Source organism: Camelus bactrianus, chromosome 7 (genome assembly GCF_048773025.1).
Source record: "Camelus bactrianus isolate YW-2024 breed Bactrian camel chromosome 7, ASM4877302v1, whole genome shotgun sequence".
Taxonomy (NCBI): domain Eukaryota; kingdom Metazoa; phylum Chordata; class Mammalia; order Artiodactyla; family Camelidae; genus Camelus; species Camelus bactrianus.
Genome location: NC_133545.1, coordinates 59,821,791 through 60,350,603, shown reverse-complemented (window position 1 = coordinate 60,350,603; position 528,813 = coordinate 59,821,791). Strand labels below are relative to the sequence as shown.

Sequence of the window (528,813 nt, the reverse complement as noted above, 5' to 3'; positions counted from 1 at the left end):
GAAGTTTTAATCATGACAGTTTATTCTCATAATCAAACTATTTCAACATTAAAAAAGAATATTCTCCTAGATAACTATAGTACATTTATCACACCTTAAAAAATTTACAGTAATTGTGTATTATCAAGTAATATGTAGTCCATATTTATATTTCCACAATTGCACCAATATAGTCTTTTCTAACAGATTTTTTTGGCAGGGGGTAGGCAATTAGATTTATTTAATTATGTTTTTAATAGAGGTACTGGGGATTGAACCTAAATGTGGTGCGTGCTAAGTTCTACTGCTTGATCTATAACCTCCCTACCGACTGATTTTTCAAAACGCAAGATTAAGTAAAGTTTCATTGCATTTAGCTGTTTTGTCTCTTTAGTCTCTTTTTACCCCAAATAGTCCCCTGCCACCATACCACACCCTGCTTTCTTTCATGACATTAAAATTTTTTAAGTCTAGGTCACTTGATAACCTGTTTGTTTTCAAGCGTGTACTACCATGCTTACTTTTGCAGGCTCCTATTACAAAATTATTACATGTTTTTAGAAGCACATGTATTAGCAACTGTAACAAATTATCATTTGTGGCTATTGGTTAATCAGTGCAAGACACTGGATTTCCAGTGGGGCACCAGATGTTTTTACCGAGGCAGTGGGGGAAGCATTAAGAGCTTTTAAATCTTACATTATTACTTTGATCATATAAAAAATAACAGTGACATTTCATTCTCTGAAATGTATTGCAAGGGTTTTCCTTCATATTGACACAATATTTTATTCAATGAATTAGTCAGTATAGAACCAGTTTAAAAGAAAGTGCAGTGACAGCCAAGAAGGATATTTTGAAGTTTGAAATGATCCCTATATAAATAGAACGGATCAGCATAACTTTGGGATAAAATTAGCTGACAGTTTGTGGGCTCTCCAGCATGTGCCTGTTTGCTTGGTGCTGCTCTTCTGATAAATCACAACAAAGCTTCCAGAGGGAGAGGAAGGATGGACAGCACGGCTGCCCCTGTCACTAAATCTGCAGCTGCCAAGTTAGTTAAGAGAAATTTCCTTGAGGCTCTAAAGTCAAATGACTTCGGAAAATTGAAGGCCATTTTAATCCAAAGGCAAATAGATGTGGACACAGTTTTTGAAGTTGAAGATGAGAATATGGTTTTGGCATCTTATAAACAAGGTAAAAATTGTAGGTGTAATTGTAAAATCGATAGAAAATGGATTTTTTGTTTAATGCACAGCATTAGTCACCCAATCTGAACTGGTAACTCTTATTATTTAAGTATGTATTTTAAAAATATTTCTAACTTAATCATTTTTTCTTTTTAAACTAGACTAAATCATGGACTGATATACATATATATAAATATATTCCTTTTCTTTTCTTTACTTTCAGTATCCCTGTGCCTGAAATTTGAAATCCTGGATAATTATATTTAGAAATTTAATTTTCTCCTATTTCTAACTTTTCTTCTGCCTGTAAGGACATAGAATAAGGGAAACATCCCTAGATTATGGCTAAATAGACTGCTGAGATCTAATCTAGACAGTATGACTGGCTTCGGAACAGGCTGCTCTGTGAACATGGCCACTTAAAGATATATCATCTCTGTGTCCATATGCATGAAAAAGAGGATTTTTGCTCCTATTTGGCAGTTAATAAATGGTAAGGCTGTACCTTGATGCACCTTGATGATCCTTGTCATTTTAATGAGTTTTCAGTTCAGGCAGAAAAGCTGAAACCAGAAACCTTTTTCCTTGACTACAATGTCAGATCAAAATTAACTTAACTCAGAGTATCTGCCTTATGAAGAATTAAGGATACCAAAAATTAGAACCAATTTTTTTTTTATCAAGGGATTTTCTGGAATCCATGCTTAATAAATCAGAAATAAATTTTAAGCGAGCAGATTCTGATTTCCCAAATCAGCTAGTTAATGGGGGAATTTGAGTAGCGAGGCCATCTGGTGAGCGGACTGCAAACAAACACCATGTTCAACATCACTTCTGTTTAAACAAAATAGATGATAAGGTCTTGTGTACAGCATTTAGAGAGAGATAGCGATTCTTCTGTCATGTTTAAAATACTTTCCATTTTAAATCATCAGTACCATTAGTTTTCAGAAATGAATGCTAATGATATATATTTCTACATTAATTTTATACTCTGTCAATTCTGAAGGAAGGATAGAATAGTTGAGGTCAGTTACTGTGTTTATGATTTTTACTTGAGTGTTTTATTACAGATTGGTGTTGCTTTTTTGACTGGAAGATAAAGAAGAGGTCTGTTTTTAAAAAGTAGTTGGTGGAGGCTCTGTTAAAAAGAAAGTGTGTATACCATATGATTAGATTACTTTCATCTTACAGGCTTGTTCAGTAAAAGACTGTCTGAATGCTAAATATATTTTTAAGGTATTTTTTTTAAACTTCTTTTAGTGCCCGGCATAAAATAACTTAGGTCCAAGTCAGCAGATAATTTATTTGACCCTGAAGTTGTGAAGACTGACTTTTGTCATCTCCTTAGCATGCCAAATTGTGTAGATCATGTGAAGTTTCTGAGGTTGTGAGAAAGGAAGTTTTAGGGGCAGTTTCCGGAAAAGAAGGGTACTGTTTCTCTTGCTTCTAATGGTGTCTTCATCCCTGAATGAGAAAAAAAAAATGCATTTTAAAATCTTTCTGTCAATATGAGCCCACTGCCTGTGGTCTTTTAGAGCTAAATTTTTATCCATACTAATGAGTGTTTTCATTGTGTTTGGTCTGTGGATTGTGGCTTTCAATTACGGAGACAACAAATTACACCCTCTGGGGGAAAAAAAGAACAGTTTCATTCTTATCCATGCCAGGTGGATGAATGCAAGAAATGATAGGATTTCTGGTCATATCTTCAGGTTTTATGCAGGAAATCTTGTGTATGTCCATGCACACATGTGCATATAGAAAGAAATTCACTTACAATCTGTTCGGTATGAATATGGGTATAAGAATCTGTCTCTTCAGACTTAATCCCAGGTTAAAGCCTCATCTTTCTTCAAAGTTTCTTCGGATATTTTCACATGTTTTCCAGCCTAACTATCAAACTTTTTATTTCAGATAGATATGGAAGTAATATATAGAATCCTACTTGCTAGCCAAGCAAAAGAGAAATAAGTGGTTTTTATCAATTTCTAAGTCACAGAGGAATTCCCAGGGAACAGTTTAGAGCTGAGCAGGCTACACTGGTTATTTAGTTAGTTAGTTAGTTAGTTAGTTAGTTAGGAATAGTTCCTTTCTGAATAATTCTAAGGAATGAGATTCCTTTCTGTGTGGCCTTGAAAGGTATGTGACTGGATTAAACTGTGTAGAATTTATTAATATCAACAGACTTCTTGGATGCTGAATGCTGTTGAATTGCTATGTGTTAGTTTTTGATTTGTTTTAAAGCGCTTTTGAAAAGCTCTACAACAGAAAAGTGCACAAATCGTAAGTGTGCAATTTGATTAATTTTTGCAAAATAAACAAACCTATGTAACCAATGTTCAGATGAAGAAGTAAAACATCACCTATTGACTTTTAAAGTGTGGAAATCTTCAGGTTTTAGTTTTTGGATTTAATAAGCAAGACAGTGTGTAAAATCTGTAACATGCTATGCTGTCTTTAAATTGCTTGTGTAATTAATAATATATTCTATATTCAACATTTGTTGGAAGATCAGCTGTGGTACAATTAATCCCAAATCATTTTTGTTTCTTTTAGGACATACCATAGCACTTTATATAGAAATTTTTAAAGTGACCACATTTTTTCCCTAATCATGGAATGTTTAAGTGAGCATGAAAGTTAGCTTATACTTTTTTTCTGTCAGTGAAGAAATCAATTTGGAATCTATGCATTGCAACCGCAGACCCACAATGTAAATGGTACACTAATAATCAAAAGTTGACCTGCTAAGCAAATATAAACTTGGATTTTGTGAGGAAGGTAGAACAAAGTGTCTGGAAATTCACTTCTACTCCCCTATCTCATTGAGTAGCTTCTCTCACCTGTGAGACAGAACAGATTTAGAAGCCGGATTCCAGGGCTCGGGTTCAGAGGGCAGGTCTTGCCCCCTCCCCAGCACCTAATAATGATTCTTAAAGTTAGAGAGATCTCATTCTATTTTTGCAGGTTGTTTTAAACTTCATAATCAGATCTTCAGATAAAATCATGTTTTATCAATTAAAAGCATTTCTCTCACATTCTGTCAAGCAAACATTAGAAACATTCTGGTTGGTATTTGCCGTTATCTCTTAGAGAATAGCAGAGATAATGGGTCTTAAAAGCAAAAACAGGCAAACATAATTATATCTACCAGCCAACCACTTTAAAATGGGAATGATATGACGAGAAGTTAAACATATGAACAAGTTTGTAACTGCCAAGTAGAGTAAGCAGTTGGATAGTAAGGGGATGTCAATGACAGGAAGTTCCCTGTGAGCCAAGCACACATTTACAGTGAAAGTGGGTCTCTGAGAAAACTCAGAGCTACTCATATTAGTTCTCACTATGCGATCTCCATACTGGAAACGTGACTATCCAAAGAACAGTTTCTAAAGGTTTTTCTATCCACACATTCTGATTCTCTTTCAGATATATGAACCTTGGCTCGTTAATGTTATGGGCAGAATATCACACTTATCTCTTTGGTAAGAAATTCCCTAGTCAGCAAGGTTAATCAGAGTCTTTTATTAATCAGTGTAATGCACATTAAGTACTTTGTTTATGGCCCACAGCCGCAGGTTCTTTGGTTGACAGTCATATTTTTAATTAAAATGAATGATTTCTCTGAAAAACTCTATCTACTTTACTAAGTAGCAACTGCTTTCCAAATATCTTGAAGCTCTTATTTTCACTCTTTTAATGAATAATCTTTTAATCACCTAATTCTCCTCTCTGCCAGAAATTCACTCTCCTGCTTCCCTATGGCCAGCCCGGGGTTCTTTTCCTTTCCTAGATGGTCAGACTTTTTTCTTTTAAATTTTACATTTCAAGCTTACTTTTTTCCCCTCCTCTCCTGGGAGGACTCTGAGATTTATCCTGAAAATATTTGCTGTTAAAAAAATACGCAAGAATTGTGCTTCACTCTGTAATCCTTCAGGACTGTGTAAATACGTGGACACAGCAGAGCAAATGTCTGCTAATCCAGCACGAGCAGCGTGTGTAACCTTTGGCTGTAATAACAGAGGCTTCTCGTGTGTGGGGTTCTTTGGACTCAGATAACATTATAGCTGATAACTGTGGCAGAGCCCAGGCTTAGCTGAAGGTTTACCAGTAATGTGTACATCCCCCCAAACACTGAAGCAGAATCAACCCCCTCTTCCAAAATGTGGCCCAAACACTTTGCTTCTTACTGTATTTCCTGAGCCAGGGGGCTTTCTAGCCAGCTACTCAGACATGTCTCTGGTTTCAGATTTAAATTAAACACACACACAGACACACACACACTTAGGATTGGTCTGCATATTTTTGTAGGGACATTACTTCTAAAATTCCTTGAGAACTTTTACCTACAAGAGATAATTGGCTTAGAGGTGGAGATCATGTAGCTTTCAGATCATTGATGGCTATTTAGAGATTTTGGGGGAGACTAGAGTTTGAGTTAACCTATATCAGTCCTAGTTATACAAACATGGGCACTTCCTGTACTTAATCTCTAAAAGATATTTATCCTCATTTGTAAGATGGAGGCTTTGTCAAGACCCTCTCTAAATCCCCTGCATTCTGATAACTATGATAACATGAAGGATAAATTATATAAACAGATTATATGTCATGGTCTGGGGAAGGTAGAAAGTAACTGTAGATGCTATAAATCCACGTGAGCATGGCCTGCATTTGAGAGTTCTCTGTGGGATTTTTGCCTAGGAGAAAGAGTCTGTATTTCCTCCTCTTTTCCTCTCAGTTAAGCTCATCGCTCAAGCAGAGCTCAAGCAGAAGCCATCACTGCACATAGACTGCAGACCTGGATGAGAGCCGAGGAGTTTACATTAGGGGAGCCAGTGCCTTCCTCACCTCTGGCCCCATCAAGGGCTTAGTTCCTGGGATTTACTTCCCCTATCCCATCCTTTGTGCAATCTGAGCACAGTCAAAGGGCAAACTGGCCTCTGCAGAGGTGAGCAGAGGGTGCCCCTTTGAAAGACAAAGGCTAAGAATAAGTCACATTCTGAGTTTGGAAGCCCTGGCACAATTCTGCTGTGGAAATAAGCGAGAGTGTGAAAAATGAATCTGCCTGAATAGTTAACTGTATTTCTGTTATGCTGTGGCCATTGGTGGTTACCTTTTGGAGGACAGATTCTGATCTGCTGACAGACCAGCATTGACACAAGTGTGTTAATAGGCACCATATCACTGTGGGTTTTGATGGTGGCTTTACCTCCAGTTTGGTCCTCAGTGATGATAGGTGTGTTGGAAAGGACACTCCTGCTTGTTTCCACACTTGGTACACAGTGACCTGTGGCTGCAGCCTCATTTTAAGGGCTTGAATTATTCAGAAACAGCTTTCTGCAACCCCCTACCAAAGTTCTTCAGTGCAGCTTCAAAATAAACTGCAACAGACCCTGATCTGTATCCAACAATCTGCCCTATTCCTATCTCTCCACTCAGCTCACAAGGGGCACCAGCTAAGGGGTCTTGTTGCCACCCACTATACACGTTCTCTGAGAAGTATGCCGTAGGCACAATTCCATTCAAGGGGGTCTGCTGAATTCCAGGACTTGGCTGTCTCTGAGCCCCATTTACCAGTTAATGATTATAAGAGATGCAGATAAAACTGACTGAAAGGCCAAGGATGACTGATTCATGTAATAAACAGGCAAGATGGATTCTCTAGGTGCTACTGGGAATTTAGGAAGAAGAAAAAAAAAAAAAACCCAAGCAAATGTATTTCCATATCAGAGATGTGACATATTATAGATGAATTCAGGGTCTTCTTTCCTTCCTCTTGATTTGTGAAGCAGGCTTGGCGCTAAACCTATTCTGCTTCCACAAAGACAAAGACAGATGGAAACCCGGCATTGCAGATATCCTGAGTCCATTAGCTTGGACTGAGGCAGAGGACTTCTGGCTCTAGCAGGCTGAACAAGTGGCAGTTTTCTCATCTGGAAAATGAAAGGCTTGCACTGGATAATCTTCCCTCCAGCACTAACATTCTGTGTTTCTTTGATTTTACATCAAAATGGTGTTTTCTTAATCAGTCCTCTGCTGCTTCCTTTCTGAGATCATTTTTCTTCCCACTGAAGAAGCAGACATGAGTTTCCAATCAGTTGCTGCATAGAGCTGCCTAATCTTTGCCGCTAATCAGCAGGCAAAACACACTCCGGTTTTTAGATCTGGAACCAGCTTCTTTGCAAGAGAGTAGAAGATGCTATCTATGCAAATAGCTTGTAGAGGAAATTTAATATTAAGATGACTAAGTGATTCATTCCTCATCAAAAGCAGGTTATATACCATATAGCTTAAACACTATGCTTAGCTAAATAGAAATGTATTTATGGACATATACACATATATTGTGTGTGCATATCTATTTATGCATACACACACAGAGGCACAGAGTTGATACTCCCCAGCCCAGACTGTGAAACTATTTTTGTCTTTCCGGGAAAACCCACATCACCAAATACCTTCCCTTTTTTGTGTCTAAAATCTGGAATTAGTATCTTAGAACTTAATTCTGTTATATTGATACAGATTTCTACATAAATTCAGATAATCCTAAGAGGGTCACACTTTAAACAATTCTCAGTCTATTGGACTTTAGTGTAAATTAACTTTGGATTTCTTTTTAAGGAGCAACTTTGGGTAAGGTGATAGTTGGGAGTAAGAGAAGGCAAAATGGCCCTAGAATTCTGAATGAGATGAAAAAGATTAAAATGTGTGTGTGTGTGTGTATGTGTGTGTGTGTCTGTCTGTCTAGGTTGGAGTTCGGGCTGCAAAAAACCAAACTTCAAGTTGGGAGCTTTCTTTTTCTCAAGATTAATCAATATTGTGCATGACTCTATAAATGGCTTCTTTAAACTAAATTGTTTCCCCCTCTGGGCAGGGGCATAACAGTTAATTTTAATTTTTATTTGTTTTTATAAATAGTAGTACATGCACAAGGTACTATAAAAGCTCAATGGGAACATTCAAGGACAAGTAAATTTATGTCCTTGTCCCCCAGCCTTCAGTTCTTAGAGGCAACCAGTGCAACCAGTTTCTTGTTTTAGATGTTTACAGATATTTTATCCTGTGCTAGCTAGTGTGCACACTCTTCATCTCCCTGCTTCTTTCACTCAATAATGTATCTTGAGATTTTTCCATGTTGCTATACACAGAATTGCCCCCTTCTTTATAGTGACTGTATTGTGCTTTGTTTAAACAGTCTCTACTGTTGAAAATTGAAGTTGTTTCCAGTCACTAGGCATTAAGAAGAATGCTGTAGTGCAGTGTATGCTGTTGTCCGTGGGCCAGGTTGCCAGGATTCATAACTCCCTGGAACTTCATACTCTTCACAAAGAGTTCAATGCAAGTGGCGTTCCTGGGAGTGGTGTATTACAGTGGCCCTTATATGACTCTTCACCCATGAGTGATTATACGTGTAGGAGGAACACCCAGAACTACATGGGTAGTGTTTTTCACTTAAACAAGAGAATTTTAATACCTGATCACCAGGCCCATCTTTAATGTGGCCATCATCTTCTGAGAGCCCTCCAGATGCTCGTTTTTGGTCCCCAGTAGTTGTCACAGTAGTTTAGACTTATTCTGACTTCATCTAATCAGTGAAGAACACAACTTGTACTTTCCTCTTGTTCTGAGCACTATACTTTTATTTATGTAGCTTAAAATTGTACCAGTTTTTGGGTAGCTTCATCCCACTGTTGGCTCATTTTGAGATTACTATCAACTCAAATCCCTAGGTTTTTTCCTCAAATAAATTACCATTTAACCATAATCTGCTTACCTACTTCTTGTACAGTGGAATTCTTACAACCTAAAAGCAAACTTCAGATTTATCTGTGTTTAAATTTATTTTGTTGTTTCAGTCCTAGAATCTCTTTTAAGCTGCTGAGCTATGTCTCCATCTTCATCTTGCCATTAAATATTTCATCTTTATGTACCTTTTTTCTAGTCCCCACTCTTAGTAGGCTTAATGCCTAGGCTCTGGATATTGACATTGAAAAAAAGTCTTATAAAGTTATTTTTTGTAGCTTGTCAAATGTAGAAATTGTTGAATACTTGGGAAAAAAGAGCTAGCTTAGTAGTTAGAAGTCAGAAATAAGAGGGGAAAAGAAAAGAGAGAGAGACAGACAGAGAATATTTCTATCAACAAATGGAAAAATGAATTTAAGATCTCAGTTCTAGGAACAACTATGTTCTCCTGACTAATTAATTTGTGTATAGCTTGTAGGCATAGTTAATTGTGCAACACATCACGTTTTCCTGTTTATTGGCTACTAGGACGTTCAAAGGCATATTTGCAATGTGTTTCTAGTGTACAGAACACGGTTTATATTTTGGGTGTCTGTCTAACCCTAGACCTCTTTTTATTTTCCTACCTTATTTTTTCTTTGCCCTTATTTTCTAGATCATTTGAAAAATCTTGTGTAAAATTTGTGACTTGCTATAAATTCTTCTTTGATTCTTCTTCAGAAAGAGATATTGTATAAACTGATAGGCAAATAAAATTTTGGTGTGACAATTTTCCAAAGACATCAAATACATTCACACCTTAGCTTGACAACAGCAACAACTATAGGGAAAAAGAATGGTGATGGCATTAAAATTATTAGCTTGTAACAGCTTTGGAATCATTCAATACCAGGATTGGTAATTTAAAAAATTCTTTAATAAGAACTTCAAGAATTTAACTCACTGTGTAAAATAAAATACAATCACTTAAATGTCTCAAACTTAAGTGCCTTGGATAGCCAGGAAGGTAAAGTAAATGAAGGAACAATGCAAGAGGGAATAGTAGAGACAGTGAGAATCTAGAGCCTCAGTCCCATTTAAGTACATCCAGATACACCATTGAACTAAAATTTGTAGATCCATCAGCCACTAGTTTACAACTTCCGAATCATCTCCCAATTTTATAAATGTGACCAGAAGTAAAATACTTTGTAAAAATCCTCACTAAACAGGAAGAAATCCTAGGCCAAGGAGTTAAACTTTCTTTCCCTTTGTTTTTCAGGTTATTGGTTGCCTAGTTACAAATTAAAGTCTTCCTGGGCCACAGGCCTGCATCTTTCTGTCTTGTTTGGTCATGTGGAATGTCTTCTGGTGCTGCTGGACCATGATGCTACGATCAACTGTAGACCCAATGGGAAAACCCCTCTTCATGTGGCTTGTGAAATGGCCAACTTGGATTGTGTTAAGATCCTCTGTGACCGTGGAGCAAAGCTCAACTGCTACTCCTTAAGTGGACACACAGCTTTACACTTCTGTACAACTCCAAGTTCCATTCTCTGTGCCAAGCAACTGGTTTGGAGAGGTAAGCCTTTTCTGGATAGCTGACATTGGCATCTACTTGCACCATCATGGTTTTGAAAATTGGTGATCATTACTTACCTCAGGCAATGTAGTACATATCTCTATGCATTAAGCCTAATTCAGGGGACCCTAAAAATACATAGATAGATACATAGTTATATTGGTCCAGATCATTCAGTGATGATTACATTGGAATCATATTATTTTTTTAATTGTAGGAAACTCATTAATTTGCAATTATTGATTAGCTCCTATGATGTCAGGTAATGTGCTAAGTAAGTAAAAAAGAAAAGATAGCTTCTGTCCTCTAGGAGCTTATATTCTAGTAGGGGAGATGAATACTGACAAAATAAATTCGTAAATATATAATTGTAAATTGAGAAAGCAAAACAAGGCACTATGAAAGAGAATGTCGGGGGGAGGGTACAGCTCAGTGGTTTTTAGCAAGTGTGTGTTTTTAGCAAGAGTCCTGGGTTCAACCCCCAGTATCTCCAGTTAAATAAATAAATAAACCTAATTTCCACCCCCCCCCAAAAGAGACTGTCAGGAGTAAACTATTAAAAAATGTGTAAAGACTTCTCTAAAGATATGATATGTAAGCTGAAACTTTATGAGAAGGAGCTGGCCATTAAAAACAGGAGCCAAGAAGAAAAGTGTAAGTACAGGGAACAGCATATGCAGAGTTGCTAGGAGAGCAAAAAACCTTGCAATATTCAACAGCAGGAAGAGGCCAGTATAGCTAGAGTATCATGGGTGGGTGGTGGGGTGAGAGGGACAAGAGGGTGGAGGGGAGTCCACAGGGTGACATTGGATGTGTTAAATCATATGTGGCCTGCTGGGGGCTAGGGTATGAGGTTTAGAAATGGAGCTACTGAAAAGTTTTAAGCAAGGCAGTGACACACTTTAATTGTCACTTAAAATCATCAGTCTGGAGCTCTGCAGAAGTTGAGTTGGATGAGACCAAGAGTGGAAGCAGGGAGACCAGCAGGGAAGCTAGCAATGGTGTGTAGGTGAGTGGGGACGGTGATGGGCACTAAGGGGCAGGCTTGGGTAGGAAGATTAGAAAGTGGGTTTGCGATATGTTTTAGAAGCAGAATTGGTGGGATTTGGAGATGGGTTAGATATAGGTTGGAGGGGGATGTGACAGAAAATGAAGTTTCAAGAATCATTGCCAGGTTTCCTGCTTTAGAAAATGGGTGGTTGGTGATGCCATTGTTTACAACGGGGAAACCTGGGCAAGAAGCACGATCTGGGGAAGACCGTTACAACGTTTTTAAAATCCACGTTGACAGAGGTATTATTTACACACTGTAGATTCACTGATTTTGGAAAAACAGATAGTCGTGAAACCATTCACCACAATCATCTCAAAAAATTCCCTGATGCCCTTGGTAGTTACTTCTCTCACTTCACCCTCATCCCTGGCAACTGGTGGTTTGTTTTCTGTCCGTATAGTTTCATCTTTTTCAGAATGTCGTATAAATTAAACTATACAACTTATAACCTTTAAAAAAATTTTCATAGTTGAAGTATAGTTGATTTACAATGTTATGTTAGTTTCACTTATACAGCAAAGTGATTCAGTTATACATATATATACACACATATATAGATATTATTTTTCAGATTCTTTTCCATTATAGGTATTACAGGATATTGAATATAGTTCCCTGTGCTCTACAATAGGTCCTTGCTGTTTATCTATTTTATGTATAATAGTATGTATATGTTAATCTCAAACTCCTAATCTATCCCTCCCTCCCCCCTTTCCCCTTTGGTAGCCATAGTTTGTTTTCTATGTCTGTGAGTCTACTTCTGGTTTGTAAATAAGTTCATTTTACCATTTTTTTTTTTAGATTCTACAAATAAGTGATATCATATGGTATTTGTCTTTCTCTGTCTGACTTACTTCACTTAGTATGATAATCTCTAGGTCCATCCTTGTTGCTGCAAATGGCATTATTTCATTCTTATTTTATGGCTGAGTGATATTCATTATATATATATATATACCATATCTTCTTTATCCAGTCATTGGTTTATGGACATTTAGGTTACAACCTGTAACCTTTTGAGTCTGGTTATCCAGCTTAGCATAATGAATTTGAGATTCATTAATGTGCTTGCACTCACTAGTAGACCTTTTCATTGCTGAATAGTGTTTCTTGTATAGATGTAACACAGTTTATTCACTCCCTAGTAGAGGGGCTTTTGGAAAGCTTCTGGTTTGGGGCAGTTTTGAAAAATAGCTGATATAAACATTTGCAAACAGGTTCTTTTGTAGACATGTTTCATTTCACTGGGATAAGCACCTAAGAGTGTGAAGATGAGTTGTATGGAAAGTTTATAAGAAACTGACAAACTGTTTTCCAAAGTGGTTGTTTTTGCATTCCCACCAGCAATATATACGAGATCCAGTTGCTCTCCATTCTTGTCAGAACTTTGTAATGTCAGATTTTAAAAATATTTTATCCATTCTAATAAGTATATAATAGCAACTCATTATGATTTTAATTTTAATTCCCCTTATGACAAAAGACATTGAGTATGTTTTCATGTATTTATCTTCCTGCTATGTATTCACTTTGGTGAAATATCTGTTCATATCTTTTTCTTCTTTTTTTAACAGGCTGTTTGTTTTCTTATTGATTTGTGGGAGTTCTTTATATATTTTGGATCCTAGCTCTCTATCAAATATATGTTTTAAAAATATTTTAATTCATTCTTTGGCTTTTCAATTTTCTAATGGTGCCTTTAAAAGAGCAGAAGTATTTAATTTTGATGAATTCAGTTTGTCAATTTTTATGGTTTGTGCTTTTTGTATTCTAGCTAAGAAATGTTTGACTAACCCAAGTAACAAAGATCCCAAGTAACAAAGATCTTCTCCTATGTTTTATTTTAGAAGTTTTATTATTTCAGGCTTTACTTTTAGGTCTTTGATTCATTTTGAGGGTTTTGGGGTTTTTTTTTTTGCATATGGTGTGAGGTATGGGTTGAGGTTAATCTTTTTTTTATGTGTATAGATGGCCAATTGTTTCAACATCATTTGTTGAAAAGACTATTCTTTCACCATTCAATTATTTTGATATTTTTTGTCAAAAATCAATTGGCCAAGGGGGAGGGTATAGCTCAGTAGTAGAGAGCATGCTTAGCATACATGAGGTCCTGGATTCAATCCCCAGTACCTCCATTAAAAATAAATAAATAAAACTAATTACCTCCCCCACCCCCCAAAAATCAATTGGCCAAATATGTATGAATTCATTGATCTATATATCTATTATTGTGCTTATCCTCCACTGACCTGATTGCTGTAGCTTTATATCAAGTCTCAAAAGCACATAGAGCGAGTCCTTCTAGGTTAGTTTTAAACATGAGAGGTTTCAGACCTTTTTGAGACGTCCAAGTGAATATGTCAAGGATGAACTTGACATAAAAGTATAGATTTCAGAAAACATTTCTGGACTAAAGCAGTAAGATTAGGGATCTTTGACTTAGAGGTTGTATTTGAAGCCAAGGAAATCAATGAAAACACCTGGATAAACAGTGTGGAGAGAGAAAAGAGAACTTACAACTAAGATCTGACAAATTCTTACATTTAGATGTTGGCAGGATGGAGAGGAGCCAATAAAAAAGAGTGAAATGGATTGATAAATAAAGTGGGAGAAAACCCAAGAGCATTTTTGGCATCAGAGAAACTAAGAAAAAGACAGGTTCAAGAATTGGGGAGTGGTCAGCTGTATTGATAGCTACTGAGAGGTTTATTTAGATGTTCATTAGATTAAGTGACAGAGTTAACAATGACAAAAATAGTTTTAGTTAAATGGTGAGTGCAGAGCCAGGTTAGGTGTGAATGGGAAGTTAGAAACTCAAAATGCCCTATGCTGACAAAATCGTTAAAAGAAGTTTGGCTGTAAATATGAGCGTAAGAATGGTATGATTGCTGAAGTGGGTGGAGGAGTGTCATAGAGAGTATTATCGATAGCTGAAGATAAAAGGAAATATTTGTACGCTGAAAGAAATGATTTATAGAAAGCAAACAGCTGAAGACGCATGAGTTAGGATCATTGAAGATCCAAATCTTAGAGAACTTGAGATGGGATGAAATTCAGAGACCATGAAACACATCCTCATTTTAAATAACTGGGCCAAAGCAAAAGATGGCCTTAAGGCCAGAGCATTTGTAGATTTCGTTGTGGTAAGATGGGGGAGTCCGTATCTGATGATTTTCCCCCTTCAGTAACATGAGGCAAAGTCATCAGCCAAAACAAAAGTGGGAAGGGTAGAAATTGGTTGAGAGAGAGGGGAAGATATGGAAAGGTCCTGGGGAAAGAATGGGAGAATCTGCTTGAAAATGCCATAGCCTTTTCAACCTGTGAGAATGAAGGGGGAGGGAAAGATCAGCCTGGCTTATTCTCTTCACCTGCCCTGAGAGGAAGGGTCTGGTGCAGAGACACAGGAAGAAGGATGGGCATCTTCGCTTGTCCACCTACCTTTCCATGTGTGGCCACCACCGCCTTTCACACTTACTTATACATTTATTTTCAGATTTAATTTTTATTTGTATATATATTTTAATTAGGTAATTTAAACTTTTAATCTATTTTTAAAATTTTTAAAAATTTAAGAAATGATATATTTGTTTCATTATTGACTTTTTATATCACTGCCTTTCCATGTGACTTTGTCAACCACAGACAGACAGTGAGCTGCCAGCCCTGTCTCTCCTGAGAGGTGTTACCAAATGGCTTTCCCAGAGGACACGGTTATTCCCCAGGTCCTTTATTCCCATCAGAGGATGGAGGGAGATCTGTCTGGAGATGGAAGGAGTAATGAGGTAGGGGAGATGGAGCAAGGCTCCCTGTGGGCTGACACAAAGAACTAGACTGATAACAATCAAGAAAAAAGAGTGGAAGGATGTCCATTAAAGATAACTTCCTTTTCAGTACTATGGCATCAAAGGCTGAAGCCATAACAAGAAAGATAAATCAGGGAAAACAAAAATGTTCAACGTCTGTGTGGCAAACAGATCATAAAATTAAAAGGCACTCATAAAACTGGGAAAAATATTTGTGACTATATGACAGGGGGCTCATACCCTTAAATATAGACAGAAATTTTAAAAATTTAAGTTAGGGAAACTAAGAAAAAAAAAATGAAAGGACCAAGAACAGGAATAGGTAGTTCAGAAAAAAACAAGCATATCGATGACAAATAAAGGTAACATAATGGTCATCTGTATTGGTATCAGTAAAATGTCAATTAAAATAAGAATTAGATGCTTTTGTTGTATTTATTACTTTAACAAAGGTACAAAAGATGATAACACCTATGTTGACAAACACATGGGGCAGTGGTCTCACACACGCATTACAGACTGTAAATGGGTACAGTAAAGGGCAATATCAAAAGCTTAAAACCTATTTTTCTTTAATTTTATTTAACTTTTTTGGGGGAGGAGGTAATTGAGTTTATTTATTTTATTATTATTATTTTTTAACGGAATTACTGGGGATTAAACCCAGGACCTTGTGCGTGCTAAGCATGCATTTTACCACTAAGCTATACCCTCCTCATAAAACCTTTTTAATTCAGAAATTCTGCATCTAGAATTAGGGACTAATTCAGCACCTTTTGGCTCAAGACTTTCATTAACGTAGGGTCTTAAATTCAGAGTTCGGTTATATCGCCAAACAAGGTTATACATTGAGTTGGAGATAACTGATGAGAAAAAAGGCATTTACCATGTAGCAGAATTGTGCTTGGTCACGTGATTTGCAGTTTACTAGAAAGTAAGAGACTTTCTCCTTATTCTATAAGAGTCTTCAAAATAGTGTAGTTATAATGTGTTTTATTTTATATTTTTGCAATAGATGTTTTGATTGGTTAAGGAATACATTTAAAGTAAACCATAATTTAAAAAATATATATTGGCATTTTTCATTTTTTAATGTGCTTAGAGTCTCAAAAAAAGTTCCCTGATTTCCTTCTGCCCTCAGAGAGTCATTTGTATTACTGAAAAAGTTAAAAATATTTTCATATATAATAGAAAAAATTTAAGCTGTGTTACCTCCATACCATACAGACATTAAAAATCATGTTGTAAAAGAATGTTATTGACATAGAAAGTTTTTTTTTAAACTAGTTTTTTTTTAAAAACTGTAGCTAAGCAACTTCAAAAAAGCAAACTTATTATTACAGATCCTTACTCCTAGAATGCTAAGTGCTTTTTTATAAGTGTCGTACCTGGAAGATACATCAAAACAAAATAAAACTGAGAATCAGATAACTGGGGAACATTTCACCCATTTTATGAATGAAGAAACAGAGAAGAGGAGAAAAGAAGTGTTTGAAGGGAAATCTTCTAGTCTGGAAATTGTAGAAGACTGCCAGCATTTTGCAGCCTTTTGGGGGGCATTTTTATGTCTATAGTCTCTTGGACAGAGCTTGGCACGTAGGAAGTACTCAATAAATGGTCCCTGACTGATCTGGGAATGGCTCCAGGAGCCTGAGTGCTCGGAAGGGAACTACTGCCATCTAGTAAATGGAAACTGTTATGTTCATGGTTAATGAAATGCTGCTGTTGGTCAGTTTTAGCCTCTCAGTCTCTGGGGAGACAGCTGAGGGATGAATTTTCTCTCTCTCGGATTATGTGGTAGGCACTTTGAGAAGTTACATGCATCACTTTGTAGCTGGACAGAGGGAATTGAGACAGCACACAGACAAGGAAAATAAGTCAGGCTAACATTAAACTCGGGACCGGAGAAGTCCATTAGAGGAAAACCAATGCCATGGTAACTGAAGACCGATGTAATTTCATTTGCTATTTAATGGACTCTTTGTGGAAAAGTGCTCTTTGTGGAAAAGGCTAATTGAGGCCAAAAAATTGCATGCAATTTTCTCTTAAAGGATTTTCCCCTATTTTTCCAATGTTGCAGAGCCTGCTTTGTCCCTAAGCTGGATTTTGTCTGCTATTTTTCTGTTTGCCTTTCTACTTAATGCCCCCCATCTTCTGGCCTTTGTTTCCTTTGGTATTAGTATAATAGTGTTCATCAGTTGAGAGGGCTTATTTACCTCAGTGAAAATGTCCTCTCCGTGAATCCTGCATTTCCCTACGAATAAAGAGAGTCGGGTCAGGTTTAGCTGGCTGAAAAGCAGCATATTATTTCTTCCTATTCCCTTTCGTAAGAAGAAAATAAAATCTTCTTGTTTTACTCTGCATGAAGCAAATCCTGACAGTTGAAGGAAAATTTGTTACTGTAGGAAAGCCATACAAATTCAAATATTTCCTAGCAAAATGTAGCATGAGGGCAATGTAAAGGAAACCATGCCTTTTAAAAGACTCTCCCCTGCTACTTGGTATGACAGTGACACAAGATACCTGTGCGTTAGGAAATTCCCTATTCAATGATGCATACACAGTTAAGACAAGACGTCATTGGACTTCACTTTAGTTGAGAAATAGACAATGCCTGCTTGATAGACACCTCTCTCACGTCCATCATCTTCCGTCTTTCCATCTCTTATGTTATACTTAGTAATAGCACAAATCTAATCCTTCTAGTCACTTGCAAACAACCTTGGGGATTTTTGCCCCATCTGCTATGTGGTTAGGACCACCTGTACAACATGAATTTAATATTTTCTTCAAATTGACATTACTTACTAAATTTAAGTTTGAAGGAAACTTTATATCACTATAAAAATTTGATTCATCACTATAAAAAATGTGGCAAAATCCCTTGCAAGACACAGAAGGTAATAGTAACAGTAAATAATGGGCAATCCAATTCTTGACCTCTGTCTATCCAAAGACCTTCTTCTCTCAGATAGCAGAGAATGACTTTTAAAAGCCTCATTTACTGGTTGCTGCTTTTTCTAGAAGCATTGTTTCCAATCCTTTGCTCTGAATAAGTGAACTTGAAATTTGTTTGCAGGCCATCTCTCACACCCAGTCAAGCCACAAGTACTCTGGCCCAGTGAAGAATGTTCCCTGTAAAATCATAGCACACTTAGGGAGGCACTGTCTTACGCAGGGCTTTATAAAGTTGATGGTCTATTTAGTGGTGAATTTTAGAAGCATCCCTTTAGAATCGGGAGTGAAACAAGTTTGCTAGTCTCACGTCTCACACCTCCATCCTGGAGGTCCTAGACAACATAAAGAGAAAAAAAATAACAAATAAGATGTAAGAAGATTGGAAAGCAGAAAGCAAAACTGGCATTATTTCACACAATGTGTTTGTCTAGATTAAAAAGCCCAAGAGAATTTAAAGTTAAATGGTTAGAATTCTTAGTTGGGTTCAGCAGAGGGACTGCATTTTGAGATCAATATACAAAAATCAATTGTATTTCTATATACCAGAAACAAGTGGTGAGAAATTATAATTTTAAAAAGGATGTATTTATAAAATCACAAGAAATTTAAGGGACCTAGAAAATACAGTCAACAAAAGGGTGGAAGAAATATAAAAATTGATTAAAAGACATTAAGAAGATACCACCACATTCAAGGTTTATTATGAAAAATGTAGTTCTTGATTACTCCCTCGTCAGAGGCAACCACTTTCACTTCTTTAAGCTGATTAGTTTGATATTTATCTCCATATTGCTAGATAAATACCATTTATCTGTGCCTTAAATTGCAAAGAATAAGTCACAATATAGTTTTCTGAAAATCTATTGACTTAGCATAATGGAAGATGAAGAGCTGGGCTCCTTTTCCTCCCTTCCCTCCCCATCCAGGTACCTTTCCCATCCCCCATCCTCACAATATAATTCATCATAACTATGAGGCTTGTAGTAAACTAGGATAACTTTCCCTTCTTTGTACAAGATTTTGTTTTCTCTGGAGTTATTGCCTTATTTTTTTCATTTGCTTGTTTGTTTGTTTTTTTTTCCCCAATGGATCATCATTAGTTTAACCACAAACCATTTGCCAGTCGTTTTAATCTTTTCTGAAAATCTTTCAATTCGACAGGTACTTTTTCAGTTTCATTTCTTGAAGAAAGTTCCTTCTGGAGACTTCAGACCTATTCCAACCACCATCGTCCTGGGATCTCCATTCCCCATCATCCTGGCGATTTCCTTTGCCTCTCCCTATGTTGTATTTCCTGTTTCCTGGATTCTTGCTTTGTTGCTTGTTTGAATTGAGTACCTCCTTTAGTAGATTGCTGAGAAAAGGTGCTGGAAACTATTCATGCATTTATTTCACCCTGACTTGACACATAATTCTAGACTGATAATCATTTTTCTTTAGATGGTGCAGGCATTCCTCCATTGCCCTCTAGTTTCCAGTACTACTGGTGGAAAGTCAGAAGCTGTTTTATTTCCTCATGGTTTATGTGTGACCTATTATCTTCTTCTCTGAGAGGCCTGGGATTTTCTTTCCGTTTTTGGTGCTCTGGGATTCCATGGCGATGTGCGTTGGGGGGTTGATTTTCACCCTCTGTACTGGGTTTTTTCAATCTCAAAATGTTCATGTCTATCAGTTCAGAGAAATGTTTCCTAATTATTTCCTGAATGAATTATTTTCTTCTGTTTCCTGTATGGTCTCTTCCTTGAATTGCTGTTATTTGAATATTGTACCTTCTTGACTGTCCTTTTAATTATCTCATATTGTCTCTCCTTTTTTTACATTTCTTCATCTTAATGCTCTGCTTTCTGGGAGATTTACATTGTTTTCCTCAGTTTCTTACTGTCTCTATCTTCCATATTAAAGGCTTTCCTTAGGTGTTTTATAATCCTTAGCTGTCTGCTGATATTTAAAATTGAGTGACTAAACACTGATACGGAGTCTGCGTCTATGAGTGGGTTTAGTTGACTGTCGGCTTCAATATAGGGGATCTAGACAGACCCTTAATTTGAGGAATTGCTGACATAATATCTCTAGAACTTTTTTCCTAGGCTGGTCAGATTCTCCAAAGAAATCTTTCTGACTTCTTCCTGGAGGGCTAAGTCCTGACTGCCAGTATTCTAGGTGCCCAGGTGGGGAAAAGGGCTTGGAATGCAAATGTAGTATACATGCCTTCTAGAATGCTCTGCCCTTTCCTCTTGACTGAGCTAACTTCTACTTCTACCTAATGTGTTAGTTCAGACATCAATTCCAAAGATCATTCCCGAAAACTAAGTTAGGTTCCTATGTAATTCTGTATTCCCATGGCACTTTTTAGTTTTCCTTTATGGTACCTATGTTTTATTTAATTCTTTGATTAGTGTTACACCCCTCACTAAACTCTAAAGTTTCATAAGAACAGAGTTTTGCTCAGCATAGACCATGCATAGTAAATATTGGTCGTTGATTGTTGATTGAATTGGTTATTGATTGAGTATTCAAGAAAGAACAAGTATTAGAACTAGGGAGGGCAATGCGTTTGAATCAGAGTGACTCCATGACTATTACTGTCGGAATGACTCTGGGTTTGTGGTCTAATGCACTCATTACTTCTTTTCCTATGTGAAGAGAGAACGAGTCAGGATGGAGGGAGAAATCAGAAGTGTCAGATACCACTGAGAAATCTAGTAAATTGAGGGATTAAAAGTTTCCATTTGGAGATGAAAAGTTTCCATTGGATTCAGTGACATGGATGGACTTGGAGATTGTAGCAGTCAATTGAGTGATGGATGCAGAAATCAGAATGAAGGGGACTAATAATGAAAATAGGTAGTCTATGAGTGTGAACAAGACTTTTTAAGAGAGTTTGTGAAGAAGAAGCACGAAGGCAGATAAAGAAGAAAATGCCGTTGAGAAATTTTTCCTTCTAGATGACAGAAACCCAAGCATTTAAAAAACTGGTGACAAAATCCACTAGTGAGGCAGACATTGAAGAATACAGAGGTAAGAGGAGGGATCAATTATGGTGTGAGGATTCTGATGACTTTGGGGAACGAGATCTAGAACCAGGTGGAAGGATTGACGCTGGAGAGTAGAACACCTATTCTATTGTAACCGGAGGCAAAAAAAAAAAGAGAGAGAGAGAGAGAGAGAGGATGGGAGTTGACTTGTGGGTAGTCAGAGACTTTTCCCCTTGAAAGGTATTTTCTATGTAAAGTAAGAGGTAAGGAGATCTGGGAGTGAAAGAGAGGGGAAAGGGTTAATGGATTGAAGAAGCGAAAAATTTTGAAACAATTATTATGGAGAAAAGGGGAAGAAGTTGAGCAGAGAAGCATTGGCTTGCTGAGCAGTCTTACGGATGCAGTGGAGTTTTTATGTTTGACTTTATGGTGTTACCAGTCTTGTACAGGTGGCACTACATCTGTAGTGTGATTTTTGTCTCACAGCACACAGCTGCTTGGGTGCAGGTGCTGAGACAGTAGATAATTGGATTTGCTCAGGATTAGGTTCATTCACAGCACCAGGCAAGTGCTATGAAGAGTTGGAGGTAGTTTAACGTCTTGGTAAAAGAGTGATTGAAGTGATGACGTATGGAACTAAGCTGGACAGGGAGGGGAGGGGAGGGGAGGAAAGTAAGGAACATCTAATGGACAAAGAGAACACAGAGAGGGGTTCTAATGAAACCAAAATGCGAAGGTAGGCAGTTATGATGCAGAAATTTGTGATTTCTGGAGACTGATCAATTTCAGGTAATGACTCAGTCCGGGATGACTGAGTCACCAGATCAGAAAGGAGTGGGTGGGTGTCACCAGATCAGAAAGGAGGAGAAAGTCACAGGTAAGAATGAGTTCCAGAAACAGACAGAATATTAAGTGGTCATCTGAGTGATTGTTAAAGTCACCCAGAATTTTTACAAAGAGGGATAATGTGAGTCAGGTGCCAAAATCTTCAGAAACTGATGGGGAGATAAATATATTCAGGAAGGAAGGTAGGTGGTATAAAAAAGCAGAGCTCCAAAGAAGCAGTGATGTTCTTTTTATTTTTATTTTTAATTTTCAAGAGAATTAGGGAGTAATTGGAAGCAGGAATAGGGAGTCAAATATATTAAAAAAAAACAAAAACAAAAACAAAAACCACCCAGCTATATACTGCAGGCCAGAGTTAAGCATCCCACATACATTCTTTGAGCTTGGAGCAGGGCAAAGCTAGGTTGGTTGCCATGGTGACCAGCGCTGTGTCTCCGGGCTCATTAATCCTGTGTTCCAAACTAAGCACTTAGCGATAGCTTCTGAATAAATGCAACAAAGCTCTGCATACTGAAAAGGGCACATTCATGTTAAGCAGGGGAAAAGGTTTTCAATTTCATTCATTAAACTAGAGTAAATAATTTAATATCTTTGTGCGTCAGTCCTCCTAGCTAATGAATAAGGATAAATGCTTAATGGAAAATCTAGCCTAATAAAGTTAACAGCATTGGCTCTACATATAAAGGAAATTGATGTTGCCAGTATATATGCATATGAAGAGGAAAATGGAAAGGGAAAAAAACATACATTAAGCGTCTAAGATGTGGAATGTCAGGTACTTTAAAATAAAATGTCTCATTTAATCCTCACAACCACCATGTGAGATTGTTCTTATTATTCATATTACTCTCTTCATTTTATAGATGAGGAATCCAAAACTCAGAGAGGTTAAATAAGGCCCCAGCTCACACAATTGGTAAGATTTAACCAGGCTTAATTCTGTCTGCTTTGGGTCCATGATGGTCCTACGATGCTTTGCTGAAAATTGCAAACTGCTTATCCTTCTGGGACATTTGGCTAATTAAAAAATTAAGAGAGAAGTTTGTGCTAAGGTGACACTAAGTGCTATGAAGAGTTGGAGGTTATAAAAGAGAAGTTTAAATGCTGTATTAGAATTCCATTAGCTTAAAAAATTTTCAGTATCATAAGATGTTTTTAAAGGCTTTTCTTGAAAAAAAATGAGAAGATAGCTGGGTATATTTAACTGCATTTAATTAAAAGATGTGAAGAACTGTCCAGGCTTCTTCCAAAATGAGTCCTCCCAAAGCAATCATTTATTCCCCACTTCACCACTTGCTAGTAAATAGAATGTGCATATACATATATGTGTTTATATATATACTAAAAAACAAATTTAAAAAAAATAAGGTTTAGGGGGAACGTATACCTCAAGTGGTAAAGCACATGCTTAGCATACACAAGGTCCTGAGTTCAATTCCCAGTACTTCCACTAAAAGAAATGAATTAATAAACCTAATTACCACCCTCCCAAATCAAAAATTTAAAAAAAAAAAGATTTGGAGCTGCAAAGCAGATTCTCAATACAGAGGCTGATTTTTTTTCTAAGTATAATGCCTTTATTTGGGTTTTCTGGATTTGCTTCAACAAAGATAGAGATAAGTGATTTAAAAAGATATATTAAAAATCCATTAATTCATTTTCTTTAAATTAAATTCTTTAATTAAAAGTAACGCTTTGATCAATGTCCAATTCCTGCCTCTAACAAGGTTAACATAGCAAGGTTTAAACTAATAGAAACAACTAGTGCAAGTTAAATATCCCTGTCACTAAATTTGGCTGTTAGCATTTTTTTTTAATTCAAATACTCATTGTCTTGGTCTCAGCTATATGACTGTCCCAGGTCTATTTTCTTAAATTTGGATTGCTTACTACGACCCCAGATCATTCCCAAGTGCTTCTTCAGAAGCAAAGTGTTAATTCCAGCGCTGTCTCTCCGTTAGTATTATAGTTTCCTTCTCCAGCTGGCTCTCGCTACTTTAAATTCTCCTATCAAAGGCCATATGTGACCTGTGTTGTAAGTTTTCAGCCTGGATGTTTTGTCTTTGTTTCATAACTAGATGCATTTGAAACCAGAAATTGAAGAATGAAATTTCCTTGGTCCTGCACTGCTTTATTTTTATTTATTTTTTCCTATCAGCACTTCTCTAATTTGTTTCTTACTTAGAGAAGGCTGGATTTTATTATCTTCTGAACATTTTAAACACCATTTAGCAAAAGATATCAGCTTTGTAAACAGAAATGCAAGTGTTTACTTTGTAATCTACATAAGCAATAATTTATGGAAGATAATCTAAACAATTTTAGAAGGAGAATCAAGGGGCCAGATTTGGAGGTAAAATGGTTAAGTGAGACAAGAGCCTGGCGCTCCCATCTCAGCTTTCCATTAAAGCCAACCAAGAAAACACCCAAAAAAGAGAAAGTAGCAAAAGCATTGGAATTAGAGCTAAGAATCAAGCATATGCCAGCTTCCTGAAGAAGTTCCTGCTAATTAGAAAGCTAATGGGAACAGAATAAGAGTGGACTCTCTCTTTTCTGAGATAAAACATCTCCCTGGCAGTTAGAAGAGGTATTAGCCAACTCCCACCGAGAGCCACTGAGGGCTGAATACTTCCGGGGAGGCCTCTAGAGCATCCTTTGCCTTTGTTTCCTTGTGCCTTAGAAGTCCCGGCAGCCCTCACACTCTTCAATTAAGAGAGCCAAGCAAAGAACCAAGTGGTAAAGGCAGGAAGTAAATCCACTTCTTGTAAGCAGAGTTGGATTAACTTGGGCTGTGGCAGGGGGAAAAGATTGAATAAGACCCCTGGTGAAAGGTCAGCTGGACTTAATAATAATAACAACTGGATATGGCATTTCTGTTGCATGCCTGGCACTTCATCCATATTCTCATTTAATCCTCACAACTATCCTATGAGAGTACTATTATTATCTCCATTTGCAGATTAAAATACTGAGCTTTAGAAGAGTTGCTTAGTACTAAGACTAATTCTTTAAATTAATTTATTTTTTATTGAAGTATAGTTGATTTACAGTGTTGTGTTAGTTTCTGGTGGTGATTCAGTCATATATGTATAATACATACACATACTATTTTTCATTATAAATGTTCATTTCAGCATTCAAGATGTTGAATATAGTTCCCTGTGATATACCATAGACCTTGTTTATTTACTTTATATATAGTAATTTGTGTCTGCTAATCCTGAACTCTTAATTTATCCCTCCCCTATTCCTTTCCCCTTTGGTAACCATAAATTTGTTTTCTATGTCTGTGAGTCTATTTCTGTTTTGTGAATAAGTTTATATGTCTCATTTTTTAGATTCCACATATAAGTAATATCATATGATACTTGTCTTTCTCTGTCTGGTTTACTTCACTTAGTATGATTATCTCCAAGTCCGTTTATGGCTGAGTGGTATATCTATATCTATATCTATATCTATATCTATATCTATATCTATATATCTACCTATCTCACAACTTCTTTATCCAGTCATCTGTTGATGGACATTTAGGGTGCTTCCATGTCTTGGCTATTGTAAATAGTGCTGCTGTGAACATTGAGTGCACGTATCTTTCTGAATTGGGATTTTCCCAGACATTCGCCCAGCAGTGAGATTGCTGGATCATATAGTAAGTCTGTTTTTAGTTTTTTAAGGAACCTCCATACTGTTCTCCATAGTGGTTGCACCAAACTATATTCCCATCAAAATTGTGGGAGGTTTCCCTTTTCTGCACACCCTCTCCAGCATTTATCCTTTGAATGCAGGTTGACCTCAATATGATTTTTCCACTAGGTGGCGCTGCCCCTCCTTTGCTGCTCAGAACCCTGACAATAATATAGCTTAGTCTTGGGACTGCCCAGTTGCCCTGTTCTGTGAATCTCCAGTAAGCCTGCTGCTTCCTCGGCTCCTTCTAGAACTGCCTTGCTCACAATCTCTGGTGAAGGGAGAGCTTAGATTGTTACAGGATTTCGGTTCCACAATAGATTGATTACCAGATCTAAACTCAGCCTCAACTCTTAGACTCCCTCAACTATCTCTCCAGTTCAACCATCCACTCACATTATCGCATCCTGGCTCTTAATATTGCTCCATTATTTTCACTTCTTATTTTTCAACCATCATTCCCTCAGTTACACTTTACCAGTTCTTCAGTGACATAGTGACTTCAGTTCTTTGCACCTCTTTTAATCCAGGTCTCCCAACCCATACCAGCTTTATCTCTTCCCCTGCTTAGCCTGGGCTTCCTGGTTGATGACTTGAACTATTCTTTCACTAACATTATGACTTCTTTGCACGGCAGGGTTCTTCTGGGCTAACACAGACCTGGGTTAATACACTTAATCCCTGCTTGCTGTTAACTGTTTAAATGTATGTAAAAATACATTTAAAGTTAAAAAAAAATTAGTTATGTAAACTAAATACACCAGCAAACTATAAACCAAAGAAAGAATGAAATTTCTACTAATTACATCATCAAAAGGAATGGATTGGGGTGTACATAATAGATGAGATTCCATGTGCTGTATCCGCTTAGACAAAATAGGATAGGTGGCCCTCCTTGAGAGAAAGAGGTTGACTCCAGTCTTCAATATCTGGCTTCAGATTCCTCCTCCTCTTAACTTCATCAGTCTGTGTCCATTGAGAATACAACTCACAGCATGCAATATGTCAGGAATTAGAGAAGATCTTGTATTCTCAGATGATTAGTCACCACCTGTTTGACAGAGCTCTGAAGTGTGAAGATGGTAAAAAGAAGTCCAACTGGGAGTCTATGAAAATTACACTGGCCCACAGGGAAGGAACGTTACCCTGACAACTCAGGAGAAGATCATTCTGAAACTGCTCTCCTGCAAGAAACAGACAAAAATTTTGAAGCCCTCTGCTCTGTTCCATCCAAAGTTTGAAGGGGACATGGCTTATGAAACCTAAACAGGTAACGGTCTGAGATAAAGGCAGAGATGCAGAGGGAGACGGGGGTGATGAGGTCCCTCATTCATCAACCTCAGGGGCTGTCCCAAACCTTTATGTAGTCGTACTTCTAGTATCACGCATACGTACTCCGGGGTAAAACAACTCTAACCCTCTACAGACTGCATTAGCAGGACATCTTTCCCCCGACTCACCTCTCCTGGTATGAATTCCTAGCAGTGACTTACCTCTGTTCAAACAATTGTTCTTCTCATAAGCCACTGGATATAAAAAGGTGTTCCCGCTGGACTAAAGGAATCCTCACTCTTGGTCCAGGGTGCTGGCTGGTCCAGAGAGGGCTTTGTCACCATTGCCTTGCTGCACTGCAGCCACTGAAAAGGGAAGCCCCATTGTTCCTGACTAATTCCTTCTCGTGCAGTTGGTTTCTGCCAGCTTAATACACCACTTGCTGCCTCCTCATTCTGCCCGGGCAGTGGGAGTGGTACCCAGAACAAGCAGAGTTTTGTCCCTGGACAGAGGAAGAAGTCACTATTCACTTTCTCCAAATTCGTGGCCTTACAAAAAACACAAAAACCCCAGAAGTCTTCCCCAGGTTGAACCTCTTAGTTGAATGACAGTGGCATTTCCTTCAGTGAAAACATCATCGCAGGCACAAGACAGGGTCTGGTTTCATGAGCCCAGCAAGACTAGAGCACAGTAGTGTGATACCAGCACATTCACCCAAGTCTGAGTTACCCAATCTTATCTGTGGCGACTTTGCTATATTTTAATCGCTTTTTGTGGGATTAAAAAGGTGAAGAATTAAATAGAAGGTGAGTTCAGTGCTTGCATCTGGATCTTACACATCTAGAAAGGTATCTTTTCCTTAAGGCTGATTAAATTAAAAATAAACAGAAGAATAAATAAACATGGGCTCTATGAGAAGAAGTCTGCCTCCCAAGGGATGAGAAGCAGTAATCCAAGGGGCTGGTAGATAAGCTTTGATATGAAAAAGTTTCACTTCAGGAGACAGAGGGAAATAGTTTGTGATATTTGCTTCTTGTCTTCTGTATGTTTTTAAAATATACAGGTAGCTGTTAAAGAAGAAGAAACTTGTTATGAGAACAGATCATGTGATAAACGGTGTGGTTTAATACCATTTATAAAGGCAGGCTCGTTCTCTACTCCTTCACTGGTACTTTTTCAGCCTTGTTTCCTGGATTTGTTTCTCTTTTCCATGTTTAAACGTTGGGGGGAGGGGGGCTCAGGGCTCAGTCAGACACACTTTTCCCATCTAAAATCACTTCGGTGGTCTTATCTAGTCTCAGGACTTCAAATACCATTAAATGGTGTTCACTTCCAAATTTGTATCTCCCAGCCTGACTCTGTCTCTGAACACCAGCTTATCTGTCCAACTACGCATAACCCATCTCCACAGGGTATTGAACAAGCATCTCAAGCTTACCATGTCCAGACTGCAACTGTGTTTCTGGTTCCTGCTTCCATGTCTCCATCTTAATAAATGACAGTTCTGTTCTGTCCATTGTTTCCTCACTTTCCCTCACACTTCACACCCCACAAGACCTCTCTCCGGTCTGACCACTTCAAACCACGCATACTGGGACCACCTTAACCCAAGCCACGTTATTTCTTCTTGGACCTCAAGAGCAAACTCCCAATAATTTCCCTGCTTTTATGCTTTCCTTTCTTACAGTCTACCCTCCAGACAGTCGGCCTGATTAATCTTTACAAAAGGTAAATCAGACCCTTTCACTCCCCAGTGCTTCCTCCCGCATTTAGAATATAATTCAGTGTCTTTCCCGTGACCTTCTGTGCCTGACATCGTCTGATCCCTGCTAGCCTCGCCAATGCTCTTTCCCTTTGTTACTCACCTCTTTTGATACTTGTCTTCTTTGCATTTTCTGAGCACAACAAGTTTGTTCCTACCTACCTACTTCACAGCTTTTACCCTTGCTGTTTTTCCTTTGCCAGGAAAACCTTTCCTTGTGACCTACAGGGGGTTTATTTCCTTGCTGCAAAAAAAGTCATGTCCTCCAAGAGCCTTTACGTGAAGAATTTCATCTTCATCATTCTCCATCACTTTACCCAGCTTTGTTTTTCTTTGTAACACATTACTATCTATATAGTTTTATCATATATATATTATATATACCCATATATATTAACTTTTTTGTCTATCTTCTTCACTAGCATAAAAATTCCATGAAGTTTGGGACTGTCTTATAGCTATGGTTTTCCCAGAGTCTAGAACAGTGACTGGTACATAGTAGGGTCTCAACAAATATTTATTGAGCAAATTAATGTACCAAGCACTAGAGACATAAAGACAAATGGAACTAGAATCTGCTCTCAAGGATCCTAAAGTGAGGAGCAGGACACCCAAACCTGTTACTCCTTAGAGTGAGAGAAAGTTTCTTACAGGAGGGGGACACGTATCACAGCCTGGGGGTAAGGAAAGGTTTTCTAGAAGACACGGCACTGGTTCTTGAAGGAGGAGTAAAGGTAATCAGTCCAAGAAGAAATTAAGGTCATTTCAGGTCAAGGAAACAGCATAAGCAAAGGTAGGTGTAGGTGTTTGCACAGAACTACAGGAGGCTCAGTAATGAAAACAAGGTGTGAGACAAGGGGTGGCAGAATAGAAGCCTGGAGAGGCAGGAGCTGGATTTTGGATGGCTTTGTCTCTTATGATTAAAAGCTTAGACCGTATCACATAAAAAGTGGGCTATTGCAGGATTTAAGAGAGAAAGTGATACGGTCATATACACATTTTAAATCCATTACTCTCAGAATTATGGAGGGTGTATCTGAGCACATGAGAGCCTGGAGAAAATGCAAATGTACAAACTAAGCGGTGGTGATAGGGTAGGAAGGAATAGTACCAATATTTGGTGATTGATGAGAAGGGGCAGGGGGATGAGAAGGAGGAATGGAGGGTGCATTTCTGACTTTCAGTTTGATTTGCTGAATCAGTTTGATTTGGCCTTAGCATTGTTATTTATTGAACTATAGCTTATATGAATGAGAGGATGGATTAAGAAGAAAAAGAGTTCAGTTTGGGATGTCTTACGTTTTAGTACTCGATGGACTTGTTCAGAATGCAGTTGTACATACAGGTCTGAAACTCAGGGGTCAGCTCAAGACTGGCCATATGTTCCTTAGCAGCTTTGTTGTGATATAATTCACTTACATACAATTCACCCATTTAAAAATGTGTGGTTCAATGGCTTTTAGTATTTTCACAGAATTATGCAAACACCACCACAATCAATTTTAGAACATTTTATCATCCAACAAGAAAACTGAACCCTTAGCAGTCACCCTTGATTTTCCTTCAACCCCTACTCCCTATGACCTCAGTCCTAGGCAAACATTAATTTACTTTCTGTTTCTATGTACTTGCCTATTCTAGACTTTCATATAAGTGGAATCATACAATATGTGGTCTTCTGTATCTGGCTTCTAAATGAAACAATTGTTAGTACTTCGTTGCTTTTTATTGCTGAATGATATTACATTGTATTGATATGCCATGTTTTGTTTATCCATTATCAGTTGATGGATGTTTGGATTGTTTCCACGCTTTGGCTATTATGAATAATGCTTCTGTGAACATTTATGTGCAAATGTTTGGACATATGTTTTCATTTCCATTGGGTAAATACTTAGAAGTAGAATTGCTGGGTCATGTGGTACCTCTGTGTTTAACTTTTTGAGAAACTGCCATACTGTATGAACCTTAAACAGGGAACAGGGAAGGCACTGCAAGACGGACCACTAAGATATTTGGTAATGGTAGTACAATCTACCCCAGAAGATTTAGGAATTGTGAGTGCCAATGTGTTGGATGGGTCATCTGCAAAGATATTGCAGGATGCTGTCAGGACAGAGATAAAAGAAAGACTGAGCCAGATACTTACAGGTTCAGTGAAAATGAGAGAGTGACTGGGAGTTTGTGAGATGGTAGATAAGGATAAGGAGGGATAAAGAGTAACCTCAATGGGTGACCTAAACCTTAAGGCATGAGGGGTTGTACACAGGGTGAGACAGTAGTGGATCAGGAGTACCACTGTTGATCTAGAAGAAGGTAGCTCTCAACTCCAGGCCTTGGAGAATGTGATATACAGAAACGACGCCTTAGAAGAAATGGTGTTTCATTTAAGATTTCATTTAAGACAAGACTATGAGAGATACAGGAAAAAATATTTGCCATAGATTGTAAATTGAAAGGGCAAAATTGAAACTAGAACAAAGCAGGCTGCTGAAAATATGCTTTGGTGACAGTTAATAACAAACTTGACACTGCACAAAATTGCATCCTTGACAAAGAAGCAGACTTGAGAAACAATCACAGGATTCACAGAAAATGAAAAGCCCTGAATATGAAAAAAGAAGTCTCATCTTTGAATAATAGATGTTTCAAAGGAATGCTTACTGTTAATCATGGGCGAGACAATATATGTAAAACTCCTAGTGAGTGCTTGAAAAATAGCAGACATTATTAATATTTTCATGAAAGAACACTGAACAAATGTGCTGTCTTTTGCTGCACAAAAGCCTGTACAAAACCTAGTATGATTTTGAACTGAGGCAGGCAAAGTTCAAGCTGATGAGGATGAAAGCTTCTCAGACAAAACAAGCAGCTGCAGAGGATTCTAAATTTCTACCTGAAATTAAGAAAGTGAAGCAAATTCCTTCTCAAATCCATACTATTATAACCCATGTTAATATTTTCTCCATGTTTTCTTCTGTTCTCACGCATATTACAGGCTACTGTCACCCATGAGACTAACTATTGTTCACCCTGTTTTAGCACTTTTTCTAAGAAAAATGTAATTTTTAATGGTGATGTTAGAAAGAAAGCCATGAGTAATTTACAATGATTTCACTCATGCTCTTGAGGACTGGGGTTTAAAAAATTGTGAGGGGGGCTTTCTTATCAATGTAACTTCATAGTTGGTAGGTGATGAACATTTTGAGCAAAAAAAGATTTTATAACTTTCAATACATAATGAAATGTCACCTTTTCAAATATGATCAATACTTAAAAACAGAGTAGAAGAAAAAAATTTTGTCTTAAAAAGAACACATTTATGTAGAGTTTAAGTGGGTAGGTTTGATTCCTGGTAAAATAAATGAAAAATAATCTGAACCTAGATATATCTTTAATACAATACCAATGTTGAACAATAAAAAATAGTAAAAGTATACTAACAAGGGAATAAATAAAGGGTAGATTGCTTATTTCACTTAGCATAATACCCTGCAGTTTCATCCACGTTATCACAAATGGCAAGATTTCATTCATTTTTGTGTCTGAGTAGTATTCCATTGTGTGTGTGATGCTTAGTGAAATAAGTCAGACAGAGACAGAAAGACAAATACTGTATGTTTTCACTTACATGTGGAATCTAAAAAACAAAAACAAGCAAACATAACAAAATAGAAACAGACTCACAGATACAGAGAACAAACTAGTGGTTACCACTGGGGAGAAGGGACAAAATAGGTGAAGGGGATTAAGAGGTACAAATGAACAGTTACAAAATAAATAAGTCACAGGTATGTAATGTATAGCAAACGGAATATAGTTAGGATTTTATAATACCTTTGTATGGTGTATAATCTATGGAAATACTGAATCACTGTGTTGTACAACTGATACAAATATAATATTGTAAGTCAACTCTACCTCAATGAATAAATAAATGAAGGAAAGAAGCTTACATTATCACTAACAAAACAGACAAACAAAAAGTAGATTGCTCCTAAAGGAACAAAAAACCTGATGGGCTCTCATTTCTCCATGGTGTTTGGTATTAGAAAAAGAGTTAAACCAACTTACAAAATATTGTGGAGAAGATTAACCAAGAATTCTGCACTCTTTAAATATTATTTTTAATGTATGATGACAATTTTAAAATAGTATACAATATTTGAGTTCTTAGAAGAGATGCTGAAAGTTTCCCTCCCTGAAAAATTTACTAGACATACAACTGTTAACTGGATCATGCAAAATACATGGGATGCATTCATAAAACAATTTTATTTTTGTTTTCCAGTGTCTCTTTAAATTATTCAGAGGGTCTGTTTTCTCCCTTACTGTGGGAGGAAAACTCAGGTGGATCCATGTCTTCTCTGGTAACTCTTAGGTAAGAAAATATTACACAGTCACTTTAAATCTCACAAGTCAGTTTCAGTTCAAAAGCTGAACATTCAGGGCGAATAATTCAAACTTGATTTAAACTTGAGGAGCCTCATCTCTCCCTTTGCTCAAGTCTGCTGCAGACTGGAAGCACACAGCTGGGGAAGGGGGCGTACTCTTCCCTCACCTAGCACTTCCACTCCTTCTTATCCATCTTAGTAATGATGGTTTCCAAACCCCGCGGAGCAGGTGCAAGGGAAAGGGAGGAGGGATAAGAAGATCAGAAAGAAAGAAGGTTTCTTCTAGGGATCTAGCTTGGCCACCTTCTGTATTCGGCAGATGTTTAAAACGCTGCAGTCTGATAAGTACATAGAAATAAATTTTAAAAACTATATGTTTAAAAAAACAGTATGGTACTGGCACAGAAATAGACACATAGATCCATGGAACAGGATAGAAAGCCCAGAAATAAACCCACACACTTATGGTCAATTAAAGGAGGTAAGAGTATACAGTGGAGAAAAACAGTCTCTTCAGGAAGTGGTGCTGGGAAAACTGGACAGCTACATGTGAAAGAATGAAATTAGAACATTCTCTAACACCATATACAAAAATAAGCTCGGAATGGATTAAAAACCTAAATGAAAGACCAAATACTCCAAAACTCCTGGAGGAAATCATAGGCAAAACACTCTTTAACATAAATCGCAGCAGCATTTTTTTTGATCCATTTCCTAGAGTAATGGAAACAAAAGCAAAAATAAGCAAATGGGACCTAATTAAACTTAAAAGCTTTTTCAGCAAAGGAAACCATAAACAAAACAAAAAGACAACCTACGGAATGGGAGAAAATATTTGCAAATGATGAGATTGATAAGGGATTAATTTCCGAAGTACACAAACAGCTCATACAGCTTAATATCAAAAAAACAAACAACCCAAGTAAAAAATGGGCAGAAGACCTAAATATACATTTCTGTAAAGAAGATATACAGATGGCCAACAGGCACATGAAAAGATGCTCAACATCACTAATTATTAGAGAAATGCAAATCAATACTACAATAAGACATCACCTCACACCAGTCAGAATGGCCATCATTAAAAAGTCTACAAGTAATAAATGCTGGAGAGGGTGTAGACAAAAAGGAAGCTTCCTTCACTGTTGGTCAGAATGTAAATTGGTGCAGCCACTATGGAGAACAATATGGAGATTCCTTTAAAAACTAAAAATAGACTTACCATATGAACCAGCATTCCTACTTCTGGGCATATATCTAGAGAAAACTCTGACTTGAAAAGTTACATGCACCCCAATATTCATAGCAGCGCTATTTACAATAGCCAAAACATGGAAGCAACCTAAATGCCCATTGACAGATGATTGGATAAAGATGTGGTGTGTATTTTTATACACACACACACACACACACACACATACATATATATATAATGCAGTATTACTCAGCCATAAAAAAGAATGAATGCCATTTGCAGCAACCTTGACTAGATCTAGAGATTATCATGTTAAGTGAAATAAGTCAGACAGAGAAAGACATTGTATGATATCTCTTATATGTGTAATCTAAAAAGATGATACAAATGAACTTATTTACAAACAGGAAATAGATTTATGGACATAGAAAACAAACTATTGTTACCAAAGGGGAAGGGGAGAGGGATAAATTAGGAGTTTGGGCGTAGCAGATACAAATTACTGTATGTAAAATAGATAAATAAGGACCTATTGTAGAGCACAGGGAACTATATTTAATAACCTATAATGGAAAAGAATGTGAAAAAAATGTATGTGTATGTATAACTGAGTTACTTTGCTGTACACCCAAAACTAACACAACAATGTAAATCAACTGTACTTCAGTTTAAAAAAACATGGTTTAATGATTACAAAATCAAAACAATAGTCAAAATTGTTTTAGAAGGATCCGTTTTATTATTTTTGGAAATAAACACAAGATTAACCCCAGATTAAATTAATAAATTTGGAGAAGTAGGATAAACAGTGGGATGAGTTCCTTATTTTCATTAAGTGCTGCCCTCCAGGCACGTGCACTGACCCCCTGTTCAGCCATGCTGCCCACCTCGAGCATATGGGTCAGCTCACCACTGTAGGACCCCAGCATGCTCCAACTGAGAGAGAATCTTTCAGGCAGCATTTAAATTTTGAATTTTTAGCTACTAACCTGCCTTTTCTCCTTTTCTGGTAGATAGCAAATTAAAACTTTTCTCTTTGTGCAGGGGATTCAGGATATATCATGCACTGGCTGCTAGCACCCAGTTTAGCTTTTCCCATGTGGGTTAAGGGAAGGACAGGCTGCAAAATTTGTTGGATCCAGTGAAAAATGAAAATGTGGGATCTCTTATTAAAAAATATTATTAATAATTTCACGGTGGTGACAGCAAAGCAGTGAACCAAGTGTGAGGCCCTTCTAGACGAGGAGCCGTGTGTGAAGCCAGCCAACCCTGGTTGGAAATTACTGGCCACATTGTAGTCTGGATCGTATTTCTGCATTTCTAGTAAGAGACCAAAGAGAACCCAGCTTCCACATCATAATAATTTAAATGCTGTTTATTCAGAAAATTTTGTAATTAACCATGGACGAAACATGGAAGACTAGATTGAGGTTGTAGGACAAAATATTACAATCTTAACAACTTTGACAATGTAAATCATAGCTGTCCGAAATGAGGTGTGTAAGTACAGGAGGAAAATAGCTTGGGGATATTCTCATTTCATAAGAGATAATGTAATAAATACATGGGTAGAGACTTAAGTGTAATAAAGTTTTAATATTTCAGCAGGAGAATTAAAACATGGTGAAAATATCAAATATTGAAAGGAGATTTAGTATAAATAAACAATAACTTAGCTTTTATATCAGAAAGTAAAAAATACTATCTAAATTTGGTAATAAATAGATAAATAAATACATTAGCTGGAGTTAGAGAGATAACTGCCAAAAGGTCTAAAAACAGACATAGTTAAAAGAGGGGGCTTTGTAAATTCATCCATTCTAGGAAATTGTCAACCAAGTTCTTCTATTCCTTTGATTTTTTTTTAAAACATGTGCCTTATTATTTAATAAAAGCAGCTTTGAAGAACTAAGATAAGTTAATCCAAGAGGAAGATATGGCATAAATGTGGTTTTTGATAAGCAGATGTGTCTATGAAAATAGAGAATGCATATTCCTGTATACTGGTTCCCAGTGCCTGGCACTCATGTGGACAGTGCTACTTAAAGATGTATAGCTGCTCGATGACAAAAGTTTATTTAAATTACTTATTAAAAGTCATCCTCTATTACTGGGTAAAAAGATAAAAACAAAAAAATTAGAAACAAATGTAGAAGTAAAAGATAGATCAGGATATGTAAGTGCAAAAGAAAATTAGGCAAATCTTCAAGGAAAGATGGTGGCAAAAGCCTCCCACCCCCCCCCAAAAAGACATAAGATTAAAACAGTAAAAAGAGTATTTTCTTTTTTGTTTATGTGTGGGAGTTTTTTTCTATTACAATTATACCGGATTAAAATGTTTTAAAAGAGTATCAAACAGGCTGTCAGTACTAAAATCAAGGTAATATTTTAACTGCTTACCACAAACTTTAAAAAGTATCAATATTAAAATGGAATGGTTCAGGGGAAGGAACAAAACGCCGACTTCTTAGATGACTGAAAAAGTCCAACATTATGCTTGCGGTTTCAACTTGAGATGTTGATTCATCTTGAGATCAATACTTGATCCCTATTATCAAAGAAAGCATTACAGAGAGTGGATGAAATGTTCAGTGTTAGGCTAGTTGGGACCAAAGGTGTAGGTGGCTTAAAGGAAAGTCAGAACCCCTAGAGAACCCAGAAAACAAGGTAAGATTCCTCATTTTGCTCTTCCAATGTAGAGTTTCGTGAAAGGGGCTGGACTGAAGATGAGGAAAAGAGACCACTTAAATGTAGGAATGAGACAAACCACTTCCCAGAGACATTTATGCTGGAGCATCATATCAAATCATAAGGCCCCAAGTCAAGGAATAATTCAAATGTTGAGAGTGTTCCCCTGACACAGGTGGTGGGCTCTGTAATGCAGAATGTTTAAGGAAGTTAGGCACAAAGAAAGCAGAAACAAAACACAACATCAGCCGTTGTTCAGCTGGTCCCTACCTCTCTTCTCGCCTGCTGAAAGACTGAACAGAGAAGTGAAAACAATCAACACTGCAAACTCAGGTTTACCGGAGGTAATACACACAAGGTAAATTGGTGGAGGGAAAGTCAGAAAGTGTAGGATTCAAGAAGATAGCACCCTACTGTTTCAGATCTAATAGGAGGCTTGGATCTAACAGACCTAATAGAAGTCTTAGATAAAACTGTCTCCATCGAAGTTAATAAGCTGAGAGGGTATTCTGTAAACATAGTGACTGAGTATGGAGAGCTGCTTATTCCCCTCTAATCTCAACTGCTACAATTTTATTTTAGAATTTTATTGTTGAGCTTTTCATTTGCCTTTATTTACCTGAAATTTAACACACACACGCAAGATCTAGTTTGTGCTTTTAAAACATTGTTAGTATTTGGTCCCATTGCTATTATTAAATAGTCCATTTATTTATTTCTCCACTGATTGGTACTGCCCCATCTGTCATTCCAGATGCTTTCTGTAAGTAGATTTGTTTCTAGGCTGTGCATTATATTTCATTCTCCATGCATCAATACCGCATTTTAAAAAATGTAAGTATAGTTGATTTACAATATTATGTAAGTTTACAATGTTATATAAGGTGCACAACATAGTGATTCTCAATTTTTAAAAGTGATACTCCATTTATAGCTATTAAAATAGCTATATTTTATATAGCTATATTAGGTATAGCACATATTCCCTGTGTTGTGCAATATTTCCTCGTAGCTTAATTTTTTTGTACATGTTAGTTTGTACTTCTTAATCCCCTACCCCTATTTTGCCCATCTCCTGTTCCCTCTCCACTGGTAGCCACCAGTTTTTTTCTCTATATTTGTAAGTCTGTTTCTGTTTTGTTATATTCACTACTTTCTTGTATTTTTTTGATTCCACATATAAATGATAATATAAAGTATTTGTCTTTCTCTGTCTGACTTATTTTACTAAGCATAATACCCTCCAGGTCCATCCATGTTGTTGCAATTGACAAAATTTCATTCTTTTTTATGGCCAAGTAATATTCCATATACATATATTATATATGTATACATGTATAATATATATACCACATCTTTTTATCTACTCATTTGGTGGTGTACCCTTGGGTTGTTTCCATATCTTGGCTATTGTATATAGTACTGCTCTGAAAATTGGGATTCATGTATCTTTTTGAATTAGTGTTTTCATTTTTCTTCTGATAAATACCCAGGAGTGGAATTACTGGATCATACGGTAGCTCTATTTTTAGTTTATTGAGGAACCTCCATAGTTTTCCATAGTAGCTGCATCAATTTACATTCCCACCAATGGTGTTAATTATAGTTTGCTTGGCTATCTGGAAGGGTAAATACCCCTTCTTCATCGTCTCTTCTTTCTTTCTCATTCTTATACTCCTTTTTCCCAAAATTGATTTGTTCTTACTCTATGAAAATTTTGTAAAAAATATGTGAATTGCATTGAATTGATAAGTTCAGGAAGAATTGCCATCCATACAATATTGAATCTTTCTATCGATGAACATAACAGAACTTTCCATTTAAGTCCTTTGCCTTCAATAAAGTTTTTTCATTTTCTCCATAATGATCTTATTTATAGCCTGAAAAATAAATAAGTAAAGCACAAACAACCCAATGGAAAATAGGCAGAGGCTATTAGACAATTCACGTAGGTGGAAATCTTGTTGCCTGTAAACATATGAGAAAACACTCTACTGGTAACCAGGTGAATGCAGATTAAATCGAAATACCATTTTATACCATCTAATTGGCAAACATTAAACAGTGTGACAGTAACAAGTGTTGGAAAAGACTTTGAACCTTTAAACTCTACTGATTGACATATAAACTGAGATAACCACTGATAGGTATAATTTAATATAGTAGAAAATGTTCATATACTACTACCCAGTAATTCAATTTCTCTCGCTAAAGAAGCTCCTGTACAATTTGAAAGGTGTTTGTTATTATGAAAAAGCTTAAAAACTTAACTGTATTTAGTAGAGGAATTGCTAAACTGTAGTTTAAGTATGCACTGTAATTCTATTCAGCAGTTGAAATGAAAAAATCAGCTCTCTGCTCAAAGACATAATGTGACTGATAAAAACAGGTTGTAAAAATCAGTACCACTTACATAGTTTTTAAGAACATAAAATGATAGTATATATGTTGTTTATGGATACATATATGAGTGATAAAAGAATGAAAATTTACAAGGGAATGACAAAAATCAACCTTAGAATCATTATCTCTGAAAAGAAAGAAAGGGAGGGAAGAAAGGAGAAATGAGCTGAGTTTTTTCTATAAAATTTTATCTTGGAAAAAAGAAAACCAAAGTGAATATGGCAAAGGTTAATATTTGTCAAATATGGTAAGTGGTATATAGATGTCTGTTATATTTTCTGTATTTTTGAATTCTTTCATAATTTGTAAAAAAAAAATCTTAGATTAGTGCTTATGTAATAATAGATATTTAGATGTAGTAACATAGTAGATTTCTAACTTAATTCCATTTTATATATAAACTCAAAATACTTTTGAACTGTAAATAAATATGGACATTTTCAGGAATGCAGCTATGCTAAGGCAAGACTGGACCAAGGTCTTTTTCCTCATTTTGAAATACCATTCATTATGGCAATGACATTTGTGGTGTCAGAATACAAGATAACCTGTCAGTTCCACAGTGTGGCTGCTAGGGTTCTATATATGGGTTTAAGCAAATCAGCGTTTCATCATGTCATCTAGGATAGTTACTAACATACTGAATTTCATACTACATCATTGCAATTTATTTATATCATTTGTAACAATAAAAACTATGTAGTTATATAATTCTTGCATTTTTTGCCTTTACATGTTAACTAGGCAGTAAATATAATAATATACTTATTATATTTAAATTTTTATATTATATAAAAATAAATATTTTTTAAAAGATTATGTATGAAGGGAGATGATAGCATCTGTGGATTTCACTGCAGAATAGGAAAGGCACATCTGAAAAGGCTGAAAAGCCCTGCTCTGGCCTGGCCCTCCATCTCACCGGTGACCTCCCAACTTACACACAGGCTGTGCAAGAAATCAAGCCCATTATAGGGAGGGAGGCTGGGGCGGGGGGTTGGGATGAAGTGGAGGTGTGGGTTCCATGACTCTGGGAAGAGGGAGAGGTGACAGTTTCTGCAGTGACAGCAACCTGCCCCCACTCTCAAGTAGCTTTTGAGATGATAGAACTTGGGGGAATGTGAATGCCTTGGAGGAGATTTCTGAGGGCCAACTTGTAGCCTGTAGGGAGTTGCAAAGCCCAGCAGAGGGAGCCACATGATGACTGATCACGAAAGATCAGCTAAGCCAGTAAATGGGCACTTGGCGGCAGGTTAATTTTATTTGGGGAGGGGGAGGGATAAGGCATTGTGAGGTGTCATAACTAGGATTCATTAAATTGATTCTACCTGTTAGGAGGTAATGAAATGAGACTATCATTATGGGAGTGTGGGAGAACAGAAAATATTTAATACCGATGGGCACTGAGTCCCTTGTAAACCTGGTTTCAGGAATATCCCTTCCCTTGGCCCATTTCTGTGGCCAGCTCCCACTCTTTTTGTGCAATTCTTATCCTGTGTCCTCCCTTCATCCTATTCTCAGTGCACACAAGTCTCTGTCTCTTTTGCCCACAGATGAAATCTGAAAAGTCCTTGTTCTTTATCCAGCAATGAAGATTAAAATTTTTCTTTGTCTCATTTGCTACCATTTCAGACTACTTCTGGAGTACATCTTGTATACATTAGAAGGTTCATGAAGAGCCTTTCTCATTAAAAGTTACTTTACACCAGAAATAATTTACCCTTCTCCCCTAGAATGAAAATTGCTGCAAATTTTGTGGAAGTATAGTTTACAGAAATGTAAAGAAAACCATTTAGAGAAACAGGCCATGTTTCTACATGGAAAGCCTCTATACTGTAAGAATATCAATTCTTCCTAAGTTGATGAGTACACCACAGTAAGTACCACATGAATTAAATGTTAAACATTTTAAAAAATTTTTGAATGTTAAATTACAGTTAATCTGGATAGTTATGCAAACTGAGGGGAGTGGAACATTCCAATACCAAAAAAACAAAATGAAAAAAAACAACAACAAAAGAACAAAGGAAGAATTAGACCATATATAGTCAAAATTATTGTATTAAAGAAAAATAAAAATAAACTGGTTAAAAATATATAGCAATTATGAGAGCATAGGCTTAAATATTAATTTAATGAAGGGCTCATATAAATGTAAACACTGAAAGGCTTCAAAGTATAAAAGGACAAAAATTTGGACAATTAACTGAAGAAGCTATACCACTAGTTAATAATTACAAAGTACTCAATCTCTAATAATCAAATACATTTATATTTAAAAGGACAGATTATTTTTTACTTCCAAAATAGCAAGACAAATTTAAAAAATGTATAACTACATACTGGTGAGTGCTATTTCAGTCAGATCTAATATGGAGTTAGATTTGTTCTTTTCTATCACACAAGGATTGCTGACAATCAGCAGAAGCTAGGAAGGAGGCATGAAATAGATTCTCCCTTAAAACTCTGAGAAGGAGCCACCCTTAATTTCAGACTTCCAGTCTCCAGAACCATGAATAAATTTCTGTTGTTTTAAGCCACCTAGTTGGTGGTACTTTTGTTACTGCAGTCCTAGGAAACTGAAACATATTTTCACATTAAAAAGTACTTTTCTAAGTTCCCAAGAATTTCTATGTATGATCTCTAATTTCTTGAATAAATCACAAAATCTAAAATAAAAAAGTAGTCACATCGTCCTACTTTATGTAGTCCCTGGGAAAGTTACACTCAAAGACACAATTCAAATATAAGAATAAATATCTCCTATTCAGGAAAGGAAACTATGCAGCATTTCTAGTTGTACATAGCAAGAGGTCAAGGATCAGTTGTAAATCTCAAAGTACATTAAAAAATAAAGGATGTGGTTTGTTCCAAGTTGGCCTGTAAAATTTTCATCCTGACCCTTTGATTCCCTTCCTTGCTGGAAATTCTCCAGCGTCTGAAGCGACCCTGCATTTGGCTTCTGGGAAGACATTCTTCATTCTGTTTCACTCCAGAGCAAAGAAGGGCTGACCTGAAAGGAGCTCTGACCCAGAACCTCTCTGTGGCGGAATACTGATGAACACAGATGACAGGTTGTTGTGAGGGATGATCTTTGGTTATAATTCTGCTTCCTGCAAGTTAGGGGGAGAGACAGCCTCAGAGTTTACAGAGCAATGTGCTCTCAAAAGCCTCACTGGTGGGTTGATTTTGTAGAGGACACTGGGCTTGCTTGTAGCAGTCTCGCCTTTCTCAAATATGTTCCATATGATCGGAGGATGTCATAAAAAAGGGTATAAAGGAGTAATACATAGAGAACAGATTTTTAAATTAACAAAATGCACCTTGGTTTCTCTACTACTTTCAATGTTTTCAAATACCCAAAGAGAGCAAAGTATAAAATTTTTTTTTACAAAAATAATGTGGTAGAATAGCACCATGGTAAGAGATTTTGAAGCCAGGCTCTCTGCTTTCAACCCTGTTCTATTGCTTCTTAGCTTGGTGTAGTTAATTTGCCTCTCTAAGTGCAAATTTCTTCATCTGTAAAATTAGGATAAAAATTGCACCTACTGCAAAGGGTTGTTGGGCAGATTCCATGAGGCAATATATGAAAGGCATTTAGCTCAGAATGTTATGCATGGTAAGTGCTTAATAAGTGTTAGTTGCTGGCATAATAACAATAATAATAATAATGTCTTTCCAGATTTCTACTTGAAGTAGCTATAAATTTTCCAGTAGAACTGATTATAGAGTAGGCCTCCTGAGGTCATTTGATTCATCCCAATTAAATTAGGCTGAAAAGGAAAATTTCAGCTTCTCAAGTTGACCGTTCTAATACTTAACTTCCTTATTAGAAAAATAAAATTTATTTCAGGTCCCTAGTCTGTTGGATAAGTGGGTTGGATTAAATAATTTCTAAGGAGATTTCCAAGCACTAAAAAATTATATTTTGAAATAGGTATTGTCAATCATAAATCAAACATGTTACAGTCTCTAATCATTGTCTTTCTTTCGGTGAATGAGTATTTCTGTTTTACCAGCTTCTTACCTCTTTTGTTTCAAAATATAAACTTTAGTTTGATGGTTAGAGTGTTTGTGGTTTTTGTTTTTGCCCCAGTTGTGTGCCAAGGGAGCTTCATAGACTTAAGGTGGCTTAGCACTGTCAGTTTTCAGTTAGAGGGCTGAACAGTTTCTATACCACTAAAGTTCCTTTGGATCAAACTTTTAGGTTTAGCTACTTTGAAAGAGAGAAAACCCCGCCATTTTGAAGACATCTCATCAAGAAATTGATGACTTTTAGCAGTCATCGTGTATGAGCTTCAAAGATTGTTAATATAACCTTTATTTTTAATGAATTTTTTATTCTATTGATAAAAGTATTTGGTTATTGGAATCCATTTGTATTTGCAAATCCACCTGAGGGTAAGAACTCTTAACTCAACCCTCAGTGCTTCTGCCTTCCAGCTGAAGTCCTTTGTTCTCTGTCCTCTGCCCCTGAACATTTTCTGATTGTCCAGGAGTTGGCATTGTTGTTTCAAAGGAGTGGCTTCCCTGGGGACCAGAAATGGAATTTAGGAAAAATGGATGGTGTACAGCGGGCGAGGCTGCAAGAGAAGCAGTGAGAAAAGGCCCGTTTAAGGAATGAAACATGGGAATAATGGCAAAATCTGTTTAAGTAATTGCCTTTCTCCATCTCCCTTTCCAGGGGCAAACGTGAACATGAAGACCAACAACCAGGATGAGGAGACACCCTTGCACACGGCTGCTCACTTCGGCCTCCCGGAGCTGGTGGCCTTCTACGTGGAGCACGGGGCCGTAGTGGACAGTGTGAACGCCCACATGGAGACTCCACTAGCCATCGCTACCTACTGGGCCCTCCGCTTTAAAGAGCAGGAGTACAGCAGGGACCACCACCTCATCTGCCGCATGCTGCTGGACTACAAGGCCGAGGTCAATGCCAGGGATGACGACTTTAAATCTCCACTGCACAAGGCGGCTTGGAACTGCGACCACGTGCTCATGCACATGATGCTGGAGGCTGGCGCCGAAGCCAACCTCATGGATATCAATGGCTGTGCTGCCATCCAGTATGTGCTGAAGGTCACCTCCGTGCGACCTGCCGCCCAGCCCGAGATCTGCTACCAGCTGCTGTTGAACCATGGGGCTGCTCGAATATACCCTCCACAATTCCATAAGGTGAGCCTGTGTCCTAGGGCGTCATGTGGAGAACCGGGTAGTCAGCAGCATAATGGGGACTCAAAGAGCAGCTGGGTCTGAAATCTCCAAGTAACTCAAGCTCGTTTGAGGCTTCAGGCTTTAGGCTAATGGCCTCTTATCCTCAATCTGAGCTTCCTTCTACAGCCCTAGCTATCTCATCCTAGTCCAAGTTTGTTTGAGATCTTGGAGTGACAGCAAAGAAAGCAAGCAAGAGGGGTGGATAATTTTCCATGCCTGGTGTGAACATCAGTGCACTGGGAGTGGCTTCCTGGGAGACTGAGTGAAAAAGATCAGAAGTCTGATCTTTAAGCCTGCAGGAGAGGTGAATGGTGTCACACAGACACAGTCTTGCCATCCCTTCAGCAGAATGTCTACTCTAGAGATGACTGAGCCTGCTTTGGAATTAGTTTGTAGACATGAAAGGGACTCTCAATTTTATAGTTTAATGAAAGCTAACATTTATTAAGAACTAATAATTATATTTATTATGCATAATGAATTATGTTTATTAAGCACACTGGTATCAGCATTTCACTCTTCTGAATTTAATTTACTTAATTCTACAACAATCCTATATGGTAATTAATATTATTATCCCTAATCTATAGAGGAGGGCTTGCCTGATCCCACACAGTGTTAGTGGCAGTATTCAATCTTAGATCGTCGTTTGATGCTAGTGTTTATTCTATAAAATTTTAACAATTTTTATTGGTAATTTCTAATGGGCTAGCAGGCACAAGATATTAACAATACTGATACGGCAGAGGAGAGGTGAGTAGATAGATGCAAAGACGGAGCGGGAGGGCTGCGGGTGAAGGTTCCGCCCGCACTCCCTGGGCTGCGCTGTCCGGGGGTGCGGGAGCCGCAGGGAGGGAACTTAGCCGGACCGGCCTTGCCCGAGCTCCCGAGCTGGGCGCGGGCGCCTTCGCGCTGCGCACTTACTGCTCACGGTCTGTCTGTATGTTGGCTAGCTGCGGCTCTGTCCATGGAGCAAAAGTGGAGAATCCAGGGAAAGTTTCTGGTGCTTTGCCTTGCAGTGTCCTCCTAGTCTTCCTTTCTCTTTACTCCTTTCCCTTTCATCTTCCCCAGGTCCTAACGTTTAAGGTCCTGGGTCAGGGTGTCTTCTTACTGCGGAGATGGTTGTTATGATGGTGGGATGGGGACGAGGGTAGAGGAAGGAGGAGGAGGGGAAAAGGAGGGCCCCTCCAAAGCGGCACCCGAGTGAGTGGGGTAAGAGGCGGCGTAAGAGGGGGGATAAAAGAGAAAAAAAATTACTGGTATGACTAAGACATGGTAACTACCCTCAAGTAGCTTAGAATCTCGTGGGAGAGACAAACACATAAAAAGGTCACTTTAATATGCCGTGGTGAATGGCAAGGTAGAGGAGTAAGGGCTCTGTAGGTGCATGGAAGAGAGAGAGCTTTGTACTTGGTTGATAACATAATTTGGAAATCAAAATGCCCTTCACCTTATATAAAAACTGCCTTCTTTTTAAGGGGGGAGGTAATTAGGCTTATTTATTTATTCTTAGAGGAAGTACTGGGGGTTGAACCCAGGACTTTATGCATGCCAGGGTTGTGCTCTACCACTTGAACTGTATCTTCCCCTCACCTTAAGTAAAGAAATCAAATGATACTGTGCCTAGGATCTCACTCACTCTAAACAACACGCAGCAGAGGAGTTTTAGGTGTAAACCAGCTAACTAACGTATGGCCACAGAAAGCTAGTTGACAGAAGTTTTTCTAAATTCACAGCCAAGTTCTACCTCCTACCTTGGTAAAATGTCAGGGACTTGTCTGAAGTCCTGCAGTGTGAGGGTTAGTTGGAAGAGAAGTTCCACTGAAGAATTTCAGGGGAGTACACTCAGCAAATTCCAGACGGACAACCCGAAGTATGTTCCAGTGTAGCTATGATGAGCTCAGTGATTTTGTTGAATATTTTTTCCCTTGAAATTGTTTGTAATACTCATAATGTCCTGGAGCATTATAAACATTTTATAGAGAATTCCAAAAGATTATATTGGTTAGGAACAGGATAATAAATAGTAATGTTACAATAGTGCTCTTTGTTGAGCTCTAAGTAGGCTTTGTATGGATTATTTCATTTTATTTTTTATAATAACCTCTGAGGTAGTTACTGGCATTATCCTCATTTAAAAAGTAATAGCATTAAGATATTTTCCTAAAGTCACACAGAGTAAGTGGTCAAATTCATTTATTCATTTATATAACAAATACTTACTGAGCACCAACTAAGAGTCAGGAACTGTTTTAGGAATGGGAGATAGAATAATAAATCAAACCAAAGGCCTTGATGGGAAGTACTTTCTAATGGGAGGTAGGGAAAAAAACAAAACAACAAACAAATAAATATACTCTGATATGTTAGGTGCCATGGACACAAGTAAAACAAGGTAAAGAAAATAAGAAAATGTGGGCGTTTTTTGTTATTTATGTGTGTGCTGCTTTTTACAAAGGTTGATTAGAGAAAATGAGGATGTGAAGGAGAAAGTCATGTGAATACCCGGGATGGTAGCAGGGACTGGGGCAGGGGGAGAGCATTCTAGGCATAAGGGAAAGCAGGTGCAAAGATCCTGGGGTAGGGGAGGACTAAGCATGTTTGAGGAAGCCAGAGTGCCTGAAGTGGGGTGAGTAAGGAGGAGGAGAAGTCAGAGAGGCATATATGAGACTGGTTTGCAGACCATATATATGGCCTTATAGGCTGTGTTGATAGCCTTGGTTTTTTATTCTGAATGAGAGAGTATGTCACTAAAGGATTTTGAATGGGAAAAAAAGTCTGATTTATATTCCAAAAGGATCCTTTTGACGCCTTTTGGAGAATAATAACTCTAGGAGAGCAAAGGTATTCAAATGATCTGGATAAGAGATGGGGGTGGCTTAGACCCACAGTGGAAACTGAGAAAGTAGTGAGATGTGGTGAGATTAAGGGCATGTTCTGAAAAAGGAGTCCATGAGTTTCCTAATGGATTACTTGTGGCCTGTGAGAAAAAAAGAGGAATCAAGAATAATTTCAAGGATTTCTGCTCAAGAAATGGAATCAAGGGACCATTTCTTGAGATAATAACATGCAGGTGAAACTGATTTTGAAGAGATCAGGAGTTCTGCTCTGCTTTAGATGGATGCCTGCTAGTCATCCAGGTAGAGAAGTCAAGTAGACAGTTTGATATATAACCCTGGTGTTCAGGGAGAGGTCTTGGCCAGAGATACAAATTTGGGAGACTTCACCATGAGCATGCTATATAAAGCCATGAGGACAGATGAGATCAACCAGAATATGAGGGCAGAGAGAGAGGAGAAGTGGCCAGAAGACTAAGCCATGGCACCCTCCAACTGGAATTTGGGAATATGGAAAGGAATCAGTGAAGGAAACTGTAGGAAGACCTTGAACTAGGAGGAGAATCAAAATAGAGCATTTTCCTGGAATCCAAGAGAGAACACGAGAAAGGAAGATGTGGAATCAACTGGGTTGAATATAAGTGGCATTTCAATTAAGACGAGGGTTAAGAAGGTGCCACTGGACATGGATTTTATTGGGGATCTCAACATGAGTTATTTTGGTGGAATGTTGGTGAGAAAAGAATGATTATAGTATTGATTATAGTGGGCTCAAAGGAAAAAGGGATAAGAGGAAGTGAAAACAATGAAAGGTTTTGAGGCATTTTCTTGTAATGGAAGAGTAGCTGGAAGAGAATGGCTGATGTGTTTGCTGGCTGATAGGAGTTTCCAGGAAAGGGAGACAATGTGATGCAGGGATTACTGGAGCGCCATCTTGATTTGGAGACAGAGGATGGGATCTCGTATACGAATGGAGGTGTTGGTCTTAGTAACAAAGACAGTTCATCCATCATAACAGGAGGGAAGGTACTGCCTGTGTGCCCAGATGCAGGGATGTTGGTAGATATGTTAATAAGAGTTTATAGAAGTTCTCTTATGATTCCTTCTATTTTCTCAGTGAAGAATGAGAAGTGGATAGAGAGGAGGTTTGAAGGTTTAAGGGCAAAGGTGAAGGTGTGAGATGTTGACCTTGGAAAGCGAATGGACTTGGGAAATGTAATAGGATTGCTGGGTGGCTCAAGCCTATTAAAAGTCAATGGTCATGTGCTTGGTTCAGAATGAGGTCTGTCTGACTCCTGAGCCTAGGCCCTTAGATTTAGTAGTTTCGTCTGTGTTTTATATTACCCAAGAAATGTAATTAAACCTAAAGGATCACAACACAAGAAAAGACCTAAAGAGGTCATTTTATTGAATTCTCAAGAGTCTAGGCAGAAATATTGCTCTTGTTCCATTTGCAAATCTCCATGAAGGCACATCCTACAGCATCTCCTTCCTTGGGTATCCATTTGATTTTGGAACAACCCCTCCCATGCCTTCCACTTTTTTTTTTTTCTTTTTGGTAAATTATCTAAACTAATCCTTTCCTTCTTAATCCTGACCTAGAATAACTCATCTGCATCCTAGTAAATCTTTATATCTTAGTATCTGTTTGTACCTAGGGCATTTTCCCCAAACCAAATTTTATATTTCTTCCAAGTTTTTAGTTATTAATTGTTTTTGCCTCTAGAACTTGGTCACAGTATGTCTGAAAAGGTCAAGAATTATGACAATTTTTAACCCTATATTTTCTCTATCGATTTTGAGGAAAGACTGCTACCTAAATGACTCAAAAAAATATGTGAACTCTGTTGCTGAAGGTACATGTTTGACCTCAGTTGTTAATTCTTGCCTTCTTGCAATTTCCCCATTGATCAATAGGCTTTGAAATTTTTAAATACTTTTTCATGCTAAGGTTGGATCCAAGGAATATTTTCATTCTTGAAATGTTGTACACACTGCAGCCTTAGAAATAAAGTCAAATGATTACATTCTATGAAAAATTCAGCAACTTTTGTTTAAAGTACAGTGATCCATGGCTTTTAGCTGTGAATATCTACTGCTTAGTTTGCATCCGTTTTCTGGATGATACACTGGTATCTGGGTTTGGCAAAAACAATAAATGTTAACGATTTCTAGAGTGAGCATACAACCCAGTATTTTAAATTACATATGAAATTGTTCCTATTTAAAATTTTAACCTCTGCTTTGCACTTGTAACTCATTCATACTAGACTTAGCCATGCTATGCATATCAGGAATAACAAAGCATGGAATTTAGGGGTCAAATAAATTTGGGTCCTGCCACTCACCTAAGATTGTGATTTTGAATAAATTACTTACTTCTTGGGCCTCAATTTCCTCCCCTATGAAGTGAATATAACCTTAAGCCTTGTCAATATGCAGACTGAGTGCTTCATTAGAAAGAAATTAATCTTACTTATAGCACATCAGAAATATATTCAGAGCCCAAAGGATGGCTCCAAACATTTCCTTATTCTTCCTGGAGTCACTTTCAGTCCTTGCAAAATCTCTCCCCCAATCGCCACCCCAGCCTTCATCCTGCATCTATAAATATCTTTCCCTTGGACTCCCTCCATCTTTCTTCTCCATCCATCTCACTAGAGTGGCCATTCTTCATAGTGAGACTTCTGAAAGACAATCTCTTTCTAATACAGCTCACTCCACAAAACATAATTTGCTTATAGTTACGCTCTGAGGCCACCTTCCTTCCAGGCAAGAAGACAGAGAGGGACAAATAGCATGGAGGTGCCAGCATAACATACCTTGCCATTTTATCCATGAATAATAACATCCTTCTCCTAAGGTTGTTTTGAGACTGAAACAAGCTAAGATTTAAGAAGTGTTTAGTATTGTTTCTGGTCATGGCAACCATTAAACAAATGATAACTAACTTTTGTTATTACTACATATCTGTTGAGCAGTAGAATCAGTGCTCTTGGGCCTGGTTTACCCACAGGGGCCTTTCCAAACAGGAGAGACAATGTGTGAGACTGCCCAGAGACTGAATGTTGAGTTTTATTCTGAAACCTACTGCTGATTGACTGTGGGTGAAATGGGTCTCTGTGAAAGGAAGTAAAAGACCCTCTCCCCGTTCCCCTGTAAGAGTCAGATTAGGGGTTGGGCTGCCACTCTCCTCCCCAGGAGTGTGGTGCTTGTGGGGTGGAGCCATGGGTAACTCCAGACCACAGAGGATGAGTGAATGTGGTCCCAGAGGATTGCTTCCTCCTGGCTGGCAGGTGGAGGGAAGTGGCTCCTACGGGGCTCCTCATGGGGCTGCTGATTTAGAGAGCCAGCACTGGTCAAGCTAGGAGCAGTCTGCCTCCCCTTCCAAAGATGTTCCCAAGGGTGTACAGGGGGTCATCTTTTCTTCCTCACAGACTTTAGAATCAAAGTGGTCTTCTCCAAGTTGGAGAGAGATTTAAAATTCTCAATCTCAAACAATTGGCGTCTTCAAAGGAATGCTCTCTGTCTGATTCCTAAAGGTTTCTTTCAGTTACTGCCAAACTTACTTGGCTAGACTTCCTTCTGGGACTGGAGATCACAAGCTTTTGAAAACTTTACTTTTGGAAAGAAATCCTATCAAAATGTTGCCTGTGGAGCTAAGGAATGTAACTACACTAAAAGCACTGAATTTGAGGCATTGCCTTCTGGAATCCTCCCCTCAGCTTATTGTGCAGAAAGGATTGGTAGCTATCCTGGCTTCCCTGTGGGTCTGGGCAGTAGAGCGTCCCTTCCCCTGGGGTGTAACTTCTCAAGGTTTGTGGGACAATTGTGATGGCAAACTGCCCTGAAACTGAAGTTAGTGCTTTACAAAAGTGCCAAATCAGGGGGGATGGGCCTTTAAAAGGAGTTTCTGTTCTCCTGCAAGAAGTCTTGCAAACATGAGGAAGGTCCCAGGTCCTTTTCACAAAGGGATTTCTTTGAGAGATAACAGCAAGGAGGGTCAGGAGCAGGGACTTAGTAACCGTGGGTATGAGTTCTGGCTTGGCTGTTTACTTGCTGTGTGGTTTTTGAATAAGTCCCTTCATCTCTCAGATCTCTTTTCCTCGTCTGAAAAATGAAGGCAAAAATATCAACTTTTCAGGATTGTCTGAGGACTGAGTGAGAAAGGCATGTAAATCATGGAGCCCAGTAGGTGCCCGACAAAAATGTTCCCTTCCCTCCTCCTCCCCGGATGTGTTCTTAGTCCACTGTAGGAGTCCATCCTATCAGCCTCACGTTGGTGGCTCCACTCGCCCCTAGAATAGTATACAATTATGTACTCCAAGGAACACTCTTTCCACAGTTACCATCTTCTTATTCAGTTGTGTTTTGCTCCTCTGAGTTCCTCTAGTTTGGCCCAATGCTATAGAGATTTAGGATAGAGTTGGCTATTGGTAGATGGCTGGCATTCTAAATATTTTTGTTCCTACCCAATATACTGTGCAAGAAAACTGGCCCCCTTCCAAAGGCAAACTAAAGAAAAACTATTCAATTTACTATGCAGATGCTTCAAAGTGATTTAGAACAACTACTCCACAGCCCAACTTTCCAAAGAGAAAGTCATCTTTACGAAAAGCAAATGACTGACTCATTTATCCAGAAGATAAAGTGGTTTGTTCTCTTGTGGGTGGGGAATTCAGTTTCCTTATTTACAAGGAACAAGGTCAGAGCAGAAAATGCTGTCTTCCAAATACAAAGCAAATTTGTAGAGGCTGTATTTCACTGAAAGCCAATGTATAAATTATATAAGGGTAGAAAAAAGAATTATAGGGGCTGCAATTGCTTTCCAGGGTACAAAAGGACATTTGATTTTTTTTTCTCTCGGCATAATTCAGAAGGAAGTGACACCCCAGGGAGCCAAGATTGGGTTTTCTTGTAGGACAAGAAAGGCATTTTTCTAGGGGAGGGAAAGGTATGTGAGAGTCTGGGGGAGGTAAAGATGATTTCTCCTGTTGAACAGTTCTGTATACGATGCCTGGGGTATAAGCAGTCTCTTTGATCATTAAGTACCTTTCTGCACACAAATATATCAGTATCAAAGGGCAGGCGTAGCTTAAGAATTCCTCTGCTGAAGCGACTTACAGGTGGCACCTGTATTGGAAGGGCAGCAGGGAGATTTATCTTAAATCTGCTTTCTAACCTGTGCTTTTAAGGGTCAGATGATGAAGGGAAGGGGTCTTTAGGTCTCTCCAGTTGCCACCTTTTGTTCAATTGTTCTTCCATGAAAGGAGAAATAGAGACAGCCCCACCCCAGAGGCTCACAGAAAGTGAAGGTCACTGGACATTTTCTGTTTCTCAGGTTGGCAGAGGAAGCAGAAACTTCTGCCTTCTGAGTCCACACTGGCCCTTCCTCATGTGATGGTCAAGATTCCTGGTTGTCAGTGTGGAGTGATGATTTAGAGTTTTCTATGTCGTAAGAATCTCTTTTCGTTGTTGCCTCGTGAAATAATTACTGAGGCCTGAAGAAAGCTGGTCCGGTTGTCTTAGTTTTGGAAGAAGCTAGATTTGCCAGTTAAGGGGGCTCGGAGGCTGTCAGGCTAAAAGGAGCCTCTCCTGCTGTGAGAACCATCTTCTGTCAGCAGAAAATTTATTAGTCAATGTCAGCAAAACCTAATGTGGCTTTGGACCGAGGAGCTTTGGACTCTGTGCAACTAAAGACTGCAAGTTAAGGACTATTTGATTTTTTAAAATCCTAATGAAAGGTAAGACATTATCTCCCTGTGATATATGGGAGTATGCCAGGTGCAAACTGAAGCACCAAATGTGTGAAGTTTGGCTCCTAAACTATGAATGAATTATATTCCTGTATACATAATGTGGTTTGAACTGTTTCTGAATAGGAGCAGGAAATAGGGTTGCCAAACAAAATATACAATGATCAATTAAATTTGAATTCCACCAGTGATAAGTAATTTTTAATATAAATATGTCCCAAGCAACATTTGGGACATACTTTATACTAAAAATTATTTGTTGTCTGTCTGAAATTCAGATTTATCCAGCAAGCCTACATTATTATTATTTGCTAAATGTGGGAACCCCCTTTGGGAAGTAAGTAATATGTTGCAAGAGGAGGGCAACTTTTAGCCACGTCTCCTCTGTGTTCAAGGTGCTGGCAGGAAAGGGGAGGTAAGGAATACCAGGGGACAAATATTGGGTATGTGGGCTTTGAGTCTTTAAATAGAACCAGTGTGGTTTCTATGAGGAGTGAATGTTGCCTGGAAATTAGTGCAGATCAGAGGTCAGTTTTCTGAATGGATACCTAAACCATGTGCAGAGCCTCATTACAAGCTTTCTGACTTCTCCATGCTCTTTGTTTTCATGATTCCAGTACAAGTATATTCTTGATTCAGGCCTTGGATTAATTTTAGCTGTCGTCTCTGTCCTGGTAAAATTAAGTCTTAAATTTAAGTCTTTATTTTGGATTACTCATCTGATTACCAACATACTTTTCATCATGGCTCATCCTTGCAGAAAGGATGTACCTGGAGGTCTTTAGAGAAAAATGTAATAGATGTCTGGATGGAGACTATTTTCGCATTATTAGCAACATCTTTGTGTTAGAAAGGGAATTATTTTGACATTTCAACAAAATCCAGCCTAAAATAATATACTAAAGAGTGTTTCTTGTTCTAAAGATATGGGAAATAGAATTTGTGTCCTTAAACCATTCATTTCACTGGTCATTACTTACAGATTAAAATAAGATCATCAGATTATATTTGAAAGAGTACTAAACTACAGTGAAGAAGACCTAAGACCATTCTTTCTCTTACTGTGTGCCTCTCTGGGCTTCAGTTTCCTTATCTCCAAATTAGGGGGATTCTATAATCCCTAGGGTCCCTTGCAACCCTAACATTCTATGGTACTGTGATGGTAGTTTGTAACTAGTGTTCAAAGCAATTAGTCAGCCTCAGGTTTTGTCTGTCTCTTTTGCACAGAGCTACATATATGCCACCCTCTTCCCAGCTACAGAGAAAAGAGCAGCCCGATTGCCTCAATTTCCCAAGACCAAGGTCCTAGAAAAATTACCTTCCACCTTGACAGCCATGTACCCAGATAGAAATCCTTCTAGTTACACTTTCCATAGACTCAGAAATGCTGACTTTTCAAAGGTCCTGTAGCCTTGGATGTCTGACTTATCCCTTTAGAGTTGATAATATAGGATTAATTTTTGCTTATTTAGACCTGGCTGAAAAAGCCATGGTCCACAGCTCAATTTTGTGTGCCATGCCCAGAATATGTTTGTGAATGGATCCTCTTATTAAACAAGTATTTCTGTTGGGCCAGTTTGGACCCAGCCAGCGGGCAGGATGATTCTGGTGCCTTCACTGGTTTGGAGCTTCAGTATATATATTAATTCTGCAGTGGCTTATGACCGCACTTCTTAAATATGGGAACAACTGAAAACAGCTGTGTGCTAGAATTGGCTCACAGTAGCTTGGGAGAGCTGAGTATTAAATTATCAGGAATTTTATGAACTGATTGTTAAATGCAACCATTATTAAAAGATGTCATATAAACCTACAACAAATAAAATATACTGAAAACAAAGATAATAAATATTTAAAACTCATTACCTCCTAATTATTTTACTCTGCTTATCTATGTTCTTGATGTTATTTGCATTTATTGGATCTATATGGTGGAAACACTATATAGTGATGTTACCATACATTCCCTACCCTACATTCAGGGACCTCGTCTTGGTCGCTTCAGATAGGCCATGATGGGAGTATTTACACCCAGAAATCAGCAAATGCTACTAGTCAGGCCTTGACATATTGCTTTGCTGATGTCTAGACTTAAGAAGAGAATGTTACTAATGCAGATCAAACTTCAGAGTTTGTAGTGTGTGGTGTCTGTAGCTCTCACATTGTGAATAGCACAAAAAAACTGAGAAACCGTGCTTCCAATATTCGAAAACTATTAAATGTTTCCACATAAATATCACTCATGTCACTGATAAATGAGTGAATTTCCAATCTGCATCTTCATTGTTTCACATTTGTGAAACAATTACTCCTAATGTAATAAAAATATCATCATCATTCACAGGAACTACGTGCACTCTTCAATCGCAGACACAGGTTGGCAATGAATACAACCCACATCTATACAAAACTGATATACAAATCAATGAAAACATTCTGAGTGGACCAATTGGCTATATGGAATAGGAAATAAGAGGTACTGGATATTTTATTATTTGTAAATTATAGGCTTCACATTCTTTATATTAGCAAAACTTACAGTAAACTTACATATAAATATATGTACATTTTATTTCCAGAATGCCTGTTATTGAACATTTTCTAGCACTTTATTAACTCAAACCTCTATTCACTACAACCCTCTCTGGTTAGCCTATTTGCTGGGGCTGACACAGTCCTTAACTAAGGCCACACCCTCTGATCTGAAACTATGCTCCAGAAAATTCTTATAAACCTTTTATTTCTGCGGTCCCTACTACGATAATTCTGATTAATTTCACCACCTTTTGTTGTTCCTGATGCCCACTGGGCGTAGGCCGTTGGACCTGAATTTTACGTCTTAGAGGAGAATTGCCATTTCATTTGCCTCATGTTTTTGTAAAGAAAATTCTGCTAAAATCAACCCCCCAAACCTTTTCTTACTCCACTTAACAGATTGATGAGTTGGGAGGAAAAACTGAGTTTGTTTACTTAACTTTGGACCTAGAGGATACCTGAATTCTCGGTTCCTCTGTGTGGTAAGCTTCTAGAAAAAAAGTTCTGTCTGCCAGAGAGAGGCCTGCAGTTTCAGGGTGTAAATTTAATTTGGGAGTAGGGTGCTAGGAAACTTTATGTGGCCCCGTAACTAAACGTATAAGTGGTAGTTAGTTTCGTTAGTAATAAAAAAGATACTCTGATCTCTGATTTTTTGTCATCTTCATTTCATTTGTTGATGGCTTGGTTCTAAACTCAGGAAGGAAAATCACGTATTGAGCCCATAAAACTCTGTATGCCATGACTCCGTGGGTCTTAGCGATGAGGATGGGTCAGCCCTGATTGCGGCTGTGCGTCCATTCTCCATCTGTGTCCCACTACCTGGTCCTCATGTGTGTTAGCCCACTCGACTCCTGGCACTTGGCCGCTACTCAGCTCTGGCGGTATTTCACCTGTCTTCATAGCTTTGCCACTCGTGGCCCTGCTGAGAATCCAGCCTTGAATGTTTTCCTCGTTTGGTGTCTTTCACTCTGATCCATCTGGTTTCCTCCAAAAAAATTCACACAGGCCTGAGTGTGAATGCTAACTCTGTCATTTACAAGCTAAATACCTTTAGTTTAAATTCTGTCAGACTTTGATTTTACATCTGTAAAGTGGGGATAGTTATAGGCCTAATTTCATAGGGTTGTCTGAAGACTGAGCAAGCTAAACACGCAAAGATTTAACATAGGCCCCTACACGTGATAAGTCCTCAAAAAATGGTAGCTGTAACTTTCTTTTCTTCTTCTTTTCTCCTGCCGACTAGGATTCCTCAAGCTTCAGACCATGGTCCTCTATCTTTTCCATTTATATCCACTTAGAGTGTGATTGAACCTAACCAGCACATTCGTTGATGGTGCACAAATCTCCCTCGCCATCTTGACCTCCTCATTTATCATGTACATTTTTGACGGACGTTAGGAAACATCCTCCTGTTCCTTACCTGACCATCCCCAAATTAGCATGCCCTTGTAATTTCCTCATTTCCATCAGTGGCACCCTTATTTGTACTTGATCTCAGGATTCAAAGTTGCATTCTTTACTCCCTGTATCTGATTAGTCATTAAACTCGACTTGTTCTTTCTTGCAGCTTCAGTTGCCCTTCCTTCTCATGACTCACAGCAAAGCTACCTGAGAAACCACTTGGGACACTCACGTTCAGCCTCCTCACGGCTCTCTGCCCTTCATATCCTTGCTTTCCTCCTTGTGCTTTTGCTCATGGTGCTCAAGGGACACTGATGATCTTTAAGTTAGTCTCTTATTATTTACTGACTTACATTGCTCTTGAACTCTTCGATATATCTATGTCTTTTCTCTTCAACTAGGTTGTAAACTTTCTTGAAGACAAAAAACAGGTCATAAACTCAGAATTACTGTCATAGTGCTAAATGCAATGCTCAGTAAAGGCTTCCTAATGGAATGAATTGGTTGAATATTACCCTTTCTTGTTAAGAATACATAATAGCTTCCTGTTGCCTGTTAAGCCAATCCCAAGCTCTTCAGACTGGCCTCACAGGTGTACAGTCATGTGGCTCCGTCTTACCCGCTCTTAACTTTAGCTCTTTCCTCATATAGGCTCTTCATTCAGATGACCTCAGTACACACGCACATGCACACACACACACGCATGCACATCTAGATATTAAAATGATTACCTTTCTGTCTTAGTTTTGCCCGAAGTCCCAAGACATCAGGTACTTACTACCTCACATTGAAACCTGCAGTGCTAGACCAGCTATGAAGGACTTGTAAAGGATGTGGAGAAAACCAGTTTTGTGACCTTTTGCCCAACAATAATAGGTTGAGGTTGTGAAGGACCAGGAAATTAGGAAGAAAACTTCTGTGGAAAAAGTTGTTTAATTATAGAGGCGTGCCTTCTTTCTATTGGTAGGCCTGGGGAGCTTCCTCCTCATTCCACATCTAATGAGAGGGGCTTTGAGAGGACTCTGCAGAGAGCTTGATATATGTTCTCTGAAGTTTCAAGGAAAAAGTGGAACTGACATGTAACTCATGTTGAGAAAATTTAAAGGAGCACATCTAAGGCTGGAGCTGCTTGTCTGGTGGCAAAGGACAGAACAGTGACTAAAGTGGGAGTTGAGAGTACTTTCGCTGACAACAGGATACAGTACAGGTTCCCCTGGACCAGTTGTGGGTCACATTGGAGAGTCAGTGAGGTCACTTTGAAATGAAAATGGGCCACACCAAAAGGACTTCCAGAGTTAGGGCCATCATGGCAGAAAGAAGCTAGAGATGTTCTGGTGGACAGAGGCTGTTAGAGAGGCGCGAGGATTCTAAGGGACCCATCTGAGGAGAGGCGTTGCCCTTGTCTAGAAAGTTGGTTCTTCCAAATTGGGGGAAGGGGGGCACATAATTTCCCCAAGAGAGGAAGAGACCAGCCCAGAAGCCATCAATGCTAGGTCATGTTGGTACCAGTCGGTTAAGACCATTTCTCCCCCTTTCCTCTCTCTTTCCTTTGTCCAAATGCAGAGCAGTCCAGGAACATGTCGGGCAGAGGGGAGGAAAAGACAACAGCTGGGAAAACTTCAATGCTTTTTCTTACACTAACCAGTTCTTCACTCTCTGACACCAACTGGGTGGCCAAAAATTCATTTAAATTCTGACACTAATTAGCTGGAATTACTGTCAAACTTCATAGGTTAAGAATTAAGTCCTACAAGCCCCACCCCCTTCAGATGCCAGCCACAAATCGGGTACCCACGCTACTCACATTCCTACTCAGCTGAGTACGTATTCATGGGTTCCCACGATTCCTTCCTTGGGATTTGTAACTTGCTAAACAACTCACAGAACTCAAGAAAGCACTTTACTTACTAGAACCAGTTTATTACAAAGGATAAAACTCAGGAGTAGACAATTAGAAGACACGCATAGGACAAGGTATGAAAGGGTGTGCAGAGCTTCCGTGCCCTCCGGAGCTTGTCACCCTCCCAGGACTCTGACGTGCTCACTCACCTAGAAGCTCCCCAACCCCATCTTTTAGGGAGTTTCATTACATAGGCATGACTATGAACTCATTGGTGATTGAACTCAATCTCCAGCCCCTCTCTCTTTCCCAGGAGGTGGGAGGCAAGGTGTGTACAAGTTCTAATCTAATCAAGGATTGGTCTTTCCAGCAAGCAGCCCACATCTTGAAGCTCTCGAGGAGTCCCATTGAGAGTCACTTCATTAGCATCACTGAAGTGGTAGAAAGGAGCTCAGTTTAAGGATCTCTGTGCCAGGAACCAGAGGCAAAGACCAAATGTGTATTTCCTATTATACCACACCCACATTAGCTCCTTTCCCACCGCAGCTGGAAGCAGGCCTGGGCTGTGGGAGAGGAGAAACTTTAATTTGAATAAAATTTGAAATTTCAATGATTCAATTAAAATGGACATTTTTATTTCTGAAATGACATTATTCTTATGTCTAGAATGGCTGGAGTACTTTTTATTATTAAAAATTAAGTAGAAATAGGTGTGAGTCCTGCCTGAGGTGTCATGCCAGGAGTGGAGAAGGGTTCCAGGGAGGGGGTTTGTATAAGCAGGAGAAAGGGAAGTACTGAAGCTGGGTTTGTTGTTGTTGTTGTACCCCTTGGAGTACCAGTCTTTCAACATGACTGTTATATTTGCTGATACTGCACATGAAGCTAGGCATTTAAGTGGATGCACGCAGGCACACAGCACATACATACACCTTTCTACCATCTAGAATCTAAAGTTGAACTCATCTCCTCTAAGAGAACATCCCTAGTTAGCCCAACTCACACAGGTCTCCCTCTTGGAATTTCTATAATCCTCTTTTCAAGCCGTGTAATCTAACACTTATGTGGTCCAACCATGTATCTCCATTGATTTTCACTTGTTTTCTTTATGTATTTTTTGCTTCTCATTCTTATAGTAAGTCTCTCACCAGAATCTGGTGTGTTTTACTTTTAGGGTATGTCTCATATATATCTCCATTGTCACTTAATAAAGCCTGCACGATTGACTGGTCAGACAGGTCCAGATTTTATGGGGACATCGAAGGTTGGTTAACTATCCAGTCTGGTCTAAAATCTAAAGCTAAGTGTTTCTGCCTCACGATGGAAATGCTGGCCACCTTGACTCAGCTTTCCAGTTTTTTTGGTTGGTCAGTGAAGTGTTGAACAGAGTGTACTAACAAAATAACTAGGCTTCATACTGCTTTCACTGCTCACGAAAGCTAAAATACCAATGAATGTGACTTGTGAATGTGAGTATGTAACGTCACTCTTCTTCAGGCATTATTCTGGGAAGACATCTTTGGTCAACTTTCACATTACTCTGTGGTTGGCTTTACCTCTTAGTCACCAGTTGGTCTCGGTTCTTAGATTACTAACATTCAGCTTTTTTGCTAATAAAATTTTCTGTAGAACTGGAAGAGTTTCTAGGCAGCTGAAAGTGTGTTCTGAGACCAGACCAGCGTCTCTCAAAATTACTTCAGTTATGGGCAGGGCATGAATTTCATCAGGCTCCCACCTTCTTTGTTAGCACCTCTTTTTCACTTGCTCCTGGATGATGGAGGAAATTAGTTTGATGTTATTAATCCTCCCATCTACCAGGGGGGACTGGCAGTGTGTTTGAATACTCAAAGGCCTGAGACTTCTTAAAAGCATTTCAGGGCTCCAAGGAGCCTTATGGGTCCATGAATTCTTGATGTCTCTGGGAGTTGAATGAATAAATCATGTATGTGCATTGAACAAATGAAACTCTGTGGTGTCTTTGCAGGTGATACAGGCTTGCCATTCTTATCCCAAAGCAATTGAAGTTGTCGTCAATGCCTATGAACACATCAGGTGGAACGTAAAGTGGAAAAGAGCTATCCCTGACGATGACTTGGAGGTAAAGCATCAATTCACTGCCAACGGTTCTCACGCTAAAACGCTTCCAGGCTGCAGTGGAGGTGCAGGAAATTCTAATTCAGAAAATGAGTTGTGAGAGTGCTTTTAGGAATTTGAGAATGCTGCTCAAATGCATGAGACAAAGGGTTATGAAATGCAGGTGTGAGAGCAAACAGATGCATCAGGTAGGTAGTGCTTGGGAGCGCCTTGGGGATTTCACCATCGACGGGCAAGTTGAACAATTATAGGAAGCTGACAGTTTTACTTTTTTTCCCATCAATTTAGAATTAAATAATAATAATAACAACAATAGCAATAACAACAACATTTGGGATTGCTCCTACAGCACTTTTACCAGAAGAGTATATTCTTTTGTGTAGATTATTTCACTCACTTGTAAGTATCTTGAATTCTTTAGTAGACAGATAACAGAGTGTTAAAAACAGCTTGTGATGAGTCATGTAGAAAGCCATTGGCAAAGCTGAGTCCTCGTGTTCCGTATGGACTTTGCTGCCTTTGTGAGCCAGCCCTTCCACTTAGCCTCCTGTTCTTGGTTCTAGCTGTCACAGGCTGTCTGCAGCGCGGGAGGGGTGTCGGGCACAGAGTGCAAAGCTCACTGGGCTTAGAGGCCAATGGCTTAGGTGCAATCTTATCCTGCTACTTATTAGCTGTCTTACTTTCTAAAAGTCACTTAGCCTGCCTTAGCTTCATTATTTGTGTTTAATTTTGCCTCACCATCAGAGACCCCTAGAAACCTACCATTATGTATAAAGTAGGAACTAAATATATCACTGTTGATTTCTGTTGATGTAAACTTTGAGGCTTTTCTGACTTTAACGCATCTTGCCTTCCTTTTCAGAGATACTGGGATTTTTACCACTCTCTCTTCACTGTATGCAGTAACTCTCCAAGGAGTCTCATGCATTTATCGAGATGTGCCATTCGAAGAACGTTGCACAGCAGATGTCACAGAGTAATTCCTTTGCTTTCCCTCCCATTGTCATTGAAAAAGTACTTGCTTTTAGAGCCAGAGGGAATCATTTATTAAGCCTTATGAGACAGAGGTTCCCAGTCCTAGACATTTAAGTGGACTCGCTGGGTAGACACAGTTCGCATAAATAAAATGGTACTTGGGTTGATTATAACACTTCAGGGATTTCAACACACTTTACAAACACTATGTCATTAATGCTAGGGTATCACAATGAGGGAAAATGAACAAGAGGTAAAATTCTCAAAGACAAGAGCATATCCAAAAGGTACTGACATAACAATAATAATTAATATGTATAGTGCTTTTACAAGGTGCCTGATACAGTTTTGTAAAAATTTTCATGTTATCCCATTTAAAAGGGGACCCAGGTTTTCTTACAACCAATTTCATTCTCTTCTTTATCAGTAATAAGTTTACATTACCATTCAGTTGGCAAAGTGCTAGGCTTTGTGGCGGGCCTCAATCTTGGGGTTCTCCCCCCATTCCCACTTAGCAGAAATTACTATTGCTAGTTTTGCAAACTACTATCCCCACACCAAGTTCCTCAACTTACTTTTAGTGGAGGAAGCACATGAGCATTTGAGTCAAATTAGAAATGAAAAACCAAGACCAGTCCACATAAAAGTCAAAATGGACATTTTTAACATACTCTCATTGAGCCAGAGACTGGAGATGCAAAGATGAGCCCGAAGTTAGGACTCCTGCCCTCCAGGATCTCACCATTTAGCAGAGGATCCGGACATACAAGCAGGGAAGTGCAGTGTCAAATGTCAGGGGCAAAAGTACAGGTGCAGATTCATTCTCAGTGCTTGCCTTTCAAAGTCCTGTTTCTAACATGAAGTGTGGTTTTCTTTGAAGCCTGACCATAAAGAGTGAAGGGATTGTGTGAAGTAGAGGGATCCCCGGCTGCTGTGACTGTAAACATACTCACTTTACATTTCTCCGCACATCTGGATATTTTTATTTTAGTATGATTTCCCGTGTAGCACTTTCCCAGACTCCTTGAGGAAAATATTGCACAGTGAATGGCTCCCACGGATGTGGCAAGGAATTTTAGGAAAATGTGTGCAAGAAAGTGTGTGAAGGGAAAGACTTAGGTTGATTACTTTGGTCTTTTAATGTAACAGACTGACATTTTAGAGCATCTTAGCTAGAAGATAAGGAGTACTTTGCTAGTGATGGACCAGCTGCAGAAAGCACAGAGGAAGACTTTTTGGAAATGGAAAAAGCTTGAGAAACTTGGAAAGAGAAGTGTGTTAATCAGGTTTGTTAGTGGTTTGCAGGAAGAGAAATGTAGCTGATTAACCTCCATACCTCATGGTTTATGAGGCCAACTTCGCTTCACTTTTTTGTCCTTGCTAATCACTTTCAGATAAGCTCATTGACTCAGCATTGCCTTTTAGAGGTTAGAGCAGTAGTCATTAAGCACAAACAAATCTATTTGTCAGTTGTGAGCAGGCTTTTTCTTATTCCTGTAGTTCTCCATCTTGTTTAACTTTAGATGCTTGAGTTTTGAGTAGGGATGATGTCAAATACTCCACTAGCCTGTCACCTAGACTGTGCTTCACACGCTGGGATTTGCGTACTCCTGGTGCCGTGTATGAAAAATCAGAAGTGGATACAATAATCTTCCTGAGGTATCAGTTTTACTCAAATATATTAGGAGAAATATTTTGTACTAAAACAAGTTCTGTATTTTGGAATAGAATACTGTATTTGTGTGAACTATTCGTGTAAAACAGGATCCTTCAAAACATTGTTTGTTGCACGTCGTGTTAGAACACATTCTGGAATGCTAGGTGGAGGTGTTGCCCTCCCTCCAGCTCCAGGAATATTCTGGCAGAAAGATTTGTGATGCACTGACTGAGGCAATAAAACAGATGCTCAGGACGAAGGGAGAGGATGCTCCTTGCGTGGGGAAATAACGTTTCTCAGTCTGCCTACTTGTGCTTAAACATTTTGGGTTAATCTAGCATATGATACGTGACTGCTTCTTTTGAATTGTTTATTTGTGGATTAGAAGTTATTTCTCCTCATCTTTGAACTTTCATTTAGAGGACTTAAATAAAGCTCTTCTGTTTCCTTTCATCTTTGTGAGTTGTTTATTTGCCGATAAGACTTTTTTCTAACTGACTTTTCAGCAGTTTGGCTGAAGAACTCTACATGATTCATTGCTTTCTTCAACACTGGGAAGGAAAAGGGAATGAGGAAATGTGTCTGTAAATAAATAACGTTTTCAAAAGAAAGTAAAGGCTATTGCTATAGGAACAAGAGTGTTTTAATAATAATAGAGAAATTGTACTGAATCATACCCTTCTATCTATCACCATCTCTGTCCTGGGTTTTTAAATTTTAAAAAATTTTTATTTTATATATTGAAGTATAGTTGATTTACAGTGTTGTGTTAGTTTCTGGTTGCAGCAAAGCGATTCAGTTATACATATATACATATTCGTTTTCATTATAGATTATTACAAGTTATTGAATATAGTTTCCTGTGCTGCACAGTAAGACCTTGTTGGTTATCTATCCTGTATATTGTAGTGTGTCTGCTAATCCCAATCTCCCAATTTACCCCCCTCCCCTTTCTTCTTTAGTAACCATAAGTTTGTTTTCTATGACTGTGAGTCTGTTTCTGTTTTGTAAATAAATTCATTTGTGTCATTTTTAGATTCCACATATAAGTGATATATGATATTCATCTTTCTCTGTCTGACTTGGTGTGATAATCTCTAGGTCCATCCATGTTGCTTCAAGTGGCATTATTTCATTATTTTTTATGGCTGAGTAGTATTCCGATACATATCACATCTTCTTTATCCAGTTATCTGTTGATGGACATTTAGGTTGCTTCAGTGTCTTGGCTGTTGTAAATAATGCTGCTATGAATATTGGAGTGTGTGTATTTTTTCGAATTGCAGTTTTCTCCTGATATATGCCCAGGATTCAGACTGCTGGATCATATTGTAAGTCTATTTTTAATCTTTTAAGGAATCTCTGTATTGTTTCCATATTGGCTGTACCAAATTACATTCCCCCAACAGTGTAGGAGGGTTTCCTTTTCTCCACACCCTCTCCAGCATTTATCATTTGTGGACTTTTTAGTGACGGCCATTTTGACTGATGTGTAGTTTTTATTTGCTTTTCTCTAATAATTAGTGATGTTGAGTGTCTTTTCTTGTGCCTCTTGGCCATCTTCATGTCTTCACTGGAGAAATGTCTGTTTAGGTCTTCCACCCATTTTTTTATTGGATTGTTTGTTTCTCTGTCCTGGATTTTTAATTTCTCTTCATTCTCACCATTCAAGCGACCATAGGCAATAGCAATAGAGGAAATTTTATCCTCGTGATAACTTTGTTACTTAATGACTGTAGGTTACATGTGAGGAAGAATCTTGGTATGAGGGAAGGTCCATCCGTCCAGTTTTCTCCCTTCTCAAGAGTAAGACACACTTGATTTCTGTTTTTTAATCATCTAGTGTTACATTGTCACTTTGTACTTCCATTCTGAACTTCCAATAAAAAATACAACAGCCTAAAGCTGATTGTAAGGTTGAGAAAAGTAACAAAATATTTGCAGTAGGTTATCAATTTTGGAAAAAAAAAAAAAAAGCTGAGCCTTATATTATGGTTACTCATCTGACTGTGAAGAACTCTTGAAGTTTTAAACTGCACACTTTCAAAAGTTTTTTTTTTTAATTCAGTTATTCACTTATTTTCTTTGAAATACAGACACTATAGCTAATATTTGGAAGGACTTCATTGTCATTTCCTTTGGAGTAAAAACAGATGCATTACAGTTAGATGTTAGGAGTTTTGGCTCTGGTATCTATCTGGCTTTGTGACCTGATTCCCAACCTTATTAGACCCATTATCTAGGGAAAATGACATGCTTGCTCCAGCCTCAGTTTCCTCATTTGTAAAATGGGAATAATAATGCTACCCACCTTATATAACTTTTATATTACTGTTTTGAGGTGCAGGAGAGGAAAAAGTTTTCCTCATCCCTCTTAGGGTCCCTGGCTGGGTCTGAGCATTAAACTGACAAACAGATCAACAGGAGAAAAGCATACAAACTTATTTGAAATGAGTTTTACATGACATGGGAGCCTTCAGGGAAGACCCTGAAGAGACAGACTTGAGTATTTTTATGCTAGGTTGGGTGAGGAGTGGGCAGTAGGGTAGAAATATGATAGGTTAAGGAGTATGAGGTCAGTGTAGTAAACTAGGGGGAAGTGGGGCCTAATGTTAGGATTCTTCTTGGTGTCCTTTTGTCTTAGGAGATAAGGATGCTCCTTTCCTCCAGGTATAGGGAGGGTACCTCCCACAGGAGGGTTTTATGACCTGTTTCAGGGGAGAAGGGGTCAGGATGGTCAGAGTGACCTTCCTGCTTCTGCTGTTTTCTCCAACCTCCTCAGCTTAAAACAGTCACTATGCCAAGGTGCCATAGATGGACAGAGTGTGTCTGGAATGCTATCAGAGGGTCAAATTGTTAATACAGTAAAGCACATAGAGCAGAGCATGACATTTAGTCAGCATTTTATTGTTATGATTGTCCTTGTTACGGTCATAATCATTATTATTTAGTGAGAGCTTCCTACTAGTGGGTAATATCTTCTTAGAGTGAAGCTGCAGCTGAAGGTGATACGTGGTAGATTTCTATTCACTTTGGGAAGTACTTGTTGAGCTCCCAGTATGTGCCATGCACTTTGTTGGCAACTGGGAATCAATGCGGGAACAAGACAAACCAGGTCCCTGACTTTCTTGGGCTTTTTTGAGGTGAGGGACGGGGATGGAAACAACATTGATGTGGAGGATTAGCAAACAGATAAACTGATGAATTTGTGAAACTTTGCCCTTTTTTAAGCAGGTTTGTCAAGGATGAAATGACTCCTTTTACTATTTCATGAAAACTGTGGAGTCACTTGAAAATGTATCAAGAGGATAGAGAGGGTTGATCAGCTGTTTCCACCTTCACTGAGGGAAGAGGAAGCAGAGGTTAACTGTATCAGGAGGAGTGTAGATTGGCAGTGAGATTCCTAGCGACGAGGGTTACTGCACACCAGAATGAATGAGCACAGAGGGCTGGAGGGTTTAATTTAATTATTCTTTCACTTTTAAGAATTTATTCAGCACTAATACATGTGTGGTTCTGTGCAAAATGTGGAAGGAACAAGGGGAGTGTTGGTACCAAGTCACTGCAAGACTCACTTTTTAGTAGCTCAAAGTTTTGGGTGGTTTGTTTTTACTAAGAAGTAAGAATAAAAAGTATACAGTGCATTTTTAAAATTAGATGCTATCTGACACAGCTGTTTTTCTGTCAGTCTGCCATAAAATGGTTGATTAGAAATGATTTTCAAAACCTGTATTTCAGTGATAAATTGCCTTCTTCCTGTGTTTGGTCACACTTGTCACCAGTGAGAAGCAATGTGTGAAATATTCAAAAACATCCTCCGAGAAGCAGTTGATAATTTTCTTTCATTTCTTATTTTTTCCTTTTTCTTTTTCTTTTTTTTTTTTTAACTTTAGCAACACTTAGTGGATTAAGTGTGCTGAAAATTTCTTCTTTAGTAATTGGTTTTCTCAGGTAGATGTATGCCTCAATGATATTGGATAACAACTATGCAAATATATGCTAATCAAGCCAAGGAAATAAAATAATAATACTACCTTGTACTTTCTAAATTAAAGATACTGGTGGATTCATTCTTAGTGTTCAATCAAGCACAGAAGAATTGATGAAACACAACTATCATCATGGAGCCCTTAAGGCAATCTTAAAGAAGAAGTTAGTTACCAGGGGTCTTCTCAAGGTCCAGAAGCCCAAACAATGCCCGGAGTTACAAGGAAAGACACTTACTCCCTGCCCCTTATCAGATTTCAGGGAACCTGAAAGTGTTTGATTGAGAAGAGGTGAGAACTAATGGAGATTATGAGCAGTTTAATTCAGGAAGCAAGACAAATTTAGCTGCCTTTCAAAACACAGGGTCCTGGCAAGATGACTTCCCTGGGCTACATCAGCTGAACTGCTTTCCCCTGGCTTCTTAGTGGGTTCAGTCAAGGGGAAAACCAGCAGGAGCCCGAAGAGAGGGAGCAGCCAGAGACTAGGACACTTCCTGGCTCCCTCCCTGCTGGGCCTCCTCTTGATTGTGGCTGAATTCCTCCCTCCTTCCTTAGCCCTTCTCCTAAGCTACTGGTCTCCCTGGGTTATAGTAACTGCTTCTTCCACTTGTTCCTTTAGACCTAGGACCTTCCTCCTGTGGCCTTTGTCTCAGGTACTTCATCCTTCCTTGCTCCCTACATTTCTATAAATAGTCCTTGATGAAATTCTCTTTAATCACACCTGTTGAGTGTGCAGTTCCTTTCCTCTAGGGATCTTGACAAATGCACAAACACATGTAAGATTGTGACACGTCAGTGAGAGCCCAGGTGCTGGTCCAGATGGTAAATCCTATCAGCATTAAGGGAGGATAGAAATCACCTGGACTGGTGGTCAGGCAGGTGGACTTGAGCTGTGATTTGAAGAAGGGTGAGGTTGGGTAATAATTTAAGAGTAAGGCAGTGGATGGGGTGGGGTTTAAGGTGAGTAGCCTCAGTGAAGGCTCAGAGCTGTAACATACAATGACTATTCACCGTCACCAATCAGACAGGCTTGATGCAAGTAGAAGATGAACATTTGCTGTAGAGAGTAGAGGATGGGGTTGGCAGGGCTGGGTGGGGTTGAATGATGAAATGTCTTGAACCATGGGAAGCATGATGGGAAACCAATGGAATATTATTATTATTATAATTACTCTTTTCCAATCTTATAGCTTTTATAGTCGTAATAATTATGATACAAGTATATAACATTTATATGGTATTTTTTTTAATTTTCAGAGCATCTTCATGATGCTTAATACAGATAGTTGCCTTTACCTTTACCCTCAACTCTTCTTCCATGCCAAATAAACAAAAACAAAAGCAAAACCAATTCTGAAGATTTAGCTGAGGAAAAAAGAGATCTAAATGTGAGATTAGTTAACCTTTTTTCTTCTCATGTAAAATACTGCAATCAATTGGAATAATTTACTTGAGCAAAAAGGAATGATAGCCTTGCAGTTTTTTTAAACATCAAAAGCTAAAGAAATTTTTTTAATTGCATGAGGAAAAAAAAAAAAGAAACATTTCTTTCAGGGCATAAGAGGATGAAGGAACAGAAGCAATAATTGTAGTTTGAAAACTGCTTATAATTCTTGCTGCAGCAGTGTTCAAGTGATAAATTGTTTACAGAAACAGAGACATAATTACAGTCCTTCAGGGGTCCCAGAACTCCCAATGCTGCTGAAGTCAGAGGGACAATGAAAGGCCTCTTCTTAGGATGATCCATCAGGAATAGCTTAGGCAGCAGTGAATTGCTTCTAAGTAACCTTTGTCTGGTTCTAAGATAAAGATACAAAGAAACTGCAAAGCCTTTGCTCCCACATATTAGCAATACAGTGTGGCATGGAGGTTGGGGGGGCGGGATTTGGGGGGAGTGGAGATATGAATTTTGTAATTCAGTAGTTTGGATTTTAATCTTGATTGTGCCACTTAATATGTGTGTGAACTTAGGTCACTTTCTTAACCCGAGTGTCAATTTATTTATTTGGGTAGTAGTGATTAACTACCTGATTTGGAAACTAAATGAAACAGCTTGATTGCATCTAACGTGTCTTGTGTAACGTGTCTTGTGTGAAGTTGAACCCAATTAATGCTCAGTTGGTATATGTGTTGGCTATGTGTGTGTGTGTTGAGAGTGGGGAGGGATTATGTAGACTATACCGAAAAGGTCATACAGAGTTTCTAAGACATGCATGGCATGGACCATGGGGTTTTTTTTTATTGCTTTTAACTACCACGATTTTTCACGTGGTATAAACTCTCTGAAGCCATCTGTTTTAAGCCAGGTTTGTTGGTGGTTCTCTGCTCTTGGCCGTTTGGCCTGAAGAGGGCAGTGTAGGACAGTTTCCCTCCTGCTGTGAGTCAGCGCTGTGGAACTAAAATGGAGCCCTGAAGAAAACTAAACCAGAAAGCTCAAGTTTAACCAGAAAGACAAAAAGGTATTCTGTTGCAATTTTCATTAATCTCCTGATTACAATTTCAAACAAACCTGCTCTGTCCTTCATTGGAGAGAGATTTGGGAATCAGGAAGAGGTCTTCAAACCACAGTTTTCTATCCTGTGTTTAAATAATCTGGAAGAAAAATAAAATTGCAGTTAGTTTCTCTCTGGATAGCACTGAAATCGACAGTTGCATTAGTGATTCCGTTCATCTGATTTCGCTTCTCTGTCCTACTCCTCTTTCTCGCTTCCTCCCTCTCTCCCTTCCTCTTTTCTCCTCCCTTCCTGTCTTGTCTCTTGTCCTCATTCTTGAGTGTATTTTTTTGCCTCTTCTTGGCCAGGCTGTCGGAGTGAGCCCTGCAGAGGCCATGCTGGTATATTCCTGGGGAGTCAACTGCTGACGGGACCATTGCCTTCTGCAACTTTGCTTTGGATGCATGAAGGTGACATGTTTATTCTAGAAACTGGGAAATTTTGTGCTGCTTTCTCCTCTCTCTTTGATTCTTTGTTCCCAGTCAGAAAGCCACAATTATGGAAGAAGTTGTTTTCTTTTTGGCAACAAATTGCAGGTGAGAGATCAGGGTCAAGCTAGAAGCCAAACTGACCAAAGAAGTAATGAGAACAACATCCAGAACAAGGCCTGCATGATTCAGGTCCATCCAGCTGGCAATGCTAGGAAAGGGACCTGGTCACCCAGCCAGGGTACCTAGTATCCTACCTCTTGTAACAGAGCAGGACCCTGTGGGGCCATCCACGGTCAGACCCCTCACTTATATCCTCTGGACCCCTTCCTTATATCTTCTACTGTAGCTCCTCTCTGAAGTACCCGGATAAGAGTATCTCCTATGTATTTCCTGAGTTTTCCAGATGATTAAAAACTACCACCGAAGGGAAGAAATTAACTACTTGATGGTGGTGAGCACCTGGCCCCCAGACCTCTGGCACCCAGGGGTTGATAGAGTTGACCACCCTATTATCTCACCATCAGCCAATCAGAGAATTGTGCATGAGCTGATCACGTACCCTGTGACCCCCTCCCTTACCTGGCCTTAAATATGCTTTGCTGAAACCCTCCAGGGAGTTCAAGGTTTCCTTGGGTGTGAGCCACCCTGTCCTCCTTTCTCGGCTCTGCAATAAACCTTTATCTGCTGCCAACTCTGACATTTCAGTTTGTTTGGCTTCATGGTGCATTGGGCACACTAACTTGCCTTCGGTAACTATATTGCTGCAGTCTGACACCTCTACCAGTTAGGTCTTGAGGTGCTCCCTTTTAGAAAACCATAAAAGAATTGCTTCCCGAGACAGTCTAGTGGAATAGCTGGCCACCCAAGACTAACAGACAGAATCAGCCACCCCAGATGAGAATTCCCCTCTTCCAGTTACTCCCTCTGAGACATTTTTCCCCTTTGCAACTAAGGGTAGTAATTGCTTCATTGTAGAGTTGATGGGAAAGTAAATAAAATCTCTTGAACATCTCTGGTAACGCCAGGCACATGGTTAACTTTTAAGAAATGGTGACTATTATTATAGCCCTACCCTACTTGTGTTTTACAGCTGAATTCTAGATTTCTATAAGTGACTTATAGACCCTACACATTCCAGAAAACTTAGGCACACACACACACACACTCACACACACACACACATTTAGCAAACAGAGGTGAGTAGAATGTAGAGATACATCTATTCAAAGACATGCCACCAGTATGTGTTGCAACCCACAGGAGGAAATACACTGGACACATCTAAATAAATAAAGATAGGCCCTCTTACAATGTGTTGATATTTGAGTTGGTTTTCCATTGTCTTTACATATTTTTTTCTGACAGACTAATTTAACATGTGCTCCCTCTATATGTATAGTTTGCCTTTCTTATTCAGATATGACATGTGCTTAAATTTCAGCTCTCTTGATTCAGCAAAAGTGTGGCATGTCACTTTTCCCACCTGTGGCAGGCAGTTCTAACCAATCAAGATACTCTCTCCTGCTGAACCCAGTCTCAGCCTCAGAATCCTCCTCAACATGGTGTCTAGACTGTCACTGCCAAGTGGTTGGAGTTGATAAGGCAAGGTGAAATTTTTTTGTCCTCTCTGGGTTCTATTCTCAAGGCTCTCACAGACTCATGGTCAAATTATGTAAATAAAAAGCTGAAAGAATTAGAAAGCAGGTGATAATTACTGGGACAAATTTTTGTTGTCGTTGTTTGTTATGTGTTTGTTTTTGTTTTGGTGGGAGGAAGCATAGAATTTATTCAGCAAATATTTGCTAAGCTGGAACCCGTACCATGTCCTGGGGATTCAATGGTGAATAATAGTAATCAAAGTCCCAGACCTCATGAGGCACTTTAAGAAATACCAGTGCCCACATCTTTTAAAAGCCTTAATAAACTAATTAGGTTAAGTGCCTCACTCATCACATCATGTTGTAAATGTCTGTCTGCCTATCTGTCTCCCCAGCTGGGCTGTAGCATTTGTAAAGGAAGGAACTGTAATCCCTTCAGTTTTTCAAAACATTAAGGTAAAAATTACATACATCAAAATGCTAAACCTTTAAATATGTAATTGGATGAATTTTTATAAAGTATATATCTCTGTAATCAACACTCTAATCAAGATAAAGAACACATTTAGTACCCTAGAATGCTCCTTTCTGTCTCTTGCCAGTATATCCTCACCTCCCAAAGGCCACATTGTGCTATTTCTATTACCAGAGGTTAAAAGTGATTAACATTTAAATCAATCAACTTTGAGTTTTACTCAAACTCGTAATAGTCCATGTTGTGGAGGCTGATTATCCTCCATTGTATGGGTGGGCCTCGTCCAAACAGTTGAAGGCCTTATGAGAAAAAACTGAGATCCCCAGAGGAAGAAGGAATTCTGCCCCCAGACTGCCTTCAGACTTGGGACTGAAACACTAACCCTTCTCTGGGTCTCCAGCCTGCCAGCTTGCCCTGTCCCTGGAATCACAAGAGCCAATTCCTTAAAATAAACCTTTCTTTCTCTGTATATATACACACATAACCTAGTGGTTCTGTGTCTCTGGAGAACCTTGACTAACACAATAGGCAAACTTGCTGTAAGCATTCTTGCTTAAGTCTTTTTATGGAGGTTTCCATTTTTCTGGGGTAAATATCTAGGCATGGAAATGAAAGCTCAGACTGTGGGCATATATTTAACTTTTTAAGAAGGTACCAAACAGTTTTCCAAAGTAATGGACATTTTTTCACTCCTATCAGCAATATATGAGAGTTCTGGTTGATGCACATTCTTGTCAACACTTGGTGATGTCAGCCTTTTAAATTTTAGCTGATTTTGATGGGTGTGCAGTGATATGTCTTTTTAGTTTTAATTCACATTTCTGAGAGCTAATCATGTTAAACAGCTTTTTTGTGTGCTTATTGGCTATTTGTTTCTCTTCTTTGGTGGGCTGGCTGTTTAATATTTTGCAATTTGTTCCCTTTGAATCTCAACTCTTAGAATTTAGGAGGAGTTACATGACTATTGAATGAGTGAATAGGAGAATGTTACATCATCTATCATCGGTGATTATTCTGAAATGATTATTAAATCTTTGTCTAGTTACTTACAATGCTTCTAAAGTGCTACAATAATCCCTAACACATAGCAGTCAACATTTGTTAGCTATTAACAGCACCCCTATTTTATACGAGAGAAAATGAGGATCAGAAAATTTATGTGACTTGACCAAGGTCACCTAATTACTATCAAAATCTCTGCTCAACTCTGGGCTTCACAAATTCTGTATTTCATATATTGTATTACTTGATTTATTCTTTTAACTATTATTTATGACAAGTCTAATATGGCAAATATGATGGAACTAATCATTTTACATGTTTTAACTCATTTAATTCTCACTACAACCCTGTGAGGAAAGCACTGCTATGTTTATTTTACAGACAATTAAACTGCAGTACAGAGAGGTTATGCAGTTTCCCAAGATCACACAGCTAATTAAGAGGTAAAGGCAGGATTCAAGCTCAATCAGTTCCATCCAGGTGTCTATGTGTTTTATTTTGTTTGCCTTTTAAACCACTATGCTATACTGTTTCTTAGGACAAGAATACTTTTGAACATGTTTAATTTGAAGGGCTAATAAAAGAGCAGGATGGAGAAGTCCAGCAGAGCTATGACACTTAGGAAAGAGTTACTGGGGGCGGAGGGGGAAAGGAGTGTGTAGTAAGACTGTGCATTCACTGGACTACAATGCAAGGCCCTACTAGGAAAGGTGTGTTAGGAGTGGTTAGAGAAAGTAATAGACATATTCCAAGATGAATAAATTGCAACAGTTCCATTTCAGAAAGTTCTATGGTAGCCCCCATTTTTTATGGACCTATCTTGTCTATAAGAATAGATCTGTATTGATGAAATTTCATTATCTGCAATAGTTTGTCCCTAAGTTACTCCACAATATTTGGCTGCAGTTTGCTATTAAGAGTCCAAGACAAGTGAACCTAGATTGCCTGCCCATGGGCCCGAGGAGCTGAAGGTCATTCTGATAACCCCTTTTCTGTTTGCTGGAACCTCCAGAAACTCCCTTAGGTCAGGCTGACTAATCCCTCCTCTGCTCAGATTTCACTCTTCTGAAAAGGCCGTGTGAGGAGCAGGGAGTGAGTCAGTCCCTTCAGACTGGCAGTACCAGGTCTGGAGCTGATCTGTGTTATCTTAGCTCCCACAGGATGAGTAATCATGCCGAGCCAGAAGCTCCAACCCTGGAAAACAGGTGCAAGCATCCAAAGGAGGACTTTGTGCCCATAATAGGAGGTGAGCTGAAACTCAGTCTATATTTACTCCTTTCAACAGAATGTTTTTTGGACCATGGTCTGCAGGAACAGTTCAGGTTCCCAAAAAATTGATCTCTGCACCTATCATATGGGCATCCCAGAAACACCAGCTACGGTGCCCAGCCTGGAGCCAGGGGCCAGCCTGGCTCGTGAGGACGCGCACAGCGGGTCCAGAGACATCCTCTTGACACTCCAGAGAGGCAGTAGTTGACAAGGAGTGACTAAGCCAGACCCTGCCTACTGGGCTGCACACACAAACATGTCTTTGAAGCCCTGTATACACTCAGCAGGGAATACACTGTTCTGTCTGGGAGGTTGCCAGAAACTTATGAGAGAGTCAGATCAATGCCAAGAATAGACACCAAGGCCTCACTGCCCCCTCAGAAGGGGACATTGTGTGGTGCTGGGTTGCCACCATCCCTCCTTGCTCCTAGCCTTCCAAACCATGCCTATAAACTGTTTCCCTGCACCTCTCAACCCCTTGGTTAGTCTTTAAATGATTACTAGGGACCATTGTTTATCTTTGGACAACTATAATCACACTATCCAAAGCCAAATGTAAATATGTTCCTTCTACTTTCATCTGTTTTGCATCTCAGAGCCTTAGGCCACGAACCCTGGAGGCAACACCCAAGGAGAATAACTGCCAGCCTTGCCTGTTTCATGCAGGTATAGGCAAAGCGTGGGCTGCTGCCCTCCCAAGTTAGCCCTCTGTTGTAGCTTAGGTAAGGAACACAGAGATTACTTGAAATTCAACCAGTGCAGGCAAAGTGGTGAGAAAATGTTTACCCCCTCTCAGAAGTACTCTTCCCCGGAGTGTTCCTAAATCCTGTGTCTCCATGCTCAGCTCTATAAACAAATATTTAAAAATATTTCGTTCTCTATAATAATACCTGTAAGAGTCAAATATCAAAATTTAAATAAATTTTAAGTGAGTTTTTCATATGTTCCCTATATTTGTATAGGATATAGCTTCTCATTTGAAAACTGCATAGTTCTCTAAGTTTCTAAGGTTCAACTGCTTTTTTTGGTTTATAGAATTAAGGTTAACCAAGCATGTTTATATGATGTCAACTACCTGAAATATAGGCATGCACCCAATTCATCCATCTATCTATCCATCTAACCATTCACTTATCCACCCATCCAATACTTTTTGAGTTTAAAGTCCCTGTAAGTAACTCACCAGCTTCTATAGCACTGAAGTTGAGAACCAACAGTAATTAAGAAATGATAAACATCACACAGATCCTTACTGGTTATTAAGCAACTGAAAATAGAAATGCTCAGGGGAGAGAGATCTGTGTGAAAGTTAAAGATTCTGCCATGGAGTGATTTCACCAACCATATGCAACTGCAAAATACAGAAAGCCAAGCCCAGGCAGGACAGGCTCATTCTGTGCTAGGACCTGCTAATTGGTTTCACATATATGTGGATGGAACCCTCATGGGGTTAGATTCCAATATGGGGAGAGAGATGAGATAATTCACTGAGATATGTCTGAGTCAGACTGAAGGAGCTGTCGTGACAGTGGGCTGTGGCTGTAATCAGTGTTGGTGTGAGGATGACTCTTTATTTAGGGAGATATTGATGGTCAAAAAGAACTGGGTTTGCATAACATTTCTCCACTTCCTAAGCATGACCTTGGGTTATTCGTTCACATTATTTATTTATTCAGTAAGTGTTTATTGAGTCCTGTTATGTGCCAAGTATGGTGTGGGGTGATGGAAATTCTCTTGCCCTCACAGCATAACGTTGATTATTTTTTTGAGCTTCACTTTCCTAAGGCATAACAATACCTGCCATTCAGAATTGTGTGGTATTTATACACATTGTATGAGTGATAACACACTGAGTGGGACTTTTCTTATTGTCTCAGAACTGGCAACTTGTCTCCAAAGTTGAGGACAAACAGATGATAATTAGAGGACAAATAGGTGATTGAGATTTTTTTAAAAAATTATTTATTTATTTTAATTGAAGTATAGTCAGTTTATGATGTATCAGTTTCTGGTGTACAGCATAATGTTTCAGTCATATATATACATATGTATATTCATTTTCATTATGGGTTACTGTAAGATATTGAATATAGTTCCTTGTGCTATACAGAAGAAACTAGTTGTTTATCTATTTTGTATATAGTAGTTAATATCTGGAAATCTCAAATTCCCAATTTATCCCCTCCCACCCCCTTTCCCCAGTAAGATTGTTTACTATGTCTGCAAATCTGTTTCTGTTTTGTAGGTGAGTTCATAGTGACCTTTTTTTTTAGATTCCACATATTAGTAGTACCATATGGTATTTTTCTTTCTCTTTCTTACTTACCTTAGAATGACGATCTCTAGTTCCATCCATGTTGCTGCAAATGGTGTTATTTTATTATGTTTTTATGGCTGAGTATTATTCCATTCTAATAAATATACCACAACTTCTTTATCTAGTCATCTGTTGATGGACATACTTAGGTTGCCTCCATGTCTTGGCTATTGTAAATAGTGCTGCTATTAACATTGGGGTGCATGTTATCTTTTCGAATTAGAGTTCCCTCTGGATATATGCCCAGGAGTGGGATTGCTGGATCATAAGGTAAGTCTATTTTTAGTTTTTTTAAGGAATCTCCATACTGTTTTCCATAATGGCTGCACCATAACTGGGATTTATTAAGAGGCAAATTCATTCTGCTGCCCCATTTATCACTCAGAAGATGTGGGAGGTTGGAGAAGGGGTGAAGCATCAAGGGACGCCTCCTCTCCTTGCACACATCCATGCCTCAGGGCTGTCCCCATGTCTTGGGAAGGAGATGGACATTTAAACTGGATGAAGAATGGAAGTGGAAGGTACTGGAGTGTATCTTTACAACCTGAAAAGGTCAGAAAACTGGCATCTGCTGGTGATGCCATAAAGTCATGGGAAGGGGAGATTCGATCAAGCATGTTTTAAAGCAGTGATTGAAGAAAAATAAAACTCTATGGAGTGAACCCTGCTGAGTTCACAGTGTTCAGTAAACTGCTGACAAATGCGAAGTGCTTAGCAAACAGTCAGTGCTTCACAAATGGAAGAAATCATTACTCCCAGTCACTGAAAGAGAATAAATATTCAGAAAATATCTGCATGTTTCAATACCAAAGAGCAAATAAGATGCTTAGTTTGTATTTTTGGTTTAGGAGAAAGCTTCCTGTGTTCATTATGTCTTCAAGTTTCTGTTTTCCTCGTGAAGGGCTTCCCAGAATATTTTCAGGGCTGTTTTACCACATTCCTTTAGCTGTTTTAAGCATTTGCCCTCTTTGTTATTCTGTAGACCCCCTTGGGGAATTAGAAGATTATAAAGGTCATCTATTCTTACCTCTAATTTAGTTGAAGATAAAATACTACTTAATTATCGGAAAAATACTTCAATATCTTAAAAAAAAGTACCTTGTGTAAGTGTGCAAACAAAGCAGTTTCTGCAGACTTGCTGCACAAAGAGAAGACAGAGCCCGAACGTAGTGAAGCAGAAGAGGACCCTGGGCTTGGCACAGAGGAGCCAGACAACTCCCAGCAATGTGGTAGCTCATGTGCTCTTCAGCCTCTCCTCTTACCATCCACTTCCTCGACTGTAACATGGGGGTTTTGACAAGGACCACACTAGTAATTGTGACAACTAAGATGAGACGATTATGTGAAGTATTGTAACACAGTGATAGGTACACAGATGATGCTCAAGAAATAGTTTTTTTCCCATTTCCCAGGTTGCAGGGAAGAAGAAAAATTCAGTTGATCAGAGAAGAGAAAGGCACTGAGGAGGGAAGTATAAGAAAAAATACACTGAACATTCATTTGCATTTTCAGCCAACTAAAGCTTCTGGTCATTTATATTGCATTATTAATAAGAGCTCCAGAAAGTCATGATGACACTATTGGAGCTGAATGACATATTGGTATTTTTGTATTTATTTAATAGTGTATTGATATCCTGGTATTAGTACCTGTCGTTTATTTTAAAAAAGTGTTCATAATTCAGAAAAATTTGAAACATCATTGAAACTCACTATTTGGTACATTTCACCTATGAAATGTATAAAACATATTCTATGACATTTAATGAAGGTTAAATTTCAAAAATATCAATGTTAAACACATTATCATTCTAATTTGAATTAATAGCGAGAGAAAGGCAATAAAAATAGTTATATAAAATAAGCACAACATAAAGTGAAGAAAATAAATCCTGAAATTTGAAAATGAATGAAATTCTTTGATTTTTTTGGAGGTCTGATCTTAAGAACCATATGTTATCAATGGTGTCATCTTTGATAGTGAACCTAGTTTGGGGGCAAATTTTTCCAGCTGTTAGAAAAGCATTTTCATATTTTATACTAGTTGTAGGAATAGTGAAGAGATAAATATAAACTAAATTCAAATATTTTCTCTGTATCTTTTGTCTACAAATAACCTTATCTCTGTGATAACATAATCTTTGAGAAATTTTTATTTTTATTAAAGATTTTAATATTTTTACGGACAGTGCGCGGTAGTTTTTGTTACTAAGGCCCAGCAGTCAGTTTGGAAGATGCCTGGTTCTTAGTTTATGCTATGAAACAGCCTTTGTTCAAACAAACAAAACAAATCAATCAGACAGATAAGGAGTTTCCACCACTGAACACTGATTGTTTTTGCTATCAACCTGACAGCATTCGAAGTGCAGATATCTTGAGGATAAGACTTAATCTTTGTTCTTTATAATTCTCTTTTAGGGAAGCTCCCCTCCTTTATATATTCAGGTTAATGCTAAAAAGAAAAAAAAAATACTTCTTTCAAGAAGTAGAGCTAGAGAGAATTTGATCTGGGAAAATCTGTGTTAAGTAAGAGTTCCAGTCTTTTTCACTCACTAGCCTTGAGAAATCATAAAGTCTTCCTTTCAATGCTGGGTTTAACTCTCTGGTTATTTCCCAGGACATTAATAATTTAGATTTCAGGCTTTTAAAATACTGAAATAATAGTATCACACCAACAAAAAGATTGGTTCTTTGGTGCTTAACAATCAGTAGCATGATATACTGGAGTTCTAGAATGCTGCAATTCAACACTGCAATCACTAATTTAAACCATCTTTCTCAGAACATTTTCCTCCATTAAGCTACTGTAGGGTCTAAATTCCATTTGTAGAGTAAAGTCCACATTGACTTAAGAAGCTGTTTACAGGATATCCTTAACTATATGAATACACCCAAGGTGTCCTCTCTTTAGTCATTAATCACTTGCTGTAAATTGTTTAACAGCCAAGTAGTCAAGAAAGGGACCTGGACCAGGTTGTTTTTCTGAGGCTGAGCAGTGGACAGAGAACTGCATGCAAGGAGGAAGATAATTAGGATTGTAGTGTAGGACCCAGAGAGGGAGGTGCAGCAGATTGGCCCTGGAAAGCCTGGGGCTGCCTCAGGAAGACAAAATGGGCTTGGAAGAAATGCTGATGGAGAAAGGAAAAGGCCAGAAAGTGGACAGACACCTCCTCTCCACCACCATGTTTACATGGGACACACTCAGTTGTTGCAGAATCCTTGCATTGAGTGTGACTAAGAAAAAATGTTCTCTTAAAAAAGCAATAGTCCATACTCTTAACAGCTTAATAGAGGGAGAAAATTATACCTAATATTCTTATTGACCCTCTGGAGTTGGTCTTCAACAGGTGCCCTCCTGCCTGGTGTCATTCAAGCCAACAGAACAAGACCCAGTTTGGCTCAGGAGCAAAGGAAAGCTTCACTCTTTGATCAAGGAGTGCAAACGTGTGCTGTAGAGTCCCCTGCTCTTGCAGCAGGCCGTGGGCGGGCCTGCCCTGCGTGGATCTCACCAACCGGGAGGGGGCCGAGTTCCCGCAGGCAGTGTCAGGAGCAGCGTCCCTGAACATGGCCCGCTGCTGCCGTCTTGAATTACCTGTGTGAGTGGCGCTTTTTCACATGGCCTGGAGCTGAGGTGTCGGCATTCCTCACGAGGAAATTTGATCTGAAGCACCAGGTGAGGGGCCTTTGCAGCAGCCCACTATGAGCAAGTTAAACTAGACGGAGCACAAAAGAGGAAGTTAGATCTTATCACCTAAATTCCATCTTATTATTATTTTCTGGGGATCCCAGTGAGTTTTGCTGGTGACAGTATACACAAAAGAAATAAAGAAAAGCACAAATTAATATAATTATAGAAAACGGGAAAAAATCAAGATTAAATGAAGTTGAATAACAAGTAATAAACTGATTAGTGAAGTATGGGTTTCTCTGGAGGGGATATTTTGAGCCAGATTTTGAGAAGTTGGATCTGATTGGTAAAAAGAAAATGTCTTTCTATATGAAGGGAATGCTGTATGCAAAGGTGTTATCTTAGCCTGGGTTCCTGAGAAAAGAGTCTGAGGTTAATCTTATGAGCACACGTTTTCTTGTGGAGTACATTCCTGGAGAAGCAACAGTAAGGAAAAAAGGAAGGAAGGCTAGAAACAAATAAAAAATCATGTTATGGAGATTCGGCTATAGGAAATTCAAATGGTTGCAGAACATCTCCAGAGAGACCTCCTGAATTCACAGCATCTCAGAACAGTCCTCTGGTGGAAAGAATGGTGAACAGTCTGTCTCCTGACTTCTTTCTGTCTCCTATTTCTCATCTCTGGTTTGCCTGAGCGTTAACTTTCCCATCTTTCCTCCAGGCAACTGGTGAGATCGGACTTCGTCACTGGAGCTGCTGCGGTTCCTGCCGTGGTGGAAGTGATGGAAGCCATGTCAAAGCCTAGCCTTTTCTGCCCAGGATTTCCAGTGGAAGCTGAGATAACCAGTGTCAAATGATGAGTCCTCAAGGTTTTATAATCGTTGGAACAGCATGAGCCAGTCAACCCCTGCTGGCCTGCTCTTAGTCAGGAATCAGGGCAAGCAGTGCTTGGGTCGGGACAGGTGAGGCCATGTGGGTCTGAGGAGGCTTGTGAGACAGGTGTGTTACATAGATGAAAACGGATGGTGAAAAACTAAGCCTGTCCAGAAGGAATAGGACCCAGACAAATGTGTGAATTAGTGTGTCATTTGGGTGACATTCCATGAAGGACCATAAGGTGATTTGAGCAAGTTTGAAACTTTTTCCTATTCTGTTGTCCTTATTGTGGCTGATACTATGGTTTTACTATTCAATCATCTTTCCAAACTCTTTCCTAAATTGTAGAGGCTGGAGAGCTAAAAGTAAGACTTTTCAGACTCCAATGCATCTAGAGTTCTAGATGTGTTTCAGGTTGTGCCAAAGAGATGTACTCGTGACGAACTTAAATCCAGAACAGAGGGAAGTGGGGAGAGAGGCACAAGATGAAACTGTAGCCCTGTCTGGGTGCGTAGTCAGCAGCCATGATAAGACTTCGTAAGGCTTCCAGGCAAGCCCAGTTGCCTGGTGTGGTTTTGGAAGTTTCTCCTGGATGCTCAACCTAAAGACTGTTTATTTCTTAATTAATTTGTAAGCCTTTTAATGCGCCATTAAAAAAAAAAAACCCTTTTGCTTAAACCAGCTAGAGGGGAATCTAGTGTGAAGAAATGACCATTGATATACTTACAATATTTCTTAAAGGTTTTCCAGAGAAATCTTAAGGGAGAAAGAGAGAAAAGATAGATATAGAGAGAGGCAGAGAGAGAGAGACATTAGGGCCAGGGTGGGTAGAGGGGAGATCTTCCTCTTCTTACAGAGCCATTAGTTCCCGTCATGAAGGCCCCACCCTCATGACCTAATCTAACCCTAATTTCCTCCCAAAAGTCCCATCTCCAAACATCATCACATTGGTGGTTAGAACATCACCATATGTATTTGGGGGGGACACAAATATTCAGTCATAGCACAGACAGAAAACCAGGGAGATTAATTAATTCTAGCTTTTAGATGTTATGCATTTCAGGGTCCATAGTTGTTAAATGTGATTATTGCTTTCAGCACATATTAATGTAGATACTACCCATGAAAAAACACAGAACCTAGAATGTACCTAAACACATGTGACTTCTCAGTCATCATCAAACATTAAGAGAACCTTAACAAAATGTGTGCCATGTTAGGGAATTTTGTTGCTCAAAGATAAGGAAAGATGCAGTGTTTGTACCATTGTTATGAAAGGAAGGCTTCCTGTCTCCCCTTCACACTCTTGGAGGGTAAATGTTAGGTCACTGCCTCAGCCTGCATGCTCTGCATGACCTTTGATGCCTTTCTAATAGACCTTGATCCATTTTTGTGTCTTACTGTGATCTCCTCTCCCCAACCTTGGTCCTGCCTAGCAGGTGACTATAAGGTCATTTTCAAGCAGCTGCACACAATTGACTTGTCCCTAATTTCATACTTTATCTGGAAGGTGTGCTAAAGGTAGTAGACCCAGAAGCATTAAGTAATTGGTTTACTTCTAGAGGGCTTCTGGCTAAAATCTTAAAGCCAGACCTATCAAAGTGCTCACAGAACAAAGGGGCTTTCTAAGTCCATTAGAAGGATTCTCTATTCTCAGAAGGCATTTGGGGTTATAATAAAAATGTCTTTTTCCCAATAATATTAAGAGGAAAAATCACTTGTGACTAGTACTTGATTGAGACTGAAGTATGTGAAAGAAGCAAATGTGATGTTTGTAATAATTAATGGTTCAAAATGGACTTTATTAACATTCTGGGGAATGTTTTCCTCACAAAAGCATTCTCACCAAAAGCAAGAATGATTATTTGCAAAAATCTCAACCAAAAGTAAACTTCATATTAATCATGCTGAAATAATTTAAAAGATACAAATTGTTTTCTAGATCCTTGCTATTCAAAATATGGCCCCTGGACCAGGAGCATTAGCATCATCTGGGAAATTGTCGTAAATCTGGTCTCAGGCCCTACCCAGACCTACTGAATTAGGCTCTACATTTTAACAATATTTCCATGTGGTTTGTAAGCACATTAGAATTTTCAAAGCCCCATTCTTGATATTGTAATATTGTTCATAAGCCCACTTGTTGAAATGAATCCATTCAGCATTTAAATATGTTATGGCAAATGTCTATTAAGGATCAGCAAATAATTATTTGTGTCCCTATCAATGCTATTGTTATGTGGATTATTAATTTAGTTGATTTTTGTTGTTATAAGGAATTTTGCTTTTATCCAATGGGATTTCTTGAGCTTCTGAAAGTGAGAAATAGTCCCTTTTTTTTTCTTATCTGTTCATGTAGCTAATTGTAATCATCATTTTTTTTTTGTTGTTGTTGTTCCTTCAACCTCCAACGATGTGTTATCATTTAAGGATTCTCAAAAGTCTTCTGACATACCCTTCAGGTTGTTTTGGCCAATCCAATGGCATTTTCTCCATTCTCCCTTGCTTACAGAACTATAGTTTAGTTCAGTGTCATGATGTTTTTAGCCCAAGTCTAAGCAAATCATGATGATCTTATGTCCCTTTATCACATACTGAATTTCCCATCCTCGTTTGTAACTAAGGGTGACTGAGATCTGACCAACAAGGGATAAGCTGGAGGCTTATGAGAAAGTCTTTATTCCCTAATAAAAACAACAGAGATGAAAAGGTAGCTTACCAGTCCCTGTGATTCCTTCTTTTAATCTAACAGACAGGATGTCTGGTGCTGTGAGAGTCATCTTAAACCATGGAGTGAGGAAAATAAGAACAGAAAGTCAACTTGCCGGGAATGGTAGAGAGAGTAGAACAATGACAAGATTGGATCAACACTCACGTCCTGGACTCTATTTCTAGGGTGTGGGTTATGGAAAAGCAAAACAAAGCAAAAACCACCTCTGCCTCCAAACCCTATCTATTTAAGATTTTGTTAGTCGGCTTTGTTATTTGCCATTGAAAGGATACCTAACTGGTACAAATAAGGACTTACTATTGTCAGGGAATTACTCTGGAAGTGCAAACGATTTTGGAATATATGGCTTGTGGCACTATGTAGTCAGGCAGCACAGAGGATTAGAAGACCTGGATTCTGTATTGGCCTCTACACCTCTTAGCTGTGAGAAATTGCAGCCTTGCTTTACAGAAACTTTGGCTCCTTTATTTATAAGGGAAATGTCAACTCCCAGTGCTTTCTTTTCTGGCAAAGAAGACAAAAAAAACCCCCACAAAAAACAAAAAACAAAAAAATGAAAAAGGGAAAATGGATTAAGTTCTGGAGATTTTTCTTTAAGTATATAAGGTTTTATAAAACTTTCCAGAGAGTCAGATGTTTTCCTTGTTATGGGTTGTTTCTGATAAATTAGGTTTAATTACAGCATCTTCCCAGTAGCATATTTGGAATGAATATAGTGATTTTCTTTCTCTTTGGGGGATGAAAGAGAAAACGAAAGCTTTGAAAAGATTTTCTTTTAAAGCAGCAGTCTTCTTTTCCAAGGTAAACAAAATCTTACGGTGAATCAAGACCAATTTCCTCACATCATATTTTAACTAAAGGATAAAAAAAAAATCACATCTAGGTCTGTGAGGAAAATAGGAACATTATAAGAGAAGTATCAAATAGGCATTCCAAGTATTTTATGTTTGCTAGATTTTAGGTAAAATTTGCTGCCAACTTTTCAAACTGTATATATATTCACATATATATGAGTATTTCCATATGTATCCATCTGTACCTGTGGTACACTAATTATAAGTTTGTATTTATGTCTCTAACTCTAATCCTAATTTTCTTCCCTTGCTTATCTGTATCTCCTCCCTCCAGCAGTGAGAAATCTGGCTCCCACTGTCTGTCATCCATTTACTCAGTTGCTTAATTCCATAATATGTGTATAGTGGTTTCAGAGTGGAAACCTTTATCAACTAGAGTGTAGTTCTTACGTACCGTTTCTTTCGCCATTAGTCTTACAGACGCTCTTTATTTCCAAAGTCACTTAGGTCAGGCCTTTTCCCCGACCCTCTTCAGTGAGATGGTTTCAATACATTAGTAATACAATTAATTCCGCTGTCATACTCTGCATTCCATCCTGGGATTCCCCTGACCTTCTAAATTTTTAAAATTTGCATACTTGAGATTCACACTTTGTGCTGTAAAGTTCTGTGGTCTTTGAGAAATGCATCGTGTCACAGGTCTGCCATTACAGTACCATACAAAGTAGTTTCACTGCCCTAAAATATCCTGTGCCTCACTTACTCATCTCTCCCTGCCCTCAACCCCCAAAATCTCTGGCCATCACTGATCTGTTTAATGTTTCTAAAGTTTCACCTTTTCCAGATGTCATATAAATAGAATAAAATAGTATGCTGACTTTACAAACTGACGTATTTCTCTTAGTGATACGCATTTGAGTCATCCATGTCTTTTCATTCATGTCTTAAGAGCTCATTTCTTTTTATTGCTGAGTAGTATTTCATCTTATGAATGCATCGCAGTTTGTTTATCTGTTCATCTACTGAAGAACATTTTGGCTGCTTCCAGTTTTTGGCAACCATCAGTAAAGCTGCTGTAAACATTCACAAGCAGGTTTGTGTGTAAACATAGATTCTAAATCAATTGATTTAATACCTAGAAGCATGATTGCTGCACCAGCTGGACCATATGGAAAGATTAAGTTTATCTTTGTAAGAAATTGCCATCTGTCTTCCCAAGTGGCTGTACCATGAGAGTTCCTGTTGCTCCACATCGTGGCCAGCATGTAGTATTGTCAGTGTTCTGGATTTTAGCCATTCAAATGGGTATATAGTGGTATCTTGTTGTTTTAAACTACATTTCCCTAATGACAAATCATGTCAAGCACTTTTTCATACACTTGTTTATCATTTGTGTATCTTCTTTGGTGAAGTGTCTCTTCAGATCTTTTGCCCATTTTGAATGTGTTTTTTTTTTTTTCTAATTTTTGAGTTTTAAGGGTATTTTGAATACAAGTCCTTTAACAAATGTGTGTTTGGCAAACATATTCGCCCAGTCTGTGACTTGTCTTTTCATTCTTTTATCAATGTCTTGCATAGAGCTGAAGTTTTAATTCTAACAAAGTCCCACTTTTCAATTTTTTTCCGTCATGGATTATACTTTTGGTATATTTAAAAACTCATCATCAAACTGAGGCCACATAGATTTTCTTCTGTTTTCCTTTAGATGGTTTATAGTTTTGTGTTTTACATTTAGTTCTATGATCTACTTTGAATTAATTTTTGTGTAAGATGTAAAATCTGTCTTAGTTATTTTTTTCTTTTTTTGCATATCAATGTCTAATTATTCCAGCATGACTTGTTGAAAGAACTATTCTTTCTCCATGAAATTGCTTTCGCACATTTGTCAAAAATCAGTTAACTGTATTTGTTTGGTACTGTTTTGGGGGGCTCTCTCTTCTGATCCTTTGATACATTTGCTTTTACCAATACTACACTATCTTATTTACTGTAGATTTAGAGTCTTTAGAGTTTTTAAATCAAGTAGTATAAGTCCCTCAACTTTGTTCTCTTTTAATCAATTAATATGATAGCACAATCTTTCTTTAGCTTATTGGTACGGGGGACTACATCGATTGATTTTCAATTGTTACATCAACTTCACATAGCTGGAGTGTATCTCACTTGGCTATGATATATAGTTCTTTTTATACAGGAATCCAATTTGGTAATATTTTATTGGTGATCTTTGCATTTATGTTCATGAGAGTTATTAACCTGTTTTCTTTTTTCAAATGACTTGATCTGGTTTTGGTTTTTGGGAAATGAATTAGAAAATATTCCCTTCTATCTGCTGGAAGAGGTTTTTTAACAACAGATATTATTTCCTCCTTAAACGTTTGGTGAAATGCACTAGTAAAGTCATCTACACTTGGTGCCTTCTTTTTTGGAAGGTTATTAATTAGCAATTCAATTTCTTTAATGGATATAGGGATGGTTATCTAGTCCTCCTTGTCTGAGTTTGGTAATTTGTGTCTTTCAAGGAATTACTCAATTTCATCTAAGTTAATCAAATTTGAGGGCATATGTTGACCCCTTCTTGTTTTTTATTTAAGAAACATTTGGACTTATGTGACACTATACCAGAGTAGGGGAAGATGGAAAAACTGAAGTTTTTGAGGTAGAAATAGCCAAATCCTTGACCAGATACAATAGAGGTGTCAATTCCTTGAGTGACCCAGGTGTTGGTACACAGGAAATTGACATGAGATCACTAGCAAATATCTCCGGTTCAAGTTTTGCACAGCAGGCACAGATCTCTTCTGTCCCCTCTCTCTCCTTTACAGTCATCAGTCAGGTGTGGGAAGGAGATAAAATAGCTATTATCTGTGTAATCTAAAGGCCGAAGGGCTGTAGTTGACTGTTTTGGACTGTGAAAGACTCCTAAATCATTGTGCAACCCTGAAGGGAGAGGAACTCATAATGTTTTGGGTTAGGGGTTTGACATGGTATAGAGACTCAGAGAAAGTTAAATTTGACCTGGAAAAATAGAAGAATGTTATATTTCTTGAATTCTTTATGCTGTTAAGTTTGTATATACTATACATTGATCAAGGTATAATTCTATTTTTATTTGTGTTATTTTAAACTTAATCTGTCTTCACCCAATAGACTCTAAGACCTATAGACACCACGCCTGTTTTGATACTATTCTACCCCTAGAACTTAGTTTTGTGTCTGGCACAAGACAGACATTTAACAAATGTTAATTAAATTTATTTGTAAATAATGAGTGGTGACTTCAATGTCCAGTGGACTTTGTTTCAATGGCTTGTTCACAAAGACTCCAAACTTTATTGTCTCTTTTTGTTTTCATCTTACCTACTGGACCAATCCACAGCCATAATGTAACCCTCCATGGTTTCTCTGCCTGCATGTAGACGGGGATCAGAAAACTGCAGACCGATCAGAAAGAAAGGTTTTTACATTTCTAAAGAGTTGTTAAAAAGCCAAGAAAAATATCTGAAAGAGACCATATGTGGTTCACAACGCCTAAAATGTTTGCTATCTGGACCTTGAAAGGGGAAAAAAAAGTTTGCTGACTCCTCATCCAGATACTGAGTACATTATGGGAAAAACCAAACAACTGAGCAGGTTAGACTCTCCCCACTGAACCTACGATACGTTCTTTTACAGCTTATCCTCCTACTCTCTGCCATTATTTCAAAGCTGTTTTTTGTCCTCTAACCTCTGATTACTTCACCTTTCCCCTTCTCTACAACCAAAACCATGATCTATCTACAACTCACATGGTTTCCTCTTGTAATAGAGGACGTGTTTCTCTCCCTGGCCAGTAAAAATCTGACTCATCCTTTCCTGCCACAGTGGACATATGCTTTTGGTTTGCTACAGTCCTCTCCTTCAGGGAAACATCACTACCCATTTCAGTTATCCTTCTCAGAGTATGTAGTTCAACTTGGTCCAGTTATCACCACAGCCCACACGTGGGGAGGCACGTGACGCAGCCTTGGATGTTACAGTATTTCACCCCCATGTTTACATTCGTTGATTCCAAAAAAAGGCAAAGCTGGGCCTGGAGACATTCCAAGAGTTGGCTTGGAATAAGACCCTTACGTGGAGTTCGTTTCAGAAAAACTGTTACCTACCTCCCACATCAGTCCTTAGGAAAAGTCCTCCCACCCAGTGTCATTTGAGCCAATAGACGGAGACCAAGTTCAGTTCAGAAACAAAATAAGCTTTATTCTTCGATGAAAGAATGGAGAGGTGCGAGCTGGACCGCTGGAGCACAGGCTTCACCCCTGAGCGCGCAGGCGGTCGGTGGGCTGCTTTGTAGGGAAATCCCCCCAGTGGGGGGCGGGGCAGGCCTGGCGGGGCGGGCGCAGCCCAGCTGCTCCGGCGCCCATGGCCGCACGAGCCCAGCGTCTCTGCACACGGTCCGCCGCCATCTTGACTGCAGCGTCGGACGCCGCTTCTGCTCCGGACCTGCTGAGCTGAGGTGAAAAGTGTAGCCATTTCGCACTAGGAACTGTGGTCTGAAGTGACCAGTGTGAGGCCTCTGTACCCGGCACCCTATGAGCAAGGAAGACTGGACTAAGCGCAAAGGGAAAAAAAAGGTCAGACTTCATTTTATTACGCAGGTTCTGTTTTTATTTGCCGCTGACAAAACTTGACTCTTATCTCCCCGAGAAACACTTATTTACCTTCCTAAGGATAAGAACCAAGGATGCTTCCTTTTCTTTCCCAAAGGAGAGTTTGTGCACATTAGGGAGCAAAGTTTTTTCCCGCTATCTCACAAAGGGAGGCGGGGGGTGGGGGTGGGGTCGGGGGAGTGGTGGGGGGAGCTGGGGAGGCGGCTGTCCATCTTCTGTATAAACTCTCAGATTCTTTGGGGGTTCATCACCTATAATACAGATCCCAGTAAGTATCAGGTGACATCTGGCTCTCAGTGAATCACCTTAGAAGGGGGAAAGATTGGGGCCCGGGTTGCTGATACGGTTTTTATTATAAGTAAGTATAAATGGTTTGTTCCTGCCCCAGAAATCTTGTATCTAACTCTCAGGATAATATGAATAATTTTAGATATTAATACATATCAATATTTACAAACCTAACTTCTATGTTCACATAGTGTCCTTGGGCATAGGAACAGTTGTGATTCATTATGGTATTCCTTGTGTGTGGCAGCTTGTGGTGCTTAAGAAATCTCTGTTGATTGCTTGTTGAATAAGTATGTGAATTGCTTCAATGCCTGAAGAATGGCTAAGTGTCATTCAGTAGAAAGTGCGAACTGGTCTAAGTCAAAGCTTCTGATGGCTCTGCAAGTAGGTGGGGACTTCTGTAGAAGTGCAGGGGCATGCAGCTGGTAGGTTAGGCTCCGCGGATGAGGTCAGTGGCAGTGTCCCTCTGCCTTGTTGATTAGTTGTGGGTTACACATTTGCATGACCCTCAGTCATTACTCTGACTTGTTGCTGTCTTCGGTGAATTCTCTAAAGAAGGTCTGTTTGTTCAGAGCAAGGTGTCTGAAGTGTACAGTGCCTTGAATCGAATCCCAGCTCTATCCCTTGATAGGGACAACTTAACTGCACTGCCTTGTGGCTCAGTTTCCTATCTGTAAAATGGGTAGGTTAATAACATCGCAGATGTTGTGAGAATAAAAAGAATCCATTTATGCAAAGGAGCTAGTAATACAGTGGGTTGTTGTGAGGGGAAAAAAATGAATGAATTAATGTAAAACCCTTAGAAAAATACCTGCTGCATAATAAGTTCTATAGAATTTTCTTTTTTGCCTACTTAATGTTCAATTTTAAAAGGGCCAGAGAGAGAAGAAAGAAGTATAGTGAAAGCAATTTGTATTCTAACGCATGAAATTTTTTTGGCCAATGGAAATAATGGTTAAAAAGTCAATATTATAACCCATTGATTATCTTTGGTTAAGAAATCATTTCTTCAAGATCAGTGGCAAGTTTTATCCTTAAAATAATTTCCCCCAAATTAGTGCATGGTAAGTAAAATCCTGCCTGGAACTATCTGGATTAGGTAAAAGTAAGAGTCACGTCTGACTCTGTGCAGAATGCAGGATATATTTTCAGATACAAAGAACTATCGTCAGACATTCTAAAAAAAAAAAAAAAAGTAAGAAACATTTTCTGCTTTCCGACAAGCCAGGGAGCTGTTTTCAAAGGCCTTTTAAAACTGTGCTAGTTTTTTGTGCTAGTTTTTGTTAAAATTTGAAGTTCTGCTTTCACAGGATGAAATATGATATTTAGAAGGGGAAAGAGGCTGCCTAGGGAACAACTGAAGCCTAATTGTTATTTTTATGGTTTAAGTCTATTTCATCCATTCAACAAACAGTTATTGAGAGTGTGCTTTGGGCAAAGTGCTGTGTGTTTACTTACAATGCGTAGTGAGCCAGCTTCTCCTCAGTATTCAGGGAAGTGTAGCCCTGTGCTCTCAAAGGGACCTAAAAGAGTTAATAGGTCTCATTAGCTAATGCATGGCACCACCATCCACCCAGTTTTTGGTTGGCCAACATTACCAAAGAGGTCAAAGTCTGAGTTTGATCCCTGCCTGAAAAGATTTCAGCTTTACTCAGCAATTTCAGGTCAACAGAAGTCTAATGCCAGGGTCATAATCGGACAATAGAGTATATTGGAGCAAAGTTGTTCTTCTATCACTGATATTGCTTGCACACACTGTATGACTTCATATCTGAAGAACAGTCTTTTATTTCTATTGCTATCAACTCATTTGTATAGAAACTTAATATAAGGATCCAGTATCTAATACTTAAATAACATTATTGATAAAACAGCTGTTATCTGTATAAATTTTATTATGTGCCAAGGATCATTATAAATGCTCTACATTTTACTTTAAGAGTTCTTTTTTTCTCTTCCAGTTTTATTGAGATGTAATTGACATGTAGCACTGTGTAAGTTTAAGGTGTGTAACACAATGATTTGACTTACACACATTATGGAAAAGGTACCACAAAAAGTTTAGTGAACATCCATCATCTCATACAGATACAGAATTAAAGAAATAGAAAAAAATGCTTTTGCTTGTTATGAGAATAGATTCAAAGACTTTAGAATTAGAAGTGTCTTCCTTAAATAATTAGAATTCATTTAGTTATTTCATATAGAAGAGAAAATTGGGACTCATATCAAATAGGTGAAGTGGATTGCTTAAGAATATGGTTTAAGGTTTTCATTTTTGTTTTCAAATTTTTATTTTGTTTTCAGGTTACAAATTTATAATTGCAAACATATTTTATTTTTCTTAAAATTTAAAAGAAAAAGAGTGAGTTAAGGTCAGTTTTACCAAATATCAAACTATATTTTGGGGGTTATAAACTCATTAAAGGGGATAGTTTTAATGGAATTGATTAAAAAAACTCAAGACTTTGCCATCCGATAGGCTATTTGTCTTATACATTAAAGCATCTTTTTACATTTATGGAAATAGTATGCTTATAAATAATTCCTGGCTATATTGCATTATTTGACAACCAATCCTGTGTTATTTTCATTACATTGGATGGTAGCAGTAAACGTGAAAATGATGTCTCGTAATTTGTTTATAAACTTTATTATTTTGTTGCTGGATTTATCACTAAGACAGCTCACATCATTTTCACATCATTTAATAGATTCAACATGTTTTCAAGGCTACTGACATTTCTGCTGGTTTTGAGTGGCTTTTAATGTTTATTTGCCCTTCGGTAGGAACTGAAAAATCTCATTAAAAGATAGTTACTCATTTCCATTAAAGAGCCATAAAATATGGGTGGTGATATATTTTCATCTGAGTCTAAGGTGGACAAGAAGGAAGAATACTAATAAAGTCTGAAACACTGACCCATATGCTTAAGAAATTTCCTTAGTAGTAAGAACTTTTAACCACTATTTACTTTCTTTTGAAATATGTGATCATTTTTAATGGCCAGAGGCCACCAAGGGAGAGTGACATTAAACAAGATCAGTTGCAATTTATCTCACTTGGAAAGGTATTCCAGAGTTTCTGCAATGTTGTAGAACTTTTTGAATACTATTTAAAGCATAAAATCTTATAAAATTTGATGTACACCTATTTAACACAGTTCAAATCTGCCGTTAAATGCAGGGATGCTGTTCTAAAGGCAGAGGTTTATTTATGTGTTTATTCATATGTATAAATATGTCCAGGAAGTGTTTATTGAGTGCCTAAGTAACTGTGAAGTAAGGTAAAAAATCAAAAATCCCCCCAAAAGATGTATGAATAGAATGCTAATGGAGATAGAAACCTACTGCTCTAAGTGTTCATGGCCAGGGGCTTAGGGACTTCTTACATAAACTCCTGTGAAATTATGAAAGTTCCTCTATATTTTCACTAAGACAGACCACAGTGACCTGGAGACCCCATACACATTTGCAGTGTTGGTACACATGTAAGTGTAAGTGGGGTACCTGAAAGTTTAGTAGGAGAATGAAGAAATTATAAGGTCAACATTCAGCCTACTAGCTCACAATGATTTCTCTTTGCATAGCATGTTGTTGTTAACAGCAAATGCTCTTACCATTTCCAGCCAAATTTGAAATTTGGGAGAAATGCTGTAGTTTTGATGAAAATTCAGCCCACTTTGTTGAACTTGAAAATTGTGTTCCTTTTGGGGTACACACATTGATTTGAATCAGAAAGATGTATGTGTGCATACATGGAGAATTGTGGGACTTGCAGTCTTGCAGTTTTTATGGAGATGTGAATGAATGAACTTTCTGACCCGGGGGGCGCATACTCCATACTTCCGAAGCAGCTTAATCCAAGGAAACTGTATGGATAAAGCCCATGTGTGTACATATTTGCATTTGTGTGTGTGCAGTTGCTCACGCGCTTCCTTTAGACACTGTGCAGTGCTTCGTTGACAGAAGAAATGAAGGCAGTCAGGTGAAGGAGAGCATCATTGATAAAGGGCTTTAGTGTAGGTTCTTAAGGGTCTAATGCCTTAGGTTGATGGCATTTTTTTTTATTAAATATGATTATTCTGACAAGCCTTTAAAATTTAGTTATAATAAACTCATTCTACTAATTTTGTTTTGGTCTAATTGCTTCTTTATTTTTTTTTTCCTTCCCTTCCTCCCTTTCTTTCTCTCCTCCCTCTTGCTCTTAGTTTGTTTTATTTGCACAGCTTTGCCATAAGGGCATTATGGAGATGGTCAGAGAATGTTGTCTAAAGATAAAGTAGGGTCACATTTGTAAAGAAAGGTAGTGGGAAGATAGCAAAGATAAAACATGTCACCACTTAATTTAGTACTTTCTATACTATTTCTACCTTATTATTATTTAGATATTTAATCCAGAAATTGTTTGGGAATCTATATTATCTAGGTAATTATCTTGGTACTCCACTGTATTTGTTATGTAAGTACAGTCACTAAGTGAAACTTTAAAGTAAATTTACCAAAAAAAAAAAAAAAAAAAGTAGAGAATACATGCATTGCAAAAATGATTATCCAGTATATTCATGTAGATAAACACACTTTGTACTATGTATCATTGGGGTATAACTAAGAAAGCAAAGGGCATTCAGAAGTTTGTGGAATGCTATAAACTATCTTTAGTTTAAAAATTAAGATTTTAAGTTTTAAAAGACCATACCCAATATGTAGATAAATTAGACTTGAATGTAAAGTGAGGAAAAATTTACCTCAAATTCTTCTTTGTACTTTCCATTAATTTGAGAAAAGAACTTTAATACTACGTCTACAATAATAATAAAAATATTTATTGTAAAAATTATCACATTTCTCTATACATAGCCTAGAGACAAAAACACAGTTTATACATTAATAATTTATGTGGGCCTGAACATTCAGTTTCCATCCACTAGAATCCTAAAGCAGTTCCATAAATTTCACAAATACCAGCGTGGGCTGTCTATTTTATAGAACTCCATTTACACAGCAGACGTTCATGAGTTACCAATATTTCTTTTTCTCTAGTGATTTAAAGATAGTTCACAGTGTTTGGGTTAATTATTAATAATATTTTTGGTAAATGTAAGTATTTACATGCTAATATGTTTAAATTTCAGTAAAAACTGAAAAGTCAAATAACACATTGCAAATAGTTTTGAGTAATCAGTAAGGGCACGAGCCAGAGTCCAAAGATCAAGAAACGTCACTACTGGGACATCTGATGACAAAATCTAAAATTCACAACAAATAGTTTGAGGCTTCTGTGGCCACTACCAGAAGCCCCACAACAATAGGCCATGAGAAAATTAAACACAAATGTTAAATTCAACATATAGACAGTACTGATTATTTTACAAAGTGGAAAATGCTAGTTTTTTTCTATAACCCTGCTTAAAACATCAACTTGACACAGAAGAGTTTATTATCTCATCAAAGCTCATTATCTTGCAAGAGTGAGAGAACCATTTAAAGAAGCATACTGTTTTGAAAGACACCAATTCATCCTCTTGCCAATAATTTATCCATGAAAATATGGATCATTTCTTGAAATAATTGAGGAATATAGCAAGATGCTTGCCTTCTGCTTCCCTCCCTCCTTCCTTCACTTCCTTTCCTTCCTTCCTTCTGTCCCTTTTTCATTCCTTCTCTAAGAGGAATGTGCTGGACTGCCCATCAACCTGCATATTATACCTGAACTCCCAGAAGTTCCATGTGCATTACAGCTTTCATGCATTAGCTCTCAATCTCAATGATTCACAAATGAACGCATTGGTGGCATGAAAACCTCTTACTCCCAGGCTATTTTATTAAAAATACTCCAAGAAGTGTTTAAATTCTGATGTTCTTGAGCCATTTGTTAATTATGAGTTTTTAACAGATATATTAATGGTGGAGTGTAGAGAACATAATTAAATACATCAAAAATACATCTCTTTAAGCCTAGAAAATAGATGCCTTTCTTTGGATTACCACCACTGCAAAGTAGAGAACAGCCTGTTCTACGGAGTTAGGTTCTGAATGCATGATTTCTTTCCCTAACACTGGTTTTCCCAATCTACTTCTGTTTCATTTATAGTCAAAGCAAGGTGAGCGATTTGCTATTACTTTGGCAATTCTTCTCTTCCTCCAACAACCAACATCCTGAATTCAGTGCATATTTAAAAATTCAACCAAGACTAGGCACCTGGCAATAAGTGTTCACTGATAATGCGAGGTATGAGCACGAAAAGCAGCATAATAAAGGCACTGTATCTATCAGAAGGGGCTTTCTTCTGAGTTTTTACATATGCCCAATGCCTTGGCTGTCACTTTGAGTAAAATGTGTTGACTCATTCCTTCTCATTCAAAGTGAATGTTATTTCAGTCACCAGCTTTTCATCTCTAGAGTGCATAGGTATATATGAAATATGTGTTTATTACATTTCTAGTCATATAGTATAAACTAAGCCCTAATCCTTCGCGTGGCAGGAAACTACTGGCATACTGACACTTGATAATCCATAAATACCAAAATCTTACGACATCACCAGAGGCCTAAAATGTCAGTCTGTTGAAACTTCTAGCCAACGTCTTCGCTTCTCACTCTTTCCCATCCTTGTTGATGAAGAGTTGGAGAACTGAGGCTTGTTTGTTTCTTCTTCAGGATTTGATATAAACTCATGTGTTATTCTAAGTTAACAGAATAAATGGCTGGCCAGCCACTAACTCCTGTAGTCCTGCACTACGCTTGCCTGGGTCACAGAAACGAGCTGTGTGCCTCTTTGCACCAGTGTTCTGATCAAGGAGTTTTCGTTGCTGTTTGTTTTTGAGGAAACAAGAGTTCACATGCAAACATTCAGGAAACAGAACTGGCACAGACCCACTTTGATCCCTTAGAGTCCTGAGGGTCCCTCTTCACACAGCCACTTTTTCCTTCGCCAGGTTCTTTGGTTCCTTGCTTGGGATACACCAGTCGTCAGCCTCACTGCTTGTCTGATAATGTTTGAAGGCTGATTTGTTAAAGACTGGGAGTTTTTCAACAGATTCAGAAGATAAAGCCTGAAAGAAGAGGGGAGAAATATCAAACCAAAGAAATTATTCATGGTATAACTTGTACTTGAAGTGATTATTCAAAATAAATTCAGAGATAAGTATTCAAACACTCAGTCTTTTAGTTGACTTAGTAGTAAAAGCACCCCAGAACCCACAGTATACTAAGCATCATAAAAGGAAGCTGAAAAATAAATATTATCTGCACCTCATAGGGGCTGAAGTAGTGTATATACATATAAAATTACAAATCTATTTGTATTCAATATTCACACTCTTCCCTTTTTGGACATTGCTGATGTCATGGAATTGAATAGCAACAGGCAAGTAGGTTTTCCAGGAAAACCTTTGTGTGTGTGTGAGTCCTAACCTGATACTATTGATCTGTCAAAGTCTGATATTATAAATCTGTAATATGTTAGTATTTTTCAATACTTTGAAGACATTTTTGCTTATTTAACAAAATGAATACATTTACTATTTCAGGTGTTCTAAGTTCAGGTGGCAAATAATTCCCTTGCACAAAATGGGAGCCTGGAAGCTTAATGTTTTAGTTGCTAATAACTGTGAATATATTTTCAGTTGAAATACTTGGCAAATGATTAACAGAATCAGGACAGTTACCTTAGCAAATAAATTGAGGTTTTATCAGAAATGGAAAAAACGTGTACCAAGTTTTAAAGTTTAAACAGGAAATGCCAGGCATCCCACTGACAGCGTCTGAGCAGTCAGCTTTCCTCCCCCTGGATTTTTAATAAGGTCAGCTTAAGGTCCTGAGTATCTTGATTTAAGTTGTTTTCTAGGCTGAAATATTATTAGCATATATGTATTTCTCACAAGTCTAAGTAAAACAGAAGTACAGCTATTCTCACAGACGCCTATAGGAGTTGCCTTAAAAAATTCACATGAGCACCTCTTCACTCAGAAACTAATGTGTTTATGGGAAACAGTTTTGCTTCATTGAGACAGGTAGCCTGGCCCCACTTCCTTTTTGATACATTACCATATTAAGTATTAAATAGTATACCTACACCTGCCAAACAGAAAAAAGAATGACTTGTGGTTATTATTTGCGTTAACTCAGTTTGGGGTATTCACTGTGGACCATAGAACTCAGGGCTGTAAAAGAAGCAATCTTTTAAAAAATGTGATTTTTTTTTTTTCTATTGGATTTAAAGGATACCTTTAAGTAGATGATAGCATCCGTTCCATATCCTGGCAAAGAGTAGAGATTTAGATCTCCTTGGAAATACTTGGCATAGAGACGAGAAATCGGCAAGCCGTAACCGAAACCAGCCTAGAAGGGGAAGATCAGTTATTGACAAAGAGGTGGACGTGATCGCTGGAATACAAAATGTGGGGAGGAGCTGTTATCCTCCCGGATACGGATGTCCTGGAATTTGGGCAAATGTCTTCTGCTTCCAATCAGAGAACCCTTGTAGAACTGTTTCACTGTTTTTAGCTTGCTTTATCATTCTCATATCCCTCATGCCCTATTTAACTAAATTGATTAACTTGCCTAAACACTTCCTTGCAGTCCTTGCCCTACATTTATAACTAGGTGGTCTGGGATGAGCTTGGCCATATATAACTGGTCTTACCAAAGGAGCGTTCCGGGAATTATCCACCACAGGCGTTGGTGCAGTGGAGTACGTATAACTAAAGAGACGGTCAATAATCCTCAGGGGAACACCACCTCCTCTGTCTGAAATCTTAAACAAACAAACAAGTCATCAGAGCTACACATTAAAAACAGTGTGCATTTGTCTATGTAAAAATGTCTTTCCTTCATTTAAAAGTCACCTGGCGTACATGACTTTGATCTATTGCTCAAAGCAGCTGGCTTTATTATTACTGACTCCTTTTTAATTCTTTCAAAAAAGACTCAAGAAAAACAGAGAATAGTTACCTTAATTGTAAGATCTTCTTTTCCCAAGACAACAATCACCTCCACTGGTGTCAGGGAAGGCCAGTTTTCCTGGTGTTCAACTGTGGCCCTCATTGCATTCTATGGAAAACAAAACCATAAGGAATTCAATGGCAGAAGGATGAGGGACAATAAATAACTGTTCTTTTATATTTAAAATAAAGGCAGCACAGAAGGTAACTCAAAGTTCTTATTTTTTTAAGTTAGTGGTAAAATAGCTCTGTAAATAGCCATTTATGAATGTGTCATGCAGGATGTATAATGAAAAATATTCATTTACCATGTAACATAGCTCCTGGGAGTAATGTCTAATGGAAAAACAATTCTGCTAGCTGTCAAGTCCTTATTTGTAAGCTTAATTTAAATGTAGAAATTGGTTTTTATAGTCCATTTCCTGGCTCTCTCTTTTCTGTCTTTCCATTACATTTTACATCCAAGCACCAAAGAGTATTACATAACAACTAAACAGTGAATCATTGAACCAATTTATTGGCTTTTATAAAATTTGCTGGGAAAAGGCTGTTACTATTAAAAGGATAGTAAATAATTCTAAATTAAATTTCAATTTGCATTTGATTATCATCTTAACTTTTACCAATGACGGTAAAATAACTGTATGAGTTGGACCATTCAATTTAAAAGTAAATCAAATCAACAGAAAAGTATCTTTTGTCCTTTAACAGAGAAGAAACTCAAGTTTTCAAACTAGCTGAACCTCATAGAGATAAAGATTTGGTTTATTTTACCCATTTTCCTCTCTACCCTTCTGGTAGGTTATCTGCTTTCTGGTTTCTATATAATAACAAGTTCTAATCATTAGCTAAAATGAAATAAATTAGGTCAAATATTTGTAGTACAATCAATGCCTCATCGCACTAATATTAGAATAAGTTAGGAAACATTAAGTTCTGAGAAGCGTTAGAATTAGAGGCAGATTTCACTTCTTTTTTTTAAGCTTCCTCTTTGCCAGTCCTAGGGACTCTTAGGAAGCATCGCAAAGCTTTGAGTATTTTTCTGTCTTTTGGTGTCAGTATACAGTTTTAGTTTGGGCTTAGAAGCTGGGATAGGATTTGATTCTTAGTCCCTGGCTATCCCAGACCAATAACATCCATATCGGCTAAAAGCTTGTTCGAAATGCAAAATCTCAGATCAAGAGTATCAGAATCTCTGGGATAGGCTTTAAAATCTGTATTTTAACAAGCCTTCCAGGTGATTCTAAAGCACCCTAAAGTTTGAGACTCACTTCTAAAACAGTCTTGCTATGGAAAATGGACCATAGACCAGAAGCATCACCTGTTAGCTTATTAGCAATTCAGAATCTCAGGCCCCATGCCAGACGCAGTGACTCAGAATTTGAATTTCAACAAAACCTCCAGGTGGTTCATAGGCACATTAAAATAGCTCACTGAAGGAACTGATTGACCTCTGAGTATATTCTAGACATAGGTCGGGGCCCTACCACCTACGGTAATTCTAGAGCTGAACTTCTGGATTTGGAGTTAGACCAGCCTGTGGGGGTGGAGGTAACAAGGCCTCAGTCACTGAAGCATTCATCCCGTGACCTTCCTTAATGAATGCCTGAATGACTACGGCTTTGTTGGACACCTGAAGAAATAAGGCGAATAGGGGGCACTGAGACATAGTGAGTCATATTGTGCATTCTCAAATAATGTGTTGATGCTACAGGGAACTGCATGTACCCTTTTCAAACATTAACTGGAGCTTCCTTCTGTTAGGAGCACAGAAACATGCTTGGGAGAAGATAGTGAGTCTCTTGTTGAGTGGGAATGATAAAGGAAATAAAAATGTAAACAGTGAACTTTAAAAATAAAACAAAATTGCAATTACTGTGAAGTGTGTTACCTTGAATAGTTCAAAGAGCATATGATGAAGGTGAGAAGGAACGTATACAATATGAATTGGTTGGCCTGGAAATTTTCCTAGAAAAAAATTAAGCTCATTTAGAATTGGTTAACAGATATTTCATGAAACAAACTTTCATATCTATTTGATTAATATTTTAGATTTAAACAGGATTGGAATACTCCTCATCCTCCTAACTCCAAAATCCTACCCTAGAGCCTTCCCTCTTAAAACCGTAAATACAACTGACTTACTTTCAAAATGCTTTTATAGTTGCTACCCAGTGCTCTGTGATTAATTTTTGCATTTCTTTACAAATGTATAAAGTCAGATAAGTGTAAAACAGGAGTGCTGTAAACTAGATTACATGGATTATTTATTTATATGTTCAAAACTTTTGTACCGGACAATTTCAGAGTTAAAATTATATGCACTTTAAGAAAGAAGAAAAAATAAATGTAAGTCTAAAGTATAACATTGAAATTGATGCGATCTAGCTATAGTTTTCATAGTTTTAGTGCATGAGAGTATGACACATCTGATTATTCTTGATTTTTATCAACTAAACATTAAATCCATTAGGCTGTATATGCTTACATTTCACCAAGAGGCTAACAAAAACCAGAGAAACAAAACCTCGTAATACTCTTTGAAAAGAAAAATAAAAGGATTCTTTGGTGTTCCAGGCCTTGGCAAAGTTTGAATCAGAAAACACAAGGTCTGGCATAATTCCCTCTTTATTTTATCAAACAGCTCAAGCAGTTTATCTACAAGTGTTATGCAACAATGCTGTTAATGCTTAGAAATATTTTTCAATCTTTAGTGTACTCCTATTTTTATTTTAGCAGTCAATTACATTTTCCTATCCCCAATCCATCAATTAAGCTACTCTTAATTTGAACAACTTTATTTTAATTCTCATCACCAACATATATTGTTCCTGTATAACTATTACTTGAAGAAGATGTTTACTATGAGTTGAAAGGAGAAAGTTATTCCAATTTGAGTATACTGTCTTTCTTTGAGAATGGGATAAGATAAAAATAGTGCCATGCATTTATCATATAATTACTTCAGTCTATGTGGGGAGACCTTATCTTTTTAGGTACCCTAGAGTTAAAGCTATTGAAGAATGCTCTGCATTCAAAACAGTGGTATATATTCATAGTGGAATTTTTTAAAATTTTGGTGAGAACATTTAACATGAGATCTACCTTCTTACATATTTAACTGTACTATATATTATTGTTAACTGCAGGAACGGTGTTGTATAGCAGATCTCTAGAACTTACTCATCTTGCTTAATTGAAATTTGATACCCACTGAATATCACCTCCCCATTTCTCCCTTCCTTCACCTCTAGCAACTATCATTCTACTCTCTGCTTCTATGAGCTTGATTATTTTTGATACCTTATATAATTGCAATCATACAGTATTTCTCCTTCTATGACTGGCTTTCTTCTTATAGTGCAATTTAAAGTATTTTTGTTTTCAGGTCTTATAAGTGACCTCTTTAGGAACATATGTCCACTACTAAGTGGTTCCTCCTATTCTGCCCTCTTATCCCATATAGAAAGTGAGCAATCTTTCTTTGATCTGAGATACTGGAACTTAGCTGCTACTCTAAATTTCAAATTATTTGTTCAAACCATTCTTCTTTATGAATTGTCATTAGCAACTGAATATACTCAAATTGGAACGTTCCAATTGAGATAAAGTGAACCTTGGCTTCAAAAAAAATGTGTACAAATTCTATGCAAGTTCAGAAGGGAAAAAAGGAGCACAGGATTTACTTTTTACAAGAAGTAATCATCTTGGAAGAACAGTGAATTTACCATAGACTAAGATACATTTAGTTTATAGCTTACCATTCACTTGTGTGAGCTTTAATTCTGGAGATGTCAAGTAATACTGATCACAAAGCATCTTTGAACAATCAAAGGCATCTAGAATAGAAGGGTTTTTTAATAAGGATTAAATGAACTTATATCAAGTAAAGTTTTCAAGTGATCTTCAGTGTGTGCATTACCCTCAATCTAAAATATTCTTTAGAGTACAGGTTTATATACCTTTTTGATATTTTATTGAAGAAAAAAATAAAGACAGTGTTTAAGTTACAGCTGTAGTTATAGGAATATGTGCACTTCAGAGATCAAATACAATATATGAAAATATGGCAAGTAAGCCATTGATGTTTGGATTTTTTTAGTAATATTATAAATGAATATTTAAACAGCTGACTCTTAAAAGCAAAGGACCTTCATGACAGTAAGTATAAAAACATAAATGGAACACTCCGAATATAAATTCATTCACAGAACCACCTCAACTGTAGATGTGTCCATCAGATAATATACATTTTCAATAAGGGAAATGCACAAATCTAGAAATTACCTTGGACCACTGCTGCCACATCACAGTTTGGATCGATGCTTCCAATGTGGGTTGGGTTTCCTGTCTGTAAGTCACTGAATATAAGGACTGTTGAAGAATAAAAACAAATAATAGTGTTATAGAAATTAGGATAATAATGATTAGAACTACCACTGAGAAAGAACGTGACCCACCGAGTAGTTGAAATATCTAGGTAGACTATGGCTTATATTCTACACCCATCTATCATGACCATGATGAACTAACTTACTGTGCTGGTTCATCAGCATCCGGATAGAAATACGGTTCATGTAAAATCGATCCAGAAAATACTGAAGATTTTGATTGGTGACTGGGTCAACTGTACAGGCATCTTTGTACTCTAGGATTCCTTGTGCCATTGTAGGAACTACATTATGGTGTCTATTTCGAACTTTGATGAGAGTATCTACAAAACTAAGCCAAACACATATTTATGGTTAGTAGAAGTTCAAATAAGTTGCATTCATTTATATTTCCTAGATTACTTCAAAGAAGGCTAAAGCTTTTCTTAAGTACCCATCTCAACAAGTCAAATGATAAAATACTTGAACGATAAAATAAATTTGAATGATAAAATATTAAGGCTCTCACTACAGATTCTTTGACTAAATGTTACAGAGATAGCTTCATAAACAGATTTATTTTGCTTTCAGCTTACATGTAAAAATACCAGCTCTGTGAGTAGTGTGATCATTCTAGTTGTTCATTAAGCCTTCTCTTTAAAAAATAACAATTAAAAGAGTAAGTAATATTTAAGATGGCTCTAGGATGCCATTGTGAAAAAAACTTCGAAATTTCTTGTCAGAATTAGAAAAGGTTCTTATTTCTTATTCTTAGAGCTAGAAACTGTCTGTTACTCTGAATGAAATTATTTACTCTCCAGTAATAAAGTGACATGTATTACTACCATGTAACAGTAAATCCTTCTGCAAATCTAACATTAGAATAAATTTATAATAAAAATAGATTTCCTTAAAAAAAATTCCTCTTACACTATTCATCCTCAGCATTATTTTCAATGTTATATCACTTTAAAAAGAGCAAAAGCCAAAACTTGTCATTTGAAAGGAGTAAGTAAAAGTATTTATCATTTAGGATAATGCTATAAATTATCCTTCAAGTTAGGTCTAAAAAAATCAGATGTCTAGAAATAGTCAAAGTTTTAGATTATTTTTCTAATGCAAAAAACTTACTCTGACAATGCTTTCTGGTCCTCTGGGCTTTTCTCATGGAATTCCACCAACTCCATCAGGCTCTGGATATACCTGTAGAATGGCAGGTGTGCTTTAAGTTTTAAAATTGAATAGTCAATTACAAGTGGCTAAAAATAGAATGCTTTTTTCAAATGGTATGCAGAGAGAAAATATTATGTTTAAAATTAAAACTTTCCTCCGAGACATCTGGAAAACAGTGTATCTTAGAAAAAAGAAAGCTACAATTTTAACTCTCAACTTTCTAACTTAAAATTTATGTTACTTTAACTATCCCATATCAGTATTCAGTTTTCTGTTTTGTTTGGCAAATGTCTTTATTTTTTTTAATAGCAGAAGCATTTAGAAACAACTTTTACAGAAAGGCTTCATTTTTTTTTCCTATAATCATTCATAGATGAGTAGAAGTCTTAGAAGCAGCAGCAAATACTATGCATTAAATATATGGTTCAAATTGCAGTTGTTTAATGAGTGTATAATACATGTATTTCTCAAGTCAGTGAACAAAAAGCTGTATAGTCAGTAGGTTAGGGTGAAGCTCTCTGGTGCTTATGTGCCTCAGTGCATAACCTGGCTCTGTTCTCTGAAAATCTGCCCCTTTGGGCTATCTCCCCTCTCTAGATCAGTATCCTTATTTTCAAAATAAGATAATAACTGATACTGAGTTCTGGCTATGTGCCAGGTACTGTTCTAAGTGATTTTAAAATGGATTACCTCATTTAATTACACTCAAATATCCCTTTGAGGCATATACTTTATTCTCTTCATAATAGATGGGGGAATTGATGCATAGAGATAGGACACTTGCCAAGGATTCCACAACTAGCAACAGGCAGAGGCAGGATTTGAACCCAGAGCCTGCTTTGTTATTTGGTTTGTAAGTGAGAAAGATTACGCCTTCCCAAAATAGTCATCATTCGTACCTATTTCTAGGATAGGATTCCTTTTGCGGTATCAAACTCTCTTGTATTGTTTAAAATACAAACTAAAATTATATCTGTGAATTATTTTCTATATTTTCTTCTAGAAATAAAAATTATATTGTGAAAGTGTCTACTTCGTCTGGGTAAAAATGTCTATTTATAGCTTTATAACTGCGTTTATGATAAATTACCCTAAATGATGGAAAAAAATCTTTACATCTTTCAAAAGTATTTAATGTTCAGACCACCCATTTTTGAATTGTGATGTCAACATATTGTAAGAATTCAAACTCAGGTAACTGTCTTAAAAATAGAGACTGTTTCAGAATGGTTCACCACTTACCAGCTTTTAACTAATTGTACTGAAGAGGTGTTTACTAATCGATCAGGGAGGATATAAATTTCCTTCAGTATATTGGCTAGCCTCACAGGCAGCTCTTGTCGCAAAAAAGCAAAAGAGGTTCTTTCACATGCATTATCTGAACCTGTAATAAACAACATTTATTTAGTTTTTGGAAAAAAAAGTATGTCTAAATTATATATTTGAAGAGCATTAACAATCCAATATTGAACAGACATATGTTATAAAATTATATTTCATCCTCAGTTGGGTTACTACTTGTAGCTAATTCAGGAGTAAGCATCTTCTGCATTGTCTTCTGTCTTCTCTCTTTTTTAAAAAAGTGACCAAATGTGAGAATTACTGTTTTCTCTTTTTGATGAGGATTCACTTCCCAGAAGTCGTAATATCCCACAGCTCTTAGTATTCATAAAAGAGTGCAGGATTCAGTGAAACCACAAGGTTAAAAAGACATCATTCACAGGGTTCTAGATATGAAATTGGAGTGCGGTAAGGAGTGGGGTGGGAGTCATGATGCTTCTAGTGATAGGTAACATCACGTTTAAATCCTTGAAATTTTCTTAATAAGATTTCTGTAGATAGTTTGTAATATTTTCAGCAGTAATTCAAATATATAGAGAACAATATGGTAAAGAGACAAGCAAATTTGTTAGGAACCCAGAGAGGTGAACCTTGTGGAGTGGTGGAGGGTGGCTAGAGGATAAAACAGCAATTAATTCGAGCCTGCTTTATAATATTAGGAATCTTCTCCAAGAAGTACTATGCTGTGAAGGATAGAGTAAAGTTTCTAGTCCATTGTTAAAGGGTAACTGAAAGCAAAAAGTATTTTGACTGGAAGCAATGGGCAGAAAGAAGAGGAAGGATGAGCTCAAACCATCCAGCATCAGCAGGGCTGCAAATGGCCTTGCTGGTGAGCATAAACATTCAGAAAGAAGGCAGATCTAAGAAAAGGCGTCGAGGTTCCAGGGTTCAGCAGGAAAGCGGACCCCAGTTGCTTTAAGTAATGAGCCCAGCCTTTCCTACATCGAGTCTGAAAGTTAAGGCATCTCCCCAGTCTCTGCGTCCCCGCCCGGGCCCTAGGGCCCTACGTCCTGGCTCACCGAAATCCAGCAGCTGCTTCATGGACAGTGGGGACGGGCTGTAACGCGAGAAATGCTCAACCTCTCGAGGGACCAGGGACCCCGCGCTGCGCATCACGAAGCGTGCCGCCTTCATCTTGATGCCCACCCTTCCTGGCACAAGCTAGGGCTGGCTTGAGGAGTGAAGGCTGCAGGGAGCGGGACCTGGAAACGTAGAGGGGGCTGGGCGCGTCCTGGCGGGGAGGGCAGGTGTGCTAGCGGGCTCTTGCTCCCAGGCGTGAGCTGAGGTTCCGGAGAGCTTCGCAGTGGAGGAGTCGGGCAGAGAGCAGGAGGAGCAGTAGGTGGCTTGAGACTGAAGTTCGCGTCTTGTTACCAGCGGCAGCCTCCCAAGTTTTTATTTGTTTCTGCGCCGCCCCCCTGGCCCCCCGCCCCCCCCCCCCCCCGCCACCCCGCCAGTTCCAAAGGGGAGGAGTCACTGGGACTTGGAGAAGCTTCCTGAACTTGGGGCCGCGCCATTCAGTTCAGATAAAGAACTCTGGGCCCCGCCTCCGACGCGGAGACCTGACACCAGTGCTCACGGCTGTGCGGGGTAAGGGGATAGGAGGAAGCCGAAGCGGACATCAGTAGATAAGTGGGCTCAAGACGAGTCACTTGGGGACAGGATGGATAGCGTGGGCTGGGGGCCCGCCCAGACTCGTCCTTGTTTACGAATGAGAGGCTGTCTCAATGTCACGCATTCCGGGCCAGAAACTGTTTCCAAGAATCTAGGCTCCGGGATGTCATTGGACCTCGCTCAGAGCGGGGCGTTTACAGTAGCCAGTCACCTGCGTCGAAAAGTATTGGCTTCTTTGTCATTGGGCTGCAAAAAGAATAAACAGTCTCAAGAGTGTTTTCTCCGTGAGTGAATAGCACACGTCGGGAACTGGAAGTTCCTTTTGCTGAGACTTGAGCTGCGCAAAATGCGTTTATTTTTTCTTGTGCCAATAAGAAGCCATCAGTTTATTTCCTTCCAGTAATAACATTCTCTCCATTAGGTTTAACTCTTTTCATTAAAAGCAGAATAAAAAAGGGATTAATTTGTCGGTTTGACTCACTTGCTTTTTCATCCATCAGAGAATTTGGTCACTCTGTCCTCCTGTGTGACATGTACTTAATCCAAATCTTTGCCTAAGACATTCTGTTCTACCCGTAAAGTTCAGCACAAACTGTGCTGCATGTATCTTTCCTGATTGCGTCTCCCTGCTCCTTCTTGCAGACATGGCTTTTGTCACGTATGACACTATATTGTAGCTATTTGTATTCTTATTTTGTTCCTCTCTGAAACCTCTCCCCTGAAAGAGATCAGGTTTGGGACCATGTCTAATGCACCTTTTTGATTGCTACTCTGCTTTGTTGCTCTCAAGATTAAACAGTTGTGGAAACATGGGGAAAGTTCCAAACTGCATTTCCACTTGGAGATAGGTTTTAGTAACAGTCTGTTTTATATCTTTGTATTCTGAATCCTTTATTATATATTTGTATCGTTCACTGAAACAAAAACAACAGTAAAAATGTGTTCAAGAAGCAAGAAGACTAAATAAACCACTACCTGATGAAGCAAGTAAATTTACGGTAAAAATCCCTTCTTTTCCCTTTATTACATCCTAAGGACAGCAGCAAAAGAAAAGCAAGCATTTGCTTTTCTTATCCTGTGTGTGGGATCTGGACTAGGCAAAAATGTATATCATAAAGAATTCTACTGTTTAATCTGCAGAGGAAAGGCAATGGAAATGATGCATTATAAGCAGGTCTAATTTAGGAAAGCCTCACTGAGCACTTAGCCTGGCTTACCCAGCACTACTCCCATGTGTGTGGTGGGTTGATTAAAGATTAGGTGAAGTCATATGATGTTCACACAGATGGCTAAGGGCTAAATGTGAGCTGAGGTTACCACACTATTTTGTGCTTGTTATCCCATCCAATAATATTTACCAGGTTACTCTCACAGTGCATTACATTCTCCTAGGTCATTTCTCTATGACAGGAACTCTTGTGACTGGCAACGTTTATGGTAACTGGGCTGGAATAGACAGGTCAAGCTGTGTACCTAGTTGGCTAAGATGCTATGTATTACTGTGATTAGAATGTGACCTGGAAAGAGAGTTGCACTTTTTTCCTTAGGCTGACCTCAGAACTTGGAGGTGATACAGTTACTACAAAAGTAAAGCAAAGGTGCAGCCACTATGGAAAACAGTGTGGAGATTCCTCAAAAGACTAGGAATAGACTTACCATATGACCCAGGAATCCCACTCCTGGGCTTGTATCCAGAAGGAACCCTACTTCAGGATGACACCTGCACCCCAGTGTTCATAGCAGCACTATTTACAATAGCCAAAACATGGCAACAGCCTAAATGTCCATCAATAGGTGACTGGATAAAGAAGATGTGGTGTATTTATACAATGGAATACTACTCAGCCATAAAAACCGACAACATAATGCCATTTGCAGCAACATGGATGCTCCTGGAGAATGTCATTCTAAGTGAAGTAAGCCAGAAAGAGAAAGAAAAATACCATATGAGATCGCTCATATGTTGAATCTAAAAAACAAAAACAAACAAACAAACAAACAAAAACAAAACGTAAATACAGGACAGAAATAGACTCATAGACAGAGAATACAGACTTGTGGTTGCCAGGGGGGTGGAGGGTGGGAAGGGATAGACTGGGATTTCAAAATTGTAGAACAGATAAACAAGATTACACTGTATAGCACAGGGAAATATACACAAAATGTTATGATAACTCACAGGGAAAAAAGTGTGACAATGAGTGTGTATATGTCCATGAATGACTGAAAAATTGTGCTGAATACTGGAATTTGACACAACATTGTAAAGTGATTATAAATCAATAAAAAATGTTAAAGAAAAAGTAAAGCAAAGGGAATTATTTGGGAGGAATGGGTATGGACAGATCTGCACATTCATTTAAGTAAAGGTAAACCATGAAAAGACTATTAACTGATTTTGTGCTAATGAGTAGGGAGGAGTACCATAGCTTCCCCCTTGTCCACAGTGCTGAAAACAGCCTCCCTACTTGAGGCACCTGATTCCTGCAATTTTCAGGAGCACATTTACCTAGCATCAAATGAATTCTGTCCAACCTAGAAAAATCTAATAACATAGGGCCACTGGTAGAGCTTCAAGAATGCAAGTCACACTTTTGCCAAAGGACTGGGCATGTTCAATTTAACAAAATGCAATAAAGTCCTGAAGAAATGCCAATTCAACTTTTCCACCACGAGGAGCATATTCCAAGGAAGCAATGAAGTATATACGTAACAGGAACTTCAAAAGCCCTGATGGAAAGATGAATAGATTTGACTACTGAATATTAAAAAAAAAATAAACAGCAGACTTGGAGAATATATTTTCAAATGATTATTTAAGAAATGGCTATTTCAACAAGGAACAAAATAGCCAGGATCTGTTTCCTCATGGAGATTATAGACTTGTGGGGGAAACAGGCATTACAAAAGCAATTGGACAACAAGGGCTATAAAGAAAATTCATATGAAGATACAGTGAGGCTGGAACTACCTTAGATTTTGTGGACAAGGAAGGTCTTTCCAAGAAAGCAACAATTACAGGAGATGGTGCAGCCTTCCATTGGGATGTGAGAAGGGAATATTGGTGAAAGCATATTGGTGAAGAGATTGGGGAAAGCAGGCCTGAATCACTATTTGGTCTCTGATATTTCTTATAATCAGTGATTTTAGATGATACTAGGTGCCAGTAGCTGAAGGAGAAGCCTTGGTGGGTGCAAAAACATTTTTCTCAAGTACCTCTGACTGATAGTGGGTAATGGAAAACAGTGGTCATTTAAAAAAAATAGGACTTTAATCCTCAGAGCAAAAGAAGTTGCAATTAATGCATTAACAGTTCATAAAAGATATTTGACCAGTGTGTCATGTTGGTGGTGATAGTAATGGTGCTGGACAGTGATGATGCTAACACTGCTCAGAGGTGTTTGGAGAAGAGCTATGTTGAAGATCAGGGACTACTTTCTTTGAGGACTGGCTTTTGGGATGATCTTAGAAGGATGAGGAATATTTTGATAAATTGTTGGTAGACAATGGGGAAGGATGTCTAAGCCTGAGCAAAAGCACAGCTGGGGATATGGCAGAGAAATAATAACTAATTTAGTCTGGTTGATGTTTAGAGTACCCAAAGGGAGGAGGAAATGGAAGATTGGGTTCTATACCATGAAAGCCTTAAATGCTGGTATGAGGACTTTGAGATTTCTGGAGTAGGCAATACAGAATTGCTGAAGCTTTTTAGGCAGGGAGCAATGTGCTTCCTGCTCAAATTTGTTGGCAGTTAAACAATTCAAAGCAACTAAACTTCAATGAACACCCATTGTGTACCAGGCACGATAGGTGCTGGGGTCATATAGATGAAAAAGGCATAATCTCTGTTGTCAAGGATGGGAGAAAAACATGTATGTAATTGAAAGAAAAATAGTGTGATGCATATAAGGTACGTGTTGGGGTCGAGGGAGGGCAAGCCATCAGCAAAGACTTCCTTGGCATGTCTGAGTTATAAAGGTAGAATGGAAGTTCCTAGGCAGGTGTTGGGGCAGTGGAGAGAGGAAATAAAAAGAGTCATTTTGTTGGTAAAATCTCTAGCTTTTGCCAAATCGAAGAAGGAAGAATTAAAAAAAAAAACAGTTCTCTGATGTTGTAAGCCTGTGCTACTGGGAGGGGATGACTTCATTAATAGAAGCAAGAAGACAAAAAGGGTCAGGAGGAGAGAATAAGTTGACTGAGGAGGGGGGGAACACAAATAATAAGTTTGTTTGGGAATACTCTGAGTTAATGAGAAACTGCTGGGGAAACAGTCAAGGCTGTAATTACTGGTGAAGGGAAGATGAGAATTCAAAGGCTATTAAGCCATTGCTGGGAAGTGAAGATAGATGAGTAAGAGTCTCTCTCCAGTTTCTTTACAAAAGGTTCCCCTCTTCTATTAGGCTGCAGCTATGTCTCACTTTTTCCCTATGCACAGTACTTCCTTCTGGAGCAGTCTCTGGTTTCATTCTTGGCCTCCCTACACTTATCAAGGTCAAAATCCTTCCCTTTGTGAAAGCAACACCAAAAGAGTTCATTCTTTTTTTGCATCTGTAGCTCCAAAGTTATCAGAAAAAAGCAAGTGAATCCTGAAGCTAACATATACTACTTTTTGTGGGAAAACAAGAAGAATTTTTGCCTCAGCTCTAAATACAGGCTTAGCTTTCATTTCCCCCTAGAAATTTCTCAGTTGTGTTTAATGTTTGCTTTTACAAAACAATAAGAGAAGGTGAGCAAAGGGAATAAAAAATTAACCAAAGGAAAAAACATAATAGACATATGGAGACATTCTGAAACTAATGAGTGTGTAGGAAAATGAAATTAATAAGATGATGAGACATCACTGTTCTACTGTTACCTTGGCAAATAATGAAAATGGGAAGTCCTGGGGAAATGAGCACTCTCCTATACGATTTGTGAAAGTGTAAAATTGGCAACATTTTTTGGAATCTATAAAACTTCTAAGGATACTTACCTCATGTTTCAGCCATTCCACTTCTAGAAACTTACCCTATGGTTTTTCCAACAGAGAGCATAAAGATGTGTGTACAAGATTGTTCATTGCAGCATTATCTGTAAGAACAAAAATTTGAAAACAAAACAACTTGTCTACTCATGTGGGAATGGATAAATAAATGATACATCCACACACTAAAATACTTGCTGTTAGTTGCAAGGAATGCAGTTAGCTGGCAGCATCTAGCTGCAGCACCTTTGGGATCCACAGAGTGTCTGGACCAGTGCCGCATTCTTCCCATGTAGCCCCCTGTGGTGGATAAGCACCCAGGATTGGCCATTTCTCTTCAATGTGAGACTCCACTAATGGGAATTCTTGGCTCTGAGGGCCTCTCTGGGTTGGCTGAGGTTTTGTCAGATTTACATCGTGGTCTGAGTCTGTCCCCTTTCCTTTCACAGGTGTCATACAGGCACAATAGTCTGAAAGCTCTCCCTGCCTAATACTGCTTCCTTCCCCTTAGCCTTTCACAGGCCTTCCCTCAGGCAGCCCATCTGGGCGCTCCTTAGCAAACATTTCGCATTGGAAGAATCCTACACTGGGCAGAGATAGAGATCATTTCCCTGGTCCTCGAATGTATAACTGGGATTTACATACTTGGCACTGGCATCTGGAATAATCCCACATTAAGTCCTTGGCTGATGGGGTCACAGCTGTCAAAGTGGGCAAAGTCAAGTATAAGCTTCTGAAACAAGTGTGAAACAATATGGTATCCTGGTGGGATTGATGGAGATTACCTCCATTCTCATGAGTATCTCAAGGGTGGTGGTTCCATCAGATTTCCGCTGAATTCATCTGTGGAAATGAGATATTTCCTTGAGAACAGCTATAGATTATTGTAAGCCAGTGGAGTAGTAGCCCTGATGGGAACTGCTGTGCTGGACATGGTGCTTTTCCTAGAGCAGATTAATATGGTCTCAGGTGTACACATTATACAGCCATGGATTTGGTGGATGTATGCTTTTGTTTCTATAAAAACAAATAAACAGAAAACCCCAAACCTGTTGCACTCCTGTCTTTGCATCTGCTTATCAAAGGACCTGCACTGACATTGTCTATATATTAGAATATTGTTCTTTATATTTTGTTATCTGTAAAAAGCATGTTGAAGACTAATATGTATATAGTATGGTCCAATTTTTATTTAAGAAAGAAAGAAAAATAATAAAAACTGAATATTTGAATATGGGTTGATATATGCATGTAAAGAGTCTGGGAAGGAACTACACCAAACATTCAGTCATGGTACTGTGGTGATGTGGAGGGAAAAGCTCTCACTTCTTACTTTATACTCCGTATTAGATTTTCCATGATGCATGACTCTGTGCTTTATACACGAAAGCCAGTAATAGTTCTTGACCAAAAAAACAGTATATGAAATAACACTGCTCTGGAAAAGGTTGTCCCTGTCACCTGTTTGCCCCTACATTTTTCTTCTCCTGTGGGTTACAGGATGAAGCAACAGTGGTTTGAAGCAGCTAGAAACTAGACCACTGCAGTTGCTACCTATGCTACCGTCAGTTCCAGCAGTCCTGTGTGAGACTGTATTTTCCCTGAGTGCAAAAGAGGGGGAGGGTAAGGTGGAGAGAACATTTATAGAAACAAATGCTGTGCAGTGAGTAATGATGTTCCAGCCCTGGGTGCCCTGGCCTACAGCCACTAAGTTGGAAGGTAGAACTGGGGCTCTGGGAAGTGCTATAACCCTACACAACCTAGCTGGTCATGTGGATGAGTTGTCTAACTCTCTGTCCTCATAGTTCCTTGAACTCTTTAATCCCCAGTGACCTTGACGCCTGCGGCATTTCTGTTACTCATTCTCATGGCCACTTCACATGCCTGATTATTGGTTGGGCTACTTCACCTCTGAGCACATGAAGGCCCTTGATTTTCTCCCTGATCCCAACCCACCATCTCCTCTTTTTCTATTTGGCTCATTTCTTCAGTCACTCTGATCCTGTTGTGGCATTCATGAAGCTCTTCTGGGTTTCACCATCCCTTTAGCTAACAATAGGCCATTCATCTTCTGTTTTCCATTTCTTCCCTACCCAGCCTAGATGCCCTGCTTCATTACTTGTTTCACTCTCATTTTTATCCTTTTCTTGTTCTTCTGCTGCTTCTGTTTTACTCTCTCTTAACCAAGGAACAGACATCTTTATTTTATCTGTGAATTTTTTTCCCCCTGTCTACCACACCATAACACTGCAGGAAATAGTAAGCTCCCAGGCCTTCCCTAAGTCTTGTGTTCCTGGTGGGATCCTACTCCCCAAGGCTGTCGTAACACATCTCAGTGCAGGAGTGAACCATGGCCGTTTGATTCCACATAGTCCAGCTAAATGTCTCCCCAGACTCCGTGTTGTATGCTGGACCTCAGAGTCTACCGGAATCAGTCCTGCCATGGCTCAGGTCATGATTTAACTCAGGTACCACCTGACGTTCCTTCCTCTCAGTTCATCCATCCATTCTTCTCCAGATTGTTTTTTGTACCTCCCAGTCTGACCTAGTCTCTTATGCTCTTTGCCCTTCTGCCAGATACTTCCATTTTGCCTTCTGAGACTCAGCATTTGTCTTCAGATTTCCTGCCTCCTCAATTTCCTCTCTAAATACTTCCTTTATAGTCATGCCACAACATGTCTCACACAACCTCTTAAGTGTAGGTGGCTTTTTTCCTCAGCTCAACTTGAAGGTGAGATGGGTGCCCTCCTCTTTCCTCATCCTGTTTTTCACCTCTCTGCATCCAAAACATTAATCCTCCATTTTCCTTTAAAATCACAGGGCCTTTGAAGACAAGGCATCAGACAGTGCCACCTACTACTTTTTTTTTAATCACTGCCTTTTATGGAGTACCTGTTAACTTCCTTGCCAGTATGATTACTATTAACATTCTTGTTGATTCCAGCACTGCTGTGAATGATCCATCTACCCTTTCACCTCTCAATTCATCAGTGTCTTCACTTTATCAGTATCTATCTACAGCCCAACTCAGCTATCCATCCCCATGATCAGACCCTAGAACTTATCTTCACAAATAACACCACCACATCTAAAATATAAAAAACAAGTTTCTCACTCCCTGTATACTACTTCCCATACTCCTAGCATGTTTGACTCAACTGTCATCTCAAGTACAGTATCTCAAACTCGCTGAGACTCCCATTTTGTCTTTCTTCTTATGTCTTCTCTCCTCGTCTTATCCAGCATGTACTCCATCGTCCAACACCATAATTTGTTTTACTTACTGGTTAAACCAACCCTAGTTTAGCCATTCTAAATACATAGATTGGGTACAAATTTCAGTCCACAAGTGCCAAATGTGCAAGTGTTAACATTTTCTTTTCTATAAGTTTAATGTCTATTATAAGGCCCTTTGGTAATGGGAGATTTTACCCTTCTTTCCCCCAGGGCTGCATCTATGTTCTCAGGAGCTCATATAGACCCAAGGTCTCAGGGCAGGTAGAGATCTATTGCTTGGTGTTGTCTAGCCATGCTAGCTTCTATTGAGATACTTCTCATTATATCTAATCCCAGATTGGTTCATCTAAACTGCTGCAGCTTCTTCCCTCAGTCCCATCCAGAAGTCCTGTTTGGATCTGTTTCTCTTTCTCTCTGTGGCCTCTGTCTGCTCTTGGGTATATGGGCAGCATTTCATCTTGCTGTTCCTAAAACCTACTAGACTCCAGTCTCATCCCAGGTACCTCAGTGCCCCTCTGCTGTGACTGCACCATTCTGGGTATCAGGAGCCTCTGGAAGGCTGATTCATGCCTGTCCACCTAATCTCCCATGCAGCCATTTCTACTCCGGAAATGTTCCTAGGGTCTTGGTGCAGAAAATGAGTTTCAAAGTCCTAGGCCTTGAAGGACTTTAGAGCATAGTGAATATGTTATAAATCACTTCAAGTTTCCCACTATTATCTCTCAAGCTAGAAGAGATTCTTTGGTTTGGGGAGTACAGAAGAAAATAAAAGTTTAAGGAAACTTGACAACAACTCAAATGAACCTTAAGAAGGAGTTAGTGGTTGGATCATAGAAACTGCACATAGGTTTTATTGATATAAGAAAAAGAAAGCATACATCTCAATTTCTCAATGAAGCAAATCTCCCAAAATTGTGTAAGTATTTTTGGTTTCCTCTGTGAGTCACGGTCCAGATGCCCAAATGAGGGAGCAGATCATGGGATAATAAGAAATGGTGGAAAACATAGATGGTTAACATTTTGAATATTATATGCACAAACATATATATAAACATATGTATAAAGAAAATAGCCCAAACGGTCCACAGTGGTTATTTTTGGGTGGTAAAATTATCAGTATTTATATTTGCTTTATTTGTGCTTTTCAAAATGTTAAACAATGAAACGTGTTACTTCTTAATTATGAAGAAAATAAAGGTTATTTCAAAAGTTGAAATAAAACTATTTGTGGCAAAAGAACAGGCAGAAGAACTTGGCAGAGATCTGTTCAAAATAGTCTTTTGACCAAATTGTAAGGCAAAATCCTGACAAGGAATTGGGTTAGTTGCTCTCTTGCCTTCTATTTGCTAACCCCTTGAGCTACCGAGAGGCTTGGCGACACCAGAACTTGCAGCCCTAAATAATCTCTTTCTCTCCCTTATCTCTCCTGTCCATTGTCTTCTGTGGACTGATGCTGGGCTACTGTCAGCTGAAACTTTGCTTCTGGTTCTGTGACTTGTTTCTTTTCTCTGATTGCTGATCATTGCCTAAATTTCCTGAGATTATCACCAAACAGGATATTTCTCCTCCCACCCCCAGCCCACACCCAACAGAGTCCAAATAGAAATCTCTTACTTGGAAAGCTCGAAGTTTTGCCAAGGTCCAGTGTGCAGCACTGACTGGCTGCTTAGAGAACCTTTTTCTGGTGTTCCAGGTAATAAAAGGAACATAATCAGGCATCAGGTCATCTAGAAGACAAATTTTAGAGGTCACTTCCTTATGTGGTTTCTTTACTTATCCCAATGCAGGGTATTATCAAAACTGTATCAACATCCCACCGAACATCCACTTAAAAATGGGAAAATATCTTCAGTTATACAAACATCCCTTACTACCTGGTGAATTCAGTCAATTCACGTATATTGGCCTATTAGTATATGCAGTGCAGTAGTATAGCATTGCATGCTCTGTGCTTAGTGGTGAAAAGACAGATACCCAGATGTTACACTAAATTTTCTGTCTGTTTGAAAATACCAATTTAAGCAAGTACATATTGTACAAGTTGTTAGTCCCTCACTTTCCAGCTATAGCAGATACCACCAATAACAGATCATAACATCCTTTCCTGTTTGGTCTGCTTTGGCCTCAGGATTCTTTTCAACATAGCACCCCAGATATCACAGAAGCAGGGAGTCAGGTTTGGGAGATGCACCCCCTTGTTATTCCTGGGCTGGGGATCAAGCAGCGTCCATGTTTCAGCCTGCAGCTCCACCCCTAACTCTACCCTCTCCTTTCCATTTGGAAGAACTGCCCTTTTGTGAGACTGTCAAAGCCAGACTCGGAAACCATCCATTTAATCCAACACTTTCACTTACAGATAGAAAACTGAGGCAGAGGGGATATTAAGTCACCTGACTTACATAGTTAGTAGGAAACACGTGTTTTCTAAATCTCAGTTTGAACAGGAATTTTTGCCATGTTCTTCTGGGGCTTGGGAATTCTAAGACTTTTTTTTTTTTTTTTTTTTTTTTTTACATTAGCCTTTCTGACCTTTTAGAAGTGAGAATGCCTGTTTGTCCTCTTGGCCAAAGCCAGACAACTGTGTGAAAGTGAGTTTGAAAAACAAAAACAAAAAGATGCTGGAAATTCAACAGCTTGTTTCTTCAAGGACATGGATTTTTTTTTTTTTCTGGTGTCCTCTCATATGTAGGGCATGGGTTAGACTTTGCTAGAGAGAAAATTAGACTGTGTTTAGCTTTAACAGTAGTCATACAGACACACACGCCCTTCCCCTTTCAATCCTTGCCTTGTGAAAATAAACTTCAGGTTTGGGCGACCTGCTTGTGATCTTGGTTGATGAAGGGGCCTAGCTGTGTTTCAGTAGTCAGTGCTGGGTCCAAAGAGGGAAGGTGTGGGGCTCCCCATCTTTGTTCTTTCACTCCTTCCACAGTAGGGTTCTCCTACTTCTGCTTTCCACAGATGGGCACCTCAAACTGTACTGTGTATTGGAGCAAAACGATCGTTTTCCTTCGCTAAGGCACTAATTCGTAAATTCATTTCTCGTTTAAAAATAAAAATAAAGTTACTCTCTGCCACGCACAGTTCTCATCAACATCATGTTGGAAGGAAAAAGCCTAGCCTGTCTTGTGGAAACTAAGCAGATGCTGGGCCTCTTGATGGCAAGCTAACTGGGTGAGAGGTCAGCCCCATAAGCACAGCCTGGGCTGCCCCGCCTGGCAGTGGAGTCAACAAGGAGAAGTTTAGTGGGTGAAGGGTCGCCGCTGTGGAGCTGCAGTCACTTCCTATGCGTCACTCTCGGGCACCTAGTTTCTGTTCAGGGAAATAAAGCTCAGTAGGGAAAAGGTCACACAGACCAGAGGCAGCTCTATAACAGCCCCCTCCTGCCTTGATGCTGTGTCCAAGGCAAGAGGCCAAGCTCTCAGGCCTCTTGGCCTTTAGGAATTGTGCCGCTCAAGTGGAAAAACAGGGACTGTGAAGTGCTTTAAAGATCATCCTGTACTGAATATGGCAAACTGATAAACAACCTATTGAGTGGCTAATTCATATTGTGTAAAATAACATTATAGGAAGAGATTCTTTTTAAAAAACTGTGATAAAGGAACTTGCAGGTTCTCTGATTAGTTGCTCTAGACTAGTGTGATGGTTCCTGATCCTGGCCACACATTGGAATTACCCGGAAAGCTTTTACAAATGACTGATGCTTCATACCCATTGAATCAGAATCTCTTGCTGGGGCACCTCACCATCTTAATTTTTATAGTGTCTGAGGTGAGGAGGGTCTAATGTGCAGCATTGCTTTAGAATCTTAAAACCATGGCCATTTGAAGTGACTCCAGATTAGGAGAGATGTTCTCCATGTTCTAGAGCAGTGCTGTTTAGACTGTGGGTGGTGACCAATTAGTGGGTCATAAGATCAGTTTAATGGATCAAAACCAGTTTTAAAATGAATTAGAATAGAGAAAAGCATGCTTGTGATAAGTGAAATTTTGAGGGGAGGGTGAAACTTTTGTTTCAGACCTCTCTGGATGATGATATAAGAAGACCAGTATTCTAGAATCTAGAAATAAAAGTTTTGCTGCCTTGAGCCTCCAATGAATTGTTCTAATTTGAAGTGGTTTTTGGCTTTTTAAACAGCTTTGTTGATTCCACAGGATGTTGTGGCTGTGAATTGGGAAGCCTGCCATGATATTATTTTGAAAAGTGCTGTGTAAACAGAGTTCCTTCCAGATGGCTCTCAGAGTTAGTTCAGTCTGAGCATTTCCTCTTGAAACATTACAAATGTAAAGAGAGGTCGTGACCAACATCCCAAGGTGAATTACTGAGAAGTTCAAATGAGAAAGAAGTTGGTTGCTTACAAGTCTGGATGGAACCTTGCCAGTGTGAGCTCTGCTCTAAGAAAACTAAGCTAGCTGAGAGGGAGCCATGATAGTCTTTCTGACCCATGGTATGAGGGGCGCTACACAGGCTGTCACTGACAGTGTCTAGAATCAGCCAAATGGTAGGATTCATACTCGGATAGGAAGGGGTGTCTCCACTGGAGATGATGAGTAACAGAAAGGGGACTGTCAAGTTGCTATTAGAGAGTGAACCCAGAAATTGTATGGTGAAAATAGGAATATGGATGGCTGCAAGTTGTGTGGGTACAATTTTTGGATGGCCTCTTTTTCCCTTTCCATTAATGTCCTTTCTTCTTTAATATTTTTCTTTTGATTTTCTTTCAAATGAGTGCTTCTGTGTTATGCTACTTCCTTGGCTGCTGTGGACACTATGTTTTAGGATGGTAGCAGTTAGAGAATCTATACCCTACATCTATTTGAAAGGAAGTGGGAGGCTGCAAAATTATTAGATGTGTATGTGAGTGAGGTTTCCATGTTTTATCTCGATATTTTGACACAAAGTTTAAAGTAACTCTTACTTTTTTTCTTCTTCCTTTGTATTGAGGGGGAAGAATTAATATAATATAATCTGTCCTTCAGAGAAAGCTGTCTAATAGTTTGATTCACTAGTTTCAATATTTTGATTTATGAAAGAATTGCTCAAAAGCAGTGACTAGTAGTGTTTGCCCTTCCTTCTCAAGAAGAGAGGGTTTGCTGTTTCTGCAACCAAAGGAATAATTATAGCTAATTTCTTCATGGACCTTGGAAAAAGTGGCAACAAATAATGGGTTTGTCCGTGGCAAAATGTTTCAAGCAAACACCTTATCAGTCACTGATCAGCTGCAAATCCATTTAAGGCAGAACCAGACCAGCCATGGGTGATTTTTCTCATTACAGTAGTGTTTAAACTGTTGTTTCCAGATGACATAGGAGACATATCAGACAAATAACACCTGCAAAAAGAATTTGTGAAATATTGATTTTTCATCAGTCAAAAAAGTTTACTAAGCAGATGAAAAATAATTTGCCTTCACAGTGACATTTTCCTAAAGTCTTGCTTGTAGTCAGAGGCATTGTTTTTCCTTCAACACTCAAAACTTTAATTACCAGAAAAGGTTAGGATCAAAACCGAGGACATGTTGGTAAATTAGAGGTCACATCAGAAAAATAGATTCAGTTAGGTTTGAATGAATTTTTCATCTTGTCTCCTCCTCCCCCTGTAACCTCTTCTCCCTTCCCCACATGACCATACTTTCCTGTGTTCACATTAATTCTGTTAACAACGAGTGATATTTTGACATAATATTTTGATCTCAGTAAATTTTACATTTCTATCTCTATGTGAGATGGTTCAATTTGAAAGGGAGTCAGTATTTTATAATAGAGAAAGATGGGTTAAAGTAATGGGGGTCCTGGGTTCATTTCTTTTGATACTCACTGAGAGGCCCTCAAAAAATCATTTGATCTCTCTGGGTCATAGTTCCCATGTTGATAAAGATCAAGAGCTGTTGAAGATGACCTCTAATGGTCATTGCACTCCTAAAATCTCCTTGTTTGCCCATTATTAATTTTAAAATTCTCACTGAATGAGTCTGAGTAATTGTTTCCTTTTAGACATTGAGAAAGAATCTTTCATAACAGTTCAATTAGTATAAATATTACCGGATGCAAGTTCATGTGTCTGATGCACCATGAGGCCAAAGAAACCGAAATCTCATAGTGTGGAGCAGAGAAAGGTTTATTGCAGGGCTGAGCAAGAAGGATGGGGTGGCATATGCTCAAGAAAACACCTGAACTTCCTGAAGGGTTTCAGCAAAGCATATTTAAAGGCCAGGTAAGGGAGGGAGGTGGCAGGATACAAGATCAACTTGTGCACAGTTCTCTGATTGGTTGATGTTGAGATAACTGGGTGGTCAACCCTATCAGCCCCTAGCTGCCAGAAGGTCTGGGGGCCAGGTGCTCACCACCATCAAGTAGTTAATTTTTTCCCATCGGTGGTGTTTTTAGCATCTGAAAAACTCAGGTAATACGCATGAGGTACTATTATCTGGGTACTTCAGAGAGGAGCTACAGTAGAGGATGGAGGGCGGGGTTCTGTCCTGGGAAGGCCCACAGGGTCCAGCTTGGTTACATAAATTCTCTTTCCAGGCAGGGATATTCTTATATTGTCCCAGAGCAACAACTGTCTCCCTGTGGCTAGTTCTGTTCTCTGGAAGAACTCAAAATAAATCCAGCCATGGCTAGGCACAAGATTTTGGTCCAACTTATTGAATGTTCTCTAATGGGGTTTTGAATCTTGAGAGAGGCTGCAGCTGCAAGAACATGGAGACAGGTGCTGATCATCCATCATTAATGATAGTTGATGAGGTGTGGGGATAAGATTTTTCCTGGGTCACCCTGCTTGGCTTCTGGCTGCACTGTCCCTGAGCTTCCTCCATCCTTTCTGAACCTGATCCTCCTGTGTCATGTGGATTTTGTGAACAGATTTCCATTCTGATTAAGATAGTCCTAGTTAGATACAACTGGAGCTTTTAAAAAAAGATCTAGAAGGTGGCAATCAAGATGCTTGAGTGATTTTCCATGAAATTTCCCCCCAAATTTGGAGGCAAATACTATTATGCCCATGTATGCTTTTCCTTAGAATTTGAACACTCTTCCTTTGACATTCCTGGATCTTTCGCCATCTTGTAGATGTACAGTGGTACTCACCTACAATGGTTCTCTTACTTATTATTCTTGACACCATTTGCTTAGTTGTGTAAACTAATGTTGAATTTGCTTTTGATGACACAACATTATATTTTTGGTTGAGTTTATTGTCAACTAAAACTCCAATGCCCACTCCCCTCTGTCCCCCATAAAACATATATACACTTAATTGATTTTTCAAACCTAGTAGTTTTTTTCAAAATTTCATCAATCTTGCCTATCCAGATCTCAGTGAATTAAAATTCTATACTATTGCCTATCTTAAGAAAAATTGTTTAATTGCTTCTGTCACCTCACAATTTGACAATCCTATATTTGCTATTTGGCCAAGTTGCTTATAAGGAAGATTGAGTCAAGGACCAAGCTCTTTGTAAGAACCCTAGAAAACTGTTTTTGGAAGAAAATAGAGTAGAACACCAATTTTGCAAGATGCAGCTGAAAAAGAATACCATCCTCAAATACATGTGAAAAATGCTACATACTAAATCATACCTTTTGAGATTTAAAATACACATTGATGATTTAAAAACTCTGAGAAACTTCCCTCTAGATCGACACTGATCAACTAAATTAGCATTTCCCAAACTGCTCCACTAGGTATTCCTTGATAAAATAAGTTAAGAAAGGCATAAATAAAATTTATTTACCCGAGGACTTACAAAACCGTATTTATGGTAATGCATAATGTGAACCTGTAGAATATTCAGTCTTTGTACAATCCACTGGACCACAGAGACTTCTTCACAGAGCGTCTTTCAAGACTGGTATGGTAAGTTTGGTAAAACCAAGTCAGTGAGTATTTTGGGGCCATGGTTATTTCATTGGTTCTACGTCTGCCTAGCTTTTTCAATCTTAAATTTTGTGAATTGATCTGAGTGACATGCCTCCACCAGTGCTAAGAGCAGACATTAAGGTCACTTTTTGAAAGAACTCACTTTAAAAAATCAAGTTTATTGAGTCAAAACTAACTTTATTATTATTTATGTACAATAAAATGTGATCCTTTTAAGGGTACATTTTTAGAGTTTTGACAAATGTATTTATCTGTGTAACCACCAACACAATTAAGATATAGAACATTTCTATCACCCCCAAAATTTCTCTCATGCCCTTTGCAGTCAATCTACTGTGACCCCTGTGCCCCGGCAACCACTGATCTGCCCTTCATCACTATAGGTTAGATTTTCTTTTTTCTAGAATCTCATATAAACAGTATCATACAGCATGTACTTTTGTTCCTGGCTTATTTTATTTAGGATATTTTAAAGATTCATCCATGTTATTATATGCATTAGTAGTTCATTCTTTCTTCTTTTGCATTTATTTTTTTTTTTTGCTGAGAAGTATTCTACTCTGTGGGTCCAATACAACTTGTTTGTCCATCTGTCTGTGATGAGCTGTAGGACTGTTCCTAGTTATGAACATTGTATACAAGTTTGTGTGTACCTCAGAAGTGTATGAGTTCCAGTTTCTCTGCATCCTCACCAACACTTGATATGGTTACTCTTTTTCACCTTGGCCATTCTAGTGGGTGTGAAGAGATAGCTCGTGATTTTAATTTGAGCTTCTCTGATGACTAATGGTGTTGAACATTTTTTCAAGTGCTGTTAGCCATTTGTGTATCCTCTTTTGTGAGGTTCATGTTCTAATCTTTTGTCCATGTAAAATATGGGTGTTTGTCTTTCTTATTGATATTTAAAAATTCTTTATATGGTCTACATGTCCTTTTTGAGATATGATGTATGAGGCACACATACGTGCTATGTTATATTTATGTATACATACACATATGTGTGTGTATACATATATACACACATATTATTAGATGTACACACATAATATTTTCAATTATATTAGATATATTCTCCCAGTCTGTGGTCTGCCTTTTACTTTCTTAAATGGTGTCTTTCTAAGTGATAAAGCTTTGAATTTGGAAAAAAAAATCCAGTTTTCCCAATATTTTTCTGTAATATTCTTGCTTTTTTGGCCGTTCTTAGGAATTTTTTGCCTACCACATGGTCATAAAAGAAGAAGTGAGTTTTCCCCTTGTATTGTTGTATTGGCTCATTTTAGCCATTGTGTTAAGACATTCCCCTATTCCCTTCCCTTCCTTTCCACAGACTCATCAGGAGTTGTCTGGAAAAGAGAGTAATCTTCCAGTTGTTGGGAGTCTACATCAGCCAGTGTGGCAGAAGCATGGTTAGAGCCTATTTTAAAAGGACACAGGACATTTGTAATATGTAAAACTCTTAGAAGACTACTCTGAAAGACCTTTCTTAACCACTTTATTAAATGTCTCCTCAATTTACTCTCTGTCACACCTATCACCTTGGGAGTTTTCTTCAAGGCACAATTATGTCTGACAGTTTGTTTGTTTGTTTGTGTAATATTTCTCATCTGACTCTGACATTAGACTGTCAACTTTTCTGTCTTGTTCACATGTAGTGAATGAGTGGATGAACCACCCAGTAGAGGCCAGTTTGCAGTGTGGCTGGCAGCAATGATGTCGGTTTGGGTTTTGTGGCTTCCATCTCTTCAGCCTCTAGAAGCATCCCCTCCCTGTCACTTTCACTCAATACATTTGTAATTACTACATGGGGGTAAAGCCTTTGCATAGAATTGCTGAGCCCATTTCTTTACAGAGGCAATCTCTCTAATCCTCACCTTAAATGAGAACAGATTCTCTGACACCTCTGTGTTCACCCTTTCATGAGTAAGAGATGATTCAGGATGGGGTAATGGGGGGATTATTAGGAAGATTGCTTCTTTCTGTAATTTCCTCTCTAGCCTTTTAGATGGGTAATTAGCAACAGAATATTGGTTTTCTTAGACTGTTGCCTAGTAGCATAAACTTGGTTAAAGCAGTCCTGCTGGCATTCTAGGAAAGGGTTTCTTTTACTTGTGTTTATCATTCAGCTGCTGAAATTCACACTGGGTTAAACTTGGCATGACAGCTCTCAGCTCAGTTGCAACTTAGAAGAAAACAGATTCTGCTTTGCTTAAATTGTTTTCGATTGACTGGGTAAGAATAAATTAAAGGTTCTCGTAGGTAATAGCTTCTGAATTCAATTAAAAATATCATCAGGCAGCTGCTTTCTTTTTTTTCTGAAAGTACAGAAATGATTTTGAGCTACTTAATTGATTTTCTTATGAAGTTTTTTGACTGACAGATTTAGTTTAATTCTTCCTCAATATTTTTCACTCATAGCAATATAGAAATAGAAAATGGGAATCAGGAAAAAAAATTCTAATTACCCTGCTATGGTAAAAATCTCACAGTTACAACATCTTAAAGGTCAGTCAGTTCATCTCTTCATTTGTTCATTCATTCGAACATGGATTCATTGATCAAACATTTATCTCTTAATTTGTGCCAGGTTCACTGCACAAGTGTTTAATACTTGGCACACTTGGGATTTTTTTTTTCCTTGATTACAAGTGATGCTAGTTGCTAGTCTACAAATTTCAAGCAAGCTAGGGCTATGTCTGTTTTATTTGCTGCTGGATTGTAAGTACCAAGAAGAATGGGTGGTGAATAGCAGACTAGTGATAAACATTTAGTGGAAGAAAGAAAGGACAAAAGGAAGGGAGGAAGGAAGAAAGGAAAGAGGTGGCTAGGAACATACTTAGCTTACTTAGAGGCTAAGGTTAGCCAAACTCTTCTTTCTCTTCAGTACAGATCAAGGAAGTTTCCACAAGATGTTTCCTTCTTAGCCATGTAAGCAAATCATGTCTTTTTTAAAATATATTTTTTTATTTGAAAGTAACTTGTTCTGATACTATACTATGAAAGAGAATTGGAGAAAATTCTGCATGTTTCAACCCCCAAAAGACTATGTAATTGCCAAAAAGAGGCATTGTGAAAGAAGCTAATCCCCAAGCTTTACATACTATATGATTCCATTTATCTCAGTGTTAAAACCAGTTAAACTTAACCTTTACTGCTGGAAGTCAAAGTGTAAGGGACAGGGGGGACATGAGGGGTTTTGGGGATGTTGGCAGGTTTTATTTCTTTACCTGATTAATGATTATGATGACAGTTATATGTGATAATTAATTGACCTATACATTTATGTTTTGTACCTTTTCTTTATGTGTGTCATACTTCAATATAGAAGTTTAAAATATGATACAGAAAATGATTTTTAAAAATCACCCAAAATTCAACCACTTTGATATAACCACCATTAACATTTTGGTCTCTGCTCTTCTAAACTTTTTTTTTTATATACAAGTATATCTACATAGACACCAACCTCTTCCTTCCCCCAGAAAACTCCTATAAAAACATTTATAAACACAGAAGCACAGTTACACACATCTTACTTTTTTTTTATGGAACAAGATTCTCCTACATATATAGTATTGTTTTATAACCCATTTTTAAAAATTAGTATGAAAAAGGCTTTGATGTTTTTCCTGATAACTAAAAAATGCTCAATAAAATATAAGGAATACAGAATACATGCAAAGAAGGTACTATTCACTTTTAACCTCATCACTCAGAAAAAAATGAGTCTTACAAATTTTCTGACAAATATGACATCACAAGTGTTTCCCAGAGTACCTTAACAAAGTAGAGTATCTGATTCTGTCCTTCAGATTGAATTCTGCAACTTACTGTAGTAAAGATATTTTGAAATAATAAGAAGTTCTTTCTGCTAGACATAATGGGATGTCTGCATCTGAGTCAAGTCAATAATGCATTCCTGAACTTGGCTCTTGGCTTTATAAGTTCACAAAGTTAATATTGTAAGTTAACTGGTATCTGAGAGCCAAATTCAAAAGACTCAGACTTCAAAGATGCAAACTATCTGGAATGCTAAACGTGCTCTCTCACTTGTGTACCTGATCGAGCTCTTTGCCTGCAGCTCTCTCCAGTTACCTATGTGCCTCTCTCCCTCCATTCAGATCTCTGCTTAAATGTCCCATATCTGAAGGCTTTCTTGACCAACCTTTGCAAAGTAGCACACCTCACTCCCCAACACTGTGAATCCCCTCTTTTATGTTTCCTCTAGGCACTTACCGTTACCTGACATTATATTAAGCATTTAGATTTTAGAGTATTCATTAGGACCTCTCTGTTTTGTCCACCCATGTCTGGCACACAGTATATGCTTAATCAATTTTTGTAGAATGAAGGAATTGTCCCCCTAAATGTTGCACAGCAAGTTAAGTGCCCTTTTTTGCTCCTTCTTTACTTCTTGAAAAATACCTTTGGGAAAAATGATCATGAGCAGGAGTTATGTGTCACCATAATGGTATCACCATGAAGCATGCACTCTACAGACAGTTTTGTTTTATTGATGTGATTTTAAAGACACTTTCATTTGCCAGTTACCAACTTGAGGCTCATGAGGCCAGAAAGGTTCTTGGAGCTCTTTTTAAAATTTCAAAACTTCTAATGAAACCCATGCAGTTATCTTTAATTAGGCTGTGGGGGAAATAGATAAATCCAGATAATCCAGAGGTTGCAAAATCTTCATAGGTCATGGTGATTTGGTATTTTTTTCATAGTATCATAAGCGAAAAAATTTCCTAACAGCCCTGTTTATTAAATATTTATATCCATACCACTTGTAGTAATTGTTTGTCTGAGATATGCTGCCATGGTTCTCTAGAAAATTTTAAGTATCTTGCAGAAGTCTTGTGAATTTGTTGCAGCACTCTGAGGTGACTTGGCACACAATTTGGGAACCATGGAGCTGACCAAAGCTTCTAAACTGTATGTTTACCATATTACTAAGACCAAGTTACTATAATTCCAGTTTAATTTGGTGATTGACGATATCATCAGAATTCCCAGCACAAGACTGCTGAGATAAATGCAACTCTCAGAGCACAAGTTGAGTGGTTATCATGTTTGACTTGAATGGGTTAAATCCTGCCATGGGGACAGCCAAGAGTTCTGTGTTCTAAGGAACTAGATTCTTCTTACTTAATATTGTTTATTAGTAGCCTTATGGTCCTGATACCAATTTATGTGATTTTATAATACTGTTATAAACTTTGCTGCTGATAAATCATTTGTAATTTGGATTAACATTGACCAAAAAAATAGTGATAATATGGGTAGAACAAACTGTTTATTGTTTAATGTATATGAAGTTAATTTGGTAGACAAAATCTTTTAAAGACTCCACTGACATTGGGTGGGGGCAGATGAAATAAATTTTTAAAAGTCCCATTGGTGTTGAAAAGTTGGTAAACAGTTGCTCTAGTCCTTTGGTTAAATGGGATGCACCTTAGCCTGATTAATGAAGCATTTATAAACTTACCTTAGAGGGAAGGTTGGAGGCCCTACCTCTGCAGAAGACTACTTGATTTCATTATGTGATGATTTTGATGAGGAGCACTGTCAAAAAGTAACATTTTTTGATTGTCCTCCCAGCCTTTGGATTCCAGACTCCTATACACATAAAAGATAAATAATAACAAGCATTGGAAAAGATGGGGAGAAGTTAGAACCTGCATACACTGCTGTTACGAATGGAAAATACTACACTTTGGAAAGCAACCTGAAAACTGCTCAGAAAGTTAAACATACCATCACCCTATGGCCCAGCAAGTCCATCCTACATCCAAGAAAACATATGGCCACAAAAAAAATGTTGTACATAAAAGATCATAATAGCATTATTCATAATAGCCAAAGAGTAGAAATAACCCAAATGCCCAACAGCTGATGAATGGATGAATAATAAGTGGTATAGCCACACAGTGGAATATTATTTGGTAATAAAAAAGAATGAAGTACTGACACATGCTACAACATAGATGAATGTTGAAAATGTATTAAATGAAGGAAGCCATTCACAAAACCACATACTGTATGATTCATATGAAGCATCCAGAATGGGCAAATCTATAGAGACACAGGTAGATTAGTGGTTACTGACGGCTGGGAGTGTTGGGGAAGTGATAACTAAAGAGAACATGGCTCCTTTTGGAGTGATGAAAGTGTTCTAAAATCAATTGTGCTGGTGTTCACACAACTCTGAGAAAATACTAAAAACCATTGAATTGTACACTTTAAATGAGTGAATTGTATGGTATGTGAATTATATTTTAATACAACTTCTGCCAAAAAAGTAAATAATGTATTAACAGTAGGCTACACTCATTAAAGAGGAAATTAGTGAACTGAAAGACAGACCTGAGATAATCACTCTGAATGTAGCACAGAAACATCAAGAAATAGAGAATATGAAAGAGATACATTGTTTGACAATCTCTGTCATATGTCCAGTGGAGTCCCAGAAAGAGAATATAAGGAATAAAGGAAAAGAAGATACTAAAAAGATATCATAGCTAATGATTTTCCATAATCTAAGATAGATCAAAAGCTCAAATGTAAAGGTGCTCATGGAGGAGGAGCTTTTGAAAAACACAAGCTGAAGGCGCTTTTGCAGAATAGGCAAAAAGAAAACCTTAAATGCTAATCGAGAGAAAAATCATATTGCTTATACATGAATGATATTTAAATTGACAAAACAATAATAATGGATGGCATAAAACAATGAAACAGCTTTAAGGCACTGAGGGAAAATCAACTTTTACCTATATGTACTTTAATACTCTATATGTCTACTTTAACCTACCATTGAAGAATTAAAACAGAGACATCTCAGACATCTAAGAAGTAAATTTTACTACTCATAGATTTTTGCTTTTGAAATACTGGTTGATGTAATTCAGCAAGAAAGGAAGTTAAATCTGAAAGAAAGCTATGAAGTCGAGAAACAATGGTAAGCAACAAAATTGTATAAGGTAAGCCAGACCCAACCATATATTTTATATCAAGGTATCAGGCAATATGATCAAACTTGATATTGAATGGATTTGGGGTCTTAGGCAATATGAAAAATCTTTTTTTCTGGCTTAAAAGGACTGAATTTTTACAAATAGAACTGAGACACATTTAAAATATTCCTTAGGGGTGTGTGTGTGTGGGTATCTGTGTTTCAGGGCAGGCATGTCCAGTTTGCCAACAAGTCTTTCCTGTCTCCACTCAGGGAGTTTGTGGTCAGCAGAAGACCGTATTATTGAAATGCAAGCACCAGTGTCGCCCCCATGGGTCTTTACCCCTACCTCCATTCTCTGGGTCCTCCACTTCACTCTTGTCACTCCCGTTCCCTGTTCTCTATCCCCACTGGTAGTGATCCCTACAGTGATTGCTAGGCACTAGCTGAGAAGGAAAAAAAGCCATTCATTATATCTACGTTGTGGGACCATTTTGGCAATTAGTCACATCTAATATAGAGTCACTGATAACTATTAAACGTGAATTTTTGCCTCTTTTTTAAAAATCAAAGCACATTCAATATACAACTTGAATAGGAGATGAAATGGCCACTGTTGGCCAGACTTTTGAGAAGCAAGTCTCCTGCAAACTACACAATATACCTTGCTCAAAGGCTCAGAGAATACACGGATCATTGCTCTTCTGATATGAATATGATACTGCTAAGTGCCTCTTCAGACCATCCACCAATCCCCTTTCAGGAAAACCCACTTTCCCAGGGTCCAAGCAGGGCCTCACTCGATGGTAACTGTTGGTACAGTGAAGTGTTATTCCTGCCTCAATGACCTAATGTATTGCCTCAAGCTTGGTTTTATTCAGGTCATATTGTGTACTTTTCCCTTTTATCTTGTGAGGGACTACTGCTTTCACAGCACATCCCATTCTGAGCACTGACGTCAATGATCTGATGGCTTCCATGCAGTTGCTGAAGATCAGCTTACAGTTCTATTCCTCATCCACTTGAACAATCACAAACAGAAAGTCAAGCAGACCCCACTTCCGTACTTGTACTATATTTATTCTTAGCACTCTACTGAGACTTGGCAACAGCCAGTGGAATCAGGAGTTACTTTGTTTGGATTAGGTCAACAGTCATCCTCCAAGTTTTTCATCTGTCTTGTTTGTTGTGGTGCAGTGGCCCCTGTTCCAACATTCCATCCAAAACACAAATGGCATGGATAAATCCATCTTGATAAATGACATAGAGAGCTGAATCACTGGTATTTATTTACTTTAAAATTCACATTTAAATCAGTCATTATTAATAAAATGACACTGATGTGTGCCTACCAACTTAATTTTCTTAGTTAAGAAAACTCTCAAAGAATTCTATTTTCTCCTAAACTGTCCAGAGATGCGTAAATATGTAGCTGCTTAGAAAGGCCATTCGCACTGCTCTTATAATTTCAATTATTCTAAAGAAGGTGTTAGTATTTTTTTCAAATATAAAGTTTGCAACTTTAAAGAAAGAGTATAGTTACAGAAATGAGGTAAACTCTTGTAGAATGAAGCTAGGCTCCTCTTATTAAAGTTCCTGCATAGATCTCTAACCATGCTTTGTATTTTGACTTTCATAAGTTCCTTCTCTTTAAAAATATAAGTTTTCCATATCAGATATTCAGATTCTTTCTTAAGTTCTAGTACCTTTGCAATATACCTCTCATTCCATCATCACACCACATACTTCCCTTATTGTACAGCACTTCACAGTTTTCAACCTCTGGTATCTACTTTGGTCTTCGCAACCATCTTGTGAGGTAGGGTCATCAGATATTATGTGCCTTTCCATTTTACCTCTAGTGTGAAATGTTTTTCATCTTATAATTAGTGTACTTACAGTAAAATTAATTATATTTCAATAATTTTGCAATGCCCTGTGAAATGGTGAGAAAAAATGGTAAGGTGTTGTAAAAAATAGACTGAGGAGTTTCTGACTTGAGTCAGAGCCATTTTACTTGTACAGTGAAATAAACCTGGAATCAAGCTAATGGGAAAGAGGGTGGCATCCAGTAAATGCAAAAAAGCCTGGAGCTACACATAAAACAGTGCTATATTTGGCTTCTTGGCTTCTTTATGTTTTTCATGCATGCCTTTCAGGCCACATGTTGATCTTTAATTACATTTTTTCCCTCTCCCCTGACCCCATCCCCAGGAATAGTGTGCTTTATTTTAAAAATTTTTTACCTCTATGAGAATTTGGAGACATAGGGTGTGGAGGAGTTTGAGTACTATATAAGTCAGGGTAAGTAACTGCTAGCTGCTTTAACAGTCAGACTTTAAAATCTCATTTACCTAATACAACAAAATAATTATTTCTTATTCTTGTCACAGTCGAATGCAGGCCAGGCACATTTTCTCCACTGGTATCCCAGAGATCCAGGCTGCTTCCATATTACATCAGTACTATCTGAAAAAATCTTTGCTTCTAGTTTCATCACTGAGAGATGGAGAGGGAGAGAGAGAGAGATTGTGGAGAATTCACACATGCTTATAACTGTTTTGGACCCAAAGAAGCACATCATTTAAACCACAGAACTGATTATAAGGTCCCAAATTAATTACAATGCTGAGAAATGTAGAGGAACACATAGAGTATTTGGTGAGTACTAACTCTATTGCCTATGAATGTATAGAATGATTTCAATTCATAGAAAATTAGAGCTGAAAAAGATTTTAGAGATCATCTAGTTTATAGAATCAGAGGTTAGAGACGTTGAAGGACTTGGCCAAATTTGCACATCCAGGATGTGGCAGAGGGAAGAGTATATCATATTAAGTAGTATTTTCTAGGTTGTTCTTATGTACCAGGCACTGCGTTTACACATCTGTATACCTTATCTCCTGAACCAACGCACTAGCCCTGTGAGACAGACACTGTTCTTATCTTCATTTTAAAGATGAAAATTACAGTTTATAGAAGACAGTTGAAGCATCTCAGGTCACGCAGTTAAACTGCAGAATGGAGATCCAGACCCAGACTGCCTATCGTTAAAATGCTGATGTGCAGCTATCACTTGGTGTCCACCGTTTTTGCTCTGGTACCCAAATCCTTCTTCTGGTTATACCAACAGACTACGTAGCCTGGGGATCAAATATAGACGGCCTCATCAAAGAACTGTGCTACAGGGGCTTTACGACTGAAACTGCTCCAGTATCTCTACTTGTCTGCAAGAGAGGTTGAAGTTGCTTGTGGGAGCGTAGAGACAGTAATGCCATCAACATAGCCAGATCACAGTAGATTATCATGGTGAAGCTTGCTCCTGGCTTTGAACAAGGGTTTTCCCATAAAGCATATGAGTACTTTCTGTCATGTGAGAAGTAGCCAATACCTCTCAGAGAACCAGGTAAAAAACATTAACTTACACCTGCAGGGTAGATGAATGGAAAAAAACAGATGTTGCAATGTCTATTTAAGAAGCAAATATGAAATCAGATAGCATGATCATTTCTTATAGTTCTTGTTCTTCTACATGACAGCAATACTGTGAACTTTAACCATAATTGTTCACATCTACCCATTAGATCAGGTTTTAGGCATCAAAGCCTAGAGTTTCCTTTTTTTTTTTTTTAAGTTAGCTATTTTATCATCAATGCGAAATTTTTCATTTCTAGTGAAAAAGACAAAAATAGATTTAAAAAATTGTTTCTAATTAAGGTTAAATAATGATGTGTTCAGCATAATGCCTGGAGTATAGTAAGCGCTCAGTAAATGGGATCTCTTGCTATTCTTCTCACTATGGTTACTCTTATGCATCTTAGCCAGTGAGTTGCTACGGGGCCAGTTTTTCATCACTTTCAATCTCACTGTTAATGCCAACTTCTTTATATCAGGAGGGAGTAAAAATTTCACCAGGGAGAGGGGGCGGTTGTGACAGAAAATTACCCATCCTATTTATTTAACTGAAATGATCGCTTGCTTGATTGACTTCGCAAAACTGCCAGGTTGTTTTAGACCCAGCTTGCCACCAATAGGAAGGCATGGACCCACAGTTTCTAAAACATGTGGGCGCAGGCCAGGTGAAACATGAGATAATTAACTGAATATAAATCCAAATAAGTGTTTTGGAGGCAAAATGAGTTACTGTTATCTAGTCTTGTTGAAGTCTTCTGGGGAAGGAAGCATGCTGTCCAGGAAGAATCAGTCTAGTTGCCATCAGAAGAACTAGTAGGAGTCCCAACTCTTGTTACTGTATTAAGTCCCTTACTTTCTTCACAAGTGTGAGATTTCTTTTCCACTGTTAAATGGGGTGATTATTTTGAGAGTCTAATACATGTTACAGGACTTAAAAAATAATTTCATATTCATATAAACTGCCCCCGTAACATGATATGTGAGGTCTGAAAATTAAGTTGCGTAAAGTATGAAGTCACTTTATTGCATAATTAATGAAATGCAGCATGTTCCAGGGTCCAAGTGTGCCATCCACACTACCCAGAACCTGCTGAAGTTTGGAGTTTTGTAGTTACCCATTTAATTGGCCAGTTTGAGATTGTTTATTGTTTCTCCTTCTGGTTTTGCCCTTTTTTCCTCCCACTCAAACTTTAGCTTTCTCTGACTCAGAAGGAGCTAATCAGAGGATGGAAGTCAGTGCCAATCATGTTATATACAAATTCATGTTTGGGTGGGAATTTCACTCTATTCCCTTAGATTTAGAAAGGTTAAGTAAGTTACCCATGGCCAGTGTGTAATGGAATAGAGAAAAGTTTATTCTTCTTTTTCTTAGGAAAAGCACTGCATTTACATGAAGAAATAATTTGAAGCACTATAATACATGCTATGATGCTATGCATGAACTGAGAGGAAGGGCTGGCTAGCATTGTTGCTGAAGGGATGGTTGGGCTTGAGGAGGAGTGCAGAGAGGAGAAAACATAAAAGGAAAGCAAGAAAAGAGAGTAGGAGGAAAGGGACTGGCAGAAGGCTATGCTGTGATCCCTGGATCTTCAGTGTGTGTACAAAACCCAAATATATACTTGAAGTCATTGGCATTCTTGTGGAAATCTGGGAAGGGGTTAAATTTTGAATCTGGGTTTTTACCGGGTTGATATAGGAAGAACATAGATGAACATAGGCATTTAGGTCCAGTTCTGACATTCAAATTATTTGTGATAGGTCCCAATACTACTTAATAAGATAATTGCTCATGTTCAAGTTATTAAAAATGTGCACTAGATGTCTCTGTGAAATGGCCTCAATTTAACATCAACTTTTGAGTCTGGGTCCATATAATCTGCAGAAAGATTAGTTTATGTCTTCTGTTTGATCTAATTCTAGAATATGGTTAAGTTGTAAGACTTAGAGCTGAAAACACCTCTTTTCCTTAAATCCCTTTAAGATTGGAAACTAAGCTGGAATTCATGACTGGTTCCTTCACTGCACATCAAATACGCAGGACTCTGTTGAGTAGCATTTTTAAACTCTTAGAATTCTTTGCATGAAATTGAAACTGCAGAGAATTTCATTTAATGGAAATAAATCCATCCTGTGGCCATTGCATGTAAGTTTTCCACGTTGTTCTTAAGCCATAAAAGGAACATTATTTTCAGCTTTTCATCTACATGTAGTTGATACATGGAGAAAAAAATTCTCACTTTGATAGCATATAAAATATTTATTATCTAGGTTATTAAAACATTACCCAAGAGCAGTGGTTCCTCCTTTGCTCAAATAAACTCTGAAAATTATCACACATTCTCATCAGTAAGAGTGGCTTCCAAAACCATGATACTCCATTAGGGATTGGGGCAGGCAGGGGAATAAATGTGTCCATTTTTAAGAAATATGCGAAGAGCAGGACAGATTTTTTAGGGCTTTGCGTGCAGTTGGAAAGAGCTCCTTCTACTTATGTTTAGAATCTGACTGTTCAGGGTTGAATTGCGCCCTTCCAAATTCATATGTGGAAGTCTCAACCTCCCCATTACTTCAGAATGTGCCCTTATTTGGAGATGGGGTCTTTATAGAGGTAATAATAAAGCTAAAATGGGATCTTCAGGGTGAACTCTAATCCAATATGACTGGTATCCTTATAAAAAGGGAAAAATCAGAAGACAGAAAACAATGTGAAGTTATAGGGAAAAAAACATACGAACATGAAGAGGGCCACCTATAAGCCAAGGAGAGATGTCTGGAATTGACTTCACTCACAGCCCTCAGAAGGAGCCAACTCTGCCAACATGTTGGTTTTGAACTTCTAGTCTCCCAAACTATGAGACAATAAATTTGTTTAATCCGCCTACTCTGTGGCACTTGTTAAGGTAGCTCTGGCAAACTAATACACTGACTTCCCATCACTGAGGAAAACAAGAGATATGAAGCTAACCCTGTTTCAGTTATCATAACTCTGAGAGTGGGAAACTGTTAGAAGGTAAATCATGAAGTTTGTCCCAGATGACTGTAGTCCAATGGGTAGACTATACTGGACTGGAGGTAAAAAAACAACTGACTCACATATACTTTACTCAAACCATTCATTGTTATGGCAAAAATAATACAATTGTAATATTCTGTTACTCCAATTCTGACATTTTTTCCTTACAAATTTTTATTTATTGAGAATTTATTTTAAAAAATAATTCAGAATCCCCCACCTTAGTAAATCAATTCTCCAATTTTTGTGTTTAATCTTTGTTCTGATCTAGACGTGTACTTAATTTCACTAAGATTTAATCATAGCATAGAAGCAGTTTTGTAGTTTGATTTTCCCCTTTAACAGTAGTTCTCAACCACAGACACTTTTTCCACACATCACTTACAGCCTGTGACTTTCGGCAATGTCTAGAGACATTTTTAATTGTCAGCTCGGGTGGTGGTGCTACTTGGCATCTAGTGAGTGTAAACAGGGATGCTGCTGAGAATCTTATGACACGTGAAGTGGCCCCTCACCCAAAACAGCGATGATCCAACCCAAAATGGCAATAGCACTGAGTTGAGAAGCCTTGCCTTTTGACACGATGTCATAAATGTCTTCCATGTTGTTGCTACGTGGTCTTCATAATCTTTACTTTTATGGCTGCAAAATGTTTCACTGAATTGGTAGATTATAATATATTTAACCAATAAACATGTAATGTGTTGTTCAGATAGGTTCTAACTTTTCACCATTATAAATACTGGTGCAAGTATTTTTTTAATATAACTTTTTAGATGATAGGGAAGAAGAATCCAATAATGGAATTTAGATTAAAGGCTATAAATAAGCTAAATGTCAATTATTTTACTTAACATCTACTTTACTTACAGATATACTTCACTTACATATATATATGTGTGTGTGTATATATATATATATATATATATATATATATATATATATATATATATAAAATACATATACACATACACACACCCATATGCTTTCCTTTCTAGGGAAACACTTCTGTTTTCCTCATTTCTGAGCTGCCTGAAGACTTTCACAACTATGGTCCAGTTTTGGCCGTAACTCTTTTTCATACCTAAATAAAGAGTAGTCTTATAAAAATTTCCTAAGACCGTTAATTGCTCCTTACTTCATTTTAGAGGGCACCTTGGCCTGCTTCTCACTGATTCAACCTTGTAATCATCACTGCTTGTTGGCTCAGAATAGCCTTTCTTAAAGTGGAACCAGGTAACATCTATTGGATTCCTGTGCTCTTCCCATCTCACTCATCCAAAGTCAGGAGTTAAATTATCACAAGTTATCACAGACTACTTTCTTGAAGGGGTTTCTCCCTTTGCTTTTGGAACAGTGTAGAAGTTATTTTATATTATAAGAGGTAAGACAATTTATAGAGTGTTAAAACTCTTAAGTGAAATCATACGGTATCTCTCTTTCTCTGTCTGACTTATTTCACTTAGCATAATTTCCTCTAGGTCCATCCATGTTGTCACAAGTGGCAGTATTTCACTCTTTTATGGCTTTTATACAATATACATATATATCTCACATCTTCTTACCCATTCATCTATCATTAGACACTTAGGTTGCTTTCAAATCTTGGCTATTATAAATAATGTTGCGATGAACATAGACGTGCATGTATCTTTAGAATTTGTGTTTTCATTTTCTCTGAATTTCTAGAAGTGGAATTACTGGATCATATGGTAGTTCTATTTTTAATATTTATTTATTCATTTATTTTTGGCATGGGAGTAATTAGGCTTATCTGTTTTTTCATTTTTAGAGGAGGTACTGGGGATTGAACCCAGGACCTTGTGCATGCTAAGCATGCTCTCTAGCACTTGAGCTATACCCTCCCCCCCTTATTTTTAATTTTTTGGGGAGACATCATGCTGCTTTTCATAGTGGCTACAATACTGAAGTGAGGACCCTTTAATAGCATGAAAAAAGGACGAAGGTGCTCATTTGTGGTTACTAGAGGCAGGGGGTGGGGGGAGGTGGAATTGGATGAAGGTAGTCAGAAGGTACAAAATTCTAGTTATAAGATAAATAAATACTAGGGATGTAATGTACAACATGATAAAGATAATTAACACTGCTGTGGGTTACATATGAAAGTTGTTAAGAGTAAATCCTAAGGGTTCTCATCATAAGGAAAAAATACTGTTTTCTTTTTCTTTTGTTTTGTGTCTATATGAGATGATGGACGTTCACGAAACTTATTGTGTGTTATTCATGATGTATATTAAGTCAAATCGTTATGCTGTACACCTTAAACTTACACAATGCTGTATGTCAATTAGATCTCAGCAAAAGTAAAAAGAAAAAAAGAAAACAAAAGTACAAAGATAAAACAAATGCTTAAAGATGATAAAAGGTGAATTTTTTGTGTGGCCCTGAGAAACAAACTGCCACTTCATACCCTATCCCCACTGCAGCACTCTAAGTAGGTGAAAGATTGTGATGGCCAGCTCTCCAGGCAGGCGGTATCAGCACCACACTGAAAATATTTCCTTCTAAGTACAGCAGTAGAACAGGAGTGGTGACAGCTGCTGAATGATAAATATGAGAGCAAACAAATGTGGAGTGATGAAACAGGTACAAAGACTTGCCTTCACTGGCCAGGTGGAAAGGAGCAATATTCTCACATCCAGACTCGGAATGTTAGAGATACTTGTTACCTATTTACCCCATCCTCATCACAACTGACAGCTGAGATATGTCATAATTACTTAGTTTTGACTCTCCAGATCCCATTTCCACGGAATCCCAGAAACCAGGCAGCAGGCGCAAAGAATAAATCCCAAGTCTTGATTGTCCTCAAGCATCTCAGGTCTTTTCTTTTTGTTTTAAAGTATAACGAGGACAGGACATGCATTAACAGCCAGAATTTCCAGGAGGGCAGGAACTCCAGTAAACTTGACATCAGGTTCTATCAAAACCATCTCATATAATCCATAAAAACAAGTGCCAAGTATAAAACTAATTCAACAAACTATATAGGAATAAATATTAAGCCAAGTCTAAAGTAAAATTAAATGATAAGTGGAAAGTTCTGTTTACTTTAAATTGTCAGAGTCAATACCAAGTGCAAATATTTCAAACATCTATAGATTATTTTTTGAAATGCAAATGAAACAAATTAATTAGCAGTTAAATTGATCCACATGACAACATTTTATGTCAGGCAATGAAGAGGTGTCAAGGACAATCTGTCATGCCATATGTTTAAATTTAAATCCTTTCTGGATTTCTTGGGGGAGAAACTGTAAAAGAAGAACAGCAAAATAAGCATCAAATTATTTTATTTAAAAGCTGACTGTTGCTTCACTAAGGTATAGTTTGCTTAGCATGATTTTCCCCTCAAAAAGCAAGGGCTTGTATGTAGACAGTTCATTTTGGGAAGTGGTCCCAAGAAACAGGAATGGAAGGCAGTGGGGAATAAAGGAGGGATGGAAGGAGAGCTGGTATTAGGGTGTGTTCTTGAGTTGATCACTGCTCTGGGCAACTGGAACACTGACAAGCAGTGTAGACTGTGCCTCAGAGTGGACCACCCAGAAGATGGGAAAGGGGGCACTTGGCACTAATCCACTGGCTTGCATTCCCCATTGGTCAACAGTTGCCCTCGGGGTATTAACCCACTTTGTGCTTCCAGTCTGCACATGTGAGGTAGTGTGACAGATTCCCAAAGTGTCTTTCAAGGTGGGGGAAGAACAAACCACAGATGAGAAGGTAAGAGATAAATGGTGAACCTAATGTGAGGGACTATCAGGAAACATCTGTGAGCAGAGGCATTGGCTGCAGCAATGTCTGGAGTAAAAGGTGATCTGCAAGGAAGAGACAAGGCACAGGAGGAGTTCAGTACATCTCCCATGCCTGTTCTAAATCACTCATAGTCACTGCTGGGAGTCTGGTGCTGATAAGAACCTAGAAGCTGAGTCTGGACTTACCAACAAAGAACCCAATGTCTGTGAGGTGGGAGTTACAGCGTTTCCCGAGTTCAGCCTCATTTTATGTCATATGGATATGGAGAGTCATAACTTTGTCTCCTTACTTCCAGTTCTGAAAGGAATAAGGGAAGGAGAACTGTGGCTAATGGAGCAGCGAGAAGCCAATATAGTTCAGCTCTGTTCTCCCCTCATAGGAATGTCTAGATAGCGCCAGAAGGTGTAACGCAGAACAAGGTTCTTTTGTCAGTGTCGAACGAAACAAACCTTTCATGAGTTGGACTGGCAGAGAATAACCAGTTCCTTTGGATGAGTTTGCTTTTGATTGAAGAGAGTAAACCATAAGAAGCATGGCAAGGAGTGTTTCCCATATAAATATCATCAGAAAGTGAAAACATACTGACTTTTTAGAGAGGAAAGAAGAGATCTGTGTGTTATACATAATTTATATACATAATTCATCTCTGAGTCTTCTTGTATTCTGAGTGCGTGTCTGATCTCAGCTACATCCTCTTGCCATGTAGCTTTGGAGAGTTCAGTTCCTTGTCTAGTACTTGGGAGGCTCCTAGGATGGGAGAAGTGCACATTATTCTGGTTGTTCTTTGTCATCTGTGCCTCAGAATTCCTTCTGGCCTTGCCTTGGTCACTCTTTCATGTCTTGTCTCCACTCTTGCTGCCTGATCTTCTTTTCATCATCTTTGCTCCAAATGTGCATAAGCCGCCCTTTCCTTCATTCCCTAAGGCAGCTCTACCACACAGCTGCTGTTGTCGTGAGTTTTAATAAAGACTTGGCGATGACAGAAGGATTACAGAATAGATGAAGAGGCTAACACTATTCCTAAAGAACTTGGCCAGTCTCTACACAGAGGAATCCATCAGAAGCCATCTTTCTCTTCAGCTGCAAATGCCTCAGGTTACTGGGGTCTTCAATTTCCCATTTTCCCACTTTCCCACTTCCTCACATTTCCTGGGGTCCCTAATACTTCCTTCCCCTCTAGTTGCCAAGGACAAGTCAAGAATCCCTGTAACTTCATGATGCAACACAAGTCAGCTCCTACTTTTTCTCAGCCTCTTTCTTCCAGACTAGCCCACAGGCAGTTCTTTAACAGAATAACAATAATACCCAGAAACAAGTCTTCCCAAATAAAAGAGAGAAATCCCGTTACTCATTAGAACACAGCTCCTGTATGTTTACTTTTTTTAAGAAGGCATTTTTATTTTCCTCATATATAAACAAAAATACAATTCTTTAAAATAGGCTTGGAGCTAGTTTAAGTTTGAAGCCCAAGGAGTATTGAGAGAAATGTCAGGATTTTGAATGGCCACAGAGGCTGAAGATGGTGGAAACAGATTTTTTAATGGAAGAATATTTAAACTTATGCCTAAGCCAGAACAAAGGAAGGACATAAGGATATTTTTCCAAAGTACTAGAGAAAACCCAACACCAGAATTGACGATTATGATGACTTGACTTCTGAATCTTGTGGCTTAGAGATGTCATATGTGGTGAAATAAAAGGTCATTTTAGAATAAATTGAATATTTAACCAGGCAAAGGAAATGGTGAATAGAAGAACCACAGACCAGTATTACTAACTAAAAGGCTTGAGTTATGCACCAAGACATTAAACCTTTTACACTGGGATTGGAAAATCCAGTTACTCCCCCCAAGAGTTTCTCCCCACTCTGACTTGAGATGGAATAAACTCCCTGGTGTGGGAGGTAGAATGTGAGGGGATTTCTTTCTTCTCAAGTTGCAGGGTATTTAGAAAAAGGAGACTTTTGTTATTAATGCTCAAAAGCATCCAGGTGATTTTTGGGGGAGCAATTCTGATGATTAATTAAAGCGATTACGAATGATTAGAGGAAAGAACTACTGGTCCTACCAAACGTATAATCAAAGCACTCTTTGGAGCCCCGAGTAGGGAATCATATTTAAGCCAAGCGATAAACTGCATCTCAGATCATAATGAATGTGCTGAAATTAAAGCGATAGAGTAAACCTAAGCAGCTGCAAGCAAATAGTTGCCATATTAGAACGTTTCTAAGGTCCTCAGTGAGAAGTAAACTAGGAAGAAAAACGATCTCGAAAGTTAATTCTGAAATTGGATTCATTTCCCATTCAAGGAATACAATTGTATTCCCTTCAAAATGATTTTCCAAGTCAACGATACGTATAGAACTCTTCACAGTACTTTGAAATGACACACTCTTTTGTACAGAGTTCTTTCAGGAAATTGATTTTTATTTTTCAAAGACCAAACTTGCATCCAGCATACTCAGGGGCAGACATCGCTGTAGATAACATTTTGCTCTGTCATTCTTAAGAACTAGTAAAGAACTGGCTCAAGCTAAGGCGTGTGGGTTTGGGACTGGGGCATGCTATGGGCATCAACTCCGCTGGGGGCCCTTATTGCCAACTTTTGCCATTCTGAAAATGGGGTGTGGTTGGCTTCTTGCAGATAAAGCCCCCTCATCTTTGCAACTAAGACTTGTAGACATCTGCACAGTGGTGGCAAACAAATTCTGTGACTTTGATTGTTCCCATCCACGTGTTATTTCTCAAGCCCCCACACATCCTATAAAATGCCATCTGTAGAAACCTTTGCTAGCACAGCTTTTTAAACCTGCTTTCCATCCTAATGCCTAGGACTCTGCCTGGCCCTGTTCTGGCTGGTGTAGCTGGCCGGCATCTAGGTTTTGTCCAGCGTGCTGCCTCACAGAACGTTTCCCCCTGCTCTGTGTACTGCAGCCCCAGATTAAGCAGTGCTCCATCCCCTTTGCCAGCATGAATTCCCCAGACATTATACCCCAAGTCAGCACAGAGCTCCTGAACATTCCTTTCCCAGAGGAGAGAATGATTACTTTAGCCTGGTTGGAACATTTAAGAAGCTAGAGCCAGCTCTGCATCTATCAGCTTTACACTGATCTTGTGACCTGTTGCTTTGACTATGTGATTTAATACTTTGGCTTATGCCACAGGTCCACCATCTATGTCTCCATCTTGGCTGACTTCCAGCTACACCTGGGTCAGAGTTTTTATCCTGGTCACCCTTCTGCTACTCAAGTTTCTCTAGGACTGACTGGCAGCAATGCTTCTTCCTACCCTTCTTTCCAGTGAGTAGAGATCTGTCCTCAGGTAGAAGTCTCCATGTCTGGGTCGCTGATGCCCACTTCCTCCTGACTTTACAATACGCGGCCCCTTAGAGCCAATGACTGCTACTCCTTCTCTGCCTTAGCTCATGCAATGGCCTATGCCTGTAACTATACCTCTTCCTTGTCCCAAGTCTCTCTGGCTCCATTTCCTAGCCATCTCTGATCTTGCTTTTTTTAATAGCAAATCAACGTCCAGAAACAATAATATTACACAAGCTGTGTTGAACACTTCCTAAGTGTCAATAGTGGGCTTATTATCTCTAAATCTCATGACTTAGAGAGGTCTCATACCCTGTTTTATAGATGAGAAAAATGAGTCTTGGAAACTAAATAACCAGAAGGTGGTGAAGCTGGAATCAGTCTACGGTCTGGCACATCAAAACTGAAACACCTCCATTTTACCAAGCTGCCTTCCTTTGAGAAGAGCTGCAGTATATTGTCTTTAATCATCACCAGTATTGTTAACATTGTTTACAGGAGAATATGTGGAGACATCATGAGTGAGGAAGTCAGTATATGAGTCAGATTTGACTCTGAAAACTTTGCTCTTTCCACTACAGAATGCTGTCTTCCACAATGGCACTTACTACTTTATAAATTATATATTGGCTTTGTAAACACTTAAGTTTCAGCCTGCAACCCGTTTAAGTGCCCCTATAATAAAGTCTCTTGTGATTGCATCTGAAGTGTGGCTTGGGTGACACCTTCCTCCCTTCTGCTTCTCTGCCTCCTTCTCAGCTTCTCCCTGCAATGATTCATCTTTCCATCTTCTCTTTGACAGGCATAGATTGTCCCTGAGGAAACTTGTAGAACTTGAAATAACAGCCAGAATGCCAGCTTTAAATTACGGTGAGGAGTGGAGCTATCAAGCTTTCTGGTGACTCATGTCTGTTGATTAATACCCTCTCTCCCTGTGGGCAAATCTGTGTGGGATGTTAAATTTATAATTGGGAGATGGATTGGCAAAAGAAAAATTGCAACATGAGAAATTAGCTGAGGTGACTGGGTGTGACAGGCTAGAATGGTTAGATGCATCCATGTATGCGTTTGGGATTTTGGCAGTCACCAGCCTCAGCTGGTTGAATTCTTGGACCAGGGCATAGACTCTCTCAGGTGGTGCTACTGCAGAAGGTTGAAAAGTTATTATTCTGCTTGATATACTTCAACAATTTTTAAGAACTTTAAAACTGAGATGTTCAGTAAATACAAAAATATTTATGGAATATGTGTAAGGTGTAACGATTATATACAGTGAACATCTACTTATCCACTGTCCAGGCAAGAAACAGAACATGACCAAGAAGGTAGAAGTTTCTTATGTGTTCTTTTCTCTTCTGTGTCCTGTTTCCTTTCTCAAATAACTACAACCCAGCATAACTTCATTTCTTTCCATAATAGCATTACCTTTTCCTTGAATCTCTAAACAACAGATTGGTTTTAAATGAATGGAATCACCCCATACATATTTTTATCAAATTGTTTTTTTTTTAAGTCATGTTGTTTTTGTGTAGCAGAAATTCACTTAATTTCACCAGTCCATAGTAATCCAGTGCAGTAACACACAACTTATTTATCTATCATCTATCCAATTGTGGATAGGTATTTGGGTTATACAGAATTTTCTGAAATTATAAACAGTACTAACCATGTACATTTGAGGGTATTTCTCTTGATGCATATGTGCAAGGATTTCCAGAAGTGGAATTCCTGGGTCATGGGGTATGCGTATTTTCAATTTTATTAGAAAATAAAAAATTACGTCCTAAAGTGGTTGTAGCAACTGTGGACGTTTCTTTTAACTATAAAATCCATCTTTTCCCACATCCTCATAAGCGTGTAATGCTGCCGGACTTTAATTTCCATTGTGGGTGTGATATTTGCTATCTCACTATAGTTTGAATTTACACTTCATCATTTCTAATAAAGTTGAGCATCTTTTCCAAAGTTTATTTCCTTTTATTATTATTCATCTGTTAAGTTCTTGTTCAAAATGTTGCCCTTTTATTGAATTATTTTCTTTCTTTCTTGTGAATTGATTTGTAAAGGAGAATTTTTTATGTTTTTTATTTTTTAAAACATATTCTGGATACTAAATCTTTTGTCGGTTTTGAGTGTCAAAAAGACTCTTTTCCCAGGTTGAGTATTTTCTTGTAATTATTTTTATTCCTTTTGAATGAAACAGTTTAAATTTTCCTTTATGCTTTGTGTGTTTTAAGAAATCCTTCCCTATTTGGAGGTTATAAAGACATTTTCCTCTGTTGTTAGTTTTGCCTTTCTCATCCGAGAATAATTTAATGAAACTAGTTTTTGAACACAGTGTGCGAGAGGGATAAAATTTTATTTTTTCATCTGTGGATACCCAAGTGTGACAAGATAATTTATTGAAAAGTACATTCTTTCTCTAATGACCTGCTATATACCTTCTGTCATATATCAAAGTTTTACGTATGAGTAGACCTGTTTTTAAACTTTCTATTCTGTTTCATTTGAGTATACAATGACAAGACCCTCTGTCTTAATTATCATGGCTTTATAATAATTCTGAGGATGTGATAAAATAAATATCTTTTCTTCTTCTTCTTGGCCCTTTGCTCTTCCATATAAAATTTTTAATTAGCTTGTCAAGTACCACAAAGTGCCTGTTAGCACTTTGATTTTGTTGGGAATGTCTTTAAAATCACCAATCAGTTTGAGAATAATTAGTATTTCTATGGTATTAAGCCTTTTCATCCATGTATGTAATGTATGTATTTAGGTTTACTTAGGTTTTCTTTGTCTTTCAATAGAGTTTTATAATTTTCTTCAAAAAGTTCTTGAACAGTTTTGTTATCTTTATTCCCAGATACTTTATAATTTTGATGTTACTGTAGATAAATTTTAAAACTTTAATTTATGTTTGTTGAAATTTATTTTTGTATATTGAGTTTTAAATTTTGCAACTGTGCTGAATTTTCTTATTAATTTTAGTAATTTATCTGCAGTTTCTTTTGGATTTCTAATACACATTGTATCCACAAATAATGACAGTTTTCTTTTTTTTGATCATCATACTTTTTGTTACTTTTTCTTGCCGGATTACTGGCTAAGCCCTCCAATATAATACTATACAAATGATGCTAGAAGATAGCCTTGCTTTTTCTTAAGCTCAGAGGGAATGCTTTAAATATTTCACAATTAAATCTGATGCTAGCTGTGGTTTTTCTGTAGCTACCCTTTGTCTGTTTAAGGAAGTCCTTTTTAATTTCTAATTTATTTTCATTTAATCTAGAAAAGGATGGGGAATTTTATCAATTGCTTTTTCTATTTCTATTGAGATGATTATATGTATTCTCTTTTCATCAGTTAATGTTATGATACATATTAAGTGATTTCTTATGTAAAATCAAACTTGTACTCCTGGGATCAATCAATGTATTATCTCAAAATACACACACACTTCTGGGTTATGTTCGTCAATATTCTAATTTTTGTCTCTGTGTTCATGAGCAAGACTGAGTTGCAACTTTGTTCTCATGCTTCATTGGATTGTGTTTCAAAGATACACTAACCTAATGAACTGAGCTAGGGATATCCCTAACACTTCTATACAGTTTGTGTGAGATTGGAATTTTTTTCCTTGAATGTTTGCAGACTTGTTTCTTCCTTGACTATTCACTGGAAATTGCTAGCCCCACTGACTGGACTTGGTTTCTAGGTAGGAAGATTTTTAACTTCTGATTCAATTTCCTTTGTGGTTATATGACTGTTTACATTTCCTGTCTCTTCCTAAGTAAGTTTTGGTAAATGATACTTTTTTCTAGAGGTCTGTCCATTTTATCTGAGTTTTCAAATGTATCACATAAAGTTGCTCTTTGCCTACATACTATCTTTTTAATCTTTGAGGCATCATATATTTCTATTCCTAATATTATTTATTAGTGTCTTTTCACCTATTCAAAAATTTATCTTGAGAGATCTTTGTTCATTTTATTTGTTCTGAAAAAAAGTATTGATAATATTGATAAATTTTTTACCCTGGTATTTTTCCAGGCAGTGTTTCTACTCTTATAAAATTATTTCCTCTATCAAGTAATGGCATTCAGGATTTGATAGTATATTCGACACCTGAAATATCACTTTTTTTCCTCACAAGTTCTGTAAATGCTTCTGAAGTACAAATTTGGGTAAAACTCCACTTGGAAAAGTAGTTATGAAACCAGTTTAATTGAGGTTTTAGGATATTAAATGTTCCCTTGTACAGTCTTAAGAAGGAGACAAATTTGGTGTTCATACAGACCTTTCACTACTTTACCTCCATAAGCTTTTGCAGACAGGTCTGAACAGGTTGGTTTTCAAATCCTCTAAGCAATCTACCAGGACAAAACACGGCAACCATCAGGAAAGGACAAACAGAACCTTGGCTGCTTTAGCCAGGGGGCAAAGATGAAGACTGGGATTAGGTTTGAAGGTCAGAGAATCTGTTTCCAACCTTATTTTACACTGCATTCCCTCACTTTCCCCCTGTTGGCTGAAGAGAACCATGTATTGATATCCAGTCAGGACCTGCACTTGCTTGTTTTGCTTCTGTTCTTTCCTCTGTCTGGAATTCTTTTCTCATATCTCTTTTGCCCCAAACAAATCTATCCTAAGAATGTATGATGTTTACCTGTTAGGGTTTCTGCCTAGCGCATCTGGTAATGGAATTGGTTTTTGAATGTAGTGTATGATAGAGATAGAATTTTATTTTTTTCACCTGTGGATATCCATGTGTGCCAAGATAATTTATGGAAAAGTACGTTCTTTCTCTGATGACTTGCTATATATCTTCTGTCGTATATCAAAAAATCCTTTCAATCTGCTAAATCGTGACCTTTGCATTTGGAAAATTTCTCTTGTTATTTCTTTGATAGTATCTTCTTTTTTCCTTTTCTCTGTTCTCTCATGGAATTCTGAGTAATTAAAGTTTGGACCTTATGAACTAACCCTCTAGTTTTCTTTTCTCTCTGTTTTCCACCCCTTTATCTTTTCAACTTAACTTTCTGGGAGATCTCCTTATCTTTATCCTCCAAGACTTCTATTGAAGTTTTAAAAATTTCTTTTCTCTCCACCTTTTTTTGAACTTTTATAGGTTCTTTCTTATTTATTTAATGTTCTTTTTTATACCATCTTCTTTCATCTTCTTAATATTTTATCTTAGGTCTTTAAGCATATTAATTATAGTTGGGTTACTGTGTATAGGTGTGAAGTTTAAGTGTGTAGGGTTTTGTGTATAATTGTTCATAGTAGAGATTTCCCTCAAATATCTGATGATCTTATTTTTATACGTTTAAGAGTGAGTTACTAAAAAGCTGATTTATGATTAGAAGCTCTGTAGGAGGAGAAGGGCTTGCTGACTAGTGGGACTCCCCTTAGGGCAGTGAAGCAAAAACTTGACTGTATTTTGAGAAAGTACATCAAATTTCCTCCTGGGCTGGTCAGTTTTTCCCAGGAGAGGTCTCCTAATATCCTGCTTAGGGTATAAACCTCATTGTCAGTATTCTGGAAATCCATGAAGCTTTTCCTGAAAACTCCTGTTTTCAGTTTCAGAACCTTATTCTTGCCTTCAGTTATGCCTGGAGTTCCATATCCACAGTCTTTTGATCCTTCTCACCAAAATATGTCTCTGGTTTTCTCCTGAGGTTGGGAGCAAGGGAGTTCAGGGTTTGGAAGCAAATCTGGGGATCTAATTGCTTTTTATGCAATCTTCAGCCAGTTCTGTTTTCAGTCCATCCTTCTTGGACCCATTTTTTAAAATTTGGATTTTCTCTTTATTACTGAGCTGTACAGTTTCTTTCTAAATTCTAAATTGCTTATCAGATATATGATTTGCAGATATTTTCTCCCATCTGTAGGTTGTTTGTTTACTTTCTTGATGAGGTCATTTCAGGCACAAAAGCTTTTAATTTTGCTGAAGTCTAATTCACTATTTTTCTTTTCTTGATTGTGCTTTTGGTGTCATATCTAAGAATCTACTGCCAAACCCAAAGTCACAAAGATTTACATTTAACATGTATGCTTTATTTTAAGAGTTTTAACTTTCTGGAAGTTGCTTTATTCTAAGAAACGTGTATGCTTTATTCAAAAGTTTTATAGTTTTGGCTCTTACACTTATGTCTTCGATCCATTTTAAGTGAATATTTTGTATGGTGTGGTGTAAGGGTCAAAGTTCACTCTTTTGCATGTGGCTATACAGGTTTCTGTGCATCATTTGTTGAAAAGACAATTCTTTCTCCATGAATGATCATTGTATCCTTGTTGAAAATCAGTTGGCCTAGGTAAATGAGTTTATTTGTAGGCTCTTAATTCTTTTCTGTTGCTATTTATATCTATACATATGCCACAGCCTCTTTGTTTTGATTATTGTTGCTTTATAGTAAGTTTTGAAATCAAGAATTGTAAGCCCTCCAACTTCGTTTTTCTATTGTTTTGGCTATTTTAAGTTCCTTGAATGTCATATAAATTTTAATATGAGCTTATCAGTTTTTGCAAAGAACCCCGGTGAAATTCTGATAGATTGCATTATATTTGTAGATCAAGTTAACGAGGTCCTCAGCTCTTCTATTTTCTCCGTGAAATGTTTCTTGTCTACAGTAATATCTGTGTCTTCTTTTCTGAGATATTTTAGAATTAGGGTAGAAAAAAATCAAATTCTGTGACTTTAACATGTAAAACCTTTATACAGGGGAGAAAATTGTAGGAATAGAGAAATACATGTTTTTTAAAATCATATTTTAAACTAAAGAGATATTATTACATGATATTTTTCTAGGATCTTCCCTTTTCCTTAGGGACCAGAGTATGGAAACAGGGAAATTACCATATTTAATATGCAAATCCTTTATTGAGGGGGATAAATGTCCTCTATAAGAAAGAAGGATATATATATATATAATTTTTAATTCAGTTTCTATTCTGAATGAAGATGAGATGAATTTTTAAAATGTTCTTTTCACTTGAGTGGAATTCTAGAAACTTCATAAAGCCTGGCAAAAAATTATTTTCAAAAGATAGTAAATATTATTATTTACACTTTAATATTGTTAATAGTGATAACAATAACACCATTGTCTACATAACCCTTTTACAGTTTATAAACTAAGCTTACATATGTTATATCTATTCTCTATCTATTTTAAATTAATTTTATTTCACTACCACAGCAAATAATCCCTTTTGTGTTTACATTACTAAATTTCTGTTAATGTGTGTTTTGGAGCTGTTTGACCTATAATATCTCAGCATGTGGAGTTATTAGTCTACTTTGTGCTGTGGACCCTTTGGCAGTACGAAACAGGCTCCTAAATCAGGAAAATATATTTAAAAACAGAGTAAGAGACATAGGATTTCAAAGAAAACCAATTGTATTAAAATACTGCTATTAAAATATTAAAACCACATTTGTAGTATAGTACTGTATGTTCTTTTTAAAATAAATATTTTAAATAACAAGATTTTATGACAGGTCTAATAACTTCTGTGGTTTTCAGGTAGGAAATAGTACAAACATTATTTTAAAATATTTTCAAAAAGTTAGTATAATATGAAAATAGCTATGCTTCCTATTGGTGAAAAAGATGCAGATTTGTTACCTACATCCAAAATTGAAGAAAATGCTAAATTTCAGTTAGAGGTTAATGGAAATAATAATGTAGTTTTTTTTTCGTATTCAAGTTCATGGACCTCTGGATTACATTCGTATACCCCTGAAGAGGAAAGAGATACAGGAAGAGAAATTAATTTTGTTACAAATAAAATTCAAGAAAATCTTAACTCACCATTGCATTGCTCTGGGGGTGTGTGTGTGTGTGTGTGTGTGTGTGTGTGTGTGTGTGTTTTAGATTGAACTTTGAGATTTAGTTTGTACTCAGAAGGTGGTTTGCACAGCCATAGGAAATACTCAGGCTACTCTGTCTGATCTTTGTGAAAGTGAGATTCTGAGACAGACATTATACATATTAAGAACCACTAGGATGGTTGGTTTCCTCAACCGATTTGTTATGCAATTTTTGTCAACTAACTAGTTATGTTACCCATTACCCAGTAAAGGCAGTTAAAAGAGATGACTGCAAACCTAGAAAACTATCTCTAAGCATATCTCACATTACTGGTTGAAACATATTTTTTAATCTTTGCTAATTTCTTGCCTCTTCCCTTTCACTAGTGCAAAGAACTTCAGCACTAAATAAATATTTATTAGCTAGTGCAACACCTAGTGTTTCCTAATTTCATAATCCAAATTCAAATGTAAAGTCAAAGAAGATGTGATATATTTATACAAGGGAATATTATTCAGCCATAAAAACTGACAACATAACGCCATTTGCAGCAAAATGGATGTTCCTGGAGAGTGCCATTCTAAGTGAAGTAAACCAGAAAGAGAAAGAAAAATGCCATATGAGGTCACTCATATGTGGAATCTAAAAAAAAAACAAAAAACATAAATACAAAACAGAAACAGACTCATAAGACATAGAATACAAACTTGTGGTTACCAAGGGCGGGGGGTGGGAAGGTACTGGGATTTCAAAATGTAGAATAGATAAACAAGATTACACTGTATAGCACAGAGAAATATATACAAGATCTTGTGGTAGCTCACAGAGGAAAAAAATGTGACAATGAATATATACACGTTCATGTATAACTGAAAAATTGTGCGCTACACTGGAATTTGACACAACATTGTAAAATGACTGTAACTCAATAAAAAATGTAAAAAATAAAATAAAATAAAAAATAAAGTCAGGGTGGCCTTTACTGAGGTAAGAAAAATGGAATGAAAGGGAGGAACTAGTAGACAAGAAATAAAATAAATAAATACCAGTTTAAACCTTTTCCCCATGGCATATATGCGCAATATTCAAAAGACACAGAAAATGCTGAAATTTGGAAATAGATCATGTTTCCCGGACAAAACCTTAGCTCAAATTGAAATATATTACAAGCAAGCAAATTAACTGAGTAAATGTAATTTTGGATTAAGACCCTCTGAAATTACATGTCATTGAGAACAGTATGCAGGATATCTCTGTAGGGTCAGGATTAGAAGTTTTGTGTGACATTAAGAGATTAAAAATTGCTTTATTTTGTTTTTGTCCCTCTTCTTTCAGACATACCACATAAAGTAATCAATGACTTGCTTTTGAGAATGTGAGTTAAGGGGAGCATTGGGTGGGGTTCCCTGGCTAAACATGTCAACCCCTACAATTTGTCCTTTGACAAATCATTCCTTTGGATCCTAAAGTATTTTTTTAAATGTTACCATTTTCCATATTTTTAAGTATCTCTGGGAAGCATAAGTCTGGACACCTCTCATTAGTTATTATATAACTACTAGAGGTTTAACTAACATAAAGAGCTGACAGACAGGTTCTAGGACCCTGAGACAGCAGAGCAGTGTCTGACAGGAAAGACACAGGATGCATATTAAAATTACTTGGATCAAATTCTTGGCTGCACTATTTTCTCAGAGCATCAGTTTCCAAATATTTGCAAAGATACTGATTACAATGTCTGCCCTCCCTATGTCATAAGGATATTATATAAAATTACACTATAATTAATAAATGTTACCTTGTTCTTTAGTGCTTAGTGTGGGTCAAAGAGTCAGAAAGGCAAATAAAAAGGGAAGTGAAAAAGAATATTAATTTTTTATGATTTTGCCCAGGATGGGCCTGCAGGGTCAAAAGTACAAGAGAAATTAAAAATGCAGTTTCTATGGGAAGTTTACATCTGGAGGATGTCATCTTTAATTTATCTACCCATTTAATCAAACTTCAGCAAATAATTACCAAACACTCATCCCATGTCAGGCGTGAAAGAACAGAAACTCATTAAAAAAAAACCTGTCCCTCACCCCCTGGTCTAGTTTTAGGAGTCCCAGAGTTAATGGGTTTTACTATCCTCATTTATTGACTTTCCTTCCATTTAGCACTTTCTTTTGGGGTGACTTTTTTGGGGGGGGGGGGGAGAACACTGTTTCCCAAAATGACCTGACCCTGATTGAAGAGATTCTTCTCTGTCAAAAAACCTAGGTTTTCCTCAAGCCACAGAAGAGGTAATTTTGGTGGAAGAAACTAGAAAATTATCTGACCAATTGTAAATTCTCAATACATGCATGCAAATATTTATTATTTATTTATTTGGTAGGAGTGGCACAGCAAGTAGCACAAGCCTCTGACATGTGAAGGGTTGTATGGCAATGTGGTAGTAGGTCGTTAAAAACAAGCAACTGAATATTTTTACTTCAATGCCTTTTAAGGTGCTTACTTAAAGGTTACAGTAAAATTATCAAAATTAACTTAATTTTAATTACAGGAAGATTATTCAGTGGATACCATACGTTGATCTTAGTTAGATGATTATTCAAAACCAAATGTGTGAACACAGTACATTATAGTTTTATGCAGTTCAGAGAACACTATTTTAGCGTTTTCTTCTTGTCTGTCCTTAACACTTCACCTAGTCACAAACTCCATTTGAGAAGGTAAGACTCAAAATATTAGTAAAGCAACATAATCAGTGGAATGTTTTTTGTCTGCCTTTTGCATACAGAAATATTAGAAAGAGAACTAAAGTAGGAATCAGAGCTTGAGCAATTCACTTAACGCCTTAACTCCTCTAAATATCTGGAAAAATGGCAGTATGTGTAACCTGCCTACATACCGCAAGAGGTTGTGAAAATCAAAAAAATTCACAAGAAGGGTCTTTTTTCTTTTTACCAAAAAAATGCTGTACAAGTGTAAGAAGATATTATTATTAGTTTGACTGGTATCATCTGTGCTTCTCAGTCTGCTGTTTTGTTCAATATGTGTCTTCCTTATTGTAACCCTTTTGGAAGCTGCTCCATGAATAGAAACAGATCTTCTTTTATTGATTGTTATATCTAACTGTCTAATGGAAATGTAGTGACACGTGTGCTGGAGCCACCCTCATTATGCCCAGGACAGAGTGGTGTAGCCTTGTTATAAAGAGTGTCACTGTTCACAGATTACCTGAGGATCCCACCCTGTCTTCTGTCTGCAGGATGATTTACAGTGCGTGCTGTAATGGGAGATTATAATGCTGCAATCAGAGAACAGAGCTCCCACTTGCATTGCAGAATAGGCCATACATTATTCTGTTCACAGGATGCACCATCTTCTCTTAACGGTCTGAATAATGTAGTAGCAGAACAGCACAAGAAAGTAATTTGGGAAATAAAACCAACCTGTTAATAAGTGATGCATAACACTGATAGTTCCCAAACTACCCTTTGTTCTCCTTATATTTTTATCTTTCTATGAGAGAAATTAACAACAGTAATACCTTACGCATGCATGCTATGTTGCACCTTATAAAGAGTTTTTATGAAATATACTTTAATCCCTAAAGCCTCTTAATAAAGTAGAAAGAACATAGTCTCATTTTAATTCTATAGAAAAGGATACACTTTAAAAATTAGATTAAAAAGCTTGCTCTAGTTTATATACCTCACTAGTAGTAATTGTGAATCAAACTCAGGCTTTTGATTCTGTTTTTGTTTTTATAGTTCCCCTGCAGACCATGCTCTAAAAGTTTGTACAACACTGTGAACATTCTGGGTGACCATTAATAATACATCCAAGAGTTCTTCCTGTTTGAAATAGAGAAGTGTCTAACATTTCTCCACCAGTGTTACAATCCTGAGCAAATTAAAAGCAAAGTAACCACAATATCACACAAAAATAAAACATCACTATAATAATTTTTAAAAATCATTTTGTCAAAAGGAAAAATTCCTGATTTTCTAGTTGGATATATATCAGTTCATTAGGGAAAGTATCAAAGTTGCTATCATCTTTTTCACTTACGGTTTAATTATTCTTTTTCTGCAGGTGGTACAAAATGTACTCATTTTATTTTAAGAGGGAGAGTTGCAGAAGATTTGCACTGAGCTCAAGTACATTCTTTGTTTCCCTGGTGATAAAAAAGCCTCAGCCCTGAGGACTGCTCTGTCAGCTGAAGTAGCCAACGCAGCAGTAGAGGGAGGATTTTGCCTTCCAGTTCAGAGTTGTTATTACAGGTACCACTAAGGCAATCTTGTCAGAGTCCCATTCACATTTGTCTATGATCTCTGTCCTTCACTACGTAAGAGGGCAAAGCAGAGGCACTACTTTTATTACATCAGAGAAACTAAAGGCTCTACCCCATGGTTATGTAATCTAAAGCAGTTCTAACGGTAGGGGCATGACAGAGAGGACTGCTTTAAAAATTGTGAAAGAAGTTTATGTGGAAAGGGTATGTTATGCATTAGGATACATTGTCCTTACTTTCACATTATGCTGCATTTACACCGCATAAGTAAGACGGAGATTTGGCAATTATCTAGCTAATGGGATCAGTGTTAATAGACAGTCTGGTTAATTTTGCTTTTATAAGTAGATTCTTAGCAACAAGAAGTGAAATGCCAAGAGAGCTCTGAAACAAATTTCCTTTAATTTTTAAGTTGAACTGCAGTTCCTGATTTTATTTTCCAATTGGCACATGATGTTTTCAATAGTATTGTTGTAATAATAACAGTTTGTTCTTAAAGAATCCCTTGCATTCAATTAGTTCAGAGTAGATTTGGGTATAAGTAGGTTATCAGTTTCCATCCAGCCTTACAAGTAGGTTATCAGTTTCCATCCAGCCTTACGAAATGTGTATGCACTGCAAACATTGGTGACTCTTCTTTTCACTATCCTTATTCATCTCTGAATTCCAGTCATAGTGATTTCTGATTTCCTTGGGAAATTTCATTTACTCTGTGAGTGTGTATATACACTGACAATTCTTCATACATTTAGAGGGATAAAATTAAATTCTTCTTATGAAAGTATTAAGCTAGACTCATCTTTCATTGTTGGACTTTTTTGCTTATGTTTGTCAAAATATTCATTCACTCACTTCAGTGAATATTAGGCACATACTAATTATATGCAAAGCACTGAACTAGGTTTTAGTTTGACTCGTATAAAATTGCCAATATACAACCACTTTTGACCTATATAAATGTCAATCTCATACGGTTCAGTCTGATACATAAGGGATGATATGAGTACTAGCAAAAAAAGGCTAAGGTGAAGAGGGAAGTTTTTTTGGAGGTAGTGACATTTAGTATTTGGCCTGCATCATTAGATTTCAAGAGAGATAACAGTAAGGACATGATTTCAGAACATAAATGGGATGTGCAAGAGTATAGAAGTAGAAAACTATGCAATGTGTTCAAAGATGTGCAAGTTGTTGAGTTGGCCTGATGTCTGTGTAGAGTGAAACAGAAGCCTGAAAAGAAAGCCTAGAGGGAGATCGTGTGGGACTAACACGACAACTGGTTAAGGAGCCTGGAGTTTCTCTATTGTGAAATGTGAACTTATGGAAGGTTTCTTATAAAGGGCATTCAGCAATGGAGGCAATGCCCAGAATGGACCAGAGAAGGAAGATCACAGAGCAGGGGAGCCCAGGCCAAGGGTCATAATGGTTCAGATGAAAGTTGACTAAGTTGGAAGATGTCAATCCTATGAAGGAACTGTTAGGCACTGATTATACTGGATGGAGAAGAATCGATGGTGATTTTATGTAATGTGAGTAATGCCTGAGAAAATAGTGCTGGTTCACAGATAACTGACAGGAGGAGGAACTGATTCATGACAAAAGACTCTGACTTCAGTGATAGAGGTGCAGGCATATACATCCACGTGGAAGGGTCTAACTCAGTAGAAGTCAGGAATGTAGCACTGGAGATGACAATTCAGCCATGCCAGTGGATGTTACCAAGGGAGAAAACATACAAAGAGAAAAGAATTCCAAGGACAGAAGCCTGGCTAATAATAACCTTGCAGGGTGAAAGAAGGGCTAGAGGGTACAGGAGAGAGAGACTTCCATTCTGGGACTAAGGTAGGCCAATTTGTTGTGACTAATACCTTACTGAACTAAGTAGTCTGTATCAAATACAAACATCTCCCACAACTGAAAATTTTAGATCAAATAATAATTTTAAAAAATCTTAAAGGCATTAAAAAGCTGATGATAAAATAGGGAATTATGAAGTCTATGAGGAAAATGGCAGCCCAGAGATTCAGTGCCATTGCCTTCAGGGCCTTTAGCCAGTTTCTGCAAATTTGAACTTTGATTTTGACATCAGGTTTTTGGGCTTGTTCAAGGGGGGAGTCAAATAGGATCCCTTCCCACATTAAGCTGAGATTCCAAAGGGCTGCATCATTGTGGTAGGGATGACAAGAGATAAACTCATGTAACGACCACCACCCAAAATAATCAAAGGTGCCTGTATTGGTGGTGACCACCCACCAGAGTGGAATAGAATCTTTCCCTTAGAAGCTATGATTACAGACTGGTCTTTGTGTCAGTTTGTAGTCTGCATTCACATCATTTAAGTAGTTCAAAAAATATCAAGCCATGAATTTAGTTTTAATTTTAATCTAAATTGGTCTTAGACTAGTAATGCCACTAGGTGCTGGTTAGAAATATAAATGAAAATGCTTTCTGCAAAAAAGTACTTTCATTCAAGTCCTCAAAGATTCTCCATAAATAATGTTTCAGTGAGAATATTCAGCCCACAGTCTAAAATCACAAAGCATGTAAGAAAATAAGTTATTATCCATGAGAAACAGTGAAAAATAGCAGAAACAGACATACAATAGCAGATGAGAATTACTAGCAAGTAATTTACAATAATTATGTTCCATAAGTTTAAATAAGTAAAGGAAAAGCTTGAAAATACCTGAAGGGAATAGGAAACTATAAACAATTAGCATAGCAGATTTTTAAAAAAATCAAATACAACTTTTAGAAATAGAAATTGCAGTAGCTATTAACAAAGTGGACAAACTTTTAAAACTCACTACAAGAAAATAAGTAACAGAATTAAAAAGATCTGAACAGAAATCTCACTAAAGATACGCAGGTGGTAAATAAACATATGAAAAGATACTCAACATCATATGTCATGAGAGAATTGCAAATTAAAACTGCAGTGAGATACTACTACACACCGATTAGAAGGGCCAAAATCCCAAACACAGAAATCCCAGAATACTGGCTAGGATGTGGAGCAACAGAAACTCTTTATTTTTTGCCAGTGGGAATTGATAGCCACTTTGGAAGATAGTTTGTCACTTTCTCATAAAACTAAAATATTCTTACTATGTGATCCAGCAGTCATGCTCCTTAGTATTTATCTAAATAAGTTGAAAACTTATAGCCTCACAAAAACCTTCACATGAGCGTTTATAGCAGATTCATTCATAATTGCCAAGACTCGGAAGCCACCAAGATATCGTTCAGTATGTGAATGGATCAGTACACTCTGATACGTCCAGACAATGGAATATTATTCAGCATTAAAAAATGAGTTTTATTCTGTGAAAAGATATGGAAGAAACGTTAAGTGGATATTACTAAGTGAAAGAAGCTAATCTGTAAAGGCTATGTACTGTATAATTCCAACTGTATGACATTCTAGAAAAGAAAAAAAACTTTGGGGACAGTAAAAGGATCAGTGATTACCAGGGGTTAGCAGGGAAGGAGGAATGAATAGGTATAGCACAGAGGATTTTTAGGGCAATGAAACTATTCTGTATGATTCTATAGCCATGGATACATGTCATTATACATTAATCAAAATCCATAAAAATGTACAACAAAAGTGAATACTAGTGTAAACTATGGACTTTGAGTGATTGTAGTTCATATTAAGACTCACTCTGAATATTCTGTTCTGGTGAGGTTTCTGTTCAGGTCTTCTGCCCATTTTTAAATTGTGTTGTTTATTTTCTTACTGTTGAGTTTTAAGAGTTCTTTATATATTTCGGATAATAGTCTTTCATCAGATATGTATTTGTGAATATTTTCTCCCAGTCTATGGATTGTCTTTTCATTTTCTTGGCAGTGTCTTTTGCAGAGCAGAAGTTTTTAATTTTAATGAAGTCTAACTTATCAATTCTCTCTTTCATGGGTTTTTACCTATGGTAATGTATCTAAAAAGACATCAATCACCTTACAGAAGGTTGTCTAGGTTTTCTCTTATGTTATCTTCTGAGAGTTTCTAACATTCTTTTTATTGGAGTTCAATTGGGGTAGGAAAGAGAGAACAAATTAAAGGCAATGTTTTGGGGGAAAATGACTAAGAGTTTTTCAAAAGTGAAGGTGGGGAAAAAAGATACCAGAGGAATAGAACCACTGACTGTGCACCCACTATAAATCACATCAGTGAAGGAATTAGGGGTGGGGAATGATGAGTTAAATGATAAGGACTGTTTTTTTTCTTTTCCTATTGCTTATTGAGAATGAAAGAGTTTTAACACCTGGTCTGAGATCCATTCATTCACTTTCTTTGAGGGTGTTGAAACTATACCAGGGGAAAGAAAAAGGCAGGTTAATCTATTCTATTCTCTTTGTCAAGTGGAACTCCAGATAAATAGACTAACAATATTTGCTAAAAGGAAGGGTTTTTATCCATAAAATGTCTTAGCATGGTGTCTTTGCTAAAGATTACTTAGTAAATAAGCCCAGAGTCTGTAGATCTATAATACATGGTTCCCTGAAGAATTTCTTGTAAGTTATGCAACTCTCTGGAGTATAAAATGGAGATTTCATAACTTAAAGACTCCACCTGCTATGTGGGGTAAACCTGTAAAACCTTATCTGAAGCTTCATCTGTTATTCTTGGTAAGGGAGAACATGTCAGGGACCCATGGGGTCACTGTTGATGTCCTTGACCTCTGCTTTGTGCCTCTTGATTGCCCATATGCTGAAATTATCAATAAAGCTTGTTACTCTTCAGATGAGTCTGATTTGACAATCTGATCTTGTGTATTAGCCTACTCATAAAATCAATAAAAGGAGTTTTAAAATTAAATGCATGCTGTAGAACGCTTTATTCTGTTAAGTCATGTGGGTAGACTAAGGTGAAATGAAATAGGCAGCAAATTACTAGCTTTTAGAAATTATTCTGCAACATTCTGTAATCTGTGAATATCTGTGTTAACTCTGCTATAAAATCAATAGACATGATATAATAACTTAAGAAAATAGCCTAGAAAAAGATTGTAAAAACATATGCCAAAATATTAGTAGTTATCTGTGGGTAGTGCCATATGGGGGTAATATCCCTTTTTTCTTTATCTATTTTCCCAAAATATTTATAATTGCAGGCATATTTCCTGTTATAAATCATAAAAGATAAACTTTAAAAACTATAATTAATCTTGTCTTATGCAAATTTATTTCAACTGTGTTAAAAAGATACCCAGCAAAAGAGACTGAACAGAAATACACCATATGTTGCTAGAGATTTTCTTGAAATGGCTGGGATTTGAATGATTTATTTATATTTTTCATTGTTTCTAAAATTTCTGTAATGAAGATGAATTATCTTTGTAATCAAAAAAAGCTAATTTTTGATGAGAGTGTGCATTATGAAATAGATTTGAACAGGGTATTTCCCTCTTCCTTTCTGCCCGTTTTCAACCCAATTGCTCCTATAAAATAACAGTGTTTAATAGGCATAGAAAAAGTACAAACCTTATAGACTGCAGCATTAAGAAGTAATGATCTCAAAGCCACCAGTGTCCTTTTGTTCCTATCAGATTCTCTGAAACTGCTGTTAATTCTATAATCCTACATATACTTATTTAATCCTACCTACACGTTTTATTTTGGCTATTTACAATGATGAAGAAATTAAGAATTTAAAAACATGTCTTCTTCACCATCATCTTTACAATTGACTTTTTATATGCTTTCTTTAACCTTTTTGATCAGCAGAGAAGAAATGTGACATTTCTGGTTTTCATCTCCAAAGATACAAGGCAGAATCTCCTCTCTCTCTTTCATCATGCTCTAAGCACTACAGCAACTTCCTGAGAATTGTTAGTCCTGTGCTTACTTTTTATTTTCTTGCATAGCAGTTTTAGGGAAATGGTTCAGTGATAAACTAAAACTTCCAGTCTAGTGCCAGAGCCAAGAGCATAGACTCAAGCACATGTAATCATATAGCTTTGCTCAGCTCAGATATACTAACCTTAGCTGGTGTCTGCTTAAAAAGATGATGGAACTGCACACATCTGTCACTATTCTTTCATTCATTTATTCAACCAGTAATCCATAGCAACAAGTATGGGGGCAGGGGCAGGATTCAGGAGTATCCAGTTGTGAGTAAGACCAACACAGTCGCTGGTATTACTGAATCTTACATTTTAGTGGCAGAGGGGGAAATTAGATGAAGACAATCAAAAGGTACAAACTTCTAGTTATAAGCTAAATAAGTACTAGGGATGTAATGTATAACAGGATAAAGATAATTAACGTTGCTGTATGTTACATACGAAAATTGTTAAGAGAGTAAATCCAACTTGATCATAGTGCATGATCTTTCTTATGTGTTGTTGGATTTGGCTTGCTAATATTTTGTTGAGAATTTTTGCATCTATATTCATCAAAGATATTGGCATATATTTTTCTTTTTTGGTAGTGTCTGTGTATGGTTTTGGTATCAGGGCAATTATGGCTTCATAGAATGAGTTTGGGAGTGTTCCTTCCTCTTCAGTCTTTTGGAAGAGTTTGAGAAGGATTGGTATAAACTCTTCTTTGTATGTTTGGTTGAATTTCCCAGGGAAGCTATCTGGTCCTGGGCTTTTGTTTGCAGGGAGTTTTTCTTTATTATAGATTCTGTTTCACTTCTAGCAATCAGTCTGTTTCAAATTATCTATTTCTTCTTGATTCAGTTTTGGTAGGCTGTATATTTCTAGAAACTTGTCCATTTCTTCTAGGTTATCCAAGTTGTTGGCATATAATTGTTCATAGTATTCTTTTATGGTATTTTGTATTTCTGTGGTATCAGTTTTAATTTTCCCCTTTCATTTCTTAGTTTGTTTATATGTGTCCTTTCTCTTTTCTTCTTGGTGAGCCTAGCCACAGGTTTGTCGATTTTGCTTATGCTTTCAAAAACCCAGCTCTTGGTTTGATTGATTTTTTTCTATTATTTTAAATTTCTGTTTTGTTTCCTCCCTCATCTTTATTATTTCTTTCCTTCTGCTGACTTTAGGTTTTGTTGGTTCTTCTTTTTCCAATTCTTTTAGATGGTAGGTTATGTTGTTTATTTGAATTTTTTCTTATGTTTTGAGGAAGGCCTGTATCACTATGAACTTCCAGCTAAGGACTGCTTTTATTGCAACCCATAGATTTAGTGGTTGTGTTTTCATTGTCATTTGTCTCAAGGTATTTTTAAATTTCCTCTTTGATTTCATCATCAACCCATTGGTTTTTTTTTTTTTTTTGTAGATTACAAGTTTAATTGGGTCCCATTTATTTATTTTTGCCTTTATTTCTATTGCCTTGGAATACTGCCTTGGAGAACGTCGCTAAGATTTATGTCATAGAATGTTTTGCCTCTGTTCTTTTCTAGGAGATTTATGGTATCCTGTCTTATGTTTGTCTTTAAGCCATTTTGAGTTTATTTTTATGTGTGGTGTGAAGGAGTATTCTAACTTCATTGATTTACATGCTGCTGTCCAGCTTTCCCAACATCACTTGTCAAAGAAACAGTCTTTCCTCCATTGTATATTCTTGTCTCCTTTGTTGAAGATTAATTGATTGTAGATGTGTGGGTTTATTTCTGTACTCTCTATTCTGTTCTTTAGATCCATATGTCTGTTTTTGTGCCTATACCATAGTGTTTTAAGTATTGTGGCTTTGTAATATTGTCTCTAAGTCTGGGAAGGTTATGCCTCCAGCTTCATTCTTCTTCTTCAGTATTGCCTTGGCAATTCTGAGTCTTTTGTGATTCCATGCAAATTTTAGGATTATTTGTTCTATTTTTGTGAAAAATGTCCTGGATAATTTCATAGGGATCACATTAAATCTGTAGCTTTTTTTGGATGGTATAGCCATTTATTTTAGCAATATTAATTCTTCCAATCCAAGAGCATGGGATATCTTTCCATTTCTTTAAATAATCTTTAATTTTCTTTCCCAATGTTTTATAGTTCTCAGCATATAAGTCTTACCTCCTTGGTCATATTAATTCCTAAGTATTTTTTTTTTATGAGATTTTAAAAGGGATTGGTTTACTTTCCTTTTATGGTATTTCATTGTTAGTGTAAAGAACTGCAGCAAATTTCTGTATATTAATCTTGTGACTAACAAGGGCTTAACTTCTAGAATATACAAACAGCTCATACAGCTCAATAACAAAACAAAACAAAACAACTCAATAAAAAAAAATGGGCAGATGACCTAAACAGACATTTTCCCAAAGAACACATACAAATGGCCAATAGGCACATGAAAGATGCTCAACATCGCTAATTATCAGAGAAATGCAAATCAAAACTACAACGAGGTACCACCTCACATCTGTCAAGAATGGCTATCATTTAAACGTCTACAAATAATAAATGCTGGAGAGAGTGTGGAAAAAGGAGAATCCTCCTACACTGTGGTAGGAATGTAAATTGGTGTAGCCACTATGGAGAACAATATGGAGGTTACTTAAAAAACTGAAAATAGAGTCACCATATGATCCAGCAATTCCACTCCTGGGCATATATCTGGAAAAGACAAAAACTAATTTGAAAAGGTATACGCACCCCAATGTTCATAGCAGCACTACTTACAATAGCCAAGACATAGGAGCAACTTGAATGTCCATCAACAGATGAATGGGTATAGAAGACATGGTATACAGACACGTATATATAATGGAATATTACTCAGCCATAAAAAGAATGAAATAATGCCATTTTCAGAACATGGTTGGACCTAGGGATTATCATACTAAGTGAAGTAAGTCAGACAGAGAAAGACAAATACCATATGATATCACTTATATGTGGAATCTAAAAAAAATGACACAAAAATGAACTTATTTATAAAACAGAAAGACTCACAGACATAGAGAACAAACTTACGGTTACCAGGGGAGAATGGGGGAAGGGAGGGATAAATTGGGAGTTTGTGATTGGCAGATACAAACTACTATGTACTGAACAGATAAACAAAACTGTCCTACTGTATAGAACATGGAACTATATTCAGTGGCTTGTAGTAACCTGTAATGAAAAAGAATATAAAAAAGAATATATATATAACTGAATCTCTATGTTGCACATAAAAAACTAATACAACATTGTAAGTCAACTATACTTCAATGAAAAAAAGAAAGTCTTCTATGGAAATGACATTTAACCGAGGCTGCAGGTGTAAGTAGGAGCAGAGAGAATGTCTGTGTCAGAGGGAAGAAGATTGGAGAAAGCCCAGAGAAAGGAAACACTGTAGAGTGTTGGAGGAGCCATGGAAGGCCAGAGTAGTTGGACCAAGTGAATGAAGGAACCTGGAATGTGGAAGAGTCTACGTGTTCAGGAACTCAAAGATGTTGGAATCTTTATCCAAGAGCAAAGGAAATTCAGTCAAAGATGTTGGTCAGAGGAATAACTTCCCTGGAGAAATAAAAAAAGTGAATGCCATCTTCATGTTCAAAGTAGCCTCATGTCAGGGTTGAAGCACCAGGCCCCATCTTTTTGAGGACATAATTGTATGTGGTCTGTACAAACATCAGACATAAAGTATGAGTCCCTGGAACTAAGTACTTTTTATAATATGGTGGTTAAGAATTCAGGCTTTGAGATCAGATAGTCCTGCATCTGCCACTTCCCCAAAAGCGTGACTCTAGGTGAGCTTCTAAATATGTATAATGGGAATGATAATTTGTTGTTGTGAGAATGAAATGAATAATGCATGTAAAAGGTGAACATGGTGTCTGGTACACTGTAAATGATAAAAAATAATAGCTATTATTTCCTGACTCACAGACATAGGAAAATAACAAAATCATCACACAGTGGACCTTTATGCTCCTTACATAAGCTAACGCTGGATGTGTTTTTAGTGAGCTAAATTGTACTCAGTGTTTTCAGAGCAATGAGCCAAATACATTAACTGTTCTGGGAACAGATGAAGCCTGACTATTTTGACTAAATATAGAGATAATTAGAGTCTAGACTCTATCTGTTGGTAGGGCTTAGGGTAGCATAATGAGAATCATCACGCCATAATAGAATAATACACAAAGCTAAAACAAATCAGAAATTTCACAACACTGATGAAAAACAACTAATTTTATTGATGAAAAACAACTAATTTTATTGATATCAGAAGTGCATTGTTAGCTGAGTCATCTTACAATCTTATGATATTTGTTTCATGTTGTAGCAGCTTCCTAATAGTGTAATCAATTATATCTTTCTGTTTTGCTCCTGAAGCCTTTTCTTTCCCCCACACATAATTTTTAGTAAAATTGTCAAGTGTCAGATAAAACTTCTTCTCTGTAGTTTTATAATATGCTTTAGAAGTATTCATTCTTTGATGTAGTTGAGTATAGAGATGAAAGGTCCTTACAGGTACTCTTTATTCAAAGCCAGAGAACTATTTTCGATAGGATAGGTATTGATGATTTTGCCTGGTATCAAGCCCTGACTACAAGTGAGCATCTTGTTAATGGAGTAATTCACATTACCAGGAAAGCTCCAATGTTATTGGACAATCCATTTGTAAATAGTTGTATAATACCAATGTGTTGCATGGAAAGGAGAAAAGGACAGACTATAAAATATTGTACTCTGTCCAGCTTCAGGACAGAGAACCAGAAGGCAATGTTAGAACTTCAGGGCTCCTGTTCATGCCCAGCAGTGTAGGGGGAAGTGATAGGACAACCAATGCTGAGACTGTCTTCATTTTATACTTTAGTTTTTAGAATCAGGGCGCAGTCCACAGTCTGGAATGCTAAACCTGACTATGGAGCAAGTGAAACGATTGAATCAGGTGAGCTGCATTAGGGCTAAACTTGGAAACTGATTGCTATAGGGAGTACAGTGCAGGTTTGCAAATATCACTGATCACGACCAGTCCATGGTTAATTTCTCACTAGTCCTGGGTAAAATGAAAAAGAGAAAGAGGGTGAGATTTTTATAGTATAAATTCTTCAGGGGAGTTTATTCTGAATTTGTGCTCTTCTGCTCTTTCTTGTGTAGCATAGTGGTGGCAGAAGGTGATTTTTTTTTTTAATTGATGGTCTTTACTTGGCAAGATAGAAAGTTGATGAGGTTATGCCAACCTGTAAAATATTTCAACGTCGATTTATTTATATATTTAATCTGTGAAATCTAAAACTCTAGGATCCACTGTTATTGGAAGATGTAGCAACGATGGTCAGGAAGATAGGAAGTCAAATGGGCCTTTTAAGCCAAAGTCTAGAGCCCCCATAAAATTAGATTTAAAATCTATATATATATATTGGAAGCATTAAAGGTTGGAACCTGGAGGCTCTGGTTCTGTTAAAGCCTGCAGGCTCAAGCTAGGAATATGTAAAACATTTAATCAATAGCACCATCTGATCAGAACAGACTCTAGGTCTAGTGCTTGGGTAGGATTCTGGGGTTGCTGTGCCAGCAGTGAATCTTTATTGTTGAGAAAGAGAGATGTGAGTTGGAAGGTGTGGGGAAACTAAAAAGAGACTTAAGTGCCCAGGGCACTTTGAACACTCAGGACAGTTGCTTTTTACCGACTGGTACAGAAGTCTCCATGTTTTAGCAACTGGTATGGCCTTATAGTTGGCTGAATATCATCATCCTTAGGTATTCAGAACGGAGACAAATCCCTTAAAAACCAGCAGGGAGAATGCCTGAGGGCTTTCATAGGCTGGCACTAATACTTAGTATCAGCTCCTTTTCTAGACTGTGTTTTGTGAATTAATCCTTAATGTTTAATCCTTAATGTTGAGCCTTACCTTTTCCAAAAGGAAGCCTGGCTTGAGTTTGAACTAATTCCTGTTCTGGAGGATACTAGGCATGCCAGTTTGATTCCATGATATTATCCCTGTTCTTGGAAGGATTAACCTAACCATGGATCTAAACCCCCAAACAGACTCTGCCTTTGTAAATTATCAGCTCAGTTTCCCCATTCTCCTTCCTCTCCAGGTACTAACCGCACTAGGTTTGAGCTCATGATTAACAACAAATAATCTTTACAATGAATCTTATTTTTCTTTGTTTCTAAGGAAGGCACAGGAGAATATGATCTATCCCGGAGCCACTGGGACAATAAAGAGACTCCCGGGCCCCTAACCAAGATTATTTGTATAGTTAACTCCTTCTTACTTTTCTCAGAACTCTTCACCCTTCAGGCTTTCCCTTTAAATGAACCACTATAATTAATCAACTCATGTCTTGAGAAAAATGCTCTTCTCTGCACCAATAGGATAACACTCTAGAAATTATACTTATAATCTTTAAAAAAAAGAGTCAATAACACTTAATTTACAGTCAAATCTCAAATGGTCTTTTATTGTTCTGTGGTTGCTGGGTTGGAAACATTCATGGTCTCTTCAAGGAGTTATAATGTAGTTATAATACACTTTAATATCCTCAGATAAAATGTGTAATATCAATGCATTATAATTAAAATGCATTATTAGAGAATCTCTATTTGCTTTTGCTATATTTAACATTTTTAATTTGCAACATATTGCTATCTCTAATTGCTCTTTCTCGGAATTACTGTATGAGATGAATGAAAATTATACTGTGTACTTCATCCTTTTTTAATAGGAAAGGAATGGAAACTAAGAAGACTTATTTAGAGCATATAAAAGAAAGAAAAAAGCCGGGTGTGAGAGATTTCTGGTGCTGGCAATAAGGTAACACTAGAAGACCTTAAGAACCCTAGACACGCTGGATAGTTAAAGAAAGCAAATGAAGTCACTAGGTTCCAGAAATTTAGTGGAAACGGAAGACTAGAGCACTGGTGGTGTGAGCAGGATGTAGGGTGAGTGAGGGCCCTGCTTTTGGTAAACTAGGAGTCTGGCTCTAAAAGCCACAAGGGGACAGCAACAAAGGATTGGGTCTATAACCTGTTGAATGCTTGTGCCCCCCCCCCCAATTCATACATTGGAGCCCTAACCCCCAGTATGATGGCATTCGGGGATGGGGTATTTGGAGCTACTTATGGTTAGATGAGTTCATCAGGTCATGAGGGTTACATGAGGTCATGAGGGCCTTAGCTGGGTCAGATTAGTGTCCTTTAAGTCGAGACACCAGAGAGCTTAGCAAGTGCTCTTGCACGCGCTCTCTGTCCCCACCGCCTCCCCCAAGTCCGTACTCGGGCATGTGAGAACACAGCAAGAAGGGAGCCGTCTGCCAGCCAAGAAGGGAACTCTCCCCGGAACCTGATCATGCTGACACCTTGATCTTGTACTTTTCAGTCTCCCCAGCTGTGAGAAAATAAATTTCTGTTGTTTAAGCCACCCAGTCTATGGCAGCCTGAGTAATCTAAAACAGGGCTCAAATGAAAAGTAAAGTTGAAACTACTTCCTACATGAAGCTGATACCCTGAAAAGACTGTACCATCAGAGAAATGGTGGACTAAGAAATACATCTGTTCCCTAGTAAAGGGAGACAACAGATACATTTATATATGTTTCCACCCAGGTTCTGGGTAAAGAAATAAAAACAAAAGTATCTCTGATAATTTAATACCACACACCTGGGCCTCAAATAGATTTAGAGTTTGAACTTAGCTACCCAAGCAGGTTAAACCCTCAACCCCAAGTTGAGGAATTAATATAAAATTGGCCTTAGGCAAAAAATATGCCAAATTCCTGCCCCAAACCAAACACTCTAAAGAAACACTCCCACAGTGCAGACCATATTGATTTCTCATGAGAAGAAATAGTCTTGCTAAAGAAGAAATCTCATGGGGAGAGGGAAATAGCTCAATGGTAGAGCGCATGCTTAGAGTGCACAAGGTCCTTGGTTCAATCCCCAGTACCTCCATTAAAAAATAAAATTGAATTAAATTAAACAACAACAACCACAAAGAAGAGAGTTCATTATAAAAAAAAAAATTGCAAGCCACACAAGGAAGGCATTCACTACAAGTGAGAGTGAGCAGAAAAACAGTAGAATTATTACCCCAAAACTTCAGATAATAGAATGACTATCTGAAGCAGAATATAAATCATATTTAAAATAATTAAGACATGAAAGAATTGAAGCTCCGAGAAGGAACAAGAAAATATTTTTAAAAAGGTACATTAGATAAAAGAATAAGAAAGAAAAATGTAGTGGATAATTTTGTTTACAATTGATTAATAAACAGTAGATTAGACATTTGGAGACCTGGTGAACCCAAAGCCCTAACTGAGGATGTCAGGAAGAATGGAGCACTGGGGATTATGAGGTGGAAATAGAAATAGATTAATATTTAAGAAACATGGAGGGTAGAATTAGAAGGTCCTGGTACACCTATCAGGAATTTCAGAAGGATGGAATGGAGAAAAGGGGGAAGAAGTACTCTTGAAAGGCTGTGAGAATTTTCCAGAAATGATGAAATATGTGAATCCATAGATTCAAGAACCACATGATTTCCAAAAAACATAAATAAGAAAGAAATCTACACCTAAATCCATCACAGTGAAGCTATAGAACCTAAAATCTTAAAAGCAACAATGAGCAAAAGACACTTAGCCAACGAAGGCAGAACAATTACACAGAAGAAACAAAAATGTGTCAATAGCAAAAATAAAGACTGGAAAACATTGGAATAATGCATTTAAAGTGCTATCAACCTACATTTGCATACTCAGCTAAATTATTATTTGAGAATCTGTTTCAGGCAAAGAACTAGAAACATTTATCACTCAAAGACCCTTGCTAAAAAGAACTACTAAGTGATATATTTCACAAAGATGGAAATTGAACTCATGCAGAATGAGTGGGATGAAAGAAACAGTGGTGAGCAATCACATTCATGAACACGTGCCTAGGCATCAGCAATGACAATAGAGACAGATTTGAGGATATAAAAATAAAACAAAACAAAAATACTGGAAGACTATAGAATGCAAAAGAAAATCAAGTGTGAAGTTAAAGCATTCTAAGATCCTTTTAATTTTCAGGAGAGTAAATATTGAGTTTTGGTAGTATCATGTAAAGAATTGATGTTAATAGTTTAAAGATACCACTAAAGGAAAATACAATGTATAACTTGTAAACCGGGGCAGTGATAAATAAAGAAAACTATCCATTAAGTAGAGTGCTGAAAAAGAGAAATAGAGTATGCTAAATATAATGCATAAGATGGCAGGAATCAATATCTACAATCATAGTAAATATAAATAAACTAAATTCACCAGCTAAAAGACAAAGCAGATTTTTAAAAAAATCTACTCCACTGCTTTTAAGAGATACACTTAAAATATGACACAAAAAAGCCGAAACTTAGAGGGTGGAAGAATCATTCTAAGAAAATGCTAACCAAAATAAAGCTGGTATAGCTGTAATGTACCTGACAAAATAGTTTTTAAGTAAAATTTAAAATGTATATATTAGGGAAACAAGCACACTATTTAGTGATAAGGAACAGAATCACCAAGAAGATAAAAAATTCTAAAACTTAAAAATAATAACACAAAACAACAATAATTATTGACAAAACCATAATGAAAAATTGACAAATCCATAATCATATTGTAAGATTTTGATATAAGTTTGTTCTGTAATTCATGAAATAAGCAAATAAAAAATATAAAGATTTAGAATATGTTTCAGGAAATTTAACAAGTCTGATGCGATATGTTATATTGAATCCTATATCTAACAGTTAAAGGGCACATATTCTTTTCAAACATGTATACATCATTTATAAAAATTGACCACATAATGCTTTCAAAGCAAATTTTAGCAAACACCAGTGGATCTAGATTTCTACATCATGCAGATACTATTTTTAAATCTCAATGCAATAAAATAAAAAATGAATAGCTAGAAGATAGTCATTCTTCTCTGCTGAGAAATTTAGAAGCATACTTCTAAACAATTTATGGGTCAGTGAAGAGACTTACATCAAAACTTGTGGATTTGGGCTAACACAATCTTTTAATGCATTAATTACACACAACAGGGAAAAAAGACTGAAAATTTAAGATACATCTGTATAAATTCAAAAGTTAAGGAAAAGAGCACTTACAAGTTAGCAGGCAATAGAGGAAAGTTGAGCTTTCCATGCTTTGTAAATTTGTGGTGGTGACTTATCCTTAATTAACAACTAAAAGCACTTGACCCACCCCCTACACTGCTCAATGGTTAAACACCCAAGTTAGACTGCTTTCAAATTCTTGTATCACTTAGGAGCTGTATGGCTGTGGGTACATTGTTTGGCTTCCATGGGCCTCAGTTTTCTCATTTGTAAACTAAGAATCGTAAAACACAGGGAGCTCTCATCATTCCAGTATTTATTACCCAAGATTTTATAGGGAAATAAAACATGTCATAATATGAAAATATTGACTAATAAGTTGACCTCTTCAATTGACTTTCCACTCAAGGACTTTGGCCCTACCTATCCATGTCTGCCTTGGTCAGACTCTCACTGAGTCAAAACTTTCTGCACCATTCAGATAATGGTAATGATTATGAAGAATTATAATGCAAATGACCGTAAAATGAAAATGCAAATAGTGCAAATGATGCAAGTTGTCATGAAGTCAATAAAAGTGGAGAACTATCTGAATTACACACAAAGCCACAGACAACTATTTGGCAGACTTAAACATATTAACACTCGATGAAAAAAATTAATCAGAACAATAATTAATAGGTGTTTCAAAGGAGAAAAATTTGGTATCAGAAATTTGAGGAAATTCATGAAGAATTCAAGTAATTTTGCAAAATCAACCTTCTTTATGATCATGTGGAAAATATAAAGAATATTATATTATTGCAATCATGCAATTTTCTTTAACAAAATATACCTCTCTCCCTCAAACCTCATTTGAATTATTCTTTCTTAGTTTTAAGAATTAGTACAAACTTGCAATATAATGTGTATGTGTTGTTGATGAAAGAAACTAAATATTTCTCATAATATTAATCAGTTTTAAAGATAATATTCCAGTCTTTCCCCTGTAATTTACTATGAAATCATGAATTCCATTTCAACTGAGACCTTTTAACTCGTCTTTCCCAACATTAATTACGTTTTGATAAGAAGGACCTTATGAACCTATATAGGGGTTACTGGGAAACTTAATTGAGGTAATTTATATAATTACAATGTGTCTGGCCCATAGTAAGCATTCAATAAATATTAGCAGTTAAATATCCTGTGCTAAATCATCTAAAACTGACTCTCATGCAAACTCTCAGTGTCCTTTTCCTACATTGTTGCTCAGTGTTATCCTTCATAAACTCCAGATCTTGTCCAAACTAAACTCTTCTGCATCTTCCACACATCTCCAACACAGAACACCTCAGTTCTTCCTTTGCTCTAAATATCTTTTCCTGAAATATGCACACATCCAGATTCTTCAAGATTCTGCTTAAACGCAACTTGCAAAAGTTCTTTTCTAATACTCCAACTGGAAACATTCCCTTCTTCCCTTGTATTCTGTATTCTCATAGTAAAATGTGTAACTCTGGGATGGCGTTTACCACGTTTTCTCAAAAAGGGTTATTTATGTCTCGATTCCCTTGCTAGATTGCAATCTCTGTTAAGAACAGTTTCCATGTTTGAGTTATTTTCTTATTCTCATAGCACCTTGAACTTTGGCACATTATATCACTCATCTACCCATTCATCCACAAACATTTTGGAATGCCGAAAATAGTCAGTTTTTAATTACTATATATTCATTGAGTGAATGAACTTAAGATAGAGCACTTTATTACGTGAGCATAATAGGAAATTTTCTTTTGGCTTGCCTGTAAGGTATCTTCCCAATTTTTTCTAAACTACGAGAACATACAGGACCCTGGATGTGTGGCATTCCATAGATGCTCTTGAGGGAGTATCATGTGTTATTCATTACACCACATATAACCTTTTCAAGTTTACAGTCAGTCTTGCTTAGGGGCTCTGGTGTCATTGAGAAAGTACGGCAGTGTGCTGGAAGGAGAGACAATCTGAGCTAGGTACAGTCTGTGAATCCAAATACCCTATTTAAAGGTCCAAACAGGGAGAAGGAGGATGCACTAAACACACCATTTTCCTTCCAAGTGATTGAAAAGGGATGGTCCACTGAAGCTTTGTTGAATTTCTGTGAATTGATTTTCTCACTACCTTTTTTTCTCAGGTTTGTCTGGTACTTAAGAGTCTATTTCATGTTGCCTGAGGACTCCTTTTCCCATGTTTCTTGAAACTATTTATGATTAAATCACCCACATTGTCTTCTAGGCTCTAATGATTCTCTTCCTGCTAACCTTGGCTTTTTTCATTACTTTATTCTGTTTCTCACATCTTTGTTTTCCAATAGGCAGCTTGCTTTTGGTATCACTATCAATTTTTCTATTTTTTGAATCTCTGTACATTCTCATATTTGTTCATCTATTTGTTTATTCATTCAGCATACAGTTTCTGAGCACCTTCCAGCATTTGAAAAGTGCTCTGGTCAGAGATAGGGTCCCTGCGCTTAGGGAGATTGCAGTCTAAAGTGGTGATGGGAGATTAGGGAATGCAGTTTCACATGACAGAAGGAACAAGCACAGGACACCACCATGCATGTAATCTTGTAAGCATCTCTATCAAAATGCTGAAGAAGTACCTTAATTATGGAGTAAAACTGATAGTTGAGGGTTCTTGGAAGAATTAATTTTAAACTGGAATTTCATGTCAAAGTGGGTAAAAAGAGGAATTCCAGGTGTACCAAGCAGAATAGCAAAGGCAGTGGAGGCATTAGTTGCAAAGAGACCTGAGGGAGGACGTTATTTCTTAGTGCTGTCTGTGGACCCCCTGCATCACGATCATCCAGAATGCTTTAAAAGTCACAGCTATGTGGACTTCGTCTTCAGATCTATTGACCTGAAGTCTGTTTTTTTTTTATTTTGAAAATTTTTGAATTTTTAAAATTTATTTTTATTGTAGTATAGTTAATTCACAATGTTGTATCAGTTTCAGATGTATAGCAAAGTGATCCAGTTACGCATATACAGATACATATTCTTTTTCAGATTCTTTTCCATTATATGTTATTACAAGGCATTGAGTATAGTTCCCTATGCTATACAGTAGGTCCTTGTTGTTTATCTATTTTATATAGTGTGTGTATGTTAATCGCAAACTCCTAATTTATCCTTCCCCTCCACCCCCTTTCCCCTTTGGTAATCATAGTTTGTTTTCTATGTATGTGAGTCTATTTTTGGTTTGTAAGTTCATTTGTATCATTTTTTATGGAGTCTTTGAAAGTAAGTAAAGTCTGTCTTTAATAAGCACCTTGGATTATATATAGGCATGGCAAAGTTAGAAAGCATTCCATAGAGATACGGAAGCATTTATCCCTATACTATACTATTTAGCTGGTCACTTGACTGCCTAGAGTAAAAACTGTATTTCCCAGCTTCCCTTGCAGTTCTGTGTGCCCATCTCTTGAGGTTCTGACTGATGGGATGCCAAAGGAAATGATATGTGTATCTTTGGAGAAATGTTCTAAAAAGGAGAGAGCATGCCTTTCTTATATTTTATCTCCTTCCTGCTGGTAGAATGTAGATGAAACAGCTCTAACACTGGCTTGGACCATAAGATGAATTTGGGAATGGAAACATACATGACATGGGAACAAGATAGAAAGCTCTGGGGAATTGAAACAATGGAATGCCTTTCCAGACTGAACTGTCCCCAGACTTCTTGGGCTTCAGTGAGAAATACACTTCTGTCTTATTTAAGACAGTTCTACTGGGGTCTTTTAGCATCAGGGTCCTAACTAATATTCTACAGCAATGTGCCAGTCCTCCTTCACTCCTGATGTTGTTCAAGCTAGCAGTGGTTTTTGTTGTTGTTGTTACTCCTCAAGGCATATAACACTGTTGACCACTCTTCTTTTTTCAAATACTCTCTCTTTTGGATTTTCATGACATTATATCACCTGAATTTTTACCCATAGTCTCCTCTGCCTCTGCTTACTCCTTAAATCAGAGTTCTCAACTATGGCTATATATTGCAATAACCTGAAAAGCTTTGAAAAAATGTTGGTGCCTAGGCAAGAGATTCTGATTTAATTGGTCTTGGGTGGGGTCCTGGCATCACTGTTTTTTACGGGCTCCCCAGTGGTTCACAGCCACTGCCTTAACTATTGTTGGACTCTAGACTCTTTATTTTCTGCTTTACGCATTAACCCAGACCAGTCGCATCTGCTCCTAGTTTCAGTCAGCATCTGCATGCTGCTGACTTTCAAACTGATGTCTCCTGGATCTCTCTCTTGAGCTTCAGACCCACATATGTAACAGTCAGTTGGACAGCACCGAGACATGCCATTGACAACCTGTGATTATCTTATGCAATTTTTCACATTATTTCTTCAACCTCCCCTAAATATTCTTGTTGCTCTCCCTGTGTTTACTATTTGTGTGGATAGTTATAAGAGTAGGAATTTCAGCTTCCTCCCCTATTCCCCTCCTTCTCTCAGTGACTCTGTCTAATCAGTCATTACACTTAGTTTCTACATTTTAATGTCTCTCTCATTTATTGACTTTTCTTCATTTCCACTGCCATTTCCTGGTTGAAGCTACCATTATTTCTTGCCTAGACTGGTTTCTCTACAGAGTCTTGCTCCCTTCCAATCCTCTGCACAGCAGCTGGAGTGAGCATTTTGAAACACACAATCAATGATGACATTTCTTTGCGTAGAACCCTTTAAGGGTTCTCCTTGCTTTGGGGAAGAAGCCAAATGCCTTTGCCCAGACCACCAAACCTTCATGCTATACCCATGCCTTACCTCTCTGAACTCATGACTCCTTATTCCTTTCCACTTTTATGCTGCTATTAATGTATAGGGAATTGTTGGTAGTCCCCAACTTCATGTTCTCATCTGCACCCACCTCTAGCTGCACTAAAATGTTCTGTTTTCTTGTCTGGTTGCCCAAATAGTTCCTAAGCTTCCCTGGGTGCAGGGAAAACTGTGTCTTGATCACCACTTGTACATATAGACTTTTACACAATGTCTGTTGTCTCTATAACAAATATTATGCCTGCCTTCTACGTTACAAATGTCATGGAGCTTACATTGTGGTGGACTCAATATTTATGGAATGAAAATAGATTCTTAATTATTTTGTATATGGGCTCAGAGAGGTTTGATAATTTATCAAGAATTACCAAAAAAATGTGACCAAGGCTGTGTTTGATCCAAGTTTACTTCTCTAAAGCTCATATTCTTCCCGCACTAATATGTGTTCAGCTTCTACACAAAGATGCTTTGTGAGGAGACTATGATAAATATGCCATTTAAAGCAAACTCCCCTAATGCTTTGAAATATTTTCTAGGCTATCATGGATTTCCTGTGTTTTTTCCTAATTAGTCTATGATCTCTAACTAGCTTATAAAATAGCAGTAAGGTTGTGTTCATCTGAAAGCAAAACAGTTGGTCATTTAAACCATTTTAGTAGAAAAGAAATAAACAACTAAATTTTGGAGAGACATCAGTTTTCTTTTCAAATACTTTAGCGTTAATGTGGGCAAAGCCTTACGCTCCGCAGTGTTTTTTTTCCTCCTTACACTTGCACTTGGAATTTGAAAGTGTGGTTTTTCTAGTACTTCACTTTCACAAATTATACAAAAGATTAACTATAGGTCACAAGAACAGGCAGCTATAGGAGCCACGTTAAGTAAAGTAAACAAGTGGAGATGGCTCTGTGTAATAAATACAACAGCATATATATATATATATATATATATATATATGCATGATGATAAATGTATGTTGTGCTGATTTTTAAAAGAAATGCAAGACTCTGCGGGTGGAGGGAAGAGATGAGTGCCGAAATGATTGGCCAAAAAGAAAGAAAGAAAGACCCTATTCTGGGGAATAGAACAGACGAAATAGAAGAATTTCAGTGGATTCTAATTCTGCTGGGGTCAGATTAAGGAGAAAACCTTATCTTGGGGTGGCACCAGATGACTACAGCAACCATGCTGAACTGGAGCCCAGGGCTGAGTATATTCTCTCTGTGAGGTGCTTCCTCTACAGGTTGAAGAAAAGCAAAGGAATGGGTAGAAAAATCCACTCCTAAGTGAAATGAGTCACTTAGTAACAAGTTCATTCTCAAACCTCTGTGCAATCTGTGTGCTCCAGCATCGCACAGTTGGTGGTTACTGTCAACATTTGGGAGAATAACAACCCCCTGACCAAGAAGGTGTCATTGTCCCTTTGCAGAGGGGCTGAGGGGTAGACCAAATCTAGAGGCTTCCCAGAGAGCTCCTTTACCTAGGGGTGAGACCTCAGAAGTCTGAATGGTGAAATGAAATAACTACATAACTTTATTTAAAAAACACCATTTTTTTTCTTTTAGCTGAGTGGTGTTTGGTTTTCTGATGATTTCAATTGAAAAAGCCCCAACTTTTCAACTGTCTGTTAAACTTATAAAAGGTTGTTTAACCTTATCCAAAATAAGAGAAACAGAGATGCTATTTTTCACTTATCAGATTAAAAATCTGAACATTCAATAATGTACTATGTTGGACATGCTGTGAGGAAGTAGGTACCCTCATACCTATCTGATGAAATATAAGTTGGTTGCAATGTTTATGAAGGGCAGCGTGGGACTATTTGTTAATGTTAAAAATGTGTGAACTTTTGCCCCAGCAAATCCACTTCTAGAAATTTATTCTGCAGATGTACTTAACACGTCTGAAAAACATCATATGGATGAAGTTATTCATTACAGTATTGTTTGTAATAATAAGAGATATGAATCAACCTCTTGAGAGAGATGAATAAGCCTATCAAGAGGTTAAATGAAGTATGCCACATCCATATGTGGAGTACTATAAAGATATTTTTTAAAACTCAAGCATTTTAATTTCAACGTGTTATATTTCTAAGATATGTTGTTTTGCTAATCAATTTTATGCTATCATTTGTATAAAAGGGGAAGAATATATTCATATATATGTAAATCTCTGGAAAGATATGCAAGGAACTAATGAGTCATTACATATTTGGGAAGCAGGCATGGGAATTTAGCAGATGGGGACATGTTTAGAAGGGAGAATTATTTTTTAGTGAATATCCCTTTATTCTTTTTATTTTGGAGCCATGTAAATATAATTACTTACTCAAAAATTCAATAACTTTATTTTAAAGAAAAGAGTAACATCCTAACTAATTCGCTGGGACAAGGACATGTGGAGAGATCCTGGCACTGGACTGTTGACAATGTATATTGACTAACCAGGCTTCTTCAGCCTTCTAGAATTTCTGGTCTATTGTAGCTCTGAAAGATCAGGGCTGCAGTGCTTAAAAGAAATATTCCTTGATTAAGGTGGTGCCTACAGGACACATGGAGAAATTTTTGTTACTTTGTTCCCCTTTTAAAGGCAGGGAAATTTAGAATATACGGTTGGGGATTGTGAGCATGGATTTCCCTTTGCTGCTGTTAGAAATAGAAATTTTGATGTAAGCACCTAAATCAAAGCCATTTTAGAGAGCAGATTGAGATGGCAGTGTGCAAAAGAAGGAAACATACCCGGATTCGGACGCTCCCCCTGTCTCTCATACCAAAGGTCCCTAACCTCTTCAAGCCCTGCTTTCCTCACTTACAGAATGTGGATAACATTACCTTCCTTACCAATGTGTTGCTTTTAAAGCTCACGGCTAGTAGAGGTCAGTGATGTCCAGTCCCTAAGACAAGCTCAGTTCCCCCTGAGCACAAACCAACAAAGACCACCTCAAAAAAAAAAAAAAATCTTTCTAGAGAAGAAAACCAGAATGGCCAGATTATATCACTCAGGCACTCAAAGACATATTATGAGTGATGTTCTAGTTGCCACTGTTGTTTTTCTCATTTTCTGCATTTGCAATAGAGTTTTTTTTTTATTATAATGATACTGTCCTTTCTCTGTTGGTGAATAGTCTGGGTATTGCTTGAGGGTGATTGATGTTATGATTTACTATAAATTATTATAGTATTTTATGTATAGTAAATGTAATATTTACTATAAATTACTGTAATTCCTATACTTAGAAGGAGCCAAGGCTATATTCGACCAAGAACCCGTATCACCTACATATATCCCATATTTGAAGACTAGATTGCCTTCTTCTAGAAAGAGGGTGAGTGATTTTTAAATGTTTCCATAGACATGAGCATCTCTTGAGATGTACATATGGTAAGAAGGATAAGCGTCATACTGTGTACTCATTTCACTCCTCATTCCTTTTCCTCTCTCTTATACAACTCTAATTTTCCTCAAGAAAGTCATAACCCTAATCTCTGAATCTTAACCCCAACCCTCAGTCCACATAGTATGGGTAAAGTTGACTCCACCCCTGGCTCAGAAAGAAAAATTTGGCTCAGACCTGGACGATCAGACCACTGTAATCTTTATATCCAGTAAAATGAACATGCAATCCAATTCAAGTTAATGATAAGAGAATCTGGTTCAGAGCTTTTTGCTAAACTTGGAGCTAGGAGGTTATAAGTCTGAAACTGCCGGGGGTCACCACCTGAAAGAAGCCTGTTGAAGATAGAAGCTGGGGCAGAGGGAGAGATCTAGAAATCCAAGCACATCCATGCCCAGTTATGTGAATAACAAATTTCTGCTTTTTTTGCTTCAGTTACTGTGAGTTGGGATTTCTAAACTTTGCAAGTGAAAAAATCTCAACTAAATGCAGTGGATCTTCAATAAGTGAAAAGATGCTTAATCTCACTTAAAATATAGGAAATACAACCACACAGACTAGTTTTCGACTATTAGATTTGCAAATATTTATCCAATACCTTGATAACTCACTGTAACTGACCAATTCATGGAGAAATAGGAATTCTCATACTTTGTTGGTGGGAGTGTTAAGATGATACAATCCATGTAGCAGGTAATTTGGAAATGTTTATCAAAATTGGAAGTGCATTTACCTTTTAGCTCAACAATTTCACTTCTAGGATTTATTCTACAGATATACTTGTACATATAAAATGAGGGAACATTTATTCATCACAGCATTGTTTGAAATAGGAAAACATCAATGTAAATGTCTATCAATAAGGACTGAATAAATGAAAAATACGGTACATCCATATAGGGGAGTATATGAAGCTGTAAAAAGGAATGAGGAATTTCTTTTTGTGCTGATAAGAACACATCTTCAACATATGTTAAGAGAAAAGATTTTAAGTGCAGACTCTTGTGTAAAAAATATGTATATAAATAGGGCTTAAAGGAAATATCTTTTCCTGTTTGCTTGTATATGTGTGGATATCTCAGGAAAGATAGAAGAAACACTGAGAGGAGTAGTTATCCTTGGGAAGGGGCAGTGGAACACTGGAAAAGGGGATAAGATTGGGAGGGAGGTTTTTTTCACTATATAACTTTCATTTTACTGTATTTAATTTGTTTTGGAACTACGTAAACTCTTCATAAATATTTTCAATGTATATGTTTTAGAAAGAAAGACACGATAACAACATAGCAGAATTTCAGAACTCTAAATTACATGTGAGGTGCCAGCACGAAATGTCAGTTGCATAAACTGAAAGAGCAGATTTTCTTCCATCCTCCAGAATTTCATCCTTAAAGTAACCTGTGCAGCACAGCTGAAAAGAGGCAGCCCGTGGTCATGGTGGCACCTACAGGCCACATTGAGAATCTTTCATTTGTTTCTTTTTTTATTCTGAGAGTCCGTGGTCAGGCATGGATAGGGGTGGTGATTGATTTTCCACTGGACGTCTTGGACAAAAGTATTTTGTTAATCACTGTATATTCGAGTATCGGATGATACACCTAGATACAAATACTGTCCCTAACATTTACCATCTGTGTAGCTTTAGGCAAAAGCATGTATATCTTTTAAAAGCCATAGTTTCTTCACTTGTAAAATGTGGATGATCTCGACATTATTGTATTGTTGCTTACTAATATTTTAAGTGAATTGTGTCGCATAAGGAATCCTGATGCTTCTCCCGCAGTGGCGACCCTGGGCTTCTGAACCTGCATCAGCAAGAGGTTACATGCTAAATAAATGCAGCCCACAGAAGGGGCTATGAGGATGCAGTCCAGAAGCCCCCCTGGCCAGCAAATGAAGGGAGACTAGGGAGAGGGAAAGAGCGAGAGAAGGAGAGAGAAAGCAAGTGAGGGCATCCTCAGTTGAACCCTCTTGTCCAGGGACCCTGAAAGCTCTGAATTTACCCCCAACTTTTCAGTTGTAAAGACAATAAATCCCTTTTTTTAAGCCAGATTGAGGGGTTTTGTTTTTGTTTTGGTTGTAATTGAAAGACCCCCAGTCATTTCTAATGCTGCATATTAAAAGTTGCTTAACCTCAATCATAATAAAAGTATGAATTTTAAAATGACATAATGTTTTCCCCCTATTACATTGATAAAAAATGAAATTAAAATTGATCACGTATTATGTTGGCCAAACTGTGGGGAAATATTTTATTTTACTAGTGAGGATGTGAATCCCTAAATAAGGTAAATGAGACGTATTTGTTAAACTGCCAATACATGTATCTTTTGACCCATAATTACGCTATTGTGTGATTTGTCCTACAGATACATAGCCTCGCTTGCAAAATGAGGCATGGACAGGGTTATTCAGTGCAGCATTGTTTGGAAGTGCAAACAAAAGGAATCAAAGTAAATGTTCATCACTGGAGAATCGGTTTCATTCACATCGTGGAGGATTCTAAATCTCTTAAATGAATAAATTTATTTAGGACATGATAATGGAAATCTTCCCATAATATATATAACTATGTAGAAGAAAAAGAGAAAAGGAACAGAAAAATGTGAATAGCTGCCTATAACTGTCATTAAAAAGATGAGAAAAGGAATTTGTGTTCATATTTATTTGAATATGTATTAAAATCTCTGGAAGAATAGACAAAAAAAGAATTACCATCATAAAGGCTACACAGAGGAAATTGCTGGATAAGAGACAGGGATAGAGGGGGATTTTTTTTTTTTAAATAAGATTTTTTTGTACATTTTAATTTTTGAAACCTGTAAATGTATAACCAATTCAAAAATGAAAAATTTCGGAGGAAAATAACTCTAACTTATATGATGGAGCTATAGAACTTTAGACTTGTGAGTGAGGGGGGTCCTTAGAATTATATTTAGGCAGGACTCCATCTTCTAGAATTTCTGCTCCTTTCCAGCCTTAAGAGGCAGACTCCAGAGCTGGAAAGAAATATCCTGTGGTTACAGCGGCACCTACAGGAAAAGCAGAATATTTCAGTTTGTTTCTTTATGCTTTCTGGGAGGGGAAGGTCGGGGTGTGGAAGGGGACATCAGAAGAGTGTAGCAGGGCACAGGTGAGGAATGGTGATTTTTCCCATTAGAATTGCTAGTTACTGTGAACGTAATTTTTCATAAAATCATATTGCAAACTTAGACCTTAGAGCTGGTTACAAATAGTGGCTTTGTCACTCAGGTTCCTCCCCACCTACTGTATGACTGTACGTAAAAGCACTTAACATTTCTGAGCCAGTGTCTACTCTTGGAAAGTGAGAAATATGCTGTCTATATTGCAGGTTAATGCCTCACAGTGTTTTAAGAGACTTATCTTGCTAGAGAAACTCAAAATCTGGCAAACAACAGCCTGTGATAATTTAATCCTTAAGGCAATTCTAAGCACCGCAAACCCATTCCAACAGGAAGAGAGCTGCTTATGAGATGTAACCCACAGAAGCGACCTCCTCCTCCAGAGTCTCCAGCTCACAGGGGCTGTGGAAGTACAGAACAAAGGCAACGAATCCAGAGAATGGACCAGAGTGCCAGGGTGGCTGAGAGTCTCGCATTACTGCGCGGTCAGGGACACCTTGCTATTCCTGTCCTCCGTGTGCTGGACCAGAGACCGCTTTGCCATTTCCCACTCTCCTCCTTACTAAATGGATGTTTTGTTGAATTACTCTGTGATTTCTCTGTCCTTTCATGTGTGCCTAATGGTTTTACTGGAACCACAGGTTGCCGGGCCAGGAGGAGCCACATCACGACCTGACCAAGAAGACTGCGCATCACTCAGAAATCTTGAACTTGGAGCGATAACCACCTGAGTTGCTGTGTGGTCTCCCTTTGGGAAGAGGGTGAGTGCAGTTTCACAGCCTGTGATTATAACTTCATTACAGTTACAGGATGGGTGTGTTTTAGGGGATGTGTGTGAATAGTATGTGGATGTTGAGCTGTCAAAGGGGTGATTACGGCACAGATCAGTGGTGTTCACCAGCCAGTGCCTATCCATCCTTCTTCACATAACACACTTTCACCTCTCACAGGACAGCCAGAATCCCCACTCCTCACTCAGTCCATCTAGTTTGGGAGGATTTGGGCCCTATCACATGACTCGGGCCTAGCCAGTCAAAGCACTGCATCCTCCATCCAGTGCAGATCTGTGAGCATCCAGCAGTCTGTATGAGGAGAGGGTCAAGGCAGAAGACAGCTGAGGCAGGAGAGAGAAAGGGAAGGGGAAAGGGAGCAAGTGAGTGAGCCAGACAGAGAGAGAGAAAAAGAGAGAGTGAGAGAGAGAGGGAAGTCACTGGTCTCGGTGACGTTTAAACCTTTAGTTTAAGGCCCATTGGAAATTCTCTGTCTACCTCCAGACTTTTTAGTCATGAGAAAACAAACATCTTCTTGCAGATGCGATGGAGTTGGGCTTTCTATTACTTGAGATCAAAAGGATTCTAACTCATTTAAATGACTCTTAAACCAAAGGAGGTTCAAACTCACTTGTAATAAGAGAAACAGAAAATAAAACTGAGATACTATTTTTTTTCACTCTCAGATTGATGGGCAAAAATCCAAAAACACACTATATTGGCCAAGCTTTGGGGAAATAGACAGTTTCATACATGGCTGGCAGGCGCATAAGCTGGTCCAAGACCCACAGAGGGCAATTTAGAAGTGTCAGTAAACATTGCAAATGCATGTATCCTCAAATACTTTCAGATACATTCACACATATGCAAAATGAACTATATGCAAAGCTACTTATTTTAGCATTATTTTTATTGGCAAAAAATCGACCTACATATTCATTACTAGAGAACCAAGTGGATATATTTAGGTATAGCCATACAGTGAGAATACTCTGAAGCCATAAAAAGAGAGAGAATTTTTTAGGTACTGATATAAAGGATTTCCAATGGAATAATCAAGATGGAGAAAAAATATAGTGAGCTATCGTGCAAGATAAAATAAGGTAGTTTTTAAAAAACATTTTCTTGTCTAGGAATAAAACATACTCTGGAGGTAAAAAATTAACTAACAACTGGTAACTTTTGGCATGGACTTGATGAAATGGAAATTTTTTCAACTATATTCTTTTTTCACTTTTTATTTGTTTTTGAGCCATTATAAATATATGACCTCTTCAAAAATTAAATGAATTACAAATTGAAAAAAAATGCCTGAGCTATTCAGTCCTGAGAGACCTGTGCTGCAAAGCTGAAAATACATGTTCTGTGATGAGGGTGGCACCTGCAGGACAAACTGAGAATTTTTCTTGTTTTTTTTTTTTTTCCCCATTGTTTTCTTCTTCTGACTGACAGAGAAATTTAGTAGGCTGGAAGAAGGGCAGTGAGAATGAATTTCCCACTAGAGTTGCTGGATATGAAAGTTTTGCTAATAATGATAGAGATATTGCAAATAAAACTATTTTAACATAAAGTACACAGGGAAGCAGTATGAAATCGAGGGGTAAAGGTAGACTCTTCTGGTTACAAGTATTGGCTTTGTCACTCCCCAGCTGTGTGGCTTTAGGCAAAGCTGCTTCACCTTTCTGAGCTGTATCTACACTATGAAATGAGAATGATAATACTTACCTTACAGGGGTGTTGCTTCCTAACGTTTCAAGAGAGATTCACGGCCAGAAAAACGTTAAACCCAACAAAGAGTAGCCTGCCTTTGTTCAATCTCCAAAATCATTCCAGCCCCTTGAAACTACCTCTTCAGGAAACGAGATGCTAAACAAATGCAGCCTATAGAAGGGGCATCCTCGCCAAAGGTCCCACCTCAGATGAGGCCATGGGAGGTACAGAGGAGAGAACCTTTGGGAGTGGTCACATTATATGACTAGTGAGCTTACATCCCCTTAGGGTCAGGGGTCTTAGTAAGTATTCAAGGTCAGAGACCACTGTGGGCAGCTTCCCACTCTCCTCTTTTCCAAATGGAAGATTTTATTTCATTTGTCATTCTCTCTCCCTATAAGTGTATAATGTGAGTTACGGTTTTCATTTAATTATAGTTTGCTGGCTACGAGAAGCCCCATTATGACTCAATTGAGAAGAATGCTCATCACCTAGATATTCTGGATTGGAGCAATAACCAGTATATTTATGAGTTTGGGGTTGTTTATCTCATCTCCCTCTGGGATGTAAATGAGCACGGTTTTTATTGTGAGTAGCATAGCTGCATTGTTTTGAAATGGACCTCTTTGAAGATACATGCATGGGTAGAAGGGTGCCCGATCCCGTGACACAGTCCTGGGCAAATAGAGCAGAACATCCTGCTGTCTGCAGTGATGGCCCAAGGACAGGCACGTAGTACAACTGAAGTCACTGAGAGGCAGGCCTAGGTCTTTGTGCTGAACTTGGAGCTGTGAGGATGAACGCCTGGCGCCGCCTGGGGTCACTGCAAGAGGAGAGAACGTCTGAAGAGTAGAGCCAAGTAAAGGGTACATGGAGAGAGAGAGAGAGAGAGAGAGACCAAGAGACAGAGAGAGACTGGGAGAGACAGAGATACAAACAGGCAAAGGGACAGTGAGACAGAGAAGACAGGCTAGGCTTGATGACATCCTATGAGTCCTTGAATCAAGGCATGTCTCTAGATACACTCACTGATTTGTCTTATTTCTTCTCTGTAGCTTAAGCCAGATTGAATTTTCTACCACTTATAATTGAATGAGCTCTTATTAACTTATATGAAAAGATATGTTATACTCCCTTATAAAAAGAGAAATGTATAATAAAACTACACAGAAATAACATTTTTCACCTACCATATTGGCAAAAATCTAAACTTTTGATAGCACATATGTGGACAAGCTGTGGGATGAAAGTCATTCACATACAGGACTACAGAGAATGTAAACGGTTAAAATCCCTAAGAGGGAATGAGAAAATCTATAAAAATTACAACTGTATCCACCCTTTGACCCAGTAAGTCCACTTCTTTGAATTTAGTGTAAACACACACTTGTACCAGAGAAAGAGCAATGGTTATTCTCTGTCTTCTCCTCTGCCCCATTTCTATTTTCACTCCTTTTGGGCCACACTTTTTGGTCCAGGAGGCTGACCTCTATTGAATGTATCACCCTGGCTCCTCTACCCTCTAATTTCGTTTTAGGTTGGATTAATGTAAGGGTAGGTTGTCAGCAAGAGATTGGAAGGGAGAGGAGGAGAGAAGTCAAGATATATTCCACTGACTCCTGTCTTGACAAGAGTGAGTCTGGGAGAGATTTTGTTTCTCTGTCACCACAGCTAATATCAGATGTCCTCTTCCATGCATTGCCATCACCAGAGTCTGATGACATCAGTTCTTCCCCACTGTCCCTGCGGGCCCAATGCTGGTAACAGATTGCTGCTGCAACAGATCCCTGCACTTTCACCATCTCTCTTCAGTCCCCTTAACTCCACCCATCTGTGATGGCTAATTTTATGCTTCAACTACTTGACTGGGCCGTGGAGTGCCCAGATATTTGGTCAAACATTATTCTGGGTGTCTCCGTGAAGGTGTTTTATGATGAAATTAATGTTTAATCAGTGGTCTGAATAAGGCAGCTTCCCTCTATAATGTGGGTGAGCCTTATCCAACCAGCTGAAGGCCTGAGGAGAACAAAAGGCTGACCCTCTACCCCAGGTAAGAGGAAATTCTCCTGCCGAAGTTCTTCAAACTAGAAAACCATCTCTTCCTAGTTCTGCAGAATCTCCTGATCTTCAGACTCAAACAGGGATATTGGATCTGCAGATTTTGGATTTGTCAGTTTCCTTAACCATGCAAGCCAATTCCTTGTAATAAACCTGTCTGTCTGTCTGTCTGTCTTTCTTATTTCAGTTTCTCCGGAGAGCCCTAGCTAATACATCACCCTTCTTAAAATATTTCATTCATTAAATTTTCTTCCATGAAACCCCTTGAGTATGCCATTTGTTTCCTGTGGGGGCCTTGACTGTTATAGTAATTGGTATTAAAAGTGGCTCAAGGAAACTCTCAAAATGGTATTCCTGGATTCCATTGCTCATACCTTTGGTAAGCTCACAGATACCCTCTTCCAGGAGAAAGTAGGATAATAGTAATCCCTGATACGTAGCAATATCTTGATTACTCCAGATACCCCTGTTGTAGGATACTATGCAAGTGGGTGGCAAGGAAGATCAGATGACTAAGGCTCTTCCTAATTGCTCTGGCAGCAGTGGTGGTTGTCATTTGTAACCTGGCTGCTTCTGACTGCTTTGAAGAGCTTACTGAAAAGGGTGGAATTTTACACTTAAGGACTTGAACCTTCAATTCAAGGAACAGAAAATTAATCAAAAAGCCTCAATAGTGGCCTTAAAAAATATTTTCTAAAGGGCACATGTGACCAAAAATTATGTCCAGAGACTAAACGTATGTGTAACACAGAAATAGCACTAGTTCAATGTTCAACCTCTCCAGGTATCATGCCAGTTAAGGCACTAGTTAATGAGGGTGGGTGGGATTCTGAGGCTTAGAGTAGGGATATTTGGAAAACTAAACATGAGGCTGAAAATTTTGAACACTCTAATCTCCCTAAATCTTCCTTGCCTGAGTGAGCAGCCCAGCTCCTTCCCAAGAGAGCTTGACTTGCCTTTCATAAATTTCCTTTGTTGGCTTAACTTAGGACAGTCATCTCACAAGAGGAGCTAGTTCCTCCCCTATCCAGCCTGACCATCCCTTATTTACTTCCAAACTCATAGTGAGAATTAAGTGCCAGCATAGCCCAAAGAAAGAAATGCAAGGTCTTCTGTAGGAGAGAGAAAGTATACTTGCCCATTTGTATTAGCAGGAGTCTAGGAAACAGCACAGGTATTGATTCGAATTGCATTAGGTAAAACATATGGCTGTTTCAGGCCAGATGTATCGATATGAATCCTCACAAAGCACTGTGGTTTAATGTGTTGGTTCAAGCACCTGGGTGTGGTTCCTTGAAGCCTAGGTAATGGGCCTATAGTTAAAGAGACTGTGATGCTGGAACTTGCTGAGCAGGCTGTACAGGGCATACTTCAAAATTAAAGTTGGTAAGAGTGGTGAAGTGGACCTATTTATATATAAGTCGCAGAGCCACCTCCCATCCTCAATCATAACCAGCAAGAAGACCAGAGGATGTTTTATTTACTGAAGCATTAAGGAACACCTTGGTGAAGGGAGCACCAGCATCATTGGAAAGCACTATTTATTTATTTATTTATTTATTTATTTATTTATTTATTATTTTCATTGACATTTAGTTGCTGTACAATATGATATGTTATAGTTGTACGATTAACAATTTTTAAATGTTATATTCCATTATAGTTATTATAAAATACTGACTATATTCCCCATGCTATACAATATATCTGTGTAGTTTCTTTTATACCTAATAGTTGGTACCTTTTAAATACTTAACCTCTATACTACTCCTCCCCACTTCCCTCTCCCCACCGGTAACCACTAGTTTGTTCTCTATATCTGTGAGTCTGCTTCTTTTTTTGTTACATTCACTAGTTTATTGTATTTTTCAGATTCCACGTGTAAGTGATATCATACAGTGATTTGTCTTTCTCTGCCTGACTTATTTTACTTAGCATCATGCCCTCCAAATCCATCCGTGTTGCTGCAAATGGCAAAATTTCATTCTTTCTTATGGCTGAGTAGTATTCTGTTGTATGTATTACCACATCTTCTACATCCATTCATCTGTTAATGGACACTTAAATTGCTTTCACATCTCGGCTATAGTAAAGAATGCTGCTATGAACATTGGGGTGCGTGTATCTTTTTGAGTTAGTGTTTGAGGTTTTTTTCAGATATATACCCAGGAGTGGATTGCTGGGTCATTGGTAGTTCTATTTTTAGTTTTTTGAGAAACCTCCATACTGTTTTCCACAGTGATTGCACCAATTTACATTCTTACCAACAGTTTACGAGGGTTCCCTTTTCTCCACATTCTAGCCAACATTTGTTATTTGTGCTCTTTTTAATGACAGCCATTCTGACAGGTGTGAGGTAATAGCTCACTGTGGTTTAGATTTGCATTTCCCTGATGATTAACAATGTTGAGCATCTTTTCATCTGCCTGTTGGCCATCTGCTTTTCCTCTTTGGAAAAATGTCTGTTCAGTTCTTCTGCCCATTTTTTGATCAGGTTGTTTTTTTGATGTTGAGTTTTATGAGCTGTTTATATATATAGTGGATATTAACCCCTCATTGGTCATATCACTTGCAAATATTTTCTCTGATTCAGTAGGTTGTCTTTTTGTTTCGTTGTTGGTTTCCCTTGTTGTGCAAAAGCAAAAAGCCCTATTTAAAAAGCTGCATTTAGTAGGCATGTGATAATGATGAGATGTGCCTTTATAGAACTGGACCTGATTTCAATGGAAATAAGAGGATTCTGGTAGATACCCAGTGGCTCTGCTTGACCATCAGAGAGTAAATGGCAGTAATTATTTTAATAAGTCACAGGGTCCAGGTGGTAATCAGAGTATTCTGACTCACAGATCCATTAAGTTGATATGATGGGTAACTGGAGCTGGTGAACAGGAAGTAGCAAGCACTGTCAGTGCCTTAGTAAGCCACATGTATGCTGTACAGTAAAATGTATAGTAGAAGATAAACCCTGTGAAAGCACAGTAGCATGCTCTGTGGATGAAGTTTCTAGGGGTCACTGGTCTGGGCACCTGTGTGAGAGACAAGTGGTTACACTTGGCAACATAACTGCAAATAAATAGAGACAATGCATAGCGAGCTTCTTTAGTGCCAAGATATTCCATGTTTGGCTGCTTTGCTCTAGACCCCTTTTTTGGGTAACTCATAAGATTACTGGGGCTTAGAACAAGGGATGGTCAAAGCCAGTGGCATACTGGTAGGTATTTAACAACCAACTCTCCAGAAAAGCAAAGAAGCCTGATTTGTAGCATTTGCTATTTTTACGGTGTAAATACTCCCATTGTGGCTAATTCTGAGCTACCAGTGTGACATCAACTAGCTCACAAAAGTGGGAGGGGGATTATTATACACCTTTTTATACCTTCTGATCTTGGCATCATGTAAAATATTCCCTATTCAAAAAAATTAGAAATGCCTTTTAAAACAAGGAAAAATGCAATCCTAATACATATATTAGAGCTTCAAAACTCTAAACACTTGGGTGGGTTTACCAGTATGAACCATCAGCCACATAAATTGGCTTCTATCTTCTAGAATTTCTGGTCTGTCGCAGCCCTGAGAAATCAGAGCTAAACAGCAAGAAAGAGATTTTCTGTGGTTATGGTGACACCCGCAGAACAAACTGAGAATTCTGGTTTGTTGATTTCAGTTTTCCAGGAGAGGCTTACATTAGAAGGAAGGAATGTTGAGTCCCCAGTGGAATAGCTAGGCAGAAAAGTTTTAATGATGACTGACGAAACTGTCCCAAAGACATACTACACAGATCACACCAGGTAGAAACTGCAGAGTGGTGGGACAGACACAGGCCGCAGAGCCTCACGCACTTGGCTTCATATTCTCTGTGTCACCTCAGGGAAACGAACTGCCTCCTGAGCATTAGTGTCTGCTCGTGGTGAGTTTCTTCACGGGCCCAGACTTGCCCCTTTTGCAGAGTTGGTGCACTATGAGAAAGCACACATGGAATGTGCTGACTAGGGGCCCCAGCACATAGTTTTAAGTAGCCAGTGTATTCCCAAACTTTATGTACTCTTCAGTATCATTGCACTCACAAGGCTGAGCACCCTATAAGGCTCATCCTGTTTCAACCCACCCCTCAACTTGACGCATATTCAGCTTTTCTCACCTTTCCACAAGTAAGCTCATCACACCGAGCACAACTGCACTTTCTTGAATCTCTTAATATCAAACTCAAATAGCCCCATATCCCCACTTCTCACTGCATTCATGATGTGGGGCCATTTTTAAAAAACTCTTGGTGCGCCTGTTTCATTTTTCAGGAAAAAATACCACAAATTATGTTTAAAGAATTTTTAACCTAGCTGACACTAACATGTATTTATCCACATAATAATGTGACATTTTCTCCTCCGGGATCATAATTAAACTTGAACCTGACCTTTCCTCACCTTCAGAACTTGAAGGTTCTTCTGAATCTCTGTTGCCCTTATGTATATATGCACACATTTTAGAGTGATATGCTCCCATATGTGTGTAAGTCTAAAGCAAAATAGAATTTGAGGTGAAAGGCTGAAAGAAATTCATTAGTAATTTAAAACCATGAATATGTTTAAAATGTTTTGTGGTTCAGTGAAAAGAATATTTGCCAGGGTAACAAACTAGGCAGGTATGATTATTTAAAGAAAATAGAGAGTTATATTTAAGCCTAAATTGAAAAGAGTGGTGATTCCCTGTCCCCATGATGTTTAGACCAACTAGACAAGAGAAAACTAGACAGTAAAGGATATGACGATCATGACTGGAGTAGTGCAGGATCTAGACAGAGTTAAGGAAAAAACAAGGGATTAAAGAACCCAGTGTTTCCAAGCAGATGCTGCTGCATATCATAAATATTATGATGAAGTTAACGACCCAGGGAGTTCTGGGCTGGTCAAATGACACTCTAATGGGGGATTTCACCAATCCAGATGACAGGGATTACAGAGAGTGACTAGTCATGGTTACTGAAAAATCTATAGTGGACATAAAATAAGCTCAATCACAGAAAAATGAATACATCTTACAACAAATACAGTGGTAATATATTGATAATTATAAAATATTGGTAAAGAATCAAGTTGGAGAGTCATAAACCACATGGCAATATATGGATATATGGATATCATGTTCCTTGATGTTACTCCACTAAATTTAAAAACAAACAGAGGGTTGACATCCAGACACCATAAAGGTCACAAGCCAGAGACCGTCATCACTGGAATGGATATTTATAGAATGGTAAATTAGATGGCCGACCCCAGACAAGTTTAAGAGCTAAACCATGGAAAGATTATAGAAAAGCAAAACAATATTGATGAAACTAGAATAGACAGCACGGACGTAATGCACACATATAAGACAGAATGTTCAGACAAGTACAGATGAAATGAAGATTAAAACATTTATAAGGCAGGATCTCTCCAGGAAAGAATTACAATTACAGGAGCAACTGAAAGTGTGGGTCGGGTATAATGATGTCCAAGTTAAGATAAACATGGTTAGAACACAGACTACTGAAAGATACGGAGATTATTGCAAACTGGAGTAGATTTACAAGGAATGAAAGGAATAGAAAGCATATAAGAAATCTGTAAGAAAAGAAAGGAAAGAAAAAAAAGAAAAGGGAAAAAAGACCTCTGCACACATGCATTTTATTATGGACATGAAAAGCATCATATTTGTCTTATGGACAGTCACCTCCAAGAGACAGAATAACAGACCACATAGGGACAAAGGGCTGTTGTGCAGCCCCAAAGAGCCTCTACCTTTCCAACAACAATCCTCTACCTTTCCAACACAACCAAAGGGCCAGGGAAAACTCAGAACCAGGATAAAGAGAAAACTCAGTGCTCCAAAATATGGACCTGGCATTGTTTTCTTCCTAGATAGAATTTTTTTTTTCAGTATAATCTGTTAAAATGTAGTTGAATTAAAAATTTTAGGATTACTAGATACATAATCACAAGTAGCAATAGTTTCAGGGGAAATGCCCAAGTATACATAAAGGAAATATCAGATAAGATTTAAAATGTTTAGAAGAACCGCATCGATAGGAGTTTCGGTAGAATGAGACCTAAGGTCAGGTAGTTGCCTTACTGGAATTTATGAAGTATCCCTTAATACTAGACACTGACTGGATCATTGGAACAGACATAATTAAGAAATTACAGGATATTGGAGAAAACAAAATCAATTTAGCAGTATATAGCTCTATTGGAAAGACAAATTGGCACCAATGACATTACTCACATTGAGTTGTGAAGTGTCACAGCTTTATTCCCTTGAATAAAGTCTATTCTTGAAATTTTGTAGAATTTGTTCAGTGCTTTTATTATGGGAAATTTTTCTAGAAATTTGCCCATTTCATCCAGGTTTTCAAATTTATTGGCATAACATTGTTGTTGAGGTGACAGTAGTCGTAGCATCTCAGTGGTTCTCTTTTGATAACTTTTTGAAAAAATTATAGACTCACAAGAAGTTGCAAAAATAGTACAAAAAGTTCCTATATACCCTTCCCTCAATACTAGGAAATTGATATTGGCACAATACTACTGACTAGACATAGACTTTACTTGGATTGCATCACTCTTTAAATGCACTGATTTTTTTCTGTATGTGCATAGTTCTGTAAAATTTTATCATTTGTATAGATTCATGGAGCTGCCATCACAATCAAGATATAGAACCATTCCGTCACACAACGGCCCTTTATTTATGCTAAAATTTTTATAATCATACCCTCTCCCTAACCTCTGACAGCCCCTGATCTGTTCTCCATCTCTATAATTTTGTCATTTCAAAATTATGTAAATGGAATCATATGGTATGTAACCCTTAGATATTGGCTTTTGTTCACTCAACGTGGTTAATGATATTGAACATCTCTTCATATGCTAATTTGCACCCATACTACCTCTTTGGTTAAGTGTCTGTTTCAGACTGGATTTGGTGTTTTGTTTTGTTTTTCTAACTGGGTTGTCTGTGGTTTTTACCGTTAAACTCAGAGTTCTTTTTATCTTTTGGATACAGGTCCTTTGTCAGATTTGCAAATATGCTTTTCCAGTCTGTGGCTTATCTTTTTAACCTCTTAAAAGGGTTTTTCACCCTTTTGCTCTTTGAAAAGAGCAAAAGTTTTTCATTTTGGTGAAGACCTCTTCATCAATTTTTCTTTTATGGGTTGTGCTTTTGATGTCATATCTAAGAACTCTTTGCTTAGATTTTATTTTTTAAGATTTTTTTCTAAAAATTTTCCTCTGAAAGTATTGTCGTTTTACTTTTCACATGCAGGCTTGTGCTCCATTTTAAGTTAATTTTTGCATAAAGTGTCAGGTTTACATCAAAGTTCGTTTTTCTTGCTGTGAAGAAAGACGATTTCCTTCAGCACCAATTATTCCAGCACCATGTGTTAAAAACGCTGTCTTTCCTTCATTGAATTGGTTTTTGCATCTGTTCTGGCCTGCTGATCTATGGAGATATGTCCATACTTGTTTATACTTCTATAAACCTGTCTTGATTACCGCAACCATGTAGTAAGTCTTAAATCAAAGTATTCTGATTTCTCCAACTTTATTCTTTTTTTCTCAAAAACGTTTTCGCCAACTCCAGTTTATAAAATTCCATATGAATTTTATATTAAGATGGACTATATCTACAAAAAGATTGTCAGAATTTTGGTATGAATTGCACCAGATCTATAGATAAACTTAGGAAGAATTGATATTTTTAGTACGCTGAGGCTTCCAATTTATGAGCACATTGTTTCTTTTCATTTTATTGGTTCTTCTTTTACTTTATCAACATTTTGTACTTTGCAACATGTAGTCTTGTAAATCTTTTATTAGACTTATGTCTGGTATTCCCTTTTTGGAGTGACTTTGATTGGTTGTGTATTCCTTATTTTGTTTTCCAGTTTGTTCATTACCAATATATAGAAATAGGATTGAGTTTTGGGTGTTGACCTTGTATCCACTGATCCTGCTCAACTCACTTCTTAGTTATAGGGTGCTTTTTTTGGGAGATGGGGAATTTTTTTTATGCAGTCATGGGCTCTAAAGACCATGATGTATGTAACAAATTCAGCCCGTAGCCTTTGTAAATAAACTTTTAGAAAAACATGGTAATTTGTTTATGTTTTGCCTATGGCTGCTTTCATGCTACAGCAGCAAAGTTGAACAGTTGTGGCAGAGACCAGATTCCCTACAAAGCTGAAAATATTTACTATCTAGTCTCTTTCAGAAGCAGGTTGCTGCCAGAGTTAGCATGATGTAGACAATCATGTCATATGTAAATAGGGACAGTTTTATTTCTTCTTTTATTATCTGCATGCCTTTAATATCCCCCCTCACCTTTTTTGGCCTAACTACACTGCCTAGGACTTACAGCACTTGTCGAATAAGAGCGGTAAGGGCGAGCATTCTTACTACTCAGCCATAAAAAAGAGTAAAACAATGCCATGTGCAGCAACTTGGATGGACCTGGAGATTGTCACTCTAAGTGAAGTAAGCCAGAAAGAGATAAATACCATATGATGCCACTCATATGTGGAATCTTAAAAAAAAAAAAAGACACAAATAAGACTTACTTACAAAACATAAACAGACTCAGCCATAGAAAGCAAACTTTATGGTTACCGGGGAAAGGTGATGGAAGGTGGTGGGAAGGGAGGGAGGGAGGAAGAAAGGAAGGAAGGAATGTTTCAGCAGAAATATAATGAGTTTCAAGTTTTTCAGGCAAAAACTTGAAAATGATAAATATGTGGGTAACTATAGAAGAATTTTCCCCAATTTTAAATTTCTTCGAAAGAAATCTGATGTCTAAAGTAACGATAATAACAATGTATCTTAGAGTTTATAGCATTTAAAGAAATAAAATGCAGGACAATAGTAAAAAAAAAAAAAAAAAAGAAGGTGCACATTTTTCTCATGTTCAGTTTTAGAGAGAAAGCATTTAGGTTTTCACCATTCAGTATGATGTTAGCTGTAGGTTTTTCTGGATGCTCTTTATGAGGTTGAGAAAATGCCCCTTTATTCCTAGTTTTCTGAGAGCTTTATTGTGAATAGGTGTTGAAAAAATTTTCAGTGCTTTTCTGTGCCAATTTACATAATTGTGTGGGCTTTCTCCTTTACTTACTAATACATTGAATTACCTTGATTTTCAAATATTGAACTACCCATTTTTTCTGGAATGAATCTCAGTTATAATACATAATTCTTACACACATAATCTATACATATCTTATGTGTACGAAGCTTATGTACACATACCTTATATGCATAAGATACAGAATTCTTATATATTACTGGATATAATTTGCTAATATTTTATTGAGGATTTCTGTGTTTGTAGTATTCTTGTTTTGTACTGTCTGTCCAATTTTGGTATGAGGCTGATATAAACTTTATAAAATGAGTTAGAAGGTGATTCCTCTATTATTTTCTAGAAAAGATTGTGGAGGATTGTTAATTCTTATTAAATGTTTGGGATGTCCACAGACACCATCTTGGCCTGCAGATTTTTTTTTCTCTGGAGCTGTTTAATTTATAAATTAATTTATTTAGAAGTTATGGGACTATACACATGATCTGTTTCATCTCTGGTGAGTTTTAGTAGGCTGTGGTTTTCCAGAAATTGATTCACTTCATTAAACAGTTGAATTTTTGTGTATATAGGCAATGGTAGGGTTCTTTAACATCCTTTTAATGTCTGCAGGGTTTATAGTGATATTCCCTTTTCTATGCTGGATATTGGTAATTTGTGTCTTCTCTCTCTCTCTCTTTTTTTTTTCTCTGTCAGTCCTATTAGAGCTTTATCAATTCCACTAATATTTTTAAGCAACCAGATTTTTATTTGATTGATTGATTTTCTCTATTGCTTTTCTGTTTTCAATCCATTGATTTTTATTATCTTAATTCTTTTCTTCCTTCTGCTTGCTTTAAGTTAATTTTGCTCTTCCGTTCTAGCTTCCTGAGTGGAAGCTAAAATTACTGATTTGAGACTTTTCTTCTTTTTTAATCTAAGCATCTGTGCTAAAAACTTCCTTCTAAGCACTCTTTAGTTCCATCCCACACATTTATTCAAATATGTTTATTTTTATTTTTATTTAGTTCAATGTAATTTTTTATTTCCTTTAGAGTTCTTCTTTAACCCATGGATTATTTTGAAGTGTGTGGTTAAACTTACAACTATTTGAAGATATTTTAATTTTCTTTTTAATTGGTTTCCAGTTTGATTCCATTATGGTCAGAGAACATATTTTGTATGATTTCAATTCTTTTAAATTTGCTAAGTCTTATTTTAAGAGCAAGGATGTGGTCTTGGTGAATGTTCCATGTGCAATTGAAAAGAATTTGTGTTGTGCTGTTGTTGGGTGGAGTATCTGTAAATATCAGTTAGATCCCATTGATCGATGGAATTTTTCAGTTCTGCTATATCCTTTCTCTCTGCTAGTTATATCAGTTCCTGAGAGGAGTGTTGAACACCCTACTTGTAATTATAAATTTGTCTATTTCTCTTTTTCAGTTCTGTCAGTTTTTTTTAAATTTTTTTGTGGGGAGGTAATTAGGTTCATTTATTTTTGTCTTGTTTTTTTGTTTGGGAGGGAGGTAATTAGGTTTATTTATTTGCTTATTTATTTTAGTGGAGTTACTGCGGGATTGAACCCATTTCTCATCCTCACATACTTTCTTCCCTTTTTCTGGGACTCTGATGACACAAGTGTTCTATCTTAGGTGGCTGTCCTATAAGTCCCCAAGTTTCTGTTCGTTTTTTTCAATTGCTATTTTGTCTGTTTTTCAAATTGTGTAATTCCTACCGATCTATCTTCAGGTTTACTGAAGACTGTTGTATCTATGTTCATGAAAGCTGTTGGTCTCTAGTTTCCCTTTCTTGTAATGTCTTTCTCTGGTTTTGTTGTTGGGAAATATTGGCCTCATAAAATGTGTTGGAAGTTTTCTCTCTGATTTTATCTTCTGAAAGAGAGTATCTTGGTGTAATTTCTTCCTGAAATGTTTGATAGAGTCCACCAGTGAACCTGGTGACTCTATCCTTGGTACTTTCTTTTTTAGAAGATGATCAGTTACTGATTAAATTTGTTTAATACATAGAGGCCTATTCAGGTTGTCTGTTTCTTCTTGTGTGAGTTTTGGCAGGTTGTGGGTTTCAAAGAATTCATCCATTTCATTTAGATTATCAAATTTGTGCGCATTAAGGTTGTTTATAGTGTTCCTTTATTATTCTTTTAATATCAAGGCCCTCTGCAGGGATGTTTCCTCTTTCATTTCTGATACTAGTAACTTCTGTCCTCTTTTTTTCTTAGTAAGCCTGGCCAGAGGCCTGTCAGTTTTATTGAATTTTTCAAAGAGCCAGATACTGGTCTAATTTATTTTCTCTATTAATTTTATGTTTTCAATTTTATTGATTTCTGCTCTAATTTTAATTAGTTGTTTTCTTCTACTTATTTTGGATTTAATTTGTTGTTCTCAGATATACAGGCATACTTATAAAGTGTAATTCTGTAATATGATGGTATGTTAACCACTTAACTATAATAAATGTTAAAGGAAAAGAGTATTAAGAACCACTATAGCTGCTATAACTTGTGGCAAACATACAATATAAAAAGAGGTAAATTGTGATGTCAAAAACATAAAAGGAGAAAGGACAGTTCAACATGCAGAAATCTATAGGTGTGATACACCGCATTAATAGGATGAAAGATAAAAATCATATCATCATCTTAACAAATGCAGAAAAAGTATTTGACAAAATTAAGCATCCTTTCAAGATAAAAAATTTCAACAAATTAGGTATAGAAAGATCATATCTCAACATAATAAAGGTCGTATATGACAAGCCCTCAGCTAACATCATGCTCAACATGAAAGTCTGAAAACTTTTCCTCTAAGATTAGGACAAGACGAAGGTGCCCACTCTCACCACTCATTCAACACAGTACTGGATGTCCTAACTAGAACAGTCAAGCAAGATAAAGAAATAAAAGCATTTAAATTGGGAAGGAAGAAGTAAAATTGTCTTTATTTATAGATGATATGGTCTTAGTAGCGAAAACCCTTAAGTCTCCATCAAAGCACCCTTTTATGTTACTAACAGAAATTAATTTGAAATGGATTAAAAACTTAAACATAAAACCTGAAACCCAGAAACTCTTGGAAGAAAAGTTAAGGAAAAAACCCCTGACATTGCACTTAGCAACAATTTTTTGGATATGACACCAAAAGCACAAACAATACAAGCAAAAATAAACAAGTGGAACTACATCAAACTAAAAAGCTTCTTCATAACAAAAGAAACAACAATAAAAAAGGCAACCTATGGAATGGGAGAAAGTAATTGCAAACCATACATCTGATAATGGTTTAATGTCCAAAATATGGAAAGAACTCACAAGCCATGACAGAAATGCTTCAATGAGCAATAGTGAGCTTGATTAAAGTAAATTTTTAAAAATATAAAGCTTCAGGAAGGAAATGGATAGTCTCAGCAAAGAAATACAAGTTGGTAATTAGAACTAAAAAATACAATAACAAAAAGTTCAGTGGATAAGCCCAACACCAGAGGGGAGAGGAAAGATCTGTAAATTGAAGATAGAACAATTGAAATTACCCCAACTGAACAACAGAGAAAAATAGACTTAAAAATGAACAAACCAAGAGGGACCTGTGGGATTATAAGGAAAGAGCTAACATTTGTGCCAAATAAGAGACGGTATGGAGACGGTAAGGAGGGAATGGTTATAAAAGTACTTAAAGAAACAGTGGCTGGAAAAATCCTAAATTTGGCAAGAAACATAAATCTGTAGATTCATGAAGTTCTGTGAACCCCAAACAAGATAAACCTGAAGAAATTCACACCAGTAGACATCATAAGTAAATGTGAGTTTGGATATAAAAGGGCAAAATAATGGATCCTTTTGTTGATGGAAATGTTCTTTACTTTGACAATATCCTGGTACAATATTATACTGCATTATAGTTTTGCAAGACCATCTAATTAGGGGAGATTGAGTAAAGGACACATAAGATCTCTATCATTTTTACAACTGTGTGTGAATTTACAGTTATGTCAAAAAGTTTAATTGAAAAGGAATATATGATTACAACTCTCAAAACTCAATAGTAATTAAACAACCCCCCCCAATCAAAAATGATAAAAATATTTGAATATACATCTCACCAAAGATACACAGATGGGAAAAAAGTATATGAAAAGATGTTCAACATCATTAGTCACTAGGGAAGTACAAATTAAAAGCACAGTGGGATACCAGTATACATGTATCAGAATAACCAAAATCTGAAAAATGACAATATCAAGTGCTGAGGAGGAGGCAGAACAGCCTGAACTCTCATCACTGTTGGTGAGAATGCAAAATGCCATAACCACCTGGGAAGGCATTTTGGTAGTTTCTTACAAAGTTTAAATCCTTATCACACAATCCAACAGCCCTACCCCTATGTTTACACAAAAATTAATCATAAATGTTTATAATGTTCATTTATGATCACCCCAAATTGGAAACAACCCAGATATCCTTCAGCTGTGACTGCATAGTCAAACCATGTTATACCCACGCAACAGGAAGCCGTAGAGCAATGGAAAAAGACTCCTGATAGGATGGTGTGGCTGTGTCTCTGAGGCATTAGGCTAAGTGAAACCCTAACTCAAAGCGACAATACTCCGTAATTCCATTTAGAACACATTCATAAAAAGGCAAAACTGTGGGAAAAGCAGAAAACCAGTGGTTGCAGAGGCTGGGGATTGGGGAGGAGGTTTGACTACAAAGTGACACAAGGGAATTTTCGGGGTGATGGAGCTGTTCTACATCTTGATTAAATGAGTGTATTTATCAAAATATGTCAAAATTCACAGAACTATGTACTAAAAATACTGAGTTTTATTTCACAGAAATTAAGCCTCCATAAGCCTGACTTCTAAAAAAAAGTACACACACAACATTCCCTTGAGAGGCACTCCTCCCTTCTCCCAACATAGCACCAGGTTTGAGAAAGGCAGTCTTTTTCATTCTTCCCATCAGCGGAGTGACTTGATTTTTAAATTCAGCCTTCCAACTGAGGGTTTACCCCATTGGGGTCCCTGCTTCATGCAGTGGGATCCTGTCTGAATTTCCATCTTTTGAAGTCCTGAAGGTTTGCTTCCTGCTCTGATGTCTTGTGAGATCACCAGATAGAAAGCTGGAGGTCACCATAATTCTGAGATGTCCCTTGAGCAGGCTATAGCCTTTGTATTTCTCACCTCCTTGATTACCCTGTTCGTTCCTTTTTGTCCTCTGAAATTTTCTGATACTTTCCTGCCTTCACTTAAAATTTTTCAGCTTTCGGTTTCAGAAAATTAACTTTCCTGAACTAAAAATTTATTTAAAAATATTTTATCTAGAATTTTTAGTTTTTTCCTAAGAAGTGATTTTTAAAAGCCATTCTGCCAGTTTGCTAGAAATGAGCCCTTCCACATTATTGTAAAGTAGGATGTATTTAGTTCCATGTAGTATAACTGAAACAGCTGGGGATTGAAAACCAGGAGACAGGAGTGCTAACCTTGGCTCTGCTCTTTACTAGCTGTGTAACCCCAGACAGTTTGCTCTCATTTCTGTGACTCTCTTATCCCATTTAGAAATGAAGAAAATGGACTAAATGCTATGTGCTCTGCACTTAGCATATACTATTTTTGTATTGTAGTATATTAGAAAAACTGCTGGCCTGAACATCCAGAATCCTAAATTTTAGATTTGGCTCTGCATTTTCTAGCTATCTGCTTTTAGACATATCACTTTATTTCCTGCATCTTTGTTTTTTCATTTATGAAATGGAAGTGAATAATATGCCATCATATATATACATATATACACCACATTTTCTTTGTCCATTCACCTGTCAGTGGACACTTGGGTTGTTTTTATGCCTTGGCTATTGTAAATAATACTGCAACAAATATGGGGTGCAGATATCTCTTCAAGATAGTTATTTCATTTACTTTGGATGTATGCCAGTAAGTGGGATTGCTGGATCATATGGTAGTTCTATTTTTAATTTTCTGAGGAACTTCCAGACTCTGTTATATAATGGTGTACCAGTTTCATTGCCACTAACGGTGTACAGGTGTTCCCTTTTCTTCCATCCTCACCAGCAACTTTTATCTCTTGTTTTATTGTTGTTGTTGTTTGGTAATAGCCATTTGTGACAACGGGGATGAACCTGTAGGACACCACACTAAGTGAGTAAATGACCCCTAGACACAAGAAGAAAAATACTGTAAGATGTCACTTATCTATGGAATCCAAAAAAGTTGTTGAACTCACAGAACCAGAGAGGAGAATAGTGGTCGCCAGGGGGTGGGGGAAATAGGGAGGTTTTGATCAAAGGGCAGAAACTTTTGTTACCAGGTGAGTAAGTTCTGGGATCTAATGTGTATCATGGTGATCATAGTTAATAATACCATATTTTATACTTGAAATTTGGTAAGAGTAGACCTTAAGTGTTCTCACCACACAAAAGGTAACTATGTGAGGTGATAGATGTGTTAATTAGCTTGATTGTGATAATCATTTTACAATGTATATGTATATTAATTAAATCATCACATTATGCACTTTAAAAATCACAATATACAATCTAAATATACACAATTTTTTGTCAGCCATACCTCAATAAAGTTGGGAAAAATTTAAATAAAATAAAAATAAACATAAAAATAAATTTAAAAAATCAAAATGAAAGTGGTAATATTTACCTGAAAGAATTATTGTGAAAACCAAATTAGATAGTATTTATTAAAGTTCTTGGACTATAAAAGGTGAGTAATAAGTCTTAGGAGAATCCAGGTACACAGAATTAAATTATCTCTAAATTCCTTTCATATTCCAAAAATCTATGATATCAACCAAAGTCAGCTCTTCAAGTAAAAAATAAATAAATAAATAAATAAATAAATAAATAAATAAATAAATAAATAAATATTTAAAAATGTTTTACTGCAGTTCTAACATGAGCTCTCTAGAGGTCTCTGTTACCAAACAAACCAGCATATGTTTTACTGTTGGTTGTGGAAGTTCAGAAACTGAAGTTTTTTTTGCACTTTTGAGGCAACATCATTGATTTTCTGATCATATCTATCTTGTCTCATTCAGACTAGTGAGGGAGAATCTTCTTTTAATGCTCACTCCAACTTTGTACTGTGAATTGATACGACACTATCTACAACCATAGCATGATTTTTAAAAAGGTGAATCTGATTCTCACTCCATTTCAAAAATCCTTAGCCCCAAATAATAGTCTGTTCTTTTCCAAACTCAGGTTATCTGTCAAAGTAAATAATCAAACAAAAAACTGGAGGGGTGGTGGAAGAAGGAAGAAGAGAAAGAAAAACAAAATTCCAAGACAGTGTTTTTCTTAACCACTGTTACTCGCCGTAAGCTATATATTTCAGGCTGTGCCCACAGCACACACGTGTATTTATTGAAACAAACATTTCACAAAGCAGTGGTTATCTTTACAGAGGGAGATGCACTTTTACATTTTCTATTCTATCCTGTCCTATACTTTTTAATGGTGCTTTGACACACTAGTTAATTCCATGAACCGTTAAGGGATGCGACTAGTGGTTTTTAAAAAGCTACTTCAAGGAGATGCAAAAACTAAAAGAAAGTGGTTGGGTCTAGTGTACAGTATGGACTGACAGACTTCAGAAAACTTTGTGAAGTGACAAGTGAAAGTGGCAGACAATATGTACCATGTGATTCCATTTCTACAAAGAATGAATATACATATATACTTATCTATTTAAAGAGGCTGGGTAGGGTGCCGTGCTGGCTTGTGCTTTCCTTTCCAATCCAGGGTAGAGTTGTCCACAGGGAAACTTGTGTAAGATTTGGAAGGCAAAAGCAAAACAGCACACATTACCCTGAGAAGGTTGCCATGGTCAGATGGCATTAAATCTAATGCTATGTGTGACCTGAGGTTGGATATTGTTTCAAAGGGTCAGGGGGAAAGTGATAAAAGTAATTGGAGGACGATTAGGAAAGTGAGAATGTGGACTGGATACTAGAAGATACAAAGTTGATGTTAATTTTCATGTGGGATAGTGTTATTGTGTTATGTGGAAGAGTGTTTCTCTTCTTAGGAAAGGCATCCTGAAGCATTCAGGGTAAAGTGTATGATGTGTGCAACTTTCCATGATTTATAGATAAATTTCTCATGCTGTCTGTAATAGAGAGAGAGAGATACAGATATAAATATTTAATAATTTATAGATTTTCCTGGAAAATACAGATAGGTGAATAAACAGAGGCAGAGAATGGTGAGTAAATTACTCCCAGTTGCCAGCAGTGGAGGTGAGATGTGATGTGCTAGTTTGGAAATGACAATGTTGCACTTTACCTGAGCCCTATGCTCCCAAAAAACTGCAGGTTAAGAAATCTTCTCATCCCCTTGTAGTCAGGGAAAAGGCTTACTGCAGAGAACCACCCTTCCCATATGACTTAAATAAGACTTACAGATGACCCCCCTCCCCATTTACTTAGGACAAAACCAGACACAGACCCTCCAGCTTTCCATTCTTCACCATAAAGGATTAGCTGAATCGTTTGTCCCCACTGACCAATTTGAACAAAATGCCCACTGACTTACCTCGACCAAACTAACTAGATAAAAGGATTTGGAGGACAGTTAGGAAAATGAGACTGTGGCTTCTGCCCATCCCCAAAGCCCTGAACTTTGGCCTCCAGGGGCTACGCCAACATTGAAATGTAGAACAGTTCCTCCTTAACAACATCACCTGCTCAGCTGTCTGATGGGATGGTGCCACCTAACATCCTACTCCTCTAGTTCCAGTTCTTCCTGGCCTTCTTTGCACCTCCCCATAAAACAAACATTCTTTTTACCTGACCATTGAGATGCTTATAGATTTTAGGGTCGGGATCTTTGTTCTCCTTATTGCAAAGCTCCCTCTCCCTGCTGCAATAGTCTTTTTGGATAAGGTTTCGGGTTGCTCAGGTCCACATTTGTTTTTTACTTGACAGAAGATACTTTTCTCTGCGTAAGTAATAAGTGAGAGAAGGAGGCGCAGCCTGAGAGTTCCTCGGTCAGGGCAAATCTTGGAGCAAGGACACAGGAGTCTCAGAAACCAAGTGCTAAAGGGAAAAAGGCCCTGGATAGGATCCCTGTCACTGCTCAGGTGACTCTGCTTTGTGGCTCTGCAGTATAACCTCAAAAATTATGTTGTACTTAGTGTGATTGCATTCATTGGGAAGGTAGTAAAGGGGCTGATTTGCAGCAAGCTGGGTATTTGGCTAAAGGAATCAGTTCAGCAGATAGTGGCTATTAACAATACCAATAGCTACTAGTTATTGAACTCTTAGAATGTGCCAGGAGCTGAGCAATGAACCTGACATACCTTATTTCAAATCCAGACAACTCTGAAAAAAATGGGCCTCATTTTCCATATTTTACACCAGAAGGAACAATGTCTCTGAGGCTGTTAAATGTTTTTGTTTATAAAGACATATCTAGTGATTAGGAAGTGCTTTATCCTAGATGTCCTATATAAACAAATGCATTTGTTTGCAGTATTTCCATTAGTTCTTATACAAAATTCTTTGTTTAGCAATTCCAATGAGAAATCCACCATCACCCCTTTAGGCATGCCCCAGGTGTAGTGCTCTGCTCAGCAAAGGTAAATAATTCGACAAATTCTCAGTTTGTCCTGCAGGTGTCACCCTTGCCATAAGATAGGTCTTTTGAGCTCAGAATTCATCTCAGTATTGCAATTGATTAGAACTTTTTGATGAAGAAAAAAAGACTGATCGTGCATTTTTATGCCATCTAGATCTCAGGATCATAACTCTTACACATAGATTGAGGGTTCCTCAGCTCCAATGAATTAGTTGAATTCCCTCTTTTTAAATTTTTTTAATATATATTTTTATTGAAGTATAGTCAGTTTACAATGTTGTGTCAATTTCTGGTGTACAGTACTATACTTCAGTCACATAAGAACATACATATATTCGTTTTCATATTCTTTTTCACTGTAAGTTACTACAAGATACTGAATATAGTTCCCTGTGGGATACAGTATAAACTTGTTTATCTGTTTTATATATATTAGTCTCTGCAAATCTCAAACTCCCAATTTATCCCTTCCCACCCCCTTCCCCACTAGTAACCATAAGTTTGTTTTCTATGTCTGTGAGTCTATTTCTGTTTTGTAGATATGTTCATTTGTCTTTTTTTTTTTTTTTTTTTGAGATCCTATATATAGGTGATATCATATGGTATTTTTATTTCTCTTTCTGGCTTACTTCACTTAGGATGATATTCTGCAGGTCCATCCATGTTGCTGCAAATGACATTATTTTATTATTTTTTATGGCTGAGTAAGTATATTGTTGTACAGATGTACCACAGCTTCTTTATCCAGTCATCTGTTAATAGACATTTAGGTTGTTTCCATGTCTTGGTTATTGTAAATAGTGCTGCTATGAACATTGGGGTGCATGTATCTTTTTGAATTAAGATTCCCTCTGGATATATGCCCAGGAGTGGGATTGCTGGATCATATGGTAAGTCTATTTTTAGTCTTTTGAGGAATCTCCATACTGTTTTCCATAACGGCTGCACCAAAGTACATTCTTACCAACAGTGTAGGAGGGTTCCCTTTTCTCCACAGCCTCTCCAGCATTTATTGTTTGTGGGCTTTTGAATGATGGCTACTCTGACTGGTGTGAGGGGATACCTCATTGTAATTTTGATTTGCATTTCTCTGATAATTAGTGATTTGAATATTTTTTTCTGTGCCTATTGGCCATTGGTATGTCTTCATTGGAAAATGGTTTGTTTAGGTCTTCTGCCCATTTTCGGATTGGGTTGTTTTTTTTTTTGTTATTAAGTTGTATGAGCTGTTTGTATATTCTGGAAATTAAGCCTTTGTCAGTCTCATCTTTGCCAGTATTTTCTCCCAATACGTAGGTTGTCTTTTTGTTTTGCTTATGGTTTCCTTTGCTGTGCAAAAAGCTTGTAAGTTTAATTAGGTCCAATTTGTTTACTTTTGCTTTTATTTCTATTGCCTGGGTAGACTGCCCTAGGAGAACATTGATGAAATTTATGTCAGAGAATGTTTTGCCTATGTTTTATTTCATAGGTTTATAGTGTCTTATCTTATGTTTAAGTCTTTAAGCCATTTTGAGTTCATTTTTGTGTATGGTGTGAGGGTACATTCTAACTTCATTGCTCTACATGCAGCTGTCTAGTTTTCCCAACACCATCTTTTTTCATTTTTAAGGCATTTCCTATATTTTTAAATAAATAATGCTTTTACATGGTTCTTAAATTGAAAACTATAAAAATGTACAGTGAAAAATCTTTCTCCCACCAGTGTCAGCCACCTGCCAAGTTTTTATGCCCCAAATAGAAAAACTATTATTAGCTTCTTGTGTAGCTTTCCCAAGCAATTTTACTTATATGCAAGCAAATATAGTCTATAATACTTTACCATAGTGTTTTACACAAATATTATACAAGCTGTTCTGTAACTTCTCTAGATTAATATATTTTATAAGTCTTGTTCATTTTGAAGCAACCTCATGGTATACCATTTTATGGCTGTATTATAATTTAATTAATAAATTCTCTATATTTTAGGTTGATTTGAATCTTTTGCCATCTAATAATAAGTATTAAATATTTTATTTATAATATAAATATATAATGTAATACTAGTTATTATATACTATTATGTAATATATATTATATATAATATTATAAATATATTAAATATTATTCTTATCATTATAGCAAACACTTACTGTAGGTTTGGCACTGTTCCCAACACTTTACTTTTAGTAACCCATTTAAGCAAAACCACAGCCATATAAATTGTGTTTTTATTATCACCGTTTTTTAGATGAAGAGCCAGAGGTGAAGAAAGGTCAGATGATTGGCCCAAGGTTTGCCGGCCTATAAGTGGTGGTCCCAGGATATTAAGTAGGAGAAGACAAAGGGGGTCTGCCATACTTGGGGGTTGGAGCCCACTATGTCTATAGATGAGAGTGAGGCTAGAAAGGGGGAGCAATGGAATATGTCCTACCATCACCTGGGAGAGGACAACCTACCTTCTGAAGATGATGTTCCTGTAGGTTGGGGATTGCCAGCTCTCAGGACCCAGACCAGGGTCTGGACATAGATGTGCTTGGGTGTGTCAGAGAAGAGGGGCAAGCAAGAACCTTTCCTTTCCTGGAATTCAAAGTAGAAGAGCAAGAAACAAAATGTCTCAGAGGGCCCAGGGAACTCTGCCTGACCTTAAAATGCATCAGAAAAGATAGGGATGCTGGTGGCAAGTACAGCCAGGCACCAGCAGCCCCTCTCACTAAGGATATCACCTTCACACTGTTACCCCGCCTTCTCCTCCACGCCAGGGACTCAACGGTGTTGCTGTTTGGCTCAGGTTTCTCCTCAGCCATGTCCCACTGTCAGCCTTAATTACTCTGGTATCTATTTTGATGACTGTCTTAGTCTGTTCAGGCTACTATAATAAAAATACCATAGACCGGTGGTTTAAACAATAAAGATTTATCCCTCACAGTTCTGGAGGCTGAAAAGTCAAAAACAAGGTACCAGCAAATTCGGTGTCTGGTGAGAGGTGGCTTCCTTATTCATAGGCAGCCTATCCTCTCCTGGCAGAAGAAATAGAGAGCTTCCTGAGGTCTCTTTTAAAGGGCTCTAATCCCACTCGTGAAGCCTCCACACTTATGACCAAAGGCCCCACTTCCTAATACCATCATTCTGGTGGTTAGGATTTCAACACATGAATTTTGGAGGGACACAAACATTCAGTCCATAATGATGATCCTTCAAGCTCCTTGCCTTCTTGACCCCACTGACCTCCCTTTATGCCACTTAAATGGGTGGGACTGCTGCTAGCACATAGAGTGCCTTTGTGTGAAGTTGGAATCACAGCTGGCTACATTATAAACTTGGGATCCAGAAAAAGAAAGCTGTTCCTCTCTCTCTCACTTGGTCTTCATTTTTATGGAGTGAGCATGAGAACGACTTTGACTCTGGCCACTTCTTACATGTGCAGCTTGGCAGCACCTTGACTAAGGCCTGCCCCTCACACCTAACCATTTCCTGCCCAAGGGCTTTTTTATGATGCTGTGTTGCGGGAAGGTTGTGGGAAACTGCTGGACTTTCATGCATGTACAACTCAAAAGTAGAGGGCCGTGTTCACCCTTTGGAGTGACCTTCACTAATATGAGATGGGAGTCAGTGGATGAAAATTCTTTCTTTCCCTAGACATACACTCTTGAGTTGCATTTTAGGTGGCAAACTGTATTTGTTTTCTCTTACTGTTGAAACAAATTGCCAAAGCTTAGTGACTTAAAACAATACAAATTTTTTGTCTTGAGTTCTGTTGGTCACAAGTGCAGTTTGGCTTGGGTGGGTTTGTCTGTTCTGGGTTCCACAAAATCAAAATCAAGGTATCTGTTGGGTGGGACTCTTCTCTGAGTGCTCTGGAGAATCTGAATGCAAACTCATTCAAGCTGCTGCAGTGTTGGCCTTTTTTGGTTGTCAGCATAATCTCAGAACATGTTCTGTGTACTAGTGCCCATCATTGTACAGAAGATAGATAGAGGCAGGGAAGTTGTGGAGGACGTTCAGATACTAGTTTAGATGGTTTTGTCCTTGGTAATTCTTTGAGGCCCAAAGAAGACAGGGAAATATTAAAGGTAAACCTGCAATCTTTGAGAAAAGGAATATGAATTTATAATTGGTCAACACAATAGGAAATATGATTGAGAAAAATTATCCTGAGATAAATGATTTAAGAGAACATATTTTAAAATTTGTAACTGAAGATAGAAAAATCATGCCTTGGAATTTTTTGGGTAGAATTAATATGGTATGCGTTAACTCTGGAGAAATTAGGATTTGGTAGTTACCATGAACTGAACAAAAGCTTAGCTGATAAATTGTACTTTAAATTCAGAGTATCGTACACTGGCTGGCTGGGATCTGTGGTTTTATATGAGTTTGTTGTCAGATACTCATGAATTCAGAGAATAATGAGAAGAGAGATATCATGTCTGGTAGAATTTTCAGATCTTAAGAGAGTGGTTTGAGGTATTTCCAAGGCCTAGCAACCTTTCAACAGAAGGAGATAGGAACTATTTGAAACTCCTGAAGCCCTCAGAAGGACTTTGGAGGAGGCTGAGTATGTAGACTCTTGCAGGAGGCAGGTTTGGAACTGACATTGATAAGGACTGGTGCTGCTGCAACTTTGTGACATATGAGGAACACACTGTTCCTCAACAGGGGGTGAGCTCAGAGCCAGGGAAGATTTCTGAGTTAGGAATACTGCCCACCTCTGGATCCTTCAGAGAATAAAAGTGGGAAGAAGCCTGGGAGCAGCCAGGCTGAGCATTTGTGTTGTCTACTGAATTTTCTCAGCCCTAATAATGTTTCACATTACCGCCAACTTAGAAGGCTCGAAGTGGTATTATAACAGTAGTACCCTCAGGTAGAAAACCCATCGAATTGGCTAAGTTGATCCAGCCTGAAAATTCTGCCTCACTCATAAATTAAAATTCTTTGATGTGAAGAAGGATATGGTGGTTAACTTTTAAAATTCATATGAATTGCAGTACCCTTGATAGTGTAGGCCTATGTCAAACCACTGCTGATGGCCTTGCCGGTGCTGAACTGGGTGTGAACAGACAGCAATGGATAGCAGCTCTGGAAACCGTTCTTTTTGGTTGTATGATTGGTCGAGGTTGAGAAAGAGAAATGTAGATGCTATATTCCCCTGTCAGGCTCGAATCTCTGATACCCTCTCCGTTGCCATTTGGGATGGGGAAGACTTGCATTCTGAAGACTGTACTATCGATCAGCAGCCATGAATTAAGTAACCTAAAATTTTGACAGTCATCCCAAATGAGAGTGGAAGTCTGGCCAAGAGCCCAGTGAAAAGATTCAAGGTGACAGAGAGTAGTGGAGCCTTCAAGTGCAGAAAGGGCAGATCTTCTGTAAAGGCCAGCACCCTACTGTGGGAATGGCAGGGACTAACACCAATGAATGAGCATTTCCAGCAGGTATTGAAATGCCTCATGCATGGGCTGTGGAAAGCTCTAGCACTTTCTCAGCAGTAACATCTCAGGGTACTTAGGGAATGCATGGTGATTGTACCTCTAAACTCCGGATAAACTGAAGAGAAAAGGAATTCATTACAACATTACTGAGTAGCTCACACATGTGACAGGAACGCTAAAGACCTTGGCTCAGATAATGAGCAGGATTCCTGCAAGACTGAGAAGCAGACAACAGACCCAAGGTTGTACCACAGGATCAGCCTGTTAGGATCCCACCGCAGTGTCTGAGCACCATAGTGACTCCACCACGGTGAATTATCTCTAACTTTCTGTGACTTTGTGTTTCTTCCTCCCAAATAAGGAAGGAGACATCTGGTATTCCTTAGTTTTCTTGGTGGGATAAAGTTTCTGCCTCCTACAAAGACTCATGTGCTATGAGTTCTTTTTGTTTTAAATAGCATGGATGGGATTTACTTGCTGGGTAGTCAAAGGTCACTAACAAATATCTATTCGCACCATCCCACTGACTGCCCAATATCCCACATGCATTCTTCCTCCAATAATTGCACTTTACTGGAAAAGCTTGTGAAGTATTGGAGTTATTTGTTACTTAGCTTTCAAAAAATATAACTTACTTGCCTATCAGAGCCTAGAGTTTTCTTTCTGGGAAGGATTTATATTAATGATTTAGTTTCTTTATCATTAGTCTGCAAAATAGAAATTGTAAATATTTGACTTAGAGATCTATTTGGGTATCTGTTTCTTCTGTAGGTTTTGATAAGCAGTATTTTCTAGAAACATCTATAGCATCTACATTTTCATATTTATTTGCACAAAATTATTTATAATATCTTAATGTATTCTTATTTATTTTTAATGCCTTGATGATCTCTAGTGGAGTCAGCCTTTTTCAGCCCTGATTTTCTCATATTTGTACATTCTCTCTTTTTTTGATTAGTCATGTTAGATGTTTATCATTTTCTACAAACTAACTTTCTTGTTGTTGATTTTCAGTATCAGAGGCTTGTTGTCTATTTCATTAATTTCTACCTTGCTTTTATTCTTCCCTTGTGCTTCTTTGGGTTCATTTTACAGGTTTTAACCTTAACTTCTTGAGGCTTCTGGTTTCAGCTCTGACATGTCAAGAGCTTGAAAGTCATCACTCTTACCCTTACATCAAAAAAAAGGATATACAGGGCCCAAACCACACTAACAACCAACTTATCCTAATTGTCAGCTTACCCTATGCAGCAACCAACAATAGCAAAATATGCGTTATTTTCAAGTGCACATGGTGTTTACAAAGATAGGCCATATTCTGGGTTATGAAACAAATCTCAGTACATTTTAAAGGGATGAAATATTTTAGACTATCTTCCAATTTATGGATTATCAAAAAATATAAGTCTAGTTTTCATTATCCAAAAAGAGTTTCAAAGTCCAAAAAATTAGTAGCTCTCCATTCAGGAAAAAAGACAAACTCATAAATATAGTTCCGAGTCCATGAAAACAGTGCTGCTAAGAAGAGATTTCTCTAGTTTCCTTTTCAGTTTTTTAAAGTTGCACCAGCTTTCCTTTAAAGTCTGTTTATGAGAGAAAAAAAATAATTTTACTCCCAGGTATAACTAAATTAAAAGAAAACCCCAGGAGACTTAGAGGTTTCCTATTGCTGTAGGTCTGTATAAAACTAAAAATCAAATACCTGATCACCCAGGAACAGTGCGAAGATCTCAGGTAGGCATACCTGACTGCTAAGAGAGCGCCCTAATAGTAAACGAGTTAGAACCTACGTTACCAAATAAAGGCTGAAGTGCAGTTGGCTATGCAGAAGCTTCCTACCCATGAGGGAGCTGGTAGGGAGGGAAAACACCTGTCTTCAGGACACCGACACCAACATCCATGACAGAATTGATATACTCTTGATGACGTCAAAGAGGAGCCCCTCTCACCTGTGAGGAGATGTTAGAAGATGAATGGTAAAGAGGAGCAAGAAGAGAGTGATGTGGGGGCCATGAAACCTCCACCCTGGGTAAAGACAGTGTAACAATCACCCCAACAAGGAGAGGAGGCCAGGCCTCCCGCAGATTTAAATCTCAAGCTGTAAAATTGAAACTTGCTGGACTTAATCAGTGTGATATAGAATAGCGCAAAGGAAAAGGTGGGGCACTGCTGGAGATGGGTAGATAGTTCAGATTCTGAAGCAGAGGACAAAGGACGGCTCCCTGTAGGGGATAGAAAGATATCTAGTCAAGACCTTATCTGACCTGGAGTAAACTGAGTATGCCTTACAGGGGTCACTCTACACTCTGTTCCCTCACCTATTTCTAAACCTTGAGTAAGGTAGAGGAAGAGAAGGAAACTTTTCTTCTTTATAAGGAAAACCATGAACAAGAGTTATGTTGAGATGAAGTCAGCGTGGCAACACGAAGGACTGTTTTTTCACATGCACTCCATTTGCAGTACCTCACTCAGCCTCACTTCATCCGGAGTGGATCTGCATGAACCCAAATGATTAGCAGTATGCTAAGGAAACTAGATTCTGGGGAAAGGGGCAGAAAGGTAAAAATTACAAGTTACTGATTAAGGGAGGAAAGGAGGAGAGAGATTTTCCCCAAGGATTACTAAGCCTTGGGCATATGGAATAGCCCTGTCAGCCTAGATTAAAAAGTCATAAATGTACGAGGTAGCTATGAGGACAAATAGAGGAGAATAAAGGGGCCATCTCCAAACTCTGTGCTCCTCTGGATTCATGTCCTGTTGGAAGATACAGTTCCAATATGAAATACAGATTTTTTTTTTAAACAATCTGTGTGTTTGACAACCAAAAAGCAAAAGCTGTTTAATAAATGACTGTATTACCTCTACTTCCACTATTAAGGAAGTCATATTGGGGTAATTGCTAAATATCCCCCAGAAGATAACAAAACATATATACCTTTGAGAGTATATTGTCTGTTTATACAGCTCCTGTCATCCTATATCCTACACTTGGTATTATTATTCTTTCCAAAGGAGTTATTTGATCCTGTTTTTAAATATTTAAAAATTTGATCCATAATATCTAGAAGTTTACCAAAGTCTAGATTTAGAAACTAAGGCAATTTGACTAGAGACAGTTGATTGTCCCCCAAACTCCAGTCTCCCTTTTCTGTAAGAGAGACTTGCCCCTGGGGTCCACGGGACCCTACTAGAGACTACATTTCCCAGCTGTTCTTTTCGCTACGTGAGGTCATGTGACTGAATTCTTGCCAGTGAAGTGTGTGTAGATGTGACCTGTGCTGTTTCAACATCTGGACCATAAGTCAGTGGGCTTGCAAGTCCCTTTCTCGCTTCCTGCAAACTGTACGCCCCTTGCCTTGGTTTCCAACCTGCAGGTGAAGACCTGCTCTAACAAAGCAACAGGGTGCAAGGGAACCAAGTCTCTAAGTGAGCACCGAACAAAACCACCTGGTGCCCCCCAGCCTGGAGTGCTCACTGCAAGGATTTAATGTGAGATTGATATGCTTCCGTTGTCTTTAAAAAACCACAGTATTTTGGAACCATTTGATTTTATTGCTTCAGCCTTTGACCAAGCTTATCATACATATTTTAGTAAAAAGTAGCCAGTTGGCAGGTGGGAATTTTACTTTCCTTTAATTTTTTATTTTATAAATTTATAACCTAGATGACTGAGTTTTTTTTTCAGTTTAACAAAGGTATTGCAATTTTTTATTGTTAGAAACTGAGTAGAGGTGCTTAGCTCTATGAACCATGAGAACGATTCTTATCAAATCATAGAAGCATCAAATTATAGAACCTGGCTTCTGGAAGTGATGAAAGAAATACAGTGCCTTCAGTGAGGAAGTGACCTGACCAAGATCTCAAAATTTTGCTCAGAAATACGTATTACAGTGTTACTATCTTTCTACATGCTCTTACCAAGTGCTCATGCATTTGGCAGGGGGCACACAAACACACACACACACAGAAAGGAAAGGCCCCCATATCTGGGAATCTTAGAGAGATCAAAACTTTCCATAAAAAGATAGTCAAAGTTTATCACACAAATGAAAAAAGTAAAAATTGAAGAAATAAATGTAGAGTGAAATTAAAAGTAGCCCTATCCTAAGAGGTCATTTCTAACAGCTTAGTTCTCACAGCCTCTAGAGGCTCTGAGCATGTTCTCCACTGTCTTTGTAATGGTTACTCATTCATAATCAGTCGCATGCAATTCACAGCTAGAACTGATATGTTTTCCTTCCATTGCTACAAAAGAGTCTATACAAATTATTTGCGAAGTTGGCCATGTTTAGGAATCAGAGAACTTCCCATGAGTTTGAACAGCTCCTCCCATGGTAGGAATACAGACTTAAGCATTAGTGCCTGATTAAAGTCTTTAAAGGGCCAGTGTGCAGCAGCACAGAGCAGAGTTAGACTGCGGAGGGAGGGCGAATGCTCAAGGCATGTACATGTGGTAGTGGGAGGTCAGAGACCCAGCAAACCATAGCCCTGAAGATGGCTGCCTTAGGGACAGGAGCAGGTGGCAAGGAAGAAATGGCTGAGAATGAGTGCTGGGGAGGCCTCTGAAGATGTGATTGTATTATTACATCCTGCTCATTTCCCCCAACCCCTCATACTTATTGTCTTGGCCTTAATGTGTTGATTCATACCATCAACTACCCAGGTTTTGATTTCTGTAGAGACAGTTATCAGGGGGTGCACACATGTGTGTGTGTTACTGTAGGGTAGCTTTTAGAAACTCTCCTGACATGGGATATTCTTTTTTTCCCCCTTCCTTTTGGTATCTCTTGAAGTAATTATGTTTTCCCATTGCCTTTTTGTGCAGCTTTCTTCCTTTAACACTAACAGCTGAATAGCTGCTACTATTTTGGCTTACTAACCATCCCCAACATGAGAACTAGAGAATTAAAAACAAAACAAGACAAAGCAAAAATGAAATATCGATGTAGAAATGAAAATCCATAGGAACACAGTTCTGAGAACACAATTTTAAATAATAAATAGTTTACAAGATTTAGTGATAGAGCTCACTACGTAGATGACATTCTCTAATGCTTCGTACATGCTAACTTAATTCTCAGAGTTGCCCAGTGTGGTGGGTACTGTTAATATCCTCATTTGACAGATGAAGAACCTGACACACAGAGATCTCAAGTAATCTGTCCAAGGTCAAGTGAATATTTATCTAATTAGACACCCTGGCCCAAATTCTAATTTTAAGAAGTCTGAGTACAAAATTCAGTTATAACAGTCCTAGTAGACCCCAGCGTAAGATTTACAGTGGTTGTATAGCAAGTGAAGCACTTGGATTCTGACATCAGGTATCTTGATTTAGGGTCCTGGCTTTATTTTCACACTGTGAGAGCTTGAGGAAATTACTTAACCTCTCTGAGTCTCAGATTTCCCACGCATCAGCCATGGGGAGGATGATTTAAAAAATCTAACACATAAGGAAGAGCATAGCACATAGTAGGAAGCTGTATCCCTGGGTCCAGCACGTAGTAGGTGCTTGGAAACATTTATTGAATGTCAGTTGTCATAACAGAACAGCACATATTGACAAGAGGAGCAGAATTGTGATTTATTAAAGCCAAGCTGGATTGCCTTTTTAGTCTTTCAAAACCCCCTCATTTCTCTAACACTTGATGTAGATGAATGGATCTTATCCATAAAGCACAAAGTACACTGGTATTGCTTTGATGATGATGTTTCACCCAATAAAAATTGTCTCCCTTGCTCTCCTCTCCTCCACCCTGGCATGCTCATTTATAGGATATTCAAAGGTTTAAAGAACAGTTGACAATTTATGAATAGTGGTTAAAAATACTGATTTCCCCAACTTTTTTCCTGCCTTAAATAATGTTGATCCATAAATTATGCCTGCTAGAACATGTGTAGAACAAAAATCTATATCTGATTTGGAGAAAATGGCTCAAAATACAGATTCTGACTCTGACCTTAGGCATTATGACGTGAAATGTCTATGCAGGATTTCACACAGGAAAAAAGAAATAAGGAAATCTAAAGAGCCACCAAGGCCCTTTGAGTATCTAGTAAATTCTTGAAAAAACACTTTTAGTTTTGTGAATGTGTCAACGCTAAGTTATTTCTTCACACATGGATAAAATCCCTGGAATTCCATTGGAAAATAAATCTTTAACAATGAACCTTTATGTTTGAAAATTAAAGCAAACCGCATGCTTCCTAAGGTAGATGGGAACGTTTAAAAACTGTTAGTAAGCCAATTAGCGTTGATCCAACATACAAAATTGTTTGAAATAATATGTGATAGGGTACTTTATCTTACACAAGAGCTAATCTCAGAGTTTACTGACTGCCTGTCTCTATTTTTTCTTTTGTTTTATTTATTTATAATTCTTTGGAACTTCTGCCAAATTTCCAACTTTTGGAGGACTTTCTCTGTTTTACACACTCCACTATAGAAATGAAATGTAATACACTCTTGTTTGTTCACTTTGTTGAACATAACTTGGATATTTATTAATTTGTTGACTTGAAATGTTTCAAAAAGATTTTTCTCAAAATATACATATTTATTTGTAGTTCTTTATAAAGAAAAAGTAAAAGGTTTTCAGACTTTTAATGATGGCTAATCATCCCATTTAACATGCTGTTGTATGATGTTATTCATTTTTGACAAGTTAGAATGTTATGAAACTATTTGAACAGTTCCGCAATTTATCTCCATCAACAGGAGCCTTTAGTGGGGGGGGGGGGGAGTTTGACTTAAAAATGATAATGTAACATTAAGGATGTCAAAGTAATGAAAGACATACAATAGCTTTAGACAGCTTATGATATTTTATCTTTATTACTTTTAGTTCGTGTGGTAAGAAAACCTTAATAAGAAAAAATATTTTAGAAAGAGACCTGTTAAATATAATTTCACTAATAAAAGATGAAAAATTGAAATTGAATTTTTAAAATACTCTGAAAAAAAGTTTATTCACTACTGTTACTAAATAATTTCATGCAAAGTAAAAAAAAAATCAAAGCAAAAAAAAAAAAAATGACCCCAAGGCCCAATGGTAAACGGACATACAGCTAACTTTTAAAAATATTTATGAATCATCCTTTATCAACCTCAGACTGTTATTCAAAATTTGACTATACATACATGTATATTTGCAACAATAAAGAGTTCACTTTAAAATACGAATTTGGGAGTCTTTCAAAATATGGTAGACACAACCAAGAGCCAAGGAAATGCTCCAAGTGAACCTCAAGATCTTTTTCTTATATGAGGGCATTAAAACATTAAAGGCTGGGGGCTGGGTGTAGCTCAGAGGTAGAGCACATGCTTAGCGTGCATGAGGTCCTGGGCTCAAGCCCCAGTACATCCGTTAAAAAAAAATTAAAAGCTTTCTAATGTGTTAATTGGTTTTCATGCTAGAAACTTAAATGGAAGATGATCTCTTTCTTTGACTATCTTCCCATACACTAAGTACACTCATATTTTACAGTTAGGCTATATTTTTAGAAATTGTCTGGTCAGTAATGTGAGCTGTACTCTTTTGTTTCCAACTGGCTCTCAAACAGAGGGCAAAGAGAGACCAAAGACAGAGACCACTCCAGATTGGTAGGTGGCAGTTTTAATGAGAAAGGGAGCTTACATGTGAAGCTTATCTTCGTGGCCACAAGATGAGTAGATCTCCACATCTGCCAGGTAGAATCTTGTAAGTTTAAAGAGAGACCTTAACTAGGTTCAGTCACCTATTCAGTCCAGGTGGGCTCAACAGTATGTTGCTCTCTCAAGGCTGCATCCTTGAAATGGCTCCCATTATGGGAACAGTGAGCAGAATGTACATTCCAAGGACCGGGGTGATGGTGAGGAACCTACTATTGCCCAATTGTCTGGGTCCAGCTGTTGGGTCAACAGGTGGTCATGCCCTGTCTATGATCACCTCCAACATGTCCTCCAGAAAGAATTTTATCTGAATACTTAGCAAACATAGGGGAGTAAGGACCTGGAGGTCACAAGGGCACTGCTGGCTCCATGGCTCTATCCTATCATCACTAGCATGGGGGGCACCTCCCTGGAGGATAATCAAGGGCAGTGTATATTTCCAGTTCCAGAGAAGACTGTGGCATATCATTATGAAATCCCTGGGGAGGGATTCCTTCATGGTTTATTGCATCTCAGAGGGAACCAGAGTGACACAATAACCACCTAAGTGGCATGTGCTAGAAGTGGTGTGCGGACAGAGAGAGAGTGTGATAGTTGGTATTTATCCAGAAGGTGAGAGGGCACAATCCTTTTATTCATCCTCACTCCATCCTTATCCTGACTCCTTTTCTAGCAAAAAAGTGCAGGACATCATGTATCCACAGCTCATTGTTTCTAATGTCTAAACCATATATCGTAACCACTGCCAAGGGATAAGACTTAGAGTATCTTCAGGGAATTTCACAAGAAAGAAGTTTATAATATAAACACCTATTGTTTGTAAGTGACTTCATGCTGTTACTGGACTATCCCTGGTATCTAACAGGCTTGTTGGAGCACATAATGCATATTCATCATAGAGCATTTAGAAAGTAAGGATAAATTCAAAAGGAAAAAAAAAAATCCGCACTCTTATCACCCCAAATAGCCACTGTTAACATTTTCCTGTAAACTTTCATTCTTTTTTCTATGCAATCCACATGATAGTTAACAGTGTCTAACATTAATTTAGTGTTAACTTGGTGCTGATCACTATACCTAGTTCTTTATAAGCATCATCTCATTTAATTCTTATTATAAACTTAAGATATGGGCACTATTATGCCCATCTTACAGGTGAAGATATTGAGGCTTAAAGCGTTTAAACAGTTTGCACAGAATCACACAGCTAGTGAATTGTAGCTGCCAGTTTTAACCCAGGTGTGCCTGACTCCAGGGCCTGTGTTCTTTTTTTTTTTTTTTTTAACATTTTTTATTGATTTATAATCATTTTACAATGTTGTGTAGGGACCTGTGTTCTTGACTCAGTGTAGTATTTCTGATTTATACATGCCTTTAATACTAGAAGATTGTATTTTATATCGACAGTTTTATAATTCTTCTTAACTATAACTCTATAGTGAAGTAAGCATATGAAGGAAGAGGAGTGAGAAGCATGTAATATACAAAATTTGTATTCTAAAATACATAAAATATTTAGATTTCTCTTCTCAAATAGTCAAATGATACTAAGAGTTAGCATGTGAGAAATAACAAATAATGAAGCCCCATTAAAAAATGCTCAGAATTGCTGGTTAATGGCAGAAACGTAGTATCAATGTATATATATTTAATTATTTGTTAAAAAAACACAGATGACTTTTTGAAAGTGTTGGGAGAGCTATTAGGATCAGTCTTTCCAAGGAGCAGTTACAAAGAACTACGAAAATATGTTACTAGGAAATAATCTAGAGAAGTAATTCACCAAAAATGTGGTTTCATTTCTTTTGGCAAGGTAGGTTTATTTGATCCCTAGAAATATAAATTTGAAATAACAAGTAACAAGGCAGGACACAAAGGAGGATACAGATACTGATTTCACAGCTGGGAAAAATAAAGATTTATATTTAGACACTAATGGAATGTGAATTTAAAATGACATAAATAATTTATATCTTATAATCATTGGATTTTTTCCCCATAAGTTTAAGTGCTTAAAATGATTTTTTAAGATCCAAATATTTTAATTTTTCCTCTGTAGATATTTGCATGGTTGCATTTTGTCATTGATAGTTAAAAACACAGGCATTCTGGCTCAGCATCATCCTTGAAAAAAAAGCTAATGAAAGGAACTAATGTCAGCTAAATGAAAGCTAATGTGAGGAGGAGGAGGAGGAGGATGCAAAGAAACACGAAGGCAAAAGTGAAGTGGGTGGAAATAAGGGTGATTATAATATGATTATATTACAAATATAGATAATTACAGTATAATTGGAGTTATATTTGGAAGTTACTCAACAAGCATTTAGAGAAATCTAAAGCTATACAGCAGACACCTCTGAATTCCTTCTTCCTAAATTGAAGACAGATTTTATGTGTGTGTGTTTATTTATTGCAGAGACTTCACACCTACTTTATCAAGACATAGGCAATGTCCCTTAATGAAAAGTGTCCAGAAGACAAAAAGCAGTTGTTTTAGACGTTGGAATCATTAATTCCCCTATAAGTCACTCTTTGATTTCTAATAAATCTTCAAACACTAATAACGTACCTGTTTCAGAAAGTCTATTATTGTTTTAATTTGGCACCAACAGACCAACTTCAATTGTACAATAGGAAAATACATAAAATATATCCGACCCGATACATATCCCATACAAAACTGTGTATGACTTTGGGCAGTGGTTTAGTTGCCTCACAGGTTGTTATTCCAAGCATGATGTACAACACATGTCATCCTAACTAGAGAACATCTTCAAGCATTTTTTTCTTTAGGCACTTTACATTCTTAATAGCTCACTCTGATGGTTTGCATTTCTTTTCTGTGGTTTTAGAGCCTTTGGACTACTGAGGTGAATTTTCTGTTTTATTTCTTGCAACTAAGATATAATGAATGGAGGACTAACTTCCAGAAGAGATCCTCAGGCAGACATCAGGGGATCTGGTGTATAAAAGTGCGTTGGAACCTGTATGAAGCAGGGCCCTAGAAAAGTAAGTTAGACAAGGGAGCCAGCTGTGGGGCCCTGCCTGTATTCAGCACTAGTGAATGACACGTGCACGAAGGCAAAAGAATCTCTGTCTTGAAGGCTAGTAGTGACCCCAAGGTCTGAGTAGTCCCTCCAGTCTGGTAATGTCAAGATTGGACACTGAATTTAGAGGGTACAAAGCTCTACTTTTTGTACTTTTCATGTAGGCTGTATTAGTCATAGCAAATTATAGCTAAAATTTATTGAGTGTTTTTAATTACATGCAAGGGACTGTGCTGAGTGATTCACGTGGATTAACTCATTGAAGTATCACAGACCCCAAGTAGTAGTATTGCCCATTTTTGCCTTCTAGGGACTTGAGTCTTAGAGGAGTCTAGTAATGTATGCAAATATACAAAAGCAGTAAGTGGTAGACTTAAGCTTACACGCCGAGCGTCTGATGCCGGAATAGGGGAGCTTAGCCACACTGTTGTCTCTCTGGAGGGCTCTAAAGCAACCTCCTACTGGCTATAGCGAGTTAGGAATTTGCCCAGTATGTTTTATGGTAGCCATTTAATCCATTCTTGAAGACCTTTTTTCAAACTTTGAAGCAATAACTACACAGAAGTGAAGCAGGTTGGTTGCAATAAGCAGTTCGTAATTTGTAGGGGGTATATGGGAACTCTGTTCTTTCTGCATAACTTTTTTTGTAAACCTAGAAGGCTCTAAAAACTTGGGATCTGTCCATAAACATAAGGTCTATGCTTCTTTTTCTGCCTGTTTTCTAACCCCATTCTCAAGTGCTTATCACCTGATGTGCCAAAATTTGCATGTAACTGTACACAGATACTCAGACCTCTTCACCAAGACCTCCAAATCATAAGAATTCCAAATTGGAATGCATTTTCTCCTTCTTGATCTCTTGGCAAATGTCTTAAGTTATTTTATTTTTCTTAGTCTCTTGGGTATTACAGGCAGTGGTGAATTTTCTTTAGATTTTGAGTCTCTGGAATATAGAAACCATGTATTTCTTACTCATTTCCAGTCTCACACCCAATATATCTACTATGTTGAGTATGTGATAATAAAAAATAATTATAACAGCTTTTTATTAATTGCTTAATTTGTGCCAGTTCTGTATTTCAGGCTATTCACGATGAATACAGCTTGACAAATTCAAGCCTTAATCCTGGCCTGGATTCTCACAATGAACTTCAAACTGGTCTCTTCTGCCTTGCTTGTTCCAGATATCATTTGCACATCCAAGTGTCATTTCCTGCTCAAGCATGTGTAATAATAATACTCCATTATCTGCTCTTCAGCATCCCTTAGGGCCCAAATCTGCTCCCCTACTAGTCTGTTATGCACCGAAAAGCTAGCCCACTGAACATTTGCTAAGTACTCATTATTGCTTCTCTTTTTTGGAACTTGGTTGATGTGTGAAAATGTTCTGCCTTCCTCATTTCTACTGTTAAAAACCTTAATTATCCATTTCAAATATTATCCACATTCATAATTCTAATTTCCTCCTACTGTCTCCCCACTCCTACCAGATGGGCTCTTATTTGACTTCTCAACACATTGTACTGCTTCGGCCATTTCCTTATTGTTGGCCTTTACCTCTCCTTCCACCTTCAACTAGATTAACCTTACTTGTGGAAAGGGATTATATTCTCCTCAATTTTGGACCGTCTGACACTGCCAGCACAATGTGTTGCAGGTAGTGGCCACTCAGCAACCCCCATATTGGAGAGACTGTAATACCAGGTGGGAATGTATAAGCTGTGAAGTCAGGTGGACAGGGATTCCAATCTCAGATAAATCACTCAGTAGCTGTGGAATTTGGGCAAAGTAGAACTCAGATTCCTTTTCTGTGGGCATGGCATTGTATCTGTTATACAGTATTGTTGAAAAATTTAAAAGGAAAATATACATGGAGTTTGACATATGTTAAGTATCTAATACTTGTCAGTGGCAAGTATTTGTCTCACAGAAATTTTCTCCTGGAATATCTTTATTTCCTTCTATCTAAAGACATTTTACCTCTCTCTTTGTAGTCATACTTATGCTCACAATAATTTGCTAGGAAGGCAAAATTGGAACAAGAAAGGCCATTTTATAGATAGATATGACAGTGTATTTACAATCAGATCTCTATTTATTTTGAAATTACTGTAGTACTTGTCAATTAAATAGAGCCAAAAATATTTATTGAGCACCTATTATGCATCAAACACCATTGTAGGTACTGGGGATACTGCAGTGAATAAGATACAGTGCTTGTTCTCTACTTTCATTCTAATGTGTACAATGACACATGACGAAAAGCTGACCTAAAAATGGTACCAAACCTGCATTGATTAGAACCCCAAACTCCATTTCTGTCCCTTAAAACTTAGCTATTAGGGAGCTTTGGGGGCAGTCCAAGAATGGTTACCCAGATTATTTTTATTTTTATTTTTCATATGTTCTTTTTTAAACAGAAGTATAGTGGATATGTAATTGTTACTGAACTTAGGTCTGCTTACCCACGTGGAGTAAAGCCAATCTACTGACACTTGGTTGTGGTGAAAGAAAGTGCAGTGTTTATTGTAAGACATTATACAAGAAAAAAAAAAGGAGTCCAGAAGACCTAGTGCTCAAAAATCCGGAACTCCCCAGTAGGCTTCAGGAAAATGTTTTTAAAGGCAAGGTGAGGGAGGGGAGTCCTAGGATATGTGATCAGCTCATGCACAATTCGCTGAGTGGTTGATGGTGAGGTAGAAGGGATGTGTCACAGGGGTTAACCTCTCAATCCCCTACCTTTATACTGCCCCTCCCCTCTCCCCACTGGTAACCACTAATTTGTTCTCCGTATCTGTGAGTCTGCTTCTTTTTTGTTATCTTCACTAGTTCCTTATATTTTTTAGATTCCACATATAAGTGATATCATATGGTATGTGTCTTTCTCTGATGTATTTCACTTAGCATATGGAGGATACTGTTGTCCAGATTTTTAAAAGCTAGGACTTTAAGTAGCAATGTTATGGAGGCAAGCTAAATATATATTTTTTCTTCTCGGAAAAACTAAGCATAAATCTATGTCTTTGTGTGTAGCAGATGGACCCGAGCTTTCTCTATTTCTATTTAAATAACCTAAAGTAGTTGTCAGGGAGTGAAAGTTGTTGCGTGTTGCCGTGTCAGCAGGAGCTTCCATCCTAGCTCTTCAGTTTGCAGCCACTTAGGTGAGTCCCGCCGATGGCATAGGGATAGACGGATTGACCTTGACCTCCCCAGGACTCCTGCAGCCACCAGCCTCTGAGCGGGCGTCACCCGCTCCTTGAGAGACCGGGTGCGCAGGGCCCTCCCGCGGGAGGAGCGCGGGGCGTGGAGGGCGTGGGCCGGGGGCGGGGCGAGCCCCAGACTGGGTGCTCGCGGGGAGCTGTCAGTGTCAGGCTCGGGGAGAGAGAGGAAGTGCCTGGTCCCGGAGGAGCGCGAGCCGAGCGGCCAGCGCAGCGTGAGACAGCACATCCTGCGCGGGCCGAGCCTGTCTCCCTCTGGAAACGCTCGGGTGCTGACGCCACCGCCGCTCGGGAGCCACCGCTGCGCTCGCGAGCCCAGTTCCGCTGCCGCCGCCCGCGTCCAGGTAAACAGGAGGGGGGTCGCGCTCTCCCGGCCCACACCTCCCCGCCCCTTTCAACCCTCCCCGCCCGGGGGTCGTCGGCGCTGGGAGCTGCGGGACACTAGTGCGGCCGCTGCAGCCGAAGCCGGACCCTGGCCTCTGCCCACTCCCCGGGCTCCTGCGTGCTCCGCGGCGCCCGAAAGCGGCAGCCCCCTATGGCAGCCCCCTGTCTCAGCTCCCCCGGCAGAGCTGAGAGGCGAGGGTAGAGGGGGAAGAGTCGTGGTGTCATCACCTTGTCGTCCACCTTGTAGGCTGGGAAGGGCGTCCCAGCGCGCCTCGCTTCGGTTTTCGCCTGGGGAGCAGAAGGCTAGCGGCGGTGAAATCCGCACCCCTCTGGGCCACCAGCTGACGGCTCCTAGGGGAGGGGGGAGCTGCAGAGGGAGGGGAAAGGATGCTTTTTGACTACATTTTCAGCTGTCTGCAAAGCTCTTAGATGCTGTTGCTACCCGCCAAGTCCGAGAAAACGAATGCACTTCCAGCAGGTCATTAATTAAACACTCACGCAAGAAGGTACCAGTTTCTCCCACTGCTGCAAAAAAAAGTGTGGCTGAGGGGATGTGTTTTCGTAAACACCTTCGCGGCCGCGTGGCTCTCCTTCCCCCACTCCCACTCCGGAATCGCTCTGGCCTTACAAATCAGTGCGTTGTCATCATAAGGGCAGTGATCCTGGCGGCGCTGATGGGAACTGAGTGTGCAGGAGTCTCATGACTTGTACCTTGGGTAATCAGAATAAACAGAAACCCAGGATCAGGACAGGAAATTACTTAGGAAATCAGAGACTCAACAAAATGCAGAAGATGGAATATATTAGTTATCCTGGCCTTTCCCACATCTAGGTAAGGAGCAGAACAAGTAGCCAGCCATTTTCTTGCCTGGAATGCCTTTCAAGAGGGCATTGTAGACTTATTGTAGTCAGGGTTATGCAAAATTGCTTCCATATACAGAAAGCATAGCTAACCCTAAGACATGGTAACTGCAGAAGACATCATATGGCTAAGATTAGCACAGATATGGGTGTAGCCTATGTATCTATTTTCATTGCGGAAATTATAGAGAAAGACATTGATCATTGTTAGTAAATTTGAAATGGAGCATTCAGTACAAGTTGTGTCCTGAGGGTACTAATGAGAATGTGATTAATAATTCCTTTGACTATTTAAAATGCCAGATTTTCTCCAGAAGTCTTGGTGTTTATAAAAAGGACCCAAACTCTGCTTTTCTGACTGTGTTTCTTAGTGAAATAAAAGCATACACTCCTACCACTAAATAATCAAATGTTCTCTTAGAACCAATTCCCCAGTATTTCTTAAGGTTTGAAGATCCAAAGCTCCAAGAGCTGTTTCTTTTAGAGATCTTCTAGCACCACTATGGGGATGTTTAGATAATATGGTGGGGGTGGGCCCAATGTAGGCTTTTTTTCAGCCTGTCCAGCTCTGGGCCCAGTTTTTGGCCCATATCTCTCTTTTTCTTCCCTGTCTCGAGCTTCAGGCACCAATGCACCTGCTGCTTCTCCCTGTGGACCTCAGAGTTTCTGAGCCTCTGCTGCACAGTGCCCTGGAGGAGAGGAATGGGTTAGCCCCTCCCCACACCCAGCCTTCCCAACTCTCCTACTGAAAACATGTCCTGTAGTTTTCTGGTGGTTTAAGTTCTATATCATTGGGTATAATCACTGCTAGGGACATGGCCGGAGAAAATAAATTCAACCTACAGAAAAATGAGGTAGAATTCTGACAGTGGTGGTCCTGGTCCCCTAGTTTCTGATGAACTGAGCTGGTAAGAGCAAGTCACCAGGCATTTCTGTCATCATGTTTTATGTCTAAGAAGGGGCTCTATGAACTTTCTTCCCACTCCTTCTACTTCCCCAAACACTCCTAGCAGAGTCTACATTTAATAAATGAGCCTTTCCCTTGACTCTAGTACTGAGTCAAGTAATTCTTGGAGATCTAGCCTGGGTGCTGTTCTGTTCATATTTAGAACAGCGGTATAGACCAGTCTTGCAAAATATGTGCTAAGTTTTTAAACCCAGCCATGTCTCTTAGCCCAGACAGTGTGCATAGGCTTCATCAACTGTTCATTGCCTCAATGGGCCTCTCATCCTCCCTGGTCACCCTATTTCTTTCTGTCACTTAATAGCATCAAATGAAAAGGTCACCCATATCCACTGCAGACTTAAGTATATCCCCTCATCACTTTGTTCTCCCTATACTTTACCCCATCAAATAAAACAAAAGTTAATAATATATTGAGCACTTTACCATGCTCAACTCATTTACTAAGTATATTTCACTGCCTCTGCTACATGTATTACATTACCAATACATTTACTAAAATATACTGAGCACTTGACTAGGCATTGCATTTTAAGCTACTTCTCATGGATTAATTTATAAAATCTCACAAAAATCTACTGAGGTGGATATTATTTGTAATCCCGTTTGACAGGTGCCAACTAAGACACAAAGATGTCAAGTAACTTCCTGAAAATTGTTTAGCTAATAAGTTGTAGAGCCAGGATTTGAACCCGGGCAGTCTGACTCTTCTATAGGAGAGTTATATTGGTTAATTTTCGTATATTGAATACTAGGCTCTTTTCTTGCATTATTTTAATCTCTATATTAATCTTATGAAGTAAACCTTATTATCTATATTTTACAGATGATAGAACTGAGTTAAGTGACATACTCAGGTCATAGTTAATACATAGCAGAGGTAGGATTCAACAGGTTTGACTGTAAAACCAGGAATCACCCATTTTAGCTAGCATCCCTGTGAGAAAGAAAAAAAAAAAGCTGATCTTGTCTGTTTCTTTTGAGTTTGATGCCGATTTTCTCCGTGAGCCATTGTTATTTTCTTTAAGCCATAAGTGTAGTCATAGTTCTTTGCCAGCTGATTGGTAGGTGTGGATGATGTGGCAAACCCAAAGGAGGACCACAGCTCTTTTGAAATCATATATTGCATTTATTCTGTCTGCTCGATAAAACTGGCTAATTCCCCATAATACTTTATAGATCTCAAATACCTTATAAATAGTTGTTTCCTTGATTAGGGACCCTTTTTACTAGAAATTTTTGCAGCTTCTGCATTCCCTAGAAAATGTGAGACAGTATATTCTTTTGGGAACTTTGCTGGGATAGAGAACTTCTGGGGTTCACTTCTTTTGAGAATTAATTGAAGTTAATTCTTTGACGTTTATAAACGGTTGCCCAGGTCCATATAAAAAATGATTCCTCTCGTCTGGGAGCTTCTCATCGGTATCCAGGACTTATTTCCTTTGCTTCCTCTCTGTAGGAAGCCTGGCACCAGAATGTCAGAGCAAAGCTTGCATTGTAACATAGATGCCAGGTGCCAACTGAGGAGCCACATGTTCATAAAGCATCTTCTGAGTCTTTGTTTAGAGGAAGCTTCTTAAGCAGGAGTTGTAGGCACCATGGAGGGCAGGCATATGAGAGTTTTCAGGTGGTCACTGAACCTGATAAATTGATGCAAAAGTTTATGCATTTGTGTAAAATGCAGTTTTCTAGGGAAAAAATAGGGTATTTGTGACTAAAAAGAGATTAAGAACCACTGGTTAAGTGCACTATTTAGGAAAGGGGTGGGGGGAGGAGCAGAGGCCACTCTGCTAAAATGTGTTGGAAACAAAGCAAAACTGTCCTGTTAGAGCCAGCCAAGAAAAAATTTTCTTGGCTATCAGGACATTGTTGACATTTCACTACAGAGGCACGCTCAAGTTCCCAGGGGTGGGTACAACATACATGAATGCATGCTGCAACCAAGTGAGGTCTCTAGGACCTCAGGCAGCCCTCCCACTGCTTGCCATTCACTGCGCACTTATCTTGTTCACACTCAGGCTTCAGTGAATCTTCCCAGTGTAAGGCTGACATTTTTATCATCCTTTGACAAACAAGGAATTGGATGATTTGGAAACATTAAGCCACTTGGTCAAGGCCACACGAGGCCAGTTAGTAGAAGGGCTGGATTTCAAATGCAGGTTGGCCAGATTCCAAAGTCTGTTTATTCTCTTCCCAACATATCTCATTGTTTCTCTATGTGGGTTGCCAAAAAGTTCTCTTTAGTGTAACTTTATTGTGGCAGGACGGAGAGTTCCTCAAGAACACTCTCACATACTGATAGGAAAAGTTTAAATGTGTTATCAAAGGGGAGCAAGAAAATGAGACATTTCTCAATGTCAGGGAGGATAAGTGAGCCCTGCTTTCCCGTGGGTTGTGCTCATGTCCCACACATTTGATTCTCAAGTGCGGCCAGGTATCTTGATGAGTACCAAATGCATAGCAGTCTACAACTAGACAGCGCAGGAAGTTGATTTTGCAGGGGTAGCAGCAAGACTTTATTCATCGAAAAGATGCTTTTACTTCAAAGCTGAGTCTGAAGCTGCTCCGTGCGTTGTGATCTGGAACATTAACTTGGTACTTAATCCTGGGAGGACCTGTGCTTACCAGATGGCCTATGTGCCCTTTAGTTTTCAGTTCATTTCAATTCTGTGATTTTTCCCCACTTCATTTCATTTTGGGGTACAGACCAGCTAATGCCGTCAGTATGGCAAACACACAAAGCAGAAATTTATGTTAGAGTCAAGGGCATTTTTAATAATAAAAATGAGTCTCAGGCACAGTAGAGGATAACTGCCCTTGATCAGCGGATTGGCCTGGGAACAGTTACCAGTGTGTTTGCCTTCGCTTCAACATTTTTTTCTCTCCTATAACCTCTAAGGGTTTTTACAAACTTTGCTGCTCCTGCTCCCTCGCACATTTTAGGTTGGCATCTAATGTTTTTTATCATAAATTTAAAGATTCACAATGAATGTGATTTCCAGAATATTGTAAACTTTGACATTTAAAAATAAAACATTGGTATCATTCTTTGAATCCAGTTAAAATCTAAATTCTATACAAACCTCTATTTTAAAAGTACCTGAAGAAGCTCTTCTACAAGAGGGTATTTTTAAATTTTGTGGTCAAGCATCACAGTAAGATCTGAGTTTCCTTCCCCCAACTCCCACCCCCGGTAATGTGAAAGAAGGGCTTTTGTGAAAATGGAGATGGAAAGGAGGCCCTGAGTGATTGTGCAGCCACAGACGCAGTTTTTGGTGGGTCAGTTTTTGGAACACCTACAGAAAGAAGCTCTGGGTCTTGAAATTAAAATGTTATTAGCTCTTTGCATTCCTGCACACTCTTCAGAAAGCCTCCCGGATGCCAGGGGCACACGATGCCAGTGTGAAGAGCACATATTTATCTAGCATGGTTGCTGGGTGTTACGGGTCGCTGTGGGGCCAGTGCTGGGAGAAGTCCATGATACCTGTGGTTCAAACTCAAGGTGGGCAAGGCCAGAAGGTGCTGCAGAGCCACTGGTCCCATCTTGCGCCCTCAGGCAGGTGACTGTGTGGATGGTTGTTTCTCCTCTATTTAGTGACTTACAGTAAGAGATATTCCCGTTCCAGTGTGTTTTCAGATCAGTAGTGCTCAACCAGGAGTGACTGTCCTTCCCAGGGGGCAATGTCTGGAGACAGTTTTGGTTATCACATCTGGGGAGAGAGGGTGGCTGCAGGCATCTGTAGTGGGTAGTGGGAAGAGGTAAGAGCTGCTGCTGGATACCCTACAATGCACAGGACAGCCAAGGGCAAGAAGCCCTGCTTTAGATGTTCTGGTTTCCTATTGAAATCTTCCCTGCTGTAATTTAAGTCTATTTCCTTGGTCTTCTACAAGAAAATAAGAGCATAACATATAAGAGGCAGCATAAGGTAAAGGGAAGAAGAAAACTGGTATTCCATTTACTGCTTGTGTGAGCCTCAGTTTCTTCATCTGTGAAGTAGGGATAACAATACCTGGCTTGCAGAATTATGCTAAGGGTTTCAGATAATGAGAATACTGGGTCCAGTACATGACAGATGCTCAATGTGTGGAAGATGCTTTTATTATCCAACAGCCATGATATCACTCTCCAGCCTTCTCTTCTCAGGGACCTGTGTGATCTTGCCCTGCTTTGAACCAAAGGCATGCTTTAAAAACTCTTTTATCTTGAATTATGCTTATGTGCATGCCTCCTTCTCCTTTTAGACTCTAGGCTCCCTGAGGCATCCTTGTGTCTTTCAGCAGAGGGTCTTACACATGGCAGATCTCAACAAGCTATGTTGACCTGTGAAATACTAGCCAGAATAAATCCCACTTAATTTTCCTCTTATTACAAGATTTAGTTCATTCCCCTTGGATTATTTTAATGTGTTTAGTAAAACATTCACTTCCTGTAATGTAGTCCCTATGGAACGTCTGGGCTCCATATGAATGTGGGCTTGGTGATGCCTAGAATTCTAGACCCCTTGCCTTCGTGAATCAGGATCACATTGATGGTTTCTGTGGGAGGACGGGCAGTCTTGAGGAAGACCACCTTTCATTCTAGAACTGATGGGTAGGATGGTTTGAGTCTTGTGTGTTCCTTGAGTCCCTTGGTCTAAATCCTTTTGATCTGGCTTTGATCTGACACTCTCCTCTGAGCAGTGCAGTACTTTGGTTCCTTTCTGATGGGGGGAGGGGAAATGTTGACGCGATTGTCAGATTTCTGTTTTATGCTAAGGTATAGAATGAAGCCAGGAGAAACACATGTATTTTAAATAGTGCTTATGAATAAATGATGACACAGTATTTTATATCCTCTGCCTGCAACTGGTTTCCCTTGTAGGATACAGATTTTCCACTCTGCCCTGAAATAGTACCCATTTCTTTGTTTGACAAGCTGAAAATTTTAGTAATTGAAATGGAATGAAGTCCTCTCCTTTTGAAAGTAGTTTGGATCCTGTCATGCACATATGGAAGCCTTTAAAAGTTGATCAAGTTGTTGAAGGTTGCAGTGAGCCCATGTAGAGGGGATGACCACGGGATTCTGTTTTAGAGTCAGCTTGTGGGATTTTAGTAGTTGGTGGGTTTGAGTGGCTGAAAGGGTAGCGGGCCCTGTGGGGAATGAATGTTTTGACAGCGTCCCCTTTTAAAATGAAGCACATCTCCTGTTTCCCTTTCCGCCCCATTGGTATCAAAATAGCAAGGGGTTGTGGGAATTGGTGTGTATTTTGTGGAAGAAAGAATAACAAAAAACTTCTCTACTTGTTTCCTTGAAAAGTGTGACTTTGTTCACTTTCAGAAGGTATAGGTTACCGCTGGTTTGGAAAGAGGATCTTCTCTCTTTGAATGCTTTCAGGCTCAGAGGAAAGTGAGAATCTATTTACGTAAGTTAAAATGCCAAACTAAATCTCCTAGTGCAAATACGGACCACCCAGGGACATTGTAAAGGCCAGGTCTGGGGTTTTGAACACAGGTTTTCTTGCTTCCTCTTTTAAGCTTTTTAATATTTTTCAAGTGCTGCTGAAAAGTAATTGGCATATCAAACAAGGGCGAAATCCCATATCCTTTTGCTGTAGACTTTAAAGGAAGGAACTGTACTCATTTCCTTTGAGAGCCCCTTGTTTTTTAAAAAGAAGAAATATGCATGACTGAAATTTGAAGGCCAAGAAGTTGTAGATTTTAGTTTAAAGTAAATAGAAAAGTTGGGTTACCAAGCAGTTATAGGGGAGGAGAAAGATATCTCTCTTTGAGCGTTCTCTTTCCCAAGTATGTTCTGCTTAGACGGAGCTGTTTACCTCAGTAAACTGGGCAGAACTTTGTTTTGGGGGATGGACGACGGTATTGGAAACATCATCCCAGTTAAAAAACAAAATTCAACTGAGAAAGTTTTGAAGATCTTATTGGCTTTTTCTTTTTTCCTCAGCAAAACAGATGGACACATCCCATCTAGCAGATAGGAAGGCGCTCTGAAGAGCTGTACAAATGAAAGACTTTCATAGGCGGAAGCGGGCAGGACAAGGGAGTTCCCAGCAAAAGTAGATTGTTTGTGGCAAGATCACCTTCCTTTAGGGGATGGCAGGGGTCTGTGAGGCTGGTTACCTCCCTAGTGCTGATCAGTAATTTCAGATAGATTGGTTTAAGTTTCCAGTCCTAGGACAGGTTGAAACTGTAATTAAGTTAGGTGTTAAGTCTCAGTTTGGTGATGTGAGTTTAGCACAAGTGATTCCTTTTGAGGCCTGCTCTCTCTCTCTCTCCCTCTTTTTTTAACCAATTCCTGCCTTTTGATCTGACTCTTAACTGAGAAATATGATCAAAATTTAAGGCATTAGCACCACTCCCAGTTGCTCTGAAGTTCTCACAGGTTTTTTGCTCATCCTCTGTGTGGTATTCACAGGTCATAACTTATAGTTTACATTTTTTAGGCTGGTCATTCTCTTTGTGGCTTTTCTGACATTTCAGTCTTAGAGAAATAGTTTCCTTGGTGGTTGGCAGCTGCAAACATGCATTTAAAGATTTTGAGAGAATACGTCATGCCAGGGAGGTTACTATGACTGTTACATAAACAGGACAATTCCTGATGTCTGGCGTGCACTTCAGAGCTGTGGTCCTCAAGACCCAAACCAATCAAAAGCAAAGAAGTCAAAGACCCCACTGAAGGAGTCACTTTCCTAAGCCACCCGACTTGCTCAGTGACTGAACTGCAGCTTCCCTAGAAGTGTTAACACAGGTACAGCAGGTGGTGTTGGCTGCAGCACAGACAACCTTCCTTCTTGTTCAGCTAAATGGTAATCAAGAGTCATCCTATTATCAAGAACAACGTTGGCCAGAGAGTCTAAGGATTTTTCTTGGGCAGCTCTTTGCTTTAGCAGTTGATTCTGCAATATTTTCAAGAATTAAGGAGAGGTTCCCGATCAGAGCCTCTTTTGTACTCACTCTGAACCAGGGAAGTAGGGACCTGCCAGTGGAAGCAAATCCTGATTTATGAACACCTGCTGGTAGGTCTTTTCTAACTCAACAATGTAACTTCTGGGGAACTGATCAGTGAGCTGTCTTGGTCTGTGAACATTTAGGGGCACAGTTGGGTAACCTAAGAGGCATTACCGAGGTATGTGCCAGCCATCCAGGCATTCATAGGCCCAAGGAGAATAATAACCACCACAGACAAAGATAAATCCTGCGGGCGCACGGACTGCTGTCACTGGGGTGGCACTGTGGATGGATTCATTCGCAAGGATTGTTGCATTTGCCCACTCAAGCCAGGAATCAGGTTTCCAGTTCATTTGGTAGGTGAATCTCCTAGCCTGAAATAAAAAAGTTGCTCTAAATTCCTTGCAAAGATGGGTGTTATTGGTGAGATCTTTTCATGACTGGGGAAGATCTGATTTAGATAATTGCAAGAACCATGGGGGTACATACGTACTACAGTTTGTGTAGTTATTTGTGTCTAATTGGACAAGTAGAGTCATACATGGAGAAAAGTAAAGACAAACACTAGATATTCTGGCTGTAAAAGTTGGACTCTGTAAGTGCCTTCTAAGGGGAGTCAACTGTAGTTTGTTGTGACAATGAGAATAGAAGAATAATTGGTCACAGGGAAGCCCAGGGAGTCTCTAGCATCATGGACAGATCAGAGATTTTGATGACAAATGCAACAGTCTGAAAGATTACCCTCCTTAGCAATGGCCTGGAAGATATAGATGTTGGTGTTATCGTTCCGGGCCAATGACAGAGTAAAGGAAAGAAAAGGAAGAAGAAAGGGTTTATGTTTATTTAAAGTATGAAATCTTGATCTGGCATCTTGGTGGAAGCAATCTGCCTGGATGTTGGCTACTTTTCTTCCTAGGCAATTTGATTTGCAGATCTCCAGTGTCTGTACAGGACCAGACATCAGGTGGAACCTTCTAAAGCTTTGGGATATGCACCCAAGGTTCAGTGGCTTCTAGTTTTGCAGCAGTGTCAGCAGTCAGAAGCACTTGGTAAGGTCACTTCTGACTGGGTTCAAGAGCTGTCTTCCTCTGATGATGTTTCCAGAATACACAGTCACCAGGCTCCGTACTGTGACCAACAGAATCCTCTGAATTGGGATCTGGAAGAGCTTTTTTAATTTGTTGGTGATAAGCTTCAGCATAAGATATTAAAGACTTATAGTAGCTGGTCATGTTAGAGTGAGATAACAAGGGATCAACAGAAAGTTGTGCAGCAATAGACCTTTGTCTGCCAGTGACTGTCTCATGTGCAGTAAGTTTATGTTCCCCAAAGAGGATACTGATAATAGTCCGCAAACCAGAGGCAATACCTTAGGCCAAAGCAGTCCAATTATTTCAGCAAGTTTAGAGATTTTAAGTTTGAGGATCCGTTACTTCTCTCAACCTTGCCTGACGATCAGGGGGGTTAGGGACAGTGATATTTCCAAGAATTTTGCAAGGTTTTGTAGACGCTTACATGATTTGTCCTGTGAAATGGTTGACTCAGTCACTGGAGGTTGTGGAAGGTACATACCAAGTAGGAAACATGGTTTCTAAAAATTTCTTTGCCACGGTGAAGGCATCAGCCTTGCAGCAGGGGAAGGCTTCAATCTATCCAGAAAATATACATACCATAAGAAGAACATATTGATAACCCATGCCAACGGGCAGCTAAATGAAGTCCAGCTGCAGGTGTTCATAGGGTACAGAGGGAGGAGGTTTGAAGCCCCTGGGAACAAAAGTAGTTTTTCCAGGATCAGGGACCTGACAGATCAGATATTAGTGGTAACCTATTTTTGCAGTTTTATAGAAGTCCCCCCCATCAGTATTTATTCCTAATTTGAGTCATCTTAATTGCACTATGGTCAGTGAAGGAATGCAAAAAACCAAAAAATGGAGTTTGCCGGGGATCCGGGAAGAACGAAGTACCATCTTGGGTTTTCCATAGCCCTTGACTGTTCCTTGAGTTCACAACCATTGTTTGCCCATCATGATTGCTCTGACTCAGAAGCAGACTGTTGTCGGTTGTGAGGACATTAGGATGGCAAAGTCTGGCAGCAGGAGGTCATTCTTCACAGAAGCAGAATGGACTTCATCCACATGAGGCACAACCTTATTCTGTTGCTGCTGCCTTTGAATGAAAGCCAGCTAGGGCATTTCCCTGGTGCTCAGGTTCAGTCTTTTTAGTATGAGCCTCAATTTTGATGACAGCTATTTTCAAAAGGTAAGAGAATAGCAACAAGAAGGTCATTTACTTCTCCATTTTTATTGGGGTCCTGGTGGGGTCCTTTGTTTCCATAACGTTCCAAAATCATGGGTGACCCCTTAGACATACTGACTGTCAGTGTAAGTATTAACAATTTGTCCTTCTGGTAACTAGCATGCTCTGGTAAGGGCATGGGTCTTTGCTTGATGGACTGATTTTGCTTATGGAAATGTACTCTCTCAAAAGTTCATATTGGGGAGTTCATATTGGGTAGTAACAACATAGCCAGCTTGGAAATTTTTTTGTTTTGTTTACAGTATGACCCATCAACAAACAAAATCAGATCAGGATTCATCAAAGGGGCATTTTGTAAATCAGGACATGGTGTCAGGATATGGGACATTGCTACCTCGCAGTCATGGGGCTCTCCTTCAGGCAGAGGTGGTAACATGCTGGGATTAAGGACGTCATGTTTAGGATGCAGCTTAGGCAGTAAAAGCAGAAGGATCTCCTAGGAGATTAGTCTGTTTGCAGAGAAATGTTGAATCAGTTGAGAATTAAGAAGACTTTGGGAAGTGTGTGGAGTCTGTAGATAAATGTCATTTCCTAGGGTAAATCCACTGAGGCTTCTACTAACTTTGCAGTGACAACTGCTGCCTTAAGGCATTTAGGATCCATATGAGCCACTGGCTCAAGTTGGATGCGGTGATAAGCGTGAGGCCTATGCTCCCCACGTTCTTGCATGAGCATTCCCAGGGCTTGGCAGTCTCTCTTGTGCACAAATAAGGTGAAAGTTTTTGAAGTTGGGTAGCTCTGGGGCAGGCAGTTCTTGTGCACTTGTTTTAGTCTTATAAAGGAATACTAATTTTTATCTTCCCAAGGAACTGGTTCAGGGACTGAGCTTTTAAGGAGTTCTTAGAGTGGGGAAGCCAATGGAGAAAAATTAGGAACCCATAGTCTGTGGTAACAAGCCAGGCCTAGAAATCTACAAAGCTGTCACTTGGGTGTGGACCTAGGGAATTCTTGGATTAGTTTAATTACTTTTGGAGGTAGCTGGATTCCTTCAGTGCTTAGATTATGACCTAGGTAATATATAGTGTCTAGAGATAATTGTAGTTTTTCCTTGGAGACTTTATGTCCTTTTTCAGGGAAGTGGTGTGGCAAATACATATTATTTTTTATGGACACCTTTTTAGTAACCGAACATAGCAGAATGTCATCTGCATACTGTAGAAGGGTTAATTTCCCTGGGGAATTGGAGGGTACATGAATCTTGGGGGAGCATTTAGGGGAAAAACAAGAAAAGTTTTCAGTGAACCCTTAATGCATGACTGTCCAGGTATATCCAAGTAAAGGTGATAGGTCCTGGCTGTTGGGGTCTACAGGGATGCTGAAGAGATGTGTTACAGGAGCTGGTGCAGGGAGTGGTTAGCCCCTGAGTGAGCTGGTCTTCTGCTATTGGTGTGAAGCCTTGAATGGCCTCAGGCTTTAACAGATATTGAGGCATCTTAGGAAGAGGTTTAGTTATGTCTGTTGAGATTTTTATCAGCTCTACACTTTTTATTCTTCCAATGTCAGTGTTAGCGGTAGCCCACGATTTTTCGGGCACCTCAATTCAATTAGAGGTCTTTTGCTGGAGTTCTTCCTCTTCTATATCAAAGACAGATTGTAAAGAACGTAAAAGATCTGGTTCAGGTTGTTCAGGAAATTCTAAGGTGAGGTCTCCATTAGAAGCAGAATGTATTTGCCCTTTTAATTTAGAAAGGAGATCTCTACCTAATAGGTTGACTGGAACTGTACACATAGCAAAAAGGAATGTTTTTCAGTGAAGGATCCCAGAGTCATTTGTACTGGTTGAGATAAAATTTTATTAGATACCCGCTATAGAAACTTCTTTTTTACTCCAAGAGATTTGTTGTCTTATGAGAGTGGAGTTTAAAGTAGAGTATAGCTCTGGTATCTGTCACAATTTGGCAAGGCTTCCCATTAAATTTTAGTTTCCCCTGGGCTACTTAAAGGAATTACTAGTGGCAGTTTAGTAGAGACTCCCTCGGAGTCCTGTCAAATCTTGGAGGGGCCCATATGAGAGCCCGCTTTAGGGTAGAAGTGAGAGAATTTGAGTTGATGTTGAAGAATTTTTACGGCATCTTTGAGAGCAATTTTTCCTTCCCAGTGTCCCTGTTGATTACAAGAGACATCAATCCCTGGGCTGGAGTTTTGATGATGGACCCTCTAGGAGGCTGCAGTGTGGGAGGCCCAGGTGTTATTTCGGGTCTCTGGCCTTGGAGCTATCATATTTGTAAAAGCTAATAGTTTGGCAGATCTTTGTTTACAGTCTTACTCCAAAGTCCTTTCAAAGGGCTCAGCAGTTGTTATGAATTCAATCAAACCAGCAAGCCAGTGGCCTCCCATCCTATTTTCTACCTTTTTAGCCACCCACTAATTTCAGGAAATAATCTGTTTATAAATAGGGCAGCTACAGCAGGTTGGGTGATACCACTTGTTGTTTGGTACCCAGAATGCCTTAGGAAGAGCGCTGCCGGACGGGCTTTAAAGTTGCCCACAGATTCATTTTTCTTTGGCTTGCATGTTTGAATAATAGACCAGTCATTGTGGGCAGGGAAGACTCTAGAAATGGCTTTTAAGAGGTCAGTTGCACTTTCCCTGCTTTTTCTGCACTAAGGGGACCATGTAGAAAACCGAGGATCTCAAACATCATCCGTAGGGTTCCGCCGTTCTGCTTTGCCATGTCCTACCAGCATGTGCTCAGGCTGATAAAGATCTTGCCCTGGTCATTGGCCCCACTGAGGGCTCTAAATTCTTCAGAAAACTTTTGGGGGTCCTCCCTGGGTTTAGGACATTCTTTAACTATGGTTCTTAGTTCAGTCTTTGACCAGGAGTGAAAGATATCTGAGGAGGATCTCTTGCAGCCTCGGGTGTGTGCTTTATTTTAAAAGGTAACTGTTCGGAGCAGAAAGGCAGTTCAGATAGAGAGTTGGTAGAGCATGAGTACTCAGGTAAAGGAGGAGAGAGGGGAGCAGTAGGAGTCATGTCAGTATTACTGTCTTTTATTTTAGTACCTCTTGCATCTTCAATTTTTCATTAGCCTTTTGCAGTGAATTTTTCATTGAAGCTGTTTTGGGATCTTGAAGCTTTATGGAAGCTTCTGCATACCAATTGAAATAGGTATCCCATTCTGTTTGTTGAATTGGGAGCCTTTGCTTTCAAGCATACTTTTTCAGTGAACAATCTTATCTAATTGGAATGTTCCCCATAATGGCCATTGTAATTCTAAATTGCTTTTAGTAAGATTTTTGCCACTTTTGTAGCTATCTACAGCTTCCAGGACTATAGTTCTTAAATATAAAATAAGCAGGTGTGTAAGACGGTGGCATATTCAACTCATTGGAACTTAAGGATCCTCCGCCCCTTTTTTAAGCTATTTTTTGGGTCACTTGGAGCCAAATTAATACCTAAGAGGGATGTGCTACTGGACTATGTGGTGTTTTAGAGTGTATCTTGTTGGATGAAAGTTTTCTTAAGGTTGGCCGGTGACCTAGTGTCAATCTAAGCCATTCTGTGACCAGCTTATAAAGTGCAGGAATCTTAGAGTTAGGTAGCAAGCACTCTAACAGCTTTTAAGTGCTCTATCCAGGCCCACCAATTTTGATTTCCCTCAGCAATAACCTTTATCTACATAAAACAAGACAAACACACATGTGCACATTAACACACCAGCAGTAACCAAAGATAAGTTCCTGTGGATTGGCCTTGTGCATACCACTAACAATTCTCAATGTGAAACTGGGGACTGGGGGAAGGACTGAGCCAGCAGATGCCAACAAATGAGGACTGCAGACTGGGATTCCAAACAAATGGGGAACTGAAAACTGAACTACCTACAGTTCCCAGCATGGAATCTGGGGACTGAACCAAGGGCTGGAGATTCCAGTCAAATGTGGAGTTGCAGACTGAACCATCAGCAGTTCCCAACATGGAACTAGGGATTTCAATCAAATAAGGAACTGTGGGTTGAACCAAGGGAAGAGATTCAGGTTCTGGAAGGAACCATCTGCTAGTTCAAGGTGACCCTCTAAGCTCTGGACTGGAAGGATTGGGAGCTCTGTACAAAGACAGTGGGGCTCAGAACCAGGAGAAACTTACCTATAGCCCTCAAAGATGAGGAAGAAGACAGGGAAGTGAAAGGATTTGTGAGTACCATGCCTGTGTTTCTCACTGTCCCTAAAGCAGTCAGAAGTTCCATTTGGATTCCACTGCTGCCACCAAATCTGTTAAAAAACAGAATTCAACTGAGTAAATTTAAAAGATCTCCCCTGCACCTGCCCCAATTTTAAAGATCTTATTGGCTTTATTCAACGATTCATGGATCAGGCTATATCCCATTTAGTAGACAGAAAGGAACTCCAAAGAGCTGTATAAAATGAAAGACCTTTACAGGCAGAAGAGGACAGGAAAAGGAAGTTACTAGCAAAAGAGTGGGTTATTTGTGGCATGGTCAACTTCCTTTAGGAGATGACAAATGTCCATAAGACAGATTACCTTGCTGGTACTCATCAGGTAATTACAGATTGACTAGTTTAAGATTCTGCTCCCTGGAGAGGTTGAAACTGCAATTAAGTTAGATATCAAGGTTTGGTTTGGTGACGTGGGCTTAGAATATGTGACTCCATTTTGGTCCTGTTGTCCCGTTTTTTTTTTTTGTTTTTGTTTTTTTTTTTTTTAAATCCCTTACCATTGTCAACACCACCATTTCCTTCCTAAACGCTGCAAGGTAGATCCAGGCAGTACATGGAAAAGAGGATTTCGTAAACTCTCTGGGGAAAATTCAGAATGAAAGTTGCTTTAACCAGGACACATGTTCTGGCACCCAGGTGGTTAATAGTGACTCTTAGTGCTTTCTTAGTTTTTATACCTTTTGAAGAAAAAGTTATTCATGACACTTGTTAAAGAAGTGGTAAGGCAAGCTTTATTCAGGGGGACGATCATGATAGATGTCAGGGCCACTGGAATGGGGTTTTGCAACAGGGGAGAAAGATTGTGTTCAACTCGGAATACAATAAGGAAAAGTGGGACTTTATACCCAAGTGGCAGAGTGGGGGTCTGGGGACAGAAAATTATTAAGAGGCAGCATCAGCGTTAAGGGCTAGGATTCAGGCCAAACGGACTTAATAAGATTCTTGCTAAAGGCAGATCAAGGTGATTAGCTAGCACTTGGGAGATGGTGGGGCATGAGGGACCCAATCTGATATCAGTCAGGTATTTGGTGATCAGATATTGAGGGTGGGGGATTCTGGCTAAACTACTTAGCACAACTCTTGCTGAAACTGGGCTCTTGAGAACATGCCTACCACAGACAAGGCCTAGTTGGAAAACACTCAGAGGAACCTGACTAAGGTTTGGTCAAGGAGAGACTCTTTATGACACCCTGTTCAGAGGGCACGCCACAGCGAGCTTGGGAGGGGATGGTAAAGGAGGGGTACTTGCAGCTGCCAGCACCAGATCAAGGAAGGTGATAAGTAACCAGAATGCTGGACCATTGGAGTGTATATAGATCAGGTTAGGCTGCATCACAGTGCAATAAAAAGCAACTCCCAAGCCTCAGCAGAGTAACGCAATGAAAGGTTTTTCTCACTCATGTTACACGTCTAGTGTGAGTCAGTCAGGGGCTCTGTTGACCATACTCACTCAGAGACATGCTGAGAAGGGCTTCATCTTGATGTATATGCCCCAGTCCCTCACATTTCATTAGCCTAAGCAAATCAGATGACCTTGCTTGACTACAAAGGAGTTGGTAAGCATAGTCCTGGAGGAGGGCAACAGGAATTTTTGTGTTTAACCCAAATGACTATGGAAGGGAGGGACTTGCCTGAGTTGTGCCTATTTGTGCTACTCACCACAGATTCTAAAAGACATCTCTAGGAAACCCACTGAGACTTGTTAACCACACATATAGTGGTTTCAACATCCAACTTTAGCAGCATCTGAAAGGATGTCCATTTAGAATATAAAATGCACTTGAATGATTTTAGCATCTTGAGTAATAACAGGGTCCTGGAATTAGTAGGCTCACAAGTCTAGATTTTACTGATAATGAATCAAAGAAATATGTGTAGGGGTGAAAATTAGCTTCCTTCAGTAGTTTTTCAGTTCAAGTCAAGAACATTTATTTAGTACTTGTGGAGTGCCAACCGCGAGCAAGACTTAGTGCTTCGTGAGCACATGAAGATGAACAAGGCATAGACCTTAATGACTGATGTCTAAGCAGAGAAGAATAGAAAAGTTTAATACCCGTAACCTGCGGTTTTATGTTATCACATGGTTATCATATAAAGGGAAATGTGATAAACACCTGATAGAAGTGTAACCAAGTACAACAGGGGTTCAAACAAGGGAAGTTACTAATAATTAAGTGAATAATCACTTCATTGAATGTGCAGGCTGACCAGACACCAGTGTTGACCAGGCAAAACTATTTGTACTGATGTGTTATCTTCATTCTTCCTCTTTTGTGCTTGGGCCTGATTTGATCCCAGAACAATTCGTAACAGTGATTGAGAGGTCGTATGAGGGCATGACCTCTGGGACCAGAGTTCAAATCCCGGTGTCACCACTTGCTAGCTATGTGACCTTGACTAGTTACTTTGCCTCCCTGTACCTCATTTTCTTCATTTGTAAAACAAGACTGATTGGGATAGTAGTCCCTTGGTGATGAGGTTTGACAGAATAAATCCCACTTAACTTTTTCATTTTTTAACAGGATTTAAGTGTTTCCCCTTGGATCAGTTTGGTGTGTTTAGTACAAACATTGACTTCCTCGCATGCATTGCTTGTTGAGTGTCTGGGCCCACAATGAACGTGTGCTTGGTAATTCCTAGGATTCTGAAAGCCTTGCCTTCCTGAGTCAGGCTCATGTTGAACATTTCTTTTCTTTTTTTTTTTAATTAATATATTTATTTTTTTGAGGTGGGGGAGGGAGGTAACTAGGTTTATTTCTTTATTTACTTTTAGAGAAGGTACTGGGGATTGAACCCAGGACCTTGTGCATGCTAAGCATGTGCTCTACCACTTGAGCTATACCCTCCCCTGAACATTTCTTTCTGTGCCCAGCAGATCAGTGCCAGGCTTGGGCTAAGTGCATTGTAAGGGCCAGATGCTCAGTTAGCATTTTCCTGGCCTGTGAGGCAAGCTTAGTCTAGAGACCTCTAGAATGTCAAGTTGGTCTCTATTCTAATCTTGGAATTCAGGTCTGCTGAGGACCTATTTCCTAGCCCCCTTATAGTGACTCCCAGCACTCCAGAGTCATGTTAAATTGAAATCCAACATGGTGCAAATCCATTGTGGCTAAATCCTGGGGGCATTCTGCTTATTTGAATCCAGAAAGTTAAAAAGTCCATGTGCTTGGGACCAGAACCACGGGTAAAGGCTTGATGAGCTAGAGACTGTTACGATGGAAGGGAGGCTGTGTGGTCCATCTTGGCAAATGCACACCCTCTCTCCCCTCTCTCTTCTTTGGCTCTCCTTCCCTCCCACTACTTCTTGAATACAAAGTGGATGAACTTGAGGTGATGCTGCAGAGAGCTTGTAAGCTGTAAGCAGGTGAAGGGGTGGACATGAGGACCCTATGTTTGGCAAAGAGATATGAGGACACCTATCTATTGTAGCCCTAACTTCTAGAAAAAAGAATTCGTATCAATATGATGGAGAGAACCTTTGGTTGCTCCAAGCTGTTTGAAAAAATAGGCTGGACTGCCTATAAGGTAGTGAGTTCAGTGCAGATTTTCTGTGAAAGAATTATTGTACCAGTGAGAGGTGAGACCAGAGATTTCCTCTGGTAAACTTTTACTTTTCCTCCAAATTTAAGAAGCTCTAATTTTGTATATTAGATAGAGCCTTGCATCACCCTTATCTCTGGCCAGGTTTTGCCATTCACTTGGGGCCCACATAAATAAGAGGGCAGGTGCCAGACTAGAAAAATAAACATGACAATCTCTGTCTACTTCCTTTCCCATGTAACTATTCAAATCATAACATTCATTCATTCATTCATTCCTTCTTTCAGCAAATGTTCCTTAAGCTCTTGCCAAACAGAAGGAGTGCTGTAGCAGTGTCAGGCCAGGTTGAAGGAAATTTAACAGCTTGTGACAACCGTTAAGAACAAACAAACAAACAAACAAAAATGCTTGGATCCAGCTTCATTCTAAACTGGCCACACCATCATGCGTTTGAGGGCTCATGCTTTCATTTGCTCATTTATTTGTTCTTTCAGTAATCTCTTAATGTACCCTGATGAAGTTCAAAGTCTGAGCCATCCTGCCAACAGCAGAGGCTAGACAGTTATGTCATTTCAGTGGCAAATGCCAGAAATCCCCAACTACCATATTCCTTTTCCAATGTGAAGAACAGGAAAATACGAGATTACTTAGGGAATAGAGTTTCCACCCTCAATGCTTATATTATGCAAAGAATGTGTTACAGATGCTAAGGTGTCTGTTTTGAGCACTTAATTTCTCACTTTTTCATTATATACAGCAAAGGCGTGATATGTAAGGGAAGTGTTCATTCTCGTTGTTTGCATTGCTTAACACATTTGAATGGATTGAATTGGTTTAACATGGAAATGTTGTATTATTTTCTTCAAGACCCTTATGTGTGTTTTAAAAATAAATAATTTTCTTCTGAAGCGAGGCAAAACCAAAGGGCAGAAACAGTTGACCTGGGTCCATTAAGACTGGAGAGTACAGCACCAAACACACACGCTTCCAGCTTGTCTCTGCCCGCACCCCTCGGGCCGTTTGACCACACCCTACAGTCCGGTTGAACTGTTTTCCATTCCCCAAACATGGCTGCTGCCTCTTGCCTCTGCCCTTTTACTCAGGCCCACTCTCCTTCCACGGGAAATGCTCCCCTGGCCTCCTCACACTCCACACACATTTCCAGATCAGGCTCTTGTGGCCCCTCCTTCCTGAAGCCCCTGCCTCCTCCGGTTCCTGCTCCCTGTCCTTCTGGCTTTAAACCTTTATCACGTACTTACCCCGTTCTCCCTTGAGATGGAGCTGGTGTTTTCAGACCCTACTATATTACAAGCTTTTTGAGACAGACTCTATTTTCAGATAATTTATTTATTCAACAAATATTTATGGATAGGTAGGTCATGTAATTCATTGTTCAGATCATGACTCTGCCCCTTTTTTATATCTGAAAAGAAAGAAAATGGAAAACCAGAAGAGACAAAAGGATGACCATTGTATTTAATAAGCGCCTCCTAGGTCTGTTCCAGACACCAGAGATTCAGCTGTGACCAAGACTGCCCAAGTCTCTGCTCTCCAGGGATAAGGAGGGACAGATCACAAACAAGCGAGCGAAAGTTAACCTGTGAAAACACAGTTTCCTGTACATTAAGCATATTTATTACAGAAAAAGTGAATTTCATAGACTTCTGTTGTTGTTTTTTCCTTTTATATATTAGTGTAATGATGGTTAAGGAAGTCTAAAGCCTAGACTTCCTGGGTTTGAGTTCTGCCTCTCCCGATTGGAATACTAATAAAAGATTAAATGAGGTAACACACGGAAAAGACTTAAAACAGTGCCCAGCACATAGTAAGATCTCCACAAGGAATACGTTACTGTTGTTATTACTTGGGAGGGCACTTCTTGATAAATCCTCTGAAAACCTGGAAATAAGATTGTTTTTGCAACACTCCTTCCCTCTCTGTCCTCTACTTCCTTCTGCAAAGGGTCCCTATGCAGCATGGGTCAGAACAGTGGGGAGAAGCATGCTCTGATCTGCCAAAGGAATTTGGGGTCAGGTGACTGCACGTGCGTGTTTGTGTGGGTGCATGCTCCTGTGCTGAGAACGTGAACAGGCAGCATTCTTGGGCACCGACAGTCTTATCTGTAGTCAGCTGTCATGTTGCAGCTGTGGAGACAGGGCCAGGCAGCAGTCATCTAGACAGACAGACAGACAGGATTAAGATCTGACTCTTAGTTTTGAGGGTCTAGCTATTAGATTGTTCTTATGTAGCCAGAATTCTCCAGCAACTTAGTGATGAATTCACATAAGCCAACGGGAGTATAGGGTATATACTAGGCTACAAACATAACTTGCCAGGAGAAACCTAACTTCCCATGGATCTCAGTGCCCTTGCCTACGGGTTGGTACTCTGCAGTCTTCTGACAACATGGGTTCTTAGGCCCTTGGTCTTAGATGTCTGAGCTGGGCATGGCTGGGGCAGTACTGGCCTGTGGGCAATAAGGGTGATCCTGAAGTTAAGTCCAGAGGTCATATGGGCATTGACAAATAAAGCAGGTGGTCTAATTAGGTAATATGTTCAAAAGGGCCAGGAAGGGAGGCAGAATCTAGGTGTGGAAATGATGTGGCAACTGAGGACATCAGATCACAGCAGAACAGTGGAGAGGGAGGACTGGGGAGCAGACCTACAAGAATCCCAAAGCCTGTGGAGCCTTGACCCTTTTTATAGAGAACAAGGCTGGGAAGAGAGGAAGGCGCTCACTTAGGCACATTTTTGAAGCCAAATTTGTCCGCTCATCCAGCAAGTATTCATTGAATATCTATTATGCACCAATCACTAGATACTGGCAGCACATCAGTCAACAATACAGACAAAATCTCTGCCTTCGCTGGAGCTAGGAGGAGGGGAAAACAATGAGAAATACTTAAGTATGTTACAGAATACGTTAGGTGGTAACACATAAGGGAAAAAATAAAGCAGTGGGAAGGACCTGGGAATGCGTGTCCCTTGGGGGAGTAGTTTTTCTTTTTTTTTTTCTTGTAAGTAGAGTGATCAAGTAAGACCTCAGTGAGATGAAATTTGAACTGAATTTTGAAGAAGCAAATCATTCAGATTCTTTACGGGGGAGGACGTGTATCAGGCAGAGGGAACAGTAGATGCAAAGTCCTGGGAGGTGTTATACTTGATATGTTAGAAGAACAGCAAGTAAGTGTGCCTGGAGGTGAGATTAGAAAAGTAACAGGGCTGGACTGTGTAGAGCCACAGAGGCCATTGCATGTCTCAGGCTTTTACTTGGAGATGGGAGCCACTGGAGAGCTTTATGCAGAGAAGTGACATGATTTGACTGGTGTTTTAATGAATTACTGTTGCAGCTGAGAATAGACTGTAAGAGAGGCCAAGGGTAGAAACAAGAGACCTTTAAGAGGTTTTTGCAATAATATGATGCGGGATGATGGTGTCTTGGACAGGGTGATGGCAGGGGAGGTGGTGAGAAGTAGACAGATTCTGGAAATGCTTGGAAAGTAGAGCCCAAATAATTTTCTCATGGACCTGTGGGGTTTGACAGAAAGAGAAATCAGGGATGACTCCAAGATTTTTGCTTAGAGTTAACCGGAAGGCTGGAGTTGCCTTTAACGGGAGTGTCAAAGACTGAAGGTTGGATATATATGGAGCCAGAGCATGGGGAGCAGTTGTCACAGCTGGTGCTGCAGGGTGGTCGCCTGGCGCCATCATGGTGACTCTCCTAACAGATGCACAGGAAAGACGATATCAGCTGGCCAGGGCATCTGTTTCCCTGGACACACCCCTTTCCCTGTCATTTAAGACTTCATTCTCCTTTAATTGTAACAGGATTACAGTTGTTCACTGCTAATTATGTGGTAGTTTTCCATTGCCTTTGGTCTATCCTGGCTTTGATGGTTTGGTGCTTTGTGTCATAGTTTTGACTTGGGAGATGTCCTGTCTTTGAAGATAAGGTCTAGTTCAACTTTCAGAAAGTGACCATGCTTTTTTCCCATTATTTCCAAATTTTTAGAGACTTCCTACTATTGTCTCCCCCACTCCTAATGTCACTCAAATCTGGGAAATCACTTTTATGTCTCTATTCTGCTGCTTCCCAAGGGCTGTGACTGGGTGGCAGTGATTTCAGTCAAGGAATAGGGGCAGCCTAACAGGTAGAAAAGGAGATAGATGTGTTCATGTAAGTTCCTCCTTACTTTGGATGTTTTATTATCCCTTACCATGGTCTTGAAAGTGGAGATACAATTCTTCTTCCACTGTAATTTTTTCTGCCAAAATTGGTTTTCTTCAAAAGCTCATATATGCAAGCCTGCCTCCTATTTTCACTTAAAGAGACAGATGGTTGAAACTGACTCTAGCTAAATTTTAAAAAAGCCTTAAATTAAAAAAAAATGCACATGAGTATGGGAAGGGTTTAAGCCTTTTAGGACTAGTTGAGAAATCTCTTCTGAATACTGCTTCATTCCACTGAGTTATCCATTCATGTGCAGAATGTGGCGTGCTGGCCAGGCTCGGGACTCTGCAGCCAAGCTTTTCAGATGGGTATTTGCTTCCTAAGAGGAATATAAAGGTTGTGCTGAGGAGACAAATGGCAAATATCCAAATCCTAGGGTCATTCAACATTTGTGCTGACGTGGTCTGCAGGAAATATGCCATGGTCCTGCATGTGTGACAGTACTGATTTTCTGCACTCTTCTGGGCATACTAGGGTAGCTGGAAAAGCGGGATAGTCATTGCCAGTACATCCATCTTGATGTGTTGGTGCCTTGAAGTATCCAGGGACTTATTTTGTATTTTTTTTCACTTTCTTTCACTGCAAGGCTTAAACAAATGTTGCTGAGCTTGCTTTTGGTCACTTTGTTGTAGTGCATCCTCACCAGTGCCCTGCAGACGGATTGCAAGTTACGTGTGTACCCAGATATTAATCTCTTGGCTTTCAGAGCCCAGGTCAGACGCCTGTGGTTGTGAACAGCTTTCTCCGTTCACCTCAGTGTACTGTGCAAATATCGTGATGGTTCGTGGGTGTGCTGTCATGCAAAATGTTGGCTGAGAAAAGACAAAGGTAGAGATAAATTTGTAATTTAAAGTTGATTAATCTTACAATTGATGTAGCCCAATATATTTCAAACTCTTTTAACTGCAACTAACAATAATGCATAATAAAAATGGGTAACAATGAATGTGTGTGTATCCAAAACAAAGTGTCATGAAACAACAGTTGTCCTTACCATGTGCAGTGCATTCCAGTAGTTCTGTTAATCACAAACATTGCTACCTGTGACTACTAACTTGACTTTGTAATTCACCAGTAGGTTGCAAACCATGTTTAAAAAGGCTGTGTGTATCACGTGCTAGGAATGAATGATTGCACTTGCACTTGGTTGAATCCTTCAGTGTTTTCCTGCTGCCTACAGAGAAGTTCAGAGCACTTTAAAGCAGGGCATAGCAGACCTTTGGCTGTAGGGTGATCAGCCTGTCCAGGTTTTCCTGGGGCTTTCCCGGTTGTAGGACTTTCAGTCCTACATCTGGGGAACTCCCTTGCCTCTGTGCAAACTGGGACCACTCAGCTTTTGGGATCTCATCTCTGACTGCACGTCCATCTTCATCGTCCTCCATCTTCTTCTGTGTGGAGTGTTCCATTTATACCCAATTACTTGTCCCACAGACTGGCCATTCCCTTTCCTAGCTCTCCATCTTTGTCCATGCTTTCCTCTGCGTAGGATGCACCACTCACCTTCTGCAGTCCTCAGATCTGGTCTTCTTCTGTGATGGTTTGAGAAGACACCCAGTCTGGAGAGCCTTCTTACTGCCTTTTTGTGAGCACAGTAGTACCGCAGACCGTGTTGATACGTGAGATCTTTAGTAGCTCTGTGTAGAACAAACATGAGAAAGAAAACTTCTGATCTAGAGTGTGTGACAACGGCAAAGAAAGAATACAAGGAAAACAGAATAACCCAGTATAGATGGGAAGGCCAGTAGAGGGGGGACAAGGGAAGATGAGAAAAACGTAAAGCTCTGGGCATAGGCAGTAGTTCAGAGCATGTTCTCTGGAGACTTGAGTTTGAATCTTGGCTTTTCACATGTCAAGTTGTTTGCTTCGTGTGAGGATAGAGTGTTACCTAGCAAGGTCCTTTTCTGAGTGAGTTTCTCCACTCACCGTTAACTTCAGCCAACATCAATGGCCCTTAAAATTAGGTAGGCTTGATTACAAATTCATAAGTATTTTGTAGTTAATTGGGGAGGATATTGAATGAAGTGGTTTTAAGATGTAGAGATATTTTAATAACTTATATTTTAGAAGGTTAAAAACAAATTAGCTTTGTGAATGTCTACATTGCTGATTTATATCGAGAAAAATCTGCTTTGACTTTATTATTTAAGCTTTAAAATTTTCCTTCTCATTCATATGTCTTGATTTTATTTCCTTTAGTATGATAGTTCAAATTTGTTCTCATTTGTGCATTGCAAGAACCTCTAGGTGGCTTGAATTTGCCTGCATCCTCTATCAGGATAGTGTGCCCACATTAGGCAGCCCTGTTGGGCAGGGCTGTCTTGATTTAACTTTGCTGCACAGAACATTTGGCCCATTTACGGGGACAGCAGGCAAGGACTTGGAGTCGAAGCTAAAGCTAGTCATGTCTGAAGATTTGCTTGTTACCAGGTATTTTAAAGATCAGCCCCACGGGTTACCTAAGAGTCATTTATTTTTAGACATGTTCATTTATCATCTTAGCAACTCAGAGAAAACACCCTCAAGTGCAATAGAGGGCTCTGTTCTAAAGCACTGATATTTTTACATCACTTTTAAAGAGAAAGCCCAGCTATCAGCGTGATGTGTTATGCTCAAGGTGTTTTGGGCAATAGATTCTACATGTCTGAATTTTTTGGCTGAGATGAACAGTAGAGGCTGTCAATTATAAATTGAATGGATTTTGCTAAATAATCCTTTTAGAGTCAAAAAACAGAGATTGAAAATGCAAGCCAGGCTGGAAAACACTGTGTCAATGGGCATATGATGTAGTGATTTAGGAAAAGATAGTTCAGTGGATGAGGCAATGCTGGGATGGTGTGTTTGTTGCACATTATTCTATTAATGGCTGAAAAACATTCAATTCCCACACCCCCACCCCCATGGGAATAAAGATTTATTGAGCACTCAACTGCTGGGCACTAGAAGTACAGAGATAAAATAGATGTAGCCTCTCCTTTAGAGGAGCTGCCAGCCTAACAGGGCCATCTTTAACCCATGGATAGAGCAGCAAGTGCTCATTGAACACCTGTTCTGTGCCCAGTGTGAGGCTGAGGAGCCACCGTGCCAGTTCCAAAGGAAACTTAGGTCTGTGACGAAGCTGCCACTTTGCATGTGCTCTTGAGAGTGCCCGTTTCTATTTGCTCTAAAGTGCTTTCGAACCGCTAGGAGCTCAGATACATGATCTCCTGTGAAGTGCTGTGGCAGTGGTAGCCTTCTTTATGTGGCGTCTTTACTGATACCTGGCCCAGGCAGGTGATAACATCTTTCCCATCTATTTTGACTTGAGATTAGGTGTTTCTACAGGATCCTTGGTGTAAGGCTTCACTTCTTTCTTCACTCTAGTTTCCCTTGTGATAGTCTCCAGAAGGCTCTCATCTCCTTTCTTCTGATTTTACTTTCCAGTCTCTATTCTACCCTGATTTTTAAGGACCCAGTGCCAAAACACTGCTCTCCAGTTGCCAAACTGTTCCATCTTTAGTTTTATACTCTTTCAAGGATGGTCCTTGAAATGCTCGTTTCCTAAGGACTCTTGATATCATCTGAGTGTTTCCAAAGGGAATGTCCTCTAGGATATGAATGAATGATTCTCTTAATTGAGGAACAATTCCTTTTCCAAAGAGAAGCACATTGAGTCTTTAAATTGATGGAATGCACCGTAGGAGTCAGAAATAACTCAAAACTTTCCAGAACTTTTTGGCGAAATGAATGACAATGGGTTTTGGAGTCCTTTAAATTTTAAGAGCTCTCATCTCTATTCTGTTAACTAGATGAGAGGGCAGATACCCTATGGGTTGATTTTTCTCTCTCGCATAATGGGCCTCTGTGCTGAGTGCTTGAGAGCCTCTCCTGTTTAATGTGCTACAACTGCCCCGGCTCCAGTTACAGCTTAAGTAGTGCAGTTTGAATAGCTCAGAATGGTGAAGTGATGAAAGTAGGGCCGGAGACAATATGCAGATGCAGCAATCTTAAATATAGCTCATACATCCAACAAGAGAGATGCTAAAGGCTTCATGTGGAAATGTTGCCTGATTTCCTAGTCAGGAACTAACCCACTATGAGCAAAATTGAGAGGAGCCTAGAAAATTCAACATAGATGTGTTACTATGTGCATGTACTAAGATTTTTTTTCCCCTTCTAAACCTATAGTTTTCTGTTGACATAAATAGGTCCTTCATATGTAGATGAAACTCATGGGGTGCTTGGGACTACCTAGCACTGACTGAGAGGTGTGGTTGGGAATTTCAGAGGCAAAGCCTTTTCTCGTTTCAGTGCCCCCATGTAATTCACATTTGCTGCCACCAGGCGGCGATAGAGAGTGATTGGCAAGATTGGCCTGGGAGAAGGGATCAGGATCCACCCCAAGTGCCTTTTTTAAAGAGCTCTCTTGTGACTAAGATGAGTGAAATCTGGAATAAGTGGACACTTACAGAGAAGTATTATTTAATAAAGGTATTCAAGAGTAAAGAGATCTGGTGTTTCCAGCTCTGACTTGTCCACTGAGTGGCTCTGAGCTTAGATAAGTGCAGCCCTTTCCCTGTTTATGGGTAAAATGCTGGTACATTTCTTATCCTGAAACAAACATGTGTGATTGTCATTGTTAAAACAACAAAGTTAAAAGAATAAAAGCTTTTCACACCACAGAGAAGTCTACATTTTATTGGCAACCATCTTAGTTCACTACAGCAAGGCAAAGACCCTTTAATTTTGTGTGTGTGTGTGTGTGTGTGTGAGAGAGAGAGTGTGTGTCAGCGGGGAGGGAACAGGGCTGAGAGAAGGGTTCTCAGTTTGTCTTCCTTGCTTATTACCTGGCGTAGGCAAGTGACGAATGAGAAATCTCTCACACATACCTCTATGGAACATTTTCTTCAAGGCCTCATCTCTCCCTAAACCTAGTTTTCCTAATGCTCTATCCAGATGTCTTAGATCTTCCTCGGATTTCTAAATCATTCTAGTCATATATTTCTAAACCATTATGCTTTCTTTACCCTAATCTGAATTTTCTGTGCTCAGTGATTTTATTCCTGCGTCTTTTACATTTTCTTTTCTGCAAAAGGAAGGGCTCTAACTGCTTCTCTTTAGGTTCTTTATATAAGCACTTAGCAAAGTTTTGTTAAGTAAATGTCTCTATAGAATCAACTCCATCTTATCAGAAGTAGGTTAGGGCACAGTTTGTTTTGAGGATTCTTGTGAATCCCAAGACGTGTTCCGAGATTTGTCAGGTCAAAACTGTTTTCATTTACACTAAAGTGTTATTTGTCCTTTTCATTGTATTGACATTTGCAATGATGGTGTGAAAGTAATGGTAGGTGAAACTGTTGACACCTTAGCATGAACTGAAACAGGGCACCAAACTCCCAGTAGTGGCATCAGACTTCACTGCCACACACGTGTAGCTAAAAAGACAAACCGTTTTTATTAAAGAATGTCCTTCATGAAGCAGAAAAAAATACTAGTTATCCTAAATCTTTAACCTTGAGCACATGTCTTTTCTGTGTGACAAATGGGGACATATAAGGCACTTCTGCTGCTTACCAAAGCCCAGTGATTGGAGAAAAGCATTTGTGCAGTGTTTTGAGTTGTGAGCTGAATTAGCTGCCTTTTTTCAAGAAACACTACTTTTTACTTGAAAGTACAATTCATAGACAGCTGTGGTTATTCAGGCTTGGTTATTTGGCAGACATTTGCTCAGAAGTCAATGACATGAGCTTCACTTCAAGTACACAATTCACAGTATTTGTTGCTAATGATGAAATTTGAGCTTCCAGCAAAAATCAGAGTTTGAGGAAACTTATATCTGCCACCATGAGCTGGCCGCTTTACCATACCTAAAGACTCTTCTAAAGAGTTTGCTAATGATAGTACCAAATTTGAAATTTGGGTACTGTACAATGAAATGTGTCAATATTTGAGAAGTCTGCATAATTTTCTAAATAACCGATGCATGTTATCAAATCATACAAGGATGAAAGATGCTTTCAGAGTTTAAAAGAGACCAATGGATTTTAATGTAATGAAGTAAAAGATTCATTGGTTGGTGTGGTTTCAAATTGAGATTACAGCGAAACTTTAGGAAATTGTTGATTTGAGTGTAATAGCAACGAATATTCACAATTACTTCAAGAGGCTATTCAAAAAATCCTCCTTTTTCAGAATACACATATATGTGAGACCAGATTTTCCTCACAACTCAAATAGTATTTCACAGCAGATTGAATACATAAGCAGCTATGAGAATCTGGTTGACTTCTGGATCAGAGAAGTGAAAATATAAAAGAAATACCCTTTTCTTGCAATTTTTCTTGTCTTGGAAAGTATGGGTATTTTTTCACAAAAGTTTTATTTTTATGTAACAATCTTGTTGTTATTTTAAAATTAATTATTAAGTATTTAAAGGTTTATCTGTTTTAATTTTTAACATGCTTAATGTCAATGGATGTAACCCATGTAAACAAAAGCTCCTTGAGGTCGCTGATAATTTTTAAGAGTATCAAGGGATGCCAAGACCAAACATTTGAAAATGCATCTACAGCATAAGTAGACCGGGCCTGGGCACTCCCCCAATGAGATGGATTTTATGAAGAATTTTGTTTTCATAGTACAGTGGCTGTACAAATTTAGCATATAACTCTCCCACATCTTTCATCAGCCATCTCCCTCCCTAGACTCCTCTCACCCTCTTTTTATTGACAGTGTGATGTAGTTGTAAAAATGGTTGTGGTCCCATCCACCCCTTTGGAGTGGAAGGAGGCCTCTGTATTATAGAAGAAGCCAGGCAGGTGAAATGAGGTTGTGAAAGATCAAATTTCTTAGGTGTACCTAGTGACAAATGAAAAGTTCAATAGCTGATAGTGAAGAGCTGACAAGAGCAATTGTTTTCAGGCAGGAAAAGAGAACTTGTTTCTGGGTAGTTTTTTCAACGAGTCTGGCAACAGCTGGGCAGTGATTTAAACCTCATAGGATTCTGACTTAAAGCTTAAAAATACATTTGCATATGCTAGTATTAGAAATGGAATCTCAAACTGCTGCCAGCTTAGACAACCGAAAGGAAATAAAGATCTAGACGGTTCAAAAGCTAAGCCTCGGTTCAAGTTCGTTACATGGCAGCTGTGTAAACACAGCTAAACCCTTTGCTTCTCCTCTGCTGGGCCCTTGGTTCTAAACAGGACCAAACCACCCCATGATGATATGTGCAGAAATGGAAGCGACGGGTCTCACTGCTGGGTTCCAGAAAAGCCAAACATTTTCCTTTCTCCGTGAATGTGTGTGGACTGAGAAATGTGGAGGAGATGCAGTGTTAACTGAAGGCAAGGGCAAGTGTACAATGACTTTTGTTTCTTCCTTCCTCAGTGTCCATGTTTTTCTCTTAGGTTTTCCCCCTTCCTTCCTCTCCCTGTTCCTTCCTCATAAGACCATGAGCCATTTGTATGATGGAACAGCAGGAGCGACCCTCCCTGTAACTAACTTCTTAACCAGAGAAGACACCATTTCTCCATGTGCCTCTCCATCCTCTGGGGGAAGTGGTAAGACAGGAGAGGAAGCCTACCTGGGATGGCTTGATACATAATTCCTATGTTCAATGGAAAACAGAAGAATTTTACTACTGTTAAATTAAATGACTACATTTAATTGTTTAAACATATTTTTTCTTTGAGTCACACCTCTTTAATCGCACATCTTCCATTTTATAACTTAGATTGAGAAGCATGCTATATACCTTTAATGTATTTCTCACTGTAACATTTTCATTTTATTTTTTAAATGAGTATAGTTGACATACAACAGTATATTAGTTTCAGGTGTGCAATATAATGGTTTGATATTTTTACATATTGTGAAAGGATCACCAAAGTCTAGTTTAACATCCACCACCATACATAGTTACAGAATTTTTTTCCTTGAGTTGAGAACTTTTCAGGTCTGCTCTCTTAACAACTTTCAAATATCCAGTACAGTTTTATTAACTACAGTTGCAATGCTGTATGTTACATCCCCATGAGTTATTTATTTTCTGACTGGAAGTTTGTATTGAAAGTTTGTACTTTGGATCTCTTTCCCCCATTTCACTCACCTCCTCCTCCTCACCCCCCACCTCTGGCAACCATCAGTCTGTTCTCTGTGTCTATGACCTTGATTTGTTTTGGTTTTTTATTAATTTTTTTTAGATTTAGATCATTTGCAGTGAACTTTGAGTGATGGCTTTGGTTATTGAATTAGTGTGGAATTAGTGATGGGGAAAGCATTGGTGGGGTCAAAAATAGTAATAATAATTTAAAGAAGAGGAGGACAAGGAGCAGGGGTAGAAAGAAGAAAGCAGAGGAGGAGAGAGAAGAGAAGAAGGAGGAAGAGGAGAAACAACTTTTTTTAGGTGTTCAATATTTTAACCACCTGGTTTTAAGCTCTTGACTTATATCGATTCATTTACTTGGATCAAAAGGATGGCAGTTTACTGAGATCAGAGATGGGCTGGAGCAAAATTTGTGAGAACTGAGTCCTTTGGGAGGGTGGGTGGAGAGGAGGAGGAGTCGTGAAACAAGGGGATAAAGGGTGAACCAGGTGGAAAAATGAAATCGGAAGTAGGGTGTTGAAATTTGAAAAAGGTTACAGGGGTTGGAAACTGGTGTATGGAGTCCAGAGTAAATGGAGCAGCTGATTTGAACCTGGAGATATATGTTGTCAGGTTGGGGCAATCTGGAGGGCAAGAAAAGAAAGAAAAGAGGTGAAATGGGATGGTACTCAGTGATAGTAAAGCTGGAGGACTTGCAGGAGAGAAGGCGCAAAGATGGAGGAGAGAAGGCGCGAAGATGCAGATGTGAGAGGAGATGTGAATCCTGTGTCGGGCAGGTGAAGGTAGGTTTCAGGGAATGTGGGCAACAGGAATGTCACCTGTGGAAAGCACATTCAGAACATGGGGCTCTGCTGTGAGGAGAGCTGAGCAGGCGTCATACAAAGTGCATCCACTGACCCAGGGATGGACGGAGCTGTGGTGAAGGAGCTGTACTTTCTCCTGGGTGAAATTAAGCTGTAGTTGGCTGGTGGGTGGGAGAGTAGTTTGATGATCAGACAGGGAGGAGACTTACACCTCGAGGTGGGTTCAATTTATCTTCTTGACCCCTTGCCATTTGTTAATGAAAGAGACCAGCTTTTTATGTGTGTGAAGTAAGTGAGCAATAATTAGCAGCAGGTAGCTCTGACTCTTACTTTCCTAAATGGAGAGCACCAAAGTTGCCTTTGCAATGTTAGCCACAGGAAGCTCTATAACTCATGTCCCCGGTGCTTGGCTCCTCCATGTGCTCGTTTGATGTGCAGGGAGATTTAGTGGGTAGGACTGGCAAGCCCTCTGGGAAAACCTATGGAGCTCAGTGCTGACACTGCATTTAGTGCCACTGTTTCAGGCATTTCACCGTGTGGAAAGGCCCATTCATTTACTCTAATGTGTACTTTCCAAGCCTTTTATAAGGCACTCTCTTGAGATTTCTTGTTCTCCCAGGGGTTGATGCAAAGTGTCTAGTTTGGAATAGATCCAAAAATCTGTTAAGTGGAAGGTGCTCTCTAGCTGTCTTTTAACATAGTGCTTCCACTGCCTTTAAAAAGTGAAGGGTTATTTGAAACGTCACTATGTAATATAATTTTTTAAAGTTACCTTAGAGTTTTCATTGTTTATTTTAAAAATATTAGCTGTCTGGGTGGTTATTTAAATGACCAACATTGTCAGAAACCTTTATTAGTTGTAAGAAGACCTTTGCCTTTTGCAGAAATGTACTAAGAACACACCTTACTTCCCACTGGTGAATGAAGTCCTTTGCAGGAAAATTATAACAAATACAGTATATTCTTGTGATGTGGTTTTCTCAGTAAGGACCATGATATGTAGATGAAGTCGTGCCAGATACTTTTGGTGGACTGAGAAAGGTAGATAAAAGTTGGCCAATGTGGAGGAGAGGGAAACTTCTTAGGAAAAAAACCTTAGCGTTTCAGCATAGGATGACACAGCTATTGCTTTAACACTAATTTTTCTGATCGGACATTTCATTTTTGATAGCAGAAGAAAGTCAGAAACATAGATTTGATTGGGGAAGAATATATGTTAACTTCTCAGATGGCTTCTGGGCTTAGGTTCTCATTTTCTCCTATCAGGATTTTTGGTGTTGAAAATTATTGGCAAAGAGTATTTTAGTGGTAAACGTTACTTTGATCAGTTCTATGGCTTCTCCTGGGGAAAAAAAAAAAACAGAAGATCTAACTACTTGGGTCCATATTCTTCCATGCCAGCCATCAAATTGGAACGTTCCTTCAGGCAGAATGGTTGCTTTCCGGCTGGCCTCAGTCACTGGTTGGTTTCCTCAGGTTGTCTACCTGGCACCTCTGGGACAATGAACTTGTGACTCAGGTTAAACAGTGCTTGGCAGGTAGATGCCGTTGAGCTCCATCCCACAGCCCCAGCCCCCGTCCAGCTTCTCCCTCCATCCGCACTACTGTGTCTCTGAATTCTTCCTGCCTAGAAGTCCTGTTGATACTTAAATTATGACATGCTGGAAGTTTTTTCATCATTTCATTCTTTGACTTCTCTTCCCAATTTTGCTGCCATCTTCTTGACTCTCAGAGTTGAATCATTACTGAATCTTCCTCTTTTGCTTTCACATCTAAAGGCTACCAAGAATCCCTTCTGCCATCTTGGCTGTGCTCCCTTCGGTCCATGTTCCCTCCGCATTCTGTCTGTACGTTCACCTACAAGACCAGCACACGTGCAGTCGACCCAGGTCGATGTTGGCACTGGCCTCCCAGCAGCTGGCTTTTTTCTAGTTTCTGCTCCCATCTGTTTCCCATGCAGGAACAAGAATAGGTTTAGGCAAACTTGTATTCTGTTTTCACTTTGTCACTTTCCCTTTCAGAGAGCTGCTGTGATTTCCCCTCCCTCATTGCACCCACTAGAACTCACTTTTCTATTTTCTCAAGTCTTTACCACTTGCCTGCACCTGTCCATTCTTACCAACTAAAGTTTGTATTTCTTGACTTGGATTCATTCACATCTCTGTCTGTTGCATGCAGCCTGCTGGTTCTCTCCTCCACAGTCCTTTGCGTATCCTGTCCTCCCGTCCTGTGCTATTTCCTGACCTCATTCTATATCCAGTTCAAATTCTACCACTTCCTCAAAGCTCAGCCTTGCTCGCTCCACCAGATCTTCATGCTTCTTTTGTTCTTCATCCCCTCTGAACTTGTACACTGGCCATCACTGGGGCATACGTTTAGAGCATGGACATGTTGAATTTAGGTTCTGCCATGGATGGGCTATGCAGTCAGGTCTTGCTGAGTCTCCTTCATCTGTATTGTGAAAAAGGCATTAGTAATAATATTGGTCTCCTTGGATTGTTGTGCTTAAGTGTAAAAATGTGCAGGTGTCTGGCACTCAGTAATCAGTAAGTCAGTCTCCCAGGGAACATCTCCAGGCACGTCACATGCTCACAAGTTTGAGTTATGCACTCCTTGAAGGAAGGAATCTGGTTCTGCTCATCTTTGTACTCGGATACCTTAGAAAGTGCCTAGCACAGATTAACTATTTAGCAAATATTTGTTGAGAAATGAAGAGTGTGCATGAATAGCAGAGATTGGTCATTGTGATTATGATTGTTATTACTTCACAAATCTTTGCCATCAGACCATGAGCAAGAATATGTACAGTAGGACGGACAGTAGGAATATAGTACTTCCCAACTGCATGTATTCATCTGAAAGTGTCTTCTTGATTACCTTCTAAAGACAGTGACAGGAAGTGTGAGCATTTTTCATGCTTGGCGTTCTTTGGTTTTTTGCCTTCATCTCTGTCGTCTACTTAGGGATACATTACATATTCATCCTAGTTGCATGCAAGTAATATGCAAATGAATACTCATAACATTATGGTTAGTTTTTTTTTTTTTTACTTTATTTTAGGAATTTGGGTCAGAGAGAGTTCTTCGTTTTTCAGTATTTTCATTTTCTTAGCTTCTAGTTGGGAGCACAAAAGAGACAAATTGGTAATTGGTGAGAGTCTTCTCCAATCTCATTTTATTTGAAATTTCTGGCACCATCACCACTAGGATCACCTTCACCATTAACATTAAAAATCTCATTGAGATAAATTTTCTCAAGAACTTGCCATGGTGTTATCTCTTAATTCACATGTTCGCAAACCTCTTTTGCTTTGAAAAGGAAAAGTGCCAGGATAAGCAATATTGCATTCAGTATGCAAATGAAGGTTTTATAGAAATAGGGTTGTACTGGAGATGAAATTAATTGTGACAGTTGAGGAGGAGTTTTACAGAAAAAGCAAGATTAACATGTTAGGTCTTCAGTGGCTGTCTTCCCTGATATCAGCATATAATATTAGGTGAAGTGAAATCTCCATGTGCCCCAGCTCAGTGGAGGAATGTTTATTGAGCCTGTAGAAATTTGAACAGGGCACGTCTCTGAGAGTTTATGGCAGCTGATTTTCTTTCCTCGGTGTGGGGATAAATTGGTCCATTGTTGTCTAAATGGGAAGTCATGATTTCCATTTTTTGATTCTCTTATTTATTTTTTGTTTATTTGTTAAGAAACTTGTACAGAAAATGTGTTACTTATTATGAAGTAAGTTGCTATTATTCTTCAGACCAGAATAGACTATAACATTGTATTTTTTTTCAAATGTTATGTCTATATAAAAAGGGAAGATTTTATATAGAGGGAGACCAGATCTAACTTAATTTGGTTTTTTTTTGATTCTTTGACATAGGCTAAGGTATACAATCTGTAATTGCCAAGAAGTCATATTTTCAAGCTGGATTTCCTTTTGAATGATTTTTACAATGATAATACAGAAAAGTTATTTGTATATATTCACTTTTTTTCCTTTTCCTCCAGGGAAACCAGCATGTCTGACAAAAGTGACTTAAAAGCTGAGCTAGAGCGCAAAAAACAGCGCTTAGCACAGATAAGAGAAGAGAAGAAACGGAAGGAAGAAGAGAGGAAGAAGAAAGAGGTAAATACTGTGTGCTGGGGTGTTGTGGGGGAAAAGGAAAATCACTTGATTCTGAGGAGCTGGTTAAATAGATAAAGAGGACCCTCTAAAAGAATGCTGTTACAATACCTGAATAAAATGAGTGATGTCTACACACTCAGAATAATAAGATCATTGCCATCTGCTGTGTACTGGTCAGGCATCACCTAAGTGGTAGATTGCATTTGGTGCAGAGGTCCCCAAGCTCCAGGTTTACACCAGACTGGAATAGAACCCTGAAAATAATCTGTGATATCTCTGTTGTTAGAAATTCTTTAGCCTTTCTGTGTCTGTTTTCTTTCCTTAATATGAGAATAGCAGTATATTTATTTTGTCCAATCATGAGGATTAAAAAAGTTAATCCTATAAAGCACTTAGCAATTCCTAGGATATAGTTAGTTCTTAATTAAGTGTTAGTGTTAAGGGAAGGTTTTTTTTAAAAAAAAAAACTATTGGCCAGAACGTTTTAGGAGAAAATTAGAAAATGATGCCAATGGACTAACATGATTTCCCAAGTGTTTACATTTTTCAGGGTAAATAAGAATCTTAGGTCTGGTAAAGGGAAAGCTGTATTTTTCTCCCTGGTGAGAAGGTGGATAGTTGAGTAGTTCCTGCTCCATGGACATAGAATTATGAGCTGTTAAATCTAGAAGAGATTTTAGAGACCTTCCACTGAGGCCCCTCTTTATGCCAACAAACCAGCAGAAACCAGAGGTGGAATGTAGATTTTCTGTCTGCTGGACCCAGAACCCGGGACTTCGATTCCCAATTAAATGCATTGGTGCCTGAGCATGTTCTTTTTCCTACTATCTCAATCCAACAAATAGCTTATTTTTAATTCTCCAGTTTGCTGTGGCAGTGTAGAAGTAGCCCACATCTTGTACAAAAGCCAGATGCCAAAGATATTTTTGAGTACTTTTCTAAGAAGGAAACTTCATATAGTGTGATATGCTTGCTTGTACAGAAACCAGAGCTGCTTCCCTACTCAGAGTTTTTCTTTCAGGAAAAAAAGAATGTATTTTGATGCCTTACAATCTAAGCAAGTGTTGTTTCATACTATAAGGCTGGGAGACCAAGGTAAAAAGATTTATAACAATTATCTTCCAATGAAGTAAAACATAATTGCTGTTGCACTCTAGCCTCCTGCATCTCGCATCTCTTGGTACTGTTACAATTTGATTGATGCCGTGGTTTGTTTGTCCTTGACAGGGAGCATAATGTTTTTCCTTCAGAGATCTTTGCTGTTACATAGGCAGTCTTGAGTGAAGTAGAGGTGAGAACTGACAAGGAATGGCTATTCATTTCCATGCAAAGCCAGAAAAAGCATTAAGTTATTATGCTCCCTTTCCTTCAAATGTCAACACTTACTGGAGTTTTAAAGCACCTGTTATCCTTTACTAATAACCGGTTTCCTTTTAAACTGACATTCTAATATCCAGCTTGAATTCCATAGAATTACCACGAAATGCGATGTGATATGAGAAATCTGATTCCAAATTATGCTGTCTGCTTCATCTTTGTCATTTTACACATTTTGGTGGGGATGGGAATTACAGGCAAACAAGACTGATTGAAACAGGCCACCCTTTTTGTTCCTACACCAAGCAGCTTTGCCTGATGGGGATTTAGCTTGTTATGCAGCAGACAGAGCCCTGGCAGATTGGGGGTGGTAGGTGGTAGGGAATGTGGAACTCCTGGACTCTAGGCATTCCTGGGCCTCTATCTGGTTCTGGAATTAAAGTCACATAGTCTTAGTTTCCTCATTTCTAAACTGACAGGGTGGTTTAAGACTGTGATCGATAGCCTGACTCTCCTCTACGGAATCCTGTGGCAACAGAGTCCCAGCCTCCCATCCCCAAAGTTTCTGATTGGAAATATCTAGATAGGGCCGGATTTTGGGGTCCATTGAGCTACGGGATCTTTGAGGTCTGTCCTGGCTTTAAATTCTGTCCCTCCACAGCCCATTTCCCCTGCAAAAGATCTTTCCTTGGGTCAGACTGTGATAACTCGGTTTGTTCTGAGAAGCCAGTGCTGTGAGACAGAAAGCAGTAAAACTCAGTGGTTTTATACCAGTCTTCAGGCTGAGTGTGACTAGGACACCTGGCTCTCCCTCTCACAGAACATCCTTGAGGGAGTGTGGGACCTCTGTGAACCTATTTTCCCTTCTGTAAAGAGGACAGACAAGTGGGTCCTTCCTCATGGAGTTCTGTGAGGATCCAAGGAAGTACTGTGGAGGATAGAAAGACACAGAGTCAGGAAGAAACAGCTGTTGCTCTGCTTCTGAGATGGGCCCTGAGTGGGGCCCATAGAACGGCTGCGTACATAGGTCAGGATCACTGCTGGTGAGATCATTTTTCAAAAATGCCCCATTATTGGAAGGGTCTTACAATTCAAAGCCCCTAGTTGCCTGGGATTATAGCATTTAGTAGCCAAAAGAAACCTGGAAGTAATCTATTCTGATCCTTCTTTTTCAAATGCCCTTAGGCCCCTGGGTACTAAGCTTCAGAAGCAGTCCCCCTTTATCTCCAGTCTCAGGAAAGAATGCCTTTTCCAGCCAGTGGTCCAAATCAGAAACCTGGGTGCATTCTTTCACCACCCCTTCTCCAGCTTACACTGATCATGGGTGCTGGACAGGCACAACAGCTCTGCCCTTTCCCCTCCATTTCCCTTCTCCCTAAAACTACGCTCCAGCCTGGCTACTCACGGTTCAACTTGTGGGACACCCTCTCTCTTCTTTCTGCTTTCACTGTTCTGTTAACCACATTAACCATGTGAATGTCTCTTCTTCTAGAAAGCCTTCTCTAAAACTTTTTTCCAGCTGTGACTGAGTTAGTCCTGTACCCTCTCCTTGACTTTATCAACATATTTAGCACCATTTGCCTGTTCATTTGTCTTTCTCTCCTAACAGAGCAACCCTTTTGGGGACAGGGTTAATATTTTTTCATCATGGAATCAGTGTCTAGCATAGATCCTGCCACATTGTAGGCCTTCAATAAAGGGTTATAGAATGAATGAATGAGTGAATGAATGAACACCTAAACTAGTTAGGTGGGTCTGAGATGCTGGTCACAGACATTCTTTCCAAGCATTTGGAATGCTTTTCTGCAAATTTCCTTGGAAGCATCAGATCCTGTCTGTGAGATGCTTGTAAACTGGCCACTGTTATCAGTTCCTGAGTTTAACATTTTCTAGTTTTTTGTTGTTTGTAGAGAGTGAGAAATAGCCTTAAGCTTGTAAGTTTGATTTAAAAAAAAAATCTGCTTAGGCTTATAATTTAAATAAAACAACTTTAGAATAAAAAGGAAACAAAATGCACTCTAACGCCAATCTGAGTGACTGTGTTTGCCGTGACTGAAAACTAGTGTGAATTGGGACCACCCAGATTGACTGTCTCCACAGGATCCAGAAGACTGTGGACATGTATAAAATTACCACTTACTGCATCTTTGGATGTTAACTGCCTTCTTGGTTGTGGTGTTATGGATGAAATCTGATTTTAAAATAAATATAGTGGCCACCATTTAAGACACAGAAAAAATTTCATGAAAAATTGGCTTTAGTGCAATGAGGTGTGCATAATGGGGCCACCCTGAAATTTCGTCCTGTCCTTGGCCTTCTGTTGAATTGCTGCAAGGAGGGGTTGACAGGGGTTTCCTGGCCTGTCCTCACTTGTACCTCTAACAACTATGGAGCTGTCTTTGGGAAAAGTGACTGACAATTCTCAGTTGACGGATTTTCTTTCTTCAATTATGTTCTCCCCTCTGAGTCTTAGCTGTGATGACTCTTAAACAGAAATACCATTCTCTGGGAAAGACACCTAGCATATTTTAAATTATTAGTATGCAAAATCACTCCTTATTGAGTCATTAAAATATATTGGGACTCTAGTATTTACATGGAAAAAAATCAAAGATTTCATGACTAGGGCACTTGGTATAACTGTCTTGGATGAAGTAACACATTGTTTAGTTTAAGGCGCTAATTGGTAACAGGAACTGCCTTTATTTCCAATAAGCCCCAGTTGCCTAAGTTCCCATTTTTCATGGTCAGCTTTGAGTGTTGATAGCTTTCCTAAGCTTCTGATAAATCTAGATGGACATTTATCCTTACTAGTATATGTCATTTTATTGTCTCTGTCCTTGAGAATTAAAAAAGGCAGAAGGCAGAGAATGAGTGGTAGAGGCACCTTGTATAGTGGGAGTGGAATTTTGGTGGTGGCATTCAGGTGGGCTATTTTTGCACAGTGTCTGTCCATGCATGTTGACATGTGATTTATGCTCTAGTATGTTTCTAGAACACTTAATGATTAAAGTTAGAATAAATTAAAAAAAACATATTCATAGGACATACATGATAGAAGGTTATAGATAACATGCCCTATGTTTATTCAAAAGGAAAAGATCAGACATCTTTTTCTGTTCAGTCTGTGTAAGCTCCATTAGAACTTCATGACCATGGGGACTCGTTGAAAGGATGAGGAAGGGTTAAAGATTTTTTGTTGTAGTTGCTAGGATGTAGAAGTGGCTTTGCTATGAGCACTGGGTCACTGGAAGATTGTGTGACTCCTTCTAACAGTGGTGTTGTAAAGGGGCTTCCTGAGTGGGGTTTAGTTAACGTATAATTCTTATATTTTACAGCTATAGAATAACAATTACCAAAGGCAGAGTATTTGTTCATTTAACACGTTTTTGTATTGAGCACCTACTAAGTGTCAGACCTTGATCTAGATGTGGGGATATAGTGGTGAACAAAACAGACAAGCATCTGCTCTCAGTAAAGCTCACAGTCCAGGCGTGGCTTAGGTCTTCACTGTAAAGCCATGCTACTCCGTATTGGCTTCCTAAGACGAATTTTGCTTGTCTAAGTTTTTTCATTTGTATTTCAGTAGTGGCAGCGATAATTCCCTTTTCTTTCATTTCTCCACCCACTCTTTTCTTTGATCCTTCTTTTAACTTTATACTATGTGAATGTTGATATAGATCCTCACTCTGCAAGGTCCTTTTTCTTATCTTACTTCTGTCTTTGCCTCTGTAGTATGCATTAACTTTGGAACTTGCTAGTGTAAATGTTGAAATGGGAAAAGAACGTGAACTTTGATATCTTCAAAGATCAAGCTGCCATTTTAGAATTTTGGATTACATGAGAGTGCCTGAATGTTCCAGTGCCCTCGTTAGCCCTGACTGACCCCCATAATGGCAGCTTTCCCTCTGATGACAGATACACTTAAAAAATACGAGTGCGTTTTAAGCCTGAGGCAAATAATAGTGGAAGCATTGAGCCCAGAACTATGTGCATAGATGCATTTTGTTTATAATTGGGGTGTAGGTTACCATTTGGGAGTAAGTCAAAAGTTGCATGAACTCTTTCTGCTTTAGATACCAGGATAGGAATTACACTTCACTGCTTTGAAATGTACTTTGTGCTCCTGAAAGAGGTAATGTGTCTCTTAGATGCCCAGCTTGCCCCTGGGGAGGAAGGTGTGTCTGATAACTGGATAATTGGTTTTTGACAAGCTTTAAGACAGCTTCACTTCTGTAAACTCAAAGCCTTGTCATGAAGTAGCTGCACATCAAATAGGTTGTTACCACATTTCAGATGTAGGGCAAACATCTTGTCTTAAGTAGTAATTGTGTTATGAAAAAGAAAAGAGACCCAAATATTTAATTCCTTGGGAATCCCACCACTGACTTTCTTTAACCTGTATTTTGACTTGTCACTATCCTGCAAAAAGACAGACCGGGCATTGGATCTGACTATAAGAGGCTCCCACAAGATACATTTTTTAAGCAGAACTTGGGGAAAGAATGTCTCTCTCCTAAATGATTTTTTGTTTTATGTTTTTATACACAATAATTTTCTCCTGTGAGTTAATACGTATAATGGAAGCCTATGAGAATCAGAATTAAGTAACCATACTTACATCAGTATTGTTCACATGCCTTAGTAAACATTTTAGTTTGGCTTATTTAAACTATGGTAAACTTAGATTGCTGGTACAATCATATGTTTTACAGTTACAAATTTTCATACCTAATTTTACTTTTTAGCCAAATCCCAATAATTCCTTGCTTGCATAATCCCAAACATAGGCCATGAATATTACAAACACATACTCATCAAGAAGTGATAATATGTTTTCCCAGAAGGGACAAGAAATCTAAAACAGCAGACAGTTTTTTTTTTTTAATCCAAATCCCAGTTAGAAATACTTTGCCTTGATGGTTTCTTCCAAAACCGAATGACAGAAATTCTCATAGCATGTGATAGAGGCAGGAAAAAGCCTTTGACCGAAAGAGAAAGCACTGAGTTAGTAATTATTAAATGGGCCAGTTACAGTGTTTTTTCATCCTTTATACACATGATTATATCTATTTACGACGTTTGCCTGGTCTTTGCTGCCATGCATTTACCATTTTCAGTTTCAGACGGGAAAAGCATACCTTTAGTTCTGTTACTCACCTTTCTTTCTGGCATTTACTTTTTGTAGGCTGATATGCAGCAGAAGAAGGAACCAGTTCAGGACGACTCTGACCTCGATCGCAAACGCCGGGAGACAGAGGCTCTGCTGCAGAGCATTGGGATATCGCCCGAGCCCCCGCTAGGTACTTACAGCGCTTTGTGCCTCTATTTCCTCAGATTTGACTTGCATGGGATATATACCATGTCCAGTAGTTTACTGTTCTTTCATGTCTTTTTTTCTTTAAAGAAATGCTTTGACTTACGGTTCAGGTGTATTTATTTTTGGAATTGAGGGGGCTGGAAGGAGATAGGGGGGACAGGTTGTAGCGTTGTTGACAATTTGCTGCTTGTTGGCTGATTTCTGTGGTCAGCCTTCTCTACCATGTTACTATGAGAGTGTTTTGTACTTGATAAATGAGTGGCCATATGGTAAACACAGGAAATCTTGGAATTAAAAAAAAATTGTTCTTTATTTCCATTTCTGAATCCCAGCCTCTCTCTGCCAACCTAAATACTGTGAATCTGGTTATGAATTTCATAACTACCACCGGCATAGAGTTATTCCATGATGAGAACAGAATGCTTCTTGGGAAATTTGAAGGAAAAGTTAAAATGGTGACAGATTAGCAGCTAATTAACAAGTTTAAATCTATTTGACTTTGTTGTATATCTTGGTTTCATTGCTCATTGGCATTTTTACCGCAGCACCCCCCTTTCCAACTCATTCATTCCTACTTAGTTATCCCTGATCTCATTATATCACCAGGATTTGAATATTGAACTGTTTGTTTTATTTGTGTTGAAGGTAGCTTGTGCATAACATGTTTATTCTGTCACTTAGCTCTATGTCTCTCATGTGATGTTATTTTTCTTTATCCATTTGCTTTCCATACATTTCAGAATAATCCTAGGGTGTCTGTAAAACTATGTGATATCCAATATAGTTTAAAAAAACTTTAAAAATAATACATAACATATAAATAAATACAGTATCAGGTCCCCTTTTATAAATGACTCATCTTTTAATTCTATCATTGGCTTCATATTAAAATAAATTATTTATTTCCATAGTTACTTAACAATAAAAATTATCCCATGTACAACAAATTTGCAAGTATTTATATCAATATAAATAAGAAAAAGGAATATATAAGTCTACAAATTATTAAATATTGCTGGGTATAACTTAATGTATGACACAAAACTAGAACACCATGAAAAAGCATTTTATACTCAACCTTAATTTGTAGTAGGTAAAATCATATGTCTATGATGAGCCAGCAATGATATAATAAATCCCAATAAGATGTTGGTTATTTTTGTTAGCTTCTTTATGGTGTAGAAGATGTAACCTATGGGATATTTGAGTGATGGACCTTCTTTGAGGAGCTGATAAAAATTTTTATTACTTAATTGACATGTGATATAAAGTAGACACTTTGCAATTATATTTTTGCCTCAAAATAGCCTTCTAAGTTTTATTGCAGTGTGAACACTGGTTAAACACAGTAATAGAATGTCTGTTCTCTCCTGTCCTGCATAAAACCAGCAGTTAAACCTTAAGAACAAAACGGTTAAACACCCCTAAACCATCACCACATTCTGAACTATCCCTGCCAAGGGGCCCTGGCAAAGGTGGACCCCTTTTTCAGTTTTCATCCATCTCTCTGACTTATAGCAGAGGATAATCAGTGAATTAATTGTGGGACCACATGAAAATTCCTAGTTTCTTGACAGATCTGCCGTTGTGTTACAGGATTTGGACAAAATAGTTAAACCCTTTACCCTATTAAATAAATAAAAGGAAATTGCACATGATTGAAACCAAATGGGAATCTACACTTATGTACTGAAGTTTCTTTCTGCCCATATGGCTTTTTTGGCATTTGTGATATTGAGAACCCGTTCTCATCTGGCTTGGAGCCATCTTGGCTATTTGGTGTACCTTCTATCTGAAGGACATTTGGCTTGTGTCTGAAGGATAAAGAAAGTACATTTGCATTTCCTTTAGCTTTTTTCTTTTATTATCTTTGTTCTCAGATTTTCAGCCTGCACTGACCTCGATCTTTGAACTTGTTTCTCCTGTCTGCAGAATGGCAGTTTGCTTCTGCACACACGGCAGTGCTTTCTAGAGCTGCTGGAGGTGGAGGCGGAGGAAAACAACTCCCAAACACAGTGAACAGTGCAGTGGGATGAAACTATTAATTAAGTGTAAAAATAAATCAGCCTGGCATTCTCCTTTGTTTTGAAAGAGATTTTTAAATTACCAGGTTCAACATTTACCCTTTCTCTGTCAGTCTCTCATAGCAAATGCAGTTTATATTCCACGGACAATAGATTTCCCTTCAAATGCAGGCATGTAGCAGACTTTTCTGACTCTCCTTGACCATTTAAAATTGTTCAGTATCACTTGTAATCTTTTAAAGTTTTATAGACACCTCACTTTATTTTTTAAATAGGTCACATCTATACTAACAAAATAAAGTGGAGAATTAGAATTATCTGGATAGTTCATGCTAGAAAGATATTTGACTTGAATTATCTGGATAACTATTTTGATTCTCCATTTTACTTTGTTAAGGTGGACATGGCCTTAGAATCCCTAAGTTAATTCTGGCTAAATTCATTTCAAATTTTAATTTCCAAAATATGAAAAATTCACTTGACTTTCTTCCTTTTCTTTTCTTTCCTTTTTTTTTTTTTTCCTCTTTTTTCCTTTTCCCATCTCAATCTCTCCTGGCCATACAACCACTTTAATTTGGGCCCATTTGTTTTGATTTGTCTGACACTGCTCTTCCCCAGTGCAGTCGCTGCATTTTTTAACATGGGATACCTGTTATTTTCATTATTTAGTCCCAACCCCTATGTCTCCCTCCTCGAAATCAGTGAGCACTCCCAGTGAAGCTGGAAGCCAAGACTCAGGCGACCTGGGACCACTGACAAGGTAAGAATTGTCCCTTTACAAAGGCCATAGTGGGATGTCAATAATGCAAAAACAAAAAACAAAAAACCAACAAAAAACACCAAACAAAAAAAGGCTTGAAAGCCACACCACCCTATTGGACACTGTTAAATGTGCATGTATCTTCATGTATCAGTCATTTTATGTTTATATCTATGGTGGCTTGCTATTTTTGGTGGCAGAGCATTGATTTTGAGCCCTAGAAATGATAAACATTTATTATCCTTCCATGAATGGGCTACTTTAGCACTATATGTCTTATTTGACAAACACAAGTATATCCATTAGCTTAGGGCTTAAAGAAAGCAGGGACTGACCAACGACAAATGAGATATATATCCAGCTTTTCATTCTACATTGGCTTTGGTTTCCATGAGAATCTTTGTGAATGGAACACTGAGATGTTCTAATCCTAGATTTAATTTTTCAGACGTCTTGTTGGTTTGCTTAATAGAGTTGACTAATTTGAGAACTTGGTCCCCAAAGTGTTTTTATGATCATCAGGATTGACTGCTCTGTTTTTGTCCATGGCCAGATTTTTATTACACTAGGTATACTCAAAGATTATGTAACTAACTTCTGAAAGCAAATATAGGCATTCTCTAACTTGACCCCTGAAGGAGCATCCAAAAGTAAAAATGTGAAGAGAGAAAGGAGAAGGCTCATCATATGCACAGAGTCACGGTAACTTTCCTAATTCAGTTGTCTTCAGCAGGGTTCCCATGTGCAGGTGCCCAAGGCAGGTGATAGAAATGAGTGGGGAGTTGAAGGGCCAGTAGCAACTGGTTCGCAAGCACTCCCTTTATAAAGGTCTGATGGTCTCCTCACAGCTCAGGCCGGTTGAGCTCAGGTGGGAACATGGACCTAGGTTCTGCACATCTTTTAAGTTTTCATGAGAAGCTAAAAATTTAAGTATTTATTCACAGTCTCCTAAATGTTAATGACTTTGTTAAAAGTAGTTGTGGGCCAGATTTGGCCTGTGAGCTGGCAGTTTGTGACCTCTGTTTTTGACTCATTTAATTAAAAAAAAAAAACGTAAAATATGTTAATAAAATTCCAAATAAAAGAAACAATTATCCACAGCACCGCCATTCTAGCAAATCAGCCTTTGCCTCGTCGATGGACCTTTCAATCCTTGTCTACCTGTGTACATTTCTTGTTGCCATATATGTTCCTGGTAGAGCGGTATACAATTTTGCGTTTTTCTTTTCTCACTGAACACGTTATCATGAGCGTCACCTTCTGAAAGTACATTGTTTCCATAGAGGCCTAGGTGATTTTGGTAGAGAAAAATATGAAAATGAGAATAGTCTAGTATTAGCCTGAGCTGTAGGGTCTTTTGCTTTCTGAAACCAACATGTAAGACTGAAATTATCTCACCAATGTCTGTCTGTTGGTGTGTTTCAGACTTGAGTGTTGTTTTTTTTTAGGGGCCTTTTGAAAGCAGTTGACACTCCTTTTAATTTGAGAAAAATGAAAGTAGAGGCTTTTGTGGGCACCAGGCTGGTTTAAGTTAGTAAATCGCCTTTGTGATTTGGGGCAGCACACGCCTTCTCTCATCTTTCACTTTGAACATTTCAAAAGGTCTTTGGCAGGGAGGAAGTAATAATAACACAGTTATGTAAGAGCTAACATTTATACAGGAGCTGGCCCAGAACAATCACATTCCCCAGGGGGTCCACCGGCCTCTCATTAAGTTAATGTATTTGCCTGTTTCTGTACAGCGATGGCGTTGTGTCAGTCATCTTAGTGACAAGGGGTGCAGCGGGCAGGCAGCATGAAATACTACAGCTGACTTCATAGCTGATGAGCCCTTTTGAAAACTTTCTAGAGGAAGCTGGCCTACGCTTTTAGCACTCTGGGGACAGCAGCAGTTACTCCTTCAGGGAGGACATCACTTCATTTCTTTCCCCTTCTTATGTGATTTTTTTTAACTTAATCACTTTGGAAGAAGTGCTGTCTTCTCCCACCACACACAAACTCCAGCTAGCTTCAGTTCTTTATAGGAATGTTCTAGCAAGAGTAGGCAACTAGAAGTCAATGAGTAGATCCCTTGCTAAGTGCAGTTTTCATGGGGATGCAGAGAAATTGGCATTGAGCAAATGATGATTTTCAGAAAGACTGAGCATAAAATTGACTTTGAGGAGAAGGCATTAGGAATAGCTTAGTAAATCTTGAGCTTGTTTTGAACTTAGGAATGTTCCACACAAGTCTATGTTTTTGCTTCCATAAAATACACAGGAGAGTTAAATTTCAGAAGAATGTTATATATCTTTTTTTAAAATTCCTCTTGGAATGACTTTTTCTGTAGAAGAAACATCTTTGAAAACAGTTACTGTTAACTTTAACACTTCATAAAACATGAGACTGAGAAAAGAGCTTGGTAATTCCTAAGAATATAACTCTATAGTCATAAATTTGCATATTTTTGTGGAATTTGGACTTTCTGAAAAATGGAAAATCTTTCAGAAGATAACTTAGGAATCAAATGAACACATCTGGTCCTACCTAAAGGTGCACATAAATTCTGTCATTTGTTTGCCAAAACTTCAAACTAAAACTACAGTTTTCTTTACAGATCCAAAATTGGCAAACATTTCTTACATAATCCCTGTAAGCGATTAATTTGAAAATTGGCATACTTAATGTACCCTATTACAAAGGAAAGGTTAAAATAGTGCTTTAAAAAATCAAATATAACAGAAATTTCTTTTATTGATTTTTAAAGAAGTTGGGTAAATTTTCTAGAATGAGTGAATAGAGTAGAAATACTTAATAATTTTTCAATTATACTAGTATGATTTAACTTTTAAATTCAAAGTGTCACAATTTGTTTTCCAGTTTCTGCTTCAGTTGTTATGGCCTGCTTCTCATTTACAATTTACATTTGTGGTGCTTTTCTCTTTCTCTTAATTAGTTCTGGTAGAACCAATTAATCATTGATCATGTAATCATACTGGACGAAGAACAAGCTCTTGGGTTTCAAAAAACCCCAATTATATTAATAAAATTTTTGAAAGACAAGTTTTACATATAAATGTAGATAAAAAATTCTAAACATACTATATGCAGCTAGAATCCAACATAATATTAAAAGAATATGTTATACTTAATTAGGATTGACTCAGAAATTCAAGGATACTTTAGTATAGGAAAATATGTTACCATAATTCAGCATGTAAAAGGGTCAAATACGGAAAAGTATGTACTGAAATGGTACTTGTCAAATTTAAACATCTATTCCCATATTTTAAACTTAGTAAACTATGAATACAAATGGTTTTCTCAATATGATAAAGAATATTAAATTCAAACCAATAGCCTACATCTTTTATACACAAGAATAAAACATTAGTACTTTATAGCTCTTAAAGTACAATCATTTATGTTTAACTGAATATGTCTCTCTTCCTCAGGGAATGACAGGTTCCTTGAGAGCAGGGAGTAAGTGATATTTGTAGTTATATCCATATTGTAGGTATTTGTTAAATGCTTGTTGAATGAATAAAGTATCATCCTACTTTCTATGAATGAGGACACAGGCACAGAGAGAATAATTTTCTCAGGTTCACGCAGAATGTTAGCTACAGTGCTAGTTTTAACATTATCTCTAACAATAGTTGATAAAAGTGATACATGACCTACTCTATAGATTAACAGTAAAAAAATTAACATCAGTAAAGCACTTGGAAAGAAGTCAGGCACATGTTAGATATGTGTGAGTTTTAGCTGTTACTCTTATTTTTGTTCATACTTTGATTTAGGCCAGCCTTTAATCCCTAGCATCCAGATATTCAACCAGAAATGAATCTGTCTAAGAGATAATCAGTCCGCATTTGTTCTTTTCACATGGATGGCTCACAAGGGGCTTTGCACTAGGGCTTTTCTCATGTTTGGCTGAGGTTCGCTTGGCTTCTCAGTGACAAAGCTGTGTTAGAGGTCGTACTGGCCTGTAGACACTAGGAAAGGGTACTGACATCAGAAAGTATGCTGTACACCGGGGCATAGGCTCCACCCTGTCCCAAACCTGCTTCAGGAAGAAAACTTTTGAAATGATTTCAAAGGTAAAATATGTCTCAGTGTGATAACATATTGTGCAATCTCTTGTTACAATAACACCCATCCCATAACATCCATAACCAAATACTCAGAGGGGAGATTACTAATGTTTGTCTTTTGTGACAGGCAGCATGGGTTGGGTGGATAGTAATACGATTAATTTCTGTCTTCTTTTTGGACCCTCTATGGTCTTAACACCATCACTAAGTTCTACTCTCCAATCAATCAAGGACACTCAAGCTCCCCCCCACACTTTATTTTTAATAATCTTTTATTATTATAGAAACAGTATCTGTTTATTTTATACAGTTAGAAAATACAGACAAGCAAAAATAGAAAAATATATTCCTACCACCAGAGATTAGCACTCTTAATACCCTAGTGTATATTCTTTCACACAATATATATATCATGTATATGATAAATGATACTATACTATACAAACTTGCTTTTTATTCAGTTATCTCTATTTTTTCATTTCAATACATTTTCATCTTATCTAGCATCTACACTATCTTCAAATTTCCCATTGTATTTAAACTTGATGCCTATCTTCCCAGCTATCAGCATCTATTAATCAAAACCCTTATATCCATTGATTTTTTCTAAGAAGCTGAGGCTTCCTCCCAAGGGGACCTTAAATGCAGCACCACAAGAAATGTCTTCCAAGGGGGAGGGTATAGCTCAGTGGTAGAGTGTGTGCTTAGCATCCAGGAGATCCTGGGTTCAATCCCCAGTACCTCCATGAAAAAAAAAATAAATAAATAAATGAGTAAATAAACCTAATTACTCCCCCCAACACACACACACACACACACACACAAACACAAAAAAATGTCTTCTGTAACACTTAGCAGGAATACAGACGTACAAAGTGAGTAGATTAGATAGAGGTCTTTCGGGCTTTCAGCCTCATGTGTACTCCAGATGTTTGCTTGCTGTTCTGTTTGAATGTTAGGCCTCCATATAATTAAGTTTTATGTTGACAAAATTCCTTGGTAAAATTCAGATATTTGATAAACTCTGCCTTTTCCTGATCTATTTACTGCCTAGTGAACTCTGAATTCACGAATAAGGAAATTAGAATAATTTATTCATGGTTAACTTGTGCTGACTGCACCTGGTCACCACCTTTTTTTTTCTCAGTGATTTGAGGAGAGGAAAATGTGCTCAAGGGCCACATGGGCTTAATGCCCAACAGAAAATCCTCAAGACTTTCAACTTTATCCACAATTGGATTCCGTGGGATACTCTGGCACTATATGAACCTCAAAAGATTTTTAACTCTTTTTGGTGAAAACTTCACCATCTTTTAAGGTTCTCTGATGAATCAGAGGCTAAAGGGAAGACATTAAGGAAATTTATTAACATGTTAAAATACTGTATATACAAAATTATTGTAATTATCATTATGTAAAGAGAAGTTGACAGGATGCTTCCATCTAATTGACTAAAGGGAGACTGAAATCACTGATTCAAGGCTGATTAAAAGTCAATGTCTTTGAAAATTAGAGTGTATACTATAGGTTTTTCACTTTATGTAGCGCAGCGGCTGACTAGTTAAAAATTGTTGATACCTTACTGCTCTGTGTCAGGCAGAACATACTGTATATACCCATATGGTTATAGTAGCACGGTAAGCATCTATTTTTAACAAGGGGTCACTGAGCTTTCTTCTAGAGAGACTGCTTATTTGACAAGATTTGGGGAAAACACATCCTTGCTCTGTAATGGGAAGTCTCACATTTGTCTTTGAATCCAGCTCAGATGGATTTCCTGTACGGCTTAGTGTGGCCTTTATCACAGCTCTGTATTAAGGCTTTGCTGTTAACCAATAGAGGGAAGATTCTCGCACAGTAAATTAAGAAAGAGGCTTTTTAAAAAGAGCGTGGTATAAATATGTATTGCACTGTTAAAATTTTACTCCTGACATTGGAAAATCTTTATCATTATCATTGCCAGTCCAAAGTACGGAAATCACCGGGGCTGGGAAGTAAAACATTCACTCGTTGTTTAAATGTCATTCTTAATTAATTGACATCATGTTAATGACTATGACAGATTAAGTGATATGATGGATTTTAAAATGTCCTTATTATTTAGTGTATTGCCTTTAGAAATGGCTCTTAGAAAGATAGAAGTTGGGGATGACATTGACTGGAGATTTTCTGTTCAGCACTATGCTCACATTGGCCCAAACTGTTTCTTTATCTGATTAGTGACTAGTGATTTGTTTGACAGAGAAGACATGTGGAGGAAGGGTCCAGAGAAACTGTGGGACTCAGAGGGACTCAGTATTCTGCCCTTGAGCTGCCTCTCCACCCCAAAGAGAAAAGGAAAATATGAAAAGTTGAGTTCCAATGCAATTGCTTCAGGGACTAGCAAAAGTTGCTAAGTTCATTTGGTAGAGAAGGTAGCTGGACTTATTTTTATTCTCAGCACAAACTAGCATTCTGGCCAGCAATTTTTTCCCATTTTTATGGAAAAATAATTGACATCCATTACTGTATAAGTTTAAGATACACAGCATGGTGGTTTGATTTACGTATGTTGTGAAATGTTTACCACAGTAGATTCAGCTAACACTCGTCTTCTAATATAGATACAATAAAAAGAAAATAAGGAAAAAAAGGGAAAACATTTTTTCCTTGCAATGAGAACTCAGGATTTACCATCTTAGCAACTTTACTATCTACCACACAGCAGTGTTAGCTTTAGTCATCATGTTGTACATTACATTCCTAGTATTTCTTTATCTTATAACTTGAAGTTTGTATCTTTTGACCACCTTCATCCAATTCGCCCTCTCCCCACCTTATGCCTCTAGTAGTCGTAAGTCTGATCTATGAGTTTGATTTTTTTTTTTTTTTGGATTCCACTTATCATTGAGGTCATATAGTATTTATCTTTTACTGTCTGATTAATTTCACTTACTGTAATGCCTTCAAGGTCCATCCATGTTGTTGCAGACTGTAGGACTTCCTCAATTTTATGGTTGAATAACATTTCATTATATATACATGTAGGTATATATATATATACCTACTCTTGTATGTGTGTATACATACCACAACTTCTTTATCCATTTATGCATTGAGGTCAACATTTTCAAGATAGGCTTTCCTTCTTCAGTGTGAAAGTGAGCCTGAAACTTCTCCTGGGATTGCGTGGTGACATCATGCCATACAAGACTGTGTTCTTTGTAAGTGGCTTGGTAGAGATGAAGGGAGTCAGGCAGACATGCCCTGATTTATTCTCTCATTTTTTCATAAAGAAGGTAAAAACGATTTCTTTGGGAATCAACCTGCCCTTACATGTCACGTCATCTGCAGAAAAGGCAAATAAAGACCTTTCATCTGTTCATTCACTCATCTATTCTTTCAATGAATAGTTGAGAGTTTATTGTGTGTATAACAACACAAAATAAATACTAGAAACTGCAAGGAATAGTAAGATGAGGGAATTATTCTTACTTCTAAAGATCCTGCTTCCAGTAAATTGACATATTTAATTTGAAACCACCTAAGGAATTGTTTCTATGTAGTTACAGCTCTCGCATATTTGTACTCACAGGAGATGAGCAATAATGCCATAAAGCATTATTCCCAACTCATCTATAAGTAATCTGTATAGTCTCGTCGGACAAGTACTTTTGATTCTCACTACCCTACCTAAGGTCTTGACACATATTAGACACTTGGTAGCTATTTATTGATTTGTGTGTGTGTGTGTGTGTGTGTGTGTGCATGTGTGTACACACATTTATGCACATGCACAGCTAGCAGAAAACTTAATGGCATGGGTTCAGGATGAGTGGAGAGATGAGGACCCAGGTGAAAGCAAGATAGTTCAAGGTTGCTGAACTCATTGCCAGAAAGTAGACTTTGCTCAAGGGGAGCCACTGGCACTGGTTACAGGACCAAGGTACAAGGAGAAGATTTCCTCACAGAAATAAGGGAGAAATGCAGTTACTGGGCACTGAGCAAAAAGTTAAGATGGGGCTAACAGCATGCTTGGCTTGATGCTGAGGCCCCTTTGTAACAGTGGCTTTGTAACAGTGCCCATGACATCCTTCAGACCATCTTCAAACTTGGTCTTAAAGCCCGATGCAGGGCTACTGTTGAGGTCAAGTGGGTTGTAGGTTGGCAAAGAGAACAGTGAAATAAGAGGTGCAGGCATTTCTCTATATTCTTGTCCCATAGAGAGACAAGTTATTTATGAATAACGTTGTTGAGGACAAATATATTTAGAGAGCAAGGCATTTGAGCTGGGCCTTAAATAGTACATATGGTTTGCACAGATAAAGATGGGAGAAAGGGCATTCCAGATAACGGGAGAGGCAAGAACAGAGGGAAATGGGCGGGGTGGGGATGGGGGCGTAGGTAGGAGGAGTATTGGGCGTAGAATGCACGTTAAGAAGGCAGCTTAGAAAGAGATCAGAGTCTGGGAGACAAATACGGCCTTTGAGATAGATGAGATCCCTGGCTCCCATGTCTGGTGGCTATATGCTGAATTTACTTGGCAGCAGATTAAAAACACAGATACCTAGGGCTCAGGTCTGAGGTGAGATCTGGGCCACTACATTTTTATAATGCTTTCAAGGTTTGAGGACTAGTTTGGGGGAACCACTGGTCTGGTAGACAAGACAGGAGGTCTGAAAGAGGACTGTGGGAGTGGAGAAGGAAAGGAAAGACAGGTGAGATAAACAAGGGTCAAATGGCTTTGGCATACAGATGTATATATCCAAAAAGCATGTGAAAAGGTGGAGACTTTGGGGTGATTTTTTGCAGAAGATATATGGACATCTCTGAGATCACCTACAGTTAGGGTGCATAGGTGAGGGGAGAAGAAATAACCCTGGTTGGGGAATGTCTGTCTTTATAGAGATGGAAATAAGGACCCTTCCAAAATTATAGTGAGATAGGAGGAAAAGAAACAAGATTTTTAGGGTCAGGAAGACTAAAAGAAAGAGCATGCTATGAAGGTGCCAATAGTCACCAGAATTATAGAGACTGAGGATGAAACAAGAATCAGCCATGGGGTTTGATGATTTGGAGGTCATTCTCACCATCATCATCATCATCATCACCATCATTTTTGTTACTGCTTTGTGCTATTTTATTTCCATAGGCTGAGTTCCTGGAAGTGAAATGAGTCCTGGAGTAATTCTGTGTTTACGACTCTTGCTCCATATTGGCATATTGCTTTTCAAAAGAACTGTACCGATTTAAAATGCCACCAGCCGTGTGTGAGAGGGTCTCAGCCACACTGAATACTGGCATAACAAATGACACTTCTTAACTATTGCCTTCCCAGTATTTATCAAACATCTCTTTCTTATAACCAAAACCAAAACAGCAACAAAAAAAAAGGGTAAGAGTAAAGACAGTCTTTAAGAAAGAGTATTAAGGCTCTCCCCTCTGAAGGCTTAAGAAAAAGATGGGAAGAAGAATGGAGACCACCGACTAGCTGCTGAACGGGAAGAAATTCACCACTCATGAGAGAGCACGGTTTACACAGTATGGACCTCGTGTCTTTTACACCTAAGTTAAGCTTCCAACACAGGGCCAGGAATTGTTTTGTTTGAATTTTCACTTCTCTGTATCTAATAAATGGAAACTGAGCAAATAAAATTGGGCCAATGAAGGGAGACTTTTATAAGAAGCTGGATACTGATGAATTGGTAGAAGGTTTAAAACATAAATTTCTGTTAGTCTTTTAATATGTCACTGCTAGTTTGAAGAATTTTGGTGTCTTGTCCATTCTTTTTTTTTTTTTTTTGAAAAAGAAATACTGAAAAACAAAGTGTTGCCCAAATTTTAAACTAACTGTTCCATGGTAGACCTTTTTAGATGAGGGACCAGAGGCTACATTGTTTAGCATGTTTAGGGTCAAGTAAGTGGAAGATTTCTCATGGTGAGGGAAGCTTCTGTACCTAGTATTTTGAAACAGAGTTGGGAAATGTGACATTAAAAGCATGTCCAGAACTGTCAATCCAACCATGGGACCATAATGCCATGATAGTACCCCTTAGGTCCAGATCAGGAAAAGAATCATTGGGTTATTTAGGATCTGTGCCAATAGCAGGTTCCCTATGAAAGAGATCCTCCCTTGGGCCCTCAGAAAGTTAACCTAAGAAATCAACCTAAAATTGATCAGAGCAGACAAATGCAACACTTAAAAATATGCAAATGAAGAAAACCAGGATGGCTTTCAGACAGGAATACTGGACAAAAATCTAATTGACACAATAAAAGAAAGGTTACATCAGTCAGAAAGGGTTACGTTGGTCATCCTAAGAATCAGGGAAAATGGAGGCTCTGGCAGCCATGAGGTGGATGTAGGGGTGTGTGTTTAGTCTTGCCAAAAGATGTGGATGTGGTGGGCACAGGATAGGAAGGAGCTGTAGCAGGTAAGCATTCAGCTTCATTGTTTTGATTCCAAGGACAGTGCTGGTCTCCTGGCTTCCCAGGAAGCTGGCCTTCAAGGATAGAAGACTTTGTCAGGCGTGTATAATTGCTCTGCCTGGTAATTATTGTTTTCATGATAAATTGGTAAATTGGCATCTAAAATGTAATGTATTAGATCTAGTAGTCTTACTAGACCTAGCAGACTAACTCAGCTACCGAAAATAAACAAGGCACTGATGAAAATGAGTTGTTATGTCCAAATCCTATTCCATCTTTCGAAAACCAGGTTGAATGGAATCTCTGATCTTTTCAGAGGGAGGATTATCTTCCTGCTCTGGCTTCCAAAGGATAATGAAAATACAGTCTAGTGCCTGGCTAGCTGGCACAAAATAAACACTCATCGAAAGGAAAACTGTAACTCTCACTAGGATTAATCTTTCTTATGGCGAACATTGATTGAAACTTTAAACTGTACCAGGCCCACAGCAATTGATGAGAACTACTTTTCCCCATGTATATTATCAGTATACATATCATTAGGTATAAATATTCATAGGTCTCATTCCTTTACTAAAATTTTAAGATTCTTAAGTGCAAGTCCATGTCCCACAGCACAACTGTGGTGCTTATGTGGCATGTTTCACTTTCTACCTTGTTCTCCTAAACCATATGTTTTTATCTCCCCATAAGAATTGTAGTTTCCATGTAGAATCTTCTAATCCTCTAGCACAGTAGTTTATATTAGGCTCTTAGTAGGTATTGATTGAGTAAATTAATATTCTTATAGAAATATTTTCTCCCTGCATGCATTGATTGGTTCACTTCAGAAATGACTGATAGTAGAAATAGTTACTATAGTAAACAGAGTGATTTCTTTATGAAAATATTTTGTGGTAATATATTGTGTTCACATATATTCACTTACAATTTCACTACTTCTTTAATTTAAAAAATGAACTACCTGGTCAAACTTCCCAAGAAGCTGTGGGGAAACCATCATTTTATTTTCAGTGATACTGTAACATGATGATAAATAAGATGGTTAAAAAGTAAGAACTGTGTCAGTATTTAGAGAAGTATTCCAACTGGAGAAGAGAAAGCTGAAAGACATTTTAATAGTCATCCAGTATTTTAATCTATCAGGCAGAAAAGAACCTTAAAGGGCCTCCAGGCCCACACCCTCATTTTGCTAAGGACGGAAGACTTTCCTGGTGACACACAGTGGAGCTGCACCTAGAGCACAAACCAACACCCCTAAAATGGGGCGAGCCTCTCTCCAAGGTGCTGCTATCTCCGGGGAAGTTTTTCTGCAAGTTTGCACAGAAGGAAATCAGCAGATGTTTAATACACATTACTAGGCTACTCTCAGAAACATGAACAGCCCCTGCTTATTCATTGTATTGGCTTTAAGTTCCTTTTCAAAGAAAAAGTATGTTCTGTGCAAGTCTGACCACTCCACCGATAATGGTGGGGAAAAATGCAAGTAAAACTAGCACACTTGATAGCATCCTTGGCCTGACTCTTGCCACTCTGCTCGTTACTGACAGTAACTATGATTTCTTTTACTGAACAGCATATGTGTGGCTGGGGTGGAGGGCAGGACAGTTGTGGGTGAGATCCATAGCCCACTTCTGTTGTTCTGGTGGAGTACGTGCAAGCTCTGGACTGCTAGTCTGTGGCCTTCTTCAGCGACTGACTCTGAAAGAATTGTCATTTTTACTTCTTTAAGGGCACAGTGAGTTTAGATGAGCTGTCAGATAAATAACAGAACAGCTGTGACAACCTGGGAGCTGCCGCATTCTTTACCTGCCTGGGAGAAGTGGGAAAGGCGAATAAAGGTTGTCCCATTGGAAACCTGAGGGCAGAGGAACTGATCCCACCCCTTACAAGGGAACACTTCTCACAGTCAGCCGGGGCCAGAGTCTGCTCCTCTGTCTGTGGCCAAAGAAATATCCTTAAGGATAGAAGCTTTGATCCTCCGCAGAGATACGTGAATAGCAAGGATGAATCATTGTAATGGATTTGTTTACTTCCAGGGTTTGAAAGGAGGTGATGGAATCAGTGTCCTGAACCAGGAAGAGCTGCTTTCCTTGGTCAGGGCAGTAGTTCTCACCCCCGGCTGCACATGAGAACACCTGGAGAATTTTTAAAAATCCGGATGCGTGGGTCCCACCCTACACATTCTGATTTAATTAGTTTGAAAGTGGCCTGAGCCTTAAGCCAGGCTGGAGTTAATCACGGGTTTAGATACTGATGTGTTTGAACATCAGCTATCCTTTCTGCCTGCTGGCTGATGGAGGCAACGTCTAGTCCAGTCACTGTCTAAAGGTGATTCCAGGGTCAGCTGTTAGTATTACCTGGGAACTGGTTAAAAGTATAACTTCTCAGGCCCCACCCCAGAACTACTGAATCCACATTTCTGGGGTTGAGGATCAGTATCTGTATTTTAATAATACCTCCGGGTTATTCTGAACCATGTCTAGTTTGAAAACCACTGATCTAAGTCCAGACCTTGCTATGTGAAGTGTGGTCCCCAGACCAGCAACGTCTGCATTCCCTGGAGCTGATTAGAAATGCAGACTCTCAGGCTACCCCAGACCTTCTAAATCAGAATCTGCATTGTAACAATACCCCTGGAGAGTCTGTGCATTAAAGTTTGAGAAGCACTGGTCTAAGAAACAGTGGCCAATTCGTGTTCTCACTGTACTTTGTCATCTTTCAGAGCATTTAGGTATGAGGACAAGAGCTCAACCAGAGCTAGTAAGGGAAGCTGTGAAACTGCATTCTGATCCCTCTGCAGGAGGAACCTAGGTGGTATCTGTTACATCAGGAGGGCACCGACTCAGAGAAACATTGGGAGTAGATGCAGTAGACATGGTAGAAGTAAAAGCAGCTGCTGTTTATCAAATAGCTACTTTGTGCTTTACAGGTATAATTACATGTAATCCCTATAGAAAACTAGAGAGACACCATCCATCCATCCATTTTTTCAACTAATGCTGTATTATGAAACCTGTATGCCAGGCATGGGTCTAGGCATATCGCTGTAATCTCGGGATAGAATTGCCCCTGCCGTTATGAGGCTTAAGTCCAGAGTCAAACAGCTGTCATAAGTAGAGTGATGTGTAATGAAGTCTTAGGTGAAGGTAAGCACTATGAAGAAAGTGAAGCAGGATGAGCGAACGGGATGAAGAGTGACGTGAATGTGCTGCTTGTGTTAAGGGGGTGAAAGAAGGAGAGCCTCTCTGAGCAGGTAACATTGGAGCCAAGACATAAACGAAGCAAAGTCATGAGCCGCACAGCTCTTTTCTTTATGGACAAGGAAACAAGCAGGGCTTCTCAAGCTTCAGCGCGCCCACAGATCACATTACCTGGGACCTTATTAAACTGTAGTGTGGAGTCAGCGAGCCTGGGTGAGATGTGAGTCTTGGCATTTCCAATAAGCTCCCAAGGGATGCAGATGCTCGTGGTCTGTGGGCCACACTCAGAGTGAGCAAAAGGATGTCACACAGTTGGTAAGTCACAGAGGCAGGATTTGAATACCAGATGCCTGACCCCAAAGTCGCTGCTGTCCATCGGCTGCATGTCATATGGATAGCTTCATGCCTGATTCACCTGTAACTACTTAGTGTGCAGGGAATTGAAAGGGCCTGCCAAAGAAAGGTCCTTGTGTGCACTCTGTTTATAGAAGTGCTACTTATCCGTTTTTATTCTGATGGAGAAATAAGAAAGGAAATTGATAATTCTTAGTAACCTTGGTAACTAATGATACTCTTGTGAGTATTTAGAAGATATAAGCCATCCCTGGCATCTTTAGAGACAAATGATATTATTGTTGATGACCATCTTCACTGTAATATATAAAATAAAAAAAAAAAAACACGAAAATACCCATGAGCCTTGAAATCCAGTGTGTTATGCTTACAGTAACTGACCAGGGGAAGCCAGTTATTCACCAGGCCTGCGGCCATGCTCCATGTGGCCTGACCACCCTAGATGCTCCTGCTTTGGTCCATTGAACCCTTGCATTTGTTTCTCATCACTGCATGGGAGATGCTTGTTGCTCCCAGCTGCGGCTGGGCTCTGGGGTCTCCATGAAGCAGTTTACATGCTCAAATCAACCAGGCTTCAATACAAAACAAAAACTAAAAGGGTAGGTGTGTGGGCGGATGAGTATTTAGCTCTGGGCTTCCTTCCATGAAAACAACCAAAGCTTCGAGTATCAAACAGATGTTCAAAGGGAAGGACAGCTCCTCACTTCCTCTTGTATCTGTATTCTTGGGGTCTTCCTGGCACCTGGGGTTTTGGGGGTGACGAAGTGGGGAGATGTTCTGTGTATGTATTGTATATGCCATTGCCTTGATGAATGACATGGTTTGGTTTGGTTTGTTTCCCTCCCCTTTTGTTAATTCTCTGTGTTCTTTTTCCTTTGTGCTGCACAATTAGGACCCTGCAGTGGGACACAGACCCCTCAGTGCTCCAGCTGCAGTCAGACTCAGAACTTGGGTATATGTCTGCTCTTTTGTTACTCCTTTTATCATTTCTTTGCTACGGTTGTGTTGAAATGCTGGAGCTGTTGCTGCTCTTGTTCCCGCCCCTGCCCGCCTTCGTTGAATTTCCAGTTTGATAAGTTTTTTTTCCTTCTGTTAGTTTTCCTTATAAAGTTATGCTTTGAAGAAAGTCTCTCTTTGTGGCAAACACCACAAAAAGATGGCTTTTGATCTCCCCTTCTTAATTCTTCTTGTTACAAAACAGCACTCCCCCAGAACAAAAATTACGAAAACATCTCCACACTTCTGTTTCAAGGTGGGGCACCCGAGTTCTGTGATGGCAAATATGTTTCACTTGATTCTAACCATCCTTTCCTTGACTAATGAGTTGCCTTCAGTTAATTTTTGTCTAAAATCAGTATTCAAATGCCATGTCTTATTTGTCTCCTTTCCTTTTCACTTTTTCGGGGACTCACAATCAGTCTGTAATTTGAATCAAGTTTGAATATAAAAAGATTCCTGTTAAAGAAAAAGCAGATTTGTTGAATTCCTCAATATTATGAATCTCAAATGTTTGATGATGGCTTAGGTCTCCTATATCCTAAAGATCTTTTTTTTTTCAGGTTGAAGTGTATGTTAAAAGATAGCTTCAGAGTTGAAAATTCACCCACGAAGAATAAAACACACAGGAATTTCCTAGAAACTTAATGTATTTCCCGTGTAGGATTGGAGTTAGCTATATTCACACCTGAGATACTTCCTGTGCTGTGCTTGTCCTAGTTGTGCTGAAGCTCAGAAGAGCAGATGTGTGTGTCTCTTTTCTACTTGCTTCAGTGAATTCAAATCAGCCATAACGGGAATATTTACACCACAAAAATTGGCAAATGCTACAAACCAAGGCTTGCTTGCTTTCCCTAAGCCAGTTATTAAACATTTACTAACACGCCACTGGGTACCTGGATGTGTGAATGACAAAATTTTTTTACAGTATTTTTTGAGACTATTATTTTTCTTTCTAAATATAACCCAATAAATCTCAAAGCGGTTATTTATTCACTTATCATTTATTTTGAATTCTTGAGATTCCTGGGCACATGTCTGTGGGCCCTGTCAATTTCAGTGCCTACTGTAGGTGAACAAGATTGAAGGGCTGTCTTTATCTAATGCCATCTTCTCCTGTCCCTTTACGTACGCAAAAGTTCTCTGCAGACTGTCAACACTGCTAAACCAAGGACATATCCTAACACTTCAGGTACCTGATACACTGTTTTTTTTAACATTACTAAATTCTTGGCTGTTTAGTTATATAGTTCATTGTATGTTATATTTCAATTTTTACTATTTAAATAACCAAGAAATATTACTTAAACCAAGCAGAAAAACAATGAATACATAGTATGTTACTATTTGGTGGCATTTCAGAGTGCAGTTCTTCAATATTTCATTGCGTCAAAAAAAAAAAAAAAAGGAGGCTAGAACTGGCAGAGACTTTACCTTGTGCACTTAAATTTTAGACAGATTTTTAGACAGATTGTGGCATTGCTAAATTACACTTGCTGATCTGGAACAGTTAGGAATTTTCCCATTTATATCTGTTTTCCAGGCGAAAACTCAGTTGACTTTGCAGATTAAAACTTGTGACTTATTCTAGGGAGATGATGTATCTGTGGCTTCCACCTTGCCTGCCATATTTTATTCAGAGTGGACCCCTTGAGTCAGGGAAAGATGAGAAATGCAATTTTTTTGCTCACTGAGTGGTTTGTCTTAGAGTTTGGAAGGAATGTTCAGAGAATATTAGAGGAGGTTGTTTCAGTCATGTTACATTTTCAAATATTGATTTAATGTAAAATTCTCTTTTTTGATAGTCCTTATATACAGGCAGCCTTCCTCTCATACATGATTTTATGAAGTATCCCTCAGGCAGCAAGATTTTTCCAGAGACAGTTTTATTTCCTCTTCTTGATCCCTGGCGTGGGGTTGACCATAGCCCATAGCTTGCTCTGTAGCCTGATTTAACAGCTTTATTGACGTGTAATTAATATTCAAAAGCCACACACATTTAAAGCATTCAAATTGATATGTTTCAGTATGTATACATATCTGTGAAATCATCACCACAATCAAGATAATAAGCACATTCATCATCCCCAAAAGCTTTCTCATGCCCCTTTGTCATCCCCATTCCTGCTTCTCCCCCCTCGCCAAAGCACTGATCTGCCTTCTGTCACTATGCATTAGTTTACACATCCCAGAATGTCATATAAATGAAATCATGCAGCAGGTAGTCTTTTGACTGACTTCTTGCACTCAAAGCAATTATGCTGAGATGCATTCATGTGGATGAGTATCAGTAGTCTGCTCCCTGCTGTTGCTAAGAAGCTCATTGTGTGGTTGTACCACAGTTATTTTATTCTGTCACTTTTAGATGTACATGTGGGTTGTTTCCAGTTTTGCCCATTACAAATAAAAATGCTATGAAGATTCACGTACAAGTCTTTTTAGGCAATATGCATTCATTTCTTTTGGCTAAATATCACCAAGTAGAAAGGCTGAATCCTGTAGTGAGTGTACATTTAACTTAAACTGTCAAACTGTTTTCTAAATGTTTTTACCATGTTATACATTCTCACAGGCAGTGTATGAGAGCCTCAGTTCCTCTCCATTCTCAACAATACTTGGTTTGCACCTTTTAAAAATTTATTTTTAACCATTATTAAAGAAGTCTAATGGTATCTCACTGTGGTTTTAGTTTGCATTTCCCATAATGGTGTTGAATATCTCTTTATGGGCTCATTTGCTTTTGGAATATCTTCTCTGATGAAATGTCTGCTTTGATTTCTTGAACTTACCGTGTATGAATTGGTTGTTTTTGTGTAATGGAGTTTTGAGAGTTCTTTATGTATTTGGGGTATAATCTTTTGAGACATGATTTGTAAATATTTTCTCTCAGTTTGTCACTTGCCTTTTTCATTCTCTTAATAGTGTTTTTAAGAATGCAAACCTTTTTTAATTTTGACAAATTCCAGTTTTCAAATTTGTCCTTTTATGGATCATGCTTTTAGTGACATTTCAGTTTTTAATAATTCCTTAAACATTTGGTAGAATGTAATTCCCTGTGAAACCCTTTGGGTTTGGAATTTTATTTGGGGGATTAAAAATACAAATTTAAGAACTAGAACAGTAATGGAACTATTGAGGTTATCTATATTTCTCTGAGTAGTGTGCTTTGGCAGTTTGTATCTTTGAAGTAATATGCCCATTTCAGCTCCACTGGCAAATTTATTGACCTGAAATTGTGTGTGTGTGTGTGTGTGTGTGTGTGTGTGTGTGTGTATATATATATATATATATATATATATATATATATATATCATCTTTTAACTATCTCCTTCCTGATATTGGCAAATTTTGCCTTGTGGACATAGGACACATACTAAGACAGATTATACTATGAACCGTAAGGTAAATCTCATTGAGTTTAAAATGATACAAATAATACAAAATATGTTTTCTAACCACAACAGAATTAAATTAGAAATCAGTAACAGAAAGATCTCTGAAAAATCCCCAAATTCTGTAGAAACTAAATAAACACACTTCCAAATAACTCATCAGTTAAAGATTGAATAAAAAGGGAAATTACAAAGTATTTTTAACCAAATCAAAACAAGAAAAAATATATCAAAATTTGCAAAATGCTACAAAGTAATACTTAAGGGGAATTTCATAGCACTAAAACACTATATTAGAAATAGTGCTACACACTTATATTAGTCTTAAGTCAGTGACCTCTGCTTCTACTTTAAGAAACTAAATAAAGCAAAGCATATGAACACAAATTAAGCAGATGAAAAGAAATAATTAATATCAGGGTAGAAATCAGTGAAATAGAAGAATAGGGAAAATCAGTGAAACCAAATGCTGGATCTTTGAGAAGATCAATAAAACTGATAAATATCTAGCCATACTTATCAGAAAAAAAATTGCATTTCTCTAATGGTCAGCGATGTTAAGCTTTTTTCATATGTTTATTAGCCATCTGTATGTCTACTTTGGAAATTACTTGTTTAGCTCTTCTGCCCATTTTCTAATCAGATTGTTTCTTTTTTGATATTGAATTGTGTGAGTTGTTTATACATTTTGGATATTAACTCCTTATCAGTCATATAATTTGAAAATATTTTCTCCCATTCAGTAGATTGTGTTTTTGTTTTGTTGATGTTTTCCTTTGCTGTGCAAAAACCTGTGCTGTCCCATTTGTTCATTTTTGCTTTTAATTATTTTTCCGTAGGAGACAGATCCAAAAAAGTATTGCAGCTATTTATGTCAAAGAGTGTTCTGCCTCTGTTCTCTTTTAGGAGTTTTATGGTTTCTGATCTTACATTTAGATCTTTAATACACTTCAAGTTTATTTTTGCGTATAGTGAGGGAATGTTTTAATCTCATTCTTTTAAATGCAGCTGTTCAGTTTTCTCAGCACCAATTATTGAAGAGATTGTCTTTGCCCCATTGTATATTCTTGACTACTTGGATGTATATTAATTGAACATAGGTGTGTGGGCTTATTTCTGAGCTCTCTACTATATCCCACTGGTCTATGTATCTGTTTTGTGCCAATACCATGCTGTTTTGATTACTGTAGCTTTATAGTATAGTCTGAAGCCATGTGGTGTTACACCTCCAATTGTGTTCTTTTTCACAAGATTACTGTGGCAAATCAAGGTCTTTCGTGGTTTCATATAAATTTAAGGATTATTTGTTCTAGTTCTGTGAAAAATGTCATGGGTATTTTAATAGGAATTGTTTTCAATCTGAAGACTGTTTTGGGTAGTATGGCCATTTTAACAATATTAATTCTTCTAATCCAATAATGTAGTGTATCTTTCCATTTCTTTGTATCGTTTTCAAATTCCTTCATCAATGTTTTATAATTTTCAGAGTATATGTCTTTCTCATGCTAGATATTTGGGCACCATCCCAAACTACTGTAGCAAAACAGGGAGATCACTCTGTCAAGAATAGAAGTTAAACCAACTGTATAAAGGCACCAGAAAAACATATATCCTTCAAGATGGTGGTAGGTGTTTGAGAAAATCTATCCAGGCAGTTCTAGAGGTCTCTTTATGTTTTAAAGTTATTTTCATTTGCCTAACAGAACAGTCATAAGCTCATTGGTCCTTGATGAAGTAGCCCTCTTTTGGCTTATTCTCCATGTTTTGTCAAATATTCTTATGCATTATGTTTAGATCTCTGGTCTGAATTAATTTGTAAGGTTTCCCATGTAACAATGCCTGGAATTTTCTTGAGAATGATGTAGGGTGTATTCTTGAGCTAACTGATGATCTCTGCCTTTTCAATAACACCTTATTACACTTTCTACAGAAATTGAAATATGGAACAGCAGCGTGTATGGGGGGGTGTATCAAAAGGTAATGGTAAAATTCACTTCAGAGTCTTTAAATATAGAATGAATTCTGACCCATGGAAAACTTCAATAAATTGGTTTTAATTGATCCAGTCAAAACTTTGTCACAAAAGAGGGAGAAAGTGCTTTGTTTTATCTCTTATAATATTTATTTATGAAGTCCCCAAACATTTCTTGAGAAGCTATTATCTTCCAGTCTTTGTACTCTGTCCTCAAAAACCTTGAGTGAGCAATATTGGGGGTATTTTCTGTTCCACAGTCACAACTAGATTTTCGTAAAACAATATTCCTTTTTTTTAATTCCATTTCAGAAAAATTAATATGGCCAGTTGAGAAAGATGTGTACTTATACTATGGTACTCAGTGACTTGAAGATTTCTGTCATTTTATAGGCTTATGTTACAACTTCTATAGAAGGTTTTTCGTAAGTATCTAGTCAATAGAAGACCATTTCTATAAATTTTTATATCATCGTGATTTATATGTAATATTGTAGAAAACACACTTCTGTATCTCCTGATCTTATAAGTCAGAACTTTCAATTGCTTTTGTAGTGGACACTTGACAGCAGAATTCCCACCAGCTCTATTATAATCATGACAATTTTGAGTCTTTCCTCTCTCATCCCAGAAATTTGCAAGATTTACTTGTGTGATGAAATTTAAGGGAAACTCTTTGACCATCCTTGTTGACTGAGCCAGACTTGACATTTGCTTCTGTTTGGGAAAAATGCTTTGGCTGCCAAACTAATCTCTGCACAGTCAGAAGCAAATTTCATGGAAACGAAGTAAATACTTCCCCAGATGATTTTTTAAATATGAATATAGAAGATGGAAGAGGGTCCTCATCAAGGTCAGCCATCAAGCTGCTTCTCAGTCCTTGGAGAAGAGCACCCACTCTGAACATAGATGATAAATTGAGTGTGTGTGTGTGGGGGGGGGGTGCAACGCTAGGCCCCCTTCCTCCATGTGGTGGCACATCCTCACCTTTCCTCCATGTGGTGTCCCGTGCCCAGTCCTAGGAACCAGTTCTGCAGATGTCACACTTTCACACCTAATTGTACTAACATAGAGTGTTTAGAAAACAGGTTGACCTTTTGTCATTTTTAAAAACTTCTGTACCTCATGAGTGTCTATGTCCTTAGCTCCCTACAGTGTTTTCTCATGTGACTTTAGGTGGGTGGCTTCCAGAACCGTATTTTCTGTTTTCTCTTCTTTTCATAACTTTGGTCTTAAACTTCATATAGTTAGAAAACCCTTCATCACAAACTCACCCACAGAGTTACTCATTTTTACCCCAGAGCAGATCGTTCTCTGATTCCCCTGTGTCTTCTAGTTATGCCACTCACTTTTCTTCCCATAAGGCATGAAGCCTTGAAATAATCTCCAATTTATTCCTGTTCTTTCACCCTCTGTACCAAGTAAACTGCCTTAATTCTCTTCCAGAGTCACCAAACTTCAGCATTTCCTCTTTATTCCCAGTGTATCACCACTGAGCGCTTTCTTATCACCCTGAACCAAGTCTCCACATTTGCTAGACTGTCAGTTACAGTAATCATTTCTCTGGCTTCCCCCTTTGAATTAAATTCTCTGTTTAGTTACTGAACCCGCCTACCCTTTGTTTGTAGATCCTTTCTCAGTTCCCTCTTTCCTCCACACTCAACTCCTAAGTTCCCATACGTAGCCTCTGGTCGCTTATTTGTCAAATGAGGGAGATAGACTTGGTTCTTTGTATAGTTGCTATACTAATATATTTTATTTTATTCTATGTATGTTTCTATTGAAGTAAAGTCAGTTTAAAATGTTGTGTCCATTTCTGGTGTGCAGCATAATGTTTCAGTCATGCAGATGCATACATATATTCCTTTTCATATTCTTTTTCATTATAGGTTACTACAAGATGTTAAATATTGTAGTATTCAACTGTGCTATACAGTAGAAACTTGTTGTTTATCTATTTTATATATAGTGGTGTGTATCTGCAAATCTTGAACACCCAATTTATCCTTTTCCCCCCAGTAACCATAAGTTTGTTTTTTATGTCTGTGAGTCTGTTTCTGTTTTGTAAGTAAGTTCATTTGTGTATTTTTTCTTTTAGATTCCACATAAGAGTGATACCATATGGTATTTTTCTTTCTGTCTCTGGCTTACTTCATTTAGAATGACGATCATCTGACCCATCCACATTGCTGCAAATAACAGTATTTTATTCTTTTCATGGTTGAGTAGTATTCCATTGTGTGTACGTGTGTGTGTGTGTGTAAATGTCATTGGACATTTAGGTTGTTTCCATATAATAGTGCTGCTATGAACATTGGGATGCATGTATCTTATATACTAATTTATTTTAAATAACTCTTTGAAGCTGTCAGGTTTTTAGTAACTTTCAATAATTCCTCATTGTCTACAGCATAAAGTCCAAGTTTTATAGCCTGTGATTTAAATCATCTGGTCTTAAAAAAAATCATCTGGTCTTAGGGTATCTCTCTAAATTTATCTTCCACTGCCCGTCAACATAAAACTTCTATTCTGAAAACGTGGTCTCTCAGGTGTAAAATGTGAATTTAGTCTTTTGTTGACTGTGTATATAGGGCCTCCTCGCTGAAATACACTCTTCAGACCTTTCCACTTGACTGAGTCCTGCCCATCCTTCAAGATTTATATCAGGCCTTCACTTCTCAGTGAAACTTGCTTTATTTATCCAAACACATAGTAATGTTCATATTATAAACTCCTGTCACACTTACTACGTGAATTAACTCATGTTGACTCTTATTCTTTGCTACCTTTCATTCTTAGTTGCTTTTTGTCATATATGTTCACTCTCCTCATCCTCTCTGTAAGGATCTGGCACAGTTCCATGCTTCAAAAATTGTTTGTGGTTGCTGATAATGATATTGGCTGAAGTAATTCCCGTGTCAAGGACATTGTAGATCCCCACATGACATTTTTGGACAGGGAGGAAAGTGGCACCATTATCACCCTTGCCATCTTAGGGGGCTCTTCTTTAAGAACCTCAAGGAATTTTATAAGCAGCCTAGAGAGAAAGTCACTGGCAGCACCATTAATGTGTGTTGAGGATGAAATAGTCACATATAAGTAAGCAGCAGTAAAACCCAGCAGGATTGAGTCTGGGCCTGATGTAAGACATTCTTTTATTCCTTGGCCCTGACCTACTTTGGCATCTGGCCAAATAACTCTTTGTCTCTGAGAATACCTGCTCCTGATTTTGTCTGCTTGGCTTCCAGTTTTCTTTCCTGCCCCAGAGACTGCCTGTTAGTGCAATGACCCCTTTTTGCTTCCTGGCTTCTGAGTGCCACACATCGGCTTCTGACCCAGGCCCCTGACTCTGCCATGCAGTCTTCCCACACTCTTGTCCTGCCACCAGGTTTAACCAGTATACCCTCAAGGTTATAATTCCCAGTCATCGAAAACTCTGAGACTGCTATTCAAAGACCATTATTGAGAGTCTTTTTTGATTCACAATTTGAAAAATTTGAATGTGTTTCTTAGATGCTTGGTATATTTTTACTGTGGCTTTTCTGTGTCTTCATATAGGCTCTTGTACTGTGACATTATAAAAAATAAATTCTATTAATGCCAGTCTCAGTCTACCTCCCAGTGTTGGTGATGGATCAGAAAATAACTCATTCACTCTGATATATGTGTATCTTTGAGGATTAGCTGATGGCATCTGTGAAATTCCAACAGCAGCCATCCAGTTTAGTTAACACTTTAGCTGTCCGGAGCCAGATCTGATATTATTGGGTTCCCTTATGAGCCCAGTAGAGATAGTACCACGATATTAATGCAGTTTCCTTCACTTATCTTAAATATGAAATGCAGGAACATCAAGTTTACTGTATATAATTCACTCTGATCTGAAATTAGAGCCTCAGAAAATGAGTTGTATTGTGCCTAACTGACTCAGGAAGAATTTGATGATCCTTACGCCAGTGGTGGGTGGCCTGCTCGGGTGCTCTGAAAGCTTTTATGACCCCGGAGAAGTGCTCAGGTGATGAGGTCCCTCTATCCTCCCACAGTCGGCTTTGGCTACTTGTTGGGGTCCGTGGACATCAACAGGGAGCAATATTCATGATAAAGTCTCTGCTCCCTTGCTCAATCTTGCCGCTGAACATTAAGAAAAATGAAGCATGGGCCAACTGGATATCCATATGCAAAAGAATGAAATTGGACCCCTACTTCACACACATGCAAAATTAATTCAAAATAGAGCAGAGATCTAAATGTAAGAGCTAAAACTATAAAACTTTTAGGAAAAAACATAGGTGCAAATCTTCGTGACCTTGGATTGGGCAGTGGTTTTTTAGATATGACACCAAAAGCACAAGCAGTTAGTTAAAAAAATGGATGAATTGGACTTCATTAAAATTTAAACCTTTTGTATTTCAAACGGCACCATCAAGAAAGTGAAAAGGCAACCCACAGAATGGGATAGTATATTTGCAAATCATATATCTGATAAGGGTCTAATATTCAGAATGTATTTAAAAATCTCTTACAACTCAGCAATAGAAGGACAAATAACCCAACTTAAAAATGGGCAAAGAATTTGAATAGGCATTTCTTGAAAGAAGACATACACACGAAAAGATGCTCAACATCATTAGCCGTCAGAGAAATTAAAATCAAAATCACAGTGTGACATTACTTCACACTCACTCAGATGGCTGTAATAAAAAAGATATTAATAATAAGGGTTGACAAGGCTGTAGAGAAATTGTCATCCTTGTACACTGCTAATGAGAATGTAAAGTGATGCAGCCACTTTGGAAAACAGTTTGGCAGTTCCTCAAAAAGTTAAACATAGAATTACCATGTAACCCAGCAATTCCACTCGTAGATATACACCAGCTCAAGGAAAATTCAGTTTAATTCCAAGAGAATTGAAACCATATGCCTACACAAAAACTTGTACACAAGTGTTTGTAGCAGCATTATTCATTATTCAAAAAGAAAACAACTCAAATGTCCACCAACTCATGAGTGGATTGAAAGCAATGTGGTATATCCACACAGTGGAATATTATTTATCAATAAAAAGGAATGACATTTTGATACATGCTATAACAAGATGAACCTTAGAACATTAAACTGAGTGAAAGAAATGAGACACAAAAGGCCTCATATTGTATTCTTCCACTGACAAGAAAGTAGACAGAAAGTAGATGAGTGGTTTCCAGGGGCTGGAGGAGAGGAGACCAGAGAGTGGCTCCCAATGAATACAAGATTTTTTTTGGAGGTGACGAAAAGGTTGTGTATTATATAGTGGTAAGGTTATACAGCTTCGTGAATATATTAAAATAAAACACTCAATTCTGTACATTAAAGGGGAGATTTTTATAGTATGAAAATTTTATTTCCATAAAAAATTAAGACAGCCTTGATCTTAAGTCTGATCAAAGAGCTCTGCTTTTTGATCCTTCCATCCATAACCAGCTCCCCACCACCCACAGCTTTGTAGTGTCAAAATTATTCTCCTGTTTAATTCTTTAAGACAACTTGACGGTATTTCTTTGAAATCTAATTTTTTTAAGCACTCCACATGTAGGATTCTCTCCATATTTCCAGGTCACAGATGCAGTGACTTGAGAAGCTGAAGTTCTGTTCATGGCTTTGAAAGGAATGCAAATCTTTTCAAAAATAGGGAGAAAACCAGGATATCCTGCTTTGGTAGATAACTCTATGCTTTGCAATTATTTATTCTCCATACTATTAAAAATAGTATTTAAAGTATTAACTGCATTTAAAAATACCAGTATGTTTTCTCCTGGAATTTCCTTCATCTTTGAAATGGGAGAAGAACCACAGAATTTATATTTATTAGAATTACAATGGCTGTGTCCATGTTTCTCATCCTTTTATTTGGGAGTAAGTCTTCATAACCCTAACTTTCCTCAGCTTTGGTAGACATCATAGACCATGATTAAGTCATATGTTGGGCTTCATCTTCTTTGGATAGTGAAACTTTGCCAAGGGGTCGCAAAGCCATGCTAACCTTATTGTGGGTGGATAGACCAAGATATCTCAAGTGAACCAGAAAGGGGAATGGGGACATGATTCATGCAAGGGAGTAGTTTTCTATTTCTGATGCATAATGTCTAACCAAGAACACGTGGACAAACCTGGGTAGATTGGACTATGCTAGTGGTGGACTGGATATCTTAACACCCTGAGCACTTGGAAATAACCTTCTCAAATGTCAAATAGCTTCAGTTTTTATCCTTTATCAAGACCTGACTTTTCTGAAGGAATGTTTCAACTTTGGTATGGTATGGTTTTGCTCAGCCAACTTGCTCAGCTTAGTGGGGAGTCCAACCCCAGCCCAGGGAAAATGTGGGCCACTGGCATTTTAGGACCATGCCAAGTCAGCGAGTAAGGAATCCATGATTTCATTGCCCAGCATCTCTGGGATCCACCACTGCCTGACTTTTTAGTTTTAGATCTAGGATAGAGCCTGTGCCAGGCCCCTCACATTTTGTGCACTGCAGTCTGTCTCCTTTGCCTGACACCCATTCTCTTACCCTCTCACTCACCTTTGCTCCTCGCCTGTCTCACAGAGCTTTATAAGCTTGGATTGGAGATGCCATCCCTACTCAGTGGGACTGAGGCCTCATCCTCTAGGACTTGGCTGCAGGGTGGAGCGCCTCAGTGAATCTAGTTGAAGAATGAAGATTCTGTTTATACACTCTAATATTTCTAAGTCAGTGGTGCTCAGTCTTTAGTGAGCATCAGAGTCACTGGGGTTGGGGGGGAATTAAAACACAGATTGGTTGGGCCCTATAATTTAATAATAATGCCATGTCCACCACGGCATAGATAACTGAATTTTTAATTTACATTTCTACATCATGCCTTCTTTTTCTTCTATTCTTCTCTTCTTCCTTTCCTTCCTTCCTCAAACATTTATTCAGTGCCAGCTCTGTATGTGACGCAGAACTAAGCCCCAGTCTACAGAGATAAATCGGTCAGGGATAAATAAGTAAGTTTGTGGCCAAGTCAGACATGAAAAGAGAACACTGACATGTAAGCGGGGCTGTGGTGGAAGTATGCCTGTACAGTAGTGAGGCTGTGAGATTTGCAGGAGGGGTGGGGTCAGCAGGAAAGGTATCCCAGAGTAAGAACAGAGGAGCCAGTGTGAAACTTAGAGTCTAATTAGAAGATAAAGGAATTATAGTAACAGTAATTCTACGGTTTTTTCCCTCCTTTCTAAGTAGTTTAAGTTGCAACCTTGAATAGAAGAATTATGAGCTGGTAATACTGAGCAAAATAAGAAACACAGTGCTTAGTGTTTGTCCCTTTAAAGAAAAGAACTACTAGATAGTTCATCTTGTAGACAAAGTTATATGATATTTTTATCAGCTGATAAAACTGTAGAAGTATTTTAGGGAAGTTGAAGGTCTTTGTCACAGGATTGTATGAATGGATATACTCTGCATCAGCTGAGACGTTCTGGCCCAGGAGAGACCAGAGGTGAGGACACACAGTTGGAGAACACACCTGAGAGGAAGGTCTTTGCTGTGGAAGGGCGCCACCTTCTGCAGCCTTTCTGGAACGGCTAGGGCTGGGAACTGTTTGTGGTACTTACACCACTTAAAGCTAAGTTGTGAAAACTGAGAAATTTCACGGTGTTGATACTTGTACTTAAAGGAAAAGCAAACAGACACTCCCAGGCAGCCAAAACCTACCCATGTGCCCAAAGAAATTAGGTGTGTGATTATTATGTTCTATTGTCAAAGATAATCTTCAAATCTACTGTTTTAGGGAATCAATTTAGAGCATCCATAAATCTGCTGTCTCTGATTTTTTTGAAGAAATATAAGCATTATTATAATCAGTCAAAAAGGTAACAGTAGAGCCACCTACTGTGTGCCAGGCACTAAGTTAAATGTTTTATAAGCACTGGCTTTAGTCTTCACAGCAATTCAGCGACAGGTACCCATTTTACAAACGAGAAACATGAGGCTTAGAGGGGTTTGCCACTGGTCCAGAGCATTTACATTCGGCTGGTAAGTGACAAAGCAGGGACTGGAACCCAGTTTGTGTATGAGTACATGACTTAACCATTATGCTATACTGCCTCACGGGTTGGTTTCAGTTTGCTGTGGTGAGTTATCAAATTACAGATCAGCTTCCTGTTGCCCAGTGCCTACAGCTGGTCACCCGACACCATAGGCCTACGGCTTACGTCTCAGTAGCAAGATGTGATGGAATCCCTGCCTGCAGGTATGGGTTCCTCTTAATGGGACTGTGGAGATCTTGGGCCTCACACAGGTGCCCCTGGAAGTCCGGGGGAATCTCTCCATGCCAGGTGTGACACCAATCTGAAGCAGTGGGGGTATATTACCAGCCTGTGTTTCCTTTCCATCTCAGCCTGAGATGAAGATCAACCTCTTGGGGCCTCAGAAAGATGCTTTAGGCTATTAAACAGCAGGAGGGGCTTTGCCTTAAGCAGTCCCCGGTGTCTAGTCATGTTTTCTTCTTCAGATGCTTCAAGAAAGACCCATTCTAGGAAGAAAAAGATACTTCTCTGATCCAAGAAGGATTGAAAGTAATACTTGAATTTCTTACTTTGAAACTTTGAGCCTTTTTCCTTGTTTAATACTTTTGTTTCTAGTACATTTTGTGTGTTTTCCCCCCAGTTCTGTGTGAGAAGGTTGTGAGGAAGTGCTGGGTCTGCAGCTTGACCCTCCAGTTCACTCTGCAGTCCAGACACTGGAGTGAGAGAGGCCCATGTGGCCCAGTCCTGTGTGGAGCTTGGGCTGCAGCCGCGCTTAGTGGGGCTGCCGTCGTGCTTGGTGGGGCTGCAGAGACGGCCTGGGAGGCTTGTTCTCTAAACCAGCCTTTGTTTGTTTGGGTCTGCTCTGTGCACACCTTAGATTTCACCTCATTTATCTTCGTGACTCATGGGGAAGAAATTTTTGTTTTCCTAGACTGCTTGGGAAATTGTGCATAGAAATTCCTAGCTGTAGTATGCCTTTCTTTCGTCTTTTTATTATCACTACTAAAAAGATTTGAGTCTGTGCTTTTGTTAGTAATAATGAAAAAAATAATATGAAGGTGCTTCTATCGATCCTAGAGAGCTAGGGAATGTGGGATTTTGACCAAATGGTTATTTTTGCCTTTCTTTTTCCCTCAGAGGTACACACATACTCTATTTCCTGAAAAATTTAAAGAAATATGGTAAAATACATCCAATACTGATACAAAATCTATATACTAAAATAATGTTCCAGAAACTGTTTTAAGATGTACATGAGTGTAAATTGTGTACATAGGTACACATAATGTATGTGTGGTGTATGCATTATATGTATGTGGTACACATATATTACCCCTACTAATCCTAATAGTAAGTACTAGTAACATCTCCATGTGACAGATGAGGAAGCTGAGGCCCGGAGGGATTAAGTAACTTACACGAGATCTCACACACGGCTGGTAAGCGGTAGGCTAGAGTCTACGTGCTTAACTACCAGACTCCACTGCCTCCACGACTGGGTGTTTCCTGGGTGATGCAGGAGGCACGTCAGAACTGGGGGGCAGTTGAGAACTCAACCGTTAAGAACCTCAGGTAGATGTTTGACTTGGTGGCAAAGCACTGGACCAGGACTTGGGCCAACAGAATTTTAGCCCTGGTTCTACCATTTACAAGTTGCACATACTTGAGAATGTTTTTTATACTGAATCTCGCCTTCCTCGTCGATAAAATAGAGATGATGATGACATCTGCCCATAAGCTTCATGGAGGGGCACCTCGGAGGCAGCTGACGTGATGGGTGTGAGACGTCTGAGAACAGTTGTGCGCTCCATAAATATTCAGGAAGGATTTTTTACGTGCTCACGGCTCATTTGGGAATCCTAAACTAAAACTCTGTCACTCTTGGCCCAGTACCTTTTTCACTCACCTGTGCTGTATCAGTGTGTCTTTCGGCAAATGCACATGCTGGTCTGTATTAGTTTCTTTTCTGGAGAAGTGTGAGATGTTATGCTCTTCCTTGGAACATCATCCTCTCATTATCGTATTAGAGAACATGCTTTTTCTTTCCTTTTTTTCGCCACTAAGCAGTCAACTCTTTTCTTCAGATTTGAGAAGCGTTCTTTTTCTTTTGTCCCTCTTGCCTAAGAGACTAGAATCCTGTGTTACAAATGAAAATTTTCTCTATAAACTTTAATCAAGAAAAATCAGAGTTTCTCAGAATGGAAGGGGTCTCATTTGAACTCACCAAGACCTGGTTTGGCAGGTAGAAAAGCTGAGGTTCAGCCCGAGGGTCTGTCTGACCACCACTCAGCAAAATGGCGGCAAAGTGGGCTGAAAACCCGTATCTTGACTTGCGACCCAGGACCCAGGGCCCTGGTACAGGGAAGCTGCAGATGTTTGAAGTTTATTTATTTTAGTCCTTTGTTTCATTACTGATAAATCCTCTGCAAGGAAGACCTTCCCTCTCTAAGCACTTGTCCTTTGTTACTCATAGACGGAGACTGCATAAGCTGGGCGTGTCGAAGGTTACCCAAGTGGATTTCCTGCCCAGGGAAGTAGTGTCCTACTCCAAGGAAACCCAGACTCCTCTGGCTACGCATCAGTCTGAAGGTAATCTGTCTTTTTTTTACTTTCCATATGATCTCTGGACCAATTGCTGGGGAGTCACAGCCTTCTTGCTGATTTCTTGTCTTAACGTAAGCGATCTTCTTAGGACATACCAAATGCTTACATTTCCTTTGGCTCTGATTTTGAAAATGCTGGCGAGGAAACCCAGTAGTAATCCTCCAGAAACCCAGGCACTTGAAAATGGATAACTTAGAGAGGTCACGCTTTGTCAACACTGTGAAGAGGGGGAAGATCATCAAAGGATAACATGATAGAAACTTCTCTGAATTTTATTGGTAAAAAGTGTGTGTATGTTAAGAGTCATCATTTGTAGGAGTCAGCAAACTATAGCCTACCACCTGTTCCTCAAAATGAAGTGTTTTGGAACGCCCAGTCCTTCATGTCTTTGTGGCTGCTTTCTTGCTACGTGGTAGGGTTGAGTGCTTATGGCTCACATGGCCTAACATTACTCTCATGTGGTGCTTTACAGAAAAGCTTTGCAAAAACCCTGATTAGTTTTTCCAATTCAGAGGGCAATGTACTAGAGTTTATCACAATTTAAAAAGACTTTCCACGTGAGCTCCGTATGAGTGAATGGGAATTGAGCTCCATGCCTCCTTCGTGCATACCAGAAAGTATCAAGTGGAAAAAGTATGTGTAAATCCCAGTGAATCGTAAAAATGCACTAATAAGAGAGGCTGATGCTAATCAATCAAAATGCTTCCTAGAAGTAAAAAATTACACCAAAGCAAAATTGCTCCAGAACAGAAGCAGGAGATGTGTACACTTGGAATAGGGTAAGTGAAGCTTGCACTGTTGGGGAGAAGCTCTGTTGGTATAGCTAAGCACAGTCTCTTTTTACTTTGTTACTTTGTTGTTTGGTGTGGTGAAGAATATGTAAGAATTCTGGGTTCATTGTTGTTGTGTAGTAAATACCGAACAAAATCCATCAGATTGAAAAATGATTTGCATTCCCTGCTTGGTTTACAGTGTATATAAATCAGTGCATTTTGGTTTGTGCAAACTACAGAGCTTTTCAATTTTGGTTTTAAACACATTATGTCAAAAGCAAAGTGAAATCTGAATCCTTGAAGTAGAGCGCTGCCTGCAGGCCTTTTGAAGACCTTTCCTGTTGTGCCGACTGGTGTGGGGACGATTCTTTGGTGGCGGGGCCTCCATGTTTCAAGTCTGTTAGTGAAATGAATTTTAGAAGCAAACAAATAGCACCCTCTGGTGGTGAAATCTTAAACCAGCTACTTCAACAAGCTTGGAAATTGTGTATTAGTGTGGCTGAAAATACAAAGTTAGAAAAGCTTTTGGGAGTTCAACTTGGTCTCTCCTAGGGCCTCCAGGCAGATCAGGAAGATCGTTAAAAACAGCCTCTCCACCCAACCAAAACATTTGTCTGAGTTAATTTGCTGCCGGGGGTATTTGCAGAGCTATAGCCTGAGGTATGTTTATTTAGCCCCAAATTTGACCCATAACATAAAGTTACACAACTGAAACAGGAGAAGGAGTGAATTATTTTTTGAAAATGTGTATACTCCAGATATTGGAAATGGTACAGAAATATTTACAAGGGGAGATAAATTAAGGATGAAAAGGCATCAGCTCTAGACTTTTAAACTGGAATACATCAAAAGGAAAAGCCTGGGCATTCCATTTTATTGCTGCAGAGAGAGCTTGGGAGCCCTCATTATGCTGTGGTCCAAGCAGCAGGAAAGAAGGAATTTATTTCTCAGCTATTGGCACAAGTTCTTTCTGTTTTGTTAACAAGACTCATAGAGCTTTTTAGCGGTGATGGTCGTTTCAGTGGTTTAAATTCCACAATACAGATTTGAACTCAAAGCGAGCTACCATAGCTTTAGACGTTGAAGTGATCCCGGATGGGTTTAGACACAAAGAACTCTGGATTTGGGTTCAGCAAATTGCCCTCTCACCACAGACGGTTCCTTGACCTCTGGCTGCCCGAAATCGTCCAACCATCTGGCTGACGGGGTGCCCTGTGCTCCCTTCATCTGCTGTGTGTAGGGGAGGCTCTACCATGTGGCAGGTTTGGGTTGGCTTCCATTTTGGGGGCTTGGGCCATGGCAATATTTCCATGACGACTGTAGCCGTACAGAAGCAGGAAGCAGTGAACTACTGAATTTTATGGCTCAGTGTGGCTCTTGGATGGATAATATTTAAAGTTGTGGTGCATATAAGATCGATCCATTTTAGCTCATTATTGCTCATGGTGTATGAAGGAATGCTGATTATTTTTTAAGTCATTATGTGACTATGGAAGGTTTAACAGTATTCAAACTAATGATCTCAGAGCATTGATCTGTTCTACATCTAATGAAGTTCTTATGCATTCAGGTTTTGACATGTTCCTATTTTACTCTTTGAAATGAAAGGCAAAGTACTTTGGATTTGCTCAAGCTTAAGCCTCTTTTCTTTACTGTATGTACTATAATGAACATTCTGTTAATTTGTGATCATAATGAGCTGCTATGAGAAACACTCCAGAGAGTGATGTAAACCAGGGAGATTTAGGAATGACGTCCGCATGAACACTGGTTTTTCAGTACAAGTTTAGACCTTTCTCTGCTTAGGTCATTAGTTGCAGAGAAAGACGTCTGAGAATAGGAAACACTGATTTGGGAGCAGGGTATCTCTATTCCCAAAACATTTTAAACACATGCTTCTTATTCCAAGGTAATAAGAAAGGAAAAAAATAAGGTTCCCTGCCAGACTACTTCTGCTCTGTGTTATTAATATCTCTCTGGACTGACCGTCAGGTCCCAAGGTTAGTTAGGAATCCAGTCTTCTGCATCTTTATTAGAGCAGGAAAGTGACCGGCCCATGACAGGCACCCAGCAGATGCTGCTGAAAGACAAAGATGAGGCCAGACATCTTAGAAACACCGAGGTCTGTGATGACCCCTGGGACAATGAGAACTTAACTTGCTGGAAGAAACGCAAGCCAATCTAGAGGGAAGAGGAGGAAATGTAAGTAACCTGTTGATCGTTTGAAGACCTCTCTGAGCTTCCTCTTCACTTCATGAAACTTATACTGGGAACTTGGTGTCCTCATGTTGGCCACCCCCTCCCTTTGCTTCCCCCTCAAGCCTTGTTTCTTATGTCCAAGAGAGCCCCACCTGCTTGCATTTTCCGAGGTGCCATGCAGCCTCATGCCTTCATATGCTTGTGCACATTGTCTCCCTGCCTGGAAGGCCATCTCTCCTGTTTGCCTCCCTTCAGGACCACATCCAAGGGTCAGCTCCCTGGTAATTCCACTTCTGGTTGACATCTCTCCTCATACCATGGGCATAGTCCATTTTCCCTCATGAAGCTATTATTTAACTTATTTAAAGTATTTAATTATTACTTAAATGTCTACCTTTCAGACTTGAGGGCAGGATGTGTGTTCTTTATCTCCATGCCCAACAGAGCGCCTGGCACAAAGAAAGGGCTCAACAGATATATCAGTGGAGGACATGAAGAGTGAGATGATTCTAGACGAGTAAGAAAGAAGAGAAAATGCTCGTTGTGTTTTAGGTAGGATGGAGTATGATCAGTGTGTTAAGACCGCACTGGTTTTACGGGGTTTTTAAGGAAAAGCCATGAGAGTGAGGTTGGGCGAGGAGGGGAGTTCAGTGTTTCTGTTCAGTCAGGCCTCTATTTCGGTGCCCAGGCTGGGGCAGGTGTTAACAGCTGTGAACATGACAGAGTTATGAGAACTGAGGGAGAGAATCACGGAGGCTGCCTGGGTTGGCTCAAGATAGAGCAAGACAGTCATCAGGTTTTTACTGTGCAGAGATACTGTTTAAATGACTTTGAGTTTGGAACAGGTGTGCATGAAGGTGGCTAAGGTTGGCTCTCATTTCACCTTTGAACTTAAAAAAAGTATTTTCTTGGCTGGTTGAGGAGAATTTCTACCTTGGCTTCCCGTCTGCTCTGGCATATACGCGACATAGATGTTGCAAGTGAAGAGATAGTTTCCTAGGCTAAACTAGTCCAGCACTGCCCGGTAAAAACATAAGGGGCCATTGTTCATTTTAATAATGTTTTGTTTAACCCAGTGTGTTAAAAACAGGATCATTTCAACATGTAATCAATGTAAAACTATCAATAAGATGTTGTACATTTTAATATTAGATCTTCAAAATCTGGTTTTTTACATTTACAGCATATCCCAATTCAAACAGTAAATTTTCATTGGAAATACTTGAAGTGTAATGAGATTTCATAAAATTTACCATTGAAAAAGTAGATTCATATACCACTGTTAAATAGCAGTTTTTTACATTTAAACTTAAATAAATTAAAGGTAAGATTTCAAATGCAGCTCCTCAGTTGCATTAGCTGCCTCTCAGGTGCTCCATAGCCGCCCGGGGCTGGTGGCTCCTGGACAGCACAGCTCAGGTCTGCCACAGCCCAGCTTGATGCTGGTTTAGAAGGTGAGACCCACAAAGCCAGCCTGACCTTAATATCAGCCTGGCTGGGCAGAGGGGCCAGGGACGCCTCCCTGGCTTGTAGAGAGCTCCACCAGGCCCGTGGTGACTTTGTAGACCCTCCTCCTTTTTGTGAGGTCAGCCATATCCAAGCAAGTGTTAGATGGTTGAAAAAAAACAAAGTTGCACCCCCAGCAAAGTGAGTCCTCAAATAAGCCTCATCCCGTCATGTTCTAGACAGTTGTGGGAACCCCTCTGGTTTCTCCTTTCATAGTCTGTAGTTTAGACACTGGGATATTCACTCCTTTTGCTCTGTCTTCATGTTGCCCAAAGCACCACTCCAGACCAGGCATGGCCTCCGTGTTAGTTATCTACATCTCTGCTGCTCCCGTCTCCTTCTGCATGAAGTGGTGAGAGATCAGAATTAAGACTTGAGTTCTAAACTGCTGATAGTTGAATTCTAAGTCCTCCTACACCTTGGTGGCCCCAAGAGCATAATTCTTTAATACAAAATCACCAAATAAAGCCATCTTACATAGAATCTAAGTGGAAATATTTATTTAGAACCTTAAATTTGAATTCAGACAGTTCTTAGAGAGATAATTTCCTAATGGAAGCCAATCCTGAAACACCTGAAGATGACTTGGGAGGAAAGAGGCTGTGGTGTCACAACCTTTACTCAGGTTCTCCAGCTGGGTCTCAATTTTCTGGACCCTAACACACTTTCTCTGAACTTATTTCTTAAAGAATCACCATGCATTTCATGACAAGCCATGGTGGCATCTGGATGCAAATTAAAACTCTCTAGTGAAGATGACACACACTAATCTTATTTTTAGCTTCTGTTCCTTGGATAAGAACTGACACTATTCCAGAGAGATAGTGATATCTGCTGTGTTTTGCTTCCTTAAAATCTGCCCGCTATTTCCCTTTTGACACTTGGTTAAAGTGTTAACCCTCTCTCAGAACGAACTGTAGAGCTTCCAGGCCCATTGTTATCAAGGTCAGGGATGGAGGGATCCTCTCTGGGGACATTTGTTTTCTTTAACAATGTCAGTCTCGTATCATCTTGACAAGATTTTAGAAAGACAAAAAAAAAAAAAAAGCGCTAAGGAACATAGACATTTCAGACTTTACTTTTTATGTATTATTTATATCAAATAGACAAAATTTTCTAGTTAAAAAGGTTTTTTCCCTATCTCTGAACTAACTTTTCAACTATTGGTCAGGAGAGTTTTCATGGTTTAGTTCTTGATTTATATTTGACCATAAAATATTGGCTTGGATGCTAGCCAGTCTCGGTATTCTAAAGGAGAAACCTCATGGTAAAAGTTAGCTTATTTTTAAAAAGCACCTTGTGAGAGTTCCATAGATGGTACAATGAAATCTCAGTCAAATAAGCTCATGTATCCAAAATATTTCTCCTGATGAAAAATAAATGACAACTAAAAATGAAACCAGAAATGTAATAAAAAAGACAAAATGCAGAGCGAGACTTGGTGCCAGTGAACATACATACGTATATTTCCTTTACCTCTGTAATCTCCAGGTCTGTCGATGGGAGATCACTAATTACTTCTCCCAAGTCCATTTACAAATCCAATTCCCTTGATCTCTCAAGGCATCCCATCTCATAGACCCTCATCCCTGGTAACAGGTACCTCAATTCTGTGTATCACTAGTGCCTAGCATAGTACTTAATATTTGGTGTGGCACTGAATGGGTGGCTTGGCTTAACTCACAGAGCCACCTCAACTGTCCGCCTTATGAGGTAGATGATGGAAGAAATTAAAGAGAAGTAGGTCAAAGGATAAGAGATGGGAGGAGGTGTGTCAGAATTTATAGTTTCAAACATTAAAAACTATGGTTAATTTAAGCAGTAAAGAACTTGAATAGAAGGGTATTATGTAAGTCACAGAATCAACATGAAGATTGAAAAGGCAGGCTCAGAAGACAGGAAGCGAAGCTAGTTGTCAATAAGACAGCCAAAACTCACAGTACATAAAATGTTCAGTAAGTCTATGCCCAGTGAACCTAGGGGGAAGCTTGACAAGTTGGGAGCAGGGGGTGATTCAGAATAAGCAGTTGTTCTAGCAAAGACAAGTTGATTCCCCACTACATAGCAGAAGGAAAGTGGTCAACTTGGCTGATTTGTCTTTCAAGGTACGGTTTAATGCTGAGTTTAGGGTGACCTCTGGTTGGGCGGTAAGCAGCCTGAGTCAGGGCGTGTGAGTCCTTGTGTAGCCTGCACTCTTGTAGCTGTAGATGCTTTATGAGCTCTGAGCAAGCGCCTGTGCAGCTGGGCACAGGGGAATGGCTGGCGTTGTGGAGCGCAGCCACTCCTCCTCCTGATGGTTAAAAGCCTCCTTCGCAGTGCACAACTTCTGATTGTACAGGAATATTCTGTCACTCTAGATCTGTTTTGAAAGGTCCTGTCATATACCTTGTTCCTAAATCTTTTGCCATTTGTGTCCTCTAATTGTGACCTTCCAGTCATTGCTCATGGATTAGTTTTAGGTAGAGCCTTTTCTCAAACAATCTTTTCTTCCAAGTGGGCGATGAGATATGCCGGTCAAAACTGTTTTCATCCAAGTGGAATTGTAACGGTTGTTCTTCTCCACCGAACTTCAGGCCTACACCTGAGTGGAGGTGTACTTTCAGCAGGCCACTTCTGGCTTTTGCCAGCCTATCACTTAGAAATCTCCAGAGTCCAGGCTCAAATGTTTTCAGACAGCTCGTCACAGGACATTTTTCATGAGGCTGAGGGCAGAGAAACAAGGCAGCAGGAGTATGAGTAACTGGCTCATGCAGGTTGTTTGCTACAGCTCAGTACATAGTGCTCGCCTGTGCTCATGAGGTAACAGTGGATCCACTTGACTTCATGGCCAGATGGATTGGGTGACACTCCAATTCTTAATGCATGGTCTATTTTCCATAGTCATTCAATATCTCACCATCAGGCTTTAATCTTTACTTGGGTCCAGTGGCAAACTAGCGTTTGTCTCTCCAAAGGACAATGACATAATGAAGAGGCTACACTGTTGCTCTAAAATCTTAAGGACCCATTTTGTGATTCCCTTTTAGAGCTATTTGTGTGATTTGCTAAAGGCACTTTGTGCATCACTGGATCAGCTGGACCAAAATTTTAAGTAATATAACCGTTAAAAGTAGAAGTCTTTAGAGTCACTTGGTCAACGGATTGAATAAGTATATGCAGATGTTGAGTATGTTATCTGCAAAAGCCAGAACGGCCCACCAAGCGTGATGACTCTTAGTATTAGGGAAGCAAAGTATTTGTCATATACTTTGGAGTTTACCAGATCACTCAGCCCACAGAAACTTTCCTGAAGTAGCAAATATCAATATTTTCAAGGATTTTCCTCCCATCCTTTAGCCTACTTATGTCTTAAGAAAGTATTGAAGGTACCAATCCAGCTGACTCCCCAGGTTCTGCTGGCAGGTCTATAAATGGAACCAGCTCTCTGGCTCAACCTTGGTGTAAGGTTATGAAGATGCAAAGAGAAATGAGGTGGGTCTTCATTGGCTGTCAAGCAAGGATTGGTGTTGAGTGGGTTTAGGGGGTACTTCTAGGCGTCTCTATTCTCCTGTGTATTCAATTTTTCATTATTTCCTGACCAGTCTGTTGTTTCACATAAGTGATCTTGTGAGGACTTTTTGTGTGGCAATTCAGTGGACTTTATCCAGGCACCTACAGAATTCTAAATTTGCATGTGATTTCAGCAGACATTTATATAGACATTTATCCAAACCAGAGAAATTCTCTGAGTTTATGCCTTGAGCTAAAATATAGAGATGTGAGCTTGTCATCTCTTCTTTAAGCCTTCTAGTCTCATTAGTAGCAACCACCTCACCCTAGTGTCTTTAAATTCATCATGCCATTTGCACTCTTCAATGGCAGTGAAAATTTGATCCGTTAAATCCTTCTTTTCGATAGACAGTTCATTAAAGATCACCACAGAAGGCAAATTATCTAGTGATTTTTTATGGCTGACAGGTTCCCATTCCTGAACTCTGAGTTTTCATTTTCTTTAGCCCATTATTAGGGCAAATAACCAACACTGATTCTCCAAGTGACTGTCTTCTGACACTAATTTCTGTACCAGTCTGGGTTCATGGTTACCAACAGTAGAAACTAACTCTGGTTCACTTAAACAGAAATGATACTTGTTAGAAATATAAGAGATACTTGATAAAATTGATTGAAAAGTTAGAGAATTAGGTCAGAAATAGAAAGAAGGCGGTGCTAGCCCCCAATGAGACTGTGTTTAGAGATAGAGCTTTTAGGTGGTAATTAAGGCTAAATGAGGTCATCATGGTAGAATTCTAATTTGATAGGATTGGCAGCCTTATAAAAGGAGGAAGGGAGAGAGATCTGTTTCTCTCTCTTTCTCTCTCTCCATGGGCTCACACCAAGGAAAGGCCATGTGAGGACACGGTGAAAAGGTACCTGCAAACTAGGAAGAGGGCTCTCACGAGACACTGAATCGGCTGGTCATTTGATCTTGAACTTCCCAGCCTGCAGAATTGTGAGAAAATAAATTTCTCTTGTTTAAGCCACTCAGTCTATGGCATTTTGCTATGGCAGCCAGAGCCAACTGAGACAGCAGCTAACACCACAAGGTGATGCCACTGGACTTAGCCGGCTTGGTAAGATGACCTGGACCTCCTGGACTTCCAGTCTTTGGACACTTGCTGTTACATTCAGGATTTAAACTCTGTTGTCACTGCTGCCTTGAAAACCTCTACTTCTCCCTACACCTTGACTGTGATCCCTTGAGATTTAAAGAGCGGTATAAAAGTCCACTAGGCAGGCCTAGGTTACATGCTCTGCATTAGCTGGGAGGGGCAGGCAGAGCAGTAACTGTCCAGCCCAGCTTCCGTAATGTTAGGAGAGACCGTGTCTTTACTTTCATCTATTTTGGTATACTCTCCTCCAAAGGAGGGTATTTGGATGCTGAGCAGTCAAAAAAAATTATATTTAAAAAATGCCCACTCTGGTGTGAGAATAATACAGGGGAGATAAAGAGAAAAAAAATCTTTTAATATATTTTTATCTTTTTGTCCTTTTTTAATAGATTTGGGGGGGTAATTAAGTTTATTTATTTGTTTGTTTATTTTTATGGAGGTACTAGGGATTAAACCTACTGGGGATGTGAAGCATGTACTCTACCACTGAGCTATACTCTCCCTTCTAAGAAGAAATATTTTATGTATTATGTGCCCAGCACACTCAGCATCATTGCACTTGTAGTTTTCCTACAGAATTCACTCAACCTACAAATCAGAGGAGCAAAGAAGAGAATGTAGCTCTTTTATTTTGTCTTCAGTTGCCTCTAATACTACCGGCTTTTAGGGGAAGATGGAGAAAAGTGCAATGTCTTACTTAAATAGTCTAAGTTGATATGTTCAGTTAAAATTGAATGGAAATGCTCAAACCTCATAGAACCTCTTTCTTACCTGCTGTTCTCCCTAAGATCATGGCTAAGCTGTGGAGGGGAGAGAGATGAGGGTTACATGATCTCATGACCTTGGTGAATGGGGAGGGATGAGAGGGACTCTTGCTTTAAGCCAGGCCTTGACAGGATGCTGGCTGACATCTGCTGCTCTCTGACCTGAGCTCTGTCCACCTGCACAACGACATCCAGGACTACCGCATGGAGCCGGTGATGTTGTGTCTGTTCTTTTGATGTGGCAATGTGCCCAGGGAGCCTGGGCCATTTTGCTCTTGATGGCTTGGTCTTTTCTTTGCTTTCAGTGTCTCCAGAATTTGAGTCAATGCTCTATCCAACCCCTGGACTAGAAGTCCATCTCCAGCCCATGCCGTGTAGTCCTTTTACCCACCACAGCAGACCCCGTGGCAGACTGGCTCTCAGTTTGGTGTCCATGCCTCAGATGATCTGATGGAGGCTCAGGAGCTCTCACCAGGTCTTCTCTCTGTCTTATCATGCCGACCACCCGCAATGAGGCTGGATTGCCTTGTGGTGAATGCGACCTGTTGCATAATGGTCTCCTTCTACACCCCCAAATAAGGAATGTGGTTCAAGGGTCCCTGTGTGCATTTTTCTCCTTGGTTTATTTAACACTCCATCCTTTCCAATGCTTCTCCTCAGAAAGTGGAAATCCAGATATATCTGAAAACTTCTCTCTTCTTTTTCTTCCTACATGCTCCTTTTCTTTACACGTATCTAGAAATAAACTGCTATGTTTAACTTCCCCCATAGATTGGGGGAAGGAGTGGAGGGATCTTTATGTTTTCCGATATTTTAAATGGTAAGAAAAAGAAATTTAGAATGTCTCTTCTCCCTCAATTAATTCTGACTCTCATCTTACTGTCAGGTTCCAACATCCTTTTTTTTTTTTTTTTTTTTTTTTTGATAAGAGAGCTGAATTTTACCTTAGCCATTGTATTTTCATTCTTCTGCATCAGATTCTGATCTTTCTGTTAACAAATGAATGCCTTAGGTAGACTAGAGTGAAGATTATTATGTTCAGAAAGAAAAACAGAAAAGAGCATTAATACTTTTTCAATATAGCTTCCACTGCACATCAAAATGAAGAGGCTATTGTTTCTCTGCATCACTCTTGATCAACAATAGAGTTAAGAAATATCAGGATTAAAAAACATTATAGTGTATAACAAACTTTTTATTCCCTGGAGAAAAGCAATTGATATGCTGACTATATTCAAACCTAAGGACATCCTCAAAACAATGGAGGTCATGCTGGAAAGCAATTAAGAAGCAACTGATAGATGCATTTCATATATAAGCTAAATCATAGGCCAGCTAGTGCACTAGACAGAACCAGGGAAACTGACAATTAAGAAGAGCCTTCCTGGGATCAGACAAATCTAAAAAGCTGAGCTTAAAAACTATCCGTGTAAAGGAGCCTGCATTTAATCGGATCAGATTTGTATACCAGGGCATTGCTGACAACAATAGAGCAATCGGCCAGCAATTAGTGGAACTTAACAGCTAGGTGTGGTCAAGGACAGGGACAGTTAAAGGGACTGCGAAAGACTATCATCCCAAAATGACTGTAAATACCGGTCTGTACCATCTGAGGAGTAATATCAGAGGTTTAGCACTATGAGGTGAGAGGGGAGAATAGACTTCTCCAAAATAATCCAGTCACTAAACAAATGAATATGCAAATAACAGTAACCAACCCCTAGGCAAGGGAAAGGAGATCAACCAGTACCCAGAGTTATCGCTGCAATGTATTATCAAAAATAGCCAGTTTCTGACAACAACAACAAAATGTGACATATACAGAGAAACTGGAAAGTCTGACAGGGAGAAAACCAGGCAAAAGAAACTACCTGTGAAAACAGATAAAAACTTTAAAGTAGTAACATCTATATGCTTATTTATATCTGGATCTCTCTCTCTCTCTCTCTCTCTCTCTCTATATGTATAGAGAAAGCGTGCACACAAGTGAACAAGAAAGATTTTTTTCCAAAGAACTACAGGAAACTGCTTAAAGTAAATGAAAGTATGAGCACAATATTTCATTAAATGGGGAATATCAATAAAGACATAGAAATTATTCAAAAGAAAAGAAAAAAAACAAAAGTAAATTCTGGATTTGGAAAGTACAAAAACTGAAAAGAAAAATTCATTAAAGGGCACAACAGCATAAAGGAAAATGAAGAGATCCTCGGAGGATATGGGATGCCATTAGATGATTCAGCATACACATAATGGGAGTGCCAGGATTGGTGAGAGAGAAAGGAGTAGAAAAAATATTTTAAGAAATAATGGTTGAAAACTGCTCAAACTTGATGAAAAATTTAATCTACAAACCCAAGAGTCTCAACAAACTCCAAGTGGGATAAATGTAAAGCATTCTAAAAAAGACAGATTATAGTATAAATACTGAAAGCAGAAAAGTGAAAAATAAATGTTCACTTACAGGGGAACCCAGTAAGATTAACAGCTGACTTCTCATCAGAAACAGTGGCAACCAGAAGACAGTGAGATAACACATTTAAAGTTCTCAAAAACTGTCAACCAATAAATGTGAAGTTAGTATAATATTCCTGGCCTCTTGCCACCCTTTAACTCTTTCCACCCTACCTCCCAGCCTCCATCCTTAGAGGAAGTACAGTGACTTGTTTCAAGCCAGCTCCACTCTTTTCTTGGGGGGATGAGCATTCCTATAGCATACAATTTACCTTCTACTCCTCCATTTATCATACTCAAGTCACACTTAATTGAGGAGGCCTGTAAGGTCTGGTCTTACATGTAAATCTGCCTAATTCAGGAAATCAATCATCAAGTCCATTTGGCTTTCTCAGTAAGCTACTTTCTCACTCAGTCTTTATCAATGATGAAAGTGTTACTTTGGCCTTGCTCCATTTTTATCTTTGCCTTAGTTCTCATTTGGATGCAATTTATTTGTTCCTCAAAGAAGCTCAACAAATATTAGGAAACCATGGCAAGAGATCAGTTCTGGAGAGATTAAAGTACTGAAAATGATATTAATGACTGTAAGTAGTTAGGCAAAAAACAGTAACTGATGTCAAGGGAAGAGGTTTACATTGTAGCTGTGAGAAATAAGCTTATTTACAGAAATGGATTTCAGGATCAGAGTGGAACTAATAATAAAGTCAGCATAATGTTGGGCCCTTTTAATTCTCCGTAAGTGTGTGTCAGTGCTGGACCAGTGTGTGGCAGGACTAACCATACAAATTAGAAAGTGGTTTGTGAGGGCAGGGATTCAGGGAGGTTGTTACACTTGATAACTTGTTAAAACAAACAAACAAACAAATAAACAACAACAACAAAAACTGATCACTGTTATCACACAGTCCTAATGTAGAATAAGATTTCCTGTAAGGTTGCCAGCACAGGATTCCAGTTTTGATAACAAGTCAGATGATTTTGTGGCAGGAAAACGTGTATCTGATGGAGAAACTTTCCTTTTCATAAAATGAGGTCATTTTTGGATTGTGGGAGAATAGTTGATCTCATTGTAGATCCCAAAATTTGTAGCATGAAACTGGCTCCCTCGTGGTCAGTACGGCAAGTGGCTGTTCTCACTGTGAGTGTGGCATGCTGCAGGCTCAGGAGATGGCTGACACTGTTCCTCGTTTTCTGGCACTGGGAAGAAAGATTGAGTTGATGGCTCAAAGAAATTGAGAATAAGTTTTAATCTTCTCTACCTGATTGTTCTCTGGTGTCATTTGGCAGGCCCTGGCAGCCCATTCACACTTCCTGCTGAAGTAAGCAGCTGGGCACAGGCGTGTGGTCGTGTATGCATGGTACACTGGATAAAATTAGTTCCAGGACAAGAAGCAAAACATGATGAAATGTATATGAACATGATGAAGTGTGTATGTTTGTAATTTATTAACTCTTCACAGAGGGTTGGATTTGTTTTGTGCATCACTGATCTCATACTTCCCATTGGTTCCATACATGCTCTGGCTGCGGGCACCCACATTCGCATGTGTTTTCCTATCTTCAGGAATACCATCTAAAAATTTCCCTCCATTCCTATTTTCTCCATGGTAGCCTCTACTTACAAAACCATCATCCTTCTCTTGAACAACCATTTTGATTTGTTTAGACATCACAAAAGTCCTATCTCCTTTTAGCCCTTTCTTTTCAACAATGTTATGAAGATAAAATGAGAAAATAATTGGAAAATGTCTTTCCTTAAACTATTATTTCAATGATAGAGATTGATTTTGCTGCTGGAGGCCTAAGGAAATATATATGTGATCCCAGTTTTCCCCTCCTAAAATGGATCAGGACAGTGTTCTTGCCAAAATTGGTGGGGGGAGTGTTCTTAGTAATGATGAGTTTTGGGATGTGCCTATTTTCGCAAGAAAAAGAGGACAAAGAGAGATTCCATATTTCTTAAAGCACCTGGATAGAGCATTTGAGCAGCTGTTTCCTTCCCTCCTCAGTTCACGCACAGTGGTAACCTCAGCAGAGTGATTTAGCAGAACTAAATAGTGTCCCAGTCATCGCCAGGTGCTCCAGAAAAGCAGTAATTTTGGCTGCTGGAGGAATTCTTGGGTGGGCTGGTGGTGACCCATCTTCCAGCAACCATTACTTGAAGTGTCAGCCTAGGTAAATTTATTTTTATCTGGGTTCATTTTATCTTATTTTGTTTTGATGTAACCCAAATCTTGAGATCCACATGTTATGTTGAGCGTTAATTTAGTGAGGTATGGTGGAACTTAAAGAGGAGGGAAAAAATGTTCCTTGCCTCACTTACAGAGACAGCACACTGAGGGAAAAGGACTTTTCCCCTTCCTCTAGTTTGGTAATCTTCAGCTTGGCATATTTGGGTAAGAAAATGAAAGGTTTGCCTACATAGTTGAAATCTCTCGTCACATTATATCATCTGAAGCCTATTTGTACATTGGAATCATTTTATTTGGTTTTGGTTAGACATAAAAGTGTTCTGTGGTCTCTTTTTTTTTTTTTCAAGGTCTTCTAGCTTTTGGAAAATTGAGTGATTTCATCCCTGTCCGGGTTTCCTAGTGAAGTCTTGTATTTTTACTCAAATTACTTGATCAATTAGTTATGTCAGTTTCCCAAAATGTGCCTTTTTATTAATAGCACCTTTTATCAACTCATTGGAATTAGACTTTGCAACCAGGGTCTGAAGCTGGCAACATCTTGCAATAATTTATAAATATTACTTAAAAAAATAGCTCACAATGGCTCATTCGTGAACTTTCTGGATGTGTCCCTGTGTGAGAAATTGCATTTGTATTATTATTAGTTCTGACAAACTGGATTAGGTCTTGGCTATTGTTGTGTGGTTCTGTCTGCCCTCAAATCGACCGAGAGACACAGCGTTTTTAATGAATTTAATTAAAACTGCATGCGGTTTATAGAGTTGCTTCTAGCCAGTATGCCATTCTTCTTGACTGAATGAAGTTTCTGCTAATGTGTAATGATGTCTTATATGAGAGATGTTTGAAACTGCTTCATAGTTGCCCCAAGGCAGTTTCTGTGGAATGACATGGTGATGAAATATTAAAATTAGGGGGAAAAAATCCTTCTACTAAAGTGAGTCATGTTTACACTAACTAATATATGCATAAATGTGTTAAATATATCTGTTGAAGCTGTGGAAGACATGGGTTGTATTTCAGCACCACCAGTATGTTGGCAGTGAAAGATTTTTTAAGAAATTCAAATCTGGCAACACTTTGGAAGATCTGCTATATGTATTATTCTTTGAAGTATTAAAAAAAAAATAGGCCATTATGGAATTTCCTCTTGAAATTTAGTTCATTTGGCCAAGTGGTTTCAGTGATTCCCCACTAACAAACAAAAAATATATAAAGATGGTTCTCAGAATCAATTTTAAACATAGTTTTGGAAGATTTTCAATGATAGAACTTAATGTCCTTTTAAAATATAAAGACGTTTGCATTCTTAATATTTTAAAAGAATGAATTGTTTAGTAAAGACCTTTGTGGAGGGGAGGTCAATGAAGCCCTCTGATTGTGAATTGACTCAAATTCTGATTCTGGAAATTGATTTTTGATGATAATGATAAGAGAAGTAATACGCATCTTGACCCATTTCCCCCTATATTTAGTCTTTTAAAATGGCAAAACACTACTGAGGAATGCAGTCTTTTATATTATCTCTATTAAATACATAATTAAATATCTTAACAATTTTGTAGAACCCAGCAGGGGCCTCAGTTAGAAGACTTTGTAAAATTGTAGAGAGGAAGTGGTTCCATGACCATGGCAACTGGGACTGTGATTTCTTGAGAAGTCAGTGAAATATTCAATAGGCATAAACAATGAAGTAAAAGGATAATAGAGGCAAAAACAGTGTGCAGGCTGCATATACAGCACTGTCCTCTGTTACTTCTCTGAGCCTCAGTTTTTTTTTTAAGTAAAGAAACCTCATAGGGTTGTAGTGAAGATCAAATGTAATTCCTGTAAAAATAAAATTCTGTGCAAAATGCTTAATATGAAACTTTTAATAGGAAACTTTTAATCAATATACATAAATTTTAGCTTATAATTACTATTTGCACATGTTCTAAATAGATATCTTAATATTTCCATGAAATATTTCACATACTGATTCAGAATCACCAAATAGTCTTTCACGTCTAGAACCCCTTTATTTTCTCTAGATCTGAATGGCACACTATGTTAGAATTTTTATTTTGAGACATAAACCAGGTCTTAACTTCTTAAAACTAGAATCATTTTGGGTAGCCATATCTCTTCCAAAACTGTCATTGAGCAATAAGAAGGAAGACATTTAAAATGTTTATTCTTTGCACTTCATTTTTTGTCCCCTAACTTTGGGAGATGAGAATAATTTCCCTGCAGAAAGATGAGCTATCAAAGGTCATGTTATGAATCCTACTTTTAAGATTTGGGTGATACTACTAATAGCACCTACAATTTATTGAGCTTCTATAATTTGCTAAGTGTGACATGCTAGCCACATATTTTCTTTACCATCCTCACTCTTCTGCCAGACAGATTACAATATTCTACGTTTTACAAAGAAACTAAGATTCAGAGAGCTTAACTCGCAGACAGGTAACCAAGTCAGGATTCACATTCTGCTCTCCCTAACTGTAAGCTTCTTTCCATATCACTCTGCCTCAAGCCAGATAGCCTCTTTTCCTTGGGAAGAAAACATATTTTTTAAAGCATTTTCAGGCTTGTCTTATTTCAACCAGCTATGCTGCTTGACTGACTGTACCAACCCTTGCCAACGAGGCAACGTAGGAAAAAAAAAGGTTGAGGAAACTCCAGACAATCAAGGCATAATAGGCAAAAAGATACCTCAGTTTCACTGAAGAACATATGGAAGAAAGCAGCAATAATCACAAAGAACAAGTGGGAAACGTGCCCTTTATGAGTGATGGTATTCTGTTTCCATGGAAACTAGACATGGCAGGGAGAGTCAGTGCCCATTTCTGTTTGTGTTGAATATATATGACAGGGCAGCTTTCAGCAAAACATAATTCAAAAAGACAGCTCTGATCATGTCACCCCCCCAAAGCCCCCATCCCCACACCTAAAAACTTTCCATGACTTCTGGCTACATGCAAGACTGTGTGTGAACATGGGAGCCCTCCAGGGAATGACACTAACCTACTTAGTCTCATCTCCCACCCTCCACAGCTCAGTGTCTATGCTCTGGCCCAGTCCAGTGGTTCCTAACCATGGCTGCATGTTAGAATCACATGGCGGAGCTTTAAAAATATACAGATGTCTGGGCTTTACCCCCCAGGAATTCTTATTTAATTGGTCTGGGGTGGGGTCTTTAAATTTCTGCAGGTAATAAAATTGCACAGCTGGGGTTAAGGATCGCGGCTCTAATCAGAGGAGATTCTGAAAACTGTTTAAGTCTCCTGACTCTTTTACTGAAGTCCTTCCCTTCTCCTGAAATATCCTTTCTCAAACTTTCACCTCCTCTGATGAGCTACCTCTTTTAAATTCTTCCCAGCCAGTAAGTCCCTTCTCTAATGCCTTGAAGCTTTTCTTGCTGCCCCCATCCTTTAGTAGAATGTCATCTCTCATTTATAAACTGTTCTTGTGCCCCTGTGATAGCGTCTGTATCTCCTCTATCACAGCCTCCTATCACCCTTCCTCGTGAGCAAGAATTACGCTTTACTGATATTTTTGTACGCTGAAGTCTCAATAAAAAATTAAATATGTATATTTCAAATATTGCAGAAAAAACTTTACACAGATCCTTGGAGAAAAGAGTGAATATCATGCTCCCATTTCTGATGATGTCTGTATTGAATCTAAGACTAGACTCAAGGTCTATCCCATAACAATGAGAGTTTTATTTTAGGGCCTGTGAGCCCCCTGATGTTGTATTTAGAATGGTGTATGGGCCTGGTGCATTATTCTCAGGAAAGGTTCCATGGTTTTAATCAGAGCATCAAAGGTATCCATCTATGATCCATTGACTTGTTAAGAGCTACTAGAGAATAAATCTTCCTAACTCAAGATGCAGTGATGACAGTGGTCCTGTTTGCTGTTCACTAATGTTTCATTGCTCTTTCTGCCATGCCAGCATAGCTTTAGCATACCCAGCTCCGTTTAGGTTGAATACCTTCCTGGAAATATCATTAGTCTAAAGACTAGCAAAGCATAGCATCTGTCATTCGGATGATTAAATATTTTTTAAATAAAAATAAAGTCATATAAAGGTGTTTTGGTTATTGATCTGAAAAGGTGTGAATTCCTAGCTTGACTAGATGATAAAACAATAGTGGCTCTGCCTTTGTCCTCCAGTAACTCACAGGAGAAAAGTGCTCATGTGCATGGATGAGTGAATGAGTGTGTGTGTGTGTGTGTGTGTGTGTGTGTGTTTCGTATGAGTGCTTTGCCAAAATACAATTTTTCTTGGACAAAACTTGCCAAAGACCTGGTTGTCTGCAAAAGGAATAAAATTCACTTCCATGGGCCACCTCTGAGTTTCTTATGTTTCATTATTTGCTGCTGAAATAGGACTAAAACAACAACAATCAAAACATGACTTAGTAGCTGTTAGAAGTAATTTTTCTATTCCTGGGCACGAAATAGCTAGAAAAGCATCTGTCTTCTCAATTGAACTGATTTGTAATTCTAGAATGTAAGAGGAAAAAAACTGGAAGGACCTCCACTTAAATCTGTAATTTTGGTAATTCTGAGGTAATATGATGTAAGGAATTTTTATCGATGCTTAGTTCAGCATGGGAGATCTCCTTTCAAGGAATGAGAAATGCTTGGGAGAAGTAGTTGGAGGGAGCTGCAGTTGGCGTTTGACCTGAATAAATAGAAACAGAACATGAGAGACAGTAACTAGTGAACCTTGTAGAAATTAATAAGCTAAAGATATGGGTTAGCACTATGTATATAATCACGTGTATTTTATATATATATACCTCAAGATAATTGCCAAGAATGAACTGGGCTTAATCAAGTTAAGTACAGATGTGCCTTCCTATGAAAAAAGACAACATTAAAATTCAGAATTTCCAAAATCCAAAATCAGCAGGTGATTATTCTTGTTTTAAAAGGGATCTTTACTTTATTTTAAAAAATCTACCACAGTATTCCATTCAAAATACCTCTTATAGAATGTTTAAATTGTCATTTGGTTAATTCCAGTGGCTCTCAGACTTTAGCATCAGGATCACCTGAAGGGCATGATAAACCACTGTTTGCTCAGCCCTACCCCCTTCAGAATTTCTGACTCAGAAGGTTTGAGATGTGTTCCCCAAATTTGCATCCCTAATAAGTTCTCTGGTGAAGGTGATTCTGCTAGATTGAGAACTTCTTGTTTATTAAAATTCCACCTGAACATAGCTTTAAGAAACAAACTGTAATGTAATAGAAGGTGCACCTGCCAAGGATTTTTTCATGGGTTCTAGGGGTGAAATTGTATCACCCCCAAAATTCAGATGTTGAAGTTGCCTAACCCCCAGGACCTCAGAATGTAACTGTATTTGGAGAGAAGGTCTTTAAAGAGCTAGTTAACTTAAAATGAGGTCACTGGGGTGACCCTAATTCAACAAAACTTAGTGTACGTATAAGAAGATGAAATTTGGACACAGACACACACAGAAGGGATACTATGTGAAGACGCTGGGAGAAGATGGGTATTCACAGGCCAAGAACAGAGGCCTCCTCAGGAAAAACTAACCCAGCCAACACCCTGACCTTGGACTTCCAGCCTCCAGAACTGTGAGGAAACACATTTCTGTGGTCAAGCCACTCAGTCCATGGTGCTCTGATACGGCATCCCTGGCAAACTCACACAGATGGTGGGCTTTGAAAGGAGGCAGCTGTTAGAAAGCTTATTTTGCTATTCTGTAATTGGTCTAAGGAAGAATTGAAAGCAGTAGTAAAGTAAGAGAAGCAAACAGAAATGCAGTCTTGAAAGTTCTTAAGTTTGTTTCACCTTTTCTTTGCATCCTAATACTTCTTTATATACTTTGGCACAATGAGCTTTGAAAAGGGAAGATTAGAAAATAACTTCCTTGTTTTGGCTACTGAACCCTAACATGTTTTAGAACTGTCTCGTTGCAGGCTAACTTCCAAACGTAACTTTATCCATCCTTGAGGGCTATGACACTGAGAAGTCAGAGGACAAATTCGCCTATTTTATGAAAATAATTGGAGAACTATACATAAAGGAGTGTGTTAATTAGTATTTTCAGAATGGGCTTGTGACACAAGAAAGTCCTCTTCATATATTTCTTGATCCTTTTTCCTGTTTTTTTTTTTAATAATTAAAAGGGAAGGATTAATTAATTAGAAAGGAAGGATGAGCAAAGTACATGAGGTCCGTTTAGGAGAAATATCAGTGATCCTGGATGAAAGGATCCTTTGGGTGGTCATACAATTTGGTTCGTAAATGGCTAGTCCTTTTAGGATTTTAAAAATGACAAATAGGAAACATCACTCCTGATAATTCCCTGAAAGTTCAACGTGGTAAGAAATGTTGCCTGGGCTTTAGAGTCTCATAAATTAGCTTAGCTGAGAGAATATGAGCCTTACTCCTGTTTCTACCCAGTGTCCATCACATTGCTGGCACTCCATGAATGTCAACCACCAAGCATACAGATTTAGCTATCAAAGACTGCTGATAGTGCAAAACCTAGAGATCTAGGAAATAACCGAAGAATAGCACAGCCAGACTCAAAGGATTTGTTTCTTTGACCTGCCAAAGCTAGTGATGTCAATGGAGAATATAGTTAATATAGACAGACATCAAACAAAGCCAAGTGGCAAGAACAGGAAACAGAAATATTAAATGAAACAGCAATGTGCTGACTGGGTTGGGACTTGGAGAATTGGGTTTGGAATCTCTTGAAGCAGTCTGCTCTGTGATAGGTTGAAATAAAGATTTTTGAAGTGAAATGAAAATTTATTTGGTCCCTCTGTGGATAACCATTTCCCAGGCAATATAGAATGTCTGATGTAGCCTTGGGTTTTGTCTTCTGCTGCTGCATATGAAGAAATTTGCTATTTAACATGTTGGTATTATACTACTATCACATGATATTGTAATTACCTGCCTGTCCCTTATCCATCTAGAAACAGCATCCTTGGAGACCCCAAATTTTTAGCACTACAAGCTTAGGGGTACAAGTATGTGTCTTCTTCTCAACCTAGTTAGTGACCATCCCTTCAGAGACTTCTCGAGGTAATAATAAGAGTCCTTTCTTATTCCAGTTTTGACTTGAGGGATTCATAATGAAATCAGGTCTGGCTGGTCCTGGAGAAGGAGTCCAAGTTCAGGGTCCACTAGATAGGGAGGCCAGAGAAATCGTCTTCTCCAGGCTCCCCTTTGTAGAGCAGTTATTTGCGAGAAGAGCCAGCAGGAGGCACTAAGTCTCTGCAGTCCTGGCTGGTGCACTAATTATAGGGGGAGCTGGACGCCGCAGAGAAACTGGGGCTGGCAGCAGTTCGCTAACTGGAGAGGGCTGCTTTCTCAGGCAGTTCCAGACACAGCATATATGGGATTTCGATGGGACTGGAACAGGAAGACCATTTGCTAAGAATTGCCCAGTGGAGAGCCTGAGCCCCTAAGCTAGAGTCAGTTTAGCTAAAAGTGAGGTCTTCATGGAGGAATGTACCAAGCTTGAGAACATCGTAAACATCACAGCAAAATACGAGGCAAGGAAGTAAACTGGAAAGGATTGTTGATATCAGCATTAATAACAGGAAGTATGATATTATCTCATGTCTGTTACATACTTGCTGTATGTCAACTCTTATGCCGAGCACTTCAAATCCAATGTTTCATTTAATCCACTCAGCATCCTAATGACTTAAATACTGTTATTATTCCCACGTTCAAAAGAGAGAACTGACAAAGACAAAGCAAGAAATTTGCCTGAAGTTACACAGCCACTGAAAACTTGGAACTGGGTTCAGCTCAGTCTGAATCAGAATCTTATACTTTTTTCCACTAAATCATGTGGCCTGTAAACAAACACAGGAATGGCCAGTGAGAAATCAGAAAGCAAGCTGCTTATTATTTTACAGTGTTGCTATATTTTGTAGGAACTACCAAAGGCTGTAAGTTACTCATACCCACCCTCCAGGAGCCTAGAGTGTCAATCCGTGATCTTTCTCATCAATTCTGTTTGTTCTATTTTGCCTCATACAAAAGCCAAAAAAAGTAAAACCTGCTTTCTTTGTATCCCACTGAAGGGCTTATTTTACAATTTCTAAAACCTGACACACGTCAAATGTTAGTAAATACTACTGCATGTACTGACTGTGTTGGTGTAACATACTTAGAATAGTGAAAATTACTTAGAAGTTAGATTTTATAATACGTATTTGATGCTATTGCTTCTAACTTGTAAGACCAGCATGGAAAATTTTCCATTTCATCCATAGAGGTTGATAAACCAGGACTTCATCAGTTAGAAAGGGAAGAATATGCTGGAGTCCTTGAAATTTTAGGAAAAAGGGGAGCCTTTAATTGGGTGAGGAAAAGTAGAATTTGAGTTATAACCTCTTCCATGAGCTGTTTATGAGCACACAGTCATTAACATCTATCCCCAGGTTCCTAAGCAGGAAGCAGGAAAGGCAACAAACCAGAGAAAGTTCTGAGCCCCCTTTGAACTTTATAGAGAGCACTTTATAAATCCTAGGAAAATGAATTTATGTTATAATTTGTCTAGAGTGACTGAGTTAAAACTCTTTTGAAGATAGAGCCTGTTTGATATACTGTGTAGAAAGTCCCCCCTCCCCCTTCCACGACAAGCTGTATGGACCGCTCTGTGTTGACTTGTTTGTTGTCCATGATTTCTTCTCAACATCCTTTCTTTTGGGCCTAGACTAAAAGTATTAAGAAATACACTATAGAGGGAAAAGAGACCCAAAGGGACGGACAGAAGAATCTAGCCCTCTGTCATGAAATGAAATGGGAACTCATCCCTAAGTGTTGATGAAGCATGATTTTAATTAGCTGTGGACAGTTGTGACTTAATTGTCAGGAGGATCTGCTTCCTGTGCAGGGGAATATATTTGTATGTATTCTTTTATTTTTTAATGCATTCCAAACCCTTACAGTTGAGTTGATTTTTTCCCCCTGTAATAATGATATGCTTTCAGTAGCGTGTCATTTTCTTTACCCTTGTAGAGAGATAACATGCAATTAGGCAGTGATGTCAGCCTGTAACATTTTGGTGTAAAATTTTGGTCACACCAAAATACCAGGCTCCTTAACAAAGCTGGCAGACACATCTTTTGGCAGCAGCTGCTCGCCATGTGATTTAAAACTTCCTGTCACTATAATTGATGTGTTTTTATTCTTTCCATTTCCTGAAGCCTGATCAGAATTAAAATTGCTGTTGGAATTTCCTGTCAAAGCAACTCATTTATTCGCTGAGTTCTGCACTTTGATTGGCCATCGCCTTCAGCAACAGTCAGGTGGAGATTGCTGGGAATTATCCTCTCCGCGCAGGTTTGATGGCCATGCACACATCTGCGAATGTACACAGATTGTCTGTCATGTGGTAAACTTGTCCTATTGAAAACTCCGCATGCACAACGTTAATGATTTGAATATCAGACTTGGCCACCTGCTGGGGACTCTGGATTTTGTGTTAATTTAGGATGACTCACAGAGTTTTCAACTGATGGTCTCACTGTTGAATTTGGATTCTTGTTCCAAGACTCTGTTATATTTCTGATCTGTCCCTGGTTTAGATAAGATGACTAAAATTTAAAAAAAAATTTTCCTGAGCCCACTTCTCTATCTTTGCTGTGCCTCATGAGCTATTTACATATAGCATCTTGGGGTGATTGAGTATGAAGGATGAGTGGTTCTGTACTATACCCTAGTAGACACTTGCTCACAGATCTGTGGACTAAGACAGCTACAAAAATTCAAGGTGTGAGTAACATAGTAGGCTGTGGAAGAAAGCACATTGTGCTTTCTTATTGTTTTGCTTTATATCTGAAAGGAAAATTCAAAAAATTCTGCTTTTTCAAAGGAAAGAAACCCTGACTTGCCTCAGTCTGAGATTACATAGAAGGAATTATTTATTTACTAATTTGTGGGTTTATCTTCTTTTGAAAAGGACTACTTTTAGATTGAGGCAGGTAAATGGGAAAAACTTTTATGTAATTAAAGAAGAGATTGATTAAACTCAATGCCTTGAACAATAAGGACAGTTTTTCTTATCCTAGTGACTAGGTCCTAAGATTTCTTCCTGGAAATAGAAATCTCTTTTTAAAAAATACTCCTTTTTGAAAATAATCTAGCTACAAATATGTATTTTTTGTCCTCAAGTAAATGTAGTCTTTTTTTTTTAACTTTTTTTATTGATCTATAATCATTTTACAATGTTGTGTCAAATTCCAGTGTAGAGCACAATTTTTCAGTTATACATGAACATATATATATTCATTGTCACATTTTTTTCTCTGTGAGCTACCGTAAGATCTTGTGTATATTTCCCTGTGCTATACAGTATAATCTTGTTTATCTATTCTACAATTTTAAAATCCCGTCTATCCCTTCCCACTCTCCACCCCCTTGGCAACCACAAGATGGGAATACAAGGTAGTCTTTTAAGTTTGTGATTCTCCAAGCACTTTAAAAATATTTTATCTTCTAAGAATGTAAACTCCGCTCCACAAGTCTGACACTTCATTTTTTTCATTGTGTATCTGCATCACTTAGGAAAAGTGCCTTGCAAATTATGGACACTCAATTAATATTCATTAAATAAATGAATTAACTCCTTTAAACTTTTAAACTGTCAAAGTGATGGAGAAGGGACCATGTTGTATCTGGTGTTACAGAGTCCCCAAGCATAGCAACCATTCTCTGAAACAGGGATCCCAACTCAGCTGGTAGGTTAAAATCACCAAGGGAGCTTTAAAAATAATAACTTGATGCCTGGATCCCCCCTTTGGCTATTAAGTTAGACTATTCTGTGGATTACTCTTGAGCTAAAATAATGTGAACATCTGATGTCAGCTTCTCCACACACCAGGCACCCTTGAGATTGAATCCTGGGGTTATTCCACTCCAGACTGCTGGGTCTGATCTATCGGTCCTACCAAGCCAGAAATCATTCAGGATGTTTTTAAATTTGTTAATTTGAGGCTCTTAAACAATATGTGAAAAATAAAGATGGGAACAGTAGCTGGTGGGGAGAGCAAAACTGTTCCCTTAGGCTTGTTGTGGGATGAGACAACAGACTAATTGAAAAATAACAGGGAAGGCAAGGATGGTTCACAGATCAGTCAATGTGATATACCACATTAACAAAATGAAGAATAAAAATCATATCACATTTCAATAGATGCAGAAAAAGCACTTGACAAAATTCAGTATCTATTTATGATAAAACTCTCAACAAAGCAGATACAGAGGCAATGTACCTCAACATAATAAAGACCATATATGACAAACCTTAATTATATGACAAGCCAACATCATACTCAGCAGTGAAAAGCTGAACGCTTTTCCTGTAAAATCAGAAGCAAGACAAAGATGTCCACTCTTGCATTTTTATTCAACATAATATTGGAAGTCCTAGCCAGAGCAGTTAGGCAAGAAAAAAAAATGCCTACAAATTGGAAAGGAAGGGGTAAAATGTCACTGTTTTCAAATGACATTATATGTATATATAAAACCCTAAAGACTCCATTTTAAAAGACTCCATTAGTTAGAACTAATAAATTAATATAATAAAGTTGCAGAGTACAAAATCAATACAGAAAAACTGGTTGCATTTCTATATGCTATAACAAACTATCAGAAAGAACAGTTAAGAAAATTATACCCATTTATAATTGCATCAAAAAGTATAAAATACCTAGAAATAAATTTAACCAAGTACATGAAAGACATATATATTGAAAACTGCAAGATATTAATGAAAGAAATTGAAGACACAAATAAATGGATTGGAAGAATTAATATTGTTAAAATGTCCATACTACTCAAAGCAATCTACAGTTTTAGTGCCATCTTTTTCAAAATTCCAATGGCATTTTTCACAGAATTAGAACAAATAATCCTAAAATTTGTATGGAACTACAAAAGACCCTGAACTGCCAAAGTAATATGGAGAAAGAAGAACAAAGCTGGAGACATCACATGCCCTGATTTCAAACTATATTAGAAAACAATCCAAAAAGTATTATATTGGTATAAAACAGACATTATAGATCAGTAGAACAGAATAGGGAGCTCAGAAATAAACTCACACATGTATGGTCAGTTAGAAGAAAGCACAGGCTACAGTAAAGCTCCTTGATACAGGTCTTGGTGATGATTTTTTAAAAACTAATACTAAAAACAAAAGCAACAAAAGCAAAAATAAACAAATAGGACTGCATTATAAAATCTTTTGCACAGCAAAGGAAATCATCCACAAAATGAAAACACAACCTACTGAATAGGAGAAAATATTTGCAAATCGTACATCTGATAAGGGGCTAATAGCCAAAATATATAAAGAACTCATACAACTCAATAGCAAAAAAAAAAAAAAAACAAAACAAAAAAACTGATTAGAAAATGGGCAGATCTGAAGAGACATCTTTCCAAAGAAGACAGACATGTCATGAAAAGATGCTCAACATCATTATTCGTCAGGGAAAGTGCAAATCAAAACCACAATGAGATATCACCTCACACCTGTTAGGATGGCTATTATCAAAAAGACAAGGAATAACAAGTGTTGGTGAGGATGTGAAGGAAAGGGAGTCCTTGTGCACTGTTGGTGGGAATGTAAATTGGTGCAGCCATTATGGAAGACAGTATGGAGGTTCCTCAAAAAATTTAAAACGTAACTATCATATGATCCAACAGTTCCACTTCTTGGTATTTATCCAAAGAGAACAAAAACACTAACTCAAAAAGATACATGCACCATGTTCATTGCAGCATTATTTAGAATAGTCAAGATATGGAAACAACCAAAGTGTTCATTGATGGATAAATTGATCAAGAAATCTGAATATTATTCAGCCATAAAAAAGAATGAAATCTTGCCATTCACAACAAAATGGATGGACCTTGAGGGAATTATGCTAAGTGAAATAAGCCAGATAGAGAAAGACAAAAATACAAATACGATATGACCGCTCTTATGAGTGGAATCTAAAAAACAAAAACAAGCAGCCAAAAAAAAAAAAAAGCTCATAGATACAGAGAACAGATTGGTAGTTGCCAAAGGTGGGTCAGGGGGTTGAGAGAAATGGGTGAAGGGGGTCAAAAAGTAAGAAGAAAAAATATTGTTCTTTCTTTTCCTTCTGCAAAATTGATCTCCACCATAAAATAACTTGATGCTCTTTGGCTAGTGTACAATTTATGTTAAATGTCAACAAGAAAAGCTTATAACTAAATTTTCAATTTTTCTGTCAAATATTAATCGTCTTTAAAAACTGACATCTAATAGTCTAAACAAAAACCACTTAAAATTTAAATAACCTGGTAAAAGAAGAACAGATGAAATAACTGACTAGGGGTTAGATGATATCATTACTGGAGATGTGTTCTTGGTATGTGCTTCCATTTACCATCATATTTAAGACATTTCTTCTCCCTTGATAATTCACTTCTGCGAGACTGGGGAAAAAGCTTATTTTGGCCCGATTTTTTTCTATCTGTTTTTATAAAGGTATATTGTAAGAAACACATGGTGTGTTCTTTAAAACCCAATGTAATATATTTTGATGTCCACTACCAATAACCATGGAATATAAGTCATACACATATGCGAAAGTAAACCACAGGTAAGGATAACCTGGCATGTGGAGTTTGTTAGAAATCACTACTTTCATCCAAGGTCCCCAGCATGTTAGAATATTCAGAGCAGGGGGAAGAAAAATTACATCACTAGTGTTTTTCTTAGAGCAAGTTTTGAATATTCTGTTTTTTCAATGAATAACCCCCAGATATTTCTAATTCCTCACTGTTACCTGACTGACTTCTCTTCTACTTCTGTCTCTCGCTCACCTTCTTATTCTTGAAAGTTCTGATTTTAGAGCAGCTGGCAGAAATAGCAGGTAAATAATACAGTTATTATCATGGTAGGGGTTCATCTGTGTTATGTACACAGAATATAGCTGTTTCACAGAGCGCATGATTTTACCCTGACAATGATCTAGAAGGAATGTGCGTGTGTATTTCCATTGCCTTCTCTGGCTGCAAGCTTGGGAAGTTCATCCATAGAGGGAGGGCGCCTGAGGCCACGTGGATTGGGAGGTTCATCCTACTTTATTTCAGTAGTTCTCCAGCGCCTGTGTTCAGCATACCACTGGAAAGGAATCCTAGTTTGTGTTTTTCTTCAAATTTCCCTTCCCTTCTAATTCTTGTTTCCTTCTTATGACATTCTGCTGTTCTTTGCCACAAACCATTGCAAAACAACCCATACAAAAATTTTGCCTCCGTCTTGGCTAGGGTGGAAGGCTCTTTGGAAACCACAAAGCCACATCTCCAGGGAACAGTAGCTTTATTAATATAATAATCACCATCATCATGGACCAGTTACAATGCACACATTACTTTAGAAAGCAAAATAAGGACAACCTAGAGTTTGCTGGAGAAGCTGCACTTGAGGTTAGATGTGTACAGTTGAATGTGGAGTCAAGCTGAGGTCATCGCTAAGGAGATTTGGAGTTGGAAATCTGTGTGGAAAATGGTTGCCTCATGGAAGCTATCCACTCACCAATAAAACTCATTTTGAATGATATCAGAGCAGGAAAAATACAAGGGTTTTAATCCCAAAACAGACTTGGGCTTTTCTTAAAGCTTTGGTTTATTTGGAAAGGAGGTTCTATGGTATTTAATCTTTGCACCCATCCTCCATTTCTAAAAGAAATCCTAGTTAACATTGAATGAAAAGCTTTACTGGGAAGATATATACCATGTATCTTCCACGGGAATTTCATCATAAACATATAGGGAATGAGCTGTACATTGTTCAAAGAATATCAGTTTATACTTCACTCTAGGTCCCTCCAAAGAAGCTGAATGTATTATTTTCCCCATTCTAAGTTGGTATAAAATATTAAAAATTAAGTCATTAATTTCCTCTCTGGTTGTTTCTTGGATGTAGAGGAGAGAGAAAAAGAAAGAAAGTGGGACAAACAAACTCAGCATCCTTTCTTTTTTAAGCAACCACGTCAGCTTGGATGCCAACGACTGGTGACAAAAGAGCCAGAATAAGTGTGCTGGAGCCTCTGGGAAAGGCAGACTGCTGACATGGCAGCAGCTCCATTTCCAGCTGATTTTAGGTCTAGATAACTATCCCTTTCAGCTTAAATGATGCTCTGCAGTAATTGACTGATGCCCACTTGGGTTGGAGCAGAGTTCCTTTGGAACCTGTTCAGACCAACTTTGACTGCCTGTGGAGTGCTGGCCGAGATCAGACCGGTTTCCTGGAGCCTGAGGTATTAAACAGGCTGTTGTCAAAGGGACAGAGTTCTCTGAATGTTTAGCAGAATGTATGGCTGCATCTGTTTGCTGTTTTAAAGAATAATAACATTTGCCATATTAAAGAATAATAGCAAATGAGTGGGAGCTCTGCTGTCTAATCTTCAGGCTGGAGCAGGATGTGCACAAAACATCACTTCTAACAGCCGGTCGGTTCAGCAGGTCATTTCATTTTAAGAATTGTTTGTACTCTTTTCCAGCCACCTCCAACCGCTCATCAAACAGTTGCTCTTGAACTGTTTTCATTAGGTTGCCTTTATAGGGACCTTAAATCCCCCTTTTAATATGAAGCTGGGTTTAATTGACAAAAGACACCATTTTCAAGATACTCCATTCTCTGCAACAAAGTTGCTTACTGATTGTGCTATTGATGGAGGCTGAGGAATCTGGATAAATGGTTGAAAGAAGCCTTACATGGTTAGATGAGGGCCCCCACCTGTGTAAGGGTTGGTTAAACACCTGGATAATTTGGGCTAAGAGACTAGTCATTTTTTTCATTCTGAATTTATACCAGAAGTTACTGCCATATAGACCTGGCCTCTGAACAAGAACTGATTTCCCTGGTGAGCATTTAGGAGAGTAAGAAGTGAGATCCCAGGCTGATTCTTCAGCTCTGGTGGACCAGTGCGTGTAATGGCCTGGTTCCCTGAAGCCACACAAGCTGCCAGGTGGCTTGTTTAGAATAAGCAGTGAAACCTTTTGTTTCTTTAGCTGCTATCTGCAAATATTGGTATTCAAAAGTGGCCCTAAAGTGACCAAGGAAAGTTGGTGAAATTCAGGTGGCTGCCTTGTACCTTTCCCCCAAAATGACTGTGTTTAGAGTGTGAGTCTAGGGGATAATTGCATGCTGACTTCTTACTCTCTCACAGAATATTTTTCTGCCATTGAGAAGAACTGAAATGGTTAGCATGTAGAAAAATACATGGAATATTAAACTAAAATATGTCTGTCTAGGGATCCATTTAGTTCCCCTCAAATAGCTCCTTTCTTTGTGAATGCCAGCATGTTTATATATATTTTAAATGCCCCATTTGCTACACTGGTTTTAGCTTCTTGTTAGCATCACTTCTTGTTAACATGATGTTCTACAGCAGGAGGCAGCTGGAGAAATGAAACATGTGTTGAAGAATTTATGCAGTGTCCTTAGTTCCTTTCATTAAGAGAACCAAGACTAATAGGTGCATATTATAAGTTTGGTGGGTTAAGCAATATGTTATAGCTATACTTGACAGACATCTTATTTACATTTATATTATATATTGGGGAGACCATAGCATTTTAAAAAACATGGCATTTAAAAAGTAATATTTATACTGTGCCTCCATGCAAGGGAAACTTAGTCATCTAAAAACATGATATGCTTTAAATCCACTTGTCTCCTCCTCCTCCTGAGGAAATATTCCAAGTGATTTCTCCCCAAAGTAGGTAGTTCAACATGTTCTTTATTCAGGCGATTAGAATTACTGCCAAGGAAAAACCCAGCTGCATGCCCTCAGTTTATTAAAACAATGGGCTGTCTTATTTCAGTTTGGTTGAATTCATATGTGAAAACTTTAGCCTGCCATTCCTCCACAGAGAACAGTATGAAAGCTATCTTTCTAGTTTGTTCGGTATTTTTGTTTATAAAAAAACGCTGACTGTTTCCAGGCTGACTTGGGTACCTTCATTAATGTTGTGAGCATTGTGAAATTGTTAATAGGCATGAGATAGCCCAATGGTGCAGTCACATTTGTAATACACAAAATTAAAATATTCCACAGCCCTGTCTTGGTAGCAAGGATTCTTTGCTACCTTTACCCTCACTGAGAAGAACCTTGAAGTATGGGACAGTTTAATTAATAGTTAGTGTTTGGGTAGTAAGTATATTGAAGGGGAGGGGGAGAAGAACATACCTACCTTCTCCTATTTTTCACATTTTTTGATCTTAGGTAAAACTTTACCTCTTCGAAGGGCTTTGCCCTGTTTTACTTTGATGCTGCAAACCTGTATGGAAAAGTCTTCCTTTTGTAGAGTGAGGCACCCTGTATTTTCTGAAGCATTCTTACATTTCTCCAGCAGAGAGTAGCAAGGCTGGGCATGCCTGGTTCTAGCTGAGGAGTAACCCATGCCAAGGGCTGGAAGCCAGATGAAGTGAAGATGAAGACAGAGCTGTGATAAAAGGTGGAACCACACACGAGGAGGCAGCCGAGAGGAGAGACTTTTAAGTGTTGCAACCCATGGAAAACCGGCTTTCATGGGATTATTTGTCAGAACAAGAAATGATACATTATCATTTCATTCTCACCGCAATTCACAGTGTATTGAATGCTTCCCTTTTACCGACCTTGTTCAGTGTTTTGTATCCCTTATTTAATTTTATCTTTACAACTCTGTGAGGTAAGGCTGATAGATCAGGAACCTGAAGCTTAATGAGATTGCACAGCTTGTCCAAGGGCACAACAGAAGAACATTCTTTTTGGATTTAAAAGCTGATTAAATCTAACTAGATTTATATTCAGGAATATACTTTTTGTACATGGAGGAATGCAGTGTGCTCTTGAATTTTTGGAAAATAATTTTATTGAAATCCCAAATCCCTGTAAAAACTTATGTATTCTAAAATTATTTTAGTCCATAGAAGGAGCTATCTGCCTACTTCATCAGTCTTTCCTCTTCAATCCATTGGCATAATATTTCCACAATGACTTCCCCAACTCTCTTTTGTCAGAACTTTGAAATTGCCTATTGCATTTGATAAGTCAAAATTTCTTATCATTGAAATCAACCCTTTTCATGAACTAGTTTCAATCTACATTTCAAGACTCATTTCTACAGATTTCCTATAAAAGTAAGTAATTTAAACAAATGGGTCAATTTATTGTTTCTGATTTTTGTTTAAAATGCTGTTTTCACTTTATAAGTGAAATAATACCTCCACTATTTTCTTTATCTAGTGCAATGGCAATTGGAGAGTAAAGTTGATGGCCTAGAATTATAAATCAGAGCAGGCAACATACAAGATGTAAGTTGGCTTGGAAAGTAGCTGAAGTTACACATAGCAGTTAGCTTGAGAGTGATTAAAGTAAACAAGTTCATGTGTTACACGTGCAGAAGCACTAGGACAGGCGTTGGTCCACTGGGTCAGAAATTGGGATAGAATCGGTCAGTACCCTGGATAGCTCCCAGGACTGAAAAATCTGAGTGCTGACAGGGTTCTATACGTGGAGTTGTAGACCTACTCAGCTGCAAAAAGAAGCCACTTGTTCTCTCGAGCTTATCAACTGTAGATCTGGAGATTCATTCTAGTATTGGCCCTTCTTCTGGCCTGACTTATGCGTCACTCACTCACTCAAATGGGGTTCCTGATCGTGTGAAGGATTTATCTTCTGTTTTATTGCCTGAGTCTTTCTCGGGGGGCTTTGTCTTTCTTGAGGGCTGAGACTGGGACTAGGCTTCTGAGAATGCTTCACTGTGTCCAAGCCTTTTCCTTTTCATAGATGACATTTCATTATCCTGCAGACGCTGAGTGGATTAAATTTTTGCCTATACTCCAAGGTTAAGCCCCAGTCTTGCCTTTACTTTGACCTCTCCACTGACCGGCCCCGTGTAAAAGGAGCACTCCTTCATCTCAGTTAGATCCCTCTTTATAGTCTGCACCACTCACTTCAGTATTAATATACTGTCTTTTATAAGCTATCCTTTAATCTTCCTGTGTCTCAATCTGCTTGTTACTTAATCTCTTTCCTTGAGCTACAGTCCCCACATTTGTAAGTGGAAAAACTGCACATGATAACCATGAAAATTAAATGAGAGGTAAGTAAAGGGTCTTGATCCCATGACACAGAGTGAGAACCCTAATTCTTACTGACACCTTTTCCTGTTTTTCACACCAACGTAGCTCTTCTTTTTTACTCAGACTTTTCTGATGGTTTTAGAAACACCATCTTTAGAGGTTTTCTGCCATGTGCTCATAATGGGTCTCTGATCATAGTGAAGGATTTATCTTCTACTTCCACTTATTCCTAGAATGGGCCTTTTTTCTTCAATATAAAATTGAGAGTTAGGGTTGCTATAGTCAACAGATGGGAAACAGACTTTAAGCTTTGGGGGTGGGGGGAGCAGTCAGGGTAACATTTATCTTTTTTGTAAATCAGGGTGGAACTAATTTGTTCTTGCTTCTTTTATTCATAGAAAACTACCTTATTAAGCAACCTGAAGGAGCACAGTCCACTAGACTTCCACGAAAATAAGATGCATGTGCCAAACACACACAGCCCTTAAGACATACAGTGGGCAACCCAGTCTTTCCATGACTTGCAAGGGGCTGAGTCTCAGAGACTCCTAAGGTGGGTGAGAGGAAGTCTCAGTAGAATAAACCTGAATATTTATGAAAGAAAACCAAAACATTTTAGCTGGGCTTCCACCCCTTTAAACAATACCACTCACAGAAATGTGGTTTCATAGTCATTTAAAATACAGTTTACAGAGGAATTAAGCTAAATCACTTAAGCTCTCCAAGCAGCTGCACTTCCCAGCTTCCTTACTGAGATCTGCTTGCAGAGCATCTCCTCTGAAATCTGTGGCTCATTCAGAGTCAGGGCTGTTGATCCTTGAGCTACTTGCTTTATCTTGTCCCATTCTTCTCAGGTAATGCAAGGACAGTGGAAAATATTCGGATATAAGCATATATTCTTGCCCCATGTCTTACTGTTTTAAGGGGCACTGTTCTCATGAGTTTTAAGTCAGTGAGTATCTGAAAATGAGTTAAGGTCATGTAATGAGTGCTTTCATAAGCCATCATGTAATACCCAGAATGACTCCATGCATTTCAAGAAGAAATGTCAGGGCTTCTGTCTTCCAGGAGAGTAAGCTGGCACTCTAAACCTTCTGCCGTTTGACTGTCTAGCCAACTGCTGAATTCCCACAAGTGAGCCCTTGGCTCCAACTAGTCTGGTTCCTTCACTCAAGTCGACGTACGTTTTTCTCGTTTTTCTTCCTGTACCTGTGGTCTTGCTGTTCCCTATTCTTCAAATGCTTTTCCCTCTGATGTTTACTTATCCCCAGCTCTGCTCATTCCATTGCTTGAAGCCCAAGACCCATCTCTTCACAAGGATTTCCTAACCTCCTCTAGTCCAAGTTCATGTCCCTATTCTCTGACTTTTACCACAACTGTGTCAGTTTGGTCTTTGTTCTATGAATTCTTAACTAGAATGTAGTCTACTTAAGGAAAAATGTGTCTTATTTAACTTTTCTTGTCCCAGAAAGTATTTTATATATTCAACACTCAGTAAATATGGTTTAACAGAATTATCAGAAAATTAGAAAGTATAGGCATATTGAGTTCAATTTTTTTAAAAACAAATTGTGCTTAAGATGAAGGTTAAGAAAGGAATGAAAACAGTCTTGCAACATATACAAGTGAAAAATTGAACTAAATGTGATACGGAAATTTTTGTAATAGTTGAATTTTTTTACTTTCTATAATTTATATTTTAGTAAATCTAAAATATTGTTGGGTAAATTCACTTAAACAGTCTATGAGTATCTTATTTAAGGAAGAAAATCATGAAATGTCCAACCTTGTTAAAGAAACCACATGCAGGGAGAGGGTGTTTCTGACAACTCTTCTGAAGTTTAATGTGAATGTATATACACTTTTGTGTATAGTTCCATAAAAAGGTTAAAGTCTTTATTGGACTATATCATGGAGAACTCTAGTTTAGCAAGTTATTTTTCCACATTTCAGCCTAAAAGCGAGCATTTAGCGCTCAAATAGTGATCTATAAATAAATTTGGCATCTATTATATTATAACATTAAGCATCTAATATTTCAAAAGCATTGGTAGGCACTACCGATGAGATAGTTAGGAGTTTGAAGAAAATAATGCAGCCTTTTGTGTTGGAAAGCAATAAAAAATAACTGACCCATGGTGTTCCTACAAAAGGAAGTAATACACCAAATGGCCAAATATTACGGATTGAACAGCTCTTCGTCTCTGACATTTCTAGCAATTTTCTAACTAATCTGTAGGCTTTAGACCAGTGACCTGGCCTCTTTTAGGGGGCAGAAGGTTTTCTCCCACACCCAGGTGCAGGAGGGCATCCACAGCCCTTGAGGATTCATAAGCAGCCCAGGAGTCTAGGATTCCTGGATGTGATTCTCCCTGGCATCTGTCTTAGAAAGAGTCTACCTGGGTTAAATACACAGTGAGCAGAGCTTTCTGCAGGGGACGCCCAGTGCAGCAGTGCTGGAAAGCCAGCATCCTGCGTTGTCAAGAGTCAGCAGTAAAATGTACCTTGTTAAATGTGACCTTGACCTCTAAAAACACCAAAAGACTACTTTTAAGACAAGACATAAACTGCATTACAAGACAGGGAGTAGGGGTTGAGGGAAGCTCTGTGGGACTGCAACGGGGAAAAAATTAAAGAGTAGGGCATGGCTCTCCAGACAGTGTCTGGACTGGGGCTGTTACTGGCAGAAAGAAAAGGGAGGATGTAAAGAATGAGGAAACACCAAAGAGACTTGGGATAAAAACAATTCTAAATGAAAGGGGGAGAATGGCAGGACAAAGGTTCATGGGGAGGAGAAGCGGAGCTCAGCAACCCCGCAGCAAAGTGAGCGCAGCTGAAAGCCCTAGGGGAGCTTGGCGGCTGGGGGGAGGGTTAAACTCTAAAAATACCCGCTTATGTTTTCTAGTAGGAATGAGGGTTTTTTTAAACCATATCCTTGGCTATAAAACCGTTATTATTGCAGATTGCACGTAAGACAAAGCTATGCTCAGGTTTGGTTTGTCACTTATTCACTTAATACATGTTTATTGAGCTGCTTCTGCCTGCCTCCCTGGGTGAGAGCTGGGGACTTGGGGTGGACAACAGTGACACACTCATGTTCTTTGCTCTCCCAGAAGGTGAAGGAATTTAGGTGCTAAACCATGACCAGAGAGGAAGGAGAGAGACCAGGAACTGGTAGAAGGCGAGGTGAAGCTGGAGCGATTTGTATAAAATATAAATAAATCACAGCACTGTCTTACATATAGCCCCTCCATGGTTTCTAGCTGCCCATGGAATCAAATCTAAGCTCCTCACCATGTCCTTCGAGGCCTGCGTTACCTGATTGGAGCCTTGCTCCTTCTTCTTTCACCTCTCTCCCTGGCTTACTGTCATACATCTTCATGGGTGTCTGTTTTGTTCCTCCTGCCTGCACCGAGTCCTTTCCTGACTCACAGCCTTTGCCCTGCTCCGCCCAACCTGATGTGCCCTTTCCCCAGCTCTCAGAATGGCCCACGATGCTCCTCCTTCAACTCAGTGGAGAGGTGACCTCCTTAGTCAGGTCTCATCAGGACACGTGATCCCATCAGGACAGGTGATCCCACCTGCATGTGGAGCACAGCTGGAGCTCAGCCAGCAGCTAGACTCATGGGGGCCAGGCACAGTATGAAAAGCAAGCAGACAAGATTGGATGGTCCCACATTTGTCAAACAGTAGGACAGGGCTGGGGTCTTGAAGCTAGGGAGTGCTCACAGGTTTGGAGGTTTGAACTTACCAATGACCAAAGTCAAGTAGTCTGCAACCAGAAGTGAAAGGGGAGAGACTACTCTGAAGCACATCTGAGCGGCATCGCGATTGCCTGGAGGCCTTGTTAGAACCACATTGCTGGTCCCATCCTTCGACTTCCATGTAGGTTGCCAGGTGGTGGTGCTGCTGTTGGTCTAGGGACCTCACTTTGAAAACCACTGCTCTAAAGAGGGGGCTAGACCACCAATAAGAGAAATTAGAAAATAAATGTAGCTAATGTTTCAAGGCCACTGCAACCAGTTACAAATCATCTTTAAGAAAACCTCACTGGTTCTGAAAGGATAGCCCTCCTCTTCAGGACAAATTCCTTGAATGTGTAATCCAAGCTGTTCTTAAGGTTTCTCATGTAGCACTCATCATTCGAAAATCCTGATGCCGAGAAAGGAAAGGAAAGGAAAGGAAAGGCGGTTTTAGAGCGAAGGAGTTATTGTGGTTTTTTCCTGTACCCCTTAGCATGAAGACATTTGCCTGCGGATGACACCAAATCCCTCCTGTTCAGGGTGTGCCATGCATGCGGCTCCGGTTGGAAAGCTCATCTTTCCTGCCTCTGGATTTGCAGTGGTGCAAAGAGTGCATCATTAATAATGAGACTAGTTTTGTGCTGATTTTGTGAAGATTCTCCCAGTGGAAGGATCTCCCTTGAGGCAGCTCTCCAGTGGGGGGAGCTACCCTAACCAGGCACACAGTCTTGCCCCTCTCTTTGGACCCATGTGAGGCGAGGTGTCAGCTTTGGAGGCAGGCACAGGAAATACGGCCTTTGTCTGTGTCTAGACTTTCATTAGCACCAGCCCTGATCAGGAGCTGACATCCCACAGCTGTTGTCCTGCCTCTGCCTTTGCATCGGCTTCTAAACTGTGGGAGGGTCATCCTGAGGGGAGGAGATCTGTGGGACGCAGGCTGAGTTGGACTTCCTGTGTGTTAGTGTTGTGGCCATGGATTGGTTTCATGCATCCTTGGAAGTAGCTACTCCCCCCTCTACTCATGAAATGAGAATCAACTTTGGCAAGTTGGTAGGAAAGAAACTACTTCCTTTGATTCATACTGAATCCCCATTGGCAAAGATCACCTATCAATATTTTTATATGGGCCTTTTTGTTTGCTTTGTTCCCTTAAGGCGAGCTCTTTCAGTGTCTCTTCTATGAATTGCATCTCTGGGAGCCAGAGTCTGGTTCATGGCTCTGTCATCCTGGGTGAGAAAAAACAGATGTGAATATGGTTGTATCTTCAGGTTCATAGGATGGACATTATTTGTGAGTTCTCTTGTAGTGAAATAGAACCTTAACCTTTATTCCATAAATTGACCCTTGCCTCCAAGTAAGGCAGTTATGATGTGAGAACTTGAAAGGGAGGGAATTCAAGTAATGAAAAAGAGCTTCCTAAGGGATACCAGGCACGGGCAACACAGAGAATTAAGGAAACAGTGTCCTAGCCAATCTTTGGGGTGACAAGTTTGACTTTCCCTCTATTCACTAATAAAGTGAAGGTTTTGAGCTCAGTGGTCTAGAGTTGTGCTTCCCGATATTTCTCACATCAAAATTACTTGTGTGGGACACTGGGGAACATGAAGGAGGTACCCCATCTTCATCCCGGGCTGAGGAGATCAGTAGCCTACAGCACACGCTTGTGAGTCACACACCAGCCAGGGAGCTCTGATCTTGGGCAGAATCATATGTTTGATCCTCTTGCAAGCCTTTCATCTTTGACTGTGTCATGGCCAAAACCGTATACATTAGCCCCGGTGGGTGGGGTTGATTGGTAAGAAGGCTAGGAGAAGCAGCGGACCTGTCACTCCTGGAAAAAAACAAATCAAAGCACACTTAATCTTATGGTCACCAAGCATTAACATTTCTGTTTCCTTAACCCATCAGAGGGCACTGAGCCACTTCCAGCCGCTGGATGGGATGGCACTGTGGTTCTTGTCCAGGGCTTTATGATTTCCTTTCATCAGCACTTCCCTGGTTTTTTTATTTCATTCTTTAGTATTTTGGGCCTTCTTATCAGCCATTTGAAATACTTTTTGTGGGTTGTGGATAAAAGAGGGAGCAAATAATTAAAAAAGAAAACTCAAAATGCATGCCTTACCCATCCTGGGTCAGTTGTGTCATTTTTGTATGCAGACAGCATATTTTCACCCATTCATAACATTGGCAACTGAATATGATATTAGTCATAGTATGAAATGATGGTCTTTTTTAAATGTGATGATCAGTCTGCAAGATGAGAATGATAATTATCCCTTTGAAAACATCATATGGTCAAATTAGTTAATGTTGGACAAGCATTTCTAATTGAAGATACCTAATAATTTATTAGTGGCTCCACTGGTGTGCAGTTTGAGAATGAAGCGTGCCTGTGAGGAATTGGTGTTTGCATTAATTTCTGTTTTCCCTGAATTCCTTATGAAGTCGACTCTGTATTCTCTCCTCTGAGTGCTAGCTGTGCCTGCCTGTGCACATGTCTTGTAGCCTAGAGCCAGTCCTGCTCAAGCAGAAGTCCGGTCTTCACGCCCTAAAAGGGAAACTGAGCAAATCGCATCGCCCACGCACTTCTTTGAAGTTGACTCACTTGCTTTCTTTTTCATCAGAATAAGACTTTAGATTTTTGATTCAAAAGGGATAATCTTGCAGCATTTTATTTCCTCCTCTACATCCTTCAAGATGCATTGACCCTGAGGTGAACGAGCTCAGTTATGTCCTAAATGAGACGAGTGAATGAGCTCTGTCCCATGTGCTTTCATTTCCGTCCACGGTAGTTAGATAATTAAGCTCTTCATAATTCAGAAAGCGTAAGATTTTTGTATAGTCACAAAAAGCCAGGGAGAACACACACATTATAATAGTAGATAGAGTAATAGCTACCATTCATGGAACACACAACATGCCAAAAGCCTTTCACATATTATCTCAATACAAAAATCCGGAGAAGTAGTCACAGGTCCAGCACCGGAGGATCAGGAGGGTCTGACCAACATGCGTAGACACACAGCTGTAATGAGCTGTAATGCTGGTATTTGAACCTCAGGGTGTCTCCAAAGCTTTTCTTTTTCTATTTAATTTGCATTTTAAGAACCCAAATTATTCATGAGTATTTATGTTTCATTTCTATAGACTTCTAAAAAAGCCACTTTTGAAAGAATTTATTGGCTATTAATATAAGGCTACCACATTCTGATGGAGGAGGACCAAAGGATCCTCCTGTTCCCCTATGACTGTAAAATTACATGAACCGACCTACCTGAGAAACTTTCAGAATATTCTATGTATTTTCTTGAGTGCTTCCTGTCTGCTGGCCTCTGGCAACTTGCAGTCAAGTAAAATCGATACACTCACAGAATAGAATTCCTTTTTGTCAATGAAATTAAGTCAGAAAATGTCTTTTCACTTTAAAGAGCTATAATATTGTATAATACAAATCTCCGCTTTAACAAAGTCTGAGTATTTTACTTGTCTGCTTTACAATTAGGTTAGAATATTTTTTCGCTTAAAGTTGGGGTGTGTCCATAAAAAGGATCCCCCATGCCGGCTCACAGGCAGAGAGACAAACTCTGCCTGGTAGTCTGTCTATTAGTGTGCGTTCAACAGCAGAAAAAAGTGATCTCACCAGAATGAAAGGAGATTGATTTGCCTTGGAGTAAATAGCCAGTTATCCCCACTCTAAGAATCTGTGGGCTTGGAAACTTTGAGAATTGATTTATCTCTGGGACTGTATGCTCAGTACTATACCATTGTGTCTGAACTACCTAACAAAGAACATTTAGAAATCATACTGGTCCCCATAGTTAAAATATTTATTTAAGAGAAACTAGCCACAGATGGAAATGTTTCTAACTAAAAATTATCTTTCTCAAGTATAAAAACATTTCTCAAAATCAAATATTTCCCATATAAAGTCAGTTAGCTGTGGGCTTTGTGACTTTATTTTCTATTGCCAATAAAAGCCTCTGATTGGCGAGCTTTTCTTTGCCTTAAATTTGAAACTGGAGTCTGTAAGCAGAGCTTAAGTATGAGTGGAAAAACTGGTTTAAGTTATGCGAATTTCAGAAATACCCCTATGTGTTTATTTGTACAGTTTCCTCTAAAGGGGGTAAATTTTGTTTAATATTTGGATATGTTTAGATAGAATAATCAGCAGACATTTGTATTCTGTTAGAAATATGTTGTTACCCATTTCTTGATGTAGTTTCTTTTCGAAGGGTCTAGCTTTCATATGTCTTATGGTAGAGTATTTACCTGAACATTTAGAAACAGCTGTGATTTCACAGTTAACCTTCATATGCGTGTATAGGTCATTCTCCGTGACATCTAAGTCCAGTCTTCCCTTGAACGTTTTTCTGTCTCTTAAACCCAGCTTTGCTGCTTTAGATCCTGCACACTACAAAAAAAAAACAGCCAGCAGAGGGCGCCGCTGGCTTACTTTTTAGAGAAAGCTGCTCGCTGCCTGTTGGCACTTTTAAAAACATACATGGAAATTATTTTTCTTCAGTCAAAGCAATCAGAATGAGAAAACTGTCTTAAATTTGTCAGAATTGTTTCTTCATGTATTTTGCCATCTCATCTCCCCAGAGACATTCAATAAAACTGGGCAATTCGTTCCTTCACACATCTGCAGAGCCCTTAGCTGACCCATGGTGAGGATGAGTGCAGGGCAACCGGGTGTGATTATCTAATTTTTCCATCAGCTTGAGGTTCTTCTGTGAAAGTTCTATTCATGGAGAGCCAAAAGAAGTGGAAAATAAAAACCTGTTTACACTTTCACTTTCCAACTAGCCTTGCCAGTTATCCCCTGACCTGGTACAATGACGAGAAAAATATCTGTGCAGCCTGGACCTCCAGGGTGTGGACCGGGGAAGGGGTGGGAGGCTTGGTAGGGAGAAGTCGGTGGGTGGTGGACATGAGCCTGTAGGCTCAAAGGCATTCTGTCTTCTGCGGGCTCTCCCTTATGCACAGTGGCAGGGCTCAGAAGTGATCCGGGAAGGGACCTTTACATCTGTACCATCACCTTCTTCCTTTGAGATGAGCTACTGACAGCCCCTCAGTATTTTATAAACTGCTATGCAAACACAGCTTCGAGTCCACATTTCTAGCCAACTCTCTCCCTAGCCTCCTTCCAAAGAAAATGCTATACCTAAGCTTTTCCTACAAGGAAATTCTAGAACCTCCACCACCTATGTAGATATCTTCTGCAGAACCTCCCCTACCCCTAGTCACCCAGGAACTTCCACAAGTTGTTTAAGACGTCGTGGTGAAGTAGGAAATATCGAAATGCCACGGCAGTCGCGTCTGCGACTCACCTTTATGGTGGCGAGTGTCAAAACATCCTGATAAAGTTCTCGGTGAACCTGAACTTTGCTTAATGTGGTTTTTCGTCGCCATGTGGGCACTGGGCATTCGCTGTCCTTCATAGCTGGTAGGTGCCACTTTTGGCTGGCCCTGTAGCTGGCTGCCTTCGTCCATCCTTCCACAGGATGAAGAATGTCTTCCATTAGCTAATGGCTGTGTTCTCCATGAAGCATCCTGCCCCTTGGCCTGGGGCTGCAGGAGAGCATCAATCAAGTCTCTTAGATGAGGCCTCAGAGGACCGAGGGAAATTTGTATAATCCTGAACTGTAAACATGGGACCAGTGGTTGAGGTTTTGGATTTGCACAACATTTAAAAATGTCTATTTGAGTATCTAAAGTAAACCTTTATTTTAAAGAGGAGCTGAGGCCCAAGAGGCACTCTGGGTGGCCTTCAGAAGGTCGATTGACCTTTCTGCCTCCGTTTCCCTTTCTTCAAATCGAAAAGAAAAAAAAAAGGCAAAAGAAAAAAAAATGCAAAAAAAAAAAAATCCTTACTTTTCTGTTCCACAGAAGACTCAGTTTAAACTGATTCCCAGCGAGAGGTCAGGTGACTAATTTAATCTTCACCAGCTGAGTTTTCTCTGGGCCTCTGCACACCTTATAGACCGTGTTACAAGTCCTGTGCCCCTCGGTTGAAGTGTCTGCTAGCCATCACTCCCTGGTGGTAGTCTCTGGCTGTGGGTTTGTAGCTTTCCTTTTGGTTTTTTCCTTTCTCGGCATCCTCTTCTCTCACCTACTAACAAGGAGGATGGGCTGAGGTGCTCCCACCCTTCCTGGTGGAGACAGAACACCTTCTGGTTCAGGAGGGAAATGGTGAAGATGTGGTTGGAGAAAGGCAGGAGCAGTGTGTTTGTGTGTGTGTACGTTCATGTGTGCCTTTAGCAGTTGGCTTTTTTTTGTCATGGTTTGTTACTGTTGGCACCTTTAAAAGCAGTCAGGCTGAAAAATTCCTTAGGAAAAAGAATGAACTAACTTCCTAGAGGTGAGAGGAAGGTTTCTGAGGCCTTGGGGGACATCTATGTAGAGCTGCCTTTTCTCTACACTCCTTTATGTTGCTTATTTTAAGTTCTTTGCTATTAGAATTGTTAGAAAATTTTTTGTTTACTGTCTCCCCATTCTCCCATTTTTTTCCGTCAAACAAATATCATAAATGTTGTCATTTGGGGGACAGCTAGCATTCCTTCAGTTCATGCCTTTTCCACCTTAACAGGCAATGTACCAGAGGTTGAATCTTGTGGGATCTTAAAGTGTACTGCTCCACAGTTTTAGAGACTTGTTACTCTAGCCTTGAAAGATGAAATGGGGAAGGGGGGAGACACTGTGAGAGCTGTTACTCTGCATAGTGCAGGCAACCCAGAAATATTCATGAAACAAAAATGTAATAACACCAGGCTGCTTTTTTTCTCTATCATAAACCCAGAATTTTTCAGTATATTCTTATATATTTATATAAGGCCATGCATTCTTGTTCAATCAGCAGTTAATTCTTCTGAAATATGTAAATAATATTTTCTGCAAGGTACACTATCCCGAAGAAGTAAAATAAAATCCAGACATGAAATTTGATTACTGACTCAATGTCACTGATCTAGAGGTTTTTTCCAAAGAGAGGGAAAAAAGCTAGTTCTGGATTGTCTAGCTAGAAATATGCCATGTTAATGTCAGCTCTAAATGTCACGTGATTTCCATTCTGTTTTTACAAATATAGGTTAACTTCACAAACATAGGTTTATTTTTCATATTTATACGTTTAGTTTCATATTTGTAAACACTTGAAAGTCAGCTTCATTGTGTAGCCAACACTTCATAGGAAAACATACAAAACAAATGGGAAAAATTATGACAGTTTACAAGAAAGTTGGAATGCTCTAATGGTCCATTGTCTTCATTTTGAAGAACAGCTGGGCTCCAGGCAGGAATTTGATTGTCCACCACTAAGGAGCAAACTTGGCATAATGAACCCTCTGTGAGCCATCGATACCAAAGCTGAGAATCTGGGTTTGACATTTGCAACAGTACAAAATCAACATGAAAACTGGCATGTTATATAATTGGGGAAAAGATTAAGTGAGACCAGGGAAGATGTAGTTATATTTTTAAAAAGTAAAATTTAGGAGCAAATGGAAAGAGCTCCCAATGGCCAAAGCTGGAAAATTTTGAGCAACAAAATAAACAGTAAATCATTGGATTGAATCCAATTCATAACTCAAAAGTTGAGTATTGGATTATAACTCAGAGTGTAAAATACATATCCATGATTCCGTAGTGGTATAAATAAATGATGGAATAGCTAAGTAATCAGGGAGCATGGACAAATCTCCCATACAAAAGAATCCCAAATAATTTATGTAGATGCTACGTCTTTAGGGAAATGGAGCATAACTCTCCAGTCATTGTGGGTCACGTGCAGTAACTTCCTTCTTTGGGATGTACTATGGAAAGGGGGCAGGGGGACGGGTACCCCGGCCAGGTGATCGGGGTCAACATCCACGTGATAAATCATGTCGACAGCATGTGCCATTACTGTGAGATGGTGGGAATGGCACGTTACCTCTGTGGGCTGCCTCCTCCAAACCCGTAACTCCAGTCTAATCGTGAGAAAAAGATCAGACAAATTCCAGTAGAGGAACATCCTACAAGATACCGGGCTAGTACACCTCGAAACTTCCAAGGTTATTAAAAACAAGGAGAGTCTGCTGAACTGTGTAGGGAGCTCTCCAAGTAACACGGAATCCTAGTTGGGCTCCTGGGACAGGAAAGCTCATCAAGCGAAAACTAAGGAGACTGAATAAAGGATGGACTTTAGAGAATAATGATGTATCAAAGTTCTTTTATTAGTTGTGACACCTGACGCACTGATGTAGGATGTTAGTGAGAGGGAGACGAGGTCCGAGATGTACAAGGAGACTCTAGTACCTTTGCAACTTTTCTGTAAAACTGAAACTGTTCTAAAATTAAAAGATTTTTGTTTTGTTTTGTTTTTTTAAAGTAATCCTCATTTTCATGTCTTAGCCCTATATCTCAGTGTAGTTATTTTCCTAACTCTTGCTTGATTTTTAAGAGACGACTTGCAGTTGGATAAAACATGTTTTCTAAGCTTTACTACTTCATATATTTCTAATTGTTAAAGGTTCCGTTTGTGAATATTGTGATTGCCTTTGCGTATAAGTAGACTCACTGTTCTGCTTTGTGAAAGTGTTTATTAGGGACCCAAGGTGTAAGAAAGTTTGTTCCCCGTACTCAGAACTGCCGTGACTACCCACGGGGGTAGGGGAGCTCTGAGTGACTTGGTGGTGAGGGGCCACTTGAGCATGCAGTTGAGCGTTAGATAGTTTTCAGTGGGTGGTTTAGAAATAATAATAATCAAATGGTCTCTCTCATTCTCTGTGCACAATCCCTGCTAATATGATAGCTACCTTCAAAAAATCAAGCTTATTACAGGCTTTATCAAAATCACACTGTATTTTCTTGTGTTAATAAGTCCAGTGTTTTTAAAAGAGAGCAAAACCTATTCCCTTGGAGACGAAGTAATGAATTTTTCATCCCCAAATTGCAAGTGTTCATAAGAGATGTAAAATTTATCATGGATATTGATACCAGAATCTTTTGAGGTTTTATTATGTCAGAACTCTAAATAGCATGCTCTCATGACTGCTGAAAGTTCAAATACATTAGACATCTCTAGACATACCAGACGCCTGAGGACAAAGAGGCATTTTGGGGAGAGCTCTTTTGTGTGGTCCAGTGGTCCCCCTTCACATTCATTATTTCTTTTGTAGTCAGAGGCTAATGCCTTTCACTTTTTCCATTTTAGTGTTCAGCTACAGCCTGGGACGGATTTTTCTGCCTACAGTAAGAAACACATGGTCTGGGTTTCATCCTCAAAACTCTCTGTGGGGCTTGGGGGTCTTAGAGGAGCCAGTGGGCTCCCTGGTTGTTCTCTTGTCTTCAGACACCTTGGTCATCTTCCAGAATGAACTCCCGGGAGCAGAATGTGCACCATATTTATGACAGTGTCGAATGACCAGGGTCTCAGGAGACTGTCACACAACAGCTGATAACGAGTATGTCGTTCTCCTTCTCTAAACGACCCTGTCAGCATCAGGCCATGAGCCTTGTGGTCCTACAGTTTCCTTTCCTTTAACCCAGTAAGTCCTCGCTGCCTTATTCTTCGAAGGAATATTTTGGTCATTTTGAAAGAACTGAGCGTGAGCAAGGACTGTGTGCAATTACTCTGTATTGTATCTAGCCTTGAGATAAATAATGTCCCAGCAGCTTTTACTTCACCTTTTAAACACACACAATAAATCCTTAACTAGAACACACTTGAATTTTCCCGTTTAATCATTAAAAAGGCAAAACTTAATTTCATCAAGTGCAATCAAAGAATTTTTCATAGTAGCAATTAAAAATATGAAACGGGAATTTCAATGACATGAAATTGAACAGCTGCTATGTTATATTTTTAATCTGCATTCAAATCAAATGGCAAATCAAATTTTCCGTCAGGATTTTGTTTTTCTTTGCTTCTTAAGTATCAGTTGGTCAAAGGTGGTTTCAGTAATTTCAAAACCTCCTTAAACATGCTCCAGTGTTTTTTGACATGTACTTCAAATGTTACTCCAAAGTGAGTAACCTTTATGTTTCTGTAAGACACAGAAGGGAAACCTGACTGGGTAACTTGCTTTGGCATAAGGGGACGTCCAGCTCCACTGAGCTGTTTAACTGAGGAAACCAAAACCTATCTTGCGCGCTCTGGCGTTCTTACTCTTCTACACGTGTGGCATTTGCACCAAGAGAGAGTAGGAGCCACACATGAGGTTCAGGCCCTTCTCATTCCTTCCTATTTCCATGCTGGGGGAGAAGGGCTTCCCCACACTTCTGTGCATAAAACAGCAAGCTGGGGCATATGTAGCAGACAGACATATAATTAACCAAATTCACTCCATGCACAGACATGTTCCCACTGATCTTCCTCCTTGATTCCTAGGTGTAGAAAAGCAGCACTCAGCCAAGCCAAGGCTCTAGGTTCCGAACAATGTTTAAATACTTCAGAAAAATGCAGCCATTTAATGAACTATCTTATAATTTCAAAAGCCTTCTTTATTTTCCTATATACTTTTCCCCTGACAATAAGAATTCAGTTACTGGGTCTTGAGCACTATTAACATCCAAAAACTCCTGTTTTATACAGTGGAATACTACTCAGCCATAAAAAGGATAAAATAATGCCATTATTATTATATGCACATGGATGGATGTGGAGATCATTCTAAGTGAGGTAAACCAGAAAGAGAAAGAAAAATACCATATGATGTCACTCATATGTGGAGTCTAAAAAAAATGACAAAAATGAACTTATTTATAAAACAGAGACAGACTCACAGAGAAAACAAACTTATGGTTACCAAAGGGGAAAGGAGGGGAGGGGATAAATTAGAAGTTTGGGATTTCAAGATACTAACTACTATATATAAAATAGATAAACAAGAACCTGCTGTATAACACAGGGAACTGTATTCAGTATCTTGTAATAGCCTATAATGAAAAAGAAAATGAAAAGGAATATATATATGTATATAAAATGGAATCACTATGCTGTACACCAGAAACTAACACAATGCTGTAAATCAACTATACTTCAGTTAAAACAATAAAATAAAATAATCATTATTAGGGCAACTCGAAAAAGACTCCCATTTACATTTCTTACTTCTTTTCATCAGACCTCTCTCCTGATTAATCTCACAGCAGGTTTTTCTTAAAATCTAAAGTCAGTCTTTTGACTTAAGAGATTTAATTTTTTCAAGGGCCTTTTATTTTCACACCCATGTTCTTCTTGGTGGGAGTAGGAGGTGATTGGTCAGAGGCTTAGCTGTTCCCACACCAGGCAGGACTAGGCATAATGTGACTTAAAGGTAAAGCAGTGTTTGGGTCAAGACTTCCTCTCACTGTTTTTTAAAAATTAGAATTAACTGAGTAATAAAGGAATTGCTTTATTTGAGTAGAATTTATTTAACCAGAACTGAGTAGGACAAAAAATTTGACTTATTCAGCGTGAATGTGAATTCAGTTTGACCAGTATGCTTATCAAGCAATTTGAAAGATTCGTTAATAGTACTTTCAAAAAAGAGAGAGAGACACTCCCTATGTTGACCTTGTAAATCGTCAGTGCACCCAAAGGAGCTAAAATGTCAGAAGAAAGCCTGTGACAAAGAACTTATATTTTGTTTGTTTTGCTGTCTATATCTAACCAGGTTCTCTTTTTGGTATATGTATATTTTTTATTGAAGTATAGTCAGTTTACGATGTGTCAGTGTCTGGTGTACAGCATAATGCTTCAGTCATATATGAACATACATGTATTCGTTTTCATTTTCTTCTTCACCATAAGTTACTAGAAGACATTGAATATAGTTCCCTGTGCTATACAGTATGAACTTGTTGTTTTATCTATTTTATATATAGTAGTGTGTATCTGCAAATCTCGAACTCCCAATTTATCCCTTCCCACCTCCCCTCCCCGCTCGGTAACCAAAAGTTTGTTTTCTATGTCTGTGAGTCTTTTTTTTTTTTTGGTGTGTGTGTGTGTGTGTATGTGTGTATATATATATATATACGGTCAGTGTATATATATATATATATATATATATATATATATATATAGTCAGTTTACAATGTTCCTCACCAGGTTTCTTGTGAAACTTAATAAGACAGTGTAAACCATGCTTTTGTAAACAGTAAAGGACTATCCACTTGTGAAGTATTATTATTATTACTAAATTATAGGTTGTGTTATATGGAGGAAGACTGTACTTGAAAAATCATTTTTGTGGGATAGCAACATTTTACAGTTTATTTGCAAAAGCTCTCTACACAGTTGAAACAATGGTGTACCATTCTGGGGAAGCAATTTAAACTCATGCCTGTTCATCATGTTTTAAATTGCCTTGAACAAGATGCACACATTTGGAAATTGTGTACAATTCCTTGTACAAATGGCATTTGAGTGAAGGCAGACATTATAATGAAGTATTACTTATTAACACATTTCTAAAATTTACCCCTGCATGACAGTTGTTTCTAGGGCCTTAACGTTGGCATGATGGCTCTCAGGAATAGGCTCCGGGATGGGCTGGACACAGTTTTGTATGTTCCTCACCTCTGTGTTCTTTACATGGGGCACCACTTTACAGCTGTGCTCTTTGCCAAGGGAAAACATGAGAGGCTCATTGCTTTGCATTTTGGGGCTACTATTGAGCAAGGTTTCCCCCATTGGAATATGATGTCATCAGGCTTGTTAGAAAACATCTGTGGGCATTGGATGATTTCCAGAGCATCTCTCCAAGTTTCTTTGCATTGCTGTGTTTACAAAGTGAGCATAGTGGTCATGAGATACAGTCTTCTGTGTTTTACATCTTGAATTGTCCGTGTATTGTTCTGGTAGTCCTGATCCACATTTAAATTCTAGATCTGTGTTCCTTCTCACACTGCAGCCACTTAGGCATGTGGGGCTATTGAATACTCGAAGCGTGGCTAGTTCAGATATAGATGCACTGTAACTGTAAGTATAAAAGTCACGCTGGATTTTGAAGACATGGAGTGAAAAAAAATGGAAGCTATCTCAATAATTTTTATATTGGTTATATATTGAAATTATATGTTGAATCTATTAGGCTAAATAGAAGATACTATTAAAATTGATTTCACCCTTTGTTTTCAATTTTTAAATGTGGTTACTAGAAAACTTTAAATTACGTATATGGCTCACAGTATATTTTTATTGGATAGTGCTGGGCCAGAGAGTAACATCACCTTTCTGCTTTTGATGAGAATGGGGAAAGAAGAAACATTAGATCAGACATTAGTAAAAAAAACTTTCAGCGTTCATTAGATTTCAGCTATTCTTGATGGAAGTCTTAGAATTAGATCAAGTTCGGTTTTTTTCCTTAGACAAAACTTGGAGCTAGCTCATGCAGAAAGCTAGGGCGGCACAGTGGTTCAGCTTACAGTGGCTGCAGCCAGAGTATCTGGCCCGTCTGGAGTCATGGCAGAATCAGCCCAGGCAGAGTGGGCAGGGACAGAGCCTACATCCTCGACTGACCCCAAAGCAGACTCTTCAGAGTCCCTCTGCTGACCCTAATGCAGCCTTAGCCAAACCCGTGTAACCACTGCAGACTCACATACATCACCAAGGAACAACTCTCTGATCTCGCAGCTAGAATGCAATTCAGCATGGACTTGGGCAACTGTAAATCTCAAGCCTAATCCTTGGTGACTTAAGGCTTCTGTTGGTATTCACAAAGATGCCATTTGCTTGTCAACTAGGGATTGCAATATTTGCTTTAGCATCGACTCACCATTCCCTCATTCTGAACGTGTTCATTACCATTAGGATATTCTGGGTGGCTGCTATGGCTCACATAAGTGGGGACAAGAACTTGCCAATATGTTATCAATGTCTTGAGCTTAAAAATACATGTTTGGATTTTCACCAGAGTGAAAATTTGTGTCTAATCACCCCCTTTCCACCTTCCTTTTGATGAAAATCATCAAAATGTGAGATGAAAGGATCTAATGGGTTGTCTGAATGTTTTCCCCAGCTCTGTTGGAAATGATTGAGGCATTGGCTCTTCAACATTTCCTCTGAGAAAGCAATTCCAAAGGTTGGTGTCAACTTACAGCTTAGTAATGGACTAATACACATTATCCTGTATGCAACTCTAAATTATAGCCTGCCAGCTGTGATTCTGGAAGTTTGGAATAGGTTCCTTCCCGAGATTCTAAACAGAAATGGCTTTGAATGTTGTGGGCATGAGTCTGTCTAACCCTTCTAAAGGCGGCAGGAATGCTGTAATGTTTCTATTGATTTTTAATGTTCAGCTCTCTAGAAAATAGAAAATAGCCAAAATTTGACAGGCACTTTACAAAATGATCTGATCTTTTGTAGATGCAGAGCAAGAGCGATGTTCACAAGTGACATTTGTGCTTAAACTGGGAACAAACCTTCCTTGTTTCTTCATATGCCTGTTTTATTATGTGCAGTGGAATTGCATTTTACTGGATTTGAAATGTGCTTTGAATATTAGTTTATCTTCTTCAGTTTTTCTTTTTATCATTTAAATACTTATGATCCCAAACTCACAAAGAGGATAGTACAAGTTTCCAATTAAGTTATTTAAGGTTTAACCTGATGTAGAAATCAGAGAAATCCGAATTTAAACAAGGAGCCACACTGCACCTATTTAATTGTCAAAGATATTTCCCGAGGGTACGAGGGAAGAGGCTCTCTCTGGCATTGCTGCAGGAGTTCAAATTGTCACGAAAAATAAATAAATAAATGAAAATAAAAATAAAATTGTCATGATGTTGCTGTGAAAGGCAGCTTAGTAACACTTACCACTGTGAGCTTTAAACCAGTATACAAACTGATCAGTTTCATTTCTGGGAATTACTCTTACAGGAAATCATCAAGGATGAGAGGAAAGGTTTAATTAAACCACAAGAATTCTCCTTGTAGCATTGTTTAAAATCTAATAATAGATGAATCTGGGGACAGAGCATGAGGATGTTCTTTGTCCTGTTTTTATTTTTTGACTTATCTGCTCATTTGAAGTCATTTCCCAATAAAAAGAGTTTTAAAAAGCCAGCTCTCAGGTAAGAGGCAACAGAGGATGGCTGTCCTTATTACTGTCTTCTGAAGGCCAGCACTAATAGCAGCTGCTTTTTTATTTCCTAACCACAAAATAAAAAACCTAGACCTATCTATTACTTGGGAACTAGTTACATAAATTAAGATGCATCTGTACAATGAGACACTATTTATCTGTTAAAAATGACAGCGTGTGACATACTATTAAGTGAAGAAAAAATAAAACAGGTTACAAAATTAACAGGTTACAAAAAATATATGTGAATGTGATTTGATGCTGATAAAATAATACTTATTTTATACATACGCAGAGGGAAGACTGAAATGATTATACTGAAGTGTTCATGGTAGTTATTGCCAGATTTTAGAATGGTGAGGGTTAAAAAAAAATCAGTTTATTCCTTCTGTTTGAGAAGGTACAACAGTGTTGACTCATGGACAGTTTTCTGAAACTCTTTCTGAAGACATAGAAGTTTTCCTCTTCCCTCTATATGTCATTGAATGAATGAAAGTTTCATAAAATTGTAGTAAGGATGAAACAGGTGAGGGATAGAAGGAACTACATTGTGATTCAAACCACCGTTTCAGGCTGGTAGTTGCCTTAATAGCCGCCTCGTGGACCTTGGTCTTCTGTGACTAAAATGACCCACCCACCCGCTCCTGAGGCTCCGCTACGGATTCTACTTGCCGTCCTTCCCCTGTGGTACTGTCTTTAACCCACTGCTCAGGGCACAGCCAAGTACCTACCGTGTTGTTCAAAATACGACTTCGACTTGTTAGGGTGCTATGGAATTGTAATCTCTCCTCTTGTATACTCAGAACATACAACAGTACTATGAAATTTTTGTGAAAATATTTCCACAAACTCACCTCATGAACAAACACTGTTGCCGTTTAATAGTTCTGTTTAGGGGTTATTATTGCGTGTGAATCTTCTTAGGCTAAGAAACACAAAAAAGTATTCATTTTTTTTTAAATGACATCGTGGAAGTCTTAAAACATCTGATACAAATTAATTAACTCTACAGCCATTAATACTAGTATCTACACACATACATACACACACCTGGCAATTCATCCAATTGATATCTGCCCTGTCTTCCGGAAGCTTACAGTCTAGGAGAGGAGGTAAATGGCCATGCCATGCAAGGAAGGACATAACAGCAGCCCTGTGAGAAGTAAATCTGAGTGCTAAAGAAGTATCACAAATGAGAAGAATGTTAGGGGAGAGAAATGTTAGGGATGGGATGATGGCAGAGGTAGCATTTGTGTTGGGCTGGAAGGACATTGGTGGGCTAACTGATAAAATTGAATACGAACGATAGGTAAGTATTATATTAATGTTGAGTTTATTGAATTTGAGAACTGTTGTGTGTATGTGCAAGTATATCCTTTTAATTAGGAAATACACAAAGAAGTATGTTGGGGGGGATGGAGGTGAGAGAGACAGCGCAAATGGTTAAGTACACAGGATAAAATATTAACAGTAGATGAATCTGGGTAAAGTGCATTTGAGCGTTCTTTGTACCATTTTTACTCTTACAGTGTATCTGCTCATTTGAAATTGTTTCCCAATAAAAAGTTTTTAAAAAGCCAGTTCTCAGATAAGAGGCAACAGAGGATGGCTGTCCTTTTTTACTGCCTTCTGAAGGCGAGCACTGATGCCAGCTGCTTTTTAAATTTTCCCTAAATGTGGTTCATTCTAGTTATTTGTTGACTTCACCAAACCACCGCATAGTTTCACACAACCCAGGAAGAGGGCAGCGGCGTCTGTTTTTTGGAACCTGAGGCCTGAAATAGCGGGAGGGTTGTGTTGGGGTGGGGTGGGGAGGGTGGGCGCTGTGTCCTGTCCAGACACATTTGGCTGGTTTGAGCAGTTTGCTATCAGACCCCTCCTTGTGGGAAAAACAGCCAGGACAAAGACAATGGAGAATCTAGCAGGAAACAAAGCTTTCTGCCTTCCGTTTGAATGTTGCCTTGCCTCCTCCCTCAGGATAGCACACATTTCTTTAAAGACATTTCCCAGATAACACTCCACTCCCTTCCGTGTCATCATTGTTAAATGATGAACTTCAGCAAAAGCATGCCAGGTCCTCATTTCTGGTCTCCAGACAACCTTCTCCAGGTATTTTCTCAGTCTGGCTCAGACCTGCGCTGTTCATACACGTCACCTTTTCAAGCCACTTCTGTATTCAAGAAACACATTATCCAGGGTGCTGCAGATTTTAAGGATCCATCAGCAGTGTGTGAGAACAATGGGAGTGAGAATGTTTCTGGTGAGAAAATCAGCCCCCATCTTAGCCTGAGGAGGGGTAAAAGCTGTGGCCGGAAAGAGGTGTGTCCAGTCCCCATCTTCCCCTCCCAGCTGGTAGCTCCAGGAAGCAGAATTAGAAACACTGAAGTTGGTTCTCCTGTTCAGCCTGGGAAGGATGGGAATAGAGGGTGTGGAGGGAAGGAAATCATCACCAGCCTCTCCCAGTGTCTCCAGGGTGGTCTCTTGGTCACTTGGAAGCCCTAAGGCTAGAGAAACTGCAGTCCTGGCTGTGGCAGGTTTGCAACTGTCCTGAGCTTGCCCTCCACGTGCGCCTCCCACCTCCCGCTGCACGGGCTGCAGAGAAGGAGCTGGTGCCTGACACCCAAGGCTGGTGCCCCTGCAAGGGCATTCACTCAGCAGACCAGCCTCAGAGTTAGGCCCACCAGCTTCCAGCACTGGCTACATGACCCTGGGCGGTTAGTGAGCCTCACTAAGCCTCAGTTTTGGCATCCACCAAATGGAGATGAATAGAGTGCCAAGCTCCTAGTGCATGAGAGTTAAATGCGTCAGACCTCGCGTATCAAGTGCAAAGCATAAATAGTGGTTATTGCCTTGTTGTGCTTGTCAGGAGTATCGATGTTTGCAGCCTGGCTTCTGTCGTTTCCCCTCCCTTCCTTCCCCAAACTTACGGGTGTGGCTTAGTTGATTCAACTGTCTTTAGAGATACTGCTCCTTTGAAGATGAGAGCCTTGCAATTGGATATGAATAAAGTGCTTCTTGAAAAACTGTGAAGGACTCAGCTAATACGTGTTCACCCAGGTGGGTGGTTTTTGTTTTCTAACACGACGTGTATCCTGCTCTTCCATCCTGCCAGGCCCTGAGCTCCATTGGTGCCCAGGCTGGAATGCCCTTACCCTTTATTGATGCTCATTGAACTCACCGCTCAAGGGGTTGGCCCAGTGTCACCTGTGGACTTCCCTCACCAGGAGGGCAGAGGAAGTCACTCCCATGGTGCCTTTCACCTAGCTCTTTAACAGCCTGTGTCATTCAAAATAATTTGGTTTTGCTTTGTAAATTCATCTCCACTACTTGAGTGCAAATTTCTGGAGGATAAAGATGGTCATATTTATCCTTCCGCGGCATATGCTGCTCAATACCTGTTGTATTGGGATCGTTTGCTGTTACTGTAAATTCTTTGAAAGCGTAATAAGCATACGGAATAGGACTCTAATCAAGGGTATACAGCTTGGTAACTTTACAAAGCAAACATACCCGTGCAGCCAGCCTCCAGATCAACTATTAGGAGAAGTGTCAGGAGACAATAAGGAGAAACCTGGAAGTTCACCTTCAGTGTCTTCTCCCCCGAGGGGAACCACTGTCCCACTTCCTAACATCACAGATTACCTTCACTTGTGAAGGAACTTTCTACAAGCGTCGTCACACAGTGTGCATGCTTTAGTGGCTGGCATCTTTCATCCAGTGTTGTGTTTGAGATTTGTTCATACTGTTGTGTTTGGTTGTAGCTCATTTACTTTCATGGCTATGTAGTACTCCACTGTGTGATTGTGCTCTTTATTTACCCACTCTACTGCTGATGTCTCACCGGATAGCAACTACTGTGTGAACTAAACTGAATACTAACATCTGCCCCTTAAGAAACCTTTCCCAAGGAGAGGGTGACAGGGTGGAATGTTAAATTCATGAATGCTAGAAAGGCAGCCTGATCCCTCACCCTTTGAAAAGAGCAGTGACTAGGGGCTCCCGATTTCTGGAGCTGGCAAGGTCTTTCAGAATCAGGATGCCTCGGTTTCTCAGCCCATAAGTTCTTTACTCTGCTCTGGCCAGCCAGTTGCAATGTCAGTAAAAATCAGATAGAGCTCTTTTGGCCGTGATGGCGTTCCTGGGATTCTGTTTTGCTATTAAGTATTGGCGTACAAATACATAGCTAAATGTGTTTTACTAATGATTGTGGTGGCATTAATTGTAATTACTTGTCAATCTAACTTGCTTCTGGTGTGTTCATTTCCAACATGCCTGAAAAGGTTTTTAAAGGATTTCACTAGCAGTCTTATAAGTCATTTGTCAATAAATGATGAAAAAAGGTTTGGCTGTTTATATTTTGATGTTATCGTTTTAACGGGCAACTGTCTACATGCCACCCACCACAGAAATGCTTTTCCTTCTCTCTTTTTTTTATGAAGAAGGTGTCTAAGGTGGAGGGAGGCCTGGTTGCTATGGATATCTGAAATTTCATGTTTACATTTGAAGAGGTGAGCTGAAACCTTCACTATTTGGTCTCCACCTGAGTGGCATTTACATTTAGAAATTACAAGATTGTTATTGGCTATCTCGAGCTCGAGGATGTGGCTGAGTACTGGCAGTTAATTAAAACGTGGCTGGCTTTCAATATCAAAATTCTGCAGCCTGTTTTTGTAGGATGCCCCTGAAGGCTTCACTCCCCCGCAATGTGTTTTTGATGTAAAAAAAAATATTTGAAAAGGAAACATAACACAGGGCAGCTTGTCCTCATTCACTGCAGAGGCTGGTTGCTGTGTGAGCTTTTCAGAGTGGGATTCTGCCCCAGTGTTCTCTGTCCTTTAGCTCTGCTGGCTCTGGGCTGCCTTCCTTTATTTAATGCGTCCTGGAGAGCTGATGGGAATACCAAGCCTTGGCAGGAAGATGGCTTCATGGGATATTTATTGGGAAGATCTTAGAAAAGTCTGTCAGATCTGAGTACTGCTACTTAAAGTGGCAGGTGAAGTTATTTTTAATTATTCTTTTCATTACTGTATTATTATTTCATATATGTTTTAATTATACAAGTAATTCACGAATACATTCTCAATATAAAAGCAATATCTAACAACGCTGATAAAGGAAAACATTCCCTTGGTAAAAGGTAACACTTTCATCAGTTAGTATGTATTGTGCTAGATCAGGGGTCAGCAAACGATAGCCCAGGGGCCAGTCCAGCTCCCTGCCTGGTTTTGTAAATAAAGTTTTATTGGAACACAGCCACGCCCATTTGTTCACGTATTGTCTCTGGCTGCTTTCACTATAGTACCGAGTCAGACATCAACAGCAGAGACCACGTGGCCCACAAAACCTAAAATATTTATTAACTGCCCATTACAGAAAAAGTTTGTGGACCTCTGTACTAGACGTGTTTTTCTCCTTAGCAATTTTATATACTTAAAGTAATATGAACTTTATATGTAATGTTTATGTACATGTGTAATTTTGATTACTTTACATAAAAGGCTTCATATAGTACATACTGTTCTATACCTCACATTTTTTTCATTTGACAGTTGGCATTCATGATCTGTCATCCATATCGACATACTGCTCTCTCTCATGGTGTTTATTTACCTGTTGCATAGTAGGACTGAGTTAAACTTATTTTATCACCCTCTGTTGGTGAATATACAGCTTACGTTCAGTTTTAATGTTAAAAAGAATGCAGCAATAAAACTTGGCAAAAAAAAAAAAAACTATTTTTCCCTGCCTGTGTTGGAAAATTGTGTATATAATATGGTAATGCATTTTCACAACTGAGAAGTTGTGTGGTGGTCATAGCAAATATGAAGGAAAGGGGGTTAATTAACTTAGTCAGGGACTTAACACATGACAGTGTGTCAAGCTTCTAGGAACTTCCACAATGGTCAAAAGAGCCTCTTGATTTTTTCAGATGAGGACACCTAGCCTCACAAAGCTCAGGTGATTTATTCAAGGTCATAGTAGTAGGTTTTGACCATGACTTAGCTTGTTGACTGACTTCAACTCCAGTGGCTTAGAATTGAAATATCTGATTTTCATAACTCAGGAGGAATAAGACTTATAGCTGCATATCATTGATAAGTTTTATAGTTTGTCAGAGTATTTGTATTTGGAAGTTTTAAAATCCATGATTTAAGTGTGGAAATTCATATGAGAGTAGTTTTGTTTCTGATAAAATAAATGTTAGGTATCATCCATTCAGCCATCACAGCAAAGAAGAGTCCACATTGGTCGGTGAGACGTCTCAGCTGTTGGGAAGTTCCCGTTCCCGACAGTGCCAGGTTATTGTTCATGGACATTAAGGTCTCACTGGAAAAGAAATAGACAACCTCAGCTGAAGTCATTGTAGCACACTGATGTGACTCAAAGTGTTAATCCAATTCAGGAACAGAATATCTTCCAGAATTGCAAAGAAATCTTTGTTTCTGGTAAAGCAAACATAAGTTGATCTCATGTGAATGAACATTTCTGGCAGCTTAGAAATGACACCAGCATTTGCATGAAGAAATATCTTTAAACATGTCACAATTTTTGATCAGGATAGACGCACCATTTGAATCCAAACTCTTAACAGAGGTGATGTGAAACTGCACTGAAGGTAGTGATGTGCTGGGTTTTTTGTTTGGTTTTTATTTTAGTTTTTTTCATCTAGTTTTGTTGAGATATAATTGGCATATGGCACTGTACAGGTTTAAGGCATGTAATATAATGATTGTCTTACATCCATCATGAAGTGATTGCCACAGTAAGTTTAGTGAACATCCATCACTTCATATAGATACAAAGTAAAAGAAAAATTGAAAGAAATGTTTTCCTTGTAATGAGAAATGTTAGGATTTACTCTCTTAACAATTTTCCTATATAACATACAACAGTGTTAATTATATTTATCATGGTGCACATTACATCCCTAGTACTTATTTATCTTATGACTGGAAGTTTATACCTTTTGGCCACCTTCATCCAATTCCCCCTCCCCGCATCCCCCGCCTCTGGTAACCACAAATCTGATCTCTTTTCCTATGAATTTGTTTTTGAAGTATAATTGACCTACAATACTAAGTTAGTTCCTGTTATACAACATAGTGTTTCAATATTTCTATACATTTCAAAATGATCACCATAATAAGTCTAGTTATTATCTGTTACCATACAAAGATGGTACATTATTACTGACTGTATTTCCCACACTGTACATTTCATACCCATGACTCATTTATTTTGTAACCAGAATTTTATGCCTGTTACTCTCCCTTACCTATTTCTCTCATCTCCCCACTCCTCTCCCCTCTGGCAACAACTTGATTGTTCTCTGTATCTATGAATCTTTCTATTTAGTTATGTTTGTTCATTTGTTTTATTTTTTTTTATTACAGATATAAGTGAAATTGCACAGTTTGTCTTTCTCTGTCTGATTTATTTCACTTAGCCAAAAAGCTTTTTTTTAAAACCTCACATAAAATCAGATAAATATTTAATGTTAATGAGACTCTCACTTTCAAGTTTCTCTGCTGTAGCTTCTAACCGCCTTTTCTCCTTCACTATTCTTAGCTAAATTTATTTTGACCCTGGTAGTAGTAAAAGAAGTATTAGGAAATGAAACCCAATGCTCAGAACTACCTATGAATTCACAAGTTCAGTCTGGAGTCACTGTTGGTGCCAATGAAAGATTTGCCTGGAAAACAATCACAATTCGTATTCTTTACAGTAGAATAGAAGAGAATTTTGCTGTTGATAATTGTCTTTCTTTAAGTGCCAGCAATAATTGCCTGGTGGTCTTGGAACAGAGAAAAAGAGGGAAATGACTAGAGCAAACTCTGCTATTCAGTTTCTTGGCTTAGAGATCATGTGGAGACAGAGAAAACAGAGCGAATACAACCAACTATGGTTAGTCGCAATGACTGGAAGACGCGAAACAATGTTGGACATTTTGTCAGATTAATAGATGGTCACTGAGTATTTCTAGAGTTCCTGTAAGGTACATTATTAGGTATTAGAGGGCACATATTAAATTACAGACAAGAGCTTTGTTTCCTAAATTATAGCCCTTGCTAGGAAAAGCAAGGCAAACAAACCATAATCAACATCCAAGTAGGAATTTCTTCTTAGTAGGTCTAGGAGCAAGACTCTTAAGGCTTCCATTATTTAAAACTGCAGCTGAACATATAAAATAATGAAACAGCTCATTGAAAACCAATCAGTTATATACCCACAAATAAAATGGCTTGATAAATAGTTCTTTCTTGTGAACACAATTATGTTGTTGTTTTGGCTTCATGTAGACAGAGAATGAAGGCAACCATTCATAGAGTAAAACCAAAGTCATAGAATAAAATCCTGAAGTCATAGAATGAAGGACCCCCGGAACTGGAAGGGACTCTGAGGTCACCTTGTCAAATGCCTATGTCATCAAAAATATTATCCACCTGGTAGATTTTACTTGTAAATTTTTAAGATCCCAGCCTGACTTCCCCCTGCCTCTCCTTGAATTTTAAAGCTGCCACCTCACAGCATCACTGGAGAATACACACCCTTTTTAATATTAGCATAAGAAAACTCTAAGAAGTTAAATATACATGAAACTATGATTTTAAAAAAGCTACACATAGCATCTCAGAGTTTACAAAAAAGTGAAGCTTTTTGTTTGCTTTAAAAAAAAAACTGAACTGAAGTATGCAGTAGCACAGATAATCTATTCCTCCTCTTCGTTAGGGGACCTAATGCCATGTGACCACATACGCCTCAAATTTGCCATGATGCTTTTCTCCAGTTACTAAATAGGCAAGCAAATATTAAAGCCAGGAATGTGTATGTGCAATAAAAATAGCTATTGTAGGAAGTAGTTGTCGAGAAATTAATGAAATATGTGTGTTTGCTCTATAAAGGAAGGAACCTAAAAGGAGTCAAGTATATACACGGCTTATATGCTGAGAAGGAAAGAGAAATGATTGGAAACCAAAGTGCCAAAGTGGTGGCTGAGTTATTAGCAATGAAGCATTTCCCTGGACTTGTATCAATAATAATCAAAAATAGCTTCAAGCTAAACAGTTCTTCTTAAAAATAGGATCCTGGAATGTTCATAGACTCTGAGAAGGTGGCATAAAGGTAGTGCCCAGATTTATAGAGACAACCACAGCAGGATGAGTTTTCATCCGTAGCTGGTTTTCAGGTGAAATGAGGTGTGTTTAAAAAACATATACCCAAAGCAGAGGCAAAAACAAATTGAAAAAAATAATCTGGAGGAAAAAGATATGCAGCAACAGAAGAAAATTACCCAAAAAGAGTGCTTATAATGAATGTATTTTGAATAATAAGAGATAATCTTACACTCAAAATGAGAACAAGATGCTGTGGGGGAAAAAGCACAGAGAACAAAAAGAGTTTTAGAAATTAAAAATACAGTCATTCCATAGGGAAAAAAAAATCAGACAGCCAGAATATGAAACATTCTATATGAGCGTAGCATTGTATTGTATGCATGAGCTGTAATTTATTGTACTGATGTCCTCCAGTGAAAGGAATTTTACTTGCTGTTACTAGGGTACCTCTCTTCCTCCTTGTGCCTGAGGCTTTCCTTAAGTGTGCGTAACTTAGAGTGCTTCTGAATTCCCTTTTGGTGAGACATTAGCAGTTTGTTATGTTTCCTTATCATCCATGCTGTCAATGGCATTTTTCTCTCATTTACATTAGCCCAGAAGGGCAAGGAGTGTTTTTATCTAGATGGGTAAATCTTACACATAACAAATTGGCTGCATATCTTTGCTTGCTGATACTTTTTTTAGCAGGCTAATCTGATATACTACCTATTTCTCAAATTAGAATAACATTCGTGGTGGTGGTGACCTTGATAAAGTTCCTGAGTCTCCAAAGACAGAAGCCAATTGCTGGCGGCTACATTGCATTTTAGCTAATGCAATAAAGGATTGCTTTCCGTAGTGCAAAGATAAAGACTCGGGGTAAGGGGCAATGGTTTAGCGCATTAGGGGAAATGCAGAATAATCACACGTGGCACTTTATTGCTGTAGAATGTAGAGTCTTTTTATGATAATATTCTCCTTTTGAACAAGGCCACTTGGCAGCAAATAGACCCAGCTTCAGATCATGGCTCTGCTACATTTTTAACATTGGGCAAGTTACAGTTCTCTCTGCCCAGTTTTCTCATCTGTAATATGGATTGTGAGGTATGTGTGGAAATCTCATAGGTCTGTTGTGAGGATTTAATGAGTTCTGTATTGAAAGCTTTTTTTGTAAACTATGAAGTGCTAGTGATGGTGGGGGAGATGTGGGTTTGGGCTGTGACAGCAGTAGTAGGAGCAAGAATTAGTGGTCGTGGCATAAATAGGAATAGTAGCAGGAGAAATATTAGTAATGAGTAGTCCTGCTGGGACAGTTCTGTTTTAAGACAAATTCCTTGTGGATAAAAGTCAGATCTTAATCAGATGCATTTATGATAGTGTCTTTTAACTGCAAAGATTTTGTATGTATTTGGAAGTAGAGGGGGAAAAGAAGAGGTATTACTTGCCCACAGAATTTTATAATGAAAATGAGTGTTTGCTTTGTATTTTATTATCTCTGGAAAGGGACTTTATTATAAATTACAATAGCAGTTTTTTTTATTAATAAAGTTTTCTAAATAAAGTATTTTTACTAAATTGATGGCATTTTCAATCTCTACTCAAGATTCCTAATTTTGCAATTTAAATTTTCTTCAATTTAAATTCATATTTGTTGTCATTCTTGAGTCTTGATTATAAAGGAGAAAATCTACTCCTTTAGAGGTAAGTACTCTGAAAGAGTCATGTGTAGGATTAGCTGTCTTCTGTAAGCGCGTTCTTGTTTTTTTCTTTATTTGAAAAGATACTTTTGGGAAATGGACATGTTTCCAAAGCATTAAGTTAGCACCAATCTTTTTCTTAGCATTAAACATCAGGTGTTTTGTAACCCAAGAGACACAAGAAACGAACACATCTTTTTGTGATGGGGAATTAGTGGGATAGATGTTGTGGTGTTGTTAGTGAAGAATTAGGGGGGTGAGTGTTTAAAAAAGCAGCAATATATCAAAATATATATTTAAGGCACAGAAAGATATTCTTCCTGCCTGTTAGGATTGTTTCATTTTAAATTAGAGTGTTTAGAAAAGCACATAAGCATGACAATATGAAGTGATGAATCATACGTATAGATAAATATAACGAAGCTTATAAAGTGCCCCCTCCTTCTCAAAATCTTCATCGGCACCCTAGAAGAAGCTGTGATTCTTGTCACTTGTAATCCACTACATATTCAAGCATATAAGTGATATACACCTCATTCATAGAATATGAGGGCACCATTTGAAAATAAGTTGGGGTAGAGCATAAAGAGTCATGGTCCATGCCACTTACAGTTCATTCATCAGTTCATTCAGTAAATATTTAGTAAGTGTCTACACTGAGGCAGGCCCCATTCTAGGTGCTAAGGACACTACAGTGAACATGGCAGACACAGTCCCTTCCCTCAAGGAACTTATTTCTTGGTTGGAGGGAGGGAGAGAAATGCAATAAGTAAGTTGAGCAAGTAGATACAGAGTATATCAGATGGTAATGTATGCTATACAGGAGAAAAAAAAAACAGGATAAAGGAGACAGTGAAGTCCAGATGGAAGGAGGCTACTCTTGTATAGGATAGATAGCAAAAATCTCACTAATCTGCTAAAGTTAGGGCAGAGGCATGTAGGAAGGAACTAGGACAGCCCTGGATTACTGCAAGCAGTGGTGATGCGAAGGCCCTGGTGCAGGTAGCAATCTTAGTATCTTTGCAGGACAGCCCAAGTCAACTTCTCTGAGTTGCAGTTTCCTCTGTGATCAAAATGGAAATAGCAATGCAATAGTGAAGGATGGTTTAGGAGGAATAAATGAAATAGTGTGTGCAAAAAGCCCAGCATAGAGTGAGTGCTTTGTCAATCTTCAGTGCCCTCCTTTTGTAAATATCTGTTCATGTTGGTATATGTGCTTGTCTGCATCATTATAGTCTCTCTTCCTTGACACTTGACCCTTTTAAACACTAAGGCCAAAACCATTATCAGATGTCTGTTACAGAAAACACTAAGGCAATGAACTGTGTTATACAGTAATGCTATCCATGAACTACCTTCTGGAACATGTCTTCATGCTTCACTTGTCTTTCTCAGATCCTGCTACCATTGGTCCTACTGCTGTGGTCTTCTACTACAGATGGCAGGTTTTGTGGTAGACTATGCTCAAGGTAGCTCCAGACAAGCTCCCTTCCATTCGTCCCTAGGAAACTCATGCCCCCGTAAACAGGGTGGGACAGATACTCCATCCCCTACTCCTTTAAACCCTGACATCATTCTCCAGTTTCTTCTTTTCCAGCTTAGGCAGGCACAGGAATCAGACAGCTGAAATGCTCTGCCTAAAAGAGTAAGAGAAATTTAGGAGCAGGGTTGGGGTTTAAACCTAAGAAGGGGAGAAGAGAAAAAAGACCTTCTCCAACCATTGTGGCAGAGTGGCTGAGATGCTTTTATGAATAGAAAAGACCAAAAAGCATTTCTAAGTGGTTTACATTGCTCCACTGTAAATTCTTTCCATCTCATCAAACCTGTGATAAAGTCTCCTACAAAAACGGGTCCTGGTATATGGCTCCTTTTGGGTAGCAGTTAAAGAAAAGGGGTGAGTTCCATTTGGAGGCCAACATTAGGGCAGAAATGAATGAAAAGCCCTGTGATTAATAGTGGGGGGAAGTAAGAAATTCTCAAAAGTTTCTCAAGGGCATTAAGAATTTCAAGCCAGTAGTATACTCATCTTCAGGAGCAGCATAACCTCAGGTGACATGCGCATGTGCATGACACTTGCTTCGGGCAGCATTCCAACAAAGACTGCACTCTCTGGGATGGTGACATGAAAGTCAGGCTGAAACTGAACCCTAAGGGGCCTTTGGGCCTGGACTGCCAGAGAACGGGTACAACAGACAGAAGGCGTCCACATTTGTCAGTGTCCTTGAAGGGACCAGTGCTCTGTCATGCAGCATATTCTCAAGCTGCATTGTTGAGGTCCCAAGACCACACTCAAACACAGTGGGAGTGGCTTTGTTAACTTCAGCAGTTCAGTGGCTTGGTCTTGAGTCAACACCTTTGATTCCATAGAACAGAAAGGAGTTAGTTTAGGGTAGCTGCCTCGGACTATATGTGTTCAGGGCCATACATAAGTTAGCTATAATATTAAAGCTAACATTTATGGGCACCTAGTGTGAAGAAAGGCTTGTGCTAGGCTTTTACGTAGATTAACTCATCTAGTTCTCACCACAGCTCTTTGAGGTAAGTACTAGGATTGTTACTTCTAAATGAGGAGGCATAATTTGACCCAGGTACAGGTTTTGGGAAATTGAAACACATGGAATAATTAAGAGAACTAAGGCAGAATTTTATGATAAGAAGTGGGAGTTGAAGAAGCAGTCAATTCAGCTATTATTTTTTCTTTTTTTAATTGAAGTATATTTGATTTACAATATTATGTTAGTTTCAGGTGTACAGTGTAGTGTTTCAGTATTTTTGCAGATCATACTTCATTATAGGCTATTACAAGACAGTGGCTGTAATTCTCTGTGCAATGCAGTATATCCTTGTTGCTTACCTATTTTATGGTTAGTAGTTCATATTTATTAATCCTTTATCCCTAACTTGTCCCTCCCCCCTTCCCTTTCCTGTGGTAAGCACAGTTTGTCTTCTATATCTGTGAGTCTGTTTCTGTTTTACATATAAGTTCATTTGTATTACTTTTTATATTCCACATATGAGTGATATCATACAGTATTTGTCTTTCTCTGTCTGAATTATTTCAGTAAGCATAGTATTCTCTAGGTCCATCCACGTTGCTACAAATGGCAGTATCTCATTCTTTTTATGGCTGAATAATATTCCATTATACACACACACACCTCACATCTCCTTAATCTAATCATCTGTTGATGGGCACTTGGGTTGCTTCCATGTCTTGACTATTGTAAATAATGCAATTCAGCAATTCTTTAATAGCAGATAGCTGTTAGCTTTATATAGATGCTTAGTGTCTGCTTCAGGCTGATAGGATGATGATGTAATTTCATTTACATCTGTCTAATATTTCTTTTTAGACCATAAAGTCTCCCAATTCATGTCATCTTGGGTCCTAGGTCTTCCTCTCTCTTTGCAAATTCACTCTGCATGGGTGGGTATGTAGCTCATTGCAGGAAGCTTGGGAGATGATGATGATGATGAAACTTGAGAGCAGTTTGGGCTTTGTGGAGAAATAATGAGGTCTGAGTTCAAGCAAAGATCAAGTTGGGGTGAACCAGAAGGAGAACATGGTCAAGGTAAAAGAGTTGGTGTTTAAAGCAGGTGTTTGTATGAGTACTTAGGCAAAAAATGTAGCTCTGGAGATCCATTTCAGGGTCTGGTCTTAGAGTGTGCATATATCTCTTCTTTGGAATTTACACATTTACTTATGCACATGTATTAATCCTTAGAACAACTAGCTACTCATTACTGCCCTGGGTAGGGGCCAGTGAGGGGTGGAAGAGTGATGCATATAACTTTTGGAAACACCATCTTCAGAAAAAGCTAATTTACTACACTCTAAATGGCCATTAACTTAAGCCCAACTCACTAGAGTAGCTGACTTTTAATGAAGAATTGCTTTCCTGCAAGAAAAATTCTTAAGATTGCTGGAAAAGGAAAGAGTAAATCCCAGGAGATTGTTACAACTGGTAGATGAGGCCTGTTGACTAGCCTGGCTGGATTTCCTTTAAATGCCAAGATGAAAGTCATTCAGCATGGAGCTCTCACCAGTGAGGATTTAAGAGGTGTTTGTTCTTGTTCTATACTACTGCCAGGAACTATAATTAGCAGATAAGTGTAAGAGATGGAGATGCATTTTTTTCAGTCTACATAAATACCCTCCTTCTTTAACCCACAGCCATCATAACCAAGTGGACCTGAATAGTGGAAGTCCAAATGGACAGATGTCGTCTATAAATCCATAAGAACAGTGCACCTGTTAGTTTTTCTTTTGGCCTGAAGATTAATAAAGGGCCTTGAACTAGTTTGCCATTAATCTTTCATCTTTTTTTTCCAGTAATCTTATCTACAAAATGCTTAAACTGGTATGTTAGAAATCCTTGGTTTTTAGATGTGTTCACCCTGAATTCTTTTCTTTTTTCCCTTCTTGGCAAATGTTTATCACACTCCGAGGCAACTTGATACTTCTTTCACAGAGAGAAGTGTTCCAGAAAGGAAATAGGAAAAGTGGTTGCTTAGAAAATGTAAGGGCTCTGCGAGGCTTTTATATTTCTAAAATATAATAATAAAATAAAATATTATTTCTAATAAAAGAGCATTAGGGAAGTATGCTAAACACTCGCCATCCTTAGAATATGAAGATGTTACTACTCACCCCTTTTCAGGCAGATTTTGAAAGTTTTGTTTTGCTTCAGTTCACTTTGGGTTTTTTTGGGTTTGTTTGTTTGCTTACTTGTTTTTTTCCCATGAATATGAATGTATTTACATTAACTCATCCACAGCTACTTCTTTTAACCAAAAGTATTCTTTAGTGTGGGAAAATCAATGTAAAAGCTGATTGATGCACCTGTTCAATATGTAGCACTGAGTCTTACATAAATAAGTAGCTTATGTTGCCAGTAAGGAATGATGATCCGTGAGTTTCCTTTATTATCGTCCTGTTCTGACATCTCCAATTCTCACAGCAGAAGGCAAAACTGAATTATGAGTCATTATCAGTGAATCAACAGGTCACATTCAGTCTAAGAGACAAGAAAGGATGAAGAAGCAAGGCTGTGGTCAGGTAGGAAAGGTACGACTGCAACCATAGTCATTAAAGCAGTCCTAAGAGAGAAATTTATAGTGATACAAGCCTACCTCAGGAAACAGGAAGACTCTCAAGCCACCTAACCTTACACCTAAAGCAATTAGAGAAAGAAGAACAAACAAAACCAAAGTTAGGAAAAGGAACGAAATCATAAAGATCAGACCAGAAATAAATGACATAGAGACTTTAAAACAATAGAAAAAAAATCAATAAAATGAAAAGCTATTTCTTTGAAAAGAGAAACAAAATTGATAAATCTTTAGCCAGACTCATCAAGAAAAAAGGGAGAGCACTCAAATCAATAAAATCAGGTATGAAAAAAGAGAAGTTACAACTGACACCACAGAAATACAAAGAATCATAAGGGACTACCATGAGCAACTAAATGTCAATAAAATGGACAACCTAGAAGAAATGGACAAATTCTTTGAAAGATACAATCTCCCAAAACTGAACCAGGAGGAAATAGAAAATATGAGCAGACCAGTTACCAGTACTGAAATTGAATCAGTAATTTAAAAACTACCCCCCAAAAAAGTCCAGAACCAGATGGCTTCACAGGTCAATTCTACCAAACATTTAGAGAAGAGTTAACACCTGTTCTTAAACTCTTTCAAAAAATTTCTGAGGGAGGAACACTTCCAAACTCATTCTGTGAGGCCACCATCACCCTGATGCCAAAACCAGACAAAGATCACAAAAAAAGAAAATTCCAGGCCAATATTACTGATGAACATAGATGCAAAAATCCTCAACAAAATACTAGCAAACCAAACCCAACAATACATAAAAGGGTCATAAACCATGATCAAGTGGTATTTATCCCAGGGATGCAGGGGTTTTTCAGTGTCTGCGAATCAATCAATGTGATACACCACAATAACAGATTGAAGAATAAAAACCATATGATCATCTCAATAGATGGAGAAAAAGCTTTTGATAAAATTTAACATCCATTTATGATAAAAAATTCTCAGAATGTGGGCACAGAGGGAACACACCTCAATAAAATAAAGGCCGTATATGACAAACCCACAGCTAACATCACACTCAAGGGTGAAAAGCTGAAAGCATTTCCTCTAAGAGTAGAAACAAGAAAACGATGTCCACTCTCACCAATTTAGTTAACGTAGTTTTGGAAGTCCTAGTCACATCAATCAAAGAAGAAAAAGAAATAAAAGGAATCCAAATTGGAAAAGAAGAAATAAAATTGTCACTGTTTGCAGATGACATGATACTGTCTATAGAAAATCCTAAAGATGCTACCAGAGTTTATCAGTGAATTCAGTGAAGTTGCTGGATACAAAATTAATAAATAGAAATCTGTTGCATTTCTATACACCAAGAATGAAATATCATAAACAGAAATTAAGGAAGCAATCCCATTTACCATCACATCCAAAAGAATAAAATACCTAGGAATAAACTTACCTAAGGAGGCAAAAGACCTGTACTGTGAAACTGTAAGATACTGATGAAAGAAACTGAGGACAACACAGACGGAATGATATACCATGTTCTTGGAAAACTCAATATTGTTAAAATGGTCATACTACCAAGGCAATCTACAAATTCAGTGTAATCTCTATCAAATTACCAATAGCATTTTTCACAGAACTAAAATAAAAAAACTTTAAATTTGTATAGAAACACGAAGGACCCCGTATAGCCAAAACAATCCTGAGAAAGAAGAGTGAAGCTGGAGGGATCATGCTCCCTGACTTCAGACAATGCTACAAAGCTACTGTAATCAAAACAGCATGGTACTGACACAAAAACAGATACATAGGTCAATAGAGCAGGATAGAAAGTCCAGAAACAAACCCATGCACTTATGATCTATTAATCTATGACAGAGGAGGCAAGAACATACAATGGTGAAAAGACAAGTCTCTTTAATAAGTGATGCTGAGAAAACTAGACAGCTACCTGTAAAAAAAGAAATTAAAACATTCTCTAACACCATATGCAAAAATAAACTCAAAATGGATTAAAGACCTGAATGTAAGACCAGATACTCTAAAATTCATGGAGAAAACATAGGCACAAATCACATCAGTATTTTTTGGCTCTGTTTCCTGGATAATGGAAATTAAAAACAAAAATAACAAATGGGCCTACTGAAACTTAAAAGCTTTTTGCACAGCAAAGGAAACCATAAACACAATGAAAAGACAACCAATGGAATGGGAGAAAATATTTGCAAATGACGTGACTGACAAGGGATTAATTTCCAAAATATACAGACAGCTCATACAGCTAAATATCAAAAAGAAAAGAAAAAAACCCCAAACAACCCAATCAAAAAAAAAATGGGCAGAAGACCTAAATAAACATTTCTCCAAAGAAGACATCTAGATGGCCAACAAGCACATGAAAAGATGCTCAGTATTGCTAATTATTAGTGAAATGCAAATCAAAACTACACTGAGGTATCACCTCACACCAGTCAGAATGGCCATCATTAAAAAATCTACAAATAATAAATGCTGAAGGGGATGTGGAGAAAAAGGAACCCTCCTACACTGTTGGTGGGAATATGAATTATTGTAGCCACAATGGAGAAGAGTATGAAGGTACCTTTAAAAACTAAAAATAGAGTTACCATATGAATCAGCAATCCCACTCCTGGGCATATATCCAGAAAAAACTAATTCAAAAATACATGCACCTCAGTGTTTATGGCAGCACTATTTACAATAGCTAAGATGTGGAAGCAACCTAAATGTCCATTGATAGATGACTGGATAAAGAAGTAGTGTAGTGAGAATGAATACACACACACACACATATATATTAGAATACTACTCAGCTATAAAAAAGAATGAAATAATGCCATTTGCAGCAACATGGATGGACCTAGAAATTATCATATTACATGAAGTAACTCAGACAAAGACAAATCTCATATGATATCATTTATATGTGGAATCTTAAAAGATGATACAAATGAACTTATTTACAAAACAGAAACAGACTCACAGACATAAAAACAAACTTATTGCTACCAAAGTAGGAAGGAAGGGAGGGATAAATTAGGAGTTTGGTATTAGCATATACACACTACTATATATAAAACAGATAAACAACAAGGACCTACTGTATAGCACAGGGAACTATATTCAGTATCTTTTAATAACTTATAATGGAAAAGAATCTGAAAAAGAATAGATATACATATTCATGTATAACTGAATCAATTTGCTATATACTTGAAACTAATACAATATTATTAATCAGCTATGCTTCAGTTAAACAAAAAGCGAAAATCAGGACCAATATCAGCCTAGAAACACCAGCAAAAGCATACCAATGAAATGCCCAGCAATGAAGATCATAACAGTTAACCCAACATAGAATAATCGTAACATAATAAAAGTTCAAATCACCCCTACTTCAAAATATGTGAAAAATTCATTACCTGTTGCAAAAGCATCACTGTTTATTCTAGTCTTTCTCTCCATGAGACTAGTCTCATAACTCTTCAAAATAAAATGGTCTGCTGAGCTAAGAGTGAACAGGGTTGAATGAGATAGACCAGTGTATTTTGGTGACAATGATTATACCTTTTAAAGTTTTCATAACTAGCACTTTACTATTATCATTATTTTCTGTGCAGTAGACAGCACCAGTTCCAGAAGTTTTGTGGTATAATTGAAATAGATTTTTTTTTTTTTGCTAAGCAGCATATTTGATATTTCTTCAGTGAGGCTACAGCTGTTCTCCCCAATCCCGCCCCCAAATTTATGGTGAAGAAACATGACTTCACTCTATCTGGTTTTTAACATAGCCTTGGTTTTCCTCTTCACAAAACTCTTAAGGCCTTAAAGGTCACGGGCAGTATTTACAAAGGCTAAGATGTGCTACAGGAGAGGCAACGATGCTTATGTTTTCAGAGTTATGATGAAACATGGGATGGTCCACTGAGAATCAAGTTCGGATAGTCTTCTCTGAACTTGGCTTTGAAAGTTTGCTTGGAAACTGAGAAGGTTTTGTTTGTTTGTTTATTTTTTCTTGTCCTCATTACCAATACTTGTCTGTTATAGTTTAAAACAATGCATCCAATGTAACCTTTTTATTAGAGGTTAGGTTTAAAAAATCTTTTCTTATGGCACTGTCCTTAGCTCATGCTTTACCCACTTTTCAAATGCCTCCCACTCACAAAATGAGAAGGAAAACCTTTCTGTGACATGGAGGTATCACCATCTCTTTTCAAGTAGGAGGAACACACGCCTCCACAGCAGATTTTCTCCATATTGTGGTGTTTATGCAGCAAAGAGCTGCACTTCTGAAGGGTTTCTTGTGAAGGTGCTTTTATGCTTCTTGCCTTGGAGACTTCACCAAGTGTGTCAGGAAGTACCCCCGCCCTGACGCTTCTTTTCAGTGTATGTATTTCTGTGGTTCTCCACAGCCTCATGGAATATATTCCTTTCAGTTTCCCTCAGAATCATTTATGTTTTATTATTTGCAGATGGAAAAAAAAAGCAAATTGACAAACAGGAAATGATCTCGTTATTTAATAAGCCTTCATTCCCCTACTTGATTCTGAAATGTGTGCTCTGAATGAGTCTGATCCTAGACTGTGAGCTTCTTTCTGTTTTCTCCTTCCATTTCCCTTTGTTCCCTGTCCTTGTCTCCTTTCCTCCTTTCCTGTTCTAGCTGTTTGAAGGTCAGTTTGCCCCCCAGATTGCCCACTTAGGTTCTTTCCCTCGTGATGGACTCTTTTCATCCTTCTGACTCTCAGACTTGTTCCCGGTCACTGTTAATGCGTTTATCACTTCTGACATAAGGTGGTAGATTTTTTTTAGCTTATATTTTCCTCCTCTTTGCAACTCCCTTCCTTCACTAACAGTGGAGAGTGACAACTAGTGATTAGAGGAATCTTGAAAATGCCACTGGGAACTCAGCAAGGAGAGGTGCCTCATCAAGACGCAGGCATGTGTTCAAGCTCAGATCCGCAGATGTCCCCTCCTCCACCCCTTTTATCCCCACTTTACTAGCAAAACCTGAGTAACCTCTTTCTACCTCCTGACCCAGAGGTTCTAGCTGAAAACCTCAGCAAGCCCAGGGGTACGTGCGGCCCCACTCAGGGCTTTTACTCTCCCCTCCCTCATGTAGTCTGTTTTGAAGCAAATGCGATGTTATTTCTCTACCAGGGAAAAAACCTTTTTCTGTAAATGGAGATATAGAATCTGTGGGAGCTACAGAATAAGCTCTAAAGAAGCAAACGTTTTCATGTATTTCTGCTCACAATCCTATTTCCTCTTTCCTGTCCTTCCTTGGTCCTTCTTTGAGTTCTCAAGTTGCCCTTTGTATCTTTCTTCATTTCTGGCCTTGCTGGTGTGTGTGGCTGAGTTCAGAGCGAAAGCCTAGAGAATGATTGATCACTTCAGACCTTTAGGATCTGCTTGTCCAACAGAGCTCAGCTTAAAGCCAGACTGCAAAACTACTCTGGTCTCCACAGAACAGAACTGTACTGGTCAGAGCAGCTGATGGCCGTCGATAAGCGCTGTGGTGAATGGCAACGGTTGGTCCATCTCTTAACAAGTTCATGCATTCATTCAGCAAATATTTATTTTGCACTTACCCTGTGCCTGGCTGTTCTAGCTTTGAGGATGTTACAGGAACAAAACAGATGAGTGTCCCTTCACACACCTTCCCATGTTAGAATACATTTTCATAATCTCTTGGGCAATAGCAGTTTTTACAAGTGACACTAGCATCTTTCAGAAATAAAATCCAAAAAGTTTTAATGACTATAAGCATCTTGTTCAATTATCGATATCAATATTGATATCACTACTATATCTATACATGTATATACACACATACGTACATATTTAAAGAAGCAGATGCTGCAAAACTAAAGTAAAATACTTTCGTCTCTTTTTATGTTAGTGGAACAGCTTCTTGCAGGATGTGTTGTACTTTCTCTCCTTCTCCCATTCCCTTGCCCCCATCAAAAAAAGGAAAAAAAGAAAGAAAAAAGAAACATGTTTGGATTTTCACCACCTGGTTATGGTTAGTTCTTTATTTTAAAATCGCTTTCAAAACAGATCAGACATTACAATGTTAAAAACAATTTTCACTGTCGGCATTGAATATCATACTGCGCTTGTAGTAATAACTGATAGATATCTAGAATAATCTTCAATAGGACTGAGACTATAAAGAACTGTCAATCACCAAGTTTAACTTTAAACACAGATGATTTGAATTCATGTTAGCGTGAGGAAGCCAAGAAGATGGAATAGTGCTCGTTGGAGAAAAGATGATAGGATTACCTCTGCAGTTTGCCTTTCTTGCTGGTTGCTTGAGCCACTAAATCAAGGCAAAGTTTATGAAAAGCCTGTGGTTGGGGTCTCCAACTCTTTATTCCTGCTGAGATTTTCCTATTATAAATCTGCTGTCAGAACATAAGTGCTTTACTTGTGACTTAATTCTATGCAGACACAGATACCTTAGTTCAACACTTGGGCCAGGCGGCCTTAACTGTCTTGAGAGCAGCAGAGATCTCATTAATTTGAGCTGCTGCAAAGAAAAGGGGTTCACATGCTCTCTGGTCACCGTTTACTTCTCTGGCAACCACCCTGTGGTTGCTGAAAGAAACCATGAACTCTGAGGCAGTGAGAGGGCCAGAATGTTGAGGGCTAGGAGGGAACAGCAGACTAGGGAGGCGGAGTGGTAGGCTTGGATTCAAAGCGTTATCCTTCTAGAAAGAAGCAGTTTCACTCTTAATATCTTCCATGTCACCTCTTTTTAAAAATTGGTCATTTAAAAATATTTCTGCTACTGTCATCATTAGCCAGACTTACACTGTCCAGTCTGGGATCCACTAGCTGCATGAGACTATTTACATTTGAAAACCAAATACAACTTCAAATCCAGTTCCTCAGTTTGCACCAACCTCATTTCAAGTGCCAGATCACTGCATGGGCCTCTGTGTTGACAGCACAAATAGGACATTTCCATGGTCACAGAAATTTCTACTGGACAGTGCTGGTGTACACAGTGTTTGTAGAATATCTCTTGGGCTTTGGTTATTTGACACCTTTACATTGGTCGGGCACTTAAAACGTGTGGGCAGCAAGAGCTGAATGCTAACATTTAAGCATATTTCCATTTTGGTTATTCTGATTTTGAATCTTCTTGTTAAAGATTCATGGATGATTACTTTCTTTGTTGTCTTTTAGATGTCTTTGAATATCTGTATGTCAGTGCTCTGTAATGTGTGCTTCCCAGAGGGCCCAGTCCAAAAGCTGCTAGTTATCAATGTGTAGTGAAGATGGGAGAGAAATTGGGAGTAAGCATTTGGACATTTTTGTAGGGACTCAGCATTGCTGCAACATCCAGTCATTCATGTTGATTGTATTTTACAAATAGGTCAGTCTGCAACAGAATAAAATTTTTTGAAATAGAAACTGGCCCTTCACCAGAGTGTTCGAGATTTGCAGATACTAACTACTATATATAAAACAGATAAGTCTGCATAGCGTGGGGAACTACATTCGATATCTTGTAGTAACCTCTAATGAAAAAGAATATGGAAAGGAATACATGTATCACTTGACAATTCTTGCCTTGTAGAGAATCTGAAGATAAATCATATTCAAAATACATGAGTAGAAATTAATGTTATCTCTGTCTTAAAATGTGCCCTAAAGAGCTTGTCTATTAATTCATCATGCAGAAACATTTATTGAGCACCTACTATTTGACCAAGCACCGGCAATAAGAGACAAATAAAACATAATTATTGTCCTTTGGGAGTTTAGAGCATAGTGCAGGCAGACATACAGTCATCAGTCACAAACAGTGAATGGCGAGATTGCTCTACACGGAGGAGAAGCAGTTAAATCAGACAGTGTTCAGGGAAGGCATTCTAGAGGAGGTGAAATTGAAGCTATGAAAGCTACATTTTGAAGGATGAGGTGATGATGAAGTGAAGTGAGCAACTACACCCCAGGCAGAAGGAACAATGTGTGTGAAGACTCAGAGGGGTGAAGCCCCACAATATACAGAACTACAAAGGGCTCTGAATGCCTGGGCAAAGGGATCTCATGGGGCAGGGGTAGACGGTGAAGTGAGAGAGTTTGAGCCCTATCATGCAGGTCTTTGGGTGCTGAACCTGAAGCCGCAGTGGAGCTGCGCTGGCAGAATTTTAGCAGGGGCAGGACAGGGCCTTTTGGCAGTTCCTTCCAGCAACATGGTAGGGAAGAGATGGGAGGGCTCAAACCAGCAACAGAGTTTCTAGTTAGAAGACAGCAGCAGAAATTCAGGAGGAAATTGATAGGGACTGAAATCAAGGCAGGGCAGTGAGTTAAGGAGAAGGAGGAGTGGGTAGGAGATCTCCCAGAGATTAAGAAGATCAAATCTATCAGCTGATTGGAGATAGGAACTTGGCACAGAAGGGACATTTCTGTTGGATCCCAGGCTTCTGGCTAAGGTGGCTCAGTGGCTGGTTCTTAATCCCAGAGATGAGAGAATCCAGGAAGAAGATACTTTAGGGGAGAGAACAGTGAGACAGTATGCTGTGGTGGTTCAGACCTTAAGTTCTGAAATTAAATCTGCCCTGGGTCTTAGATGTCTCAGTTCTCTTATTTAGCAACTGCATGAACTTGCTTGGACTCACTTAACTTCTCTAAGCCTGGGCTGCCTCATGTTAAACGCTAGATTAATATAAGGATTACTTGCTAGATCAATATAAGGATTAGATGAGATGACCATTAGGAAGAACAGTGCCTAGCACTTAGGCTCAATTAACATTAGCCCCAGGCATGTCCCCCTGGAGTTATGCAGTGCAGCATCCCTGAGTCCAGGCAGCCCACCTTGTACTCCCAGCCATTCCAGTATACTGCCAAGTGCAAGTAGGTTGCTGGTTGGAGCATAGCCTGCATGAGGGGGAACAGTGCGATGTAAGGAAGACAAGCTAGGTGAGGGTTCAGTCACAGGAGATTTTCTATGCCAGGCTAGAGAATTTGGCCTTTATCTTGTGTGAGGAATGAGGAAATTCTGGGAATTTAATCAGGGAGATGGCATGTCCCAGTATTCGTGTCCCAGTGATCAGCAGCAGTGCGGAAGGGCTGGACTAACAGTGTAGGTAGGAGTGATAGAAAAGTTCCCATGGCCTTTCTCCTTCTGATTTCCCTCCTAAGTGTACAGCAAACTCAGTTTGCCAACTTGATTTGCTTGCTTCACTTAAAGGGAAAGTAAAACAGTGATAGAAACTTGAGTGTTCTCAGTTTATCAGCATGAAATATTCTTTTCCTCTGATGGTCTGTCCCCGCAGCTGCAGGTGATGCGGCTCCAGAAGGTTTCATTTTGCCTTAAAAGGCCAATACTCAACCCTGCAAAGCAGGGGAGGAAGCGCCTTTGCAGATGGATAGGAGCAGCCAAGCCTGTGGGACCACAGTAGGCTCCCATCCAGATACTAAACCCTGCTCAGCACCGTCTAGACCTGTTTGAGTGATTTGGCCTAATTAGTCTGTCCCAAAAAGAATCTTCGAATTTTAATGGTGCATAGTTGTGCTTGCAAACTGCCCTCTGCCAAGCATGGGCTCTAGTAGCGAGGGTTTGATGGCCCGCAGTGGCTTGACCAGAAGCCACAGGGTGCTTTGATGACTTTGTGTAATTTGATGACTTCATTCAAAAAGAAAACTCTGGATTCGAGAAGGGGAATAAATAAATGAGGTAGTAGCCATCTTGACAGGTGAGGCTTGCTGAAAGTGTGTCAGATAATCCTCTGCTGAAACATACTTCTTCAAATCTGATTGGAATTGGGGCTTTTCTTTGTCTCTGGGACAGTCTTACTGCCACAACAGGAGGTGTGGGGAGAGCACTGGAGAGAGAGTCGGCAGATCTGAGTTCTAATCCGAGCTCTGCCACTAGCTGGCTGTGCGAACTGGGGGAGACTTTAGTTGCATGGATGGCAATAGCTCATCCGTTGGGTGAAAAGACTAAACTAGATCATTAGGAGGGAGGAGAAAAAGGAGAAGAAGGAGAAGGATGGAAAAGGGAGAGGAGGAAAAGAAGAAGACATTTCCACTTAACTTGTTTTTTTTTTGAACCCAGGACCTTGTGCATGCTAAGCACGCACCCTACCACTGAGCTGTCCCCTCCCCCACTTACCTGGTTTTTAATCTAATTTTCTGATCATTGTGCTACATGATTTACACACTTCATCCCTAAATCTCACAATATTTCCATAGCCGTCTCTGTGGATGTTTCCAGCTGTGTATTTTTATGATTCTGAGTTTATATGAAAGCTCTAGGGATATAACAGAATGGCAGAAAATGGAGACCAAGTGTTCCTGTGTAAGAGGAAGTGATATCTTAAAACCTTGCGGCTGCCTCATCAGTGACCGAGAACAGGAGTGGGGACTGACTGGCACATGTGGTGGAAAAATAAATTTCACTAGAGTACGGTCATCAAATCATGGTAGTCATGGTTTTGGTTCTTTCTCCTTGGTTTGTCCACTTGAAGACTGCATTATGGCCAGGGGCTGAAACTATAGCATGTCTAGAATATAGCTACCATATAATACTTATTTTAAATGTAATTATTTCCTGTTCTCTCTGCTCAATCAAAACTCAAGGCCTTAGCCTAGCTTCCAACCTGTCTTTCACATGGCTTCCAGCCTTACCACAATTTCTGTCCGGGGCTCCCTTCTCACATGGCTTTTCTTCCCTTTCCCTTGAATGTGCACGCATTCTCTCCTGACTTCACACCTTCCTTCATCAAGTACCTAGACTGATTTAACACACGCATAAGGAGTCCCTTTATGGGCCAAGCACTGGACTGAGAGCTGGGAGTAGAGAGAAAAATCAACACTTAATTTAATGCCCCAGGTTTATGTGCCCTTAAAGACGGCAGTGTAGGGTTCAGTGGGAACTCAGAACATCCAACAGAAAAAATATAGAAGTGAGCACCCTCTCCCCTGCCCATCATACCCTCACCTGTCCTTTAAAGCCAAGCTCATGCCTGCAGTAAGCACTGATTCCGCCTAAATGCCTGTCCAATGACCCATACCTTACATGCTCTTTATAGTCTCAACAAGACTTTGAGTCTTGAGAACCTGAACCCTTGCTTTGTATTCTGTTGTTTGAGGTGCGCTAGGTGCTGTAACTCTTCATCCTCAAATCCTGCCACAACCCAACAATAGCTGTCTCTGTGGGTATTTCCAGCCCTTTGCTTGTATGATGAGTCCTAACTAGAACATCCCTCTTGTCTTTTCTATTGCATAACCTTCTTCCTACGTTGCACATTTTTGTGGCTGGGTGGGCTGTTGGACATCAAAAAGCTGTAATTATTACTACAATTACTCTCCCTTAATAACTAACACCTAATAGCCCTTCACCACTGACGAAGCATCTCTATCTCCGTTATCTCATTGTTTCACACAGCAGCTTTGTTATGTAAGTGGCTTAGAAGTTAGCATCCCTGCTTTACAGATGAGAAAATAAATCTTAGAGGAGCTAAGAAATCTGTCTTTCCCATATCATATAACAAAGTGTCATGAAATAAGACCATGTTTTTCTTATGCTGTCTCCGGGGAAAAATATGTAGATACTCTACCTGCTGCCACACTTCTGATGGGAAAACTGTTCTCTTGGGTCATGGCACTGCTAGGTACCTAGGGACCCTTAAAACTCTCTTTTGACATGAGCTGAAGCAGTGTGGATTCACAGTGCTTCTTCTCAACAGAGCTGAGTGGATTAAATAGCAGTTGTGTATGACCCTACTTATCCTGGTATTTTAGGTTTTCCATTATTCCCTCTATTGAACTACCTGACTCTGTACCCATCTTTCCATTGTTCTCCTCTCATACATGCTCGTTCCTCTCCTTGAAATGATATAATACTCTGCATTCCCATCTCTATGTCCTTGTCAAGACCCCATCACCCCTCAAGACCCACCTCAAATTAAACTCCATGAAAAATCTGCTTCCCTGTCCTCTCTCTCTGCCCATACTTTCCCTTGAGAAGTTAACTTTACCCATCCTGAATTCTCAGAGCACATCTCCAAGCATGCTCGCTTCTCATATAGATATTTACATATAGTTTAGCCATTTCCCTGCCCAGATGCCAAACTCTTTGAGTTCAGGCATCTTTCTTGATTCATTTCTGTGGCCCCATAAGATGGAGCCTATGCCTTGCACATGGTAGTTTCTCAAGACCATGTGTCCAAATATACTGAATAGAAGCATTATTATTAAAGGCGGCAGTTTAGGTTGGGTGAGGACACCCAGACGGAACAGAAACAGCTGAGGACAGTTAAAAAATTCAGGACTTCATGCTCTAACCGCTGGACCATGTTTCCATTCTGAATAGGACAATAATGGCCATTATTTTTGTTTTCACAGTTTCCTTCTCACACTCACATTGAGCCTTTGAAGAGAAATCTGTCCTGGTACCACTGAGGTGATTCTTCTGTTTGAAGGGGGATTTAGTAGAAGGTTGTGAAGTCTCTGGAGAAGTGCTGCTCAGTTTATTCTCTAGAGATTCAGATTCTTTTGACCAACTCGATGTTTCAACAGCTTGAAAAATGAAGGAAAGAACCATGTCTGTCTAGACTGACCAGAAAGTAAAAACAAGGGGCACTTTGAAATCTGTGAATCTGACCACAACTGAGACTTGTATTTAGTCCAAGTAACTGGAAAAATCAGTTTCTTGGATTAGACAAATGCTTCCCTTAAGACTCTCAAACTGCTAGCTTTCTTCTTTTATAATTAATAGAAAATTATTACATTGACAGACAAGGGGCTTCATATTTGAGCCAATGGGAAAACTTGATGTTGAAACCAGGGGAAATGAATTAGCCCCAAATAGAGTTGTTAATGCCAAGATAAAAGCAAACAAATGTGCTAATGATCCTCCCTGAGAATTGGACTGTGATGAATTTTGATGTATTTCCAGATGGAAAATATATCAGTTCTCCCTGGGCTGGGGGTTTGGACACCAGAATGAGAAAATGCTGAAATGGAAGTCAGCAAAAAGCACTCCGAAGATCTCATTTCCATTTTCTACAGAATAAAAATGCTAAAGAGATAGAAAATTCCCATTTCAAGGAACCCGAGCTGTGGGGTTGTAAGCATTCATGACAAGGCTGGGACAGGGTTGGGGTGTCCCTGATTTCCATACCAGGGACTGCCACCACTCTGTGGGCTTGAGGAATTATCTGTATGTTGGTTTCAAGATACAGCGCTGCCTTGCTGTTATTTTGTGCATTCAGTCATTTTATTATCCAACAAATATTTATTGCCACCCACCGCATACCCAGCTATTCTCTAGGTGCTTTGGATACAGCAAAGGAGAGACATAGTCACTGACATTTTAGAATTTCCATTCTGGTGGTAGGTGACAGACAATAAATACATACATACATAAATGTATTAAATCAGATAGTTATCAGTGCTGTGAAATTTTTTTTAATCAGGGTAAGGGGAAAACAAGTGCCTTGTGCCAATGTGGTGAGGCATGTGGCTATTTTATATAGGTTGCATAGGGAAGACCTCACAGATAGTGTAATATTTGACAGGGATTCTGAAAAATGAAATCATGAGAAAGACACGTGAATATCTGAATAAAGAGCATTCCAGGCAGAGGGCACAGCAAATGTAAAACTCCGTAAGATGTCAAAATTCTCAGTAAGATCAAGGAAAGCCAAAAAGCCAGCTCAGTTGAAGCAGGGTCGGCAAAGGGCAGAGTGACCCACGCCGGAAGAGATGGAGCAGAGCACGTCACGCAGGCATGGTCTTGAACTGGAGGAGACAAGATTGCCCAAGTAGACGCACCTGCCGCAGACATGAGCACCTGTGAATCTGCACATGGACTGGGAAGCAACCCGCTTACCGTGCTAAAATAATACTGAAACTGGGATGGGCAAGAGAAGCTGGGCTCTGTCTGATAGAATATGGGTAGCAAGTTCGTTTCCAGCTGGGCTCCAAAGCCTTTGCCGCATCCAAGCCCTTTCCTTTCCACTGGCCATGCTTATTCTCACCCCTGAATCCGCTGAGCTTAATCCTCGACAGCTTAGTTTGAGCAACTGGGAGACAGCGTGGACACAGTTGAAACACAGTGGAATTTAGGGGCTCAAAAGCTTGGGTTTGAAAGTCTGCCTTTATAATTTAGTAGCTATCTGACTTTCAGCAACTCATTTAACCTCTTTGAATCTCGACTTCCTCATCAATAGTAATAAAAGGTTCTTTAAGTGTATTAAGCCATTAAAGAATCACTATTAACCAAGGGAAGCAATTCTGTAATCAACAGACAAGAAAACTGAGGCACAAGGGGTTAAGTAAGTAGCCCAAAGTTACTGCTAAATGGTAGAACCAGGATCTGAACCCAGCAGCCTGGCGGCAGGACTCATGCATTTAACCCCATGGTGCCTTGAGGATAGAGTGCATAGAGAAAGCACAGAGTCCCTACAAAGGAGGTGCTCAGCAGTTCCTAACCATTTGTCCTTTTTTGGTTGCCAGTGACAGAGAAACCAACCCAAAACTACTTAAGCCAAAAGAACTTTGGTTGGCTCTTAACAAATATAAATCTAAGCCCTAGCTTCTAGGCACGTGTTGGCTTCAGCTACTGCTCAATTTAGGTTTCAAACTGTTAGTTACCACCATCCGTCTCTTGGCTCTGCCTTATTTGTTGATTCTTTTTCAAGTTCCTTAGGGGGAGCCAGGGCAGCTTTCGTTCCACGTTAGCTAGTTCCACCCAACCCAGTGGAGGAGAGGAGTCCACTTCCCTGAGATTAGGGTAACCACGTGTCCTGATTTAGCCAGAATAGTCACACAGTCCAGCATGAGAGAGGAAGGAATTCACTTCCCTGTGGTACGGGTGACTGCACATCCTGATTTGCTCAGACAGTCCTTGTTCATACCTGCCAGTCCTGCTTAAAGATGAATTGCACCTCCATTCCCTCTCAGAAGTATCTCAGTTTGGACAGTGGATTTTGTGGTCACTCCGCTGATAGTCCAAAGAGAAATACTGAGATTTAGTCTCATTGGTCATTGTCTCAGATACAAAGTTTTCCCCTAAATCTTAAGAGGGATTTGCTTAGCTGAGAGTGGGGAGGGGGTGCGTCCACCAAAGAAGAAAGAGACTATTAGTTGAAGAAATGGGGTGGTGGATTCTGGGTGGTCAAAGCCACAACATCCGTTACAGCTCCCTTTTCTTCCTTTACACTGTTCGGTGTGACTTAGCAGTAAATTGAGGGGGTTAGGGAGTTGGAAAAACATGGGCTTGAATCCTGGCTCTGTTCATCCTCTAGCTGTGTGACCTTGTAATTCATCTTCCTTTCTAAGCCTCATGTATAGAGAGAACTAATTGTATCCGCCTCCGTGAGTTGTTAGGAGGAGTAAATAGGCTAATGGAATAAAACCTTTACCACAAAACTTGACATATATGATTCAGTAAGTCAATAACTGTTGTTTTTCCACGAGGCCTAGAATAGATCTGAGCACACGTTAGGTGGTGAGGAGATACCTAGTGACCCGTGACCAGGACAAGAAGCAAAATAAAGGACCATGAACCTCACAGGGAGTGTCAGGGAGTCTTGGGGTAAGTTTAGACAAGACTTGCTGGCAGTGATGACGAGACCTAGTGATCAAGGAAAGGAACCTTAACATTTAAAATTGAGTGAAGAGGTTTGTGATCCAGCTAAAACACTGGAGAAACCACTGAGAAAAGGCACTTTTTAGAACATGGGAAAATGAGATTAACATTTTAAACAGCCAAGAGTATTTACTTAGTACCCATATTGGGGCAAATAAATATGAATAATTAATGCATCCTACTCCCAAGAACTTCAGAATTGTAGGTGGAGAAGAAAACTCAGAAAGTTATAGAGATGTGTTCTACTTAAAATGCATACAATAGTCCATAAAGTAGAGACTGAGAAATGCCATATTCATACACATAATAGTTCTCTGATTGGTTAAAAAAAGTTGTTAAGACAGACTCAAGTGTTATGAAGGGTTAAACGAGGAAGAAATCCCTTCTAGTGGGGCCGGACAGGAGAGATTTGGGAAACGGGGGTCATTTGAATCAGATCTTAAAGTATAGCTGGATTTGACATGCAGGAAAGATACATAGATTTTCGAGGCTTTGATCACTCCAGGTAAAATCCTGCCCTCATGCTTTTTTTTTTTTTAATTATAGTACAGTCAGTTTACAATATTGTGTCAATTTCTGGTGTACAGCATAATGTTTCAGTCATACTTATACATACATATATTCATTTTCATATTATTTTTAATTATAGATTATAAGATATTGAATATAGTTCCCTGGGCTGTACAGTAGGTCTTTGTTGTTTATCTATTTTATATATATATATATTAGTCAGTATCTGCAAATCTCAAACTCTCAATTTGTCCCTTCCCACCCCCTTTCCCCCTTGGTAACCGTAAGTTTGTTTTCCATGTCTGTGAATCTGTTTCTGTTTTGTGATTTTGTTTCCTCTACCTAGAATGCTTTCCCCAGATATCCACATGGCTTGATCGTTGAGTCTTTATCTTTAATGCCCTCTCTCGGCAAGGCCCTCCCTAGCTACCTACATAGAGTTGTGATACCCACCTCTCCCCTGCCTTGCTTTTCTCTTTAGGGCTTGCAACTCTCTAACCTACTATATACTCATTTATGTGTCTTGTCTATTTCTGTCTCCACCACTAGAATGCAGGATCCACGAGGCAGGAAGTTTTGTGTGTTTTATTCACTGCTGTTATCTCCAGCACCTGGAAGAGTGCTTGACACAGATTAGGAGCTCATATTTGTAAAAGGAAGAGAAGGAGAGAGTCTGGCCGAGGGAGCAACATGAACCAAAGGACAGCTAGAATGTGGTACAGGGTATCAGTGTAGGCTGACAGGAGTGTGTGTGGAGGTAGGGGTGAAAGGGGATGAACATAGGAGAGGAAATTTGGCAGGACACAACGTGTTGGCTCCAGACCCTAGCAGACTTGAAGACAAGGCCAAGGAATCTAGCTTTTATTTTTCATGTCCTGGGAACTATCAAGGGCTTTATATGAACAGAGTTGTGTTTTAAGAGGCTTACTCTGGCAGTGTTGTTTGTAGCGAGGGTAGAGAGCAGCTGGAGGTAGGAATGTCAGCTGGGAGACCAGGATTGTAAGCTACGTAAAAGGCTGTGGTGGCCTTTACCAAGGCGAAGGAGGTAGAAAATGGAGAGGATGAGGGGAGCTGTGCAAGTAAAGGGGATACAAAGAGGTAGAATTAACAAGATTTGATCCTATTAACAGAAAGGGTGCCAGAGAGCATGTAATAGTGGGATAACCTCTATGTGAGTGATTGACGTGACAGCCACTCTGACGTTAATGGTCACAGCTGACGATGCTTAAAGATGGAAAGTACCATTTTCTCCTTATGAACAGTTCCTTAACAAGTCAAGGAATGTTTCTAAATGGTTTTGACTTATTTTACTCTGTTTTTACTAGTTAAAATAACACAATAACCATTTTAGTACCTGGAGACCTTGAGGTTTGCTTTTTTTTCTGGGACATATCTATAGCAGCTGGGGAGAGTTAGGTAGGATGACATCTCTGTCCCTGTGACCCCAGTTTTCTTTTTCACCAGCCATGCTCCCCCTAAGAGGAAGGGCAGGTTTGCACATCTGGAAGAAAGGATAGAGGAAACAAAGAGTAGGGTATGGGATTGTCCAAAATCAAAAATAGATAGCGAAAGGACTTTAACCTTTCCAGACAGCCAAGAATTGCATTTTCAAGTGTTTTGAATTATTTCCCTGTGTGTGTGTGTGTGTGTGTGTGTGTGTGTGTGTGTGTGTGTGTGTGGTGTGTATGGGCCTCTATACAAAGAAAGCTGCCAAGAATAGACATAGAGCCTGTGCCCTTCACAAGTCAAGGAGGCCGTATTCACATATAGTACAACAGAAGTGCGCTCTCTGGAGTTGTGCAATGGTTGGCTCTGCTTCCCAGAATGCAGAACAGAGGACTGATCTGTACGTGGGGGGAGGGGAAAGTGCCTGGCTCTTCCAAAAGCTCTCTCCCTCCCAGGCCCTGCAAGAACTGCGGTCTGCCATTGGAGATTACTTTATTGGGGTTACCAGTCTCTAATCCATTAAAATGAGTCAGTTCATCTAGTTGATCTCTCCTGTGGCTGAGGGTTCCATGACTCCCTGAGAAACCTTAGGAGATTGGGGGCCTGAAAAATATAAAAGAAGAAAGAAAAGAAAGAGTGGGAAGTGGTTTCTGGCGGCAAATTTGGCCTATTTCATACACAGGAGGGTCAAGAACTCTTCTGCTCTGAGCAGTCTTGGAGAACTAAACTGGAGTCAGCGAATGCTGAGCCTTACATGCTGAGCTAATCTTGGGAATGGGGAGCCGTCGGTGGTTTCTAAGGAGGGAAACTTATGGAAATAGCGATCAGTCAAGTTTTCCCATTGCCAAACATCAAATGCTGGAGTCACCACGGGCTCCTGCCTGGACATCTCTGAGGAGGGCATTCTCTTCCTCGTCCCTGTCCTTCCATGCAGGCTGACTGATCCCGTCAACTGAATTCAGCACATATTTACTGCACCCATGTTATATGTCAGCACAGTTAGAAGTTTCAGAAACAGCTGCTAAAAAGTACTGTTCTATGGTTTCCTCTCATTTTGAATATTTTCTTTCATTTCCTCCCATTTGCAGTGCCTTGGGTGACATTCCATCAGGAAGTAAACTTTCCAAGTACTGTCATGTTAGAGCCTTAGGAGAGAACTGATGTGGCCTAGAGTGTTAACAGGAGTGCTCTGTACGATGAGAAATGTATGTTTTCTTTACTCTGGCCAGATTTTTCTAGACCAGAAAGTGAAGGTTTTTTAAATATTAGCATGTAGTATATTTAACAAAGTGCTTACTGAAAATCCCACAAAATATGTCTTTGCTGCATATTTTTACAGCACGGAGGCGCTCACCTTGATCTGTGTAAGCGTTCGGCAGTGCATGTTATACTTTATTTTGGCCGCTGTGATACGTATCGGGAGGGTGGCTCTCTTTGGACTCCTGGAGAAGTTGGCAAACTGTACACGAAGCTGGTCCAAGGGTAGGGTGACTTGAGTGAGTTCTGTACGAGAGCCCTCACTGTCTGCTGTGCAAACACATGTCTGCATTCACAGTCCAATTCATCACGCCTACTGGCAACAGAACCGTCCTAGGCCCAATTCTCATCATCTGTCGCTTGGATTGTGGCTGTAGTTTACCTTCTGACTGTCTCCCTCATTCCAGGCTTTCCCACTCTCCTCCAGCCCCCATATTGCCTCCACGTTCTTAAACAAAATCAAACCTTGTCTCTTGTATTTTTAAAAGCCTCCAGTTTCTCTGCAGGGCTGGATGGCAGCAGTTTTCATCGAGAGCCAGGCTGCCTCTTAGAGATACCAGAATGTGCGTAAAGGGCTGGCTGGGAGGGAGATTAAGTGAGGTTTCAAAAGCTGTATTTAGCTTTTGAATTCCTCCATGCCTTGAATTCCTCTGAAATTTTAAATATTTATGGATTAAATGAGATGTATGTTGAGTAAAAAGGGGGATACTGATCTCCAGAAAGAAGTCCAAACTCTGTCATTCAAGGTCCTACGCAGTGTGGCTCCTACTACCTTTCCAGAACAGTCACTGGTCTTGATATTGCTAGTGTCCTCGATGACACTAACAAGCGTAGATTTTTGAGGGACTTTTCATCTGGTTTTGGAGATAGATGCCAAACCTGATTTTAAGTGGTCTAGAAAGTGTTATCATAGAGATATATACAGGGTGGGGTGGAACAGTGGAAGGGGTCAATAAATCTGCTCAAAAGGAAGTGTTAAAGCTCTGCAGCTGTATCACAAAGGGTTAGTAATAACCACCCCGTACATTGGAGGGAAGACCAAGACAGGCAGAAAAAAGTCATGAGCGACGTACAGTGCCTTTGGGGCATGTACCTACTGGGATTGTGGGTGGTTGCGCATTGTCTGGGATGCAAACTCAGTTAGAAGAGACAAGAAGGAGTTAAGGGGTTTTATACTGAAATTTATGGGGAGCTATAGAAGACTTTTTGGTGGAGAAAGGATACATAAATGTATTTGTTAAATAAAAAAGTGGAACTACTAGAAATATAGATCAAGGCTGGTAGCGGTAGGAAGAGCAGTCCAAAAGCACTTGTAATACTTCAGTCAAGAGATGCTACCAGCCTGGACGAGGGCAGTGCAGAAAAGACAGAGGTGGATTTGAGACGGATTTTGGAGGAGGGGTTGAAAAGACTTAGAGACGCCTTCTTATAGGCTCTGATGGAAAAGAGGAATTAAAGGTGGTACTGTGATAGCCAACTGTGAACCCAGGTGAAAGGCAGTATCCTTAGTAGGAAGGAGAATGCAATCAAAGGAGCAGATCTCAGCAAAGAAGGGAGTTCTGTTTTGGACATGTCGAATGTGAAGTGCCTAGGGGACATTCAGGTTGGAATGTACAACACAGAACCTGGAGCCTAGAAAGGACACCTTGGCAGGAGATACCCATTTGTAGGTGATGATGGAAGACAGTGTACATGTTATGCAGAGTGGCATTTGATACGAGAAAACTTGAGGCCAAAGACAGAACTGCAAAGAATGTCTTCATTAAAGTAAGTTATTTTTTAAATCAGAAATAAATTTTGAGAGATTAACTTTTTGATTTTCTATAGGAAAATTTTAAATACGTTACAAAAAGAATCACTATCTGAAATAGCCATACATAGAATTATATAAAGTGGCTGGGGCATTTGTTCTTAGTTGAAAGCAAGACACCTAAGATACAAAGAAAACAAACAAAGGAAAAAGCTTTTGTATCTCTCTAAGTTTGTTCACCAACAGTAGCACGATGGTAAGTTTGGTTTAGAGTTGACCCTGTGTTCTTGTCATCCCTTTTACCTTTTGGAAGCTAGTGTTCTGTTCATTTCTAAGCCCAAAATTATTTCATCAATTCCAACATTCACAGTTTTCCACATTAGAATCAATAATGCGTTACAGTTTAATGAGCAGTAATTGTTTTTCTTCGTGGTACAAAAAGTAATGGTGCATCTTATAGTCGTTGGCCTGTTTGATTCGAAGTCGTATGGTACTTGCGTCCTACTTCCCACTGTGGGAGGAAGCACGATGCCCTTTGGAGGCAGAAGGGTGGAGTGAAAGGGCGCCTGCTGCGCGCTACAGATTGGACTGAGTGGTCCTCCATGTGGCGGCAGGCGGAGGGGCCACAGCCCCCTTGTGAAAAGCCAGCCGCAGGGCAGCAAGGGCTTGGGTGGGACACTCAGACCCTCTTATTCCTGGGTTTTGCAGGCCCTCAGAGACCCAGGGAAAGTGAGAACCCATTGACCTCATAAAACACAGTCCCTTTTCTTCACGGAGGGCCACCCCGGGTCACTCAGGGTTCTGGTTGCAGGCAGCAGGCACAGAGTCCAGTGGGATTTATTGGAAGGAAATCTGGTGCTGACACCACCTCCAGTGAGATTTATTGGAAGGAAACCTGGTGCTCACAGAATCAACAGGAGGCAGAAGGAACGGGCTTGGAAAAGCTCAAGACCACGGGAACCCAGCCGTGGAGCTCTGGAGCAACCTGGCCAGGATGTCAGACACCACTGCAGGCTGGCCCACATTAATCCTGACTGTCCCCTCCGCTTTGCTTCCTGGCTTCAGAGAGAAAGCCCCCATTAGGAGCATTTGGTGCGACTGCCCAGATCCTGCTGTGTCCTGGTCACTGGAAAATGGAGAGCAGCAGGGAAACGTCTCCCGGGGCTTTAGGAGAAGAAAGTAGGGTCCAGCATGTCACCAGTACAGCAGTACTGCAAGGGGGATACCCCCGGACTGAAAGGGCTTTTGATGTTATATTGCCAGTGACGAATGTTCCCCTGCACTCCCCTTCCAAAATCTCAAATTTGTGAGGCCATCAGAGCAGCTGAACAATCAGATTGGCATATTCAAATTGACAACATTGGCTTCATTCTGAACCACCAACTGGCTGAGGGAAGTAACCTTTCTGGAGCTCATATAAAGGGTCAGGCTTTGTGCTAAGTATGTTCTATGCAATTGCTGCTCAACATGCAATTTTTCCTACTTAGACCCTGAGAAAATCTTAAGGAAAGAGGACAGTGGTTACCAAACATTTTTCCAGCTAGAGAGAAAGAAGGCAACAACTGTAGACTGCAGTTTGGGTGCTAAACAAAATAATGTCTAAAAGATGCCATTGTCTGAAATTAGCCCCTTGGACTGACAGGCAATTAACTTCTGCCAGTGGTTTAATTTCTCGTGTGTACCTGGTACAGGAAACCATACATGGGTGGTAATTTTTTCCCCCTCCAATCTCAGAGGAAATGTAACCGGGTATGAACTAGCAGCACAACTCATATATCAGTAGTCTGGAGTGGTTCTACATAAATCCTTTTCTTTAAACTTATTTAACTGTTTTGAAAATGTCCTCAACAGAAGTAATTCCAGTTGCACCAGAAAGGAAACCAGAGTCTTGAAGAAAAATATACTCTCTTTGCTGAGCAAGGCAAACATATCAGTATGCAGAGAAACAAACCAGTCTCGTGTGTTTTACTTCCTTAGCAAATCCACTGAAATGCTTACTTTATGTCTTTAAAAGGCTGATAGACAAAGAATTCTGTGGCCACTAACAATTAATGCCTACAACTAACTGGTTTGTAACCACTTTAAAATGGCAGGTACTATTTTTTGTATTGGTTTCTCTTTTGTTCACAGTATCTCATTATGGAACTTGGCACATATTATAAATACAATAAATATTTGTTTTTTAAAAAAATTCATTGAAAACATGTTCTCTGGGGAAGTATTTTCTATTCACAGAATTAGATAACATGCTGTTTTCTCACCTACTTAATGCATAAACCACACTTCTATCACAAACCCAGCCTTTTTTATAGTGAAGCCCTCATAGAATGATGTATTTCCAAAAAGCTCTACGCAGCACTTCCTTTCAGGCTGTTGCTTTTTGATTCTTCCAGGAATTAATTTGTAAAACAAAAATCTTTATATCTGCAAAAGGTGAGAATGTGATAGGATTTAAAGCTGACTAGTTCAAAGTCATTTGATGAAACTGACTGCATTTTCAGAACAAAAAAATGTGAATGTACAAACTAGTTGGCTCTAATGAAAGCACAAGTGTTTACCATAGTCAGTGGAACTGGTCATAAATTAATTTAGACTTTGACCTATGGAAGGAGATGGAATAATCTCTTTGTTATTAGCCTTAACTTCTATAAGATTTTCACATGGCTCATTCCTTAATTCCTTGAAGTTTTTGCTCAACTGTTAACCTCAGTGTGGCCTTTCTTGACCACTCTATCTGTCTGTCTGTCTGTCTATCTGTCTATCTATCTACCTATCTATCTATTTTGAGAGGAGGGAGGTAATTAGATGTATTTATTTTTTATTATTATTTTTCAATGGAGGTACTGGGGATTGAACCCAGGACCTCATGCATGTTAAGCACATGCTTTGCTACTGAACTATACCCTCCCTGACCTGACCACTCAATTTAAAATTTCAGCTCTTCCTCCCCTTATCAGCATGCCTGATCCCACTTCCCCAGCTTTCTCGGTCCCCGTTCCACTTAGCGGACATAGTGTATGTTTTGTTTATTTATTTGTTTGCAGTTTCTCTCCCTAACTCATGGAAGCTCCATGAACACAGATTTTTTTTGTCTATCTTGTTCCCTGTCCTGTGCCCAGCACCATACATAGTAAATGCTCAATAAACATTTGCTGACATACAAGCTAAGGCAATGTTTGAAGCTTTCTCTGTACGGGTATTTGCAACTCTCTTAGTGATTTGAAAAGCAATTTCACATCAATAATTTTATTTGTTTATTCTTTTAATAAATTTGTGTTTTAAGAAAGGGTCGTTACCCCAGTTCATCAGATGACAAAAAGAGCCTCAGAGAGTTTCTATGAATTGTGTAAATCAGAGGCTGGCAAGCAGTGGACTCCAGCCTTGAACTCAGATCAGTTTCTTTCCCGAAAATACTGCTCCCATCCAATCTATGAATCTTTCTGGCCAAAGAAATACAGCAACGCTTTGTGTTAAATGTTGCTCGTCAGGTCTTAGGGAAGTGGATTCCACAAAGTAAGTAAGAACAGAGTTTGAATACAGCATATGTATTCTTGGTAAATAAAGCAACCCACCATGTATAGCTCTCAAGGATGTGAAACCTAACTTCTCCTCAGCAGTTACCTCTTGGAACTGGAAGAGCCATCTGTGTGGAGGCCATGAGATGTCCACCTCAGAGAGTCTCCACAAACCCCTCCTTACACTGCAACTGAGCATCGCACCTGCTGTACTCCAGGCTTTTCTCCATGGCATTTCTATTTCATGACAGCTGTAGGTAGGGAGGTGGTACCCATAATGGTTAAAGATCATAGACCCCAACATAAACAGAACCAAACAGAACTTAAAGCTCAATGTGGTTGAGAGTTTCTTTGGGGGCAATTACCATCTCCTCATCTATAAAATTAGGTGATAGTACCAAGTTCTGATAAATAAATAAGATTACACAAGGACAGCATTCATCACTGCTCCAGGTGTCATTATTGTGTGTCTCCTTATCTCTTCTCACAGATGATAAGATCACAGAAGGGAGGGCTTGCTGCTGGCTTTCTTAGTTTGCTAGGGCTGCCGGAACAATGTACCATAAACTGAGCCATTTAAACAGTAGAAGGTGAGTGTCTCACAGTTCTGGAAGCTAGAATTCCGAGATCAAGGTGAGATGGCAGGGTTGGTTCCTTCTGAGGGCTATGAGGAAGAATCTATCCTATGTCTCTGGCAGTTGACTGGCAAGCTTTGGCATTTTTTGACTTGCAGAAGCATACAGATTATTGTATTTCAATGAAAATTCACATTAAAAATTTTCAGTATCTAAATTGCATTACTATATATATCTTTAAAATTGATATTCCTTCCACAAATCATTTGCTTAATATAATCAGAACTATTGGGGTTGCTTTTCAGGCTATAGATATATATTTGGGCATTTCAGTGTGTATTTATAATGCATTCTCCAAGTGCCTAAGCTGAAGTTTTGAGTTGATAAAAATCTCAGGATTTATTGTGATGGGAATAAAACTCTCTGTAGAACTTTGGATCTTATAGAAGGTCTATAAGTATTTGTTGAATGAATGAATATATGAGTGAATGATGGGGATGGAGGAAGTGAAGTCATTTCTCTTCAACTCCATTTGTACCGATGAAGTCCATAACCTAAAGTGAATATAATACTTAAGAGTGAAGGTAATAGATTTAAAAACCATGAAAGCAAGTTTTAATTTTTTACATTGTTTTGTCTCTGTAAGTTGGATTTTCTCGCAACATCTTGTCTTGCCCCTTCATCCTCTGTACTGCGACTGATGATTTCAAGCACTCTGTAATGAAAGGGGACCTCCAAGAAAGGCAGGATGGGAGGAGAGAGTGGATGCACGTTTGCATAGGGCAGGAAGGGCACTGTAACATCTGGCAGTGGTGGCCGGCTGGGTCCATTTGTTGGTGCTCATTAAATTCACATTCACGCACGAACTGTTCTGAATGTATAAACGCTATTTTAGGCTGGTTGCTCTCTCCAGGCCCATGGCGCTGACTTTGGGGCCCTATCCCTGGTTGTTTACTTGCCAGTGACATTTGACCTGGGGTCAGACCTGTATTTAACCCTTTCCTACAGGTCAAAACCAAATTAATTTGGTGAGAATGAAATTGGAAATGAGTCGTCTGTACAGCAGGTGTCCCCTGTGGAGAATGTGCCCCAGGTGGAAACATTTTAAGATTGGTTCCTGGCCCATCTCCGAAGAAGCTTCAGAGGTCACAGAGGCAATTCCAAGACATCCCATGTGGTGAGGGCCTGGGGGTGGATGTAGCAGGTGCCGACACAGGGCGGCTTTCTCAGCAGCTTGGGGAGATTTTCAAACAGGCCTCTTTGGAGATAATGTATTCATACATTCATGAACATATATCTTTTGGGCATTCATTGTGGACCAATTGACTTAGAAGTTGCCCTAAATGATTGGAACTTGACCCTTTGCCCCTACCTCCCACCATCAGCCAGAGACTTTGATTCGTAGGAAAGGAAATAATGCATTTTTCTCTTTCTTTTTTCTAGACGATGAGGAAGATGAGGAAATGGTGGAACCTAAAGTGGGCCCAGATTCAGAACTGGAAAATCAAGACATAAAACAGGAGGTGAAGGAAGGTATGGTGTGGGAAATGAATTGGGTCATGATTTTATTGTGTTTTTTTTAAACCAATATAAGGGATGATAGAGGTAAGTAAAAATTAAATGTATACTTCCTGTGTAGAAGGTTTTCTGGGATTATTCAATATATTACATTTAGCAACGTAAACTGTAATCTCCAAAGCAAGAGCCCTTTATATTTTTGACTGACAGAAGCCAAAAAAAATACAAACCATCTGCAATTCCATCAACAAGTCTAGTCACGATTGCAGTAAGGCTATTACTAAATAGCAATAAAACAAGACACTTGTTATCAATTGTCACATTATGTAGTTCACTCCATCGTATATTCCCAGTGATAAGAGTAAAGGAAAGGAGCAGATAGAATTATTTTGTCAGTATTTCTGGAGTTTATGCATGTGATCTACAGAGAAGTGTTAACAGTGATCATCAGTATTAACTACACTGTTAGATGTTTTCCTCCACAGCTCTGCCCATATCAGAAGGAGCCCCCTTTACACGTTCCAATGATAACAAAGACTCACATTTATCTAGGCCTTACTATGGACTTGACTTTCTCCTTAACACTCCAGAGATATGATCTGCCCTTCACAACTTCCTTTTGAAGCAGATACTATTATTTTCCCTACTTTATAGATAGAAAACTAGGAAAAGAGGGGCTTAAAGACATACCCATGGATACATAATGTGTAAGTACACGAGCCAGGATTTGGAGTTGTCGCCAAAGCCTGTATGCCCTCCTCCTGTAATAGCACTGACTTCAAAAAACAAGAAAGCAAGAACAAAAAAAGAAAAGAAAGGGAAAGACAAGAAATATTATGGGTGATGTTTCACTAAAAATCTCACTTTGTATCCCTTTGAGATTTTCAGCCTATGGAACAAAAGAGAATTTTGAAATTGTCCTTCTTACTGAAAAATGGAGTGTCCGTGAGAACTAAGTGTGGACTAAAAAGATCTTTCCATACTTCCTTCCTAGTGTCCCAAGTACAGATCAACATAACTTCAACTAGAAGCTCATTTGATTTTTAAATTTTAAATTTGCCTGTGGCTCTGGCACAGTGCACAGCACATGGTTGTCTGTGGGGACTTTGTAGGAATGGGGACGCGCTGGTCATATGGGCTCACTTCCGCCTCTGCGGGCATTGAGGGAGGTTGATTACTGCCAAGTTTAGGGTACCACTGAGGCAGGTGGCAGGTAGATTCAACATCTTTAACAGTGGCATCCACAGAGGGCAAAAGAGTTACTTTTTCTGAGACTCTAGAAGTATTTGAAGAGATTTCACATTTAAACTTCTGCTAGAAACATTTTTCTTTTAAGCTAGTGAATAGAATATTATTAACATAGGTATAGCAAGAGACGAAATAAGTCAGGATTTACTAAAATACCCTCTTTTTTTTGGTAAATGATCCTTAAGATGTACTGGGTGATAAAGAACCAGGGTATATTTTGTGTGTCTTGCCTCGGATTCCCTCCCACGTCCAACCCAAATCTGCAAATTGTCTTCTCTGGCAAAGCATTGTAACCTCTGTCTTAAGTTCTGAGCAGAAACACCCTCTAGTTGTAACTGTTACTCATGCTTCATGGAATTGATTAAAGTCCTGTTAAAAGTCCAAAAGAAGTTTGAAAGTACATTTCCTGTTGCTGCCGCGCTGTGTGCCTTAGTCTCTATTAATGGCTTTTCTGCAAATTAGCACATAATGGGTTAAAAGCATGTTTATGTTGGCATCATACTCTCTCTGGCATTTTTTTTTAAGCAAGACAGTATTTTGCAAACTTTTTAAAGAATCTCTAGCAGATACAATTGTGGCACCATTCACACGGCTGCGTGGTAGTCCGGGCTGTGTCAGCACTTCCATGTGAACCCTGAGTTTCAAGGATTTATTACTTAGCCATAAACATTTGTACTAGGCTGAAACTTGACATACACAGTTTCAAACCAGGGGACACATTTTTGAGGAATCGGGCCTTTTTTGGAGTTAAAAAAAAAAAGTAGTGAAGGAGAAATGGGAAAAAAAAAATCAGTGCTCACTCGCTTTTGACATTTTTGCCCATCTGACATCAAAACGCATTAAACAGTAAAGAAATACGGGTTCGATTTATTACTGTTCTCACTTTTTTCTGCAACAGTGTAGAGAAAAACAGCAGGTACATTTTAGCTTTTAATCAAATTTTAGGGAATTTCTGTATGTGACTGTCCTGGTATCTTCATGTTTAGAGATTTAAAACAACAGAATCATAAATGCACATTAACTCATAAGCCTCACATTAACTTCAGAGAAAGACATCATTCTTTGTTAGTTTGGTTTGGTTTTCTCTTGTTTATGAACTGATTTCATTGTAAAATTCCATAAGAGCCACTGTGCCTATTTAATCTATTTTAACATTTAGGTTATGTGGGTTTACTTTTAATTTTTTTTTTTATTTTTTAGATATATTCTTAAAAAATATTTAAAAGATGTGATTTTTTATATGGAAATTTAAAGCTTCATTGAAACAAGACAAGACATTTCTGAAGTGGATATTTTTAAACTTACTTTTGACCTAAAAATGAGATTGTAAACTACTTAATATAAATTAGGAATTTAACTACCAATTTTATATTTTTACAGAGAGAAAAATTCCAGGGACTCTCTAAATCAAAAGATACAGTATATAGTAAATAGAGTAAATAAAAAAGAAATTGAAAAAGTATGCATTCAGATCAATAAGAAAATTCAAGAAAGCATAGCATAGGATAGAATCAACATGAGTAACACATAAAAAAGGTATTTCCATATGCAAAACCAAGAGAAATGAACATTTCTGTAACAAAAATAAAAAAAAGTAGACCCTATAAAATTCACACTAGATTTTAATTTTGCAGGCCACGAATTCATAGAATTAGGCGGTTTTCTAAACTTGGAATTTCATGACTCCAGTACATTGTTTTCATACTTGTTATTCAAGCTAAATATGACTGTTCAGGTACATTTTGGTAAGTTTGAAAATTGCCTTGTAATTTGTATCGTATGTAAGTTATATCCATGTGTTCTACTTTTCACAAAGAATCTTTATTCTTTAAAAAAGGTCACCTTAAATGCATAAAATACTGTTAGCTCCTAGCAGAACTACTCCATGTTGTGAAAACACCAACAAACCTGCTTACTAGCACTTCCTGCTTGTGACTCTTAAGAAAAATCAAACATGATCGTTGCCCTTGTTTTGCTCTGGTATGCCTTTTGCTATTAAATTAATTCCTACATTTTTATACAGTGAACATGTTGAAAATAATTCATTGGGTTCCAGGGATAGGGAAAGGCTGAAGAAACAGAGATTTCAGGGAGAATTTGGGTTGTGTCCTGGAGTAATACAGTTCTGATTCTAATAGTTTATGCTTGTATTTTGAGTTTTGTGGATTCTGTTAATCATCTAGTTTTCTTTCATGAAATGTAATGTCTGGAGAGGTTTTATCTTTGAATCCCAATTTTGGTGGTTGTTCCTGGATAGTCCGTTATGTTTTCATTACATTGTAACAACACATCAATTTAAGGATTTTTAAATATGGGAGGTTTGGGTTTTTTATCCAAAATAACCATGGCTCTTTTTAACTCCTAAGTTGAATGTTGTTTATGACTTAGAAAAAGTACTTGTCTGCACATGCATCTTATTATTTTGTGCTAACAAATCATGTCATTTGATCCCTGTTAGACATCAAAGCTTAATATAAAATATGGCCTTTGTTTTGCTTCAGTAGCAATTTAATTTCAAGCCCAAATATTGTATTGTCAAACATAATATCTGGAGAGGCTACTGCTTCACTTACTTGAACTTGGCCTCTGCAAATACGCTTTGATCAGCCATTTATGTTTCTCTTAGAGGAGAAGTTACAGTCTTGAAAGCTGAGATCAAACTGACAATGAACTACAGGGAAGAAAAAAAATTACAGAAAATTACACACATACTATTTTTTATTCCAGGTAATGGACCTGTAAGGAAAGACACAGGTGAAATTGATGCAGCTCAAAAAGATAAACAGAGAATAGAATAGATAATTTTTTAATATCATAAAAAAAGGATAAAGGGAAAAAAATTCCTGTTTCTCTGCTTAATTTCAAGTGTGTCTCAAGTCACCCATTAGCAGTGACTAAAGCTGGATGAAGCTTTTAAAATAAGACATTCTTTTTCGCCCTTTGGCATCCTTGCTTACTGAAGTTTGTTTATTTATATAATAGTACTGACCACAGCGAAATGAACTTAGCGTTTCCCCTTTGCCTGGCTACATTTAGTAGTTTCACTGTTTTCTTGGACTTACATAAGGATGAAAAAATTCAAATGCCTCATTTATGGGCGTTGTAGACAGGAGACTAATGAAGTATACGTAATTACTAATTACTGAATGCTTATATTTGCCCAGTATAGTTTTTAACCCTTAAATCAGACTTACAGTTTAGCTAGCATTATCTCATTTTATAGATAACATTGCTGCCTAGAGAGCTTTCACTGATAAAAGGATTCAAGCTAGCAAATGGCAGAGTGACTCTTGGATTCCAGGTTGGTTTTGAAGAGTTCTTGTTATTTACGGTGTACACACTGCCCACGTCACCATTTCTCAGACTTGTGTGTGGACAGCATTGCTCAGCAGATGCTGATGGCGGTTCTTGGAGAGTCTCGATACACTTGGATGGACTGCTCTCAGGCTCTGGACTTCAGCAGCAAAGCTGGATTTCTAGTTATATTCCGGGCTGCTAAAAACACTAGGGTGGACTGTTTTTGGAGAAGATCTTCTGCCATAGTGGATGAATCATGTTTTTGTTATAGTGTTACCTGCAGAGCATTTCTCAATGGTGTAAACCAACTACATTATAATCATTCTGGCTTCTTGTACAAATGCAAGTTTGTATTTGTACAAGAGTCCCTCCAGACGCCCTGCATCGTAGTGTGGGGCAGGAAAGGGGAGGCCGGAAGCGGGGAGATTTTATGAACATTAAATGCTTGAGATCCACTGCCGTGGCTCTGCAGGAGGGCTTCTTGACAGTTCAGATTTCTCAGGACAGTGGCTTCAAGATACCATTAATCAAATCAAATAACAGTTCCATAAAACATCATGCTACCCGTGATTGCACCGAAATGATTCTGTGACCATGTGGCCAGGTAGAAATCTGTCCTGATTATGGAGATGGTCATGGAAGTGTTTGGGACACCATGTGGGTGAGTGATTCCACCAGGGAGCCCTGTGGTTTTAAATGCGCAACCCTCCTCCTGTAGCTTAAACTTCAGGAGCTTCTGCTCCTACTAAAAGAGTAATCAATCAAACGTTTATAGACGTCTCTCTGCTCAGGAGTTGAGCTGGGGTTCCTGAAGAGCCACAAAGTTTCAGCTGACAGTTTCTGCCCTTAGGGGTTTCTCACTCTGGGGGAGTTCCTAATCCTTTCTCTATAGTTTCATGTAAACCCTGCTACTGAAGGAACAGTTTGTGTAACTTAATTGTGACTCTGAGGTGAGCTGACTTTCAGACACTATGACCTACTGCTACTTACTTAATCTCTCTGCCTCACTTTGTATCTTCACATTTATTTTTATAACATTAATCATGCTAGAAAAAGAAGGCATAAAAACAATTGTGAGGTGTCTCATAGAAGCATTTATTTGTTCCATTTGTTTAAAAGCAGAAGATATCTTGGGAGAAGGCAGGTTTAGAAGGACATGTTTCAGTTTTTGAGGGGAATCTGTGTAAGTTAATCAGCCTTAAAAACTAACTGGCTAAAATAAAATGAATTTATCTAGTAGAAAGAGGAAAAGTGCTATCTGGATCCTATTATAGAGAGCTTTTAATTATTTAGTAGGTACAGCTTTATAATAGCTTTACAACCTAATATACATAGTTTTATAGATTTCTCTATTATATACTGTTTGAGCTGTTTTTCAACTTTAGTTCTAAAGAAAATAACATTCAGAACTGATTGTTAAAACACACCAATCTATTTTCATTTGTAATCTTTTTCAACTCTTCAAAATAGTAATTAGTCCAGATACGAAATCGTTTTGTAAAATTGGCAGTGAAGACATCTGCAAAAACCTTTGGTGTGAATTTAAGAATAATTTTGAATGAATATTAACAGTGGCTTATTCCACGGTGGTGTTACCACTCTTTTGATAAGCAGTCTCTCTCAACGGTTGGATTCCTCTTGAAATGTTCTAATTGTCCTTTTTCTTTTTTCCCTTTCCTAACAATCTCTTGTATATAAAAAGCACCTCCCAGGGAGCTGACAGAGGAAGAAAAACAGCAGATCCTTCATTCAGAGGAATTTCTCATCTTTTTTGATCGCACAGTACGGGTAATTGAAAGAGCGCTGGCAGAAGACTCTGGTATCTTCTTTGACTACAGCGGCCGAGAGTTAGAGGAAAAGGACGGGTTAGTTTCTTGTGTGTATTTTTTTAAAATACTGTGATAAGTTGTCTGTTGATTCTAAATTCATTTATGTATTGACTAGGCAAGTCCCAAGCCTAACAAATCAGAGGAGGATGAAATTCCAGAGCTGATCTTGCTGAACAGCTTTGACTAAGGGCTTTGGTTATGAATTCGGGCTTAGAGTTTCCCTGTAATTATCATGTGCTTCCGTGAAATGCTTTTGAACTTGTTATCTGGGGAACAGTCCAGGTGATAGAGACTGGCAGAGTCATGTACATTGTCCTCTGAGAAAACATTCTTATAAGCAGCAAAAGGAGATTTATGTTATATCCAGTAGATCTATTTCTGATGTGTAAGCAAACAGGAAGCAGAAGACAATAAACATGAGATGTGGGAGAACTTAACTGATGTGGGAGACAGCAGACAGAGACTGGAAACTTTTTCCTCTTTTGATACTGTAAGATTATGTGTATATCCCTCTTAGGAAACACATGTGCAGGGATATATTTACAGATTAAAAAAAAACAACAACCAATAAAAGTAAAAGGCCCCAAATGACTTTCTCAGTGACGGTATCATATGCGCTGTATAAGGCAGCGGCTTTCAGCCATCTTCATGGGGATAACAGGAGGCACTTCATAAGCTCTGTAAGAGGTAGATATAGCTGGTTTTCAGCTACTGATTTCTTTCTGCCAAAAACAATATGAAAATATGAGAACACGTGCCTTTTTCATCAGACCTGACATTTTACTACTGTTAAAATTCAAATGCATTGTCAAAGGACAACGTATCATCATTGAGAATGCTCAAAGCACTGTAACAGAGGCTCCTAAAACAGTTTCAAAAGGGAGTTCTGAAAGTGTTCTGAACAATTGACAGCATCGTTAGATGGCATCAAAGTGAGAACAATATTTTGAATATACTTGTTATAAGATGTTTGTGTTCTTTTAAAAGCTATTACTCTATGGCTCAGTTAATTTCCTGAGTCCTTTTTCCCTCTAGGTACCTGGCCCAGTGTTATTCTGGGTTCCTGGCAAGTACTTAGGCACATGTACCTCTTGCCTGAGTTTGCAGTGGTGGAGCTGAGGAAGGGTTTGAAGGAGGGAGGGAGGGAAGGAAGGAAAGAAGGAAGGAAGGAAGGAAAAGAGAAAGGAGGGAAGAAAGAGGAAGGAAGGAAAGAAAGAAGGAAGGAAGAAAGGAAGGAAGGAAGGAAAGAAGGAAGGAAGAAAGGAAGGAAGGAAGGAAGAGAAAGAACAAGAGAAAGGGAGGAAGGAAAGAAGGAAAGAAAGAAATCAGCTTATTGGAGCCCAAGTAAATTGTTTGAAGTCAGGTCATCCAGTCTGAACAAGAGCTGTCTAGGACAAGTGAGGCAGGGTGCCAGGCAATGGAATGAAGCAAATAAGCAGAAAAAAGGAGAGTGTGGAGGAATTCCTGAAGCCCAAGCAGTATAGGCAGCTTTTCATGCAGATTGAATACCTCCTGTCATAGAACAAACATTACTCAATTTAAACACTCAGTCTTGTGGAGCAAATTCACGACCAGTGCAGGGTTCTTCAGAGGAGGTTTTGTGGCCAGTCGAATATCAGCCAAGTAAACACTGGCCGAAGTATAGTCCTCCTCCACTCAGATGCTCTTTTGGCCTGTGTTAAGTGTCTAAGACTCTTGGTGAATCCCCCACACCTTAGCAGGCTGGTCTCAGGGTAGAACTTTTCACATGCTATTGAGCAAAGACGCAACCACTGCTAGTCAATCAGAAATGACAGGTAAATAGAAACATGCGTTCATCTCTGGTCTAAGGTCAGATAAGGTTGTATTTATATCAAAGAAACTCCCAGTGTGCTGTGCTCCCTTGATAGCTGGGAGATTTCTTGTAAACTCTGCTTCAAGGCAGAGCTTATGGAGGGAGGAGAATGCTTTAGAACTGGTCAAGATGGGAATCTGAAACAAATTTGACATTTCATACCAGGCTTGGAACAACATGTGGAAACTTTCTGGGCCAGGGTTAGAGGGAGTTTTGCATAAAGGAGACCATCTTTAGTCTTTCTATAATCAGAGTTTGCTATCTAAATCGATGCTTTGGCTTCAGAGAGTATTGTGTGCCATGCTCTTGCCATTTCGTTCTTTCAATATAAGCAGTAGAGATAAAACCTTATTTTGAAGCATCGTTTTTTTCTTTGATGTTTAAACCCTCCTAGGGATGTCCAGGCTGGAGCCAACCTGTCTTTCAGTCGTCAGTTCTATGATGAGCACTGGTCCAAGCATCGAGTAGTCACTTGTATGGACTGGTCTCTCCAGGTAAGAATTGTTGCTGGGATGGGACAGACTTGACTGTGTTCTCATGGCATTTGTTTAAAAAAGAGAGAGAGAATTGCTCTACTACTCTGGATATGTTCCCTAATGTCTATGCCTGTTGGTTTGCTTTCTCATTTTGCTGAAGTTTCAGTTTAAATCTTACCCTCTATTATTCATCTACATTGAGTGCTTACTACGTGCTGGGTCCCAGACAAAGAGCCAGGCCATTTTGTGCATGAAATTGCTCTCACTAAAGTCACCAGTGATGTCCTATTTGTCAAATCCTGTGGATATTTTTAAGCCTTCATCTGCTCTGACCCCTCTTTGCCATCTAGCTTAGTGACTTCACCATACCTCTAAAAACGTTACCCTTCCATTGAGTTCTACAACTGTACTACCTTCTAGTTCTCAAATTCCTCCAAGACTTCTTCTTCTTCTGCCCTTGTGGTCCCTGTAGTCATGTCCTCAGCCTCTACCCTTCTCGACGTGCTTGCTGAGGGCCAGCTCTTCCACTGCTGTGGAGACCCCCAGCATGTGGGCAGCCTGTTTCTGTCCCCACCCAACCTCCCTCCTGAATTCTACTTTACACGCCAGATGGATCCATTAGGTGTCCCTTAGAGTCTCAAACTAATCACTAACTCATTATTTCCCTAAAGCTGAAATCCTTTCCTCCTACTTTCCATGTTAACTCTATCACAACCTAGCCAAGGGCCTAAGGCAAAACTTTCACTATTAATATTAGCACCTTCTTCTCCTTATCTCCCAGACCCAGTCTTCACCCAGACTGTCCATTTCTCCTCTCACATATTCATCATCTTATACCTGTAGTATTGCTTACCAACTAATGGTCTTTCTAAGTCCACACTCGTTCACCTATAATATTGCCTCTGGACATCTATAGCCAAATGATCTTTCAAAAATGTAAATCCGATCATTTCACTCCCTGTATTAAAACTCTGCATTGCCTGTAAGAAAAAAGTCGAAACTCCCTAGTGTAGCTTTCAGAGTGAAAGCAGGCAAATTTACCAAAAGCCAGTTTACTGAATGACTAACTCAACTAGTGTACAATTTACCCAGCACTCAGCAGTTAAATAACGTGCATGAAGGCACACAGCCTAACTGTGGTGAGGACAGAATTTGAACTCAGGTGGTCTGACTCCTGAGCCCATGTCCTTGATGACCGTGCTGTGCTCCCTCCTGCAGTGACAATGACATAATAGCAATGAGGGAAGTAAGAATGATTAGTCTGGGCATTTATGCACAGCATAGTTTCCGCTGTCGTGTAGTCCATGCTTTTATTGAGAAGAATAATCATGGCTAGCTTTTATTTGTGCTTTGTATACGCTAAAACCTGTGCCAGCTGCTCTGAAGACAGTATCTTCTTTCATCCTGAATAACATCAAGTGAGGCGGTCACTGTTAATGTTTTCATTTTGTAGCTGAAGACACTGAGGCTCAGAGAAGCTACGTAACTTACTAAAAATGACTCAGCTAGGATGCGGTAGAGCAGGGATTTTAAACCTAAGTCTTCTAGCACTTCAAGGCATACACTCTTCGCCAGGGTCTCCCCAAAGGGCTTATGAATCCGAACCGAGAGAGGTTCTAAGTGCTGAATGACATGGGGCAGACGGCAAGTGCTTTCAGCATTCAGTGGCGGTTGGGATCTGCTTCTGGTGGGACAGGGCTTCTTAGAAGACTGGGATTAAGAAAAATGGAGGGGAGAGGAGAGTGTTCTAGGCAGAGCAGTAAAGCAGATGATGTGAAGAGCCCCGTTTAGTCCTCGGGAGAACAGGCGTACCGAAGAGGGGTGTAACCCCCGGCAACCAGACTGTCAACAGCCACAGAGTGGGCGCGAGTGTTCTCTCCTCTTGACTCTCCTTTTATATCCAAACAAGAGAGCACGCAGTGCATGGTGGTGCGGAGGCTAACGCAAGCAGGGTTTACCCTGCCGCTTCCCGCCAGTGTGTGGGTGGTCTGTGAGCATGCTGGGGTATGTGCACAGAAATCAGATCAAGGCTGAGGAAACACTTAGCTTGGCTTGTTCACTTGTTCAGAGTCTGGAAGTGACACAGGAACCTTATCTGACACATTCCTCAAAGGCAGCTTTTACTGAGTTCCCGGGTCGGCTGATAACCCTCCCTTAGGAGGCAGCGGGGCCAGCATCAGCGGGGCTGGTCCCTGCCTGGCCTCAGCGTGTGGTGGGCCCTACTGCCCATGAATGGGTTTGCTTCCACACAGGATCCTGTGTATTGTTTTTGTTGCAGAAAGTGAAATTGGCAAGGGGGGAAAGTCTGCTCTGGAGAGACCACATTTATTTTTCCCCATTTTTATGTAATCTGCGCATCTACACTGTGGGGAAGGGGTTTGCAATTCTGAAAAATGTGTTTTATGTGGACCGTAAGAAAAAGGAATTGGAACCCTCAGCTCCTACAGCATAATCATTTTTTGGGATTCAAATGACCAGGTTTACCTGCTTGTGAGATGAAGAGACTTTTGGGGTAAATCTAGATGCAATCCAACGACATGAAGAAAGAAGTAAAGGATAGCGGCATCGTTTGGGAGTCTAGTCGAGGCATCTCTGCCTGGGATGATTTCTTGAGTGGAACAGAATGAACAGAGAGGGGAAAAAAGGAAGAAACTATAAGGTTTTTCCATCACTTTGCTTTGCTCTCCTGGGCTTCTTAAGCAAGAACACTTTAACTTTGCAATATTTGCGCAATATCCACCAAACATTATTCCCTGGAAGACATTTGGGCACTTGGGGAATTATGTCAACTTTGCCGTTCATTGAGGATTGTTTAGCACAGGGGGTCAATGATACTGTCTATATACCACATGATAGGTTTGGCAGATGTGTATAAAACCAGACTTATGATCTTACTACCACCATGTATATTCTTCTCACATGTAAATTGCATCCCCTAACCTTGGCATCATCCAAGGTACAAACCCAAGTAATCTTTGACAGGTCATTTAATTGTCAAACCCAATCAAATTTATAGTAGCAAAGAGACTCCCACTATCACCAATTCAAATCCACTTATATATGGATTTGACACACTTTATGTCATGTCCTCTGCGTCTTGCTTATGTTAGGAAATAGCTCCCTAACTCGTCTCCCTACCTCAATTCTCTACACTGTTGGGTCATTTTAAGTACTTTTTCCAGTTGCATATTTGTAGAGATTACTTACATGTTCTCAATGTCACCTTGGGCAAGTTGGCCTGACTTCTCTTGGCTCAAGTTTCCTCATTCATAAAATGATAATCATACCTAGCTCACATGCTTATTGTGAATATTAAGTAATTTAATGTATTTGAAATACTTAGAATTTTAAAAGTGTCTAGTACATGAAAAGTCAACAAATGTGACACAGTAGTGTACGTAGTAGTAGCAATGGTGTTAGCGGTCATGTGATGCCTGCCGTCCCTAGAGTAAGGTCTAAAATCACTAGTCTGCCCTCAGTGACTTCTGTGAGGATGCCCTGAGGCATCTCCAGCCCTTTCTTCTTTTTAATCTCTTCACATAACCTGCCTCCCAACCAGGTGAACCTGTGTTCTGAACCTGTTCTCCACTGCATACATTAAGAAAACTTTACTTCTGGCTACCTGAGGCAAAAAGGGAATTTACTTGAGAGCCACTAGGATACCCAGGGAACCCATGGAAAAGATGAAGAACTGGGACTCAGGTGTATAAATCTTGAGAGGCTTCACCAATAGGACGCCACCATAACCTGACTCACGTGCCAGCCCATGGCTTCTGTGTCCTCAGTTCAGAATTTATGGCAGCCAGGTTCGAGAATGTGATTGGCTCAGCTGGGTCACATATCAACCCTGCAATGAATTAATTATCCCTGGGCAGTTATACACCTGTGTATTGAGGTAATTGCCAGAGATTGGGAGAATCACTGTGAACCAAGCTGATACCCGAGAGACATCACCTGCATCAGTATTTGTACCCTTGTCTATACTCTGCTCCCTCTTCTCCCCTGATAGCCTGCCCATCTGACAGGGCCCAGTCAAGTCTCATTTCTTCTCAAGTCCTTTCCAGTATGTCTCCCTGCCACACCCCATTCCAACTAAAATGGTTATTTTCTCCTCTGTGCTTTTCCGGCACTTCTTTTATATCTCCACCTTAGCACATACCATGTTCTGCTTTTATATTTGTGTGGTAGTTGCTCATGCCTGTATCTTACCTCCCGCTACTTAATGATGAGTTCCTAGGAAGCAAAGTGTGTTACCGTTGATATTCTTGTCCCTCATTTTACCCAGTACCAGCGCATACATGGTATGCATAAGGGGCCACTTCGACGCATGCCACTGTGCGCCGCAAGGGACGTGGCCTTTGAAACCAAACAGACTTCAAGCAGGGTCTCACTTTATCATTTATTAGCAATATAACTTGGAACAAGTTCCTTACCCAGCGACCCTTGGCTTCTTCATCTGTGAAAATGGGAAAACTGTTGCTTATTTTAGAGAATTGCAAGGACCGAATGAGTTAATATCTCATCCAGCTCAGTGTCTGGCACATAATGGGCACTTAAAACATGTTAGTTCCTTTCTCTCCAATAAATACATGATTTTATTTCTTTATAAGAACGAACAGTTGAGAGCAGATCTGGTGATGCCCAGGTAAAATTTCCAAGGTTAAATATTAGATAATTCAGCCCCTTGAGTAATCCAGACTTCCCAATGGTTCATATTCCCTTAAAAATAATGATTTTAACATACAGGGTTTGTAATTTTAACTTTTAAGGTTTGTAACAAATAATTGTTTGGAGATGTGTTGCGTTTTATTGGAAAATAAGAAAATATGACTAGTCATGTTTAGACACACATAACTAGAGGAGATTTTGAAATCATAAAAACTTTCATGAGATAAGAGTTATTTAATCAATATCTTTAGGCCTTATGAGCCCCGGTATAGAACTTACACCAAAAGCGTTTCACTGGTAATTTACTAAAACTCTCCTTGTTTTCTAAAGGAGTTTTCAATTCAGTAATTTTTAAAAAAATTAAGAAAATTGCAAGTGGGAGCCAGCAATGAGACCCATATGTGAAGCTGTGGGATGTTACTCTAGACACATCTGACTGCCCATTGGGCACTATGGTAGTGGTGCTGATGTTTACAGAGTTGCCTTTTCACATGGGACATGGTTAAACTTCAGATGGGCAGTCTGGAGTCTTCTGTGTTTATCTGGATGTTAGTTTCTTTGAATGGGCTTTGAATCAAAGACCTATTAAAAAGGCCTTTGATGCATCCACTGAGGAGTGTTTTCTAATAAAGAATGATTGCTTCCCCTGCTGGCCACATACATGTGTATTTTTGTAGGCTTCTCCTTCCTCTGCACCAACTAGCAAGTTGTAACTCTGCAGCTTTCTCAAGTTGAGGGAGTTCAAAGAGTGAATAAAGCCACATAGAAGACTTAGGTTTAATTATTTTTGATAAGAAAAAAAATTGATGTTTGAATTTATAAGGACAGTCTTATGTTAAATATATGCAGTGTAGTGAAAAAGAAGGAAAAAATTAGGTTGCCTATGAGCAAAGAGTGATATGATCTGGTATAATCCTGATGCTGTTTTGAATGGGGCTGCCTTCTGGGAACCCCATATAGGGATGGCATTTCCATGAAAGGTACTCTAATTCATAAATACCTGCCATAAGAATCAGCCTCAGTTTATTTAATAACACTCAGCATAGAGTTTGTGTGTGGTGAGCATATATTTCTCCTTGCTGTAGAGTCCTCTTTGTTATTTTACTAGTTGTGTTTCTTTGAGTCTTTAATTGCTGGCATTATTTGACAACAGAGGACTGAAGATAAGGTCTTTCCACTGAGCACAGTGTTACTAAAATAAAAAAGAGCATCTGTAATTCAACAGATTTTGGCACAAGTTTATCATGTGCTAGGACTTACTAGACCTTGGATTCAGAGGTTAGTAAAAACAGGTCCCTGCACTCAGAGAGCTTACAGTCTAGTAATGGACATAGACTGGGAAAAACCATAATACAATTTGACAGGTGCTTTAATGGGCACACACATAATGCTAGGGGAGATGAAGAGAGGCAAGGAGGGGTGGCGGGTGATCAGTTAGGATTATCTGGAGGACCTGATACCTGCGCTGAGTCTTAACGAATGAGTTAACGATATAACCAACACAGAACAGGCATTCCAATGAGAATAAGTATCAGAATCATAGGTACAGAGGCTGTACCTGTGAACCTCAGAACTGGACCAGTGAGGCTAGGTCATAAGGTGGGTTTGGGAGGAGAGAGGGCAGGTTATAGGAGATTAAGCAGAGGAGGTAGAAAATAACAGATCATGAAGGATCTAATGTGACTTGGATTTTATCTGGAAAGTAATGATGAACCATTAAAGTATTTTAAGCAGAGGAGTGACTTAGCCAAGTGTGTATTTGGTAAAGTCATATTAACAAAGGATGGAGAGTGGAGTAGGTGAAGGTAGGGCCTGGCAAGCCTGGGAGCAGGAAGCAGCTTAAAAAGCTCTTGTCTTCACTCAGACAAGAAATTCATTTAGGAGGCTCTGACCTTAAAGATAGAAAGAAAACATGCATTTGAAAGGTGTTGAGGAAGTAGTGAAACACAGTATATAGGGGTGAGAAAGAAGGAGGAGTAGAAATGAATGTGCAGTGTCTGGTCTGGAAAGCTAGGTAATGTTAGTGCAAGGCATTCACAAGGTGAATGTTGGAAGAGCAGTAGGTTTCTGTAGAAGGCAATAAACTCATTTTTCTATGCATCTCATCAGATGTGTCTATGGACAGCCTTGAGAAATACCCAGCAAGCAGTAAGCTGTAAAATCTGTACCTCTGAGAGAGATCAAGCCTAGAGAGAAAGATTTGAACGTTGTCAGTATATTAGTGCTTAGTAAAGTTATATTTATTGATGTGATCACCCAGGGAGAATGTGTAGACAGAGACATAAAGAGGGCAGAACACAGCCCCCCTTGGAATATAGGTAATAGAAAGAGAAACTGTAGAGACTAAAAAGACTGGTTAGGGAGAAAATCAGGAGAGAAGGTTGTAATGGAAGCCAACACAGGAGAAAGGAGTAAGTAACCCAAATGTCAGACAATACAGAGAGGTCCAGCAGTGTGGGCAGTTTGGTAGTCATTGGTGACTATGGCAAGCACATGTGGAATGTTGAAGATAAAAGCCAGACTGCAGTGGGTTGAGGCATGAAGTTGGTATTAAGTATGCCACAGCTTCAGAAGAAAATGCCATTTAAAGTATGTAATGTAGCTTGTGCCTGTAGGAATAAGAATGATTTATTTTGTGTTATCATCTTGACGTAATCCGTCCTTGTGACCTCTTCCATTCAGTACCCCGAGCTGATGGTCGCCTCCTACAACAACAATGAAGATGCCCCCCACGAGCCAGATGGAGTGGCCTTGGTTTGGAACATGAAGTTTAAGAAAACCACACCAGAATACGTCTTCCACTGTCAGGTAGGAGTCAGCATTGTAAAAATAACTCAACATCTCCTACTAGACCGAATATAGTTCATGCTGCCTTGCATCTCTTATGTGGAGAGGAAGAACTGGGTTTAAAAATGGAATTGTTGACAATTTTGGAAAATTCCCCCACAGTAACCTAATGTTTTGGGAAAGTGGCAACCCTCTCCAAACAGTTAGGAAGCCTGGTTGGGGACTGTGTGTCATTTTCTTTCTATTTAAAACAGCCCTCATGAGGGTAAGTTTATAAAGACCTCGCACTTAGGAAGAAATCCTGGTGTACCGCTTCCTCTGCTTAGCAGCAACATATGCTCGCCCACCCACGCGGACATCCTCAGAGCACTGCCATTTCAAGTTCCTCCTCTCTCTGAAATGCAGTTCAATGGGATTTTGCCAATTTTAAGTTTACGGGCACCATCTTGCTTTACAGATAATAATATTTTTTTAGCTACTTTAGAGAAAGGCGTATCGCCATCTTTCTTGAATTATTGAGAAATATAAATGCTGTTCCTAGTTTGCAACCATTTTAGATACTTTACTCCTTGTGTCTGTTGACACATTGGTCTTCTCTTCCATGTAACACACAATACAGGCTGAAATTATGTTTCACTTGCACATGGTCAGCTTTGCTCCGTTGGCATGACTCTGCCAAAGTAATAGTCCTTGGTAGTGGCCAGTACATCAACTCCTGTATTATAATGCCCCTCCATTCTGATTACACATTGGAAAATGCAAAACAAACATTCTTGCTCAAAGTTTCAGTTCCTCAGATGTTACAGTTCAGAGGTCCTAAGTGGCAGATTGCTCTGAAAGCATCAGTTGAAGAGTGGGTAAACCTGTTGATATTTGGAAGCTTAGTGCCATTTTATATATAAGAGCTGAGAACCTTTTTGAACTAAAATATGTTTAGACTTTAGAACATTATCAGATATAATTTGGGGAACAAGAGCTGCTGGAGTAAAAGTCCCAGCTTCAATCTGATTGAGGAACCTCTAACTCTGGCCATGTTTTTCTAATTTGCTGTCTTAAAAACAACAAGCAGTCTAGGTCTGCATAGCAAATAACCTTTATTTTTTGAACCTTTGAAATAAGAACAGGTTTTTCTTTCTTTCTTTTTTTTTTTAGATTATCAAATTTGTTAGTCTGATATGCTCTTTCTGTAAACACAGAAGCACAAAATCCTAATTTTATTCAGTTTAAAGAGTTTTGCTGAATTACCAAGCAAATACTAAAAGGATTATGGGATAAGCAGAAGCACATTTTTGAAAAACAGTGCGACTTAAACTATTTTGACGTTGTATAAAGCATATGTTGAATTTTTAAAAATTTAAGGTAGCACATTTTTAGTCCATGCGCTTAATGTTTATCATAATTCAAATATTTTTGTTATTATAGTAATAATATTATATTAACTCACTATAGGTAGCCTGTGACAATAACAATTTGATAATGAACTTAATATTCACAACATTGCAAAGTAACAGGTCAGTAGGAGCGTAATAATGCTGAGTGAAGAAGCAAATTTTAAAAATCTTTGGAATTAACTGGAATTTTAAAATTACCTGTTTCATTGCACAATAGTTAATACCAGTATTGACGGAAAAGAACATCCTTTCTTTTGTCTCCTGGTATCTTTGGGATCATTTGCTAAAGACTTCACCAAAATGCGTTTAATCTTATTTTTAGTTTCTCCCTTAAATGATGCAATATATATATTTTAGAAGAAAATACACTCTGGATTTAAAAAAAATAGTCAGAAGTACTCTGAATATCCTACCAAAAAATGCTGAGTAAAATATCTCTGTATGCCGCAATTTCCTACTATTGTTTTCACTTCATCTGGTGACCAGAGCAGACGGGGGTTCTAACATTCTCACTGAGAAAGGGGAGAATTCTAATGCTGTTAAACATTGGGGTTGATTAAGTGACATGTGCAGAAGACCATGAAGGCCCTGAGACGGTAAGTATCAAATGAAAGCCACTCAATTTAACCGCACATACTTAAAGATATTGGAAATCATGAATGTGCTACACATATAAATGATAAGTAGTTCATATAAATGGCCCTTAAGATTCGTGAAATGGACGTTTAGAAAATCTTAATGAAAACCTAAACTGCTGAATCCCACTATATACCTAGTTTTTGTTATTAAGTTATTTATTTTAAACTGATCTAACTCTAGGGGACAAAATGTATCACTGGCTTTGGGAAGGCAAAAAAGGAAAGAGCTTTGATCCCTCTCCAGAGAGGAAGAAAGGGGAGAAGTGGACACAGCAAATGTTAATTATGAAGCCCTTCTGAGGACACCTGGAGTATTAGGGTTTTCCAGAGAAACAGAATAGGTGATATATATATATGTAGAGAGAGAGAGAGAACGCCAATAGGATGGATATATAGAGAGAGAGAGACAGACAGAGAAATGACAGAAAGAGACAAAGAGTTACAGAGAGAGGCAGGAGAGAGAGATTTAGAATTGATACCTCTTTAGGAAACCTCAGCCTTTGCTCTTAAGGCCTTCAGCTTATTGAATGAAGCCCACCCACATTATGCAGGATAATCTACTTTACTCAGAGTCTACTGATTTAACTGTTAATTATATCTAAAAAAAACCCCTTCACACCAACGTTTAGACTTGTACTTGACCCCTAGGTCAAAAAACTAGGTACCATAGCCTAGCTAAGTTGATACATAAAATTAACCATCATACCTCGATTTCATGTCAGAGCAATCCAGCAAACTAGTATCTTTCACAACTTTTAAGTCCCACTAATTCCAGATCACTTTGGGCTAATAAGCAAATATACCTACAGTAATCAACTTTGAAATAAATAAACATTGAGTGAATGGGAGCTTTCCTAAGAGGTGAGAAAAAAACAGTAATTTGAGGACATGTGAAATGGCTCTGTGACATCATATATACGTATGAAAAAAAGATATTAACATGTATTGAGAACCTACTCTTTACACATGTATTGCCATAAGCTCCTATACTCCCCAGATGAGAAAACGTGGCTCAGAGAGGCCATGAACCTGGGCAGGTGCCTGTAAATGGCAAAACCGTGTTTGAAGTCAGCTCCGAGGCCCACGTATTGCCTCGTGCTGCCCTAGCTGGGGATTCAGCCAGGTAACACCATGCAGGTGTGTGGTATGGGGTTGGGGCGGGGAGGTGGGGAGGAGTGAATAGAGAAAAAATGGAAGAGATGTTTTTTCCATCTTAGCTGATTATTGCAATCACCTGGGTGACTGTAACGACCTACTGATTGATGGCTGTGTTTCACCCAGAGATTCTGATTTAGTTAATCTGGGGTGTAGTCTGGGCATTTTTAGAAGTTCCCAAGTGACTTGAATGTGCAGTAATAGTTGAAAACCACTGGAATGTAGAGGAGAGATGAGGAAGGGGGATGAAAGGTGATGAAACTAGTCGCTTTCTTTATTTGTAAGCGTGCTCACCATTCCCTTTTCTTCTGTGGCCCAAACTAGAGAGGCGTGTCTTGCCTTTATGACTCTGAGGCCTCTCACCTGACTCTTATTTGAGAAATTTCCTACCAACTCGCCGCCCCTTCCCTCCTCTCTCCCCACCCCCGACGCACACTTATTTCCGCAAGTTACCTCAGTGCTGGGATCTCCTTTAATGGCGGACGGTCGGAAGACGCAGAGTTGTTTTCCCAGGAGTGGGCTCAAGACTGCTTGCAACGCGACACACTGTGCGTTGAAGAGTACCATTTCTTTTGGGATAAAGACACACTTTGCCGTAGTTCATCTCCATGAAGCTCAGATAACCACCAGGTAAATATTGGTAGCTGCCAAAAGGAAACAAAAGTGCTGTAATCTTGAGTATGCCTGAGCTGTTGGGAGACCAAAGCAGGGAAGCTAGGGAAGATGGAGATGAATTAGTGGATGGGGGTGAGGTGGAGGGAAAAAGTAACAGGGGCAGTTTGGTTGCCATGCACTAAACTCTAACAGCTATAGTGGTAACTACATTTGTCTGTACTTTGCATTTTCCCAGCACTTCTGCCTTCATGAGCTCACTGATCCTTGCAACAGGGAGGCAGAAAAGATGTTATTCTCCTTTTCAAGCTGAAAGATTTGACACTTCAAGGGTTCCCCAGCTGGTGAGCAGTAGAACCAACACGGGAACATTCTGTCACCTACGTTACACTCACCTGGCAGTGATGGGGCAACGTGGGGCTTGATAGCAAAGGCCGTGCAGTTCACTGAAGGTGTATTTTTGTCAGCCTGCTACTTACAAGACATTGGTTAGACCTGGTCCTAGAGGTGGCTGTCCTTACCATCTTCCTAGCCTGGTGGCGGATTTGGAGAGCCCACAAAATTAAAATACAAAAGAGAAAACCAAAACCCCGCTGCTCACTGGCCTATCAATTTCCTTCTACATCTTTTCTGATTGTTGGTAAAACTTGTTTATTACTGCTGGTTCCTTCTAGACACCATTTCACTGAAATCCAGTAGGCTGAATGTGTTTCGACATCTCCGTGATGCTGCAGTAATTTCAAAGTTAGACCGTGTGCTTAGTAAGACAGAGGCCTGGGGGTGGAGAGACGCTACAGGTGCCTTATGCTGATGGTCCTGTTACCATTTTGGAATAATCGCATTAACTAGCCATTTATTGCTGATCTTTGCTGATTCTTCGTGTTTTTCACAAGTGTATAGTTGCAAACAAATCTGATGGCTCAGAAAAGCAACGTTTCAGGCACTAGAAAACAAGTGCACAAGACGCAGACATCAGTTCAGTGTGCCTTTGCAAAGACTGACAGGCTTTTAGCCCCAGTCGTAAAAAGGTTGCAGTAGGAAGGTTTCTTACTCTCTGTTGAGAGGAGCAAGGCCACATACCTTCTCCTTTCGCAGGCAGTTTTCTGTCTTTACTAAAGTGAATTTTTAGTGTGGGCTGTGGTCCTGCATTTTCTACTTTCATTTCAATAAGAGCTGTCCGTACTTGGAAAATCTCGGTGGACTCTGCATAGAAATCAGCAACTCAGCCCCACCGCACCATCTGGCAGGGCTCCCGCCTTCTCTGTAGTGGCTTCCACACACTGTCATTAGATTATGCATCTGACCGCCCTGCCTTGCTTACCCTGGTGTGGTCTTTCTCTTTTAAATGCAATGAATAGAATCAGAAATATATATCTTAGAATTATCTGCATTGAGGTAAGTGGAAAAGCTATATTTAGAGGCTTGGATTGGTCAGAGGTTTTTATTTTTGCTTTTTTTTTTTTTTCCCCTGATTTGGTTTCTTTGTTCTTAGCATTCTTTTTTTTTTTTTCAAGGATTATTTGACAATGACCTGAAACTGACATAGACCTGAAACCCTCCCAATTTCAGGGGGAAAGCAGGGTATGAAGTAGGGTGATACCAACTAACTTCATTTGTGCCGTGTTTAAAGTCCACAGCTGACTTTCCCCACGTGCGGCTTCGCTTCTCATTAAGATCCTATTAAGTTTACAGATGAAATTGCAGCCACAGCTTTAACTATACAGCGTTTGGTTCTGTGTGAGGTTCCTGCAGACCTCATCGCCCCCCCACCGTGGGGGGTGAGGGGAGCACCGGAGCAGGTGTGGGCGGCTGATGAGGAGAGCAGACAGAAAGGCAGGACTTGCAGCTCTGTTCCTAGCTGGCCACGCTGCCGAGTGACCCTGGGGCAGTCGTTGAGGCTTTGTTGTCATGTTGTGGAAAGACTTTCTCCAGTCTCTGGTGAAAATATGAGGTTTATTCCAATAAATGTGATTTCTTCTCCCATCAGTTTTTGTCCCTCTTCCAGCCCAGATTGTGATCTATAATCCAAATGGACAAAACAGCTATGAACACAAAGATATAAATTAATGTAAATAAATTTTCTAAGGTATATTACGACCAGAGAAGTGTCAGAATTTGACTTAAGGCTTCTTTTTTAATTAAAGGAAGGGTAACTTTCTTACGGCCTGATTGATGGGGTGGGGGGAGGCGTTTTATAAGCTTTTTTCTTGGATGTGGCAAGGAATGTTTCCTCAGTAGAGGTCAGAAAAGAGAAGGCAATGAATTAATATAAAATTCTTTGACAACTAGGGCTACATAATCATTATGAGTTCCTGGGATGACAAAATGAAGGCACATAATAGGTGCTTAGGGATCGGAGAACAAACTCCTTGGACAAGGACATGCTAACTAATATAAGACCCAGTTTTCAAAGGCAGTGCTGTCTGGACGGCAGGATGGAGAAACCCAAAAGAGGAAACCTCAACCATTGTTGTAGAGGTTGAGATACACATTTCAAAGAATACAGTTGTGAGTAAAGAATCCATGTGACATAAAGGCAAAATTAAACTCTTACCTAAAAGGTGCAAATCTGATGGATCAGACAAGAACAGCAGCGTCTTTTGTGTCTTTAGGAAAAAGCGTAAGGGAGTTTAAATGTACGTGCTGAAATGAAATGCAGACACTCGAAAACACTTCTTTTATGCCAATTGAGTGTGACTGGTCTGACGATCGAGGCTTGAGCTAGACACTGATTCTTATTAAATCGAACAGCAGGAACTTCTTTATCTGTTTTGGCCCAGGAAGCTGGAAGCGGAGAAACTGCCTTGCCAGCTTTCATTCTTTATCTGCCCTCTTTCTGGAATCTTCTTCAAAAAGTAACCTAAGAAGAAGCAAAATTGATCACTGGTATACATCTAGGGAAGTTAGATTTATCAGCAGGAGTATAGCAAAGAGATTGTACCAGAGACAATTCTGCATCTGAAAATGGCAGTGAAGGAGCTGTATACCTGGCAGGTGACTGGGTGAGCTCTTAGGTGCAGAGGATGCCATGAGAATCCACCTTTGTCCAAAAGTGTTTTTAAATTGTTTCCTTTGTCTTGCTGTGTTATGTTGCAAGCGATCAAGCTGAAGTTTAATATAATTACCAAATCTATCTAAGATTTACTAGCATTTTCTCTGCCCCAACAATGTGCACGTAGGTTGAAGGCACAGGACCCAACACTGTAGATTTTATTCAGTCCCTAAATGCCCTTCCCTCCTCTTGCCATGCCCTGTGCTAAAATAGTCTGAACTGGGCTTTCTGCGGTCGTGCCTCAATAAGGAACTGCCCAGGAGTTCTCATTGCTGTGCAGTGAGCACAATGATAATGTGAGTTTTCTGGCCGGTCACTCCCTTTGTCCTCACACCCTGCCACCTGGTCATTCACTAAAGTCACAAAAGCTTGGTCTAGGGGAAATGGGGTTGAATAACAGTGGGATTCTACTTACCTCTTAGGATTATTGTTTGATAAAAGAGATAATATAGGTATATTAGTCTGCTCATGCTGCCATAACAAAATAGCATAGACTGGGTGGCTTAAACAACAGAAAATGATTTTCTCATAGTTCTGGAGCTGGTTAGTTCAAGATCAGGATGCCAGCCCTTTTGGTTTCTGGTGAGGACCTTCTTCCTGGCTTACAGATGACCACCTTTTAGGTGTGTCCTCACATGGAGAGATAGAAAGCAAGTTCTTCTGGTGTCTGATACCATCACGGGGGCTTCACCCTCATGACCTCACCTAAACCGACTTGCCTCCCAAAGACCCCGCCTCCAAATACCAACACAATAGGGGGTTAGGGCTTCAACATGTGAATTTTAGGGGAATGTAATGTCATGCATATCAATAGACGAGCATGCTTTGAAAAGATAAAAATATTCTCTTTACACTTGGTTGTTTTACTATTATATGATAGTCCATCCCATGGAAGGAAGCTTAAAATTTGGTATCCTTATTTTCCTTGAATATATTTGCAAAGAAATTTCACCTAACTTAGATACAGTCATTCACTCATTCATTTATTCATTCGTTCAACAGACATTTGTGGGTTACCAACCGTGGCCAGGTCTTCACAGCAACAATAGGTGAGAGCCAAGGAGAGGCTGTCCCCTCTCCACAAGAACTCTCCGGTTTGCCCCAATCCCCACCATTCCCTAATTCCCATCACCTGGCCAGCCCCGCTCTCTTTGGTCAGATCCCTGTGTGTGCTCATTACGTACAAATGCCAAGTGACGAGGAAACCTGAGGCAATTCTAAAGTCCTGTCTTCCCAATCATTTAAACATTTGTTTCATGACTAAATGAGGAGATATTTACTGGGTCCTAGGAGGCAGTGAAGCACATAAGAGTGGGTAAGAGTGGGCTTGAGGACCATACAGCCTGGGGTTATAATTTGGGTCCCACCACTTAGAAGCTGTGTGACTTTAAGCAAGTCATACATGGGGGTCAAATAAATGAATACATATAAAGCACTGGGTGTCTGGCACAGAGTAAGTACCTAGTGAATGTCAGCTACAATTATCATCTAATATGCAGGACTGAAATTCAAAACATGTAACAATCTGTATGGCACTGTCCAGATAGCATGGATGAGGACCCCATTTATGTCAGGCATCGCATCTTTAGGTGCTGAGTGGGGGATGTCATGACTGAAGGGTTCAGGGTGGCTGGCAGCAATGGGAGAACATGGGGAAAAAAGTTTTTCAACAAGCACAAAATGGTCTCTATTTTAATAACTGGTAATATTGTACTGGCACACATAGCTTAAATAGTATCCCTGCCACTCTGCTTGTACAGATGCATTTGCTTCCACGGCTTAATAACACTGATTGCCTCAGGCACAGGCTTCAGAAAGGGACCCACTGGTTTCTACATAGTTTGTGTGGCTGCACTGAATTCTGTATAGATTCGCGGCCATTTGCATGCGGAGCTCACTGCAGAACTTGGAGCAAGAGTGAGGCAGATGGGGCTGGCCTAGGTTCTACTTTCATCTAAGACTAGATTAGCATCTCTATGAGCTCTCTCTCCTAAAGATCTATGATCCAGGCCCCCCAGGTGGGGCTTCCATTGTCTGAAGTTTCAAATTGTGCTTTTCCTTTATCTTGTAATATAGGCAGAATCAGGTTTAAAATATACCAGATGGTCTGAAAGGAAGAGAAATCTCAGGCAACCTTGTCCATCAGAGGTGTAGGTATAGGGAATCCCATCCCAGGAACAGAGGCAGGAAGCCCAGAGGAGTGGCCTATGTGGTGCCCCAGGCCACATTAGCCTTGAGGCTGCTGCCTCCTCTGAGGGGTGCCTGTGCATTGCTTCGGTGTCTTTATATTCTAAACATAGACCTGCTTCTGGATGTCAGGACATCTATTTCTAAAGAACAGATCTTTTTCTCCTTTACAGAGTTGACCAAAACCTAATTTGTGTTTGTGTCTTTAAGTTGCCTGATACTGCAGGATGAAAGCAGTTTAATAAGTACAGATACGTTCATATTCCTCAATAATCACATTATTAGTTTAATTCATTGCAGATAATGACTCTCAGCAAGAAAGCTAATCTTTCCATTTTTTAAATCAATTTTTGAAATTATTTGAAAGCCTTATTGTCAAAGAGCATTTGTAGAAGAATCCTCGTTCTTATTTCTGAGGAAAATGTTTTACCCTTTTTGTGACACGTAGTCTACACTTTGCATTTACCATGCTTGTATTTGATTTATAATTTTTAAATGATCATTAGTAGCCAAAGAATTAAAGATGATGTTGCTTTTCTTGGGCAAAAGATTTAGCTTAGTCAGTTTTTAATTGTAACCTCCTCATAAATGCATTGAGCTTCTATCTTACATGCTACAAATCATTGTTGCCATGATCGTTTTATCTATACTTTTTGTTGTTGCTCTTCTCCAAATCTGCTGTGTTTTCTCCTTTTGACTTCTTTAAAAAGTATTTCTAGCACCTGTATATACTAATGTGTGTTTTTTTACCTTGCTTTTTTGCTTCTTGGTAACACTGTGTGGCATTATGTTGAGTAGTTGAAATTAAACTCATTCCTTATACACAGCAAAAACCTTTATATCCTTAAAGTAAGTGTGTTGTAAATATGGTCTTTGAAAAGAGAAAGGGACAGAAGCAAAAAGTGTACCCAAGTGCCCACGCTCATAGAAATGCATGCACACACCCAAGACTCTAAAGTCCTAGTCAAAAGCTATATTTCATAAAAGAGAACTGTAGTAATGTTGATGGTTTGCCAAAACCTCAAGCAGTGACAAAATCCACAGAGTGTCCTGGAAGGGATGCCTTTGCAAAACCATGCCTCTCCAGATGGTTTGGATTAGAGATGTTTAAAAACACATGGCGGCATTAGTTTGGTTTAGAATTCATAGTTAATTCAGTAGATAAAATAATGCAAATTTGAAACTCTAGCCTGTGTATCAGAAAAATCATCAAATCTTATGATTGCTCTTAGGGGAGGTTGGTATGTGATGTGTTGATTTTTAAATGATCTAATTGAAATAATAAAATTAAGCAAGAAGGGGTAAGAAAAGGATGGAAAATACAAGAGTCTAAGTAAAAGCTTTCTTCTCTGCAGAATATTTATTCTTTTAAGCTGTCATATCCAATCAATTTGTGTGAGTTTCGACAGCCAATTGTCATTTCCTGAGATAATCTATGTAAAGAGGTTGTGTTACAGAGGCAGCATGAAGAAATGGAAAAAAATAATCCCAGAGCATGATGCAGAGAGAGGCCAAAATGCCCTGACAGCCCACAAAGTGTGACCAAGATCCCCTCACCTCACGAAGGATAGCTAAGCCGCGTATACACGAGTTTTCCCTTTGACGTATTCAGCTTTTCCCTGTACATGTACTATTTCTAAAGGAAAGCTCACTTGATCTACATTTTAGTAAATTGTTTGGCCTTATATGTGGTTTTTAATCTTGGTGGGGCTCTGTGTGAACAGTGATGCCGCACACTGTGCTCTCTGGAGTGAGAGGTATAACAGTTTCCCCAGGGAAAGGCCCCCTCGCTAACAGCCGGGCTCCCACTGCCCCCTTCTTTAGGTCTGAAATCAAAAGTCTCCCACCCTCTGATGCCACAGCTGGGCACGGCAAACAACTCCTAGAAAAGAACTTCTTTGTGGGCACAGTATTCATTTAATGATGTATATTATCCCGCGTGCTACCTGCCGCACAAATAAAAGCATTCAGTTATGTTAAAATTGCCACTAGAAGAATGTTCATGCAAGAGCTCAAAGCCCTTCAGAAAAAATGGGACAAAGACTCTACAAAAATAGAACCAGAGGTTTCAAACAACAGTTGATGGGTTTCTAAGGTCTTGACTCCCCAAGGTGGCACAGTATTTAGTCTCCCCAGAAAGGAGCACATTTTGAGTATTTTCTAAGTGTAAGAGCTAGAATTGTGGCTTTTAATGTCTGGAAAGAGCTCCACAATCAAAGCAAGTGTGCTCCTTCAGCCACAAGGTGCACGCACGCGCACACACACAAAGATGTGAGGGAGATTGGGCAGACCCTGTGAACAGAATCTGTGTGGGTTCGTGGAGATTTCCATAATTAAATTTTGTTTTAGCAACAGCGACATTAGCCAGTCTTAACTACTGGTCATAGTTCTGCATCTATACCCACTTAGTATCTATAACCAGAGATTGTATTTTTGTTTCATCTTCTAATCGTCTTTTTAAATGAATGGACATGGAAACCCCAGCCAAGTCCAGGTACCATTGTAAGACAGGTTAACCATATTCTGCTATATTGGGTGAGGAGGGGATTGGTTTTTTCTTTTCATTTTGTTTTTTTGGGTGTTTGTTTCTCATGTATGGGTTAATACTTTTTCCATGAGACCTATTGATACAGTTGTAGAATTTCAGGGTTTGAAGGAATCTTCATGGTTTTCTGGACCAACCATCTATTCAAAGACTGCTTTCTCTCAAATGATTCCTTCTTCCCCGGCCAAGTCACCCTCTTCCCCTGCTTGAACACGGCTCATGCTCCTGACCCAGGGCCAAACACCCCATCTCTGGCCAGTGCTGCAGTTTCCTCGTGTGCCTGCAGCAGGATGACATTCCATCCTGAGGCTTGCCCATCACAGACACAGGCAAAATCGCCTTGGAATGTCAAGAGGCTCAAGTCCAGGAGCAGGGCAGCTGGCTTTGGGTTGCTTTGGGAGTGGGAATGCACTTAAATACAATACTGTCTGCCCTCCCCACTGCCTTCCTCATGTGTCTCTTCCTCTTTGTCCTCACTTGCTTCCTTTCACATCATTTCATCAAAGGCAAATCAACCTGTTGTCATTAAAATTATTGAAAAGACTTCACTTTGGAGGAGGGTGCTCAGGGGAGGCTCTCCTTGCTCCCCGCCAACCCAGTGCTACCTGTGCTCTGCCTCCTCTCCCGCCTCACCCTCTCCACCTGCCAAGCCACACTTCTGATTATGCCCTCTACCTGCTTCATGGCATTTTCTTTAATATGCTTGGTCAAATTGGGAGGACTTGCTAAATTTCAGAACTGGATTTCACTGGATTTTCCCCTTTATATAGTGAAAGTTGCTTACACAGGCTTAACGCAAACCTGCTGCCTTTAGAACATTACAGTATGTTTTCCTCATTGTAAGAGGGACATTTGAGCCAAGTTCGATAAAGCATCACCAATTCAGACAGCTTGGAGAAAGAAGGCCAGTTCTTCAGTCAGATGTGGCTCACTAGAGGAGACCTTGATAACTAACTAAATTTTTTGGAAAAGTAAATAACTGTACCCTTCAAGCTATCCTTTGTGTAAATAGGAGTTTCCACATAACAGGTCCTCTGATATGTTATCTGCTGATTTGGGACATTGTTACAGGAATTAAGGTATATTAACACCAAGAGTATGTGAAAAAAACCTGAATTAGTAATCAAACATATGGGACCTGATTGCTTTAGTGAAGAGTTAGGAAGATTTTGTTGTTTGTATATTACAGTTCATAAATGGACATTTACAAAATGCTTAAGAGACTTAGAAACTGTTTATTCCCTCACATTATTCATCTAGTTAACAAGTACTATTTTTCATAGACAGTGTAAAGGGAAACCAGTTAGCTTCTACTCTTCTGTAATTTGCAGCTAGTTAAGCAGTTCTTGTGTTCTAGGAATAATGTCAAAATAATACGGGTCTGAGAAGCTCCTTTCCCATTTATTTCAAACCAAATTAAAGATATTTCCTTAAAAACCTTATGAGTATTTTAATGTTGTCCATATCATGGAAACTTGTCCTGAGAGACCCAAGGCTGTTGAATCTTGCCTATCACTGGAATGAATTCAATTCATAAACATCATACATCATTGCTCTCAGCCTCATTTATATATTTCCTCTAATGTAAGGAAATATATAAATGAGCAAGTAAATCATACATTGCTATTCTACATAGTTTCTACTGAAAACCTTTGAGTATGGTTGTGCCTAGTTCCTATCAGTAATATTTGGGAGCATAATTCTGAGACATCAGAGCTGCAAAATATGATGGGAAGAATGAAAGTGCAGAAATAGGGCAAATCTTTTCATTTTCACCTACAGAATACAATTTGCTGTGCCCCTGGGGCAACAGCGGGTCAGCCCAAAGAAAAGCACTCTAAGCATGTGTACAGCATATTTTTTAAAAGGCCAGTGGATTTTTGCTGCCTAGTCCACAGGCATCAAGGTAAGAAAGATGATGCCCTGGAAAACAGGCGATATCAGTTAAAACAAACTTTGGTATGAGTGCCAAGAGCTATATTAGAATTTTTTATGCCCAAAGCCTGATTACTTGGAGCCTTAATTCTGTTCTCTCTCTCTCTGGCACTGAGCCTGAGGGGCCACGATCCGTTTCACTAGTTCAGCGAGTTCAGATACCACCTGTGTTCCAACAGTGAAGTCAGACCGAGAGGAAAGGAAGCTCGCTTGGCTGCTCAGATCCATCTCCATTCAAGCCGCTCTATTTATTATTCCACTAGGGAATTCTCTGCCCTTGAAGGCTGATCCGATGAGGGTGGGATCGTAGGCAGCAGGTATGCCATGAACAACAAACCCATATTCTTAACATATGTTTAATTTGAGTAACTCTCCTCCTTTAAAATACCTCTTGATTTTAAATCCACATCCTGATTTGCCCACTCTTGTTACCATTTTCTGCTGCCTGTTCTGAATTAATCCTTTGAGGTGGTCATTCCCCGGAAAGAAAAAAGGAAAATGAGAACAGGGATGCAAAGTGGGGAATGTGAATGAAAGAGAATGGGAGAAAGCAGAGGGAAGGGGGTCATTAAGTAGAGTCTGTTTTCATGAGCTAGGTTTGCTTTGAGCTGTGTGAGAAGGGAGAGGTAGAAGAAGGAGAGAAATACAAGGCAAAGGCACTCGAAAGGTTATCCGTTAACATCCCTACTGAAGAATGGAAATCATTTTTCTGCAACAGAGCTCAATTTACAAAGATTATTTTCATTCTCCGTCGTACTTCATCTCAAAGAATTGATACAATCTAAAAAGTGGTTAAAATTATTAAAATAGTTTCCGTAGTAGAAAATTAAATGATTTTACTAACTGTCAAAGTCAGTCTTTAAACTGAGATAATTTAAATTATATTTTATATAGTGATCATGTCACTGGGATGTCTAAACATTCTTTGTAAAAGTAGTAATCCCTGATTCTGATTTTTTATCAACAGAAAACTGACTAAAGGTTAGATATTAGCTACCAATTGCTGTTATTTGTAAAAACCTACAGAGAAGGCTGGTATTATTGAGGAATTCTGAGTTGAAATACATTCTTTACTTCAGAATTATTAACCCTTTAAGGAGACTTTCTGCATTTTTCTCAGGTATATTTTAAGTTCAGAGGTTCATGAAACTTCTTCAAATACTTGATTTAGAATATATTTAAAAGTGCAGTGGCGATATCTTACATTATTAAATATATTATAACATAACAATATATTACATTGCTTGATATCATCAAATTCGTTTTCCCTGTTTCTATCTATGTATTAATTCATCTGTCTACCTATTGAATCCGAGTTTTGCTGGTCCACACCAGACTGGTTAAATGAGGGTTGTTTTTTTTAAATTCAAGTATAGTTGGTTTACAATGTTGTGTTAATTTCTGGTGCACTGTGTAGTGATTCAGATATATATACCTATTTATAGGTATATATATATTCTTTTTCATTATAAGCCATTACGAAGTATTGAATATAGTTCCCTGTGTGACACAGTAGGACCTTGTTTGTCTACTGAGGTCTTGTTTATAGTATAAACCACACTTCTACAGTTCCTACCTGCAATTTAAGATTTCTGAGTTCTTTAAATTCCACTTTTTTTCTGGAAGCTTCTAGAGGAGGTTGCAAGTATGTGCATGAGTGAGGTTTCAAGGACTGACGGCCTGTGACTCTGAAGGCGGCTTGCTGGGACGCCAGCACCCAGGCTCCACTGCCTTCCCTGTGCTCTGGCCCCTCAGACACCTCAGGGCTGGCCCTCGCTTCCTCCAGAGCGAGCTTCACAACCACGTGCTGGTTTCTAGCTGCAGCATCACTGTTGCTGTCATGCTCCAGAGCCCTGAACAGTCCAGTGACTCCTAGAACTGAAGCCATTCAGGTCAGAGTATGTTCCATGAAGAAAGAGACAAAATGATTCTCTCCCTTAAGTGTGTAGTCATTGCATCAAGGAAGCCTGAACAGGGCAAGCTGGTGCCCCTGTATCTCCAGAGTTCCTAGCATATACAGTCTTCCTTTTGTGCCAGTCACACCCTGATGTGGATAGGGTGCTGGGGGACCTGTCCCACTAGTCTGCTGTTTGTAACTATCCGAACTGTAAACACTGGTTGGGTTCCAACCTGACTACCTGTTTAATTTTATTTCAAATTTGAAATACGGTAATCTTCACTTCAACACTGGAGCAGTCTGCATTTTTATCCAGAACAACCTAACATACTTATTAGCCAAGGCTACAAGGATGAACGGGGTATGTACCCTCCCTATGAGGAATTTACCCCCCTTTGCCTAGGTCAAAAGCAAGAGTGAATGATCTTGAGGTAATTGCAATCTACAAAACTGAAGTAATTGGTGCATATTTTACCCAGAACTCCCCCACCGTGGTGCAACCCGACTTAAGACTTAGTGTGAAAGGTTGAAAGTGGAGTGGAGATAGGGATGGTTGGGTTAGTTTGTGGAAAAGGCCTTTGGAAATCTGAGCCGGCACACACGAGGAGGGAGGCGACCTCACATGAAGAATACCTACCTCCTACCTCAGGATCCTGCAAATGGTTTGGGGATGGTTGGTGAACCACAGGTATTTCTAAGGCTGGTTCCTATTAGACAGGGAAAGCTAGAAGCCTCGCTTTTTCCTCATCCTTGCTGAGGAATGAAACCAATAAAGTCAGTTACTATTTAGACGAGTGAGTGAGTGAGTGAGTGCTGATCGTTTTGGGAAGAATGTTGCTGGGGAGGGACTGACCAGTAGAGGCCACTGAAGGGCTTCTTGGGGCCGGGGGAGAGCACAGCTAGCCAGTAGTTGAAGGAATGCAAGAATCAATGGCAACTCTGTTAACATCGTTAGGGGAAATCTACCTAAATCAAAATCATAAGGAAAACCTTGCCTTTGCAGACATACGTATATATATATATATATACACACACACATATATATATATATATATATACACACACACATATATATATATATATACACACACATATATATATATATATATATATATATATATATATATATATATATATATATAGTCATTCCACAAATAAAACATGTATTTCAAAATCTGGCACAATGACCATCTTTGCAAGACTGAATTCTATAGATGAAAAATTCTTAAGAGAAGTTTGTATTACCAGATGCTTGGCATCATGCAGTCCAAACATTTTGAATGTGTTTTAAAATAATCTTCCAGATGTGTGACAACTTGTAGCTAGCTACATAGCCCTGTCTGTATTTTGGAAGGAGAGGCAGTGTGTGGAAAACTGAGGTAAGTATTCACATTATACAGGAAAATGAAACTCTTACTGCCTTCATGGTCTGATCGCCTTGGAAAAAAGTGGTTTAATTTTTTTTTTTTTTTTTTTTTTTTGCCTTTCAACCAGTTTCTTCAACTCTGCATTTAACCTGGCAAATATAGACACAGATAGAACTTTCCACAGTACCTTGTGTTTGCCATATGAAAGGCATTATTGGTACCAGGTTATGACATTTTCTGACTCCAAAAGCAGTTACTGAGAAATTCAACTTTATTTTGTGTTTATTGGTCCTGCTTCTTGATAGTAAATATATATATAGTTTTCCCAGTTTTGTTATAGTTTAAAGCTCATGTTTAAGAATATGGAATTAAATAAGAAGAAGAAAAGAAAATATAGTAGAGATTTGCTTACCTTTGAACTGGATTTTCCCACAGAAATTCATTCTTCAGTGAGAGCTATGTGCTGTGTTAAACCCACCTCAGGAGGCTTAAGCTTGCAAACAATAGGTGCTAAATATTCAATGACCTACTGAAACTGTGGGAAAAATTGCTCAGGAGCATTTACATCTTGGGAGTTTTGCACAGTTATTTCCTCTAGGTCACAGACATTCTGTCTGTACTTAGATAATCAGTAAGTAAATCTATGGACTCTGTCTTTGATATAATATGGTATCTTTGCTAGGTTTAAAGAAAGAGAATGCCTAGGGTATCAAATTCTAAAGCATTGTTTCACATGTCAGTCTAGTTCTCAATACTTATCTCTTTCTATCAGCATACTTAAGTATAGTGTTTGCTTTCCAGTTATTCCCAATTACTCTTTATCACCACTTATATATGATATGTTGATAGAACTGGGCATTGGGTGAAAGTATTGGGTTGTCGTCCCTCTCTGAATGCTACAATTAAATTAAAGGTGACAGTGTTCCTGTACTTGTTTTGACCAAGAACTGGTAAAAGTTTGTCCAAGTGACACAGACTCACAGGCATGAAATGTCAGTTGTTTCAAAACAGCTGAAAAACTTGAACATGCATAATTGTCCATCACCAAAGTACCTATAGATGACCTGCCAAAATCATCCTGAAACTTTACTTCCATTGGTGGGAGGAGGGTTGGGGGACAGTTGGAGGTAAGATTATTGTCATATGTATTTTAATGCCATAAGGACAAATTTGAAAAAGGTTTGACAGATGGTGAATGAATCTTGATTGACATGATGGCTGGTAGATCTCTAATGGGAGAATAGTTCAGTGATGGTGATTTAGATTTGAAGGGTTTATATCGGAGGGGGAATATACGTGATTCAGGGTGTTAATCATGACATAACTTGGGTTTTTACTGGTAGGATTCCAATACCCTCTGTGCATCTTTACTCCTGAAGATTACCACCCCCTCTGTTTTGTTGGTTGATCTGTCTGAATGGGTAATTGGAGAAAGGAGTTTAGTATGAAATGGGTTGCAAGGGAAGTAGAAAGGCTGTATCTTTGTCTCTATGTGACAGTGAGCAACTTACTTAACTTGGTTAGGAGAAATCTGTCACAACAGATTATATTCTGTCTACGAGGCAAAAGAGAGTAGAATAGAACCAGAGAGCATTTTGTAAGTCAAAACAGGGTGAATTGAACATGAGCTTGAATGAGTATGAACTTTGAGGGTCTGGGAGGGATCAGACATGTTTGCTGCACCTGTGACCATGACTTTGGCTAGTGATGAGCCATGAGAATTAGCTAACCTTACAAGTAATTCAAAGTGTTTAGCTTATCATTTTCTCAAAAGACTTACAAGTTGATCAAATATTTATTGAACACTGCGGTAGGCAGAATAATGGCCACCTACTAATACCAGGAAACTATGAATGTGACCTTACATGGCAAAGGGACTTTGCTGATGTGATAAATTAAGGCCCTTGAGAAGGGGAGGTTATTCTGGATTATCTGGATGCACCCGAAGTTATCACAAGGGCCCTTGTAGATGAAAGAGGGAGGCAGGAGAGTCAGGCTCAGAAGGAAATGTGATGATGGGAACAGAATCAAAGTGATGTGATGTGAGCAAGACTCAACGAGCCATTGCTGCTTTGAAGATGGAAGGTGGCCATGAGCCAAGGAATGAGGCCACCTGTAGAAGGCAGAGAGAAGGCAAGGTAATTAATTCTCCCCTAGAGTCTCTAGAAAGGAGTGCAGCCTTGCCTACCCCTTGATTTTACTCCTAACCTCCGGAACTCTAAGATAATAAATTTGTATTGTTTTAAGCCACTTGGTAATTTGTTACAGCAGCAATAAGAAATGTATACAAGTACCTCCTAGTTCTCAGGAACTGTCTTAGGCACAAAGCAGAACAGAGAAAAGAGAAGCACATCTCTTGCCCTTGTGAGTGAGGTGCTCAAGTCCAGGTTGCCCACTGTATGTCGCCTGATAGAATGAACACGGTTTTCACAGAGAAAATCATCCTTGATTACCAGCCTGTGGAACTTTACACAACAGCATCTGTATCTTATGAACAGGAAAAAAAGCCCACCCTGCCCTTCCCACACAAGTTTTTTGTGTTACCCTGAAGGCTGTTGTTCTCTGACCACAACAGTTTAACCCCAATCCAATCTCTTTTATATGTGAAGGATCTTCTATAGAATTACAGTCCTGCTTTTGCATTCGGAAGAGCTGGGACTGTCTAAGGCCATGACTTGAAAAGGAGGTGGCCTTTTCTTGAGGGCAGTGGTCCTTCACCTAAATGAGGAAACCACATCCACAAGGAGTTAAGTCACACTGCTGGAGTCACAGATCCTGCTAGAGCTTGAGTTTCCTGACCCACTTTTCAGTGTCTTCTCATTTTCCTAACAGACACTAGGGTGCCTGGATCCACATGCTGTTTCAAAATCTGAAATAGGGAATCAAGTCCATTTCACTAACCAACTTCCCAGCACACCATGTGGATTACAAAAGGAAATTAATGTGGAAATAAACCCTTTGGAAGCTAAAGGAACCATGTTCTCTTGCTGTAGTGTTTGGCGGGTCTCACTATTGGTGTCATTTTCAAGTGTGGGGCTTGATTTAGTAGACACAGCCAACAACTGTGTATCTAATCAAAGGGCTAGAAGCACATAACTTTCAGTGTTGGGGAACTGTGAGAAGCATTTTCAAGTTTTGGAGTGATATGTCAGGAAAAAAGGCGAAAAGCATCCAAAGGGAGCTGGGAGATCAAGCTTAGAGATCTTGTTTTTCAGGTCTGGTATGGTCACTTTGTAAAGTATTGCAGACAATACGTTATGATTTATCACACTGATACTCTTAGATTGGATGAAGCCCAAACACAAGGAGTTAGATGCATATTAAATTACCTCTTACTTAAAAGGAGGGTGGTCTCACCAGGGCAGGATGGAGTTCATTAGCAGCCTGAGAAGCTTTTTTTAACTCTTCATTATCTGGTTTCATATTATTCCTGTTTCCCCAGGACCACAGGACACTTTTCCTTTTTTAATTCTTAGAAAAGTACACTGTGCATTGTATGAATCTCAGTAGCCACCCTTTCCAAAGATAAAGTACCCATCATCACAGATATAAACCAAACTTGGATTACTATGAAAACTGCTCCTATTCTTTACATAAAATCATTTATTTTTCCTTTTTAGGGAAAAGCAGAAAAAAATGGTTGTATTGGGGGAGTAGTTTATTTTTAGAGGAGGTACAGGGGATCGAACCCAGGACTTGTGCATGCTAAGCATGTGCTCTACCACTAGAGCTATACCCTCCCTCCTGTGTTTTTATTTACACATTCCATTATGATAATTGACTGACACACCTATTGGGTATAGTCTAATGTGTTTGGGAATTACGATCACATTTCTTGTAGCTTACCAGCTTTATCATCGATAGAATTCACTGAAGGGCATGGTTCAGACAGGATTCTAATGACAGAAGGCTTTGAATATGCCTCCAGATTCTTTTTCCAGAACCAAGAACTTCAAACTCTATGTAAATGGCTTTTAATTTGTGCATTCTAAGTCTTGTGAGATAGTTTTCCCCTGGGGGACAAGAAGGACAGAGAGAAACCTCTGTAGTGCTGTAAATTTAATCATTTGAACCCAAAGGAATTTTTATTTTTTATTTATACATTTTTGTTTGTCTCAGTTTATTATTTGTCCTTCTTTGAAAAACCAGTTCAGGTTGAACAATTGGGAATTTGATACCCATTTATCCATTGGTCTTCCAAGTATACATAAATGTTATGTTAAGAGAGGATTTATCTCAGCTTAAAAATGAACCACCAGGACAGACTTCTGTCCCTTTCCACTCTACTCACACTCCCCCTTTGGGTCTCTTGTTAAACATCAAAGAATCTTCAGTGGAAAAAGCATCAGTGTAGAAATTGGGGGATGGGTGAGACTTGGGATTGGGTGACAATCACAAAAATCAGTTTACCCTTGTCTCTTGCATTGATCTTTCAGCAAGCACTTAAACCCAGTTTTTTTCCAGTCCTTTTTTAGTACTTCAAAGTAGCAGTTTATCAATAGAACCAGCAAGCTAGACACAGTCCTAGGAGGTCATCTGGTTCATCTCCGTGCCTTAGGCACAACATATCTAAGTAATTCCAGGCAGATAACAAGAGACAAAGACTGCTTCTGCCTGTGTACCACAGAGCTTCTGGGCTGTAGGACCTCACTTCCCATTTGCTTCCTATATAATTTTAATGTGAGAAAGCACCTCTTCTTGCCAAATTCTTATACTTACATGCTAAATTTAGAATAATCCAACTGCTTTCATGCAGCATCACAGCTGGCAAAACCACCACAGTAACAAAAAAAAAAAAAAGCATGTGAAGAAACCTATGTGTAGTGGAACAATTCAGTTTTTTTTTTTTTTCCCTTAATGGTCCCCCTGTAATTTCTGACCTAAATGGCTCAGTAATGATCTAATGTGGGATATTCCATGACTCTTTGGGTGGATCCTCCAAATGTTGATTTACTTTATTAGCAGGGGTTTGTCGAGTGACATATGGAAACTGCATTTTCTTTCTCATTTTTTGACCTCTACTAGCACAAAACTCGAATCCTATAAATTCAGAAAGAAATTGGCAACAGAGCAAGAGACAGGTCTATTGTGCAATTGTTATTAGACATTCTTGCCAGTACAATAGTCCTGAATCTGATTAGCCTATTTATTATTATTCATTAAAAAAGTACATGATAACTGAATTCTAGTAATTTCTGTAGCTGAAAGCTGTTGCCTTTTTTGTATAGCCGAGGAAGAATTCATAGACTAAGAAGCTGGCTCTTTTTTTTTTCTCCACATGGCTTACTCCATTAGGATGGGGTGTGAGGCACGGAACTGGGGAAGGACCCATATTCCTGAATGCTGTGTCTGTCCCCTTTATAAGAACTCAGTACTTTTTCAATAGAAACTAAATTTAATTTGTGGCTACACTTTAAGTAAGATGGTTTGATGGTAAAGTGGAGCAGTCCCAGCCCTCGCGTGGCCAAATCCCTTAGCATCGCTTTCATGTGGTCGGGTGAGCCGTTCTCAGAAACTCTGAGCGTTTTTGAAGATATTAAACTGGAGACATTCACAGTTCTTCCCTCCCTTTTTGCTATTAATCCTTCATGTTTTAACAAGTACTGAAGCTAATACTGCCTACACTCTTTCGTGTCAAATTGGAACTTTTTTCTTCTCTCTTGAATAGTCTGTTGTCTCTAGTTCATATTCACATAAATGAAAGGAGTAGATGTTAACACATGCCCTATTCAAATATCAACTTCCTTTTTTTAATCAAGCAGGACTGAGACATTTAATTTGAAGAAAGCTGGTGTTTTTTAACATAAAACAAACCATATATTCATCTCTTCCTATTCTTTCTTGTCATTTTTATAAAGCAAAATTTTGCTTTCAGCTTGCACCAGACCCTTATTCCCGCTGGGGCAGAGCAACCTGGATATCATATTTCCCCAAAAGCAGACCCTAAAAGGTTAATAAGTGATTGGAAGTCTATACTGCAAAAGCTTCTTTGACCTGAGCAGGTTTCATTGAGCATTATTGTCAAAAATGGTAGCGTATCTCCACCTTGCTTTATTCACAGTAAAGTTTTGGAATAATTTAATTTGTAAAAATTGAATGTGGGTGTGGGTGTCTTATGATCCCCTTTCACCAGCCCCCCTCAAACTCTTGGGTTTTGTTGTTCAGATGTTTTCTAAGACCTGGGATATCTATGTCTAGGCCTAATTATGAGGGCCCAAATTGACACACATTCTAGGAAATAACTTGACCACCAATACTCCTCAGAAAATGAAGATCATTCGAAAAAAGGAAGTCTGAAAAACTACCCCAGCCAAGAGATACCTAAGGAGACATGATGTCTAAATGTAAGGTGGTGTCCTGGGTGGGATCCTGGAACAAGAAAAGGACTTTGGGTAAAAACTAAGACTCTCTGAATAAAATTTGGCCTTCAGTTATATTGTATCAACACTGGTTCATTTGTTGTGAAAAATGCACTATACTGGTGAGTGGTGTGACAATCGGGAGGATGTTCACATTAGGGAAAACAGCCTATGAGGTGTATGAAACTGTACTGTCGTTAGCACTTTAGTGCAAATCTAAAACCATTATAAAAAGTTTGTTAAGTAATTTGTGCTGATTTCTCTACAGAACTCTTACTGTCTGTTAGGATTGAAATAGGAGTAAGAGCCACTTTTCCTTTTACAAATAAGTTTCTGTGGGAGGCAAACTTTCCGTTTGAAATGTGAAACTCAGGTCATTTGTTGACAAATTTCCTGGTTGGTCTGTAGTGTAACGTGGTCGTATGTAGTCTGGCGTGTGGCACAAGGAAGATCTCCACTATGTCGTGTGCTTGATAATGTGAAGTTATTTTGTAAGAGTAGCTTTGCATTTTATAGAACTTCTTCCCAAGATTTTCCATCTTGCGGTTGAGTAGTTTTACACACAAAAAATTGTGTGTATAAAGGGCTCATTGTCACCTTAAATTTTTGGTGGTGTGTCTTGCCTTTTAAGGTTCTGTTAGTCTCTCCTAGTATAGGTAATGGTGGAATGCATCTCAAAATTTTCACTGATTGTTGTTTTTTAACTTTTTTCTTAACACAGGCCATCTTTTTCTTTCTTTTTAATTTTTAAATTTTTATTGAATGAAAGATTCTTTAAAATCCATAGTGCTTTACAATTTTCAAAAGTTTCACACAGATGATTTCATATAATCCTATAATAACCCTTTTTTCTCTACTCTTATATTGCCCCTCCCCCCTTCACTTAGCATAATCCTTTTATTTCCAAAATGTGACAATTTTCGCCAAGATGACCCCATAAACCTAATAAACCCCGTATTTTAAAAATATAGGCATATTTCATATTTCTGGAGTTCAGAAGAATGCTCCCCAGGTCCTGTGTCTGTCTCTAAGTAGGGAGTCAGTTTTGTTTGTTAAAGCACACAGGGGCATTCTCCCCTTCTCACAAGAACTAATAACAGTTCCCATATTTATTTACGGGCATAAACACTCATTTAAGAAGAACTTGTATTGAAATGGCATTTTTGGTTTAGTTGCATAGTGACAAGCTGAAAACAAAGCATTTCCCCCAAAGCAGTGACAGTAAACGCAGGGCTTGTCAGATGTGACCCAGGTGGTTTCCAGGTGCTGGCTGTCCAGTAGAGGCCCATGAAATGATTAATAGGTCTCGATCAGTTCTCAGCAGGAAGCACCCACCGCATGGTAAATGTCACCACAGTCGGCACTAATTAGTTCTGTTGTCAGCTGTCGAAACTGGTAGGGTAGGAGCTGTAGAGTCCAGTGATCGGTCCCACCCCAGCAGCTGAGGTCCAACTGGAGAGGGGCTGGAGACTCAGTGCCAAAGCCACTGGGACTGACAGGGAGCCCCAAAGCCCTGTCTGCCCCGAGGGGATGCATGAGGTTGTCTATGATCATGTGCAGTCAGAAATGTGGTGTTCAGGAGCGTGGACTTTACACTTCAAAGAGAAAATGCACTTACGTTCAGTCGATGCAAGATTTCGCCGTATATTGACTTCTGAATCAGCCAGGACATAGTTCAAATCCAGGCTTTGTCACTTACTATTCTTTTGACCTTAAGTCCATGACTTTACTTGCCTGAGTCTGGGTTTCCTAATCTGAAAAAAATGGAGGCAAAATTACCCAGCTATTAGGACTGATAAAGAGATGTGTACAACATGTTTGGCACTTAATAGGTGCTCAAAAATTTTGGAATGCCCCCACAAGTAAATAACCACGTAACCTGGTGTGACAGTGACGGTGTTCATTAGCCCTCCTAATAATAAACAAGCAGACTCTCAGCAGTTCAGTGTCGGCATGGAGCATGATGCGGAAGGGAACTTAGGACCTCAGCCTTCACTGTCCCTCTCATTGATCACTTCCTAAGAGCCTGCTCATTTAGGAGAGGAGCGGGAACAGGAGAGATGTAAAAACCAGCAAGTCAAATTGAAGGAAGTTAAGCAATGGCACGTTAGCAGAGGACCATTTATTGTATCACACGTGCCTCATTTGGCCGGGTTGTGAAAATGGGCACATGACCCCATAAAGGAGGCATCCCAGACCTGGCCTACATGGATGCAAAATGAGATTCATCCCACAGTGACTTTGGGCCATACTCGATTAAGTCACTGTTATCAAATGGACCTCCAGGCCTCTTCAAATTCAGATTCAGTAGATCCAGGCTGGGACTCAAGAATCTGTGTTTTTAACAAATTCTCTGAGCACTTCTTTTGTTCATATAAGTTTGAGAACCATTGATTTATAACAGTACTGTTCACTCAACTGCACATGGGAATTTCCTGTGCAACTTTTAAAAATCTTGGTGCCTGGGTCCCACCCCCAGAAAATCTAATTTAATTGATATGGGATGTGGCTTGAGCATTGGGGAGTTTAAAAAAGCTCCTTAGATGATGCTAAGGTACAGGCAAATGTGGAGTAATACTAGCTTAGAAAATGGCTTGAGGGGTCCACGCACATGCCAATGATGAATAAGTCACAATCAGATGTAAAGTCACATCGCAGATAAGTAGGTTCCAGCTCGGTTTAAGGTATGAGATGTTGGGGAAATCTGCAATTAGGATGCTTACTATAAAAAACAAAAAAACCCCAAACACTCATATTTATAGTGATATTATTCATAGTAGCAAAAAAGTGGAAGCAACCCACGTGTCTCTTGACAGATGAATGGATAAACAAAATCTGGTATATGCATATGATGGAATGGTATTCAGACTTAGACAGGGAGGAACTTCTGACACATGATACGATGTACTAACACTTGTAGTGCTACGTGGCTTTAGTAACAACTTGAGGACAAATGCTAGAGAACTAAACCAGTCACAAAAGACATATATGATGTGATTCCATTTATATGAGGTTCCTCAAGTAGTCAAATTCATGGGGACAAAAAGTAGAATGGTGGTTGCCAAGGGCTGAGATGAGGATAGGAATGAGGAATTAGTGTTTAATAGATGCGGAGTTTCAGTTAGGGAAGATGAAAATGTTCTTAGGTGATGGTGATGGTTACGCAACAATGTGAACGTACTTAAGGCCATTAAGTAGTGTACTTAAAAATAGTTAATAATTTTGTAATGTGTATTTAACCACAATTTTTAAGTAGTTTGCAAATGTGCCAAAAAAAATGAAGGCTTAGAGGATGTATACAACTAGTAGACATCAGAGCAGGAATCAGCTCTAGAGAGTTCACGTGTGTCCACCTCAGAACCTCTCAGGGAGTAGAAACTAAAGAAGCCATACAGGGGGAAGTAAAGAGAATCAAATAATTATTAGAGGAAAGAGTGATCAGAATAGTCCAGACAGTTGTCTTGAAGAGAAGAAATAAGGTTGGTAAGCTTCATGAGATTAGAACTATGACTGCACACTAACTTTCTGAAAAATCGAGATTTAATTCACACACCATAAAATTCACCCTTTTTAAGGGTGCAGTTCTCTGGATTTTTTGGGATATTTACAAAGTTGTACAACCGTCACCACCGTCTAACTCTAGAACATTTTTATTACCCCCGAAATAAACTCAGGCCCATTAGTAGTCATTTCCCATTCTCCCCCTGACCCCCATTCCTAAGCAACCAATAATCTATTTTCTGCCTCTATGGATTTGCCTATGATGTACATTTCATATAAGTAGAATCATATAACATGTGATTTTGTGATTTCTTTTACTTAGCATCTTTTCAGGATTCATCCATGTTGTAGCATGTATCAGTACTTCATTCCTTTTCATTGGTCAATACTATTCCACTGTATGGATTCACCACATTTTGTTTTTCTATTCCTCAGTTGATGGGCACTTGGGTTGTTTCTACTTCTTGGCTATTATCAGTAATGCTGCTAGGAACATTCAGGTACAATTTGAGTAGCTACATGTTTTTTGTTATCTTAGGTGTGTACCTAGAAGTGGAATTGCTGGGTCAGATGCTGCCTCTATGTTTAACACCACCAGACTGTTTTTCAGAGTGGCTGCCTCTTTTTCCATTCCTACCAGCACTGTGTGAGTGTTCCAGTTTCTCCATAGCATGTCTGACACTTGTTATTTTCATTTTTTGTTTGTTGCCCCCCTGGCTTTATTGAGGTACAGTGGACATGTAAACATTTTAAAATTACTGCCATCCTAGTGGGTGCGAAGTGGTACTTCTTTGTGGTTTATGCACTAACTTTTGTGTCTTCAGCACACTGCCCAAGTTTAGGCACACACAGTACTGAAAGGCATGAAAATTCCAAGGGATTCTAAGAAAGGTCATTGGAGTGAGTGGTTGCTGATCTCCCAGAAATCAAATTTTATAATCAGCGTATTTTTTTTTTTTTTTGGACACAAACTGAGTCAAGAATTAGCAAGCAAATGAATTCAGTCTCTGCACCTGAACACCCTGTTACTAATGAGGTAATAACTTTCAGTAGATGGTCACTCTTAAAGTTTAGAAGAATGACGTGTGCACCCTAGGATGGAGACTTAGATATAGGAAAAGAGAGCTCTGAAAGAAGAAAGACCCTTTCCCTTTACAGCAATTAAAGCTTAGAGTCCAACTCCTGACTCATGTCTTAGTTTTACCACCTTCACACCTTCTACATTGTCAGATGCCTGGTTCTGCACGATTGCCTGTATGCCTGTAAGAGTTGTTTTCCAGAGCAGTGTTCGCCAATTATGCTTGTTTCCATTAACAAAAGAAGTATCTTTGTGGGTTTCTTAGGTACTTGCAGAAATACATACTAGCCTACTCGTAGCCAGAAGCAACTGATCTCTCTGCCTCACAGCCCTCTGACAATTAAGCACTTGGTTTTAGGCAAATAAAATGTCAGCCACCATTAAACTGCATATGGCAACAATATGGCCATTCCCTCTCTGGGACCAGTTCCTTCCCAGAAGAGATGCTTTTGAATGCAGGACCCCTAGCCCTCCTGCCCAGGCACAATGGCTAGGGAGCAGGCAGAGTGCCACATACAGAAGGACATAGGCAGCCAGATCACATTTGAACCTACGGGGCCAGCTGCCAACCAGCAGTGACCAAAGGCTGTTTGCCCTGGGCATCTGGGTCTGTGGTTAAGGGAAAGTACCATCTTTAAGCTGGCCTGGGTTAACTCCATAAAATAGAAAACAGCCCCCACAGCCACTTAAAGAGGGGTTGGGGCTGACTGGAATTGAATGCAGTTGGCGTGCAGTGAGTAGAGGGAGACGTGGAGGATGGGGTCCCCCACCCTGACTCGTCTCTGTGGAATTCCCTTGGTGAATGGGGTAAAATAAACTGCCTCCTCCCAAAGCAGGTGAGGAGGCTGTGGAACCCTGCTTCAGTGGGTCAGCTCATGTGCAAGTGGCCATGTGGCAATGTGGATAAGGAGGAGGGGTGCCTTTGTGGGGATGGCCAGTAACCAGGCCGTCTGCTCAAGGTTAGAAAATAAAGTTTCCTGGGGAGCCTCTGGGCGACCACGTCTGTGGAGGGTGCCAGAAATTGTCAGTTGAGATAGCCTGATCCTGAAAACCTTGTTTGTCCTGATTTGGGGGAACTGTAGGATGTAAATAATCAAAATGAGATGCTTGTCCTGTTGGAAATGGTGGTTCCTCATGTAATAATGTCTGTGTTACTTGTGTTGGAATATATACAGGTAGCCTCCCTAGTTTTACATGAAACTTTTAACATATGAGCTTATCATATTTCCGGGACCCTAATTTGACTATCAACATGGCCTTATCAATGAAATCATGAGCCTTGTAAAAGCACAGTTCAAGTGTAATACCAGGAAAGCTTACTTTGATTAGACAGTCAGCATTGTCCAAAAATTCTTGTTATTTTTCCACTCATGTAAGCTACTTGATTTGAATGTTTAAAGGCCATATATTCTCCACAAAAAAAAAAAAAATTCCAAGGCCCTAATATTTTAAAGAATAAAATAAAATAGGTAAAAAGTTAAAATTACAAAAATGTCTATATACACATGCATTCTTACAGAGCCAAGAGTAACAAGGTGGGGAAGCTTCTTGTTTCCAATTAATCTTGTTTCTCTAAATGGTATTAATCATCAATGCTTTATTATGGCACTGAATAACTTAATTAAGACACAATTTTAAATTCCCAGGGAAGTGATGAAATTTTTAGTAACATAAGTATTATTAATGCTTTTCATAGAATATGTCTTCAGAAAATGTGCTATTGAAATGAGAGCAACAAAAAGCCACATGTTTTAGTGTTGTCAGTCAACTTTTCTGGAATTCTTTTTCACTCTGCCCATTAGATGTAACTCAAAGGATGATGCTGTCCTTCGCCTTGATGCTGACAGTCAGTAAATTCCATGACAGCTGGCAACAACAACTAGATCAGTAGTTGTGTGAACAGCACGAGGTTGCAGGGATCTTTCTAAGACAGTTTACTCCTGGGGGGGCTGATGCAGACTTGCTGCCTGTCAGGGCCGTAGTGGCTTCGGAACTGTTCCCGTGTGTCTTAAAGGAGCCTACACATTTAGATGAAAAATAAATTCAGCCAATCATCCAAATGTTTGCCACCATTACATCAAACATCAGGGTACTTAAAAACATCTCAAGAAAAAACTAAATTCCAAACTTCACATCTAGAGAACTGAGATCATTCCACCTTCGATTTTCCATATGAATGATAAGTATATCAAATGTGGTACACCCCGGGAATCTAAGCATTTACAGTCTATAGTACATAGAATATATATTAAAATTAACGTAGTGAGCTTAAAAAGTAAGTGAAATTGATGAATCACATAACTGCTCCACCATTCCTAATTTTCCAAATAAAAAATAAAAGTACTCTTTTTCCCTCATGGAGATATTGTAAAGATTAGTTTGCAGCAAAACAACAAAGACTGGTGCTTGAAAGTGTTGTTACTCCTTTTTAGCATTAATTTGACTTTTTAATCAAATATAAATAGGATTCTGAATTTGAGATGGGCTTTTGTGACATTAAAAATTTTTAAAATGATTTTTAAAACTTGGTGCTATGTGTTTGAATGAATGAAGTGTGGACAAACTAATGAATGAAAAAGTAGGAATTAGAGTTCTCACCTTGCAAGATTGAATTCTAGTTGATCAACTGTATTTCTGTTTTGTAGAAATACTTCTACTGTTCATTTTTCTCTAGTTTAGTCTCTTAAACTATGCAAGGTTTGGAGCAGCATTTGCTGGGATTTAACTGAAACACGGAAGCAATCAAGTGGTTGAACTCTGGATTTTTCAAATTTAATGGCATTCCTTTATCCATATTGATTGGAGCTTTGGTAAATTCAATTGTTGATGCCACCTGGATAATTTTAAGACTTTTCTGAAGTTTTAAAGAAAATGTTTCCAACATAGCTCAAGCAACATAAGAATTTCATCAGTTGAAAACTAAGAATCGTTTCTGTGGGATGTGTAAAACAAGAAGCTGACCAGCATTATTTTCTTTTTCTTTCATTTGGTATCATTATTGAGAGTTATTCTTGAACTTTATGAAAACCAGATTGGGGCACAAGTGTGTTTGCCATCGATTGCGTTCAAGGAATTAGAACTGAAAATCATTCAAACTAGGAAAATGTGACATTGAAAAGTAGTCTGCATTCTCCATTCTGCCTCAGGGTATCTGAGACTTTCTGACTAGGAAGGCTTAAGATGATTGTAGATCTGATTTTTTTTTTTAATGGACAGTTAGCTTCCCAGTCAGAAAGAGGTCATCATTTCTTTTTCAATGACTACTTTGCTGGCTTATCAATTACAACCTTTGATCCTTTGTTGTTGTTGTTGCTTGGAAAGCTGTGATTTCTCACTATTGCCCACAGAAAAAAATTCAAACAGTGCCTGCCATTCCAGGCCCTCTCTTGTCTGGCCCAGACGACCTCTTCAGCCACATTTCCTCCTCTGTATTTTTTCCATGCAAGCTTCTTCCCAGCCAAACCAGACTGTAGCTGTTCACCAGACTCTGTTTTGATGCCTCCAGTCTTTTTTCCCATTATCCCATCTCTCAGGAATCGCTGTTTCTTTTCCTTTCCGTTATGCCGAACGTTCCACATACATCAGGGGGTAATGCATCCCCTTTTGTGAGGTCTTTCTAACCATCCCACCCTTTCCACTCTCCTCTTTTCTCCCTTTTCCTAGCTGAAACAAACCTTCCTCACCACTCCCATCGCACACACAAAGACTCACATCTGTACCCTCACGCACACACACACTCCTATGATCTAGTCATGGCATGTATCATCCTCAAGCCTGCTGCTTGTGTGTGCAAGTTGTGTGCAAGGATTTCAAACCCAAGGGACAAGTGATCACAAAAATCTACCTTACTCTCCACTTGCCAAACCAGGTACCTGCTCACATGACTGTCCATGCAGACAGGCATCTTTTTCTATTCTGTATAAAGGCATGGACTAGCATTTAGGAATGAGCAGCATGAATGCCTTTTCATTCTGTTTTCTAGGGCAATGAGCACCTTAATGTTCCCCTCAGTGCCTTTTTTACCCATAAGATTATTCATTGAACTGAATTGAAAGGGTGAAATATTTATTAAAAACAATTACTTCCTCATAGAAATGCAACCAAGGAAGGTAGAACAGGAATCAAGATGGACTTCTTAGCAAATATGGAGCAGCCAAGTTGTCTGATTTTAAATGTATCGTGGTTCTGTCTCAGCTAAGTAATTTCCTATAATATGTAGTGCCCAGTAGTCTTCTGTGGAATTTTAGAAACCACATTCGTGATGCTATGACAGACCATGGCAGAGTTGGACTGAAACCCATTTCTGACTGTTTGTTAAAATAGGCAAAGAATAACATTAAGAATTGTCTGAAGTGGGCAGGCTAAGGGTCAGGAGAATGCCTGTGGGAGGCGAGGGGATTTAGGGAGGAACCAGTTGGATCAGTCTGAGGTCAGTGTACTTCCTAGAAGTCTACATTAAGCCAAAAACAAAAGACAGAAAAAAGCACCCCCTCTCAGAGTCCTCAAAGCCTTGCCAACACTGTACAGAGTATAAACCAGCGAGGACAGGCCCCCAGAGTCAAGAATGGCTTTGTAAAGGCTTTAGCGGAGAATTAATATTAGTTCTGATGCAGTTTTATTGATAAATGGGAAATATCCACAAACTAAGGTTTAGAGACCACAAAACAAGGATGTACATAAGATAGGTTTTATGCCTATTGGGTGACATGGCCAGGACTTCAAATTTCAAGTTTCAAGGGGTAAACATTGGCCAGCCTCTCCAGGGAAAGTCTGTGTCCATGTACAGTGTCCTCCTAACTCTGCACCTAACAGTTGCTCTGTGTTTGCCAGCATGGGTTGAGTTGATGGGATCAGATGTTTTTGCTTCAGAAAGAAGCGAGCCTCCAACCGTTTAACAGTATACCTTTCTCCTCTTTCCCCTCACAGTCGTCTGTGATGTCAGTCTGCTTCGCTCGTTTCCATCCCAACTTGGTCGTTGGTGGGACTTACTCGGGCCAGATTGTCCTGTGGGATAATCGCAGTCATCGGAGGACCCCGGTTCAGCGGACACCCTTGTCAGCGGTTGCACACACGGTAAGTCACATCCCTGTCAGCCACCCAGGCCCCACAGGAGGGGATAATGGACAGAAGTCTGGATGTTGTTAGTCACCCTGAGTGAGACGTAGCTCATTTATAGTGACTGCACCCTCACTGACTAAAGGAAAGGTGAGTGGAAAGTACGTGAAGGAAGCACTGGGTTTAGAGAAGTCTCTTAATAATCGACAAGTTTTAGCACGTAGAAGGGATCTCTTTGGATATCCCAAAGGCTACCAGAGAGGATAACTTAAAACAAAGAAAAGACACAGGGAGAAACCTTGGAGGAGGCATCGGTGAGATTGTTTTCTCAAAGAAACTTCACGTTTACATGTTAAGGTGGAAACTTGTATTTTCAAATAGGCCATGAAGAGTAAGCATTTTATGTCTAGGGATGGTATGTGGGACTTGGGCCAACAGGCCTTTTCCGTTTGTGTTTTGAGGGAATGCTACGACTTTAAATTCTGGAATGCATGGTGTAAGTCTCAGTGGTAAAGTCTACAGTGACAATATAATCCCTAGGGTTAAAAGTCAACATCTCAAAACCATTACCCATAATTTAGCAGAAGAGGTTCAGTATAGTGTTCATAAGACAACTACTCTGTCATTTCCTTTAAGAGAATGACAGGTGTGTTTAGCAGTTAGGAGGAATGAGGAGACAGGCATGTCTCCATCAATCTTTGCTACCCTGACATTCTGGAGAACTGATGTCCTTTTTCTGAAATGCCCAAATTATGCCCAAGGATACAGCTCTACTATTGTTTCGATTTCCTTAATGTGGTTGCCTCATTTGTTTCATCTGCTGGCCTCAGAACCATCTTGCTTTAAAAAAAAAAAAAAAAAAAGGGCTGCTAGCTGCTTTAGCTGAGACCACAAAGAAGAAAATTTCTTCCACTCTTGTAAGATTGACAATGGGAAATGACAAATACCAAGTCAGCCTTAATTCTGATTGACTTGGACCTAAGACACATGCAGGTGAAACTAGTTCTTGAGAATCTTGGAAAATTGCTGTTGTCTACCCAGTTTCTCCAAACTAATAACAAAATTGTGACCCAGGAGGAGACGGGCTTGATGCAGGTGTCTGCTCAAGGAGTGCGAAACCACTTCTTGGCTCTCTGTGCATATCTGGTGTGTTTGTGAGCATACCTTCTAAAATTTCAAGAAGTTATACAGCCAAATATTAAAACATTTAGCTCTAAGCTTTAGGGGAGAGTCTAAATCCAGGAACTCTTCCAAAGTAGTCATCTTTTTTTTCAAGTAACTTAGGACATGATCACCACAAGTAAAATACTCTTATTATCAGAGTGACGTTATTTCTGTTAGAAAATAACGTAACATTTTTTTTCTCTTTTGCTGTGTTTTGTTGAATCCACAGCTCTAAGTGCACAGTTAAGTTTGTGACTGTCTTTCAACTTCCACTAATGCCTGGCTGATTGGTACCAGGATCAAAAGTGGTTAAGAAAAAAGAGGCCCACCACAGATTACTAACTAATTTCCTTTCACACCCACCACACATATGCATTTGGGACAACAGGAAATCCTAATTAAAGCCAAAACCTCCTGCCCCACAGTAAGTTTATTCCTAAAATAAATAAAAACAATCTGGCATCTATACTGGAAAAATGAGCTGAACCGTTGCTTTTTTCTTCCCATTAAGTAGAGTGATGTGTGTTTGTGTGTGTGTATGAGTAGGCATGCCCACGTGTCTGCTTCTGTTCTGGTTTCTTTACATCTCTCTCTTTTCTTTTAAACTGAGTTTTATTACTCCTGAAAGCACAGGCCAGTAGTCCTGATTAAAGCCAGGGAGGGGCTACCACACGCATTCCTTCCTAGGCCTTCGGGGCCCTCTACATCCTTCTAACTGCCTTCTTTCCCCCTAGACCCACCCTTAGGAGTCCTGATCCACTAGGGTTTTGGTGATTTGTGTTGATGCTCTGGGGTTAGCAAAAGAAACCCCATTGGACTCTGGCTGAAAAACACTAGGTGGATTTGAGGTTCGTAACAATGGCCCTTGCTTTCCCATTCTCTAGCTTCCTGAGTCTCTCATTTTCAGGTGAGAATTTTTCCCATCCATTCTTCCACTTGATTTGCACGCAGAGCATGTGTGATTTGCATTTGAGTTTGCCCGTGGCTGTAGGTTCCACATACGCCAGAGACCTGGGGAAAAGCACTGTCCACAGTCCCACCCCACCTCTTAATCCTCTTGATAGTTAGAGACCTGATCAGGACAGTGTTTTAGGTCCTTGTCTCTCCTGTGCTCACCACTGTCCAGACTCATTAAGGCTCATTCATTTGCAAGTTTCTGGAAGGATATGGTACAAAAAAAGACATGGGGATTTGGTTGACCGTCCATCAGCATGAGTAAAAGAGGTGATACAGTTGCCCAAAAAGAAAGTGTCATCTTAGGATGCATTAGTAGAGGCCTTTTTTTTTTTTCTTTAATAAATCACATGAGAAGTGACAATTCAGTGCTCCCTGAATTTCTATATTCTGTTAGTCAGAATATAGATAGACAGTTGTGTTTCATTCTCAGAACTTCACTGGAAGGGGAACTCAGACAAAATACAGCGTATTGAAAAGAGAGTGACCAGGATGGGGAAGGTGTTGAAAACCAGATACTCAAGGAACAGTTGAAGGAGTTGGTGATGATTAGTCTGGTAAGACAAGACTAGGGGAGAAGGAGTAAGATAACAATGGTCTGTAAATATTATTTTGACTTGATCTATGTGATGTCAGAGGGCCCTGCACTAAAAGTATCTCCCTGAGCTTTCTTTATCCCCACTGGTGGAGGAAGAATTCCCCAGGAATTTGTGCTAAAACTGGCTGAGAAAGGTGTTCAGGCAGAGTCTGGACCACCTCTTGGTCGAGACAGATGAGTAGCTGCCCTTGATGACTACAGTTCCTTCTGACCAGGAGTTTATATGATAATAGTAGTTTGGGAGCCATCTTTTATACAGTATCAACTTTCCAGTATTGAAGATCGTTTCGCTGTTGTTCTGGCTAGGTATTATGGACAGTAACTTACCAAGAGAGAGACTGTCCGCTCTCTGCACGGAGAAGCGTCAGCTGAGTTGTGGTTTGGCCACTGATGGCTAAGCCGCCTGAAATCTAACCCAAATTACTGTAAGATTCTGCTTATGCTAACCTCCCATTTAGTATTTAATGTGCAGCTGCAAATGATTTTAGCCCACCATTTTGGATTCTACGGAGTGGGATAACCTTCCTGAGTTATGATAAAAGGTTAGAGCATCTTGCTGACGATTCCTGGGATGTTTAAATGACCTTTCTCAAAGCCCTGGCCAAATCTAAGCTCTCCATGCTATCCTGAATAACATTTTGAAAAATATATCTATGATTACATCTAAATTTTGCAGCAACATCAAAGAACTTAATTTTTTCTTACTAGGTGCATTGTGGCAATAACTTCCAACACCAATATCTCTCTCTCCAATCAAAGAGTTAAGATGAATATTAACTACTTTTGATAAAGAATGTTAATGAATGTTTGCCACTGTGGTTGTAATGCACTTAACTCCAGATTTAGTAACACTTACTCCTTCCAAAAAGTCAATCACTCTACCCTTTTGAAGACTATCTTTTTCCATCACTCACGATGAGTTTAGAAGCCAAACTGTGCGGTGGAGCCTCGGTCAAGGAATACGAGGCCCCCTCCCGTACCGCTGCTGCCCCATCAGCCCTCTCTTGCTCCCACTTTCTTCAGCTCCACTGCACTGTATCTGACTGAGCTAGGTGAAGCTTTGTGTGCCATTGCTCTGTGTTGCTGCCGGAGCTTTTAAAAAGAAATCAGATTCAAATCAAAAGTGGGAAATGACTTGAGGCTTGTATTACTGCAGGATTATGTCACTCTTTAATCCTTGTTTTGGAATTGTGTTTGACACTCACATGTAAGCATTTCCTCTTGGATCAGTGTCTGACCCTCCACATTTGTTTTTTGCAGCATCCCGTGTACTGTGTAAATGTAGTGGGGACCCAGAATGCTCACAACCTCATCACTGTCTCCACTGACGGTAAAATGTGTTCCTGGAGCCTGGACATGCTTTCCACTCCACAGGTGGGTTTGTTTTCCCCTACACATAAGAGCATCCTGGTTAAAAGAGATACCTGCCTAATGGAACATAGTTCCTTAAAAGCCTAACCCTCACATCCTATAGGAGCTAAAATCAAGGGGTGCACTTGAAAGAGTGGGGCCGGTTTTCAGCAGTCTCCTCTCGAAGCCAAAACCCATTTCCTTTACCACAAATCATGTAATTATTGTAATACGTTAATCGTAGGTCAGTTTCAAGTGAAAATGAAATAATCCATTTTAAAGCATAGTAATTATGAACGTTGCCTGTGGTATGAATTGTATGAACCCTACAGTATTGTTTAACAAATGCAAATGGGGTTGCAGCTCAGCAGAGCAATCCCTGACGGGTCCTTGCCTTGGAGAAGAGGTATCCCCGCAGAACAAAAATCCAAGCCCTTGCTTGTGTCCACAGCCTAGACAACTGCCTGTGTGCTTGAAGAATTTGTCCAGCCATCCATTTGCTCCTCTGGAACGTTTGTTAGTGTGGCTCCTGCCATTCCTTGATTAACAAGTGAGAAGTCAAAAATGAAGACGTTCCAGCGTTTCCAAACCCCTCCTGATGACAGTAATGGAAGCCAAACTCAGGAGCAGAAGTGGAAGAGACTGTTGTGGGGAGGCTTCAAAATGCAGCTTTCAGAATATATGTGTGTACACACACACATACAAGACCACACACGCACACATGACCATACATACATACATACATACATACAACCACACACACATACACACAAGGCCATACACACGTACACACACAAGACCACACACACATACACATACACACGACCACACACACATATGCAAAAGACCACACAAACATTCATATTCTTTCAGCATTTCTTTGTGGGGGAAAAAAGTACTTCACTCACCTCCAACTAAAAACAGAGAAGAGTTTTCCTGTTACAGCTTTTGACCAAACTATGAGGAAACATCAAGGATAACTCTCAGTGTTAACATTTCTATTGCCTTTCCTGGAATAACAATCCTAGACTGTCCCTGCCACAATATTAGAAGATACCTGAAGTTTCCAGATACATAAGGAAATGTGGAAACTGAAAAGAGCCTCTCATAAGTCTCCACAAAATGCAGGTGTAGAGAATGCTAAGACTAAATAGGTTCTCTTTATAATTTTAGTTGGTGGAGAGAGAGAGCTAATAGGCTCCTTACAGTCTAAGTCCCTCTGTTTTTGCTGATCTTTAACATTTATACAAGTTGGGGGTCGTGTGTGGGTATTTTATAGCTTTGTATTAAATTTCGCAGCAATCTGTTGTTTTCTTTTAAGAGCATGGAGATTACAAACAGATATGAGGGAACCCTCTAATTAGGAATTTTTAATTGCCCATTTTGGTGATTTAAATGTATGTGTTTAGGTTAAAGCCAGTCGTACGGGACTACATGGCCATTTTTATTAGTTGTTGCACGGCCGCAGACTCCTGTCTCTATACAGAGGTGGAGCATTTCTGGGCATGGCTGCGCATGCAGGCAGACCTGGGAGCAGACAACAGTTGCTCTGTCCCAAGTGGGTGACTGTTCCTTCCTGCTGCTAAGTTTAGCAGTGAAACAGACCACTGGAAGGTCCACTTCCCTGTCTTGCATTGTCACAGCATCCCCTCACTAATGCACTCACTGTGTGTGGATCTCAAACTGCGAGCACATCACATGACCATGTGGTCTATGCTTCCAAGACTATTAGCATGGGCTTGCGATTTATTGACTCCCAGGCAGTGATGACTGGGTTTGTTTGCTTGCATGAAAAAGACTAAACTTCCAAATACAATGACAGGATCCCCTAGAACTTTTTTTAAAAAATTACTTAAGTTGCACAAAGCAGTCTGTTTGGTGTGAATAGCCAGAAATATCCAAGGACGTTGGTTGTAGTTAATTACTCTTCACCATTATTAAACTTAATTCCACAAAATGTCTTTTAAAATATACTTTAATTCCTGATTTTAAAAAACTTAATAATTTATTTAACCCGATGTATCCAAAATGTTATTATTTCAACATATAATCAATATAATACTTTTAATGAGATACCCCACAGTCATTTTTCCATAGTCAGTCTTAAAAAGTGCATAATTTACATGCTGACTCACCCACACTAGCCACATTTCAAGGACTCAGTGGCCATCATGGTGTGCAAGCACATCCTTATTCCTGGTTTTGAAAATCATTTTAGATAAGATAAAGCTCTCATTTACTATTTTAAAGACTGATTTAAACGCTAGTTTTTACAGACTTACAGCCTACATGCTCAGTGCCCTTCATGAAACCCAGTCCCTGTTGAAATCTGGTTTTTATGACCCAAGTGACGACGTTCTGGTTTTAGTCCGTGGAGGACACACACTCCTGCTTTGACAGATGTGCTTAGTACATCTGATATTAATACATGTGTATTCTCACGAACAATTGATTTTGAAAATGTTTGTAAATACGAGGGTATTGTGTGTTTTATTAAAGCCTGGGGCTGACAAGTGTAACCATTACAGTATTATCTTTAGTTTCTGCACCATTAGTTTCAAAATTCTCACCTGTCATCTCTGCCTGACTTAAGAAGCAGCAGCACACGCTGATGAAATCCAGCCGGCCTGAAACCAGAGATACACAGAAGCATGAATGTCAGGGCAGTAAAGCGTGGTTTCTGGCACAGCCGGGGTCTTTTGTAACGCTGTGTGAAAAGCAAACAGACGATTTAGTCAAATGATTTTTCCGTGCTATCTTTGGCATGGCAAGGAGTTGACAGAGGGAATGTAACACATGCCGTGTTTTGGTAGGAGAGCATGGAGCTGGTGTACAATAAGTCCAAGCCCGTGGCTGTTACTGGAATGGCCTTCCCGACGGGAGACGTCAATAACTTCGTGGTTGGCAGTGAGGAGGGTATAGTCTACACGGCCTGTCGTCATGGAAGGTGATTTTCTGTTTTCTTGCCGATGACGCGTTCTTCATTTCCGAAAGTCTTTTATCACTTTCTGGATTACAACCACTTTGTGTTATGAGAAAGACATTTCTGGAGAAATGCAAATCACAGCCGCACATCTTTGTTAGTTTATAGCATCCATCTGCTCTGGTCATTAGCCATTGTAAGCCTCTGATGGTTCACATTGCCTTGAGGGAGAAAGTCCACGCTTAGTGCATCATAGAGGATTCCTGATAGCTAGCCCTTCCCAGGCTCAGCCTTCAGGCTCCAGCCACATCCCCACCCCAAAGATTGCTGATCCCACCACACCACACCTCTGAGTTTGTCCATTCAGTTTCGACTGCTGGGTCTGGTGTTTCTTCTTGGCCTAGTTAACTCCTCTTCATCCTTCAAGAGCTGGCACAAAGGTCTTTCCACATGGAAGCCTCTCCTGTCTCTCTTGGGCAAAGAAAATCATTTCTTCCTTTATGTTTCAGTAGAATTTTCATTCCCTTCAGTCACTCATTCTTTCAAAGAGTGTTCACTAAGAACCTCCCGTGTGCCAGCCTCCATCACATCATAAGGACGCAGTAAGGAAGGAAACAGACCTAGCATTCATATTCTGGTTGAGAGTAAATGACAATAAGCTAGTAATGATAGATTAATAAATAATTAAATAATTTATTAAAATTGATAAAAAAATAAACTAATAAACAAGTAAATATGTGGTTTAAGCACTGTGGAGAAAATCCAAGTAGAATAATTGAGGTAGATAGGACTACAAGCTGTCAGATAGGTTTATTATTTCATATATTTTTATATGTGTTTCTACATTAGCATTAATTACATTTTATTTCAACTATTCACTTATCTGCCACTTACCTCTTACTAAACTTTATCCATTTCATCATTAATTTCCTGCCCGGTGCCTGGCACCGAGTAAGTAAGGAGCTACAAATCTATATCTACATACAAATCAATAACCAAACAATACAGAGAAGTGCCTTAGGGCCCTGCCTCCCAATCAGAAGCTGGGGTAGTATGAGATACACAAGGCACCTCTGAGATTCCAAGTGATAAGAACTGTGTCTTGATTGAGAGATTGGCAGATGCTCCCGGGAAAACATCAGGAAGAAGTAGAATCCAATAATTTAGACGAGGTCGTGACATTGCAGGCAGGACTTCATGAGAAGACTTGTGTCTTCTGAAAGGTTTTCCATTCTCACCTTGGTGCTTGATTTCTCTTTCATGTTAGTCGTTCTAATTCAATTGATTCTTCATCTCTTGCACTAATCACAGGGTGTTTAGATTTAATGATGCACTGGTGCAAGTTCATACTCATGTTTTTTGTAATTTGTAGAAGTAACAAGCATCCTTGGCCCAATTTAAGGTGTTTCCACTCATACAGTACGAGCTGTGATGTTCTTACTGTGCTGCACGTAGACACAAGTGGTATTGTCCCTGCTCACGTGACTAAAAATGACTAGGATGATATGCCTCATAATTCCATGGCCAGTGGTCCTCCTTCCTAAGTTCTGGCTAAAGCCACGCATTAAAGTGATGAAAGCATAAAAAATCTGACAAAATTGTTCATTTATGCAAACACGGCATATCCACTGTCAGCAAAGCGTGTTGCTACATGTTGCCAGGCATGCAGACATCATTTACACCTGTTTCTACCTTCAGGAATCTGATGACGGTGGGAAAGGTAAACACAGAAATGTCTGCAAGACAGGGAGTAGTGGCACGAGAGAGGCACGGAGGGCACAGTGGGCCAGACAGGGATTCACAGGTTTATCTCCGTGTTTGTTAGAATCAGTGGGGCATAGGTTCAGTTGACTTAACCCAGGGACTTAATTATTTGTGAAGGCTACAGAACATGTTCATTGATCATTTTCAGATTAAAAAAATTTTTCTCTAATGTGAATAACTGTTTGCATGATAAATATTTTTGCTCTGTGGCTGCTGTCCTTTGCAAGCACCATCAGAAGATGCGCTGTGGTTCAAAAGAAGGGTACCTCCGGTACAAACCAGAGCTCATTTTACAATAAGCTTGATGTTGCTTTTTACATCGCTCTGTCCGTCTGAAATATAAAATACAGATCTTAGGAAAGCTGTAAAGTCACAGGCCTTAGGCTTCATAGTAATCTTAAGTGGGCCATACAGGGCTGCAAGAGAGAGGTGAGGAATTTCAATTTTTCACCTAACAGAGAAGGTGCAAATCCACTTCCATAAATTAAATAAGGTCCTCGTTTTGCACCCTATAAACCCTTTCAGGATGCTGTTAAGAGCAAGTGGAGTCTCACTAGGGGCCACTTCAAAGATCAGTTTCTCACGTTCTCTTGAACAAATGTAAATGATCACGTGTGGAACTGCTGTTAGCAGTTTCGCTTGGCATAATTCTGGAGTGCCTGTTACATGGAACATGTGCTGCAGCACTGGGCTTGTGATTTCCAGTTCTGCTCAGTGTGCTGACATGTATTGGTGCTCCAGAAGCCCACGTTTCAATAACTTAATTCATTTGCACTCTTAGTGACATAATATTTAGATTCCACAGTCCCTCAGTTGTTGGTCTTATAACCTCATGCACATTAATTTTTAAAATATAGCATTTTGGTGTATTTTCTAACTGAGTGCGATTTGGTGCAGACTATTGTGTCGTAATCGGAGGTTGGAAATAATCCCAGTTTAGCTAAATCTACGTCAGTGGATAACTTTGAAACTGTGTATCACTGTTTCTCAGATGTGCTCCTTTTGGGGAAAAAAGGCATAAGTTTGTCTCTTTCTTTGCTGTTTTGTTCAGCAAATGTTTATTAAGCACTTCCTGTATGCTACACACTTGGCAGTAAGAAAAACAGCACCAGCCCTTATGGAATATACATTTAGTGGATTTGTAAATGTCTCTTGTGCTTTCAGTGAAAAACATCATTTTCTCCGTATTACATTTATAAATAATGCCTATTATTTTCTAGTGACAAGGGTTGCCACTAAGTTTTACATTTTCAGGTATGTCAACTGTATTTAAGAAATTTTCTTGAAAAGATAAATGCAGGTATTCAAAAGACATATGGAGTGTTACGGCCAATAGGCTCCCCAAAAGGAGGCAAAATGGAAGTTGTGTAAAATGTATCACAAGAGTAGAATCATCTTATTATAAATATGAAAGCCTTGAGATCTAAGTATACAGGTGACTTGGTATCTAAATCCCCAGGGAATTGGTTCCAGGAGCCCCTGGGGATACCCAAATCCAAGGATGCTCAAGTCCCTTATCTAAAACGGCGTAGTACAGTCGGCCTTCCACACCCGTAGTTCTGCATCGTGGGTACAGAGCACCGGCTGTACATTTTCCATCAAAGTAGCTGCATCAGCAGTGATGGGGGGAGGCCCATTAGTGAACATTTGCTGAACAAAACAAAGAAGGAGACAAACTTATCTGAGAAGTTTGAGGAACTACTAAAAAAGGATTAAATGGTAAAATTTGATGCTAACTTCTGAAAATTGAGAAGATGTTATTGCCCCATATTGTTTTTTAATCACCAAGAGTAGTATAGCATTTTATTTCTTTCAAGATATCTATGAAAGTGGTTTCACATCTGGTTATGGAGAAGTAATCATAGAGAGACAAGCTTTTTTTTTTTTTTTTTTTAAAGCAGTCACTGCTTTGCCAAGGTCACTGAATTTCTGCTTGTGTGTGGTCTTCGTGCAGCAAAGCAGGTATCGGGGAAGTCTTCGAAGGTCACCAGGGACCAGTGACGGGAATTAACTGCCACATGGCAGTAGGCCCAATCGACTTTTCACACCTGTTTGTCACATCATCATTTGACTGGACCGTCAAACTGTGGACCACAAAGGTAAGAAAACCTTGATTTAAGTTCTCAGGTAATACATAGGTGAAGAGGACAGTTTGGTTTCCCGGGAGGAGTTGTAGGGAAACTGAGGTCTCGTCCAGGAGACCTGTTGTTGGGAATTCGTATGGCCTCTGGTGAACCCACTCTGCCTCAGAGCTAGGTAAGGCTCACTTTCTCAGTCCACTTTATTTCTTCTAACATATATAAGTAATACTTGAGAATAGTCTCTTTATAAAACTTGAAGCAATTCAAACAATGAAAAAATTAAGTCCTCCTTCAGCAACACTAAGCTGCCCGCGACACCTCCGCTGTTTTCTGTTGATTGCCCGGAGCGCGGCCACACTTAGGTTCATCTGTACCTAGTGAAATACAGGGCCTGGGACTTGGGTTTCTTGGGTTTTGGCGTTTGGGTGTTTGTTTTTGTTTTTGAGCTTTTGGTGGTTCTTAAGCTAGTAAATGGCACTGTCTTATTTGTACTTGCAAAGGTGACTGACCATGCTTGAGAGCAGCTAAAACTAGGAAAGGCCACCTGGAAGGAAAGTGCAGGGAAGAAATAATAGTGGCTTAGATGAGTAGTTTGGGATGAAGAGAAGTAGATGGATTTGAGAATCATTTATGAGGTAGAAGCCACAGAAATTGGTGATTGATTTGATACAACAAAAATGAGAGATGGAGTCAACAGGAGGGAAAAAAAAAAAACCCAGGTTTGTGACTGGAGATCTGTGGTGACGTTCACTGCACTGGTTGGAGAACACGGGAGGAGGGGCGTGCTGGGGAAGAGCAGTGCACAGGTTGGATTCAAGGTGCTTGGGAGGCACAATTCACCATCTCCCCTAGGCAGTTTGATATTTGGGACAGAAGCAGAGGGATTGCCCTGGGCTGCAGGTACTGACTTAGTAGTAATCAGAATAATAATGATTATTAAGGTCAAGGGGTAGATTTTAAAAGAAAGACTAAGACACAATCCAGAGAAAGAGGAATGTTTAGGAAGTAAACAGGAGAATGGAAGAAGAAAAGGAGATTAAAAAATAACAGCCCAAGAAACAAGAAAAGAAAAATTAGAATCTTTTTAGTGTGTGGCTTCCTGGGTGTTAATGGAGAGGGGCTGTATCATGAGGACAGACTTGGCTCTTAACTGTGAGAAAAACTACCACACTTCAAGATTAAAGCTAAAACCAAGTTGAGAAACCTCTTTTGAACTATGAAATTGACACAAAGCCAGAAGATAAAACATACTCTGTAGAGAGACTGAAAGAAACCAACCATTCTCATAGTGTCATTGGAACTGCAAATGGTGCAACACTATGGAGGGGAATTTGGCAATATCTAAACAATGAATGCGTATTTATTCCTGAGAGAGCAATTCCTGCTTCTAGGAATCTATGCCAAAGGTTATACTAATAAAAATAAGAAAGTGATGCATGCAGAAGGATAGTCATTGAAAGACTACCTTGAATAGCAAAAGACTAGAAAAAAAAGCACAGAAGTCCATCAGTAGGACACTGGACAAGTCAAAAGTAAGGTACATCCACATGAGGGAGTGCTATTCAGGTATAGTGAGAAATGAAAACGTCTGTTTACTATTATGAAGTAATCTCTAGGACATATTTTTAAATAAGAAAAGTGAGGTGGAGAAAAGTGTAGAGTATGTGGTCATTGATATTTTTTATATATTTTAAAAGAACTATAAACCACGCATAAAAAATTATAGAGAGACAGGAGGCTGAAAGGAGCAAAGATAATAGCTATATTTCTTTGAATATACTTTGTCTATACATTGAATTTGGGAACCATGTAAATATTTTACATAATTATGAAACAAAATAGGAAAAAATTTTAAATTGTTTCTTAAAAATTTTGAAGTAACGTGAAATGAATCAACCTTAGTGTGGTTCAGATTGGAGGCAAAACCTTACAGTATGGAACAATTCTAAATGACTTTAAAACCCTGTATTTTTTTAATTGAAGTACAGTCAATTACAATGTATCAGTTTCTGGTGTACAACACAATGTCCCTGTCATGCATATTCAAACATGTATTTATTTTAATGTTTTTTTCATTAAAGGTTATTACAAGATACTGAACATAGTTCCCTGTGCTATACAGAAGAAACTTTTTTAAAATCTATTTTTATATATAGTGGCTAACATTTGTAAATGTCAAACTCCCAGATTTATTCCTTCCCACCCCCTTTCCCCAGTAACCATAAGATTGTTTACTATGTCTGTGAGTCTGTTTCTTTTTTGTAGATGAATTCATAGTGTCCTTTTTTTTTTTTTTTTTTTTTTTGATTCCACATATGAGTGATATCATATGGTATTTTTCTTTCTCTTTCTGGCTTACTTCACTTAGAATGACAATCTCTAGGTCCATCCATGTTGCTGCAAATGGCATCATTTTATTCTTTCTTATGGCTAAGTAGTATTTCATTGTATAAATATACCACAACTTTATTCAGTCTTTTGTCAGTGGACACTTAGGTTGTTTCCATGTCTTGGCTATTGTAAATAGTGCTGCTGTGAACATTGGGGTGCATGTATCGTTACAAATTAGAGTTCCGTCTGGCTGTATACCCAGAAGTGGGATTGCTGGATCATATGGTAGGTCTACTTTTAGTTTTTGAGGAATCTCCATACTGTTTTCCATAATGGTTGCACCAGACTACATTCCTACCGGCAGTGTAAGAGGGTTCCCTTTTTTCCACACCCTCTCCAGCACTTATCGTGGACTTTTGAATGATGGCCATTTTGACTGGCGTGAGGTGATACCTCATTGTAGTTCTGATTTCCATTTCTCTGATAATTAGTGATATTGAGCATTTTTTCATGTGCCATTGGCCATTTATATGTCTTCACTGGAGAATTGCTTGTTTAGGTCCTCTGCCCATTTTTGGATTATAAAGCCCTGTATTTTTGACTGTAGATTCCGAAGGAGGTATATTTTAGGTATAAAAAGGACTACCAAAAAAATCTGTAACTACTTCTAGTACTCCTATTGCTGGCGGCCATATTGTTACTAAAACTCTGTTACTTTTGTGTTTGTATCTTGAGATAAATTAAATGACTGTACTGATATCATTGAGAATTGATATTATCAGCTGCATTGAAAGTAGATAAAAATGTACAAAGTTAAGTAATCCTAAATTTGAGTTGGACGTGTCTGTAAGAGATCACGGTGTGTGTTACCTCTAAACCTAAAAGAACACGTATTTACACTGCTATCCGCCAAAAAGGTCTAGAGACAGTGATGAATCCAACAGCAGTGATTTCCTTGGTGTCCAGATTGTGCTTTCTAAATACCAGTTTCACTCAAAAAAACTAGAGAGCTGGAAAGAAAATACTGATTCTCTATCTGGAGCAGGAAACGTACAAAGTGAGCCTGGAATATTTCATCATCATAGAAAGCAAGGAAGCTACCAAACACTACAAATTTGTTGTCAAAGGACTTAGAAGCCAAGCTGAGTAAGCTTCTGTTGTCCAAAGAGTATCAATACGAGTAATAGATTAGTCAGTTCATAATGATACTGGAAAAAAAGAATAAGACCTCACCGGTCATCTTTGGAAAATAGTAGGGAAACCAACTCATTATTTTAAAAAACTAATAACTAAAGGAAAGGATTAATCAGTCATTTATTCTGAAAGGATCAAAGATTTATTCTGTCTTTTCTATATGATTTGTATTTCAAGGTTACTTAATAGTTGATGAGAGTAGTTTTCATTCATAGAAACATCCCAGCTAATATGGGGAGAAGAAATAATAAGATTTGAATATCACCCTTTTGCAACCCCTGATGTTCTAAGCAATGATTATTGCCGATAACATCTTAAAAATAGAAACCACCTTTGTAATTATAGAGGTATACAATAGCACCTTCGAAGTAGGCTTTTTTGCCCAAATCAAATCTGAATCTCAATGCACTAGATCTCTGAATTTAGAGGCAATGGGAGATACAGATGCAAAATGTTAAATAATACCACAGGGATACACTCAGCCAAATCCAGACTGTGGGGAAACCTACAGGAAGGCTGATCTCATTTCAGCAACAAAACCAAAACTTTTCTTCAAGGGAAAAAAAGAAATGGAGGTGGAAGCTACATATCAAAACTTGAGACATTCCAACCAGTCTCAAAACATGGATCCAGTATAGATCTTGATTCCAACAAATAACCCATTAAAAAATTAGAAGACTAGGGAAGTATGAATACTGACTGAATATTTGCTGATGTTTATGAATTATTAGGTGTCATAATGATATTGTGATCATTTTAAGAGATTTGACCTTGTAGGAGGTACACCAAAATGTGTGCTTGAAAATAATCTGCTGGGAAGGGGAAAGCTTGTGGAGGGAGATGACTAAGATTAGCCATGTATCGATAAATATTGAACTTGGCGATTGATACTATTCTATTTTTTTAATCTATTTTTTTTTATTGAAGTACAGTCAGTTACAGTGTGTCAATTTCTGGTGTACAGCACAATGTCCCAGTCATGCATATACACACATATATTTGCTTTCAGTTTTTTTCATTTAAGGTTATTATAAAATGTTGAACATAGTTCCCTGTGCTATACAGAAGAAACATTTAAAAATCTATTTTTATATATAGTGGCTAATATTTGTAAATTTCAACTCCCAAATTTATCCCTACCCACCTCCTTTCTCTAGTAACCATAGGATTGTTTACTATGTCTGCAAATCTGTTTCTGTTTTGTAGAGGAGTTCATAGTGTGCTTTTTCTTTTCTTTTCGATTCCACACGTAAGTGATATCATATGATATTTTTCTTTCTCTTTCTGGCTTCACTTAGAATGACAATCTGTAGATCCATCCATGTTGCTGCAAATGGCATTATTTTATTCTTTTTTATGGCTGAGCAGTATTCCATTGCATAAATATACCACAGCTTCTTTACCCAGTCATCTGTCGATGGGCATTTAGGTTGTTTCCATGTCTTGGCCATTGTAAACAGTGCTACTATGAACATTGGGGTGCATGTATCTTTTTGAATTAGATTTCCCTCCAGATATATACCCAGAAGTGGGATTGCTGGATCATATGGTAGGTCTATTTTTAGTTTTTTTGAGGAATCTCCATACTGTTTTCCACAATGGCTGCACCAAGCTATGTTCCTACCAGCAGCGTAAGAGGGTTCCCTTTTCTCCACACCCTCTTCAGCATTTATTGTTCATGGGCTTTTGCATGATGGCCATTCTGACTGGTGTGAGGTGATACCTCACTATAGTTTTGATTTGCATTTCTCTGATAATAAGCAATTTGAGCATTTTTTCACGTGCCTATTGGCCATTTGTATGTCTTCATTGGAGAATTGCTTGTTTAGGTCTTCTGTCCTTCTTTGTTTTTTTGCTGTTAGTAAGTTGTATGAGCTGATTATATATTCTGGAAATTAAGCCTTTGTCAGTTGCCTCATTTGCAAATATTTTCTCCCATTCTGTAGGTTGTCATTTTGTTTTGCTTATGGTTTCATTTGCTGTGCAAAAAGCTTGTAAGTTTAATTATGTCCCATTTATTTTTGCTCTTGTTTCTATTGCCTGGGCTATACTATTCTGTTTCTGAGTATGTTTGAAATTTTCTACAATAAAAAACTTTCTTAGTTTTATTTAGTTAGCTCTTTAGCAAAAGAGGAGAAAGTGGTCAACACGAACAGATACCGTAGGCAAGTAACATCAAGACTGAAATATGTCCCTTGTACTTAGCAATTCCACTGATGCCCATGGCCAGTATAGTCCCACTGAAGAGTATGTTGAGAGTGGAACACAGATAACAATGGGTTAAGGAGTCAGTGGAAAACAGGACTTGCTGAAGAAAAATCGGTAAGTTTGGCTATGAGGAGAGGAGGATGAGAAAGGAAGAGAGGGTTTTTCTTCTCTCTTTCTCTCTTTCCCTCTTCCTCTCTCTCTCCCTCCCTTCATCCTTCCCTCCTTCTCTTGAGGATATTGTTGTGGAAGAGCCAGTAAGAGTAGAAAAATCTATTAAGTGTAAGGCAGAGAAGTGTCCTGAAAATGTTAGAGTGAGTGGTGCGCATAGCATAGGCACAGGATGAGTTTTAAATTTGGGCAGTGACATTTTCTTCTGTCGCTAACAGAGGAACAGGAAAGGATGGGGGCAAATATAAGGAAGTTTGTAGGTTTGGTGAATGAGAGCACAGAGAACTCTCACTTGGTCCTGTTTTCTCAGTAGGTAGGAGATGAAACATCCCGCCAAGTGGGAAGCGGAGGCGCTGAAGGGAGCAGGTTTCAGCTGGTCACAGAAGAGAACAGGGAGGGCTGAACAGAGACAGACCCTGGGCAGTGTGGAGGACCCAACTGGGTTGGAGACCAGAATGTTTTAGGGGCATCAGTCTTCAGGGCTGACTTCCTTTGAGCTTGGCAGCTCAATTATGGATATGGATGATGGATGAGGAACAGTTAGATGGACCCTGGGCTGGAGCTTTGTCGAAATGTGATGAAAGGACAGCAGAACATAGGATTTGGAGAACAGACAAAACGGCGTTTGATGTTAAGAGACTGAGGAATCTAAGCTGGAGCAGAAAGGAAATGAAAACAGGAAAGTAAAGGGAGCAAGAGGCTGGCAGTCCCTATAAGATCACAGAACATTATAAAGACAGAAATTGAGTAAGAGAATCAGTAAATTTTTAGAAATTGTTAAAATGAGTAAAATTTTTAGGAAGTGGGATGTTTGGATTTAGTATTTCACAACTGAAATAATTCCAAGTGATTTTTATTTAAGAGGTCTAGATGCAATCATGTCTCCAGCTGAAGTCCAGTGGAGGTGAAGTTTACTGGAGATGAGGGAGTCAGAGAACTAAAAGGTCAGGGTTCTAGGGTGCTATGCGCTTCAACGTGCACTGGGATAATAGTGGCAGAATGGGGGTAGAAAAGAAGACAGCGATCCCAACACTAAATTCTTCAGTGAATTAGGAAGAGATACCAAAAGAGGGAAAGGATGCTATGGAAAAATGGCCTGAGTTTAAAAGAAGCAGAACTTTCTCCTGGAGGACTGAAGAGCTATGGAAGAGCCCTGGAGACTGAGTGAGGAGCTCTCTGCCCATTCTGAATGGAATATGCCACGACGAACAGCTTCTACTTGAGGGACGGCAGGGGAGGTCTCGCTGAGCTTATGAGATGGGGAGTCAGTCGAGGGAGCTTTCAATGAGAAAGCTTAACATGGAAGCAAATGAGTTTACCATGGGATGGGAGACATGGAAGGCACGGTGGAAACATCTGGAAAGGAGGGGGAGCAGTGAGTGGTTGGTTCAGGTGGAATAAGTACTAACAGAGGTTTCTAGAAAATGCTGTGAGACCACCAAGATTGGAGGGGAGAGATGTAAAAAAGGGGGCCTGGAATTCCAAACAGGATGCTAATGTTTGCAAATTCTAGTGAGGATAGCAGGAAGGGAGAGAGAATTAAGACACATTACATTGCCCTCCCTCCACCCCCCCATCATACTGAGTTTGTTCTTAAAACCACAGTCAGGGAAGGCTTCGCATGAAGCAGAAATTTTGTTGGAGTCATTTACCTAGCAAACAAGGACCTAGTTGCATTCCTGGCAGCGAAATCAACAAACGAAGAGCCGTTTTCATCTAAGTGGCTGAAAGCAGGGATCCAGTTAGGAAACAGCATGCAGTGGGTGTGGAAAGACAGGTCTGTACTTGATTGTGTAGATTTATTTTCATTTTATAAACAATGAGAAGTCATTTTAGGAATGAATCAAAAACTTAATTTTAGGGAGTCTTCTGTGGAAGGTGACTTACAGGGGTGGCAGGGGGACCAACACTTACTGAGGTCACACTGTGTGCCAGGCACAGTGCTAGATGTGTTACATACATTAGGTTATTAAGTCCTCACAGTAACGTTATGAGTAGGTAGTATTATCCCATTTCGTAGAAGAAGAAACAGACAGAGCTCAAAAAAGTTGCCCAATGGGCTCAGTGAGAAAGTGGAGAAGCTGGGATTCTGACCCAGATTTGTGTGACCCCACAGCCCGCGTTCTGTTCCACACCAGCGTTCTAAGCCTAGAGACGGGAAAGCCAGGCACAAGGCTGGTTCTGTCACCCAGGGGAGGTCCAGAATTTTGGCAGAGGCAGAAATGATGAGCTTGTGCAGGAAAACACAACACAGAGAGGAGATCGAGCACATGTAGTGACCAGCAGGCTTGAGGGGGAACTCAGTGACGATTCTGGATTTTGATATGTCTGCCTTCGGCATCCATGTCAGCGGACGATGGTGCCAGTGACTGAGACAGGAAATAGAGCAGGAGGAGCAGGCCTCAGCTGGGGTAGAAAATTAGCATTCTGGGGCACGTTCCACCTAAGGTGCCTAGAAATTTCTCCAAGGTAATTGAAAAACAGTAGTTCAGGGGTAAGAGTGGAGTTAAAAATATAAATATGACAGTGATCAGCATATGGTTAGTTATTTATTCCAAGGGAGAAAATTATGAATAGCATGTGAATTGAAGACAACAGGGGGGCCACCTTGGAGCCACTGATGCTGCAGGATTAGAAGAGGTACACGGGTCAGAAAGGCAGGAGGAGGGTGGCATGGACTTCAGTGAGCAATTTCAGTGGAGGCATGGGGACAGATGGCGATGCTTGCAGAGTGAGGATGGAAAGCAGTGGACCCCAAAATTATAGATGACTGTTCCAGCCATTAGGCTGTGAACTGAAGGGGACCCAGTGGCGGCTAGCAGGGAAGGCCAGGCTAAGGAAGGGTTTGGCTATTATACTTTTAGAGAGACTTGAGCATGTTTGTGGCCTAAAGAGAAGGAGCCAGTGAAAAGTGTAGATTGACAGTGGGTTGTCTGAAAAGTCAAGAAAGGTGAAATCAGATGCCCATGTGGGTTTCGGGTGGGGAGAAGAGGTAGAATACGGGGAAGACTGGAAAAATGGTTTGTGCAGAGATTAGGTAATGGCAGTGGGGGAGAAGCAGAGAGTGAGAGGAGGTCCCTATTTTCTGGTGAAATCAGAGGCACATGCACCTGCTGACAGTGATGGCAACTGGGATGTGGAGGGGAGAGGCGGGAATGTAGATCGGGTCCTGTGAGAGGTGGGGCGGGGACCTGACTCCAGAGAATATCTGAACGGCACCACTTGGAGGACCAGCTGGAGCTAAATATCAAAGATGCATTTCATAGGGGGTATCTAATTTCAGTTTTACAGAAGTGCCAGGACTTGTGTAGAACTGCTGTTATTGAATCTCTTAGGTCTTCAGAAAACCCACTGAATCTGACATGCAAAACTGTCCACAGTGTGTCCCCAACTTACCATGGCAGGTTGGCAAATTCAGGTGTGGGAAACATACCACTTCTCTACAGTTCTAAGCTAAGAGTTTTCAAAGCATGGCCCTTGATCAGCACAGGCAGCGTTACCTGGGACTTACGAGAAATGAGAATTCTCTAGCCCCACCCCAGAACTTCTGCATCAGAAACTCTGGGAGTGGGGCCTGGCAATCTGTGTTGCAACAAGTCTTCCAAGTGACTCTGATGCTGCTAAAGTTTGAAGAACCCTGCTCTAAACCAGTGTGAAGTTCTGTTTCAAACTCCCCATCCTATAGTGCTGGGGGGCAATTCAGTTAGTTTGAGGGGTCTCTCTCCTCAGGGTCCTGCTAGACAACTAGCAAAAACTAGTTCTGGATTCAGGGAAGAGAATGAAAACCAGTGTCCCACTCCCCAACCAGGTTTTGTGATATAATTAATACCCTACCTGTTCTGGCTAGAGGTTTATACTGTAAATATAGTTGAAACCCCAAATTAATCATAGCTTTTCGCCAGTGGTGTACTGGGAACAATGGTTATACTTAATATCTTAACGACATTGGCTACAGTCTGTCTTCTCTTCTTCATGTGAACACACATAAAGTTGAAAGGAAACAGTAGCAATGGCTCCTAAAATTCTTAGTCACCTTTGCAAGACTACACCTGAACATACCTTCTTCATCTTTGTAAAAAGAGCAAAGTGAAAGTATAAGTGTTGTTTTGAAAAGAAAGATTGGAAATTAAGTTTTGGGGTTTTCTTTTTATTATTGTTGACAATGAGAATTCCAGGTAGGTGTAGAGAGAAAAAAATAAGATGGGTAATTATTTTTTAGTTCCTTCTGACAGCACTGGTTACCTTAGTAATCTTTATTTTAAACTCATTGGGTTAATTGGGGTCATCTGATCATTTAATAAGCAAAGGTGAAAAATGTCATGGTGGCACCTTACTCAATAATCAAGTAGTGACACCTTCACACTTAAGATTGTGTCTTAAGTCCTTTTAGGCTGCTGTAACAAAATGCCACAGACTGGGTGGCTTACAAACAACAGAAATGTATTGCTCACAGTTCTGGAAGCTGAGAAGCGCAAGATCGAGGTGCCAGCATGTCATGTTCTGATGAGGTCCCTCTTCTTCCTGATCCATAGCCGGCCACTTCTCCCTGTGTCCTCACTGGTGAAGGGGCCTGGGGAGCTCTGTGGGATCTCTTTTATAAGGTTGCTAATCCTGCTCACAAGGGCTCCACCCTCAAGACCTCATCACCCTCACAGACCCCACTCCCTAATACCATCACGTATGGTGATTAAGATTTTAACATATGAATTTGGGGTGGGGACACACTTAGACCATAGCAAATTGCAAAGTAAATAAAAAAGAAAAGATCCTTGGAATCATAGAAAGAGTTGATGTTAAGAAATAAGGCTTTGAATTAGTCCAAAGTCAGATTTCTAAAGTGGCTTCAATATAATACTTTCTGCAGTAAAAACAAGTATAGCTTATAAAGATAACCAAAACAAAAAGATTTAAAGGAAAACCAAAAAACAAGAGAATTTGGCAACACAGATGTGAATTTTGTACATTCTACTGACCAAGAATTTGCATTTCTAACACAAAGATAAAATATTAGGAAAGAAAAATCTGTATTCCAAGGGAGACCGTGATGCTGGAATTAGCACCCTGAGTGAAATGAATCTAATCTTGAAGCCTGTGGCAAAGTCCCTATCAATTCACTTTGCATAAGTAATGTGATTACCAAAGAGACAATCACACTTCACACAATTTTAGAGAGAAGCTATGATTTTCAAGATCAAGACTGAAAAATAAAATTTCTCTACACAGGATTTTAAAAATATTGTAGTTAAATGAAGTATATTCGGAGGAAAATGCAGTCATTGTAAACTCTTTGTGATTTGAAAAAGTAATATTCCCATTAACTTTATATACGATTTTATTTAAAGTTGGGGGAAAGGCTAAAGAGAGAACATAATATGGCATATTTTTGGAGATTTGGGCTTCTAAACAATCCCCAAAAGAGTGATTTAGCTCCTGAACACCAAATAGACACTTTGCTTATAGAATCTTGAAATGTTTAAATGATTCTTCCCGGTTTCATTCATTTAGTTGACTTACTGAGAGAAAATAAGTTCAGTTGATCCTTGAACAGCGTGGGGGTGAGGGGCACCCACCTCTCCCGTGGCTGAAAATCTATACTGCTATTTCTACCTCAGAAAAAGAGGGAATTGATAAATGACTCACCCAGGAGCAGTCAGGAGGCTGAAACCAGATAGAATCAGAACTCAAATCCTAGTTCTTTTGATTCCACACATTTGTGCTCCCTAATCAGACATAAACTTTCCCCCACACTTAGTTAATTTGAAAATCTGTAAAGTGAAAATACAGGTACAATGTTGAAAAAAAAAAATCCACAATTAAGTGTACCCACACTGTTCAAACCTATGTTGTTCAAGGGTCAACTGTAATTACATATTAGCGACAGGGGCATTGGGATTTTTTTTTTTTTTTTTTTTTTTTGGCTTTTGGTTTGGGGTTCTTTTTTGGTTAGAAATTTAAGGCAATAAAATCAAAGGCATATTTTTTGGTCTTAATTATTACATATTTTTATTTGAAACGAATTCTCGAGGCCCTCATCAAGCAGTGTATTTTTTTGTATATATATATATATATATATATAATATAATATATATATATATTTATTTATTTTATTGAAGTATAGTCAGTTTACAATGTGTCAGTTTCTCTTCTACAGCACAATACTTCAGTCATATAGGAACATACATATATTCCTTTTCACCATAAGTTACTACAAGATACCGAATATAGTTCCCTGCGCTATACAGCATGAACTTTTTGTTTATCTGTTCTATATATCAGTTGGTATCTGCAAATCTTTTAACTCCCCAATTTACCCCCTCCCACCTGCCTTCCCCCTCTGGTAACTACAAGTTTGTTCTCTATGTATAGGAGTCTGTTTCTGTTTTGCAGAAAACTTCCTTTGTCTTTTTTTTTTGATTCCACATATAAGTGACATCATATGGTTTTTTCCTTTCTCTTTCTGGTTTCACTTAGAATGACAATCTCCAGGTCCGTCCATGTTGCTGCAAATGGCATTATTTTATTTTTTATGGCTGAGTAGTATTCCATTGTATAGATATACCACAGCTTCTTTATCCAGTCATCTGTCAGTGGACATTTAGGTTGTTTCCATGCCTTGGCCATTGTAAATAGTGCTACTATGAACATTGGGGTGCATGTTTCTTTTTGAATTAAGGCTCCCTCCAGATATATACTCAGAAGTGAGATTGCTGGATCATATGGTAAGTCTGTTTTTAGTCTTTTGAGGAATCTCCATACCATTTTTCATAACAGCTGCACCAAACTACATTCCCACCAACAGCGTAGGAGGGTTCCCTTTTCTCCACACTCTCTCCAGCATTTACTGTTCGTGGATTTTTGAACGATGGCCATTCTGACAGGTGTGAGGTGATACTTCATTGTAGTTTTGGTTTGCATTTCTCTGATAATTAGTGATAATGAGCATTTTTTCATGTGCCTATTGGCCATTTGTATGTCTTCATTGGAGAATTGCTTGTTTAGTTCTTCTGCCCATTTTTGGATTGGATTGTTTATTTTTTTCTTATTAAGTTGTATGAGCTGTTTATATATTCTGGAAGTTAAGCCCTTGTCCATCTTATCTTTTTGCAAATATTTTCTCCCATTCAGTAGGTTGTTTTTTTTTTTTGCTTATGGTTTCATTTGCTGTGCAAAAGCTTATAAATTTAATTAGGTCCCATTTGTTATTTTTGCTTTTATTTCTATTGCCTGGGTAGACTGCCCTAGGAGAACACTGCTGAGATTTATGTGAGCTAATGTTTTGCCTATGTTTTCTTCTGAGAGGTTTATAGTGTCTTGTCTTATGTTTAAGTCTTTAAGCCACTTTGAGTTTACTTTTGTGTATGGTGTAAGGAAGTTTTCTAACTTCACTGATTTACATACAGCTGTCCAGTTTTCCCAACACCATTTGCTGAAGAGACTGTCTTTACTCTATTGTATGTTCTTGCCTCCTTTGTCAAAGATTAATTGACCAAAATTTTGTTGATTTATTTTCTGGGTTCTCTATTCTGTTCCATTGATCAATATGTCCATATGTGTCTCAATACCATGCTATTTTGATTACTGCAGCTTTGTAGTATTGTCTAAAGTCTGGGAGGGTTATTCCTCCAGCTTCATTCTTTTTCGTCAGTAATGCTTTGGAAATTTCTGGGTCTTTTGTAATTCCATATAAACTTTAGGATTATTTGTTCTAGTTCCGTGAAAAATGTTCTGGGTAATTTGATAGGAATCACATTAAATCTGTAGATTGCTTTGGGTAGTATGGCCCTTTTAAAAATACTAATTCTTGCAAACCAAGAACATGGGATATCTTTCCATTTCTTTAAGTCATATTTAGTTTCCTTAGTCAATGTTTTGTAGCTCTCTGCTTCTCCTGCTGACCTTCTGGCTGGAGAGGGGCCCCCCAGGGTGAGGGTGCTGCTCCCTCCCTGTAGGATGGGTCCTGCACTGATTTTTTTTCTTCTTTCTTTTCTTTCTTTTTCTTTATCCTCTTACTAGATTTTGTGAGAATCCTCCTGTATTTTGAAGTGAGAGACACTCTGCCAGAGTTCAGTATGTGTTCTGTGTGATTCATTGGGTTTGTAGATGTAATTATTGGTGTGTCTGTGGGAGAGGGCGAACTATGAGTCTCTCTACTCAGCCATCTTGGCCAGTCCTCCAAAGGCATATTTTAAAAAGCATAGTAATGTAGCCATTTTTAATAGTGAGAGAAGCTTTGTTTATCAGCATATTTTAACTCCTTACAAGAGAAGTAAAGGAAATAAACTATATGACCCTTGCCTAGGTGGATAAAGAGTGGAGGAAATATAACCATATGTAGTGAATAGTTTCATTATGGTTGGTTACCAAATAGGCAGTATATGGAGAATCCAAATGAACAGTAGGGCAATCAGATGTGTCTAAGCTGGGGTGTGGGGTCAGAGCATGGACGACACAGAGTGTAGGTCCTCTGTCTGTCCCCAAGGAGGCCCCCCACTGGAGATCTTCCAGTGTGAATTCCCACAGTCAGCATCATCTGTCTCTCTTCTCTCCATGCCTTCCCTCCAACTTACTGGAAAAATAAAGCAAAACACAGACATCTCCCTTTGACCTCACTGCTCCTTTCCCATCTTGTTTGTCTTCTGCCTTTTCCCACCAAACTGCAGTTTTACCTCCTACACTCTGTCTTTATCCCCACCAAACCTGCTCCTTCAAATTGCCCTGACCTCCTTGCCTATTCCTATGTCATTGTGCCATTTTCATTTCCTTTCATTACTTGGCTGTTTCAGTAATGTTGATTAGTCCCTTAGAAAATCCTTCTTTAAATATATCAATGAGGCTGTTTTTAAGAGAACAGTAAAAAGCTGCCTACTTTAAAGTCTATCCTTAATGACTCTTTTAAACAAAAACTACATTGCCTAAATAAATTCTATCGAGTACCAACTCTTACTTTTTACTGTATCTTAGCACATTAAATTTCCCATCCATCAAGAAATGCTGGAATTGATGCTGAGAAATAAAGTATGAACTCTTGGCTGGATTAAAACATTCATTATTCCACTCAGCTTTTCTGTTTGCTGAGGTTTGGGATAATTTTTTTCCTGTACTGTAGTTTAGTTTAGTGGCTAGACAAGTTATGAGTCTTTGGACATTTTATCACTGCATCCAGTTTGGAAGTTTCAGTAGATTCCAATTAAACATTGGGTGAATATTTATTTTGGTCCTGGTTCAGCTTCATGAGGATTTGGTTTCTTGATACTATTCATGCATTTGCCAGGTCAGTCCCTTCCTTTAGACTTCAAAGGGTTTGTGTTTCTTCCACTTGTATTAATAATATTCTCTAAATCGTTTTTGCACTAGAACTTTTGTTCTCTAAAATTCAATTCCTTTACATGGACTGGTCAGGTGTATGGCCTGACTTCACCCGTGTGTCAGGATGTCAGTATTGAAGTGGCTCCTGGACAGGACCCTCGGGTGCTTTTATCCAAGGACTTTTCATGGCACACATTTGATTGATGGAAATCACTAACTTCCTCCAAAGGTATCTTGACATTGTATAATCTGTCCTAGCAGTTAACATACATCTCAGTACACCAAGCTTTTAACAAAACAGTGAATCTGAGAAGGAAATTTTCTAAGTGACTGAAGGGCGATGACTTTGCACAAATTTGAAAGATAATCTTCAATTTTCAAGCAGTACTGTGAAATAAATAAATATTACCTATTTCACATATATATATATATATATATTCTCTGCCAGGGTTAAAACATAAAATAAAATCTCAGCTGAGGTTTTTCCCTTTTAGTTACTAGCAAGGAATGGATAATTTCAATTTTTTATGAAAAAAAGAAGTTGAAAAAATTTTGTTTCTAAGGAAAACATTGGTTATTACCTTTAAATGGATTCATTGAAAGTGATTAGGTATGGTAATAAATTATAGATGTGGCTGTATCATAGATAATGCAGTAAAAAAAAAAAAAACCCAGCTTTGTCTTGCTCACTGAATCACATTTAGTGTGTTAGAATTTCCACCCTTTCCCTGGTAAGACCTTGAGCTCCTTGAGATTGCCCCATATTATTTTGTCTGTATCCCCAGTACCTGGCATAGTGCTTGGCACCTGGTGGGCACTTAATAAATCACTGAATTAATGCATGAACAAATAATCCCTGGGTCTTTGAAAGATGTACATTAAAGACATACTGTAGCAAATATTTAGTTAGCAGTGGTTTTGAGCAATAAAATTAATAACCATAATTTAGAAATACAATAATTAGAAAACTGAGGTTAAGCTCTAAAAATCCTATTAGGAAATATTTAAGAAACTATAATTTTGGGGGAAAAAACCTAAGGCAAACGTCCCAGGAGTAGAGTGGCCTCCTAACATTTTTCTTACAAAGTAGATGATGAGAATTCCAATTAGTTTGGGAGAATGATCCGAAGAGCCAGGTAACCAGAGTGTGTGTCCTCAGTCACTCCTGCTGCTCAAGATAGTATTTGTTCAAGTGATCGAGGGAAGTTTTCCCAACAAGCCTAAGAGTTGCCTCTTGGTGCACTGTAGTCCAGTTACATGCAGGAGTACTCTTTCTAAAGCGATCCCTGGGGAAGTCTTTCTCTTGTGGGATGTGGTTCCCTCCAAAAGAAGGGAGCTCAACCCTTGTCTAAATAATAGTTTATAAGAGAAATTCCTAACTTAAACTAAAGCAGTGGAGAGGGGATAGAGAAGGAAATGTGCTAAAGAAGCTTCTCAAAGTAGGTGACATCCAAGGGGGAGGTTTGAAGGACTTCAGTGTGTGAAGGGAGAAAGGGAAGGGCATTCAAGCAAAAGAAACAGAGTATTCAAAATCAGCAGCATGAAAGAGTTGACACTAGCTGTGTGACTTCAGGAAAGTTACTTAACCTCTCTGCTGCAGTAATAAACTGTCGAGTGAATATATCTATATAATGAGGATTAAAATACTACCTATCTCATTAGGTACTTGTGAAGATTAAATGAGTCAGTATATATAAAGCTCTAGAACAGTGCCAAGAGTGCAGAGTAAACACTATGAAAGATGTAGCAATACTATTATTACTATTAAATATTATTATTGTTGCAGTTGTTGATATTTGGATATTAAAGTGGTTTAGTGGGACTGGAGCAGTGGTACGAGGTGACTAGAAGGAAATAATGAAAGGATGGCTTGAGAGGCAAAAAGGGACCAGATGATGAAAGGCAGTCTGCGATGCCGTGTGGTGGAGTGTTAGACTTTCTTCTAAAGATGACAAGGGCGGTGGCTTATGATAAAGTGGGGTCCCATCGCCACTTGTTTGATGTCATACTCAGTGAGACTGGACACTGAAGATATCTCATCTTCCCCTCAGGATTTTGAACCACAATGTCAGCATAATGTTCTCCATCTGATTCTGCCTCATCAGAATACCAGCAATCCTTGTGTTCCACATTAACCCCTCAATACATCCCATAGATCTTGCTTATCTCAACATTAGTTGATTGGATTATTCATGAACACACTCACAATTCAACCACATTTCAGTAGTAGCATCTTGACTGACCAGAATGTTTACTTTTGCAACCCTTCGTGGGACTTCCCTCTCAATTCATTACTGCACTTACTCAGTTTTGGAGCCCAATCGTGATAATAAAGACTATAATGGTAATATTGTTATAATGATAGAAGTTGCACACAGCTGAGCACCTCGTGTGCCTGGCATCGTACTAGTGCTGTCATCTAATGCTAGGTATACTTTTGTAACCATGCTGCTGCTTACCCCGTCTTGAATGGATTGTCACAGAATTGTCTCATCTGACCTTTCCACTGGCTTTAGGTTTACTTGTTCTTCTGTTGTATCTACAATTGAACTTTTTTTTATCAACTTATATTTGTTTGTTTTTAAATTTTTGAGCCAAATTTCTATTCCTTATGCTTAGCTCCAACAAACTCTGTCACTGTTGCTTCTAATCCTCACCCAGAGCCCCATGGTCTTTTCATAACTGTCCCCTGCCCCCCACCAAGTCCTGATGTTTTAAAAGGGATTTAAATAGGGCAGCCTAGAAAACGGATACACTCTCATCTGTCTTAGCTCTAAAGAAAGCACAAGTAAGGATTTTTTTCTTTGTGTATTCTAGTATCAGTTACTTTCACTATTTCTAGATTATTTCTTTAATCTGTTTGACTGTTTAGTACCTGTTGATACACTCTTCTTTTCAGAGTGGGAGGTTGCTTTGGCCACCTTTATCCTGTGTCTGATACGTGTTAGCTTGCTGGCATCACACACAATATAGAATGAGGAGAATTTGACCATTAGGACAAATTACTACTGTATCAATTTGGGACAATAAAAATTGGGAGATTGTTCCCGTTCTTCTAGTACTTTATAAAGAATAATACAAGTTTTGCAGAGGAAAAATAAATACAATTAATCTTTGAGAACGCTCATTTTTCCTTCCAAAGTAGAGTAGCAGGCCCTCCCATAAATTCTGGGGAAACAGACCTCAGTGTTTACTACTGGAAGCTCACCAGCTCTGTGGACGTTTCTGGAGAGGAATGCTGTGGTATTGGCGGTGGCGTGAAATAGTTTTCTCTCCTGTCCCCTGTTCACTGGCTTGAACTAAGCCCAAGTCAAAAGTAAGAAGAAGTCTCTTATAAGTTGTCAGTTTCCTTCTCACTTAGGACCTTCCTTAATGATTAAAAACTTAACTTTTAAACCAGATTTCCCCTTTACCAGTCTGCCAGGCTCAGCTGCATTAAGAGCTGTAATGCGTCCCCAATCCAGGAGGGTTATATTTGAGACTCTTGGCTTCCATCCACGTAAGGAACTTAATTTATGCCTGATTGGTTTGATTTTTCTCTCCCTCAGTCGCCCTCCTTCAACAAAATTTAGTAAATGAACTGAGTTTTCCTAGTCTTTTGCTGTTAAGACTATTTTTTCAGTAGGGAAATCCATGGACCATCAAAATGAAATATGTGTGTCTCTGTGTCTGTGAGTGTGTGTGTGAGATCTTGTTTCTTCTTTTTACAGTCTTTTGTGTTGCTCTAGATCTGTAATAAATTAGAACAGGCACACTCTTCTCTAAGAATGCCTTCCCCCAACCCCTAAAGGAATCTATTTGAAAAAATAGTTCCTTAAAAGCAGAGAGTGACCATGTCTTTTTTTTATCAAGTTTTTGACAAAAGTATTACCAATTACTCTGAGGTTGGTCTCTCCCCATGCTCATCCTTCCTACATAATCCTCTTAGATAATCTTCCTAAAATAAAATAGACCTTTCATCATGCCATCAACTACAACATATAATAGTGTTTGTATTCTGTGAAATCTTAGTAGGAATTTTTTTAAATGCAGGAGAAGAGGTTCCTTGATTTAAAAGCAGTACAGAAAGAGTTAAACAAAGTCAACAAGTATCTTTATCAGAGAGGCCTTTTTAACTTACTCTTCAGGAATGGGCTTATTTAAGCCATGCAGGGGCCCCCAAGCTTGCCTGGATATGGGACTCATTTTTACCTAAGCGTACTGGGAGGACAGGATTCATTGGAACATACCTTTGGAAACTCTGACAGACACTCATTGCTCAACTTGTTCCCCTAATCATGTCAGACACCTCAACCCGCATTTCATGGTTTTCCACTCTTGGACAAGTGTCTACCTGTGAGTCCCACAAGTTCTAAATAAAGTCTTCCCAATTTGCATTTTCCAGTAATCATGTCAAATAAGTGAACCAGGAAATCAGTAAGGATAGAGATGATTAATGAACTTCAATATATCTATAGAGAAAATAGACTGAAAGGAAGAATTAATTGTCCAGAAATAGTATTTAGAGATGGAGGTGTGACAGGGCTCTCTGAAAACCATGCAGGGAGCTTTCCATGAAGACGGGTACGATGCCAGCACGACTTGGAATAGTGGTTAAATAAATATACCACTTATTTTTTTATGAAGTCTTTATGTCCTTTATGGAATCAAACTCCATGGGTGGGAAACAAGGAAGAAGAGTATCAAGAATGATTCAAGTCACGACAGCAGACCCGAGGAGTACTTTACAGATCCCCTACTTAATTCCCCAATTTTACAGAAAAGAAAACCACTGTATGGAGAGGAGTGATTTAGGTATCCTTTTAATTCCTTATTTTTTCCTTCTCGCGTTGATTGTAATTGAGTCAGTTAGAAATCAGTACGTACTAAAAAATGGTTTTAGTATTTTGAAATGTCCACCTATTTTTATGTGCCATTTAGTAGTGGACTGAAATGCTGAAATAACTTGCAGTTTTCTCTTGTTTAATACTACATCACTGTATTGTCATAAAACTATTCTTATAATAATTTTAATCAGTACCAAAAAATCCAGGACTTGAATATACTGTCAGTGTCTTTCAATGTACTTGTTAATTGCCTCCGTCTTTTTCCTGAGCGATGAGGTTCCTGAGGACAGTGGCCACATTTCACATCTATTCTATATTCCTCACAGCTTCTAGTCAAAGTAGTAAATGGCTAATATATGATATATGTTGATTATCTTATTGACCAAATACATGTAAATTAAGGCACCAGCAGTTCTATTGCTGATTGATGATAGGATAAACTCTGAAGTTTTATATTTATTGCAAATTGATTTTAATCCCTATTCAGGCATCCCAGTGACCGAAACACAACTGCACTTCAAACACAAATGGACCTGCAAAGACACCTCTGTCCACTCTTGATATTTTCACCACTGCCTTCTTCATTTATCACTTTTTCCTACTCCACTGATTTTTTCCTCTTCTGTCCAGTTGTGCAAACATGAACACATGAATGTTTACATTATCTACCTACATGTTATCATTGCAAAAATGCAAAGATGCAGCTATACAGTGCAAATTTTTTATGTTCACTCAAAGTCCATAATTTAATTAAGCTTCACTCTTACTGTTGTACATTCTATGGGTCTGCACAAATGTAACATATATCCATCACTGTAACATTATACAGAGTACCTCACTGCCCTAAAATTCCTCTGTGCTCTGCCTATTCATCCCTGCCTCCTCCCAGCTCCTGGCAACCACAGATCGCTTTATTGTCTCCATAGTTTTGCCTTTTCCAGAATGCCCTGTACTTGGAAGCATATAATATGTAGCCTTTCCAGATTAGCATCTTTTACTTGGTAATATGCATTTAATGTTTCTCTGTGTCTTTTCATCACTCCATAGCTCATTTCTTCTTATCACTGAATAACATTGCTTGGATGTATTACAGTTTATCAGTTCACCTGCTGCAGGACATCTTGGTTGCTTCCAGGTTTGGGCACTTAAGAATAAAGCTTCTATAAGTACTTGCATGCAGATTTATGGGCCTTCATTTTCAGTTCCTTTGGGTAAATACCAGTGAGTATCATTGTAGGATCATATCGCAAGAGTATGTTTAGTTTTGTAAGAAACTGCCAAACTGCCTTCCAAAGTGGCTGCACCATTTTGCAGTCCCACCAGCAATGAATGGAAACTAGACCCCCTCCAGGGATTAAATCCACAGCCCTCCAGGATTGTTGAACAAAACTCGCTCTAACAGAAAACATTTAGGGCAGTAAAGCTACTCTGTATGATTCGCTTCACAATGGTGGAGACGTGGCATTGCACATTTGTCACAACCCATAGAAAGTACAACACGAAGAGTGAACATGGAGATAAGCTATGGACTTTGGGTGATGGTGATCAGTGCAGGGTCACTGATTGTAAGAAATGTGTGGGAACATTAATAATGGGGGAGACTCTGGGGGCAGGAGTACATGGGGACTTGCTGTCCCTTCCTCTCAATTTTGCTGTGAACCTAAAACTGCTCTAAAAGATAAAGTTAAAAACAAAAACAAAAAGCCTTACTATTGTGGAAGACCAAACAACATTGCAGGAATGAGGTAAAGGTGTATTTAAATATAACTACACAAGACAGACTCAAGGCAGCTGCAGACAGAGCACCTAAAAAGAAGTAAAAAAACAGTGACTGAGGCCTGGGGAGAGGAGACACCCCTGTGCCTGCTGTGGGTGTTTGTCAGGGGATTGCTCCGGTAGGCAGGCCTTTCGGGATCTCAGGATTGGACAATTTGTGAGAAGGAGAGAGGGTCATTCTTTCTCCAAAGGTTGAAAGCAGTGTGAACAAAGGCTTGAAGGCCAGACGGGCTCCAGTGTGCAGAGAGGGTTGTGAATGCAGCACTGGCTGGAGCAGAGGGTTTTGATTAGGGGACGAGAGGGAAAGCACATTTGGAACGCAACGTCCTGCCATTTCAGCACCGGTCTGCCCCAGTGGGATCCAATGGTAGAATTCATAGCCTGGGACTGTCTTGTTAGTGCGTTGGCTCTAGGCTCTGTGGTGTGGAGGTACTTTCTCAAGTAGCCATTTGTACTTAGCCTGTGACTAGCTCGGCAGGAGGTAAAAGTTGCTTGACAGTCTCTCCTGGTTCTCACCCATCCAGAGCGTGAGGGGGAGGCGGGTGTCAGAGTAGGTGGGCGCTGGGGAGAGTGAGTCCTTAAGAGCTGAAGCTTTCAGTGAAGGAGGGTGAAGGGCATTGAGAGGCTTACCCACGGGCTGGGGACCCCCATCCAGGCCAGCGGGCCCCCACAATGGAGGCCCTGTGCCCTCCACCCTCCCTGTGCCCTCCACCCTCCCTGTAGTTGGCCTTTCACTCTTGAAGTATTTGGTTCCATGTGGAAATACCTCTTCTCTCTCCTGTCTCATTTGTTGTTCACGTGCACGTGTGTGCGCACACACGCAATTACTATCAAAAACCACTTTGAACTTTAAACTCTCAACTAAGGATTCTTCTCCTAAACAAAAAGCTACAGTTTAATACATTTCTGTTGGTTCCCAGTGACATAGCAAAAGTGGAAGGGAACCACTCGCCCTCCGCAATACGTCGTTAAGCCCATTTGACTTCTCAAGGCGAGGGTGCTTACAGTTTGGATTTCATTTTTGTTTGTCCTATAAGAGTCTTGAGTTTTGGCCAAAAACGCAGGCCCTGGATGAATATGTGCTTCAGACCTCACTTTTTGTCACGAGGCCAAGTGGACTTGGGAGGGAGGGTGGAGCTGTCTATTCAGACAAGATTTTTAGTTTTGCCCTTTGCCTCTGGAGCCAGGGCCCTGGCCCACATCCAGCCGCACGAAGAGAAGATTATGGTATTTTCTAGGTAATTTTAAGGAGCATAAACCCAAAGTAAAGTCAGGTGGTTTCAAGTCTGCACTGAATTTTTCATGTGAGGGATTTGTCCCGATTTGGGTTTTCAGCAGAGCTGTTTTAAATGATGGAGGGTGCTGTATTCTTCTGCAGACAGGCATGTTTTGGTTGTTTGCTAATGACCTCTGGTTTTGCTTATGGGGAATTTTGTTAACAAATGGAAATGTAGCAAAATAAAACACTCTCTTTTGTGCTTGCTTTTTTTCCCCCCTTTTTCTTCTTTTTTAAACAATGGGCACCCTTGCAATAAACTGTCAAAACCAGGCTATAGATATTAGTTATTGTAGCATCATTAATACTGTGTAAAAATAAATTAGTCACTTTGGCAATCAGACGCATTCTTCTGATCTCCTGTCGGTGCTTTTAAAAAGAGGCTTCCCCTTGCTGTTTGATAGATCCTATTATTAAGAGAAGAGGCTGTAGAGATGTATTCAAAAATTCTTTGAAATTTTTCCAGCCTCGGGATCCCATTCAGCAGGAATTAGCCTTTAAGGAGGCTGATAAGGAGAGCTCGGCAGGAGCCTGCCTGCTCTAAGCTGCAAGTTTAACCCCAGCCCCTGATAAGCGGGCTCAGCTTTTGGGACCTCCTCTGTCCACCCTGCCTGCTCACCTTGCCCTGCCCTCTCACCCCATCCCCCACTTCGCCCTCCAACTATCTTTTCCAAAAGAAAGGGACTTCAGGACTGAGCCTGCCGAGCTTGACAAAATTAAACCAAAATAAACTCTCATCTCAAGCACAGAAGACTTTGTTTTGAGGGATGCGGTAGGGAAACAGCTCTGTATTCAGGCAAGTGACTGGCTGAATCGAACAGAACTGTAATTTCTGGTTCAAGTTTAGCTGGGGTCCTGCAGGGGTCTGGCACATGTGTGTTGACATAGCACTGAGTTCCAGAGCTTTCCACTCTCCATCTTCACATGTCCCCAGTTATCTCAGCAGCACTGCAGGACTGGAGGTGTGATGGAGAGCAAGGTTGACGGTCAGAGGCTCTGCCTCCTCCAGGAAGGGGTGCACTTCATGTCCAGTGCTTCCCCTCCCAGGGGAGGCTGCACGGGGCGCGGGCAGGGCTGCTGGCGCTGACTGCACGGGGAGGTTGGGAAGCCGTGTTCTGTCTTGCACTCCTGGGGGGAAGCCCACACGTGCAGACTCATAAGGTAACTGTGCCCGTGCGGGTGTGCAGTAGAAGCCGGGGGAAGCGAGAGCCTTCCTTGTTTGAGAGCAGTGTTCGTGTGCTAGGGCTGCCATGACAAAGCACCATAGATAGGGGGGTGTAAACAGCAGAAGAGCATTTCCCCCCAGCTCTGGAGACTAGAAGTCCAGGATAAGGTATTGGCAGGGCCGATGCCTTCTGAGGCCTCTCTCCTTGGCTTACAGATGGCCATGTTCTCCCTGTGTCTTCACATAGGCATCCCTCTGAGCATGTCTGTGTCCAAATCTCCTCTTCTGATAAGGACACCAGACCTACTGCATTAGAGCCTATCTGTATGGCCTCATTTAAAGGACACTCTATCCAAATAGTCACATTCTGAGGCAGTGGGGGTTAGAGCGTCAGCATATGACTTTGGGGGCCAACACAGTTCAGCCCATGACAAAAGCTAAGGATATTTCACTACCATAGTTGACCCTTTGTGATGGACAAAAAAAAAAGTTAACAATAACGAGCTTACCGTGAAGTTCTTTAACACACACCCCACCCCTGGTGCCCGAAGGGCTCTGATCCCTCCACGGCTGGCTCCCGGGGTAGCACAACCCTGAAGGCCTGGGAACGTGGAGGGGAAGGTGCAGCACGGTTGACCCAGTGTGGTTAGTGCGAGAAGTCAGTCTGCGGGTGCTGAGTCTGAAGGCCTGTTTCATCCTCACAGCCGTGTTCAGAATACATTACTGACTGGTGCAGGATGTCCAGCTGCTGTGGCTTTGAATTTAAATTTCCTTATAGTCAATATACCATCTTCCTGTTTCCAGGCATCACTTCTCCAAACAAATCAACAAATAAAAATATTCCATGGAAAAGTATGTTAACCTCCCTCTTAATCAGTCTCTCTCTCACACACACACACCCCAATTGAAATTTATACATTAAAAAGAATCTTAGTTACATTCTGGTGTTTTAAGTCCAATGATAAGTTTTGTTTGTTTTTAATGAGATAAAATGCATAAGACATTTAATTCCTAATACTTTTGTTCCTGTGGTACACGGGAAGTTCCTGGCTAGATTTCCTACTGTCCAAGCCTATTTTTTATTACTATTTTTCATATCACTTTCTTACACAAGAACAGTCCCCTGTTCCTGATTCCTTGCCCGCGGTGGACAAACATGCTGAAATCTTTGCCATGACTGGGTAGCAACCATGCCTTCATCAGAGTTTCATTTAAGGTAGCAGAGTGAAGGGAAAGGTTCTGAATCAAAGTATATGCTAGAACAAAAGAGAACCCAATGAGGATGCTGAATCAAAAACCAATCAGAAAAAGCAGAGGTCCGGCCCTGGGGAAACTAAGAAAGAACCACAGCCCAGAGAATCAGAGGAAAAGTTCAAGGCTCTACTCACAGGTGTCAGGCAGAAATGAGACTGCACCCAGATGCTACCTGCTTTAGCACACCTCACTTTTAATGCATCTAGTCTGCCTCCTATTTGCCAGGTTCAATGCCAAATTTGAGATATCAAACCACATAAGAAATCATCCAAAATGTCATGGATGCTATATCAAAATGGCAAGTTGGGTGGTCATGAGAAATAAAGAAGGCAGCCCTGGACACAAATACCAGTAACATTAGGATCCTTTTAGAGATTAGTGGTCTATGATTGGATATGTCGGCTGAAAATATCACAGGCATGTCCTAGAATTTGGATTAGCTTGCCAAACCACTTGAAGAGCCAACATGCATCCAGACCAACCACTGCCATATTTCCCAACCACTCCTCAACCAACCTTGTTAGTCTTTTGACACTTCTCTCTCCAAGGCCTTTGGTGAACCCCTAATTGCTAAGTGCAATGGCTGCTTTTTAGTACTCATCTTATACTGCCTATTTCTCATTCTTGCAGCACTCTCTCTGCTCCCTCAGCACCTCTTATGAATGGTTCTTTGTCACAGACTTCAAGCTTGAGCCATCTCTTTCAATTTCATTTTGACTGCCAGCTTCACCTGAGTGTCGTCTCCAGAGACTCAAATGTACCATGTTTAAAATACAGATCAGATCTTCCTCCTCTACCCTGCTGCTATTTTCTACTCAGAGGTATTCGTCGTTCAGTAGAACACACTAGAAAAGCTGAAAACACTCATAGGAATGTTAGATATCTCTGAACCTGTTCAGCACATAGCACAATGTTCTGCACATTTATCAGTACATGTATAATAAATTAGCAGCCTATTGCATAAAAAAGTCTTAACTCTATACTCAGGACCATTCATAACATGTCCTCACCCCCATCTCTACCCAAACCAAAATTATTTCCTATTATTCCTTAGGACAAATCCTCAGAGTCCACTGGGCTGTCCCCACTTCTCACCTTCCATCTAGGAATTCTGTGCTGATTTACACAGCCAGGTCTTTGCATGTTTTGCTTCCCACCTCCACCCCCACCCTGCCCCCGGCTTCCTTACCATCTATCAAAGTCTATGCATCTTTCAAGGCGGGTCCCATCACCTGTCCTTGATAATTCCTTCCTTGACCACATCAGACTAAGGTAACCACCAACACGCCATCCCCCCAGTCTCCAAATTCCTCTGGCACCTAACATCTGTACCACAGAATTTAGCACCTGGCTACATACTTGTTCTCTTTCTTTGGTATAAACAAGACAGAAAGCCAGTCTCTTTTCCAGGGATTCACAGACATGGTAAATTCCTCCTTGAGTTTTTCCCAAGAATGTGTCTTTGAGGAGGAATTTATCTTTTCTCTTTCTTTGGTTGGTGAAATCCATGTACCTCCCTGTGATACGATGTGTTTCCCCCTCTGTTTCAGTTGTCAGGAAGTTTAGAGCTGTTTCAGTACCAGATTGTGATAATAAGCTTATCTCAGGATCCTAGGTATTAGCTGTCTATTCTGCCTGCCCTGTTGTGTGTTTATTCTTAATTTTGCAGTATATTTAACTTGTAAGACAACGTTAAGTCCTTTTGGAAAAAGTGAGAAAATAGACCCTCAAATAAACAATTTTCTCCCCTTATTTTTTCATAATTTTCATTTTACTACCTGGATTTTGAGTCCTTGAGAACAGTCAGATCTTGTATTTCTGTTGATTTGCCGAAGTAGAAAAATGGCAGGTCCTTCATAAATCATTGCTGAAGAATGAATACTTTTGGATTTCCAGAGTGAAATAATGCACTTTGTTAAAGTAGGTTAGGTTATTTTAAATCGTGATGGAAAGACTTCCTAAAAATTACATAATTCTGACAAAGGGCCCTGAGCATGTCTGTTTTTGCTAGCATTTTGTTAAATATTTAAAATATCAGAAGAAGAAAAACACAATAAAAAGCTAAAGTTTTAGCTGCTGTAGTATCTAAGCATAACACTGAACACAGGCAGGAAGATTAATTAAATCAATAGTTTACTGCCGTTAACACTTACCGGATGACAGAGCGCTTTTTTTCCCACAACCCCAAAGCCCTGCTGGCTGCCTCTCTGAGAAACAGCATCAGGTGGCGTCAGACTGACTTTTTCTTCCCTTATCCTCCTTTACACTCCCCCTTCCCCTCCCTTCCTAACACAGGTAGCAAACATTAAAATTGGCTTTTAATAAAACTACCTGTGCCAGTCATCAAATTCTTTTCTTCCCTTTTTTGGGGGGGAGGAAGAAGGGGGTTCCTTTTTTAAGCTCACCCAGGGAGAATACTCTAACTTTGAAAGAAACCACAAGAATGCAGTCATCAAGTCACAGCCAGACTTCGCCAGTGTTCATCCTTCCTGTCCTTTTACCCCTGTCCCAGCCCCAACGCGCCCCCCCACCCCGCAAACAGTCACCCAGCAACACATACCTGTAGCTGCGAAGTATTTATACAGGCATGTGTGAATAATCCATGTAAGTACAAACGCTTTTGCGACTTAAAATTCAGCCAGCTGACGGGGCTTTGTCATTGTGTGAGAAGGGCTGGGTGAATCCTTTCTTCTGCGCTTTCAGCCAGAACGGGAATGCTTGCCTTTTCGTCTCAGAGATACCCTGCACGAGCTGCCTCCCCAGCCTTTTACTTCTAAGCACTACTGTTTGAGGAGAGAATGAGAATAACAAATAATAGACACAACTGTCCACATAATTATGAGATTCAAAAATACCTCTATTGCCCCTCTCCCTCATCTAACCTGCATTTTATGCCTGAAGTTGGAAGATAAACTAAAACTCACCTTTAGCCCCCAAAGTAGCTGTGTTTGGACCAAACCAATATAGCTCCAGCGTGGCCATCCTCATATGACCTCTTAAGCTTGCAAATTGTCCAGGGGTTCATAATTAACACTAAGTTATTTTCCCATGCCCATTTCACCTCATGCTTAGCTGGTGTTTCCATTTTGAATAGAAATTAATTTAAATTTGGCTTAGGTAAAACAAAATAAGGTAGGCAAAACTGTTGCAAAGCAGGAATTGTACCAAATATATTCTACATTTGAACTGAATGTTTTGAACTTCTGCTGCATGAGATTCTGTGCCAGTTCTCTCCACCGTAAAGTAAACACTAGTGTCAGCTACCCTACTTTTAGATGTAATATAAAAGATGCATTGCATTTAAGACCAGGAGACACAGGGGTGAAGACCCACAACAACAACAAAAAAACTTGCCTTGGCCCTTTGACAATGTGCCCTTCACAGGTATGTACGACGTATATACAACAGTTGAATGTATGTGGTGTACGTTCAGTTGCTGAGCAAGAAGTAGAACTGAAAACTTAATTATTTAGATAATTTTACCATTAGACTTTAAACTCGCTTGTCCTTCTAATTTTTCAAGTCTTCAAGGCATGGATACAAGCACACTTCTAGCTGCTTCTACGTCCAGCCCATTATCATCCCTCCACACCCGCTAACCCTCAACGCCGATACCCATCCCTTCCCTCCTGCCTCCTGATACTGCCTCTCGCTGCCCTGACCAGTGTCTGTGTACTGAATGTTTCTTTCTCGAACTAACATTGTGCAGGATGGTAGAAGTAGAACTGGGGCAGCTCTTCTGAACTTGCTGGCATCCTTCTACAGCCGCGGAGCCTTCCAGAGAGAGACTGTCAGTCCACAGAACGGCCACTTGAATGGTGCTCATGAGCCGGTTGTACAGAGACCCTCTCTGTCCTGCCTCGACTCAAATATGCCAGGAGGCAGCACCTACTGAGAGAGCCCTAGCAGCTGAGATGAATGCAGACGGCAATTCAGAAGAGCACCCCTGCTTGCTGAGTGTTTTCACAATGATTCTGTACAGATTGACTTCACTGAAACGCCCGTTTTAAAGAACCACCTTTAGGTGGAGCTGATATTCGTAAAAATTGTGCCAGTGCAGGAAGTACTCCTTTTATGAATTAGGTAAAGCTTGTTTTTTCCATGGCTTTTAACACTTGAATACTAGTCAAAGCCTGTGAATATGTATACATTCTTTTATATGGATAATTATCCTCTTTATTGGTGGCGCCTCCTGGATTAGAAGGATTCTTCCATGCAAATAAGCAGTAGAGGAAGGTGGTGCAACAAAGAACACCTTTCATGTGGCTTCAGTACTTACTTTGCAGAACTTCTACCTTTATAGAGAGGCAGATGCCAAATTCTTGGATTTTTATAACCTTCTTTCTATTAGTTATTTTAAATTAACTAATTCAAATTGAAGTCCTTAAATGTATTTTCGGCACCCAAAATGCACGCAAACAACAGACCCATTACACACACTCTGGTAGGGATCGCTCACCCAGAGTGTTTGTGCCTGATTTCGAATTTCTCACCATGGTAGAAGCAGGTAAAGATATCAGTTGGGCATCATGAGTATTATTTTAATATTAGAAATTAAGATAAATACATGACACTTTCTGCTTTAGAGAAGGATCCTAAATTAAGTTGCAAATAATGTTTTCCAGCGATAGTACCAAATTCACACCACCTCTTTTGGCCCAAAAAAGATTTGGCTTATTTGGTTTGGTTTCTGAGTTTTGGTTTGTTTGTTTAAGCACTTTCTTTTTATGGTAGAGGCATCCATTTCTGTGTGAGCCTGAAGTTTTGGGGTCCTTTGGTGGTTTTTTTAAAAGTGATATTGTGGTCTCACATTGTAATATTTCCTGGAAGAACCAGCTGGCTGTTTATTTTAATTACTTCACAGGAACCCACAGGACAATTTTTGAAGGACATTTTCTTATTACTCATTGTTTAGTATTTTGGTTATGATTTTTTGCCCAACAGGATAGAATTTTCAAGGTAAGATTCCATTGGTTTTCCTTTTATTTCAGAATAAAAATGTAGAATTCTGTTAGTTTTCCGCATCCTCCCCACCTACCCATGTAAAACCCCGGCCCCACTCCCTGCCCCCTCCCCGACTCCAGAAGAAAGGTTCATGGTTTGGGTAAACATTTCTACTAAGTCAGCTCTGAAAGCTAATCATTTAGAGGCAAATGCAGCCTCAAGAAGCACAGTGTTTGGAGGTGTTAGGAGGCATTTAACGCGAATCTTCCTACTCACCAACCTTCGAAACACTGAGGCCTATTAGGATGCCTAACGCTGCCTGGTGAGAGGGAAATAAACAGTATAGAGGAAAGTAAAACAAACATATTCCCTAGATGTGACTTTGGTGCACTTCTAACATCAGAAACACAGATTCACCTCTCATGAGATCATTTTACAGTTAACTGATTGGAAAAATATGCAGCTCTATTCATTGTCAGAAGTATACTTATAAAATCAGAGCTCAACCTAGAGATCGAGTCTTTATTGTGAAACGTTGATGGATGTTGTAACATTTCATTTTGAAGAGAGTTCGCCACCTGCCCCTCTTACATAAGTTTAATATATTTATTCCATCTCCAACTGGTCAAATAGGTGGTCTCTTACTGCTTTTATAATTTTACTTTCTCCCACTGAAAACCCCCCAGTACATTTCTATATGTGTATTTTGATGAAATACAAAGTAGGAAAAAAAATCACCGCGATATGAATCCCACAGACCACCAAGGAAGATGGCTTTAATTGTAATACTTAGTTTTGAATAACTCTTTGTTAAACTTCCACATGCTTTATTCCATTCAGCCCTTAACCACAGAACAGAGTCATAGAGTCACAAAGCCAGTGAGAATCCTTGAGGTCAGCTGCTCTGGTTTTCCATCTTACAGATGAAAAACTGATACGCAAGGATATTAAGCTAAATTCAAGTTGAATTTCCCAAGGTCTGTAGTTTTCCCACTTTCTCCTGCTGCTTCTGGTCCATGTGCTGCTTGTGTCGTCCCCATCGGTCAGGCAATAAAGTTTTAGTCCCTCACCCAAAGCTGTGGAGACATTCAGTGAGCTTGAACCGAACTCTTCGCCTTTTAGCATCGTTTTAGTCTGCTCTCTAAAGCTTAGCCTGCTTTAATAAACTCTGCTGCTAAAGGGCCAGGCCCATCCTGTCTCCTAGTTTTCAGGAGGGAGGGGTTTCTGTTAGTGTCACAGGGTGCTCAGGATGCCTGGAATTGTCTGGGGAACACCTTCAGGATCATATTTTTTAACTCTTTCTACAAGTTACATGGTGTGTGCTTAGTAAGTATTGGTTGAATTGAATGGGACAGCAGAGAGGAGAGGGAACAGATCTGCTCTTGCCATGAAGACTGAAGACCTTCCCTGAGTTTCACAGAGGACCACACGGGTCCAGCAAATAGAGGATGTGCTTAACAGCTAGAAAAACTGGAGAACCAAATGCGGCACCACCACTTACAACCTTCGTGGCCTTGGGAAAGTTCCTAGCTTTCCTGACTAGAATTTTCCTTTCTGTAAATACTGTCTACCTTACAGAGATTTTATGTGGATTAAATTAGACAATGTGTGTACAGAGTGAGGCGCACGCACACACCCAGCAATTCACCTTTCCCTGCCCTTCAGGTCTGTCTGGGAGGTGACTGAGAGCCTGCTTCTCCCCTCTGTCTGAGAGCCAGGGCGTTAGAAGCACACTGATCTGTGTCTGGATAGTCTAGCATTTTTGGCACAGCCCGGAAACTCATCTAAAACACCGGGTGTCGCAGTTTCACTTCACTGGCGTGTGTCACACATGCAGCAGTTTTCCTTTGCTTTTTTCTCTAACAGGCCCCTGATAGCAAACATGGCATTGGACAAGAGAACACACTGGTGAAGGGGGTTTTGCCTAGTGAAATTGGATTGTTTTGAAAAATGCTTTATATAGTAACACACGGTGGAATGATACTTAGTTTACTAAAGGGCCTTGAGTATTTTGCAGAGTAAATATTTCACATCACCAAGCTTCTGTAGCTTTAATATATACAAATGATAAGGATCCTTAAAAATCATTGGTCAAATTTGCCCCTACATTCTCCAGCTTTTCAAAACTTGCAGTGTTCTAAAGTCTGTGCTAATACAGTTATCAAGCTATCACAACTTAATGGATACAAGCGTATATGTGCCAAAATTCAAAAACAGAATCTTTAGACCCTTTTGATATATTTTATGAAAATGTTAATATTTCATGATATATGTGTTTATTATGAAATACTTTATATTAAGCATTTGAGACACATTTTCAATGAGATAGATCCATTTTCAAAGATAGAATGGAAAACTCCTCTAGCAAAAAAACTCCAATTTAATATTCAGAATAGCACTGCTAACTGTTGTAAGAGTGGCATCGCCCTGTGCCTGTACCCCATGCCGTTTTACCTTGGGAACTAGTGCTTCATAGATGTCAGTCCCCTTGGTTCCCTTAAAAGACTTCAATCCTAACCAAGACTTCTCCATCCTGTGAAATTATCAAGGTTAAATAAAGCCTTTGAAAACAGAAATCCTTCCCCCTTGCTCCAAATGTGCACAATCTGTAACTTAGAATTACTTGCACAGTGGCTTTCATAATGGAAGATTGTCTTGGAGGTTGGCTGGGGGGTGATAAGGTAGCTGAAAAGAAAAAAAAAAAAACCTGGAGAATAATAGCATTTCAGTACAGTTCTGTTAAACATGAGAACATTGGGTTTTGGTAACATGAACAAAGCAGTTATTTCCAGATGTTTAAAATGTAGACTCCAGGATATCATACAGTTTTGACTAAGTTTCATAGCGAAGAAGCTACCAAAAGAAGAAAGAAACAACACTAGAGATGAACAGGATAATTTGAGAGAAATAACATCAAATAATATCAACTCCTTAGAAAACAACTCTTTAAAGCTGGATGGCTTTCAAATTGATGGAAGCGAGGACTGTAGATGAATTAGTTGTGTGTTCACCGCGTGTGTCTGTGCATCTGTGACCGGACCTGTGTGCGCTCAGTTACACCACCAGCTGGGTTATTGAGTGAAGATACTGAGAACTGACTTCTGAAAGCATGTATAACTCTTTCCACCCTTTGATTTTAGAAAAGTGTGTTCTGTTCTCTAATTAATAGTGACTGGCTAGCCATAACATCAAAAATTTGGGGCAGGAAAAATCTATTAAGAGTTAGAATTTAATATTCACAAGTGGTCAGTGAAGGACCAGCTACTCCACATTACCTTTTTTAATATTAATTTTTTAAAAGGGTATAATCATGCTACTTTAAGGTGTTATTGGGATATTCAGATTTTCTCAAAAAGGTCTGTTGAATCACCTACTCCAAACAGAGAGAGGAAGAAAAAAAGCCACATAAATAGCAAATAGGCAAATAATTTTAGCTCCAAATTACAGTGCACACATGGGATGTGATAAAAAATGTTGGCATTCAGGAGTTACAGAATGTTAAAATGTTACACTCTAAGGCTAATGTCCCTTTAATTTCTTTTGAGAGCTCCATGTCACATACTCTTTTTCAAAATATTTTCCCATTAGGTACTTCTTGAATTAAAAATCAGACTACATCCACCACTACACACATGCAATTTCCCATCTAAAATCTGTTGCTTTAATAGTCTTAAATTTGTGTTCGCTTTTAAGCAATACCAAAGCAAGGTAATTCATGGAAAGAGAAGTAGTCACTTATATAGTCACTACCTTAACAAATTTTTGCATTAGGTTTAGGGTTCGGGAGTTTTATTGTCTTCTCACTGATTTTTGTCACCTTGATTTCAGCACATGCATTTTGTGCATTTTACTTTCACTCACAGTACATCTTGGGAGTTTGGTTGAATATTTGGAGCTGATTCCCCACAGATGCATTCTTAGAACATTTTCTGCAGACAGGATTTGATTGTTCATGTTGTATGTTATCGTTTTTTGATCTTATTACTCTGGCCTGTACAGGCATTCACTTGAACCCATGAAGAGAGTACAGACAGCTGACTGGATGAAGAAGACATTGGGGAAAAAAACTCCCATTGTTTAGATTTCTGTCAGAGGATATAAGAATACTTAATTTCTTTTATCTCTAGGGCTTTCATTATCATTTAAATTTCATTTTACATTAATTGATCAGGGATTAGTAAAGCCATTATGCAGAAATTAGAATAAGACAAGCCAGATGGAATGAATAATTCATGAAATCCAATTACGTTTTATTTCTGGTATACTTTCAAACTTGCCTCTGACTTCTGTGCTATTTTGATGTGACAATATTCATTGGAAATGAAGAGTGCCATTTTAATTTATTGTATCCCTCCGGGGTGGAAGCATTTGTATGCAGTGGGGGTGTGCTAATGCATTCCCCACAAAACACCAGTTTCAGTGCTCTTAGAAATACTGGGAAATCTGGAAAATGTGGTTCACCTTTATGAAATTTCGGGGCAGTGTACTGAGCCCCACCAGTCCACCTGATTTGGCTGAACTGACCCTAGATAGAAATAGACCAGTCTCAAAGCGCTGAGATTTTTTTCACCTTTCAGAACAGCTACAAATCCCTTTAAAATACATAGCCCCATTCCCGCCGCAAAGGAACCATTCAAGAATATGGCCTAGAGATAGACTGAAAGCAGAGTTGCAGCTACAGAAAACGACCACGAGGTGGCAGGCGTTGCCTTCAGTGCAAAGGGTTCCGGGTCCACGGGACCACCGGGGCTTCCAGAGCCTTCCCAGTGGGTCTGATCCCGGCAGGCAGAGCGTGGTTGGGTTCGGGCCGCGAACGATTCTCAGAGCCTAGCCCGGCGAGAATCCCAGCTAATGGGTATCCCCGTCCACCTGTCTAGAATGTCGCGCACGACTGTGTCTGAAACCTCCTCCCCCTGCCCGTCCCAGCCCCCAGCCCCTTAAGAGTCCCTCCCCCCATCCTCCCCACCCCCGGTATTTATTTATGCCAGTGGACAGTTCTAGTAACATTAAAGCTGCGGTTCACCTTCTCTAGGACTTTCATCTCGGGAAGTTTTATGACACTTTGTGAATGTGCAAAGTTTTTAATTAGGCTCGCTAGACAGCCCGAGGCAGCAGCAGCGCCACAGAGTCTTCACGGTCTCTCTGCTTTACAGCACAACAAGCCGCTCTACTCCTTTGAAGACAATGCAGACTATGTGTACGATGTCATGTGGTCCCCTGTGCATCCCGCGCTCTTTGCCTGCGTGGACGGGATGGGGCGCTTGGACCTCTGGAACCTCAACAATGACACCGAGGTGAGCGGCGGCGCAGGCGCCGGGCCGGGCGGGCTGGGAGGGGGGCGTCGTCGGCCTCTCTCCCATCTCCCTCTCTCTCCAAAAAGGCCTATTTTGGGCAGACCCTCCAATTGCAGCCGGGCTGCCCGACCCCCCATCCTAGACTGCTCTGTAGGGAATTGGCAGATGCATTGGCCAAAAATCACTTAATCTCACTTCATCCCTAAACTGTGACAGAATCCTGGACAATTGACGACCCTTCTTTGCAAAGAGCAAAACCATACGTGTTCACGCCTTTCACTGCGGGAAAGGACACTCAGGCAGATTTCAGAGCGTGTTGAAATAACTATTGGCAAACATTTGGGAAAGTAAGCTCTTGTGGACGCTGACTTGAGATTGGGCTTTTAAAAAGGGCTATTTGCCAGTGTTTGCTATTTGCAGGATTTCTGTTTTAAATCCAAAAGGTGATTCTGTTGACTGTTTATGTTTAGATTTGTCCTCCATTTGAATTTTACAAGGTGAATAATCCTTGTCTAAGATATTGGATTCACAGGCAGACTTTTACAGTAGTTTCTAACTCTGAACATGCATGTTAAACTCAGTATTTTTTAATGAAGATTTTATCGTGTCGCATTTAGAGTACTTCACAAGTGAAAAATAGCCAGTTTTTTTTTCCCAAAAATCAGTTGACAATAAGGTAACATTCTTTTAAAAAATTATGCTGTATATATATTTATGTCGTAAAAATTATACCATGTGCATTTTTCCTTTTTCTGTTCTCAAAATTGTTGAGGTGCTAACTCAGCTACTAGGGTTTTTGGTTGGGTTTGTTTTTTTTTTTAAACATGAATGTTAAATGTCCTTAAGTTTAATACAATAAAATGGTCTTGTCACCGTCTCCTGGTCTGTGATTCAGGGCAGTTCTCCATCAATAAGAATAGACAGGTAAGAAGAACAAGTGTTGAAAACTACATGTCAAGTGGAGAACAAGAGAGGGGTCTTTTGAAGTGTTCTGAGCAGGAAACGGCTCAGCCTTTTTAATTAGGAAGCCTAAAGCTGGAGGATATGAGGAGCGGGTTCCCTTGTATTTTTTGTGGGAGGGGGCAGGGAAATATCCTTCAGGTGTTATTGTTGAGTCATTGTATCTTGCAAGATTACATAGACTTAAAATCACTGCCACATAGTTGTCTTTAAAAAAAAAAAAAACCTTTCAGTTTAGGACCTGTGTCTAATAAACATGTCTGGTTTTGGCTTTTTGGCTGCACGAACTGAGTGTAAGGACAAGAGTTATGTGAGGAAGCATCTTTGAAAATAATCAAAAGGCATGAATACGTGCAGTGCCCATCATTTCAGATGCTGAAATGTTTATAACATTATTGCTTTTAATAGAGGGTGTTGTTAGTCTACAGGGTAATGGTTTCCCATAGTCTTTCATCACTATTGATTAGAGTCATATTGCTTCTGTTTACTAGAATAAACTCATTCACCTAAAACAATGAAAAAATAGAGGCTTTCCAAATTGATTTAGGAGACAACCCCCACCCATTAGAAATCAGTTTTAGTAGAAGTGACATTAAGGGTGATGTTCAGCTACGATGCAGTGGAGTGAGTGTTCTACCAACTCCTTAATAATTTCTCCATAAGTGTTTTTGTTTAGTTTTTTAATTTGCTTTTTAGGTAAAACAAAATTAATGCTCAGCATCACCTAACGTGATTTTTCCCTTGCCTCCCTCTAGACAACCACGTAAATGCTTTATAGCTAAACATTTAAAAAAAATTGTTACTTAGCATGCAAATCCTCTAGTTTTGCAGTGAACATAATTCTGATTTCACAATAATAGTAGATATATTGAGCCGGATTCAAATCCTGTAATAACTAAACACTTTTAAAAACCCTCATCATTTTTGCCTTCTATCAGGTTGAACAAGATTTTTCAAATATTTGTCCGATTAGGAACTAGATTTGCTTTAAAAAAAAAAAACAAAAAAAACCCCCAGAACCTGAATTCTGTGTTGCTTTGCCGTTGTTCAAAATACTGTGCTTTTAAACCGAGTTGTCCCAGCTGCTCCTAAGTAGGGATAACTTCAGTATCACTGACCTCTACAAATGTAGTGAGGTGTGTGTATATATCCTGTCTTTGCAGTTAAAATGATTGCACCTTGAAAAAATGAAAATATTTGTAAAACTGCAATACGAGGATAAGAAAGAAACAATATATATATGGGTTATTTTTATTACAGATTCATCAGCTTTTGAAAGGTCATTACCGGTCAAACTAATGAAATATATTTTTGTTATTTCCTTCATGCATTCAATAATTCTTATAGCACATACGTCAAATAGATTGAATCTTTTTTTTTTTTTTTTACCATTTACTATATCTATGAAAAGAAATTTTTAAATGGTTAAAATATTAGTTGCTTCAGTTTGCTACATTACTTAATTCCAAGTAGATAAAATTCTTTAAAACATTTTAGGCAAAATTTAAAATGTATCAAACATGAGTTTATTTCTTTTTATCATATTTATATTAAGATTAAATACTTTTTATTCAATTTTAGTGGTTGTTCATAGATAAAATCTGGTATTGACTAGAGTTAGGTAACTATGACCCTGTATGAGCTCTCTAAATTATGGAGTTAAGAGTTAACTCTGAAAACCCTACAGCTGAATCTCAGATTTGTTTCTGAGTTGCACACTAACAATACAGTGTATTGACAGAATTATGGCCCATCTAAATTCACATTGTTTTGGCCTTTGAAGAGTTTGGTTAAAAATTCAGGCTCTAGCCCTGCATAGTAGGTACCTTTACTGTAGAAATTGTGTATTTAAAAAAAATTAATGAGCTGGGGACTTTTGCTTTACATTTCTGCTCACAATTGACATACAGTGATTTAAGCAGGTAAAAGAATTTTTATTGATTTCAAGATTAAGTTTAAACATAGATTCTTACATATGATGGAGTTTTTATTGCTATTTTAAAGATAGGCATTGGGTCAATACTCTCATATAAACAGATGGTTTCAATTCCCTGAATAACAGAATGCCGGGGGAGCTAAGGCACAGTACATGTCGTGTTTCCATCCTAACCGGACATGTTTATTAGACACAGGTCTTAAACAGTGGTGTAAGATGATGTTGGTGGCCGTCTTTTCACTATGTATTTTTTTTTGTTTGTTTTAACATTTACCTTGTTCTTTTTTAATGGCCTGCTGTCATTTCCTATTCAACATTACAGTAGAAGGCTCAGAGATCTGATCTTTCTATCGGTTATAAACCTCCAGTCTTAAAGACAAGAGTTTACACAACTGATGATGAAAGAGAGGTAGACCCACTAAAATTCTTTTTCCAAACACTAAGGTTCTTGTAGCAAATACTGTAGGTTCCATTTCAGCACCTCCGGCTCACTTTCATAACGATTGTTACTGTAATTAGCAACGTTGTCCGATTTCAGGTGTTTATTAAAGGAGACAGAAGGCTTTTTCTACAAGTGAGTGCTCCATTCTGTCAGGATATCACCCTGAGGACATTTCCAAAGTTATGGAGCACTTCCTACACCTTGGTGTTGCTGGGAGGAAGAAAAATGGGGGGAAAAAGAAGAAAAAAAAAAGAGGGGAATTTGATTTTTTTGAAGTTTTTCACCTGCTTACTTTTCCTCCTTCTGAGCATCCCCTACCCAATGAGGTTTTGAGGCATCAATAAATCTTTTTCCCCCTGAAGATACATATCAATATGACTTTTATTCCATCATACACCCCATTCCTGCCTTTTATAGTATCCTTAATCTTCGTAAATCCCGAAATCTCCCTCTCCACCGATCCATAAATCATGACCTGATCAAGAAATAATCACGTTTAGCTGCTGTTTGTATGTTGTGTGTGTATTCTGCATAATCTGAAGGATTGATGTCACTTGCTGCCCACTGACTGTGGAGAAAGACTCTCCCTCTTTTCCTTTTTGTTAAAGTGTCTCTTCTCTCAACCCCTTAATTCAGTGGAGCATATGATTTAAGAACAATGAATCCTTTTCACCCCGCACAGGGGATGTACGTTACTTCATGCACATGAAGGCAGTGGTGACTCACCAGCTAAACCTATCATTGTCAGTTCGTATATTTAAATTCATATTCAGAGGTTCTTTGTTTCTGTTGTCCCCTTTGGCAGGTTCCGACAGCAAGTGTGGCCATTGAGGGGGCGTCCGCCCTAAACCGCGTTCGTTGGGCTCAAGGTGGCAAAGAAGTTGCTGTTGGGGACTCAGAAGGCCGTATTTGGATCTATGACGTTGGAGAGGTACCTGTTACTTGGTTTCGGTGTTTTTTGGTTTTGGGGTTTGTTTGTTTTCTATTTGTATATCTAGTTGAAAGACGTAGAGAAATTACTGACAAGACCTCATGGGCCATGAGAACCCTCTTGAAGTGCGTTTGCAAATTTCCACTGACTTCAGCGGGAGTTTAGTGAGACCTCCTCAGGGCCTAATCTGGTCTTCCGTCCCCACGCACAGGACCCTTTAGTTAATGATCTAGGCTCCTTCCAGAATGCTGTGGAATCCCCAGCTACCCTGTGGTGAAGCATGCACTTCCCACCAATTTCATGAGAATGAGAAGTTTGCCAGATCATCATGCTAACATCGACAGTGGAATTTGTTGTTTACTTTGAAAAGTCAAGCTTTAGTGGGTATGTTCAATTAAAAGGTATATCATTACTCTTGAATTAAAATGTAGTCAGTTAAGGCTACGGCAAATCAGAACTTCATACCGTCTTTATGATATTCAAAGTTTTATTATATGAAATGTATACTCTGGTATATCTTGTTACATGATATGTAAAGTATTTCTGAATATCTTGGCACATATCAGAAAAACTATCTTTTATTTCAGATAAGTCTTCTTGAATTTTTATACTGTATTTAATATTACATTATCAGTCATACACCACCATATCTATTGATTTTTACTCTCTGAGAAAGTGTTGATAAAAGCCTTCATTTCTGATGAGGTTAAAGAATTTTTTTCTGAAAGACAAAGAAAATATTGACCTTTAAAGGAAAAAAAAAAAAAAAGAGAGTGTTGTGTAATGCTTTTTTGGTGTAATATGAATCTAATGTTTGCATTCTGGGGGAAAATGTACCACATTTGTATGCATAATGTCCTAGACCCAGGAAGTGCTCTGTGAGTGCCTGGTGGATGGGCTTAGCTGGTCACGCTGAGAAGGATTCTTTATGATTTTATCCATGAGGTTTGTTCTGTAATAGAACTTTTTGATGATCTATCCTGCTGTGTGGTAGAGATAGTTGTGTTGAAACAAACTGGATTTTGTGTGCGTGTGTGTGTGCGTGCATGTGTATTTTAATTCGGCCAGAGACAGAAACTGAATGACTTCAGAAATGGGAATTTTTTGTTTGGGAATGCACAACTCTTAGGTAAAACAGCTAGAAGAGTCTCTTGGTTTTACTGCGTGCTCCCCCCCTTAACTCCTCCTGATGCCACAAGCTGAGTCATTCGGACAGTGACAAAGACTCTGTTAATATTTATCTCCAGCGGTGAGGGTGCAAATGGTCCGATGACTACTGACGTAGTTTGGAGTCTTTGGGAAAGAGAGTATAACCTCTGAATTGAAAATATTGCCAGTAGTTTTAAAGCAGTATTTTCTTCAATGAATATTTATAGTCAATGCATCTTTTTATTAAAATAAAATTAAACAACAAAAACAAATACATTGGCTCATTTACTAAAAAATTTAAAAGGCAGCAAAGAAGAATATAAAGAAACAAAAAGGTTTCTCTCTTTCTCTGAAACAAGTATAACTGCAAGAGAGAAATAAATGTGGAGACACACTCAGAGATGAAATGGCAGAAAATAGATGAAATTTAAAAACTCTTTTCTCTACCTCCCTTGCTTATACATAACGTCCCTTAACTCTCAAGATTATATGCAGCATTAATTGTTTTATCCAAGAGGGCTGAAAAGCAGAATAGTTTAACAATCTGGTTTATTTAAAGAAAGGCATTTTGACAGTATCTGTTGACCACAAATAATTTGTGGTCATGTATACATGTATATAATATATAATATACATTCACACACCCCATCTCTAGGCAATAAGAAAACACAACATAACATACATATATAGAATTTTCTGCAGTAAAGTGATTTTATAGCCGTTGGACAGAATTACTTGAATATGACTCATATTTGGGGAGTATATATGATTTTGCAGAAGTTGCTTTGGCTGATATGTGGTTGCTAAAATGTCTTTCTGGGTCACTGTCATCATTTCTAAATGGTAAAGTGTTGTTACACTCGTATTTCTACTCTTGTACAAGCAGGTCAGGCTGGTTTTCATTTTTGTGTTATTGCCCTTACTTTCCTAAGTGATATTACAGACTATAGAAATGTCTGCAGCTCTGGGCCGGTCTCCCCTATTGTCTGGAGTCTAGACAGGCCATAGAAAAATCTCCGTGGCGTACAATAGGCTGAACAATGTGTAGGCTTGTTTATCCCTACAAATTCACTACCAGGAAAAAAAAGGGGGGAGGGTTATACTATTTTATTGAGAGTAGGTAATATTATAATCTTCTAGTCCTTTTCTGAAAGACCAAAAATCAAGGCAGGCTTTACGTTTGAACAGTTCTGTTTTGTCTGATCTTATACAAAGCAATCTATAGCTCAGAAAAACTCAGGCTTAATAATTTTGTCATGACTAGCTTTTTTCCTAAGTATTTTTGTAAGGCATTTACAAGTTTATCTCATATTTATCTGGGGGGAGAAATAAAGGGGTGCTTTTCTGTTTCTGCTTGCTCACTTCTATACCCTGTTCTAAATCTCTGAAGACCAGTTCTATGGAGGTTCCACGTACTACGAGGAAAGATGACTTTCCTCCGGCTGAGCTTAACTGAAGCCCACTTCTGAGAGATGGCAGGTTGCTTCATAGCAAACACCGCCATTATTGTAATTACTGCTGTCTTGCTCACCAACCTAGAACTGACGGAGCATAACTGTACTAGGAGGAGAAGGGCACCCTGTAAACAGTGCACCCCTCTCCCAGCCTTCCAAATCCCCTGCCCTGCAGAAAGCCAGACAGAGTGCCTTCACGGCAACCTGGCCCATTTAGAATTCAAGGTCAAATCCAAGACTGGCATACAGCTGACAAGAGGGAATGAGCTTGAGCAGGAAGGGATTTCAAGAAGAAAAAATATAGAGGAAAAGAAAAAATATGTTATCGAGGATCAAATTGCCAGAAGACTGTGCTACCATTATCTGTATTCAAAATTGGTCCTCCGGTCTGCATTAAAACAGAACCTCTCACCAGGGTCATGCTGGCCTTTGGATGGAAAGCCTTGCTTTGTGGAACCCTCTAGGAGAAGATGAAACACTTTCAGATAAGCCTTATAATGCAATGTGTATAAGAAAGGAAGTGGTTGTTTTTAGAGGACACTTTGTCCATCCATGTTCCTTGGGACCTCAGTACTTTGAATCAGTGTCTGTCTATGGGAAGACACCTCACATTCATTCTTTCATGGTTTATTTGACTGAGAACTCTGTTAGGCTGAGGAGAACGGAGTGGGCAGCAGGCTATCTTTTGCCAAGGTCTCATTTCAGAGTGAGGTTGGCTTCATGGTTGTGCCCCGTGCAGAGGAGCCCTGAGCTTCGTTTCATATTCTGCTGTCATTGTCTTGCAACTGTTAAGACATTTTTCAATAGTGTGCTTATCTTTTCATTTTTGCACTGGGCCCCACAAATTCTGTAGTCAATTCTATCCACAAGAGTATTGCTCTTAATACACTCACAGTACAAATCAGAAATGAAAATTTTTGAGATATGGTTACATGTTGTACATGCCATATGATCTTGTTATTATTACCTATTCTTTAAGACTTTAAAAATGTTGAATGAGACTAGGAATGACTATTTTGAGATCCATGAAAATAGAGCTGAAGCGATACTGGATATTCTAATTCACCTCCCCAGAACTCTTTTGATCACATCATTCTTTTAACTGAAAGTGTAATACAGTTTTGGGAAGGACCTCTATGATGCCTGCTTCAGTTGGAGTTGAGAGGGACAGCCCTTCTCCATCCACCTGGTTGTCTAGAACTCCCTGGTAAGAGACTCCTGTGACTGACAATGGAGACACCTCCATTCAAGTCCAGGTAGATGCACCTTCCTGTGAGACCTGACACTCAGCCAGAAGGGCACTGCAGAAAGGGACTCTGGTGTCACCAGCCGTTAACAATCGTCTGCCTCATCTGTCCCAGCTGAGGCTGCAGCTGCTGCAGGGAGTCCCAGCACGGTGCCCCCATGATCATGCCTCCTCCATTATGTACGATTATCCTCCATGACTTTTAAAATGATGGCAGAGAGCAGTGGCTTGAATCCAGATTTACTGATGCAATTTATTATGAACTTCTGAAGTGGTAAACAGAGGATTGTCTACGAGCTGGCTGAAATCACCAGATTGAGTTTGTCCATCCTCTTTTTTTTGTTGTTGTTACATTTAAATGGCAGAGGCATGAGTAATATCTCAGGGCCTATGACTAAGGAGGTAAAATATAAAACCACAGTGTTTTCAGGTAGGCCACATGATGCTTTGTTTATATAGCACACATTTTTGGTTGTTTGATTTCAGCATTGTGTCTGGAAAACATACTGTACACATTTATTTTCACAGATAGGGGTCTATTTGTAGAACAGGTGCTCAACTCCTATTAGCATAAATGGAAGTTACGTGAATTCAGTGGAAGACAGAGAAGACCCTTTTTATTATTTGGCTATAATTTTTATTCTATTCATGTATCTTAAAAGTGACTTAAATACACAGTGGTTGCATGCACCATTTAAATTTTCTGAGATCTAAATTTTAAAATGAGCCTAGCTCTTGAATAAGTTTTGAGGATTGTGCTCCCCAAACTGTGAGATGTAGTCTATTTGTTTTGGAGCTGTATGGTCCCATTCAATTAATTGAAAGATGGGTAAGATAACAAGTCATAAATTAACTACAAATACAACCTGAAAATGTTGGGTGCGTTCTTCTTCAGAATACACTCATAGAGACCTGTTAATCATTGTTGGATTTTTTTAAAATGATGTGTGAACACACATATTAAGAAGTAAAAATAAAAATTACTCACTGCCGTGGCTCCTTTACCGAATAGCAAGCTTTTCTATGTATACACATATATATGGAACTATTGTAACAGCACATGGGCCAATGAATATAGAATTATACATGTGTCCTAATGATTGACAGTCAGCCTATCTACCTGTCTTTCTTGCAGATGTGTTTTAGAGAAAGCCCGTTGTCATTGTCTCTGCTTCAGTGCTGTCAAACAGATGCAGCTGTCATAAATATCCCCTAACAACTATGTTTGCTGCTTATCTGAATTAGTTAGAATGCTGTTTGCAGCTCCAGTTTTGAAAGAAGCAGTTTATCTTCCACCTCCTATTCATTCCTTTTCTCCATTAACCTCTTCAAGGGAAGATTTTGTTTTCAGTTATGATAAATACACATAAGTTTCAAATCCCTGGTTTTATTTCTACAGTAGTCAAATGATAAAATTCCAAAATTGTTTTCAGCTTAAAGTAGAATTTGAAAAATAGAATGGCAACTTAAAACTGTAATGTGGGAGATGACTAAATCTTCCTGTGCTAGCTTTGTTTGGTATCCCATTCACTAATCACCCAAGGAAATGTGCATTAATCTTTAAATTTTAACCCTGAACTTTGGCAGCATTTCATGTAGCTTGTTTGATGTGACTGGGGCCAAAAGAATGACAGTCATTTTATTATAGATTTCAGTAAATATAATAAATTGGACATTTGTCAATGTTAAAATGGCCTTGAAAAACTCGGAAAAGAAAAAAATGCAGAATATGAGAGATCAAATGCAACTGCTAACGCCATAAAGCATGATTTTAAATGTTCACTTGAACATATTTTAAAGCTGAAATTGAAAATTAGAATGAAAAGTTTATTTGGAGTCTCAACAGGAAAAATGACCCATGATGTATTTTAGAGTGATGGTCAAGGTGCAGTGTACAAAGACTATTAACAAGTGCCTCAAACCGTTCTCCTAGCCAGCTAGAACAAGAATAAGAGGAGATTTGATGAGCCATTTTTCTTGTACTTTAAATAGCAGTTCAATATAGGAGCATCTGATAAACTTAGAAGTATTGGCAGTTAGAGTGGGTTTGAGTGACACAGAATAAGTACCATTTATGGTTTTTAAGTGGATTACACTTAGGCAGTAACCGTTTGCTTTGTGGAACTACTTCGTGTTTTCCAGTAGGACAGTGCCTGCATCCACTTTCCACAGGAATTTGTGCCCTGAATATAAATAATTACCCTCCATGGGGTGTGGGTGGGGGTGCAAGACACAAAGTAGGAAGTTAAACTGAAATTTGGGGGTTAATTCAAATAAGAGTTCCTTAATAAAAAAGAACCGCACTTGAAATCAGTCGATTTAATTCTTGTGCTTTATGAAGGCCATTATCCCCAGCTGAGGACGAGCCTGACAGCCTCCAGAAGAGGAGGGCAGAGCTAGGCTCAGCTTCCCCTAGTCCAGGTATAATCACCCGAAAGTCTTGTGTTTCTCATTAAGTGAGTGTGGCCATAAGTTGCCAGACTTTTGAAGGTCTTTGCAAGTACTGGCTGCTTCTTCAGTGGATAAACAATTATGTTTTCATTAGCTGATGCTAAACACGTCTTTTGACTTTTCCCTCCATGGAAAAGCCAAGACTTTGGCATAAAGGATTCTGTGATGACAAACATTCAGATAAAAACTGAAAATCCAACTTAGTTCTACCAGTAATATCTAGATATTTGATGATATAGAAACAAAACATCAGGACTTTCCAGTTTTTAACCTGGACTTTTATTATCATAGCCACAAACTCGTGCCGTTAGCTCAAAAAGCACAAAGGCATATTTGTGTGGGCAGATCTGGAGTGCTAATATAATTATATAAAATAAGCTACTTTCAAGTAATATATTAATTCATTTCCTTGTCATAATAGATTATATATATTTGAAATAAAGTAATCTGGTTTAAATGTATGATTATAACTTTAGCACTAACTTGATTTCTTCTAGGAAAAGTGTTTAAAAAGAAAAAAGTGCTATTCCAATTAATGTTATAATTATTCATCTTATAGTGAATGCAAGAGCAGTGGCTTTTATTTTGATAGTTACATATGTAAAAGGCCATGATTAAACTAATTATTATATAGTGTGCTTATTCAGGTAGCAACAGTTCATAAAAATGGATTTAATATTTTCAAGCCACTTTTTTTTTCTGAATTGATAAGAAAATACTTATGACTTTTATGTATTATGGAGTAGTTGATTAAGTGAAAAGAAAACTCTCATATCTAATTTTATAAAAGCCAAATTAATGTGTACATGGTAATTTGCAATATTCAATGAAATTAATATATTCCCATTTTGGTGATAAATGGTCTGTGAATATAAACCTTCTGAAACAAGTATCGGTTTGTGTAATTAATCATCTTTATGATTCTTCTATGGTTTCAAACTGTCATCTTCAATAGCGGTTTGGATTTTCAAGCAGTTGTTAATTATAGTGTTAATTTTTTTTCTGTCTGACAAAATTGTGTTTAGTTTTAGAATTTCAAAACTGCTAAATTTTATCTTGAAAAATTACTGCTTAGAACAGTAGCCTCAAATCACAGCTTAGACCAGCCAAGCATGAAGCTGCTTCAGTCATATGTGAGTCTCGATGAACATGGGCCTGTATTGAAATGAAGTTATTTGTTTCTTCTCTGTGTGTATTACTCTCGGTATATCGAAAACATAACATGAAATCAAATAGCTGCCTATAAATGTTTATGTGTAAATATTTATATGCCATCTAGGTTGGAGTTACAAAGTGAGGAAGTAAATGAATCATTATATTCTACTTTCAAGGGAAGTTTTCATGAATTTTTGAGAATGTCAGCTATCAGAACATTTTATTTTAATATTTTTATTGAAGTATAGTCAGTTTACAGTATCGTGTCAATTTCTGGTGTACAGCACAATGCTTCAGTCATACATGAACATATACATATATTCGTTTTTATATTCTTTTTCACCATAAGTTACAGGTATTGAACATAGTTCCCTGTGCTATCAGTATGAATTTGTTGTTTAATATCTGCAATCTCGAACTTCCAGTTTATCCCTTTCCACCCCCTTCCCCCACTGGTAACCATAAGTGTGTTTTCTATGTCTGTGAGTCTGTTTTCGGTTTTGTAAATAAGTTCATCTTTTTTTAGATTCCACATATAAGTGATATCATACAGTATTTTTCTTTTTCTGGTTTCACTTAAAATGACATTCTCCAGGTCCATCTATGTTGCTGCAAATGGCATTATTTTATTCATTTTTATGGCTGAGTGGTATTCCATTGTGTATAAATATACCACAACTTCTTTATCCAGTTATCTGTTGATAGATGTTTAGGTTGCTTCCACGTCTTGACTATTGTAAATAGTGCTATGAACATTGGGGTGCATGTGTCTTTTTGAATTAAGGTTCCCTCTGGATATATGCCCAGGAGTGGGATTGCTGGATCATATGGTAAGTCTGTTTTCAGTCTTCTGAGGAATCTCCATACTGTTTTCCATAACGGCTGCACCAAACTACATTCCCACCAAGAGTGCAGGGGGGTTTCCTTTTGTCCACACCTTCTCCAGCATTTATGGTTTGTGGACTTCCGAATGATGGCCATTCTGACTGGTGTGAGGTTGTAGTTTTGATTTGCATTTCTCTGATAATTAGCGATATTGAGCATTGTTTCCTGTGCCTATTGATCAATGGTAAGTCTTCATTGGAGAATTGCTTGTTTAGGTCCTTTGCCCATCTTTGGATTGGGTTTTTAAAGTTGTATGAGCTGTTTGTATATTCTGGAAATTAAGCCCCTGTCAGTCTCATCTTTTGCAAATATTTTCTCCCAATCTGTAGGTTGTCTTTTTGTTTTGCTTATGGTTTCCTTTGCAAAAGCTTATAGGTTAAATTAGGTCCCATCTGTTTATTTTTGCTTCATCTCTCCCATTTTAAAACAAGAATTATTTATCATTTAGAGACTATCATCAAAGCTTAACATTGTAGAAGAAATTCTGTGCTCTTTTTAGGCTGGCAGGTAAAACCGATTAGTGGTCCATTGCTTAAGATCTTTATCCTTATGCCCAGCCAATACTTTCCAACATTTAGATAAAATCTTTTGTCTTAGCATTAGGGATCCTTGGGTAAAAAGTGAACATCTTCTAGTACCCTAAAAACTAGTCATGCCTTTGATTTAGGGGGAAAAAGCAGTTTGGCAGCCCTTGTTTGGTTAATCATATTCCTCAGTAGTTTTTTGATCTCGAGTGCCACGTCCACAGAAACACACAGAGTAGCTGCTTGCCAGTTGTATGTTTGGACCGGATAACCTGGCCGAGCACAGTGCCTGGCACATTCCAGGCACTCAGTGCACACTTTGGTGAACGGATGTTTCACATGTGAAAGAAAAGCTTTACTGTGTGAATTGTTCAGAGAGCAGCCTCCAAGTTGGCTGCAGATTGATGGACAGGAAGACATAATCCATGTACCTTTATTTGCACGGAAACAGATATGTGGAAAATATATTTAGAAAAGAGCCTGTCCTTCCTCCCCAATCTCTATCCCAGTCGCTCTCCCCTCCTGTGCTTTTAAAAGTGAGCAATTGGCCACTAGTGTCATGAAAGCCTAACAGTTGACTCAAATAGTTGTCAAACCACTGGAAAAATGCTTCCTTCCCATTGTGCTTTTTTTGGACACTATAGATATGGTAAATCATGAACTACATTATAAAAATACCTCTTTTATGCCCAAACATTCAGTAGGAGGGAGTGACATTTCTTTTATTACCTTGGTAAATGTTTTTAAGGTGTTTAGCAATAAGCCGCCTTTTTGTCAATACTGCTAAGATGTGGTGCTTGATAGGAATTTACTAGAAAATCTATAGTTAAAAATACCAGAAAGAGAAGGGCTATATGTTTAGTCAGCTAACATGACAGATCAGTTTGAGTAGCACACGCTTTTTCGTTTCCCTGTGATTTTCTTGATCTTTTGTGTTACGGAAAAAGAGTGGTAATGACGTTTGAAAAGTTTATTTTCCGTTATTGCCCATCAGCAAATGTTTGTAGCATTTTTTCCCATCTTTTGAATAGAGAAATAAATTGTTTCAAATAATAGAAAAAATAATGCTTAAAACATTTCTGAAGAAAGGAGGGTAAGATTTTAATACAAATGTGAACATGAACAAGGTCATTGTTAGGCCTTAGAATTAACTTTCTTTTCAGCTGTGGGATATTTTTTCCTCCTCCACAGGTAAAAACTTCAGAATTCTGTCATGTGTCCTTTAACATGAAGACTAGTTTTAAAAGTTCATTTTTTAAAGAATAGTGTTTAGAATTATTTCCTTCTGCGTTTGCTGGCTTACTGATACAGACCCATATTTGTTACTGTTTACTTTTATGTCCTACCTTTCTTTCCTTAATTGAGTGATAATGGATTTTTTAAAAGTATTGTTCTAACAGACATGCTATAAAAGTCAGCCACTCATTTAAAGATACTAGGAAGAGAACTTTACCAGAGAGATCACAAGCTTCATGAGTGGATGAGGGTTCCCTTAGATGGCATTTTCAGATAAAAGAAACTCTTTCTTTCTTAACCAAAAAATAGATATCATCAGACTAGTATGGTTTAGCACGCTGCTAAATTTCACAGAAATTGTAACCTAGAGTGGTAATAGCAGATGCTACAGGAGGAAACTAATGTAACTTCTCCTTTCTGGACTTGTGGAAAAACTGCTGCAAATACTAAGTTACCACACAGTGTATCTTTTTGTGGTGGAGCACTGTAGTATATTTATGCCCTCTGCATACTGCATTCTGGCTTGGAATTTTGGTTCGTGGTTTCATCCATTGTTACCAGTGATGCTAGACTCTACCGAGAGTTAAATACAGTGGAGCTGTATTTATGTAAAGCGAGTGTGCTTGGTTGTTCCAGCGGCTGTTTCCTTGCTGCTTACCTCCCACTTTGCTTCCATCTGTGTGTGTGGCAAAGGGATTGTCCTAAAAAATACAGGCTTCCTCTGAACACAGATGTGTATTTGTACACCACTAAGTCTGCAATCTCCTGAACTGGGGTGCCGTTAATAATTGTACTTTTAAAAAAGCTTTTAGAGCTTAGACGGGCTTAGCAGTTGTTCTGGGGAAACCCACGTTTGCGTTCCCGATTTCTGTAAAGGCAGTAACAATCACAAAAAAAAAGAAAATTAACACGTATTAAAGTGGAAAGGTAAAAATCTGTAAGGTATCTATTTAGAGAAGACTTTCATTTTTAGGTCAAGACAGGAGATGAATTGTCGTGTATCTGTTTGGAATCTATGGTTAACATAATCGTCCCAGCCTTTTTTTTTTTTTAATGACTCCACTTAATTGAAAGATTACAAAGATGGTGATGCACCACACATCCATGGAATATTCATCCTGAAACCTGGAGTCCTGCTCATTTTAATTTGTTTGCCATGCTTAATGTATCTGAGAAGCCAAAGTGAAATTACAGAATACTTTTCTGTCTTAATTATACAGGATTTTTTTTTAAAGTAACCTACTTTTATACTAAGCAGTGCCTGAGACAGATATTTTTACCATAAAAAATAACAGCACTGGGCTGGTAGTTCCTGCAGATGATGCGGCTATTTAAAATCAGCCGCTAGGTACTCTTAACCCTTTAAAATTACTAACAAATGAAGGAGGCTTGACGGAAGACTATTCAAAATGTTTAGCCATGTGCTTATAAAAAGGGACACATGAATGATATTTGTGTGTTTAACAAAAGTCATTTGATTTTTCTAACACCATATTCAGTGGTTACCAAGCCTTACATCTTGACCTAAAAATGTAGAATGCCACTATAGAAAGTGCCACAAAGAGGAAATAGCTAGATAAAGCTGTATTGGTCATATTTGAAAACTGAAAAAGATACATTTGTATGTGTATATTTACAAGAAATAATTTAAAAAATCTAATTTTTTTAAATTAGCAGTAAAAAGTACTGACAGGAGAACTGTGATCTGAAAGAATTCTTTCCCCACACCCTGCTCATGAAACATAGCTATTAAAAGTATGACTTTCTAGGAAATGATTGGTGTGGGTTTTTAAGAAAGCAAATGTGATAAAATATATGCAGCTTCCTATAGGCGAAAAGAAGAAAATGGAAGAAAGAAAAGAGAGAAGGGAACCAAAAAAAAAAAAAAATTTAGAGGCAAGGGAATTAATAATAAGAAGGAAATATACAGGAAAAAACATTATAATGTGCCAAGCTCTTTATATATGAGGAGAGGTCTGTCTTAATATTTGCAGCAATCCTAGGAGATAATCACAAAATTCCTTTCTCATAAAGCAGGAAGTAAAGATCTGAAATGTTTAAACAAATTTCGTAAAGACGCATAGCAAATTAGTTTTCAGAGCTGTGAAAGAAACTATGGCTGATGTCTGAGGTGGAAAAAAGGTCAACCCTGGCTCCATTCTCTAAAGCTAGTTACTGTGCACGAGAAGCCCAGGCAGGCCACCCAGTGGTAGCCTAATGCGTCTTCTGGGCTGTGGAAGGGCAGGGTGCAGGCGCCCTCCACTCCATGCAGATGGGAGGGGGGCAGAGTCATGGCCCAGCCTCAGAGAACAGGGGGGAGGATGAAAATGATTACTTTTCATGAATTTTTCCACAACTTATTTCTGACCTTTCATCTTCCAAGAATCTTAGAAGATTGAAAACAATCTTTAGAATCTTCTAGCAGGTGTTTCCAAACACATGTCCTTCTGCCAAGGTATGCTGGCATTGCCTAAAGGGGTAAGGCTCCCAACGGCGCCATCCTACCGTGTGGTAAGTTGTGTGGTCTTGTGCAAATCATTTAGCTCCCTGTCCGTCTGTGTGCTACCTGTTAAAAGAGAGCAGGCCTTAAGTCTCCTGTTTGAATCTGAGGTTCATTTTATCTCCTCCTTATGGCCAAGTTGCTACCTTAGAAACTGCCTTTAACCTTAATTCCTTTAGCTGTAAAAAACAGTCATATCATTTCTATAAAAGGCAGTTATTCTTAGGGCTAAGATTTTGTTCTCTCTGGAATTGGAGCCATGAGTGCTATTGGCATATAAAAATGCTTTATACATTTAGCAAAAAAGTTATAAAAGTCATCCAACTATAGAGATGGTGGTGGTGAACTGGCTATTGTTGAACCCTGTATATGAAGCAGTAGGAAACTCAGAGTCATCCCTGACCCCAAGTGGACTTTGGCAGATGACTCTGAAGGCAGAAAATGTTTCCAGATCCACTTTGATTCAGTACAATACTGGCCAATGTTTACAAGTCCTTCCTTATGGCATTTCCTTGAGGTAATTATGAGCTATTTCCTTCAAAGTATTTCTCATATTTTTTTTAAATTAATTGACATCATCACCATTAGAAACTTCTGAATATTTTTCCTACCAGAAATGTAAATTGTTTGACAATTATTCTGAACTATTTTCAGGAGGAAAAAGAATCTGTAGTGATGCTCTAGATTTAGCCTTTAATGCCTTGATAGAAACTTGAAGAGATGCTGAAGCTGTGTCATTAACATGCCAATTACTTACCTGGTCCTGGCTTGACACACAGCAGCATACCAGGAAATGTTGCAGTTGTCACTGTAAGAAGGTAAATTTTAGGCCGTTAGCTTTCTGAATGTCAGTAATGTTTAAAAAAAAAAAGATGCCAGTATTCATAGATTTTTACCTAAGAAAACAGGATAATTTTCATCTGTATTTCATAGTCATCATATGCCAAAATAATTGACCACTGTGTCTTTAATCTCTACCGTAGTGCCTGGCACAGAGTTGGTACTCAGTCCATGCTGACTGAATCAGCACTGAACAAAACAGATGCTACTTAGTCAAAGAAAAAAACTGCTGTCATGCCCTTCTAAGAAACATGAGCAAAGATGTTTTTTCTACTTAATGACTAAGGTACTATTGGATTAAGTTTCAGATGCATTTATGCTCGAGCTTCCTTTCTAGCCATTTCTAATCAGAGAGAACCAGGTAAGAAGAGTCGGGACCAGAAGCGGGTAAGGAGGACAGTTCTGTCCAAACACATGCCGTTTGCAGCTGAAGCTGTAAAATGAAGAGTGGTCTTCTTGTTTGTTAGGACACCTGTTTGGTCTTACCTGCAAGTAATTCAAGTGCCAAAAATTATTACTTTAGGTGTGGAAACAGTTTGTGAATATATATTCACACATTCAAGCTAAGATTATACTTAAAGTGCTTCCTGATGGTGACATTTAATTCTAAAAAAGGGGCAGTGCGCAGCTCACATTCTAAATCTAACATTACGATCACTTCGGGTTTTTTTTTTTTTAATAGTCAACTTAGATGAAAAAAGTGTAATAGGATGAAGCAGATACATTTAAATTTCTAGAAGCAGTTGTGTTTTCATGCTGTTCTAATCAAGAATTTGTTGTGTGTGTGCAGTAAAGTGATCTAACGTTTCTATGAAGATTATGGTATTCTAGAGAGGAAAATACTTGGCAGAACAATTTTTTTTAATGAAATTTTCACAGATCAAAAAAGCACCAAGCTATATTAGAATACTGTGAAACCTTCTGTGAGGGGGATTCTGTATTTTAAGGACAAATATAGCACTGTTATTCCCATCTCCATAGAAAGGGGCGTGTGTGCTGACACCTAGAGGGCGCCCCATCTGAAAGCAGCAGAACACACACTCAAGTGTGCGTGGAACATTCTCTAGAGCTGACCACATGCTGGCCCACAAAGCTAGCCTCAGTGAAGTTAAGAAAATTGAAATTGTACCAAGCATCTTCTCTGACCAGAATGCTCTAAAGGTAGAAATCAAGTATAAGAAAAAAATTGTAAACAGGTGGAGGCTAAACTATATCCTACTAAGTAACCAATAGATCACTGCAGAAATCCAAACATACTTTCACACAAATGAAAACACAACAATTCAAAACCTCTGGGACACAGCAAAAGCAGTTCTAAGATGGAATTTTATAGTAATACAAGCCTACCTCAGGAAACCAAAAAAAAACCTCAACCTAACTTTACACCTAAAGCAGCTAGAGAAAGAAACAAAATCCAAAGTTAGTAGAAGAAAAGAAATCCTAAAGATTAGAACAGAAATGACTGAAAAGGTAACATTGATAAACCTTTAGTCAGACTCATCTAGAAAAAAAGTGAGGGCACAAATTAACAAAATCAGCAGTGAAAAAGGAGAACTCATCAATGAATTCGGTAATGTTGCAGGATACAAAATATACAGAAATCAGTTGCATTTCTATACACTAACAACAAAATAGCAGAAAAAGAAATTAAGGAAACAATACCATTCACTGTCGTACCAAAAAGAATAAAATATCTTGGAAATAAACTTACCCAAGGAAGCAAAAGACCTGTACTCTGAAAACTGTAAGACACTGATGAAAGAAATTGAAGATGACATAAACAAATGGAAAGATATATCATGTTCTGGGATTGGAAGAATCAAAACTGGTAAAATGGCCATACTACCCAAGGCAGTCTATAGAGTCAGTGTAATCCCCATTAAATTATCAATGACATTTTTCACAGAGCTGAAACAAAAAATGTTAAAATTTGTATGGAGGGAAGCGTACATAGAATCTAAAGTGTCCCAGGTCCAAAGGCAGAGGCAGTGATTTCATAGGAACCGGGGCCAGGCCTGCCTGCTGGTTTTGGAGGCCCACCGGGGATGTAGGTGACAGTTGCAGCTCACCCAGAGGACATAAAAGCTGGTGGCAGACATTCTGGAAGTGTTAATCTACATGAGCTTGCCGGAGGCCAACATCTTGATTGGGTCATTAGCACCAAGACCCAGCCCTACCCAACAGCCTGCAGGGAAGCCTCAGGCCAAACAACATACAAGGTGGGAACACAGCCCCACCCATCAGCAGACTTCCAAAGCCACAAAGGCCTTTCGACAGGCCCTACCCACCAGGGGTCAGGACCAAGTTTCACCCAGCAGTGGGCAGGCACCAGCTCCTCCTGCCAGGAAACCTGCATAAGCCTCTAGTCCAGCCTCATCCACCAGGGGGTGGATACCAGAAATAAAAAAACAACAATCCCAGAGCCTGTGAAAAATCCTCAAATACAGGCCAGACTCTACATTAGGACCTGCTGGACCCTAGCCCTTGGGTGACAAAAGAGTAGTGTATTGCTGAGACGCATGGGATGTCTCCCACAGAGAGCCTCCTTTCCAAGGTCAAGAAACCTAACTAAGCTACCTAAAAATACAAATAGAAAGATAAACAATATGAGCCAGCAGAGGAATATCTCCCAGGCCAAGGCACAAGATAAAATCCCAGAGGAAGAAATAAGTGATGAGGAGATAGGCAATTTATCTGAGAAAGAGTTTAAAGTAATGATGGCCAAGATGTTCAGAGAACTCAAGAGGAGTATAGATGCACAGAGTGAAGTTTTTAGCAAGAAGCTGGAAAATATAAATAATATCCAGAGTTAAAGAATAAAATCACTGAAATGAACAACACGAGCAAGAATAGACTAAATGAGACAGAAGAACGGATCAGTGAGCTAGAAGACAGATTACTGGAAATCAGTACTTCAGAACAGAAAAAAGAATGGACAGAAATGAGGATAGTTTTAAGAGAACTCTAGGACAACATGAAGTGCACTAATATTCCCATTATAGGGGTCCCAGAAAGAAGAGAGAGAGAAAGGACCTGAGAAAATTTGGCGTGAGATAATAACTGGAAACGTACCCAACTTGGGAAAGGAAACAGTCACCCAAGTCCAGGAAGCACAGAGAGTTCCACACAGGATCAGCCCAAAGAGGAACCCACCAAGGCACACAGTCGTCAAATTGACAAAAATTAAGGATAAGGAGAAAATGTTACAATTAGCAAGAGAAAAGCAACAAATAACATACAAGGGAACTCCCATAAGGTTATCAGCTGATTTTTCAGCAGAAACTCTACAGGCCAGAAGGGAGTGGCAAGATATATTTAAAGTGACGAAAGGGAAAATTCTACAACCAAGATTACTCTATCCAGCAAGGCTCTCATTCAGACTTGATGGAGAAATCAGAAGCTTCACAGATAAACAAAAGCTAAAAGAATTCCGCACCACCAAACCAGCTTTACAACAAATATTAAAGGAACTTCTCTAGTCATCAAACCATAAGAAAAGAGAACAAAAAGAAAAACGATTAAAAAAAAGACCTACAAAAGATTGCTTTGGGAGTTCAGGGTCTTTTATGGTTCCATATAAATTCTGGAATTTCTGTGAAAAATATTATGAGTACTTTGGATGTGTAGCTTGCTTTGGGTAGCACAGCCATTTTGATAATGTTGATTCTTCCATTCCAAGAGCACAAGATATCTTTCCATTTCTTTGTATCATCTTCAATTTCCTTCATCAGTGTTTTACAGTTTTCAGAGTATAGGTAACCTCCTTGGTTAAGTTTATTTGTAGGTATTTTATTCTGTTGGATGCAATGGAAATGTTTATGCCAGTTATAAAATTCCAGTTTTTGAAGTGGAAAAAAAAAGTGAATAAAGGGCTGCAAATGGCAAAATATCCTTCTTATATATGCTACATCTTCTTTACCCATTCATCTACTGATGTGCACTTATGATGCTTCCATATCTTGGCAATTATAAATAATGTTGCTGTTAATGGCAGGGTGTATGTATCTTTTTGAATTCTTATTTTGTGGCTTGCCTTATTCCTTTAATAACTATGTAAGTTTAAAAAGCTAAAGCTCTAAACGTTCTTACAAACAATGAACAGTCTATATGTAAATTTTAAAATGTGGTACCTTGTGTATATGTATATATATATAATTATATAATGCAATACATTATATATGTGCAAACAGTAACAATTTCACCTAATAAAAATGAAAACTGAAAAAACACACACAAAAAAGAATCCAACTCTGCACAACAATGTGAACTTAGTACAGTTAAGATGGTAACTATTTTTCAGTGATGTGCAGCTGATTTACAGTGTTAGTTTCAGTTGTAAAGTAATTCAGTCATACATACATACACACACATTTTCAGATTATTTTCCATTATAGCTTGCTTAAAGAAATTGAATATAGTTTCCTGTGCTATACAGTAGGTCCTTGTTGTTTATTATTTTATGTATAGTAGTGTGTATCTGTTAATCCCTAACTCCTAATGTATCTCTACCCCTCTTTCCCCTTAGGTAACCATAGTTTGTTTTCTATGTCTGTGAGTCTATTTCTGGTTAGTATCTTTTTAAAATATGTATCTGTGTTTTTTAGATCCACTATAAGTATATCATATGGTATTTGTCTTTCTCTGTCTGACTTATTTAACTTAATATGATAGTATCTAGGTCTAAGATGGTAAATTTTATGCTATGTATTTCTTTTACCACAATTACATTTTTTAATTTTAAGAAAAGAATCTATCTCTTTTTCATTAAGCCAAACATTAAAAACATTTACAGAAAATACAGAACAATGCCACTCTTCTCCCTGATCTTTTGTTTTGGGAAATATAGCTATTTTTGTTAAAATGTTTTGTATATATAAATGTGAGTTATTACTATTAATTTTAAAATAATAGTTTAAAAAAGTAATATATATTTTTAAATTTGTTTAAAAAAACTTTGTATGGAAACACAAAAGACCCTGAATAGCCAAAACAATTTTGAAAAAGAAGAACAGAGCTGGGAGAATTATGCTTCATACTACCCTACAAAGCTACAGTAGTTAACACAGTGTGGTACTAGCACAAAAACAGACAGATCAATGGAAAAGGATAGAAGTCCAGAAATAAACCCACACACTTACAGTCAGTCTACCAGAAAGGAGGCAAGAATATACAATGGAGAAAAGACTATCTCTTCAATAAGTAGTGCTAGGGAAACTAGACAGCTACCTGTATAAGACTGAAATTAGAACATTCTTTAACACCATATACAAAAATAAACTAAAAATGGATTAAAGACTTAAATATAAGACTGAATACTCAAACTCCAAAAGGAAAAGATATGCAGAACATGCTTGGACATAAATCATAGCAATAGATTATCTGAACCAGCTCCTGGAGTAATGGAAATAAAAGCAAAAATAAATGATCTAATTAAACTTAAAAGGTTTTGCACAGCTAAGAATACCATCAACAAAATGAAAAGACAGCCTGCAGACTGGGAGAAAATATTTGCAAATGATGCAACCAACAAGGGAATAATTTCCAAAATACACAAATAGCTCATACACCTTAATATTAAAAAAAAACAAGCAACCAAATCCAAAAATGGGCAGAAGACCTAAATACACATCTCTCCACAGAAGACAGACAGGTGGCCAACAAGCACATGAAAAGATGCTCAACATCATTAAGTGTTAGAGAAATGCAAATCAGAACTACAATGAGATACTACCTCACGTCAGCCAGAATAGCCATCATTAAAAAGTCTACAAACAATAAATGCTGGAGAGGGTGTGTATAAAAGGGAGCCCTCCTACACTGCTGGTGGGAATGTAGTTTGGTGCAGCCATTATGGAAAACAGTATGGAGATTCCTCAAAAGACTAAAAATAGACTCACCATATGCTCTAGCAGTTCTACTCCTGGGCATAGATCAAGAGGAAAAAATAATTCAAAAAGACACATGCACCCCAGTGTTCACAGCAGCACTGTTTACAGTAGCCAAGACATGGAAACAATTTAAATGTGCATCAACAGATGACTGGATGAAGAAGATGTGTGTGTGTGTGTGTATTTACATGCAATACATTATACACACACACACACACACACAGTGGAGTACTACTCAGCCATAAAAATCAAATAATGCCATTTGCAGCAACATGTATGGACCTGGAGATCATGATTCTAAGTGAAAGAAGCTAGAAGGAGAAAGAAAAATGCCATATGATATTGCTTATATGTGGAATCTTAAAAAAGATAAAAATGAACTATTATTTATAACTTAGATTTTCAATTTCTTGAATATGTATAAGCATATTTGACTGTCCTTTATGACTGGATTACTGCATTCTGTTGATTCTTATTTTGCAATTGGCTTTATTCCTTTGATAACTATGTGAGTTTAAAAAGCTAAAGTTCTAAACTGTTTTTAGAAACAATGAATATTACATATGTGTATATTTTAAAATGCTTTTATCTCTCAATAAGTTGCACTACCTAGAGTAAACTTTGTTTACACCCCCCCAAAAAAGAAAGAAAGAAAAGGTCATATGTTGCTCTTTAGGGTGTTTTTATCACAAACATTTAAATTTGATAAAATTTATTTTAGATTACTATACATAAATCTGTTGAATTTCTTTACACTAACAATGAAATACCAGGTCAAGAAAGTAAAAAATCAATCCCACTTAAAATCATGTCAAAAAAAAGAGAATACCAGGAATAAACTTACCCAAGGTAAAAGACCTTTATGCTGAAAACTATAAAATATTGATAAAGGAAATTAAAGATGATTCAAAGAAATGGAAAGATATTCCATGCTCTTGGATTGTAAGAATTAATATTGTTAAAATGGGCAAGCCACCCAAAGCAATCTACAGCTTTAATGCAATTCCTATCAAGATACCCATGACATTTTTCACAGAACTAGAATAATCCTAAAATCATATAGAACCACCAAAGACTCAGAATTGCCAAAGCAATCTTGGAGAAAAAGAACAAAGCTAGAGGCATAACTCTTCCAGACTACACTATAAAGCTACAGTGATCAGAAACAGCATGGTTTTGGCACCAAAACAGACATTATAGATCAACAGAACAGAATAGAAGGCCCAGAAATTAACTGATGCACCTATGGTCAATTAAATTAATCTACAACAACAGAGGCAAGAATACACAACGTAGAAGAGAAAAATCTCTTCAAAAAATGGTGTTGGGAAAGCTGGACAACTGCATGTAAATCAATGAAGCTAGAACACTCCCTCACATCATACACAAAAATAAACTCAAAATGGCTTACAGACTTAATAAGACATGACATCATTACACTCCTATAAGAGAACATAGGCAAAACATTCTCTGACATAAGTCATAGCATTATTTTCTTAGGTGAGTCTCCCAAGGCAAAAGAAATTAAGGAAAACAAATGGGACCTAATCACACTTAAAAACTTTTGCACAGCAAAGGAAACCATCAACAAAATGAAAGACAATCTATGGAATGGCAGAAAATATTTGCAAACAATGTGAATGACAAGGGGTTAATATCCAAATTATATGAACAGATCATACAACTCAATCAAAAAAATAACCCAGTCAAAAAATGGGCAGAACCGTCAACAGACATTTCTCCAAAGACACAGATGGCCAACAGGCACATGAAAAGATGTTCAGCATAGCTAATCATTACAGAAATGCAAATCAAAACCACAATGAGCTCCACCTCACACTGGTCAAAATGGCTGTCATTAAAAAGCCTACAAATAATAAATGCTGGAGAGGGGTAAGGAGAAAAAGAAACCCTCCTAAACTGTTGGTGGGAATGTAATTTGTTGGAAAACAATATGGAGGTTCCTTAAAAAACTAAAAATAGAGGAACCACAGGATCTAGCAGTCCTACTCCTGGGTGTTTATCCAGAAAAGACAAAAATTCTCATTCCAAAAGATACATGCACTCCATATTCATAACAGCACTATTTACAATAACCAAGACAGGGAAGCAACCCAGATCCCCATAAACAGACGACTAGATTAAGATGAGGGGCATATAGCCATTATGGAAGACAGTATGGGGATTTGTTTAAAAACTAAAAATAGACTTACCTTATGATCCAGCAATCCCATGTCTGGGTATATATCCAGTGGGAACTCTAATTCAAACAGATACATGCACCTCAATGTTCACAGAAGCACTATTTACAATAGCCAAAACAGGGAAGCAACCCAAATCCCCATAAATAGATGACTGGATTAAGATATGGTGCATATAGCCATCATGAAAGACAGTATGGAGATTCCTTAAAAAACTAAAAACAGACTTACCATATGTTCCAGCAATCCTACTCCTGGGCATATATATCCAGACGGAACTCTACTTTGAAAAGATACATGCACCCCAACGTTAACAGCAGCACTATATACAATAGCCTAGACATGGAAGCAACCTAAATGTCCATCAATAGATGACTGGATAAAGAATCTGTGGTATATTTATACAATGGAATGCTACTCAGCCATAAGAAAGAATAAAACAATGCCATTACAGCAACATGGATGGACCTGGAGATCATTATGCTAAGTGAAGTAAGCCAGAAAGAGAAAGAAAAATGCCATATGATATCACTTATGTGTGGAATCTTAAAAAAAAAAAAAGGACACTATGAACTCATCTACAAAACAGAAACACTCCCAGACATAGTAAACAATCGTATGGTTACTAGAGAAAGAGGTGGGAAGGGATAAATTTGGGTGTTTGAGATTTAAAATTGTTAGCCATTATATATAAAAATAGATTTTTAAAGTTTCTTCTGTATAGCACAGGGAACTACATTCAATATCTTGTAATAACCTTTAATGAAAAAGAATATGAAAACAAATGTATGTATGTATAAGCATGACTGGGGCATTGTCCTATACATCAGAAATTGACACATTGTAACTGACTGTACTTCAATTAAAAAAAAAATATGGGCAGAAGACCTAAACAGCAATTCTCCAGTGAAGACATACAAATGACCAATAGGCACATGAAAAAATGCTCAATATCACTAATTATCAGAGAAATGCAAATCAAAACTACAATGAGGTATCATCTGACACCAGCCAGAATAGACATCATTCAAAAGTCCATGAACTAAAAATGCTGGAGAGGGTGTGGAGAAAAGGGAACTCTCCTACACTGCTGGTGGGAATGCAGTTTGGTGCAGCTGTTATGGAAAACAGTATGGAGACTCCTCAAAAGACTGAAAATAGACTTACCGTATGATCCAGCAATCCCACTCCTGGGCATACATATCCAGAGAGAACCTTAATTCAAAAAGATACATGCACCCCAACGTGCATAGCAGCACTATTTTCAATAGCCAAGACATGTAAGCAACCTAAATGTCCATTGACAGATGTCTGGATAAAGAAGTTGTGGTATATTTATACAATGGAATACTACCCAGCCATAAAAAGAGTATAATAATGCCATTTGCAGCAACATGGATGGACCTGGAGATTGTCATTCTAAGTAAAGTAAGCCAGAAAGAGAAGGAAAAATACCATATGATATCACTTATATGTGGAATCAAAAAAGAAAAAGACAAATACACTTATTTTCAAAGCAGAAACAGACTCACAGACGTAGTACACAATCATGGTTACCAGGGAAAGGGGGTGGGAAGGGATAAATTTGGGAGTTTGAGATTTGCAAATATTAGCCACATATATAAAAATAGATTTTAAAAAGTTTCAATAAGCATTAATGAAAAAGAATATGAAAGCAAATATATGTAGGTATATGCATAACTTGGACATTGTGCTGTACACCAGAAACTATACATTGTAACTGACTGTACTTCACCAACAACAAAAATTTTTTTAAATGTGGAATCAGAAAGGAGTGAAATTGATTTTGAAAAACAGCCATTTGATCTAAATGAGCAGGAATGCTTCACAGAGTGATACGTAATTGAACCTTCTACAACTGCATGTGTTATCTTCTTAAAATGACTACAAGCTTATAAAATAAATGGTGATGCTTTTTAGGGAAAAAAAAGATGTGGTGCATATATGCAATGGAATATTATTCAGCCATAAAAAAGAATAAAATACTGCTATTTTCAGCAAAATGGATGGACCTAGAGAATATTATGCTTAGGAATAAAATAGGTCAGACAGAGAAGGACAAATACTATATATCACTTATATGTGGAATCTAAAAAGTAATACAAATGACTGTATATACAAAACAGAAACAGGCTCACATATGGAGAAAACAAATGTATGGTTATCAAAGGGGAAAGGGGGGAGGGATAAATTAGGAGCATGGGATTAACAGATTCAAACTACTGTACATAAAAAAAGTAAGCAACAAAGGTTCACTGTAGAGCACAGGGAACTATTTTCAGTACCTTGTAATAACCTATAATGGAAAATAACCTGAAAAAATACATATAATCAAAACAGCATGGCATTGGTACAAAAACAAACATACGGATCAATGAAACAGAACAGAGAGACCAGAAATAAACCGACAAACTTTTGATCAATTAATCTTTGGCAAAGGAGGCAAGAATATACAATGGAGTAAAGACAGTCTCTTCAGCAAATGGTGTTGGGAAAACTGGACAGCTACATGTAATTCAATGAAATTAGAACACTCCCTCACACCATACACAGAAATAAACTCAAAATGGTTTAAAGACTTAAATATAAGACAAGACACTATAAACCTCTCAGAAGAAAACACAGGCAAACGTTATCTGACATAAATCTTAGCAATGTACTTCTAGGGCAGTCTACCCAGGCAATAGAAATAAAAGCAGAAGTAAACAAATGGGACCTAATTAAACTTATATGCTTTTGCACAGCAAGGGAAACCATAAACAAAACAAAAAGACAACCTAGGAAATGGGAGAAAAAATTGGCAAAAGGTGAGACTGACAAGGGCTTAATTTCCAGAATATATAAACAGCTCATACAAATTAATAAGAAAAAAATAACACAATCCAAAAATGGACAGAAGACCTAAATAAGCAATTCTCCAATGAAGACAGATGACCAACAGGCACATGAAAAAATACTCAATATTGCTAATTATCAGAGAAATGCAAATCAAAACTACAATGAGGTATTACCTGACACCAGTCAGAATGGCCATCATTCAGAAGTCCACAAATGATAAATACTGGAGAGGCTGTGGAGAAAAGGGAACCCTCCTACACTGTTGGTAGGAATGTAGTTTGGTGCAGCCGTTATGGAAAACAGTATGGAGATTCCTCAAAAGACTGCAAATAGACTTACCATATGATCCATCAGTCCCACTTCTGGGTATATATGTGGAGGGAAATCTAATTTGAAAATATACATGAACCCCAATGTTCAAGCAACACTATTTACAATAATCAAGACAGGGAAGCAACCCAGATCCCAATAACAGATGATTGGATTAAGATGTAGTTCATATAGCCATCATGGAAGACAGTTTGGAGACTGATTAAAAAACTAAAAATAGACTTACGGTATGATCCAGCAATCCCACTCCTGGGCATACATATCCAGAGAGAACCTTAATTCAAAAAGATACATGCACCCCAACGTACACAGCAGCACTATTTTCAATAGCCAAGACATGGAAGCAACCTAAATGTCCATTGACAGATGTCTGGATAAAGAAGTTGTGGTATATTTATACAATGGAATACTACCCAGCCATAAAGAGTATAATAATGCCATTTGCAGCAACATGGATGGACCTGGAGATTGTCATGCTAAGTGAAGAAAGCCAGAAAGAGAGAGAAAAATACATATGATATCACTTATATGTGGAACCTAAAAAATATCTTGTAGTAACTAACAGTGAAAAAGAATACGAGAACAAATAAATGTATGTTCATATATGACTGAAGCATTGTGCTGTACACCAGAAATTGACACAACATTGTAAACTGACTATACTTCAATAAAAATACATATTAAAAAAAGGGCTTAGTCTGCTGGACACCTGAAACCAACAAGTCTTATAAATCAACAACAGTTCACTTAAAAAAAACTCAGCTATTGCTGAAACCTACTTATAAAACCCTCTAAATTTAATGTTTTATAGGGAAAGTATTAAAATTACTACTTCCATTTCTTTAAGGATAATGAGACTTCAAAAATTCATTTTTGAAAATTAGATGTGCAGCTTTACATGTCATAAATGATACTCAGTTCTGTCCCCAGTTTTATCTGGACACATTCAAACCTTAATGCTTCATAATCTTTATTAGGGGATTTCTTAACAATCTTGCTATTGCCATTACCATTACGTGGAACTATGTAAATATATTGACCTGTTTTCTTGGTTTAATATATAATTTCCATACATTGCTTTTAGTAAAACATTACATATGGAATTATATAGTAACTTAAATTCATGCCATTTTAACCAATAATAGAGTGTTATGTTTAGGAGCCAAACCCCTAGAGTATACTGCTTTTATTAGTGAGATTTGCTTTTCCCCAATATTTAATATTATATGAAGTTACATGCTGTTTTAGCTTTAGCTTGATTCTCATCTTGTGTAAGAAAAAGTTACAAACATGTTATCATGATCGGCTTTTGTCTCTTCTTGAGATTTTATTTTGTGGTTCTTTTTGGGAGGACTTGGTCAGGAGTTGAAGAGATAGGAAATAATGGACCTGTTCTTTCATAGAAATATGTTACCAACCCTTTGCTACTTATACTTTTTGTTAGCTCTTTTGTACCATTTATTTTGAGGGCTTCATTTCCCCAGACCGGTATTTTCTAAAATCGAAGAGAAAAGTGAAGAATAGTGGAACGCAGATAGGAAAAGAGCTCGAAGTAGACAAAATGGACTCGGCAAAGGGGTAACAGTGCTATCTAACAATATGGTGAACTTGTGTCATTATCTGAAAAGAAATTTGGATTCATTTCAATAACTAAGGAAGTATTTAACCATTCAGAACTCATTCATATGACTAAGTGAGAATTCTTGTTAGTACTTCATTTCTCAAAATAAGAAATACCAAATAAGAAAGTAAGAATACCAAAATAAGTTGTTAAACAACTTACTTCCCCCACCTGTATATAATTTTCAGAATTTTTTAAATGGAAGTAGTCAGTTACAATGTATCAATCTCTGGTTTACGGCACAATGTCCCAGTCATACATACACATACATGTATTTATTTTCATATTCTTTTTCATATTCTGCTATACAGAAGAAATTTGTTTTTTAATCTGTTTTTATATATAGTAGTTAATATGTGCAAATCTCAAATTCTTGAAACATTTAACCTTAGTACCAGAATGCTAACTGAAGAACATACTTTGTAGCATGATGACGCTGCTGTCCAGTAAGTTATCTTGGAGAGACAGTATCTGAGAATATTATCCCTGTAAGAAAAATTTAAAGTTCTAATTGTTTGGCTCTCTATATAAGAAATTTTTCAGCTGTAAGAGTGATCTCAAAGTTTAGGTTTATTTGCTTTTTTATTTTTGAGAATGTATATTGATAAGGATGAATGCATATTATTAATGTTTATGGAATATGTGGATAGCATGTTGTAGCACTAGTATCTACAGATGGATGTCGGGTAATCCTCCAAGAAAATGGCTCTACAGTCTAAATAAATTTTATTCTGTATGAAAACCATTCAGACTTCTGCTTGATCCTGCTTCTCATCTTCAAATAATTCACTTTTCTATTCCAAACCCTTGCATGATGTTTTTAAGCAATTCATTTTTGGATACTATCTAGAGAAATCATTATCCTTTAAATCAGCTAACAAAAATTCACACACACAGTTTGTGTCAGGTGGGGTTAATTTTCTCCTCACCAAATTGTGCACGGAAGAAGACATTTAGGGAATTTTATAAATCCTCCCTTCTTCCCTTTTGGTGAGTCAGTACAGCATACTGGCTAAAGATGCAGATATTGGAACCAGATGACATTGGCACTGGTATTTGCTACCTATGCAACCTTGGCAAGATGATTTTCTGTGCCTTAATTTCTTCTATAAAATGGAAATGCGATTATCCTGCATAGGATTGCTGTGAGGAATGAGTATAATACATGTAAAGTACTTAGAGCAGAAGTCTTGGTAAATAGTAGTTACTATTACTGTTATTCATAGGCATAATCATATACTGTCTTGCTGGAGAAGCCAAAGCACCATATCACAGTAGTAAAATTTCTTTGAAGATGTAAGCTATACTTTTGTCATATATAGGCACATTAGCAACACTTAAAAAAAAAGGATCAATATCATTGACTTAGAAAGACAATACCACAGTTATTTAAAATTCCTCTTATATTTTTTAAAAAATGGAGATACTAGGGATTGAACCCAAGATCTTGTGCGTGCTAAGCATATTCTCGACCACTGAACTATTACCCTCCCCCTAAATACCATACTTTTCCTTTTTTTTTTTCTTTCAAAGTCCTAGTCAATAATGCAGTATTTATTTGCTGTGTTCACTGTAAGTCTGGTGATGAATTTTCAACAGTGAAGGTCCTTTAACATGGCTACTGCAATTGCATAGTTTACATAAGTTTTAAATGTTTTATAAATTCCACAAGTGATTTTGCTTCTAACAGTGACATTATTCCGTTAAAGTGTCAGTTTAAGAGCATTACTTCAGGGATCTAAATGATTCAAGGCAGAATATCTGGCTTCCTTTACATTCCAAGGGGGTGTGTCCATTTTAGGAGGAATAGTCATGCAGGCTTCAAGACTTCAGTCGTAAAAGGTATCTTGTTCACCATTTTCCACTAATTTGCTTTGCAGCTTGCAGTTCCCCACAATGATGAGTGGACCCGATTTGCCAGGACCCTCGTGGAGATTCGCGCTAACAGAGCTGACAGCGAGGAGGAAGGCACCGTCGAGTTGTCAGCCTAGTGGAAATGAGATGCCCCCACCTTGACCTTCCAGAGCTCAGCACCTGCAGTCGTCAAACCTGCTCGTATTCAGTGTCCACTCAGTATCAGTGCTGCCGTGACATTTTGGGTGCCATGTTGTGCCAGTTTTGCTCCAAGTATTCCAGATGTATCCCACCCTACTGTCTGCTGACCTGAAATTCACCAGAGCATTTCTGTCTTTATATTTCTGTCTCAAAAATGGGGGTGGGAGCCTTTACGGGTTTAGTTGTTGCCTTTTAACTACTTAGTAGCTGTATTTAATAGCTGGAAACCTCTGGTTAAGTTTGTGCTTACATGCACTTCTGGCACAGTCCTATTAAATCCGTATGAAGCCGGATATGATTAGGTGCAGATGTGGTGTGCTTCATGCTGCGGCGCAGGGCCAGAGACGTGAGCTGTGGTGTTTTACATGGTGACTCAGACTATGAATGGATTTACTAGAAGAACGTTGCTGCTCCTTAGTTATTGTGGTGTGCTGCATGGAACATATTTATTTGAAAGCATTAAAATAAACGATCCTAGAGCATGTGCATAATGAGAGGACTGCATTGTCTCTCTGCTGCTGTTGAGTTTATATTAAGTTCCAAATAACAATTACAGTATGAAGGTTCCACTGAGGACACGAAATCTTTAGAGGTTTGCTTGCAGTAAATGGAATGAATTTTAATGCCTATTATTTCTAGGTACTTTAACAATATTTCAAATATAGTTGATCACTGATACTTGTCATTCAAGCTAACCTGGTCTGACGAAAGTCTATGGTTCCTAAATATGACACCAGTATTGCCAATAAAATGTTCCAAACGGAGTCTACACCAGTGTGGATAAACCCTTTGCTTGGGAAAAGCCTGATTAAAATTCTGCTGTGACCAGGAGGTAAGGGAGATATGTTAGGGCCATGTTAATGACTGATAATGAATTTACAGGCACCCAACCTAGCTGGACTTAAACCAAGGCTCTTGATTTTATTTTTAAGAAGGAGTGTATGTGGTATTTCTGGAAAGGTCTTTTTTGTCTCCTTCATCAGAGTCACTCTTCCCCAAAGACGTTGGAGGAGAAACAGGTTAAGATGAATAAATGCCAAGTGTTCCATACATTTCATTATTTTTAAATTTACACCAGAAAATTATGTTTATTATTATTGGAATAGGAAATGTGTCTATAAACAACTTTATAGGACTTTTTTTTTCCCCCAAAAGTCATTTCATGCCTAGAGAGAATTAAAATAAATAGAGGTTGAGTCATGAAAAACATTTGAAGACAAGCTTTTTGCTTTTTAAGAAGTTCCACGGTGCTTTGTTGGTACGGATTCCTTGAACTGTGAGATTTCTTTTATTTTTGAAATAACAATATGCTTTTCTCTAAGTGCCAAATGGTGTGTTAATATTGACAGTCTTTGTACACAGTTATTAAATTTTTAAAGATAAAATATGAGTGTCTAAAATAGGTTTAAAAGCAGTCCAATGAAAAGTACTGGGGGAAAAAAAGTTTCTTAGACGTACACTAAAGGACCTAGAAACAAGTCAGTAACTCGTGAGCTGTTAATCTGAATGATTCAATGAGTTAAGGCTGAAAAGTGCAAAGGCCAGAGTCACCTGTAGTAGGCACATGAAGAATTGTAAGAGCTTGTGTGAGTATATATCCCACCATGGTAGCCAGTGTCAAAGACAGTCTCCCACTTCTTGTGTAGTGTTGTCCCATCACCAACCTGGGCTGACCTTGTGAAATGATAGGATATGGGGGAAGTGATGCCATGCAGGGCTCGGGACAAGGTTATAAGAAGACCCACAGCTTCCTCCTGGGTCTTTTGGCACACTCACTCTTAATCCCTGAGCCACTGTGTAAGAAGTACAAATACCCTGAGACCTCTGGGCTGTACAAAGGTCTAAGCTCATCATGGAGTGGCCATGTGGATACAGAGGAAGCCAGCCAGCCGACAGCCACTCAAATCATCCCAGGTAATGTCCCAGATAGAATGTGGTGGCCATGAAAATTTGCCTCTAAGATCTCTTATTGCAAAGAACATAAATGACTGCTCCAGCTGCTTTGCTCTGAAATCCATCACCATATTTGACCAAGGCCATGCTTCCCACAGGCTGCTCCCAGCCAAGACTAGAACATGGCAGGGATACTAAGGCAGGTAGGTCCTGTGAGATGTAAGATTCCTGAGATTTAACTGGCTCAATGACTCCTTGTCAGAACGGCTAAAACTTTCTTGGAACTGTACTTAAGTCTAAGACAAATCCATATTCCTTCTCCCTTCCTCTTTTCCATCTCTCCTTCTTAGGGTCAGATTGACATCACTCTCTGATGGCTCCCCCAGCATAACCTGGCTGGGGCCGTGCTGGGCCTGATAAGGGAGTAAAGAGACTAAACACCCAAAGAGTTCACAGGTGCCATTAGGGGCCAGGGGAGTAGCCCTGGGGCTGGATTTTGAGGAGTTTAAGGGGCCAGAATATAAGACTGGATAGGTAAGAATTCATTGACTTTGGGGCTTTTTTTTTTGAGATATGTGATTTTATGCTCTGGCAAGGACCCCAGGGCATAGGGTGGCTATTAAAGTGGCCCTTACAAGTTGGAAAAGCTCCACACTTAATGAAATGAAAATGTTTGCGTTGCCCTGACTGATAGCACAGACAGCAATAAAGAGGTTGAGGGAACTGGGTATGTTAGAATAGATACATTACGTAAGGCTGGAAGACACATCCAGGAGTCAGGTTGGATAGGACCGTGCAGAGTGCACACCCTTCACCAAAGCCTGTAGCAGTGAGCGAGTGAGAGAGGCATAAGCATGTCTAGGAATTTTAGTGGTGGCTGCCTCTGCAGGCCAGAGCAGACAGTAAGAGAGACAGTCACAGAGCAAGGCTTTTTAGCATCTGTAGGGATGATAAGACTTCAAAGTAATAGTGGCCAGGCGGTTAACCACAGACCCAGAAAGTCAGTTACCGTAATGCTGCATCTGTGGGCCCACTACTTTACTTCACTGAGTTTGTCCTTATGCCACACTGTGTTGACTGCTATAGCTTTTACTGAGTCTTAAACTCAGGTG

The 528,813-nt window shown here is 38.9% G+C and overlaps 3 protein-coding genes and 1 long non-coding RNA gene across 11 annotated transcripts; 2 read left to right on the top strand and 2 right to left on the bottom strand.

Moving 5' to 3' along the window:
- Positions 1-936: 936 nt before the first annotated feature.
- Positions 937-77,641, top strand: ASB4 (ankyrin repeat and SOCS box containing 4). 6 transcript variants are annotated; one of them, XM_074367464.1, is made up of 9 exons: positions 937-1,176; positions 10,183-10,482; positions 44,204-44,694; positions 61,084-61,197; positions 62,056-62,169; positions 70,612-70,713; positions 72,176-72,336; positions 74,961-75,055; positions 77,619-77,641. In XM_074367464.1, exons 1-6 carry the CDS (start codon positions 990-992, stop codon positions 70,669-70,671), a joined length of 1,266 nt encoding a protein of 421 aa, XP_074223565.1. In that variant the 5' UTR covers positions 937-989; the 3' UTR covers positions 70,672-70,713; positions 72,176-72,336; positions 74,961-75,055; positions 77,619-77,641. The 6 variants fall into 6 exon arrangements, with proteins under 6 accessions (XP_074223565.1, XP_074223564.1, XP_074223566.1 ...); XM_074367463.1 differs by having other exon boundaries at positions 72,176-72,341; positions 77,619-77,637; XM_074367465.1 differs by lacking the exons at positions 74,961-75,055; positions 77,619-77,641 and adding an exon at positions 70,114-70,270 and having other exon boundaries at positions 72,176-72,197.
- An 11,995-nt stretch (positions 77,642-89,636) lies between these two features.
- On the bottom strand, positions 89,637-91,884 carry LOC141578173 (uncharacterized). The gene is made up of 2 exons (XR_012508213.1): positions 91,819-91,884; positions 89,637-90,323 (listed from the first exon to the last, which is right to left on the bottom strand). It is a non-coding gene; the product is annotated as an uncharacterized LOC141578173 (long non-coding RNA).
- A 3,281-nt stretch (positions 91,885-95,165) lies between these two features.
- On the bottom strand, positions 95,166-107,582 carry PDK4 (pyruvate dehydrogenase kinase 4). Its single transcript, XM_010972457.3, has 11 exons — positions 107,210-107,582; positions 106,092-106,233; positions 104,808-104,879; positions 103,844-104,028; positions 103,594-103,680; positions 103,068-103,145; positions 101,198-101,274; positions 99,317-99,415; positions 99,009-99,119; positions 98,591-98,704; positions 95,166-97,416 (listed from the first exon to the last, which is right to left on the bottom strand). The coding sequence occupies exons 1-11, from the start codon at positions 107,322-107,324 to the stop codon at positions 97,273-97,275; spliced, it is 1,224 nt and encodes a 407-aa protein (XP_010970759.1). The 5' UTR covers positions 107,325-107,582; the 3' UTR covers positions 95,166-97,272.
- A 41,141-nt stretch (positions 107,583-148,723) lies between these two features.
- DYNC1I1 (dynein cytoplasmic 1 intermediate chain 1) lies at positions 148,724-526,572 on the top strand. 3 transcript variants are annotated; one of them, XM_045508648.2, is made up of 18 exons: positions 148,724-148,813; positions 184,348-184,467; positions 262,598-262,715; positions 269,221-269,335; positions 272,046-272,136; positions 287,070-287,129; positions 303,034-303,149; positions 397,584-397,673; positions 403,906-404,068; positions 406,261-406,360; positions 413,693-413,818; positions 446,441-446,587; positions 450,546-450,659; positions 453,449-453,582; positions 457,277-457,421; positions 493,005-493,145; positions 497,289-497,414; positions 525,634-526,572. In XM_045508648.2, the coding sequence occupies exons 3-18, from the start codon at positions 262,608-262,610 to the stop codon at positions 525,742-525,744; spliced, it is 1,887 nt and encodes a 628-aa protein (XP_045364604.2). In that variant the 5' UTR covers positions 148,724-148,813; positions 184,348-184,467; positions 262,598-262,607; the 3' UTR covers positions 525,745-526,572. The 3 variants fall into 3 exon arrangements, with proteins under 3 accessions (XP_045364604.2, XP_010970731.2, XP_010970747.2); XM_010972429.3 differs by lacking the exons at positions 148,724-148,813; positions 184,348-184,467 and adding an exon at positions 226,421-226,625; XM_010972445.3 differs by lacking the exons at positions 148,724-148,813; positions 184,348-184,467; positions 287,070-287,129 and adding an exon at positions 226,421-226,625.
- The last annotated feature ends 2,241 nt before the right edge of the window (positions 526,573-528,813 follow it).

Excerpts from the sequence above, each read along its gene's own strand:
- ASB4 (XM_010972469.3), top strand. The coding sequence starts at position 990 with ATGGACAGCACGGCTGCCCCTGTCACTAAATCTGCAGCTGCCAAGTTA. Across the intron at positions 10,483-44,203 it reads CAAGCAACTGGTTTGGAGAG|GGGCAAACGTGAACATGAAG; the intron begins GTAAGCCTTTTC and ends CTCCCTTTCCAG. Across the intron at positions 61,198-62,055 it reads TCCCTGACGATGACTTGGAG|AGATACTGGGATTTTTACCA; the intron begins GTAAAGCATCAA and ends CTTCCTTTTCAG.
- PDK4 (XM_010972457.3), bottom strand. The coding sequence starts at position 107,324 with ATGAAGGCGGCACGCTTCGTGATGCGCAGCGCGGGGTCCCTGGTCCCT. Across the intron at positions 103,146-103,593 it reads TGTGGCAGCAGTGGTCCAAG|ATGCCTTTGATTGTTCAAAG; the intron begins GTAATTTCTAGA and ends CTTCTATTCTAG. Across the intron at positions 99,120-99,316 it reads AAGAAGATCTTACAATTAAG|ATTTCAGACAGAGGAGGTGG; the intron begins GTAACTATTCTC and ends TGTTTGTTTAAG.
- DYNC1I1 (XM_045508648.2), top strand. The coding sequence starts at position 262,608 with ATGTCTGACAAAAGTGACTTAAAAGCTGAGCTAGAGCGCAAAAAACAG. Across the intron at positions 446,588-450,545 it reads TGTCAGCGGTTGCACACACG|CATCCCGTGTACTGTGTAAA; the intron begins GTAAGTCACATC and ends TGTTTTTTGCAG. Across the intron at positions 493,146-497,288 it reads ACCTCAACAATGACACCGAG|GTTCCGACAGCAAGTGTGGC; the intron begins GTGAGCGGCGGC and ends CCCCTTTGGCAG.